Genomic DNA, 576,716 nt, shown 5'->3' with positions numbered 1-576,716 from the left:
TACCACATGGGCCCCTCCATAAGGCTCCTCATGACATGATAGCCAACTTCATCCAGAGCAAGCAAAGCAAGGGAAAAGTCACAATGCCATTTATGGCGTGCCCTCATAAGTGACATACCATCAGTTCTACTACATTCTATTGACCACACAAACAAACTCTGGCACAAATTGGGAAGGGACTACACAAGGGGATAAATACAAGGGCATAGAGATTATTGGGGGTCAGTTGGAGGCTGGCTGCCACACCTATCTAAAATTTACAGTGAAAGTCACCCTCTGCTCTTCAATATGGCACTAAAGAGCCTACCCAACATCATAATACAAGGAAAATAAATTAGAAATAAGGACTGAAATTTATAAAATTAGCATTATATGCAAATAAAATGACTATAAATATAGAGTACTGCATGATATTCATGAGAACAAATTCTGAGGCCAGCCCAAATAAGTTCAAATCCTGATTTTGCTTTTTAGTGTATGAACTTGGGCAAGTTACTTTACTTTTCTGTGCAGCAGTTTCTTTATCTGTAAAATAAGGTGTTAGTAATACGTTCTCATAGTGTTTTTCTGAGAAATAAAGGCGTTAATACATATAATGTGCCTAGAACTGAGCCTGGTATGCAAAAAGTGACCAATATTGTTACTCTTATTTTCAATTATGAAAAAAATTCCAAGAATCCAGGAAAGTTGTTAGGATAAGACAACAGAGAAAATTAATATTTCTAAAGCTAGCAAAGTTCAATTCAAAAAATTTTTAAAATAAAGATCCCATTCTAAATAAAAATCAGAATATAAAATAGTTAACTATAAATCAAAGAATGTATGTCAATTTCTTCACAGCTAAAATCATTAAAGAACAGGAAATAATGCTTAAATCAATGGAGAGTTATGCCATGTTAATGGCTAGGAAGACTATAAAGATGTCAATTCTATCCAAATTAATTTACAAATGCAATGTAATAAAAATTTCAACAGGTTCCATCTTCATTTATTAAACATTTAATTGAGATCCTCCAGTATCACAGACATTCCTCTGAGTACTGAGGATAGTGAATAGACTAGATATATTCCTAACCCATGAAGCTACCCTCTAAAGAAGTGCATCTTGGTCCAAGTTATTTTGGTTGAAAGTAATAAATCCACTCAAACCAGATTAAGAGGCAGGTAGAGTGGGGAAGGGGAGTGAATTATTACAAGAATGTAGAAATATCTTGAAAAACCCAAGAGCCAGAACTGTAGTGAAAGCATACAAGAACCAACACTATACTGAGAGACCTAGGCATTCTCAGTAGCCATGATGAGTCTCTCCATCTCTCCTTCTCCAATGAAGAGTCTCTTTCATCCATTTATTCATTCATGCAATTAACTTTCCTGAGCATCTCTTAGGTGTCATGAGAAGTTCTCACCATTTCAAGATAGTTGCCTCTGGTCTCATGGAGCTTACATTCTAGTGAATAAAGACTGGTAATAAACAAATTTAAGAAAAATAAAACATCAGATTGTGATAAATGCTATAATTGAGAATTACTTTAAATTGATTTTTCATCAAAATTTAAATATATATGACAGAGGACATCAAACAATATAAAGAGATGTAATAAAATTGTAGACGATATTTACAGTGTATATATTAAAGAATACACGAGAAACATTTTCAAATTACTAAGAAAATATAAACAGGAAATAGGTGGCCAAAAGATATGTCTAGGCAATTCATAGAAGATGAAACACTTGTGGCAAATAAGGATGAATAGATTCTCAGCTTCATGAGTAATCAAGAAAATTATGATTTAAAACAAGACATACATATGCAACCAGAATGTTGGTTAAAAAATAAAGCTGATGAGTACTTTCAGAAACAGAAACTTTCATACTGATACTAGTACAAATTTATACAGCTATTTTGGAAAATCAGTTGGCAATGTGTAGCAAAATTGAAAATGCACCTATACATAATCTAGTAGAACATAACTTTCAGAAGATATGTCTAAGAACACATGTACCAAGAAATTTAATAAACATTTTTGGTTAGCAAATAATTGGAAATAAAATGCATGGGAAGAGACTAATATTAAAACATAATATAGTCATACAGTGACATATATACAAATAAAGAGAATCAAGTAAATCCATGCAAATAAAACTGAAGAAAAGCAAATTGATGAATAGTTGAATTAAAAACAAAACAAACACCTAGTTGTGGGATGATAAGAATGGAGTGATTTCATTCACTTAAATTAAGAAATATACACAGAGATACTATGTATTGTTTTGGGTGCATTTACTTATATTTACATAATAGGGTAAAAATGCCAAATGACAAGTATAGAACACATTTGCCTAAGAATGCCGTGATTCTTGAAGGAGTCCAGCTGATGTAGAACTGCAATTTAGACAGGTGGGGAGGGACGTGGGAGGACTGCCACGTGTGAAAGGCGTAGAACTGAGACTGAGACTTACAGGAGCATAGGGTTATTTGTTCCATGGGCCACTAATATGTCTGAACAGAGGGAAGGTGAGAACAGAGGGAAATGGGATTGGAAAGGAAGATATGTGGAATGATTGTAGGAGTCTTTGGCCAGGCCAAGCACTCTCACCTTACCTTACAGACAATGGGGGATCATCGACATTTTTCAGCTAGCACTGACATAATACAAGTCATTTTAAAGAGATTGATATGAAAACTGGGGGAAAAGGGTAGATTAAAAATTTTTTAAAGGTAATTGTCATTTAAAAGTTAGTGCAGCAGCCCAGATACCAAGTAATAATGGTTCTGAATTCAAATGCTTATAATCAGAATGGAAAGGGCCAGAAGAATGCATTATCATAAAGACTTTGTGATAAAACTTGGTAACTGAGAAGAAAAGGGTGTTGCTACAGACTGAGTGTTCATGTCCCGCTCTACCACTAAATTCATACATTGAAGATCTTACCCCAATGTGATGGTATTTGGAGATGGGACATTTGGGAGATAGTTAGGGTTAGATAAGGTCATGAGGGGCATAATGGGATTTAGTGCCCTTATAAGGAGAGTCACGAGATCTCTCTCTCTCTCTCTCTCTCCACCACCCCCAGCAGCCATAAAGAAAAAGTCATGTGAACACACAGTGTAGTAGCAGCTACCTACAAGCTAAGAAAAGAGGCCTCAGAATGAAACCTACATTGCCAGAATCTTGATCTTAGACTTCCCAGCCTGCATAACTGTGAGAAATACATTTCTGTTGTTTAAGCCACACAGTCTATGGTATTTTGTTATGGCAAGCAGAGCTGGCTATGACAGATGGGGTCAAAGATAAAACTCTAATTTTCAATCTGGATTCCCATGAAAGTAATAATAACTCTGTATATAGGAAGATAAGGAGGGAATCTAGTTTGGGGAGAGACCAATCTAAATCTACATAATTTAGGTCAACTAACTGTTCCTATGATATGCAAATTAAATTGGTCTACATGTCTTGTGTGTAATAAAAATTATTGAGTATAAAATGAAAAAGGGATGAGTATATCTCCATAGAATGATCACGCCATGATTTTACACTTTAGAAAATAAGATTAGTAAAACTGTAAGAATATAAGAAATCATTCAGAACTCTGCTAGTAGTTTATGTTTGAGTATGTGTTTCTATTTATTCTTCTCTAATGATGTTGGTAATGAGACTGTCAAACACTTTTACTGCTGGGATTTACAGTATTATGTACAAATTGCTGAGATATTTTTATTATGACATGCCAGCCTCATATAATAAAGAGGAAACCACTTAATGACCAGTCAAACCAAGGAGGTTTTTTCATTGTAAACTTAAAATGATAAAACAATCATAAGAGATTTTTTCTTAAGTAATCAGCCATGTGTTGTTCTGATGCCACTCCAAATCTTCAAGATTATTTTTTTTTCTCCCACTAGATTCATATTGTGTGGGGTGGTTCTTGATTAGTGGAAGGTTACCCGACAGCAGTCCACGTAAAAATTTGTCTTCTAGTATCAACATGACCAAACCTGTGCATGAGCTTCAGTAATTTCAAATTTAGAATTAAGTATTTGGAATAAATAACTTTCTCTTAATGGCTTTCACAGGTGTTTTATCAAAACCAACATCATTTTCTTCATTCAGTCTGATGAGGATATTTGTAGTAATAAGTTGAAACAAGCTTCGGTAGAATCTTTTGTTACTCAAAAAAAGGTCAAACACTAAAAACTAGTGTTAACACAATCAACAGTAGGCTGAAATAGTTTTTTTTTTTTTTAGAAGTTAAAAAGGAAAGTATAAAAAAAACAAAAGAGCCAAACCAGAGATTTCATGCTACATTCAGTGGAATATAATTCAACATAATTCAATGGAAAACCTGCTATGTAACTAGACTGCAATAATCCAAAACAGCCCCAGGTAATTAAAACTTTCAGTAGTTCAAGAGTGCTGTTTTAATTTAGGTACCTCCAGAGGCTGACTGAGACTATGCAAATGTTTATTTGGAAGGTGATTCCAAGAGCCACTGGTGAAGTGAAATAAATACCTAAGAATGGTGGGAGAGTTTGTTGCAATATGGATTGCTACGTCCCACCATCAGAGTTTGAGTCAGTAGGTCTGAGTTAGCTCTGAAAATATGCATTCCTAGGAAGTTCCCAGGTGATGCTGATGCTAGTAAAAGGGACCAGAGTTTGAGAATAACTACTTTAAAACAATCTGGGCATCAACTCCTTTTCTGATGCCCTGTATTTCTCTCTGTATTTCATTCTGGTAACACCTTTTATTTCTCTCTATCTTAGCATACTTACCACTCTGCATTGTAATATTTTCTTTACTGCTCTGTCTCCATGAATAGATTCTGAGATTCTTGAGGACAAGGAAACTGCCTTTCATGTCTATTATTCAGTGACTGGCATAAATTATATACTGTATATACTGTATATTGGACAAGGAAAAGAAAGTCACAGGAAAAAGAGAAGGAAGCAGAAAAGAGTGGGGAAGGAGAGGGAAAGAGAGGTAGTGAGAATAGAAACCATGCTAATGACTTTAAATCCTTGATAGCTCAGTGTCTTATTTGAGTTCTCCAGGAAGTGGAGGTTGGGTCAGAGATTGAATGCATCTAGATTTAAGAAGGGTAGGGATGCCCACATTGGACAGAGCAGGTGACACAGGGAAAGCAAACAATAAAGGAAGCATTATTAAGGCAGCAAGCATAGTACACGACTCAAGTGGGTGATGGGGGAAGTTCTAGAAGACAGTGTACAACGCAGGCCTCCCAGCAAAGGGTTGAGGAAGCTGGAGTATATTTGCCCCCACATCCATCAGTCATTGAGTAGGGGCTGCCCTCAGGAGTACTTTAATTTTTAGGTACTTCCACCCTGCTGTGCAAAGGTCCTAGATGTTGAAAGTAGGCTGGCATGGTTGAAAATGGTAAGGGGATCCCAAGGGAGATGGATGAAGCACTGACGGTATCTGCTATACTCAGTGACCAAAGAGAAATTTTCCTTAAGTTATGTCCAAGAGAAAGAAAGAAGCTGGGTTAGAATATGAAAACTTGGTGCATGGATTAACAGATTCTTAAGCTTTTCTGTTAGAAAAAATTTATTTTACAAGGTAAGAATAAGTCCAAAGAAAATTTATGAAGAGACACTATCATGAAAGGATTACACCAATATCAAGCTTCCTGTCACCTTGAAGGAAATAATAATGTAAAACAAAAGAGAAAGCATAGTTTTATAGCCCACAGAGGGGTCTGGAGAGGCAGGGAGGTTCTTCCTGATTTCCTGTGGTCCTTAGCAAGGAACTATTAAGTAAAATAAAAGTAACATCCTGCAGCATCCTCTTTCAATAAAAAGCTAATCAAGGTGATTGCGAAGTAATCTATGAAAGTATTCTCCTGGCTCTTATTAAGTCCTTATAAATTCTTTACATAAGCCATGAGTATGTCGCATTTGGTAAAGGAATATTTTTTGCTAACTTAAAAGCACTGTTTTCAATGTTACATAAATTCAGAAATAATACACAAACAATTGCACTTTTTTCATTTTTAACTATTTTCAATCATTTCTCAGCTCAGTTAATATAATCACCTTCACAAAGAATTTAACATATCATTCATTAAGCATTCTGTAAACACATTCATGAGCAAGGTATAAGGTTAAGATTTATGTGTGGCACAAAGAAGAAAATACAGTGCCTGCTTTCAAGAATTTACAACCTAGTAAAGAAGATATGATGGATGTGTACAAAAATTAAGATTGCTAAGTGACATCATAGAAAATAGTCTATAGAAAGTCAGAGAGGTGAAAGTTTACTTCATGTTATGGAAGATAAGATCTCGTGGGTCAGATGGCATTTGAAAAAAGCCCAAAAGCACTTGCAGAATTTGGAAACGCAAAGGAGAGAATAGCATTCCATGGATATAAGACAGGAGAAAGAGAAGGTAGCAAAATAACTTGGATGATTCACAAATATGAAAATAGAGTTCAATTTGACTGCTGCATGGAGCATATACACAGGAAAGAAAATCAGAGTCAGAAGCAGGTTTGTAAAAGACAATGAAAGTTCTAGAACTGTATTGTCATAACAGTAGCCATTAGCCGCACATGGCTGTTGAGCATTTGTAGATAAAAACATGTTTCATGGTTATATACCCAAATGAATATAAATCATTCTACCACAAAGATACATGCATGTGTATGTTCATCACAGCACTATTCACAATATCAAAGACATGGAGTCAACCTAGATGCTCACCAACACTAGACAAGATAAAGAAAATGTACATATACACCATGGAATACTATGTAGCCATAAAGAAGAATGAAATCATATCTTTTGAAGAAACATGAATGGAGCCGGAGCCATTATCCTAAGCAAATTAACAAGGGAACAAAAAACTGAATATGACATGTTCTCACCTATAAGTGAGAACTAAACCTTGAGTTACACATGGACACAAAGAAAGGACTAATAAACACTGGAGCCTACTTGAGTGTGGAGGGAGGAGGGAAGGGGAGGATTGAAAAATTACCTATTGGATATTAGGCTGACTCCATGGGTGACAAATTGTTTTGTATACTAAACCCCCACACAATCTACCCATGTAACAAACCTGCACATGTACCCCTTGAACCTAAAATAAAAGTTGGAAAGAAAAAGTGAAATAAAAGAATCAGTATGAAATATGTTATTATTATTTTAAGATGATAAATTTTACAACTTAGATAAGATGCACAAATGCCCTGAAAAACATAATTTACCAAAACTATCAAAAGATGAAATGGAAAAATCTGAATAGCTCTATATCTATTTTTAAAAGTTAGGTCAGCCAGAGAGAAAGGGTGGCTTACCCACAAAGGGAAGCCCATCAGACTAACAGTGGATCTCTCTGCAGAAACCTTGCAAGCCAGAAGAGAGTGAGGGCCAATATTCAACATTCTTAAAGAAAAGAATTTTCAACCCAGAATTTCATATCCAGCCAAACTAAGCTTCATAAGTGAAGGAGAAATAAAATCCTTTACAGACAAGCAAATGCTGAGAGATTTTGTCACCACCAGGCCTGCTTACAAGAGCTCCTGAAGGAAGCACTAAACATGGAAAGGAACAACCAGTACCAGCCACTGCAAAAACAAGCCAATTTGTAAAGACCAGTGACACTTAGATGCAGTCAATTGGCAAGCCAAATCCAGCAGCACATAAAGATTATCCACCATGATCAAGTCCGCTTCATCCCTGGGATGCAAGCATGGTTCAACATATGCAAATCAATAAACGTAATCCATTACATAAAAGAACAAATGACAAGAAACTGCATCAACTAACAGGCAAAATAACAAGCTAGCATTATAGTGGCAGGATCAAATTCACACATAACAATATCAACCTTAAATGTAAATTGGCCAAATGTCTAAATTAAAAGACACAGGCTGGCAAATTGGATAAAGACTCAATATCCATTGGTGTGCTGTATTCAGGAGACCCATCTCACCTGCAAAGACAGACGTCGGCTCAAAGTAAAGGAAAGGAGGAATATTTACCAAGCAACTGGAAAGCAAAAAAGAACAGGGTTTGCAATCCCAGTCTCTGATAAAACAGACTTGAAACCAACAAAATCAAAAGAGACAAAGAAGGGCATTATATAATGGTAAACAGATCAATGCAACAAGAAGAGCTAACTCTCCTAAATATATACACACCAGATACAGGAGCACTCAGATTCAAGCAAGTTTTTAGAGACCTACAAAGAGACTTAGACTCTTACATAATAGTGTAAGAGACTTTAACACCCCACTGTCAATATTAGACACATCAATGAGACAGAAAATTAACAAGGATATTCAGGACTTGAACTCAGCTATGGAACCAAGTGGATCTAGTAGACATCTACAGAACTCTCCACCCCAAATCAACAGAATATACATTCTTCTCAGCACCATGTCGCACTTATTCTAAAATTGACCACATAATCGGAAGTAAAATACTCCTCAGCAAATGCAAAAGAACAGAAATCATAACAAACAGTCTCTCAGACCACAGTGAAATCAAACTAGAACTCAGGACTAAGAAACTCACTCAATACCCCACAACTACATGGAAATGGAACAACCTGCTCCTGAATGACTACTAGGTAAATAACAAAATTAAGGCAGAAATAAATAAGTTCTTTGAAACCAATGAGAACAAAGACACAATGTACCAGAATCTCTGGGACACAGCTAAAGCAGTGTTTAGAGGGAAATTTATAGCACTGAATGCCCACAAGAGACAGCAAGAAAGATCTAAAATTGACACCCTCACATCACAATTAAAAGAACTAGAGAAGCAAGAGCAAACAAATTCAAAAGCTAGCAGAGGACAAGAAATAACTAAGATCAGAGCAGAGCTGAAGGAGATAGAGACATAAAAAACCCTTCAAAAAAAAAAATCAATGAATACAGGAGCTGGTTTTCTGAAAAGGTCAACAAAATAGACTACTAGCCAGACTAATGAAGAAAAGAGAGAAGAATTAAATAGATGCAATAAAAAATGATAAAAGGGATATCACCACTGATCCCACAGAAATACAAACTACCATCAGAGAATACTATAAATACCTCTATACAAATAAACAATAAAATCTAGACAAAATTGGCAAATTCCTGGATACATATATCCTCCCAAGTCTAAACCAGGAAGAATTCAAATCCCTGAACAGACCAATAACAAATTCTGAAATTGAGGCAGTAATTAATAGCCTACCAACAAAAATAAGTCCAGGACCAGACGGATTCACAGCCGAATTCTACTAGAGGTACAAAGAGTAGCTGCTACCATTCCTCTGAAACTATTCCAAACAATAGAAAAAGAGGGAATCCTCCCTAACTCATTTTATGAGGCCAGCATCATCCTGATACAAAAACCTGGCAGACACACAACAAAAATAAAATTTCAGGCCAATATCCCTGATGAAAATGGATGCAAAAATCCTCAATAAAATACCAGCAAACCAAATCCAGTAGCACATCAAAAAACTTATCCACCAAAATCAAGTCAGCTTCATCCCTGGGATGCAAGGCTGGTTTAACATATACAAATAAATAAACTTAATCCATCACATAAACAGAACCAATGACAGAAACCACATGATTATCTCAATAGATCCAAAAAAAAAAGGCCTTCAATAAAATTCTACACCCCTTCATGCTAAAAACTGTCAACAGACTAGGTTATATGGAACATATCTCAAAATAATAAGAGCTATTTATGATAAATTCACAGCCAATATCACACTGAATGGGCAAAAAGTGGAAGAATTCTTTTTGAAAACTGGCACAAGACAGGGATGCCCTCTCTCACCACTCCTACTCAACATAGTATTGGAAGATCTGGCCAGGGCAATCAGGCAAGAGAAAGAAATAAGGCATATTCAAATAGAAAGAGAGGAAGTCAAATTGTCTCTGTTTGCAGATGACATGATTGTATATTTAGAAAATCCCATCGTCTCAGCCCAAAATCTCCTTAAGCTTTGATAAGCAACTTTGGCAAAGTCTCAGGATACAAAATCAATGTGCAAAAATCACAAGCATTCTTACGCACCAATAACAGACAAACAGAGAGCCAAATCATGAGTGAACTCCCATTCACAATTGCTATGAAAAGAATACCTAGGAATACAATTTACAAGGCATGTGAAAGACCTCTTCAAGGAGAACTACAAACCACTGTTCAAGGAAATAAGAGAAGATACAAGCAAATGGGAAAATATTTCATGCTCATGGATATGAAGAATCAATATTGTGAAAATGGCGAGAGTGCCCAAAGCAATTTATAGATTCAATGCTATCCCCATCAAGTTACCATTGACTTTCTTCACAAAATTAGAAAAAAACTACTATAAATTTCATATGGAACCAAAGAAGAGCCTGCATAGCCAAAATAATTCTAAGCAAAAAGAACAAAGTTGGAGGCATCATGCTACCTGACTTCAAACTATACTACAAGGCTACAGTAACAAAAACAGCATGGTACTGTTCGCAAAATATATAGACCAATGGAAGAGAACAGAGGCCTCAGAAATAACACCCACAATCTACAACCATCTGATCTTTGACAAGCCTGACAAAAACAAGCAATGAGGAAAGAATTCCCTATTTAATAAATGGCGTTAGGAAAACTGGCTAGCCATATGCAGAAAACTGAAACTGGACTGCTTTCTTACACCTTAAGCAAAAATTAACTCAAGATGGATTAAAGACTTAAACGTAAGACCTAAAGCCCTAGAAGAAAACCCAGGCAATAACATTCAGGACATAGAAATGGCCAAAGACTTCATGACTGAAACACCAAAAGTAATGGCAACAATAGCCAAAATTGGCAAATGGGGTCTTATTAAACTAAAGAGATTCTGCACAGCAAAAAGAAACTATAAACAGAGTGAACAGACAACCTAAAGAACAGGAGAAAATTTTTGTAATCTATTTACCTGACAAAGGGCTACTATCCAGAATCTACAAAGAACTTAAACAAATTTACGAGAAAAAAAAACAAAACTCCCCATCAAAAAGTGGGCAAAGAATATGAGCAGACACTTTTCAAAAGAAGACATTTATGTGGCCAACAAACATATGTAAAAAAAGCTCATCATCACTGGTCATTAGAGAAATGCGAATCAAAACTACAATGAGATACCATCTCACACAGTTGTATGGCAATCACTAAAAAGTCAGAAAACACGTGGAGCCAAGATGGCTGAATAGGAACAGCTCCAGTCTACAGCTCACAGCCTGAGCGATGCAGAAGATGGGTGATTTCTGCATTTCCAACTGAGGTACTGGGTGCATCTCACTGGGGAGTGTCAGAAAGTGGGTGGACAGTGGGTGCAGCACATCCAGCATGAGCCACAGCAGGGCAAGGCATCGCCTCACCCAAGAAGCACAAGGGGTCAGGGAATTCCCTTTCCTAGTCAAAGAAAGGGGTGACAGATGGCACCTGGAAAATTGAGTCACTCCCACCCTAGTACTACACTTTTCCATGGTCTTAGCAAACGGCACACCAGGAGATTATATCCTGCACCTGGCTCAGATGGTCCTATGCCCACAGAGCCTCGCTCATTGCTAGCACAGCAGTCTGAGATCAAACTGCAAGGCAGCAGTGAGGCTGGGGGAGGGGTGCCTGCCATTGCCCAGGCTTGAGTAGGTAAACAAAGCCACCTGGAAGCTCGAACTGGGTGGAGCCCACCACAGCTCAAGGAGGCCTGCCTGACTCTGTAGACTCCACCTCTGGGGGCAGGGCACAGCCAAACAAAAGGCAGCAGAATCCTCTCCAGACTTAAATGTCCCTCTCTGACAGCTTTGAAGAGAGTAGTGGTTCTCCCAGCACGCAGCTGGAGATCTGAGAATGGACAGACTGCCTCCTCAAGTTGGTCCCTGACCCCTGAGTAACCTAACTGGGAGGCACCCCCCAGTAGGGACAGACTGACACCTCACATGGCCGGGTACTCCTCTGAGACAAAACTTCCAGAGGAACAATCAGGCAGCAACATTTGCTGCTCACCAATATCCGCTGTTCTGCAGCCTCCGCTGCTGATACCCAGCCAAACAGGGTCTAGAGTGGACCTCTAGCAAACTCCAACAGACCTGCAGCTGAGGGTCCTGACTGTTAGAAGGAAAACAAACAAACAGAAAGGACATCCACACCAAAACCCCATCTGTACGTCACCATCATCAAAGACCAAAGGTAGGTAAAACCACAAAGACAGGGAAAAAACAGAGCAGAAAATCTGGATACTCTGAAAATCAGAGCACGTCTCCTCCTGCAAAGGATCGCTGCTCCTCACCAGCAATGGAACAAAGCAGGATGGAGAATGACTTTGATGAGTTGAGAGAAGAAGTCTTCTGACAATCAAACTTATCCGAGCTAAAGGAGGAAGTTCGAGCCCAACACAAAGAAGTTAAAAAACTGAAAAAAAAATTAGATGAATTGCTAACTAGAATAACCAATGCAGAGAAGTCCTTAAAGGACCTGATGGAGCTGAAAACCAAGGCATGAGAACTACATGATGAATGCACAAGCCTCAGTAGCTGATTAGATCAACTGGAAGAAAGGGTATCAGTGATGGAAGATCAAATGAATGAAATGAAGTGAGAAGAGAAGTTTAGAGAAAAAAAAGAATAAAAAGAAATGAACAAAGCCTGCAAGAAATCTGGGACTATGTGAAAAGACCAAATCTATGTCTGATTGGTGTACCTGAAAGTGACAGGGAGAATGGAACCAAGTTGGAAAACACTCTGCAGGATATTATCCAGAACTTCCCAAACCTAGCAAGGCAGGCCAACATTCAAAAGCAGGAAATACAGAGAATGCCACAAAGATACTCCTCCAGAAGAGCAACTCCAAGACACATAATTGTCAGATTCACCAAAGTTGAAATGAAGGAAAAAAATGTTAAGGGCAGCCAGCGAGAAAGGTCGGGTTACCCACAAGGGGAAACCCATCAGCCTAACAGCTGATCTCTCGGCAGAAACTCTACAAGTCAGAAGAGAGTGAGGGCCAATATTCAACATTCTTAAAGAAAAGAATTTTCAACCCAGTATTTCATAACCAGCCAAACTAAGCTGCATAAGTGAAGGAGAAATAAAATCCTTTACAGACAAGCAAATGCTGAGAGATTTTGTCACCACCAGACCTGCCCTAAAAGAGCTCCTGAAGGAGGCACTAAACATGGAAAGGAACAACCAGTACCAGCCACTGCAAAAACATGCCAAATTGTAAAGACCATCAAGTCTAGGAAGAAACTGAATCAACTAATGAGCAAAATAACCAGCTAGCATCATAATGGCAGGATCAAATTCACACATGAAACATTAACCTTAAATGTAAATGGGCTAAATGCTCCAATTAAAAGACACAGACTGGCAAATTGGATAAAGAGTCAAGACCCATCAGTGTGCTGTATTCAGGAAACCCATCTCATGTGCAGAGACACACATGGACTCAAAATAAAGAGATGAAGGAAGATCTACCAAGCAAATGGAAAACAAAAAATGGCAGGGGTTGCAATCCTAGTCTCTGATAAAACAGAGTTTAAAGCAACAAAGATCAAGAGACAAAGAAGGCTATTACATAATGGTAAAGGGATCAATTCAACAAGAAGAGCTAACTATCCTAAATATATATGCACCCAACACAGGAGCACCCAGATTCATAAAGCAAGTCCTTAGAGACCTAGAAAGAGACTTAGACTCCCACACAATAATAATGGGAGACTTTAACACCCCACTGTCAACATTAGACAGATCAACAAGACAGAAAGTTAAAAAGGATACCCAGGAATTGAACTCAGCTCTGCACCAAGCAGACCTAATAGACATCTACAGAACTCTCCACCCCAAAATCAACAGAATATACATTCTTCTCAGCACCACACCACACTTATTCCAAAATTGACCACATAGTCAGAAGTAGAGCACTCCTCAGCATATGTAAAAGAACAGAAATTATAACAAACTGTCTCTCAGACCACAGTGCAATCAAACTAGAATTCAGGATTAAGAAACTCACTCAAAACCACTCAACTACATGGAAACTGAACAACCTGCTCCTGAATGAATACTGGGTAGAGAACGAAATGAAAGCAGAAACAAAGATGTTCTTTGAAACCAATGAGAACAAAGACACAACATAACAGAATCTCTGGGACACATTTAAAGCAGTGTGTAGAGGGAAATTTATAGCACTAAATGCCCACAAGAGAAACAAGGAAAGATCTAAAATAGAAACCCTAACATCACAATTGAAAGAACTAGAGAAGCAAGAGCAAACACATTCAAAAGCTAGCAGAAGACAAGAAATAAATAAGATCAGAGCAGAACTGAAGGAAATAGCGACATAAAAAACTCTTCAAAACATCAATGAATCCAGGAGCTGGTTTTGTGAAAAGATCAACAAAACTGATAGACCACTAGCAAGACTAATAAAGAAGAAAAGAGAGAAGAATCAAATAGATGCAATAAAAAATGACAAAGGGGATATCACAACCGATCCCACAGAAATACAAACTACCATCAGAGAATACTATAAACACCTCTACACAAATAAACCAGAAAATCTAGAAGAAATGGATAAATTCCTCGACACATACACCCTCCCAAGACTAAACCAGGAAGAAGTTGAATTTCTGAATAGACCAATAACAAGCTCTGAAATTGAGGCAATAATTAATTGCTTACCAACGAAAAAAGTCCATAACCAGATAGATTCACAGCCGAATTCTACCAGAGGTACAAGGAGGAGCTGGTACCATTCCTTCTGAAACTATTCCAATCAATAGAAAAAGAGGGAATCCTCCCTAACTCATTTTATGAGGCCAGCATCATCCTAATACCAAAGACTGGCAGAGACACAACAAAAAAAGAATTTTAGACCCAATATCCCTGATGAACATCGATGCAAAAATCCTCAATAAAATACTGGCAAACTGAATCCAGCAGCACATCAGAAAGCTTATCCATCATGATCAAGGGGGCTTCATCCCTTGGTTGAAAGGCTGGTTCAACACACACAAATCAATAAACGTAATGCAGCATGTAAACAGAACCAACGACAAAAACCATAGGATTATCTCAATAGATGCGGAAAAGGCCTTTGACAAAATTCAACAACCTTAATGCTAAAAACTCTCAATAAATTAGGTATCGATGGGACGTATCTCAAAATAATAAGAGCTATCTATGACAAACCCACAGCCAATATCATACTCAATGGACAAAAACTGGAAGCATTCCCTTTGAAAACTGGTACAAGACAGGGATGCCCTCTCTCACCACTCCTATTCAACATAGTGTTGGAAGTTCTGGCCAGGGCAATCAGGCAGGAGAAGCAAATAAAGGGTATTCAATTAGGAAAAGAGGAAGTCAAATTGTCCCTGTTTGCAGATGACATGATTGTATATCTAGAAAACCCTATCATCTCAGCCCAAAATCTCCTTAAACTGATAGGCAAATTTGGCAAAGTCTCAGGATACAAAATCAGTGTACAAAAATCACAAGCATTCCTACACACCAATAACAGACAAACAGAGCGCCAAATCATGAGTGAACTGCCATTCACAATTACTTCAAAAAGAATAAAATACCTGGGAATCTACCTTACAAGGGACATGAAGGACCTCTTCAAGGAGAACTACAAACCAGTGCTCAATGAAATAAAAGAGGATACAAACAAATGGAAGAACATTCCATGCTCATGGGTAGGAAGAATCAATATTGTGAAAATGGCCATACTGCCCATGGTAATTTATAGATTCAATGCCATCCCCATCAAGCTACCAATGACTTTCTTCACAGAATTGGTAAAAACTAGTTTAAAGTTTGTATGGAACCAAAAAACAGCCCGCATCACCAAGTCAATCCTAAGCCAAAAGAACAAAGCTGGAGGCATCACACTACCTGACTTCAAACCATACTACAAGGCTACAGTAACCAAAACAGCATGGTACTGGTACCAAATCAGAGATATAGACCAATGGAACAGAACAGAGCCTTTAGAAATAATGCTGCATATCTACAACTATCTGATCTTTGACAAACCTGATGAAAACAAGCAATGGGGAAAGGATTCCCTATTTAATAAATGGTGCTGGGAAAACTGGCTAGCCATATGTAGAAAGCTGAAACTGGATCCCTTCCTTACACCTTATACAAAAATTAATTCGAGATGGATTAAAGACTTAAATGTTAGACCCAAAACCATAAAAACCCTACAAGAAAACCTAGGCAATACCATTCAGGACATAGGCATGCACAAGGACTTCATGTTTAAAACACCAAAAGCAATGGCAACAAAAGCCAAAATTGACAAATGGGATCTAATTAAACTAAAGAGCTTCTGCACAGCAAAAGAAACTACCATCAGAGTGAACAGGCAACCTACACAATGTGAGAAAATTTTTGCAATCTACTCATCTGACAAAGGGCTAATATCCAGAATCTACAATGAACTCTAACAAATTTACAAGAAAAAAAAAAACAACCCCATCAAAAAGTGGGCGAAGGATATGAACAGACACTTCTCAAAAGAAGACATTTATGCAGCCAAAAGACACATGGAAAAATGCTCATCATCACTGGCCATCAGAGAAATGCAAATCAAAACCACCTTGAGATACCATCTCACACCAGTTAGAATGGCGATCATTAAAAAGTCAGGAAAAAACAGGTGCTGGAGAGGATGTGGAGAAATAGGAACACTTTTCCACTGTTGGTGGGACCATAAACTAGTTCAACCATTGTGGAAATCAGTGTGGCAATTCTTCAGGGATCTAGAACTAGAAATATCATTTGACCCAGCAATCCCATTACTGGGTATATATCCAAAGGATTATAAATCATGCTGCTATAAAGACACATGCACACGTATGTTTCTTGCAGCACTATTCACAATGGCAAAGACTGGGAACCAAGCCATATGTCCAACAATGATAGACTGGATTAAGAGAATGTGGCACATATACACCATGGAATACTATGCAGCCATGAAAAAGGATGAGTTCATGTCCTTTGCAGGGACATGGATGAAGCTGGAAACCATCATTCTCAGCAATCTATTGCAAGGACAAAAAACCAAACACTGCATGTTCTCATTCATAGGTGGGAATTGAACAATGAGAACACATGGACACAGGAAGGGGAACATCACACACTGGGGCCTGTTGTGGGGTAGGGGTAGGGGGGAGGGATAGCATTAGGAGATATACCTAATATTAAATGACAAGTTAATGGGTGCAGCACACCAACATGGCACATGCATACATATGTAACTAACCTGCACGTTGTGCACATGTACCCTAAAACTTAAAGTATAATTTAAAAAAAAAGTCAGGAAACAATAAATGCCAGAGAGGATGTGGAGAAATAGAAATGCTTTTACACTGTTGGTGGGAGTGCAAAATTAATTCAACCATTGTGGAAGACAGCATGGCAATTCCTCAAGGATCTAGAACTAGAAATACCATTTGACCCAGCAATCCCATTACTGGGTATATACCCAAAGATTATAAATCATTCTACTATAAAAACATATGCACACATACGTTTATTGTGGCACTGTTCATGATAGCAAAGACTTGGAACCAACCCAAATGTCCATCAATGATAGACTAGATTAAGAGGATGTGGCACATATACACCATGGAATACTAGGCAGCCATAAAAAAGCATGAGTTCGTTTCCTTTGCAGGGACATGGATGAAACTGGAAACCATCATTCTCTGCAAATTAACACAAGAACAGAACACCAAACACCACATGTTCTCACTCATAAGTGGGAGTCGAACAATGAGAAAACATGGACACAGGGAAGGGAACATCATACACCGGGGCCTGCCAGCGGGTGAGAGGCTAGGGGAGAGGTAGCATTAGGAGAATTACCTAATGTAGATGATGGGTTGATGGGTGCAGCAAACCACCATGGCATGTGTATAGCTATGTAACAAACCTGCACGTTCTGCACATGTACACTAGAACTTAAAGAATAAAAAGACAAAAAAAAAAAAATCCCAGGTCAAAAAAGAATTGGTTGAAAAACAAAGCCACAAACAAAACTTCAGGCCTGATGGTTGATTGTATCTATTAAGAAAGCAAGCATACAAATCCCAGATGAAAAGAGAAGTGAGAATAGAGGAGGGAACGCTTCCTAACTTTCACAAAAATCTTAACAAAGTATTAGCAGATTGAATTCAGCAATAGTTTGGTTATTTACTATTGGGTTAAAAAAACATAAAAAATATCATATGAATTAAGGAATATCTTAAAAGAATCTATATAAATATATATAATTTTCAAAGAAAATGTAAAATCACCAGGTAGGATTTACCCCAGAAAATAAAAGTTATAATGTAAAGTGAGAAATACTAGACTATTATGTCTAGGGATATTCATTTGGTGGATAAAAATGTAAAAATAAAAATGTGAAAAAAGTGGCTTCTGTAAAGGCAGTATAATAATCAATATGACAGGAAGGAGGGAGTTGTGTTTAGGATGGGGCACATAGTGGGCTTCTGAAATGATACAATTTTATTTCTGTTTTTTTACTTAGTACAGTTTGCCCAATTATAATTTATTAAGCCATACATTTAATTTGTGGGTTTTCATTTTCTGCATTTCACTTCAGAATTATAATTTTTAAAAAATAAAACACCATTTATAATAAAGTAAAAATAAAATACTTAGAAATATATAAGAAGTCTACATTGAAAACTACATATATTTAGATATAGAAAATGAAACCAAAAAATGTTTCAATGATTTAGTAGAAAAAAATGTAAAATATCTAATATTTTATACTGACATTTTGAAATGATATTTTTAATATATTGGTTTAAATAAAATATAGTACTTGCATTTTACTTTTTAAAAATGGCTATTACAAATTTTTTTATGTTCAATTTCTTATTGAATTGACAAAACTATAATTTTTCAGGCTATGTGATGTTTTGATATATGTATGCATTGTAAATGATTGAATCAAGCTAATTAATGTAGACATCACCTTACATACTTGTGTGCATGTCGTGAGAATATTTAAAATCTACTCTTAATAATTTTTAAACACACATTATTATTGACTGTAATCACCATGCTGTACTATAAATCCCCAGAAACTATTCCTCCTGTCTAACTAAAACTTTATACCCTCTGACCATTATCTCTCCATTTCTCACTCCACCCAACCTCTGATAACCACCATTCTACTCTCTAATTCTATGAGTTTGACTTTTTTAGATTCCACATGTAAGTAAGATCATGCAGTGTTTGTCTTTCTGGTTTACTTCACTTAGCATTATATCCTCCAAGTTGCAGCTTGCATTGTGTTCTATTACACAATGCTATTCTAAAACCAAGAGCTAAAATGTTCATACTTTTTTCTGTAAGCAGTTAGAGGCTTTAAGACAAAACGCAAAAGACTGAATGACATGATTAGAAATCTGTTTCAATATGATGATTCTTTATTTAAAAAAGGAGGGACTAGGGGCAGAAAGAAGAAAAAAAGAAAAGAATAGATGATTTCATGAAGCAAGTAGAAGTTGGGTACACAGAGAAGGAGACAGATGTAAATGATGTTGGGAAGATAGAATTGGCAGGGCAGGGCAGCAGATCAGAAGTTATGTGTATTAGAGGCAGGAAAGGGTAGATGTCAAGCACAATGTCAAATTACTGGATATAATAATTGCAATAAATGTGCTGGTATTAACAGAAGCAGCAAAATGGAATAGGTTTAAAGATGAAAAGATGCATTCAGCTCGGGAGATATGAGTTTTAGGTATCCATGAGACATAGGTAGAATAGCCAAGTAGACAGAAAAGAGTGAGAACTTGAGAGACTTCCAAAAACCATAAAGAAGACAAAAATCACAAATGACTTTTTAATTACATTATTTTTACTCAAAGAATGGAGCCTTCTTGCTCCTCTTAGATATGGAGGCCACAGCTCCATGTACTACCAAAAACATTATAACACATTGTCAAATGTCGTCAGGCAATGGTATCTGTAAAAGGAAGTTCAAGCTATGAAAAAGCATAATATAAGAAAAAACTCCTCTTTCATTCAGCAGTTATTTTTATTGAGCTGCACTAAAGATCAGGCACCGCATAGCATGCTGGAGAAATGCAGGTGAATAAGGCATCACTCTGACATGGGAGCATTCAGTCACAGTTTTTTCTCAGGTGAGATAAAATGTTAAGGAATGATGAAGTTGGTATGAAAATGTGTCAAATCTTTACAATGTAAAGATTACAACCTCTAATAGAAACAATACTTGAGGCAGAATGGAACAGATACTGTCTGAGTTTCAAGAATGTTACAGTGAGTTTCCACTGTGTGACTGCTTTTAGTATGATACTAGACTTAAGGCTTTTCAGCATTCTGTATCATTGAGCTTCTATTGTTTTTAATGTCGATGTCCAAGAATTGTTTCTTTCCAATAGAGAGTCTGTTTTGTGTTTCATGTGTGAAGTCATGTGTCTAATTTTAAAATACTATATCATTCCTATATTCAAAGATACCTATAGGAGCCGCTTACAGCAGAGAAGACTACACATTTTGGACTAGAAAATATCATATCCATTTACTAGTGAGACAAATGAAAACACCACATCGAATTCTCAACGCATTAACTGGAATCGTATCATGGTTCAGATGCAATTGCATGGAGGTTGGCCAGTGGCACTCTAACAACCATAAACATAACATTTTGATATATTTAGGGTCAAGGGAAACAAGGACATTGAAGTCTTGATGGATCATTGTCTTCTCATGAAGTCTAACCCCTGTGTTAAAGGAATAGAGAACACAAACATTTTTCAAAAGAGGGATAGCAGAAAGTGTCCACAGTTTAAGAAATTGAATGGTTATAAACAGAAACTGTAATCATGTCTGACAGGGTTTGGAAGCACTGCACAATATTAAGCTTGAGCTCTGTCATTTCCACTGACCAAGGACAACCACACAGCTTTTTCAGATCTCTATTGGTGGTTCTGGCAAAACACAATGTAAAATTCTTTACCCAAAAAAAAAGGCACAAGTCTGAAAAAGTGTAAGCATGATGATTTCTTACTATTGGTAAATTATGCAGTCACTTTAACTCACTTTTCTTCCAAAATCTGGACAGAGAAGATAGACATGTATCCAACATCCTTCTTTGTCAGAATTCTGACAATATGTTCCAGCATATAACTATGCCATTGGAGAGAGAGTTGATAGCCAATCTTTAAGCTTGTAATTAACCCTAAAGAAGAAAATACAACTGAATGAATGTTTTAATAACAGAATAATAAATGATGATACAGTGACATATCAGACAAAGGAGTTCTTTCTCAGAGGAAAATTATTACTGCAATTTCCATTTTAATTGGAGCTGAACTATTATTTAGTAAAACTGTGTAGATTCTTAAAGACTATTAATTCAGATCTTCTAAGGTGTCAGTGAAATACGCTACAGCTTTTTTTCCTCTTCATTTCTTCAGAAACCCTGACAGTAGAAAGAGTGTAGAAAAATGACATTTTATGTGACTCTTATTTATAGAAAATCAAGGTATTGATCTTATCCTCATTCCACATTTCAATAATAGCACGGTTAATGCCCCTTTCCCACTGTGACTTTTTTTTTAAGTTTAATGTCTGTACAATTAGAAAGCCATCTTGTTACAATAAATGCAAGACATTAATTTAAGAAGAGATAAAAATGTCTATATCCTGTGCTTCTTAAATACCAGCTAGGAGAAAGTCTCACTAGAAATAAAGATAATTTTAAAATTTTGATACAAAAATAGCTCTTTGGGGTGGGAAAGATAGCTAACCTTTACTTAATTCTTACTAAATTCCATTACAATGAGGTGTTGTGCATAGATAATACCATTTAATTCTCACTCTGCCTTATGAGATTCTAAAACAGGAATGCTGTAGATTTTCATGGCTAGAAATGTAGAGACCTAAGCAAACTCTAGTCCTCTGACCCCATGCTGTTCACTTTCCTACCCCACCATTGCACCCGCCTCCCCTTCCAGGTTGCTGACCCTCTGCCTTCTGAAATTTGCTTGACTGGTTGCTATAGCATAGACCACTATCACCCTGACACCTCTGCAGAGGAGAGAACACAAACACAATGGGCAATAATAAACATGTACCTTTGTGATTCATGTGGAGAGAAAAGTACACTTTAAATGTGTTCCTCTTGTATTTGTTACACTAAGCTAAAAAGGAACATTTTGATGATTTTTCTTCTTTGCCGTGGTTAATAATTGTTCTTATTTAGAAATCATCAAAATATAGTAGGAATGTAGCAGAAACACTTTGCAAAGATAGCAGGGTGAACCAAGTGCTGCAGTTCATTGCAAAGTTAGTGGAGCCAAAAAGGAATATAGTTACTTGTTAAAATTAAAAGTGTTGTTTAAAAAAACAAAGCTGAATTAAAAGTATTATTTACAAGCAATAGAAATCAAGCTGAGTGAGTTTAAGCCAGAAAGGTACTGGAAGGATGCTAAAGATTGTTGGCCAATAAAAGAACAAATAGAACAAAATGAACTTGGGAAGATCACAATAAAAAAATCTGATTCCTGGTGTTCGTTTTAAAAATATGCCAATGATGGCTGTCAGTACATGAAAAGATGCTCAACATCGCTATTCAATGGGAAAGGCAACTCAAAACCACAAAGAAATACCACTTCCCACCCCTTGAGATGGTATTGCCGCCCCCCCACCAAAAAAAAAGAAAAAAATAAGTGTTGGTAAGGATGTGAAGAACTTGGAATCCTTGTGCATTGTTTGTGAGAATGAAAAATGATGCAGCCACTGTGGAAAACAGTATGGCAGTTTCTTAAAAAATTAAACCTAGAATTACCATATGACCCAACAATTCTATTTCTGGGTATATACTCCAAAGAATTAAAAGCAGTGTCTTGAAGGGATATTTGTACAACAGTGTTCGTAGCAGCATTACTCACAATAGCCAAAATGTGAAAACAACCCTAATGTCCATCAACAGATGAATAAACAAAATGTAATATATACTTAACAATGGAATATTATTCAGTCATAAAAAGTAATGAAATTATGACACATGCTACAACATTGATGAACCTTAAAAACATTATACTAATTGAAATAAGCTAGATTAAAAGGGATAAATGCTGCATGACTTTTATATGGTACTTCGTTTGCATGCGGTACTTAGAGTAGTTAAATTCACAGAGTCAGAAAGTAGGATAGTGGTTGCTGGGAGCTGGTGGGAGAGCGGAATGGGGACTTACTGTTTCATGGGTACAGAGTTTCAGTTTGGGAGGATGAAGAAGTTCTGAAGATGAATGGTGATGATTGCATAGCAAACAATATGAATGTGCCTACTGCCACTGAACTATATACCCAGAAATGGTTAAAATGGTAAAGAGGTTTATGTTAGGTACTGCAATAACAAAAAAAGAAAATGAGAACAGAGAAAACATTACAGAATCTATTCTTCACGGGGTTATCAGTTACTGCAAGAGCAATTTCAGCAGGGAGGAAAGCCAAGTTCTGAAGGCATGGGATCCAGCAAAGGGTGCAAGGAAAGGGAAAGCAGTAGACAACACTGTTCATAAAAGACCTCGGTTATTGTAAAGAACTCTGGACTCTGCATTAATCATTTTATTTTAAACTTCAATGCAACCATGTAAGTGCATTTTTATGCAAAAAATATAATATTTGAAAAACAATATATTAGATCATTGGACTTAGTCTTGAACACTTGGATACAGACTCAGACTCACTCTTTAACCAGCCATAGAACCTGGAGGCTCAATTTGTCTATCTGCAAAATTAAGGTAATAGTTGTGCTCACAGAGAAAATGTAAAGATCAAATAAAATGATATACATGAACCTGCTGTAAACTAAGAAGTGCTATAGAATATAAGGTACCCTAATTATAAGGATAAATTAAAAAAATTAGAGAGTTGAGGGAGGTGGTGAATCAATATGGCCAAATAGAACCCTCAAGCAATCATTGCCTTGCAGGAACACCAAATTGAACTATCCACAGGGGAAGTTGGGGGAGAAGCACCTTCATAAGAGCCAAAAATCAGGTGTGCACAATCACAGTACCAGGTTTTAACAAATAACAAAGAAAGAGGCATTGAAGAGGGTAGGAAGGACACTCTTTCATCGCTTATGCCACCTCTCCTCCAACCCCAGGCAGGACAGCATGAAAAATCTGTGTGCTTGCAGGAGAGAGAGTGAAGCAAGTGTGGTACACACAGTGGAACACTACACTGGGCAGAATTCCACCATTGATCACAGAGGGAGTATTTAGACCAGCCTGGGGCCAAAGGGGAATCTTCCACCTCAGCTAGAAGAACACAAGACCTGGCCAGCTTCACCAGCAGCTATAAGGTAGCCTAGAGCCCTAAATAATTTTGAATGGCAGTCCGGTCAGAAGGACTGCAGTCCTTGGAAAGCCCGAGTGCTGTGCTGTTCTTGGAGGTAGTGAGGTTGAAGTGTGGCCCACTGCAACACCAGCTGTGGCAGCCATGGCAGTGCCTATGTCACCACTCCCACAACTTCAAGCAGTGCAGCATGGGGAAAAACTCCTTTTGCTTAAAGGAAGGAAGTATATATAGAAGGTTTTGTCTTGAAAATTGGATAACAGCTCAGCCACTGTATAATAAAGCACCAGACAAGTTCCTGAAGCCTCTGATTTCAGGCCTTTGCTCCTGAACAGCATCTCTAGATTCACCCCCGGGCCAGAAGGGAATCTACTGCCCTGGTAGGACAGACCCATTCCCAGCAGGGTTCACTACCTGTTGACCATAGTGCTAAAAGGGCTGTAGTGGCCACAGGTTTAGGTCACAATATTCAATCCCATTTGAATTCTTGGAAACTTCTTTCAAGAAGGATGGGTACAAATAAGCACAGACTGCAAGGTTTGGAATAAATACTTAACTCTTCAATGCCCAGACATTAACAAACTTCCACAAGCATCAACCACATCCAGGAAAACAGTGCCTCACCAAATGGACTGAATAAGGCACCAGTGACCAATCCTGGAGTGATAAAGAAATATGACCTCTCAAATAGAGAATTCAAAATAGCTGTCTTAAGGAAGCTCAGTGAACTTTAAGATAAACACGAAGATAGAATTCAGAATTCTACCAGAGAAATTTAACAAAGAAATTGAAATAATAAAATAAAGCAGAAATTTGGAGCTGAAAAATTGAATTGACAAACTAAAAAATGTATCAGAATCTCTCAGCAAAATTGATCAAGCAGAAGAAAGAATAAAGTGAGTTCAAAGGCAGGATATATAAAAATACACACAGAAGAAAAAAAAGAACAAAGTAAACCTACAATATATAAAAAATAGCCTCCAAAGGACAAAATTAAAAGTTATTTGCTTAAAGAGAATGTAGATAACAATATTGGGGTACATATTTTATTCAAAAAATAACAACTTTCCAAGTATTTCTTTCCAAGCCTAAAGAAAAATATGACTATCCAAGTACAAGAAGATTAAAGAACATCAAGAAGATTCAAACCAAGTAAGATGATATCTCAGGCACATAATAAACTCTCAAAGGTTAAGGACAAAGAAAGGGTTCTAAAAGAAACAAGAGAAAATAAGCAAATAACATATAAAGGAGTTCCGATATGTCTGGCAATAAACTTCTCTGTGGAAATCTTACTGGCCAGATTGAGAGTGAGAGTGCATATGCAAAAGTTCTGAAGAAACAAATGCCAACCTAGAATATTATATCCAGCAAATTATTCTTCAAACATGAAGGAAAAATAAAGACTTTCCCACACAAAGAAAAGCTGAGGGATTTCATCAGCACCAGACTTGTCTTATAAAAAAATTCTAAAAGAATTTCTTTAGTCTGAAAGAAAAGGAGGTTAATGAACAGCCAGAAATCATCTGAAGGCATAAAACTTGCTGATAGTAGTAAATACACTGACAAATACAGAGTAATCTAACAATGTAATTGCAGTGTGTAAACCACTCATATCTTTAGTAGGAAGACTAAAAGACAAATCTATCAAAATAATAAACTACAGGTTTTTAAGAGATACACAGTATGAAAAGACATATATGGAGATTTAAAAAATCAAAAAGCAGGGGGAATGAATTAAATTGTAAAGTATTTTATTTTCCCTTTGCTTGTCTTTTTTTCTTTTCTTTATTATCAGAGTTAGGTTGTCATCAGTTTATTTTAAAGTGATTTTTAAGATGTTGCTTGTAAGCCTCATGGTAACCATAAAACAGAAACCTATAACAGATACACAAAATATAAAACCAAGAAATTAAAACATAATACCAGAGAAAATCACTTTTACACAAAGGAAAACAGAAATGAAGAAAGAAAAAAGAACTAACAAAGCAATAAGAAAATATATAACAAAATAGGAGTAGTATCTCCATGTCTATCAACAACAACATTGAATGTAAATATACAAAATACTTCAGCCAAAGGACACAGAATGGCTGAATAGAATTTTTTTTAACTGGCATAAAAATAGGTGTATAGACCAATGAAGCAGAATAAAGAACCTGGAAATAAACTAATGCATTTACAGTCAAGTCATTTTTGACAAAGGCATCAAGAACTAAATGCTGCCTAAAACAAAGTCACTTTACTTATAAAGACACAAAGGATAAAAGTAAAGGTATGGAAAAAGACATCCCCTGCAAATGTAAACAAAAAAGAGCAGGAGTAGCTATACTTATATCAGATAAAACAGATTTAAAGACAAAAACTGTAAAAAGACACAAAGGGAGTCATTATATAATGATAAAGGAGTCAATCCAAAAAGAGGATATGACAATTGTAGCTATATATATATACACACACCCAACACCAGAGTACCCAGATATATAAAACAAATATTAGAGGTAAAGGTAGAGATAGACAAGAATACAATAATAGTCGGTGACTTCAGCACCCAACTTTTAGCATTGGGCAGATAATCTAGACATAAAATCAACAAAGAAACATAAAACTTAATCTGCAATTTGAACTAACAGACATCTAAAGAATATTCCATGCAATCCGCTGCAGAATACACATTCATCTTCTCAGCACAGAGAACATTTTTAAGGATAAAGTATATGTTAGGCCATAAAACAAGTCTCAAAATGTCAAAAAAATTAAAATTGTATTAAGTATCTTTTCTGACAACAATGGAATAGAACTAGAAATCAGTAGCAAGATGAGCATCTGAAATTATACAAACACATGGAAATTAAACAAAATGCTTCTGAACAATCATTGGGTCAATAAAGAAATTAAGAAATAAATATAAAATATAAATATAATAAATCCTTAAAATGAATGAAAATGCAAATTACAACATACTAAACCTATGGGATATAGTAAAAGCAATACTAATAGGGAATTATGTAGCAAGAAATGCCAACATAAAAAAACGTTTTAAATCTTTAAATAGAGAGCACTTGGGGGAAGGGGCAACTGTGGGTGCAACTTCAGCAGACTTAAACACCACTGCCTGCCAGCTCTGAAGAGAGCAGCAGATCTCCCAGGACAGTGTTCAAGCTCTGCTAAGTGTCAGACTGTCTCCTCAAGTGGGTCCCTGACCCACGTATCTCCTGACTGGGAGACACCTCCCAGTAGGAGCTGACAGACACCTCATACAGAAGAGCTCTGGCTAGCATCTGGTGGGTGACCCTCTGAGACGAAGCTTCCAGAGGAAGAAACAGGCAGCAATCTTTGCTGTTCTGCAGCCTCTGCTGGTAATACCCAGGCAAACAGAGTCTGGAGTGGACCTCCAGCAAACTCCAACAGACCTGCCACAAAGGGGCCTGATGGTTAGAAGGAAGCTAACAAACAGAAAGGAATACCATCAACAGCAACAAAAAAGATGTCCACTCAGAGGCCCCATCCGAAGATCACCAACATCAAAGACCAAAAGTAGACAAATCCACAAAGAAGGGGAGAAACCAGCACAAAAAGGCTGAAAATTCCAAAAACCAGAACACCTCTTCTCCTCCAAAGGATCACAACTCCTCACCAGTAAGGGAACAAAAGTGGATGGAGAGTTAGTTTGACAAACTGACAGAAGTAGGATTCAGAAGGTGGGTAATAAAAAACTCCTCCAAGCTAAAGGAGCATGTTCTAACCCAATGCAAGGAAGCTAAGAACCTTGAAAAAAGGTTAGACAAATTGCTAACTGGCATAACCAGTTTTGAGAAGAACAGAAATGACCTGATGAAGCAGAAAAACACAGCACGATAACTTCGTGAAGCATACACAAGTATCAATAGCCGAATCAATCAAGTGGAAGAATGGATATCAGAGATTGAAGACTGACTTAATGAAATAAATGGAGAAGATAAGATTAGACAAAAGGAACATAAAAGAATGAACAAAGCCTCCAAGAAATATGGGACTGTGAAAAAGTTCAAATCTACATTTGATTGGTGATGGAGAGAATGGAACCAAGTTGGAAAACCCTCTTCAAGATATTATCTAGGAGAACTTCTCCAACCTAGCAAGAGTACCCAACATTCAAATTCAGGAAATACAGAAACATCACAAAGATATTTGTCGAGAAGGGCAACCACAAGACACATAATCGTCACATTCACCAAGGTTGAAATGAAGGAAAAAATGTTAAGGGCAGCCAGAGAGAAAGGTTGTAATCCATCACATAAACAGAACCAATGAAAAAAACCACATGATTGTCTCAATAGATGCAGAAAAGGCCTTCAAACAAAACTCAACAGCCCTTCATGCTAAAAACTCTCAATAACTAGGTATTGATGGAACATCTCTGAAAATAAGAAGAGCTATTTATGACAAACCCACAGCCAGTATCATACTGAATGGGCAAAAACTGGAAGCATTCCCTTTGAAAACTTATACAAGACAAGGATGCCCTCTCTCACCACTCCTATTCAACATAGTATTGGAAGTTCTGGACAGGGCAATCAGACAAGAGAAAGAAATAAAGGGGATTCAAAATAGGAAGAGAGGAAGTCAAATTGTCTCTGTTTGCAGATGACATTATTGTGTATTTAGAAAACCCTATAGTCTCACCCAAAATCTCCTTAAGCTAATAAGCAACTTCAGCAAAGTCTCAGTATACAAAATCAATGTGCAAAATAACAAGCATTCCTATACACCAATAACAGAAAAACAGAGTGCCAAATGAGTAAACTCCCATTCATGATTGCTTTAAAGGAATAAAATACCCAGGAATATAACTTACAAGGGATGTGAAGGACCTCTTCAAAGAGAACTACAAACCTCTGCTCAAGGCAATAAGAGAAAACAGAAATAAATGGAAAACATTTTATGCTCATGGATAGGAAACATCAATATCATGAAAATGGCCATACTGCCCAAAGCAATTTACAGATTCAATGCTATCCCCATCAAGCTACCATTGACTTTCTTCACAGAATTAGAAAAAATTAGTTTAAATTTCATATGGAACCAAAAAAGAGCCCATATAGAAAAGACAATCCTAAGCAAAAAGAATGAAGCTGGAGGCTTCACACTACCTGACTTCAAACTATACCACAAGGCTATAGTAACCAAAACAGCATTGTACTAGTACCAACACAGATACATAGACCAGTGGAACAGAACAGAGGCCTCAGAAATAACACCACACTTTTACAACCATCTGATCTTTGACAAACCTGACAAAAACAAGCAATGTGGAAAGGATTCCTTATTTAATAAATGGTGCTGGGAAAACTGGCTAGCCATATGTGGAAAACTGAAACTGGACCCCTTCCTTACACCTTATACAAAAATTAACTCAAGATGAATTAAAGACTTAAATGTAAGATCTAAAACCATAAAAACCTTAGAGAAAAACCTGCAATACTACTCAGGACATAGGCATAGGCAAAGACTTCATGACTGAAACACCAAAAGCAATGGCAACAATAGCCAAAATTGACAAATGGGGTCTAATTAAAGAGCTTCTGCACAGCAAAAGAAATTACCTTCAGAGTGAACAGGCAACCTCAGAAAGGGAGAAAATTTTTGCAATCTATTCATCTGACTAAGGGCTAATATTCAGAATCTACAAAGAACTTAAATAAGTTTACAAGAAAAAAAGAAAAAACATCAAAAAGTGGGCAAAGGGTATGAACAGACACTTCTCAAAAGAAGACATTTATGTGGCCAACAAACATATGAAAAAAGCTCATCATCACTGGTCATTAGAGAAAGGCAAATCAAAACCACAATGAGATACCATCTCAAGCCAGTTAGAATGGCAATCATTAAAAAGTCAGGAAACAACAGAGGCTGGAGAGGATGTGGAGAAGTAGGAACACTTTTACACTGTTGGCAGGACTGTAAATTAGTTCAACCATTGTAGAAGACAGTATGGTGATTCCTCTAGGATCTAGAACTAGAAATACCATTTGACTCAGCAATCCCATTACTGAGTATATAGTATAAAGAAACATGCAAACATATGTTTATTGTGGCGTTATTCACAATAGCAAAGACTTGAAACCAACCCAAATGCCTATCAGTGATAGACTGGATAAGGAAAATGTGGTATATATACACCATGGAATACTATGCAGCCATAAAAAGGATGAGTTCATGTCCTTTGCAGGGACATGAATGAAGCTGGAAACCATCATTCTCAGCAAATTAACACAAGAACAGAAAACCAAGCACTCCATGTTCTCATTCATAAGTGGAAGTTGACCAATGAGAACCCATGGACACAGGGAGGGGACCATCACACACCAAGACCTGTCAAAGGGGTGGGGGGTGTGCTAGGGGAGGGATAGCATTAGGAGAAATACCTAATGTAGATGACGGATTGATTGGTGCAGCAAACCACCATGGCATATGTATACCTATGTAACAAACCTGCACATTCTACACATGTACCCCAGAACTTAAAGTATAATTTAAAAAATGAAATAAAATAAAGAGTCCATTTAAAAATATATATTTAAATAAAGAACCTGCTAAAGTATCTTAAAGAAATAGAAAAGCAGGAGCCAATCAAACCCAAAATCAGTAGAAAAAATACATAATAAAGATTAGCACAGAAATAAATGAAATTAAGACTTCAAAAAAACAATTCAAAAAGCAACAAAACAAACATGGGTTTAAAAAAAATTAACAAATCTTTAGGCAGGTTAATTAAGAAAAAAAGAGATTACACAAATAAACAAAACACCGTGACCCAGTGGAATTTATTTAGGAATGTAAGAATGGTTCAACATATGCAAATCAATAAAGGTGATACATCACATTTACAGACTTTAGGACAAAAACTTTATAATCATTTCAACATATGCCAGAAATCTCTTCATTATAAAAATTTCTAACAAACTGCATATAGAAGGAACATACCTCAACACAAAAAAGGCCATAAATGACAAACCAACAGGGAGAACCATCTGAATGTAGAAAACGTGAAAGTGTTTCCTCTAAGATCTGGAACATCGCAAGGATGCCCACCTGTATCACTTTTATTCAATATAGTACTAGAAATCCTAGCCAAGAGAGTCATACAAGAGAAAGAAATAAAGGACATCCAAGTTAGAAATGAAGAAGTCAAATTATCCTTGTTTCCAGATGATATGATCTTATATTTGAAAAAACTTGAAGATTCCACCAAAAACTATTAGAACTGAAATTTTAAAATTTGGTAAAGTTGCTGGATACTAGATTAACATGCAACAATCAGTGGCATTTCTATATGCCAACAGTGAACAATCTGAAAAAAAAATTTTAAAAATTCCATTTACAATAACCAAAAATACGTAAGTACCTAGGAATTAATCAAAAAGGTGAAAGATCCCTACAATGAAAACTATAAAACATTAATGAAAGAAATTAAAAAGAACAAAAAAGGAAAGATTTTATGTGTGTGAATTGGAAGAATCAATTTTGTTAAAATATTCAAGCTAAAGAAATCTACAGATTCAATGCAATCCCCCCCAAAAAAAGACATTCATCACAGAAATAGAAAAATTAGTCTTAACATTTATATAAAACCCCTGAAGACCCAGAATAGTTGAAGCAATTCTGAGCAAAAAGAACAAAACTGGAGAATCACATCCTCTGCCTACAAATTCTATTACAAACCTGTAGTAACTAAAACATCATGAGTGTCATGAAAATAGAGACATAGACCAATGAAATGGAATAAAAGACCCAGAAATAAATCCATGTTTTTAAAGTCAACTCATTTTTGACAAAAGACACCAAGAACACACATTGAGGAAAGGATAGTCTCTTCAATAAATGGTGCCGGGGAAACTGGATATTCACATGCAGAAGAAAGAAGCTAGACCCCATTTCTTACCATATAGAGAAATCAAATCAAATAAAATGTATTAAAAACTTAATTCTAAGACCTGACACTATGAAACTACTAGAAGAAAACATTGGATAAATGCTCCAGGACATTGGTCTGAGCAAAGTTTTTTTTTTTTTTACTAATACCCCAAAAGCACAGGCAACTAAAGCAAAAATGGACAAATGGAATTGTATCAAGTGAAAAAGATTTCACACAGAAAAGGAAACAATTAACAAAGTGAAGAGACAACCCACAAAATAGGAGAACGTATATGAAAACTACCCATCCAAAAAGGGATTAATAGCAAAAATACATGCAAAGCTCAAACTAAAAAGCAAAAAATCAAATAATATGATTAAGAAATGAAAAGATCTGAAAACTCAGTTCTCAAAAGATGACATACAAATGGCCAACAAGTATATGAAAAAATGCTCAACATCATTATTAGAGAAATTCAAATCAAAACCACATTGAAATAACATCTCACCCCAGTTAAAATGGCTTTTTTCAAAAAGACAGGCAATATTGGATGCTGAAGAAGATGTGGAGAAAGAGGAACTCTCGTACACTATTGGTGGGAATGTAAATTAGTACAACCACTATGGAAAATAATAAGAGGTTCCTTTTAAAAAAATCTTAAATTAGCACTACCATGCAATCCAGCAATCCCAATGCTGGGTAAACACACAAAAGGAAGGAAATCAACATATCAAACAGATATCTGTGTATCTATGTTTATTGCAGCACTATTCACAATGGCCAAGTTGTGGAATCAACCTAAGTCTCCATCAACAACAAAAAAATTGGGTTTTTTTTAATGTGGTACATATGTACAATGGAATATAATTCCACCACAAAAATTAATATCTTGTCATTTGCAATAACATGGATGGAACCAGAGGGCACTATGTTAAGTGAAATAAATCAGGCACAGAGAGACAAATATTATATGTTCTCACTCATATGTGGAAGGCAAAAATATTAAACTTACGGAGCTAGAGAGTAGAATGATGGTTACCAGAGATTGTGAAGGGTAGAGAGGAGGGGGAGATGAAGAGAGGTTGGTTAATGGGTAAAAGAAATACAATTAGATAAAAGAAATGAGATCTAGTATTTGGTAACACAATAGGGTAACTAGAGATAATAATTTATTCTTTATTTGAAAATAACTAAAAGAGTGGACTCGGAATGTTCCTAACACAAAGCAATGATAAATAGGATCTATAACATAAAAATTGAAAGATTAGAAAGAAATAATAAATGCCCAAGGTGATGTATATCCCAATTACCTTGATTTGGTCATTATACGTTGTATGTGTTATATGTTATATGCATCAAAATATCAGGTATACCCATAAATATCTACAACCATTATGTATCCATAAAAATTAAACATTTTTTTAAAAAGAAGAAAATTGAAAAATTTTTAAATATTACAGATGAGTTTTGAATTGTTTTAAAGATAGAGTTAAGTTTAAATAGCTTTAGAATTTGTGGTTAAAGAATAAAATATAGCCAGGCGTGGTGGCTCACACCTGCAATCCCAGTACTTCGGGAGGCTGAGGTGCATGGATCACTTGAGGGCAGGGGTTCGAGGCCAGCCTGGCCAACATGGCAAAACCCCATCTCTACTAAAAATACAAAAATTAGCCAGGAGTGGTGGTGCTCACCTTGTAATCCCAGCTACTCGGGAGGCTGAGGCATTAGGATCGCTTGAACCCAGGAGGCAGGGGTTGCAGTGAGCCAAGATCGTGCCACTGCACTCCAGCCTGGGCAACAGAGTAAGACTCGGTCTTAAAAATAAAAACAAAAGAATAAAACATAAATATTACAAATTCTAACACTGCAAAAATAAGTCTGACTAATAAAAATTGGGAAGTGAGGGGAAAGGGCACAGGGAGGACTCCTAAACATGTAAATTGATTCATATTTAACAGTCTGAAGGCAATTTTTTAAAAAAAGTAAAATGCACGTTGGAGCACCTGCTTGCATGATTGCAGCCTGAGTTCCTCCATCCTTCTTGTACAGAGATCTGGGTGCAGGGAGGCCCTCTCTGCTTCATACCCAGGCAGATCTGCAGGCATTTGGAGCACCCAGTCACCTGGGTCAGTAGCCTGAGCTGCCATACTTCCTGTGCAGACACCTTGATGCAGCTGGACCCTCTCTACTCCATGCCCAGGCAGATTCTCAGGCAGTCAGAGTACCTACTCACCCAGATCAGTATCCTGAGCCACCCGGCCTTTCTGTACAGTGATTGTGGTGAAGTGGGACCCTCTAAAATCCATACGTAGACAGATGTCCAGGAGTCTGGGGTACCCACTCACTTGGATTAGTTATTTAGGATGCTCCCTAACTGCATGCACCAAATGTGAGGTTGAAGTTTCCCAGCTCCATGTCTAGGCACACTTCTGGGTACTTGGTGACCACCAACTGGATTTTTCCTTGGCACTGGTCTTTGTGCCTGCCATTGAGGAACCTGTAGGCAGACCTGCTTAGTCCAGCTCCACCCATCTTGGCCACCACCACCCCCATCACTGGAGCTGAACAGGGAGCTCAGATCACTGTGCACTCTACAGATCAACCCATTGCCTGAGGCAATAGATGGCTTCACCGAGAAAACAAGCATCAAGTGTATACCCTACTTCATTGGCCACAGCCAAGCTCTTACCCATAAGCACCATCTACTGGTTTATAGGTGGAACCACACAGCACAATATAGGCTACAGGAGCAAAGCCAAAAGACTACCCAGTATTCAGTATTCTCTACAGTTACACTCCCTATGGAGGAGGGGAAAGGGAAAGGAAAAAAATCAGCAATATTAAAGGGAATGAAAGGACAAAAAATTTCTACAGACATGAAAATAATTACAAAAATTAGAAGTGCCAGCATCTCCAGGTGAGATGACACCAGCATAAGAATTCTGAAACCATAAGAAATCCAAATGTAGTGATACCATCAAAGTATCACTCTAGCTCTCCAGCAATGCTCCTATCCAAAATAAAAACTTGGAAATGATAAAGAATTCAAAGCATGGGTTGCAAGGAAGCTCAACAAGATCCAAAACAAGATTAAAAATGAACACAAACAAGCTTCTAAAGCAATCCAGAAAATGAAAGAAGAGAAAAATATTTTTAAAAGAAATCAATCAGAGCTTCTGGAATTGAAAAACTCACTTAAGAAACATTAAAAATCCAATTGAGAGCTTTATCAATGGATTGGACCAAGCAGAAGAATTTCAGAGCTTAAAGACTGATCTTTCAAACTATCCCAGTAAGACCAAAAGAATTTTTAAATGTGAACAGTCTTTGAGAAATATTATGTAAAGTGAACAAACCTACAAATTATTGGCCTTCTGGAGAGAGAAGGAGGGAATGTTTTTTTAAAAAGCTGGAAAACATATTTGAGGAAATAATTCAAGGAAATTTCCTTAATCTTGCTAGAGAGGTAGACATCCAGATATAAGAAACCCAGAGAATACCTGCAGAATACTATACAAAATGAACATCACCAAGACATATAGTCAATAGACTGTGTAAAGTAACACTAAAGAACAAATCTTAAAAGCAGCTAGAGAAAAAGATCAGATCATGAACAAAGGGAACCCCATTAGGCTAAGAGCAAATTCTTAGCAGAAACATTACAAGAAAGGAAAACAGAAGAAAACAGCTCAGCCACAATGTGGTAAAGCAACAAGCAGGAGTTCCCAATTCAGGCCTATGCTCCTGGCACAGTGTTTCTAGACCAGTCCTGGGCCAGAGAGGAGACCATTGCCCTGAAGGGTGAGTCTCAGGCCAGGCAGCATTCAAGATGAGCTGACTGAAGAGCCCCTGGATATTAAGTGAACATTCATGATGGACTGGAAGAATCCCCTGTGGGCCATTGCAGGTGGGTGGCCATAGTAAAGGGCTACGCTGCCTGAGGAAAGGGGAGGGAAGAACAAGAAGGACTTCGCCTTATGATTTGAGTGCCAGCTTGCTGCAGGAGAACAAAACATCAGGTAAATTCTAAGGTTTTTAATTTCAATTCCTGGCTCCCAGACAGCATCTCTGGACGTACCTGGGACCTGGAAGAACATGCTGCCTGAAGGCAAGGACGTTTACTATTCACAGAGCCCTACAGCATTGAGAGAACATTGGGGGTAGCCAGGTAGTGGTTACAGAAGGCCTTGGATGAGACCCAGTGCTGTGCTGGATTCAGGTATGACCCAGTGCAGTCCCAGTCGTGGTAGCCATAGGGGTGTTTGTGCCACTACACCCCCAGTTTCAGGCAGCTCAAATAGAGACAATCAGTTTGCTTGGCAGAAAGTATGGGAAAATAACAAGAGTTTCCTCCTGGTAATCCAGAGACTTCTTCTGGACATTATCCAAGACCATGAAGGTGGTATCTCTATGAGTCTGCAAAAAACACAGCATTATTGGGCATGGGGCTCAAGTCCCTTTAAATACCTAAAAAGGCTCCTCAAGAAGAATCGGTACAAACAAGCCCAGACTGCAAAGACTATCATAAATACATAATTTTATAATGCTCAGACATTGATGAATATCTACAAGCATCAAGACCATCTAGAAAAAAACAACCTCACCAAATAAACTAAATAAGGCACCAAGGACCAATCCTGGAGAAACAGAGATATGTGACCTTTCAGACAGAGAATTCGAAATAGCTTTTTGAAGAAATTCAAGATGATGCAGAAAAAATTTAGAATTCTATCAGAAAAAATTAAAGAGATTGAAATAATAAGAATCGACCAAAAATTCTAGTTGAAAAAATACAATTAAGAATTGTATTTTATACATAATAAAGAATGCACCAAAGTCTCTTAATAGCAGAATTGATCAAGCAAAAGAAAGAATTAATGAGCTTGAAGGCAGGCTATTTGAAAATACATAGAGGAGATTTAAAAAAAAAAGAATAAAGCACACTTACAAGATCTAGAAACTAGCCTCAAAAGAGCAAATCTAAGAGTTATTGGCCTTAAAGAGGAGTTAGAGAAGAAGTTTGAGGTAGGAAGTTTATTCAAAGGGATATAACAGAGAACTTTCCAAACCTAGAGAACGATATCTATACCCAAGTACAAGAAGCTTATTGTCTAATGAACAAAGGGAAAAGACCCAAATAAACAAAATCATAGATTTAAAAGGAGATATTAGAACTGAGGTTGCAGAAATTCAAAGGATCATTTGTGGCTACTATGAGCGACTGTATGCCAATAAATTGAAAAATCTACAGGAAATGGGTAAATTCCTAGACACATACAACCTACCAAGATTGAACGATGAAGAAATCCAAAACATGAACAAATAAATAACAGGTAATAAGATCAAAGCTATAATAGAAAATCTCCCAGCAATGAAAAGCCCAAAACCTGATGATTTCACTGCTGAATTATACCAAATATTTAAGAAAGAACTATTACCAATCCTACTCAAACTACTCCAAAAACTAGAGGAGAATAGAACACTTCCAAACTCATTCTACAAGGCCACAGTTAATCTAATACCAAAACCAAAGACATGATTTTTAAAAAACTACAAACAAATATCTCTGATGAATATTATTGCAAACATCCTCAACAAACTACTAACAAACCAAATTCAGCAACACATTAAAATAATAATTCATCATGGCCAAGTGAGATTTATTCCTGGAATGCCAAGATAGTTCAACATATGCAAATCAATCAATATGATACATCATATCAATAGAATGAAAGATAAAAACCACATGATCATTTCAATTGCTGCAGAAAAAGCATTTAATAAAGTTCAACAATGCTTCACCATAAAAACCCTCAAAACACTGTGTATAGAAGGAACATATCTCAACACAATAAAAGCAACTTATGCCAGACCCACAGATAGTATCATACTGAATGAGGAAAAACTGAAAGTCTTTCCTCTAAGACCTGGAACACAGTACGGATGCCCACTTTTACCCAAGTTCATTCATCATAGTACTGGAAGTCCTAGCTAGAGCAATCAGACAAGAAATATATAAAGGACATCCAAATTAGAAAGGAAGAAGTCAAATTATCCTTGTTTGCAGATTATATGATCTTATATTTGGAAAAATCTAAAGACTCCCCCAAAAAACTATTAGAACTGATGAAGAAATTCAGTAAAGTTTCAGAATACAAGATCAATATACAAAAATCAGCAGCATTTCTATATGCCAACAGTAAACAATCTGAAAACCAAAAAAGTAATCCCATTTACAGTAGCCACACATAAAATTGAAAACCTAGGATTAACTTAACCAAAGAAGTGAAAAATCACTACAATGAAAACTGTTAAAAAAAAAAAACACTGACAAAATAAATTGAAAAGGACACATGCCAAAAAAAGAAAGAAAGAAAAAAGAAAGAGAAAGGAAGAGAAAGAAAGAGAAAGAAAGAGAAAGGAAAGAAAGAAAGAAAGAAAGAAAAAGAAAGAAAGAAAGAAAGAAAGAGAGAAAGAGAGAAAGGGAAAGAAAGAAAGAGAAAGAAAGAAAAAGAAAGAAAGAGAAAGAAAAAAGAAAGAAAGAAAGAAAGAAAGAAAGAAAGAAAGAAAGAAAGAAAGAAAGAAAGAAAGAAAGAAAAAGAAAGAAAGAAAGAAAGAAATTCCATGTTCACAGGTGTGGAAGAATCAGTATTGTTAAATTGTCTATACTACCCCAAACAATCTAGAGATTCAATGCAATCACTATCAAAATACCAACACAACTCACTGAGATGACATTCTTTCCAAAACAGAAAAAAACACTCTAAAATTTATATGGAACCACAAAAGACCTAGAATAGCCACAGCTATCCTGAGCTAAAAGAACAAAATTAGAGAAATAACATTACCTAACTTCGAATTATACTACAGAGCTATCAAAACCAAAACAGCGTGGTACTGGCATAAAAACAGTGACATAGACCAATGGAACAGAATAGACAACCCAGAAACAAATCCGCACACCTACAGTGAACTCATTTTTGACAAGGTACAAAGAACATACACTAGAGAAAAGATAGTCTCAATAAATGGTGCTGGAAAAACTGGATATACATATGTAGAAGAATAAAACTAGACCCCTATTTCTCACCATATACAAAAATCAAAATGGATTAAATACTTAAATCTAAGACCTCAAACTATTAACTACCAGAAGAAAATACTGGAGAAATTCTCCAAAACATGGGTCTGAGCAAAAATCTCTTGAGTAATACAAGCACAAGCAACAAGAAGAGGCAAACAACCACATCAAATGAAAATTCTTGTCCACAGCAAAGGATGCCATCAACAAAGTGAAGAGACAACCCACAGAATAGGAGAAAATATTTGCAAACTATCCATCTGACAAGGGATTAATAACCAGATTATATAAGGAGCTCAAAAAACTCTGTAAAAAAAAGTCTAATAATCCACTTTAAAAACCCATATTCTGTGGGTTTTCTTCCAGAATTTTTACAGTTTCGGGTCTTAGATTTGACCCTCTAATCCATCTTAAGTTAGCTTTTGTGTACGGAGAGAGAAATGGATTGTTTCATTCTTCTACATATGGCCATCCGATTTTCCCAGAACCACTTACTGAATAGGCAATCCTTTCCCCAGTTTATGTTTTTGTATGTTTTTTCAAAGATCAGTTGGCTGTAAGTTTTGGCTTTATTTCTGAGTTCTCTATCCTGTTCCATTGGTGTATGTATCTACTATTATACCAGTACCATGCTACTTTGTTTACTATAGCTTTGTAGTATAATTTGAAGTAATGTGATGTCTCCAAATTTGTTTTTTTTGATTAGAATTGCTATGGTTATTCAGGCTCCTTTTTGGTTCCATATGAATTTTATAATTGTTTTTTCTAACTCTGTGAACAATGACATTAATATTTTGATTGGAATTATATAGAATCCATAGATTGCTTTGGGCAGGATGGTAATTTTCATGATTTTGATTCTTTTAACCCATGAATGTGGAATATTTTTTCATTTGTTTGGGGCATCTCTGATTTCTTTCATCAGTGTTTCATAGTTCTCCTCATAGAGATCTTTCACATTCTTGGTTAAGGATAATCCTAAGTGTATTACATTTTTGTAGGTATTGTAAAAGGTTTGAGTTCTTGATTTGATTCTCAGCTTGGCCATTGTTGGTTTTTAGCAGTGCTACTGATTTGCATGCATTGATTTTATAATCTGAGAGTTTACTGAATTCATTTATCAAATCTAGGACTCTTTTGGAGGAGTCTTTATGGTTTTCTAAATATAAGATCATATCACTGGCAAACAGATAATTTGACTTTTTTTCCAATTTGAATGCCCTTTCTTTCTTTCTCTTGCCTAAATGCTCTGGCTAGAACTTCCATTTTTACAATAAAATCCATCAAATATTTTAAAAAGAGAGACTGACTTAATTCTCCCTTGAAAATAAGTGAAGAGATTTCCCTCTCTTCCTTTTTCTTAGAGCATTTACCTCAGAAAACTATTAATTGTTAGCACTTTCTCTTCTCTCTGGAATGTATTTAAATCCTTTTGAAGATTAAAATTGGCATTTAATCAGTTTTATGAGCCATGAAGTTATTTCTCAAGGACTGGGAGCCATCTCTGTGAAATGTAAACATCAAAAAGAATAGGCCCCTATTTCCCAGTTTCTGTGGAAGAGTGGGAATTAACTTCAGTGGATACCTTGCTCAAAGTGGCAAAACTACCTCTTGGCATAAAATTAAGAGAAGCTTATTTTTCCTTTAGATAAAGCCAATTATCTAACACAGATGGTCACGCTAATTACTAGGTGAATTTAGAATGAACTCTATGTGACAAATGGTACAATCAAGTCCTCTTAGAGACTAGTTACTGTTTATCATGAGAACATGTATGGAATGTATAGAATGGATTATAGTTTGGTTATATGTAAGGGTGACATTTCTTTCTGTCTTTGTAATCTCTTAACATATTGCCTGTGATATGAATCACATGCTGGTTTAAAGCTTATTCAATAATAAAATTGTTTTTCTATAGTACTTTAGTGGACAGGTTTTCTGATATGGGAGATTTTATTTTTAATTATATTTCCCCAACATCTTTTTTTTTAATCTGCTAGTAACAACCCAGTGCTCAGCTTCAGACTTGATCTCTAGAGTAGAAATTTTGATAGGAGAATCTAATGGTTGACCTGAATGAAATCAGGTATCTCTCCACCCTTACCATATGTCCCTATGCAAGGGAATAGGGTAGGGAGGGATGCAGGGTCAAGTAATGTAAATGTAACTAGGAAACAGGGAGGGAAGGTTCTCAAAGAAGGAGGGCTGCTCATGTACAACCACTCTCCCACACACACACTTCAAAGTACAAAAGGCAACTTTTAGCAGATAGGCAGACAACTGGGATTTTTCACATTTGTACATTATTCTATTTAAATTTGATTACATTGACTAAACATGTGCACATCAATTCACATTTCAATAACACTGAATTATTGAAATTATTTGAACCATTTCCATGAATCTCTCATGTCCCAGGATACTTGGGGTGATATCCTAAAAAAAACATTTCATTATTCTCATAAATACAGATGTTTAATTAAAAGATTTTGATGTTACAAATGCTACTGTATTTTTCTAACCTCTTTATTTTTTGTCCTCAAAAATATTAAGCCAAATGGATACATTTCCTTAGTGCTTTTAAGTAATTAGCAAAACAAAATACTCTCTGAAGAATGGAAATGTAGTTTTCCTACTTCTTTCCCTCAGTCATGAAAGACAAGCAGATGGTCTCTTATCAGTGTAAACAGCTATCAGAATGGCAATGGTGGCCAGATGAAAGAATAAACTTAGAAATGAAAGGGCAGAAATAGATGAGTTTAAAAAAAGAAGAAACATCTGCTTTTGAATTAACAAAAAGAACACAGCAGTTAAGGTCTAACAATGGATATTTTGTGTTTGGCAAATAGCGTAACTATATAAACTACTTAAGAGCCGTTCATAGACGTATTGTATTCCCAGGTATTTCATACTGACCCAATTGTCTCAGAAACAAAACATTTTATTGGATGAGGCAAGTCAGTGAGGAACCATTCAGCCATGTCTTTATCATGGATTCTGTGGTTGAGGTCTCTAGAGATAACTGTCAAGTTTGGCAAAAAAGTAAGTGAAACTACAAAAGGAGTAAGACTTGTAAAACATTCTCTCAAATTCAAGAGTAGAAATAAAACATGACAAAGTATAGGAGAAGAAAAAAAATTTAGATAGTTATATTTTGGCAGTCTTTACACAGGTATTAGTTGATAGATGATAACCTATTCTGGATTTAATAATTTCCTTTTGAAACTAATTGTGCTTTCACTTCAGCTGCCTATTTCTGGGAAGGTAAAATTAAGAGAAATAAAATCTCATTATTATATCACTGTACAGAAGTTTTTCTACAAAACAATGCCTTTTTTTAAAAAGGAGTAAAACGTTTAATTGTATTAACATTGAGAAATTCTCCCCCCTACATACAAATCAGGAGTTAAATTTAAAATAAGTTACTTAAAATTAAATTTCAATTATAATAATTGGAGGGCACATAGCTTTATCAAGCCCAACAACAGGGTCATGCGACTTAACTCTCAATATTGTTGGCCCTAGCAGAGTTGTTACTGTGTAGGAGTTAACTACCTACTGTGTTAGTCCATTTTCATGCTGCTGATACAGACATATCCAAGATGAGGCAATTTACAAAAGAAAGTGGTGTAATGGACTTACAGTTCCACATGCCTGGGGAAGCCTCACAATTATGGTGAAAGGCAAGGAGGAGCAAGTCACATCTTACATGGATGGCAGCAGGCAAAGAGAGAGAGCTTGTGTAGGGAAACTCCCATTTTTAAAAGCATCAGATCTCGTGAAATTTATTCACTATCATGAGACCAGCATGGGAAAAGCCCACCCCCATGATTCAATTATCTCCCACCACATGTGGGGATTATGGAAGCTACAAGATGCAAAACTAAACCATATTACCTATCTTAGAGCTCACTGTCTGGGTTTGGAGCCCATCTCTGATGCTGCCTGTCACTTAATCTCCAAGTACCTCACTATCCTCATTTGGGAAACAGAGGTGATGATAATGAAGGATCTATCTCACATCTTTGTTGTAAAAATTTAACAAATAACATATATAAAATATTTGTAACAGTGTTTGACCCATAGAAAGTGATATAAAAGTATATTTTCTAGTCACTACAAGTTTTGAAATCTGCAAGTAATGTTAGCAGATAGAGCATACAGTACCTGTTTTTATTAACCACTGATACCAGGCACATGTCACTTTGCTTTATTTGCTTTATCTGCAAACATCCATGCCAATTGTTCTCCCACAGAGCAGTATCACATCTGCCAGCAGCCCCTCTATCTTACCAGGCTGCTTCATTTGTTAGGCCTGGGGTCTGTGTTGCTTCTGATAGCATTTGGCAGCTTCTTTAAATATTGTGCAGCTACACATGAATGAATACATAAATTTGTTACAATGGCATAACAATGTGAGTAAACCCAGTAAAATTAAGTAATTACATACAGCAAATAAAGTCACTGCTGCTAAAATGAGCTACATATGCCAAAAAGGAGGAAAATTGCAGCAGAAATTCTTATAGAAATTACATTATTCAACATTAAAATTCCTTTTTAAAATGTACACTATGTATAAAATATTAATATTTTTCTAATGCTTTATCTATTAGGCACTGATCACTTAGATTCAAAGGGGTGTTAAAAATTATTTTTGTTACTGTTTTGGTCAATTTTTTTCTATTCTCAGTAAGTGCAAATGTCCTTAAAACTTTCTAATAAGAAATCATCAGGACATAATGAAGATAATTTAATGACACAATGGATGACAACAACCTTGTTCTTTTCAGAAACAAGCCAAAAAAGTTAGTTGGTAGAAACACACCCAATAAACGTTAGGGATGAGTCTGTTCACTGCTGCATCTTCATTGCCTAGGATAGTGCCTAGCATAGAGCAGGCATTTAATAGTTGTCTGAATCTTTAATGAATGAAATAATTATTTACCTCTAAATATATTATCAAATAGAAGGTTCTGGATTTTGTGTAAAGGGTAGATAGACAATCTGAAAAGTGGCTCTCAACTAACAGAGGAACCACCCACATATGGGTATTTGGAAATATGATGAGAGGTTGGCTTGTTAATAACTGTGGGTGCTATGGACAGTCTGTAGGTGGAGTCCATTGTAGAAAGGCTAAACTTTCTACACTGTGGAGGAACGTGAGGATATCTATTACAGGACAGTCCAGCATGATAAAGAATTTTTTCAGAATATATAAACAGCAGTCCACTGAGAATTACTGGAAGGAGAAGTAAGGTGGAGGTGGGATTAAAAAACAAAAAGTAGTAAATCAGAGCAAGAATATCAGAAAAGTAGGGGGCAAGACATAAATATCTTATAGTTATTAGGAGGTCTCCACTATTAGAGAGGAGGAAACTTTAGAAAACTCAGCTGGCTCAGACACAGCAGACTAACTAAAATTTAAAAATGCCAAAATTGTTTAAAAAGGAATGAAATCATGTCCTTTACAGCAATGTGGATAGAGCTGGAGGCCATAATCCTAAATGAATTAACACAGGAACAGAAAACCAAATACCATGTGTTCTCACTTATAAGTGGGAGCTGAACATTGAGCACATATAGACATAAACATGGGAACAACAGACACTGTGGACCACCAGAGGTGGGAGAGAGAGAGGCAGTCCTGGGTTGAAAAACTACCTATTGAGTGCTTACTACCTGGGTACAATATACCCATGTAACAAACCTGCACATCTGCCCCCAGTATCTAAAATAAAAGTTGAAATTTTTTTAAAAGAATAAAAACAATGAAAATTCATAAAGACACCTAAGTCAGCGATTTTGTGCAAGTCACAAAAGTGACAGCAAACATCAACTTTTTATAGTAAAACATATAAAATAATTATAAAGTAGGATGCACATATACCTTTAAGAAATTCAAAGCAATTCCATGTGTGTGGCATACATCTGGTGCATGTTCCTGGAGCTCCCTTTCCACACTCCCATACACCCTTCACCAACCTCCCCTCACCATTTGTGGGTAGTATTTAGTGGAAACTACCTCAGGCCCTGAGTAGTGAGCAGTTCATCAGAAATGAGGAGTTCTAAGGAAGAAACACTGTGGCAGGAGTACCAGAATGGGAAAAAAGGCAAAAGACATCTAAAGGAAGGTGAAGATGTGCAGGCAGTCCACCAAAGGCAAGCTTCAAGCACAATGCACACAAAGTACACAAGGCGACAACGTTAAAACCCTATTTTACTTATTAAATATTTATTATTTCTGTGCATCAAGCATTGTGCTAAGCCCTAGGAATGGAGGTGAACAAGAGGTAAGACCTAGCCTTCATGAAGTTTATAGTCTGTCAGGAGGAGTAGACATTAAACAAACCATAATTGAAACTCACAAGATTCCTACAGAAAGAATACCAAGGGGATCTATTTTAGATTGAAGTGTGAGGAAGGACTTCTCTAAAGTTATATCTTCCAGAATTCTAAAAGATGAGTAGGAATTAGGTAGTCTCTGCAGAAATGTATTCATTGGGGAGGGAGCTCAGTCTGTACCAGGGCCCAAGGGCCCAAGGCAGGACAGGGTCTGGCACATTCCTGGAACTGTAATGAGGGTAGTGTGGCTATCTTGGTGAGCTGGGGGGACAGACATGAGATAAGGTTACTCTGGCTACAATATGTAGAAGAATTGCAAGAAAATGGGCAGACAGACTGTTATAAAAGCTACTGCAATAGTCCAGGTAAGAAATGATGGTGGCTTGGTCAGAAGTGACAGCAACAGAAATAAGAAATATGGATAGATACTAAGTATAAAGTGAAAGGAACTGGTAATACATTGGACGTAGGGAGTGAGGAAGAAGTGTCAAGGATGACTCACTGGCATGAGCAACTGCAAGGCTGCCAGAGGCTGACATGCTCCTAAGTGGGTAGAGTGGGGGAGGAAGAGTTTCAGGAGAGGATAATTAAGGATTCTTTTGGATGTGTTCTTCATAGTGCCTGAGAGCCATCCTAAGAGATGTTTGATATTCAAATCTCTAACTCAGTAGTGAACTCTGAATCAGAATGTGAATTTGGGAGTTCTGGCACATACAGAGAATATATAAAGATATTGCATTGAATACGATTATTTAGGAAAAGTTTGTTTTCCTAGATAAAAGTTTGTTTTGTTCATGGAGAACACACTACTAAATTTTCTAAAGTCAAGTAAATATGATCCCATGAGAGAATAATTTCTAGTATTTTTTCATTTTGTTTTATTCAGTAATTATTTTCCCGGTATGTATTCTAATAGATTAAAGTTAAAAGTTTTTTGAAAAAGACTTTGTATTATGGCTCTGTGCACTTCGCATGTAGATGAAAGATTCTGAGTATGTGGCTGTATTTGTTTTTTGTTCGTGTGCTTTCCATATTATTCATGAGTTCAGACAAATGGTAACATACTTAACAGTATGTTCATATGAGAAATATTTCCAACTTAGTTACACATTTATGTTTCATGATTTAAATCCTGCTGTCCCCATCATCACCTACACATGAAACCTGAACCCTAGGCTATGTAATCTTCCAGCTCCACTCTTGCCACACCCACCTAACAAGACATAGTTCAGCAGCAAGCGCTTTTACTATTTTCCATCTCTATGCCTTGGCCCACACTTTTTCTGTGCCTAGGTGATGCAGCCCTCTCCTTTTCCCCAAATGTCAAATGTCCACATTCAGAACACTCTTCTGTTCTTCCTAGAAGTCTCCATGATCCCTTATTAGGTCACCCCTTCCTCTTTGCTTACTTGTTGGTCTTCCAGTGAACTCCTTAAAAAATTAGGGACTATGTCAAATTCATCTGAGTCTGTAACTGCTGGCATAAGGCCTACCACAGTGTATTAGTCAGTTTTTGCACGGCTATAAAGAAATACCCCAAACTGGGTAATTTATAAACGAAAGAGGTTGAACTGACTCAACAGTTCCACATGGCTGGGGAAGCCTCAGGAAACTTACAATCATGGTATAAAGCAAAGGGGAAGCAAGCGCCTTCTTCACATGGCAGCAGGAGGGAGAAGAGTGAGGAGCAAAGCAGAAAAAGCCCCTTATAAAACCATCAAATCTCATAGGAACTCACTATCACAAGTACAGAATGGGGGAACTGCCCACATGATCCAATCACCTCTCACTGGGCTCCTCCCTCAACAGGTGGGATTATGGGGATTATAATTCAGGATGAGATGTGAGTGGAAACACAGAGCCACATCATATCCTTTCACTCCTTGCCCCTCCCAAATCTCACATCTTTTTGACATTTCAAAACCAATCATGCCTTCTCAAAAGTCCCCCAAAGTCTTAACTCATTTCAGCATTAACTCAAATGTCCACAGTCCAAAGCCTCATCTGAGACAAGGCAAGTCCCTTCCACCTATGGAAAAAGTCAAAGACAAGTTAGTTCCTTCCAAGATACAATTTGGGTACAGGCAACGGGTAAATACACCCATTCCAAATGACAGAAATTGGTGAAAATAAAGAGGCCACAAGCCCCATGCAAATCTGCAATCTAGTTGGGCAATTATTAAATCTTAAAGCTCCAAAATGATCTCCTTTGACTCCATGTCTCACACCCAGGGCATGCTGATGCAAGGGGTGAGCTCCCATGGCCTTGGGAAGCTCCTTCACATGCTGGCATTGAGTGCCTATAGCTTTTCCAGGCACATAGTGCAAGCTGAAAGTGGATTTACCATTCTGGGGTCTGAAGGATGGTGACCTTCTTCTCACAGATCCACTAGGCAGTGTCCCAGTGGGGACTCTGTGTGGGGGCCCCAACTCCAAATTTCCCTTCCACACTGTCCTAACAGAGGTTCTCCATGAGGGCTCCATCCCTGCAGCAAACTTCTGCCTGGATGTCTAGACATTTCCATATATCCTCTTAAATCTAGGCAGAGGTTCCCAAACCTCAATTCTTGACTCTGTACACCCACAAGCCCAACATCACATGGAAGCCACCAAGGCTTGGGGCTTGCACCCTCTGAAGCAATGGCCTGAGCTGTACCTTGGCCCCTTGTAGCCATGAATGGACCTGAAACAGCTGGGATGCAGGGTGCCATGTTCTGAGGTTGCACACAGCAGCAGGACCCTGGGCCCAACCCACAAAACCGTTTGTTCCTCCTAGGCCTCTGGGCCTATGATGGGAAGGGCTGCCACCAAGATCTCCGAAATGCCTGGACACCTTTTCCCCACTGTCTTGGTGATTAACATTTGGCTCCTCATTAATTATGCAAATTTTTGCAGCAGGCTTGAATTTCTCCCCAGAAAATGGGTTTTTCTTTTCTATCACATCATCAGGCTGCAAATTTTCAAAAACTTTTATGCTCTGCTTCCCTTTTAAACATAAGTTCCAATTTCAGATCATCTCTCTCAAGTTCAAAGTTCCACAGATCTCTAGGGCAGGGACAAAATGCCACCAATATCTTTGCTAAAGCATAGCAAGAGTGATCTTTGCTCCAGTTCCCAACAAGTTCCTCATTTCCATCTGAGACTACCTCAGCCTGGACTTTATTGTCCATATCACTATCAGCATTTTGGTCATAGCCATTCCACAAGTCTCTAGGAAGTTCAAACTTTCCCACATTTCCTGTTTATTTCTGAGCTTTCCAAATTGTTCCAACTTCTGCCCATTACCCAGTTCCAAAGTCACTTCTACATTTTTAGATATCTTTATAGCAGTACCCCACTCTCTGTGGTACCAATTTACTGTATTTTTCTGTTTTTGCACTGCTATAAAGAAATACCCATGACTGGATAATTTATAAACAAAGGAGGTTTAATTGACTCACCATTCCACATGTCTGGGGAGGCCTCAGGAAACTTACAATCATGGCAGAAGGCAAAAGGAAAGCAGACACCTTCTTCACAAGGTGGCAGGAGGGAGAAGAGTGAGGAGTGGAGGGGGAAGAGCTCTTTATAAAACAATCAGAGCTCATGAGAACTCACTATCATGAGAACATCATGGGGGAAATTGCCCCATGATCCAGTCACCTCCCACTGGGTTCCTCCCTCGACATGTGGGGATTATGGGGACTACAATTAGAGATGAGATCTGAGTGGGGATGCAGAGCCAAACCATATCTTACATGAAGAAACATAAATGTCTGTTGAATTGAATTATATTTAGCAATCCTAATGTAGTGTATAATATGGCAAAATTGGCTGTTTTGTTAAGAATTTAAAAATTGCCTCATACAGTCTGAGTCATGGGGAAAAATTTAACTACTGTATCCCAGAAATACAATTACTCAATTTTCAAGACACTAGTCATTTTTGTAAGTGCTATTGGGCTTAAAAAACACAGGTTGTCCACCACCCATGGGTGAGTCCATGTTGCAGTTCCAACTACTCAGTGAGACCCAAGTAACCTGTAGACTTTTGATAATGCTGCTCATGGTACCATTTAAATAAAGCAGAAGATGATACATCATTGCTGCATCCTTCAGAGAGGACAAACACTGTGTCCTCATATGGCAGAAGGGCAGAAGAGCAAAAGGGCCTATGCTAGTTATCTCCGCCCCTTTTAAAGGTCACACCTCTTAATACCATCACATTGGTGTTTAAGTTTCAAAACTTGAATTTGGGGGACATGTAGACCATAGAATATATTTATGTCATAAAATTTAGATTTGGAAGAAATGACTCTTTATAACTCAAAAAGAACTGTGGAGTCTTATGGAGTATGTATTGTTGTGTACATCTACATAGCTCACACTTACATAACACTGTGCAGCCTCAGAACATGGCACCCTGCATCCCAGCTGCTTCAGGTCCAGTCGTGGCTAAAAGGGGCCAAGGTACAACTCAGGCCATTGCTTCAGAGGGTGCAAAAAGTTTCTTATTAAGAAGTTTACACTTTTTAATAGCAAAAACATGAAATCTACCTAAATGCCTGTCAATGGAAGACTGGATATAGAAAATGTGGTACATATTCACCATGGAATAGTATGCAGCCATAAGAAAGAATGAGATCATGTCCTTTACGGCAACACGAATGGAGGTGGAGGCCATCATCCTAAGCAAACTACCACAGGAACTACCACAGGAACCACAGAAAACCAAATATCACGTGTTCTTACTTATAAGTGGGAGTTAAGCAATGAGAACACACAAATACTAGGAGGGGATCAACAGACACTGGGGCCTACTTGAGGGTGGAGTATAGGAGGAGGGAGAAGATAAACAAAATACCTATTGGGTACTATGCTTATTACGTGAGTGATGAAATTTTCTGTACACCAAACCCCTGTGACGTGCAGTTTATCTATATAACAAACCTGTACATGTAACCCTGAACCTAAAATAAAAGTTAAAAAATAAAGTTCATGCTTTTAAAGTGCTCAATGCTTTAATACAGGATCTTATAATAGCACAAAATGGCTTTCTCAGAATTTAAAAGTCTGCATTACAAAATCAATCTAATTCTGATCACTCAATACACACAAAAATAACTAAATGAATAAAAATAAGAATAAAAGCAAAGAAATCTACTATAAAAAGTTTAACTGACCAAAGCAAAAGATATTTTCTACTGTGTCTCTCTTAACTTATTCTGCTAATTTCATACAACAGCATTCAGGCTTAATAGGGTTTTCCGTGAAAACTGAGAGTCTGATAAGAAATATTTCTTGTGTTAGTACTGAACTGGAGGTTTGGCCTTCCTTGAGTCGGTTAACTTCCTGCTCTATCAGTTTCTTCATCTGTTTAATGGAAATAATAACTATTTGCCATAAAGTCACACTGCGTGGGTTCAGTGAGAAGATATTTAGTTGACCTTCAGTAGATGGTCATGGAATATAAATCATCATTCTTAATCACCTATATAGTGTATGGTTAAGGACATGAAGTCTGGAATCAGACCACTTGCTATGTGACCACGGGGAAAATTAATCTCTCAGTTCCTCCATCAGCTACATAATTTGCAGAGCCTACTACAAAATGAAAATTCAGAGCTTCTTGTTCAAAATTATTAAAAATTTCAAGAAAGTGACAGCGAGCATTAAACCAAATGCAGTGCCTCTCAGACGTCCTAAAGTTGCACAGGTTACTGGTGCATTAAGCAGGTCCTGACTTCAGTCTTCTGCCCTGGGGATAACAACAGTATTTGCCTTATAAGGTTAGCATGGGGATTAAATAAGGCAATATATGTAAGCCATTAGAATAGTGCCTGGCACATAGTGTTACATAAGTGTGAGCTATATAGATGTACACAACAATACATACTCCTTAAGACTCTACAGTCCTTTTTGAGTTACAGAGAGTCATTTCTTCCAAATCTAAATTTTATGGCATAAATATATTCTATGGTTTAAATGTCTCCCAAAATTCAAGTTTTGAAACTTTATCACCAATGTGATGGTATTAAGAGGTGTGACCTTTATAAGGGGCAGAGATAACTAGCATAGGCCCTTTTGCTCTTCTGCTCTTCTGCCATATGAGGACACATTGTTCTCTCTGAAGGATGCAGCAATGAGGCACCATTTTGGAGGCAGAAACCAGGCCCTCACCAGATACTGAGCCTGTTGGCATTTGATCTTAGGCTTCCAAGCCTCTAGAAAATGAGAAATAAATTTCTGTTCTTATAAATTACCCAGCCTCAGGTACTGTTATTGCAGAACATGGACTAGAACAGTGTAACAAAAAGGATGCACAAAAAGTCCTCATGTTTTGCATATATTCACCTTTCATTGAAATCTTCTGCTAGTGCAACTAAACACCCTTCCATTTCTGTGTCATTCTCCTGAGATAAATCAAAAGAAGAAAAAGGTGTAAATGTAGGATCCGTATTTCAGCTTTTCTTCTGGAACTTACAGAGATAATGAATTTCCCTAAAATATGCTAGTCAAACCTTGGTCTTTGAAATAGTTACATAATGCAATCCATCAAGAAAAGATCTTTGAGAAATGAGTAGTGGAACTCAACTCAGACCCAACTAAAAGGAATTTTTCTGTGTATGTCAAACTTGGAGAAGAGGAATCAAAGGAGTGAAAATCTGCAATATTGGAATATAACCCCTAAGGCCAATTTTGTACCACCTGGACTTCCTTCTTTTACTTCGTGGAATTACAAGTACTCAAACCCAGAAAAAGAATATTAGAACTCATTATGTCTAAGTTGACTTTTTAAAGTACTTTTGTCTGGATTTGACATTTAATTACATTAGAGAAATATTAGGACTGAAACAGAAAAGCCAGTTTGCTTTAAAAAAATGTGACCAGAGTTATTAATGAAAGTCCTCAATTTCTTTAAAAGCAGAAAATGCTTTTAACTACTCTATCAATGGATTTTTGAAAAGTAACAGCATCTCTTCCTGATTTTATATGATAAATAGTATAGACAGTTCTACTTTCCCATTTTCTTCATATCCTGAAAAGAAAAATAATGCCACAAATATAGTAGCAATCATCATTATTAAAGTAATAGTGATTTTCTTCCAAGAAGTTTAAAATACTTGTGAAACATTACTTTATAATAAAAAAGGCAAATGGACTATTAGACTAGTAGAATTACTATCACTATTTTGATAATGTAATAGCACAAATCCAAAATTTTTTAAAAGTTGAGAAAATTAAACATCTGAGAAATATAGAAAGACCCAGGCATTTCTCTTATTTTGACCTCTGAACTTCATTTTCTCTATAAAAATACCCAATTGATGGTGTTTTTATAGCTCATAATGTACGTTACACCAGCATAAGTTTAAGACAACATAACAATTTAGAAAATAGGTGTTCAAAAGGGAAATGTCACATTACTCAATGTTCGTGACTCACGAATGGAAGAGCTATTTCCATATCAGTATCCATGATGAGCCTCATATAAGTTCTCATGCAAATTAGATTTTTGGGGAATAAACATTTAGACAATAGAGCAATGTTATAGTCTGTTCTTAGTACATTACTATAGATCTTCTTTTAACAAAAAGTAAAGCTTTATTTCTTAAACCAGTTAGTAGGTACACAGCAGTTAGTTGTTTACTTCTCTAAATTATGGTTTGTCACACTTGAGTACATATCCCACAGACTCTATAAAGCAACCACACAATAGAAACTACAAAGCAACCAGGTAACGACTTCACAATAGGTTCAAAACCTTACATATCAATATGAACCTTCAGTGTAAATGATATAAATACCCCACTTAAAAGGCACCAAGTGGCAATTTGGATAAAAAAGCAAGACCCATCCATCTGCTGTCTACAAGAGACCCATCTCACACATAATGACATTCATAGGCTCAAAGAAAAGGATTGGAGAAAGATCTACCACATAAACTAAAAAGCAAAAAAGAATAGGGATGGCTATTCTATCATATAAAATAGACATTAAACCAACAACAGTAAAAAAGGACAAAGAAGGGCATTACATAATGATAAAGGGTTCAATTCAACAAGACTTAACTATCCTAAATATATACATGCTCAAAATTAGAACACATATATTCATAAAACAAGAATTTCTAGACATATGAAAAGATTTTGACTGCCACACAATAGTAGTGGGAGACTTCAACAGTCCCTCTGAGAGCATTAGAAAGATCAAGGCAGAACATTGATAAAGAAATTCTGGACTTAATGCAACACTTGACCAATTGGACTCAATACACATGTACAGAATACTCCAGCCATCAACCACAGAATGTACTTTTCTCATGTGCACATGGAACATATCCCCAAGATTGACCATATGCTTGGCCATAAAGCAAGTCTCAATAAATTTTAAAAAGTCAAACCATACCGTACATACTTTCAGATCCTGGTTGAATAGAAACAGAAATTAATAGTAAGAAGATCTCTCAAACCACACAATTACAAGGAAATTAGACAACTTGCTCATATATGATTTTTGGGTAAACAATGAAGGCACAAATGAAAAATTCCTTGAAATAAATGAAAATAGAGTCATAACATACCAAAATCTGGAATGCAGCAAAAACAGTGTTAAGAGGAAAGTTTATAGCACTAAATGCCTACCTCAAAAAGTTAGAGAGATCTCAAATTAATGCACTAACATCACACCTAGAGGAACTAGGAGAACAAGAACAACCAACCAAAGCCAGCATAAGAAAAGAAATAACTAAAATCCGAGTGGAACTGAAAGAAATTGAGACTCAAAAATTCATACAAGGAATCAATGAAACCAAAAGTTGGTTATTTGAAAGGATAAACAAGATCAACAGACTACTAACTAGATAAACAAAGAAAAAAGAGAAGATCCAAACAAGCACAATCAGAAACAACAAAGGTGACATTATAACTGATCCCACAGAAATACAAAAGATCTTCATATTATGATGAAGACCTCAATGCACACAAGTAGAAAATCTAGAGGAAATTAAAACACTCCTGGAAACACACAACCTCTCAAGATTGAATCAGGAAAAAGAAGTGAAACCTTAAACAGACCAATATCAAGTTCCAAAAATGAATCAATTTAAAAAAAAACCTACCAACCAAAAAAAGCCCTGGACCAGATGAATTCACAGCTAAATTCTACCAGATATACAAAGAAGAGCTAGTACAAATTCTAATGAAACTATTCCAAACAATTCAGGAAGAAGGATTCCTCCCTAACTCATTCCATGAAGCCAGCATCACTCCAACACCAAAACTGAGCAAAAACAGAACAAAAAAGAAAATGACAGGCCAATACCCCTGATGAACATTGACAGAAAAATCCTCAACAAAATACTAGCAAACTCAATCTAGCAGCACATGAAAGAGTTAATTCATAATGATCATGTAGACTTAATTCCTGGGATGCAAAGTTGGTTCAACATATGTGTCAATAAATTTGATTCATCACATAAACAGAATTAAAAACAAAACCATAAGATCCATCTAAGACACAGAAAAATATTTCAATAAAATTCAACATCCCTTCATGATGAAAACACTCAAGAAATTAGGCATTGAAGGAACATACCTCAAAATAATGAGCCATCTATGACAAACCCACAGCCGACATCATACTAAACGGTCAAAAGCTTGAGAACTGGAACAAGACAAAGATGAACACTCTCTCCACTTCTATTCAACATAGTAGTGGAAGTACTAACCAGAGCAATCAGTCAAGAGAAAGAAATAAAAGGCATCCAAATAGTAAAATAATAAGTCATAATATCTCTCTTCATCAATGATATGATTCTATACCTAGAAAAGTCTAACGATTATACCAAAAAGGCTCCTGAAACTCATAAACAACTTCAGTAAAGTTTCAGTGTACAAAAATCAATGTAGAAAAATTAGTAGCATTTCTGTTCAACAACAGTGTTGAAGACGAGAGCCAAATCAAGAATGCATTCCCATTTACAATAGCCACACACAAAAAAATAAAATATCTAGGAAGACATCTCACCAAGGAGGTGAAAGGTCACTACAAGGATAACTATAAAACACTGCTGAAAGAATTCAGAGATGATACAAACAAAGGGAAAAACATTCCATGTTCATGGATTAGATTAATATCATTAAGTGGCCATACTGCTCAAAGCAATCTGCAGATTGAACACTATGCCTATCAAACTACCAATGCCATTCTTCACAGAATTAGAAAAATACTATTCTAAAATTCAAATGGAACCAATAAAAAGCCCCAATAGACAAAGCAGTTCTAAACATAAAGAACAAAGTCAGAGGCATCACAATACCTGACTCAAACTATACTATAAGGCTGCAGCCATAAAAAAGAATGAGATTATGTCCTTTGCAGGGACATGGATGCAGATGGAAGCCATCATCCACAGCAAACTAACACAGGAACAGAAAACCAAACACCTCATGTTCTCACTCATATGTGGGAGTTGAGGCATGAGAACGCATGGACACATGGAGGGGAACAACACACACCAGGGCCTCTTGTGGGGTGGAGGGCAAGGGAAGGAAACTTAAGAGGACAGGTCAATAGGCACAGCAAAACACCATGGCACACATATACCTATGTAACAAACCTGCACATTCTGCACATGTATCCCGGAATTTAAAGTAAAATAAAATAAAATAAAATAATAAAATAAAAACTATGCTATAAGGCAACAGTAACCAAAACAGCATGATACTGATATAACACATAGACCAATGGGACAGAATGAGACCCCAGAAATAAAGCCACACACCTACAGCCATCTGATCTTGAACAAAGTCGACAAAAATAAGCAATGAGGAAAGTACTCCCTATTTAATAAATAGTGCTGGGATAGCTGGCTAGTCATATGCAAAAGAATTAAACTGGACCCCTTTCTCTCACCATATACAAATATTAACTTAAGATAGATTAAAGATTTAAATGTAAACCCTCAAACTATAAGACTTTTAGAAGAAGACCTAGGAAACACCATTTTGAACATTGACCTTAGGAAAGAATTTGTGACAATGTCACCAAAAGCAAGTACAACGAAAGCAAAAATTGACAAATGAGGCCCAATTAAACTAAAGAGTTTCTGCACAGCAAAATAAACTATCAAAAGAGTAAACAGACAACCTACAGAAGGAGAGAAAATATTCTCAAAACTACACATTCAACAAAGGTCTAATATACAGCATCGATAAAGAATTTAAACAATTGAACAAGCAAAACCAAATAACCTCATTTAAAAGTGGGCAAAATAAATGAACAGATATTTCTCAAAAGAAGACATATACATGGCTGACAAACATACAAAAAATGCTTCATTTTACTAATCAGAGAAATGCAAATCAAACCACAATGGCATACCTCCTTACACCAGTCAGAATGGCTATTATTAAAAAGTCAAAAAAACAACAGATGCTGGTGAGGACATGGAGAAAAGGGAACACTTAGACACAGTTAATGGGAGTGTAAATTAGTTTGGCCACCACAGAAAGCAGTTTGTAGATTTCTCAAAGAACTTAGAACTACCATTTGACCCAGCAATCCCATTAGTGGGTATATATCCAAAAGAAAACAAATCATTCTACCAAAAAGACACACGCATTTGCATGTTCATGGCAGCACTATTCACAATAGCAAAGACTTGGAATCAAGCTTGGTGCCCATAAACAAATTCTACTCTTAGCAATTGTCAAGAAAAAAGCACATTGTTATCAATTATAGTCACCATGATGTACAATAAATCTCTTGTACTCCTTCCTCTTAACTGAAATTTTGCATCTTTTGACCAACCTTTACCCCTCTCTCTCAAGGCCTGGTAACCACCATTCCATTCTCTACTTTTGAGTTCAACATTTTTACATTCCATATATAAGTGAGATACTGTAGTATTCTTCTGTACCTGAATTAGTTCACCTAACGTAATGTTGAAGTTCTTCCATGGTGTCAGAAATGACAGAATTTTCTTCTTTTCTTAAAGCCGATTAGTAGCATGTTTTTAAGGCTGAGCGATATTGTGTGTGTGTGTGTGTGTGTGTGTGTGTGTGTGTGTAAAATTTTTAATCCTTTCATCCAATGATGATTTCACATCTTTGATTTCACATCTTTGCTATTGTGAATCATATTGCAATTAATATGAGATAACTCTCGACAAACTGATTTAATTTATAAAGGATAGGTCATTGGAATGTAGTTCTACCAGAGAGCGCTTTTGGAATAAGGCACAATTATATATAATCTCTGTTCCCACCACATAGTTACTGTGTGAGTGAAAACTAACTACTTTAACTTTTCAAACTCAGTTTTCTTGACTGTAAAACTATCATAATAACAGCAGCTACTTCACAGCGTTGCTGTAAGGAGTTAAAAAAAAATCTATGTAAAGTATTCAATATATATGAACTACTATAGCTCTCATCACTTATGCAGAATACAGTATATTAGAATATAGTGTCTAATATAACTTTGGATATGAGTCAATCTAGCTTAACCTCAAAAATCAACATTGTCAGAGTTTCTGACCAATATTACCAGAACAGTCATTTTTGAACGGGCTCTAAAGAATCCACTCGGGAGTTCTGGCGAGTTACCTGGAGTAAGTGAGGAATGGGATGGTGGTTTGTAGGGAGGAGTGATGGTCAGGGGACATAAGAATTGGGAAATAAACTTGACACAAGCCACCTCTCAGGTCCATGACAGCATCACAACATCATGTGAAAACACCTTTGATTCCTCACTTTCTATCACACCTACATCAAATCTATCAGCTAATTGTCCATGCTGCCTTCAAAGCATATCTAAAATTTGGCCACGTCAGACCACATCTAATTCCATCACTCTAGTCTACATCACCATCATTTTTTCCTGCTCTCTCTTGCACTCCCAGTTCTCCCTCACACTGTGTTCCACACCGTATCCATCCTGATCCTGTTGAAACCTATACCAGATTTTGTCGTTCCTGTAATCAAGACATTTCAATGGCCTCCCAACTAATGTAGAGTAAAATCCAAAAATCTTTTCTATAAGGTCATCCAGTATCTCTCAAATATCATTCCCTCCTACACTCCTCCTCACTCCTGCTGCCCCAGCAACAATGACCTCCTTGCTGTTCCTCGAACACATCAAGCATGCTTCTACCTCATGGTCGTGGCACTTGTGATGCCCACTGTCTGTACCTCTCTTCTCTGTAACATCCACGTGGATGTCATGAATTTCTTCAGAATGCCTTCAGCTTCTCTTCATGTGACACTTTGCCGTAGATGTTGTCCCTGGCCCTCCTGCGTAAATGAGACCCTACCAGTACTACTTTCTATCTCACCCTGCTTTCTTTTTCACAGTTCCTATCACTAACCCTAGGCAAATCTTGAGATGGGGTCTTGCTCTGTCACCCAGGCTGGAGTGCAGTGGTACAATCTTGGCCCACTGCAACCGCCACCTCCCGGGTTCAAGCGATTCTCCCACATCAGCCTCCTGAGTAGCTGGAACTACAGGAGGGCACCACATCTGGCTATTTTTTTTTGTAAAGACAGGGCTTCACCATGTTAGCCAGGCTGGTCTCAAACTCCTGACCTCACGTGATCCTCCTGCCTCGGCCTCCCAAAGTGCTGGGATTATAGCTGTGAACCACCATGCCCAGCCGATTAAAAATATTTTTAAAAAATTATGTCTGTACTGAACATGTACAGACTTTTTCTTGTAATTATTTCCTAAATAACACAGTATAACTACTTACATAGTATTTAACTCATATTAGGTATTATAAGCAATCTAGAGTTGATTAAAAGTATACAGGAGGATATGCATAGGTTATATGCAAACACTATTCCATTTATATCAGGAACTTGCACATCTGCAGATTTTGGTATCTAAGGGAGCTCCTGGAATCAATCCACCATGGATACCAATGTATAACTATAATTGACTTAGAGATCGAAGGAGAAAGTGGTATCCTGGATGACTCTTAGGATCTTGGCTTGTGGGAATGGGCAGATATTGGTGCAATTTCACTGAGATTAGAAATCTGAGAAAAAACTGGAACAGAGGTGTATTAGTTCTCTATTGCTTCAATATCAAATTACTCCAAAATTTAGCAGCTTAAAACAATAAGCATACAGTTATCATCTCACAGATTTTCTGAGGGTTAGAAATATGGGAGCAGATTAGCTGCATGGTTTTGGTCAAGTGTCCCTTACAAGGTTGCAACCAAACTGCCACCCAGTGCTGCAGTTATCTCAAGGTTCTATTGTAACTGAAGAATACATTTCCAAGCTCACTAATGTGATTTTTGGCAGGTCTCACTTCCACATTAGCTATTGACTTGGGGCTTCAGTTTCTTGCAACATATGCTCCTCCCTAGGACTGCTCATGACACAGCAGTTTGCTTACCCTCAGACAAGAAGTCCAAAAGAGAGAACACGAGCAAGAGAAAATATTCAAGATGGAAGCTGCAGAACATTTAAACTAATATTAGGAGTGGCATACCATTACCTCTGTCATATGGTATTATGTGACCAACCCCAGTATAATATGTGTGGTGGGGAGAAGATACACAAGTGGGTGAACACCAAGAAATAAAAATTATTCAAGGCCAGCTTGGAGGCTGTTATCCACAGAGGGCATATGGTGAGTTTAGCAAAGGATGGGTTGATTTTGAGGGGCTTTTGAGATATTTAAGGGGAAATGTCAAAGAGTCAGTGGTGAGGGCAGTTCAAGCAAATGAGGACAGGCTGGGGAACCAAGAAAACATCCTAACTTAAGTGTGTTTTAATAATAATCACAACTCATTACTCAAATTTATTAGCCCAAAATCTTACCAATAAATGAGTAAAGTTGATCTACCTTCATTTTATTTTATACTACTAGTCATGTTCTGATGTATGACTTTTAAAAAATGCATACACTTATTAAAATTTAGGGACATCTACTTAATAACAACTAATATTAAACCATGTAATTAAATGATCTATTAATTTAGTCTATTAATAACATTTTACCTCACATTATTGAAGAATATTAAGAGTAAAATCAGAAAAAATAAAATCCATCTGCCATGTAGTGCGTATTTTATTGTGAAGTTTTAGATCATCAGGCAAGAACAAGCCAACATTCCCCTATCTGAACCAAATCTTCTGTATTGTCTTATATTTTAGAGGAAAAAAAAGATAATATTTCCAAATATGCCCTAGATGTAACCTTTCCCCACCTTCTCTGGGATCTTGCTCATGAATGATCTCTTCTCCCCTCATTGGACATTTGCCCTTAGCTTATAAACATGTGCATATTCATTCTTCTTAAGCAATAACCTTTCCTTTCATTTCTTAACTATTTTTCTCATAAACTATAATCTTATTGTCTTCTTTTCTCTGCCAAAAAGAATATACACTGTTAACTTCCTATACATTTTTCTCCTTTTACTAAAATCCAACATGTATTCTTATCTACTCCGCGAAAACTACTCTGACAAGGCCAGCAATGATCTTCTAGCCATCAAATATGTTCATTGCCTTTTGCTCATTTCACCTTTTTATACAGCCTTCAACTGTGTCAACAGTTTTCTTGTATCAAAACTCTTACTTCTGGTTCACTAGAGGCTCTTCTGCTCCCATCCCCACCCGTCTTCTGTGTCTCCTGGCACCAATCTAAATATACAGTCTATAGATTTCTTCTCTTCTTTCAATGCTTTCTCCTTCGTCAGTCTCATCTAGACCCACGACTTCAAATACTCCCTTGATGTTGACAAGTTCTATATATCTATTTACAGCTCTTACTTATCTCTCAAGGTCAGCCCCACAATTTTAACTGAACTCAATATATTTCTTCTTTCAAGGGGACACCATCCCCGAGTCCCTACAGTGAAAACATTTTCACACACTTAACACTTCACTTTCCCTGGTTTGCCAACATGTAATCAATATTCATTCTGCCTTCATAAGAACTATCACATCCATTTCCTCTTGCTTTATTCTTATCACCACTATCTTACTTTACTTTAGGGCCTCCTGATTTCCCATCCTCATGTGCCATTGCTGCAGTCTCCAAATTGCCTCCCTGCTTCTATTTTTCTCCGTCTACATTCTGTTTTATACAAAGCCAGGATCTTCTAAAACATCCCTTGAAAGCCTTCAATAACTTCCCATTACAAAATAAAGTCTAAACTTTTTATTCAGACATTCAATTTCTTTATTTCATTAACTGACCTGTATTTAGATGCCACACTGTTTAACAACCTCATAAAAAAGCCCCAGCCTTCTTGAATCAGTTTCTGCTTTTGAGGGAACTCAGTGCATTTTAGGTTTACTATCAATAACGTAGTTGTTTGGCTTTTGATTAGTAATCAGATATTTCATCTTAGCTGAGTTCAAATACAAGCACCACCCAAAAACTGTCACCAAGTTTCACTTTTTGAAGAATGAAAAATGGCTTTCAATAAAAGATCTTCCATCACATTATTTAAGTATTCTTTATCTGTGAAAGGACTGGCTTTCCTCATTCAGTCAAATGCAAAGCCATGTGCTCTGGCTTTGTGTAGTTGAAAGGGTAATAATTCAACCATGTCATGTAACTAATGTGAAATCCATCCTATTTTTCTAGTTTTCTAATGAAAAATAAAATCTTTTATATTTATTTATGTCAATTGACAAACAAAAAGTGTATATATTTGGGTACAACATGATGTTTTGAAACATGTATACATTGTGGAATGGCATGTGATAAGGAGGCTTAAAATCTACTCTTAGCAATTTTCAAGAGTATGATGTTATTATTATAACAACTATGGTCTCTATATTGTATAATAGATCTCTTGAACTTATTCCTCCTATCTCACTGATTGTATCCTTTGACTAACATCGCCCCAACCCTAACCCACCCCCAGCCGCTGGTTACCACCGTTTTACTCTCTGCTTCTCTGTCAACTTTTTAAGACTCCATATATAAGTGAAATCATGTAGTACTTGTCTTTCTGTGCCTGGTTTATTTCTCTTCGTGTAATGCCAGTATGTAGGAATGTGCCATAAGACATACTTTTGTGCTCACAAAAGACAATTACCTATTAACAAAATATTGCTTATTTGATTAATTATACTTTATGATTGAATCTATGAATTTAAAGAAAATCATTGAAAATTAAAGTTACCAATTATTTTCATGAGTTAGAAATCCACTAAAATTATGTAAAACAATGCTACAGAATGTTGGCTAATTCCATCAAAGTCAATATTAAATACCATCCTAAAATTTAAACACATTTTAAACAGTGTAAAACTTCAGAAGATTTTACAAGAAAACAAATCACTGCAACCAAAATGCTCACCCTTTTTTGCCTGATATGAGACTAAAACAGAGAAAGGTGAATGAATTAATTGATCATCCCACCGACTATTTTCTCACACTCCACGTGCTAATTCTTTCAGGCTTTTCAGGGTATTATCAGCTCCCCCAGAAATGTCTCATTCTCCACATTCCTGAGTCTTGACTTGAGTCTGGCAGCAGGGGCCCAGAGCTGCTTTTCTTAATGAAGTTGCTTCTCAATATTGTCCACCTGAGCATGAAAGAAACATACTTTCCCTACATAGCACCCAAAAGTCTTTGACCCCATTTCTTAATTAACACTAAACAATTTTTGTTGACTTTCTAATATGGGTAAAGCTTACATATCACATGTAACAAGTTGAACTGAAAATAATCATTTTAACATAAAACACTTTGACAAGCATTGGTGGGTCATACAGTGAAAGCCTGTCGAGAAAATACTGGACACAGTATCAGAAGACACAATGTGAACTCCAACAGTGCCACCTTTCAGCTAAGCAACTCTTAGCTTGGTGCATTTGACCTTCAATTTCCTTAGCTGCAAAACCAAATAATTCTCTCCGGTGATACTTTACATGTAAGTAAAAAGTAAGACAATATACGTAACCATCTTTTTGTGAAACTTTAAAGCAATACATAAATATGAGGCATGCCTCTTATGAGTCTTCAGGAAAATCTCTCCTTAGCAAAACCAGGTCCTTTAGGTCACATTTCTGTTCCTGCTTCCTATTTGGGACAAAGTTCACACCTCAGGGAAACTGACGTTTCTCAGGTTGAAAGACATCTGATTCCAAGTGTCTCTGTATGCAACTAAAAACTACACTTTGATTGACTAACAGCTACCTAACTTTGAAGAAAACTGAGCTAAAATGGGACTTAGGTAATATTAAGGTGAGCCTGAGAAATATTTAATCGAGAAGTACTGCTAGGTTTTAGCTTGAAGATACAGAAATATGATATAAAAAATAAATATATTTCTCACAAAACCCCTGCAGAAGTTGCATTTATTGAGGTCAGAAGACACAATCCAAAATCTGTGGGTTACTTAAGGACCAGCTATCTGCCAAGAGAGGAAGAAAAAAAACCTCAACATCTTTCTTTCCAGATCATCTCTTCTCTTGCATAGCAACAACTTTTGTCAACTTTTATGGCCTTCTGAGAACAGAAAGTCAATGGTACATTTCCTTTTTTCAGATAAATAATATACTTCAATATATATTCTTCTCATATCAAATGACATACAGTGATGGTGGCTGACTTCTCAGGCTAGATATATAACTTGTTTGTGTTTATATATCAATCACAAATACAAAACATAACACATACATATATTTAGTTATTGAATACAGGATTATGACAGAAAGCATTAGTTGTCAATAATGGCCCAATTGAAAGAAGGGACTCACGACAATTACAGAAGACATTAGAAGCAAGGCTAGCTTCTCCCTAAATGTTATGAAATCTCTGTCCAACTCATCAAACATGGCTCCTTCAGTACCTCTTAACTGTCTTCTGATTATAGCAATTTTCATACACATATGAGAGTACTATCTCCAGTAATATTTTAACTGTTTACATTTATATGTAAATAATTAAATAACTCTGAAACTTAAAATGCCAACTGTCTAGTAGTAGCTTTTACAGATTGTGATAGTCCAAGTGCAAACTTTACATGATGATAAAAAGATAGATGTATGGATAGGTGATAATGAAGCAGCCAGAATTAAAGAGCTTATATATCTGTTCATGTTTATATGTCTATACATATTCCTATTGGGGTGGAAGGTAATTTTTAAATTACACTACTTTAGACAAGCTTCTAGTCTCTTATATGTGAGGTCAGCTATGAGATGAAACAACCATTTTCTCTCTGAACCAAAAAAAAATATATCAAACAACAGACAAGACCTTTACAAAATGATTCTTCTTACACTGCAAAACTTGTGTCTTTTTAAAAATCTTAGGTAAAAATGATTTCCAAAATTGGTTTTGGGCCCTAAAATTGTTTATGTTTATGTTCCTTACTTTAAAGTTCCTTTCTGATGTCTTTGTCTCTATGACCGGTTCCCAGAAAAATCTACTCTGTCTACTTTCTGAAGAAAATTCTACCTCCTTCAAGATGTTCTGCTTTCAAAATTATTTGATTGGGAAATAGCAATAACAGTGAGATCTATCTATACAGAATTTGCATTTAAGTTCATCACATAATATTTATGTTTTATGCAATCCTTGAAATCAAGGAAATAAATATAATCTCAGTTTTACGATGAAAGAAGGAAAGCATATGTACAATTTAAACAAAGTCAAATATAACATATAGCTAATAGACTACTTGCAAAAGAGTCTGACACACATAAAATGAGGAATCACAGGTCCTTGTTCCACTCTTCACTACAGCTGAACAAAACAAGCATTCTGGATTTCAGTTTCCTCCCGGTGACACTAATATTTGACCTGCCTGCCACAGAGGCCATGATGAGAATCAAATGAGATGACGTATTTTAAAACACCATAGTGCTTTAATTGCTTTATTATTACTCTTTAGGCAAAGACCATTATAAATTATTTTGGATTTTCAGGAAAACAGAAGCTTCCAGCCTTTACTATCAAATCCTGGAACTAGATATTTTTGGCAGCTTAAATGTATTTACTATCTGACAGAAATACCAAACTGAAGACATGGGCATAAAAGGTCTTGCTAAATTGGTCTTGCTAGAATTGGTTAAGTAAATGCTTAAGATTATGTAAGTTTTAAGACATTGGTGAGGATAGTGGGAGGACTGTAGGGAGTTGTGGACACAACTAAACCAAACTTAATAGAGTAGAAGAAGCACTAAGCAGAGTTGAGAGAGCTGGCTGAGGGTCCTAACCACCAACTTACTCTCTTTATAACTTTACATTTTAGTCATAACTCTATGGCCTTGAATTCCCTAAGCAATTGACTCAAAATTCACTTTCCTCTCCTTAAAAGAAAATGTCTTTGAATAAGAATTAAGTCTTCTGGCAACCCACTTCCCTCTCTCTGGCATTATGTATTCTGAGCAACCATTAATAGGAAAGTAAGTTAGGGCAATTATTATAAGCCTAAGTTTTTCTCCCTAAAATATTATTTTCACTTTGTCATTCTGCTGCTTAAAACTTCCAGTATTCTCACTGACCTTAAGATGAAATCCAGGAGGCTTAGGTGTCCTTATAAGGATCGTCACAATACAGCTTCAACTATCCAGTCCACATCCTCTCTTAACGCCCCAACAGTACCAGTACTGGTTAGTATTTATTTCCATTCCCTCCCCAGCCCCATGTACAATCCCTTCTCTCTATCTGATCAAATTCTAAGCATCCTTATAGTTCACTATAAAGATCTTCTGGTTCTTGAAGACTTCTTTAGCTTTCCAAACCAACCTCATTTACCAATACTTGAATTATAGCTGTTTCTTAGCCCATTTTCATACTGTTAGAAAGAACTGCCCAAGGCTGGGTAATTTAAAAAGGAAAAAGGTTTAATTGACTCAGTTCAGCATGACTGGGGAAGCCTCAGGAAACTTACAGTCATGGCGGAAGGCGAAGAGGAAACAAGGCACCTTCTTCACAAGGTGTCAAGAAGAAGTACCGACCAAAGCAGGAGGAGCCCCTTATAAACTATCAGATCTGTGAGAACTTAGTCACTATCATAAGAAAAGCCTGGAGTAAACTGCACCCATGATTCAATTACCTCCACCTGGTCCCTCCCTTGATTACAATTCAAGATGAGATTTGGGTGAGTACACAAAGCCTAACAATGTCAACTCCATCCTTCGGTTTTTGTTTTTTTTTTTTTTTGCTACTATCTGATTGTTTCATGAATATATGCCTAGGTTTTACATATAAATTACAAGCACCTGATGAAGGGATTAACTTGAAAGTACAGACAACCTTCAGAGTCATTGTAGGAAAAAGCAACAAAAGACAGAGGTAAACATAAGTATTAGTACTATCATCCTCACAGACCCTCGAAATTTCCAAAGTATTATTCTATTAGGGTGGATGACAATTTAGTTCTATTTTCTATGGAAGACATGGGATTGAGTTTCCATCTTCCAAGGCTATTTGTCTTCAGTTTAGTCTGTGCTTTCCTGAAAACGCAATAAGCAGCAGAACAGAAAGACCAAATGGTCCCTCCCATTAAAACTGTCACCAAAGCATATACACACACATCCACATTATTAAAAACAAAATAGGAGATTTGAGACTATTATAGTTTAATTTATACCAAGTGTAGGTGTGGGTAACATTTCTGAACATCTTTAGCTATTTGTCATTCATTTATTCCACTTGAACAATCTTCATCTATTGAAAGTCAGAGAGAAATGAGGTAAAAAAAAAAAAATAGAAAGTTTCACCAAATTTTAACTCTTCCTTGCAACCAATTCACAATCTTAGAGTTCTTCAGATTTAGAGGATTTTGAATTAGCTACTTCCAAATTCAGACCTTTGAATAATTAATATATGCAAAGCTTGATCGTGTTTTTCAATTGGGCTTCTTAATTGTTTTGAAGAAAATGCCAACCTGGCCAACATGGTGAAAACCCGTCTCTACTAAAAATACAAAGATTAGCCGGGCATGGTGGCACATGCCTGTAATCCCAGCTACTCGGGAGGCTGAGGCAGAAGAATTGCTTGAACCTGGGAGGTAGAGGTTGCAGTGAGCCGAGATCGTGCCACTGCACTCTAGCCTGGGTGACAGAGGCTCCATCTAAAAAAAAAAAAAAGAGAGAGACAGAAAATTATTATTGAATGAAATAGAATTAAAACTCAAGTTATAAATACTCTGTGTTTATGTCTAGCTTATCACTTAACTAAGGCATTTTATATCATGGAGATTTTACATTTTTCCACAATTTAGTGTATTTTAATTCCTACCTGTTGGAACAGATCACAGGTCAACTAGAACTCTGGTGAGAAGCGCTAGAGAGGCTAAACTTTAAAGTATTGGAAAATAATGACAAGAACTTATAAAAATATCCCATGTTGATGCCACGTTGACATATTAGAAAAGAACATTGAGATAAAAGTAGAAATTCCAAGGCAAATACAAATTCGTAAATTAGAGAACTAAGCTAAAATATATGATGGAATGCCAAAGAAATCTGTGCAAAACTAACCTGGGAGGAATATTGTATTCAAAATTGCCTATTTGTCACAAGTTGAGGTTTCTAAAAATTGTAAAAGTAGGCTCGACTTTATTCAAACTGATGATAACTACCCCACTAGGAAGGTTCTCTGAGGGCTTTCAGCTGAGATTGCTCCACCCCGGTGCTCCAATTTCAGCTGAGACAAATAGATACCTATACAAGTTTCCTCACCTGGCTCCCTCCTCCACCTGACCCTAGATTGCCTCTTCACCTCAGGTTCTTACACTCATGCTTATTTAGATTTGCTATCAGCTCCAGCTGATAGCTTTTCTTTCCAGTTGGGCTTCTCCAAGTCTGCTTTAGTGACCTGCTGTATTAGTCTGTTCTCACATTGCTATAAAGAAATATCTGAGACTGGGCAATGTATTAAGAAAAAAAAAAGGTTTAATTGGCTCACAGTTCCACCGGCTGTACAGGAAGTATGGCTGGAGAGCCCTCAGGGAGCTTTTACTCGTGGCAAAAGGCAAAGCTGGAACAGGCATTTTCATATGGCCCTGGCAGGAGGAAAAGAGAGAAGGGGGAGGTGCTACACACTTTTAAACAACCAGATCTTTTTTTTTCTTTCTTTCTTTTTTTTTATTATACTTTAAGTTTTAGGGTACATGTGCACAACGTGCAGTTTTGTTACATATGTATACATGTGCTGTGTTGGTTTGCTGCACCCATCAACTCATCATTTACATTAGGTATTTCTCCTAATGCTATCCCTCCCCCCTCCCTCCACCCCACAACAGGCCCCGGTGTTATGTTCCCCACCTTGTGTCCAAGTGTTCTCACTGTTCAATTCCTACCTATGAGTGAGAACATGTGGTGTTTGGTTTTCTGTCCTTGCGATAGTTTGCTGAGAATGATGGTTTCCAGCTTCATCCATGTCGCTACAAAGGACATGAACTCATCCTTTTTTATGGCTGCATAGTATTCCATGGTGCATATGTGCCACATTTTCCTAATCCAATCTATCATTGATGGACATTTGGGTTGGTTCCAAGTCTTTGCTATTGTGAATAGTGCTGCAATAAACATACGTGTGCATGTGTCTTTATAGTAGCATGATTTATAATCCTTTGTGTATATACCCAGTAATGGGATGGCTGGGTCAAATGGTATTTCTAGTTCTAGATCCTTGAGGAATTGCCACACTGTTAAATGACCAGATCCTGTGAGAACTCACTAACCATCATGATAACAGCACCAAAGGGATGGTTCTAAGCCATTCATGAACGATCCATGAACATGATTCAATTACCTTCCACTAGACCTCACCTCCAACATTTATGATTACAATTCGACATGAGATTTGGGTGGAGCCACAGATCCAAACCATATTACCTGCCTATTCTTTATCTGCCTGTGTTTAGCCTCTTTCATTTCAGTATGAATATCCCAAAGGAGACACATCCTGCTACCTGCCTCGTGTTATGGCAATCACCTAGCTTTACCCTCATGAAAATTGCTATTATAAAAGAATGATGTCACTAGGATGCTTTATAAAATAAAGGAACTCTTGCATTGTGTAACATTATATCACACATTTTGAAGACTTTTTAATTATTGCCAATGGCAAAATGTCCCAAAAAGTGATACAATATCATTTCCTTAAGAACAAATATTCTTGTTTCAATCCAGCCCTCAAGACCTCTCTTTTACTCATGTGTTCCCTCCAAGATATGATCTCACTTTGTTTGACTTGGCGTTATGAATGGGACCCACTAGCTTACTGTAGCAATCCAATTTTATCTTATAATATGTTTTGTAAATGGCAATTGGCCTTCTGTTTTCATTTTCTTACCATGATCATGGTATTTTGATATTGTGTAAGTTGAGTATACCTTCACAATTTCCCTCCCCCTCACCCAGGGGAAATGAATGAAATGTTCATTTGCAAAGTAGTTAACCTCATAATAAAGTTTTAAGAAATAACAGAATATATCATTATCTAATATTATATAAAATGTAATCTGAAGAAATTTTACTTTTGTGTTGCCCAATTGAAAACTAAATTTGCCTCTATTCTATGAACACTTTAGATAATGTACACAAAAACAGAGTCACACCTCCTTGTCTTTCCTGTTTCTTTCTTCAACCAGGAAATTCCTCCACTTCACGTCCATATTAAATCTTGTGTATTATTCAAACTTCAGCAAAAGTATTCTGTCCCAAAGGAAGCCTTCTTAATACCACAAAACCTTCCCGGTCTCCCACTGACAGTCTTCATTCTTTCATATTTGCCTCATGATTAAGCCCAACCTCACAATCTAGACCTCCCCCCAATAAAAACCTGTTCTGCCACTCATTACCTTAGAACTCTGTCATATAGCTGATGACAATTCAATCAAATCAGATATTTTATCTAAAAGAGAGTCAGTCAATCACTAACAGGCATTATAGTTGTGATGCTGACAGAATGAGCCCAACAGCAGCCTTCATTGCTTTAAACAAATGGATTCATGACAGGAATTTTTAGACACAATGACAGATGCAGAAGGGAATATTTTAGGGTAAATGATGACTTTGTAACTCCTTAAATGGGCCATCCATAGATGGTATCAGTGCTAACACTATCTTTCCAAAAACTTGTAGCCAACAAAACCCAGACTCTGAAATTCAAATCTTAACAGGAATTAAAATAAACAAAGAATTCAGGAAAACTATTCAAGCTCTTACAGATCTTCTGATGGACTTTTTCACTTGTAACTACTGTTTATTTGTCCTTAGAAAGAATATAGGTCTTACAATACTTTACCTTATTGGATCAACCTAGGATTAATGTTATGAGTGAGGTGCTTTTTAAAATGTTATATTATCCCCATAACTATTAAGATAGCTCTTTCTTCATTTCCATTATACTTGGACATAATTTGGATACATCTCCTTCCACATAGTGCCTCCTGAAATAAGATGGATTCCTGTCTATTTCAGTTAGTTTCATATAGATAAAAAGTGTGTGTTGTCTGCATTTAAATTCTCCAGCTATAGGCATTCCTTCTACAAAAACACATAATTGGCAAAAGGCAAACCAGGTGACATTTCGAAAAAAAATAGGAAATGGCCACCCTACCCATTTTTGTAGACATTTGTCAGATTGAAAGAAAATACTTTGCACTATGTTTAATCTTATTGACCATTTGTATGTCTTATTTGGAGAAATATCTAGCCAAGTCCTTTGCCTATTTTTTAATCAGGTTGCCAGTGTTCAGGGTTCTTGTTTTTGTTTTCTCTAAGTCTTTGTTTTTGTTTTGGTTTTTTTTTTCTTTTTCTTTTTTTCTATTGAGTTGTATGAGTTCCTATATATTTTGGAAATTAACACTTTATCAGATGTGTGGTTTACAAATATTTTCTCCCATTCTGTAGATTGCTTTTTCACTCAGTTGACTGTTTCCTTTGCTGTGTAGGAGTTTTTAGTTTCATGTCGTTCCACTTGTCTGTTTTCGTTTTTGTTGGCTGTGCTTTTGGTGCCATATTTAGGAAACTATTGCCAAGACCAATATCAAGGAGATTTCTACCATGTCTTCTTCTAACAATTTTACAGTTTCAGGTCTTATGTTTCAGTCTTTTATCCATTTTGAGTTGATTTTTTTGGACAGGACTCATCTGGTGTGAGACAAGGGTCCAATTTCATTCTTTTGCATGTGTATGTCTAGTTTTCCCAACACTATTTGTTAAAGAGACCATCTTTCCCTCATTGCATATTCTTGGCACCCTTATTGAAAACCAGTTAACTGTGTGTGTTTATCTCTTGGCTCTTTATTCTGTGCCATTGGTGTATATGTCTGTCTTTATACCAGTACCATATTGTTTTACTTACTGTTACTTTGCAATATATTTTAAAATAGGGAAGTGAGGCCTTCAGCTTTGTTCTTCTTCCTCAGAATTGTTTTGGCTGTTCAAGGTCCCTTGTGGCTCCATCTGAATTTGAAGATTTTTTTTTCTGTTAAAAAAATGTTATTGGGATTTTGATGGGGATTGCATTGAGTCTATAGATTGCTTTAGGTCATATGCACATTTTAGCAGTACTAAGTCTTCCTATACACAAACCAGGGAAGGCTTTTCATTTACTTCTATTCTATCTTCTTTAATTTGTTTCATCAAATTTTTGTAATTTTCAGTGTGCAATCTTTCACCTCCTTAGTTTAGTTTATTCTTAAGTTTGGGGGGTTTTTCTTTTCTTAATTCCTTCTTTTCTTAATTTCCTTGTCTTAATTTTCCTTTTCTTAATTTCCTTATTTTTGTATGCTAATCTTTATCCTGCAACTGTACTTATTAATTTTTTTTGAGACGGAGTCTTGCTATGTCGCCCAGGCTGGAGTGCAGTGGCATGACCTTGGCTCACCGCAAGCTCTGCCTTCCAGGTTCACGCCATTATCCTGCCTCAGCCTCCCGAGTAGCTGGGACTACAGGCGCCCACCACCACGCCTGACTCATTTTTTTGTATTTTTAGTAGAGACCAGGTTTCACCGTGTTAGCCAGGATGGTCTCAATCTCCTGACCTTGTGATCTACCCACCTCGGCCTCCCAAAGTGCTGGGATTACAGGCGTGAGCCACCTCGCCTAGCAAGGGCTTTCTACATATAAGATTATGTCATCTGCAAACAGAAAGAATATAATTTGTTCCTTCCAAATTCGGATGCCTTTTGTTTCCCCGTAATTGCTCTGGTTAGGACTTCTAGTGCTATGTTGACTAGAAGTGGTGAAAGTGGGCATGTTTGTCTTCTTTCTTATCTTAGAGGAAAAGTTTTTATTTTTTCACCATTGAATGTGATGTTAGCTATGGGATTTTCACATACGGCCTCAATTATGTTAATGTAATTTCCTTCTATTCCTGGTTTATTGAGAATTTTTATCATTTCAAGAGTGTTGAATTTTGTCAAATCCTTTTTCTGCATCTATTAAGATAAACATATGATTTTTATTCTTCATTCTATTAATCTGATGTATTACATTAATTTATTTTTTTATGTCAACCAATCCTTGCATCCCTTGCACGCATTTATGTTCATCCAGGATTTTGGCCTATAGTTTTCTTTTCTTGTGGTATTTTTGTCTGGCTTTCATAACAGGATAGTGCTGGCCTTGTAAAATGAATTGGAAGTATTTCTTCCTATTCAATCTTTTTGAAGAGTTTGAGGATTGGCATTAATTCTTGGCATGTTTGGTAGAATTTACTAGTGAAGTCAGCTAGTCTGGGCTTTTCTTTTTTGGGAGGGTTTTCATTACTGATTCCATCTTCTTATTAGTAATAGGCCTGTTCAGATTTTCTATTTCTTCAAGATTTAGTCTTGGTAAATTGTATATGTCTAGGAATTTATCCCTTTCTTCTAGGTTATCCAATTTATTGGTATATAATTGTTCATAATAGTCTCTTATGATCTTTTTTATTTCTGTGGCGTTAGTTGTAATGTCTCCTTTTTTATTTCTGACTTTATTTACCTGAGTCTTGTCTTGTTTTATTAGTTAGTCTAGCTAAAGGTTTGTCAACCTTGTTTATATTTTCAAAAACTAAACTCAATTTTTTTTATTTTTTCTATTGTTTTTCTGTACTCTATTTCATTTGTTTCTACTCTGATCTTTATTCTTTCCTTCTGCCAACTTTAGGCTTAGTTTTTCTTCTTCTAGTTCCTTTAAGTGGAACACTAATTTATATATTTGAGATCTTTCTTTTTTGATGTAGGAGCAACTTTCATTGCTATAAGTTCTCCCTTAGTACTAGTTTTGCCGCATCCCGCAAGTTTTGGTATGTTGTGTTTTCATTTTTTTGTCTCCAGGTATTTCTTAATTTCTCTTTTGATTTCTTCTTTGCATTTTTTCCTTATCTGCTTCTAAGCAATTCACATATGTGTAGTTTAATGCCTAATACAGATCACTTGAAAATTAATCTCCTATTATCTAAAATTCAATTATCTAAGACATAATTCTAAAACCTATTACAATGTTGAGTTCCACTGACTGAAAACTTGAGAGCTGGAGGATACTAGAGATCCAATTTTCTGCTTTCTTACACTTAGCAAAATTTTTTAAAAGAACAGAATATAAGCTCTTCTGTTCTTTAGATATATTCTTTCTTGTTCTCAATAGATTTTATTCTGTTATCTCTGAATAACAATGATAAAACCTGTTTTTCCTACTTTATTTCTCCTATAAAGTTTTTGTTGCTCTACCATCTATGGACAATGCGTGAGATAGTAGAGGAAGGAAACCTTATACCTGAGGTAGTAGGAAGGAAAAGAGGTTAAGGCATGAATTATCTCCTTAAACTGCACTCATATGAGGTATTTATTTTAAGTGCATAAAGTAGGTTTCAGACTATGAAAGCCATTAATATATTAAGTGCGTTTAATTCAACCTTGTTTATATAATTTTACATATCAAGATGTTGAAATCTACTTTTAGAATTTTGATAACTTAATAAAACAGTTTCTTTATACTTCCTACTGCTCATATTTTAATATTCGGTTATTAACTAAATGGTGAACAAAGCCATTTAGAAAGTTTTCATAGCTCTGATATTTTGTAAAATAAAAGCTTTGGTATTCTCCTTGCTCTACCTTCCTATGTTTTAAGTAGGATTTTCTAGGTATCTTCAAAATAACCCTACTTTTTTCTTTTCTTAAACATAATGTCCAGAGTGTTAAAAATTCATTTCCAAAATCACTTTTTACATCACAAAAAGAAAAATCTTTTCTAAAATCTATTTGATTAAAGATTTTTGCCTCCCGTCAACTGTTGGTACCATATACAACATAACTTTAGTTTGGATGCACATTCACTTAGCTCTCTCAAAGGTTGTAAGGGACCATTTTCCCCTTGAGAGACTGAATGTATTTGAAAGAGAAAAACATCAAAAGTAAGTGTGTATGGGGCAATAGTGATTTTGCCAAACTTTAACCACCTCTTCTTTCATGATGGCTAGCAAACCCTACCAGAAATGAGCCCCATAATTATTAAGATAGCAGCTTTTTTTGTTTGTTTCCTTTATTTTTTCTCCCTTTAATGATTTGCTTTATTTTTTTCAACTTTTATTTTAGAATCAGGGGAAACATGTGCCAGTTTGTTACAAAGGTATATTGTGTGATGCTGAGAACTGCAGTACAAATGAACCCATCATTCAGGTAGTGAGCGTAGTACCCAATATGCAGCTTTTCAAACCCTCCCTCCCTCATGTATTCCCCAGTTGTCTATTGTTCTTTTCTTCATGTCCCTATGTACCCAGTGTTTAGCTCCTGCTGATAAGGGAGAACATGAGGTATTTGGTTTTCTGTTTCTGCACTAGTTCACTTAGAATAATGGTTTCCAGTGGCATCCATACTGCTGCAAAGGACACGACATTCTTTTTTATGGCTGTGTGGTATTCCATAGTATATATGTATACCATATTTTCTTTATCCAGTCCACTGTTGATGGGCATCTGAATTTATTCCAAGCCTTTGCTATTGTGAATAACACTGCAATTAGCATATGGGTGCTGTATTTTTTCTTTTTGTAGAACAACCTATTTTTCTTTCAGTATATATGCAGTAATGAGAATGCTGGGTCAAATGGTAGTTCAACTCTTAGTTCTTTGAAAAATCTCCAAATTGCTAGAAAATATCCAAAATGAAGTACTGGCCTTCATTTCCTTCATACCTGGACGTAATTTGGATCTATTCCTTCCCACACAGTTTCCAGTCATGTTCCAATTTATTATTCCAATTAAGTTGACAACTATATGACTATTGGTGATGAGGAAGGTATAAACATTTAATTCTTATGATCAGATTAAAGTAAAAATAAACACATATCTGGGAGGGAAGCCATTGGATAAATTATCAATTTTATATTATTTTTCAAGTATACATTAAAACAAGCTAAATATTTCAAAATGTGAAAAGATGGGAGATTTGGGCCTGGCATGTGACAAGGTTAAAATAAACATTTGTTGAAAGCATAAATTAAATATAAACCAACATAGTCACAGAAGAGATCCCCAAATAACACAAAACCAAAAAAAGATGTCAGGGACAGCACATTTTCTCTCTCCAACCTACTAACTTCAGTGACCAAATCTCCTTTCCTTCAATGCCTTATTTTTCTACGCTCCCTTACAGCTTATTTTTGCTAGTTGTCTGTACTTATTGTTGCTAACTCACTACCTCTCATCTATTTTATAACTTTTTTTTTTACTGTGAGGCAGTTTCCCTGTATATCCCAAACTAAGCTAAGGTGGCCACGGTAGAGGAGCAATGGTACCAGGGCAGATGTAGGCAGAGAGAGGGCCTGGGATACTACAAATATACCTGGAGTTTCTTTCTGCCTCCATGCAGTGACCCAAAGAATCTCCTAGTGAGCTAGTCACCACAGATGGAGTGGCCCTGCAGCTGGCGATGTAAGCTTCCCCAGCTGGGGGCTGCCTTAGTCTGTTTGTGCTGCTAAAAGAAAATACCTGATGCTGGGTCACTTATTAAAAACAAATTTATTTTCTCACCATCCCGGAGGCTGGGAAGTCCAAGATCAAGTTGCCAGCAGGTTCAGTTGTCTAATTACGGCTGTATCCTCTGGAGGGGAGACAGGTTGTGTTCTTACTTGGCATAATGTAGAAGGGCAAACCAGCTGGGTGCATGGCTGCATGAGGCCTTTTTATAGGCTTAATCCCATTAATAAGGAGAGAAGCCCTCCTGACCTAATCACCTCATGAAGGTCCTGTTCCACCTCTTAATATTATCACATTGGCAACATCTGAATTTTGGAAAAGACATATTCAAACATTGGAGGGGCCACATAGGAGTCACAGCAAGATCGCAGGCAACTCAGAGGGAAAACCAGTGGGAAGGAATCACTGTGTACTGACAAGGCTAAGAGAACAAACCCCAGATGACAGCATTAACATTGCAGGAGCAACATGGTGACAGCAGATACAGCAACACAGAGGAAGCTACGCATATGCCAAGCAAGAGGGGATCCTCAGTGGAGGGCAGCAAGGCACTGAGGACAGCAAATGGACCAGAGGCTCCTCCCCTAATGCCATGGAGTTAAATAAGAACAATGTGACCTGTTGAGTAAAGGCACCCTGTATCCAGAATCAGAAGGAAAATTAGGGAGAGAGAAACCCTGAAAGCTTGAGTATTTATTTACTCAAAAAAGTCTGAGGTAATTTGGATAGGACTGAGGAAAGTGGAAGAACTGTTACCTTTAAAGAGAAAGATTAATCACAGGGACCACACAAGACAGGGCTCAGGGGTAAGGTGAATTCACTCACAGAGAATAAAGGACATTATATGTGTGCAAGCCTGAGTCATGACTACAAGTATTAAACCCAAAATCGAGAGACTAGAACCTGAAGAATTCCGTATTTCACACCTTCCTCTGCCACATGAAGCCCCACAGAGGCTGAGCAGTAAAAGCTCAAGTGACCAACAGAAATATCCCCTCCAGAAATGACAAACTGATGCTATACAATTCTCTAATTTTAGAGAAGGAAAATAGGGATGCAGGAAAAATTAATGATTAGCTTAATTAAATGCTATGGTTCTATGTATTCAACCTATCAGCCACAGAAATAAAAATCTAAATTTGTTTTTCCAGCTACCACCAATATATGGGGAGAATGGGAAGCAGACATTAAGTCCTGAGGCCATGAAAGTTCAAGAAAAGAATACAGTTAAATCTTCAGTCGGACCATAATTAAAATTAGTTTTGAACCTGAGTTTCATATTTATTTTATTAAATAATGAGCTCTCTCCCAGATAAGTGAGTTCTAATCATTCAAGAGGAATTTATTGAGAATGTAATTCTGATCAATTCACTGTATTCCAATTAAGTATTTACTGAGAATTAGCTGGGTGGCAGCCATTGTGCTAAATGGTGGGAGTAGAGCAGTGAGCTAGACCAACAGAGTCAATACCCTCAGGCCTGAAGTGGGAGAGTGAGCTACATCAATACAGTCACTACCCCCCATGGGTAACTAATAAAACTGAAAATATAGAAGAGATAAATTGTCACAGTAAAAAGGTATAGTATATCTATCATTGTACTTGATTTGATTAGGGAATTTGAGATTTCTGAAATTTCTTGATTGGTTACTTCTATCTTTTAAGGATTTAGAAAATGAATAAATGAGAAAAAATTAGAGTACATGGGTCACTGATGAAAATAAATTTGGATTTTAAATCATTAATGGGCCTTCAAAATGTAATAGTCATAGCAAGACCTATTTTATCTCACCAACTGTCTTCTGCGTTATACACAAATCAGCCTACAGATACACTCTACATGAGAGGTTCTTAAACACATGGTCTTAAGACCCTTTTAAACTCTTAAAAATTGAATACCCCAAAGAGCTTTGTGTTCACGTGGATTTCATTTATTGATTTTTACTGTAGTAGAAAGTAAAACTGTCTATGGCCATACTACCCTAAACATGCCCAATCTCATCCAGAAAGTAAAACTGAGAAGTTTAAAAATACTTACTACTTTAATATTTGTTATGTAATATTGTTACTATTAATATTATAACATAAATTATTGTCAAATGTTTATTAATTTTAAAATAACAATAAATACAGAAATCTCTATATTGTCTAAAACAAAAAAGTGAGAACAGCATTTGATTTCTGTTTTTCAGAACTTTATTATCTGACTTAACAGAAGTCAGCTGAAGTCTCATATCTGCTTCACCATTCAACATGTTGTGATATAGTATTTTTGTTGAAGTCAATGGAGAAAATCCAGCCTTGCAGAGCTATGTAAATGGAAAAGGAAAAATCTTATAAACTTCCTGAGAGGAGCTTGTGGACTCCCAGGAGTCCTCAAACCACACTTTGGAAACCACTGCTGTGCACATTCCCTCGGCTTTGGATTTAGGTGTTTAACCTGTCTCTTCAAAGGAATCCCAACTTTCCTTGACCAGGAAAGAGCAGTCTTGAATCCTCAATAAAGGGAGAGGCCAGCCTCAACCATACTGGGGCTGTTATCTCTAGCTTGAAGAAAAATTCTAAAATGGTGGTTAGTAGAGTGTATTAGTCTGTTTTCATACTGCTAATAAAGACATACCCGAGACTGAGTAATTTATAAAGGAGAGAGGTTTGATGGACTCACTGTTTCACATAGCTGGGGAGGCCTCACAATCATGGCAGAAGACAAAGGAAGAGCAAAGGGACTTCTTATATGGTGTCAAGCAAGAGAGAATGAGAGACAAGTGAAAGGGGAAATCCCTTCTAAAACCATCAGAACTTGTGAAAATTATTCACTACCTTAAGAACAGTATGGGGGAAAACACCCCCATGATTCAATTATCTCCTGCACGATCCCTCCCACAACACATGGGAATTATGAGAGCTACAATTCAAGATGAGATTTGGGTGGGGGCACAGCCAAACCATATCATAGAGGATACTTAAACTATTCTAAAGCAAGAAAAAAAAGCACTGAAGGATGAGCAATAAAATCAAATAAAGGGAAATCAGGATAGAAGAATTAAAAAAGCATAAAATTAAATACGGGTAGAGACAGTTGAACAAATATGGTAGTCAAAGGTAAAAGGGAATGAGAGATAGTAGTAAGTGAACGTCTGTCACATGCCCCAAATTTTCTAAATACCTCTTCCACCTTTGGAAATGTTTGTGAATTCTTCCTCCCAAACATAAAAATGCAAACACTATTTTATTCATCTTTTCTTATTGCTTAAGTGATGACAGATAACTTAAATCCCACCATTAGATGCACTTGTGAAAGACTTTAATTTAGAACTGAAGTACACGGAGAGATGGTAACAGCATCTAGCTAGGTGGATAACAGCTGTGTTGTGCTGTCCTGGAGTCCCCAGGTATTGCAACAGCTCCTGATTCAGCAGCTTAGTGGTCATGAAAGGCATCACATGCTTCTGGAGCTGACAGCTGGTGTGGTAGTGGAAACTTCCTGGTCTTTGCAGAGGTAGCAGATGGTTCTGTCAGTCTCGGAAATTCAACCTGTATCAGTTAGGTTCCCAATAGGAAAACAGTTGATACACTCAGAAAGGTTTAGTTGTGGAGAATTTATTAGAAAAACTATTGCAGAAATATGGAAAAATTTCAGGGAAATGAAAATGGCTGGTTAAGCAGCCAGGGACTAACCACCCTTAGGTCTGAAAGGACAAGAAAGGTAATAGAATTCCTGGATCCCAGGGAAAGCTGAGGCCAGAAAGAGACCACCTGACAGAAAATATAGGCTTAAAGGAATCCAGCCATTGCCAGAACCACAGGCAAGGAATAAACACTTAATCTCTTTCTGAATTCTGATTCTTTTAATTATGCTTCCTATTGGATGAACCCAACTGGAAGCCAAGGTTCTAAGAGCCCAGCTCATGAAGTCTATGAAAGTCTATGTCCTGGGGCACATCAGGGCAAAGAAGAATTGGGCAGTAGTGAGCAGGTAGATAGCAGTGGAAAATAACCATCACACAGCCTATCGTCTGTTTATTCATGCTGAGCTCTCTATGTCCCTTAATAAATCTATTTAAGGCCAGTTTCGGTGGCTCACAGCTGTAATCCCAGCACTATGGGAGGCTGAGGTGGGCAGATCACAAGGTCAAGAGATCAAGACCATCCTGGCCAATATGGTGAAATCCCGTCTCTACTAAAAATACAAAAAAAATTAGCTGGGTGTGGTGGCCACTTGGGAGGCTGAGGCAGGAGAATTGCTTGAACCTGGGAGGCAGAGGTTGCAGTGAGCCAAGATCGCACCACTGCACTCAAACTGTGAGTCCAAACTGTGTTATTTCCCCATTTCCTAAGACTACAGTTGGAAGGGACCCCCACAATGGTTCTCTGAACTATATATAGGAACTGTTTGGTTGGAAGGGCCAGGAGAAGCCCTGGTTGCTCCTCCCTCACATTTTACTAGAGTACTGATCAAAAGCAATACCATGTCCTTGCGGGAATCAATAGCACTCCAACGTCAAGTAGAGATCATAAGTATAAAGCCACCGTCAAATACTTGAAAGATGTAGTAATAGTGAACTTATCATATCCCTGATTAACTTGTCTGTGTAGTTCAAAAGACAGATGGGTTTTGGAGAAAAGCAAATTTTGTTTGGTAATTAATATTAACTGCCTCAATTTTACCTACTTTCTCAGAGATGGTGGGTGCTTTTACTAAAACAAGTCCATCTAACCCCTGGAACAAGGTATATAACTACTGATCTAGCTATCCTTTCTTTTCTTTTTGCAATAAACAGAAAATACAGAGTAGATTTGCTTTTACTTGGCATGGCTATATATGCTCTTAATCTCTATGCCATAATTTATCCTTAGGCCCTTTGGTCCCTCACCATCCCCGAGGACACAAATATGTTCAACTATCCTCCTGGCAGGACCTGGTGGATAGGAAAAAAAAAAGTTACTTTGTTTGCCCTGGGAAAATGTGTTTATAGAGAATAAGACAAAAATTCCACAAAATCAAAGAACTTCTGTGCTCACTGACATTTTTGGAGGCCCAGTCCTATGAAGTGTATCAATATGTCTTCTCCATAGTAAAATAAAAGAAGCCAAATTTGTATCTCCTACCAGTAGGATAGGGTACTTGTTAGGCCTCTTTAGATTTTAAAAAGAGCATGTAAGCTATGTGGATATTACTAAGTAAGCTGTAAGATTTCTCAGATTTTGAGAGCAAAAGATAACTTTCTAGTGGGTTTTTCCTTCTAAAGAAGTCTTTCTGCCACTTTCTTTCCAAGCCCTGATAAATACAATACTGCATATAATGTCTGTGGCAGGTCAAGATGTTGTATGAATCCTGAGCTGAACCCTGGTACAAGAATCACATAAGAGGCCCTCTTCAGCAAGCAACTATCTTTCTTTAAATTATTCTTTTAAGAAATAGTCTTGAGATCGTTACTAGCTCCTGTAGATACAACTTGAGACCCCTTCACAAATTTGGTATTGTCTGATCCAACAACCTATAAAGTTAGGGAAAGTCAGTAGCACTCCAGCATCAAGTAGAAGTTATAGTCAAAGAATCGTCACTGGGACTCCCTATGAAGAGTTATCTGGGAAGAAATATTCAAGCCTGGTTAGAGAATATTCTTCCAGGCATGCTGGTTTCAGAAGGAAGGGGACTGCTACAATATTGAAGCCTTACTCAGGATGGAAAAAGAAGAATGTGACATATTTGAATATGTAACAGAAATTGGGGGGATTGTGTGTCCTGCTAAATTCTACTTGCTTCTGGCCCAAATTCCTTCTTGTACAAATCTAAAACTAATATAGCCCTCTTTGGGGCATGACACTTGGAAAAACTTTCTCATATTCACAGATTTGTCCCCATGTCATGACAAACAAATGTATTCACAAAAAGCTTTTACTATTTGAGAACAAAATAATAGGTCACAATAACTTTGGAAGAAAAGATTGATTAAACTAGATAATTCTCACTTGTAGTTTCTAAAGACAAAATTTTTAAAGTAATTTAATGTTATTAAAATATAAAGACAATATTATTCTTCTAGGAGCTGCAAATACAAGAAATCCCCTTAAGCAGAAACCCACTTTTGTTGATAAAAGTCTTTATCTTGGAGTAAGAATCTGTGCAAAGCCTGACTATCTGCTAATGTGAAGATTTTGGACACAAAAAGAAATTTGTGGTGTCTGGAGAAGGAGAAAAAAGAAAAGAGAGAAAATGACAGAAGAGACAAAGTAGAAGTCAAAGGGTTGGTGAGGGGCTATCTTAGTCTATTTGCACTAATATAACAAAATACCTGAGACTGGGTCATGTATAAAGAGCAGAAAATTATTTTCTCACACTTCTGGAGGTTGAGAAATCCAAGATTAAGACGCCAGCAGGTTCAGTTGTCTGGTAAGGGCTGCATCCATTGGAGAGGAAGAATGCTGTGGCATCAAGCCTTTTTATAAGAGCATCTTATCCTACTAATGAGGGAAGAGGCTTCGTGGCGTAATTACCTCTTACAGGTCCCTCCTCTTAGTATCATATGGCAAACCCTGCCTTTTGGAAAGATCACACTCAAACTATAGCAAGGCTTATTTTTGAAAATAAGTAAACATTTATATCAATTCAAAACATAATAAATCAGGCCACATATAACAATAAAGATTTCATAGATGGAGAAGACAGACCATAACAGGTAAAACTTGGGATGTTTCTGATGTTTTGAAAGACCTGTGGCTTCCACAAGCCATGGTGTTATTAGTTCAAGTCAAGTTTATATATCTTGAGGGTGGGAGGCCTGAACTGAAAATTAGCTTATAAAAAATTTATAAATAATAAATGTTAAGCCAAAATATTGCAAAGGAAAACTAAATCTTGTAAAAGATCATTCTTTTAACCTCATCCTTAACATTTAATGACTGGAGAGATGAAGAGTTTTCCTGTTTCAGTTCCCACATTCTAAGGCATCCTATCTCTAGGATATATGTGTCATGGTCCCAGTTCTCCTTCTCTAGAAATTCTAAGTGCTTTGCATTGACCCTTCCAGAATTCATCTTCCCTCAACCTCATACTTTTGTTGTCAGCCACTGGTTTAGAGAAAGAGGTTGAGGATAGTCAAAATAATTGTATCCATTCCCATGGCATCATCACATTTTTTCTGTTATCTCCTTTTCTAGACATCTTCAGCCATCTCTCTTTCTAGCATTCCAGTCACAAATATTTGGCTGAAATTTAGGCAAGGCTTAATGCCCCACTGCTTACACAAATGGAGAACTTGGAGGCTGGGGCTCACAGACACCCTTGGATAACCAACTACAAGACCAGAAATGAAGGGAAACACTGAGTGTAGAGGACCCCAGTGTGAGAAATGACAAATAATGAAAGAATGAAGCCTTCTAGGAAGCTATCTAGAAGAGAATCACAGAAGGGGGCTAAAGGGTAATAGACACAGTACTATTCACATTTCATAGAGAGCTAAGTCCGGTTGTAATTAGGATTCTGTTTTTAAAGATATCTTCAACCTTATGGCTTCCTTGGTATTTGCTTTTTTGAATTAACCAGTATTTTTCTTTCTCTTTAAGATACTAGCAGTAACATTCCTGTAAAGATAAAATAATATTTGGGAGTTAATTTTGAAGGAAAAGAAAAAGCTGCATGTTAAGTTTCATGGTGGCTCTCAAAACCAAAAACCCAGGTGGATCATAGTGCTGGCTTAAAATGAAAGCTACATCAGTCAAATCCTTTGGGAACTGTGTAAAAAGAAAAGAAAAAAGGCAGAAATAAAGGTGATGAAAAGCCAATTAAGGAAATACATTCACCCTGAGATTTTAATGGGCAGGAAACCTTGTGATCTTTGCTTTTGATGACATGTGCTGTTAAAGAGCACCCGTAGATTCGTAAATATGGCAGTGGCCAAACAATTAATGAATCAGAATCCAAGCACCTAGCTCTGCCACTTGGAGCTTACAGTGAGTTATATAACTATAGCAAGCTTCAGTTTCCTCATTCAAAAAATAAAAATATAGAACCAAATGTTGTCCCATTAATTCACACATGTACAATGTTTCTCTGCTAGAAGGTCCTTTCCAGTGGGCAATGCTGGCATTTGCAGTAAGAACCATATGGATTGCCATATAGTCTCTTGTATATTGCTTCACTTCTCTGAACACTAATTCATCCTCTCTGTAACTGAGATTTCCCGATCTTCTTCATAGAGTTGTTCAGAAATATCAGTGCTTATCACAGTAACTAGAATCTGGTAGGTACTCAGTAAATGTTAGTTCTCTTCCCTAGATTTGATCATTGGCCTTGAAAACATTTTAATAAATGACTTAAGTGAGTTTGCACTGGCGCCTGCCGCCTTCCTTAGAGGCCTGAGCAAATGATGAATTTTTTTTTTTTTTTTGCCTTGTGAATTACTACATCTCAGTTTAAATCGGCAACATATTAGTTAAAACAACTCATCTCACCTTAAAATTCTTCTACAGTTTGAAGTTCAGGACTAGGATATTGCATTATAATCCATACACAGTCTTGAATTTAATGACAAAAAAGAAAGAAAATCTATAGACCAAAGAATAATACTGAAGAAAAAAATAATATTTGAAAAGGGTTTAATAATAGACTTCTAGTTTCTTTCTCTGTTTTTCTTTCCTGTCACTTAACTAAAGCTATATCTGCAAGAGTCACAGATATCCAGACTCCCAAAAATCAAATTAAAAATACCCCAGAATCTTTGCTTTCTTTTTATACTTGAATGCCTCTCACTTCTATTTGCAGAGATGCTGCCTTTCTTTCCTGTGGCAGAGCCTTTTGCTTCAAAGGAAGCTCATTTACGCTATTAGCAACCCCACTAAATCAATAATTCTCTCCCTCACTCTTTTGCAATGTTTTGTTTCTTCAATTCACACTGAGACCTGCACGAAGTTGTGGAAACTGCTCTTTCCCAGGGAGATTAACATGAATTCATCTTGAAGTCCTAACTGTGTTCTGGCTATTTAATGCTGTACATTTATAACCTTTGTCTTCCTTCTTTAAGCTGCAGTTTCTTTGTGTTATCACAGAGATAGGAAAACTGACACAGGAAATGCATAACACATGTTAGACTCCAAGACCTCTCTCCATATGGGCTCAGTTCTGATTTCCTCTGTTTCCTATATGGCACTGAGACAAATGCCTGGACACAGGGTTTTTTCTTCCTAAAGACTCACCCAGAAGTTCTGCTATTAATCATCAATCCGTTCCTCAAAATAACTTGGCATAGCTAAACCTAGCAAAGTAAGGAAGATCTGACATATGGTGAAGTTCTCCAACAGCAATTGTGGGATTACAAGATAACAGCCACAAATCTGTGTGCATGGCTATTTTACATAGCTCAAGACTTCTTGAGGGGGAGTAAATACCCAAACACTGCTGATGACACCCACTTCCAAATTTCCAGCCAGTGCTCTGCATAATGTAGGTGTTTAATCCAGGTTCGTGGATGATGATTAAAATAATTCATGATTCTGTCCTGCATGAAGAGCATAGACTAAGCTTTCTTCTCTAACAGTAATTCAAATCCATGATCCTACATTTCCCACTAAGCCAGCCTAGGAAGAAACCACAGTGAGAAAGTGAATTCTAGGGCTTAACAAAAACTGAGGTTTTTAAAATTCTCTTTCTATAATATTTAAGGGAATGTAATCAAACCACCAAATATAAAAGGAATTAATTGTGTAATCTACCATTACCACTAAAAAGAAAGAGGCAAGAAGAAAATTCGACTACAATAAAAGGTACAATTATTTCAATTTCATCTCTTTTCAAAATGAACATTCTTTCACATCAGACATCTGCAATTTAGTACAAATTTGCTCCCTAAAATAGTATCAATTACAAAACTTTAACCTAAAAATGATGAAATAACATTTGCAAGTTATTTAATGGTATTTATAAATTTAAGAATGATAAAGTTATCTGATTGGTAATGTTGTGTCTTTATTGTTAATCCAGTTATTATCAAGAACATTATGGACATAGATGATGATAGATAGATAGATAGATAGATAGATAGATAGATAGATAGACAGATAGATAGATAGATGATAGATAGATAATGTCTGTGTATAGAGAGTCTAGGTGTGTAGATAAATTGCTTCTTTCCCAGAACCATAAATACCCAAAAAGAAATCTTTTTTATATAATCATGCCTTTGCCTTTTGAATTTCTGTGAGTGCCTATAATCATGTAAGGTCCAAAAAGGTAATCAATTGACCTTATCATTGTGTTGATCCTTCCAGTTTGTGCCCAAGTATTTGTAATCACTTTAACATCCCATTAAGGAAATTGTCATTAATTCCTCCCATGGACCTTAAATTTAGAGAGGAAGATCAAATTTGCTTCTCAAATTGAGACCCATTATGGTCCAGTAAGCCTGTCTCTCACAGGCAGGATGGAGGCAAAAAGTTTTTGATAGCAGACGGGCATAGCCTCACCAGAGTGGTCATCAAGAAATCTGTAACTAGGATCAGCATAATAGAATGTCTACTGTGGAGTGCAGGAGTTCCTTTCTGCAAGAGCTGATTGTTAAATATTTAAGAATTACAGCTTATCTCAGGTATGATGGAATTATTTACGCCTTAAAAACAGGCAAATGCTACAAGTCTGGGCTTTTGTTGTTGTCACTGTTTTTGTGATCATTGAAACAGACAGTTTATCAGCACACCAATGCATGTAGTACAGCACAGAGTCAGCAATCCATATAAGAGCATTCTAATTTAGAAGCCAGCACTGCAATTCCTTCAAAGAAATGGCACCACACTATGTAGCTGGGGCCTTTTATCGCAGACTGCCTAGGCTATTCATGTTACTCCACCCAAAATACTTTATTAACCATTATATAGCTAAGTTTACAACTGATTCTTTAAGGTTCATTAGACAGTAAACAATAAAATGTACATTTTTATAGGGGTTACAATAAGCATCTGTGTAATAATCTCAAAGTCTACTTCAAAATTTTTAATACTTGAGTTATAATTCATCTGTGTTTATTTCCTAGAACGAAAGTATTTTTAATTAAAATAAAAATGATTAATGATATTTTACCTTTACTACACAGACTCAATAAGCCTATCAAAAGAGTAATCATTAGTACTACTGTTGAGTACCTACTATGTGCAAGATAATTTTTATCACATTCCACCACAATGAGTAAGAAATTATTATCCCCATTTTATAGCAGCAAAACTAAGGTTTCAGGACTTTAACTTATCTAAAGTTTCACAACAAGTAGAGTCCAAGTTGGGATTAGAACTCTGACTCCAAAGCTCATTCTTTTAGCCACTATATTTTATTGCATTTTGTGCATGCATGGTTCTTATATACTCAGGCACACACAAATGTTTCTTTTCACCAGCTTAAAATCTTCATAACTGTTTGCTGAGCTAACCATAGAATTATTGACATGTCCATAGGTCATTTATATTGATGGCCTTTGAGAGTTTTTGCTAAACCGAGTTGTTCATTTTAGTGCACCCATCAACTAAATATTTGGTGTCACAATTGCCACAATATTAAACATGTGCAAACTCCTTCATTATATAGTTATATCACAGTTCAAAAATTTCCCTGCCTTTCACAGCAGCCATACTCTGCAATGAAATTTCAATTGGTGCCAATGGTTCTATATACTAAATATGTTTCTTTTAAAGTAAGCATTTCCATTGATCCAAAACAAAATAAAAAGCATCTAAACTCATAATTTCCTGTTAGTTTTTATATCTAAAAATTGAATCCTATTATTTAAATTAATCTGATCCAACAATTTATATATCACTTTTGTCCTCATCTCTATCAGTAAGGTGAAATTCTACACATTTAGAATGAAGAGTGTTCTTGGAAATAACGCCAAGAGATAGCTGACAGATTTCCACAACAGCAATCGACAGGAAAATATCAATTACTTTCTGAAGCTGACAAATCTAATAGTCCCTGCTATGTTGAGAAATGTCTTATAAATGTTGGAGAAGGAAGAGCTTAAACCTTGGGAAGTCACTGAAAGTACAACCTTATAATCATCACATTTTGAGAAGAGAAATGTCATGGGATTTCAGGGACATTATTAATGCTGTGGGCAGACTTACTATTGGTTCACAAATATTCATTAGCCCTTCTCCTAAATCCTGAGTTCTCTTGAAATTGGAAAACCCTTACCCTGCCCATTTATTTTCAAGTAATCCCAAAAGAAAAATTTTATTGGATGAATTTTGAGGATGAATAAGAGAGTTTAGATGGTTATCAGCATACAACTTGTTTTACCCAGGTGAGTGCATCACTTTGTTTACAAATTTCAACTGTAATGGCAAAAATGAAAAAGAAAAATGACAAAAGAAAAACAGGGCAGTTTGCACCAGTTAAATCATGAAATGGGCTGAAATGATTAAATGGATTTTAAAGGATGTTGCTTCAACAGCCATATCATACAATACTTGGAAATGGCTAGTGGTTATAGAAATCGTAGGTATATGAAAATGAATGGGGGAGGAATTTTATGAAGGGTGCATTTTAATGGAAGTGTGATGTTAGCTTTAGCTCTTTAGTTCAAAGCCACTCTTTCACTTTCAAGAATAACAATTTGACTCAACTTCACTTTCATTTTCAGTGAGAAGTATTTCATTATCTCACATTTGTAAAAAAAAAAAAAATTATATTGAAAACTCAATTACTTTGCTCAATTGGGATTACCTCCCTAGATGTAATGGTGCATTACCATAAGACCATGGACTCAAATCAGAAGCTTCTCAGAGATTATAAGAAAATATATTTATTTCATTAATACAGAGGTGAATCTGAAACCATGTAATATCCACTTAAATTAGCTCTGCATTTCTCCCAATAGCAACATATATTTCTAGTGTTCATTGATTTCCCACAAGAAATTATACATGCATCTTGTTGAAGAACAGTCTGATTTTTTAATTTTTTTCATTATAACAACTCAAGAGTTTACACTAGATTTATTTTCAGGGTCCCTTCCAGGGCTATATTTCAATGACCGTATGTTTATATTATATGCATTTCCATATTTATACTGAATTCACCCACAAGAATGCTGTGTACACTCAAGTGTCTTATACACTTTTGCTATTTTTCTTCTAATATTTTCCTGATTTTATGTGATAACAATATTCCACTTTGTTCTTTTTCTAACGAGTTTGACAATGAATCTTATGCTAATGACACCTGTTCTTAAATAATTACTCTCATAAACAGTGGCCCACTCTTCCTGCTCAACAAATGCACTGCTGCATCTGTGAAATCACATTCGTTGTCATGACAACAGAGGTGGCCAAAAAGGAAAAGAGGCAAAGCTTTTGTATAACATCAAGTAGAAACAGCATGTAATTTCTTAAAGTTGTTATTCAAATTAGATTTCATGATCCATTTCAAGAAAAAAGAAAGAAGTGTGTAACTTTTCCGATTTCTTTTCTCTCATAGGTTAATTGCTCCAGAAAAACATCTCTGTACAAGATAAAATAATTTATCAAATTCAATTTTATAAGCTTCATTGGCATATGTAGCATAGCCTGACAGTGAATATAAAACAGAAGTGATGTAACACTGGATGTGAGTGTTTAGTAAAAAGGAGACTAATCCAAATTATTCTCTGATAACCAGAACCTAGTTTTACCCACTTCGTTCAAATTTATGAGGTAGCAAGAAGAAAGGATTTTATGTAGATGTGTTTTGCTATCTGTCAGCACATAATGTCCTCAAAATTAGATCCCAGCACGGCTTCCAGTATGTGTGGGTAAAACCAAAATGATTGACATGGAGATCTCACTGGGCTCACAGACAAGGACCCTTCACTGTGCAGTTGAAGTAGCTTTTCTTACAGTTGACTTTTCTCCACTCTGCCTCATAGATCCCAAAGGATTCTGAAGCCTTTGATAAGTAAATAGAGTCAAGGCCAGAATCTAAATAAAAATGACAAAATCCCTCTGTGGAAATGTGGACTGACAAAAGTGAATAAATATAAAATAAAAATAAAAGGGCCTGGGGGTTGTCACTGATCTCTGCTGAAGAGGCAGAGATGATAAGCCAGGGGGAAACGAAGTATAGAAATCAGGAGAAGGAGCAGTTAAGAACTGTGAGAGAAGTGTTTGACACTCTTGAAGTCAGTTCTGTAACGAATAAACAGAACAGCATGTATCAAACTGAGTAACGGAATTTGGGATAAATACAGCAAGTAAAGAAAACTACATAGGTTACACAACTCAGGGTCTTACCAGAATATAAGTAATTTTTACTCACACACTAACAATGCCAAAGTACCAAGGCCAAAGTTATGAGTTATTACAATCAGTGACTTTTCTTGCTCTGAGAATAGTAAAAACACAAGTCAGTTATTATCTGGGCACTACTGGTTACTCTTGCAGAGCTTTGGTCCCTTGTGGTTAACTAACTTTTATCTCCGTGGATATCCTGAATTGTCTGGGGTTTTTTTCAGTAGACTCTTTTCTAGAGCAGTTTTAGGTTTAAAGCAAAATTGAGCACAAAGTACGGAGATTTCCCACATATCCCCAGCTCCTACATACACACAGCCTTCTCCACTATAAACAACCCCACCCAGGTGGTACATGTGCTACAATCAATGGACCTACATTGACACATCATTGTCACACAGAGCCCATAGTTTACATTAGATTCACTGTTGGCGTGGTACATGCCATGGGTTTAGACAAATGTGTGACATGTATCTACCATTACAGCATCATGCACAGTAGTTTCACTGCCCGTAAAATCCTCTGTGCTCTAAGTACTCATCACTCCTCCCTCAACCCCTGTCAACCATGGATATTTTTATTATCTCCATAGTTTTACCTTCTACTGAATGTCATATTTTAGGATCATATGGTAGGTATCCTTTTCAGATTGGCTTCTTTCACTTAGAACTATGCATTTCAATTTCCTTCATGTCTTTTCATGGCCTGATACTCATTTTTTACATCCATTGTCTGAATGTACCAGAGCTTACTGACCCATTCATCTACTGAAGGATATCTTGGTTGCTTCAAATTTTGGGCAATTATGAATAAGGCCACTATAAACATCTGTGTGCGGGTTTTTGTGTGGACATAAGTTTTCAACTTTTTCAGACAGATACCAAGAAGCATGATTGCTGGATCTCGTATGGTAAGAATATGTTTAGTTTTGTAAAAGATTGCCAAACTGTCTTCCAACGTGCCTGTACCATTTTGCATTCCAGTCAGCAATGAATGGACTTTCTGTTGCTCAATATCCTTCCCAGCATTTGGTGTTGTCAGTATTCTGGATTTTGACCATTTTAATAGGCATATAGTAGTATATCATTGTTGTTTTAATTTGCATTTCCCTGATGACATTTGATGTGGAGCATCTTTTCATATGCACTTTTTTTTTTTTTTTTGAGGCACAGTCTCTCTCTGTCACCAAGGCTGGAGTGCAGTGGGACCTTGGCTCACTGCAGCCTCTGCCTCTCAGGTTTAAGTAATTCTCGTGCCTCAGCCTCCCAAGTAGCTGGGACTACAGGGATGCACCACCATGCTCAGCTAATTTTTGTATTTTTAGTAGAGACAAGGTTTGGCCATGTTGGCCAGGCTGGTCTCTAAATCCTGACCTCAAGTGATCTGCCTGCCTTGGTCTCCCAAAGTGCTGGGATTACAGGCCTGAGCCACCACGCCCAGCCTCATATGCTTATTTGCCATCTGTGTATCTCCTTTGGCTTCCTGTGGTTTGTGTGTGTGTGTGTGTGTGCGCGCGCGTGCTCGCGCTAAATGTTTACCAAAAGATTGCACCCAAGGTCCATCCTGAGACCAAACAAGCTAGATAGAAATCTATAACTTTGCAGCAATAAAGCGCCTCTAAGAGCAAACCCATCCCAGGAAAGAGAAGCTTACCCAGGCACAAAGATCCCTGGTCACCAGAAAAGGGGGTAGATTCTGAGGATAACCTGGAGTCCACCACTCCAACTGGTCTCCAGGCTCCTGCGGACTCCTATCTGCACTGTCAAGCTCCTAAACATCCCTACCCAAGTGGTACATTTGTTACAATCAATGGACCTACTAGGCTTATCTCTGAAAATACGGAGATGAGAGAGAGGAGTATACTTACTGAACTATTGAAACTTAAAATCTGACACAGAAGCTAGGTACTACACAGTGTGCTACAAGTGAGATCAATGTGTGAGGGACTGCAGGGAGCTGTAAGAGTATTCAACAGGAAGGCTGCTATGGTTTGAATATTGGTTTCCCTCCAAAATTTATTTGTTGCAATCTAATATTCAATGTGATAGTATTAAGAGCTGAGGCCTTTGGGAAGGGTCTTGGGAAGTCATTGGGGCTCCATCCTCATAAATGGAATTAGTGTCCTTATAAAAGTTTCTTGAAGGAGGTCCCTGGCTCCTTAAGCCATGTGAAGAAACAGCAACAAAGTGTCACCTTTGAAGTAGAGAGCAAATTCTCACCAGACACTGAATCTGCTGGTACCTTGATCCTGGAAGTACCAGCCTCCAGAGCTATGAGTAACACATTTCTGTTGTTTGCAAATTACCTAGTCTATGTCATTTTGCTATAGCAACCCAAAGGGACTAAGACAGAGACCTAACCTAAGGAAGTCAAAGGAAGCGTTTCTGGAGAAGAGACGATGAAATTGAGATTTAGACAGGCAGGGTCCAGAGGTGAAGGGTGGAGAGATTAAATTGTGCAAAGCCCTGGAGGATCAGCTCCAGGAAGACCAAAGTAGGGGTCAGAGCACTGTATTATGTGGCTCTTATATCTTGTTTTAAGGAATTGGGCCTGTAACCTGGGGGTAATACAAAGCCATTAAAAAGTTTTAATCGAGGAGATAAAGGGACAAAAGTCATAAATTAAAATTGAAACAGCTGGCCGGACGCAATGGCTCACGCCTGTAATCCCAGCACTTTGGGAGGCCAAGGTGGGCGGATCACGAGGTCAGGAGATTGAGACCATCCTGGCTAACACAGTGAAACCCCATCTCCACTAAAAAATACAAAAAAAAAAAAAATTAGCCGGGCGTGGTGGCAGGCTCCTGTAGTCCCAGCTACTTGGGAGGCTGAGGCAAGAGAATGGCGTGAACCCAGGAGGTGGAGCTTGCAGTGAGCCGAGATCATGCCATTGCACTCCAGCCTGGGCGACAGAGTGAGACTCCGTCTCAAAAAAAAAGAAAAAAAAATTGAAACAGCTGTTTCAATTTTATGTTTCAAGGTAAACCTTGAAAAATACTTCCGCATAAGCAAGGTAGTTGGACAACTCTCTAGAACATAAAGGGAGGAGAGGGCTGTCTTTTTCCAAAGCCCATGCAGCTTTGGCTCCTGGAGGGCTCAGCACATCACTGCAGCAGGAGAGGGTAGGGTGCAGCAGGAGGTACTGCTGATGATAAGAACAAAGAGGGGTCACACTCTGTGAAGGTGTACAGCTAAGCTGTCAGCCCTAATCCTCTACATCCAGCATTTGTGAATATTGTACCTTTGCTGTAAACCTGAGGGCAACATGGAGTTACATTACAGCAGTGAGTAAAACAACATTGAATAGTAGACATCTCTTCTCTTAAAGTCCTCTAGTGCCCCCAATCTCCCCAAAAATCTCACTGGCTCAAGCTTCCTGCCTACTAGAATATTAACTCCAATAGGGCAAGGATTTTTATTATGCATCAGTGAATCTCCAGTACCTAGAACCGTGCCTACCCCATTTTAATAATTCAATAAATATTTGTGGGCTAAAGCAATGAGCCTACAGAGTCTTCTCACATCTCCCACTGCCCCCCACCCGCCCCCTGGTTTTTCTCTTCCCTTCCAGAAGCTCCATTTTCTCAGTTTATTATGCAGAACAATTTACATCCCACCTCCCACTCTTTTCTAGAGCTGCCTTTTTATACCCAAAGATTCATTAAAATGCTCTGGCAAAGGCCCTTCATGCCTCACCCTTTGTAGCAGGGAGGAGCCAGCAGACACCTGGGTTTCAGCCTTCATTTCCCCTAAAGTCACTGTAAAGAGAGAGTGTAGAATTAAAATAACCTGCTTTTTATGCAACTAGTCACAGGTTATAGAAATAAAACTCATCTCTTTAAAGTAGCTAGAATCATCTGTGTGGAAATAAGAAAAACTATGCTTCCTAATTTCACCAACATGAAACAATATTAATAAAAATACCTAACTTGCTTTCTTGAAAATTCATCAAAAACTATGCTATTTTTTTCATCAAGTTTTTTTTTAAATCAACTGCCTACTCCTATTGTATAAAACAGCAAGATTTCATGATTAGACGTTGTCCAGGAAGTCTCCTTTTTCCTATGAAAATATATGCTTATTCTAGAAAACTGTATCTAAATACATGTAAATACACACAAGCACATCTACAGATATACATATATATGAGCATGAAGACATACTTGCATATATATACATGAAAAAATTAAATTGATCTTTTCTCAAGTCCCTTTTTATGCATTTTTCTACATATAGTTGCAATGGTACTATATACACAATACTGTGTCCTGATGCCTTAAGATTCTTGCACACTAGGAATCTACTAAGTAAAAAACATTTCAACCACATTATGATTATGATACAAATAATGTGTGCTAGAAAGTGCAGAGAACAACAAAAAAACAAAGCACTGAGACAGTTTTCGAAAAAGGTTTGACTTTGACCTGAAGGAAAAGGGAAGGTCATTTGGGGAGCAAGAAAATTGGGGCAGCAGAGGTGGTTCTCCAAAGTAGAACAGGCAGTCACCTGAGTGAAGCAAAAGATAAATCTGCGAGAAGGAAAAGAGGCACATGGGAAGATATGTTGGAGACATGATTTGGACTGCTCTAAAGGAGCTAAGTCAAGGCATACTGATGGTCAGCCTGGTGTGGATGCTATAGAAATCTCACTTAAGAAATAAACTCAGAAAAGATTCTATTGATCCTCATACAACACTGTTAATTGTAGTTTTACTTTCATATATATAATCTTAATACATATATGAATACACACACGTTTAATAATAATGCCACATAATAACATTTCAGTCAAGAGACCACATATATGTAGTCCTATAAGATTATAATAGCATATTTTTACCATGCCTTTTCTGTGTTTAGGTATATAAATAGTTACTATTGTGTTACAACTGCCTACAGCATTCAATACAGTAACATACTGCACAGGTTTGTAGCCTAGGAGTAATAGGCTCTACCATATAGCCTAGGTATGTGATAGGATAAGCCAGCTAGGTTTGTGTAAGTACACTCTATGATGTTCATACAATAAAAAATCACCTAACAACACATTTTTCCGAATGTATCCCTGTTGGTAAGTGATGCATGACTGTATATACCTTGCTATACGTTCCAAGACATAAACCTTTTTCTGTCTAAAGAAATGACATGTTGCAACTTAATTTAGAAAAGTTATTATTTTAACATAATCAGACTAAGCCTCTTTTCAAGTAATGTGGCTGAGTTTGGTCTATTTTTGCAATGTAACTCTTCGCTGCCAAAAAGTCCCTGCAATGTTGTAATTAGTATTTATGCAATAACTTCTAGACATATCATGTTAAAACGTTAAGAACATATGTAAAGTCCTTCTTTTGTACCATAATTTAACTTCAAGGAAGTTTTTAAAACAGTAGATACATAATTTTCTGTCACGTTTCCTGAAATTCTGTCCAGAACAGTTTGTTTTCTGACTGTAATTTAGCAAAAGGCAAGTTAAAATGAACGCTGGGAAAGATTAAATTTATTCTGTTTTGAATGTACACTGTAAGACCTCAGTCCAGATTTTTTTTTTTTTTTTTTTTTTTGAGATGGAGTCTGACTCTGTCACCCAGGCTGGAGTGCAGTGGCACGATCTCGGGTCACTGCAACTACCACCTCCCGGGTTCAAGCAATTCTATGCCTCAGCCTCCCGAGTTGCTGGTATTACAGGCACCTGCCACCATACCTGGCTAGTTTTTGTGTTTTTAGTAGAGATGGGGTTTTACCATGTTGGCCAGGCTGGTCCCAAACTCCTGACCTCAGGTGATCCCCCTGCCTCAGCCTCCCAAAGTGCTGAGATTACAAGTGTGAGCCACCACGCCCAGTCCTAAGATTTTGTAAAAATTACACCAAGCCTATAGTTCACCAATAAAAGGAAGAAAATGGAAGGAGTAAGAGGAGGTACCGAGTGCTAGAGTTTACTTTTTTTCTCTTTAGTATTCATCTATTATACAAGGCCCATTCATGTTATAGGGTCTTGATACTTCTGGTCAAAGATACAAGGTTTAAAGAAAAAAATCCACACTTAAATATTCATATAATGTAATTAGACTTCCTCAATATTTTTAAATTATCTCAGAAAGGATTTATTGCATTTTTATTCCACTTTATTTAACATTAACCAAACTATTTTGGGTTTAGACAATGTTGTTCTACAAATCATCCATATTAGACAGGAAAAGCTCCAAGTTGGTGACAGGTAAGCAAAAGCACTTTACAAACTATTGCCCATTGATTCTTCCCATTTGTAAATGTAATACAGATCTTAATACTATTTTTTCTATATATGAAAACTGAGTTCCCCAATACTGAGAATTAGCTCATACAAAGTTACAAACTATAAAACTATACTGCAGTGAGCTTTCTGTCACTCTTCTGGATCTGCCATTCTAAATAGCACATCCAAATGACTTCGTTTGTCATCCAGGTGCCAATGTTTGTGTTAAGATGTGTCAACTGTAATCATAACAGCTAAAATTACACAACTCTTCAAAAACAATTTTTCCCTTTGGTTATTCCACTGGCCATTGGGTCTCCTTGTTTCACCCATAAAGATAAATCTGCATTATATTTAGAGTCAAGTAAATGGAACAAGATTGTTTAAGAAAGCGATTTTTAAAAAATAGGTGAGCAGACAGTTTCTTCATTCATGAAGTTTAACAAGAAGATAGAAGTGAATTACGGTCTGGGAACTCTGACTTAGAGGAGCCTCAGTGAATATTGTCTTCATTCTCCATTTCACTACTTCCAGTGTGATGAGGTACAGACCTCCTTTAAAACAAAACATATCCATCATGTTACTCACATGTTCCACACAAAGTACACAGCAAAGAGCATAAAAACGGACTGGAAGATTATATTCAAAAATTTTCAAAAATAACAAAAGTGGCAAAGTATATTTCTGAGTGGTGGGATTGTCAGTAATTTTTATTTTCTTTAAGTTTTCTGTATTTTTTTTTCAAAATGTCTCCAGTGATCATATATTATTGTTATAAAATACATTTTGCTATTAAAGCTTGCTATAAAACTGTATCCTATTCATGTTTTTTATTTTTTATTTTTTATCTTTTATTGTTTTTCTTATACTTTAAGTTCTAGGATAAATATGCAGAACGTGCAGGTCTGTTACATAGGTATACGTGTGCCATGGTGGTTTGCTGCACCAGTCAACCCATCATCTACATTAGGTATTTCTCCTAATGCTATGCCTCCCCTAGCCCCCCATCCCCTGACAGGCCCCAGTGTGTGATGTTACCCTCCCTGTGTCCATGTGTTCTCATTGTTCAACTCCCACTTATGAGTGAGAACATGCAGTGTTTGGTTTTCTGTTCTTGTGTTAGTTTGCTGAGAATGATGGTTTCCAGATTCATCCATGTCCCTGAAAAGGACATGAACTCATCCTTTTTTATGGCTGCATAGTATTCCATGGTATATATGTGCCACACTTTCTCTGTCCAGTCTATCATTGATTGGCATTTGGGTTGGTTCCAAGTCTTTGCTATTGTCAACAGTGCTGCAATAAACATATATGTGTGCGTGTCTTTATAGTAGAATGATTTATAATCCTTTGGGTATATACCCAGTAATGGGATTGATGGGTCAAATGGTATTTCTGGTTCTAGATCCTTCAGGAATTGCCACACTGTCTTCCACAATGGTTGAACTAATTTACACTCCCGCCAACCTCCCACCAACAGTGTAAGAGCATTCCTATTTCTCCACATCCTCTCCAGCATCTCTTGTTTCCTGACTTTTTAATGATCGCCATTCTAACTGGCATGAGATGGTATCTCATTGTGGTTTTGATTTGCGTTTCTCTAATGACCAGTGATCATGAGCTTTTCTTCATATGTTTGTTGGCTGCATAAATGTCTTCTTTTGAGAAGTGTCTGTTCATATCCTGTGTCCACTTTTTGATGAGGTTGTTGTTTTTTTCTTGTAAATTTGTTTAAATTCCTTGTAGATACTGGATATTAGCCCTTTGTCAGATGAATAGATTGCAGAAATTTTCTCCCATTCTGTAGGTTGCCTGTTCACTCTGATTATAGTTTCTTTTTCTGTGCAGAAGCTCTTTAGTGTAATTAGATCCCACTTGTCAATTTTGGCTTTGGTTGCCATTGCTTTTGGTGTTTTAGTCATGAAGTCTTTGCCCATGCCTATGTCCTGAATGGTATTGCCTAGGTTTTCTTCCTGGATTTGTATGGTTTTAGTTCTTACATTTAAGTCTTTAATCCATCTTGAGTTAATTTTTGTATAAGGTGTAAGGGAGGCGTCCAATTTCAGTTTTCTGCATATTGGTAGCCAATTTTCCCAACACCATTTATTAAATAGGGAATCCTTTCCGCATTGCTTGTTTTTGTCATGTTTGTCAAAGATCAGATGATTGTAGATGTGTGCTGTTATTTCTGAGGCCTCTGTTTTGTTCCATTGGTCTATATATTTGTTTTGGTACCAGTACTATGCTGTTTTGGTTACTGTAGCCTTGTAGCATAGTTCGAAGTCAGGTAGCATGATGCCTCCAGCTTTGTTCTTTTTGCTTAGGATTGTCTTGGTAATGCAGGCTCTGTTTTGGTTCCATATGAAATTTAAAGAAGTTTTTTCTAATTATGTGAAGAAAGTCAATGGTAGCTTGATGGGAATAGCACTGAATCTATAAATTGCTTTGGGCAACATGGCCATTTTCACAATATTGATTCTTCCTATCCATGAGCATAGAATGTTTTTCTATTTTTTTGTGTGTCCTCTCTTATTTCCTTGAGCAGTGGTTTGTAGTTCTCCTTGAAGAGATCCTTCACATCCCTTGTAAGTTGGATTCCTAGTTATTTTATTCTCTTTGTAGTAATTGTGAGTGGGAGTTCACTCACGATTTGGCTCTCTGTTTGTCTATTATTGGTGTATAGGAGTGTTTGTGATTTTTGCACATTGATTTTTTATCCTGAGACTTTGCTGAAGCTGCTTATCAGCTTAAGGAGATTTGGGGCTGAGACAATGGGGTTTTCTAAATATACAATCATGTCATCTGCAAACAGAGACAATTTGACTTCCTCTCTTCCTATTTGAATCCCCTGTGTTTCTTTCTCTTGTCTGATTGCCCTGGCCAGAACTTCCAATACTATGTTGAATAGGAGTGGTGAAAGAGGGCATCCTTGTCTTGTGCCGGTTTTCAGAGAGAATGCTTCTAGATTTTTCCCATTCAGTATGATATTGACTGTGGGTTTGTCATAAATGGCTCTTATTATTTTGAGATACATTCCATCAATACCTAGTTTATTGAGAGTTTTTAGCATGAAGGGGTGTTGAATTTTATTGAAGGCCTTTTTCTGTATCTATTGACATGATTATGTGGTTTTTGTCATTGGTTCTGTTTATGTGATGGATTATGTTTATTGATTTGTGTATGTTGAACCAGGCTTGCATATCAGGGATGAAGCCGACTTGATCATGGTGGATAAGCTTTTTGATGTGCTGCTGGATTCAGTTTGCCAGTATTATATTGAGGATTTTTGTATTGATGATCATCAGAGATATTGGCCCGAAATTTTATTTTTTTGTTGTGTCTCTGCCAGATTTTGGTATCAGAATGATGCTGGCCTCATAAAATGAGTTAGGGAGGAGTCCCTCTTTTTCTATTGTTTGGAATAGTTTCAGAAGGAATGGTATCAGTTCTTAACTGATAAATAATAACTGTTTGAGGTGTACTACATGATTTTATATACATATATATCCATTGTATACTGATTACCACCGTCAAATTAATTAACATATTTATCATCATCATGGTTACCATTTTTTGCATCTACATGTATGTGGTGAGGACACTTAAAATCTACTCTCATCAAATTTCTAATAAACAATATAGTACTTTTAACTATAGTCACCATGCTGTATGCTACATCCCCATAACTTATTATCTTATAACTGAAAGTTTGTACCCTTTGACCAACATATCCCACTCCCCCAGCCCCTGGTAAGCATTGTCCTACTCTCTGCTTCTATGCGTTCAACTTTTTTAGATTCTATACACAAGTGAGCTCATATATTATTATTTTTCTGTGTCTGGTTCATTTGACTTAGCAAAATGTTCTCCAGGTTCATCCATGTTGTCACAAGTAACAGGATTTTCTTTTATATAGCCAAATAATACATATATTATATATATATGTATTATGTATATATATGTATAACATTTTCATTATCCATTTATGTTAATAGGCATGTAGGTTGTTTCCATTCTTTGCTATTGTGAATAATGTTGCAATGAATATCAGAATATAGCTATCTCTTTGACATAGTGATTTCATTTCCTTTGACTGTATACCTAGTAGTGAGATTTCTAGGCCACATAGTAGTTCTAGTTTTAATTTCTTGAGGAGACTTCATAATGTTTTCCATAATGGCTGTACCCATTTACATTCCCACAAACAGTGCACAAAATTTCCCTTTTTCTCTACATCCTCGTTAACATTTATCATCTCCTTGCTATTTCTTTTGTTTGTATTCTGACTATACAAAAGCTATGAGTCATTTTAAGAATTATATGTGAGATCTTTTTAACAGATATAGATGTATTATTTCTCTGACAAAGTATTGCTTAAATATCAGCTGTGTCGCTGAGAGGGACCAAAAGTGATGTGACTACTAAATGTAATGAGGTAATCTGGATGGGATTTAGGAACAGAAGAAGGAAACCATGTGACAATTAAACAAATTTGAATAAAGTGTGGACTTCAGTTAATAATAATGTATGAATAATGGTTCACTAATTGTGAAAAATGTACCATATGTTAATAATAGAGGAAACTGGGTGTGAGGTATATGGGAATATTTCGTACACCTTTGCAATTATTCTGTAAACCTAAAACTTTTCTATCATAAAAAGCTACTTTTAAACAAACAAACAAACAAACAAAAAATATCCACTGTGTCATCAGAATCTTGCCCCAGGAGATAATGAAGACTTCAGCTGATGAAAGTATGCAAACATTTCTTCACAGCTTTAGTGGTTACCATAATTAATTATCAATGACACTAGGTTATAAAACTAATATTTTCTTTTTTTTTTTTTTAAAGCAGAGTCTCACTCCATCATCCAGGCTGAAGTGCAGTGGTGTGATCTCAGCTCACTGCAATCTCCACCTTCTGGACTCAAGCGATCCTCCCACCTCAGCCTCCCAAGTAGCTGGGACTGCAGGCACGCACCACCATGCCCAGCTAATTTTTTTATTAACTAATACTTTCTTAAAAGAATGAAGTGTCAACAAGAAACTATTACTACTTATATTACTACATGATCATTAATAATTAAATATTTTATAAAAAGTGTTATAAAATCTATTGTAAACTCATTAATTGTCCCAGATTTCCATAAATCAATAAAGTCGGTTTGCCATTTTTATCAAATAGTTCCCAGACTATTTGTCTGGGACTATATACTGTAGGCATATCTTTCCATCAAGAAGGTCAATGCAGAAAAACATTACAAGAGGCAACAAGGTAATGTTACAAACTGAAAGAGCTAGTCTTATCAGTAAAGGTTAGTCTTCATGTTTTTATTTATATGGGTTAATAATAATGCTACCTTTGTTCACAGTGTCTCTTCAATACAAAGCAGAGAAGAGGTAAGTTTGTTTGTTTGCTTGCTTTTCATTTGTTTTGCTTTAATTTTATATCACATGAAATGAGGTTGAAGTAAGTCTCATTGCCTTCACCTGATGACAGCTGCTGTGTAGCATCAATTAAGCAGTATGCTTAGTTCAAAGGAAAAGTTTACCTTTCTCTTAACAGTTGCTTTTTAAACTCTGATTACATCTGGTGCCAGGCAACATATTTTGTACCCGTGTAGGCTTTTCCAACTTTAAGGGGCCCTTTTTCAAGGGCCTAATGACAGACTGTCTATAAGCAACCTGGTTGCCTACTGCACAGTGCTGACTCGAATTCTCGACATGCTGCCTGAGACTCAGCAGGACAGAAAGGGAAGGCAAAGAAATTAGCACAGAAATGAAAAACTTGAAGAAATGTCAAAAATGAGACAACTGAGTTACATTTTGCAGGAGATTAAGCCACAAATAGAAAAGCTTTGAGAATCATGCACAAAAAATTCAGGACAACTATTATCTGTAAATATCTTGTGCCCTTTCCCACCCGAACTACTATACCAAAACAGACATAGCAGATACATCACAGGTGGAAAAATTCCCAAAGGGTCACTCAATAACTTATGTTAAAGGAATGACACCATCACAACTGGATTAAAGAATGCCCAAAACCCAGAACTGGTGAGATACTGACCGTCAGGGGTATGAATCTCTCCCACTACTAGATAGCTGAGAGCAGAGTCTCTTGAACCCAACTCTCTCAGTCAATCTAAGCTCTATCATGTACTGATCATATGACCTCACATAAGTTATCTAGTCTTTCTGAGCTTCTGTTTCCCCACATGTAAAATGAAAACAATATTTTTATCTCTCTCATAGATTCTTGTGAACATTAAATATATCCACAGTATGGTGCCCAGTAAATAGTAAATATTCATTAGACACAGTATGAATGGGTACAGAAATGTAACTTATTTTATATTTTTGTTAAAATCCATTTAAATCTATCTTTTTCAGGTACCTGTTTAACCAATAAAGTTCAAATTCTCTTTCAGGTCTGTTTCTCCTCAACAACCCTTTCATAATTTCATAACTGCCTCTATATGTCAGAGGCAAAGTAGTTTTCTTTCTCGTTCTTCATAGGTTCTTCTTATGGCATAATTCCTCAAATTCTATCCATCTTTTATAGCGCATCCTGAATGGAATTTTCTTCATAAATCTTCTGACTATACCGGTCAACTTTCCCCCTTCACTTTCCTCAACTCTTGTAAGACCTAGGTAATCTGAATATCACTTGATTCCACTATCTCAGATTGTTACATATTTTTAAATCCAAAACATCTAAATGTTAAAACACATAAAAATTAAAATTAAATAAATTTGAGATTATATCAAAGGTAAAGATTGTATCTTGGTTTATATTAGACACAATAAATAGAGCATTCAAATATATTCTCATTTCCTCAAGTTCCATGGGTATAAAATATTGTAAAATTAGCTCTCATTTAGTCAATGCATTTTGTATGCCATGCTATAGACTAAGGGCTTTTCATATCTTATCTCATTTAAACCCCACAGGTTTAGTGGAAGGAAAAAAGAGGTAGATTAAGCAAGGAAAAAAGGAAAGAGGAGGATCCTTTGTGGAGCCATATGTTACGGTCTTGTGAACATTATTCATTAAATTATCCTAACAATCTTTGATGGAAATACTAAATTCTCCACTTTACAGATAAGAAAACTAAAACTGACATTAAGTAGATTTAAATAACTGATGCAAGGTCATCTAACTAGCAAATGACAAGAGCAAAGTTCAAATCCAATGATTTCTAACTTTACTGCCTGTGGACAAAATTCCATACGGCCAGAGACCAATCATCAAACCCTGATTCATTCTCTGGCTTGTGACCCACAGAAAGTAAGCTTGACCTGCCAGATCTCATTTGCCTTAATGGAAAGGAATCACTAAAACCAAACGCTAACACTTATTGAAGAAGTACCATGTTCAGGCATTGTGCTAAGTAGTTTATGGGAATTATTCCATTTCTTTCTCATGATAAATCGGTAATGTATTTATAATTATCCCTGTTTTACAGATAAGGAAAAAGAATCAAAGAAAGGAATGAAACTTTTCAAGACTACACAGCTAATGTGGTTGTGCTGGAATTCAGACCCCACTTTTCTCTCCTACCTATATGTGCTACACTGTCTGCAGGGATTGAAAAGACCTATCAAAAAATACTCCACCTGGTGTTGTGAGTGTTAAGTAAAACAACATATGTGAAAATGCCTTGAGCACAAATGTCAACTTTGTTTATAGAATTTCAAGTAATATCAACTATACTGTACTAGAGGACAAAACCAGGCTTCAGGCTGGGCGTGGTGCACATGCCTGTAATCCCAACACTTTGGGAGGTAGAGGCAGGTGGATCACCTGAGGTCAGGAGTTCGAGACTGGCCTGGCCAACATGGTGAAACCCCCATCTCTACTAAAAATACAAAAAAAAATTTTTCTGGGCATGGTGGCAAGTGCCTGTAATCCCAACTACTTGGGAGGCTGAGGCAGGAGAATCACTTGAACCCAGGAAGGGAAGGTTGCAGTGAGCCGAGATCACACCATTACACTCCAGCCTGGGTGACAAGGGCGAGACTCCATCTAAAAAAGAAAATCCAGGCTTCAAAAAATTATCAATTAGCTGAAAGGATTAGTCAAGTTAGCAAGATCAAATTTCATAAGCTAACAGCAAGACCATACAACTAAGTTTTAAAAATCAAATGTACCAGTTCTGAGGGGAGCAGACATGGTTAGCAGCTGGTTCATAAAAAGATTTCAATAAATTTCAAGTTCCAACATGAGATGATATTGTAATGTAGCTCCATTCAAAAAAGCTCAAAGTCATCTTGGGCTGTATTGATAGAAATTCAGTGTACAAACAAGATGGACCATAGTGGGACTGACTTTGCACTACTCAGATCATATCCAGAGTACTGGGAATTCCCTGAATTTAGAGAAATGATGACAGAAGTGAGCAGACTACTGGACAGAACTCAGAAAACTGCCACATTGAACACTGATGCTATGACTGTGTATCAGAAAATTCACCTAGTGGTCATGAAATACTTGAAAGATTTATATTCTGATGACTATTAAAGCACGGTAAGAATCATGGTTGTAAAATATAGGGAAAAATGTTTTGGATCAGTATGAAGGAAAATTTAAAATAATTAAAGATGTTAAAAATTGTATGAACTTTCTTAGGAATGTGAGTGCTCCCTGTCACTGCAGGTGCTCAAGCAGAAGGTCAGCCACCACTTGTCAGAAATATCATGTATGACATCAAGGCAGGAGACAGGGGCTGGAACTCTGTGGACTTGAGTTCTTTTCTGGCTTTTAAATTCTATGTGTGAATAGGAAGGGGGAGAATATTTTAAATCTGACAGAAAGTACAAATTGCCCCTGTTTAGATTAGTTTATACAGCACATTAATAGCATAGTGCCATACTCAGAAGTGGCTTAATGGTCTCTAAATAAAGAAAAATGTTTCTGATACATCAAAATAATCTATGTTGTCTAAAAATTCAAAATACAGTTTAAATCCATTCTGTAAGACTAAACAGTTTTATAGTTATTACAGACTATGAGTTAATTTACCATCTTGTGTGACAACTAAACAGTGGCTTTCTATTCCTGTTCCTCTACTTTTCTGTTTTCATGATGGAGCTCACAACAAGATTTAAAACAGTTATCTATTGCCAGCCCAGACAATTTTTCTGGGCTCCATGTCTATATCATACTGCTCAATATTTCCATGTAGATGCCCAACAGGTTACCTTTAAAAATTATTTCTATGACTGAGTTCTTAAGGGCCAACTCTCAACCACAGTCAATCTAGTCTTCCTCTAGTTTTCCTACATTTAGTAAACTGCACTGCCTTCTTCAAACTTGCTTATCCCATACACCTTGGAGCCATCCATGAAAGTTACTTTTCCTATGTCCCATATCCTACCTGTAACCTAGGACTGATGATTCAAAAAAAAAAAAAGTTTCTCCATCCATTCTCTTTATGACTTCTGCTCACACTCCAATCCATTCTAACCCCACTTACTCCTGAACTACTGCAAACCCTCAATACTAGTTTGCCCTGCCCTAGCTTTTGTATCTTAATTGTGTTGTTTCCTATTTTAATAGCTTTTCTTTTGGTTATCTTGTATTTGTATATGGGCAATGGAATTATTCTCAAACAATATAACTTTCTTTATACTTTTTGATATTTATGCTTCTTTTTTCCACCTCTTGATTATTGAAATACAGTGTTGAATACTATCTGTGACAGAAGAATTTTTGGTGATCTCTTAATGTCTAGAGGTAGAGGAGCAGGCTTTCATGCATGGAAAGAAATTCTCTCTCTGTTATTTTCTATATTTTGATTAATATTTAATTTATTAAAATTATACTTTTTAAAGTATAGCTTTACAGAGTAAACAGACAATGCACAGAGTGGGAGAAAATCTTCACAATCTATACATCTGAAAAAGGACTAATATCCAGAATCTACAATGAACTCAAACAAATCAGTAAGAAAAAAACAAACAATCCCTTCAAAAAGGAGGCTAAGAACATGAATAGAAAATTCTCAAAAGAAGATATACAAATGGTGAATAAACATATAAAAAATGCTCAACATCATTAATGATCAGGGAAATGCTAATCAAAACCACAATGCAATACCACCTTATTCCTGCAAGAATGGCCATAATCAAAAAATCAAAAAACAGTAAGTGTTGATGTGGATGTGGTGAACAGGGAACACTTCTACACTGCTGGTGGGAATTTAAACTAGTACAGCCATGATGGAAAACAGTGTGGAGATTCCTTAAAGAACCAAAAGTAGAACTACCATTTGATCCACAAATCCCACTACTGGGTGTCTACCCAGAGGAAAAGAAGTCACTATTCGAAAAAGATACTTGCACACGCATGTTTATAGCAGCACAATTCACAATTGCAAAATCATAGAACCAACCCAAATTCCCATAAATCAACGAGTGGATAAAGAAACTGTGGTGTGTCTGTGTGTATATATATATATATATATATATATATACACACAGACATATATATATATACACACAGACACACACATATATACACACATATACATATGTATACACACATATATACACATATACATATATATACATATATATACACATATATATATATAATGGAATACTACACAGCCATAAAAAGGAATGAATTAACAGCATTTGCAGTAACCTGGCTGAGATTGGAGACTATTATTCTAAGTGATGTAACTCAGGAATGGAAAACCAAATATCATATTTTCTCAGTGATATATGTAAGCTAAGCTATTAGGATGCAAAGGCATTAGAATGATACAATAGACTTTGAGGACTTGAGGGGAATAAAGAAAGGCGGCAAGGGATAAAAGACGACAAATATGGTGCAGTTTATACATGGATGATGGGTGCACCAAAATCTTACAAATCACCACTAAAGAACTTACATGTATAACCAAATACCACCTCTACCCCAAAAACTTATGGAAAAATAAAATTAAAATTGAAAAATAAATAAATAAAAGATAGCTTTACTTAACATCATACATCAATTAAAAATTTTTATTTTATTTCTGAACTTTTGACTAAAAATGAAACCTTGCTTTCACTTGAAACTGAAAATTAGTCAATATTATCTTTGAATATTGTATAATAACTCAAAAGTTTAATAGGTTAAATCCTTTTAAAACACTTAATACCACTTACATACATAATTAGTCAAATTCCCTTAGACAATTCAAATCACACTTACTCACCCAATATACCTACCTATCTGACATATGCTAAACACAAGAAGGCAGACTTACAAATTGAACAAATAATTTTTTCCTAGAACTTCACCCTTCTAAGTCAGACATCATTTTTATAAAATAATTTTTTTATTTTTTATTATACTTTAAGTTCTGGGGTACATGTGCAGAACATGCAGGTTTGTTACATAGGTATACACATGCCATGGTGGTTTGCAGCACCCATCAACCCGTCATCTCCATTAGGTATTCCTCCTAATCCTATTCCTCCCCTAGTCCCCCACCCACCAGCAGGGCCCAGTGTGTGATATTCCCCTCCCTGTGTCCATGTGTTCTCATTGTTCAACTCCCACTTATGAGTGAAAACATATGGTGTTTGATTTTCTGTTCTTGTGTTTGTTTGCTGAGAATGATGGTTACCACCTTCATCCATGTCCCTGCAAAGAACATGAACTCGTCCTTTTTTATGGCTGCATAGTATTCCGTGGTGTATATGCACCACATTCTCTTTATCCAGTCTATCATTGGTGGGCATTTTGGTTGGTTCCAAGTCTTTGCTATTGGGAACACTGCCACAATAAACATACGTGTGCACGTGTCTTTATAGTAGAATGATTGATAATCCTTTGGGTATATACCCAGTAGTGGGATTGCTGGGTCAAATGGTATTTCTGGTTCTAGAAACTTGAGGAATTGCCATACTGTCTTCCACAATGGTTGAACTAATTTACACTCCCACCAACAGTGTAAAAGTGTTCCTATTTCTCCACACCCTCTCCAGCATCTGTTGCTTTCTGACTTTTTAATGATTGCCGTTCTAACCAGCATGAGATGGTATCCCACTGTGGTTTGATTTGCTTTAATGACCAGTGATGATGAGCTTTTTTTCATATGTTTGTTGGCCACATAAATGCCTTCTTTTGAGACATGTCTGTTCATATCCTTTGTCCACTTTTTGATGGGGTTGTTTGTTTTTTCATGTAAATTTGTTTAAGTTCTTTGTAGATTCTGGAAATTAGCCCTTTGTCAGATGGATAATTTGCAAAAATTTTATCCCATTCTGTAGGTTGCTGGTTCACTCTGATTATGGTTTCTTTTCTGTGCAGAAGCTCTTTAGTATAATTAGATCCCATTTGTCCATTTTGGCTTTTGTTGCCATTGCTTTTGGTGTTTTAGTCATGAAGTCTTTGACCATACCTATGTGCTGAATGGTATTGCCTAGGTTTTCTTCTAGGTTTTTTATGGTTTTAGGTCTTATATTTAAGTCTTTAATCCTTCTTGAGTTAATTTTTGTGTAAGGTTTAACGAAGGGGTCCAAATTCAGTGTTCTGCATATGACTAGCCAGTTTTCCCAACACCATTTATTAAATAGGGAATCATTTCCGCATTGCCTGTTTTTGTCATGTTTGTCAAAGATCAGATGGTTTTAGATGTGTGGTGTTATTTCTGAGGGCTCTGTTCTGTTCCATTGGTCTATATATCTGTTTTGTTACCAGTACCACGCTGTTTTGGTTACTGTAGCCTTGTACTATAGTTTGAAGTCAGATAGCATGATGCCTCCAGCTTTGTTCTTTTTGCTTAGGATTGTCTTGGCCATGCAGGCTCTTTTTGGGTTCCATATGAAATTTAAAATAGTTTTTCCTAATTCTGTGAAGAAATTCAATGGTAGCTTGATGGGGATAGCATTGAATCTATACATTACTTTGGGCAATATGGCCATTTTCATGACACTGATTCTTCCTATCTATGAGCGTGGAATGCTTTTCCATTTTTTTGTGTCCTCTCTTATTTCCTTGAGCAGTGGTTTGTAGTTCTCCTTGAAGAGGCCCTTCACATCCCTTGTAAATTGCATTCCTAGGTATTTTATTCTCCTTTTAGCAATTGTGAGTGGGAGTTCACTCATGATTTGGCTCTCTATTATTGGTGTATAGGAATGCTTGTGATTTTATCACATTGATTTTATATCCTGAGACTTTGCTGAAGTTCCTTATCAGCTCAAGGAGATTTGGGGCTGAGATAATGGGGCTTTCTAAATATACAATCATGTCATCTGCAAACAGAGACAATTTGACTTCCTCTCTTTTTATTTGAATACCTTTATTTCTTTCTCTTGCCAGATTGCCCTGACCAGAACTTCCAATACTATGTTGAATAGGAGTGGTGAGACATCATTTTAATAGATCAAATTTTATTTCATATTTCTAAAGTCTTAAAAACAAAAATATAATCTTTTGGGTTAAAATGTGAAAACGTACATCTACATTTCCTCTCTCCTGAAACCACATTAAAGAAAAAATTTCAATAAAGAATAATCCTACAAATATACTGCAGAGCACAACAATAGAATTTTGAAAGCAGAAAAGGCTTAGCCAAGAAGGATCATCTCAAACCAGTAACAGTGAAAGCCAAGAAGCTGTGCAATTTACAGCACAGAATTTCTAAAATGTTTAGGAACAGGCAATACCAGGTACTTTTGGTATAGTTTGGTGGTCTGAGATAAAATAAGAAAAATTTTGTTTTAAAGGCGTATGTACAATCTCAAATCTCCTGTTTCCCTCAACACACCCACCCCCATCCTGACAGAAAGTTTACTTTTAGAGAGAGAAAAAAGAGAATTTCTGGACTAGAAGATACTGTAAACAGTTGGGGTCATATTTATCACGTCTGCACAATGGGAAATAACAGACTATACTTACTAATATGAATTGGTAATCACCAACAGCCTTCTCCCATTAGCTGTCAGAAATTTGACAGCCAAACCTGTACCCTTTAGGCAAGTGACTAGAAGGCTTTTTCCTGGAAATCTGACCAGCCCAAGAGGGTACAGGAAAAGGCAAGGGGGTTGGGGTTTCTTTAAGAAATGGTCTCATTGCCGGGGCCAGAACTTCCAATACTATGTTGAATAGAAGTGGTGAGAGAGCAAGGCATTTTTGTCTTGTGCAGGTTTTCAAGGAGAATGCTTCCAGCTTTTGCCCATTCACTATGATATTGGCTGTGGGCTTGTCATAAATGGCTCTTATTTGAGGTATGTTCCATCAACACCTAGTTTATTGAGAGTTTTTAACATGAAGTTGAATTTTATCGAAGGCCTTTTCTGTGTCTATTGAGATAATCACATAGGTTTTTCTCTTTAGTTCTGTTTATGTGATGAATTACATTTATTGATTTGCATATGTTGAACCAGCCTTGCATCTTGGTGATGAAGCTGACTTGATCGTGGTGAATAAGCTTTTTGATGTGCTGCTGGATTCGGTTTGCCAGTATTTTATTGAGGATTTTTGCATGGATGTTCATCAGAGATATTGGCCTGAAGTTTTGTTTTTTTGTTGTATCTCTGCCAGGTTTTGGTATCAGGATGATGCTGGCCTCATAAAATGAGTTAGGGAGTAGTCTCTCCTTTTCAATTATTTGGAATTGTTTTAGTAAAAATGGTACCAGCTCTTCTTTGTACCTTTGAGTACAACTGTAAATCTGTCTGGTCCTAGGCTTTTTTTGGTTGGTAGGCTATTAATTACTGCCTCAATTTTAGAACATTTTATTGGTCTATTCTCCTATTCAATTTCTTCTTAGTTGAGTCTTGGGAAGATGTATGTGTCCACTTGCTCTTTGAATATTTGACAATAACTCAAAACTCTCTTAAGTTTAATTCGATTCCATTTGTCCTCCCATTCTTAACCATGAGCAGGCAGCCAAGAATCATCAGAAATTTGAGGAAAACTTGTAACCTGGAAGATTTTAAAAATAGTATACAATGACAATAAAAGGTCTGATATTCACCATTCCCCAAGTGCCAATTAAATTGAAATATGGTAATCTGGCTAAAATTGACTTTTTTTTTGAGGCAGGGTCTTGCTCTTATCACCCACGCTGGAGTGCAGTGGCCCTATCATACCTCACACACCCTTAAACTCCTGGGTTCAAGCAATCCTCAGCCTCCCAGTGATCTTTGTTATAGGCAGCCTGATGAATTTCTATGGCCTGGAAGATTGATTAAACATTGTCTTTCATTCTTAATAAATTTCTGCAGTCCAAAAAAAGTATACAAAAAAAGAAAAAAATTGAAAACATTGTCCCTGTTTGCAGATGACACGATTGGATATCTAGAAAACCCCATTGTCTCAGCCCAAAATCTCCTTAAGCTGATAAGCAACTTCAGCAAAGTCTCAGGATACAAAATCGATGTAAAAAATCACAAGCATTCTTATACACCAATAACAGACAAACAGACAGCCAAATCATGAGTGAACTCCCATTCACAATTGCTTCAAAGAGAATAAAATACCTGGGAATCCAGCTGACAAGGGATGTGAAGGACCTCTTCAAGGAGAACTACAAACTACTGCGCAATGAAACAAAAGAGGATACAAAGAAATGGAAGAACATTCCATGCCCATGCGTGGGAAGAATCAATATCGTGAAAATGGCCATACTGCCCAAGGTAATTTACAGATTCACTGCCATCCCCATCAAGCTACCAATGACTTTCTTCACAGAATTGGAAAAAACTACTTTAAAGTTCATATCGAACCAAAAAAGAGCCCACATCACCAAGTCAATCCTAAGCCAAAAGAACAAAGCTGGAGGCATCACACTACCTGACTTCAAACCATACTACAAGGCTACAGTAACCAAAACAGCATGGTACTGGTACCAAAACAGAGATATAGATCAATGGAACAAAACAGAGCCCTCAGAAATAATGCCGCATATCTGCAACTATCTGATCTTTGACAAACCTGAAAAAAACAAGCAATGGGGAAAGGATTCCCTATTTAATAAATGGTGCTGGGAAAACTGGCTAGCCATATGTAGAAAGCTGAAACTTGATCCCTTCCTTACACCTTATACAAAAATTAATTCAAGATGGATTAAAGACCTAAAAGTTAGACCTAAAATGATAAAAACCCTAGAAGAAAACCTAGGTGTTATCATCAGGACATAGGCATAGGCAAGGACTTCATGTCTAAAACACCAAAAGCAATGGCAACAAAAGCCAAAATTGACAAATGGGATCTAATTCAACTAAAGAGCTTCTGCACAGCAACAGAAACTACCATCAGAGTGAACAGGCAACCTACAAAATGGGAGAAAATTTTTGCAACCTACTCATCTGACAAAGGGCTAATATCCAGAATCTACAATGAACTCAAACAAATTTACAAGAAAAAAACAAACAACCCCATCAAAAAGTGGGCGAAGGATATGAACAGACACTTCTCAAAAGAAGACATTTATGCATCCAAAAAACACATGAAAACATGCTCACTATCACTGGCCATCAGAGAAATGCAAATCAAAACCACAATGACATACCATCTCACACCAGTTAGAATGGCAATCATTAAAAAGTCAGGAAACAACAGGTGCTGGAGAGGATGTGGAGAAATAGGAACATTTTTACACTGTTGGTGGGACTGTAAACTAGTTCAACCATTGTGGAAGTCAGTGTGGCAATTCCTCAAGGATCTAGAACTAGAAATACCATTTGACCCAGCCATCTCATTACTGGGTATATACCCAAAGGACTATAAATCATGCTGCTATAAAGACACATGCACACGTATGTTTATTGCAGCTCTATTCACAATAGCAAAGACTTGGAACCAACCCAAATGTCCAACAACGATAGACTGGATTAAGAAAATGTGGCACATATACACCATGGAATACTATGCAGCCATAAAAAATGATGAGTTCATGTCCTTTGTAGGGACATGGATGAAATTGGAAATCATCATTCTCAGTAAACCATTGCAAAAAAAAAAGACAAACACCGCATATTCTCACTCATAGGTGGGAATTGAACAATGAGAACACATGGACACAGGAAGGGGAACATCACACTCTGGGGACTGTTGTGGGGTGGGGGGAGGGGGGAGGGATAGCATTAGGAGATATACCTAATGCTAAATGACGAGTTAATGGGTGCAGCACACCAGCATGGCACATGTATACATATGTAACTAACCTGTACATTGTGCACATGTACCCTAAAACTTAAAGTATAATAATAAAATAAAATAAAACTGAGAAAATGCAATTACCACTCTCAAAAAAAACCGAAAAATAAATAAATAAATAAATAAATAATTCAATAAAATTATGAATATGAGGAAAACCTTCAGTTAAACAAGATAGATTTCATGCTTCCAAATAAAACTTTAAGAAATACAAAAAAAAACATGGAGGGAGAATAAACTTCAAAAATATCGTTTCCATCTCCTTGAAGAGATGTGAGGAGACATTAATGCCATAAAACTGTAGAAAATGCAATAAAACAGCCCTTAGAAATTCAATTCATACAGCAGAAATTTTTAAATGTCAATGAAAGACTGAAAATTCTTCTAGATATATCTCTATGATATGTGATTCAATTACTATACTATACTACATCTAGATAATATATGTTCAAAAAGGAGAGAAGAGAAATGGAAGAAAATCATATAAGAAATGCTAAAGGAAAGTTTAACATAAAGAAAAAATGTGAGTTTCCAGATTAAAAAATTACACCAAATGCCCAACTTAATGATTTTAAACAGCAATTCTGGATGCTTGAAGTAGTGAAGCAATGACTTTCAAATTATGAAAGGAAATCACTCTATGACCAGCCAAACTATTAGCTAATTTTGATGATATTTGTTAATGTTTCAGACATAAAATATATTTTAAAATGTACCTTATAGATAGCCATAAAGATAATTGGAATATAAAGAGAGAACCCAGAAATAAAACTTCGTATATATGGTTAATGGTTATTTACAAAAGTGCCAGGAACAGTCAGTGGAGAAAGGACAGTCTTCAACAAATGGTATTGGAAAAAACTGGCTTTCCACAATGCAAAAGAATGAAGTTGGGCCATTACCTTAAAAAATATTTAAAAAGTAACTAAAAATGTATCAAAGACCAAAATGTATGACCTAAAATTCTAAAACTCTTAAGAGAAAACATGGGAGGAAAACTTCATGACATTGAATTTGACAATGAATTCTTGAACATGACACCAAAAGCACAGGCAACAAAAGTAAACATACAAAAATAAAATGCATAGAATTTTAAAACTTCTGTTCATCAAAGACATGATCACCAGAGTGAAAAGGCAAACTATAGAATTAAAACAATGCCTGCAAATTATATATCTGATAAGGGTTAATATCCAGAATAAAGAACTTCTCAATGATAATGAAAACTTGATTCAGCAAGAGACTGAAATAGATATTTTTCTAAAGAAGAGATACAAATCAGAACAAGCACAGGAAAAAATGCTCAGCATCACTAACCGTGAAAAAATGCAAATCAAAACCATAATGAGATAACACCTCAAATCCATTTGGATGGCTGCTATCAAAAAGCAAACAGATAAACAAAATAAGTGCTGTGATGATATGAAGAAATTAGAAACCTTATACACTGTTGGTAGGAAGGTAAATGGTTCAGCTGCTATTAAAAAAACAGTATGAAGATTCCTCAAAAAATTAAAAATAGGACTACCATATGATCCAGCAATTCCACTTCTGTGTATATACCCAAAATAATTAAAAGTGGGATCTTGGAAATATATTTTTATATCTATGCCCATAAGCTGTACTAATTGCAGTAGCCAAAAGGTAGGAGCAACACAAATGTCCATTGACGAATGGATAAACTACATGTGGTATGTACATACGATGGACTCTTATGCAGCCTTTAAAAAGAAGAAAATTCTGACATGCTATAACATGGATGAAACTTGAGGACATTATGCTAAGGGAAATAATCCAGTCACCAAAAAAATCAAAGACTGTATGATTCCACAGATATGAAATACCTAGTGTAGTCAATTCATGGAGACAACAAGTGAAAGGATGGTTTCCGGGGGATGGGAGATAGGGAAACGAGGAGTTGTTTAAAGAACACAAAGTTTTAGTATTGCAAGTTGAAAAGAATTCTAGAGATTGGCTGCACAACAATAAGAATGAACTTACTATTGAGCTGTACATTTAAAAATGGTTAAGATGGTAAAATGTCATTTATATATATTACCACAATTTAATTAAAAAAATAAAATAAAATGTACCCATTATTCAGTATTTCTTTAAAAAGTATGAAATTCTTAAAAGGTAATAGAATAACTCTATTAAATTGCTCTTCCTCTTCGCTTCCATGGGAATCAGCCAAGGAGTCAAGGAGGAGGGAGGAATGAAGAGGCCCTGAGAAGGCATCCAATTTGTATCCTGCACCTGAACGGAAAAAATGACATTGTTAGGACAGGGGCTAAAATTTTTGTCTGTTTGTTCGTTTGTTTGTTTTCTGTTATCCTAGTTATTTCTTTTATTATTATTATTATACTTTAAGTTTTAGGGTACATGTGCACAATGTGCAGGTTAGTTACATATGTATACATGTGCCATGCTGGTGTGCTGCACCCATTAACTCATCATTTAGCATTAGGTATATCTCCTAATGCTATCCCTCCCCCCTCCCCCCACCCCACAACAGTCCCCAGAGTGTGATGTTCCCCTTCCTGTGTCCATGTGTTCTTATTGTTCAATTCCCATCTATGAGTGTGAACATGCAGTGTTTGGGTTTTTTTTCTTGTGATAGTATACTGAGAATGATGATTTCCAATTTCATCCATGTCCCTACAAAGGACATGAACTCATCATTTTTTACAGCTGCATAGTATTCCATGGTGTATATGTGCCACATTTTCTTAATCCAGTCTATCATTGTTGGACATTTGGGTTGGTTCCAAGTCTTTGCCATTGTGAATAGTGCCGCAATAAACATACATGTGCATGTGTCTTTATAGCAGCATGATTTATAGTCCTTTGGGTATATACCCAGTAATGGGATGGCTGGGTCAAATGGTATTTCTAGTTCTAGATCCTTGAGGAATTGCCACACTGACTTCCACAATGGTTGAACTAGTTTACAGTCCCACCAACAGTGTAAAAGTGTTCCTATTTCTCCACATCCTCTCCAGCACCTGTTGTTTCCTGACTTTTTAATGATTGCCATTCTAACTGGTGTGAGATGGTATCTCATTGTGGTTTTGATTTGCATTTCTCTGATGGCCAGTGATGATGAGCATTTTTTCATGTGTTTTTTGGCTGCATAAATGTCTTCTTTTGAGAAGTGTCTGTTCATATCTTTTGCCCACTTTTTGATGGGGTTGTTTTTTTTTTTCTTGTAAATTTGTTTGAGTTCATTGTAGATTCTGGATATTAGCCCTTTGTCAGATGAGTAGGTTGCAAAAATTTTCTCCCATTTTGTAGGTTGCCTGTTCACTCTGATGGTAGTTTCTTTTGCTGTGCAGAAGCTTTTTAATTTAATTAGATCCCATTTGTCAATTTTGGCTTTCATTGCCACTGCTTTTGGTGTTTTAGACATGAAGTCCTTGCCTATGCCTATGTCCTGAATGGTATCGCCTAGGTTTTCCTCTAGGGTTTTTATGGTTTTAGGCCTAACATGTAAGTCTTTAATCCATCTTGAATTAATTTTTGTATAAGGTGTAAGGAAGGGATCCAGTTTCAGCTTTCTACATATGGCTAGCCAGTTTTCCCAGCACCATTTATTAAATAGGGAATCCTTTCCCCATTGCTTGTTTTTCTCAGGTTTGTCAAAGATCAGATAGTTGTAGATATGCGGCGTTATTTCTGAGGGCTCTGTTTTGTTCCATTGATCTATATCTCTGTTTTGGTACCAGTACCATGCTGTTTTGGTTACTGTAACCTTGTAGTATAGTTTGAAGTCAGGTAGCATGATGCCTCCAGCTTTGTTCCTTTGACTTAGGATTGACTTGGTAATGCGGGCTCTTTTTTGGTTCCATATGAACTTTAAAGTAGTTTTTTCCAATTCTGTGAAGAAAGTCATTGGTAGCTTGATGGGGATGGCATTGAATCTGTAAATTACCTTGGGCAGTATGGCCATTTTCACGATATTGATTCTTCCAACCCATGAGCATGGAATGTTCTTCCATTTCTTTGTATCCTCTTTTATTTCATCGAGCCATGGTTTGTAGTTCTCCTTGAAGAGGTCTTTCATGTCCCTTGTAAGTTGGATTCCTAGGTATTTTATTCTCTTTGAAGCAACTGTGAGTGGGAGTTCACCCATGATTTGGCTCTCTGTTTGTCTGTTATTGGTGTATAAGAATGCTTGTGATTTTTGTACATTGATTTTGTATCCTGAGACTTTGCTGAAGTTGCTTATCAGCTTAAGGAGATTTTGGGCTGAGACAATGGGGTTTTCTAGATATACAATCATGTTATCTGCAAACAGGGACAATTTGACTTCCTCTTTTCCTAATTGAATACCCTTTATTTCTTTCTCCTGCCTGATTGCCCTGGCCAGAACTTCCAACACTATGTTGAATAGGAGTGGTGAGAGAGGGCATCCCTGTCTTGTGCCAGTTTTCAAAGGGAATGCTTCCAGGATCATGTTTTCTAAGTTTTTAATATTCATAATATTCTTTGAAACTTTTTTATTGGAAAGGCTCAACAGTTAAAAGGAACAAACTATTAAGCAGACTTGCAGCATTTCCATGGCCTTACTAAACTTCATCATGCAGATTTGCCCTTTTCTTAAGCCATACTCAGACTTCTGCAGTTGAAAAGAAAATGCCAAAATTTGCCCTAAGTAGTGAAAATTATTTTCTGTCATTGAAATGGTATCTTTCTCAAAAATAATACTGTTCAATTTGAAACATCACCATAGCTCTTCCAAAACCAAGAATATAACATTCAAAATGCCTTATTTGACCTACTTTGGTACATGATAATTAGGTTATCACAGACAATACAGACCTTAATAAATAATAAACTAACTGCATAAAATGAACCAATTAGTTTTCAAAATTCTCAGTTTTTTTTTAAATAGATTCACTGACATCTCTTTTTATTATCACTTATGTTGGACAACAGATATGTCTGGTGACAAATTACAACATCACAAGAGTCATTTCAGGTAAATTGATCTAAAATATAATTATTTTGGCTTTCTAAACAATTTAATATTGGTTTCTTTGAAACTTATGAAGTTGACTTATTTATGTGTTAAACATAAAAAGTCACAGGGCTTGCTTGTCCCCTTATGGGGACAACCAATATATGCCATACACAGTGCCCAAGAGGTTCCCATTGGCATTGAACTCCAGTTGCCCACAATGGCAGTCTGCCCATTGATGCACTTACTAGCTTCTTTTTCTTTGGTACTAGTCAGGATTCTCCAGATAAACAAAATCAATTGGATGGATGGATGCATGAATGGAGAGAGAGACAGAGAGAGAGAGACATAAATATAGACAGACAGAGAGATAAAGGAAGAGAGAAAAGAGAAAGATTTATTATAGGAATTTGCTCACAGGATTATGGAGGCCAAGAAATCCCACCCTTTGCCATCCGCAAGCTGGAGAACCAGGAAGGCTAGTTGTATTAATGTGCTTTCATGCTGCTATGAAGAAATACCCAAGGCTGGGTAATTTATAAAGGAAAGAGGTTTAACTGACTCACAGTTCAGCATGGCTGGGGAGGCCTCAGGAAACTTACACTCATGGCAAAAGAGAAAACAAACATATCCTTCTTTACAATGTGGCAGGTAGGAGAATGAGAGAATAGCCAAGCAAAGGGGGAAACCCCTTATAAAATTATCAGATCTTGTGAGAACTCATTCACTATCACAACAACAGTATGAAGAAAACTGCCCCCATGATTCAATTATCCCCACCTGATCCCACCCTTGACATGTGGGGTTATTACAATTCAAGATGAGGTTTAGGTGGGGACACAGCCAAATCATATTATTCCACCCTTGGCCCCTTTCAAATCTCATGTCCTCACATTTCAAAACACAATAATGTCTTTCCAACAGTCCCCCAAAGTCTTATTTCAGCATTAACTCAAAAGTCCACCGTCCAAAGTCTCATCTGAAACAAGGCCAGCCCCTTCTGCCTATGAACCTATAAAATCAAAAGCAAGTTAGTTACTTCCAAGATACAATAGGGGTACAGACATTGGGTAAATACATCCATTCCAAATGGGAGAAATTGGCCAAAACAAATGGGTTACAGTCCTTGACAGATTGGATAATGCCACCCAGGTTAGTGAAGGCAATCTTCTTTATTCCATCTATTTATCCAAATATTAATCTCTTTTAAAAATACCCTCACAGACGTACTCAGAAACAATGTTTTACCAGCTATCTTGGCATCACTTAGCCCAGGCAATTTGACACATAAAATTAACCACCACACCTTCCTAACAATGTTCTCTGGGATCGCCTTCCAAATAAAACTACCTACACTCAAATTCTTGTCTCAGGGTCTAATCTAAAGGAACTATCCTTATGTCAATACTTCCTTATTTTCCCTTCCATTCTCATGCCAAATGAAGAAAAGTTGAACCCCCTCGTTGATAGCTGTAACTATGTTTAAGTTAAATTTAAGTTATAATTATGGTATGATTTATGAAAAAGAGTTTTGATTAATCTCCATAAGTACTATAAATTTATGAGTATAATATTAGAGAATTATATTATTATTAGATCTCTGATAGTTTTAGCTAAACTTTGCAATCATGTTATTAACTTTCTTTTTATTCTTTTTTTATTAATTTTTATTTTTATTTTAAGTTCCAGGGTACATGTGCAGGATGTGCAGGTTTGTTACTTAGGTAAATGTGTGCCATGGTAATTTGCTGCACCTATCAACCCACCACCTAGGTATTAAGCCCAGAATGCACTAGCTGTTTTTCCTAATGCTCTCCCAACTCCACCCCACCCCCCACAAAAAACCCAGTGTGTGTTGTTTCCATCCCTGTGTCCACGTGATCTCATTGTTCAGCTCCCAATTATAAGTAAGAACATGTTGTGTTTGGTTTTCTGTTCCTGCATTAGTTTGCTGAGGATAATGGATAATGGCTTCCAGGTACTTCTATGTCCCTGCAAAAGATATGATCTTGTTTCTTTCTATGGCTGCATACGATTCCATGATATATATCACATTTTCTTTATTCAGTCTATCATTGACGGGCATTTGGGTTGATTCCCTGTCTTTGTTATTGTGAATAGTGTTGCAATGAACATACGCATGCATGTATCTTTGTAATAGAATTATTTATATTCCCTTGGGTATATATCCAATAATTGGGTTGTTGGGTCAAATGGTACTTCTGGTTCTAGGTCTTTTGAGGAATCACACCATCTTCCACAATGGTTGAACTAATTTACATTCCCAACGACAGGGTAAAAGTCTTCCTATTTCTTCACAACCTCGCCAGCATCTGTTGTTTCTTGACTTTTTAATAATTGCCATTCTGACTAGCATGAGATGGTATCCCACTGTGGTTTTAATTTGCATTTCTCTAATAATCAGTGATATTAAGCTTTTTAAAACATGTTTGTTGGCCATGTTATTATAGTTAGACATGAGCTTTCAGATTTCGTATGTACACAAAAATACTACTTTACTTTTTTTTTTTTTTTGAGATGGAGTCTCACCCTGTCACCTAGGCTGGCGTGCAGTGGCACAATCTCAGCTCACTGCAACCTCTACCTCATGGGTTCAAGCAATTCTCTTGTGTCAGTCTCCCATGTAGCTGGGATTACAGGTGTTCGCCACCACGCCCAGCTAATTTTTTTATTTTTAGTAGAGATGGGGCTTCGCCATATGGTCCAGGCTGATCTTGAGTACCTGACTTCAAGTGATCTGCCTGTCTCGGCCTCTCAAAGTGCTGGGATTATAGGCATGAGCCACCACACCTGGCCTACTTTACCTTTCCTAGCATGAAATATTTTTCAAAGTATTTACTTATTCATATGTTTTATCATGATAAACATGATGGTCAGTGATCTGCATACTCATTTCATCTATTCTGAAATTTCAAGGATAGGCTCCATAAAATTAATAGCATTTTTTTCTATTGCCAACTAACTGGGCATTATAGAATTATAAATAGACTCATAAATATTAAATAAAATTTAACTAAATTTTTCAAAGTAACTTAAAGATTTCAGTTTTATTTAAATAATCTTGACTAGGACATGTGAGAATCCATCTGTACTCTTGTTCTGGGCCTCATAGATGTCAGGAGGCTCCTGAGGAATAATAAAGACCACTTAGATCCTCAGGAACAGGATGCCTCCTCCACCTTCACAGAGCCATCATGACCACAAAATCTCTGTCATTTTTGTTTTTAGTTTTTTGTTTGTTTTTTTTTTTCTTTTAGAGTCAGGGTCTCACTCCATTGTCCCAGCTGAAATGCAGTGGTATGATCATAGCTTACTGTAACCTTGAACTCCTGGGCTCAAGCAATCCTCCCACCTCAGCCTCTGGGTGGCTGGGACTCTAGGTGTGCATCACCATGCCCAGCATACTTTTTAGAGATGGGGTCTTGCTATGTTGCTCAGGCTGGTCTTGAACTCCTGGCCTTAAGCAATTCTCCTGCCTTAGCCTCCCTAAGTGCTGGGATTACAAGTATAAATCACTGTGCCCAGCCTCTCTGTCATTTTACTCTGGACTCTTGATTTTTTTTCCCACACAATTGGTATAATTTTGAAAAATGAGAGTTACTCCTCATTAAATATCCAAAGGCATCCAGTGAGTTAAATTGTCTCTTCTCACCACTCACACTGGGGGAATTATTCTCTGGAAAACTTTACGAGCAAACTCAGAGCACCAGCAAGAGCTTCTCAATAAATCCTAGGGGAACTGATATTTGCCCCTTGTTAAATTTCTAGAAGAATGAGAAGAAAGAGACCTGGTATTTGGAGAGAAGCCAAATACCAGTACATTCTTACCGTTAACTTATTTCCCAGGTGAGTTATGCTTAATAAAATAATCTTTTAAAAAATGTATATTAGCATTCTTTGGGAGAGAAGAATAAAAATTCAAAGAGTTAAAAATTTTCCTTTTATGAAGGGCCCCAACACTGCAGAGTAATTACACTTCAAAGTGCCGAGGAAGCAGAAGAGACCACAAGTCCAGAACAAGCCTACTCTATTAGCCAGCAGTCATCCAGAATTTCTCCTTGCTCTCTTCCATCAAGGCATCAGTATGCAGATCTAGGCTGCCATCTCAAGTCCTAAGTTAGTCACCTATAATGCCAAAGTGGACTTGGAAAGCAGACTGACTGCAAGGAGAACTTGAATGTCAACATGAGGTCATAAGGAAAATCTTTTCAATCCTTTAAGACAAGAGCACACATCTAGCCTAGGTTAGTTTAAAAATGTAATTTTTATGCCCATAAACTTGGCAATTAGCAGCCACAGGCATAATTTAAAAACAATAACTGAAATAGACCAAACATGACTTTTTTGCTATAATGTTGTAGCTAATAATATTGTGACTGGGAAGAGAGAAACCCTAGCTAATTGGAGCAGAAGAGAAGCTGACCACAGAAAGCTAGACCTGTACAAACTGTGCCTTCTCAGGCCCCTTCCTAAGTGCATGACCATTATTTTTCCAACTTTGCTTTTTATTTTCTTCCTATAAAATGTATCAGCAGAAATCTTAGTCAATGAATCTTTTATTAAATTAATAGAATAAAAAATTAAAATTAAAATTAAAAATGAGTGAACAGGCAACCTACAGAATGAGAGAAAATTTTTGCTATCTATCCATCTGACAAAGGGCTAATATCCAGAATCTACAAAGAACTTAAACAAATTTACAAGAAAAAAACAAATAACCCCATCAAAAAGTGGGCAAAGGATATGAACAAACACTTCTCAAAAGAAGACATCTATGCAGCCAACAGACATATGAAAAAAATGCTCATCATCACTGGTCATTAGAGAAATGCAAATCTAAACCACAATGAGATACCATCTCACGCCAGTTGGAATGGCGATCATCAAAAAGTCAGGAAACAACAGATACTGGAGAGGATGTGGAGAAATAGGAAGGCTTTTACACTGTTGGTGGGAGTGTAAATTACTTCAACCATTGTGGAAGACAGTGTGGCGATTCCTCAGGGATCTAGAACTAGAAATACCATTTGACCCAGCAATCTCATTACTGGGTATATACCCAAAGGATTGTAAATCATGCTGCTATAAAGACACATGCACATATATGTTTATTGCAGCACTACTCACAATAGCAAAGTCTAGGATCCAACCCAAATGCCCATCAATAATCGACTGGTAAAGAAAATGTGACACATATACACCATGGAATACTATGCAGCCATAAAAAGGATGAGTTCATGTCCTTTGCAGGGATGTGGATGAAGCTGGAAACCATCATTCTCAGCAAAATATCACAAGGACAGAAAACCAAACACCACATGTTCTCACTTATAAGTGGGAATTGAACAATGAGAACACATGGACACAGGGAGGGGAACATCACATACCAGGGCCTGTCGTGGGGTGGGGGGCTGGGGAGGGATAGCATTAGGAGAAATACCTAATGTAAATGACGAGTTGATGGGTGCAGCAAACCAACATGGCACGTGTATACTTTCGTAACAAGCCTGCACATTCTGCACATGTACACCAGAACTTAAAAGTATAATAAAATATATATATATACATATATATATATGTTGACACAGTATATAGCTGAAATGTGACTGTGATATTAAAATTAATGTTAATTTATGATTTTTGTAAGTATAAGAGATAAAAAGAAAACTAGAAAAAAAGAAAAAAAATTAATTTTAAGTGTTGCAAGGTAAATCTTTCTCATCTCAGTTTCACATAGCAAAGAACCATGACAGTAACTAACCCCCTTCCTCTGTGCTATTCTTGAGGTCTTGTGGCAAAAGAGGCAAAAATATCATTAGTATTATTTAAATGATGGCTTATGATTTATTAAAATATTCATTAAAGAAATTGATGCCCTAAAAATTGTTTTAAATGAGATATCCAAAGTATGGATGATGCAAGTCTATTTATTGCCTTTCAGTGCATATATATACACTACAAATGATATTTACCTAGAGTAAGACACCAAGCATATATTGAACTTTAATTTCTCCAACCTAATGTATGGCAGCTAGAAATTAAAACAAATATTAATGATGCAGTATGACAATGGAGACAAATATGCTTCTATTACTTTTCTTATACCACACCCCCAAGTCTTGCCTGATAGCATCTTTAGAGTCAGGGTCTCACTCCATTGTCCCAGCTGAAGTGCAGTGGTATGATCATAGCTTACTGTAGCTTTAAACTCCTGGGCTCAAGCAATCCTCCCACCTCAGCCTCTGGGCAGCTGGGAGTATAGGCATATACCACCATGCCCAGCCAATTTTCTTTATTTTCTCGGGAAAGCCTGCCCTGACCCCAAGTCTGCAAGAGTTATAAAAACCTGCACCTCCCACATGACTGTTTCTTTCTCAGTGGATCACAAGTTATTGTTTACCTTCTGAAAACCCTACTTGCCAGCACACTCTGAGAAGTCAGAGACCATGTCAGTCTCCTTGTCTCTACTATCTCCAACATCTCCCAAAGTGCCTGTCACCCAGTAGGTATTGCCCAAATATTTGTTAAGCAAAAATGTCCTTAGTCACATTTAATTATTGACCTTTGATTACCTACCTTATAATCTTTGTTGAATCATATGTTTTTGCTTATCAGGCCATCATATACACATTTTCCAAATGTGTATATATGGTATTCTATTGGAATAGAATACTACATATAGTATTCTACTGGAATAGTATAGAGTAGTATTCCAATAGTATCCTACTGGAATACTATTTAGCCTTTACAAACAAGGAAATCCTGTCATTTGTGACAACATGGATGAACCTGGAGGATATTATATTAAGTGAATAAGTTAGACACAGAAAGCCAAATACCACATGATCTCACTCGTGTGGAAAAGTTGATTGCACAGAAGTAGAGAGAAGAATGATGGTTACCCGGTGCTGGAGCAGTGTTTTTGACAGGAGCATGGGAAGATATTAGTCAAAGGATACAAAATTTCATTTAGATAGGAGGAATAATTTGAGGAGGAATAATTTGAAGGAATAATTTGAACATGGTGACTATAGTTAATAATAACATATTACATTCTGGAAAAATGCTAGGAGAGTAGATTTTAAGAGTTCTCACCACAAAAATGACAACCATGTGAAGTAAAGCAAATGTTAATCTTGATGTAGCCATTCCACAATTATATATATATATTTCAAAATATCATGTTGTACACAATAAATATATATAATATTATGTCGATTTTAAAATAATACAAAAAAATCTTTAAAAGACACATCACAAATGATAAGGTAGCTAAATCTGCTGTCAAAAAAAGTGTAACTGTTTGTTGTCATTAGAAAAATGCAAATCGAAACCACAATGAGATACCATCTCACACCAATCAGAATGACTATTATGAAAAAGTCAAAAAATAACAGATACTGGCAAAGTTTCAGAGAAAAGGAGACCAGAGGAATAAAAATCATTCTACCGTAAAGACACATGCAAACAAATGTTCATTGCAACACTGTTCACAATAGCAAAGACATGTAATCAACCTAAAAGCCTATCAATGACAGACTGGATGAAGAAAATGTGTTACATATATACCATGGAATATTATATAGCCATAAAAAAGAACAAGATCATGTCTTTGGCAGGAATAAGTGGGAGCTAAATGATAAGAACTTATGTACACAAAGAAGGAAACAACAGACACTGGGGTTTACTTGAGGGAAGACAGTGGGAGGAGGGAGAAGAGCAGAAATGATAACTATTGGGCACTGAGCTTAATACCTGAATGATGTAATAATATGTACCATAAGCCCCAATGACACAAGCTTATCTGTGTAACAAACCTTCACATGTACCCCCCTGCAAACCTAAAATAAATTTTTTTTAAAAAAGTGTAACTGACCCTCTACCTTCTTGGACCCCTATTTTTTCATTGCCCCAATTCAAACCCCTTACAAATCTAGTAGCTTATAACTCTTTGATATTCAGTTCAGATCAATTAGCTTCCATAGGGTCACTCTTAAAAGAAGGCCAATTCCGGCCCTCTAGTTCCTCACTGATCATTGAAATGTAATATGACATTGACAATGATTTTTAGAAAGATGAAAAAATACAGACAAACAGCAGAGCTGGAGAGCCAGAAGTGATTACATTTGTCTGCAGAGGCCAGGATGGCTTCTGAAAAGAAGTAACACTTAAGCTGTGTTTTTATTTAAGTAAAAATTGTATTGACATTTTACCTACATATATCAGCTTTGTTTTGAAATGCATTGAACAGGAAAAGAAGGGAGAAATGGCATAGCATCCAGAAAGAGGAGAGTATTGGAAAACATTGCAGTACATAACAGGTTGCTGTGCTGGGCCATTTAAGTAGTTTAGGATCACTGGACCATAAAGCATGAGAGAGAGTGTAGCAAGAGATGAGCCCAGGGAAGCAGCCAGGGCTTCAGATACCGTGCTAAGATGCTGCTACTTACGTGTAAGCAGAAAAGTAAAACAATTATGCAGTATTTATCCTCTTAGAAAGAACATTCTAGCTGAGGTGTGAAGAATGGATCTGAGTTTGGTGACAAGAGAGGCAAGGGGACCAATTAAGAGGCCACTGCAGATGACCAGGCAGCGCTGATTACCAAGACATTTCATGGCTCTCTCTAATCAGTAACAATAGTTAAAACGTACTATTGTTGATATTCCATGCTGATCTAGGCCAAACTGCAACTGCTAACCCTAGAGAAATGTAGAAATGGACTCGTTCCAAAAAAGGGGAATAAAACTTTTTTTTTCTCTGATAGAAGCCGTTTTCTTCTTAGAGATAGTATTTGAAATTACCTTTAAGATGTCATCCTATAGTATTAATTTTCTGCTGTTTAAGGTAAGCTTGATACCCCCTCCATCTCTAACACCTCATACTTACAGCATCACTACGGTATATGGAACCAAATAAGATTGTTTCAGTTAAAGTCTTTGAATCAAAAAGATCAGAAACTTGCTCAATCACTGGAGACAATTCAACAAGGACTGACATAAAAAGGTAAACTCAGTTAGGTTAGGAATAAATTACCTTGTGCTATGTGAGAAAAAGAACCATATTTTGGAAAAACAGTTGCTTGTACATAACATTTGTTAGTTAGGATGATGGTAAATGAATATACACTGTATATTATTTATCAGAATTCTCATATCTTCACTCTTTTAAAATTCAACTGAGAATGTACATGTGTTATATAAAATTTTTCATAATTTGGATTTAATTTGTTTCAAAAATTTTGATTACTTGTATTGGAGTTGCAGCCTAAAAGTCAACTACCCTAATTTTCAATTAATCAAAAATTATTACAAATTACAGGTCACATATTATGTAACATGGTGACCATACACAGTTCATTAACCATGTATTGTATTCTGGAAAAATGCTTAAAAAGAAACGGTAGCTTTACAGAGTTCTCACCACAAAAATGACAGCTATGTGAGGTAAGACATATGTTAATTAGCTCGATTAAGCTATTCCACAATGCATATACAGATTTCAAAACACCATGTTGTATATAATAAATATACACAATTTTATAAATAAAATGTTTTCTGACATTAAAAAAATAAAGAACTCTTATCCACAGTGCTAGGAACTATAAAGTCTCTCTCCCTTTTTTTTTTTTTTTTTTTGGTTTTGGTCTTTTAAACATTTTATTTTTATGTAGAACTCAACAGATTCCAGCTTAATTTTTCACATTGCTTTGGCCATGGAAAGATCAACCTTCTACTAGCCTCTGGACAGACTCCACTCATTTTTCACTAAGGTAGCTCCACCGTTGTTCTTTTTTTTTATTTTTTTATTTTTAATTTTTTTAGATTCAGAGGGTACAAGTGCAGGTTTGTTACATGGGTATATTGCGTGATACTAAGGTTTGGGGTATGATTGATCTCATCACCCAGGTACTGAGCATAGCACCCAATAGTTAGTTTTTGAATACTTGCCCTCCTCTCACCCTCCCCACTCTAGTAGTCGCCAGTGTCTATTGTTGCCATTTTTGTATTTACCTCCCACTCATAAATCAGAACATACAGTATTTGGTTTTCTATTCCTATGTTAATTCACTTAGGATGATAACCTCCAGCTGCAACCAAGTTGCTGCAGATGACATAATTTTATTTGTTATGGCTGCATAGTATTCCATAGCGTATATATACTATATTTTCTTGATCCAATATATTGTTGATGGACACCTAGATTTATTACGTGTCTTTGATATTGTGAACAGTGCTGCAATGAACAGGCAAGCACATGTGTCCTTTTAGTAGAATGATTTATTTTCCTTTGGATGTACACTCAGTAATGGGATTGCTGGGTCAAATGATACTTCTGCTTCAAGTTCTTTGATAAATCTCCAAAGTGCTTTTCTACAGTGGCTGAACTAATTTACATTCCCACCAACAGTACATAAGCATTCCTTTTCTCCACGGCCTTGACAGCATCTGTTGTTTTTTGATGTTTTCATGATAGACATTCTGAGTGATGTGAGATGATATCTCATTGTAGTTTTGATTTGCATTTCTTTGATGATTAATGATGTGGAGCATTTTTTCATATGTTTGTTGGCAACAGGTATGTCCTCTTTTAAGAAATATCTCTAATATAAATCATTCTATTATACAGACACATGCATGTGTATGTTCATTGCAACACTATTCACAATAGCAAATACATGGAATCAACCTAAATGCCCATCACTGGATAAAGAAAATGTGGTACAGATACACCATGGAATACCAAGAACAAGATCATGGCCTTTGCAAGGACATAGATAGAGCTGGAGGTCATTATTCTTAGCAAACTAGCACAGGAACAGAAAACCAAATATCACGTGTTCTCACTTACAAGTGGAAGCTAAATAATGAGAACCCATGGACACATCGGGGGAACAATACACACTGGGGCTTTTGGAGGGTGGAGGGTGAAGGATGGGAGGAGGGAGAGGATCAGAAAATGTAACTAATGGGTAGTAGGCTTAATACCTGGGTGATAAAATAATCTTTACAATAAAGCCCCATGACACAAGTTTACCTACATAACAAACCTGCACTTGTACCCCTGAACTCAAAATAAAAAGTCATAACAAAAGTGTTGGTTCATGCTTTTTGTTCACTTTCTAACAAGGTTATTTGTTTTTTGTTTGTTGAATTGTTTTTAAGTTCCTTGTAGATTCTGGATATTAGGCCTTTGTTGGATGCATAGTTTGTGAGTATTTTCTCTCATTCCATAGGTTGTCTGGTTATTCTCTTGATCATGTCTTTTGTTCTGCAGAAGTTCTTCAGGTTAATTAGGTCTCATTTGTCTATTTTTGTTTCTATTGCATATGCTTTTGAGGATTGAGTTAATTTTTGTATATGATGAAAAGTAGAAGGTCCAGTTTCATCCTTCTGCATATGGCTAGTCAGTTATCCCAGCACCAATAAGCACTACTTATTGAATAGGGAATCTTTTCCCCAATGCTTATTTTTGTTGACTTTGTCAAAGATTAAATGGTTGTAGGTGTGTGGTTTTACTTCTGGGTTTTCCATTCTGTTCCATTGGCCCATAGTAACGGTACAAAAACAGACACATAGGCCACATGCAGCACTATTCACAATATCAAAAACATGTAATAAATCTAGGTTTTCATCAACAATTGATTGGATAAAGAAAATGTGGTCTATCTGCCTGTTTTATATCAATACTATGCTGTTTTGGTTACTGTAGCCTTGTAGTATAGTAGTCAAGTAGTGTGATGCTTCCAGCTTTGTTCTTTTTATGCTTAATATTGCTTTTGCTATGCGGGCACCTTTTTGGTTCCATATAAATTTTAGAATAGTTTTTTTTTCTAGTTCTGTTACAAATGACATTGGTAGCTTGATATAAATAGCATTGAATCTGTGGATTGATTTGAGGAGTATGGCCATTTTAACAATATTGGTTCTACTAATTCATGAGTATGAAATGTTTTTCCGTTTGTTCATGTCATTTCTGATTACTTTCAGCAGTGTTTTCTAGTTCTCTTTACAGAATTCTTTCACCTCCTTGGTTAGATGCAGTCCTAGGTATTTTTGTGTCTATTTTAAATAAGATTGCACCCTTGATTTGGCTCTCAGCATGAATGTTATTGGTGTATAGAAATGCTACTGATTCTTATATGCTGATTCTGTGTCCTGAAACTTTGCTGAAATTGTTTATCAGTTCCAGAGCCTTTTGGCATAGTCTTTGGGGTTCTCTAAGTAGAACTATATTATCAGTGAAGACAGACAATTGAACTTATTTTCCTGTTCACGTTTTTTTTTATTTCTTCTTCTTGCCTGATTGCTCTAGCTAAGATTTCCAGTACTATTTTGTTTTTTGTTGTTGTTGTTTATTTCTATAGGTTTTTGGGGAACAGGTGGTGTTTGATTACATGAATAAGTTCTCTAGTGATGATTTCTGAGATTCTGGTGCACCCATCACCTGAACAGTACTATTTTGAATAGGAATGGTGAGAGTGGACCTCCTTGTCTTGTTCCTATTCTTAGGGAGAATGTTTCCAGATTTTGCCAATTCAGTGTGGTGTTGGCGAGGGTTTGTCATAGAGGGCTCTTATTATTTTGAGGTATGTTCTTTCAATTTCCAGTCTCTTGAGGTTTTTATCATGAAAGAATGTTGGCTTTTATTGAAAGCTTTTTCTGTGTCTACTAAGATGATCATATGATTTTATTTTTAATGCTGGTTTATATGGTGAATCACATTTGTTGATTTGCATATGCTGAACCAACTTTCCCTCCCAGGAATAAAGCCTACTTGATCACAGTGAATGATATAGTTTGGATCCATGTTCCCTCTCAAATGTTTTGTTGAAATAAAATCCCCAATGCTGGAGGTGGGACCTGGTGGGAGGTGATTAGATCATGGTGATGGTTTCTAATGGTTTAGCACCAACTCCCTAGTGTTGTTCTTGTGATAGAGTTTTTATGAGATCTGGTTGTTTAAAGTGTGTAGCCCCTCCCCCCCTCTCTCTTCCTCCTGCTCTGGCCATGTAGGATGTGACTGCTTCCCCTTTACCTTCTGCCATGATTGTAGGTTTCCTGAGGCTTCCGCAGAAGTCAAACAGATGCAGCCATGCTTCCTGCATAGCCTGCAGAATCATGAGCCAATTAAATCTCTTTACTTTATAAATTACTCAGTCTCAGGTATTTATTTGCAGCAATGCAAAAATGGACTAATACAGTTAATTAGCTTTTAGCTTTTTGATGCACTGCTGGATTTGGTTTCCTAGTATTTTGCTAAGGATTTTTGTGTCTATATTTATCAGAGATGTTAGTCTGTTCTTTTTCTTTTTTTGTTGTGTCTTTGACAAGTTTGAGTATCAGGGTAATGCTAGCTTCGTAGAATAAGTTAGGGAGGAGTCCCTACTCCTCAATTGTTTTTTGAATAATTTCAGTAGAATTGGTACCAGCTCTTCTTTGTACATCTGTTAGAATTCGGCTGTGAATCCATCTCATCCAGGGCTTTTTTGAATTCTGCTGTGAATCCATGTGATCCAGGGCTTTTTTGATTGGTAGCTTTTTTTATTACTGATTCAATTTCAGAAGTCAATATTGGTCTGTTCAGGGTTTCAATTTCTTCTTGATTCAATCTTGGGAGGTTATGTGCTTCCAGAAATTTATTCATTTTCTCTAGAATTTCTAGTTTGTGTGCATTTAGGTATTCATAATAGTCTGTGAGGATCTTCTGTATTTCTCTGCGATCAGTTGTAATGTCCCCTTTGTCATTTCTTATGTGTTCATTTGAATTTTTTCTCTACTTTTCCTTGCTAATCTAGCTACCTGTCTATCGATCTTGTTTATCCTTTCAAATAGCCAAATGTTGGTGTTATTGATTCTGTATATGAACTTTTGGGTCTCAATTTTGTTCAGTTCTGCCTTGATATTAGTTATTTCTTTTCTTCTGCTAGCTTTGTGATTATTTTTAATTTTCTAGTTCCTCTAGGTGTGATGTCACATCATTAATTTGAGATCTTTCTAACTTTTTGAGATAGGCATATAGCACTATAAGCTTTCCTCATAAAACCGCCTTTGCATATGAACAGACACTTCTCAAAAGAAGACATTTATGCAGCCAACAGACACATGACAAAATGCTCTTCATCACTGATCATCAGATAAATGCAAATCAGAACCACAATGAGATACCATCTCACTCCAGTTAGAATGGAAATCATTAAAAAGTCAGGAAACAACAGATGCTGGAGAGCATGTGGAGAAATAGGAATGCTTTTACGCTGTTGGTGGGAGTGTAAATTAGTTCAACCATTGTGGAAGACAGTGTGGTGATTACTCAAGGATCTAGAACTAGAAATACCATTTGATCCGGTGATCCCATTGCTGGGTATATACCCAAGGGATTATAAATCATGCTACTATAAGGACACATATACACGTGTGTCTATTGCAGCACTATTCACAATAGTAAAGACTTGGAACCACCCCAAATGTCCATCGATGATAGACTGGATTAAGAAAATGTGACACATGTAGACCATGGAATACTATACAGCCATAAAAAGAATGAGTTCATGTCCTTTGCGGGACGTGGATGAAGCTGGAAACTGTCATCCTCAGCAAACTATCACAAGGACAGAAAACTAAACACCACATGTTCTCACTCATAGGTGTGTATTGAACAATGAGAACACTTGGACACAGGGCGGGGAACATCACACACCAGGGCCTGTCAGGAGGTGGGGGCCTGGGGGAGGGATAGCATTAGGAAAAATATCTAATGTAAATGACGAGTTGATGGGTGCAGCAAACCAACATAGCACATGTATACCTATGTAAAAAACCTACACGTTATGCACATGTACCCTAAAACTTAAAGTATAATTTAAAAAAACTGCCTTTGCTGCATTGCAGAGATTTTGTTACATTGTGCTTCCATTTTCATTTCTTTAAAACAAATTTTTGAGGTATGCTTTAATTTTGTTGTTTACCCAAAAGTCATTCAGGAGCAAGTTGTTTAATTTCTGTATAATTGTGTGTTTTTAAGAGATCTTCTTGGTATTGGTTTATATTTTTATTCCACTGTAGTCAAAGGGTATGGTTGGTATGATATAGTTTTTTTAGAATTTATTGAGACTTGCTTTATGGTTGAGCATGTGGTTCATCTTAGAGTATGTTCTGTGTGCAGATGAGAAGAATGTATATTGTGAGGTTGATGGGTGTAGCATTCTGTAGATATCTGTTAGGTCCAATTGGTCAAATGTCAAATTTAAGTGCAGAATTTCTTTGCTAATTTTCTGCTGCAATCATATATGTAATGCTTTCAGAGGGATGCTGAGGTCTTCCACTATTACTGTGTGGCCGTCTAAGTCTTTTTGTTGCTCTAGAAGTACTTGCTTTATGAATCTTAGTGTTCCAATGTTGGAGTGTATATGCATTTAGAATAGTTAAGACTTCTTGTTAAATTGAACCCTTTATCATTATGTAATTCCCTTTCTCTGTCCTTTTTCTCTGTTGTTGGTTTAATGTCCATTTTATCTGACATAATAGTGACCTCTGCTTTTTTTGTTGTTTCCAATTTGAGTGATGGATCTTTCTCCACCTCTTTATTTTGACCATATGGGTGTCATTAAATGTGAGATGGATCACTTGAATCAAGACCCAGACAAATGGGTCTTAATTTTTATTCAATTTGCAAATCTGTGCCATTTAAGTGGGATATTTAGGGCATTTATTTTCAAGGTTAATATTGATATGTAAGGTTCTGAACCTATCATGAAGTTGTTAGCTGGTTGTTTTGTAGTTTCTATTTGTGGCTATTTTATAGGGTCACTGGACTATTTACTTAAGTGTGTTCTTGTGGTGGCAGGTATTATTCTTTTGTTTCCATATTTAGAATGTATTTAAGGATCTCTTGTAAGACTGGTCACTGGTAACAAATTCCTTTAGCACTGGCTTGTCTGGAAAAGACTTTATTTCTACTTCACTAATGAAGCTTATCTTGGTGGGATACGAAATCCTTGGTGGAAATTTCTTTTCTTTAAGAATACTGAAAATAGGCCCCCAATCTCTCCTGGCTTGTAAGGTTTCTGCTGAGAAGCCCACTATTAGCCTGATGGGGTAATAGCCCTTTGTAGATGAGTTGACCTTTTTCTCAAACTCCTTTAATATTTTTTCTTTAGCATTGACTTTGAACCATCTGACAACTATATACCTTGGTAGTGTTTGTTTTGTATAGTATCTTTCCAGAGTTCTCTGGATTTCTTGTATCTGGATATCTACATCAGAGCTTTAGTATCTCAAAGAGCAATAAGAGTTCTTGGAGAACTTGTAATCTGTTTGGCAAAACAAGGAAGGAAAACATAAGAGTCTATCAATGTTTCTTTAATCTAAACCAAAAATGAGTTAAGAAACAACACATGATAGACTACAACACAGTAATGTAAATTTTTGCATGGGTGACTTAGAAAAAAATTGCATTTGGAGGAGAATGAGAAAAACAGGGATGGAGTGATTGATTCATAAGAGTTGGCATATAATGGTAAACTCTGATTTGTCCTTTTGATGTTTAAAAGGCATATTCAATGCTTTTTTAAAAACCTACAAATAATATTCTAATTTCAAATTTCTGCCTAAAGGACCAGTAGCTATTTGAAACTTAATATTTTTGGCTCACAAGTAATGAGTGCCCTCTCTGAGACTGACTGATTCCTCTCTAGAGGCAGTCTGGGTTGTAAGCCTTCAACTAAATCCTTTCATCTTGGTCACATAGGGCCTTGGGCTATGCTCACGGTCTGTTCATGTGGTGCTTCATCTGCCCACTTCCTCTTTCCATCTGCCTTCTTTTGGTTCTCCATAAAGCAATTATAATATTATACTTGGAGAAAAGCACTGATTGATCTAAATATAACAATTCTAAATCCCTAGAGCCACAAACAGTTTTTGTTAAAGTAATACAAGTAAATGTCCCTTAAAAAATTTCAACCCAAAGGTATTGCATGCCTAACAAAACCCTTTTCTATCTCTGGTTGATGGATCACATCAATTAAGCAATGCTGCACAAATAGAGGAACTGCGCATCAACTGCTATAGAATAGTAAAACTATGTCCTTGTCTTGAGTCATTTTCCATGGTTTCTACCACCACTTGTTAACCCATATTTAAACTTTGATAATGCCACAGTATGCTATTTTCATCTTATTTGTTCTACAAATTTTACAATTGTATAATAGTTGTTTGGTTATGGCTTCTCTTTACTACTTTCTTTTATTCTTTCACTCTCCAATAAGTAACGTCTCTCATGACAATTTTATATTAATCCTCATAGACACATCACAATAAAAAGTCACTCAGGTCTCTATAATTGACATACCATTGGGTAACGAAAGGTTGTATACATATTATTATCACTTCTTCTGAAAGTTTCAATGCAGCTATCAATGTCCCTGAATAGAACAAACTGTTATAGCACCTTTATGTTCTCCAAATATATTAAGGTACTTTCCCCAAGGTGTCCCATATTTCCAAATCAATATCCACAGATTAGAGGAATTAGTCTATTCAGGCACTAAATCAGGGGTTTTACGTACATTATCTATTTTAATCTCTGTAATAACCCTGAAACATAGCTATTATTATTTCTGTGTTAACAACTAGAAAATGGAGGCTCAAGAAGCTTATGTTTCTCTCCCTCAAGGTCTCAACGCAAAAATTTAGTTGGTTCTTGGCTGAAGTCTTTCTTCCCCAAGAACATGTCCTTCCTACTGTTTTCCACAATCTTCTCTTCTTCCTGCATGTTGACAATGTATCATTATATTGGCATTCAACATATCAATAAATTCTAAACTTTCCTTGATATTCCAGAATTTTTTTCAGAAAAATTTACTTTAAAAACGCAGGTAATTGGTCAAGTCTAAGAGAATATGATGGATAATAAAAGAACTCAAAATTAATATATCTGAGAGTTTATGAAAATTCATTTATTTTAGTCTATTTAACTTTTGATTTCTTTGGAATTTATGGAAGCCAGACCGCAAATCATTTAGGGAGATAGTATTACACAATCAGCTATATCCACGTCTACAACCACCCTCAGCCACTTCTCACTTCTGTACTCATGAGCAAACAGCTGAACCACTCAAAGCCTATTTTCTAGGCTGAAAATAGGCTAATATTGCCTTAGGATTACATAAAAATTACAGTCTGGGGCACAGTAAATACTCAATAAAAGAATCTCTGCTATGATGATGATAATTATCATCATTCAAACAGTATGGAAATGCATCTTTCTAAAGTACAAATTTAGTCATTTTACTCACCGACCTAAATGTTCCAAGGTGAAGTTCTAATTTCTTGGTGTGGCATGTAGGACTTATCACGGCCTAACCACTGCTCTCTGAGCAGGTCCATCTCTCAGCCTTCTGCACTCTGTGCTCTTTGTACCAATTGTTGGGCAAGTCCACAAGTTTTCTCTTAACTCCTGTGCATTCTGCCCAGAATCCACGCATCCTTCAAGTCAGGCACTAACTCCTCCAATACGGTTATCTAAGCCCATGCTCCACCTATACATTCCTCAGTCCAGATGTATACCCTCCTCCTTCTCGCATTATACCATGTGCAGGCCTCTAGCACAGCAGTGATCAGTTATCCTCTGGAGTTGCAATCACTGATTATTTGATGATCTCCCACTTAAAAGTTCAATATTAAATGATTAAAAAGTGTACTTTTAATTATATAGGAAATCTCCCCCTGGAATTAAACTAATTTCACCTGTTTTTGTCTCACTTCGGCTACTAAACTCTAGACCACAAATACATTTAAAGTGCTAATATTAAATTTATTCTTTAAAAAACAAATTGAGACATTGTAAGTTACCAAGAAAAAATAATTTTATCTTGAATGTTATGAAAAATGCCTTCACTATTTTGTTTCAATAGTTAAGTAGAAAAATGTCTAAAATTTTTTCATCAGAATCAAAAATGAGCATGGAATACCAAAATAACTTTAATTAAATACAATTTTTTTGAAATCTGTTTTAGTCTCTATAGCACTCATTCATTTTTCATTAACAGTGGATAAAGATACACTGTTCTGCATAAAAATAGTTGCTGACAATTTCTAAACACACAATTTATTGTAAAGTAATGGCTAAGCATAGAGATGGTACAATATTGGGCTCTGAGTTTTTGTTCCTTAAGAGAGTCTTTTAATGTCCACTAACAGGTGAAGTTAAAATTTTTAGAATATCTGAGGGAATGGCTTACATACCACAGAGAGAGCTGTCATCGGTTGCTTCATTCAATCACTACTATCAATTTCAAAACAAAATCACCAAAGTTTGGACAGTGAAAGGTACAAGAATTGATCAGTTAAGTCAGTCATATAACTTGAGTGGGAAGAAAATGATACATCTCTTAATTTTAGGATTCTCTCTTAAAATACCCCAGGAACGTTTTCTGCTAAGAGCAGAACAGACCCTGAGTGAAATGCTTTCCTCTTGTGACAAGGGATTTCTATTTATCCTATTGAGTTTTCCCAGAAAGTCTCCGATCCACCAAGGAAAAAAATGTATTTCTTTTTATATTGAAAGTAAAAATTAACTACAAAAGCAGACAATCATATCTTAAAAACCATTTAACTGGTTAAATGTATGTGAGTATCATATTTATTTTTATATGTTTTAGTGTATTGATATTACCGAGATTACAGAGCAGATTACATGTGTGTTTTGGGGGAGGGGTTTTTTGGGGGGGGGTTGTTTACTATTTTTAACTTTTAGGTTCAAGGGTACATGTGCAGGTTTCTTACAGAAGTAAATTGCATGTCATGGGGGTTTGGTATACAGATTATTTTGTCACCCAGGAAATAAGCATACTACTTGACAGTTAGTTTTTCAATCCTCCCTCTTCTGACCCTCCACCCTCAAGTAGGCCCCCATGTCTGTTGTTTCCTTCTTTGTTTCCATGTGTACTCAGTGTTTAGTTCCCACTTATAAGGGAGAACATGTGGTATTTGGTTTTCCGTTTCTGTCTTAATTTGCTTAGGAAAATGGCCTCCAGCTCCATTCACAAGGCTGCAAAGGATATGATCTCATTTTTATGGCTAAATAGTATTCCATGGTGTAGGCCAGGCATGGTGGCTCACACCTGTAATCCCAGCACTTTGGGAGGCCAAGGCGGGCAGATCACCTGAGGTCAGGAGTTCAAGACCAGCCTGGCCAACATGGCAAAACACCATCTCTAAAAAAAAAAAAAAAAAAAAAAAAAGTACTCCATGGTGTGTATATACCACATTTTCTTTATCCAGTCCATCACTGAGAGGCATCTAGGTTGATTCCCTGTCTTTGCTATTGTGAGTAGTGCTGCAAGGAACATACATGTGCGTGTGTCTTTATGGTAAAACAAATTATAATCCTTCAGGTAAACACCCAGTAATGAGATTATTCGGTCAAATGGTAATTCTGTTTTCAGTTCTTTGAGGAATTGTCACACTGCTTTCCACAATGGCTGGACTAATTTATACTCCCATCAGCAGTGTATAAGCATTCCCTTTTCTCCTCAACCATGCCATCATCTGTTATTTTTTGAGTTTTTAATAATATCCATTCTGATGGATGTGAGATGGTATCTCATTGTGGTTTTGATTTGCATTTCTCTAATGATTAGTAATGTGAAGCATTTTTTCATACACTTATTGGCCATGCATATGTCTGCTATTGAAAAGTGTCTGTTCATGTATTTGCCCACTTTTTAATGGGATTGTTTGTTTTTTGCTTGTTGAATTAACTTCTTTATAGACTCTGAATATTAAACCTTTGTCAGATGCATAGTTTGTAGATAATTTTTCCCATTCTATGGGCTGTCTGTTCGCTCTATTGATAGTTTCTTTTGTAGTACAGAAGGTCTTTAGTTTAACTAGGTTCCAATTGTCAATTTTTGTTTTTGTTGCAATTGCTTTTGGTGTCTTCATCATGAAATTTTTGATGGGGTCTATGTCTAGAATGGAATTTCTTAGATTATCTTCCAGAGTTTTTGTAGTTTTAGGATTTACATTTAAGTCTCTAATCTACCTTGAGTTGATTTTTATATATAGTGTAAGGAAGGGGTCCAATTTCAATCTTCTGCATATGGCTAGCCAGTTATCACAGTACCATTTATTGAGTAGACAGTCCTTGCCTCATTGCTTGTTATTGTCAGGTTTGTCAAAGATCAGATGGTTTTAGGTGTGCAGCATTATTTCTGGGCTCTCTATTCTGTTCCAATGGTATATGTGCCTGGTTTTGTACCACTATCCTGTTTTGGTTACTATAGCTTTACAGTATAGTTTGAAGGCAGGTAACACGATGCCTCCAGCTTTGTTCTTTTTGCTCCGAATTGCTTTGGCTATTGGGGCTCCTTTTTGGTTCCATATGAATTTTTAAATAGTTTTTTCTAATTCTATGAAGAATGTCATTGGTAGTTTGATAGGAATAGCATTGAATCTGTAGATTGCTTTGGGCAGCATGGCCATTTTAATGATATTGATTCTTCCTATCCATGAGCATAGAATGTTTCTCCATTTGTTTGTGTCATCTCTGATTTCTTTGAGCAGTGTTGTAATTCTCATTGTGGAGATCTTTCATCTCTCAGGTTGTCTGTATTCTTAGGTATTTTTGTGGCTATTGTGAATGGTATTGCATTCTTGATTTGACTCTTAGCTTAGATGTTGTAGGTGTATGGAAATGCTACTGATTTTTACTAATTAATTTTGTATCCAGAAACTGCTGACATTGTTTACTAGATATATAGGAACTTTGGGGCCTAGACTGTGGGGTTTTCTAGGTATAGAATTATCATCCACAAAGAAAGACAGTTTGACTTCCTCTCTGCTATCTGAATGCCTTTTATTTCCTTGTCTTCTCTGACTGCTCTGGCTAGTCAAACCAGGTCTTCTAGTACCATGCTGAGTAGGAATGGCAAGCACGAGTATCCTTGTTTTGTTCCAGTTCTCAAGAGAAATGCTTCTAGCTTTTGCTTATTCAGTATGATGTTGGCTATGAGTTTGTCATAGATGGCTTTTATTATTTTGAGGTATGTTTTTTTTTCAATGCCTAGTTTCTTGAGGGTTTTTATCATGAAGAGATGTTGAATTTTATGGAAAACCTTTTCTGTGCCTTTTGCAATGATCATGTAGTTTTTGTTTTTAGTTCTGTTAAGGTGATAAATCACATTCATTGATTTGAGTATGTTGAAACAACCTTACTTCCCAGAAATAAAGCTTACTTGATTATGGTAGGTTAGTTTTTCGACATGCTACTGGATTCTGTTTGCTAATATTTTGTTGAAGATTTTTGCATTCCTGTTCATCAAGGAAATTGGCCTGAAGTTTTTCTTTTTTGTTGTGTCTCTGCCAAGTGTTGGTATCAGGATGATGTTGGCCTCTTATAATGAGTTAGGGAGGAATCCTTTCTCCTGTGTTTTGGAATAGTTATAGTAGTAACAGTATCCACTCTTTATATATCTAGTAGAATTTGGCTATGAATCCATTTGGTCCTGAACTCTTTGGGTTGGTAAGATTTTATTACTGATTCAATTTTAGAACTTGTTATTGGTCTGTTCAGGGATTCAATTTCTTCCTGGTTCAATCTTGGAAAGTTGTATGTTTCCAGGAAGTTTTATGTTTCATCTCTTCTAGGTTTTCTAGTTTGTGTGTATAGCGGTGTTCATAGTCATCTCTGCGGGATTTTTGTATTTCTGTGGGGTCAGTGGTAATGTCCCCTTTGTCATTTCTGATTGTGTTTATTTGCATCTTCTCTCTTTTTTTCTGTATTAGTCTAGCTAGCCGTCTATCAATCTTACTCATTCTTTCAAAAAACCAACTCCAGGATTCATTGATCTTTTGTATGGTTTTTCACATCTCGATTTCCTTCAGCTCTAATTTTTATCATTTCTTGTCTTCTGCTAGCTTTGGGGTTGGTTTGCTCTTGTTTCTCTAGTTCCTTTAGGTGTGATATTAGGTTTTTAATGTGATATCTTTCTAACTTTTTGATGTGGGTGTTTAGGGCTATAAACTTCCCTTTTAAAACTACTTTAGCTGTGTCCCAGAGATTCTGGTATGTTGTATCTGTGTTCTCATTAGTTTCAAAATTTTTTTTTATTTCTGCATTAATTCTGTTTACCCAGTTATTCAGGAGCAGGTTGTTTAATTTCCACACAATAATATAGCTTTAAGTGATTTTCTTAGTGTTGATTTCTATTTTTATTGTGCTGTGGTCCAAGAGTGTGGTCGGTATGCTTTCAGTTTTGTTTTATTTTTAATTTGCTGAGGATTGTTTTATGGCTGATTGTGTGGTCAATTTTAGAGTATGTGCCTCGTGAAGATGAGAAAAATATATATTTTATTGGTTTTGGGTGGAAATTTATGTACATATCTATTGGGCCCATTTGATCAAATGTCATGTTTAGGTCCTACATATCTTTGTTAGTTTTCTGCCTCAATGATGTGTCTAGTACTGTCGGTGAGGTGTTGTTGTCTCCTACTAAGAACTTGCTTAGTAGATGCTAAGCACCTGGGTGCTTAAACCTGGGTGCTTCTACATTGGGGGCACGTACATTTAGGATAGTTAGGTCTTGTTGAATTGAACCCTTACCATTACATAGTGTCCTTCTTTGTCTTTTTTGATCTTTGTTGGTTTAAAGACTGTTTGGTCTAAATTAGGATTGCAACCCCTGATTTTTTCTGTTTTCCATTTGCTGGGTAGATTTTTCTCCATTCCTGTATTTTGAGCCTATGAATGTCATTACATGTGAGATAGGTCTCTTGAAGACATTGTGTCTTGCTTCTTTATCCAGTTTGCCACTCTGTGCCTTTTAATTGGGGTGGTTTGGCTCATATACATTCAAGGTTAGTATTGATACATGTGGATTTGATCCTGTCATAGTATCCTTAACGGATTATTACACTGACTTGTTTGTATCACTGCTTTATATTGGCACTAGTTCTAGGTGTGGTGGCTCATGCCTGTAATCCCAGCACTTCCGGAGGCCAAGGAGGGAGGATTGCTTGAGCCCAGGAGTTCAAGAGCAGCATGGGCAATATAGTGAGACCCTGTCTCTACAAACTTTTTTTAACTAGCCAGGCATGATGGTGTGTATCTGTAGTTTTAACTACTTAAGAGGCTGAGGTGGGAGGATGACTTGAGCCCAGGAGGTCAAGGCTGCAGTAAGCCATGTTTGCACCACTGCTCTCCAGCATGGCCAACAAAGTGAGACCTTGCCTAATTCCTATCCATATTCTGAATTCTATTTCTGTCATTTCAGCCTGATTAAGAATTCTTGCTGGGGAACTAGTATAGTCATTTGGAGGAAAAAAGTACTCTGGCTTTTTGAGTTGACAGAGTTCTTGTTCTGCTTCTTTCTCATCTGTGTGAGTTGATGTTCCTTCAAGTGTGGTTACATTGAGTATAGTCAGCAGACTTCTGAATGTTTTCAGAGGGCCGTGGCTTTGTGCAGGGTCTTTACTTGTAGCTGATTTTTTGTCCTTGGTGTTACAAGGGGGGTATATTAGCAAAGTATTTTTGGTGTTGAAGTTTGGACTGTGATCCAGTAGATGGCACTTAAGCATCATAGCCAGTAGGTAGGCTCCTGCTCAGCCATGTGACTCCTCTGTATTTCCTCACATTTGCATCTGTGCTCCCTCTCAGTGCTCTGAGAGTGTGGGCTCCTCTCTCACTCAAATGCTAGCTACAGATCTCAGCTTGGCACTCCCAGGCTGCACACCACAGCCTTGGGGTGAGTTCAGACTTCATGCTCCCTCCTCAGCTTGGAGGCAGCAGGAGAAAGGATCTTGGCAGTGGCTGTGGCAGAGGGCCTTTCACTTGTCTCTTAGGTCTCCACCCCTGAGAAATGCAGAGCCTCTACCAATTGATGTGATCAGTCCAGATTGAGGCAGCTGCCTTGTGGGCCCAAGGTGGATGACAAGCAGCGGGTTTGGGAGGTGGGGAGCTCCCAAGGGAGACAGGCCAGCCTCTTCTCCTTAGGGCACCTGCTTTCTGGATATGTGGGTAAAGCCCTCAGGCTCTTTGTTCCTTCCCTAGTCTGGCCGCAGTGGCAGTAGCAGAGGTGCCTGCAGTGACCTCTGTGAGCTCCACCCCAGGGAAACACAGAGCACTACTAGTGGGAGTGCTTAGCCCCAGACAGAGCAGCTGTTCTGTGGTCTGGAGCCAGCGGGCCCTGCCTGGTAAAGAGTTAGGGGTAGGGGCTCCTCTCTGTATGTTGGCTGCAGCGGGCTGCAGGTGCCAGCATATTGACTAGATCCTTTGTTCTTTCTCCAGCCCGAGGGCAGTAAGAGAGGTACCACTGCAGCTGCAATGGCAGAGGGGCTGTGGCTGGTCTCTAGGATTTCCTTCCCAGAGAAACGCAGAGGCGCCACCCACTGAAGTCCTCAGGCAGGGCAGGATGGTTGTGCTGGGGACCCAGGTCAAGAGACCCTGCCTAGTGAGGAGTAAAAGGGGCAGGCACCCAAGTGGAAAACATTCTGTCCGCTTTTCTGTAAGGCAACTGAGCTGTTCCGGATACCCACTTTCCTCCTTAATCTCTCCTCTCCCTCCGAAGCTTGAGGGCAAGAGGAGTGAGGGCAACGGAGCAGCAAACATTGCTGCCCTCTGGGGAGCTCTGTCCCAGGGAAAGGCAGAGCTACCACCAGCCGGAGAGCCCAGGCAGGGGTTGCTGGGGTCCCAGGTCGGGAGGCCCTGCCCAGTAAGAAGTAGCTGGGGCAGGGACCCTCATGGAAAACAGTCTGGTCGCTTTTGGGTGAGGCAGCTTCACTGTGCTGGAGACTTGCTTTAGTCCTTAATCTCTTCACTCCTTCCGGAGCCTGAGGTGAGCAAGACCGACGGCTACGGAGCAGCGTAACTAGTGGGCCCATCTGCTACTTCCGGGAGCCCCATCCCAGGGAAGTGCAGGGTTGCCACTCGCCTAGAGCTCAGGCGTGGCTGGGGTAGCATGCTAAGGCTCCAGGCCAATGGGCCTTGTCTGGTGAGGCGCGGTGGAGACCAGGCTGCGGATGTGGCCCCTTTCCTAGGGGCATGCGAGGGAATCTGGCCTTCCACGTGTGCCTGGGGACCCCAGGCACCTAGGACTCCGCACGTGCCTGACCAGAAGCTCTGCCCAGACTCCACATAGCTCCCCATGTCAGGCTGAAGGCCCCATTCGTGGTTGGGGGCTGGAGGGGCATCTCCTGAGCCCAAGGTTGCAGAGGTCCATGGGTCCCCAGTGTGGGTCCCCAGGACTCTCACTCACTGTTTCCAGTGGTGGGAACTTCCCCTGGCTCCACTCCCTCCCGGGTTAGGGGTTGTCCTGTCTGGCTATTCTCTGTTCTCTGTGGGTCGTGTTGCTTCCTTCATGAATCCCAACGTGTCCACCCGGATGATCTGGCCACGCTTTTCTCCATGAGAACGTGCACACTGGCAGCTTCTAGTCAGCCATCTTCTCTCAATCTAAAATACGTATTTTGATATCTTATAATTTAGAAGAGTCACACATGACCTGTGAAATGAGTCTTCAATTTAAAATAAAATAGCTATATATTTTGGGGCTGATCTTTTTAACATATTGGAAGCCAGCATCTAAGTGACCTCACTCTTCTTAAAATAAATCTGTATTTCTTCCTCTGTGTGACTATATCGTCTGTTAGATGTAAATACACTGATTAGTTCATCATCTCTAAGGCAAAATGAGGCTCATCTTTATAGCATACATTGAATATCCACTTTAATGTCTTTGTTACAATTACTGAATTAAACTTAATATTGTTTTATATTGTGAAAATTTCCCCAACCTGAGCTTTAACAAATCTTTCCAGAAAAAAAAAACAAATAGCTCGAGCAACTCAAGAAAATTTATGACAATGATGATATTGATTTTTTAAAAATCTGCCAATGCATCCATTTCTCTTCATCTCCACCAACACCTCTCTAATTCTAACACCTCTCTAATTCTGATAGCTTACATGGACTCTTGAAATTAAGCTTCTGCATGGCCAACTACCACATCCTCTGGCCTCCTCCAATAGTTTTCACACTGTAGCCCAATTGACCTTTTCACCATGCAAAACTGGTGACACACACACACCCTTTCCAGTCCTATCTCCTTAAACATCTCAGCAGTTTTCCATCACTCTGTGAATAAAAACCAAAATCCTTAACATAATCTGTTAAGCTTTATCTAACACTTGCCTTCCCTCACTGTCCATGTTCCAGCCACATTGGCCTTCTTGCAGTCTTTCTCATTTCTCTTTGCTCTCTCCCAGCACTAATTCAAACGTTTATGCAACTGTCACCTTGGCTTAGATGCCTAGGCTCTGTGACTAATGGAGATGGAGGAAGGAGGGGAAGAGCAGGATCTTAATGTCTATACTGGATATGAGAAGCCACCACTGTGGACTGGGAGAAATCACATGGTTGTTGTGAGCTGGACAGGGAATTCTAAAGGTAGGTACTAGACTATGCTAGTTTTAAAAAAATATGTTCTCCCCTGGTATCATCTATGATGGCTTAAGGTTTAAAAGTCCGAATGGAATCTAAAGCACGTTAACCTACCATGCCGCATGTACATCTTTGACTCAACATGACCATAGCAGGGCATTGTCAGAAAATGGGAAAATATGTCAGAGTCATGTGGAGCCCATAAAACAATAGAAAGGGTGAATGGTTCAAACTAAACTTTGAGCTGTTGAGAATACTAAAGTATTTCCTAGAAGGATACATGGCAAATTTCAAAGCATGTTCCATGGTCAAGAGTGAACCATTTTTCAACACAGACCCAACTCTAGAAAGAATGAACTCATGAGACTCCATAATCGTGGTCAATGGGAGGACAGATAGCTCAAGAACGGAGAGTAGTCAGAAGGCAAAGAGTGTTTTTAAGCACTTGCTTATGAATTGAGGCTTTTGATTTACAATGAGTGATAAAATGAACTTTGTGGGTCCAAACTATGTTTTTTAATAAAATAGATGAGACTAGAATAGAAAAATAAATGAGTGCATTGTACATCATAATGATGAAAATATTACCTCATCAACTTACTTTTGTTACATGAATATATTACATACATTATATAAGAGATCACAATGCAAAATGTGATTTTGAGCTGATTCATAATTAAAAAGATGTTTGGAAAAAATGCTGTTTTAGAAAACAAAGAGCAAAGGCCATTAGTAATTAATAGCGGGCATTTAACAAAATGCTTTCTTACAAACACCCCATATAGAGACAAAATATTTAAAGTAAATTGTGAGTAATTACATACGCAGAACTGATCACTTTTCTACTACTTCCACAAAAGGTTTCTGTTATGGGATAAACTGTGTCCCCACAAAATTCAAATGTTGAAGTTCTAACCTAACCCTATTACCTCAGAATATGACTATATTTGAGCATAAGGCTTTTATAAAGATAATTAAGGTAATTCAGGTTAATTGAGTTGGGCCCTAACCAAACAAATATGACTGGTGCCCTCATAGATTTAGGAAATTAACCATCCAATAGGCCTGGGAGCAATGATAGAACAAAAAAGGAGAGAAAGTGATTTCTCATTCTCTCTCTCACGGAGCTAGGATATTCTCCTCCTGCCCTTAGGCATTAGAACTCCACATTCTCTGACTTTGTGACTCTGGAATTTATACCAGCAGCCCCCTACATTCTCTGGCCTTCAGCTTCAGACAGAATTACACCATCAGCTTCCCTGGTTCTGAGGCTTTCTGGCATGAACTAAGCTACTCTACCAGCATCCTAGGGTCTCCTGCTTGCAAGTGGCCTGTCATGGGGTAATATGGTTTGGATTTGTGTCCCTGCCCAAATCTCATGTTGAACTGGAGGAGAGACATGGTGGGAAGTGATTAGATCATGGGACGGACTTCCCCTTGCTGTTCTCATGAGAGTGAGTTCTCATGAAATCTGATGACTTTAAAGCACGTGGCACTTCCCCCTTCTCTCTCTCTCTCTCTCTCTGTCTTTCTCTCTCTCTCTCTCCTGCTCCACCATGATAAGATGTGCTTGCTTCCACTTTGCCTTCTGCTATGATAGTAAGTTTCTTGCGACCTCCCAGCCATGCTTCCTATACAGCCTATGGAACTGTGAGTCAATTAAACCTCTTTTCTTCATAAATTACCCAGTCTCAGGTAGTTCTTTACAGTTGTGTGAGAATGAACTAATATATGGGGCTTCTTAGCCTCTGTAATCACAAATCCTGTATTTGAAGCTGGATTAGTTTTTCTGCTGACTCCATTGACTTCACAGTCTTTCCACTGCAGTAGAATTGAAAAAAAAACAGTGGCTTTGTGGATGCTATGTACAAGAATGAGGTGAACTGGCAGTTGCAAGGATGAATAGTTTCAAAAAGATCAAGCTTTACGTGTTGGTATTTGTAAGATTGGCAAATAAAGTTTATAAAACCAATACCTTATGAAGTGAATGGCTTGAATGGCTCAAAACTAGAAGGTAATGTATTAGGAACTAGTAAGAATTCCCAAAAGGCTTAATTAACATAGGCTTAGTTAGCTAAATGGACAATGGTTTCAACAAGCCAAAGATTACCTTACCACCATTATCAGCAAGCCAAAAAGGAATCTCATTTTGAAGTAGTTACTGGTTTTTGTAAATATCCCTGTAAACTCAAACCCACTTCCTTAGCCATCCATATGGCTAAGTCTTTACATAGCTGGCTCTGTGTCATCACAGATTCATCCTGTCCTTTTCATGGTCATTAGAGATAAATGTCAGAGACCAAAAAAAATGATGCAGCAAACCCACTCAGAATCAAGAGTTCCTGTTAAGTTTCATTAGTTCTCTTTCTCCAATTCAATAATTCTTATCATGTTAAAAATGGCAGAAGCTTTTTTGGTTTTATTCTTACTCGGTTTTACTGTCATTTATATAGGTCTATCCAAAAAAGGAAATTCTTAGTCTTATCAAGTCATTAGCCCTAGAAGGCCTTAAACATTAGCCCTAGAAGGGATATTAAAGAAGAGTCCAATGATGGCCTTATTTGACAGATGGGGGAAACTGAGCCCCAGAGATGTATATTCTAGCACAACCATGAATCAGTTGATGGTAGAACTCAGAAAAGACCTGAGCTTTTGAACTCCCCAAACTATAAAAATCTAAGCTTTTCCCATAATATCACATAGTTTGAAAATCACATGTAAACTTTTTGCAGTTTAAAAGTCTCTGCAATGTGATATTACTATGACACATACTGACAGAGAAAGTTTAATCTTAGCTGAGATGTTGCTATTCAAGGCATTTAGAAACTCATTTGTCTATGGCTTGGTTGATTTGGACTTTTTTCTCATGATTCCAAGGTTCACTGACTTGCCTTCTGTGACCTGTCACTTCTCTGTGTTCCCTGGCCACAAGTCATCCCTTACCAGTTCATTTTGCTGCATGCCGCTATCCACCATGGGAACCAAGAAGAAGGATGGTAATAGATTACCATGTCCACTGCAAAACTACTGAAAGTTTCTGTTGATAAATTAGGGCCATCATCTTTAGGTAAGTATACCAAAGGACTCATGGGGTAAGGTCTGTGTTTATCCTAATATAGGTTATAAAATATAAAGTAGTGACTTGCGTATAAGATAAATACAAATGTAGTAAATGAAAGAGAAGCAACATTACTGTCATATTAGTGCTAACATTTTCCTTATTTTCCTTTTCTTTATTTCTTTGCAATGTGTTTTGGGAAACAATTTTTCTCATGATAATAATCTAAATACATGCATATATTCTGAGATACTCTATTTGGATGACTCTGAGTGGATTTAGTTTCGACTTAGTGAGAAGGTGTATCTTGCCACTTCCCCACCTAAAGCCTTCCAATGACTTCTTAATAAATTTAGGCTGAAATCCAAATTTCTTATCACGAGCTAGCTACAAAGCCTACACAATCTTGCTTTCGCCTACTTCTCTGGTCCAAAGTTCTCTCATCATTACTCTGTAGTCACCCTGGCCATCTTGTTGGGCCTTGGTTACACCAAGCTTGCTTCCACTTCGGAGCATTTACATTTGATACTCCCTCTGCCTTGAAGATCTTCCCCATGACTAACTCATTGACATTAAGGTCTCTATTAAAAGGCTACTTCACTTCTGAAAAAGAAAAAAAAGCCATCTTTGGCCATCTTATCTAGCACCTGCTCTATGAGTCATTATCTACCCTGCTCTATGTCCTAACTAGACTCATCCTTCTCTGAGAGTGTATTGTATGTTTCTTGCCTGCCTCCCCTTCTAAAATGTAAGCCCCACACAGACAGGGATTTTCTTGTTTACTGTTGTATTCTCAGGTTTAGAACAATGTCAGAAAGAAAGTGCTTGATAAATATTTGGAAATAAAGAAAGAGAAAAAGAGGAAATTAGGACACAGATACACACAGAGGGAAGACCATGTGAAAATACAGAGAAGACAGCCATCTACAAGTCAAGGAAAGAAGCCTCAGAAGAAATCAACCCTTCTGACATCTTGACCATGGACTTAGAAGCCTTCACAGTTGTGAGAAATAAATTTGTTTTTTAAGCCACTCAGTCTGCATTACTTTGTTACAGCAGCCCTGGGCTCTAATATAACCTAGTCTCTAATATGAGGAAGTGGAAACTTAGTTCAGTATGGCACATGTTGGAAACTGCATGGAACATAAGAAAAATACAGAACATCTTGACAGTACAAAAAGAAAAAGAATCAGAAACAGATTGGAATAAACTGGCTAAAAGTGGGGAGTTTTTTGTTTGTTTTATTTTGTTTTAGTTGGTGTATTGTCTAACATTTCTTTGGGACAGAAGACTTGGAATTACTCTGCAGTGGAAAAGTTATTATTCAATTAACTACATAAAAGCAGCTCTCATCCAACAGTGAGAATTTAGGTATTGTCCAAAAGGCTCTTCTATTTCCCCATAACTTTCCCAGTAAAAAATATCCCCAAATATAGCCACAGATAGAGAGCTAAAATGAAGATTCTTCCTGACTCTTGCAGTCAGAACTCAGATAAGCTGTCAGAATAGACAAACTGGGCACTGAGCCTTGGTTACAGAGCACTGCATATTCAGACATTTTCTATTTATGTATGCTACATAAGCTACACATGCACAAGACACAAGAAAATTTGCTTACCTGCTCTTCACAGCTCAGAAAATTCATGCCATCAGCCACAGAAAGCCAGGAAAATAAATAATACGCCTGTCTGTTTTATCACCATCATTTCAGATGTCACACTGAATCATCCACACATCCAAAAGTTACATTTTGAAATGTTTATAGAATTTTATGCACTTCCCAAAACATTTCTTATTATCAGATTGCCTTTATATTCCTTCTGACCATTATATAAATGAACAGGTTATGGCTTTGCAGAAGTGATTTGAATTCTAACTTATAAGGCCAATAAGGCATCTTAGATTTTCATATAAATTAGAAAAACTGCTTCTGCTGTCCTCTTTCTAGCCAAGACTTTTTTAAAAGCTGTGTTCTACACTTTCAACCTGTTTAGAAATCAAACTATTTTCTTATGTTCCTATTTTGCAGATATTTTTGTGTATCTACGTGAAGCAAAAATGACTTTAAATTTTGAGTCTCCAAACAAAATTTTACAAAGATTTTCTCTACAGCTCTTGACCTGCAAAAACACACTTCCTGTGCATTGTGAGACAAATTCACATTTCTCAGCCATCTGTCTCCAGCCAGGAGTGGTCCAGCTTTTGACACCATCAGATATTCAACAAGAATAATCAGAACAACTGCTGACTTCATTTTCTTTTCTTTCTTTTTTTTTTTTTGATGGAATTTCAAAAAAAATTGTGAACTCCCATTCACAATTGCTATGAGAGAATAAAATACCTAGGAATACAACTTACAGGAGATGTGAAGGACCTCTTCAAGGAGAACTACAAACCACTGCCCAAGGAAATAAGAGAGGACACAAACAAATGGAACAACATTCCATGCTCATGGATAGGAAGAATCAATATTGTGAAAATGGCCATACTGCCCAAAGTAATTTATAGGTTCAATGCTATACCCATCAAGCTACCATTGACTTTCTTCATATAATTAGAAAAAAACTACTTTAAATTTCACATGGAACCAAAAAAGAGCCCATATAGCCAGGACAATCCTAAGCAAAAAGAACAAAACTAGAGGCATCACGCTACCTGACTTCAAACTATACTACAAGGCTAGAGTAACCAAAACAGCATGGTACTGGTACCTATCGGGGAACCAGCCTCCAGTATTTCAAGGTAGGTTCTTTCTATTTTCCCTAAGTGTTGGCTGGTCTGAGAAATAAAGAGAAAGAGTACAAAGAGAGGAATTTTACAGCTGGGCCTCCAGGGGTGACATCACATATCAGTAGGTCCGTGATGTCCTGTGAGCCGCAAAACCAGCAAGTTTCTATTAGGGATTTTAAAAGGGGAGGGGGTGTATGAAGAGGGAGTAGGTCACAAAGATCACATGCTTCAAAGGGCAATAAAGATCACAAGGCAAAGGCAAAATTAGAATTACTGATGACGGTCTATGTCCCACTGTGCACATATCATCTTGATAAACAACTTAACAGAAAACAGGGTTTGAGAGCAGAGAACCAATCTGACCTCAATTTCACCAGAGTGGGGTTTTTTCCCCACTCTAGTGAGCCTGAGGGTACTGCAGGAGACCAGGGCATATTTCAGTCGTTATCTTAACTGCTAAGACAGACACTCCCAGAGCGGCTGTTTATAGACCTCCCCCCAGGAATGCAATTCTTTTCCTAGGGTCTTAATATTTAATATTCCTTGCTAGGAGAAGAATTTAGCAGTATCTCTCCTACTTTCACGTCTGTTTATAGGCTCTCTGCAAGAAGAAAAATATGGCTGTATTCTGCCCGACCCCGCAGGCAGTCAGACCTCATGGTTGTCTTCCCTTGTTCCCTGAAAATTGCTGTTATTCTGTTCTTTTTCAAGGTGCACTAATTTCCTGTTGTTCAAACACATGTTTTACAATTAGTTTGTACAATAGTGGTCCTGAGGTGATGTACATTCTCAGCTTACGAAGATAACAGGATTAAGAGATTAAAGTAAAGACAGGCATAAGAAATTATAAGAGTATTATTAAGGAACTGATAAATGTCCATGAAATCTTCATGTGGTGTATAGATACAGATATAGATATAGATATAGATATAGATATAGATATAGATATAGATATATGATGGAATACTACTCAGCCATAAAAAGGAATGAAATAATGGCATTCACAGCAACCTGGATGGAGCTGGAGACCATTATTCTAAGTGAAGTAACTCAAGAATGGAAAAGGAAACATTGTATGTTCTCACATAAGTCAGAGCTAAGCTATGAGGATGCAAAGGCATTAGAATGATATAATGGACAAAGGTGACTTGGGGGGAAGGTTGGGAGTGGGGTGAGGAATAAAATACTACACATGGGTATAGTGTACACTGCTCAGGTGATGGGTGCACCAAATTCTCAGAAATCACCCCTAAAGAACTTAACCATGTAACTAAACACCACCTGTTCCCCAGAACCTATTGAAATAATAATAATAATAATTTTAAAAAAGAAAAAAAGAGGGAGAGAGAAAAACCTTTCTGCCTGTATTTAATACTCAAAGTGAGGGAAAAATTTATGTAACTACATGCTAAATGTATAAACACCAAGCATTACTTAGCTTGTTCACCTTCAAAAATTCACCTCTTAAGAAAGTCAGCAAGTTTCTATTTTTGCTGCAAATTATCCATCAGCAAAGTGTTGAAACATTCACTGGACACATATCTGCACTGGGGCTATGTGTCATAAAGAGATTAGTGGTTCCTAACAGATGGTCCAGACTTCAAACAGCTTAGTTGCTTTACTTTTTGTTTCCCTTGTAGCATTGCTGAGATAAATGGTCTACATGATTATTCATGGCTTGGAGAATACTCTTGTTCAATAAGGTTTGTAGGTGAAGCAGTGAGGCCAGTTCTTTATCAATCTTTCATGTGCAGTCAATTTCTCTTCATCAAAAGTTTATTTTATACTGTTATATGCAAATTTGTAACCTCTGTTAAACAGCTTCTATTTCAAAACCTTGGGTGAGAAAATTCAAAGCATGTATAGTGACTGCAGAGAAGTAGCAAGAAAATTAATTGTTAATTCTATTCTCTTGAAATCTCTGTAAAGATGTCAGTGGACACTGGAAAAGAAAGATAATCAAATTTCATTATACTGCTGAAGGATGGAAACCAAGTAACCAAGCACAATAGATGACAAGTATTACTTTCATCATCTTTATTTACAGTTGAAGCAAGTCCAAAATTTTTAAATGACCATGAGTAATTTAATAGCCACTTAGAAAAATTATAGCAAAATGCAGAATAGACACACTCCACTTCTTAATTTCCTTATATAGAAGCTCACCACCAATAACAGTTTTCATTATAAATATAATTTTCTCATTTAAAATTTGGATTGAAGACCCACAGTCTGAATGAACTTTTGGTGTTGCCACTTATTTATACAAATGCAACTGAAAATTATAACTTCGTTTTTAAATGTTTGTTGCTTTCATAGACTGGATGCTGTTGACAAATAATTACCATTATTCACAATGCAATGCAAGTTAATTGACCACATTTTTTTAAAAGATTAAGCTAGGTTGTGCTCTATATTATTTGAGAACAACAAATTATGGGCAGATATTCTGACAAAAGAAAATTTGACTTCACTACTCTTTTGTTTTTTTCCTTCTTAATTAGTTAATTAATTAATGCAAGTTTTTGCCATTGTTTCTGAGAGCATCTCACTCTATCACCCAGGCTGGAGTGCAGTGGCACCAATCATGGCTCACTGTAGCTTCAACCTCCTGGGCTCAAGTGATCCTCCAACTTCAGTTTCCCAAGTAGCTAGGACTACAGGCATGTGCCACCATGCCTAGCTAATTTGTTAATTTACTTTTTTCAGAGACAGGGGCTCCCTCTGTTGCCCAGACTGGTCTCAAACTCCTGGCCTCAAAAAATCCTCCCACCTCAGTATACCAAAATGCTGAGATTACAGTGTGAGCCACCACACGAGGCTGATGCCAGTTTTGAAAGTCCTTTTCGCTACTGTTTTTGGTTTGTGCTTCTGGAGCTAAGACTAAATGTTTGATTCCCATAAGTTTGATTCCCATAAGATTAAAAGTTTGATTCCCATAAACATCACCTTAAGTAAATGCTTATATCTGATATAGAGATAGTACGTAAACAAAAGTGCTTACTTAGAAAATGCTGTTGCTTTTTGTAGAATTTCCTAAGGAATATTGTTATAATTGAGCTTGGCGGAAAAAAGAAAAATATATATATTATAGAGTATTCAGACATAGAATATTTTGCTCTTAGATTCTCATTTTATTTCTGACAAGAAAGCTGTCGAGTCAATAATAGACTTCACTTCTCTGAACTACCACAAGAAATAAATGTGATAATCAACTACTTCTAATAGATCAACTGCAGGGAAGATAAAACAATGAGGAAATCTGCTTCTGATTGATAGATGGGAAACACTATCACAGTATAGAACCTAGGCACAAGGTTGGTCTTATTTGATTGACATTTTCTTCCTGTTCAGATGATGGCCTGTGAACTGACCCAATCCTCACAACCGTCTATGACCAGTAGCTTGGGCAGAGGCTCCTCACAGCCCAGTTGTGATTAAGAGGAGCCACATCTGCTCCCAGCTACATGCCATAAACTGTGGGAGTGTCCTGTCTTGAAACAGGAGAGAAATTCACTAACAGCACTTATTTCTTTATCTTCTTTACCCTATAAATGGGGGGTTTTGCCCAGCTCACCATTTCAAAAATATATAAGTGTCAGAGAATTTATTTTGACAGCTACTTGTAGGTGGTTTTGGAAATAAAAAAAAAGACTTTCCCCCTTTATCATCACTCTGATTCGTTTAGAGGCCTTCTAGAACCATCTTCAAGGGAAATGAATTTTTAAATGAGAATAAAGTCAAAATCCAGCATTGCTACTAGGGAAACAACTCATAGCAAGTGTCCCACTTATATTCTCATGGTTAATTGGATTGTTGATTGAATTAAATTACTTAATCCCCATAGAGTACTTAAATAAATAAGTGCATAATAAATGTGAGCTGTTAGCATTAACAACAGTGGTTAACATTTCAGTCACATATTAAAAGATACTCTCAAGCTTAGCATTCGATCAAATTTTCAGTTATCTTTAGAGGTAACTCATACTTTCCATATTTTGCAGATTTTTTTAAAAAAGTCTTGCCAGGTTAAGTAACATAAATTACGTACAACCACACACACACTTTAAATTGTTTCATTTATCATCTTTAGGATAAAGTTTAGTCCCTTTAGCATGGCATAAAGGCAATTCACAATCTAACTCCCTCAACTTTCCCAGGGACACTACTCTTGTCGTGGCTTTACACATGCCTTTCACCACATCACACCCTTTTCTTCCAATGTACCATACCCCATGTCTTTGCATAGGTGGTTTCTTCATAAAACACCTTTCCTCTAGTCTAACTCTTGTCCACTTGATAGACTCCTACACATTTTTCCAGACTCAGTTTAAGCATCCCATCTCCTAAAAGAAACTGTCCCTGATTGTTCCTTCCTCACCTTCTCCAAAGACAGGTTGCCTCCTTCTGTGCTCACTCCATAAATTTATATCACATAGCATTAAACTTATTCCTCCATTGAGATGCTGAGTGAGCACCAATAACAATTTCTCATTCATCTCTTTATTCCCAGCATTTTATACAATGTCTGACATACGATATGAACTCTGTATACATTGGTAAAATGAAAGAAAAAATAAAAGAATGAATAAATGAAAAACTGTACACAGATGATGAGCAGCAGGCAAGAAACTAAACCCAAAATTTCTGAATCCAAGTTCGTTACTTAACAGACTTTTTTTTTTTTAATTTTTTTGAGACGGAGTCTCGCTCTGTCCCCAGGCTGGAGTGCAGTGGGGTGATCTCGGCTCACTGCAAGCTCCGCCTCCCGGGTTCACGCCATTCTCCTGCCTCAGCCTCCTGAGCACCTGGGACTACAGGCGCCCGCCACCACGCCCGGCTAATTTTTTGTATTTTTAGTAGAGACGGGGTTTCACCGTGTTAGCCAGGATGGTCTCTATCTCCTGACCTCGTGATCCGCCTGCCTCTGCCTCCCAAAGTGCTAGGATTACAGGCTTGAGCCACCGCGCCCAGCCACCCACTACTATTTTCTAAGTTCGCTAAAAAGCAGTAGAGACAGATGGTTGAAGAAGGCATGATTCATACCCTGCAAGACAAATATACACACACACTGTCAGGCCTCAAGAAAGTCAATTATTATAAAGCTATTAGACACATTATTTGAAATACTGTCTTCCTAGCTCAATACAATTGCTCAAAGTTCTCCACACACAGGAGCCAGCCATTGTCTTTCTGGCTTAAGCATTTAGCTGCACAACTGGTGATAGTATCTTAAAGTTTTCTTCACCTTAGCTAAACTATTAAATAGGCAAAGATACACAAAAGAAAATTACTGTTTTTACAGAATACATGTTTGGCGATCGTAATTTCCAAACTTTTTTAATTCTTTAAAACTTGATTAGGCAAGCAAAAGTCTCAGTATTACCCTAGATCTAAATTTTTATAGTGCTGTTTAGATGACTATCACCTATTAAAACTTTATATGAAGTCACAGAAGTACTCGTGTTTTCTAACAATACTCTTTATGTCATCAGTCCAATTCAGTAATTCTTTGGAGTTTCTTCAGAAGGAAAAACAAACGTTTTACTTGATTACAGTCATTACAGTCATCCCTCAGTATCTATGGGAGGATTGGTTCTAGAACCCACATGGATACCAAAATCCATGGATGCTCATCTGTTATATAAAATGGTGTAGTATTTGCATACAGCCTATGCACATCCTCCCTAGATAACTTATAATACCTAATACAGTGTAAATGCTACCTTAATAGTTGTTACAATGTATTGTTTAGGAAATAACAAATCTGTACATGTTCAGTACAGAGGTAACTATCCTTTTCTTTCAATATTCTCAATACAAGTTTGGTTGAATCCACTGATGCAGAATCTGTGGATACGGAGGTCTGATTGTACTGAATTAAATATAAAGTATTAGAACTAAAAGCTATTACATATTATGTAAAGAAAGCAAAATAGAACTCACAGTTCCTCCTATTGTTCAAGGTCAGTTTCAAAATTGGGATTGATCCTCACAGAAGCTTCATGCTGAGTTTTCGAAGCATGATTTTGTTAGATGGGATCCTTTATGAAAATCTTTGCATGTTCATAAGGAAGAGGCCTGCTTGGAGTGATGTGAGTGATGCCAGCAGGCCCATCAGGTTAACAACACTTTCATGTGGGCCAGGCATGACAGTGCTTTCCCCAGGGTTTGAAGTATTCACCACTGTCATTTACCTATTAAACACAGGAACATAACACTTGGAAAGAAGCCTGTTGCATGTATTTGGGTTAATTGAAGAGAGCTCTCTGGTGTTCTACTATTTAAAAGAGCATAAAAAGTTTGGAGAAATGCAAGAAAAGGGATCAGTAAGAAAGATGATTTAAAAAGAAGGCAATCTCAATTTTAAGACCTGCCTTACTACAAGAAAAAAAAAAGGAAAGAAAATGCAACCTTTCTCAATCTTCTGTTTTAAGTGCCTCTGGAAATAGAGAATAAATCTTCCATTTCAGTTTATTTTTATAGATTCTTTCCCTAGTTATAATAAAAGTGTTTTTCTACTTGGCCTACACTACATCTTAAGAATATTGCATTCTTAAATATGCTGCCTTAAATTATTTTTATGCTCATTTTAGGAATTCATGTCAAGCCAGGAGCCATGTCTAATTTTAATGAACATTAATTAAGTGCCTGCTATGGTCAAGACACTGTGTGTTAAGGGGTGTGGAAAATACAAAGATGAACTTATACAAGAGTGAGATTGAGAAGAAAGGGGCAGATAAAGAGGAAACATTGAATGTGGGGTTGGATATGTGATTAAGATAATACTAATTTCAGTGGCTTAACCCAATAGAAATTTATTTATTACTATTACAAGTCTAACGCATGTCTAAAAAAGATGTCCTCCATGTGATGATTCAGAAATCTAGGCACTTTTTCATCTTATGACTCCACCATCCCTTAGGGTCCAGAGAGAAAAGAACAGATAGAGAAAGCAAACTCATTCCTCAATTATGTTGGGACAAAAGCAACAGACATCACTTCCATTTATCTTACATTAACAAGAACCAGTCATACAAGGGGTTCTACCTTGGATGGAAGAGGGGCTGAGAAATGTAGTCTTGGCCTGGGCAGCAACCTCTTGCTAAAACTAGGAGCAGGAGTCTTTAGTGGATGGTATCCATCCCTGCCAGCCGTCCCTGCCTCAGAAGAGATGTGGCATCAATGGTTTAAATTTCAACAAAGATGCTAAATTTTTAAAATTCTAGTTGAAAAACTGGTTAAAAATAGGGCCCTAATCACATTGCCAAGACAATCCTAAGTCAAAAGAACAAAACTGGAGACATCACGCTACCTGACTTCAAACTATACTACAAGGCTATAGTAACCAAAACAGCATGGTACTGGTACCAAAACAAGAGATGTAGACCAATGGAACAGAATAGAGCCCTCCGAAATAATACCACACATCTACAAGCATCTGATCTTTGACAAACCTGACAAAAACAAGAAATGGGGAAAGGATTCCTTATTTAATAAATGGTGCTGGGAAAACTGGCTAGCCATATGTAGAAAGCTGAAACTGGATCCCTTCCTTACACCTTACACAAAAATTAATTCAAGATGGATTAAATACTTAAATGTTAGACCTAAAACCATAAAAATCCTTTAAGAAAACCTGGGCAATACCATTCAGGACATAGGCATGGGCAAAAACTTCATGTCTAAAACACCAAAAGCAATGGCAACAAAAGCCAAAATTGACAAATGGGATCTAATTATACTAAAGAACTTTTGCACAGCAAAAGAAGCTACCATCACAGTGAACAGGCAACCTACAGAATGGGAGAAAATTTTTGCAATCTACTCATCTGACAAAGGGCTAATATCCAGAATCTACAAAGAATTTAAACAAATTTACAAGAAAAAAAATCAAACAACCCCATCAAAAAGTGGGCGAAGGATATGAACAGACACTTCTCAAAAGAAGACATTTATGCAGCCAACAGACACATGAAAAAATGCTCATGATCACTGGCCATCAGAGAAATGCAAATCAAAACCACAATGAGATACCATCTCACACCAGTTAGAATGGCGATAATTAAAAAGTCAGGAAACAACAGGTGCAGGAGAAGATGTGGAGAAATAGGAACATTTTTACACCGTTGGTAGGACTGTGAACTAGTTTAACCATTGTGGAAGACAGTGTGGCGATTCCTCAAGGATCTAGAACTAGAAACACCATTTGACCCAGCCATCCCATTACTGGGTATATAACCAAAGGATTATAAATCATGCTGCTACAAAGGCACACGCACATGTATGTTTATTGTGGCACTAGTCACAATAGCAAAGACTTGGAACCAACCCAAATGTCCATCAATGATAGACTGGATTAAGAAAATGTGGCACATATACACCATGGAATACTATGGAGCCATAAAAAGGGATGAGTTCATGTCCTTTGTAGGAACATGGATGAAGCTGGAAACCATCATTCTGAGCAAACTATCACAAGGACAGAAAACCACACACTGCCTGTTCTCACTCATAGGTGGAATTGAACAATGAGATCACTTGGATACAGGGTGGGGAACATCACACACCGGGGCCTGTTGTGGGGTGGGGGGAGGGGGGAGGGATAGCATTAGGAGATATACCTAATGTAAATGATGAGTTAATGGGTGCAGCACAACAACATGGCACATGTATACATATGTAACAAACCTGCATATTGTGCACATGTACCCTAGAACTTAAAGTATAATAAAAAATATATATATATATATATATGACCTTAAGTCTGAGGACAGGGTAGTAGGTTAGAGCTGTGTCCTCAGTGGGCACTTAAACAATTTTTCTGGATTATGCATGCATTTTTAAAGAACCAAACATTTCATAAATAATCGAGACAAATGTTGCTGAAAATACATCTGTCATATATGTAAGTGTCTGCCACTAAACAGTGTTTAGAGCAGGATGACTTATAACAAGATATTAACATAGTCATATTCCGGTACTAGAGTTAGAATATTTTATTCTTTTCTTTTTATGCTTGTGTATTTTTAAATGTATATACAATGAACACACCAGATTCTTTTTTTTTAATTATTATACTTTAAGTTCTAGGGTACATATGCACAACGTGCAGGTTTGTTACATAGGTATACATGTGCCATGGTGGTTAGATGCACCCATCAACTCGTCATTTACATCAGGTATTTCTCCTAATGCTATCCCTCCCCCAGCTCCCTACCCTCAACAGGCCCCAGTGTGTGATGTTCCCCTCCCTGTCTCATGTGTTCTCATTGTTCAACTCCCACTTATGAGTGAGAACATGCAGTGTTTGGTTTTCTCTCCATGTGATATTTTGCTGAGAATGATGGTTTCCAGCTTCATCCACGTCCCTGCAAAGGACATGAACTCATCCTTTTTTATGGCTGCATAGTATTCCATGGTGTATATGTGCCATATTTTCTTTATCCAGTCTATTATTGATGGACATTTGGGTTGGTTCCAAGTCTTTGCTATTGTGAATAGTGCCACAGTGAATATACGTGTGCAAGTGTCTTTATAGTACCATGATTTATAATCCTTTGGGTATATACCCAGTAATGGGATGGCTGGGTCAAATGGTATTTCTAGTTCTAGATCCTTGAGGAATCGCCACACTGTCTTCCACAATGGTTTAACTAATTTACACTCTCAACAGTGTAAAAGCATTCCTATTTCTCCACATCCTCTCCAGCATCTGTTTTTTCCTGATTTTTTAATAATCACCATTCTAACTGGCATGAGATGGTATCTCATTACGGTTTTGATTTGCATTTCCCTGATGACCAGTGATGATGAGCATTTTTTCATATGTCTGTTGGCTGCATAAATATCTTCTTTTGAGAAGTGTCTGTTCATATCCTTTGCCCACATTTGATGGGGTTGTTCTGTTCCATTGGTCTATCTCTCTGTTTTGGTACCAGTACCATGCTGTTTTAGTTACTGTAGCCTTGTAGTATAGTTTGAAGTCAGGTAGCATGATACCTCCAGCTTTGTTCTTTTTGCTTAGGATTGTCCTGGCTATATGGGCTTTTTTTTTTTTTTTTTTGGTTCCATATGAATTTTAAAGTAGTTTTTTCCAATTCTGTAAAGAAAGTCATTGGTAGCTTGATGGGGATAACATTGAATCTATAAATTACTTTGGGCAGTATGGCCATTTTCATGATATTGACTCTTCCTATCCATGAACATGTTCTTCCATTTGTTTGTGTCCTATTTTATTTCATTGAGAAATGGTTTGTAGTTCTCTTTGAAGAGGTCCTTCACACCTCTTGTAAGTTGGATTCTTAGATATTTTATTCTCTTTGTAGTAGTTGTGAATGGGAATGAACTCATGATTTGGCTCTCTGTTTGTCTGTTCGTGGTGTATAGGAATGCTTGTGATTTTTGTACATTGATTTTGTATCCTGAGACTTTGCTAAAGTTGCTTATCAGCTTAAGGAGATTTTGGGTTTAGATGATGGGGTTTTCTAAATATACAGTCATGACATTTGCAAACACAGACAATTTGACTTCCTCATTTCTTAATTGAATATCTTTATTTGTTTCTCTTGCCTGATTGCCCTGGCCAGAACTTCCAATACTATGTTGTGTAGGAGTGGTGAGAGAGGGCATCCTTGTCTTGTGCCAGTTTTCTAAGGGAATGCTTCCAGTTTTTGCCCATTCAGTATGATACTGGCTGTGAGCACACTACATTTTTAATGATGAATAAATTACAAATGTTCTTAAAGGTTAACACAAATCAATGTTTTGACATTTTACGATTTGAAGAGATGGCTTTCACTTCTTTTTCTTGAAACCATACAAGTTGATTCATTTGTTTTGTCTGTTAGATTACAAGAGTAAATTGGTTCTATGTTAACCTATTCTATATCGTTTGTTCAAATTCTCTGCTAGTTCTCCCTTAGATCCATCTTACAGCTCTCCCCCAGGTACACTAGTCACTGCCCACTCCAATTACGTAGAATAATAACAATAATAATAATGACAGGCATTTACAATATGTCAGACACTAAGTTGATCACTTTACATGTGACATCTCATTTAGTACCCCCTATTTCATGAAATAAGTGCTATTATTACCTTTTACACATAAGAAAACTCAGGCTTGAAGAAGTATGCTATTTACCCGAACTCTCAGTTGGTCAGTAGCTAAAGTGAATATGAACCTAGGCAGAGCCCATGCATTCAAACACTATACTACTCTCCCTCCCGAAAAATTGTGTTATCTGATAATAATTTATCCATGCAAAATAGTTTATAGTATTCAGGGCACCTTTATCAATAATGTTGCTTTGGACTTTTGCAATGGCATGGAAAGTATCACCATCATTTTCCAGGTAACTGAGAGTTAAATGCTGAAGATTCCAAAGCTAGTAGAATGTTGCTTCAATGTGGATCCAGCCAGAGAAACAGCAACCACACTCATTACTTCAATTTAAGGTGATTTAATGCAAGGAATTGGTTACTAAAGTGTTGAAAGGGCTAATGGAGAAGAAAGAAGAAGGTAATCAGTAATGACAGAAACAACTCCCATCCCTAGGGTTTGAGGAACACAAGAAAAAGTGGTGCTTTCCAGAGTCAATGAACACTGCAGCACTAAGCAGAAATATGGGAGCCAAGTGCCTCCTGACAGGAAACCTGGAGCCAGCCATTTTGCTAAAGCTTCTGGACTAGTTTATTTCTCTTCAAGAGCCCACAGTCACTTGCTATTGCTCCTGTAGCTGTTGAAGCCAGAAGAAGGAATAAACAAAAACAGAAACAGCTTATCTATTCCTCCCACCTTATGATCTTATACAAGCTCTCCCACTGGCTGAGTCAAAGGTTTCCAGGAAATATGGCTTTCAAACTTCCATATATGCAATACAAAGGAGATTTAGAGGTCAAGCACCAAACTGACAGCCAACAGACCTGACACAATGGCAGAAACAGAACTGAACTCAGGACTTCTGAATTAGAGTCAATTATTTTCATTCAATATGTATTTATGCAACTACTCTGAGGCAGGCATTATAATAGCTGTTTGTTAGGGGTTACCATTATGAAACAGGTGTACCCGAACATCTCCTTTTGGAGCTTCAAGTGTAGTAGAAGTGAATAACGGAACTCTTTCCATTATATTCCATCCTCTGGACAAAGATGAGAGCACCATTATGGCTGAAAGAGTTTGTTGGATCTTGCTGTGTCAACTTGATTAAACTGGGAACTGCATTTCCCAGTCTTCCCTTCTTTGTATATTTCTGAGTTAGAGTTTGCCAAAGAGGAATTTGCACAAGGTTGGAAGGCAGACATGAAATGGAGCTATTACTTTCAGAAGTCTTTGTGGTAAGACACTATTATGGGCATACACAGAAGTGTCTGCTAGATCTCAACTCTTTTCCCCTCAACCAGCTTGTCTTCCCAGTCATTGGTTCTGCTGGCCACCTAACATTTGGCTGCATGGAGGAAGTAATTATACAGAGGCAGATGCTTCCTATGGACCATTCTGTGAGCTGTTCCTTCACAGTCTCATTTCAGCAGCCAGACATGCTTTGCTTTGCAGATTTCCCTGCAAATTCTAATTTGTCCACTCATGCTAGTACACCAGGAAGACTGGTTAGTGACTCCTCTGACTGTCTCTTGCAAAACTTCACTTCCCAGCCCCCCAATAGTTACCTGCAGTCTAGTCCCTACTTAAAAATCCCTCATCTCAAAAATTCAAAATGGCCCTACTATCCTGACTAATAAAGGTACCATAGTCTCTTTGGTGTTTCCAAAAATAAGCAGACTTATAGAATCCTAGAAAGAACTGCTACATGCTATACTAAATCATTTCTTAGGCACATTTCATGGTGATTTCTCACATGTCTAAGACATATTCAGCTCTCAGCATATTCCTATCCAAATCATTAGCATAGTACTCTGATCTGGCTACAAAATGCAATCCTAGTTGCACCTCTGACAGTAAATTAATGAATAATTCAGCAAAATGCTCTAGCAGGTCTCCAAGGAGCTATGAATGGATGACCAAAAAAATATAAGACGATTTGAAATGTTTCTCTTTCTACAAAACAAGTTTATTTTCTTCACTGCTCATGTTAGTTGAATTTTTCTCCTTTTCCTGGTATAATGCTTAATTCCCTGTACTAAAACGCTAACATGACAAGTCTTCTCAACTTGCTTGCAGGTAATTAATTGTCTTATTGACCATGTATTAGAAACAGAGAATATTAACTACCTTTTTTTGTGCTGTCATGATAATTACCAGAACAGAGTTGGCAAAATCCAGCTCATCAATAAAAATCAGTAGTTGTCTTCTTGATCAACAAAAAAAAATAAATAAATAAATAAATAAGGGCTTTGGAAAGATAATCAGGTATTCTTTTCCATGAGTCACTAAACCATTAAGTGTAATTTTCCTCTATGGTTTCAGAGTTGTAATAGAAAATGTCACCATCCAAACTATTTGAAGTGCTGACCAATGAGGGTGAGGCTAATAGAAAGACTTTTGACAACAGCAGAGGGAAATTTCTGAAGTCCCCCAGCAGCTTATCCTCATTCAATACATTTAGTTAATAGTATATAGTGAATATATCAACAAAAAATACAAACCTAGGATGGAAGGACTAGAAGCTCTGAGGGATTTGGATAGCCAGAAGCAAGGATTCAAGTCAGAGTTCCAGAGATGCAAATACAAACCAAAGAGGTGGTGGTGTTCTAGAAACCCTATACAACACTGGGCATGCAAGACACTATTTTGGGATTTATCTAGACAGAATGAGGTGAGAAGGGGGGAAGAGAGGGTAAGAGATGCCACTCATGTTAGCAGAGCAGTTTGGTTCAGAGGCCTTGGTGCAGGATAGTTCAGAGAGGAATGCAATCGGGAACAGAAAGCAACAGTCACAGAAGAAGGAACAATAGCAGCAGAAAGATGCTTCAAGAGGCTCTAAGGACCAGTTTGTAAAGGAAGTCAGAAAAGGAAAAATATTGCAGAAGACACAAGTACCTGAAAGCACATACCCAGAAGCAATAATCACACATGCTCTGCAGACTTTGAGGTCTAACTGGAGAGATTTTTGCAGGAGCAGGGGACTTGAAAGTATCACAGTAGCAGATAAAGATGGGGCACAGATTTGTATTTAAATTCCACCAAAACATTTTGAGACACTTCATAATAAAAATAAAGATTGTAAACTCCTTAACTATTTAAGACACAAAGAATATCTTATTCCATTTTCTAACTGCTAACCACCCCTAGGCATAGCACTGTGCCTGGAACATAGCAGGACCTCAAAAAGTATTTGTTGAAACAATGAGTAATATACAACATAAAAAAATATGAAATTCAACATTTGGACTAGTAACATATAAGCAAAAATCTCAGATCAAAAAATGGAGAAAGGTAAAAAGAAATAAAATAATTATGAAGAACTTAACTAAGGAAATATCAAAACTTGGCTAAAATTTAAATATCCTGGAAGTCAAACTAAATAATTTATTAAAATAAGTTTAATAACAGCATGGTTTCACTGAAGGATGGATGAACAGCTAGTTCCCAAGAAGGCTTTGTCTTGAGGGTGGTTCCAAGATGGCTGAATAGGAACAGCTCCAGTCTACAGCTCCCGTCTACAGCTCCCAGCATGAGCGTCACAGAAGATGGGTGATTTCTGCATTTCCAGCTGAGGTACTTCATCTCACTGGGGCTCGTTGGATAGTGGTGGCAGAACAGTGGGTGCAGCCCACCAAGCGTGAGCCAAAGCAGGGTGAGGCATCGCCTCACCTGGTAAGTGCAAGGGGTCAGGGAATTCCCTTTCCTAGCCAAGGGAAAGGGTGACAGATGGCACCTGGAAAATTGGGTCACTCCCACCCTAATACTGCACTTTGCCAGTGGTCTTAGCAAACATCACACCAGGAGATTATATCCCGTGCCTGGCTCAGAGGGTCCCACGCCCATGGAGCATCACTCATTGCTAGCACAGCAGTCTGAGATCCATCTGCAAGGTGGCAGCATGGCTGGGGGAGGGGTGCCTGCCATTGCTGAGGCTTGAGTAGGTAAACAAAGAGGCCCAGAAGCTCGAACTGGGTGGAGCCCACCGCAGCTCAAGGAGGCCTGCCTGCCTCTGTAGACTCCACCTCTGGGGGCAGGGCATAGCCAAACAAAAGGCAGCAGAAACCTCTGCAGACTTAAATGTCCCTGTCTGACAGCTTTGAAGAGAGTAGTGGTTCTCCCAGCACAGAGTTTGAGATCTGAGAATGGATGGACTGCCTCCTCAAGTGGGTCCCTGACCTCCAAGTAGCCTAACTGGGAGGCACCCCCCAGTAGGGACAGAATGACACCTCACACGGCCAAGTATCCCTCTGAGAAAAAACTTCCAGAGGAACAATCAGGCAGCAGCATTGGCTGTTCAGCAATATTCGTTGTTCTGCAGCCTCCACTGCTGATACCCGGGCAAACAGCGTCTGGAGTGGACCTCCAACAAACTCCAACAGACCTGCAGCTGAGGATCCTGACTGTTAGAAGGAAAACTAACAAACAGAATGGACATCCACAGCAAAACCCCATTTGCACATCACCATCATCAAAGACCACAGGTAGAAAAAAACCACAAAGATGGGGGAAAAACAGAGCATAAAAGCTGAAAATTCTAAAAATCAGAGCACCTCTCCCACTCCAAAGGAACACAGTGCCTTGCCAGCAATGGAACAAAGCTGGACAGAGAATGACTTTGACGACTTGAGAGAAGGCTTCAGATGATCATACTTATCCGAGCTAAAGGAGGAAGTTCGAGCCCAGCACAAAGAAGTTAAAAACCTTGAAAAAAGATTAGACAAATGTCTAACTAGAATAACCAATGTAGAGAAGTCCTTAAATGACCTGATGGAGCTGAAAACCATGGCATGAACTATGTGACGAATGCGCAAGCTTCAGTAGCCGATTTCATCAACTGGAAGAAAGAGTATCAGTGATTGATGATCAAATGAATGAAATGAAGTGAGAAGAGTAGTTTAGAGAAAAAAGAGTAAAAAGAAATGAACAAAGCCTCCAAGAAATATGGGACTATGTGAAAAGACCAAATCTACATCTGATTGATGTACCTGAAAGGGATGGGTAGAATAGAACCAAGTTGGAAAACACTCTGCAGGATATTATCCAGGAGAACTTCCCCAACCTAGCAAGGCAGGCCAACATTCAAATGCAGGAAATACAGAGAATGCCACAAAGATATTCCTCGAGAAGAGCAACTCCAAGACACATAATTGTCAGATTCACCAAAGTTGAAATGAGGGAAAAAACGTTAAGGTCAGCCAGAGAGAAAGGTCGGGTTACCCACAAAGGGAAACCCATCAGACTAACAGCAGATCTCTTGGCAGAAACTCTACAAGCCAGAAGAGAGTGGAGCCAATATTCAACATTCTTAAAGAAAAGAATTTTCAACCCAGAATTTCATATCCAGCCAAACTAAGCTTCATAAGTGAAGGAGAAATAAAATCCTTTACAGACAAGCAAATGCTGAGAGATTTTGTCACCATCAGGCCTGCCATACAAGAGCTCCTGAAGGAAGTACTAAACATGGAAAGGAACAACCAGTACCAGCCAGAGCAAAAACATGACAAATTGTAAAGACCATCAAGGCCAGGAAGAAACTACACCAACGAATGGGCAAAATAACCACCTAATATCATAATGACAGGATCCAATTCACACGTAACAATATTAACCTTAAATGTAAATGGGCTAAATGCTCCAATTAAAAGGCACAGACTGGCAAATTGGATAAAGAGTCAAGACCCAGCAGTGTGCTGTATTCAGGAGACTCATCTCACATGCAGAGACACACATACGCTCAAAATAAAGGGATGAAGGAAGATCTACCAAGCAAATGGAAAACAGAAAAAGGCAGGGGTTGCAATCCTAGTCCCTGATAAAACAGACTTTAAACCAACAAAGATCAAAAGAGACAAAGAAAGCCATTACATAATGGTAAAGGGATCAATTCAACATGAAGAGCTAACTATCCTAAATATATATGCACCCAATACAGGAGCACCAAGATTCATAAAGCAAGTCCTTAGAGATATACAAAGAGACGTAGACTCCCACACAATAATACTGGGAGACTTTAACACCCCACTGTCAACATTAGACAGATCAATGAGACAGAAAGTTAACAAGGATATCCAGGAATTGAACTCAGCTCTGCACCAAGTGGACCTAATAGACATCTACAGAAATCTCCATCCCAAATCACATAGTTGGAAGTAAAGCACACCTCAGCAAATGTAAAAGAACAGAAATTATAACAAACTGTCTCTCAGACCACAATGCAATCAAACTAGAACTCAGGATTAAGAAACTCACTCAAAACCACGCAACTACATGGAAACAGAACAACCTGCTCCTGAATGACTACTGGGTACATAATGAAATGAAGGCAGAAATAAAGATGTTCTTTGAAACCAGCAAGAGCAAAGACACAACATACCAGAATCTCTGGGACACATTTAAAGCAGTGTGTGGAGGGAAATTTATAGCACTAAATGCCCACAAGAGAAAGCAGGAAACAACTAAAATTGACAACCTCACATCACAATTAAAAGAACTAGAGAAGCAAGAGCAAACACATTCAAAAGCTAGCAGAAGGCAAGAAATAACTAACATCAGAGCAGAACTGAAGGAGATAGAGACACAAAAAACCCTTCAAAAAATCAATGAATCCAGGAGCTGCGGTTTTGAAAAGAGCAACAAAATTGACAGACAGCTAGCAAGACTAAAAAAGAAGAAAAGACAGAAGAATAGACGCGATAAAAAATGATAAAGGGGATATCACCACCAATCCCACAGAAATACAAACTACCATCAGAGAAAACTATAAATACCTCTATGCAAATAAACTGGAAAATCTAGAAGAAATGGATAAATTTCTGGACACATAAACCCTCTCAAGACTAAATTAGGAAGAAGTTGAATGCCTGAATAGACCAATAACAGGCTCTGAAATTGAGGCAATAAATAATAGCCTACCAACCAAAAAAAGTCCAGGACCAGATGGATTCACAGCCGAATTCTACCAGAGGTACAAGGAGGAACTGGTACCATTCCTTCTGAAACTATTCCAATCAATAGAAAAAGAGGGAATCCTCACTAACTCATTTTGTGAGGCTAGCATCATCCTGATACCAAAGCCTGGAAAAGACACAACAAAAAAAGAGAATTTTAGGCCAATATTCCGGATAAACATTGATGCAAAAATCCTCAATAAAATACTGGCAAACTGAATCCAGCAGCTCATCAAAAAGCTTATCCACCATGATCAAGTGGGCTTCATCCCTGGGATGCAAGGCTGGTTCAATATATGCAAATCAATAAACATAAGCCAGCATATAAACAGAACCAAAGACAAAAACCACATGATTATCTCAATAGATGTAGAAGAGGCCTTTGACAAAATTCAACAACCTTCATGCTAAAAACTCTCAATAAATTAGGTATTGATGGGATGTATCTCAAAATAATAAGAGCTACTTATGACAAACCCATGGCCTATATCATACTCAATGGGCAAAAACTGGAAGCATTCCCTTTGAAAACTGGCACAAGACAGAGATGCCCTCTCTCACCACTCCTATTCAACATAGTGTTGGAAGTTCTGGCCAGGGCAATCAGGCAGGAGAAAGAAATAAAGGGTATTCAATTAGGAAAAGAGGAAGTCAAATTGTCCCTGTTTGCAGATGACATGATTGTATATCTAGAAAACCCCATCGTCTCAGCCCAAAATCTCCTTAAGCTGATAAGCAACTTCAGCAAAGTCTCAGGATATAAAATCAATGTGCAAAAATCACAAGCATTCTTATACACCAATAACAGACCAACAGAGAACCAAATCATGAGTGAACTCCCATTCACAATTGCTTCAAAGAGAAGAAAATACCTAGGAATCCAACTTACGAGGGACGTGAAGGAACTCTTCAAGGAGAACTACAAACCATAGCTCAATAAAATAAAGAGGACACAAACAAATGGAAGAACATTCCATGCTCATGGATAGGAAGAATCAATATTGTGAAAATGTTGCCAAGACAATCCTAAGCCAAAAGAACAAAGCTGGAGACATCACGCTACCTGAGTTCAAACTATACTACAAGGCTACAGTAACCAAAACAGCATGGTACTGATACCAAAACAGAGATATAGACCAATGGAACAGAGCAGAGACCTCAGAAATAATACCACACATCTACAAGCATCTGATCTTTGACAAACCAGACAAAAACAAGAAATGGGGAAAGGATTCCCTATTTAATAAATGGTGCTGGGAAAACTGGCTAGCCATATGTAGAAAGCTGAAACTGGATCCCTTCCTTACACCTCATTCAAAAATTAATTCAAGATGGATTAAAGACTTAAATGTTAGACCCAAAACCATAGAAACCCTAGAACAAAACCTAGGCAATACCATTCAGGATATAGACATGGGCAAGGACTTCATGTCTAAAACACCAAAAGCAATGGTAACAAAAACCAAAATTGATGAACAGGATCTAATTAAACTCAGGAGCTTCTGCACAGCAAAAGAAACTATCATCAGAGTGAACAGGCAACCTACAGAATGGGAGAAAATTTTTGCAATCTACTCATCTGACAAAGGGCTAATATCCAGAATCTACAAAGAACTCAAACAAATTTACAAGAAAAAAACAAGCAACCACATCAAAAAGTGGGCGAAGGGTGAAGGATATAAACAGACACTTCTCAAAAGAAGACATTTATGCACCCAACAGACACATGAAAAAATGCTCATCATCACTAGCCATCAGAGAAATGCAAATCAAAACCACATTGAGATACCATCTCACACCAGTTAGAATGGCGATCATTAAAAAGTCAGGAAACAACAGGTGCTGGAGAGGATGTGGAGAAATAGGAACACTTTTACACTGTTGGTGGGACTGTAAACTAGTTCAACCATTGTGGAAGACAGTGTGGCGATTCCTCGAGGATCTAGAACTAGAAATACCATTTGACTGAGCCATCCCATTACTGAGTATATACCCAAAGGATTATAAATCACGCTGCTATAAAGGTACATGCACGTGTATGTTTATTGCGGCATTATTCACAATAGCAAAGACTTGGAACCAATCGAAATGTCCATCAATGATAGACTGGATTAACAAAATTTGGCACAAATACTACATGGAATACTATGCAGCCATAAAGAAGGATGAGTTCATGTCCTTTGTAGGGACATGGATGAAGCTGGCAACCATCATTCTCAGCAAGCTATCGCAAGGACAAAAAAACAAACACCGCACGTTCTCACTCATAGGTGGGAATTGAACAATGAGAACACTTGGACACAGGATGGGGAACATCACACACCGGGGCCTGTTGTGAGGTAGGGGAAGGGGGGAGGGAAAGCATTAGGAGATATACCTAATGTAAATGATGAGTTAATGGGTGCAGCACACCAACATGGCACATGTATACATATGTAACAAACCTGCACATTGTGCACATGTACCCTAGAACTTAAAGTATAATAAAAAATAAAAAAAGTTAAAAAAAAAAAGAAAAGAAGGCTTTTTCTTAAGGATATTTATGTAGGAGACTATGAGTTGTGTAGTGGACACATTCTCAAAAGCTATTTAACAAAAAATCACCACAACAAACCTCCACAAACGGTTTTTTTTTAAATTTCAGATCTTTGTGAAAGCTGAGGATAGAAGGTTAAATTTTTATCCTTTAAAAGAAATTCAAATGAAGGGCAAGACATGGTGATATGATCTAAGTATGCTGCATTCTGATGATTTGGCTTTAATGCATAAAGTTCCAAGAAGTTTACAAGATGACTGCTTAACTTGTCCCTTACTATCCCTCCTAAGGATCAGTTATCCCAGCTAAGCTGTCAAAAAAAGTTGGTATTAGATGATGATTAGAACTGTAGCAACTAATGATTCCTGAAGAGTCAGCATTCTATGATATTGATTGAAAGAACATTCATTGCTTGGCTTTGGACAGCTGGAGTAGACCGAACAAAGACGTTGCTTTACAAGGGCCATTGCTGGGTCTGATGTACAGTCTTAATTCATTGCAGATCTAAAAGAAAGTAGGATTCAAGTGGGTTGAATCCAACCCACAAGTTGGATTCAAGCCTTTTTCCAAGCTCCAGTGCTGATCAAATGTCTCACAGTGTATTTAACTGAATATCACTCTCTAAAATATGGATAAAATGGCAGTGGCCTAGAAGATTTTGAAAACGGAAGTTACCACTTTTACAATTGTGGAACTTTGACCTACCCAAACAAAAACAATTTTGAACCGCATTGAATCCAGTCTCACAAGATACTAATCAAATGGACTCCCAATTTATCAAATAAAATCTCCTGTTGCATAATATTATAAAATATAATATAAAATGTAACCTTCCTCTATGTGAAAGCATCTGCCTAAAATGTTGATTTTGGTTTTAAAACAATTAATATTTAGATGTTCTTCCTGAAAAGGCTAAGCTAATTCCTGAAATTGCTAGTGTAATATGAAACGCAGTTCATGTTATCAGCATAGGAAACACTTGGAATCCTATTTGCAGGATGTTTTTGCACATTTTATCTAAGATTGTTCAGGAACAAGTTTAGAAGAATGGGGCAAGATACAGCACTGTTTTACTGTATTTAAAGTGAGAGTTTTCCTTAGCAGAGGTAATTCCTACCTGGTTTGACCCTGGAACTACTTTTGCTCAAGAGTCTCTGAAAAAAAATCTGAAAAATCTTAATACATAGAGAGATCACATAATTCAATCCATAAAAAATTTTTGTCTATGAAATCAAATGTCAATAAAAACTCAGCAAAAGCTATTAAAAGTATATTTATTCTTATTGAGGTGAAGCAGAACACTAAAACTATGATGAGTTATGGAACTGTTGTTAAAACTAAATCATCCCTGTTGCTCTGGCAAGAAGACAAATTATAAAAATCAACAACATCCTCAGAAAAAGTTGTTGTGAACATCTGAGAAGCTGAGAAGCTGTTCAGAATCCTCATGTACATTTAATGTTGGAGGTGGGTGATTAGCATGTTTTAAGACAAGAAAGACCATTCTTTGTGTTCTGTTTGTAGAGTCTATACTGAAGACATAAATTGTAATAGAATAACTGATATTGAAAGAATTTGAACTCATGGTAAGAAAAATGTTTCAAAATCTCTTACATAAAATGCTGTTTCCTGGATACGTTGGCCTTTTTGTTAGCCAACTGGAGCTGAACATCAGATTCATCTGTAGAGCTTTTCAAACTACATTGACCTGGGCATCATCTCCAGAAAGGGTCTGGATCCTCGGCCTTTGCTTAGGAGAGCATAATCCATCAATAAGGATCAACTCCTAGGAAATAAAAAATAAGCTTCTATCATGTGTGAGTTTATACATTTGGAAGTTATTGGTGAAGCAGCTAGCACTATTAACCTATCCACATGGCTAGAAGAATATATGTGTAGAAGGAAAATCAGAGTACTATTTTAGGAACTCTCGGACCTGCAGGCTTCCCATCCTTCCTCAGGAGTCTGACACATCAGCTATTAATCCAGAGAGATGGTCCTCTAGGATGAACAAGCTGCTAGGAAGCGTTCTTACATGCTTTTCCCTAGATAACAGGGCCATAAAGCCATCAGCAATACATACACCCCTACACTTCACCACATTCAGCTCATTTCATACTTTTTCCTTTGGCTCATGCTTGAGTATATAGTCTAATCAGATTGAACAGAGCTACCTTAATATTTGGCTTATTCTCAGCATACATGTGATCCAGTTTCAACAATGCAGAACAACCTTTCTAGTCACCTAGCACTCACTACTTCCTTACCACAACTTTATTAGAAACCCCTATTATTTCTTCTAGGAACCACATCATAAAATCCCAAGAACCAAATTTGATGTTCTCTCTCTCTCTCACTCACTCCTTTCTGATAGCAGTCTGCTTAGTTTTTTAGCAGGTAAAAAATAAAGAAGTACCACATAAAAAGCAGCCATAGCAAAGGATAGAGTATTCCTCGGACTGTAGGGCTTAGCTGACAGAGCCAAAGGCATCCACTGTCTCTGAGCTTCCTGAACCTCCCACCACAGCATTCTAATTCTGCATGCTGTCAAACCCAAAGGGCTTAATACTGAGGGATGATTTATTGGGATGAAAGGAGAAGCCATCACTTTCAACCAGTGATATAGAGTGTCAAATATAACGAACAATTAATAATAGGTAAGACTGATACCCTTGAGTCATTGACTTCATTGTCTGATGGCAAAATCATGGAGAAGAAACATAAGATATTGAAAAAAAGGTAATTTATTCTTTAAAATTTAGGTGACTTGTAAGGAGAGCATGTTTACTCCCCTGGGAAGGGAAGGGGGAAATTTCAGGTGAGCACCAGTGTGTTTACTTGCCTTGCCAAATTTCAAGATAAAATTCTTTTTTTGTTATTTCCAGAAACATTCTGAGCTGACAGAATCAGGGAATATGCAGCTGTTTGCCTTTTGTAAGTTAAAGTTGAATGTGCCTACAGTTTCTGATTTGCCAACTCTGACAGGGCTTGACAAGCTTGGTGAATAGAGTGCACCTGACCAATTTCTCGAGCTGGGAGAATTTATAGACTCTCTCAGCTAACATAGCCAAGGCTTCTGGGAGAAGTTATCAAGCTCCCCAGGCTGAGAGTATACTAACATTGATAAGAATGAAACGGGATGTGCATGGGGCTAAACACTGGGCTCTGGGATAAAATGAAAACTTGAAAGGGGATCACATTTAGGTAAAAAAAAAAAAAAAAAGAGTAGTGTGGCAAAGAGGGAATTCAATTTGGTGAGATTCTCAATTGTGGGGAGAGGAGGGTGTCTACACATTAGAACTCAAATGAACAACACAAGTAAGTTCAAGCAGAAAAGAAGTTGGAAAATTATGACTGTGGAAAGGTTATTAGTATAAATGATTATACATTTGCCCATTGTGTATATGTTTTGTTTGTATGTGCATGTTTTGCTTAACCAAAGAACCTGTTCAATTTTTCTGCAGGTAAACAAAGGAGGTTGTCAGAAAAACTTTTTTTTACTAGTTGTGATAATCAGAGGATTTTTCTTTCAATAAAAGGCTGCATTTATCTGGAGTGAGGGAGTAAATTAGGTTTCCTGATTTCAAGACATCGTGGATCCCAGAACAGGATGTAAAGCCTCCGGTGCTGAAACTGCAGAGAGGGAATATGCCAGCCCTAATCAGCTTCTCTTTATTAATTTATGTTTCCTAGGATATACCAACCTAGGGGAAAGGGAGAGGAAGGAAGAGCAATAGGCAAATCACAATTTCCCTCCCTCCCTCCCTCCAGACCTAACCTGTAAACATTCATTCCTCCTCAAATTATCAACAAACATTTCTGAACATCCCAGTGGCGTCAATCGGGCATTTCATGGCAGAGGATGGGCATCGTCTCAGCTGTTCCTGGCATTCTCTATTTCCTCTTGCTGCCTGTTCCTCAGGCCTGGTATTGCAGGCACCTCTGGTGCTCTGCTCACTCCTGTCAGTGTCCTTAACACCCATGCAGGTGCTGTCCATCCCTGTGCTGACAGTGTGAATCTGCTAACTGTGCTGTGTCACAGGGGTGCCATCTGCCATCCCTGCAGAGACACAGATGCTGTCTGCTGTCACTGTAAAAGCTATTGGTGTCAATGCAGCTGATATTTGATTTATAGTTCCTTTAGTTTTCACTCAAGTTTAATTGGATGTCTCTTACCCCCCAGAGCCCAGTCCAATAGAGGCTGCATCAGAATACAACATGAATGATAACATTTTGAATTCTCAAAAGTCCCTTCTCTTTTAAGACACTGGTCCACACACTCCTTTCACCAAAGTTAAAACATGTCTTGATGTTTTCTTTCCTTGGATTGAGCACTTCCAAAGAGGTTTCTCCTCCCTGTAGTGGCTAAGGTAGGCCTCTCTTTATCCTATGGTGAATGAGGTAGGCCTGTCTCCAGTCTTCTAGACATGCCCTACCTTGTCTGAATCCAAAGCACTGCTAGTTTACTAAAATTCACTCATTTATTCATTCAACAAATAGTGTTATTGAACACCTATTTACCAGGGATTCTGCTAGATGCTAGGGATGCAATGGTTTTTATAAACATTAATATTATTCATGCCTTCATGACGCTTTCATTATACTAGGGAAAATAATAATAAAATAAATGAGACTAAGTTTATATAACTGGAAGAGAGCTGACTCTATCAAAACATGAGGAAATGTTTGAATCTATGCTTTGAGGAAATGAAAATCAATTTGCTCAAGTTCATTCTGGAAGTAGGTCAACATAATAAAAGGTTCCAATGATTATGACCTTCTCAACAAGAGTTTTGGAGAAATGTTCAAAACTACCTGGATAATCTCCAGCATCAGTCCTAGGGAACTGAATTATAGATCTCCCCTAGGTAAAGTTTCACAATTACTTCCTTCTCTGTCTGTGATCAGGAGCACTCAGTATAATTGGCCACAGTCAGCAGTCATGAATTTCAGAATGCAAATCACCCATGAGGGTTCTGAAGTATCCTGGAAATAAGATAACAGCATTGTTCCAATTCATTCAGAACCATCTTTGAGGTTAGTCTCACAGCTCCCCTTCGGAATTAATTTGACCACTGGCTCTCCTAAGTTTCCTGAATAGAAAAGGCCCCAAGACAAGGGTATCTAAATCTGCCTATAAAGCCACTGCAATTTCCTCTTTCACTGCCACCATCTACATAGTCATCACTACTTTTGTGCTGAGCTCTGGGGCAGGTGGCCTTTGGGAGATGGAAGGTGGAGAGCAAAGGCCCAGGGAGCACTTCCTAACACAGAGCCAATGGTGGAGAGATAGGAGAGAATCCTCCTCACTCCCCAGCCAATGAGGTGCCAGGAATCTGAAAAATAATAAATATTTTTAGAAGGAATAAAAAATAGTCCCAGGCCACGTTAGGACAGAGCAGTTCATTAGCTGCCACTCAGGTGCAGACAAGCACAAAACCATTTGCAATATCTCAAGCACAGATGCCACAGTGCAGGGCCCAGGGCTAGTGAAAGACCCATGGGCACAAAGGTAGCGATGATGACCACGTGGTTGGCAAAGGTGGTAGGTATAAAAATGGAATTGCAGTAGAAGCAGCATTTTGTTGTCATAAAACTTCCCCCCTTATCCTTCCAAGATCACTCAAACCTTTTGGATAACAGATCATCCAAGTCCCTGGCCTCCATTCCTGAATCTCAACTGTCTTCTTAACTGACGGCTACTAGCCTCATGCCCTGGGTGTTCCTCCCTGCAGTCTGCTCTCCCCAAACCCTGATCTCAATGTCCAAATATTGCCACAGCAATTGCCATTGGACAAGTCTGGATTATGCGTCAGGGTATCTTCTTATTATCCCCAGACATTATCCCTCAATTGGAGCAGATTCCTTCTGTCAAAACACTTTAATATCTCAATATCTACAGCTGATTTCCTACAGAAGCCTCTAGCACACTGGTGTGGAGCCCAGAAAGACAATCCACATTATTGCTCCTCCACAATTATCTATTTTGCTTCATTATGTAAAAGGTTGAACTTACTATTAGAATTTCAAAGCTGCAATCGACCTCTGCCTTCTAGACTTTATGATCTCTCACACTCACCTGTGGAATTTAAACCTTAACACATGCTATGTGCTATGTGCTACTGGGAGAATTAGGTCAAAGGGTACTAATTTTCAATAGGGTAGAATGAAGAAGTTGTGGAAATCTAATGTATAGCATGGTGACTATAGCTATTAGGTTGGTGCAAAAACAATGAAAAGTAATGGCTAAAACTGCAATTGCTTTTGCACCAACCTAAGGCTAATACTGTGTTGTATACTTCAAATTTGCTGAGAGTAGATCTTAAATGTACTTACCACAAAAAAAAGTAATTTTGTGAGATGATGGATAGGTTAATTAGCTTGATTGGGGTAATGATTTCACAATATACACTTATATCAAAACACCATATCATATATGGTAAATATATACAAGTTTTATTTTTCAATTATAACTGAATAGTGAAGAGGGAACAAAAGAGAAAGAAAAAGAGAATAAACTTTTCTAAGAGGTAAATGAATGAATGAATAATGCATAGATAAATAAACAAAATGTTCACATTATGTCATGGTTCACTAGTTCAAAGTTATGGATTTAGAAACTCAATAAAATAAACATATTTAATGTTTGCATTGATTTGGAGCCATTAGTCATGAGAAGGAGATATTCTACTAATAAGGAAAGAACTGGTCAAATATCCTTAGGCCTGAGGGAGAGTCAACTGCATGGTATGCAACCTGTGCAGTCTCACAGGGTCTTGCACTTGAAAAGGCCTCACACTTGGTTTAATGCTTTGCTATCATGACCTTGAAATTCCCAATAATTTTTGAACAGGGGTCCTGAATTTTTATTCTGCACTGGGCCCTGCAAATTAAGTAGCTAGTCCTGCATGAATGGGTTAAGATTATGCAGTCCACATATTAGTGGAGTCTTAATTCAGAAGAATTGGCAGGAAGCTTCCAAATAAAACTCAAATAAAATTACAGAAAAGAAAATACAAATCAATTAACATCAACTATTGACTTAGCCTAAGGGATTCAAAAGTAAAAGAAAAATCAGCCATCCAACCTATCTCACAATCAGGGCAAAATTCCTCTTTGGTATAAGCTCTTCAATCTGCTCTTACTTTATACTTTTAATCCCTTATATAAGGAAAGTCTCAGAATTTCCACAAGGAAAGATTAGGGTAATCAGAGGGAATATCATGGAAGAGTTAGGGCTTGACAACCTCTTTGTTTACATGGGTAAATGTGGCATTTATATGGAGACTATGTCTACATGGAGAATAAAGGAGGTTTTTCCAAATAAGAGACACAGAGTTGGTATAGCATATGCTAAGGCTAGGTGCAGTATAGGGTGTATATGGAACAGCAGTGAAAATGTAGTTGGATAGGGATTGAAGGAAAGAGGCAGATTCAGAGGGAACTAACAAAGAGGTCCAAAACTGGGTAATAGAGAAGCAAGATAGACTCCTGAGCAAGACAATAAAGTAACAAGTGTGGTTTTCTCTGAAGCCTTACTTGACAAATATTTGCCTCTTGATCTGGGGTGAGGAAATATGAAATAAAGACAGCCAATAGAGAGAATGTTACAATCATCTGCAATGATGCCAGTAAGCACTGGAATTAAAGGAAGAAAGTAAGAGGTGATTTTTTTTCTAATGGTCTCCAGAATTTTTGGTGATCAATGGGGAATCCAGATTAAAAAGAGAAAAGTTGAGGACTTAGTGCAAACCCTTGGACAGGGTTTATATTCAGCACCAGGGAAAATTATCGAAACCGGGAGACATACAGGAAGAAAGGTAAGAGAGACAGAGACAGAGAAAAATGAAGAGAGGGAAATACTTTAAAACATTTTATACGGGGAGGTGTTTCTAAGATATTCAATAAGGAGAAAAAATAACTAGGTAGAGGACCCCTGGATTTGGCAACAAGCAATTTAATATTGTTTAAGGTTTAATATTGCACTTTTCAAAAAGTGAAACATTGATAAACTTTTATTTTGTACTTTTACACATAAGTCCCTGAGATAACGCTCCTGAGAACATGACCATGCATTCTGCTTGCCATCATACCCCAGCACCTAGTACAATGTGACGAGAAATCAACCCTTCATAATCAACAGAACCTCATATTATGTCTTCTAAAAGGGAAAGATCTCAACTAACAAGACGATATCATGTCTCACTTCTCTTGACACATGGTATAACCCCTTTACAGATCCTAAATATGATATTGGACAAATGCAGTGACCTTTTTTTTCAATATTGCCATCAAGTGTTTTCAAAGAGCATTTTCAAAGGATGGTAACATAATAACAAAATTCACTTTAACCTCCCCTGCTGAGCATCTTGATGTATCCCTGAGTGTCCTGAAGGTTCCTTCTCCCCTGCTGACCACAGAGCAAATCTTGGAGGTGGTTTTAACTATCCTCAAGTATCATAGACAGCCTATCATTTTTTCATATTAAGGAGCTATTAAGTATTTGAGGTGATATATGTGTTTGCTTTGTGTGATGGTCCCCAAATGATGAGCTCCCTCCTCCTCCCTGCAATGCAGCTGTGTAAACAGGGAAGTCTTGTTGGTGAATTTTGTGGCATCTATTTTCTACAACAAATGCTAGGAATATAAAAGGCACTCCAAAAAATTTGATGAATGGAAGAATAGCGATGCATCCTCTATATTATGACTTCTAGATAGTCGTCCATCCCCACATTATGACATTGACTTTGCTTGGTTTGAAGCATTAAAAATAAATAGGTCTTTATTTGTCCATTATACCTCAATAAAGCTGGAAAAGAATTAAAATCAGAAATGGTTGATGGTCAGAGTACAAAGTCTCAATTAGATGGAATACATTGTTGTTGTCATTGTTTTACTTTGAGATATATTGTACATTGTGGTGAATGTAGTAAATCGCTCATTTCAAAATTGCTATGACTGTACATTTCAAATGTTCTCACCAAAAAAAAAGTATTTGAGGTGACAGATGTGTTTGCTTGATTTAATTATTCCATATTGTATTGATAATTCATAACATCACTTTGTTCCCCATTGATATCTATAATTATAATTTGTCCATTTATAATTAAAAATAAAAATTGAAAAAAAAAGAAACGAGTCAGTCTGGAGGGAGCTCATCAGTTGGAGACCATCACACGAAGCAAACAGATTCTTTGGGCTACAAATATTCTGATTCCTAAAATCAGAATAACGAAAAGACAAAGCAAGAAGACAATACAAAAGCTAACATATGTGCTCCTGTTAATAAAGAAAAAGTAACAGCATCCCGTACAAACACACTTTTTAGGCCGGGAGCAGTGGCTCACACCTGTAATCCCAGCACTTTGGGAGGCCGAGGCCGGTGGACCACCTGAGGTCAGGAGTTCAATACCAGCCTGGCCAACATGGTGAAACCCCGTCTCTACTAAAAATACAAAATTAGTCAGGCATAGTGGTGGGTGCCTGTTATCCCAACTACTCAGGAGGCTGAGGCAGGAGAATCTCTTGAACCCAGGAGGCGGAGGTTGCAGTGAGCCGAGATAGCGCCACTGCAGTCCAGCCTGTACAACAGAGCAAAACTCCATCTCAAAAAAAAAAAAAAAAAGTGAGGGCAGGGGAATACCTACATGGGAATGCTCCTCACCATCCCTAGGTGGGACCAGTTGGGATTCCAAAGCAAGAGACACTAACTGCCAGGGCGATCAGTGCAAAGCATTTATTAGGGAAGCTTAGGATTGCTGCAGCAATCATTGTGACAATGAAAGAAAAAAGGTGTTTTACCTATAGGGATGTCCACAGTGTGTGGGGGGCAGAGTATAAAGTTTATGAGAATTTAAGGAATTTGGCTTAGGGCTGGGGCCCATTTCTTTCAGTGTTTTGGGCAACAACATAGATACCTTTATCAGTGCTAGGAATGTTCAAGGTCCTAGTTTGGGTTCAAGCCTGCTGGGAAAAACCTGCAGCTGGCAGGTCACAGAGCAGTCTATGCAGTCTCTGATTCTCAGTCAGGACATAGAAAGAAAGGGGGAAGAATTAGGGGACCCTACAGTATGAGAATGAGTGAAATTATTAGAAAGAAGCAATGATTATTAAACGGAAAAAATACTACAGGCAAGCAAAAATCTTCAGAGGAAATAACCAAAGAAACTGGAATAAAATGGTCACCCAGAAAATGGCTACATATTTCTGATGTTTTACTTCCAAGATATCACTACCAAAAATGTTCATAGCTAAAAAGGCTCCTAAACAATATATCTGGAGCCATTGTGAATATTGCTAATATCAACAAAATAGTACATAGTCATTGGAGTACATGTCATGCATAAGTAAATAAGAATATCACAGGCAGAAAAACATACAGGTGCAAAACACAAAGGACCAAGGACATCTCTCTAAGATGCTATGATGGGGGAAAACATCCATAAACTATGCGCAGATATAGAGGTGAAGGCAATTAACTGCACGTAGACAAGGATGTGATTTAAATTATGCTAGTGTCATGCTAGACAAACCAATAAAAGATCTTAATCGCTGCAACAAAAGCCCAAGGTTAATAGTGACAAACTCCACCAATAGCAGCACAGCAATAATACAAGAAAAGATGACTTTGGACAGAAGCCGTATAGGGGCTATTCTCTGCACCTGGAAAAGTTCAATAGAACTGCATGAAAGAAATCAGATACAAATCTGTCCAAAAAAGAGAGGAAAAAACTCTTAGATAGACAGATGGTATTTTTTAAATTATAATGAAACCAGCTTCAGAGAAATCTTTGACATGTAAGTGAGGCAAGAAAACAAGCACTATTAGCAAAATGGGCCCCAGAGTCCAAGTACAATGCAATGAATGCAAAATGTACAGTAGATGTAAAGGGACCCACTAACAGCCCCAATCCACCAAAAAGCATGGTCTCTCAGAGTTGCCAAGAAAAATAAGAAAGGTTCTCATTAACTTTCTGCTTCCAAGTGACCTCTTCAAGTGCAGAAGTTTCCCTGGAAAACTCATGACCAGGAAATCAATCTCAATGGACAAAGAGAATTTGCCCTCTGCCTAGTTATCCTCAACTTTGGAGCCAGGTTGGAAAAAGGGGGAGAAAAGGTGGCATGAAAACTGCCTTTAACTCTTTAACCATTGTTATGTAAAGAGGAAAATAATATACTAACATTACAACCATCAAAAAATGCACAGATATGACAGAGGCTAGGGAACATGCTGTGTCCCTGTTTAAGTCTAAGAAAGAGATTTTTTCATAAGGTATGTAAGCTGAACTCTGGGGACTTTGGTACTTTCACCAAGAACATTCCTCTTCTAATGAAACTCTGTACTCTCTGTATCCATTGTGTGTGTGGGATGGGGGGTGGCACAGGGAAGAGGGAGAGAGAGAAGCAGCAGAGAGAACATTAGGAGAGACAGTTTGCTCCTAAACATGTGCCCTTTGGCCAAGGTGACATCATTCCTTTCACATCCAAATCAGCCAGTACCTATCACCTTGCCCACAGTAAGCTTGGTTAACAGAAGTCTGTGCTGGGGTCCTCAGTCTGAATAGACATAGCTAAACCAATTAGCTGGGAAAGACAGAACAAAAGGCAGTCTTTCTGCAGATACCTCTTTCAATACCCTTCTGATGTTTCCTATAGTAGTAAGGGGGTGGGGTCAAGTCTGAACAACTTTCTTCCCTCTGAGTTTGTTGCTAATTCTATTTGACTAACCTCCACATCATTAATAAGTATTATAATTCAGTCATTCTCAACAAACTCTACGTGCCCTGACACTGCACCCTTTCTTCCAGGTCTGCCCTCTCTTCCAGACCTGCCCTCTCTTCCTCTGCCTTCCTTCGTCTTCCTTCTTAACACATCCTAGTTCTTTCTGCTGTCAACTGAAAAAGTACAAATGTATACATTTAACAAGAGACTTTATGTGATACAAAGAGTTACAGCCTGCAGGGTGGCCATCCTGACAGACTGGGAAATGTAGCCTCCAGTAGAGCCCAGAAGCAGGCACTTCAAGGGAGTGGAGGGTGAAATAGGGATTTACATTGAATGGGTTGGCCAAGGATACATATTCAACAGGTTATAGGAAGAGCTATGAATATTGATGAAGAAGACACATGTGCATGCATGAAAAGCAAACTTGCATGCTACATGCATCCTATGTTCACTGTGAAGTGGAGACTTAACTTTTAAATGTACTACAGTTAAGCTCCATATGTCAAAATGTGAAGCAGGGACACAAAGGCATTCAAATGCACAGATTCTGTAAACTGGCCAGAACCAGCCCATAGTCAGTGTTCTCTTATCAGAAGAAAGTTACTGAAATCAGTCTCTTGTTCAATCAAAGATGTGGTTATGACAGGTGGAGCACGAGGATCCGTTTGTTGGCATCTGGTGGTGGATGAGCCATCCTTATTTTAATATTGCTTGTCTCTGCCCAGTGCTTGTCTAGCTGCTAGAGTAAATGAAAAACCTTGTGACAGTCAGAAAACAGCTTATTCTTTAAGTGTCAGAGTGCCTGATTTATCCTTGCCTGGCATGGTCTTGCATCCTGTTTATAAGTTGGTATCTTATCGCTACAAATATTTCATTCTGTCAGTCTTACGATCTCTATTTTAACATTAATGCTGGTCAGTTGTTGTGTCTAAATTGCAAAAGAGAGGCCGGATAATGAGCTGTGCCTGACTTCCAGACCCGTTATGGCTGGGAACTTAATATTTTAAGGTTTCTCTAGGGTCCACCTGGCCAACAGGGCTCCACTGAGTTGGTTGGAGAGCTTAGAATTTTATTTTTAGTTATAATTTCCTTGCTTCTCTCTATCCCACTTTCTTTCTGCCCATCATTTTTTTCTAGTACTTCCTCCTCCTTCTCTCCACCTTTCTATCTTCCTCAGTTTGGGCTCCCTTTGCCAAGCTCCTTCCTTTATCACTTCCTATTTAACTCTTCCCACTCTTTTCTTTCCAGCCACCATATTGAATCTCTGAAACTTGCTGACATTGAGATTCAAGATTTTTTAGTGTAGTAGAAACTCTAATTTATCACAATTGGGAGAAAAAGGGGCACTTTCACTTAATGAAATTTTGAGGAAGAAAATGTTTCTTCCACGACAAAAAATCAGGCTTCAACAATGAGAACACATGGACATAGGGAAGGGGACATCACACACTGGGGCCTCTTGGGGGTGAGGGGCATGGGTGGGGAGAGCATCAGGACAAATACCTAATGCATGTGGGGCTTAAAACCTAGATGACGGGTTGATAGATGCAGCAAACCACCATGGCACATGTATACCTATGTAACAAACTTGCACGTTCTGCACATGTATCCCATAATTTAAAGTAAAATTAAAAAAAAGAAGAAAAAATCAGGCTTCAAAACACTCTAGGAAAAAGCAGTGAAACCACTGTTGCAGAAGGCAAGCTGTGAAGGTGTTTTAACTGATAGCATTATTTACAATTAGTACAGCCATTGTATGAGTACAAATGTTTCAGCTGAAGGCCTTCACTCTTAATCAGCATAACATTTTCCTTGTTTACTCTATTAATTTACTTAGCAAACTCTTTTTCATGGAAGCAGGTTAAACAAAGATTCTGAGTAACAAAGCTCTAGGTCTCAGCAGATGGCCCATAGGAACAGCCTTGTTGGTCTAGTCAAAACAAATTTTGCACAGCAAACACTTGCTCTGTTCCACGGCCTTGTCACAATCACATTCCATGTCAGAATCATTCTCTGTGGAGGAAAAAAACTTTAATTGGTGACTGTTTGGTGTTTGCCTTGTAAGCAGTCAGAGTTGGCCTTGGGTATACATATGGAAATAGTCTAAGTTTGCCAGCTAAGTCCTGCCCTCTTGTTTTCTTATCCTTCTCCCTTCTTCTATGCTACTGGAGATCTTGGTCTCACAAACAAGTAGTTCATTTTCCTGCCCCCCATGGAAATGCCTCCTTCTACCAATGATCAGTCGCCATTCCACTGGAAAATTTACATCACTAATAACACTATTCAAAAGAAAAGACACCCAGCATTGTGCCATGTATATAGTTGGGATTAAATACATATTTGTGGCTGGGCAAAGTGGCTCACACCTGTAATCTCAGCACTTTGGGAGGGCGAGGCAAGTGGATCACTTGAGGTCAGGAGTTCAAGACCAGCCTGGCCAACATGGTGAAACCCCATCTCTACTAAAAATACAAATATTAGCTGGGCATGGTGGCATGTGCCTGTAATCCCAGCTACTCTGGAGGCTGAGGCAGGAGAATCACTTGAACCTGGGAGGCTAAGGTTGCAGTGAGCTGAAATTGCACCACTGCACTTCAGCTTGAGCAACAGAGCAAAACTCTGTCTCAGAATAAGTGAATAAATACACACAAACATACATACATATTTGTTGAATAAACTAAAAAAGTAATGTCATATCAAGAACCCTTTTATTATTTTACCAATCAACTCTATTTTTTGTGAGATTTAACCTGTCTAAAAAATGCTGAATTTTAAAGAATAATATCTTTTTCTGGATCAAAGACACACACAACTTTGAATCTGATGAACATGAGATCTCAAGATACTTACCTTCCTGATAGCCCTTTCTATGAAATCTACCCTTCACCCACAACCCAGCCTGCTCCCCATTTTGAGAGAGTGCACTGCCACACCTCCTGCTGAGAGGCTGTCTTTGGAACTGCTGACTACTACACAACTCAGAAACTTCACTGGGCAAAGTGGATTGAATTAGAACACCTTATCCAAGCTGAAAGAATCAATGCTTTTTCCAGAGAAACTGGGAATAGAACCAAGGGACTCCAGTCATTTGGAATCTAAGGGCTTATATATTTATGTGGACCTAAAGGCTGAGACGGGACCAGTTTGGGAGTGACCATGGTATCTCCCCATTGAAAAAACTGGCCTAAAATAAGATGATCACTTAAAACTATTGGTTCTTTCACTGAAGGCAGAGGCAACAATATTTTAGCATCACAATTCAGAGAAAATTCTTATCACAACTGAATGACAGAATCCATAAACAGAGCCAAACTGAGTCTTAAGACAAGAAATGCCCTTCCAAAAATGTAATCTTACACCTTTTCTAGGAGAGAAGAGTTGCACATGTATTTCAAGCCAATCCAATTCCTGAACGTCACACATTTCACTAATGAAAAGTCATTTCTAATGCACTTCATGCTAATTTTAAACGATCTAAAGCCAATCTGAGATAAACATGGCTTAAACTTGTGGTAACTGTCTTCAGAATGTAGATTTCTCCTTATTTCAAATGCTAAGAAGCAAGTATATATTGCCAATTACCACCTCCCCAAGAGGAGCACCTGACTGGATATTTCAAATCTTAACTAATGATCCTTCAGGTACAGATCAACTATGTATATACAGATGTATGTATACATATACATACCTATATATGTATGTGTGTATATATGTGTGTATCTACATATATGTATATGTATACATATATACATACCATCTTCACTAAAGTGTTTTAATATAATTTACAGATATTATAATAGGCACGTGCTAGCAGTGCCCAAGTACCCAGTCTGCAGAAAGAAGGATGGAACTAATGCAGGCAGAAGCAGAAGGAGGACATGGGGGACTCCAGAAAGACAACTCTCAAGATAGCTGCAATTTGGTGATTTCCCTCATACTGGCTTCAATTCTTTTTAAGACCTAGTTGTACTTTCTACTTTGAGGTTATACAAGATACCCCTATATTATAATATTAAATTTCTTCTTTACCTTTAACTCACTTGAATATATTCTGGTACTTGCCTCTAAACAATCCTAGGCTAAGAGATTAATGCTATTGTTACAGAGTTAATATAATATAAATACAAACAAAAATAAAGAAACTGGACATTTTAGTTAGCTTCCCAGCCTCATTACAGGGAAAGGTATGATTTTCATCAGGCATACTAAAATACAGAAAGTTCAAGGACCACACTTACCATCTTACAGACTCCTAGGGACCTCTAGTTCAGAATCACCAAACAGGTATGAATGCTCAACTGCTTTTCTCTAAGCCTTTCTCAATGTGTGTTCGTTTCAAAAGAGGATACTTTTTAAACTCAACAAGCCTTTGTTGGGTACTTAATATGTGCAGATAACTGACTTAATTGCAGTCTAGACTTTGAAACATTGGCCAGTATCAGACAGACGCAGACGAAGGGAAATGGTCATTCAGACAAGGCTGGCATCTGACCCAGACTTGTAAAGGACACTGCAGAGGATCAAAGGATGAACCAATGAGGACTTCAGTAAGACCAGGACAAAGAGGATTGTTGGAGCTGTTTCTAAATAATAGTGCTGCTGAATTCTTGTGCACAAGAGAGTGGAGTAAATCTGTTTCCGTAATTAAGTTAACTTTTCAGTAAGATATATATGGTTTGCTATATAATGTGAATTCTGTCAATTTATACAAAAATATCTGTTCAGGCCGGGCGTTGTAGCTCACGCCTGTAATCCCAGCACTTCGGGAGGCAAAGGCGGGCGGATCACAAGGTCAGGAGTTCAAGACCAGCCTGGCCAACATAGTGAAACCCTGTCTCTACTAAAAATGCAAAAGTTAGCCAGGTGTAGTGGCACGTACCTGTAGTCCCAGCTACTTGGGAGGCTAAGGCAGGAGAATCGCTTGAACCCGGGAGGCAGAGGTTCCAGTGAGCCGAGACCATGCCATTACACTTCACCCTGGGTGACAGAGTAAGACTCTGTCTCAAAAAAAAAAAAAAGTCTATTCAAAGCACCCTCTTTCACCCTAGCCCCTGCTGTAAAGTGTCAAAATGAATATTTGAACCAGGTATATCCTAATTAACAATAGTAATTAAGATTCTGTGGTCTTGAAGGGGCAAATCAGGCAATTCCCATTATCCAATTCTTCTTGTTAAGGCCTCCTGGCTAGATGTGTTACACTGCTTTTGTGAAAGCAGCCATTTCAGTCCTTTGTGTAGTAGTACAGATGCCCAAATGTTTGTTCTGCTTTCTTTGTTAACCTCGAGACTCTTCCACAATTTTATTCTCTATTCTTCAAAAGTCCTGTTCATGTGGGAACTCATCAGCCCAGATTCCCTCTTGCTTTCCAGCAGGACCCTTTGGAGGACTATGGTATCCTTTCTCACCAGCAGGTCAAGGCTACCTGGCCCACCACACTAGTGTCCTCCAGATCAGTATCATGGAAAACAAGGGCTATGATTCTCCTTTCTCCTCTTGAAGGCTTTGGCCTTCTTATACACAGTGATCTAACTTCTAACCATTAAAGAGCTCTGCTTAGAGGAGGTCTTGGGGGAATACTTCTTACCCCTCTCCTAGGACAATGGGGATCTATTTGCCATTTATTTGCATAACTAAGAAGCCATCCAAATCACTCTCCATTCCAAAGGTCTTATTAAGGTGACTGTGGCCTAAACCTCTGGAAGGCACTTCATTCACTCACTCAAATATATCTTGAGTCCCTACAGAGGCTAGTATGCATTTCAAATGTTTACTTCACACCCTACCACCCACTCAGCTCACCTAGTCTCTAAAAGGCACTGATTTGCATATTCATTTTCCCTTTGAATTTGACATCACCATGTATTTTCTGCCAATACACTTGATTTTCTTTCCTTTGTGCTCAGTGAATTATGCTTCAAAAGAAAAGCAATCAAAGGCAGTGGTTAAGAGAATAGACTCCGTATCACCACTTCCTCAGTTTTTTCCAGCCCTGGCACTTATTAGTGTGAATTTGGGTAAATTATGCACCTCTGGGTCCCTCGTTTTCTCATTTATAAGATGGGAAAAGTAATAGCTCCCATTGACCTCCTGCAGCTGTTGTGAGGATTGAAGAAGTGGATTTGTTAAGGCGCTTCTTAGAAACACAGAAGAGTTCCTGGCATATTACATAACCACTACATAAGTGTCAGCTATTATTATGCAAACTCCACTGTTAACATGTTTCACTTCTCAGTTGTCCCTCACTGGTCCCTTAGTCTTGACCTTCCCCAGTGGCCTAAGCCTGTGGGGCTCAAAACCATCATACTCAACACCCTCTTTATTAATAATTTCCCTCTTTAAATAAAATCCATAGGTGACAAAACCTACCTATGTACAGAATTGCAAAATAATTTATATAATGCCTTAACTATAATAAGTGAAATATATTACAAATTGTTAAACAAAAAAAAAGGTATTTCACAACATAAATAATTGGGCAGGCTACAAACTTTAAAGTTTTGGAGGCCTGGATAAAAAAGCATGACGAAGTAATCAGCCCTGTAAAGGCAATAGCCAAAAACACACTAATGCAGGCATATTGTGTTGGTAACTCAAGCACTATGAGTGGCAATGCTGCTAATTGGTTTTCTGTAATAGAAAATGTCAAGCCAAACAGAGTTCCATCTTTCCTCAACTTACTCACTAGTTGTATTGGTAGAAAATTCAGGGTATAGTAAAAACGTAAAAAAATTTCTTGGTGATTATATGTAAAACAGAATTGAGTTCCAGTCTCAGATAATGATAAAGAATATTACACCTATATGAATTTGAGGGTAACAGCCAAAAGCAGTACAATATGGGGGACAATTCTTCAGTGGGTCCATTAACTCCTCCATGTCTCTCTCAGTCATTTGATAACTAAAATAATCAAAAAAATTTCCAAAATAGCTTTTGGGGATGATATTATCTCACTAAGAACCACTGGTTTCTTGAATGTGGGGTTGGGGAGAGGGAAGATATGTGTTGGGACACAGAAGGGATGATGCCAACAGTATTAGTTCAATAATTGAAAGAGATCTAGTGGCAGGACTGTCCTCAAAATTGAACAGTCAAAATATCCTTCAGCAAGTATCTATTGCATTTATAATGAAAATATTAAGAAATAAAGGATCATTCTCAAAATCAAGTATGATCAGCAAAACCCAGATTCTGGGAAAATGTCTGAATACAAAAGTATCTTCATGGGGGGCAGTTCCAAGATGGCCGAATAGGAACAGCTCCAGTCTACAGCTCCCAGCATAAGCGACGCAGAAGACAGGTGATTTCTGCATTTCCAACTGAGGTACCGGGTTCATCTCACTGGGGCTTGTCAGACAGTGGGTGCGGGACAGTGGATGCAGCCCATCAAGCATGAGCTGAAGCAGGGCAAGACATCACCTCACCCAGGAAGCAGAAGGGGTCAGGGAATTCCCTTTCCTAGCCAAAGGAAGCAGTGATGGACAGCACCTGGAAAATCGGGTCACTCCCACCCTAATACTGCACTTTGCCAGTGGTCTTAGCAAACATCACACCAGGAGATTATATCCCGTGCCTGGCTCAGAGGGTCCCACGCCCATGGAGCATCACTCATTGCTAGCACAGCAGTCTGAGATCCATCTGCAAGGCAGCAGCAAGGCTGGTGGAGGGGCGCCCACCATTGCTGAGGCTTGAGTAGGTAAACAAACTGGCCAGAAAGCTAGAACTGGGTGGAGCCCACCGCAGCTCAAGGAGGCCTGCCTGCCTCTGTAGACTCCACCTCTGGGGGCAGGGCATAGCTGAACAAAAGGCAGCAGAAACATCTGCAGACTTAAATGTCCCTGTCTGACAGCTTTGAAGAGAGCAGTGGTTCTCCCAGCACAGAGTTTGAGATCTGAGAATGGACAGTCTGCCCCCTCAAGTGAGTCCCTAACCCCCAAGTAGCCTAACTGGGAGGCACCCTCCAGTAGGGGCAGACTGACAGCTCACACGCCCGGGTACCCCTGTGAGATGAAGCGTCCAGGGGAACGATCCAGCAGCAACAATTGCTGTTCAGCAATATTCGCTGTTCTGCAGCCTCTGCTGCTGATACTCGGGCAAACAGGGTCTGGAGTGGACCTCCAGCAAACTCCAACAGACCTGCAGCTGAGGGTCCTGACTGTTAGAAGGAAAACTAACAAACAGAAAGGATATCCACACCAAAACCATCTGTACGTCACCATCATCAAAGACCAAAGGTACATAAAACCACAAAGATAGGGAAAAAACAGAGCAGAAAAGCTGAAAATTCTAAAAATCAGAGCACCTCTCCCACTCCAAAGGAAAGCAGCTCCTCGCCAGCAACGGAACAAAGATGTATGGAGAATGACTTCGACAAGTTGAGAGAAGAAGGCTTCAGACGATCAAACTTCTACAAGCTAAAGGAGGAAGTTTGAACCCATCCAAAAGAAGCTAAAAACCTTGAAAAAAGATGAGATGAATGGCTAACTAGAATAACCAATGTAGAGAAGTCCTTAAATGACCTGATGAAGCTGAAAACCAAGGCACGAGAACTACATGATGCATGCACAAGCTTCAGTAGCCAATTTCATCAAGTGGAAGAACTGGAAGAAAGGGTATCAGTGATTGAAGATCAAATGAATGAAATGAAGCAAGAAGAGAAGTTTAGAGAAAAAAGAGTAAAAGGAAATGAACAAAGCCTCCAAGAAATCTGGGATTATGTGAAAAGACCAAATCTACATCAGATTGGTGTACCTGAAAGTGACGGGAAGAATGGAACCAAGTTGGAAAACATTCTGCAGGATATTATCCAGGAGAACTTCCCCAGCCTAGCAAGGCAGGCCAACATTCAAATGCAGGAAATACAGAGAATGCCACAAAGATACTCCTCAAGAAGAGCAACTCCTAGACACATAATTGTCAGATTCACCAAAGTTGAAATGAGGGAAAAAATGTTAAGGGCAGCCAGAGAGAAAAGTCGGGTTACCCACAAAGGGAAGCCCATCAGACTAACAGCTGATCTCTTGGCAGAAACTCTACAAGCCAGAAGAGAGTGGGGGCCAATATTCAACATTCTTAAAGAAAAGAATTTTCAACCCAGAATTTCATATCCAGCCAAACTAAGCTTCATAAGTGAAGGAGAAATAAAATCCTTTACAGACAAGCAAATGCTGAGAGGTTTTGTCACCACCAGACCTGCCCTACAAGAGCACTTGAAGGAAGCATTATACATGGGAAAGAACAACCGGTACCAGTCACTGCAAAAACATGACAAATTGTAAAGACCATCGATGCTAGGAAGAAACTGAGTCAATTAACAGGCAAAATAACCACCTAACATCATAATGACAGGATCAAATTCACACATAACAATATTAACCTTAAATGTAAATGGACTAAATACTCCAATTAAAAGACACAGACTGGCAAATTGGATAAAGAGTCAAGACCCAGCAGTGTGCTATATTCAGGAAACCCATCTCATGTGCAGACACACATAGGCTCAAATAAAGGGATGGAGGAAGATCTACCAAGCAAATGGAAAACAAAAAAAGGCAGGGGTTGCAATCCTAGTCTCGGATAAAACAGACTTTAAACCAACAAAGATCAAAAGAGACAAAGAAGGCCATTACATAATGGTAAAGGGATCAATTCAACAAGAAGAGCTAACTATCCTAAATATACATGCACCCAATACAGGAGCACCCAGATTCATAAAGCAAGTCCTTAGTGACCTACAAAGAGACTTAGACTCCCACACAATAATAATGGGAGACTTTAAAACCCCACTGTCAACATTAGACAGATCAATGAGACAGAAAGTTAACAAGGATATCCAGGAATTGAACTCAGCTCTGCACCAAGTGGACCTAATAGACATCTACAGAACCCTCCACCCCAAATCTTCTCAGCACCACATCACACTTATTCCAAAATTGACCATATAGTTGGAAGTAAAGCATTCCTCAGCAAATGTAAAAGAAGAGAAATTATAACAAACTGTCTCTCAGACCACAGTGCAATCAAACTAGAACTCAGGATTAAGAAACTCACTCAAAACCACTCAACTACATGGAAACAGAACAACCTGCTCCTGAATGACTACTGGGTACATAATGAAATGAAGGCAGAAATAAAGATGTTCTTTGAAACCAACGAGAATAAAGACACAACATACGAGAATCTCTGGGACACATTCAAAGCAGTGTGTAGAAGGAAATTTATAGCACTAAATGCCCACAAAAGAAAGCAGGAAAGACCTAAAATTGACACCCTCACATCAAAATTAAAAGAACTAGAGAAGCAAGAGCAAACACATTCAAAAGCTAGCAGAAGGCAAGAAATAACTAAGATCAGAGCAAAACTGAAGGAGATAGAGACACAAAAAACCCTTCAAAAAATCAGTGAATCCAGGAGCTGGTTTTTTGAAAAGATCAACAAAATTGATAGACCACTAGCAAGATTAATAAAGAAGAAAAGAGAGAAGAATCAAATAGACACAATAAAAAATGATAAAGGGAATATCACCACTGATCCCACAGAAATACAAACTACCATCAGAGAATACTATAAACACCTCTACGCAAATAAACTAGAAAATCTAGAAGAAATGGATAAATTCCTCGACATATTCAGCCTCCCAAGACTAAACCAGCAAGAAGTTGAATCCCTGAGTAGACCAATAACAGGCTCTGAAATTGAGGCAATATGTAATAGCCTACCAACCAAAAAAAGTCCAGGACCAGACCAATTCACAGCCGAATTCTACCAGAGGTACTAGGAGGAGCTGGTACCATTCCTTCTGAAACTATTCCAATCAATAGAAAAAGAGGGAATCCTCCCTAACTCATTTTATGAGGCCAGCATTATCCTGATACCAAAGCCTGACAGAGACACAACAAAAAAAACAGAATTTTAGACCAATATCCCTGATGAACATTGATGCAAAAATCCTCAATAAAATACTGGCAAACTGAATCCAGCAGCACATCAAAAAGCTTATCCACCATGATCAAGTGGGCTTCATCCCTGGGATGCAAGGCTGGTTCAATATACACAAATCAATAAACGTAATCCAGCATATAAACTGAACCAAAGACAAAAACCACATGATTATCTCAATAGATGCAGAAAAGGCCTTTGACAAAATTCAACAACCCTTCATGCTAAAAAACTGTCAATAAAATAAGTATTGCTGGGACGTATCTCAAAACAATAAGAGCTATTTATGACACACCCATAGCCAATATCATACTGAATGGGCAAAAACAGGAAGCATTCCCTTTGAAAACTGGCACAAGACAGGGATGCCCTCTCTCACCACTCCTATTCAACATAGTGTTGGAAGTTCTGGCCAGGGCAATCAGGCAGGAGAAAGAAATAAAGGGTATTCAATTAGGAAAAGAGGAAGTCAAATTGTCCCTGTTTGCAGATGACATGATTGTATATTTAGAAAACCCCATCGTCTCAGCCCAAAATCTCCTTAAGCTGATAAGCAACTTCAGCAAAGTCTCAGGATACAAAATCAATGTGCAAAAATCACAAGCATTCTTTTACACCAATAGCAGACAAACAGAGAGCCAAATCATGAGTGAATTCCCATTCACAATTGCTTCAAAGAGAATAAAATACCTAGGAATCCAACTTACAAGGGATGTGAAGGACCTCTTCAAGGAGAGCTACAAACCACTGCTGAACAAAATAAAAGAGGATACAAACAAATGGAAGAACATTCCATGCTTATGGATAGGAAAATCAATATTGTAAAAATGGCCGTACTGCCCAAGGTAATTTATAGATTCAATGTCATCCCCATCAAGCTACCAATGACTTTCTTCACAGAATTGGAAAAAACTACTTTAAAGTTCATACGGAACTAAAAAAGAGCCCACATTTCCAAGACTATCCTAAGCCAAAAGAACAAAACTGGAGACATCACTGTATCTGAGTTCAAACTATACTACAATGCTACAGTAACCAAAACAGCATGGTACTGGTACCAAAATGGAGATATAGACCAATGGAACAGAACAGAGCCCTCAGAAATAATACCACACATCTGCAACCATCTGATCTTTGACAAACCTGACAAAAATAGGAAATGCGGAAAGGTGCTGGAGAGGATGTGGAGAAATAGGAACACTTTTACACTGTTAGTGGGACTGTAACTAGTTCAACCATTGTGGAAGACAGTGTGGCAATTCCTCAAGGATCTAGAACTAGAAATACCATTTGACCCAGCCATCCCATTATTGGGTATATACCCAAAGGATTATAAATCATGCTGCTATAAAGACACATGCACATGTATGTTTATTGTGGCACTATTCACAATAGCAAGACTTGGAACCAACCCAAATGTCCATCAATGATAGACTGGATTAAGAAAATGTGGCACATATACACCATGGAATACTATGCAGCCATAGAAAAGGATGTGTTCATGTCCTTTCTAGGGACATGAATGAAGCTGGTAACTATCATTCTCAGCAAACTATCACAAGGACAAAAAAACCAAACAGCACATGTTCTCACTCATAGGTGGGAATTAAACAATAAGAACACTTGGACACAGGATGGAGAACATCACACACTGGGGCCTGACATAGGGTGAGGGGATGGGTGAGAGATAGCATTAGGAGATATACCTAATGTAAATGAAGAGTTAATGGGTGCAGCACACCAACATGGCGCATGTATACATAGGTAACAAACCTGCACGTTATGCACAAGTACCCTAGAACTTGAAGTATATATTTTTTAAAAAATCTTCACATATCAAATTGTAAGAAAAAGAGAGAGGAGATGAGGAGAGAGATTATAGATTAAAAGAGATGTAGATGATATATTATTCAGTTGGAATGAGTGGCTCTTATAAATAAGAACACTATTTATTTGGTGATACTAAATAATTGTTAATTTTTTGTAATATTAGATTTCTGGTTTTTTAAAATAAGCCCATATCTCCTAGAAATACAAATGACAATATTTATAGATGAAAACATATAGGATTTTCTTGAAAATTGTATGGGGTTGGGGAAATCAAGTTGGAGATATAGCTGAAACCAGATTGGCCATGAGTTCCATTTTATTTCTGGCTATGTTTTACATATTCCACAGTATTTAAATGAAAAGAAAATTATTAAGATGTGGCTGTAGAGAAAGAAGAACTAAGAAGGATCACAGTTCGATGACATTCTAATTAATGCTATACTTTATAGGGGGGAAAACTATAGAAGAGTAAAAAGAATCATCCACAATTTCATCACAGCATCAGTTCTATTGTGATTTGGGGAATTTAGCAATAATCGACACAGATTGCTAGAAAGATATATGAGTACCTTGGCAATTACATTTGTATAAATCTGGCCACCCAGCAGCTTACTCCCTTTGAATGGCATTCTTAGCCTAGGACCATCTTATTTCCTTGGTTTTGCCATTAACAGAGAATTCCGTCACCCAGTTCCTAGTTTATCTGAATCCTGGCTGCAGAATGTTATCTTCCTCTAGTGTACATTTCATGCAAGGTATTAGGGGTGTGTAAGAGTGAGACTTCAAGAACAGGTGGTATAACTGTGTTTGTGCCACTTGCTATTTAATATTTATAAACACATATAATCTGGTGTCAGACTTGCTTACCCTATAACTCATCTACTGGATATGAAGGTGGAATTGAGAGAGACTTACAGCCCTCACCTATATCCAAATAATAATAGGTCTTCCATCTACCAGTAAAAATCTACTCATTGTCCACTGCCAACTTGGCTTAGATAATTCTGTAACAGATGTGTTCTTGACATTTCCAATTAAATATAAAATGTTTTTTCCTGCAGAATCCACAAATTCCTTACGTATTTTAACATACATGCAGTTACATACATACATACCAGAGTCTGCAAACTACTGCTTAGAGGTCAAATATGGCTTGCCGCCTGTTTTTGTACAGCCAGTGAGCTAAAATTGTTTCTACAGTTTTAAATAGTCGAAAAATTAAAAGAATATTTTGTGACATGTGAAAATTATATAAAATTTTAATTGCATAAGTAAATATATTGGAATACAGTTATACTCATTTGTTCATGCACTGTCTATGGCTGCTTTCACACTGCAATATGAGATGGACACTGTATGATATTCAAAGCCCAAAATACTTACTATCTGGCCCTTCACAGAAAAAGTTGGTCACCCCTGGTGTATATCATAGGTGTTCTTAAACCTATAAAAAACAAATACCATCATATTATCAACTGATATCTAAGTTCCAAATAGCTAACTTAAGAAATATCAGAATTATGGGCCATCTGTAAGTTGGGAAAAGACTTTAAGAGGGATCTAGTACTTTCATTTTTAAAGTAAGATAAATGTTTATCACTCATGCATAAAATTTAATAACCTTTGCTAGCCTTTGGATTGAGGCCAGGGCACAGCATCTGACTAAACACACCATAAACAAGGAATAGAAATGCCTTGCTCATAAGCAAAAGACAAAAATTAAAAATTAATGGGGAGGAGCCAAGATGGCCGAATAGGAACAGCTCCAGTCTACAGCTCCCAGCGTGAGCGACGCAGAAGATGGGTGATTTCTGCATTTCCATCTGAGGTACCGGGTTCATCGCACTAGGGAGTGCCAGACAGTGGGCGCAGGTCAGTGGGTGCGTGCACCATGCGCGAGCCGAAGCAGGGCCAGGCATTGCCTCACTTGGGAAGCACAAGGGGTCAGGGAGTTCCCTTTCTGAGTCAAAGAAAGGGGTGATGGACGGCACCTGGAAAATCGGGTCACTCCCACCCCAATACTGCGCTTTTCCGACGGGCTTAAAAAATGGCGCACCACGAGATTATAACCCGCACCTGGCTCGGAGGGTCCTACACCCACGGAGTCTCACTGATTGCTAGCACAGCAGTCTGAGATCAAACTGCAAGGCGGCATCGAAGCTGGGGGAGGGGCTCCCGCCATTGCCCAGGCTTGATTAGGTAAACAAAGCAGCTGGGAAGCTCGAACTGGGTGGAGCCCACAACATCTCAAGGAGGCCTGCCTGTCTCTGTGGGCTCCACCTCTGGGGGCAGGGCACAGACAAACAAAAAGACAGCAGTAACCTCTGCAGACTTAAATGTCCCTGTCGACAGCTTTGAAGAGAGCAGTGGTTCTCCCAGCATGCAGCTGGAGATCTGAGAACAGGCAGACTGCCTCCTCAAGTGGGTCCCTGACCTCTGACCCCTGAGCAGCCTAACTGGGAGGCACCCCCCAGCAGAGGCACACTGACATCTCACACGGCAGGGTATTCCAACAGACCTGCAGCTGAGGGTCCTCTCTGTTAGAAGGAAAACTAACAAACAGAAAGGACATCCACACCAAAAACCCATCTGTACATCACCATCATCAAAGACCAAAAGTAGATAAAACCACAAAGATGGGGAAAAAACAGAACTGAAAAACTGGAAACTCTAAAAAGCAGAGCGCCTCTCCGCCTCCAAAGGAATGCAGTTCCTCACCAGCAACGGAACAAAGCTGGATGGAGAATGACTTTGAAGAGCTGAGAGAAGAAGGCTTCACACCATCCAATTACTCTGAGCTACGGGAGGACATTCAAACCAAAGGCAAAGAAGTTGAAAACTTTGAAAAAAATTTAGAAGAATGTATAACCAGAATAACCAATACAGATAAGTGCTTAAAGGAGCTGATGGAGCTGAAAACCAAGGCTCGAGAACTACGTGAAGAATGCAGAAGCCTCAGGAGCCAATGCGATCAACTGGAAGAAAGGGTATCAACGATGGAAGATGAAATGAATGAAATGAAGTGAGAAGGGAAGTTTAGAGAAAAAAGAATAAAAAGAAATGAGCAAAGCCTCCAAGAAGTATGGGACTATGTGAAAAGACCAAATCTACGTCTGATTGGTGTACCTGAAAGTGATGGGGAGAAAGGAACCAAGTTGGAAAACACTCTGCAAGATATTATCCAGGAGAACTTCCCCAATCTAGCAAGGCAGGCCAACGTTCAGATTCAGGAGATACAGAGAACGCCACAAAGATACTCCTCGAGAAGAGCAACTCCAAGACACATAATTGTCAGATTCACCAAAGTTGAAATGAAGGAAAAAATGTTAAGGGCAGCCAGAGAGAAAGGTCGGGTTACCCTCAAAGGGAAGCCCATCAGACTAACAGTGGATCTCTCGGCAGAAACCCTACAAGCCAGAAGAGAGTGGGGGCCAATATTCAACAATCTTAAAGAAAAGAATTTTCAACCCAGAATTTCATATCTAGCCAAACTAAGCTTCATAACTGAAGGAGAAATAAAATCCTTTACAGACAAGCAAATGCTGAGAGATTTTGTCACCACCAGGCCTGCCTTACAAGAGCTCCTGAAGGAAGCACTAAACATGGAAAGGAACAACCGATACCAGCCGCTGCAAAATCATGCCAAAATGTAAAGACCATCGAGACTAGGAAGAAACTGCATCAACTAACAAGCAAAATAACCAGCTAACATCATAATGACAGGATCAAATTAACACATAACAATATTAACCTTAAATGTAAATGGACTAAATGCTCCAATTAAAAGACACAGACTGGCAAATTGGATAAAGAGTCAAGACCCATCAGTGTGCTGTATTCAGGAAACCCATCTCATGTGCAGAGACACACATAGGCTCAAAATAAAAGGATGGAGGAAGATCTACCAAGCAAATGGAAAACAAAAAAAGGCAGGGGTTGCAATCCTAGTCTCTGATAAAACAGACTTTAAACCAACAAAGATCAAAAGAGACAAAGAAGGCCATTACATAATGGTAAAGGGATCAATTCAACAAGAAGAGCTAACTATCCTAAATATATATGCACCCAATACAGGAGCACCAAGATTCATAAAGCAAGTCCTGAGTGACCTACAAAGAGACTTAGACTCCCACACATTAATAATGGGAGACTTTAACACCCCACTGTCAACATTAGACAGATCAATGAGACAGAAAGTCAACAAGGATACCCAGGAATTGAACTCAGCTCTGCACCAAGCAGACCTAATAGACATCTACAGAACTCTCCACCCCAAATCAACAGAATATACATTTTTTTCAGCACCACACCACACCTATTCCAAAATTGACCACATACTTGGAAGTAAAGCTCTCCTCAGCAAATGTAAAAGAACAGAAATTATAACAAACTATCTCTCAGACCACAGTGCAATGAAACTAGAACTCAGGATTAAGAATCTCACTCAAAACCGCTCAACTACATGGAAACTGAACAACCTCCTCCTGAATGACTACTGGGTACATAACGAAATGAAGGCAGAAATAAAGATGTTCTTTGAAACCAATGAGAAGAAAGACACAACATACCAGAATCTCTGGGACACATTCAAAGCAGTGTGTAGAGGGAAATTTATAGCACTAAATGCCCACAAGAGAAAGCAGGAAAGATCCAAAATTGACACCTCCACATCAAAATTAAAAGAACTAGAAAAGCAAGAGCGAACACATTCAAAAGCTAGCAGAAGGCAAGAAAGAACTAAAATCAGAGCAGAACTGAAGGAAATAGAGACACAAAAAACCCTTCAAAAAATTAATGAATCCAGGAGCTGGTTTTTTGAAAGGATCAACAAAATTGATAGACCGCTAGCAAGACTAATAAAGAAAAAAAGAGAGAAGAATCAAATAGATGCAATAAAAAATGATAAAGGGGATATCACCACCGATCCCACAGAAATACAAACTACCATCAGAGAATACTACAAACAACTCTACACAAATAAACTAGAAATTCTAGAAGAAATGGATAAATTCCTCGACACATACACTATCCCAAGACTAAACCAGGAAGAAGTTGAATCTCTGAATAGACCAATAACAGGAGCTGAAATTGTGGCAATAATCAATAGCTTACCAACCAAAAAGAGTCCAGGACCAGATGGATTCACAGCCGAATTCTACCAGAGGTACAAGGAGGAACTGGTACCATTCCTTCTGAAACTATTCCAATCAATAGAAAAAGAAGGAATCCTCCCTAACTCATTTTATGAGGCCAGCATCATTCTGATACCAAAGCCAGGCAGAGACACAACAAAAAAAGAGAATTTTAGACCAATATCCTTGATGAACATTGATGCAAAAATCCTCAATAAAATACTGGCAAACCAAATCCAGCAGCACATCAAAAAGCTTATCCACCATGATCAAGTGGGCTTCATCCCTGGGATGCAAGGCTGGTTCAATATATGCAAATCAGTAAATGTAATCCAGCATATAAACAGAACCAAAGACAAAAACCACATGATTATCTCAATAGATGCAGAAAAAGCTTTTGACAAAATTCAACAACTCTTCATGCTAAAAACTGTCAATAAATTAGGTATTGATGGGACGTATTTCAAAATAATAAGAGCTATCTATGACAAACCCACAGCCAATATCATACTGAATGGGCAAAAACTGAAGCATTCCCTTTGAAAACTGGCACAAGACAGAGATGCCCTCTCTCACCACTCCTATTCAACATAGTGTTGGAAGTTCTGGCCAGGACAATTAGGCAGGAGAAGGAAATGGGCATTCAATTAGGAAAAGAGGAAGTCAAATTGTCCCTGTTTGCAGATGACATGATTGTATATCTAGAAAACCCCATTGTCTCAGCCCAAAATCTCCTTAAGCTGATAAGCAACTTCAGCAAAATCTCAGGATACAAAATCAATGTACAAAAATCACAAGCATTCTTATACACCAACAACAGACAAACAGAGAGCCAAATCATGAGTGAACTCCCATTCACAATTGCTTCAAAGAGAATAAAATACCTAGGAATCCAACTGACAAGGGATGTGAAGGACCTCTTCAAGGAGAACTACAAACCACTGCTCAAGGAAATAAAAGAGGATACAAACAAATGGAAGAACATTCCATGCTCATGGGTAGGAAGAATCAATATCGTGAAAATGGCCATACTGCCCAAAGTAATTTACAAATTCAATGCCATCCCCATCAAGCTACCAATGACTTTCTTCACAGAATTGGAAAAAAACAGCTTTAAAGTTCATATGAAACCAAAAAAGAGCCCGCATCGCCAAGTCAATCCTAAGCCAAAAGAACAAAGCTGGAGGCATCACACTACCTGACTTCAAACGATACTACAAGGCTACAGTAACCAAAACATCATGGTACTGTTACCAAAACAGAGATATAGATCAATGGAACAGAACAGAGCCCTCAGAAATAATGCCGCATATCTACAACTATCTGACCTTTGACAAACCTGAAAAAAACAAGCAATGGGGAAAGGATTCCCTATTTAATAAATGGTGCTGGGAAAACTGGATAGCCATATGGAGAAAGCTGAAACTGGATCCCTTCCTTACACCTTATACAAAAATCAATTCAAGATGGTTTGAAGACTTAAACGTTAGACCTAAAACCATAAAAACCCTAGAAGAAAACCTAGGCATTACCATTCAGGACATAGGCATGGGCAAGGACTTCATGTCTAAAACACCAAAAGCAATGGCAACAAAAGACAAAATTGACAAATGGGATCTAATTAAACTAAAGAGCTTCTGCACAGCAAAAAAAACTACCATCAGAGTGAACAGGAAACGTACAAAATGGGAGAAAATTTTCGCAACCTACTCATCTGACAAAGGGCTAATATCCAGCATCTACAATGAACTCAAACAAATTTACAAGAAAAAAACAAACAACCCCATCAAAAAGTGGGCAAAGGATATGAACAAACACTTCCAAAAGAAGACATTTATGCAGCTGAAAAACACATGAAAAAATGCTCATCATCACTGGCCATCAGAGAAATGCAAATCAAAACCACAATGAGATACCATCTCACACCAGTTAGAATGGCAATCATTAAAAAGTCAGGAAACAACAGGTGCTGGAGAGGATATGGAGAAATACGAACACTTTTACACTGTTGGTGGGACTGTAAACTAGTTCAACCATTGTGGAAGTCAGTGTGGCGATTCCTCAGGGATCTAGAACTAGAAATACCATTTGACCCAGCAATCCCATTACTGGGTATATACCCAAAGGACTATAAATCATGCTGCTGTAAAGACACATGCACACGTATGTTTATTGCAGCATTATTCACAATAGCAAAGACTTGGAACCAACCCAAATGTCCATCAATGATAGACTGGATTAAGAAAATGTGGCACATATACACCATGGAATACTATGCAGCCATAAAAAATGATGAGTTCATGTTCTTTGTAGGGACATGGATGAAATTGGAAATCATCATTCTCAGTAAACTATCACAAGAACAAAAAACCAAACACCGCATATTCTCACTCATAGGTGGGAATTGAACAATGTGATCACATGGACACAGGAAGGGGAATATCACACTCTGCGGACTGTTGTGGGTTGGGGGGAGGGGGGAGGGAAAGCATTGGGAGATATACCTAATGCTAGATGATGAGTTAGTGGGTGCAGCGCACCAGCATGGCACATGTATACATATGTAACTAACCTGCACAATGTGCACATGTACCCTAAAACTTAAAGTATAATAAAAAAAAAGAGAGAGAGACAAAGAGAGAAAAAAAAAATTAAAAATTAAAAAATTGAAAACCTCGAATAAGGTTGTCACTACCATGCTGCCTCAATTTGAAATCCATTTCTATCTTTTTCTCTCTTTTTTAATCCTACAGATATATAAAAATGTTTTGTATTTAGCATCTGTGTATATTTCATGGTTTTTAATATACCTGAAAGTTGAATGCATTAAGAGGATAATTATAGCATGTTGAGTTCACAGTAATAAACCAATGATAAATTTTTGATGAAGTTTTTGGGGCAAGAGCAGCCAGTTTAAGTGTGCATGCCACTGCCTCCTGTCTAAGTCATTCTGGACTGATTTCTCAACAAATAGGCCAAGAACTGCCAGAGCAGTTACTTTAAAACAAGAGAAGCAGGTACATTTTAATATACTAACCTACAGATTTATCTGGATTCTGTGTCTCTTCTATTTAACCTCAATAAGAGTCTCTCCAAGTTAAACAACCTGTCAAAACAGTAGCTGAGGAAGAAGTTTCCAGCTCATTAGAGCTGTGCTCATCATGATCTTATCTCCTGGAAAAATGAAAAGTTAAGCAGGGCAATTCAGATTCACATTTTAAAAATCCAGACAGGGACATTTTTAAATTTATCTATTTATTCTTCATCGGCAAAGGCCACGTTGAGCATTTTTGGACCACTCTGAAATAGTGTTGTTAAAAGTGTATGTATTCCCACATGAAAACATCTCTTCATTTTCAAGATACAGCAATCTATATTTATGAGACACTCACAACCAATGAAGAAGAAATTCAGTATGTAATATTAACATATGGAAATATCTGTGGATAAACTCAGACTGGAAGAAAAACCAAGGCTATTTGCTGATGTGATTTTCAAACGCATGCTTAAGGAATTATGAAAGAATTTAGTCAAAGCTTTTATTTAACCTTACACAGGGCCATGATGCTACATGCTTAATAAAAACTAAATGCTGAATGTATTACTGAGTAATATTATAGATTCCAGTAGGGGTGTGGCAGGCACACCGCTATGTGTTCTAAACTATCAGTGAGTGATTCATCCTTTGTTTCCTGGGGGAAATGAGGAGACCATGCAACCCTGGGGAAACTAGCCTTGACAGTCTTCTCAGCTCTACTCTTTCTATGTACTCAGAATGAGCATCAGGAGGCCATCTTGCCTTTACTTGGAACCCATGGGGACAGCCAGCAAGTCTCTCAGTCTCCCTTGGTAGTCCTGGTACAAGCCACTCTGCATGGCAATTCTGCATGGATCTGCATTTTTAAAACTATTCACTCCCTAACTCTTAAGACATGACTAGAATTCTGTCCTTGTTTTGCCTGATGTTTCTAATGGCCTCCTCTGATAGGAAGAAGAAAAACAGTGTTAAGAGTGTAGCTCTAAGATCCACAATGTTCAATCCAGACCCTGGCTCCCTAGCTTACCAGCTATGCGACCTGAGCTAGTCGCTTGTTTCCTGATCTGAACATGGAGAAAACTATAATTATCTGCATCAAGGGGCTGTCGTGAGGATAAATCAATAGTTCTCAATCCAACACACTCTCTGTTACAAATATTTATTCACTTCCTCTTAAACATCTTGAAATGAAATTCATATATAATGCTACCAACCAAGACACTTTAATGTAATAACTGTAATATAAAGAAGAAATGAAAAGTAATTTATAGAAAAATAATGTGTGTTTCAATAAGTAAATGCTTAGACATGATTATTCTAGAAAATTCAATAATGGCTACCTGAACACTCAAGTGTGCCCCAGTGTCTATTGTTCCCTTCCTTGTGTCCTAGTATCCTCAATGTTTAGCTTCCACTTGAAAGTGAAGAAGTGGTATTTGATTTTCTGTCCCTGCATTAAGTCACTTTGAATAATGGCCTAAAGTTCCATCCACGTGGCTGCAAAGGGCATGATTTCATTTTTTAGAGTGAAACTATTCCATGTTGTATATATACCACATTTCTTCATCAAGCTCACCACTGATGGGCGTCTAAGTTGATTCCTTGTCTTTGCTATTGTGCATAGTGCTATGATTAACATATAGGTGCATGTGTGTCTTTATTATTATTATTATTATACTTTAAGTTCTGAGATACGTGTGCAGAACATGCAGGTTTGTTACATAGGTATGTACATGTCATGGTGGTTTTGCTGCACCCATCAACTGGTCATCTATATGAAGTACTTCTCCTAATGCTATCCTTCCCCTAGCCCCCCACCCCCTGACAGGCTCCAGAGTGTGATATTCCCCACATTGTGTCCATGTGGTCTCATTGTTCAAATCCCACTTGTGAGTGGGAAGAGGCGGTGTTTGGTTTTCTGCTCCTGTGTTAGTTTGCTGAGAATGATGGTTTCCAGTTTCATCCATGTCCCTGCAAAGGACATGAACTCATCCTTTTTTATGGCTGCATAGTATTGTGTGGTGAATATGTGCCACATTTTCTTTATCCAGTCTATCATTGGTGGGCATTTGGATTGGTTCCAAGTATTTGCTATTGTAAATAGTGCTACAATAAACATACACGTGCATGTGTCTTTATGATAGAATGATTTATAATCCTTTGGGTATATACCCAGTAATGGGATTGCTGGGTCAAATGATATTTCTGGTCCAGATCCTTAAGGAATCACCACACTGTCTTCCACAATGGTTGAACAAATTTACACTCCCACCAACAGTGTAAAAGCATTCCTATTTCTCCACATCCTCTCTGGCATCTGTTGTTTCCTGACTTTTTAATGATTGCCATTGTAACTGCTGTAAGGTGGTATCTCATTGTGGTTTTGATTTGCATTTCTCTAATGACCTATGATGATGAGCATTTTTTCATATGTTGGTTGGCCACATAAATGTCTTTTTTTGAGAAGTGTCCATTCATTTCCTTTTTCCACTTTTTGATGAGGTTGTTTTTTTTTTTCTTGTAAATTTGTCTGAGTTCCTTGTAGATTCCGGATACTAGCCCTTTGTCAGATGGATAGATTGCAAGAATTTTCTCCCATTCTGTAGGTTGCAAGTTCACTCTGATAGTTTCTTTTACTGTGCAGAAGCTCTTAGTTTAATTAGATCCCATTTGCCAATTTTGGCTTTTGTTGCCATTGCTTTTGGCATTTTAGTCATGAAGCCTTTGGCCATACCTATGTCCTGAATGGTATTGCCTAGGTTTTCTTCTAGGGCTTTTATGGCTTTAGGTCTTAGTTTAAGTCTCTAATCCATCTTGAGTTGATTTTTGTATTAGGTGTAAGGAAGGGGTCCAGTTTCAGCTTTCTGCATATGGCTAGATAGTTTTCCCAACACCGTTTATTAAATAGGGAATCCTTTCCCCATTACTTGTTTTTGTCAGGTTTATCAAAGATCAGATTGTTGTAGATGTGTGGTGTTATTTCTGAGGTTTCAATTCTGTTCCATTGGTCTGTATATCTGCTTTGGCACCAGTACCATGATGTTTTGGTTACTCTAGCCTTGTATAGTTTGAAGTCAGGTAATGTGATGCCACCAGCTTTGTTCTTTTTGCTTAGGATTATCTTGGCTATACGGGCTCTTTTTTGCTCCCATATGAAATTTAAAGTAGTTTTTCCTGATTCTGTGAAGAAAGTCAATGGTAGCTTGATTGGGGATAGCACTGAATCTATAAATTACTTTGGGCAGGATGGCCATTTTCACAATATTAATTCTTCCTACCCATGAGCATGGGATGTTTTCCCATTGATTGTGTCCTCTCTTACTTCCTTGAGCAATGGTTTGTACCTCTCTTTGAAGAGGTCCTTCACATCCCTTATAAGTTGGATTCCTAGGTATTTTATTCTCTTTGTAGTAATTGTAAGTGGGAGTTCACTCATGATTTGGCTCTCTATCATTGGTTATAGGAATGCTTGTGATATTTGCACATTGATTTTGTATCCTGAGACTTAGCTGAAGTTGCTTATCAGCTAAAGGAGATTTTGGGCTGAGACCATGGGATTTTCTAAATATACAATCACATCATCTGCAAACAGAGACGATTTGACTTCCTCTCTTTCTATTTGAATGCCCTTTATTTCTTTCTCTTGCCTGATTGCCCTGGCCAGAACTTCCAACACTATGTTGAATGGGAGTGATGAGAGGAGGCATCCTTGTCTTGTGCCAGTTTTCAAAGGTAATGCTTCCAGCTTTTCCCCATTCAGTATGATATAGGCTGTGGGTTTGTCATAAATAGCTCTTATTATTTTGAGATACGTTCCATCGATACCTAGTTTATTGAGAGTTTTTAGCATGAAGGGCTGTTGAATTTTGTCAAAGGCCTTTTCTGCATCTATTGAGATAATCATGTGGTTTTTGTCTTTGGTTCTGTTTATGTGATGGATTACATTTTTCGATTTGCATATGTTGAACCAGCCTTGCATCCCAGGGATGAAGCTGACTTGATCATGATGGATAAGTTTTTTGATGCGCTGCTGGATTAGATTTGCCAGTATTTTATTGAGGACTATTGCATCAATGTTCATCAGGGATATTGGCCTGAAATTTTCTTTTTTTTTTTTGTTGTGTCTCTGCCAGGTTTTGGTATCAGGGTGATGCTGGCCTCATAAAATGAGTTAGGGAGGAGTCCTTCTTTTTCTACTGTTTGGAATAGTTTCAGAAGGAATGGTACCAGCTCCTCTTTGTACCTCTGGTAGAATTTGGTTGTGAATCCCTCTGTTCCTGGGCTTTTTTTTTTTTTTTTTTTGGTTGGTTGGTAGGTTATTAATTACTGCCTCAATTTCAGAACTTGTTATTGGTCTATTCAGGGATTTGACTTCTTCCTGGTTTAATCATGGGAGGGTGTATGTGTCCAGGAATGTATCCATTTCTTCTAGATTTTCTAGTTCACTTGCATAGAGGTGTTTATAGTATTCTCTGATGGTAGTTTGATTTTTGTGGGATCAGTGGAAATATCCCCTTTATAATTTTTTATTGTGTCTATTTGATTCTTCTCTCTTTTCTTCTTGATTAGTCTGGCTAGCATTCTATTTTGTTAATCTTAAAAAAAAAAACTAGCTCGTAGATTCATTGATTTTCTGAAGAGTTTTTGTGTCTCTCTTTTCAGTTCTGCAGTGATCTTAGTTATTTCTTGTCTTCTGCTAGTTTTTGAATTTGTTTGCTCTTGCTTCTCTAGTTTTTTTAATTGTGATATTAAGGTTCAATTTTAGATATTTCCCACTTTCTCCTGTGGACATTTAGTGCTATGATTTTCCCTCTAAACAGTGCTTTAGCTGTGTCCCAGAGATTCTGCTATATTGTCTCTTTGTTCTCATTGGTTTCAAAGAACTTATTTATTCTGCCTTCATTTTGTTATTTACCCAGTCATTCAGAGCAGGTTGTTCAGTTTCCATGTAGTTGTGCTGTTTTGAGTGAATTTCTTAATCTTGAGTTCTAATTTGATTGCACTGTGGTCTGAGAGACAGTTTCTTCTTATTTCTATTATTTTGCATTTGCTGAGGAGTGTTTTACTTCCGATTATGTGGTCAATTTTAGAATAAGTGTGATGTGGTGTTGAGAAGAATGTATCTTCTGTTGATTTGGGGTGGAGAGTTCTATAGATGTCTATTAGGTCCTCCTGGTCCAGAGCTGTGTTCAAGTCCTGAATATCCTTGTTAATATTCTGTCTCGTTGATCTGTCTAATATTGACAGTGGGGTGTTAAAGTCTCCCACTATTATTGTGTGGGAGTCTTAAGTCTCTTTGTAGGTCTCTAAAAACTTGCTTTATGAATCTGGGTGCTCCTGTATTCAGTGCATATATATTTAAGATAGCTCTTTTTGTTGCATTGATCCCTTTACCATTATGTAATGCCCTTCTTTTTCTTTTTTGATCTTTGTCGGTTTAAAGTTTGTTTTATCAGAGACTAGGATTGCAACCCCTGCTTGGTTTTGCTTTCCATTTAGCCCATTTACATTTAAGGTTAATATTGGTATGTGTGAATTTGATCCTGTAATTATGATGCTAGCTGGTTATTTTGCCCATTAGTTGATGCAGCTTCTTCATAGTGTCGATGGTCTTTGGAATTTGGTACGTTTTTGCAGTGGCTGGTACCAGTTGCTCCTTTTGATGATTAGCTCTTGTAAGGCAGGCCTGGGGGTGACAAAATCTCTTGGCATTTGCTTGTCTGTAAGGGATTTTATTTCTCCTTCACTTGTGAAGCTTAGTTTGGCTGGATATGAAATTCTGGGTTGAAAATTCTTTTCTTTAAGAATGTTGAATGTTGGGCCCCACTCTCTTCTGGCATGTAGGGTTTCTGCAGAGAGATCAGCTGTTAGTCTGATGGGCTCCCTTTTGTGGGTAACCCAACCTTTCTATCTGGCTGCTCTTAATATTTTTTCCTTCATTTCAACCTTGGTGAATCTGATGATTATGTGTCTTGGGGTTGCTCTTTTCAAAGAGTATCTTTGTGGTGTTCTCTGTATTTCCTGAATTTGAATGTTGGCCTGTCTTGCTAGGTTGGGGTAGTTCTCCTGGATAATATTCTGAAGAGTATTTTCCAACTTGGTTCCATTCTCCCCGTCACTTTCACATACACCAATCAAACATAGGTTTGGTCTTTTCACATAGTCCCATATTTCTTATAGGCTTTGTTCATTCCTTTTCATTCTTTTTCTGTAATCTTGTCTTTATGCTTTATTTCATTAAGTTGATCTTCAATCCATGCTATCCTTTATTCTGCTTGATCGATTCAGCTATTGATACTTGTGTATTCTTCATGAAGTTCTCGTGCTGTGTTTTTCAGCTCCATCAGGTCATTTATGTTCTTCTCCAAACTGGTTATTCTAGTTAGAAATTCCTCTAACCTTGTTTCAAGGTTCTTAACTTCCTTGCATTGGGTTAGAACATGCTTCTTTAGCTCAAAGGAGTTTGTTATTATCCACCTTCTGAAGCCTACTTCTGTCAATTCATCAAACTCTTTCTCCATGTAGTTTTGTTCCCTTGCAGAGAGGAGTTGTGATCCTTTGGAAGAGAAGAGACATTCTGTTCTTTGGAATTTTCAGTCTTTTCATGCTGGTTTTTCCTCATCTTCATGGATTTATGTACCTTTTGTCTTTGATGGTGACCTTCAAATGGGGTTTCTGTGTGGACATCCTTTTTGTTGATGTTGATGCTATTCCTTTCTGTTTGTTAATTTTACTTCTACCAGTCAGGCCCCTCTGCTGCAGGTCTGCTGGAGTCTGCTGGAGGTCCACTGCAGACCCTGTTTGCCTGGGTATCACCAGCGAAGGCTGCAGAACAGCAAAAATTGCTGCCTGTTCCTTCCTCTGGAAGCTTCATCCCAGAGAGGCACCCACAAGATGCCAGCCAGAGCTCTCCTGTAAGAGATGTCTGTCGACTCCTGCTAGGAGGTGTCTCCCAGTCAGGAGGCACTGGGGTCAGGGACCCACTTGAGGAGGCAGTCGGTCCCTTAACAGAGTTCGAGTGCTGTGCTAGGAGATCTGCTGCTCTTTTCAGAGCCAGCAGGCAGGAATGTTTGATTCTGCTGAAGCTGCACCCACAGCCATCCCTTTCCCAGGTGCTCTGTCCCAGGGAGATGGGAATTTTATCTATAAGCCCCTGACTGGGGTTGCTGCCTTTCTTTCAGAACTGCCCTTCCCAGAGACTAGGAATCTAGAGAGGCTGTCTTGCTACAGTGGCTTTACTGAGCTGCAGTGGGCTCTGCCCAGTTCAAACTTCCTGGTGGCTTTGTTTACACTGTAAGGGGAAAACCACCTACTTAAGCCTCAGTAATGGCAGATGCACCTCCCCCTAACAAGCTCAAGCATCCCAGGTAGACTTCAGACTGCTGTACTGGCAGCGAGAATTTCAAGCCAGTGGATCTGAGCTTGCTGGTCTCCATGGGGGTGGGATTCACTGAGCTAGACCACTTTGATCCCTGGCTTCAACCCCCTTTCCAGGGGAGTAAATGGTTCTATCTTGCTGGCATTCCAGGTGCCACTGGGGTATGAATAAAAACTCTTGCAGCTAGCTCAGTGTCTGCCCAAATGGCCTCCCAGTTTTGTGCTTGAAATCCAGGGCCCTGGTGGCATAGGCACCCAAGGGAATCTCTTGGTCTGTGAGTTGAGAAGACCATGGGAAAAGCATAGTATCTGGCCCAGAGTGCACCGTTCCTCTGCATGTGTCTTTATGGTAAAACAATTTATATTCTTTTTGTTATATACCCAGTAATGGGATTGTTAGGTCAAATGATACTTCCATTTTAAGTTATTTGAACAATCTCAAAACTGCTTTCAACAGTGGCTGAACTAATTTACATTCCCACCCACAGTATATAAGCATTCCACTTTCTCCACAACTTCACCAACATCTGTTATTTTTAAAATTTTTAGTAATAGCCATTCTGATTACCATGAGATGCTATCTCATTGTGGTTTTGATTTGCATTTCTCTGATGATTTGTAATGTGGAGCATTTTTTCATATGTTTGTTGGCCACATGTATGTCTTTTTTAAAAAAGTGTCTGTTCATGTCCTTCGCCCATTTTAAAACAAGGTTGTTTGTTTTTTGCTTGTTGATTCAAGTTCATTATAGATTCTGGATACTAGACCTTTGTTGGTTGCATAGTTTGCAAATATTTTCTCCTATTCTGTAGGTTCCCTGTTTACTGTATTGATTGTTTCTTTTTCTGTGCAGTTTTTTATTTTAAGTAAGCCCCACTTGTCAATTTTTGTTTTGTTGCATTTGCTTTTAGAGTCTTCATTACAAAATCTTTGCCAAGGCTGATATTGAGGATGGTATTTTCTAGGTTTTCTCCTGGAATTTTTATAGTTTTAGGTTTTTCCACTTAAGTCTTTCATTTGTCTTGACTTCTGTATATAGTACAAAGGAATAAGTCCAGTTTCAATCTTCTGCATATGGCTAGCCAGTTATCCTAGCATCATTTATTGAATAAGGAGTCTTTTCCCCATTGCTTGTTATTGTCAGCTTTGTTGAAGATCAGATGGTTATAGGTGTGTGGCTTTACTTCTGGTTTCTGTATTCTGTTCCATTTGTCTATGTGTCTGTTTTTGTATTAGTACCATGCTGTTTTGGCCACTGTAGCCTTGTAGTATAGTTTGAAGTCAGCTAATGTGATGCCTCTGGTTTTGTTCTTTTTCTTAGGATTGTTTTGGCTATTTGGGCTCTTTTTTGGTTCCATATGAATTTTAGAAATTTTTTTTCAAATTCTGTGAATAGTGTAATTGGTAGTTAGATAGAAATAGTATTGAATCTGTAAGTTGCTTTGGGAAGTATAGCCATTTTAATGATACTGATTTTTCCAATTCATTAGCATAAAATGTTTTTTCATTTGTTTGTGTCAGCTCTGATTTCTTTTAGCAGCATTTTGTAGTTCTGTTTGTAGACATCTTTCACCTCCCTGGTTAGCTGTATTCTTAGGTATTTTATTCTTTTTGTGGCTACTATAAATGGGGTTTTGTTCTTTATTTGGCTCTCATTGGCAGCACTGGTGTATTAAAATACTACTGATTTTTCAACATTGATTTTGTATTCAAAAACTTTGCTAAAGTTGTTTATCCAATATAGGAACCTTTGGGAGAAGACTATGGGGTTTTCTAGGTACAAGATCATATCATCTGTGAAGAGAAATAGTTTTACTTCCTCTCTTTCTATTTGGATGTCTTTTATTTCTTTCTCTTGCTGATTGCTCTTGTTAGCACTTCCAAAACTATGTTGAATAGGAGTGGCAAGAGTGGGAATCCTTGTCTTGTTCCAGTTGTCAAAAGAAATAAATGCTTCCAGCTTTTGCCTATTCAGTATGATGTTGGTTGTGGGTTTGTCATAGATGGCTCATATCATTTTGAGGTATAGTCCCTTAATGCCCAGTTTCTTCAGGGTTTTTAATGTGAAGAGATGTTAAATTTCACTGAAAGCCTTTGCTGTGTCTATTGAGATTATCTTCTTTTTTTTTTTTAGCTCTGTTTATGTGATGAATCACATTTGTTGATTTGCATATGTTAAACCAACCTCATATCCCAGGAATAAAGCCTATTTGATCATCGTAGTTTAACTTTTTGATGTGCTGCCAGGTTTGGTTTGCTAGTACTTTGTTGATAATTTTTGCATCTATGTTCATCAGGGATATTTGCTGTCATTTTCTTTTTTTGTTTTGTCACTTCCAGGTTTTAGTATCAGAATGATGCTGGCTTCATAGAATGAGTTAGGGAGGAGTCCTTTCTCTTCAATTTTTTGGAATAGTTTTAGTAGGATTGGTACCAGCTCTTCTTTATATGTCTAATAGAATTTAACTGTGAATCTGTCTGGTTGATGGGCTTTGTCTGTTTGAAAAATTACTATTACTGATTAAATTTGGGAGCTCATTATTGGTCTGTTTAGGGTTTTGATTTCTTCCTGGTTCGATCTTGGAAGACTGTATGTTTCCAGGAATTTATTCATAATCTTCTAGGTTTTCTAGTTTGTGTGCATAGACGTGTTTGTAATAGATGGGTTTTCTTTTTTGTATTTCTGTGGGGTTGGGGGTAGTGTTCCTTTTGTCATTTCTGATTGGGTTTATATTGATCTTCTCTTTTTTTCCTTTATCAGTCCATCCAGCAGCCTATTAATTTTAGTTAGTCTTTCACAGAACTAACTTTTGGTTTCATTGATTTTCTTGTATGGTTTTTCTCATCTCCATTTCATTCAGTTCAGCTCTGATTTTGGTTATTTCTTGTCTTCTGCTAGCTGTAGGATTGCTTTGCTCTTGTTTTTCTATTTCCTCTAGGTATGTTAATTTGAGCTCTTTCCAACTTTTTGATGTGGGTGTTTAGCACTATAAACGTTCCTCTTAATACTGCTTTAGCCATGACTCAGAGATTCTGGTATGTTGTATCTTTGTTTTCATTAGTTTCAAAGAATCTCTTACTTTCTGCCTGTATTAGGCAATTTTCATGCCGATGATAAAGACATACCCAAGACTGGGCAATTTACAAAAAAAGAGGTTTAATTGGACTTACAGTTCCATGTGGCTGGGGAAGTCTCACAATCATGGCAAAAGGCAAGGAGGACCAAGTGCCATCTTATATGGATTGCAGCAGGCAAAGAGAGAATGAGGAAGATGCAAAAGTGGAAATCCTGATAAAACCATCAGATCTCATGAGACTTATTCACTACTATGAGAGCAGTATGGGGAGGAAACCGCCCCCATGATTCAATTATCTCCCACAAGGTCCCTCCCACAACACATAGGAATTATGGGGGTAAAATTCATGATGAGATTTAGGTAGGGACAGAGATCCAAACCATATCACTATCTTAATCTCATTGTTTACCCAAATGTCATTCAGGAGCAGATCATTTGACTTCTTTGTAATTATATGGCTTTGAGAGATCTTCTTGGTATTGGTTTCCATTTTTATTGTGCTGCAATCTAAGAGTGTGGTGGCTATGATTTTGGTTTTTTGCATTTGATGAGAGTCGTTTTATGGCTGACTGTGTGGTCAATTTTAGTGTATGTGCCATGTGCAGATGAGAAGAATGTATATTCTCCTGTTGAGTGGACAGTTCTGTAGATTTCTGTTAGGCCTATTTGCTCAAGTGTCAAGTTTAGATCTTAAATATCTTTGTGACTTTTTTACCTTATGATCTGTCTAATACTTTCAGTGGGGTACCGAAGGCTTTCACTGTTATTGTTGTTCATCTAAGTCTCTTTGTAGTTCTCTAAGAACTTGTTTTATGAGTCTGGGTGCTCCAGTGTTGGGAATATATATTTAGGATAATGAAGGCTTCTTGTTGAATTGAACCTTTATCATTAAGTAATATCCTTATTTGTTCTTTTTTATCCTTGTTGGTTTAAAGTCTGTTTCATCTGAAATAAAAATAGCAAGTCCTGCTTTTTTCTGTTTTCCATTTGCTTGATAAATCTTTCTCTATCCTTTTACTTTGAGCCTAAAGCTTTCATTGCTTGTGAGATGGGTCTCTCTTGTAGACAGCATATGTTTGGGTCTTGCTTCTTTGTCCAACTTGCCACTCTGAGACTTTTAAGTGGGGGCTTTTAGCCCATTTACATTCAAGGTTAATATTGATACATGTGAATTAGATCCTATCATCATGTTGTTAGCTGGTTGCTATATAGACTTGATTGTGTAGTTGCTTTATACTGTCAATGGTCTACGTGCCTAAGTGTGTTTTTGTGGTGTCTGGTAATGGTCTTTCATTTTCATGTTTAGCATTCCCTTAAGGACCTCATGTAAGGCAGGTCAGGCCCGATGGTAACAAATTCCCTTAGCATTTGCTTGCCTGAAAGAATTTTATCCTCCTTTGATTATGACATTTAGATGGTTGAATATAAAATTTTTGTTTTTAATTTCTTTTCTTTAAGTATACTAATTATAGGCCTCCAATCTCTTCTGGCTTGTAGGATTTCTGCTGAAAGCTCTACTGTTAGCCTGATGAGGTTCCCTTTGCTGGTGACCTTCCCTTCTGTCTAGCTGCCTTTAATATTTTTTCTTTATTGCAGACCTTGGAGAATCTGATAACTATGTGCTTCAGGGATTGTTGCATTGTATAATATCTTGTAGGGGTTTTCTAAATTCTCTGAATTTTAATGTCAACCTCTCTGGCAAGATTGGGGAAAATTTCATGGACTATATCTTCAAATATGTTTTCCACATTGCTTGCTCTCTCTTACTCTTTCAGGGATGCCAGTGAGTCATAGGTTTTGTCTCTATGTAAAAATATGGAACTCTTTATGAGTTTCCATGTCATTCTTATACAAGGGCCATTTTAATCCACCCCGTATCATTCCAATTTTATTATATGTATTGCCAAAGTAAGCACCACTTATAACTGTTTTTGCAAACTGTTTACATTTCCATAAAGTGTCTTCCACCATGCTCAACAACTTTCCTCTACAGTACATTCTCACACCTGATTGGATGCTGGCAAAATAGAAATTGTTCTGTGGGAGCTTTGCCATAGGTTAGAGCAGAATATGAGGATCAGTGCACACTTTGGACTACACGTCTTAAAGAGATGATGTTTCTCTCACGATTGGTAAATAGGAAAGCAAAGAGCAAGCTCTCCTGCATTATTTATCAAATGACAGGAAGAGCAGTTAAAAAGGTATAAGGACCAAAGAGAATATTCACCTTGGCCCTCTGAAGGTTCACTGAAAAATGAGCTCACAAAAATTAGATTTATGGGAGAAAAGGCATACGAATTTATTTAACATGTATACATGGGAGCCTTCAGAATAAAGACCCAACCCCTCCAGTGGGGTACAGAAACTTATATATCACCTCAAGGTTACAGAAAGATGGGGGCATGAGCACTTCAATAACTGCTCAGAGGAGCTCTAAATCTTGAAGCAAATCCTTGAAATATACCAAAATAGAACTTCCTTAAAGCATAAATCTCACAGGATCTACAAAACAATAACACAATTAAAAAAAGATATTCAGGCAACAACTAGCACAATGAATAGAATAGTACCTCACATCTCAATGCTAACATTGAATGTAAGTGGCTTAATGGTCCTCTTAAATGATACAGCATGGAAGAATGGATAAGAATTCACCAACCAAGTATCTGCTGTCTTCAAGAGATTCACCTAACACATAAGGACTCACACAAACTTAAGGTAAAGAGGTGGAAAAGATATACCATGTGAATGGACGCCAAAAGCGAGTGGGAGTAACTATTCTTATATCAGACAAAACAGACTTTAAAGCAACAAGAGTTAAAAAAGACAAAGAGAAACATTATATAATGGCAAAAGGACTAGTCCAACAGGAAAATATCTGTCCTAAATATATATGCACCTAACAAACACTGGAGCTCCCAAATTTATAAAAACAATTGCTACTAGACCTAAGAAATGAGATACATAGCAACACAATAATACTGGGGACTTCAGTACTCCACTAGCACTAGACAGGTCATCAAGAGAGAAAGTCAACAAAGAAACAATGTACATAAACTACACCCTAGAACAAATGGTCTTAACAGATATTTACAGAACATTCTACCCAACAACTGCAGAATATACATTCTATTATTCTGCATATGAAACATTCTCCAAGATAGACCATATGACAGGACACAAAACAAGTCTCAATAAATCTAAGAAAATTGAAATTATATGAACTCTCTCAGATCACGGTGGAATAAAATTAGAAATCAACTCCAAAAGGAAGCCTTATAACCATGCAAATACATGAAAATTAAATAACTTCTCCTGAATGATCATTAAGTCAACAATGAAATCAAGATGGAAATTTAAAAATCTTTGAACTGAATGACAGTAGTGACACAACCTATCAAAACCTCGGGGATACAGCAAAAGTGGTGCTAAGAAGAAAGTTCATAGCATTGAATGCCTACTTCAAAAAGTTTGAAAGAACACAAACAGACAATCTAAGGTCACACATCAAGGTATAACAGAAGCAAGAACAAACCAAACCCAAACTCAACAAAAGGAAAGAAATAATAAAGATCAGAGCAGAACTAAATGAAATTGAAACAAAATGAAAATACAAAAGATAAGTGAAACAAAAAGCTGTTTCTTTGAAAAGATAAACAAAATTGATAGACCACTGGCAAAGTTAACCAAGAAAAAAAGGAGAGAATATCCAAATAAGCTCAATTAGGAATGAAACAAGAGATATTGCAACCGATACCACAGAAATACAAAAATTTATTCAAGGCCACTATGAACGCCTTTACGTACACAAACTAGAAAACTTAGAAAATATGGTCAAATTTTTGAAAATGTACAACCCTCCTAGATTAAACCAGGAAGAAATAGAAACTCTGAACAGACCAATAATAAGTGGCAAGATTGAAATGGTAATTAAAAAGTTACCAAAAAAAAAAAAAACTCCAAGACCAGATAGATTCATGTCTGAATTTTATCAGACATTCAAGGAAGAATTGGTACCAATCCCATTGACACTATTCCAAAGAATAGATAATAAGGAAATTTTCCCTAAATCATTCTATGAAGCCAGTATCACCTTTATTCCAAAACCAGGAAAGGACATAACAAAAAAAGAAAACTACAGACCAATATCCCTGATAAACATAGAGGCAAAAATCCTCAGCAAAATACTAGCTAACCGAATCCAACAGCATATCAGAAAGATAATCCAACATGAGCAAGTGGGTTCATACCAGGGATGCAGGGATGTTTAATATATGCAAGTCAATAAATATGACACACCACATAAACAGAATTAGAAACAAAAATCACATAATAATCCCAACAGATGCAGAAAAAGGGTTTGACAAATCTAGGATCCCTTTATAATTAAAACCCTTAGCAAAATTGGCATAGAAGTGACATACCTTAAGGTAATAAAAGCCATCTATGACAAACCCATAGCTAACATTATACTGAATGGAGGAAACATGAAAGCATTCTGCCTGAATATTGGAACAAGACAAGGATGCCCACTTTCACCACTTTCTATTCAACATAGTACTGGAAGTCCTAGTCAGAGCAATCAGACAAAAGAAAAAAATAAAGGGCATCTGAATCAGTAAGGAGGAAGTCAAACAGTCATTCACCAATGATATAATCATATGCCTAGAAATCATGTAATCATCACTAATGATCAGGGAAATGAAAATCAAAAACCACAAAAACCCTAAAGACTCATCCAAAAAGCTCCTAGATCTGACAAATGAAAATTTAGTAAAATTTCAGGATACAAAATCTACGTACACAGACAAGTAGCACTGCTATACATCAACAGCAACCAAGCTGAGAATCAAATCAAGAACTCAATCCCTTTCACAACAGCTGCAAAAAAGAAAAAAACCTTAGGAATATTTCTAGCCAAGGAGATGAAAGACCTCTAGACAGAAAACTGCAAAACACTGCTAAAGAAATTATAGATGACACAAAGAAATGGAAACACATTCCATGTCCATGGATGAGTAGAATCAATTTGGTGAAAATGACCATACTGCCAAACACAATGTACAAATTCAATGTAATTCCCATTAAAATACCACCATCGTTCTTCACAGAACTAGACAAAACAATCCTAAAATTAACATAGAACCAAAAAAGAGCCCACACAGCCAAAGCAACACTAAGCAAAAAGAACAAATCCAAAGGCATCACATTACCCAACTTCAAACTATACTATAAGGCTGCAGTTAACAAAACAGCAAATTCAATGTAATTCCCATCAAAATACCACCATCATTCTTCACAGAACTAGACAAAACAATCCTAAAATTAACATAAAACCAAAAAAGAGCCCACATAGCCAAAGCAAGACTAAGCAAAAAGAACAAATCCAAAGGCATCACATTACCCAAATTCAAACTATACTATAAGGCTGCAGTCACCAAAACAGCATGGTACTGGTATTAAAATAGACATGTAGACCAATGGAACAGAAGAGAGAACCCAGAAAGAAAGCCAATTACTTAACAGCGAATTGATCTTCGACAAAGCAAACAAAAACCAAAAGCGGGGAAAGGACACCCTATTCAACAAATAGTCCTGGGATAAATGGCAAGCCCAATGTAGAAGACTGAAACTGGATCCTCATCTCTCACCTTACACAAAAATCAACTCAAGGAGGATCAAAGACTTAAATCTAAGACTTGAACCCATAAAAACCCTAGAAGATAACATCAGAAAAACTCTTTTGGACATTGGCTCTAGGCAAAGACTTTATGACCAAGAACCCAAAGGCAAATGCAACAGAAACACAAAGATAAATAAACGGGACTTAATTAAACTAAAAAGCTTTTGCACAACAGAAGAAATAATCAGCAGACGAAACAGACAACCCACAAAGTGGGAGAAAATATTTGCAAACTATGCATCCAACAAAGGCCTAATAGTCAGAATCTACAAGGAACTCAAACAAATCAGCAAGCAAAAAACAAACAATCCCACCAAAAAGTGGCATAAGGACATGAGTAGACAATTCTCAAAAGAAGATATACAAATGGCCAACAAACATATGAAAATATGCTCAACATCACTAATGATCAGGGAAATGCAAATCAAAACCACAATGCAACACCATCTTTCTCCTGCAAGAATGGCCATAATCAAAAAAAAAAACAAAAAATAATAGATGTTTGTGTGGATGTGGTGAAAAGGGAACACTTTCACACTGCTGGTGGGAATGTAAACTAGTACAATGACTATGGAAAACAGAATGGAAATTCCTTAATGAACTAAAAGTAGATCTATCATTTGCTCCAGCAATCCCACCACTGGGTATCTACCCAGAGAAGTCATTATATGAAAAACATGCTTGCACATGCATGTTTATAGCAGCATGATTTGCAATTGCAAAAATATGGAACCATCCCAAGTGCTCATCAGCTGACTGGGTTAAAAAATGTGTTATATATATACACCATGGAATAATACTCAGCCATAAAAAGGAAAGAAATAACGGCATTCACAGCAACCTGGATGGAATTGGAGGACATTATTCTAAGTGAAGTAATTCAGGAATAGAAAAATAAATATTGGATGTTCTCACTCATAAGTGGGAGCCAAGCTGTGAGGACACAAAGGCATAAGAATGATACATAGAGTTTGGGGACTTGGGGGAAAGGGTGGGAGGAAGGTGAGAGATAAAAGACTACACATTGGGTACAGTGTACACTTCTCAGGTATACCAAAATCACAGAAATCACCACTAAAGAACTTATCCATATAACCAAATACCACCTATTTCCCCAAAAAACCAATTGAAATAAAAAATAAAAATAAAGAAATGAAGAAACAAAATAAAGAAAAAATGAAGAAGAAAATAAAAATAAAGAAATGAAGAAACAAAAAAAAAGAAAGAATGGGGGCTTGGACTCTGACAAAATAGGTTATGGGAAGGGCAAGAAGGGGAAGTCTCTCAAGAGGAAACAAATGATTACTAGGAGAATTCAATGGGCTTGAAGAACACACAATGGTCTAGGACAATGTTTGGCCCACAGAGCAGACAATGGTTCGTCTAGGTTTGTTGATAGACTAGTCTTCCTTCCTGCAATATGGGTTTAGTTCATGAAAAGTCAGGCAAGGGACCAGAAGTAATTGTTTACTACTTTAATGGATCCAGACTTTTGCCAGATAAGGGAACTTCAGAGGATCCTATGCTTTGTTGGAGACAGAGTGGGTGAAGAGATGGATGTAGTAAGACAGACCCTGAGACTCTTTTTTTTAGTTCAGCATTTACAAAGTGTCATATTTTGGGGTATTAGTTTTGACCCCTACAAAGGTATAAAACTCAGGATTTTTATAGGCCAGAGACACTTCCTGATGAGTCTGGTTTCCTGATCTAAAAGTCCTAATGGGGAACTGATCATGGAGAATTATTCTGCAAGGAACTCAAAAAATGTATATATAACATGCTAGATTTGAATTGGGGTTTTAAGAGCTTCGGAGTCCTCTCTCTTCTCATGTATGTTCAGCATGCATCAAATAAAGCAATTAAATGAGTTAACCCAAGGCCGAAGACTAGTCTGACTGATATCTAAAGACTTTGGAGGCCTATTTTAAGCAGGAAAAATGGTGCTTGGGCAGAGAAGTGCTTGACAGCCTGCAGAGGAGGGGGAAAGCAGAAACCCATCAGAGTCTTATGATTAAGGCCAAGCATTCAATGTTGCTTAAAAAAAATTGGGGCTTTGGTGATATTATTCTCCCTATATATCTGTTCTCACTTCCTAAATAACCTTATCCAATCCCAAGCTTCAAAAATGACATCTAAATCTGTGGCCCTGGCCTGCAGTCAACCTCAGACTTGTCTATCCAACTGCCTGTACAACAACACAACTTGGTTGTCTAATGGGAATCGCAAAACATAACTATCTTCTGCCTGAAGATGTGATACCCTGCAAAGCATAATAAATATTTGTTGGATGAAGGAACAAGCCAATGTTAGATAGTAATAGCCAGAGAAAACAATGTGCAGCCTGAGCGGTATTCAAGGAGTCTTTGAAAAAAGAGGAAGACCTCTGCATCTGCAGAAACCAGGAGGAGCTAATATTGCTTAGGAAAGCCTGACTCCTGGATGGGACACCTTGGCCAGGGTCCAGGTACATATGGGCCTAACGAAAGCAGAAGTATCTAAAACTGCTTAAGTCTGAATCTGTGATGATACATCTGACCTTACCTTGGCTTCAGAATCCCAGTGAATAATGCATCCAGGATGTAGGATTATGAGTATATAGGCATTACCTGTGGTGCAGAGGTAACTCAGGGGTAAGATATCCATTCATTCTTTTGTCAGACCAGAACCAGGACTGCTTTGTAAGAGAAGCCCTGACTTTTCTTTTTCTGGAGGCAGCTTTTTTTAATCAGGTGTATATCCTCATTAGGTGCTTCACTTTTCATAAAAGAAAGTTAACCTATTCCCAAGTCAGCCAATAGTTGTTGCACATGGGTTGTTTTTATTCAATAACACAAATATCTGTACTCTCCTTACCTGTCAAGAAGTATAACCAGATTTTCTTCTGCCCAATGCCCATGATATGATCATTTGTGAAAATGACACACAGGGTTGCCTGAAGAATTTTCCAACCATCCTTCTTAGAAAGAAGTCATTCTTACAAGACTCTGCTAAGCCAGATCACTGAAGAACCAGGCCATATGATTGTTTCATTTCATATCAGCAATTACTCACCTGCCCTTGGGCATTATATCTTTAACATTTATTGGAAAACGTTATGAGGAAGAGCTCTAAGGTACTCCACATCTTATTAGCTATGCAAATATTGATGATAAAGACTATGTTGTGACAACCCATTGAAGAAGTCTCTCTGGACTCAGCTCCAAAAACATTCCAGTCTCCCCTGATCTACTGTCTTGTTTTCTTATGGACAGCATGAGTCATGTAACTGATCATAGTTTCCTTTTGGAGGGTCTGTTGTAATGTTTAGAAATGAATTTTTCAACCACTCTACATGAGTTTGGGGTATTAACTTTATTCCAGGTTAATCTGCCCTTATCTTAATTTTGTTAATCTTTTATCTTTTCACTTATTTGTATAAACAGTAAATACAAAACTTACCTATATATATTTTTTATTTGAAAATTATTTCATATCTAAAATAATGATTTATATTTCATTCATCCAAATGCTACTTGTAAACAATTATTTGTTAATTTACCAAGGCCAGATGTCAACTATAATAATTTATTTTGTTAGACCTGAGACCTACATCCTTTCTTCCTTTCAATTCATAGATAATAGTGTTTTCATTTAACAAATAACTGGATTTCATAAGTCTTAGGCTATTAAGTGGCTTATTTTATTCACTAAATATTTGTTGAACCCCAACTCTGTGTTAGGCAGTGTTCTGAGTATTAATGTATACAAAATAAACAAGGTTACTACTTTTATGTAGCATATATTCTGTGGGATGGAGTTAGGGGTAAATTAATAATAAACAAGCAAATGCATAAACAGGATAATTTCCAATCAGAGGCCAAACTTTTAAAACAATACACTGGGTTGTGTGGTGATAATTGGAGAGTGGTTTCAGACTGGGTTGTCAAGGAAGTCCTCTTTGGAGGTGACAGATGATGAGGAGAGAGTCACATAAATATCTTTAAGAGACAAGAGCTCTGGACAGAAAGAAAAATAAGTAGGATGTCCCTAATGTGAGGAATAGTTTGATGTATTGAAAAAAGTAAAAAAAAAAAAAAAAACATAATTAGCGAAAGAGAAAGTGGTGTAAGATAAGTCAGGATGTTGACAGAGGCCATATTAGATAGAGATAAGCAGTGTGTAAAGAATTCAAAGTTATGTGGAAGAAGTCACTGTATGGCCACTTTAAATTGCATAATGGGAAAATAACTTTCTAAAGAGGTGACATCTAAACTGAGACTACAGAGATGCTGAGCTGGTGGAAAAATCTTCAGGCTACTGAAGAGTCAAGCAAGAAAAGGACAGAGAAGTGGCCACTGGATTTGACAAGTTCAGGTTGTTCATGATCCTGCCAATCAAACGATATTCAATGGATTGTTAAGAAAAGAAGCCTGATTAGAATAAGTTAAAGAGAAATAAAATATATGCCATATTTACGGATTAAGAAGACTCAAAAAATATTTCAATTCTGTCTAATTTTGTCCACAAATTAACAAAATTTAGTGAAAATGTCTTCAGGGTTTTCATGATCTTGACATAATATTCTTAAAATGAATATGGAAATACAAAGTACTAGAAATTTCTACAAATACTTTGAAGAAAGTACTGGGAGATATGGTATATCAGATATCAAAAATTATTATAAAACTACAGTAAATAAGAGAATTATACAAGTGAAGTCTTAAACCCATGAAACAACATAGAGATCCAGGAAACACATATTTTTGTGTATATAAATATACAAAATATATATTTGTGCATATAAAATACACATGGCTTTACAAAGCAGTGGAGAAATGGTGGGCTACTCATTCATAATGCTAAGACAAATGGACAAAAGATATGAACAGGTGATTTGAAAGAAAGAAAAACTCATGGCCAATAAACATATGAAAATCTGTTCTATATGCCTAGATATCAGAGTGATATGGTTTGGCTGTGTCCCCACCCAAATCTCATATTGAATTGTAGTTCCCATAATCCCCACGTGTCATGAGAGGGACCTGGTGGGAAGTGGTTGGATCATGGTTGTGGGGGGAGGTGAGGGTGGTTTCCTTCATGCTGTCCTCATGATAATGAGTGAGTTTTCATGAGATCTGATGGTTTTATAAGCATCTGGCATTTCCCTGCTGGCACTTCTCTCTCCTGCTGCCTTGTGAAGAAGAAAGTGTTTGCTTCCCATTCCACCATGATTATAAGTTTCCTGAGGCCTCCCCAGCCATATGGAACTGTGAATCAATTAAACCTCTTTTCCTTATGAATACTTAGTCTCAGGTATTTCTTCAAAGCAGCATGAGAACAGAGTAATATAGCAAATTGGTACCAGGAGTTGGGTACTGCTATAGGAATACCTGAAAATGTGGAAGCAACTTTGGAACTGGGTAACATGAAGAGGTTGGAACAGTTTGGAGGGCTCAGAAGAAGACCAGAAGTTGTGGGAAAGTTTGGGACTTCCCAGAGACTTTTAAATGTCTTTGACCAAAATGCTGATAGTGATATGAACAATGAAGTCCAGGCTGAGGTGGTCTCAAATGAAGATGAGAAACATTTTAGAAACTGGAGTAAAGGTCACATTTGCTATGTTTTAGTAAAGAGACTGGAGGTTTTTTGCCCTTGCCCTAGAGATCTGTGGAAATTTGAACTTGAGAGAAATGATTTAGGGTATGTAGCAGAAAAAATTTCTAAGCAGCAAAGCATTCAAGAGAGGACACAGCATAAAATTTGGGAAAATTTGCAGCCTGGAAAATGCAGTAAAAAAGAAAAACCAATTTTCTGGGGAGAAACTCAAGCCAGCTGCAGAAATTTGCATAAGTAACCAAGAGTCAAATGTTAATCACCAAGAAAATGGGGAAAATGTCTCCAGGGAATGTCAGAGATCCTCATGGCAGCCTCTCCCATGACATACCTGGAGGCCTAGGAGGGAAAAATGTTTTCCTGGGCTAGGTCCAGGACCCCCTCCCCTGCTCTGTGCAGCCTCAGAACTTGGTGCCCTGAGTCCCAGCTGCTCCAGCCATGGCTAAAAGTGGCCAAGGTAAAGCTTGGGCCACTGCTTCAGAGGGTACAAGCCCCTAGGCTTGGCAGCTTCCACAAGGTGTTGGTCCTGTGGCTGCACAGAAAGCAAGAACTGAGGTTTGGGAACCTCCACCTAGATTTCAGAGGTTGTATGGAAACGCCTGAATGTCCAAGAAGAGGTGTGCTGCGGGGTAGAGCCCTCACGGAGAACCTCTGCTAGAGCAGTGCAGAAGGGAAATGTGGGGTTCAAGCCCCCATATGGAGTCCCCACTGGGGCACTGCCTAGTGGAGCTGTGAGAAGAGGGCCACCATCTTCCAGGCCCCAGAATGGTAAATCCAATGATTTACCCGTAGTCCTGTAGTCCTAGAAAAGCCAGAGGCACTCAATGCCAGCCCATGAAAGCAGCCAGAAGGGGGGTTGTACCCTGCAAAGTCATAGGGGCAGAGCTCCCCAAGGCTATGGGGGCCCACCTCTTTCATCAGCATGACTTGGATGTGAAACATGCAATCAAAGATCACTTTGGCACCTTAAGGTTTAATGACTGCCCTATTGGATTTCGAACTTGCATGGGGCATGTATCCACTTTGTTTTGGCCAATTTCTCCCATTTGAAATGGGTGTGTTTACCTAATGCCTCTACCCCCATTGTATCTCAGAAATAACTAACTTGTTTTCGAGTTTACAAGTTCATAGGTGGAAAGGACTTGCCTGGTCTTAGATGAGACTTTGGACTTGGACTTTTGGGTTAATGCTGAAATGACCTAAGACTTTGGGGGACCATTGGAAAGGCATGATTGTGTTTTCAAATGTGAGTACATAAGATTTGGGGGTGGAATAATATGGTTTGGCCATGTCCCCATCCACATCTCACCTTGAATTATAATTCCCATAGTCCTCACATGTCATGGGAGAGACCCAGTGGGAAGTGATTGGATCTTGGGGTCAGGTTCTTCCATGTTGTTCTCATGACACTGAGTGAGTTCTCACAAGATCTGATGGTTTTGAAAGCATTTGGCATTTCCCCTACTGGTGCTTCTCTCTCTTGCTGCCTTGTGAAAAAGGAAGTGTTTTCTTCTCTTTCCACCATGACTGTAAGTTTCCTAAGGCCTGCCTACCCACATGAAACTGTGAGTCAATTAAACCTCTTTTCGCCTGGCGTGGTGGCTCACACCTGTAATCCCAGCACTTTGGGAGATCGAGGTGGGTGGATCATGAGGTCAGGAGTTCAAGACCAGCCTGGCCAGTATGGTGAAACCCTGTCTCTACTAAAAATACAAAAATTAGCCGGGCATGGTGGTGGGCACCTGTAGTCCCAGCTACTCAAGAGGCTAAGGCAGGAAAATTGCTTAAACCCAGGAAGCAGAGGTTGCAGTGAGCTGAGATCGTACCACTGCACTCTAGCCTGGGTGACAGAGTGAGCCTCCATCTAAAAAAATAAAAATAAAAATAAATTAAACCTCTTTTCTTTATAAATTACCCAGTCTTGGGTATTTCTTCATAGCAGCATGAGAACAGACTAATACGTAGGAAATACAAATTAAAATTATAATGAGACACCATTTTAAACTCTTCAGTTTGGCAAAATTAAAAAGTCTGACAATTCAAGTTGGCATGAATGTGGAAAAATAGGAACTTCTCATTTATCATTGGTAAAAATGGAAATTTGTATAATACCCATCAACAGAGAATAAACTTGACAGCAGTTATTTAATGAAATATTAAACAAAATTGAAATGAATAAATTAATATAAATAAATCTCAAGAACATAATGTGGAATAAAGAAGTTGTAAAATGACATGTACAATATATTATTTATTTAACATTTGAAAACTCATAAAAATAATACAAATATATATTTGTGCATTAGTGTATATAAACATGCATAGACATGATAAACACCAAATCCAGGTTAATAGTTGATGGTTAAGAGTTAACAGTTGATGATGGAAGATGAGGAAAGCTGAAGGACTATCCATCTGATTACAACTATTTTTGTATTTAAAATTTTTTTATAATTTCAAATTTACATTAAATTCAGGGGATAAATGTTCAGGTTTCTCACATAAGTATACTGCATGATGCTGAGGTTTGGGTTAGGAATGATTCCATCACCAAAATAGTGAGCAAAATACCCAGAAGTTAGTTTTGCAGCCCTTGGCCCCCTCTCACACTCTCCCCTTTAGTAATCCCCAGTGTCTATGGTTGCCATCTCTATGCCCATAAGTATCCAATGTTATAGCTCCCTTTATAAGGGAGAACATACAGTATTTGGTTTTCTGTTCCTACATTAATTCGCTTGAGATAATGGTCTCTAGCTGCATCCATGTTCCTGCAAAGGACATAACTTCATTCTTCATATGGCTGCATAGTATTCCATGGTATATATATACCATATTTTCTTTATCCGGTCCACCACTAATGGGCACTTAGGGTGATTTCATGTCTTTGCTGTTTTAAATAATGCTGTGATGAACTTTCAAGTGCATGTATCTTTTTGGTAGAATGATTTATTTTCTTTTGGATATAAATCCCAGCAATGGGATTGCTGGATCAAATAGTAGTTCTGTTTTAAGGTCTTTGAGAAACTCCAAACTGATTTCCACAGTGGCTGAACTAATTTGCATCCCCATCAACAGTGTGTAAGTGTCACCATTTCTCCACAGCCTTGCCAGCATTGTTGTTTTTGACTTTTCACTAATAGTCATTCTGACTGGTATGAAATGATATCCCATTGTGGTTTTGATTTGCACTTCTCTGATGATTAGTGATGTGAAGCATTTTTTCATATGTTTCTTGGTTGTTCGTATGTCTTCTTTTGAGAAGCGTCTGTTCATTTCTTTTGCCCACTTTTTAATGGAGTATTCTGTTCCAGTCTATATGTCTGATTTTGTATTGGTACCATGCTGTTTTGGTTACTATCTTTATAGTTTGAAGTCAGGTAATATGATGCCTCTTGCTTTGTTCTTTTTACTTAGCATGGCTTTGGCTATTAGGGCTGTCTTAGGGTTCCATATGAATCGAAAAACTAGAATAGTTTTTCTAGTTCTGTGAAAAATGACATTGATATTTTGATAGAAATAACATTGAATCTGCACAGTGCTTTGGACAGTATGGCCATTTTAATGATATTGGTTTCTCTCATCCATGAGCATGGAATATTGTTCCATTTGTTTGTCATCTTTGACTTCTTTAAGCTGCGTTTTGTAGTTCTCTTTGTAGAGATATTTCTCCTCCTTGGTTAGATGTATTCCTAGATATTTCATTTTTGTGTGTGTGGCTATTGTAAATGAGAATGCATTCTTGATTTGGTACTCACCTTGAATGTTTTGGGGGTATAGAAATACTAGATTTTTGTACAATGATTTTGTATCCTGAAACTTTACTGACGTTGTTTATCCATCCCAGGAGCATTCTGGCAGAGTCTAGGGTTTTCTTGGTATAGAATCACATCATCAGTGAAGAGAGACAAGTTGCTTTCTTTTCCTATTTTGATGTCTTTCATTTCTTCCTCTTTCTTGATTGCTCTTGCTAGGACTTCCTGACTATACCTATTTTCTCAGTAAAACTAGAGGGCAGATAGGTGAAGTCTGGGAAGGTAATAATCAGGATGGTAGTATTAAGAAGAAGGTGAAGAATGGTTTTTTTGTAAACTGGGAAGTTAATTTATAGAGAAAACTCACAAAGTTATGTGTTAAATTGATCTAGGCCAATTTAGGTAAATACAGACAGGTTGTTTAGTACGTTATATGGGCCCTAATAGTTGGAAGTGGTTTAGAGATAGCTGCTCTCCTACAACCTTATTACCAGGTTTCAGTAAAAGAAAGAATCAAACAACAATCTTCCACACATGCAAACTATTGTTAAATTAGCACATATTAGTAAGTAGTCCTCAAGTAGACCATACTGCCTGTTCTGTAAGTTCAATGAAATCCCACTTTGGTTTCAAAAAAAAAATTGAAGTCCTTCCAACCATGCCTTACGTGAGCTTTCTTTGGTACAAATGCAAGACAGTCTAGAGGCAAATTTAAGTGACCTCATTTTCATCATCCTCCAAAGATATGACTAGGCAACAGGACTCTTGAAGGAACAAGCTTCCAACTTCATCCTAAAAATGAAGAGTGATGCAATAGACTAGTGTCAGAACAGGAAATCTTTCTAAAATATTTTAACCAATTCACAAATTTTAACTATTGCTAATCTCACTTAGTACATGCCCATTTCCATGATCTAATTAACAAGCCACTAATTTCACCAATTAATGCCCAACTCTATCCTTCATTATGCTAGTATTTAAAACTGTGGTGTTAATCAGAATTAAAAGTCATTGAAGATTGTAGTAGCATGTTTGGAGTGTGGCTTCTTTGCTGAATTTCTATTTGAGACTTGAGGTCATGCATTTCACTCATTTTGACTGTAGTTAATAAGTGTAGGGTTCTAACTTGTGATCAGGGACTGTGCTTAAATCACTTATTAGCTATGAGACAGTAAGAACTTCCTTAGCCTCCCATAGCTTTAATGTCCTCATATGCAACATGACAATAGTAATCACCTAATATGGTTAATATAGAAATTAAAGACATCTGAAGGGCTTAAAACTCAAAAAATATTTGTTATTATGATTAAAGTGGTTTGGCTAGCATTTTTTGTGTGGCATCACTTTGAAAGGTGCTGAGCTGGTAACCCCATTTCATCATCTTTATATGCATTGTATCACTTTTAGATTGTATGCCCCTGCAGAGCATATGTCTATGTGTTTCATGCTCTAACACTTTTTTGAGTCCTACGACGTGAAGCAATTCAGGAACTTCTTTTTAAGCAAGTGCTTGTTAAGCAGACAAAATCTTGCACTAGCAGATCTCGAACTCGATCTCCATCTCTCTCTCTCTTTCTCCCTTAGCTGTGCTACACACTTCCACCATGCCTCTTGCTCTACCTCTAAACAATACTTTAAAAAAAAAAAAAAAAAAAACTTGTTTTTTTTCCTGACTAGCTTATTAAACTAATTCTCTCTCATCTTTTGCTGTTTGACTATATAAAGAGAAGTCTCACTCACTGTCTCTTTTTCACCATCCAATTAATCTGTAATGTACTGCAGGCTGACTTCCTTCCCCACTAAGCTACTGAAATGGCCTCTCAAAGGTCACAGATTCCTCCTTATCACAGTTTTAACAGAGTTTCCTCAGCACTAATCTTCTTGATTTTCTTTTCAGCCCTCGACTCTGCTAACTATTCACTCTTCCTTGCCGTGTGCCTAAGTGCTCAGACAATAAACACTGGAGGAATGCAAACCACAAAGATATTTCAGCAGCATCATTTAAACTGGGTTTTAATGTCTCTCAATTCAAGTCACTCTGCTCTTAGAATGTGCAACATTTATCATGACTTCTTCAACCACATATAGAAGGGAATATATGTAACTTGCTGAGACCAAACGTGGATTCTCTTAGCAGTTGTGGCTAATTATTTTTGAAAAATCTGCATGTCAAAATACACGCAGATTGACACATTTAAGATTTTAAAAAATGTTACCTGCTTGTGTGCTTTTCTAGTGTGTGGCTTATGATTATGTTTACCAACAGACTAAATCAGTTTATTCTGTATTTGCTGTATTTATTACCAAGAACTTGGAGAGGGGCAAGGAAGCAAGACAGGAAAGAACCCTATGTTAGGAGCCCTTGGAGGAAGGCTGACCTGCTTTTTCTCCACAAGAGGATGGGGTCATTCAACCCTTCCCACACTGGGATTAATTAAAGAGGCCTCTGAGAAGATAATGAATGTGGATAAGGATGCAGGACCTCTGTACCTGGGCTGCTATCAATCTCATCCTCACTAAAACTGTCATCTTGAGGCTCTATGGTTGCCTCCCTTCATTCTTGCTCTAGTGCAGTCAGCTTTTGGTAGGTTCCATCCCTTCCTTCTCCCTCATTATGTCTGAGAAATCGCTTTTTGTTTAATCCTGTAGTTTTTAGCTGACAGCCAAAGTGAGATGGATCCAGAGGGTAAACTCAAGGGATGGAAGCCTACCTTAGATGACATCCCAATTAATGTTACCCTTGTGTTTCTGTGTAGTATATCCCTAATTTCTAAGTTACGAATAATAATGAAGGGAAAACTCTCTGAGCTACAGATAGTGAATCTTCTATTAACAAGAAAGGCATTTCTTCAAAACATCCAGAAATACAGGTGAGGACATTAGGGTTTTTTCATAACTAATAGAACCTATTCCTTCCAGATTACAGATTTCATACATATGGTAGTGCCTAACTGCTCCTCCTAGTAGTGATTACTTCTATGAGAAGTTCAGCTACTCCTGACTAATTACACATTTTAATGGTGATAGAAATGTTTCAAGAGTCCCCTGTGCCTGCCTGGATTGGAGAGACAAATAAACAGCCAATAATGTGAGCAAAGAGAAACCTAGAAACAGTAAGAGGACATTAGTCCTACTACCAAAGAAAAGACTACACCATTCCAGAGACAGAAACTTTCTAGATTCCTAGGTAGTCACCTTACCTAAGTTTAAGTCAGTAGATGTAATGTGAAGGAAAAGATCAATGTAAACAGTGAACTTTTGATAGGACCCTGCCTTTTCAATGGCTTCTCTTCTGTTCAGTGTCATTAACTTGTCCAGTGAGTATCAGTTACTTTCTCAGCATGTTTTCCCTGTAGAGAGAACATAGTGAGGAGCAGTAGAAAGAACATAGGCTTTGAAAGTAGAGAGATCTTGGGTGGAAAACCTGCTTCAGTTTTATTAGTTGCATAGTTGAATAATGTACTCACCATCTCTAACTCTCAGTTTTCTCATCTGTGAGATGTAAATAAAAATAGTACTTGAGAGCTGGGTGCAGTGGCTCACACTTGTAATCCCAACACTTTGGGAGGCCAAGACAGGAGCATCACTTGAATCCAGGAGTTTGAGGCCACTTTGGGCAACAGAGTGAGACCCCATTTCTACAAAAAAATAAAAAATCTCTAATAAAATTTAATTAAAAAATAGTACTTACCTCATGAGGGTGCTGAGAAAATGTCATACTATGCATATAAAGCACTTAATTGAGAGTTTTATATTTAATAGGAACTCAAAAAATTATGTCTATTTTGATTAACAAAAGGAATCATTTCTTTGTGATATTAACTTATTCATTTTGGTAAACATGATATGGTTTTGCTCTGTGCCTCCACCCAAATCTCATCTTAAATTGTATTCCCCACATTTCAGGGGAGGGACCCAGTGGGAAGTGATCGGATCATGGGGGCAGTTTCCCCCATGCTGTTCTCATGATAGCGAGTGAGTTCTCACAAGATCTGATGGTTTAAAAGTCTGGCATTGCCCCAGTTCCTCTCTCTCTCCTGCCGCCATAAGAAGACAGGTCTTTCTTCCCCTTCCACCATGATTGTAAGTTGTCTGCAACCCCTGAGTCATGCTTTCTGTTAAGCCTGCCTGTTAGTCAAACTTTTTTTCTTCATAAATTACCCAATCTCAGGTAGTTCTTTATAGCAGTGTGAAAATTTACTAATATAAAACTTATTATTTATATCTACTGATTTCAGATGAAGGAATATATCTGCAAAGATACACTGCCTTTTCCACTCTACCTTGTACATTTTAAATGCACCACTGAAATTCTGCCAGAAAATACAGGGGAAAGCCTATCTCTTTAAGAATATACAATTATAGTTGACAGTCAACCACCTTGAAGAAGCAATTCTGGATTAATTAACAGTGACCCAAAATTAAACACAACAGTAATTAGAGAACAACTTGATGGTCCCAGAAAGCATGGTCTTGGGAATAATGAATGCTTATCATTCTTGTTTGCTATCTAAGTGGGAGTTATCAACATTAGTTACCCAGATTTTTCATCAAAAGTAGGAAAAATGCATAAGGTACTGCCATCAAGAGAAACTTTTAAATATTTGTTATTTTAAAACAAATTAAATACTTTTATATTCATATCTATGATAGAGGATACCTTCTTGAACACAAATTAGTCTATCCTATATTTTTCTTTAAGCAACACATTTCATTAAGAAAACTATTAAGAGGAAATTGTTTTCGGAAATTGAAATTGTTGGTTTCTTTCCTAGAGAAAGAAGAAATGTTTCATAACAGGGTTAGAAATGTAAGTATAACATAGAACTATATAGCAAACCAAGAGAGAAGTATTTCTTCAACTAATATGAATGTATTTTAGAAATACTTATGTATAAGTATGTATCTAGTCTATTGCATTCTAATATCATTTTTTCTACATATAATTAGGGAAAAATAGATTCATCTTCCACCTAGTTCATTTCTCATTTTCAAATACATTGTTATAAGCAGGCTTATATACCGATTGATGGTAGTTTTCTTTAAATATTACCAAAATAATCTGTAGTTGAAGGTAAGAGCTAAAAATCCATTCCCTTTGACCACCTCTGAATACCCCAAGAAAATAATATTTAAGGAATTTTTTTAAGTATAAAGCCACAACAAACCACGAGAAAGAAGACAACAGTAATAAAGTTTTAGAATTTCTACAGCTGACATTTTCAATATCTAAATGAATGTTGTTTTCAACCCAGAATTCTATATCCAGCCAAACTATCAAACAAGTATGAGGGCAGATGGAAACCATTTTCAAACATGTAAGATTTTAAATTTACCTACCACAAACTTTCAGTAATGTACTAGAGCAGTTGCTCCGCTAAAACAAGAGATTAAGTTAAGAAAGAAGACAATACAGGATCCAGAAATCACAAGATCCAACACAAGAAAGAGGTTGAAGGAATCCTCAGGATGACTGTGAAGGGCAATCCCCAGATGACTGCTATGAACAATGACAAGAAATTAAATAATACAGACTGGAGAGGGTTAGAAAGCCCTGGGAAAGACAGACTATTTGAAGTGTTTATGTGAAGAGATTTACATATCCAGGGGAATATTTGGGGATAATTTATTATTTTGTATTTAGAAACTAAAAAAAGTTTTTTTTAATGAGACTATGCAAAAAGTATCATAGAAGGATAGTGGTGAAGAGTATAGGCTCTTGGCCAGGTGCGTGGCTCACACCTATAATTCCACCACTTTGAGAGGCCAAGGCTGCTGGATCACTTGAGCCCAGAAGTTCGAGACCAGCCTGGGCAACATGGTGAAACCTCATCTTTACAAAAAATACAAAAAATTATCCAGGTGTGGTGGCATCTGCCTACAGTCCCAGATACTCAGGAGGCTAAGGTGGGAGGATCACCTGACCCCATGGAAGTTGAGGCTGAAATGAGCCAATGAGCCAAGACCACGCCATTGCACTCCAACCTGGGTGACAGAGTGAGACCCCCATCTCAAAAAAAAAAAAAAAAAAAAAAAAGGGTGTAGGCTTTTGAACCAGACTCTTTAGGTTTAAATCCTAGCTCTGCCACATATACTTTATTCTCCTCAAATTTAAAAGAGATAGTATTAACAGTGTTTATATTGTCATATTGAGGAATCTATGGATAATCTATGGACATCTCTAAGAACAATGTCTATCCACAACACAAGAGCTCCATATACAGTAGTAGTTGCAGTGTGTTTCATGACTCAGCAATATGTAGCATGTATAGTCAAAATAATATAAAATCAAATATTCAAAAACTGAAATTACAATAATACTGATGAAGAAAGATGGAAAGATGTTTACAATGAGTAGAAAGGGTATGTGTGGAAGTGAAGTTATTCTCAATATCTATTATTTGATAATACCTAAAAGTGAAAACCTCCAAAATAGTAATAGAGGCATGTTATTTAGAAGTGCAAATGAGACTACTAGAAGAATTAGGTTGATGAAGTAAAAATGGCTCCCCTTTGAAAGAAGGCATGGGTAGAAGAAAGGCACAATTTTTTCTTACAAACTTTGTAGAAAAAAAGTATTTGACCCCTTAAACACAGTGCATACAGATTTTAAACATTAAAACCAGACTTAAATCAAAAAAGCCACCTGTATGTAATTCCAAATCAAAAGCAATTTATAAAGCAGAACATAGAAGAGAATGGAGACAGTTTCGCTATCTGTGGAGACTAATACATATTGGATAACCATATACTTTCAGGGACAGAAATTAAGCTCTTTTAATGGATGTTTCTTGTACATGTCATTTTAGAAAACATCTGACCCTAACTGTCAGCCTTATTCTCTGTTTGGCAGAACTTCCCCTGGCTCTCTGTGTCACTGTAACAGGTGAATAACTAAGAAAAAACTGTGTCTGTAGACACTTGTTTATAATGGCATTCAGGGTCCTGGAGCTAGGCTGACAGATGCTCCTCCAGAAGGTTAATGAGATAAAGGTTCCTCCAGCTGGCCCTTAAGCAGAGATTACACCTGAGGGAAAGACAAGCAGATTATTCCAGAAACAGACACTGCTACATGTTCTTCATAAATTAACACCCTCATAAAGGTAAACCAAGAAGGTTATCCTCAATCATCTGGTATCAATATATAATTATTTTTCACATTTCTGTTACTTTTTAATGAGATTTGAGGTTGTTCTGTGATTGTTATCAGAATTACCAATGCACAAAAGCCAGAATGTATTTGGAAACTAGAAGAGCTATTTTTGTTTTTTGGATTTTTCTCCAAGTTCAAGGAACCAAAGGTAAGTTACTTAAATGTTTACTTTTAAATTGCTTATCTATAAAATCTACCGATAGAAGTGAATATTTAGAACCAACAAGGCTACCAATTGATCTCACGGGCTAGTATATAGTAGGCCTTGAATAAATATTGCTTGATTGATTGAATAATTAACTATCAGAAATGATTTTCACTTGATTTAATATTTACTACATGGTCTTAAGTGCAGTGAAGATTAACAAAATAGGAGAGATGAATGCATCCTATTTGCTGTTCTAAAACATTCATTGAAAATTCTTATTATTAATGTAAATAATATTAGTAGATCTGTGAAACTAACTCCATTTATCCACCGAAATTCAACAAATAAAACCTAAAGATAAAAGTAATGTTTTAAGTCATTTATGGTCAGACAAAAAAAAGTAAGTATTTCTTACCTTCTCACAATGAAATCATGAGTTGCTTTCCCTTAGAAAATAGCAAACATTCTTCATCTTCAGGGTTCATGATGACAACCACTTCAAAATTTGGTTGTTTTTGAAGTTGTACGCATAAAAGAACTAGGCAATGTATGTTCTTATGGCAAATCTGCATCTGAATATGAAATTAAAATAAGCCACAAACAGGATGTTTTAAGAAAAATAATGTGTGTTTTAAAAAAGAAACACACATGTTGGAGAAAGTTTGACTTTTTTATATAAGGATAAGCCTACCTATCATAATATACTCAATCTTTTTAAGACATTTGAAGTCAATAAGGTTAAGAATTTCTTTAAGAATGACATAGCTTCATGATGATAAACATTTTAACTAAAGTATTGGTTTGGAATATCCATGAAAAAGTAAAATTAATAGTCATTGCATGTGTAAGTCACAAAATAACTGTGATTCCATCAGTCATGTTATATGAAACTTCTCAGTGATTGCATTTGGAGGGAGAAAAAAATTTCTGGAAAAGATTTCTTCATGTTTTCACAATAGTGAAAGAAGCAAAATTTATTTACTTTTTCATTAAATTATCAATTATATATAAATATTTACATTTATAAAATCATTTTAATTAGAAATAAATAATGAGATTTTGGTATATTCTGAACTGAATCTGATGAAGTAAACCAATTTGACTATTTCGTAGACTTGATCAAGCAATTCAGCTGTGTTAAATTTTTTGTTACATTAATTCTGTTAATTTAACGATTTTTTCTATTTTCATATATTGCATATCAGCTATTATACACAATTCCAAATATATAATTATATATAATTTTTATATATAACAATTATATGTCATATAATTATAATTCTAATGTATTACATATACATATAATTTAATATATGTAATATATTATACATATAGGAATTGAAATGAAATAAGCTTATCAAGAAAACTGCCATTTGTTATATGCTTACTTCTAGGAAACAATGTCCAGTAATTGCATAATAAAAAATCCTAACATGTTACTTGTTTTTTTTAAATATAGATTTAGGGAGTACAAGTGCAGTTTTGTTACACCCATATATTGCACACTGGTGAAATCTGGGCTTTAGTGTAACCATCACCTGAATAGGGTACATTGTACTCATTGGGTAATTTTTCATCCCTCATTCCCCTTCCACTCTCTCATCTTTTTGAATGCCCAGTGTCTATTGTTCCACTCTCTATGTCTTTCTTGTGTATACATTATTTAGCTCCCACTTATAAATGAGACCACGTGATATTTGACTTTCTGTTTCTTAGTTATTTCACTTAAGAGAGCAGCCTCCAGTTCCATCCAGGTTGCTACAAAAGACATTATTTCATTCATTTTTTTGGCTGAGTAGCATTCCATTAATATATAACGATATTTTCTTTATTCATTCATTAGTTAACGTTCACTAGGGTTGATTCCCTATCTTTGCTATTGGTAATAGTGCTGCAATAAATATTCAAATGCAAGTATCTTTCTGATATAATGATTTATTTTCCTTTGGGTAGATACCCAGCAGTGGGATTGCTGGATCAAAGGGTAGTTCTATTTTTGGTTCTTAGGTAAATCTCCATATTGTTTTCCATAGAGGTCGTACTAATTTCCATTTCTGCCAACAGTGCATAAGCATTTACTGTTCTCCACATCTGTTATTTTCTGACTTTTGAAAAATAGCCGTTCTGACTTATGTGAGATAGTATCTCAATGTGGTTTTAATTTGCATTCCTCTGAGATTAGTGACATTGAGCTTTCTTTCATATGTTTGTTGGCCATTTGTATGTCTCCTTTTGCAAAATATCTGTTCATGTTCTTTGTTAATTTTTTAAAATAATTTTACCTTCTATTTTAAATACAGGGCATACATGTGCAGGTTAGTTACATAGGTATATTGCATGATGCTGAGTTTTGGGGTACAATTGACCCCATCATGCAGGTACTTAGCACAGTACTGAAGAGGAAGACTTTCAACCCTTGTCTCCTTCTTGCCCTCTTCCCTCTAGTAGTCCCAAATGTCTATGGTTGCCATCTTTATGTCCATGGGGACCCAGTGTTTAGCTCCCACTTATAAGTGAGAACATGCAGTATTGGGTTTTCTGTTCCTGCATTAATTTACTTAGGATAGCGGTCTCCAGCTTTATTCATGTTGTTGCAAAAGACATGATTTCATTTTTGGTTTGTTTTATGGCTGCAAAGTATTTTATGGTGTATATATACCACATTTTTTTTTTTTTGATCAACCAATGATGGGCACCTAGGTTGATTCCATGTCTTTGCTGTTGTGAATAGTGCTGTGATGAACTTGCAAGTGTATGTGTCTTTTTGGTAGAATGATTTATTTTCTTTTGGATATAAACCCAGTAATGGGATTGCTGGGTCAAATGGTAGTTCTGTTTTTAGTTATTTGAGAAGTCTTCTTTGACCACTTCTTGAGGAAGTTATTTAGTATTTTCTGTTGAGTTGTTTGTGTTCCTTATAGATTCTGGATATTAGCCCTTTGTTAGGTACATAATTTGCCAATATTTTCTTCCATTTTGTGTGATATCTATTTACTCCGTTGAATATTTCTTTTACTGTGCACAGGCATTTTACTTTAATTAAGTCCCATTTGTCTGTTTTTGGTTTTGTTACATTTGCTTTTGAGTTCTCAGTAACTAATTCTTTGTGTAGGCTAATGTCCAGAAGAGTTTTTCCTAGGTTTCCATTTATAATGTTTAGAGTTTTAAGGTCTCATGTTTAAGTCTTTTATCTCTATTGGGCTAATTTTTATATACAGTGAGGGATATTGGTCCAGTTTAATTCTTCTCCATATGGCTATCCAATTTTCCCAGTACCATTTATTGAATAGTGTCTTCTTTCCCCAGTGTATATTTTTGTCGACTATGTCAAAGATGAACTGGTTGTAGGTATGTGGGTTCTCTACTCTGTTCCATTCTATATATATCTTTTTATATCAGTACCATGCTGTTTTGATTATTATAGCCTTGTAGTATAATATAAATGTGATGCCTCTAGCTTTGTTCTTTTGTTGTTTTTTCTATATGAGCTCTTTTTTGGTTCCATATGAATATTAGTATTGTTTTTTCTAATTCTGTGAAAAATAGCATTGATATTTTGATAGGATTGCATTGAATTCGGGGATTGTTTTAAGAAGTATGGCCATTTCCTGGTGCGTTGGCTCACGCTTGTAATCCCAGCACTTTGGGAGGCTGAGGTGGGCGGATCTCTTGAGGTCAGAAGTTCAAGACCAGCCTGGCCAACATGGTGAAACCCCACCTATACTAAAAATATAAAAATTAGCCAGGCATGGTGATGGGTGCCTATAATCCCAGGTACTTGGGAGGCTGAGGCAGGAAAATCACTTGAACTCAACAGGGGTGGAAATTGCGGTAAGCTGAGATCATGCCACTGCACTCCAGCCTGGGTAACAGGGAAAGACTCTGTCTCCAAAAAAAAAAAAAAAAAAAAAGTATGGACATTTTAAAAATATTGATTCTTCCAAGCCATTACCATCAAATGATTTTCCATTTGTTTGTGTCACCTCTGAGTTCTTTCAGCAGTGTTCTGTAACTCTCCTTGTAGATCATTATTGGTGTGTAGAAATGCTACTGATATTATGGGCTGATTTTGTATCCCAAACCTTTACTGAGTTCATCTGTCAAATCTAGGAGTCTTTTGGAGGAGTCTTTAGGATTTTCTACGTATAAGATCATATCATCAGCAGCAAACAGATAATTCGACTCCTTCTTTTCCAATTTGGAATACTTTATTTCTTTCTTTTGCCTGATTACTCTGGCTAGGACTTCCAGCACTATGTTGAATAGGAGTGGTTAAAGTGGGCATCCTTGTCTTCTTCCAGTTCTTAGGGGTATGCTTTCAAATATTCCCCCATTCGGTACGATGTTAGCTGTGGGTTTGTCATACACGGCTTTAATTATTTTGAGGTATGTTCCTTCTATGTCTAGTTTCTTGATGGCTTTTATTGTGAAGTGATGCTATATTTAATCAAATGCTTTTTCTGTGTCTAAAGAGATGATCTTATAGTTTTTGTTTTTAATCCTGTTTATGTTGTGAATCACATTTATTGATTTGTATATGCTGAACCGTCTTTGCATCCCTGGAATAAAGCTCATCTGATTATGGTTATTGTCTTTTTCTTGTGCTGTTGGATTCGATTTGTTACTATTTTGTTGAGGATTTTTGCATCTATGTTAATCAGGGATATTGGTCTTTAGTTTTCTTTTTTTGTTGCGTCCTTGCCTGGCTTTGGTATCAGGGTGACACTGGCTTCATAGAATGAGCTAAGAAGGATTCCCTCCTCCTTGATTTTTTGAAATAGTTTCAGTAAGATTGGTACCCATTCTTTTTTGTATGTCTGGTAGAAATCAGCTGTAAATCTACCTGGTCCTGGGCTCTTATTTCTTAGGAGATTTTTTTATTACTGATTCAACCTCACTATTCATTATTGTTCTATTCAGGATTTCTATTTCTTCCTGGTTCAACCTTGAGAAGTTGTATGTCTCCAGGAATCTATCCATTTCCTCTCGGTTTTCAAGTTTGTGAGGGTAGAGATGCTCACAGAAGTTTCTGATGATCTTTTGTATTTCTGTGGTATCAGTAGTAATGTTGTCTTTTTCATTTGTGATTGTGCTTATATGAATTTTCTTGCTTTTTTCTTGGTTAATCTAGCTGGCAGTCTTTCAATATTCTTTAGCTTTTTGAAGAAACAACTTTTCATTTCATTGATGCTTTTTATTTTTTTTTTAGTCTCCATTTCATTTAGTTCTCCTTTGATGTTTGTTATTTATTTACTTCTACCTTTGGGTGTGATTTGTTTTTGTTTTTCTAGTTCCTTGATGTGTGACATTAGGTTGTTAATTTGTGATCTTTCTATCTTTTCATGTAAGCATAAAACACTATAAACTTCTCTCTTAGCACTGCTTTGGCTGTATCCCAGAGGTATGTTGTGTCTCTATTTTCGTAAGTTTCAATTTTTTTTAATTTCCGTGTTAATTTTGTCATTGACCCACAGATCACTCAGGAGTAGGTTATTTCTTTCCATGTACTTACATTGTTTTGAGTTCCTCTTGGGATTGATTTCTAGTTTTATTCCACTATGCTCTGAGAAGATACTTGATATAATTTCAATTTATTTAAATTTATTGATTCTTGTTTTGTGGTCTGACATACGGTTTTTCTTGGAAAATGTTCCATGCACTAATGAGAAGAATGTATATTCTGCAGTTGTTAAGTAGAATGTTCCATAAATGTCTGTTAGGTCCATTTGGTCTACAATACAATTTAAGTCCACTGTTTCTTTGTTGATTTTCTGTGTCAATGAGCTGTCTAGTGTTGCCAGTGGAATGTTAAAGGCCCCCAATATTATTGTATTGCTGCCTCTTTTGTTAGGTCTAGTAGAATTTGTTTTATGAATCTGGTTTTGAGTGCATATGTAGTTAGAAATGTTATATTTTCTTGTTAAATTGATCCCGTTATCATTATATAATGACCTGCTTTGTCTCTTTTTACTGCTGTTGATTTAGTGTCTGTTTTATTTTGTGTAACTATAGCTACTCCTTCCCACTTTTGGTTTCTGTTTACATAGAATTTTTTTTCTACCCCTTTAGCTTCAGTCTATGAGTGTTTTACCAAGTTTTTTATAAGCAGCACATCATTGGACCTTGTTTTTTAATCCATTTCACCAATTTTTATAGTTTTAAGTGGAGCATTTAATTCACTTACATTCAAGGTTAATATTAATATGTGGAGTTTTCTTTCTGTTATACTGTTAACTGTTACCTAATTGCTTTGTAGTCTCAGTTGTGTACTTTTATAACACCTGTATTGTATTTATGTTTGTTTTTATGATGGCAAATATTGTTTTTTCATTTCCATATTTAAAATTCCCTTGAGCATTTCTCATAGGGGTGGTCTAGAGGTGACAAATTTTCTTAGCATTTGCTTGTCTGGGAAAGACTTTATTTCCCCTTCATTTATGAAACTTAGTTTTTCAGGGTACAAAATTTATTGTTGACAGTTTTTCTTTATGCAGTCTGAAAATAGGACCTCAGTCTCTTCTGTTTTTAAGGTTTCTGCTGAGAAGTCTGCTGCTAATACTATGAGATTTCACTTATAGGTGATTAGAGGCTTTTCTCTTGCTGATTTTAGGATTTTTTTCTTCACACTGATTTTGGATAATCTGATGACTATATATCTCTGTGAAGTTCATTTTGCAATGGATGTTTCTGGAGTTCTCTGAGCCTCTTATAACTGGATGTCTAAATTTCTAGTAAAATTAGGGAAGTTTTCCTGAATTTCCTAAATTATATTTTCCAATCCTTTTACTTCTTATTTTCCCTCAGAAATACCTATTACATATAGGTTTGGATGTTTTACATAATCCCCCACTTCATGAAGGCTTTGTCCTTTTTAAAATTTTTTTATTCTTGTCTGACTGGGTTAATTCAAAAATCTGCCTTCAAGCTCTGATATTCTTTCTTTCACTTGGTCTAGTCTATTGTTAAAACTTTTTACAGCATTTTGTAATTCCTTCAATGAATTTTTTATTTGCAGACATCCTATCAGGTTTTTTATTTTAAATATTTATCTCTTTAGTAAATTTCTTCTTGAATTGTTTTTCTGATTTCTTTGTATTTGTTTTCAACTTTCTCTTAGAGCTCATTAAGCTTCTTTAAAATTAATATTTTGACTTCTTTATCTGGTATTTCAAAGATTTCATTTTGGTTAAGATCCATTGTGGGAGAGCTAGTGTAATCTTTTGGGGATCCTGTAACCCTCTGTTTTTTCACCAGAGTTTCACAGAGTTTCTTCTTATCTGCATAAACTACCTCTTCTTTCATTTTTGAATTTATTTGCATTTGGACAGGATTTTTTCCCCTTCAGGATGTAACTATAATGTATGTTGTATATACATTATAGTTACATCCTGAAGGGAGAAAAATAGTCTTTTGGCTTTGGTTCTGGGTGCTTTCACTGGCAATGACTCTATATGAGTTCCTTAGTTGTAGGTAGCCTTTGTACTAGGCATGTGAGCAAGTTCATTGTCTCCTATGGTGCCAATATGGCAGAGGTCTCAGGAAGCCAGCACTGTGCACTTGTGCCAGCAGATTGTGTATTAGGTTGTGCAGTTCCATCTCCAGGCCAGCAGGTAGTACTTACTTACTGGTAAGAGCCAGCTGAAGCAGAAGCTGATAGGTATATGCTTGATCTTTGTTTACCAGGAGAGGTTCTCCATTGTTCCAGGCAATGGGCTGATCTATGGAATGCACAGTGGCCTGAGCTCCCTCAGCACCTAAGTGAGAGACAATGCTGTGTGGAGTTGGACTGCCAAGCCCACCCTTGGATACCCCAATGGCAGGCACAAACAAGCCCTAAGAGGGGTGGCAAGGGAAGCTCCCGGTGAAATGTGCTGAGGTCTCCCCAGTGAGGAGAGGGAGCTACCTCAGCTCCATGGCTTGGGCAGGCAGAAACACAGTCTTCTTCCCTGTCATATTCCTGGCCCAGCTCTCAGGACACTCAGATTGTACAGACACCACTGCCTATCTCCAAGCTCCAATTTAGCCAATGGCCATTAAAAAAAAAAAAAAAAGAAAAAAAAATGGTTGCCCCATGGCTCTCCACTAAAATGTCTGTGGTGCAGAACCTCCTCCCTCAGCCCTGTTCTATGCAACAGGAACACTGCCACTCCATGACAGAAGGGGAGACACCTTACCTTTCCTGCAAGCCCCAGCCTGGTAGGCACATAGCCAGCAGGGATGCAGTAATTCCCAATAGCCCTAGAATGGCTGTCCTCCATTCTACCCCTAGAATGGCTGTCCTTTATTCTAGCAAGATTACACATGCCGTAACCTTCAGGAAGAGCAGCCTGTATCCACAACTGTATCCACAACAGTGGGTGGGGTAGGGAGATGAGTAGTCCCCCTCTCCATTCCTGTGCCTCAGCACTGAGGCTGCCTGACTGCTGGGGTGGACCATACTCTTCCCCATAGGGCTGAACACAACACCCACATCTCCTCTAGAAGCAGTGCAGTTACTCTCAGTCCATAAGCGGGAAGCTCTTGAGCACCAGAAAGCACACACTCTGGGTTCCTTTGTGCAAAGGGGTGCTCCCTTGGTGCACTGCACTCTTTTCCTTTAGGAGCAGCACTCCCTGAGGGCTGGAACAAGAGGAATACTGCAGCTCTCTTGGAGTCACCCAGCCCTATGTGGCTGCTGCAATTTTAGCAGATGCTGGGGAATGCCTGTGAGGAATTGGCAATGTGGAAACACAAGGGCTGAGATTTCCTGGGCAGAACTCAGTCATTCAATGGATGCAGCCCAAGAATCGTGCCTGCCACTGCAGTTTGGGTAGAGAAGGAGGACAAGCAACCCTGTACATGCTGGTATACTAGTGCAATGCCCTCAAGAAGTCACCAAATCACTGCCACACCAGTGTTTGGGTTCATGAGGACAGAGGAGCTCTCTGACATTTCAGATACCAAGGATCTGCCACCAGGGCAAGGAGAAACAAAAACACTCCCGCTAATCCTTTTCATGAAATACCAAGCCCCTCTGGGTTTCATCTCTGACAACCTCTTGCTTCCTTCTTTTCCTGTGCCCTAGTTTCTTCTGGTGAGTTCTCCTCTAGGCTCCAGCACTTTCCTCTTGAAATTCTGTGTAAAATCATTCAACTGTAACTTTGAGTCTTCTTTCTTTTTCTTTCTTATTTTATTTTAATTTAATTTATTTCATTTTATTTATTTTATTTTATTTTTTTGAGATGGAGTCTCACTTTATCACCCAGGCTGGAATGCAGTGGCACCGTCTCAGCTCACTACAACCTCTGCCTCCTGTGTTCCAGCGATTCGCCTGCCTCAGCCTCCCAAGTAGCTGTGACTACAGGTGCCTGCCACCATGCCTGGCTAATTTTTGTATTTTCAGTAGAGGCAGGGTTTCACTATATTGGCCAGGCTGGTCTCGAACTCCTGACCTCAAATAATCCACTCACCTCGGCCTCCTAAAGTGCTGGGATTACAGGCGTGAGCCACCCCAAGTCTTCTTTCTAAGGAGAACTGGCATCCATTCTCTCCAGTTAGCCATACTAGGGGAAAAAAAAAAAAAAAAACCTAACTTGCTACTCATTTAGGGCTTTTTATTTCATAAGTATCTTAGATGTGTTAGATCTGTGAATATATGTTAATCTTCAATTATTGAGGTCTATATTAATTAAAGTTTTACCTCAGCCAACTGGTTTCTTATTTGTAACCAATTAACCACCATGAGTGTATTTACATAGAAAAGTGTTTGGGGAGAGAAAAGAAAGGTTCAATTCAACACAACTAGCTGGTAAGCATAACGATTGGGTGTTTAGCTAAATTCAACGTTTCATTTTAAAAGATGAGTAGTTTTGAAAAAATAGGAGATGAAAATTACCAATAGTAGTTCCATCCAAACACAACCTATGCCAGCACTACTTTTTCTAGGTATGTGTATTTAATTTTTACATAATTGCAGTTCTACCACACACAAATTTTATATCAGCCTTTTTGTAGTTTTATTATGTCATATAAATGTTCTACATTGCCATCTAATTTTGACAAGCATCATTTTATTGGCTGCATAATGTTTCTTTCAGTAAATGTGTCAAGATTTGCTTTATCTAAATATTCAACAAAAGAAAACTAATTGTTACTAATTATTTTGTTATGGCAAATAACATTGCAATAAAGAGCTTTGCACATAAGCCTCAGTATTTAAGACTCAGCATAAATTCACTGAAGTAAAATTATTGAGTCAAAGCAATGTAAACAGCTTTATGGTATTTGATTCATATTGCCAAATTGTTTCTCAAAAGTTTTCCTATGCCCTTAGATGACTTTTTACCAATTTGATTCTACAGAATGCTTACCATATACCCAATACTGTGCTAGATACAGAATATACAATGATTTAAAGACATGCCAATATTTCAAAAGGCTTCTTTTAAGTTTTGCAGATTCTGAATGTAGTTTTTCACAGATACATAAAGGTGAGATAGCTTTGATTTCAAAATATTCATTAAATAAAATTGTTTTAGCACAAAAAAAGACAGTTGAAGAGCTCAAAGAACAATTACTTCAAAAAGACACCAAGGCTCCTTTCTTTGAGGTTCATAATGGAAATACCAGTTGCATCTGATATGTGCATCACTGCTTTTATGTTCTTACTTTTCCATTTCACCTAAATAATTTCATTTAATTGCTTGTGACATTCAATGTATAAGAGAAAGAGAAAAAAGAAAATTTACCCTTGCCAAGTCCTAAAATGGAAATAATGTTTATCTTAGTATGTGTCTTTTACATTACATTTGGTTATACTAAATGAAACCTTTAACTAAGTTATTATTAGTTCACCAAGATAGGATAATTATTTTAGTAGCTGTGAGATGTCAGGGAATTTGCATTTTAAGACACTCCACTTCTTGCCAATCCTTTACTATTGGTGTATGCTCTCATTTCATGAAATTACACAAAAGGTATTTTGCTTCATTGTGGCTTCATTAACAGAGAACATACCTGAGATAGCTGCCTAATGGTAGGCACATTAACTGTACAGCCCCTATACTTTGTTCATCTGTGCTAGTCTCAAGTCAGTGTCATTCAAAGGTCCCAGACAGACTTTCTTGTTCAACTGTGTCTAAGAGGATGTCCTTAAAGTTGAAACTATGTAAATTAAAGATACTTCATGTACAAATGAACAATCTGTGGCAGCACACCTGAAACCATTTATTAGATTATATATTTGCTTTAGTAATAAAAAACACTTGCTGCCTTGTGGCCCCTTTAGGCTTGTGTCACTAAGGGACTATTGCATGTGAGAGCTAATTAAACAGGGCTGAAATGACCTACTACTTTCTTAGCCGTTTCTGTTTAATCATGAGAATGCAACCACCTTGAACATCAGCTGTATTTGCATACTAATTATGTCTGGAAATTCAGATTCTCTATACCTTTGGTGCCACTATCATTTTCATATATTTTATTGTTTTAAAATAATTCATCTGAAGCAAGAAAGTTTATTTTTCACAGTAGTCTCTAGGCTTATATTTTAATTGAGAATACATGTTGTAATGACCATACTAAAAGTCCTGACCTCCTCACTATATTATAAAGTATCACACTCAGGGGTAAGTGAGGTCTCCATCCACACCGCCCCTTCTTGCTTAAGGGTAGAAAAGACCTCTGCAGTCGTGGGGAAGGAACTTGTGGTACCAAGCCTTAGAAAAACACAAAGCAATTTGCTGAAAGAAAAGAACCCTGACCAAAATGTGAGTTTTAATCTTCCACAGTGGACAGTTTTCAGCAACCACTGGACCTAAGTTCTCTGTCTAAGAAGATCATTTCATCCAAGGCTAGGATTTCAGCCTCACAAAACAAGAGCACCAAGGCAGATGAAACCTGTAATAAAGGAGGAGGGTGCACTCTGCTTTGAGTCCAACGCAACTTCCAAGCTTATCTCACAATGAGTTGATGAGGTTGATTGGCACAGCCCTGGTAATGAGAATTCATATATGGAAATGCTGCTGTCAAGCTCTGAACTAGCAGCAGAATGTGCCGCTGTAATTATTTACGGAGAATATTCTCCCTCTATTGCTCCTCTCTTCCAGCCATAGGGAATGTAAGAAGAATATGAAAGAGCTAAGGAACAGCAATGCTGCCTCGAAGCATATGGTTGTATTCAGTCAATAAATATTTTCCCATTTACATTCACTCATTCTTGAGGAAACAATGTCTTTCTGTGTGCCTTTGTAAAGTCATCTTAATTCATTCCGACTTCATTTTCTTCATTCAGCCATCTTAATTCTCTTCACCATAGCCAGCATCTATTTTCATAATTGCCCCCAGGAAAAGAGTTAAGGAAAACTAAACCAAAAGAAATTTTGTGGAGAAAAGTCAGAACCTCAAAATTAGTGAAAAGTTTCTGCTTCAGAAATATTTTAACTACATGAAGAAAATAACACATGTAGAACTAATTTGTCTGTCTTAAGCTTCCTGCTGCATTTATAAACAAGTAAATGATACATTTAATTAAGTTGAACTATGAAATACTATGACACTATTATTAACCCATTGTACCCAGATCAGTTTAGACCTGATCAAAACACTTTGCGGACAGTAATTATGTTAACAATCATTTAGATTAACATATCTTTTTAAATAAAAGTTCAAACTAATTTGCGTTCATTTATGGTTGGAAACCTAAGGCAGAGAGTGCCAAGTAATATTTCTGAAATCATTTGAGGTGAGAGGGTTAGAACCAAAGTTGGGATGTGACCTGTATCCAGTTGTATCTTACATCTACTTAATCTATTAATAATAATCAGTCCACTATAATATGATGAGAGGACTTAGTGTGGTTTTTACTATTAACTCAAAAGCCAACTTTCCTCTGCTAACACTACCAGATGACTGCTGGTTCTGGGCCATTTCTAACATCTGTTTTCATAACTGATCTCAGAATAGCTGGTCAGATCCTTCAGCTCTGTGCTAGAAATGGAGGAACCTATCTTAGGGTTTCTATTTTTCACTTAAAAAAAAAAGGTGTAACGTCTTGAACTCAAAGAACTGGAGTTGTTTATTGATAGTGTCATTTTAAATGCCCATGACCAAACTCTAAGTTTAGTAGTAAGTAGCTTATTTAGCAGTGTGTTATGTATCTAAAGGCAGGACATTGCTTAATGGGTGTAACTTGACACAATGGGAAAATCTCTTCAAAACCACCCCCCTCAAAAATATCACTCCCTCCACCCCACTATCAAAACACTGAAATTTCACCTCCAGATTTGCAGTCTTTTCAGCCTCTGGAGATATAAGATTCTGAAACACCCCCTTTTCAATAATTTCCCTGCCTTCTTTCTATTGGATCTGATCCTGTTATCAAAACATCAGTCCCTCAGCCTCTGCCATTTTGTCCGATTCTTCAGGCTATTCCAGGCCTCAATAGGCTCACATAAATCCTAAGTCCTATATAGTTTGCCACTGAACCACTCTCAACAGTCTTCTTGATGGTACAATAGAAATCTTGCTCTTTGACCTCTGTCCCATTGGCTTTGTTAATCTCACTCTAGGAAAACTTAGCTTTTGCTTTTTCTACTCTCATTCCTGAGCCTACAAGTTTTATTAGAGAAACTCAAACGGAGTGTTGCCACAAAACAAGTTCCTGCACTATAAAGTTAGCTAGGCCCTACAAGCTATTCCATAGTCATATTTATATCTGATTCCCTAAACTAGTCCCCTAGCCAGATTTCCAAAACTTCCCTCTACCGTTGAGCCTGCAGCATGATTTCCCTTCATTCACAGAAGCAGTGATAACAATGTAGTTAAGAGCAGAAGCTGTAAGGCTTGCACAGAACTTCATTCTGCACAGAACAGCTCTGCCACTTACTAATTTTGTTACGTTGGCAAATTGTTCAATCTCAAATATTACTCCCTTTTATGGTTTTCTTGCCTATAAAATAAAAATAATAATAGCCAAGTCTGCCTTGAAGAGCTAAAGTTTTTAACGAGGTATCTGCTACAAAGATGCTCAATAAGTGCTAACTCCTAAGATGGCTATAGCAACTACCACTGTTACTATTATCACCTCCTTCTACTTACTGAGAAAATAGAAGTCATTTGACTTCATTTGAAGTATCTTCTCTCTACTTCAAAGTTTCTCTGAGTTTATCCAAACACTCACTCTCTTTGTTTCAGAGAGAGTAAAATGAATTCATGTCTTTGCTAATGTTATTTCTATCTACCTATGACTTTAACTCCATTTACAATCAATTTCCATGAGACCTTCCCAAAATGAAAAGGCAGCCTATGGATTGGGAGAAAATATTTGCAAACCATGTATCTTGTAAAGGGTTAATGTCCAAAATATGCTAGGGACTCACAAAATTCACTGGCAAAGAAACCAAACCAAATCAAACAATGAAAAAAACCACAACCCTATTTTATTTTATTATTTTATTTTATTTTATTTTATTTTTACTGAAGCACACCTTTATTTAGAAAAAGATAGAAACAATCTAAATGATTATTAAAGTTTATAACATGCAGCTATTTAAAGTAAAAGTTTTCAAAGACTAGTAGTGACTTGGAAAGATGACACAATGTTATATTAAAAATTTTACAAACAATATGATCTCAATTTTGAAACATATAGGTACATAAATGTCCTTAATTTAGCCCAGCTCATTATAATGTCATTAACATAACATTAGCATTGTGGTTTTAGCCACCCCCCCACCTATGGGTTTCACTTAAGCACTCATGAGTAATAACCCAGATGGAGTCCTTCTGGTCAACCCCAGGCATGTGCAAATGCAATACCCTTAAGAGGGAATTTTACCCCTCCCATTTGGACAAAACCCACAGAAGACTCCTTTGTCTTTCTTTTAAATTTGTTATGAAATAGCATATTAGGCTGTCTAGCCGGGGTGCTTATACTCTGTCTTTGGTATGCAATTTAAGCCCCACTTTGAGGAAGCACTACATGACTACTATATAATCACACCTCACAAGCAGATTTGAATCTCTTCCCCACTGCACATCCCAACCTCTGGTGCACAAGCACCCCGGTCCCCACTGCTACATGCCTCATCACATTGCATATGGGTTGTGCAGGTCTGGTACTTGGATTCTTTTTCCAACTTTTATTTTAAGTTCAGAGGCACATGTGCAGGATATTCAGGTTTGTTGTATAGGTAAACATGTGGCATGGTGGTTTGCTGCATAGATCATCCCATCACCTAGGTAGTAAGCCCAGCATTCATTAGCTATTTTTCTTGATGCTCTCCCTCCTCCCACCTTCCAACAGCCCCCCATGTGTGTTGTTCCCCGACATGTATCCATGTGTTCTCATCATTTAGCACCCACTTATAAATGAGAACATGTGGTATTTGGTTTTCTGTTGCTGAATTAGTTTGCTGAGGATAATGGATTCTAGCTCTATCCATGTCCCTGCAAAGGACATGATTTTGTTCCTTTTTATGGCTGCATAATATTCCATGGTGTATATGTACCACATTTTCTTTATCCAGTCTATATCATTGATAGGCATTTACATTGATTCTATGTCTTTGTTATAACACAACCCAATTTTTAAATGGGCAAAGGACCCAAGTAGTTAATTTTCCAAATAAGACATAAAAATGGCCAACAGCTATGAAAAGGTGCTCTAATCATCACGGGAATGTGAATCAAAACCACAATGAGCTATTACCTCACACTTGTTAGGATGGCAATTATCAAAGACAACAGATAAGTGTTGGCAAGGTTGTGGAGAAAAGGGAACCTTTGAACATTGTTGGTGGAAATATAAATTACTACGGCTATTTTGGAAAACAGTATGGAAGTTCTTCAAAAAATTAAAAATAGAATTACCATACTATCCAGTAATTCCTTTGCTGGGTGCATGCCCAAAAAATGAAATAAGCACCCCATAGATATCTGTGCTTCCATGCTGATTACAGCATTATTCACAAGAGCCAAGACATGGGAACAACTCAAATATCCATCGACTATTTTCACATTTCCATCATTAAGTATAATGCTTATTTTAGCTTTTTTTGCTTGTTTGTTTTCTTCTTGTAAAGAAGTAACAACTTCTTTTTCAAGTAAAGAAATTTTCAAGTAAAGAAAATTTCTAATTCTAATTTGTTGAGTTTTTAATCATGAATAAACATAGAAATTTATTGTTTCTTCTATGTGTATTGAGATTGCCAAATAGTTTTTCTCCTTTGATTCATTAATGTGATAAATTGCCTTAATCAATATTCAAATATTAAGCCAACCCTACATTCCTGAGATAAATCAAACTGGGTCATACATTGCATATACATTGCTGGATTCTATATGCTACTATTTTTTTTTCTAATTGTTACACTCATATTCATAAGCAAGCTCGGACCATAAATTTTTTCTCATACTCGTTTTGTCAAGTTTTATAAGAGTCGTAGGAAAATGGAATTACATTTTGCTTGAATGTTTGATAGTACCCACTGTTAAAGCCAGATAAAGATATTCATAGAAAGATATTTGACTACTCAATTTTTTAAGGTTATGATAATATTTAATTATCCTACCTCTTTTTGAGTTATAGTAAGTTACACGTTTCTACAAATTTATGCATTTCATATCAAACTTCAAATTTATGGATAAAACATTATTCATTATATCGTCTTGTTAACTTTTTTATGTTTATAGAACATTTTGTAGAAAGTCTGTAGAAAGCATAATGTTCTTCTTTCTCAATTCTGATATTAGTTAATTTTGTCTTCTTTATTGGATCAATCTCATCTGTTTGTTTACCTGTTTTTGTTATCAGTATTTTCCAAAAAAGTTTGACTTTTATATTTCTTTTTTTCATTTATATTTATGATCTCTTTCACATTTTATTACTCTCTGTTATCTTTGTTTTTTCTAATTTTCTTTGGTTTTATTTTGTTTTCTTACACCACTCTTTTAAGATGGATGCATAGGTCATTAATACTTAGCTTTTCCTTTTTCTAAAATAAACATTTTGATGATATCATTTTACCATTAGGAACTGCTTTAATTTCATTCCACAAGTTTTATTACATAGTAATTTTATCATTTCAGAAAAATACTCTCTAATAACGATAATTATTTCTTCTTTGACATATGGGTTATTTTGAATAATTTTTTTCAAATACATAAAGATTTTCCATTTGTTTTTCACACTAATTTCTAGCTTACTTCTCTATTAGTCTGAGAACATGATGCATATGTTATCAGTCCTTTTCAATGTATTCAGATTTGAATTTTAGTACAGTATATATCCAATGTTTGTTTATTTTCCCTCTGCTTGAAAAGAAGGCATATTTTATAGCTTGTAGATATGATGCCTCATACATGTCCATTAGGTCAGGCTTGAGCATGTTTTTCAAATCTTCCCTACCCTTACTGAATTTATTTGTTCATTCCATCAATTAAGAGAGATATCTTAAAATGTACCTACTATTATCCTGGATTTTATTTTCTGTATTGTCTATCAACCTTTGTATTATATATTTATATATTATTAAGTGCATAGAATTTTAACTTTCTATGACTTTTAAACTGTTATCATTGTGACCTGTCTGTCTTTGCCTTTGTAATGTCTTCTGCCTAATAATGAACTTTGTCCACTGGTTTGCTGGAACTGGCTTGTACTAACAAGAGCCAATTGGCCACATCTTTTCCAAACTCAGTGTTCAGTTATGTCACATTGGTGGCTTGAAATCAGTCATGAAAGAGTATTAACACACAGAAAGCAGCAGATGAGACAAATCTCACCCATCTCCCAGAGCTGGTTATTAATATTTACCAGCAACGCTCTGACTTCATTTGATTTTAATATATCAGCTTTCTTTTGATTAGTGTTCTTCTATTATAACTTTTTTCCATTCTTCTCATTTTAACCTCTGTGTCTTTTGATTTAAATATGCCTCTTAAAACAGCAAATCATGGGAACCTTTTTAAATGTAGTCTGACAATCACTGTCTTTTAACAGGTGCGTTTCGTCCATATGCATCTACTATGTCCCAAATATTCCATGGGACATACTTTTACTGAAAATTTATCTGAAATTTAAATTTGACTTGGTCCTATATTTTTATTTGCTAAATCAGGCAATCCAATTCCTACCAGGCCTAGCACTAAACCTCAGAATGGAGTGGCACTAGATCATAATAACAGGTAACAATGTGCCAGGCTCTCTGCAAAACAGTAACATCTATTTTCTCATTTAATTTTCAAAATACAACTACATAATAAGCAAGCACTAATCAAAAACTATAGTGTTGGAAATATTATTATCTACTTTTCAAGTTACAAACCAGAGCAAATAGAAATTAATTATTTGCCCAAATTGAGGAAGTGGCAGAGTGCTCTTCCTATGCTTCAGTCTCCAAGTACCCAAAATGAAGTTTACCTTACTTTTCTGCAGGAACTGATAGGTCCTTATCCATCCAAAAGTTAACAGGCAAAGATATACAGCTGTTTCTGTTTGATCTGCTCCAATTCTGCTCTGCTTGAGTAGTTAGAATATCATTCTTTTTTTGTAATATATGCAACAATCTATATATATGCAATTGTCTTTACTGAGAATTCCCAACATACTCCAAGATTAAGTTTACATGATAGCAATAAAACCAAAGAGTAGTGTGTGGTTTGTAAAATTATAATCATGGACAGCACAAACTTCCAGAAAACAGAGATGCTGGGCTAAATTAGAGCCGACTCTGATATAAGTACTTCAGATATGATAGGAATCGGATGATACAAATTTTGTCCCCAAATATGTAGCACTCTTAGCAATCACAGGAAGAAAGATACCTTGTGTTTCAGCACCTCAGTACAGCTGGAACCAGAAGTAAAGTGGATATTTGGCACAAATCATTATGTCTCATAAGTAAATCCACATTCCTTTCCCCTAATATTTCCTCAGTACACCTCAGCTTCTGAAGTTAGCTTCCTCCTGAATTTTTTGGAATTTGTTTTATAAGCTCTTAGTGGGTCTCTGAATTCTTGTTACTTGTTGTCCCCATCCACCTCCAAGTCAGCTTCAAATATCATGGGCTGAATCTTCCTCCGGCTCATGCATTACCTGGCACTTTCTGGCATAACCCCTTGGTTTCCAAACTTTGTGTCAACCTAGGCTATAACAGTGCTCTGGAAAGCATAGTGTTGCTCACATTTGTGAGGTACAATCACAATCTCAGATTTACTTGTACAATTCCATGCAGATTCTCTTATGGTAACCTGTGTACTTATTTAAACTCCACATTCTGAAACTTATGGAGATGGTTTCCAAAAAGTACACATAATTAAGAATTGGGAGGCAGAGCAGTAAAAAAGGTTAGTGGAACTTCAGTTAATGTAAAGATGAGATGATTAGGAGTGGCTTAATCAGCCTGAACCTATACATGTGAGGAGATGGCAGCAGGATGATGGAGGGGTATGGAAAAGTCCAGCTGCAGGAGAAAGGACTGGTTTATTTGTGTCAGCCCCTGAAAACTAGGCAGCCATGTATGAAATCTTCACCAAGCTGGTTGACAATCTTAGTGTAACTGTTCTTACCTCAGTTTCACATTCTGTTTACTCCAACTTCACCTCAGCATTAATCCAACTCTATTCACCATTTTTTTCAAAGTGATAATGCATTTTACAACTAATCACAGCTTATAAAAATATCCTACTCTCATATTTTCTAAGATTGACTCATCTGTAGAGAAAGGATTTGTTGATTTTGTTTATGTATTCAGGTGGTCCTCAACATTTTAAATGTTTGCTAAAATTGCCAAAGTAAATTTAGTACTCCATGAAGAAGCAATGTGTTGATCCTATGGTTTCTCACAACCCCTGGCACAGTACTGCATACCTTGAGGGCGCCTGTACCACTATTTGAGAGGCAAAGGCATTCCCCCATTACTAGAAGTATAGTTCTCAACTTGCAGGAACAGCACCTCTGCAGGTGGCAGCTAAATGTTAATGTACGTCATTCGAGAGGCTGCATTATCAAGTGATTTCATGCCTTAAATGGAGGCAGTGTGTACTATCTTTTCTTGCAATGTGTTTCTCTCCTTTCCCAGGACACAGAAACTAGTCAGCTTTGAGAAAGAACACTCCTCCTCTTCTCAATATGCCCTGCCCTCTCACCCTACTAAGACGGATGATGAGTTTGCACACATTTCTGTTCTGGGTACAGTTGAAAACATGGCCCTGCTAGACTCCTACCTCTTCACTCCCTGACATTTACCAGACTTAAACAGCTGGCAATTCCACCTGTTCAGAGGGTCATCCCCTCTGGGCACGAAAGAGGCAACTTCCTTTTCCACCTCTCCCTTCAACTTCAGTTCTGTTCCTACCCACTCACTACACTGCATAGGCCCTCAGCAAGAAGTGCCTATGTTTGTAACTCAGCATGCCACCAATAGATTTAGTTCTTCCTTTTCTTTCTTTTTTTTTTTCTTGTGTGTGTGCAATGAGGTAGGGCTCAGTACATATGTACACGTATGGAATAGAAGGTAGGCACTAGCAACCTCTTATTTCTTGTAAGGGTTTGCCAAGGTCCTAACCATTTCCTTCTGACATAGCAAGTCTGATGGTTAAACCTGATTTTTGCAAGAAGAGAAAAAATAATGCAACCACTCTAATTATTTGAGATAAGAGACTGCTGATTTTTATCCTCAGCAGGGATTACTGCTGCTGAACAAATGCCAGTTTGGGAGGTAAAAAAGACAGTGATGGCATCCAATTTTCAAAAGCTACAGAGAGGGAAATGGTATAACATCCACCCCATGCATTATTGATAATCAGCATGCATGCTGATTGTGAAAGTCTGTTTACTTTCTAATTCATTAAAAGAAATAACTACAAGTTTCCTTACTTTCTATGATCTTCTTTTGCATCATTTATTCCAACAACTTTTGCCTCTAAGGCCACAGATTGGGGCTGGCATTGTATAAGTTTGTTGAGAACTACCTGTAGGAGGGCAAGTGGGACAGCAAGTTGTAGAAGCTTCTCTGTTCTCCATTTTATTGCCTAGAAAACAGTATGCTTAAAATCCATGCAGTCTTCTGGGATAGACTGAACAAGGTATTCAGAAAACCTGCATAATTTGTTGATACATATTCAGGTATGTTAAGCACGATTTGTATTTAATTGCTTTTGCTCTTTGGGAAAAATTTCTCAGGTGTGTAATTGAGAATCTACTAATGTAGTGGGAGGACCAGGGCATAATGAATCTCAAACAAGAGAAACATTTGCAGAAACACCATAGTCCCTCACTTTTTTTAGTAAGGTTAGAAAAATTTGGGAAAGATTAAATTGTGTTTTTTTTTTAACTTCCAGTCATTGAATTGGTGCTGAAATGTTACCTACTTACTCTCTATAGAGTTCTGTTCCTCAAATTATGATTTTTGTTCTGTAGAAATTACAGTGAATTTTGTCTCTGGTCGTGCTAATTTATTCATTAAGACATTGAGACCTTTTCCCCTAGGAAGACATAATGGGTTTGCTAAGTGCTTATACCAATGGCTGTTGCTTTCATAGCAATGCTACCATGAAAGCCTGATTCTCTTATCCCTGATGTCTACTATTGCCACTGTATGTGTACAGTAAGCCTCTGTATGCCTACAAGGTTAAATAGCTAAAAAAAATTTCCTCTAGAAGAGTTTGGTGAGGAATGGTCCAAACAGGTTGGTAAGTATCCACTTGAATATGTAGCCAAGAAAGAGAATGACTTGTGGGCAAAGCTGAGCCTGAAATAGAAACTTTGTAAGCAGCCTATGTCTAGAAGCCAACTTTGGTACTGGAAGGAAAAAAATAATAAGCTCTTCAGTGATATGACAAGGAGATGATGTGGCCTATGTCTTCAGGGATGCCAGTCAACATTGTGGTCACATGGCCATCAGCCTTCAACCTAGAGTGAAAATGGTACTTTGACCAAAGGGCTGGCTTTCACAGTAGCTAATAAACATGCTTAGGTGATCCAAACCTAATTTTTTTTTTGAAGGAGTCTCACTCTGTCACCCAGGCTGGAGTGCAGTGTCACGATCTCTGCTCACTGCAACCTCCGCCTCCCAGGTTCAAGCGATTCTCATGCCTCAGCCTCCCAAGTAGCTGGGATTACAGGGGTGCGCCACTGTGTCTGGCTAATTTTTTTTATATTTTTAGTAGAGATGGGTTTTCACCATGTTGGCCAGGCTAGTCTCGAACTCCCGGCCTTAAGTGATCCACCCACCTCAGCCTCCCAAAGTGCTGGGATTTCAGGCGTGAGCCACTGTGCCCGGCCCAAACCTAATTTTTAAACTATAAACGAAGAGTCAAAAGCCCAGTATTTCAGAACTGCCACTCACATCCTTGGGCAGATTTGACTGTTTTTTAGGATAAAGTAATGTTTGAAAGTGTTTAAATTCAGTGGTTGTTCCTTTAATTTCCCTGTCTATATATTCGGAAATTTCCAAAATTATCATAGTTACACTGGGTTGCAGAATCTAGGTCAGCTCCAGGATAGAGTGGCTAAATTTTAAAAGGAAAATAAATAAATAAATAACACCAACCTCCCCAACTTAAGCCTTCGGTGCCAACCATTTTCCTTAGTCTGCTAGAAGTTTCCCTGCCCACCAATATCTTGTCCTCCTTTATGCCCCCCTAAATACTTTCTACCTGCCAGGTCTTTCATAAGACCCTCCCAGCTCAAGGGAGCCCATCCTACTGTGCTAGATCTCTGCCTTTTCCCAAATTGTCTGTTTTGTTACAAAACCACCACCCTCACCACCACCCCTATCAACAAATGTCAATATCCAAATTCACAGAAGCGATCAGTGGAGTTTTAGTTTACTGTCACTTTCTGTATATTGTGTGTTAGATAGTCACACCTTCTGGTGAAGTGTCATATCCACACATTGAATACACCAGGCTCTATAAGCACATCACAAATACTAAAATATAAAGAGAATGAAAGAGAGAGAGACAGAGAGAGAGAGAATAAAGGTAGGGGGCAGGTATTGGTATCTATGCATGTGGTATCAGAGGAAATCTTCACTCACTAGGACCTTGCTTTTGTCTTGGAAAAGGAGGGAAAGACAAATCTTTTTTTATTTTAACTTTTAGGTCCAGGGGTAAATTTGCAGGTTCATTATATAGGAAAACAGTGTCATGGAGGTTTGTTGTATAGATTATTTCATCACCCAGCTATTAAGTCTAGTATCCTATAGTTATTTTTTCTGATCCTCTCCCTCCAACCACCCTCCACTCTCTGATAGGCCCCAGCATGTGTTGTTCCCCTCTGTGTATCCATGTGTTCTCATCATATAGTTTCCACTTATAACACGTAGTATTTGGTTTTCTGTTCCTGCATTGCTTTGCTAAGGATAATGGCCTCCAGCTTCACCCATGTCCCTGCAAAGGACATGAATTCATTCCTTTTTATGGCTGTATAGTAGTCCATGGTATATAAGTACCACATTTTCTTTATCCAGTCTATCACTGATGGGCATTTAGGTTGATTCCATGTCTTTGCTATTGTGAACAATACTACAGTGAACATACGCATGCATGTGCCTTTATAACAGAATGCTTTATATTCCTTTGGGTATATGCAGTAATGGGACTGCTGGGTCAAATGGTCAAATGGTATTTCTGTCCTTAGGTCTTTGAGGAATTGCCACACCAAAAAGCCAGATCTTTTTAAATAGTTTTGCGTCAGTGTAAACAGAAAAATGAGCTAGTATCTGGAGGAAACATGCTATAGAGAGAGGATTTTTTTAATAGAGGTAAAATAATAGCGTGTTTGTGTGCTTCTAGAAATAATCCAATAGCAAAAGGGAAAATGATGTAGGAAAGTGAGAGAAGAGTTTCTGGAAGAATGTTCTTGAAAGGTGAAAAAGGATGGGACCTGCTGCCTAAGTGGAGAGTTGGTCTTAAGTAGGAGCACAGACCAATCATCAAATAGTCACAGGAGGCAAAGCATAGACTATGATCACAGACGCAGCCAGTGATCAGTGAGCAGATGCTGTGCTGGATGCTTGGGAAGTTCTCTTCTGGCTCCTCTTGTTTTCAGTAAAATGTGAAGCAAACTCATCAGCTAAGAGAAAGAATCAGCAAGAAGGTACCAGAAATCTGAGAAAAGTGTGTAGCTCCCCAGGACAGTACAAAACTGAGTCAGACTAGAGAAATATAGTGTGATTTTACTTAAGGACCAGAAATTTAAAGTGTGTTCTAATGCTTGTTTTTCTCCAGCCATGATCAGCTATACAAAGATTCAGGTAAGGGGTAGGCAGTGGGTTGAATTTAACCATGATTATGGCTTTGCCTGTCAAGTACAATAATTGAGGGGCAAGGGAGTTGCCATCCTCAAGAGCCAGGTAATAATGATAGTCTTCCTCATTGATCTCCACATATTTAATTGGTCCCATTGATTATTTACTTATGGAAAGATTGAAAGTGTCTGGGAATGCAGATTGTACTAAAATATACTTTATATATAAACCATCTCTTTTCTGGTCTTTTGGTGTTTATTTAGAAAAGAATTTTTATTTGCCTTTTCACTTAGGATATTATCTTTAATAAGATGACTGTGTCCTAAGCCTCTGATATTAGATACTTAAAAAGAGGACAGAAATTTCAAAGAGGAGTTGCAATAATGGATGCGGGCAAGACATGAAGCATTTTTTCATAGTCTAATGGTTTTTAAAACAAATCTAATTCATATATATATTCTAAAAATCCCATTAATATTTCCACACACATTTTTCATTAATTCACTTAATTAATATGTATTGCATCTCTGTCATGTACAAAACATTGTACTAGGCAAGCACCAAGGTGAACTGGAGAGGGGAGGGCAAGATTACAATACAGATCCCAAAGGTATTTGCAGTCTAAAGGGAGAAACTCATATATTTACAACAAATTAGTATTCAAGACAGGACAAAGGAAGCACTACAACACAAGTTTCATGGCATTTGTTTATCTCATTTACAGCTATGTCCCATAGTGGACCTGAAACAGTAGTCGCTTAGTGAATACAGGTGAATCAGTGAATGCCATAGAGATATGAACCACCCTGGAGGAACAGGAGGGAGCAATGAATGAATTCTGAATGTGGGATCTGAGAAAGCATAGTGGAGAATGTAACATTTCACTGGCTCTTAAAAGAAAAGTAGGAAAACAACAGAGAAGGAAGAGAAGGGCCCTCCCATATGAAAGACAAACACAAGATGAGCACTGCAGTGTGGAAGCAGGAAGACTTCAGGGCATAGACATAGTTCTGTCTGAGGACTGAGGAATAGCACAGTGAAAGGGTATGTTAGAAAAGAAGAGTGGTAGGGCAGAGTGGGAATAAGAGCTAAGCTATGCTGGTAACAAAAACACTCTATCTAACCCATGACATATTAAGAAAACTTGTGAGGTGCATTTTTCCCACAAACCAGTTCTAAATATGTCTAATTTTACACTGTGTGATTTCATGCTATTGCTGATATTTTATTTTATAATTTTTGTAGGTACAGGTTTTCACTGATTTATAAAATGTTATTCTACTGACTAATGAAAATTTTGAATAAAGCTTTAGAGATCTTACTAAAAGAAAAGGGGGGTAAGGAAAGGAAGAGTGATACCAGCAAGTGAAATGTCTCGATTATCTGATAAAGGAGTTCTTATTGAGCGTTTACACTGTGTCTTACACTGTTTTAGCTGCTGCCCATGTTATAACTCATTTAATATCACAGAAACCCTGTAAGGGAGGTATTATTATTCCCCATTTTATAGGTGAAGAAACTCAGGATGTACTTGGATGTCAAGTACACCCACATTATACAACTAGTGACAGCTCCAGGCCCTGTGTACCATTGGTTCTATGAAAACATTTTGAATAGTTGAGTGACATTATATGATTTGTGCTGCTACTACCTTTTTCTTTCATAAGTAATGAACATATTTAAGTTAAATTCAGAAAGTAAGCACCATGTGTATTACAGCTGTTCCTCATCTGTACTTAGAAGTTCTGAATATTCAAATGTATTACTTTCCATTTCTATCTTTTCTTTATTCAATGATATGACTATTTCCAAAACCTATTGGCTTAAAGGTTGTTTTCCTAGTGTTTAATCTATAATTTAAAATAGTACAATTATATTTTTTTCTTAATTCATAATTTATTTAATTAAACTGTTCTAATATTATTTTACTCCAATACGCTTTTTAGAACTACCTAAAGTAGGGAAAATATAAGGAAGTGTTTCTGGAAGTAGCTGTAGCTTGGTGTTTGCTATACCAGAGGGCAGAAATAGGACTGATATATGGAAGTTATCAGAAAGTAATTTTCAACTTAAAGTAAAGGTGGTTATTTTTTTTTTTCTGAAATCACTTTGCCCTTCTCTTTGTAACTTTGAATTTTATTCAGAAACAGTTGTTGATGGCAGCCAATTCATCATCAAGTAGGTTACACTCATTTTGTCATCATCTTAGAGATTTCCTGCCTCAAAAAAATTTCCAGTCTTTTATTAAATATACTCTATTTTGTAGCAAGTCTTCCAACTATCAATTCATTCTCATTAAATTTTCACCTCCTCTTTTCAAATACTTATATAAACCAAAAATATCAAACTCATAAAAGTGACCCAAAGAATCTTTAAAAGTTCAGTTCAGTAACAACATTACAATTTATGCAGGACTGGAGAACAGCATCTGATCTGGTCTAATTGCCTTACTCAAGGGTGCTTTCATTAGCTCCAACAACTATCAGCTCTTTTTATTTCACTGAAATCTGTAACAAACAGACTTTGTCACTGTGGCCTGTCATCCTTGGACTCAAGTGATCCTAAGTTCCTGATCTCTCACCTCATCTCTAGTGAGGATGGGGCAGAGGCATAGACAAAAGATTCTAATCCCAGCTCAAGCTGTAGCATCATCACAGGGGGGTTCTCTGTGGTTGGTTTTGTGTCACAGAAACAGAGTAGTCAAGGTATCTAATATTTGTGTTATACCAAAAAAAAAAAAAAAAAAAGATGGAGGTTGTTTGTTCAGCCAAGAGAACCTAAAGTAGGAAAAATATGAGGAAGTGTTTATGGAAGTAGTTGTAGCTTGGTGTTCGCTGCACCAGACGACAGAAATAGGACTGATGTGAAAGTTATCAGAAAGTAATTTTCAACCCAAAGGAAGGAATTTGTTAAGTGGAGATACTCAAAAGTGGAACATGGTACATCCTAGAGGAAAGAAACAACCATTTGTAGAACATTTGTCTTGGGTCTTCTCCAGCAGGAGATATTTAAAACTGGGTGACCTTATAATTTATTTCCCAAACAGGGACACATTTGAGAATGAAAGAATAACAGCTATAAACTGGGGTATCCCAGGCAAATGGGTTCACATTACCCTAATTCACCCTTGTAGACCCCCAGCTGTGTGTACTTGCTGACATGTGGAGAATAGGGAAATACTGACCCTAGTAGGGGAAAGGGAAAAGTGGGAGCTCATGGACGTGCTGAGAAACAGGGCAAATCTGTGACCTTCTCGCCCCTGCTTCTGCACCTACCCCGATAGGATAAAACGTAAAGACCCATATCAAATAGGATCCCTGTCAGTGAACCTGGATATTAACAAACTGTTAGGATCCAAAGGGATCCACCTGGGAAAAATTCCAGGACAGCATCATTGTTCCCAGAGCCAGGGTAGAGTAGATACTCTTCCCAAGTCAAGTTACCTACCCTGATAGGATGAAACCTAAAGACTCATATCAAATAGGATCTCTGTCAGCGAGCCTGGATATGCGCAAAGTGTTAGGATCCAAAAGGATCCACCTGGAAAAAAATTCCAGGACAGCAACATTGTTCCCAGAGCCAGGGTAGAGTAGATACTCTTCCCAAGCCAAGTTACTCATAGAGTTCTACAGGGCATAACATTAGGCAGTAAGAACAGGACCAGCCCCAAAGGAACAAAGACTGTGGTGATGACAAGGTACGGAACAGGACCAGGCCGATAGCAGGACCCCACACATTACAGGCAGGCACAGTGAGAAGAATGGAGAAGGGCAGGCATGTAGGGGCACAGTCTCCCTAAATATGGTCTGTGTTACACTGCCTAGACCTAGAAGTACCCAATGAGGCAGCTTTTTCTTCCATTCTAAATGGCAATTCAAATATAACAAAAACTTACTTTTTACTATGACAAGTTTATTGCAATCTATAAACTGCTTGAAAGGATTATTAAAATTAATATTCCTAAACAAAAATTCACATTTTACTAACTGTAATGGGTACTAACAGCTGTGTGCTCGGCTCCTATCCCTCTCTTGCACTTTGCCCCTAGATTGAATGGGCACCTTTCACTTTGCCATGCAGCCATTTTGACTCACGAAAAACTGGTTCCAACTCCATGGTTAGAATGAGCCACTTCAAGTAATCCCAGTTCCCTGCCTTGTAATTATTCAGATCAAGCCGATAGCACTGGCATATGCCTTGCAACTGGTCTTGCTCCAGGCACATGGCTTAAGTCAGCCAAACCTAAGGGAAAGGCTATTTTTCAACATGAATGAGAGTCAAGGTGGTGATCCAGTTGCTGCTGGCCATCATCAGGGGAATTTGATGGAAGCCTGCCCGAGGATGACATCACCACATGAAGGGACAGAACCAGACAAGTCAGAGCCAGACCTCCATTTCCACCAGGCATTCCCTGCCTCTGGCTTTCCTTTGGAGGTGACAACTTTCTTACTGTGTAAGCCAGTTTGAGATGCACCCATCTTGATTCTTTATCTGGAAGCATGTTAGTAGATCTATAAAATAGTGATTCCCAAACCTGCCTGCATGTTGAAATTACCCAAGGATTTTCAAAATTTGCTGATGCCCGTATTCTACACAGAGATTATGATTTATGGGTCTAGTGTGTCGCTGGGTGAGCCAATTAATCTATAAATTTCCTCCCTTCCTGGAGATTCTTTCCTAAGAATGTACCTCTGCCCAAGAGGAACACAGGGCACTCTGAGACTTCTCAAAGTGACAGGAATATGTGTTCCCAGGCGGACTTTCTCCACCCTCTACAATATTGAGGGACTTTTATGCTTTACAGCAAGATTTAAATTGCTCTTCAGCTATCCTGCTTGGATTCCCCTTTTATCACATTTCAGAAGATATGGGTTTGAGAGCCTTCCCTAGTAAAATGGGATTATAAATCTCTATAAGCCCCATGTTTGGAGTCTCAAGAGGCCATAGTAAGAGGTCCCAACTGTTCATCGGTAATTTTTTTTTTAATGGTAGAATGGATAAAAGGAAAGAGATGGAGTAGAAGAGGAAGAATTGAGATCTGACTACACTGTTAACACTCTCTGCCACTCTCTCTTTCCTTCTCTCTCTCTTTCTCCCAAGCCCAACATCAAAAACTAGGTCTTTCTTTCACATTTATATGTAACTTAGATCTTACTACACTGTTAACACACACTGCCACTCTGAGCCTCAGTACCCTAAATGCTGATGAACTGAGAAAAATGATATGTTTCATCGATGTAGTAAAGCTTTTGTGAGGATATGAGGTAATACATATAAAAATTCAAAATTAAAAAGTGTTTGATGAATCTAAGTTATTATGAGAGGTCCAGAAAGTTAAAAATGCAGTCTAGACCTAACCCTAATAGATACCAGCCATGCCAGCAGGATGAAATGGCTTAGAAGAGAGTTACATTCTCTGCCAGCCTCCCCCTTGTTGGGAAGGGTGAAGCCTCCCCCTTTATCCTTCCTCTCACCATCCTTCATGAAACGGCAAAGCTTGTACTATAAATGCAACTATAAGATACATCCTTGCTCCAATCCACTCTCAGCCAGATTGCCATGCTCTGAGCCCTGCCCATATAGAATTCCTAGGGCTACCACTAATAGGCAGGAAGGTTATTTTGTTGCATTGTTCCGCTAGGTTTTTAGAAGCACTCCACTTCCTCAACAGTACACCTCTGGGCACCACAATGCTATATCGTTCCCTGCTTGAATTATATTATCTATCATAAGAGACATCTCTTGAGAGGCTTGAGTGCTAAGTGGGGAGTGATTTTTAGAAAGATGTGTGGGAAATGGTTTCAATATTTGGCAGTTCCTAAAGGCAAGATGATTTGAGACATTGGCTTTTTAAAAATACGCTTGATCGGCTCATTATACTATTCTCTTATTTCTGAAAATGCCTTGTCATTTGGAATATTACGTTTAGCAGTTGCACCACGGTAGAAATTTCATAAACTAAAGGATTATAATTTTCAGTTTATTTCAGTCATTTATCCATATATGTCACATATAACACATAAATGTATATATTCACCAGGATATCAATCTTTCTTTTACAGATATCTCCATTAACATATACCATTCTGAAACTAAAGACATAGACAATCCCCCAAGAAATGAAACAACTGAAAGTACTGAAAAAATGTACAAAATGTCAACTATGAGACGAATATTCGATTTGGCAAAGCATCGAACAAAAAGATCCGCATTTTTCCCAACGGGGGTTAAAGTCTGTCCACAGGAATCCATGAAACAGATTTTAGACAGTCTTCAAGCTTATTATAGATTGAGAGGTAAGGAAAGAGATGAAACCGTTTAGCCTTGTGTTATTTCCATCCCTTCCCTTTCATTCATCCATAGGTTGTCTTTAGCCTAAAACTTCCAGTTCTGTCATTTAGCCACAAGAATTATAAAAATCAACCTAGTGATAATCTGATAGTAATGAATAATAAACATTCAAAACTATGGTAGATATCAGCTCTTATGGTTTAAAATAATATCTTGTGCAGCATAGAACCAATAGGGCATTTAGAAATCACCAGAAAACCTTGGCATCCAGATTTTACCCCTTTATTTTTTATTTTTGCCAATGCTCAATATTCCATTTTAATGTTGTTCATATGGGTAAGAAGTACAGGATGATTGCAATGTCAGGAATCTAAGCAAATTGATTCATGACTTAAGATTTCATTTTTCAAAAGCAACATTACAATCCAGATCCTCTTATAAGTTTGTGTATTGATGATCCAGCAGAAACTTTTAAAGTTTGGAAACCTAGAGGCACATTGAAGTGCAGAGGAGAAACAAATAAAGAGTGGTTACCAAGATATAATGCAAGAGTGTTAGCAGAATTTACAACACAATTACAGTGGTTTCCAGCAGAGTCACAGTCCACTTTTTACCCCAAGACTGCTTCACAGGATTCTGATGGCATTGCCAGAAACCATTAAGGAGTTAATCACAGCACAGCCATCAGTGACTATCTTTTCACTAACTTCCTATGGATGACAAAATTCTCATGGCTTCTTTTTTAAAAGAAAAAAAAACAAATCTTTGGTAGCTACTATTAAAATTCCCCAGGTGGCTCCAAATAATGCAAAATATCTTGTCTCTCTGAGTCTTAAATTCAATTTATCTTACATGCGAAAGTTGAGAGTTTTACTGATTTCTATCTTGATCACACTAGATGTTTGCTTCCATTGCAAAAAGCAGAGCCACCCTGCTTTATTTAAAGCCCATCTACTGGAGCAAGCTTGTTCAATTCCAGCCTGTGATGTGTTGTACACTATGACAACTGAGTACCCATTTCACAATACCAACATCCAGAAAACTTCTTGGATGTCTATTTTTGTTAGATGTGCCCAAGTTAAATTAATCTGAAGAGTTATTATTGGGTTTTGGAAGCATAATTAACTAACAGTTTCAAAAATATCAAGTCTTATATTCCTTATGTGTCTCATTTTCTGTGGAAGTAAAAAGATATTCACTTTCTGAAAGAAGCCACACCCATAGAAAAGTGAAAACTACTGGATCACAGTCTGAAAGAGGACTCTCACTGTAGAAAATCAAGGGCACTATATTACTATTCTAAGGTCCTAGAAGGGCATCTCCACAGAGCAGGTACTAGCCAATGCTTGTTGGTGGACACAGAATGCAAAGAGCCCATTGGGAAAATAGAGAAAAGACAGTGACATGAGTAAATTACTAATTTCGAGTGTGCCTACACATTGATCAGATAATGACCCTGGTAAATTCCATATCGTTTGCTCAGGGATGGACGTACATACAGTATTTGCATCACACTGAATATGAATGCAACTATTCCTATTTTCACATAACTTCTAATTCTTTACAACATTCACAAATAGGATTCACTGGAAGTATTTGGAATACCCTATTTATTGCTGCAACAAAATTTTTAGCTCTGAATTTTTATTCTCAGCTCTTTATTCTTGATTAGGTTGCCTCTTTCATTCTTGTTTCCCTGGATGAAACAAACCATTGTTTTTCTCCCCACAGCAATGACAGTCCATTATCTTTATGGCTGCCCCTAGGTAATATGAAATTTTACTATTCATCAGCATGGGTTTCTTAAGTCGAACAAATTGGTTCACAAAGAAACAAGAAATAAGACCCAGCTACAAAGCGGTTTTCCTCTGACAGAGAGACCCACTTACTGTTCTTGTTGCTACTTTTACAAAATTATCCATTGACATCTTTCAAACTTAGGAGAGAAAGCACTCATATTCCCAAATCAAATGGAACATTGAATTATTTCATTTCCCAGGGCTTAAAAGCAACGCAGTGAAATGTTCTGAGCTTTGTGGTAGAATCATAAATGTGCTTATCTCAAAGCCCAAATGCAAAAGAGGCAAGTGTGTTTCTGCTAATCTACAGGCTGAACTCTGTGCCCCAGCCAAATTTCCTGCTATACAGATGCCTCCCTTCAGATCCCCGTCACCTCACCTGTGTCTCTCCCTCTATTTCCCTCCCTCTCTGCCTCCCATACCCAACATCAAAAGCTAGGCCTTGGCCAGGTGGGTGGCTCTCACTTGTAATCCCAGCACTTTGTGAGACCGAGGTAGGCAGATCACCTGAGGTCAGGAGTTCAAGACCAGCCTGGCCAATATGGTGAAACCCTGTCTCTACTAAAAATACAAAAATTAGCTGGGCATGGTGGCGCACGCCTGTAATCCCAGCAACTCAGGAGGCTGAGGCAGGAGAATCGCTCAAACCCAGGAGGCGGAGGTTGCAGTGAGCCAAGATCACGTCACTGCACTCCATCCTGGGCAACATAGTGAGACTCCGTCCCAAAAAAAAAAAAAAAAACAGCTAGATCTTTCTTTCACATTTAAGTGTGCCTTAGAGAAGGTTAAAGATGGATAGGGTCCTAGTTCTTTCTACTCCATGTTGTCTGCAGATCAACAGCATCACCACCACCTGGAAACTTGTTAGAAATGCAGAATCATACATCCCACCCCAGACCTACTGTCAGAATCTGCATTTTAACAAGTTCCCCAGGTAAAATTCATTTGTACTTTAAAGTTCTAGAAGCACTAATCTAGAGAACATCTAGCCAACACTCCCGTTGTACGGATAAGAAAACTGAGATCTGATGAAGTAAAATGGCATGTTCAGGGGAACAGCTGGCAGCAGAACGGGGGTAGAACTCAGTGTCCTGATTCCCATTTCAGTGTGTTATTTCACCCTCTAATGTGTGCACAACCCTGTACTGTGCATTTTCACATACCATTGGTCTAACAATACTAATTGCGAATAACTGTCTGCAGGCCAGGACTTCCAATTACAGACTGCCATGCCTGGCCTCCAGGGTATGTGCTCCCTGGGGTTCTTCCTGCATCATCAAATGACTTAGGATATGACCTTTGACAGAGAAGCTGATGTTCTGTGATCAGATTTCAGGCATTGGCCGGCAACTGTGGGAAGACTGGGGTGGGAGTGAGGCCAAGGTGCTGGATTTCTCTAGAATCACTGTGGCAGTCCCTCCCAGCAGGTTCAAAGGAGGATAGTACAGAACAGGTAAATCAAAGGTTTACAAAAATCCAATTTTGAGAAGTTTTCAGGTCCCTCCCAGCCCTGAGGTCCTTTGATGCCTCAATTTTCAAGGGTTTTTTTGATACTTCCCCAGTAAGGATGGGGGACTATCCTGGTGGGTAAGTGGGCTGGTGATTCCAATCATGGAAAGAGTCTATGCCTCCTGGCTTGTGAGAAGCTTCCAAGAGAAAAATAACATCAGAGGAGCCACAAAAAAAGAAAGCCTGCCCCTCAGAAAGAGTCTGAGATTTCATCCTTAACATTATGATTCCCATAAACTACAATGTCACAGGGAGATAATTTTTCAAGCAACTTCAGACATTATGCTCTAGAAAGAAGATTCTTTCAGGGCCCTTATGGAAGGTTTTGAGTAGTTCTGTGTCCTGTGGTAGGAGAAAGAACATCAGGGAAAGGAGCAGAACTAGGAAGATGCACACAACAAAAATAGTACCTCTTATTTGACTGCTCAACCTCAGTCCCCGCAGCCATATGACAGGGACTGCCTGCAGAAATCTCTGCATAACTGATGATGCATCCTCAGGCTACATAGCACCCAGGAAAATGAACTTCTGTATACATCTGTCTGCATCAGTTATGATGCCTGCCAGTCTGAGTTTGGGCTCAACTGGGAGCAGCTAGGCTCAACGAAGAACACAATTAGTTCAAGACTTAAATTGGAATGAAATAAAAGCAAGTCTTAATCGGAGACCAAAAGCAACACACTCAAGGTTGTGCCTAACTTGTAAACAGAAGAGATTGTCACATAATATCTTCCCCGATGTTTCACACACAGATATTGTCCATGAAAGTCACCAACACTTAGATATTGTCCATGAAAGTCACCAAAGACAGTGCTAGTTTATTTTATGTATTGTTGTATCTCTGACACTTATACTGGTTTTGAATTGAAGTAGCCACAAAATAACATCCCCAGAGAGAGTGTGGAATATGTAAGAAAGAAGGCTAGCAAAGGCAGCTGGTTTGCTTAGACTGGACATACAACTGTTAGGGTCTGGACAAATCTGAAAACATCCAAGTGTTGTTTCCTTCTTGTATATTATGTAGACTATTGACCAGAGATGAAGGGTCAGAGACGGCTTGCTGGTTTGTATCAGAAAAGGCATTAAAACTTCTTGATCCTTGCCTGGCAGTAGACAGTTCACAAAAATGAATTCTGCAAGGTGAGGTATTCCATTGCTTCCCACGTGTTGACACCCTGTTATTTCCCCCAGTGTGAGAAACCAGATGGCACATTTGAGGTGGTCAGGACTGCACCCTCTCCTGTCTTTGTGGGTTACTCATTAAAAGATCAATTACCTTGAAGGTTCTGGTCAGGTTGCTGCTGGTAAATGACCTGAGCTTCTGTTGATCTGGAATTTTCTTCTTAAAACAGAAAGCTAAGAGAAATCCAGACATGGAATAAGTGGGGAGGAAGGAATAACATATAGGCATAAGAGTCTCCAGATTGGTCTCGTCTCACCCTATTCCTCCCCACGGTCCTTTTTCTCAGCACAGCAGTGTTTCTTTAAGTGTTTCTTCAGTAAGTCAGATGGTGTCAGCCTCTGCCCTAAAGGCTCCAATTGTTTCCATTGCTCTAGAGTTAAAAATCAACATATTACAAATGCTTATAGGGAGGCTTCCAACATTTTTTGCTCTCTTAATCCCCTAAAACAATTTTTAGCTATATAATCCCCTCGCATGCTTTTCCATTGACATCTAGTTTTTTGTCAAGTTTAAATTAATAAATAGGATGTAATTTTTGGTGAGTTGTAAATATTGATATTTAAAATAAAACTAGAATTGGATCTTTCTCATGTATCTAGTAGAATCTACCATAGCCACTCAATATTTACCATCAAATTCTTTTAACAGATACGTGAGCAAATTCTTCTTAACAGTAGGAAATGTCACATGGTTACTTTTTCTCCACACATTCACATTTCCATTCTACTTTTCTCCTCAGAGTCTCATTTTAATGTAATTTATGTTTATCCTTGAAAATTTGTTATTGATTGCTCTAAAATACTTTTTTGTAACAAAAATATGAACATAAATTAAAATTACGTTGTTTCTTGTGACTATAAGATTTATATGTAAAAAGAAATTTCTTCTGGATTCAGTTGCATTTATCATTTTAAATATATAATCAATTAAAACTAAACACATATAGTTTTAGTTTTTATTGATGGATGGATATAGAGTGAGATTCAAGTTTTGTGGGTGTTAATGTTTGTAAATACAAAATTGCAAATGCAATATTCTAAACAGGGCTTTGGAAGAAATCAGTGTTAAAAAAGGATCTGTAGCTTATGCTTCCTTAGCTTCTGCCTCTGGATCAAAGTGATTGCTTTGGTTTTGCTCCTCTAATTGTTCATATACAATTAGTCGTTATTTATATTGTGCATTGCTAAAATGAGACAAAGTTTAACATCAATTTTATCCCTATTATTTTACTTAGTTTCAGTTAGGTGTTGAGAAAACTTTAACATCAATTTTATCCCTATTATTTTACTTAGTTTCAGTTAGGTGTTGAGAAAACTTCTTTACATAAATAAGTAGATGGGAACAGATGGAGTTTTGTTACAGCACTGTTCTTATTCTTTAAATTCCTTTGTCATTATATGCCAATAATCACATCATGATCTGTCATCATTATTTTTAATGATCTATCAATCAGCTGTCAACCTATTAGGACTCCTTTTAATTTGTTGAAAGCAAAGAATCATAAATCACCTAGACTGCCAAAATGTGTGTTGTCCCTCAACTCAGTTCACTCCCTTTCTCAAACTCAGTATTGTTACTGCAAATTGCTCCTTGGTGTGATAACCTAGAGGCACCGTGCCACAATAAGAATAGGGATGGATGAATGGGGAAAGGATTGTGATCAAAAGGGAAGTACTAACAAAGAGGTGTGTCTTTAGAGAGACCAATTTTAGGAAAGCCTGCACAGGAAAATGGACACCTGGAAATTGATTCTCTTTAAATATTGTGTGCCTGCTCATCACTTGGAAAGTCTTCAAGGACAGCCAGGGGACCTGCACTCCAGTTTGGAGACTGCTGGTCTGCAAAACCCTACACAATCTGTGTTCACCTTGCCACATTTTTCTTTTTTTTTTTTTTTTTTTTTTTTTGAGACGGAGTTTTGCTCTTGTTGCCCAGGCTGGAGTGCAATGGCGCGATCTCGGCTCACCGCAACCTCCGCCTCCCAGGTTCAAGCAATTCTCCTGCCTCAGCCCCCCAAGTAGCTGGGACTACAGGCATGCACCAACACGCCCAGCTAATTTTGTATTTTTAGTAGAGACGAGCTTTCTCCATGTTGAGGCTGGTCTTGAACTCCTGACCTCAGGTGATCCGCCCACCTCAGCCTCCCAAAGTGCTGGGATTACAGGCATTAGCCACCACGCCTGGCCCTCGCCACATCTTTCTATCTTCATCCTCTATTACTCTCAACCTTGCTCTGGCCACAGTGACATCCTCCCTGCTCCTTCAGTGCCCCTAGCACTCCACAAACTGGGAGACTTTACTTTTCCCAAATGGCTCAAAAGTCACCTTTATAGTGAGGTCTTCCTCAACCACTCTATTTTAAACTGCAGTTTTGCACACACACACACACGCACACACACACACACACGCACATAATATTCCCTATTTTCTTGCTTTCCTTTTTCTCCATAGCATATAGTAAGTACTCAATAAATATTTGTTAAATGAATTAACTTTTAGAGACTGTAAATTAGTGTGTCGACATAAGCCATGAAATAATTTTCCATGTTATTAGACTTTGCTTGGGATTGGGTACGGGGACCCTCTTAGGGCATGGCCATTAATGACTCTGTATTACAGTGTGTCAGGAAGCAGTATGGGAAGCATATCGGATCTTTCTGGATCGCATCCCTGACACAGGGGAATATCAGGACTGGGTCAGCATCTGCCAGCAGGAGACCTTCTGCCTCTTTGACATTGGAAAAAACTTCAGCAATTCCCAGGAGCACCTGGATCTTCTCCAGCAGGTGAGCCTAAACACCACATGGTTATTTGGAACACTGCACGAACAGTTCCCAGGCTCCAGCCCCTAGGCCTTTTGAATTGGTTTCCACAACGTAAGGGTTAATTGAAGAAGTGCTTGGAGGTATCTGATTAGGCCAATAGAAATTTTATTCTTGCAAAATAATATGGTACAGTCAGGTTGAAGTGTAGGTTAAGGGAGAAGGGAATGAAAATTGACTTTAACTCTTCGGTTGGCATTATCTCCTGGTAAAATTACATTTTATCTTTATCTTTTTGCAGAGAATAAAACAGAGAAGTTTCCCTGACAGGCAAGTACCCAAAATAGAGTGTGTGTGTGTGTGCTTTTGAATTTAAAAAGATCATATAATGGAGTGAAACTAAGCTATTCTACCTGTAGGATTTTATGTCAGCCACTAAGAGCTGTGTAGATTATTCTGACAGACAATTCCTGCATATAATGTACTGAAGATAAATCAGTACATAAAACAAAAATAAATAGACCTTATAGATTTAGATAGACATTTGCATTGTTTGCACATAAAATGAATTTATTGCTATGTGATATGTATCTAATGTGCACCTTCACTTATAAGAAATAGAGAAATTAAACTAGTTTGATTTTTAGAATTTATGGTAAACTATTAGTTACATCAAGAAAATATTTAATACAATCAAAGAACAACTTGAATTTTGAACTCTCATTTGGTATTCTGTGAAGTGTTAATAACTCTGAAACTAAATTACTAAAGCTCTAAGTTATATCCTCAACAAGAACTGAATATCAAATAAGAAAATCAAAAAACAAAATAAAGAGAAAAGGAAAACTTCATTAGATTAAATGATTAAAGAAGAGAGATGTTGTCAAACTCTAAACTCACAAATTACATACATCTTATGACATTTAGAAGTCTAAATCTGAAGATAATACTACAAAGAGAGACGCAAATTTGGCCATATGAATTACTGACAATACTTTACAATGCCTTACACATTTATCCCTTTGTTTCTATTCCCTTTGCCACTAACCTAGTCTAGGACCTTATTAATATACTCTGTGAAAAATGTCTAATCTGATCTCCCTGACAGATTTCCTTGCTTCTAACCTCTTCTCCTCAACTTGCACAACTGCTGTTAGATTTATGTCTGAAATATTCCTTTTATTACATTGAGTCTTGTTCAATGGCTTTCAAAAGATTCCTACATCTTCCTCTTGCCATTCTGAATATCCACTCCCAACCTTTTCCAGCCCACCTCCGTGTCTGTGTGCAGGAGGCTGAGTGGTAAGAACTGCATCAGTGGCATCCCTTGCCTCTGGCTTCTGGTTATGGCCAGCCAGTGAGGAGGAAGAAATCAGAGAGAGAAGAGAATGCTGGCAGAAAATTTACACACACACCTGCAGAGTCTTTAAGGCCTATTGGCCTTCTTCAGCTTCAGCTCAGTTCCTGCCTGACTGTTCTTTCCACAGGGCCTTCTCTGTGTCTGGCTCCTGGTCTCCTCTCACCCCTTCTGGCCCCAAGGATATTTTTAGCACCCCACTGTTACTGAACCTCTGGGGTACTACACTCTCCCTTGTGGTTGCTCTTATACTCTTCACACAACTTCATAAATAATCCCTTTAGTGAACTTTGCACAAGTTACCCTACTATGAGAGAGTCATCTGTTTCTTGCTAGAACTTTCACTGAGGCAGAAGCCAAACTAACTAATCCAGACCTTTCACCTCCTGACCTTTCCAACTTGGCCCCCATTATTATTATCCATGATTCCGCGGCTGCCACCATGCCTCTTCCTCACTGCATATCGACCACACCCTACTCACTCGGATTCTGACCCTAGCCTTTCCCTCTTGCTTGGAAGAATCTGCCTTTTCCACTCCATCTATCCAAATTCTACTCTCTTTGAAGCTCCAGGTGGAATCCCACCTCACCAGGATGTCTTAACAGACTATTTGAGTTTGCAGCAATCTCTTCCTGCTTTGAACTTTGTACTCTGTTTGGTACTTGTATTTTTATTGAACAGTCTCTTGCTTTCTCCAGTTTTCCTGTAGGAGTATAAACTCCTCAAGGTCAGGAACTGTTTCATACTTTCCCACCTACTATACAGAACTGAGCAAAATCCTCATATATTTTGTTAATCAATTATGTCTATCAAGCCACTCTTTTATAGATTTTAAAAAGATATTGCCAGGAGAAATAATGTGACTAAGGAAAATCTTAGTACTAGAGTATTACCTTTGCTCACAAAACACAGACATATTGATTCTTCTCATTTAAATATAGGATAATACTTTACTGATTCTTCCATTTTCAAAAAAATACAAAGAAAGCAACGCAGGGTCCATCCATAAGAAAAAAAAATCAACAGAATGTACCAAACCTTGACAGACAACCATTAAAAATTATAAGAAACAATTACCCAAGCCAGAAAGAAAAGGAAATAGAAGCATTTCATCTACTCCTGTGCCTGCCAGCATTTCTGGAGAGAAAGAAAGGAACATGAAACAAATATTTTACATTAGCTATGTTTACCAATTTGTTTTCAAAAAAGAAAGAAAAGAAATTATCTTTTACTTTAAACCTTTCCAAGAAGACAAAACAAAATTTTCTCACCTGACTAACCCGTAAGTCTGCCAGTTTCAAATGACTTTGAAATAAAAGCCAGTGGAAGAACTGAGTAGCTCAGCTTCCCAAATTACAGATCCTCGGTGATGGTATAGATTGCCAGTTTAGTGGCAGAATGACATCTTTTAGTAAAGGACAAGAAAACGTCATCCCACAGAGTCCTGCACAAAATGGACTGTTGACTTGTAACTAATGCAATAGCCAGGATTTTACTAACTATTCTTCTTGGTTACTTTTTTTTACAGCAAGACAGGGAAGGAGATGAAAGTGATATTAACAAGAAGGAGATCTTACTATAAACAAAGATCTGTAAAGTAAAAAACAAACTGTCTAGGCTATAAGTGCTATAATATTTGATATAACGAGAGTTGTTAAATATGGTCTACATAAAAACCATTTATTAAGTACATAGTATAATACCAGAAAAAAATAACAAGAATAGCTAATTTCAAATTCCACTATAGCAGCAAAATTTTTATCTGGCCTGTGTGGACCACTGTAGTCATCTGTGTTTACAACTAACATCTGTTCTGATTGGCCAGAGCCTGTGGCAGGCTGATTAATAATATTTTGTATATTACACATTAACAATATGGCAGAATTGGGTGTGGCAGAAATATGTACATGATACTATTGGCTATGACTAATTCTAGATAACTGTACTGTAAAACAACAGAACACCTAGCCATTACCCTTGGCCTTCCCATCATCATGAGCCACAGAAAATTAGATCAAATATAATGGTCAACTGCTACTATATTATACTAACACAGACACAATGCTTTGGGACCTACTTGCTTATAGTAACAAACCTTTCAGTGAGTTTTAGAAGATATTACTACCACTGTTGCAGGACTTTTCCTTAGTTCAGCTAAAATTGGGGTCCTTGTCCGTCCCACAGCCATGAAAATTTAGGCTTGCAGATGGTTTGAAGGCTGAGTAAGGCAGGGTTTTATTGGGTGGAAAGGAAGAAAAGGGGGAAGCAGGGACACTCACCTAACTAGACTGCTTGCCACCCACAGCTTGAATCCCAGGTTCCGCACCAAACGAGGATGGGCCAGGCTCCTCCTCGCTGCAAATGTCATGAACTTCCAGAGGCTCTACCCCAGTGGACAGGCTGGATGGAGTTTTTCCAGGGACCCCCTCCCCACTTGGCTGTCTCATTCCCCACTCTAAAGAAGTACATCTAACAGTTGTTGGATTAAGAATAAAGACAAAGACCAATCTTAACTGCTTCCTGCTGACAGGGGCTGCTGATTTGGGGAAAAGCAGTCAGAGCTTCCTCAGAGGCCTATTTAAGGATTCCCAGCAGAAGGGGCCATTGTCCGAGGCTCTGGTTGCATGACTGTTTGGAGTCTGATGGCCCTTTTTGCCAGCATGTTGGGCTTCTGGGTTCCTTTCCCCTGAGCCCAATCCTAAGACAACCAGTTTAAGGCTTGGGAAATTAACTCTTTCCAGTTTGGAGGATGCATCTCAGGGGAGCGTATTACCTATCCGTGAAGAGAGAACAGAGGAGGAGAAAGGAGAAAAAGGCATTTTTTAAAGGATTCCCAGGGGTTCAGGATGCATTTGAAAGGGGTACAGACTGAAGATGAATGGCTACCCATCTAGAAAGAGGGGAGCAAGCATCTCTGGTTTCCTTCTCTTCCTAACATATGCCCAAGATACATGAGAGAGAGAATGAAAAGCATCCTCTTTCCCTCCTCCATCCTTGCATCCCCGAATCCCAGTGACCTTGTCAGGTCCCACCATGAGTGCCAAAGCAGCTTACACCCATCAAGCAGGGAGGGCCTTAGAGAATAAGAATGATCTGCTCTCCCTTATGTCTCTATCCCTGCTACTGTCAGTAGCCTTGGAATTCCCTAGACCTCATTTATACCATAGATATTAACATGCCCTTTATCCATGAAACAGGAAGCTTGGGGTTGGCTTAATCGACAGGAATCAGCCATGCTCACCTGCACTGTGCCTTTTAACCTCCGTTGTAATTTGCCTCTGGATACCTCAGATCCAGTTTTCCTTCCTAGGGCTTTTACCTAAAGCTTGGAATTGAGTTTGGGACAAAAATATGTCTCGGGGGGTTACATGGACTCCTTATCAAAAGCCAAATGCTAAGGTGAAACTGTGGAAGTGAGTCCTCCAACAAGGGAGAGAAAAGGATGTCTTGTGACACACCAAGATAACTGGTAGCTATAGTTATGCTTGCTAGAATTTAGGTGCATGGTGCTTGGCTTTGGTTAGTTCCCTTGGTCTTTACTTCCCCAAAAATGAAACCTCCAGGTGATGGGCACCCTATTTATTCCCTATTTATTCCATCACCTGGCAGGATTTGCAGGATAATTGCTCAGAACCAGAATATTGATCCAGATTTCTACATTACCCATCCCTCTTGTTCTTTCTGAGCTGCAGCCAGAGATTGCTGGTTGGTTCACAGGAACAAGCAGGGTTAGTCTAAAATATAGGCAAAATCTTAAAAACAACTAATGAGTTTAGAATTTAATGACAAATGTATGATAAGTTTTGAAACATAATTTCCCTCTCTCCAGTCCTCATTTTTGTTAAAAACAAAATCATAATAGGACTGAGTTGTTTGCAAATAGACTTTGGTTTTAAACTTGGCCTAATTATTTGCATAAAGTGCAGCAAGAATAATTATTTCTACATAAGCCTTTTGGATTGGCTTTGATGGAAGTCTGTTCCACGAGGACTCTCAGGTGAGACCTTTTAATGCTGATCCCAGCTCTGGGTTTGTATCCTCAAATGCCTGTGAGTTGGGTGATCCCCTCCTCTTAAGGTCCAAAGATAAACTTGGAGCTCCTGGACCTGTTAGAAAGTGACATTCTTTACTGACCATAGGTCAAGAACCCTGTACAGGGACTGCATAGACAAGGGTATTAGGCCAGTTTCCCCACTGAGTTTTATTAGTTCTGTAAGTTGAGATTGACTCCTTAAAGGGAAGCATACACTTTCAGTCAAACCCTTGATAAAATACCCAATTTTTCCAATTGTGTCTTGTTGCAAAAGAAAAATGGATTCTTATTGCACTGATGCAAACAACTATATTGCCGTAAGTTAAGAATACTCACAGATAGTTTCCAAATTCGAAAGGAACCAGGCAGAGAGAAACAAGCATGCTCCAAATTTTCACCCCAGGAGTATACCTTACTTAACTTTTTTTTTTTCTTGAGACGGAGTCTCGCTCTGTCACCCAGGCTGGAGTGCAGTGGCACGATCTTGGCTCACTGCAAGTTCTGCCTCCCAGGTTCAAGCCTCAGCCTCCTGAGTAGCTGGGACTACAGGCACCCACCACCATGCCTGGCTGATTTTTTCTATTTTTTAGTAGAGACGGGGTTTCATCATGTTAGCCAGGATGATCTCAATCTCCTGACCTTGTGATCCACCCGCCTCGGCCTCCCAAAGTGCTGGGATTACAGGCGTGAGCCACCGTGTCCGGCCCTTACTTGTTAAAGGCTATAAATAGTTCAAAATAAGTTTCCTTGACTCTGAAAAATAAAACAAGGATCAGCAGTATTCCAAGAAAAAGTCAAAAGTTGCTTCAGCTTTCTGAGTTCTGTCCATTTAATTAACTCTTGTTTGGTTTGATATTCGTGAGCATTTCAGCTCCTCATGAGTCCTGTACATTTTCCTTTATTCCAATGTTACAATCTCCAAAGTTAACAGAATCATGTATTTGCGAGCACCTGTTAAAGTCCTGCAGCTTATTATAAACTATCTTTTGAAAAGGATGAAAACAAGACAGCAATTGTCTGTGAATAGCAAAACGTCCAGTGTAGTTACAGTTAGGAACACAATTGACAAATTTGGTTATCTCCATGGTTTACAATAACTTAACAACATTAATTATGATTGATAGCATACATTTAGATATTAGAATTTTTGAAATCCCATAGAATTTTGGAACATAGATTAGCATTATTTACCAAGATATGAACTAAAGAAGAGTGAACATGATTTTGACAATCCCAGGTACCTAAATATGTTGAATAATCCTGCTTACCTCTTTTCTGGACATTCTAGGGGCTCTCTGGACTATCCAAAAAGCCAGGTGTCAGGAAGGACAATTTTGAAACTGAAGTTTGATTTTGAGAAGCCTTTTAAATATGTCTAAAGCACTTGATATTATGAAACATAATTCCAGATAGCCATAAATTATTTATTGTGCCAAAATGATGACTCCAAAATCTTAAAGAAGCAAAAACCTTTTATAACCCTTTACAAATTTTGCCAAAGAGCAGATTAGTGCCTGAAGAAAATTTTGTTATGGTTTTATCTCAATGCTCAATTTACGGAAAAAACCATATAATACCTTTTTTTGAATAGTCAATATGTTCACACAAAGAACCTCTTCTGCAAGAGTAATTTCCACAATTCTTCCAGCACTTCTTTGAACCTTCAGCTTTTTTCTATATAATTTAATACAATCCTTTAACCCTAGGCCAAAGTTTACATTTCCATGCCTTCTTATAACCTTTTACTATAAAAACACATTTTACTATTCTTACACCCCTTACATGTAAATCTAATTTCAGTAGTTTCAATTACATGGTATAATGTTAACTCCTAACAATTTTTAACTTTAAGGTAAAACCTGGTAAGTTACTTTAATTGTGTGCTGACTGCAGCCGAGGTTTGCCTTTTTAGTTAAGGGTGTAATTAATTTCATATGTCCCCAGGCCTTACCTATTGTGAAGCCAACAAGACAGACAGTTCTCAAAACCCAAAAAGCAGTTTATAACCTCAAAACACTTAGCAAACCTTGCATCTGACCTGCATAGTTTAGTTCACCTATTTACATTTTAATGACACCTTCATTTTACCAATAATCTTTAAGGCTGTTTTTATTTCTTAAAGAGTAAAGTCACATGCACTGCAAGGTACTACAGCTTTTAACTTCCCTTAAAAAAATTAGATCCAAGTGCTTGTCTTTCTTTAGGCCAAATTAATTACAGCTCTTTGACAGACGTTACACACAGTACACACACAGAGAGGCAGAAGAAAACCTAGTCACTGAATGGGGCTATTTAAGAGACAGATTTAGAAAAACATGCAGATATTGAACCAGAAAGGGCTCATTCCATAAGGCAAAGTCTTGCCACTGGAGTTACAAGCCATGCCCTCAGGATGTATAACAAAATGGAGGCTTGATTTAACAACCAAAACTTTGCAGAGAACACAGTGATAGTTGTTGGGGGTGGGGGTCTGGCCTGCTAAAGGGGAAAAAGAACTTTAAAGGTTAACTGCAGACAGGGTGGAGAAGAGAAAAGAAAAAAAAACATTTAAAAATGCCTGGGGAAGAACCTCTTACTCTTATGCAAGTTCCTCCACCAGGGAGAAAAGTTTAATTACTGTCCGATGGAGCTGAACCCTTTGTCCAGGGAAGCAGAAGGCTGCTGTGGTGATGCATAGCTGGGAACAAGCCAGCCAGCTGTGTGGGACCCTTGGACCATACGTCCCAGCCCCAGCAGGGAGGGGAGAGCAGCGGGGAGCTGCTGCTCACTGCTCCTTTTTTGACCCTGAGAATGGAAGGAAAGGGCCATGAAAAGGCCCAGGAGCAATGGGGTATGGGGGCATGGTTTCCCCCACCCTGAGAAGTCCAAGGATGAAAAGGCTTAGAAGCAACAGCGAGAGGATTTGAGTCCCCATTTCACTCACCACTTCTCGAGCCCCACGTTGGGCGCCAAAAAATGTTGCAGGACTTATCCTTAGTTCAGCTAAAGACAAGGTCCTTGTCTGTCCCACAGCCATGACAATTTAGGCTTGCAGATGGTTTGAAGGGTGAGTAAAGCAGGGTTTTATTGGGTGAAAAGGAAGAAAAGGGGAAAATAGGGACTCTTGCTAGCGCAGAGTCCCTGCTAGAGTGCTTCCCGCACAGAGTCCCTGCTAGAGTGCTTCCCGCATGCAGCTTGAATCCCAGGTTCCACACAGGAAGAGGAGGGGCCAGGCTCCTCCCCACTGCAAACTGCACAAACTTCCCAAGGCTCCATCCCTGAGGGCAGGCCAGTTGGAGTTTTTGGGGGGACCTCCTCCCACCTGGCTCTCTCACCACTACTCCTTTCTAAGTAAAGCTTGTTAGAATGGGCCAATATTATACACAAATAGCTCTACCACCATGACCTTGGATCTGCTCCTAGAATCTCTTCCACATCATCATTCCATGGCACTGAGAACCTACCCCCAACTTCCTGGCTAGTTACCATTACAGACAGTGGCTGTGCCCAGAATACAGATTTAGTAAATTTATATTACCCAGAAATCTATCTCTTTCCCATTACTGTAACCACAAGAGTTACTTTATTAGATAAGCTTAATGACTCTGGATATGCAGGCTTGAGGGTCTGAGATTTTAGCAAGAATATTTCAGTCACAGATCATGTCATCAATTATCTCTGATGTCAAGAACACAGTGTAAGTGGAATGGAACTACAACATTAGACCCCAAAGACCAGCTTTGCCTACCACAGAACCCCAGGACCACAAAAAAAAGGATGCTTACGGAAAACACTGGAGTCAAACATAACCATTTTGGAGAGTTTTTTGCATTTTTCCTCAATGAGAATATATTCAAATATTACTTCTGTAGTTTAAAAATAGGTCAATCTAGTTTTAAAGTATGCTTTTCCTATAACTTTTAGGTTTACTCAGTATAAGAAATTTAAATGTATGTTCTCTACTGTCATCAAGTTCTCTTTCACCACCTCTTCCTTCTTTTCTATTGTACTAATAGAAAAGATGAAATATCTGCAGAGAAGACATTGGGAGAGCCTGGTGAAACCATTGTCATTTCAACAGGTAAGCTTAGATCTAATTTCTTTGCTTCTCAACTTTCATTCAAATCATCATGATAGCATGTTATTTATAAAACAATTCCTAATTAAAGATAATGTTTATAATGTACTTTCTCAAAACTAGCTTATATTTCTAACTTTATAACATAATTTAAATTTATTGCATACAACTTGGAAAATACAGAAAAGAATAAAGGTAAAACCAAACCATTCAATATCTTACAGTTTGGAAACAACCATCATGAACATTTACTGCCTATTTTCTGCCTTCTTTCTTCTATTATATACACATATTACTGAGACCATATTTACTTAGAGTTTGTATCATTTTTTCCACTTAACCTGATGTAAAGGATATTTTATAGTTCACTAAAATTTCTTCAAAGTTATCATTTTAATGACTTGCAACATTCTGTTGCATCCATATGGATGTCATCAACTTAACCATTGCATCATTGTATCTGACATTACAAATAGTGTTTTAATTAAGATATTTAAACATAAATCTTTGTCAAATCACTAATTTCTCAAAATAGATTACTAAGTCAAACACTATGGATTTTAAGGCTTTTAATAAATTTTGCCAAATTTTTTTTCCAGAAATTTTGTTACAATTTAAATATCCCACTGGCAGAAAAGACAAGAACCTGTCTCATTGCAGCACTTATCAATATTGAATATTACTATTTATTCTAGAGTTTGCCAAAAGGCAGAGGAAAATCATTTCTCCTGTGTTTATTAGATGTTTGAAATTTCTCTTTCATGTATATTTCTATTGCAGTCTTCCCATTTTCACATAAAAGAATACTTTTAAATATACACAATAAAACTATTCTCTGGGCAATGTGTTCCCCAGTTCATTTGATTTTTGGTAATGTGAATAATGTTTTAAGAAATTAATTTTTCATGACTTAAAATGTAGAAATTGAGAAAATAGATATTTGTAAATAAATGATATTACTTTCCCATTTCTTCCTTTACTGACATTCAGAGAAAGCCGGCTGTGCCTATATTTCAATTTTCTCCTAAGTTCAGCTAATTTATCATTTCTGGACTGACTTGTAGCTAATAATAGGACAAGCCTAGTTGAATTTTAATTATAAAATGACAGTAAAATGCATTTTTAACAATAAAAAGAAGAGCTACATAGTTAATTCCCCCATATAAACAGCTCAAATTTGACCTGTGACACCTAATATCAAGTCTTATTCAAAAAGGTATTATTTAGAGGAGGAGCATATAAACATGTAAAAAGACGTTTTGTACTGACTTCATTTTAATATGGGAAAACAAAATTAATAAGAGAATTGAAATTTGTATTTCTACTTTAAACTTGAAGGTAATGTACTTTAGCTGATAGAAACTTTTGTAATAACAAGATTAGATTTAGTAAGTTAGAGTAAGTTAATATGACCCCTTTCTTATAAATTATTTTTCATTTTTTTAAATAAAAACTTTGAGGGATCAGTGGACAATTCATATATTATAATATAATATGATATATCATCACCATATATTTAAGTTCTAGCAACAAATGTTTTAGAATTATTTCCCCAGTACTTCTGGACACCTCCAGTTGAAGTATACACACAGAACAGTTAAGATTAGATTTTGATTGGGAAATGTTACTAGGTGCCTAGGTGTGAAGGAAGAGTGAGAAATCTCCAAAAGAGGCTGAATGTGCTCGAAGACAAACCCAGGCTACCTAATAATTGTTTTTAGGTGTAAGTATGTGAATAATTTATCTTTTCAAGGCAATAAAATGGAAGGATAGCCAAATAAAAATTTGTTCTTCTAGGGTACCAGCTAAGTACTTTTTTATTGTAACAAAAATTGTAGCATAAACCGATTATTCATAGAATTACAAAGTTTGAAGGTGCCTTACATTGGTAATAGTCTGATGAAGTCCAGAGCACAGAACACCTCCATCCCAATTGCTCACAGCAGGATTCTTCAATGAGGGCAGAAGGGGAAGATGCCAGGGACCACATCCTTTGAGGTTCTGATATGCCACAGGGTATGTACTTTATTAGCCAAAAAACTGCCTTGCCTAGATGATTCTGATACCCACTCTCACGCCCCCACTAGGAAGCACAATTCCACACCCAGGGCAATTACTTCACAGAGCCTCACAGTGACAAGTAACCACTTGTGACCGCAGATTCCCAGGTACCACATACTCTTCAGGGAGTAAGGAAAGATTGAATCATTTTTCAGTATATCTTGTTTTCTAAAACACAAGAATAAACTAAGGCATTCTATGTTTTTGCCTAATTAAGGTTGAAATGGAAAGTTGTTTCTGGCTAAATATAAACCAATTAACTATAACACTATTTTCTCTGAGCATTTTTTTAAATAATAATTTATTACAAAATAGAAATGCATTTGTATTATAATAACGCTTTTTTCTTTGCTTGAATAGAACCCAGACTTGCACTCTATGAAGATCTTTAAAAATATCAAAACATTTGCCACATATTTGAAATGGTTTATGGTGATCTGTTCTAAAAGAAGTGAAATTCATAGCATCTTAAATGTTCTTTCATCTCTTGGATTTTCTGATTAAAATCTTATTCCTCAATGATTGCTTAAGCAATCTACATTTTAAAGACTTGGGCAGTATTCTAAGAAAACCCTCAGAAGAGCAAATTCAAGGTAAACATCTGCCTATGTGTCCTTTATATAGTGTCATTAAGAAAAAATTAATCAGGTCTCATCTGGCAAAAGCATTTAAGTATAACACATACAGGGAAGCACCAAATTTGGGTCCTTAAGAGAAAGAATGAAGAATTTAGGACAGAGTATGAGTCATATTTTTTCAAGAACATATTTACGTGATCTTAAAAAGATGAGTTCAGAAGGCACCTAATATCTGTAAATTCCAGAATGACAGAAAAAGCATATTGAATTTTGACCTCGTTCTAATTTAAACTCCTCCATTCTCATTTTTGTGTCTTTAATTTTTAAAATTTTCACAGATGTTGCCAACGTCTCACTTGGGCCTTTCCCTCTCACTCCTGATGACACCCTCCTCAATGAAATTCTCGATAATACACTCAACGACACCAAGATGCCTACAACAGTAAGAAGTTCCTAGAGTTGATCTAGCTCTTCATGTGCCTGTTTTTGTTCTTTAGCAAAACAGGAAAAGAGAATGGATAAACCATCCTTTAAATAATATTAGTGCTGTATTTTTGTGACTCTGGTTAAGAGTCAGTGACTTTGTTCTATTCTTTATTCTCACTTCTTCCTAGGTACTGAGGGGGGAAGCATAGATTAAGACCTAGAATAAAAGGGGAGGAGTTACAAGAAACAATTTAATTATAAGCTGTGGAGTGCTGGGGCTCTTTTTCCCCAGCACCTAACAAAACCTTATATATATATATAACAAAACCATATATATATATATATATATATATGCTCTCCAAGTGTTAGAATGAATGAATCAATCAATCAATCATGAAGCTCTTTCACCACTGAAGTATAATTCCACATTGACAACAAGAGTGAAGGTTTTGTTCTCAGTTATGTCCGGGATGAATAGGTCAAATAGATATCAAAATGATCAAAATCCTGTGTGTAAAACTAGGGAAAAATAAACACAGTGTTCTAAGGCAAAGAGGAGCACTGGCCACCACTCTGAGTGTGAAGGTATGTGGGATGAGAGGATGGTTACAGAATTTAATTGTGGAAGAAGGGAAACACTGTCCTCATTGTCGACAAATTGTCGAACTCTGTAAAATATTTGAAGAGATTTATTCTGAGCCAAATATGAGTGACCATGGTCCATGATACAGCCCTCAGGAAGTACTGAGAGCATGTGTCCAAGGTTGTCAGGGTGAAGCTTGGTTTCATACGTTTTAGGGAGGCATGAGACATCAATTAAATACATTTCAGAAGTACATTGGTTTGGTACAGAAAGGCGAGACAATTTGAAGTGGGGAGGGCTTCCAGGCTATAGGTAAATTTAAACATTTTCTGGTTGACAATTGGTTCAGTTTGTCTAAAGACCTGGGATCAATAGAAAGGAAATGTTCCGGTTAAGATAAAAGGTTGTGTAGACCAAGGTTCTTTTGAAGTTTCATAGTGGCTGCCCTTAGAGACAATAGATGACAAGTGTTCCCTATTCAGACCTTTAAAATGTGCTAGACTCTCAGTTATTCTCTTCAGGATTTGGAGGGCCTGAAAGAAAATGATCTAGCTATGTTAATAGAGATTCTTTACAGATGCAAATTTTTACCCACAAAGGATGACTTTGCATGGCCATTTCAAAATATGGCAAAGAGACATGTTTTGGAGTAAAAACAAGTTGATTTTCTTCTTTGTCACATAATGTTATGCCAGAGTCAGATTGGAAAGTAAGTCACACTATATATATAGGGTTAAATAAAACCCATCTGATGAGAATTTATGGTTTGTAGGGCATGACTCCCCAAACCCCTTAGATAGGAATTTGGGCAAGATAAGAAAAACTCAGAGCTTAGTCCTCACTCATTAGCCATGTGTGTAGAGCTTTGGCTGCACAAAGTAGGCAGTAGGCCCCAAAGGAGGCAGTAGTATAAGGAGTGGCAGACTAGAACCTGGCATCTCACACTGCCACTACCACCAGACCTACCACCCCTGGGGCCTGAGAGGTGACTCCTCTAACCCTTTCCCCTTCATTACAACCTCTCTCCAAGGCACAGGTCAAAGCTTCAGGGCAAAGGCACAAAGTTCAGCCTCACCAGCTCTACAAGATAAATCAGAGATTAGACCTTGCTGGCCATCCTATCTGCCCATTAGGCCACATGGTTCCAGTTTTGGTTGAACTGCTGGCATGAATAAAGAATGAAAATATTGTATTTCGGCCAGGCATGGTGGCTCATGCCTGTAATCCCAGCACCTTGGGAGACCAACATAGGAGGATCACTTGAGCCCAGGAGCTCAAGATCAGCCTAGGCGAGACTGGGAGACCCCATCTTCACAAAAAATTTAAAAATTACCTGGGCATGGTGGTCCATGCCTGTAGTCCCAGCTACTTGAGAGGCTGAGGAGGGAGGATTGCTTGAGCCCGGGAGGTTGAGGCTGCAGTGAGTTGTGATCGCCATTGCACTCCAGCCTGGGTGACAGAGTGAGACTCTGTGTCAAAAAAATAAATAAATAAAAGAAATAAATAAAATATTGTATTTTTCTGAAAAATGTTCTTCCCTCAACAGTGAAAAGTACTGTTGGAAAAAATTGTTGACCATAATTCAGTATATATTCACTATAAAATTTCTAAGACAACTCATCTCTCATCTCTTTTCTCACAACCCCTCTGTCCCATCTTCTTCAAAAGCTAATATAAGTTCTTCTCTCTGGTTAAATATCCCCAGAATATTTCATTTCACAGTCATTTAAATGTTCCATGAAACTTCCAATTTGCCTAACAAAATGGAATACTTCTAAAGAATACTGCATGTCAGACTTTTCAGTGTCCCATTGATCCTAGCACCATGCTACACCCATACAGATGCTCAATGTGTGTTTTTTTGAATGAATGAAAGTCTTTTAAACAAACATCAGAAGTCTTTTAAATGTGAATCCACATCCTCCTTGTGTCCTACTAAAGTTAGAGAGAGGCTGTAGTATTGTCCATGCCCATGGTGGAGGGGAGTTTGTGACAAGAAATGAGGAGGAAATACATATGCTACCATTTATCCAGTTGAGCTCTGTCCCTCAGGGCAATTTCCATTAACTGTTCTCTTCTTTCAGCTTCTGTAACTCTGATTTCACTATAAGAGACCATGTACGTAACCAGAGATATTCAATTTTCCGCAGAGATAATTTTACTTTTTTAAGAAAACTAATGGGCCTTAGTATCTTCTGGGTATCCAAGGTTGAAAACTCTGTCAAACCCAAGTTTGAAACTGAGCTCTGGGCTTGCTCTGTGTCCTGGAAGCCCATATGAATTCAGAGCAATGAGAAACCCCTGCTGGTTTCCAGACCAACAGGCAAGAAGGATGACCTCTTGGCCCTTAGTGATGGAGACCAAGTCCAGATCCTCAGAACCATGCCTCCGTTCTTAGCCACCTGCTTCCAAAGGTGGCCCAAATACATCATTCCTTCTGAGAGAAATTTCAAACTTTCTCTTGGCTTGATAGTATTTTCTAACTAGTTTCAATGTGAAATTTAAGCACAAATTTTCTCATTAAACCAGTCTAGGCTCTTCTCTAAGTTCTAGTTAAAAGGATTTTGATTGCAAAACACTTAAGCCTTCATAATCCACTTCTTGAGACAGTATCAACATATATTATCTAAAATAACCATTTATTTGTGGTTTAGGTTAACAGAAGTCCTTTTTTTTTTTTTTAAACTCAGGAAAGAGAAACAGAATTCGCTGTGTTGGAGGAGCAGAGGGTGGAGCTCAGCGTCTCTCTGGTAAACCAGAAGTTCAAGGCAGAGCTCGCTGACTCCCAGTCCCCATATTACCAGGAGCTAGCAGGAAAGTCCCAACTTCAGGTGAGTAGACCCGGCCCATACAACCACACCTCAAGCTGTGACTGAGAGGTGGGAGCCGATAGGACATAAACCCTTACGGCGAACAGTTCCAGCTTCTCCTGGCATTCATGTTTAACCATTTAAAAGAAAACCAAAATTACAATGGGCCCTAACATGTTAGAACAAATGGATCTCCAGGAAAGTTTTTCATTCCAGCCTTTCTATTCTCAAAACTTGCAGTGGTCCCCACCTGCCCCCTCTATCCACAGTTTCGGTTACCCTGTCAACCATAGTCCAAAAATATTAAATTGAAAATTCCAGAAATAAACAATTCATTAAGAAGGTCAATAGTAGCCTAACATATGTCACAACTTCTATACCATTTACCTTACTTCGTCTCATCACATAGGCATTATATTGAGAGAGAGAGACCACATTCACATAACTTTTCTTGTAGTGTATTGTTACAATTGTTCTATTTCATTATTAGTTATTGTTGTAAATCCTTTGCTGTGCCTAATTTATAAATTAAACTTTATCATAGGTATGTGTGTATGGAAAAAAAATGTAGTATATATGGGATTAGGTACTCTCCACAATTTCAGGCATCCATAGGGTCTTGGAATATACCCTCCACCAAGGATAAAAAGGGACCACTGTGTTTACATTTATCTTTCTTCAAAAATTAGTAGGTTTTGCCAACCGCGGTGGCTCATGCCTGTAATCCTAGCACTTTGGGAGGCTGAGGCGGGTGGATCAGGAATTCGATACCAGCCTGGCCAACATGGCAAAATCCCGTCTCTACTAAAAATACAAAAATTAGCTGGGTGTGGTGGTGGGCGCCTGTAATCCCAGCTACTCGGGAGGCTGAGGCAGGAGAACCGCTTGAACCCGGGGGGCAGAGGTGGCAGTGAGCCAAGATCGTGCCACTTCACTCCAGCCTGGGTGAAAGAGTGAAACTCTGTCTCAAAAGATAAGTAAACAAATGTAAAATAAATAAATAAATAAAAATTAGTAGGTTTTAAAATCTCATTGAACTGAAAGACATTATGCAGCTGCTCTATGCCTAGATGACCATTATGGTGATGGTTTCACTGGTATATACTTATAGACAAATTCATCAAGATGTATATATTAAATATGTACAGCTTTTGATATGTCAATTATACCTCAATAAAGTAGATTTAAATAAAACAAAATGACTATGTAGGCACCAAGTAGAGAAGATGCTGGGTTAAAGTATAAATTATTAATTCATAATACTTTGTCTTTATATAATATTTCTATTTTTACAGTTTGATGCAATTTAAAGACACAATATTTTTCATGGGTGATAAGAGGAAGGCAATTATATTGTCCATGTCATCAATTAATAAACTGAGGAGCTTTCCCAAGATGTCTCTTCCATCTCTGACCTTTGTTATATCTGTCTGTCTCTAATTAAATTCAAATCTCTTCAATTCCCTGCAGGATAAATCCAGCTACTATGCTGAGTGTGGCATCTATATACCATAATAAGATCTCTGCCTTTTTTTTTTTTTTTGAGCCTCACCATATACCAGTTCCTTATCATCCCCCTCCTTTTCACTCTAGTTTCCAGGAATGCAAACTATTTCCAATTTGTCCCCCCATTTAGCCTTTACATGTGCTGTCTGCTCTGTCTAGAATGCCCTTCTCCAAGTCTTGTTTTACATACTTCAACATGGAAAGTTCCCTCTATCCATTCTGCATCCAGTGTCTCTCCTGGGCTCACTCATTGCTTTCACAACACCCTTTCTTGAGACTGCTTGCTTATGTGTCTATGGCCTTTGCTATCTCTACTCCTTCCTCTTCATTCACCCCACTCATCACCACCAGGCTATGAGCTTCTCCTAGAGAACAGGAGCTGTTCTTTTAATCTCTGATGCCTAACCTTCTAATACAGAGTTTGGGATGCAGTTAACTACTCAGTAATTGTTTGTATAAATGCAACTGAAAATAGAAGCATCCATGAGATTACGTAACCAAGAACTACAATGTGGACAACAGGAGTGCACACGAATCTTACTCAGCATGGCCAGGGAACAAACAGGCCCCCTTCTCATACTTGGAGAATTCAATACGTACCTCTTCTCACCCTGAGAGGAGATGAATAAGTGAAACATTCTTAACCTCCAGCCTCTCTCTGCATCAGCATTCAGCCAATAAAATGTAAAGAATTATTTCTATAAATGTCAAAGTAAAAGAATCAGCATGGGGCATTTATGAACCAGAAAACTACTCAGACATGGATTATTAGACCAAATGAATTAAAGAATAGTTTGTTAACATTTCCATTTGTTCTTTGGAACATTCTTTTTGGCAATTCCTTAGTATAGTCAGAGTATCTTCAAAGTAGGATAATTGGCCATAGACTTTTTGATGATCTATTGTCAATTTTCTAAACACTTACAACAATCTGATGTAGAATAATGCAAATATATTGGGATTTTTAAAAAATCAGAGTTCTAGTCCTGTTTTTGCCAAAAATTAGCTCTGAGAAATTGGAGATCCCTGGCCTAACTTCCTTGCTTAGAAATTGTAGAAGATGACCTCAGAGTTCCTTTCCAAGTCTAAACTGCTGTGTATAGACATAATAGCTAACACTTTTCTTAATGCTTTATATGTACTAACTCATTTAATTTTTCATGCAATTCTGTAAGTGAGTAATATTATTTCCTCTTTTTGTAAGAGGTAACTGAGGAAAGGAGATTAATATGTCCAACGGTGCCACTTTTATTGTCTGGCAAAGCCAAGATTCCAACCCAGGCAGCCTGGCACCAGAACTCTTGCTCTTAACCACCATGTCATGCCTCCTATTTTTCCCAGATAAATGTTTGTGGGAAGGGACTATTGTATCATCATCAAATGGGCATGTCTTTTGTCTTTTTCTTTCTTTTTTTTTTTTTTTTTTTTTTTTGAGACAGAGTTTAACTCTTGTTGCCCAGGCTGGAGTGCAATGGTGCCATCTCAGCTCACTGCAACCTCCGCCTCCTAGGTTCAAGCGATTCTCCTGCCTCAGCCTCCCAAGTAGTTGAAATTACAGGCAGGCACCACCAAGGCTGGCTAATTTTGTATTTTTAGTAGAGACAGGAGTTCACCGTGTTGATCAAGCTGGTCTCGAACTCCTGACCTCAGGTGATCCACCCTCCTCGGACTCCCAAAGTGCTGGGATTACAGGCGTGAGCTACCGCACCCAGCCAAATGGGCATGTCTTGCTAGCCTCTGAAAAACTTATAAGCCAAAGAAGAGTACATCCTGCCCAATCTTGTTCCAGAGACCCCTGGCGTCAGTGCTGCTGGTTCCATTTGCACAGTCGTCACTGATTTCTCTAAGATTGAACCCCTCTGCTTACAACATCTGTTCCCTCCCCAGGCTCCCTAGCAGGGCCCCAACCACCTCACAGCCTGCCATCAGATAACTAATCAGCCCCACCACAGCCCAATGCCTGCATTAGCACATTCAGGCCTAATCAGGAATTAATGGACAGTGCTTCGCAGTAATTTAATTTCCACAATAAACCTAATGAGCAATTTAATACAAATGTCAAAAGGAATCATTTAGTTGTTGTCTGAATGCTTTCTCCTGTGCAAACCTTCATGAAAACTCAACACAGCTGCCTTTTTATAGCCCAGTTAACATACATTCCAGCAGAATCAGGGAGGCCCCTGTGCATTTAGTATTATTAATAAGGTTAACTGGGCACTTAATTAGCAATTTAGTGGTTAGTGCTCCATGACTAGAAGGTCCCCAGAAGATTATTTAGCAGAATTAACTGAGGCTTTTGTCATATCCTCCCTAGATGCCTTCCTCACACTCCTAAACAAAGCTGACTCTTAATCAATCCCAGATAGGTTCACAAAGAGGGCATGGACATAAACAATAAATCCCTTCCACCCAAGCCAATGCCATGGAGCCCTCCTGGAGAGGAGGAGGGCTCTCCCCCGCAGTGCTCCCTGTTGCTGATGCTGCAGCTGCAGGCATCTACAATGCCAGTCCCAGGGTCGATTGACTGTTTTCATGTATATAACAGCATCTCTGGTATCCTGGAGAAGAAAAATGGATGATTCAGGATCTGAATCTGCTGCTCCAGAAACTGCAGCTCATGTTTAAATGTTAAATCCCTGGAGCTGTTACTGAAATAGCATGGCAAATTCCCTGTGGCCCCAAAGCTGTTTGTCCTAGGAAGCCACAGCAGATGTGAAGCATGTACACAGACCTTCCTGCCTGCCCTCAGAATAAAGACTAGCTTTGCAGAACCCAACCTCCTAGATTTCTGTTGAGCCCATGGCAGGGTGTGGGTGGAGACACAGAAACTCGCTCCCCAGGCCTTCTGCCCCTGACCTCTACAGGGACCCTCATCCTGTCCTTCCTCCCTCTGAGTTTCAAAAATGACTAACTAAAGACTTGCTCTGCTCTTTCCAGGCTCCATGCCGTGTGCTCACTTGGGGGAGTAAGAGAAAAATGGGCTCTCAGGAGCTGGCAATCCAGCAGGAGAAGTAGAGAATAAGAAAGTAAATAATACAAATCACTAACTGCCCAGCTGTGTACCAGGCACTTGTTACTTATTAGTTGTCATTGTTATTCCTTTTTGGGTAAGGAGACCAAGATTCAGAGAGATTAAGCAATAAACTCAGGATCTTGCAGCTAGAAAGTAGCAGAACCAATATTTAAACCCCATCCCGTACAAAGAGCTCCGGATCACCCAAAAGCTGAGCTACCTTCATCACTGTGATTCCTCTTATGTTCAGGGAATGAAACTGCTTTTAATATTGTCACAAAAAATATGTATATAATTAGAAGGTAAATCAGTCTGCTGGGGGAAAAAATTTGTAATGCAGTCTAAAGCCCAGTGTAAGTGATTTGGGGATTATCTGTGTATCACTGCTCTAGTCCTTCACACGAACAATGTAAAGTTGGCAGTAATTTTTGATGTGGTGACAACACAGTGGAATGGTAGTGAATTTAGAGAATGAAGAGATGCACTCAACTGAATTAAACAAAATGTGCTGGGTCCCTACTATGTGTATGACAATCTGCTAGATGGAATGAGGGAGGTAAAGAAAAATGAATAAACAGGACATGGCCAAGGAGCATGATCTCGGTGAGGGAAACTGACATGTACCTCACAGACTTTTATGGGGTATACTGCAATAAACTCTAGAGTAGTAGAGAGAAGAAATAATTGAACCTGACTTTGGGGCTCTACAAATGCTTTTCAGTACAGAAGATGTCTGAGCTGGCTTTGAAAATGGGTGCAGTGTGGGGAGGAGGGAAAGTTAATAAGCAGAAGGTGGAAAAATTGAAGAGAAAATAATTCATAGGAACTTGAAGACATAGAAGTGTATATTGTATGTGGGAAGGAACAGGGGTCAGTTTAGTGTCAGTAAAGGACAAGATATTGGCCAAGGGGATAATGATGGCAGGAAGTGAATGGTAAGGTACCTGGGGGTGGGGTGCAGATTCTGGAGGGTCTTAAATGCCATTCTAAACAGTTGGATCTTGTTCAATGGGTCCAGCAATGAACTGTTAGTACAGATTCTTAGTAAAAAGATTAACTTCAGAATAAATGTAGTCAAGGAGATACCTTCTCCTTCCTCCTCTCCCAACACACCCAGAAAACCATTTCTTCTCTGCCCACTCACACACATAAACCCATTTCAGCAGTGCAGGAGTAGGGATAGGGAGGGTATGCCAGACCTGTGAATGAGAACATGGTGAAAACAAAAGACCTTGTGGAATTCAAACCAACCAGAGTCGGTGGCTGCATGTGGGGGGTGGGAGGGAAGGTATCTAGGGATGCTGCGCTTTCTAGAATGGAAGACAGTCGGGGTTCATGACCCTGTCTGAGGCAGAGAGGCTGAGGACAAAGGCAGACTTGGGAAGAAGAGAATGGCTCTGGTTTGGGCAGATTCATTTAGTGGCAAATGTTGGGATATTTATGTGGAGAACTCAAGGCTGCGTATCACTGATCAATTAAGCCATGGGAGAAAATGATATCCCCCGGGGACAAGGATAGGAGAGAGGGGACAGGGAAGAGAGGAAAGGGATGGGTGTCTGCTCACCTGTTCAGTTTCACCTTTCACCCTGCTCTCTCTCCCAAGCTTCACTACTCAACCACTATCCCTTCCTCAGTCTCTCTTGCCTCCCAGTCTCCAACAGGAAAGCTGGATGGGGCAGTACTTGTCCATGTGACGGTGTCCCCAGAGCCTAGCACAGCATCTACAGTCGAGCTTCCAGAAGAAAAGAGAGAGTGACTGAGTGAAGCAGGAGGCTGAAGATGGAAACTCGAAGGCTCCTTATGTTTAAGTAGAAAGTAAATACAGAAATAGGGTGGAGCAATGAAGATGGAGAGAGTGGTCAGAGAGGTGGAAGAAGAACCAGGAAAGAGCAGGGACACTGTAGAGGGGGAACAGAAATTGCCACTGGATTTAGAGAGAGCTGGAGAGACAGTGGCCTGGAGAGAATGGCCAGGCTGTAGTAGCTTAAGGATTAGTTAGTACAGCAATTATAAAATATTATAACAGGCCTCATTAGTAAGGTCAAATTAATTAAGAAAATTTATTGTGAAGTCCATATGAATCTAAGAGTAAATCTAATCTATTAGATTAGAATCTATTTCTACCACTTTAAGTACAGCAGCCATTTTGAATGTAATCATCCCTTTCACATTATAGATAATTTCCAAACCATATCATTAATTCAGAAAATATCATAGCTAAAATATTATAGCTAACTCTAGTTATAATTATAGTCAGAAAATATTACCCTATGTGTATAAGTAAAACTCCTGTAGACAAAAAAGTTTTCATGTCCTTTGTAGGGACATGGATGAAATTGGAAACCATCATTCTCAGTAAACTATCGCAAGAACAAAAAACCAAACACCGCATATTCTCACTCATAGGTGGGAATTGAACAATGAGATCACATGGACACAGGAAGGGGAATATCACACTCTGGGGACTGTGGTGGGGAGGGGGGAGGGGGGAGGGATAGCATTGGGAGATATACCTAATGCTAGATGACGAGTTAGTGGGTGCAGCGCACCAGCATGGCACATGTATACATATGTAACTAACCTGCACAATGTGCACATGTACCCTAAAACTTAAAGTGTAATTAAAAAAATAAATAAATAAAATAAAATAAAATAAAAAAGTTTCCTTCAAATACCACCTTAAAGCTATTTTATATTTTATTTAAAGTAACCGTAAGAGCAGATCAGAACTATCCAGTTACAGCTTTTAAATAAATAGCAAAACACTTTCCTCTGGGTTTTGGAAATCACTAGGAACAAAGAGTTTGGCCTCCTTAGTTGTTTCAATTTTTCTTTTTCATCTGATCAATTTGGAGAGTTTTTTTAAAAGAAAAAATAATCATTTTCCATTTTCAGCTGTTCCCCTAACTCATCAAAAGTGTTCAGGTTTTTCAGTTAGGCAAGAACTGACCCAGCAGAACCAAAGAGTATTTTACAAATTTCTTTCTCTCTGCAGATGCAAAAGATATTTAAGAAACTTCCAGGATTCAAAAAAATCCATGTGTTAGGATTTAGGTAAGTAAGAGAATCAAACTCTTCTCAATTTTTAAATTACTTTCTTCCTATCCTTTTGTAAAAACAATGCCATAAGGATTATAAGGTCCTTTTTCCCCAGTTGTTTAGCTCTGCCAAATCCTGGAAACGGAGTACGTTTCAGATAAAGGAACTGTCTAATTAGAACATGACTCTAGGTGATTCTTAAGGGGTAACACAGGAGCTGTATTCCTTCCTTCTTCTGGGAATCAGAAATAGTGCTCTCTATAGAGAGCTCATCTGCTGTCTTTGGTCATGTGGTTATGAATGAGCTTCTTAGGAAAATACCTCAGTAGAGACAGATGAAAAAAGGTAGACATTAATTGCCTACCTTTTTAACCAGGTGTCTGATTGCCTGGTTTCCTATGGGATGCTAAATAACATCACTATTTAAACAAACCATGCTTCCCAAGAGAGACAAGTGAACAATAAAAAGTCATAGCTATCCAGGTAGGAGAGTTGGGAAAATGGGGTGGAAAGGAATAGGAGCATAAGCAAGACATTCTAAAATATACCTTTTATGTCATTTTGACATCTGATTCATAGTAATCTATTACCACTCAAAAATTACTAAATTAAAATTTTAAATAAAAAAATAAGATCATAAGATAGTGCCACACTAAAGAGGGTTTAACCATATTCCCACATCTTTGGCACAAGGAGGGCTGTATCCTTCAGCATCCCAACACTCTCATGTGGGTTCATGATTGGGGGAAATAATTTTTAAATCTTTTTTTGTAAGTTCTCATTTTTCAAAACGTCTACAGATGAACTCATAATATGCTATTTTTAAAATGTGCCACAGGGTAAATATCAGCCCTGGTATGAACAGAATGAGATTTCTTGCCCCAAACGAGCTTTGTAAACCAGGGAGCGTGGGCTCCCCCAGAAGTGTTTCTGGCTCCTTCACTGCCTACTGTCTGAAAGCAAGAAGATGTACAGAGCAAGGGCTCCACAGGCCCAGAAAAAGAAATAGCTTTGCAGGGAGCTCTCATGGTTTATTTCTTTCAAAGCTATCAGGCCCCTCTGATTTGTATAACTCCAGAGAAAGGAAATACTGAAAAGTGAAAGTTATAAAAGATGAAACCCTTAATATCTACCAAAGCAGACTCATTTTTCTTTATTTCAAGATGCTGCTCGGTAGTATTTTCTGTGAAATCAGATGGATTAGAGAAAAATAAAAGTTGATAGAAAAATATTCTGCATAAATGCAAAGGTTTTCTGAATAAACCACTGCAGTGGAAGAACAAATTTTTAATTTAAAGCTGAAGGAAATGATGGGAACAGTTGTTTTGGTGAATATTAAAATGTTCATTATCCACCTCCCTTCAATAAATGAAAAACAAAGGTTTAAAAAATCTGTTTTAGAAGTAAACCAAAATGTTAGATGATGAAATTTTACAAGGTAAATATTTTAAAGATATATCTCTTGACACTGAATTTTTACCAAGTGCTTATCTTTGTAAGGATTTATTATTATTTCTGCCAAAGATGCCTACAAAGTAAGTTTGATCACATTTTCCCAGTGATTTCCATGATGACATGAAGATTTAGTCCACCATAAAATATTTTGGCCCTTGAATACAATAAATAATGTGCTCATGACAGTGGCAAAATTGTAACCATTAATAATGATGCTCAGAATATTATAAAGTAAACATGTTATTAAGGAAATTGCTTTTTTGTGGGCCAGATCCCTGAAGAAGACCAAAAACCCTGTGAGTCTCCTGGTACTGACTGTCCTCCAGCTCATTTGTATAAAGGTTGATTTACAATTTAACAAGTACTTTTTTATCAGTGACTTCATTGAATTCAACGTGACTGGGAAGTAGTTAGGACATGTATCATTAACACAATTATGAAGATGAACAATGAAAGGGCCACTTTAAATATTGCTTTATCTCTCAGCAAAGGTGGAAAACTATTAACAATCATGCAGTCTTGTTGGAGGGTATACTCCTTCAAATACTTGTGCACAAATGTTCAAAGCCTCTTTATTCTTAATAGCCAAGACCTGGAAATAACCCAAGTGTCTATCAACAGGGCAACAAATTGTCATATATTCTTGCCATAAACAACTTCTCAACAAAGAAATGAACTATTGGAATACACAACAACATGGGTGCATCTCAAAATAACTTCGTTGAGTGAAAGAAGCCAAACAAAAGTACATCATGATTTTATTTATAATAGACTCTAGAAAATGCAAACTGATTTATAGTAACAGGAAACAGATCAGCAGTTGCTTAGGAAGGTGAGGCACATAGGGATAGAAGGGGAAGGATCGCACAGTAGGATGAGTAAAGCTTTGCGATTGATGAATATGCTCACTATCTTGATTGTGGTAATGGTTTGACAGGTGTATGGCATCAAAATTCTTGGATCGTATACCATAAATATGTCCCATTTGTTTATCACAATGATACCTCAACAAAACAATTATTTAAAAATTAAAAGGACTAGGGTCTTGACCCAGGAAGCCTGGCCTCTTTACAGAACCTCATGGATTACAAACTATTGCTGAAAACAAGCAAGAGGGAGGATGAGTGTCTGGTTGGTAGAGAAGGAAGTCTCACCCATACAGCAGCACTAGTTAGATTCTTCCTTGCCTCCGCAGAAGGAGGGTTGTGGCATGCCTGTAGCATGTACATTTCAGTCATATGATATCTGGGGATGAAAGTTACATTAGTTAATATAGTCCAGGCAGAAAGGGCAACAACCCCAATCCCATCACATGTGTAGAGTGTCTTTGGCAGCAACTACCATTTGAAATGTAAAAGGAGAAAGCTGGACATAGCTACTAAACTGAATTCATACATGTGTCCAAAGGAGTGCAAAATGTGTTCATCAGTTTGGTGACTAAATGGTCTTTTTTCATGCACAAGCAGGTGGTAGCATGGAAAAATGAGCCAGGCTTGAGGTCAGGAAGGCCAGGATTTCAACCCTGCAATTCCCATTTGACACTTCCTTCTATGTGCCTGTTCCCTTTTCTGTGAAGCTGGGATTACATTGCTGAAAAGATTAAATGAGAATGCATGTAAATTGTTTAGTACAGACCACTCACCCAGTAAACAGGTGGTGGTTTTTCTTGCAAGCTGTCCCATGGTGAATTGGATCAATCCCTCAAAGCTTACTGATAGCAACAATTCAAAACATAATCTGTCAAGAAAACACCAGTTCCACGGTTTTGCCTCAGATAAATTATCTTCAGGAATAAACTAATCATTTAATGCCAGTAAGAGCTGAGAAATCCATTTACAAAATACTTTTTTAAAATGTTCTGGCACCAGTACCCCCCAAAATGTAAAACATGTAGGATAGATTTCCAGCCTTTTTAGATGGAATATGAAGAAATTAAGGAATGTAAGAAGAAGACCAAAAGTGCAGATAATCTTTGAACTAAGGCTCAAATCCTAATCAGAAACATATAATGATGTTTACTTCTTAGATTCATATCTCTCTCAAAGTTTCCATTCAAATTCTGATGGCAGTTTATATGAATCTTTCAAAGCTCTGAACAAACAAAAGAGACAATGGAAAGAAATATTTTTTTCTTTTGTATATAAAATAATTCATTGAATGTCTCAATAAATGTCATTAAATTTTTTTCTCTTTTTCATGTTTCCATTGTGCATGATGAAATGAAGACCAAAGAAAGAAAAAGATGGGTAATTTGGACTTTAAGTTTTGAAATATAGTACATTCCCGTCTCCCCCAAATTTATATACTGATTTTGCACAAATAATTTTTACATATAATGTCTTGGATAAGCCCATTACTTTTTGATGGTTTCTTATTTAAATGGAAGTAATTGAACAATTGTCCAGTAGTTAAAAAAAAAAAAATTCTCTTATCAAAGTCACTATGTGGGATACAGGTAAATATTTCCTTGGTCAGCTGAACAGGATTTTATCATACTCAAGGTATAGTTAGAAAAACATAAAAACACTATCTGTGCTGCAAGCATAATTTATTTCTTAAATGCCATTTGTAATGGGCAGTTGTCTATCTGAAAGCACACACATACATGGAATCAACCTAAGTCTGGAATAAAGCAGAGAAACTAATTTGCTCCTTTCCAAGGTCAATGTGAACTGAGAAAAGGGCCCACTATACCTTGGAGAGCTCAGTAATAAGAATCAACTTTGGCTCTGTAATTGACTAGTGAAATAACAAACGATAGACTCTAAATGATTGTGTCATCTGAAAAACCACCAAGAATACACGTGATCAGTTTCTGTGGCCTTTAAAACACTTCTACATCACTCTGTCTAGATTTATGACATGAACTAAAGGTAAAACCTAATTCCTGAGGACAGAGACATAGAGAATCCTGTTTCATTTTTGCATGCAAAAAAGCTTTGAGTTAATGAATAGGATAATAAATACAGTTACCTATGTCCTGCTTATTTTTCTCTTTTCTCACACCTTCCTTCTAAGATGTTATTTTAAAAGCAGCTTGAGGGAAAAGAGTATTATGTATCATTTAAAGTTGTATTTTTTTAATTAAAAAATACTTATTTTAAAAAAGTAGAAAAGAAATAGCCTTAAGAACTGAACCTTTGACTTGGTTACAACACATATGTATATATATATATACACATACACACACACACACGTATATATACCCATATGTATATAGGTGTATATATATGTGTGTATATATACACCTATATACATATGTATATACACACATACCCATATATGGGTATATGGATGGGTAATTTGGACTTTTTTTACATATATATACTATATATATATATTTTACATATATGTGTATATGCATAATAGTATATATATATTGTGTGCATATATATAATATACATATATATATATACTATTGTCCTACTGCTATATCTTACATTGCTATTTCATAGACCTTCCTAAAGGAGGCTATTTGTAGAAGAAAGGATAATTCATCCTTCTTCCTGATTGGCACGGCATGACTTATAAGATCACAAAAAATAGTGGTCAATACCAGCAACTTTTTTGACAAAAAGCACTTTTTCAAAAAGACCTAGGTGGGCACAGTGGCTCAGGCCTGTAACCTCAGCACTTTGGGAGGCCACAGCAGGCAGATCGCTTGAGCCATGAGTTTGAAACCAGTCTGGGCAACACAGCAAGACTCTGTCTCTACAAAAAAATTTAAAATTAGCCCACTTCCTTCCTGTGTTCCCAGCTATGCTGGGGGATAAGGCAGAAGGATCACCTGGGCCCCAGGACTTCAAGGCTACAGTGAGCCATGACCATGCCAATGCACTCCAGCCTGGGTAACAGAGTGAGACCCTGTCGCAAAAAAAAAATAAAAGAAAGAAAGAAAAAAAAAAACCTAAAGTAAAAATCTATGGTCACTTGATTCAGTTAGTAATCCTTCTTTGAGGTGGACTGACCTCCCTCCTGCCATTCTATTTTAGAACTAAAAGATATATTTATTCTTTTTTCATATTTTAAGTTTCTGATAAATGTTGAAATGTTTTAAAGTGGGATATTCTCTCCGAGCCCATCAGGAAAGAGGTGGAAGCTATCCTGAAGCTTTGTAGCAATCTAGTGATTCTCTTTGCAAGGCATGTAACAATGGCTTTGGGTGGGGAATGTGTCCTCTGCTATCTACAGCTCAAGCTCCACAGAGATGCAACTTACGGCCATCTTTAAGAGACACAGTGCAGAAGCAAAAAGCCCTGCAAGTGACCTCCTGTCTTTTGATTCCAACAAAATTGAAAGTGAGGAAGTCTATCATGGAACCATGGAGGAGGACAAGCAACCAGAAATCTATCTCACAGCTACAGACCTCAAAAGGCTGATCAGCAAAGCACTAGAGGAAGAACAATCTTTGGATGTGGGGACAATTCAGTTCACTGATGGTCAGTTAATGATTGCTTAGTTCTGAGTTTATTCTCATTTTGGCAGAGACTAAGAATGTGAATGTCTCATGGAAACTGTCATTTTAACTTGGGTCTTCTAAAGTCGATCATTACTGTGACAGGAATACATATGGTATCATTTCTAGCTTTTCTCACTCCTTCCTGTGTCTCATTTGATGAGTCTTTGGTACCCACTTCTTACCAAGGATAGTTCTAGGAGAATCCAAAGGTTTCAGTTCAGTCCAAGTCAACTGCGGAGAACGAAGGCAGAGAAAAGAACCCACAGACAGTTCTGTTACCCTGGCACAATCAAAACATATTCTCTCATGTAGTCAATTGGTCAGGTCTCAGCGAGAAACAGATGGCACATTCAAATTAGTATAATTTGAGGAGAGTTTAATAAAGGGACCATTTGTAAAGGTTTGTCTGTACACAAAGGATTAGGAGAGTTCCCTGAGGCTAGAAGCAGCAAGCCTCATTACTATCTCCAGACTTGAAGTGTTGCCTAATGTTGTATGCCATGCCAAAGACAGAGCCCAAGGAACCATTGATATAGTCCATATTATTCAACCTTCTGGGGCAGAAAGTAGCAGGGAGGGGAGGGGAGAGTGGATCTAGAGAAGTCAACAAGATCATCAGGCACACTTAGGATCCTCAGAGGGCAGTCCTCAGTAGGTTCAGTAAATGGCAAAGTAGATGGACACTGGAAATGCCATTTTAGTACAACATGGCATGAAACTGTCATTTTCTGCCAGTTCTGTTTTCTGCCTAAGATAGGCACTCTTAACACTAGAAAACTTCATAAAGGTCTCTTGAGACAAGACGAAGGGCCAGGGAAATTCATAGGCAAGAAAAGGTCAACTTCACAAGTGTCTCAGAGACAACCTGATACTCGGGGCTTGTCCCTTTTGAGCCCTCTGTGTCATTCTGAGAATCAGGCTTTAGGTTGAAAGTTTGCCACAAATGATCCTTGGTTCCAGTATTTATTCTAGTCATTTTGTTTCTTATCAGTTTAGTCATATTTTTATCCCTAATGGTTTAGATAATTAGCCAGCCTGCTTGGTCCAAATCTATAGAATAAAACTGAGCACCCTAAAAATCCACCCTAATAACTATTCTTATCACATAAACATGCAAGATGCACCCTTTGCAACTGTCCTTCAATATATCATTCAGATTAATGACCTTTTTTCTATGCCTCTGGTTTCCTAATGATTTGTTGTACTACTCCTTAAGGATTGGTTATTCCGCATATTTCAACCTGGACTGTTTTATTGTCCCAACCACAAAAGAAAAAGGAAAGATACATTCAAATCTTGTGATTTTTTACCCATAGAAATTGCTGGATCACTGCCAGCCTTTGGTCCTGACACCCAATCAGAGCTGCCCACATCTTTTGCTGTTATAACAGAGGTAAGTTTGTTGTCCTTTTGTTCTTTAACTAGGAACAAAGTCTCAAAACCTTCCACCAAAGAACAAATCAGCTTAAGAAATGAACAGAGCAAAATCCCCTTTGCAATGCTAATTAAATTCTTTTCTGTTTTTTACAAGCAGCACTTGCTTAACCCACTTTCAGTATCCGTATTAATAAAATATAATACAACTTGCATTTTAAATATCTCAAAGTTCAAAGTTTCCTTCAATTTAGTTAGATTTTTGTTTCATTTAGAATCAGGATGGGCTCTGTTTTTAATAAAACAAACAAATTTTCATGAACTGAAAAGAATAATTAAAGCAGAACATATTATTTGACTTTCAGAAATATATATAAACATGATCATACTTTATAAATTTGTTTTTATGACTTAAAGATTTACCTATGTATTTATTTATGGGGGTTTGATAAATACAAATTAATGTCTTTAAAAGTAAATAATAAATTCAGTAATAATTTTTGTATTTAATTTAAACCTATGTTTATTTAATTTATGCCAGAAGTTGTCACTGGGGTGTTCATAAATAGAAGTGCTGACTAAGCTTTATTCCCTCCTAAAATGAAATAATTCATAACATGATTGACATAAATCAAAGTATCTTAGCTGTTAGTTAAGTCTATTCAGGCAGATTCAGTTATCCGAGAAGCAATAGATCTTATTTTACCACTGTATCAATGGATGTTATCCTTTTAGAACATATTTCTATATCAGAACCTTCCTCCATAGTAGATTCAAGTCAACAACAAAATAGTTTGCCTAAATTTAAATGAAAATTTTGAAATATGGGTATAGCCCTTCTCATATACATACAAACATCCTTTCTCAACATCTGTCTTGCAAAATTCATTCTTCAGGATGCTACTTTGAGTCCAGAACTTCCTCCTGTTGAACCCCAGCTTGAGACAGTGGACGGAGCAGAGCATGGTCTACCTGGTAAGTTTCCCCTCACAAAGTCTATGTTAGATGACAACATATGCTTTGAGGAATCCCATTATGATACTGCCTCAAAGACCAGTGACAAAGCCATCCCGAACCCAGGAAAAGGTTCACTGCCACCAGCATTTCCAACAGAAAAGCAGTCCATTGAACTAACCTTTCTGCAGAGGAGGACATCCACAGCATCCTTCCTTCAGCTCTAGTTCCCAGTCCTACAGCCAGCACCGGCAGCCCTTTTCTAATGGAACTGGTCAAGGAGGCTGAAAGCAAAACAGCACCAACTGCTGCTCACCCAGAACAACAATCTCCTCTGGGCTTGGAAACTGAGAGTCCATGAGGACAAGGTAGGTCCTAAGGCCCAAGTCCATGACAAGCAGCCATGTCAACCGTGGACTGGGCCTTTACAATCACTATATGTATTCCTGTGCCTTTTACATGCTGACTATGGATACAGGCTGTTCTGCTACATGTGTTTCTTTAGTGTAAATTAGCACATGTGTAAGTAAAAAAGAATATCAGTAAACACTGAAGTCTTAGTGATTCACTTTTGAATCTCCAAGAAGGTTAATTTTGAGGCAATAGTATCAAACTTTTTCACAGTTAAAGAGAAATATTTAGCAACATATGAAGACATTAGGGAAGAAAACAACTAAAAATCTTGCAGAGAGCCTTTTTTAGTGCAAAAAATAGCTGATTTAGTGGCTCCAAGAACCCCTATTCTTTCCACTCTATAGAGCCCTGTGGTAAAACTACAAGTAAAAAACACAAGCCCCAGGATACTAGGCTGATAAGAATGTACTGTGATTATAAGTACAAATGCCATTGGAGATTTGCAATGACTGGTATATTTAATAAGATTACTATTGTTTTAGTTAGAGGTCTCTACATTCTACAAGTTTTGAGTGGACTATCTTAACTGTATTTTCCTCATAAACACTGTGCAATTAGTATGCCATTTTACAGAATGCAAGGTATTTCAGGAATACATATATGGTATGATAGCAGAATTAATTATACAAATTGGATTTCATTTACATGATTATCAGTGAATAAATGTTAACTTCTTGACATGGTTATTTATTGCTGCATTACAACCATCCCTAAAGTTAGTGGCCTAAAACAATAATCATTTATTTTGCCAATAAATCTGTAATTTTGGCAGGGATCAGCAGGGACAGCTTTTCTCTGCTCCATGTTGTGTCAGCTGGAATATCTCAACTGGTGTTGAAGATCCATTTCCAAAACGGTTCACTCACTGGCTGGCAAATCAGTGCTCACCCAAAGCTGTTGGCTGGGGGCCTCATTTCTTCTCTACACAGGTCTCTCCACAGGGTTGCTTGGGTTTCACCACAGCATGGTAGCTGAGTTCAGAGTGTCAGTATTCTAATATCTTAAGGGCCTAAAAACAGCATCATTTCCTCACATTCCAATTGCTAGGCAGCTGCAGAGCCCATCTAGATTCAAAGGGAGGGGACATAGAGCTTCTCTCTTGATGGGAGAAGTATGGAAGAATTTATGCCATTTATAATTAACCACAATCCATATCAACCACTATTTTGACATCCAAATTATTTTAAGAGTTGTTTGGACAAAACAAAACAAAACTTTTCATGAAATGATTGATCTTAAGCACTCACTGAATACTTTTCTTTCATTCTATCATAAAACTTTCTTATAAGATTAGCATTTCAGGTAGATTAATAAAAATAATAGTATATCTATGATGAAAGCATTATCTTATTTCCAAATTGCCTTACTGTTTCCATTTTATTTATACATTCCTTTTACTCATGAATATACCATAGAACACTAAAGCTGGAAGAAATCTTAGAGATAATTTGGTTAAGCTTCTGTGTTTCACAAATGAGAAAGCCAAGGCTAGAAATGTGAAGTGCCGTGTTCAAGGTCATATCATAGCTTGCGGCACAGCCAGGATCGTTATTCAAGTTTTCTACATCTATTATACTATGTTTGGCTTAAGTAGCTCCATCCTTTGCAAAAAGCATAACCTCAAACTTGCTTTGCCCTCAAACCACAGCCTCTTCTCTCTCTATTTCACTACTCTGTCAATTTTTCTAAATTGTCTAGGCTTCTGAGTCTCTATTATGTCACCTCCTAATCACCACAGGGTTTCACCTCTAACCCATAAAGCAGGGATGTAACTTTCACAAAAGTCACAGATGACTTCCTAATTGATCAATTTAGCAGTCTCATTTCCATCCTCTTTTCATTTGACATTTCTGGCACGTGACTCTTGTTAACCACCCCGCTCTTGAAACTCCTACATCTGGGCTTCCACAAAGTGACTCCTTCTTGGTTCTTCTCATATACCCTACCTACTACTCCTCCATATCCTGCAGTGTGGCTTATCATTAAATTTTTTTAATTTTGCTTATTAAAATCCTACATCATTTTAAAAAAGATTTATAGCGATTTACAGACATGGATCCATACAAAAAGATTTTGTTTTAAAGAATGGAAAGAAAAATGGAAGAGAAAATAAAACAAAGATTACTCCTTTAGTGAAATGGAAGTGTTTGGGAACTAGATTGAGGTGGTGATCACACAACATTGTGAATGTGCCAAATGCCACTGAATCATTTACCTTAAAATAGTTAATTTTATGTGTTATAAGTTTCACATCAATAAATTTATTAAAATAAGATAACTCTGTAGGAAAAATCATATACAAAATAAACATCATAGAGTTCAGTAGGTTTGCTTTAGATGCTTCATGATTTGACTCTGAGCTTCTTAACAGGCTGTGTAAAGAGGAAAATACAATTAGTCACCTAATATAGATCTGCATGCTTACAGCATGGTAATTGCTTAGGAGAAAAATTTATCTGCTGAATTCTCATAAGGAGGACAGTCTCGGTTATAGTACCATGTCCTGTCCACATGAACCTTCCTGCTGTGTAAAACCAGTGTCAAGTGTTTCCTTTAAGGCCCTCCCTGGACATGTGCAATGAATGCCAAAGCCAAGTTCATTACAGAAGTTCCAGGAGGGGCTAGGTGCTGACAGTCTGCCTTAATTCAAGAATTGATTTTGCATTATTTAGAGGAATAGCTGTGCTGTCTAACCTTCAGTCAATGCTCTATAAGTAGAAATTATATCTCATATTTGAGCTTGTGATTTGTATTGAGCAAGAAGAGTTATATTTGCTGACCTGGACCTAGAGTGCAAATATTCCACATTGACAAGAGCAGATCCATATGCTTTCATAATCAGCCCAAATGGGAGTAGAAATGACATATCTTAATGAAAAATGGAAACCCTAACTGGGAAACATTCGTGATAAAAAGACAGTTATACATGGAAAACGGAAAACAGAAAACAAACAAACAAAAAAAAAGTGCAGGGGCACTCTGGACAAGAGCAAGCCTTCCCTCCCTCATAAAACAGTTCTGGCCTTTTCCCATGTACAGGTAAAATGAAAATTAGGGCTCCAAAATCCTGCACCACAGTATTACTGAGATAATTTTAGCCTGGAAAATTTTTAAGGTTAGTGTCACCAAACACCCACCAGGCCATTAAAATCTCTGTAAAGCACTCAAAGAAATCTTTCAGCTTCAGCAGTTTAACTTAGTAGTTAATTCTGAGATAAAGTTCTTGCAAAATATGCATCTAGGACACTAAAAGAATTGGTATGTTGTATAGAATTGTGGGGTCTTCTATTGTTACTGTTTTTTTGTAGTAGCTGATCCCAAGCCATTCTTTTTTGTAGAGCCAGTTATCTGTTAAGATCACTCCTATCGGCCGGGCGCAGTGGCTCATGCCTGTAATCCCAGCACTTTGGGAGGCCGAGGCAGGCAGATCCCTTGAGGTCAGGAGTTCGAGACCAGCCTGGCCAACATGGTGAAACCCTGTCTCTACTAAAAATACAAAAATAAGTCAGGAGTAGTACTGCATGCCTGTAATCTCAGCTATTCAGGAGGCTGAGGCAAGAGAATTGCTTGAACCTGGGAGGCAGAGGTTGCAGTGAGCCAAGATCGCTCCACTACACTCCAGTCTGGGTGACAGAGCAAGACTCCATCTCAAAAAGATCACTCCTATTTCATAAAAATGAGTCATCCACATATAGGAGAAACTTGATATTCTGTCCTCCACACAACATGTATCCAACTTGTTCAAAAATAGTATTAATTCACAGGGTAAAAATTTTTTGTGGTTTGGTTTGGTTTAGACGTGTAGGCGGCAATACATTTCTCTTTTAGTTGATTAGAATGATCATCTGGTCTATCAGGAGAGAAGTTCTTTAGTGTCCTCCCTCCCAAATTGCAGACTTTTTCACTTGCAACATATTCCATTTAAGACAGAAACCAGGTCTCTTAATAAATTGCAGTATTTTAAGTGAAGAAGCAAACTTTAAGCAGAGCTACTGTACTATTGGACATTGCTTTGTCTTTTATTGCCCATCTAGGTAATATGTTAAAATTAGCACATTTCCAACTTTTCTTTGTCTCATCTCAGCCTTTGACTCCATCAGAAGGAATCCGTGACATGAGCTAAACTGAATGATCTCAATGTAAAACCAAGCTGCTAATGTTCCATGTGGTCAGGGACAGCCGTCTGTCTCTATTCATTCCTATATTGGCAGTGTCCAGCCAGATGCTATATTAAAAATTAATACATGTTAAAGGAATTACAGCAGTGAATGAATGAATTTGTATTACAATATCTCCATGAAAGTCAGACTTTATTGGAATAATCTAGTTCCCTTTTTAATCTGTCTAGTAAAAAGCTTAGAGCCAAATCAATGTTCTAGAAGCAGTATTTGGCCATCAGTTCTGGTCACACCACTCACCATTGCCAAAATTTGTCATTCATTGTCACGTTCTTGTGCCTTTACACAGTTATTTTTTCTTGTGCCTGTAATAGTCTTCCATTCTTGCAGCTTGATGACCTCCAACTCATATTTTAGTTTCAGCTAACATGCTACTTTCTCTGTGAAGTTTTCCCCAACGGCTCCCTGAAAAGGATTTATAATTACCATCTGTTCCCTGATTCCACAGCAAAAAGTCATCTAGACTGCCATCAAACATTTCAATTCAATACAGAATTGAAAGTATTGCTATGCATGTCTGGAATCCCTCCAAGACTGAATTCCTGAAGTAAAAAGATATGTTCTTATTCCTTTTTTTAAAATTCCTGTGCTAAGCACAGTGGCTGGCATATAATTGCAGTTTCATAACTATTTGTCACTGCTGTCGACCTTGTTGGGCCTATCAGTACTATCATCTCAGACAGTAAATGCCTGGAGGATATGTGCCCTCCCTGTGCTGGTACCCACGCAGCTCCTCAGACAGCCTCACGTGTAAGGCAATGTCCCTTATTGGTAAATACTTTCATCAAAATAAGAGTGCTGAAGAAATTTAATCAGCTCCACCTCATGTGATGTACCCACTACCACATTGATTAAACGTAGGTATGCAGGGAAAGAAATTTGCAGTTAGCCTCTCTCCCAGCCCAAAAATGTACACTTCCTAACTCAATCAGGAAGGCTTGGCAAAGATGTTATTTAAATTGCTCCACTTTAGGATGAAAGGGTAAAAGTAAGACTTGAAAGAGTTTTAAGAACAACTCAGCCGAACTGAGTTTAGGCAACAGTGGTCAATATTTTTGCCTGTTCTTTCTTACCAGGGAGCAAGGTTTTCCTAACAGAAGTTTATTGCTTATAAAAATTATTCAGAGAGGTCTACAAGAAAAATGTCATCTAAAGAAAAGAAAGAATGGCCATTCAACTAAGACTTCCAATTTCACCTCATCCCTAGATACAATCTTTATGATGCCCAGGAAAAGATGAAAAGTGAATCAAAGTTCTTTCAACTCTCAAATTTGGTACTTCTAGATTTAGCCTAGAAATGTCAGGTGACTTAATATGTCCTTCAGAATTTCAGTTTGGGAAATTCAGTACCCTCCCTCAAATTTTGGCAATTCCCAAGAAAATTTTTCTGACTTTCTGCCCTCTAGTGAAGAGATATTATTCCATCTGCCTTTTTGAATCTGTTCCCGTCTTTCACTCCCTCTTCATTCTGGAGGTGAACAGTCTAGATTTCCATAATTATTCCTCATCACCATTCAGAGATGATATTTCTATGAGTAGATCAACTTTATTGTGGGTTGAGGTGATAAGGACAGGAGGAAGCCATAGTGCAGCACCACCCAGTCACCAACCTCAAGTTATTACATAGCTGTCCTGTCTTGACATGTCAGTCACATCCTTTGCTGGAAAGTTCTCCCTAGCCAGTGCTATCTTGGTCATTCCCTGTTGCATCATGATGTTAAGCCCTCATTCCCTCAAAGCCCTCCTCATGACCACCCTTTTTCCAGGCTGCTCCCAACTCCTTTCCCAAGTTACAGTCCAGTTTTTATGAAGAGTAGTGATCTGTTTAATCTCTTTCCAACATTATACTGAACAGAGATCACCTGTTTCTAAGATAAATCCTGCCTCTTATGCGGGGATAAAAGCAGTTAACGGTGGTTGTAGTTAGAAATTGCATCTTTCTCTTCCTTCCATGCTGATACTCCTTCACATGAATACAGGTACATATTCAGATAATAGTGTGTACCAAGCAGTTTTCAGTAACTCTTGGTGACTTTATCTCACCTTGAAGCCATTGTTTCTCCTTTTTCTTTCTCAGGAGAGTTCTCTCCCTCACCTCCCTTATATCATGTAAGTCCATTCTCTGGCTTTGCCCCATATGCCACTAGTGCACGTTGATTTCCCCAGGGGTCCCATGTAGATTCTCTGCACATCTTTAGATGGGAAACCGTTCCATCACAGGTGAATTCCAGGGGCACTGTAGGCCACAGATTCAAGCAAACTCTTTATGTTCCAGGACACCACAGAGTAAAAAGGACTTCAATGAATTACCTTAATTACCAGTGGCTCTCTGGGATGCTGTGATCATTCATTTATTCATTCAACAAATATTTATGTGGTGCTTATTAGGCACAGGGGATAAGTTGGTGAACAAGGCAGATATACTTTATGCCTGTCATGATTTGGGTTCCCCCAAAACAGACCCCGAAACAAGGATTCAATTACAAGGAGTTTATTTCAGGGATGATACCAGTAAATTCAGTAAGGCAATGGAGAAGTGAAGTGCAGAAAAGAAGGAAACCAATACAACCAATTACCCCGTGACCACTGAAGCTCGTCAGTGATGTGCTAGTAAATGCTTAACAGCCAATCTAAAAACAATGTGGAATATATATGCATAGAGAAGTTTATTATAAAATTTTGCTGATACAGAGGATATGTAACACAATTTACAAATAATAAAATACACAGTATTCCTTATTATAAATTCTATGTAGCCAATTGACTCTCTTAAGGAAACAATGTTTAAACTGAGATCTGAACGACAAGAAGGCAAAAAATAAAAACTGAGGAGGGGTGGTGAAGGGTATTTTCAGCAGAGGGGAGTAGCTGAAGCTGGCAGTGGTGTGGCACATTGAAGGAAAGTGAAGAAAGCCATCGTAGCTAGAGCACAGGAATTTGGAGAGAAAATGGTGAAGCTCTAGAAGCATAGAGCTTTATAAGCCCTGCAAAGAATCACTAAAAGGTTTTAAGAAAAACAATGACACCTCAAATTTAGGTTTAAATAGATCCTTCTGACTATATTGTGGAGAACTGGCTGGAGGTCAGCAAATGCAAGCAATCAATTAGAAGAGTCTTAACGGTAATTCAGTCTAGAAATGTTGATAGCTAGGACATTGGTGATGGAAGGAGAGATGAATAGAAGTGAATTGATTTTATTGGTATTTAAAAATTAAAACCAACATAAATTCTGAATCCATGAATGGATTCAGCAAGAAAGGCTGGCCTGATTGATGAATAATGTCTGTACAGGCTCATTAACAGAAAGTGGTAATATATGTGTCTGCAGTTTCTGTACCAGGTCAGTGAACTGGTTTTAGCCGTGCCTCTCAGGTGTTCAAATATTGCCCTCCTCTTACCTCTTTTTAGTCAGTGGTTAGTGAGCACATCCTAGGAGATGCTAGCCTTTGCTAGTTCTCAGGTCTTTGACAGGGTCAGTTTTTTGCTTCCATCCTTTTTTGTTAGCTCACATCCATACAAAGGAAAAGACTGGTAAGTATCTAATATGGTTTATATGGTTTTGCTGTATCCCCACCCAAATCTCATATTGAATTGTGGCTCCCACAATTCCCATGTGTCATGGGAGGGACCCACCCAGAGGTAATTGAATCATGGGGGTGGGTCTTTCCCGTGCTGTTCTGTGATAGTGAATAAATCTCACAAACTCTGATGGTTTTATAAAAAGGAGTTCCCCTGCCCAAGCTCTCTCTCTATGCCTGCTGTCATCCATGTAAGACGTGACATGCTCCTCCTTGCCTTCTGCCATGATGGAACTGTGAGTCCATTAAACCTCTTTCCTTTATAAATTACCCAGCCTCAGATATGTCTTTATGAGCAGTATGAGAACAGACTAATACAGTATCCATTATGAGCAGTACTTTTCATTGAACTATCCAGTATTTTACAGAAAAAAGCAGAGGTTGATAAACACAGGAAATAGATAAATAGGTAAATGGAATGATTCTAGGGATTCAAGATTTCTATCTCAGACCTTCTTTAGGAAACTGTCACCCAGATTACTTTAAATCTATTGAGCTAGAGGCAGCTATGCATGCTTTGTCCTCCTACACATCCTGATTTAGAGGTTTCATTCCAACGGCCCAGTGACTTTTGTTTTGTTTTGTTTCCCAATTTCAGTTTTGGGTGTTTGGCATATTTTTCACTTTGGATTTAGCATCTGTATTCTACCCCTTCTTGTTTCTTCAAGTGGACCCTAACACACTGCAGGAGTGGTATTTGTATCCTGCTAACTCTAGCTGAAGTGCTAGCACCTCACCAGTGCCAGAAAACCAGCACACAGCAGCTCAGGCCAGGAGGAGAGGCTTGCACCATGCCACAGAGCTCTGCAGCCCCTCACAGACTACCTGGAAGCTGGCTTGGTTCTGTTTCCTTTCACACTTGCTGGCACTGAAACAGTTAGGACAAACCTATTGAGCGCTATTCTCTGATCATCCCTCAGTAGTAAACAGCTCTAATGACAAGGAGAACAGCCCTGCTTGAATAAACTTTTAAATGCTTTTCAAAATTAAGCCACTGTGACTATTTTAACAAAAATCTTAAATCTTAAAAATATATCACTCAGTTATCATGTGTGGAAAATTGAGAACGTTTTTTGAGAAAGGTTACTGTAAGACTTAAGGAAGAAAGACCTAAATCCCCACTGTGATGGTATTTGGAAGGTAATTAGGTCAAAGGTAAGAGCCTTTGGGATGTAATTAGGTCATGAGGGCCGAGCCCTTATAAGAAGAGACAAAAGAGGGATGATTTCTCTCTCCCTTTCTCTCTCTCTCTTTCTTTCTCTCTCTCTCCCTTTCTCTCCCTTTCTCTCTCTCTTTCTCTCTCTCCTTTTCCGCCATGTGGGGATACAACTAGAGGACAGCTGCCTACAAACTAAGAAGAGTGACCTCACTAGACACTGGTTTTTCTGGTGCCTTGATCTTGGACTTCATGGCCTCCTGAGTTGTGAGAAATAAATATCCATTGTTTGAGTCATTGATCTATGGTATTCTGTTACGACAGCTGTCAAAGATGTAATCCCAATTTAAATACCAATGCCCCGTTACATATGTCTGTGATGTTTCCGAGGCCTAAATTTGGGGGTAAATTGAAATTTCATATTAAGAACTATTAACAACTAATAGTTGTTAATAACTAATTAACAACACCAGAATTTCCACATTCACTATTCTTTGTTCAACAAGCACAAAGTCTGGCTCTGAAAAGGAAGATTAAGTTCACAAGAGACCTCAGTACACTTCCCATCTATTTCCTTTATTCAAGACCTACACATATGAAATAGTGAACAATGTAAGATGTTATGTATAAAATATAAATACTACTTTAACTTTACATAGACTAAACAGAGGTACATAATTATTTTAGTTCAGAAGAGGAGAAAAACAGTGAGAAGCAGAGATATCAAAGAAAGCACTCATGGAGCTTTGCTTGGGTTGAGAAGGGTATAAAGGACTTTCGTGAAGAGAAAGGAGATGACCCTCCAAGTATAATAAGTTTCATAAGCAAAGCTGCAGAGACTGGAGTGAGTTTCAGGGAAGAATGCTGAGAAATAAGTAGGGGAAGGATATATATCAAGCAGGGCCTTAAAAGTCAGAAAAAGGAGTTTGTTCTGGGCTTTCAGAAAATGAAGGTGGTAATGAAAATGGGGCTTAGGGAAAGTTTGTCTGCCTACAGCTTGGTAGGTGAAAAGTAGGAAAGTGGAGGATTTTGTTCTGTATTTGGTGTGAAGCTTTGGGGGCATGGATACAAAGGAAGGAAGGAAGATGATACAAGAGATATTTTATTTAAAAAGTAAAATAAACCAGGGACTACTTTGGATAATGGTGGATGGAGAAGGATAGGTCAAAGAGTCTGGATCACCATGAAATGAAACACCCCCATGGTCATCTATGTTATACACAAGACACCAAATTTCTTTTCATGCTGGAGTTGAACACCTGCTGTTGAATTTCATGCTGGAATGGAACACAATGAGAAAGAGAGAGAGGGAGAGAGAGATTTATTTAAGGAGCTGGCTCATATTATTGTGGAGGCTGGCAAGTTCAAAATCTGAAAGTTCAAAGCCTGCAGGTGGCAGGCTGGAAAACCAGGGAAAGTTGCACTTTGATGCAGTTCTTGTTGCAGTCGATGGTCCGAAGGCCATCTGCTGGCAGAATTCCCTTTTCCTCTGCAGACATCAGTCTTTTTCCTATTGAGGCCTTTAGCTAATTGGATGAGGCCCACTCACACTATGTAGGGTAATCTGCTTTACTCAGAGTCCACTGATTTAAATGTTAATCTCATCTTTTAAAATACCTTCACAGAAACATATACAATAATATCTGGGTACTGTGCCCTAGCCAAGTTGACACATCAAATTAATCATCACAGTATGTCTTGAATGAGCTCAGCACAGTCGGAAAAAAACAAGGTGCCTTATACGTTATGTCAGTACCATATATGCAAAGACAGAACTGGAACAGACAAAATCAAGTCACAATTCAACAATCTGTCTGGTGCAAAGAGAAAGCAGGTTTGCCTGACAGGATGCACTTAATTATAATATAAAAGAATGTGTTTGTCATTGATGGTAATAGGTGTCCATTCTTGAGGAACTGGAAGGAGCTCGTAGCAGAAGAAGAGAGGACAGGAAATATGCACTCAATAATGGAAAGAGAATAGAGAGAAGGTTGTTCAGAAGGGGGCTGGCATAGGTTAGGTGGTCAAAGTGGCATCTAACCAGTTCCACAATTTTCCATTCTCCCATTAATCACTTCTCAAGTGATCGAGACATGGTGTTTTCATAGCTGCAAGGGTTTCTGTATCATGTTCCCTTATCTGGACTCAAATGAGGTAACATCACAGTTAGGGTGAGAAGTCAAGTGTGTCTGCCTCTTTTGCCTTTTTTTTTTTTTATTTCCAAGGCAGAGTCTTGCTCTGTCACCCAGGCTGGAATGCAGTGGTGCAATCTTGGCTCACTGCAACCTCCGCCTCCCGGGTTCAAGCGATTCTCTTGCCTCAGCCTCCTGAGTAGCTGGGACTGCAGGAGTGTGCCACCATGCCCAACTAAATTTTTGTATTTCTAGTAGAGATGGGGTTTCACTGTGTTACCAGGATAGTCTCAATCTCCTGACCTCATGATCTGCCCACCTCGGCCTCCCAAAGTCCTGGGATTATAGGCGTGAACCACCGTGTCCATTTTTACAGAAAGTGAGAAGCATCCTTCATGCAAATGGTTTGAGGCCAGAGAATAACCAACCACAGACAAAGCCACCTGTGAGACTATGAGGAAGAAATGTCACCTTGGGTTCCATTGTAGGGAATTGCATTAGTACAGGTATACAATGTGATCAGCATTTTAATCAGAGAAGTAGTTCTTGCTTTGAGGGAAAGTGACATCTTCGAAGTCCTAAGGTAGAAATAAAAAGAATATCTGTAATGGATTGGGGGGCATGGATAGAAACTCCTGTGAATAATCTCCTTCAGTTTTTACATTTTAAGAAAGTGAAACAGCATTTGTGAAGGTGTCAGTAGATTGCAAGTTGCATGCAGTTGTCAGTTTACAGGAGGGGAGTCTACACAGGCAACTAAGCAACCTTCTGGAATTGTTATGCACTTCTGCTCAAAGTGACGGGTCACATCATCCATCTGACCTTAAATATGTAAAAGGCAGGAAAATGAGATTGTGTATGTGTGTGTGTGTGTGTGTGTGTGTGTGTGTGTAGAGGTGGGGTCTCCTAATGTTGCTCAGGCTGTTCCCAAACTCCTGGGCTCAAGCAATCCTCCTGCCTCAGCCTCCCAAAATGTGGGGATTATAGACATGAACCACCATGCCTGGCCTGGGAAAATGAGAGTTTCATCTTTAAATAGGTCCCATCAATCTCAGAGGGAATTTAACATTTTGACTATTGAGTAAACCAAAAGATAAGAGGATTTTCAGCTTCTTCTTCTATTTTTCTTCCACGGCAATGAATGAGATAGAAAAATAACTCTTCATTGCTAGTTGGCCCGTTCTCTGTATTGTCAGGTTAAGTAAAATCCTTGCCAAATAATGTGTTTTAGCAGGAGCTTTATGCAATTTGAAATGCTGGAACAAGTGCTAATCCACAGAATTGTAATAATATGCTTACTAAATATCATCTAAAGTCAGCATTTCCAAAACTCGCCATACTTCATTGATAGGGATGAAACAAATGAAAGCACTTTCAGAGAAGTAAATGAATACATCTATTTGTTTTTGTAAGTTTGTTTATTTGCTTTGAATGACCATATGTTTATTGGTTTTTGGTTTATTTCATAAATCGTATATATTTAAGGTAACAACATAATGCATTAATATACATATATATAGTAAACTTATTACTACAGTCAAGCTAATTAACATTCTATCTCTTCACATAGTTACCTGTTTTGGGTGTGTGCTAAGAATACAAGATCTACATATAATTATTTTATTTTATTTTATTATTGAGACCAAGTCTCGCTATGGCACCCAGGCTGGAGTACAGTGGAGCGATCTCAGCTCACTGCAGCCTCCACCTCATGGGTTCAAGAGATTCTCCTGCCTGAGCCTCCTTAGTAGCTGGGATTACAGGCACACGCCACCACACCCAGCTCATTTTTGTATTTTTAGCAGAGACAGGGTTTCACCATGTTGGCCAGGCTGGTCTCAAACTCCTGGCCTCAAGTGATCTGCCCACCTCAGTCTCCCAAAGGGCTGGGATTACAGGTGTGAGCCACCATACCCGGCCAAGATGTGCATATGCTTAGAGTTTAAGAAAATATACTCTTTAGATCCTCAAACCAATCTTCATTCTATGGGATAGCAAGTTTGCCATTGATTTAAGGGCTTTTCATGAGAGTTTGCAATAATTTTGTCAGACTTTATATCTGGGACATTCTTGAATGATCTTTCAGTAAATTTCTTCAACTTGGAAAGCCAGAGTATCTCAAGGGAAGCAAATTATGTGCCTCCCTTTTTGTTTTAAGCATCTTATGTGTGTTAAATTTAAATAGATTTAGTTGTACATGATGCTGTACAGTATTCGAGAAACAAAAATTAGCCAGGCACAGTGGCACATGCCTGTAATTACTACTCGGGGGGCTGAGGCAGGAGGATCGCTTGAGCCCAGGAGTTGGAGAATGCAGTGAGCTATGATCATGCCATTGCACTCCAGCCTGGGCAACAGTGTGAGACCTTGTTTCTAAAAAGGAAAAACAAAATGCCAGAAATGTTACAGCTGAGAGAACTGGCAGTGGTAAGGAGGAAGAAGACCAGAGGAAGGAAAAGTGAGATAGAACAAAACTGAAATCGCTAAAAGGGCCTTTTAATGGTGGGAAACATTTATTTCAATCATTGGATGTGAAGGGCAACAGAAGAGGGTTGAACAAGGCTTAAGACCTTGGAGGTAGACCAGTAGTGAGGGGTACTGAGCAAGACATCCATAAAAGACACAAACATCAATGCTGGGGACACAGTGGCTTCCTGGAAAGGAAACTGGAACTGCAACTTGGGCATTTCCCTGGGAGAAGCGATTTAAAAGAGTAATGTTTCATGAAGAACCTGAGGTGGGAAAGAGGACCTGCTAGTTCAGGGAAAGGAGGCAAGCAGAACTAGTTAAAGGAAGCAGGTTCATCTTTTAAGTTGGACAAAGCCAGACTGCTATTGTGCTGTGTACCTGTAATCTGCTATCTTTCTTATAAGTTTCACTCATGATTTCCACATTGCTCCAAGGGGCTGAATATTTTCAGTGGTATCCCATAGAAATAAGAGTGAGAACACCAAAGGGCTAATATCTAGAATCTACAAAAAACTTAAACAAATTTACAAGAAAAAATCAAACAACCCCATCAAAAAGTAGGCAAACGATATGAACAGACACTTCTCAGGAGAAGACATTTATGCAGCCAACAGACACATGAAAAAATGCTCATCATCACTGGCCATCAGAGAAATGCAAATCAAAGCAACAATGAGATATCATCTCACACCAGTTAGAATGGCGATCATTAAGAAGTCAGAAAACAACAGGTGCTGGAGAGGATGTGGAGAAATAGGAATGCTTTTACACTGTTGGTGGGACTATAAACTAGTTCAACCATTGTGGAAGACAGTGTGGTGATTCCTCAAGGATCTAGAACTAGAAATACCATTTGACCCAGCCATCCCATTAGTAGGTATATACCCAAAGGATTATAAATCATGCTGCTATAAAGACACATGCACACATATGTTTATCGTGGCACTATTCACAATAGCAAAGACTTGCAACCAATCCAAATGTCCATCAATGATAGACTGGATTAAGAAAATGTGGCACGTATACACCATGGAATACTATGCAGCCATAAAAAAGGATGAGTTTGGCCAGGTGCGGTGGCTCACGCCTGTAATCCCAGCACTTTGGGAGGCCGAGGTGGGTGGATCACGAGGTCAGGAGATCGAAACCATCCTGGCTAATATGGTGAAACCCTTTCTCTAGTAAAATTACAAAAAAAAATTAGTCGGGCCTTGTGGTGGGCGCCTGCAGTCCCGGCTACTCGGGAGGCTGAGGCAGGAGAATGGCGTGAACCCGGGAGGCGGAGTTTGCAGTGAGCGGAGATCGCACCACTGCACTCCAGCCTGGGTAACAGAGTGAGACCCTGTCTCAAAAAAAAAAAAAAAGTGATGAGTTCATGTCCTTTGTAGGGACATGGATAAAGCTAGAAACCATCATTCTGAGCAAACTATCGCCAAGGACAGAAAACCAAACACCGCATGTTCTCACTCATCGGTGGGAATTGAACAATGAGAACACCTAGACACAGGGTGGGGAACATCACACACCGGAGCCTGTGGTGGGGTGGGGGCAGGGGGGAGGGGGAGGGACAGCATTAGTAGATATACCTAATGTAAATGACGAGTTAAGGGGTGCAGCACACCACCATGGCACATATATACATATGTAACAAACCTGCGCGTTGTGCACATGTACCCTAGAACTTAAAGTATAATTAAAAAAAAAAAAAAAGACTGTGTGTCAGACTGAAGTTCAACGATCCTTCCCATCTTCCTGGGCAATGACAGAGGATAAAAAGTCGTAGGAGGCCTTGGCTGAATTTCAGCTCAGGTCAATCTTTTCACTGAACACCCCTCCCAGTGAGGTTTTTTCTTTCTTAGGCAAAGAGGAATTTAGGCCTCGCCAAGGAAACACAGGAAACTAGTACTGCAATACCTAGGCCTTAACTGCCCTATTCAATATGGAAAATGGAACCTGCTGCTTGGCATGACTCAACTGTGAGTGCCCTTCATTCTAGGCTAAAAACAAAAGAAAAAACTGATTGTGAGAAAAGTTTCCTGAGATGTAATTATAAGTTAAAAGTCTCATTTATGGTGCAATTTGATATATTGTTTCATTATATATGAAAGGTACAAAATTCTCCTGTTTCATTAGAATCATCTGAGATTTTGTTGGTTTGACTGCCTGTTTTATTTGTTTTCTTTTTGCTTTTAAGTTTGCAGCCTTCACATACAAACTAATGTATTTCTCATTTCATTTCTCCCCTAGGGAGTCTCATTTTTTTTTTCCTCATTGTTAACATATTCTGCTTTCTCCTATGCAGGCTGGGCAAGAGATCCAATTTGACACTTTATGCAGTTTATGGTAATATTCCAGTAATGATATATTTCAGCCTTCATTATTGATAACCACTTTGCTTGATAAGGACAAGTTATATTACCAGCATCATTCTCCTATACGGCCATTTTCCCAATTTCAAATTTTTCTCACAAATTCATGCTCAGCAATAAAGTATCTTTCTGCAGATCCCCTTCTAGATCTGAGCCTTCAGTGTCCTCCATCAATTCAAAACCAATTTGCCCATGATTTGATGTATCTGTTTTTCTCCCCTCAATCTTTATTATAATAGTTATTAAGACCTTCAGTCCATAGTGGGATTTTTTTTTCAATTCTTAGAATACTTTTTCATGAATTCCTATGCAGACTTGCCTGACTCTCTTTCTTCTTCCTCTTCACCTAATCTCAACACACCTTGTGTGTAACGTGCACCACCCAAGTAGGGCTGGGATTAGAGTGAAGCAAGTAAGGCACTAGTGTCAGGTGCAAAATTTAAAAGGAGCCAAAACCTCAGGACTCAAGATAATATGTAAATGTAATATTTTTAAAAATTAAAGTACCAAAGTACCAAAAAAAACCCATGGTACATGGTTCATCATTTACCATGATGAACACATGTCAAAATTGTAAATAAGGATAGGCTGTTGTTTGTTTTATTGCACTATTTTGTGACAGGAGCAGTCATTTCCAATCTGCCCATGGTTCCTGGCCTGTGAGGCTCTTTCATCCCTCTTCAGGTGGGTTTATAAGGGTTGACATGGGCACCAACAGATCAGGCAATGTGAGACTTCATATATTGTTATGTTTTCTTTTATTAATGCATTAGCACTTTTATTAACTTTTTCTTTTTGGTTCAAAATATGAGAGAATATTTTGATAAGTGCATATAGAGGTGCACAGTTTCCCTTTTGCCTCAGAATTCAGTATGGCTCAGCACAAACCGAAGGAAGTCTCACTAAAACCAGGTCCTATAAAGGAACTGCTCTCCAAGCTTTGTCCAGCCTGGAGCCAGATAATGGAATAGTAGGATTGAAATAGTCCATAAAACAACATAAGCAATAGATACAGAGTATTTATGAGGATGACAAAAGGATTTGTTTTAAGTCACTAAAGCATTCTCTTAGATGAGAAATTTATTAATTTTTTTCATGTATTGATTGAAATATAAATACTTTTTAGCAGAATTCTGCAATTGGCTTCTATTTTTTTTCTTCTCTAATGACTCAGCCAATCTGTTTAAAGTTATGATCTCTGATCTGGTCCCACCTGGAAAATGCTGGCTACCTGTGTGTATTCCCTAGCCAGACAGTTCTGCCTTTCTCTGCCTCTTTAACCATACAAATGTGGTGTCTGGGACACCCTTGTTCTCTGCCTACTGCATCCTCTCTGCCAGGGGCAGCATTTTAAAGTCCCTTTTTGGTGGGAAGGTTCCCTTCCTTAGTTGATCCATATCATTCAGAATCTAACCAGAAAAACAAAACCACTTCAGACATTAGGTTGCCATATTCCAGACCAAAATCACAAATATCAGGAATTTCAAATGGCTCAAACTATTGTTTACAAAAAAAGAAATTTATCTTTATTTGTTTATATTTAAATGACAAAAATTGTATATATTTATTGTGTGCAACATTGTGTTAGGCTGTTCTTGCATTACTATAAAGAAATACCTGAAGCTGGGTTATTTATAAAGAAAAGAGATTAAATTGGCTTGCCGTTCTGCAGGCTGTACAAACATGGCACCAACATTGGCTTGGCTTCTGGTGAGGGTCTAGGGAAGCTTGTAATCATGGTGGAAGATGAGGTGGGAGCAAGCATGTCACATGGCAAGAGTGGGAGCAAGGGTAGGGGAAGTTGCCATGCTCTTTTAAACAACTAGATCTCACATGAACTACCAGAGCAAGAACTCAATCCTAGCCAAGGGGATGGCACTAAGCCATTCGTGAAGGATCTGTCCCCATGATCCAAACACCTTCTCCAGACCCCAACTCCAACACTGGGGATTCACATTTCAACATAAGATTTGGAGGGGATAAATATCCAAACTATATCAAAAATGATATTTTGAAATATGTACACATTCTGTAATACCAAAATCAAGCTAATTAACATATGCATTATTTTGCATACTTATCATTTATTTGCAGTAAGAACACTCTCTACTTGTAAGAATTCAACTTTTTAAAAATTCCTCATACAGTGTAAGTCAGATCATATGGTATTTGTCTTTCTGTGCCCGGCTTATTTCCCTTAACATAATGTCCTTCAAGTTCATCCATGTTGTTACAAATGGTAGCATTTTCTTCTTTTTTAAGACTGAATAGCTTTTCATTGTGTGGACAATTTTGTTTATCCATTCATTTGTTTTAATGGACACTTAGCTTGATTCCATATCTTGGCTTTTATTAATAATGCTACAAAGAACATGGGAGTGCAAATATCTTTTCAACATATTGATTGTATTTGCTTTGTATATATACCCACTAGTGGGATTGCTGAATAACATAGTAGTTCTATTTTTAATTTTTTGTGGAACTTCTGTACTGCTTTACTTAATGGTTACACTAATTTACATTCCTAAGAACAATGTGCAAATGTTCCCCTTTCTCCGCATCTCACCAGCACTTTTTACCCTTTGTCTTTTTGATAATAGCCATTCTAAGAGGTATGAGGTAATATCTCGTTGTGGTTTTAATTTGCATTTCCCTGCTGATTAATGACGTTGAGCAGTTCTTCATATACCTGTTGGCCATTTGGGTGTCTTCTTTTGAGCAATATCTGTTTGTGTGCTTTGCCATTTTTTAGTCAGGTTATTTGCTTTTTTGCCATTGAGTTTTTTCAGTTTCTTATATATTTTAAATATTAATTGCCTTTCAGATATATGGTTTAAAATATTTTCTCCCATTTCTTAGGTTTATCTTCACTCTGTTTCCTTTGCTGTGCTGAAGGTTTTTAGTTTATGTAATCCTGTTTGTCTATTTTCACTTTTGCTGCCTGTGCTTTTAGAGTTGTATCCAAAAAAATCATTGCCCAGACCATTTTCATGGAGATTTTCTCCCTTGTGTTCTTCTGGTAGATTTAGAGTTTCAGGTTTTACATTTAAGTCTTTAATCCATTTTGAGTTGATTTTTGTATATGGTGTGAGATGAGGGTCTAATTTCATTCTTCTGCAGATGGATAGCCAGTTGTCCCAAACCATTTATTGAAGAGACTGTCCTTTCCCCATTCTGTGTTCTTGGCAACCTTGTCAAAAATCAATTGGCCTTAAATGTGTGCATTTTATTTCTGGGCTCTCTATTCTATTCCACTGGTCTGTATGTCTGTTTTTATGCCAGTACCATGCTATTTTGATTACTATAGCACAAATACACAGGTCATTGTACTTCAAAACTGTCCCTTTATTAGCTGCACTTAATTAAAAGAGAAGGCTCTCTCCCTCTGTATTAATTCTAAAGTTGCTATAGGATTGCTTATTCATTATATTGCTTAGTATTTTATTGAAATTGATAGATTTGGGTGCACCAGGGATATATCTCCTTGTGCACCCAAATCTATCAGTTTCAATAAAGTACTAAACTGCATAATCATTTGAGATAGTTCCCATTTAGTGCTGACATCTTCTGGATGTAGTTATCCATTTTAGCTGCACTTGAATTGCAGCAATTTCACTCTATCTTTTTACACTAACTCTTACCCATTTTCTTGTTTTCCTCTGCCCCAGGGACATTCTCTAGATGAAGGGATGACTGACTAAATGGATGGAGGGATGGATGATAGCAGATGAATGGATGTTAATGATAATGATTATGTCACTAGATTTTAAAGATGAGGGTGTTCCTCACCCTTTCTTTTGGTGACAGTAGAAACTATATAAAGTGCTATGGTTAATGCAGAATCATAGCTACAAAATGTGAACCTCCTCAATGTAACATTTTCTCTTCAAACCATAGTTAAAATGTTACATTAAAAGTAAAAAGAGGTGATTTGCTCAGAAAAATAGTCATTATTTGGGCATTCTTTGTTGCAGGTGAGGAGAGTTGTTTGAATATATATATACACACACATATATATATACACACACATATATATATACACACACATATATATATCTATATATATCTATATAGATATATAGATAGATAGATAGATAGATATACACATTTTTTTTTTAAGATAGAGTCTCGCTCTGTCACCCAGGCACGATCTCAGCTCACTGCAACCTCCGCCTCCCGGGTCAAGCAATTCTCCTACCTCAGCCTCCTGAGTAGCTGGGATTACAGACATGTGCCACCATGCCTGGCTAATTTTTGCACTTTTAGTAGAGACAGAGTTTCACTATGCTGGCCAGGCTGGTCTCGAACTCCTGACCTTGTGATCCACCCACCTTGGCCTCCCAAAGTGGAATACATTTTCTTTATTCAGATGGTAAATAACAGTCTGTTGCCTGAATTATTCAGATTTTCTTCTTAACGTTCACATGACCTCAGCATTCAGGCTTTGCAGAATGCTATAAATTCTTCCCCCACCACCACCTTCATCCTACAATATATCCTATAAAGCTGAATTTTTAATGGCTTAATGTTAATATATGATTAGGCTATGATTTCTTCAAATACAGTTTGTTTTCCTTAATCCTGAAAATTTCTCAAAATCTTCTGTAAAATAAAAGTGGAAGAAATATCATATTTTAAATAGAATTGTCTGTTCCAAGGGCCTGAAATTAATCAGGCATGTAATGCACTAAAGGCAGCTCAAGTACCTTTTGTAAATCACTTGAGGATGAGTAATACTTAGAAATTTGGGTTTGAAATAGCTCCTTCTGGAACTACTAAAGTGTCCCCCAAAAAGTTGATGCTTCTAAACTATCTTTTAAAAACAGACATTTAGAATTAGTCTCTTGCATTCTTTCCTTCTTTGCACTCAACAATTCCCTCTAGCTGATAGAATGTGATGTGCTGTAGCAACATCTTCAAAACATGTATTTACAGAACCAACTTACAGAATGCTTTGACGCAGGAAGTGATTATTTGAAGTGGCTGAAATACAAATGTCTTCTATGACTGTAACTTGGCAAAAGCACTAAAAACTATCTTACCAGTTCTCTTTTTATGAGGGATTTATATTCCATTAACATCTAAGCAAAGAAAGATGTTGACTAGCTTAGACTGACAACACCTGGAAATTCAAACATGATTTTTCACATGTATTTGCTTTTTAACAAGTTCTTCAGCTATACAGCAGAAAAAGTCATTTATTTTTCCCAAATGACACTCCTTGATGTAAAATGCATTTTAAATGTCAAATGGAAGAACGCCTCTAAAGGAACTTCAATGTGATCACATTATGGATTTTTTACTCATCGGAGTTCAAAGCTACTGACTAAAGTTGAATTTTCTTCCCTTTAATTAAATTAACTCTAAAGCAGCATTTCCTCTTTATGGACTTTACTAGATTTTGGTATTAAGCATAGAATGTTTGTGTGGTTCTTCTTGACTTAAGACTTTACCAGCAGACTATCTATAATGAAAAGACACCTGTGGATCATTAGGATGTAAGAGGCTTGAGGGCAGAAGAAAAATGCTGTAGTATATCCTCCACAGGGGCAGATCAGGACCAGGGCTGCATCGCAGTGCTTCATCACTAAATTTCCCCATGACAAATTGTGGAACCTTTCCTCTACCAGTGTTCTCAAACTCTTCCATGAATCAGAATCCCCCAGAGGGCTTCTTAAAACACTGACTTCTGGGCCTTACCTTCAGTCTTACTGACTTAGTAGGTCTGGAGTCAGGACAAATTTGCATTTCCAACACACAGGGTTCTCTAGAGGGACAGAACTAATAGGATATATGCATATATGAAAGGGAGTTTATTAAGGAGAATTGGCTCACATGATCGCAAATTGAAGTCCCACAATAGGCCATCTGCAAGTTGAGGAGCAAGGAAGACAGCCCGAGTTCCAAAACCTCAAAAGTAGGGAAGCCAACAGTTCAGCCTTCAGTCTGTGGCCAAAGGCCTGAGAGCCCAAGTCCAAGAGTCCAAAAGCTGAAGAACTTGGAGTCTGATGTTTAAGGGCAGAAAGCACCCAGCACAGGAGACAGATGAAGGCTAGAAGCCTCAGCAAGTCAGCTTCTCCCACCTTCTTCTGCCTGCTTTATCCTAGCCACGCTGGCAGTTTTTGGATGGTGCCCACCCAGATTGAGTGTGGGTCTGCCTTTCCCAGCCCACTGACTCAAATGTTAATCTCCTTTGGCAACACCCTCACAGATACACCCAGGAACGATGCTTTGCATCCTTCAATCCAGTCAAGTTGACAATGTTAACTATCACACCTGTATATTATTAATATCCTACTGTCTTCCATGTGTTTGCACACGCCATTTTCCTTTCCTGATATACCTTTAAACCTCATGTTTAAGTCTTTTCAGAAAAATGTTTCATAAAGTTTAATTTACAGTAAATCAGGATGGATTATCTTTTATATATACCTAATGTATACTGCCCTCTATTTCATATTCATAAATCCAATTTCTCCTTCAAATTTTCACATTTTGTGGCACATCTTTTTAAATATCCACCATTCCGTAAGTGTGTGATCATGTCCGAAACGATCCTGCTTGAAGCATATTAGGCATAGTTGATCAGACCTACTCTTCAGGTGGTACCCGAGTAGCTAATCCCCCAATACAATACAGTGTGGAATCAGATTTTCATTTCTCATCCTTTTTTCAATCTGCTTTTTCTTATTTCAAATACTTTGACTCTTCAGTCTTTCAATTTCTCCATTTGCCTTATTAATTTCAGCATTAGCCTCACAAAGGCCTGTGGTTTAACAGGGTGAGTGGCTCTTCTGAGACAAAGTTCATTGTTAATAAATACAGTTACTCTTTTGTTGTGAAATTTTATGAGGAATATAAACAATGCTTTTGCTAAATTGGCAGAATTGCTATCATTAAAATATCCCTGATGTAATTTTCCTTAACTCAAAACTTCTACAGTCTGTGTTTTCATTGCAAAAATGAATATCTGGACTCCTTGCTTGGCGTTTACTAAAATATCAGCTTCTGGACTCTCCCTAACCAAACTGGGGTGAGAAGGAGATTGTTAGTAGACCTGCCTTTCTCAGCACTTCAAGACAGTTATACCACTTGGGAAATGAGATAACAGTGGTTTTGAGATCCATTATTGACAATAGAAGACTGTCCTTTCTTTCATATAATGTGTTAGGAAATCCACATGCCCCTGATCAGCAGGGCCATTGTCCTGTGCAACAAGTGGCATTAATTCACAAAGGTTCAGCACTGCCACTTCATTGGATGTCCCCTCTCCACACCCCTTTTCCATCCACCTCTACACAACATATATTGGCTGTAGCACCTTGCCAAGCTACCAACTGTCTTTTGAGACTATGAGTATATTGCTCCAATGTCAGCCTTATTGAGGACCTCATCACTGATACTATATTAAGAGTTTATTAATCTTGGTGGGGTGCAGTGGCTCACGCCTGTAATCCCAGCACTTTGGGAGGCTGAAGTGGGCAGATTCCTTGAGCCCAGGAGTTTGAGACCAGCCTGGGCAACAGGGTGAAACCCTGTCTGTACAAAAAGTAGAAAAAAAAAATAGGTAGGTATGGTGGCACACACCTGTAGTCACACCTACCTGGGAGGCTGGGGTGGGAGAATTACCTGAGCCCGAGGAGGTGGAGGCTTCAGTGAGTCATGTTCATGTCACCGCATTCCAGCCTAGGCAACAGACAGAGACCTTGTCCTCCCCACCCCCCAAAAAAGTGTTTATCTTTCTATGCCACAGTTTGTCTATCTGCAGACCGGGGATAATAATACCTTATAAATTGGCTGTGACATTTAGGTATAATGTACACCAAACGTGCTCAATAAATTGGAGTTGTTGCAGTATTTTTAACTACTGTAATCACCTGAGGAAGGGAATATATTTATCTTATTTATTGTTATTGCCCCAGTGACTTGCAAGTACATGGAAAATAGTAGATATTCAATAATTTTTGTTTAACAAATATAAGAATCCATACCCAAATGAATGAATGAAGCCTTGGCAAAGAGGAAAACAACAGCTTTTGGCTCTTTTGTGGAAATAAAAGGGGTATGTTAAGGAAACTGAACTTTAGTACTGAACCTGCCATAGTTAGTTTTGAGTAGGAGTTTTCATTTTTCTGAGCTTTAGATGCTTCATCTGCAAATGGGCTAACAATGCCTACCTTGCCTTTCTCAGAGGGGCATTAATAGATACAAATGAAATAAAGAGCATATAGAAAAGAAAACAATAGCAAAATACGTCAACAACAAAAGAGTGTGCTGGAACTTATTAAAAGCAAAGATAGAGAAAACACAAAAATGCATGATCTTGGGTACAAAGATGCTCTAGTGCAGCAAAGGTGCAGCGTGAAATGGAGCCAAACATACAACACACAAAGCAGAAGAGGGAGAACCAAGACAAAAAGCCAAAGAAAGGTTTTCGAGTATTAAGTAATTGACATTGAATCAAATAATGGGAAAAGTTTTGGTTTATTGTGGGAAATATAAATTTGTATATAATGTAAATATTTATAATATTTACTAAAACCTTTGGGGATCATAATGGATACCATAGCTCCCCCTATAATCCCAGCTACCCTGAAAGCTAAGGCGGGAGGACTGCTTGAGTACAGGAGTTGGAGACTGCAGTGAGCTATGATTGTGTCACTGACTGCACTTCAGTCTGGGCAACAAAGCAAGACCCCATCTCTAAGAAATAATAATAATGGATAAAATATATGGAAGCACTTTTTAAGGTATAAAATTTTATTATTTTTCAAAGAGTGAAATTACTTGGTGTTTTGTAGCTAAGGTATCACATTTAATGAGTGTACCATGAAGTCACTTCAGATAATTTAGAGTTCCTGCTTAGAAAAGACTCTCCAAGTCTGCCCATCCATAAACCACTCTGAGAAAATGGAAAATAATAACACTTCAAAGTTTGTTGTTAGCACTGATAGGTCTTTAGTCCACCTCGAGTTCTTTATGAAATGAAATGAGGTTTAAATAAATAAAATGTATGCTTGTTTTTTGGGGGTTTTTTTTTGTTTTTTTTTTTTTTGAGGCAGAGTTTCACTCTTGTTGCCCAGGCTGGAGTGCAATGGTGCAATCTTGGCTCACCACAACTTCTGCCTCCTGGGTTCAAGCGATTCTCCTGCCTCAGCCTCCCGAGTAGCTGGGATTACAGGTGTGCACCACCAGGCCCGGCTAATTTTGTATTTTTAGTAGAAACGGGGTTTCTCCATATCAGTCAGGCTGGTTGCGAACTCCCAATCTCAATTGATCTGCCCGCCTCAGCCTCCTAAAGTGCTGGGATTACAGGCGTGAGCCACCGCGCCTGGCGGCTTAAGTCTTTAGCAGCAATCTTAATCTGCCAAGTTCCTAGCAATTAGAAAGACTGTAAGAAAAGATTAATTAAAGCAATTTATAGTCTTCTCATTTATATAATTGGATCTTTCGATCATGCTTTAAACTTAAAAAACTACATTATTGATATTATCACAGATGTCCTAGCTATTATTTATTGTATGTTTTATATCTTAAAGTAACAGCTGTCCTTCAATATACAAAGAAATTTTTTTAAATACCACTTCCTCAAATTTACCGGTATTCAATCATGACTACACATTAGAATCACCTAGAAGGTTTTTCAAACACACCCATTCAAGGCCCTCTCCTGAGGTCCTACTTTAATTGATGACATTCTGAAACTCCTCAGGATTCTTTTTTTTTTTTTTTTAAGACGGAATCTTACTGTCTGCCAGACTGGAGTGCAGTGGCACAATCTCAGTTCACTGCAAGCTCCTCCTTCTGGGTTCATGCCATTCTCATGCCTCAGCCTCCTGAGTAGCTGGGATTGCAGGTGCCTGCCACCACGCCCGGCTAGTTCTTTGTATTTTTTAGTAGAGACGAGGTTTCACCGTGTTGGCCAGGATGGTCTTGATCTCCTGACCTTGTGATCCGCCCGCCTCAGCCTCCCAAAGTGCTGGGATTACAGGCATGAGACACCGCACCTGGCCAAGGATTCTAATATTCACTCAGGACAAAGAATCTCTCAGCCTTTTGCTGGTTTTGTTTTTTCATTTTTGAAACAAGAGTCTCGCTCTGTCGCCCAGGCTGGAGTGCAGTGGCACAATGTCAGCTCACTGCAACCTCCGCTTCTGGGTTCAAATGATTCTTCTGCCTCAGCCTCCCAAGTAGCTGGGATTACAGGCATGCGCCACCACATCTGGCTAATTGTTGTATTTTTGGTAGAGACGTGGTTTCACCATTTTGCTCAGGCTGGTCTTAAACTCCTAAGCTCAAAGTGGCCTGCCTTGGTCTCCCAAAGTGCTGGGATTACAGGTGTGAGCCACCGTGCCCAGCCTCTCTCAGCCTTTTGATTCACGGTCTCCAAATACCTCAACTGAATTCCATTAACTACCTTTGGCAAATGTTAAGAAATAACTTTTAAGGGGTAAAATAATGACCCTCATTTAAATGTAAAATGAACACATATTGAAGATTTTATTTACCTCATTAGTTAATGAGGAAACCAATAAGATGTTATCATTGGTTCCAAAAATAATCCAAAGAACAGACCAAACATAACCCAGGAACCAGCACAATATAGCCCTGAAAACCAAATCCAACCTACCGTTTGTACAGCCCGCAAGCTAGGCATGCTTTTTACTTTTCTCAGTGGTTCCAAAAAATCAAAAGTATTATAATATTTTTTGACATATGAAAATTATATTTAATTCCATTTCAGTGCTCATAAATGAACTTTTATTGGAATGTAGCCATGCCCATTCACTTACGTATAGCCTATGGCTACTTCAGAGCTACAGCAGCATAGTTGAGTAGTTGCAATAGAGAGCACATGGTCTATACAGCCTAAAATATTTATCGTTTGGCCCTTGTCAGAAAAAGTTTGCCAACTTCTGATATAAGCAATCAGGAATGGTGATACAAATTTGCAAATTCATGCAAAACTGGTTAAAATCCACCCAGCAATAAAATGTAATGTTGAAATTGTCTCTTTCACAGAAGGAAAATCGATGGCATCTCCATTAGACAAAATTCACTTGCATTGAATTATTTGCATTACCATTAGCTTTTTATAGTTTGTGGAGTTGTAAAATAGCTCAGTGAGAGACAACAAAAAGCACAGAATTGTCTAAAATTAGATAACTGCCAAAGGTATGCTAGGTGATACTCAACATTCCATTGGAAAGACACCTAGTAATCTTTTAAACCCATTTCATAATCTTTCACAATTTTTTCCGGAGACAAACTAAACTACATTAATTTTTTCAGGACATCAGAGATATGTCCTGATCAGAACTGACTTTGTTCCAGGTATGTCTGGGACATGACCGGACCCCATATCTGCTTTATAACACATCTTCTCTGCCTGCTCTAGAAGCCTGGCACATGCCAGTGACTGAGCACCACTGACTGATCCTTCACTGTGAGCTTCTCATTCACAGACCAAACACAAATCATTACTGGGTATGTTGCAAAGTACTCTGTGTAAGGGGCTACCAAGATGTAGACCCAGGCTCTGCCTTCAGGGAGCATATATGTTCCTGGCACAGGCACATCCAAGTCAACAGATACATCCATTTTAGTTCTGATTCACTTGTGATTTTATAACTTCCTACTTTCCCAAAAGAAAATCATTCTTCTTCTAAAAGCCTACTTATACTGCATTTCTTTCACTTACTGATAGAAAAACAACACTGCATAAAAACCAAGCCTCTGAATGTTCTCTAAAATTTATCTTTGACTTTTAAATCAACCTTTATTTTCATTTAAACTGTTGAATATTTGTTGCAATTAAGAAAATCCCGGCCAGGTGTGGTGGCTCATGCCTGCAGTCCCAGCACTTTAGGAGGCCAAGGCAGGCAGATCACCAGAGGTCAGGAGTTTGAGACCAGCCTGGCCAACATGGTGAAACCCCATCTCTACTAAAAATATAAAAATTAGCCAGGCATGGTTGCAGGCACCCCATCTCTACCAAAAATGTAAAAATTAGCCAGGCATGGTTGCAGATTGTAATCCCAGCTACTCGGGAGGCTGAGGTAGGAGAATCGCTTGAACCTGGGAGGCAGAGGTTGCAGTGAGCCAAGATCACGCCATTGCATTCCAGCCTGGGCGAAACTTCATCTCAAAAAAAAAAAAAGAAAAGAAAAAGAAAGAAAGAAAGAAGAAAGAAGGAAGGAAGGAAGGAAGGAAGCAAGGAAGGAAGGAAGGAAGGAAGGAAAGAAAGAAAAGAAAGAAAGAAAGAAAGAAAGAAAGAAAGAAAGAAAGAAAGAAAGAAAGAAAGAAAGAAAGGGAAAGAAAGAGGGAAAGAAAGAAAAGAAAAGAAAGAGAAAGAAAGAAGAGAGAGAAAGAAAGAGAGAGAAAGAAAGAAAGAAAGTCCTCATTAAAAATACCTTCAGTGTTTTTGTAATATTCTTATGAAAGCCTTTTATAGAGTAAAAAATTTTCCAAATTTGCACTAAAATGTTTGCATTATCTTAAAAACAGCTCTTGTTGCTTTGATCTTTGCAGTTCACAGTCAAAATTATTTAAGGTCATTCTCTGAAGGGACTATCTTGAAGCCAGGCTGCATCTCTAACATTCACATGTTTGATTTCTACAAATGATCACAGCTTGTGGTTCTTCAAAATACAGATAACTGCACTTGATAATTTTTGCTTTTTTAATATATTTGGCTTTGCTCCTCACCACATTCCTAAAGCAGACATGGCAGATCTTATCAGCCTCATTTCACAAATGCAGATCCATCAGCTAATGAGAGTTGTTAGGTCTCCCTTTTATGCCTCCCAAAGTACCCTATGTGTCCTCTTTAGCAGCACTTGGCATGCTTTCAATTAAATAACATAATGCTCCAAGACTCAAAGTTCCCTGAAGACAAAGGCTAAGTCTGTTGTGTTCACCACCCTAGCCTCAGTAGTGTAGTGAAGTAAATTCTGGAGTCTGATTGTGTGCCCTGATTTGTGTTCAAACCCCAGCCCAACAACTTATAACCTTGGGCAATTTACTTAACCTTTCTCTGTGCCTCAGTTTTCCATCTATGAAATGATAATAGTACTTATTCATAGGGTTCTTGTGAAGATTGGGTTAATATGTACAATGCTTAGAATTATGCCTAGCATGTACCAAGTACTCAAAAAATGAGAGCTGTTTTTATCATCTAGTAAAATTCCTGACACAAAGTCAACAGGCAATAAATATTTGTTAAATGAATGAATGAATGAGCAAAGTAAAAGCAGAATTGAATCAAACATTCAAATAGTCTAAATCCAATGCCATTTTCCTCTCCTTCTACTCTTGGATATACAGAAAGATCAGTTTTGGGCGGGGGGGAAAGTAGGATTGCAGCCAGGCACAGTGGCTCATGCCTGTAATCCGGACACTTTGGGAGGCCGAAGTGGAAGGATCACTTGAGGCCAGGAGTTTGAGACCAGCCTGGGCAACAGAGTGAGAACCCGTCTTTACAAAAATAATTTTAAAATTAGCCAGGCATGATAGTATGTCCCCGTAATTCCAGCCACTCTAGAGACTGAGTCAGAAGGATCACTCGAGCTCGAGCTCAGGAGGCCGAGGCTGCATTGAGCCATGATTGTACTACTGCATTCCAGCCTGGGTGAAAGAATGAGACCCTGTCTCAAAAAAGAAAAGAGCAGGATTCCAGCAAGCCATTAAACACTGATTCCACTGATTCTCTATAAAAAATGATCATTAGATTAGTGAAAAATTTCTCTTCTCCAGGTTTACTGTTCCAGTCCTTGACTTTAAGCCTCAATACCAATAAGATAGCCATAAATGCAACTCTAGCAATTGACTTAAATTACTATTTTATGCTGGTACATAGTAGATGTTCAATAAATGTTTGAAAATTGATTGATTTAAAGAATGACTGAAGAATGGATATGTAGATATAATTTGGTAAAGTTCGAGTATAAAACAGAAGTGTAAAAAACAAAATGTATCAGACAAGGAAGGACAGTTTTATTCAGACTATTAAAATTGGGAGACTGTTCATTAATTAGGCATGTCTCAAAGAAATGGACTGCATTTTATAGAGGCAGGTAAACAAGGGAGTTACCCACAAGTCTTACGGAGGTCATGAGAAAGAGTGGACAGCAGGTCTTATTAAGTCATATGAAGAAGGGTGCTTCTTTGTAATTAGCCCTTCCTTCCCAGAACAAAAAAAAGGGGAGAGAGGATTTCAGAAAACAAAAGGGTTGGGATGGGTTATGGGTGGGTGGGCGTGGGTGTTCTTGGTAGCTATTTTCTGATAAAGCTCAGGTAAAGTTCAACATTGTCAGGAACAATTCTTGATAGAAGTGATACTTCTTTACAGAATGTACGTATCTTGCATGTTGGTTGGGAGGGAACGGGGCTGGGCACTTTTTGGTTCCTACAGTAATGGGTGGACACTGCTAATATATAGTGGGAAGAGTAATTCTATAATATGCAGGACAGTACTGCACAACAAAGAATTCATCTGCTTGCAACAAGATTTATATATATAAGTGGACATTCTTGTATGTGAAGATAAAAACTACAACTTTTCAAGCCTAGACTAACTCTTGTTAAAGTAAAACTTTATTAAAAGGTAAAATTACAGCTGTCATGCAATTATAAGATGAATACGTGCCAAAGGTCATGTTTAATAAACTAATTAATGAGGAACCAAGTAAGATATTACAACCAGTTCAAAGGAGAATTCAAACACACAATCAGCAAAAAGAAATGAGGGAATAAATATACAAGTAGATACAAAGCTGGTCAGTATCCACAAGGAAATAATCAATTACATTCCACCTGATGAAAATCCTTTGCATTTCTATGAACAAGAATAATTTGCACTACTGTAAATATTCTACCACTAAGAGGTTGCAAAGACAATATAGAAGGCAGAGGTCCCTATGAATCAGTTAGCCTGGAAGGTGCACTAGATAAGACACTGAAGTTTTTCACATTTTTTCCTGACACTCCTTTTTGCACTTACATGTGATTTGTAAAGTATATTTCTCAAAATTTATATAAACCTGAATTTTCTAGGAATGCAATGGATGTGTAAATTAAGGGGAGGTTAAATTTTGTTTTGAACTACTAAGAGTTAACTGTCATTTCAGAAAATCACTTCTCTTATGAAAGTAGAGATGATTTTTTTTTATTATTATTATACTTTAAGTTTTAGGGTACATGTGCACAATGTGCAGGTTAGTTACGTATGTATACATGTGCCATGCTGGTGCGCTGCACCCACTAACTCGTCATCTAGCATTAGGTATATCTCCCAGTGCGATCCCTCCCCCCTCCCCCGACCCCACAACAGGCCCTGGTGTGTGATGTTCCCCTTCCTGTGTCCATGTATTCTCATTGTTCAATTCCCACCTATGAGTGAGAACATGCGGTGTTTGGTTTTTTGTCCGTGCGATAGTTTGCTGAGAATGATGGTTTCCAGCTTCATCCATGTCCCTACCAAGGATATGAACTCATCATTTTTTATGGCTGCATAGTATTCCATGGTGTATATGTGCCACATTTTCTTAATCCAGTCTATCATTGTTGGACATTTGGGTTGGTTCCAAGTCTTTGCTATTGTGAATAGTGCCGCAATAAACATACATGTGCATGTGTCTTTATAGCAGCATGATTTATAATCCTTTGGGTATGTACCTAGTAATGGGATTGCTGGGTCAAATGGTATTTCTAGTTCTAGATCCCTGAGGAATCGCCACACTGACTTCCACAATGGTTGAACTAGTTTACATATGAAGTTATTAATAGATAGAAGAATGTGTCGATTATTTTGCTTTGCAAATCAGAGCTGGAAAAACACAACCTTTTCAATAGTATTGGAATAAATAATTCAGATGCTATCCAGAATTGAACTTTGATCATACTATTAAAAATTACATTATTGCATGTCAAATCCATATTACAATTACTTCATTTGTCCCAAAATTTTCTTCTCCAGAGAAGGCAATTACGAATTTTAAGGCCACCAGGAAACCAGGAAGTGACATGAATGGGCTCTTTTCCAAATGCATACTCACACTTTCCTCATATAAGGGCTGATTATAAACTGAAAGCAATTAGTGATTATGTTTTTCAAAATGAAGACAGAAAGTAACAAGGTATGATTGGGACTGAGCTCTTTAGTTTTTATATTATATGAGATAATGTTTAAGTCTAATAAGATTTCACAGATTCAGCACGTTTGTTTAGTGAGGGAAAGTGTAATAAATTAGACTGGAAAAATGGCCTTTAGTGCTTTAAGAAGGGAAATGCAGCATATTAAAAAAAAAAAAGAAGTTTGAATTTCATTTTAATGATGACCACTGCTCAAGGCAACACCCATCTTTGTAGCCTTGGGCTGCCTCTCTTAATTACGCATTTTAATCACTTAGAAAAGGCATAATTTAAAAATACTTCAAGGACTCCAAAAATTAACATCAAGTAGGAAGTGCAGAGAGTTTATAAAGTGGCTTGGGGCAAATGGAGAATTTTTTTAAAATATCCTTTGTACAGTGTCTAGAACATAAAGGTGCCAAATAAATAATAGTTTATTATCCTATCCTTCTATCCCATCCTCAATTCTGCCTCCCAAGATTCTAAAAGTGGATTTTAAGACTGTAACCTCATAGAAACATCTAACTAAAATAGGAAGAAAACACAATGAAGTTTCCCAGGGCTTAGGAATTAAATTTATTACCAGTTTTAGTTTTACTCCAGATGTTTTTTAATGTTATTATTAATAATAGAAAGATAGTGGTAAAATATTTTTCTTCTATAGTGGTTCTGCCTAAGACCTTTTCTTAGAATATAGATACGTTTGAAATTTCATATTTTTTCCAAGTAACCAAGAAGCTTTTGTGCTGTTTGTTTGTTTGTTTGTTTGTTTGTTTGTTTTTTGAGATGGAGTCTCTGTCACCCAGGCTGGAGTACTGTGGCGTGATCTTAGTTCACTGCAGCCTCTGTCTCATGGGTTCCAGCAATTCTCCTGCCTCAACCTCCTGAGCAGCTGGGACTACAGGCATTCACCCAGCTAATTTTGTATTTTTAGTAGAGATGGGGTTTCACCACGTTGGCCAGGCTGGTCTCAAACTCCTCACTTCAAGTGATCCTCCCACCTCAGCCTCTCAAAGTGCTAGGATTACAGGCATGAGCCACCATGTCCAGCCTCACAGAACTATTTTTAATTAACAAATAAAAATTATATATATCACATACATGATATTTTGAAATATGTACACATATTTCAATTTTTGAAAGGCTCATTTGGGCTAATAATGTATGAATTATCTCACATACTTGCCATTTTTTGTGGTGAGGGCATTCAAATTCCCCTCTCTTAGCAATTTTTAAAATACAATACGTTGCTATTAACTATAGTCATCATGTTATACACGTGATCTCTTGAACTTATTCCTCCTATCTAACTGAAATTTTATATCCTTTGACCCACATCTTTCCAAACCACAGCCCCTCCCCCTGGCCCCTGGTAATCACCAGTTTACTATCTACTTGTATGAGTTTGACTTTTGTAGATTCCACATATAAGTGAGATCATGCAGTATTTGTCTTTCTATGCCTGGCTTATTCACTGAACAGGTTCATTCATGTTGTCAAAAATAACAGAATTTTCTTCTTTTTTAAGCATTCTGTTATGTATATATACCACATTTTCTTTAGTCATTCATCGATGAACACTTGATTTGATTTCATATCACAGACTAGGTAATTTATAAAGAAAATAAATGTATTGCTTGCAGTTCTGGAGGCTGGAAAGTCCAAGGTCGAGGGTCCTGCATCTGGTTGAGGGCCTTTGGGCTGCATCATCTCATAGTGGAAGGCAGAAGAGCAAGAGAGGGTGACAGCAAGAAAGCAATAAATAATGCTGCAATAAACTTGGGAGTGTCAAAGTTTACAAAAAATCTAAAAATAACATCTATGAAGAAAACTTAATATGTTGAGAGGCTAAATAATAAGCCTTTTTTAAGTTAGTGTTATTTTCCCTAAAAGTGAAAAATAGTAAATGATGGAGAAAGTAAAAAAAAAAGGCTAAAATTTTGCTACTCAGAAATAATAAAATAATATCTATCATTTTAGATATCTTACAATCTAAAAAGAAAGAGGTATTTAGCATTTTAAAAGATAAAAGGATAGATAGAAGTATCTTCACAAAAGTAGAATTTTTCTACATTGCTATTCTAATAAAATTTACTAAATTTAATTTCACTTGACTTTAACAGAATAAAAAAGGAACTGAAATAACACCAAAGAAATTGCTGAATTGCAGATAAGTATTTTCTTATATCATAAGGTATTTATTGTTAAAAGATCTCTAGCAATTAAGAAAAACCACCTAAAATATTAATTTCATGTAATTATGATTTACACTACACATTTTAACAGTAGATAGAATTTTTTATGTAATGCTATGAAAGATAAAATTATCAGAACACTGGTAGTCTACCCATCTTCACTCCTCCACACTCCAAGTTTTGGTAATTAGGTTTGTATTTTACCATTGTCAAGGTTTACAAATTTAGAATTGCTTCTACAACAACTCCCACAGCTTCTTGGACAGATTTTCATATTTAAATAGATTTAGGTCTCACCCTCAAACCTTCTATCCCACAGCGTCTCCATTCCTGAGTTCTGTTTGATTTATCTTTTGGTTGGCTGGAATATACCAGCAGGCAATTGTTTCAAAAAGGGTTCATGGGTTCCATAGCTCCTGAGGGCTCAACTACTTATTGCCTGTAACTTCCAAATGTGAAGGACAATGTGGCTAAATATCAAATTCTTGAACCACTCTTTCTTTCACTTACAACTTTGCTCCCTTGTCTTCAGCTATGTGATCAGCTGCAATAAACATGACACTAGCATGATTTTTCTGGCAATTTCTGTATGGCTTCCTTTTTCTAACTAGATACCCACATGTTTTTTGTTTTGTTTTGTTTTCTTTAGCTTTCCTTTGTTTTAATCCTTGAGATTCAAGACTTTTCTTTCTTGAGGGGTGTCTTCGTTCATTTGGGCTTAGTTCATGAGGTATAACTAAATACCTCATACTGGGTGATTATACACAAGTTTATTTCTCACAGTTCTGAAGTCATGGGAGTACAAAATCAAGGAGCTGACATTGTGTCTGATGAGGTGTCTGTTGAGGACCCACGCCTCACAGACGGCACCTTTTTACTTTGTCCTCCTGTGTTGGAAGAGACTAGCTAGCTCTCTGGAGTCTCTTTTATAAGAATGCTAATCCTAATCATGCCCTTCTCACCCCCAACCCACCAAAGGCCCAACCTCTTAATCATAATCTTGGGGGTTAGGATTTCAACATATACATTTTGGGAAGATACAAACATTCAGACCATAGCAAGGGATAACTTGCCATGGATAATTCCATTTTGAATCATTTCTTGATATTGTTTGGGCCTCTAAATTCCATTTTTTTTTTATAAGAAGTCTTGCTCTTGTCACCCAGGCTGGAGTGCAATGGCACAATCTCGGCTCACTACAACCTCCACCTTCCGGTTCAAGTGATTCTCTTGCCTCAGCCTCCCAAGTAGCTGGGATTACAGGCATGCACCACCACACCCCGCTAATTTTTTGTATTTTTAGTAGAGATGGGTTTTCGCCATGTTGGCCAGGCTAGTCTCGAACTCCTGACCTCAGATGATCTGCCCACCTCGGCCTCACAAAGTGCTGGGATTACAAGCATGAGCCATCATGCCCGGCCTTGTTTGTTTTAATGTATCAGAAAAATTTTTCTCCTGTCATAGGTTTGAGGACTTTTCCTAATTCACTTGTTATGTTGTTGTCTTATTGAAGGACACAAATTACATAAATGTAGGCTTTCTTTTGTCTTTCTTCTACATTTTATCCTGTCCTCTATGATCAGTTTCTGAACTTTGTTCTTTTTCATATCATTTTTAATGATTTCTTAAAGCCTGTCAGTATTGACCTGGCTGTCTTCAGTCAAATTGTTTTATTCCATTCTATGTTACTGTCACAAAATACCACAGACTGGGTAATTTATAAAGAAAATAAATGTATTGCTTATAGTTCTGGAGGCTGGAAAGTCCAAGGTCGAGGGTCCTGCATCTGGTGAGGGCCTTTGGGCTGCATAATTTCATGATGGAAGGCAGAAGAGCAGGAGGGGGTGAGAGCAAGAAAGCGAGAGGGTCAAACTGCCTTTTATAACAACCCAATTGCATGATCATGGCATTAATTCATTCATGACATGGGAGTCCTCATGGCCTAATCATCTCTAAATACTGCCACAATAACAATTAAATTTCAACATGAGTCTTAGAGGGGACATTCAAATAACAGTACATATTTAGTCTATATTTTTAATAATGTTTTTTAATAAATAAAATAAGGACATCATTTAAAAATTCAAGTAGATTTCCACCCCCAGGAAGATGAAATGAATGTACTTTTCCTCCTAAGTGTATCTAAATACCCTGATATTATATACAAAACAAATATGAGAAGGCTCTGAAAGGTAAAGAGAAGAAGATGGACTAACTAGGAACCTTAGGGCCTAAAATATGACATGATAGTGAGTTTCCTGAGTTTTATTTTTGTCTCGTATATCCTAGACGGAACAAAGTAGTTGAATAAATAATGGCTCTGCAAAGGACACTGTTAAGAGGATGAGAAGAAAAGATACAGACTGGCGAAAATCTTTGCAAACATATATCTGGTAAAGAACAAGTGTGTGGCTGGGCGTGGTGGCTCATGCCTGTAATCCTAGCACTTTGGGAGGCCAAGGCGGGCAGATCACAAGGTCAGGAGATCGAGACCATCCTGGCTAACACGGTGAAACCCTGTCTCTACTAAAAATACAAAAAATTAGCTGGGCGTGATGGCAGGCGCCTGTAGTCCCGGCTACTCAGGAGGCTGAGGCAGGAGAATGGCGTGAACCCAGAGGCGGAGCTTGCAGTAAGCCAAGACCGGCCACACTGCACTCCAGCCTGAGCGACAGAGCGAGACTCCGTCTCAAAAAAAAAAAAAAAAAAAGAACAAGTATGTAGAAAATATAAACAATTCTCATAACAATTAAAAATTCCAGTAGAAAATGAGCAAAAGATAAGAATGGACATTTTACCAAATAGGGAGGGACATTTTACCTCATATACAGATGGTATATAAGCACATGAAAAGACGTTCAGATTTTTATTTATTAGGGAAGTCCAAATTAAAACCGCGATGAGATATCATTAACACTGATCAGAATAGCTAAAATTAAAAAAAAAAAAAAGTAACAACAAATGCTGGAAAATGCATTTGGATCTGTATCACTTATACATTGCTGGTGGTGGAAATGTAAAATAGTACAGCCTCTCTGTAAAATAGCTTGATAATTTCTCCAGAAATTTAACATACGGCTACCATGCAAGCTATTTCATTCTTGAGCATTTATTATAGAGAAAGAAAACATGCTCACATAAAAACCTGTGCATGCATATTTATAGCAGCTTTATGTTAAATAACCCAAAACTAGAAACAACCCAGATGTCCTTCAAGAGTAAATGGTTAAACCATCTGTGGTACATCTATATAATGTAATACTACTCAGCAATAAAAAGGAACAAATTATTGATACACACAATTTGGATGAATCTCCAGAGTTATACTGAGTAAGAAAAGCCAATCCCACTGTATTTTTCCATTTATATAACATCCTTGAAATGACAAAATTATAGAAATAAAAAACACATTAGTGGTTGCCAGATGTTAAGAAGGGTATGGGTGGGAGAGTAGAGGTGACTGTAAAAGGGCAACATGAAGGAATCCTTGTGATGATGGGAATTGTCTCTAGATTATCAATGTCAACATTGTTTGATATTATGCTATAGTTTTGCAGGATGTTATTAGGGGTAATGAGTATGCAAATTCTCTCTATATTATTTTTTCATTTTTCTCTCTCTCTTTTTTTTTTTTTTTTTTTGAGACTAGTCTCACTCTGTCACCCAGACTGGAGTGCAGTGGCGCCATCTCAGCTCAGTGCAACGTCTGCCTCCTGGGTTCAAGCAATTCTTATGCCTCAGCCTCCTGAGTAGCTGGGATTACAGGCGCCCGCCACCACACCTGGCTAATCTTTGTATTTTTAGAAGAGATGGGGTTTCATCATGTTAGCCAGTCTGGTCTTGAACTCCTGACCTCAAGATCTGCCTGCCCCTGCCTCCCAAAGTGCTGAGATTACAGGCGTGAGCCACTGTGCCCAGCCTATTTTTTCTTTATGGAGATAAAATTCACATAACATAAAATTCACCATTTTAATCATTGTATGTAGACAATTCAGTGGTTTCTAATATGTTTACAATGTTATGCACTGTCTAATTCCAGAAATCTTTCATCATCTCCAAAAGAACCCCCATAACCAGAAAGCAGCCACTTCCCGATTAGCCTTCTCTTCGTGCTTTTGCAGAACTTTGAAGGTCAGACAGAGATGAGAATTTAATGCCCAGAACTATATGCATTCTTAGGTCCTTACGGAGCATGCATACAGCCCTGGGCATTAAAGTGGCCCTCTAGATTCCCCAAAATATGTCAGAGCTTTTGAAAGTGCTTTTTCCCCAAAGCATCTCATTCCCCAGCCTTTCCTCCCAAGTTTTTGCTTAGTCTATTGTGTGCCCAGCTGTTATCCATTGCCTCACACAGTAGCAATTAGTGCATTTGCCTGGGTGTTTTTGACAAACTTTCCCCAGGTAACCATTTTAGCATCAGGAGAGTTCCTAGTTAGGAAAGATAAAGGCCAGCCTTTTGAGTTGGTATTCCAGGGAGTCAGGTTGAAACAAATAAGTAAAACTCTTTGTCAGTGAGGTCCATTCTGCTCCCTGGAGTACTGCTACTGGAAATGAGGGCTGTTATTTTCAAGGCTACCACTGAGCTGGGGAGTGGGGGATAACAGGGTAAGTTAAAAATGCCACAAAGTTCACTGTTCTTACTGAGATTTAGCTGTTGTTCTTAATTAAGCATTCCCTTGTTTGCTGCAAGCTTTTGTTTAGTTTCCAGAATTCTGAAAAAGTCAATTCCGACACTTTTCACCAGCTTTTTATTGAAAGGACAGACTTTTGGAGCGTCTAACTCTGCAATTTTCACAGATGTTACTCTCTGTATTATTTCTTATAACTGCGTTTGAATCTACAATTATCTCAAAATAAAAAGTTTAATTTTTTAAAGTCAAATCATATTAACAAAATCATGACAAATACAGCATTTTACTATCTCACACCTCTTTACTGTGCAGTAACACTCACCAAAAACAATGTCTTTTAACTCAGTCCCTTTTAACTCAGCTGTTTTGTCTGACATTTATTTTTCCCCATATTTTTAAATAATATGCATTTTTGACTCATCGTTTCATACATCATTTATTGACGTTCCATTATTGTAGGTAAAGAGTTAAGTTTCTTGCAATACCATCCCCTCTTTCTCTCTTCAATGTTCCCAATATAGTGATATTTTATTATTAAATTAGTATTCAGTATTTATAGTAAATATTCTCAGCCAATCAATCTGCTGTGTTTCCTTTCTGTTTTCCTGGAGTTAATGTTTTCTGTGATTTTTTTTTTTTTTCCTGGAGACAGAGAGTCACTCTGTAGGCTAGGCTGGAGTACAGTGGGGCAATCTTGGCTCACCGCAGCCTCCGCCTCCCAGGTTCAAGTGATTCTCCTGCCTCAGCCTCCCACGTAGCTGGGACTACAGGCACGTGCCACCACACCTGGCTAATTTTTGTATTTTTAGTAGAGTTGGGGTTTCACCATGTTGGCCGGGCTGGTCTCAAACTCCTGAATTCAGATGATCCACCTGCCTCAGCCTCCCATAGTGCTGGGGTTACAGGCATGAGCCACTGCATCAGGCTTATTTATTATTATTATTCACTTAGTTTTCTTTGTGCTTATTACTAATTCTTCTCAAACTTTCCATTGCAATTGTAATATACCACCTCTTTCTCTCTGGACAGCTACTCTCTAGGACTTTTGGACCGCTGTCTTCTGGGTCTTCCCTTTGCTACCTGTTTTGCTATCTTGGATTTTCCTTGGCCTTTCTCCCAGTTTGGATTCCTTGATCCCTTCTCCCTCTGGGTTTATTCTCCTGTTCTGTGGAACATTTCATCCAGTAGTTTTGTCAGGTTAAGAAATTTGGTACACACCTTTTATTTGTCAATTATGCCTTAATAAAGCTGGAAAATAAATTGTTGCTGGACATGATGGGTCATGTCTCCCAACACTTTGGGAGGCTGTGGCAGAAGGATCATTTGAGCCCAGGAGTTTGAGACCAGCCTGGGTAACATCGAGAGACCCCCATTTCTACATAAAAAAAAAATTTTTTTAATTGCTGGGTGTGGTGGTGCATGCACATGGTCCCAGCTACTCAAGAGAATGAGGAGGAAGGAGTGCTTGAGACAGGGAGTTTAAGGCTGCAGTGAGCCGTGATCATGCCACTGCACTCCAGCCTGGGTGACAAAGTAAGAACCTGTCTCAAAAAACAAAATGGCAAAGAAATCTTTTAAAAATTGGTACAATTGCAGAAGTCTTGGTGAAAGATGCATTCAATGTACCTGTCTCTTGAGATGAATCCAGTTTTTAACTGGTTGCATTTTACACCTGGGTAACTGTGTATTTCAAAGTCCCCTTTACCATTTCCTGGAGATTTCCCTTTCCCTGAACATTTTTCAGTATCCCATTTCTTTCTTTTTCTTGGTTTACAACCTCATTTTAGGTAAACACACGCTAAGAAAAGGTGCCTGGGAAAAAATTTTAAGACTGTGTGCTTGAAAATGTCTTTAGCCACCCTGACACTTGATTGATAGTATAGAATTCCACTGTGGCCATGCTGTTCTCCCAGCTAGCTGCTCCCTGAGCATGACAGGCATTCTTCTTCTTTTGGCCTTCTCACTTGCATTTGCTGCATGGCTAACTCATCTCCTTCAGGTCTATTCTCAAATATTATATTCTCAATGACAACTGTATAAAATTGGAAACCCTGTACTTCCATCCCCTTTTCTGCCTCATTTTATTTCCATAGCACTTATCACCACCTGGCGTACCATGTATTTTTCCTTGTATTGTTTTGGTTTTTGTTTTGTTTTTTGTCTTCCACCACTAGACAGTAAGCTCTTTGGGGCCAGAATTTTATCTTTGATCACTTATATATTTTAGCACCTGGAATAATGCCTGGCACATACTAGGCTATCAATGTCTATTTGTTGAATGAGTGGATAATTAACATTTTCTATCTCTATAATATTCCAAAAAGGAAGATAATAACTTTCTTGTTATTATAAATAAGAATGGATTTGTTTGATATAAAATTAAGAATTTGCTGGTCATGCCCCTTAAAGATATAAAGGAGTTGGATGGAATCTCTTCTTTTGAGAGTTTTTGACATGAATAAGCAACCACTTGATGCTTATGGTTCAGCATATATATGTGACCCTTTCTAGTAGCATTTAAAATAGCCTTTCATCTGTACTTGTTCCTCACACACTGTTCATCTTCTGCTTTGTCTTCTTCTGGCTACTAATGGGGCTTCTGGCATCTCCCACCCACATACCTCACTTTGGGCTTCAGATGGACCTGAGTTCATCTACTTTGGGTTGGACCATATCATTTGTGGCCTTGCCTTTGGACAGAACTCCAACCTGGAAAGTGACCACAATAGCTATATACTCTACATTTGGCAGCTGGACTTAGAAACAATGGACTGCCACATACACATACACGTAAACACACTCCATACCCTCACAGACCCACACACGCACTCTAGCATAACAGTTATTTTAAATCTTTTCATTTTGCATAGTTCAGAGTGAAATGAATGGCCTTGGCTTTTAGTGTTTGACTTTCCTATTGTAGTGCAAAAATACAATGTTGGACTGGTCTGTGTCACTACTATGTCTAATTTTTTCATATGAATTAGATGAAAACATGATTATTTAAAATACACTTACAAATAGTGATAAGGTTTGGATAATATTTTTCCAAAGGAATTGACTATAACCTTAGAAGCTTCAATCTCAAAACAAAAGAGAGTAGGAGTCTTTTAAAATCACATTTAAATAGGGTTGCTGGACTCAGCAAAGAAAAATACAAAATGTCCAGTTAAATTTAAATTTCAGATTAAAAATAATAATTTTTAGTAAACGTATGTTCCAATGAGCATCCTGTATTTTATCAAGCAACCCTATAATTAAATAGCAAATTGTTCCTTTAATGAATTAACTTGGTTAGGTTTATTGTGAATGTGAGGGATTAATATTAAGATGTCACAAAAAACATCTTTTTTTCGGCTGGCAAGATGGCCGAATAGGAACAGCTCTGGTCTGAAGCTCGCAGCAAGATCAATGCAGAAGGCAGGTGATTTCTGAATTTCCAACTGAGGTACCCAACTCATCTCACTGGGACTGGTTAGACAGTGGGTGCAGCCCACGGAGGGTGAGCTGAAGCAGGGTGGGGTGGGGCATCACCTCACCCAGGAAGCACAAGAAGTTGGGCAACTACCACCCCTAGCAAAGGGAAGCCATGAGAGACTGTGCCGTGAGGAACGGTGCATTCCAGCCAGATACTACGCTTTTCCCATGGTCTTCACAACCCACAGACCAGGAGATTTCCTCAGGTGCCTACACCACCAGGGCCCTGGGTTTCAAGCACAAAACTGGGCAGCCGTTTGAGCAGACACTGAGCTAGCTGCAAGAGTTTGTTTTTCATACCAAAGTGTTGCCTGGAACGCCAGCGAGAGGGAACTGTTCACTCCCCTGGAAAAGGGGCTGAAACCAGGGAACCAAGTGGTTTATCTCAGCAGATCCCACCCCCCATGGAGCCCAGCAAGCTAAGATCCACTGGCTTGAAATTCTCACTGCCAGCACAGCAGTCTGAAGTTGAACTGGGATGCTTGAGCTTGGTGAGGGGAAGGGAGTCCACCATTACTTAGGCATGAGTAGGCAGTTTTCCCCTCACAGCGGAAGCCACCAAGAAGTTCAAACTGGGCGGAGCACACTGCAGCTTGGCAAAGCTGCTGTAGCCAGATTGCCTCTCTGGATTCCTCCTCTCTGGGCAGGGCATCACTGAAAGAAAGGCAGCAGCCCCAGTCAGAGGCTTATAGATCAAACTCATATCTCCCTGGGACAGAGCACCTGGGGGAAGGGGGGGCTGTGGATGCAGCTTCAGCAGACTTAAACGTTTCTGCCTGCCGGCTCTGAAGAGAGCAGCAGATCTCCCAGTACAGCACTTGAGCTCTGATAAGGGACAGACTGCCTCTTCAAGTGGGTCCCTGAACCCTGTGTCTCCTGACTGGGAGACACCTCCCAGCAGGGGTCGACAGACACCTCATACAGGAGAGCTCTGGCTGGCATCTGGAAGGTGCCTCTCTGGGATGGAGCTTCCAAAGGAAGAAATAGGCAGCAATCTTTGCTGTTCTGGTGATACCCAGGAAAACAGGGTCTACAGTGGACCTCCCGCAAACTCCAGCAGACCTGCAGCAGAGGGGCCTGACTGTTAAAAGGAAAACTAACAAACAGAAATGAATAGCATTAACAACAACAAAAAGGACGTCCACACAAAAACCCCATCTGAATGTCACCAACATCGAAGACCAAAGGTAGATAAATCCACAAAGATGAGGAAAAACCAGTGCAAAAAAGGCTGAAAATTCCAAAAATCAGAATGCCTATTCTCTTCCAAAGGATCGCAACTTGTCATCACCAAGAAAACAAAACTGGACGGAGAATGAGTTTGACAAATTGACATAAGAAGGCTTCAGAAGGTGGATAATAACAAACTCCTCCAAGCTAAAGGAGCATGTTCTAACCCAATGCAAGGAAGCTAAAAACCTTGAAAAAAGGTTAGAGGAATTGCTAACTAGAATAACCAGTTTAGAGAAGAACATAAATGACCTGATGGAGCCGGAAAAAACAGCACGAGAACTTCGTGAGGCATACACATTAATGGGCGAATCGGTCAAGCGGAAGAAAGGATGTCAGAGGTTGAAGATCAACTCAATGAATAAAAGATTAGAGAAAAAAAAATGAAAAGGAACAAACAAAGCCTCCAAGAAATATGGGACTATGTGAAAAGACCAAACCTACATGTGATTGGTGTACCTGGAAGTGATGCAGGGGGCGAATGGAACCAAGTTGGAAAATGCTCTTCAGGATATTATCCAGGAGAACTTCACCAACCTAGCAAGACAGGTCAACATTTGAATTCAGAAAATATAGAGAACACCACAAAGATACTCCTCGAGAAAAGCAACCCCAAGACACATAATCATCAGATTCACCAAAGTTGAAATGAAGGGGAAAATGTTAAGGGCAGCCAGAGAGAAAGGTTGGGTTATGCACAAAGGGAAGCCCATCAGATTAACAGCAGGTCTCTGCAGAAAGCTACAAGCCAGAAGAGAGTGGGGACCAATATTCAACATTCTTAAAAGAATTTTCAACCCAGAATTTCATATCCAGCCAAACTAAGCTTCATAAGCGAAGAAGAAATAAAATCCTTTACAGACAAGCAAATATTGAGAGATTTTGTCACCACCAGGCCTCCTGAAGAAAGCAATAAATATGAAAAGGAACAACTGGTAACAGCCGCTGCAAAAACATACCAAATTGTAAAGACCATAGACACTACGAAGAAACTCCATCAACAAACGGGCAAAATAACCAGCTAACATCATAATGACAGGATCAAATTCACACATACCAATATTAACCTTAAATGTAAACAGGCTAAATGCCCCAATTAAAAGACACAGACTGACAAATTGGATAAAGATTCAAGACCCATTGGTGTGCTGTATTCAGGAGACCCATTTCACATGCAAAGACACACATAGGCTCAAAATAAAGGGATAGGGGAATATTTATGAAGCAAATGGAAAGCAAAAACAAAGCAGAGGTTGCAATTCTAGTCTCTGATAAAACAGACTTTAAACCAACAAATATCAAAAGCCAAAGCAGGGCATTACATAATGGCAAAGAGATCAATGCAATAAGGAGAGCTAACTATCCTAAATATATATGCACCCAACATAGGAGCAACCAGATTTATAGAGCAGGTTCTTAGGGCCTGCAAAGAGACTTAGACTCCCACACAATAATAATGGGAGACTTTAACACCCCACTATCTATATTAGACAGATCAACAAGACAAAACTAACAAGGCTATTCAGGACTTGAACTCAGCTCTGGGTCAAGCGGACCTAATAGACATCTACAGAACTCTCCACCCCAAGTCAACAGAATATACATTCTTCTCAGCACCACATAGCACTTATTCTAAAACTGACCACATAATTGGAAATAAAACACTCCTTAGCAAATGCAAAAGAACAGAAATCATAACAAACAGCCTCTCAGACCACAATGCAATCAACTTAGAACTCAGGATTAAGAAACTCACTCAACGGCTGGGCACAGTGGCTCATGCCTGTAATCCCAGCACTTTGGGAAGCCGAGGCGAGTGGATCACGAGGTCAGGAGTTCAAGACCAGTCAGGCCAAGATGGTGAAACCCCATCTCTACTAAAAATACAAAAATTTGCCAGGCATGGTGTCCAGCTCCTGTAATCTCAGCTACTCAGGAGGCTGAGGCAGGAGAATTGCTTAAACCCGGGAGGCAGAAGTTGCAGTGAGCTGAGATCATGCCACTGCACTCCAGCTTGGGTGACAGAGCAAGACTCCATCTCAAAAAATAAAAAAGAAAAAAAGAAACTCACTCAAAATGATACAACTACCTGGAAACTGCACAACCTGCTCCTTGAATGACTACTGGGTAAATAACAAAATTAAGGCAGAAATAAATAAGTTCTTTGAAACCAATGAGAACAAAGACACAATGTACCAGAATCTCTGGGACACAGGTAAAGCAGTGTTTCCAGGGAAATTTATACCACTAAATGCCCACCAAAGAAAGTGAGAAAGATCTAAAATTGACACCCTAACATCACAATTAAAACAATTAGAGAAGCAAGAGCAAACAAATTCAAAAGCTAGCAGAAAACAAGAAATAACTAAAATGAGAGCAGAAGTGAAGAAGATAGAGACATGAAAAGCACTTCAAAAAATCAATGAATACAGGAGCTTGTTTTTTGAAAAGATTAACAAAATAGACCGCTAACCAGACTACTAAAGAAGAAAAGAGAGAAGCATCAAATAGACAGAGTAAAAAATGCTAAAGGGGATATCATCACTGATCCCACAGAAATACAGACTACCATCAGAGCATACTATAAACACCTCTACGCAAGTAAAGTAGAAAATCTAGACAAAATGGATAAATTCCTGGACACATACACCCTCCCAAGACTAAACCAGGAAGAAGTTGAATCCTTGAATAGACCAATAACAAGTTCTGAAATTGAGGCAGTAATTAATAACCTACCAACAAGAAAAGCCCAGGACTGGATGGATTCACAACCAAATTCTACCAGAGGTACAAAGAGGAACTGGTACCATTCCTTCTGAAACTATTCCAAACAATAGAAAAAGAGGGCATCCTCCCTAATTCATTTTATGAGGCTAGCATCATCCTGATATCAAAACCTGGCAGAGACACAACAAAAAAAAATTTCAGGCCAATATCCCTGATGAACATTGATGCAAAAATCCTCAATAAAATCCGGACAAACTGAATCCAGCAGCACATCAAAAAGCTCATCCACCACGATCAAGTCAGCTCCATCCCTGGGATGCAAGGCTGGTTCAACATACGCAAATCAATAAACGTATCCCATCACATAAACAGAACCAATGACAAAAGCTACATGATTATCCCAATAGATGCAGAAAATGCCTTCAATAAAATTCAACAGCCCTTCATGCTAAAAACTTTCAATAAATTAGGTGTTAATGGAACCTATCTCAAAATAATAAGAGCTATTAATGACAAACCCACAGCCAATATCACACTGAATGGGCAAAAGATGGAAGCATTCCCTTTGAAAACTGGCACAAGATGAGGATGCCCTCTCTCACCATTCCTATTCAACATAGTGTTGGAAGTTCTGGCCAGGGCAATCAGGCAAGAGAAAAAAATAAAGGGTATTCAAATAGGAAGAGAGGAAGTCGAATTGTCTCTGTTTGCAGATAACATGATTATATATTTAGAAAACCCCATCATCCCAGCCCAAAATCTCCTTAAGCTGATAAGTCTCAGAATACAAAATCAATGTGCAAAAATCACAAGTATTTCTACACACCAATAATAGACAAACAGAGAGCCAAAGCATGAGTGAACTCCCATTCACAACTGCTACAAAGAGAATAAAATACCTAGGAATACAATTTACAAAGGATGTGGAGGACCTCTTCAAGGTGAACTATAAACCACTGCTCAAGGAAATAAGAGAGGATACAAACAAACGGAAAAACATTCCATTCTCATGGATAGGAAGAATCAAGATCTTGAAAATGTCCATACTGCCCAAAGTAATTTATAGATTAAATGCTATCCCCATAAAGCTACTGTTGACTTTCTTCACAGAATTAGAAAAAAACACTTTAAATTTCATATGGGACCAAAAAAGAGCCTGTATGGCTAAGATAATTCTAAGCAAAAAGAACAAAGCTGGAAGCATCATGCTACCTGACTTCAAACTATACTACAAGCCTACAGTAACAAAAACAGGATGGTACTGGTACCAGAACAGATACATAGACCAATGGAACAGAACAGAGGCCTCAGAAATAATGCCACACATCTACAATCATCTGATCTTTGACAAACTTGACAAAAGCAAGCAATGGGAAAATGATTCCCTATTTAATAAATGCTGTTGGGAAAACTGGCTAGCCATATGCAGAAGACTGAAACTGGACCCCTTTTTATACCTTATACAAAAATTAACTCACGATGGATTAAAGACTTAAATGTAAGAACTAAAACCTTAAAAACCCTAGAAGAAAACCTAGGCAATACCATTCAGGACATAGGCATGGGCAAAGACTTCGTGACTAATTCACCCAAAGCAATCGCAACAAAAGCCAAAATTGACAAATGGGATCTAATTAAACTAAGGAGCTTCTGCACAGCAAAAGAAACTATCATCAGAGTGAACAGGCAACCTATAGAATGGGAAAAAATTTTGGCAATCTATCCATCTAACAAAGGACTAATATCAAGAATCTACAAGAAACTTAAACAAATTTACAAGGAAAAAACAAACAACCCCATCAAAAAGTGGGCAAAGGATGTGAACAGACACTTCTGAAAAGGAGACATTTATGCGGCCAACAAACATATGAAAAAAAGCTCATCATCACTGGTCATTAGAGAAATGCAAATCAAAACCACAATGAGATACCATCTCACACCAGTTAGAATGACGATCATTAAAAAGTCAGAAAACAACAGATGCTGCAGAGGATGTGGAGAAATAGGAACACTTTTACACTATTGGTGGGAGTGTAAATCAGTTCAACCATTGTGGAAGACAGTTTGGCGATTCCTCAAGGATCTAGAATCAGAAATACCATTTTTCCCAGCAATCCCATTACTGGGTATATACCCAAAGGATTATAAATTATTCTACTATAAAGACATGTGCACAGGTATATTTATTGTGGCAATGTTCACAATAGCAAAGACTTGGAACCAACTCAAATGCCCATCAATGATAGACTGGATAAATAAAATGTAGCACATATATACCATGGAATACTATGCAGCCATAACAAAGGATGAGTTCATGTCCTTTGCAGGGTCATGGATGAAGCTAGAAACCATCATTCTTAGCAAACTAACACAAGAACAGAAAACCAAACACCGCATGTTCTCACTCATAAGTAGGAGATGAACAATGAGAACACATGGACACAGGGAGGGGAACATCACACACTGGGGCTTGTCATGGGGTGGGGGATTAGGGGAGGAATAGCATTAGCAGAAATACCTATTGTAGATGACTGGTTGATGGGTGCAGCAAACCACCATGGCACAGTTATACCTATGTAACAAACCTGCACGTTCTGCACATGTATCCCAGAACTTAAAGTATAATAAAAATATAAATAAATAATAAAAAGGGAAAAAAAGGATGAGTTCATGTCATTTGCTGGGACATGGATGAAGCTGGAAGCCATCATTCTCAGCAAACTAACACAGGAACAGCAACCCAAACACCACATGTTCTCACTCATAAGTGGGAGTTGAACAATGAGAACACATGGAGGGGAACATCACACACCTGTCGCACAGTAGGGGAGGGATAGGGGAGGTATAACATTAGGGGAAATAGCTAATATAGATGATGTGTTGATGAATGCAGCAAACCACCATGGCACATGTATACCTGTGTAACACACCTACATGTTCTGCACATGTATCCTCGAACTTAAAGTATAAAATTTAAAAAGATGTCACAAAGGGAAATGGCCAGAAATTTATTTTTGTTGATTGATGACATAATGTAGAAGCCTATTTTAAACAGGTTAAAGTCTACATAGTAAGAAAGGTGTGAGTAATGAAATGCTGGTGAAAGAGCAAAATGAAGACATCTATCATTGTGCTTCTTGCCAACTCTTATCACCCGCAGGAGCAGAGATCACATCATAAGAACACAGAATCAAATGCATTTCCCATGACACAAAAAAAGTCAAATCAAATCCTTTCAATTTATCATCCCAGATCTGTTTGTGGATATTTTAGTCAACTCAGACTTCCATAATGAAATATCATGGACTGGATGTCTTAAACAATAGAAATATATTTCTCACGGTTCTCATGACCAAGAAATGCCAGATCAAGGTGCTTGCAGATTTTATTCCTGACAAGGGCTCTCCTCCTGGTTTGGAGTTTGTTGCCTTCTTGCTATATTCTCACATGGCAGAAAGAGAGATCATCTCTCTTGAGTCTCTTCTTACAAGACCAGTAATTCCATTCATGAGGACTCCACCCTCATGACCTAATTACCTCCCAGAGACCCATGTCCAAATATCATCACATTGGGGATTAGAGCCCGAACATACAAGTTTTGCATGGACACAAACATTCAGCCCATAGCAATGGAGATTTTAATAAAACTTTAAGTGTATCTCCAGAGAGATCTTAGATATTAGGTAACATTATTTCTCACAATTGAGTGAATTATGAGTAGACACACGCAGGTACCCTCCCCAGGTGAGAGAAAAGAGGGTGCTTCTCTGAAATCTGGCATAACTCACCAACAGACAGGTTTTATTTTAAGAAAGTAATAAAACTAATATGATTCCAACTTTCAGAGCTGTTTATCACTTGGAGTTTCGGTTTTAGTAATTTCACCGTAGTAAATTAGCTGACTGAGAGTCCAGAGATTATATCTGCATCCAGACAGTCCATTTATCATGCTTAGCATTTGGATTTCAACAGAGCTTTCCTGCATATTTGCCAAAAGGCCACTGAAGAAATCACAAAAAGCTCCCTGTTTTGTTCACTTAATGCCTTAAATATCATCAGTGGCTCTGGATTTAGGTTTATTGGAATATTTTAATAATTCAACAATCTGTTTATCTGAAAGTTCCCACCACTTTCTCAGTTTAGAAATATTTATTTTCATTTTGTACCAAAAAAGGGGTAGGTTTTGATAGTTCAATGTGTACTTACCCAAGGTAGCAATGCAAAATGGTGGTAGAAATTGTCAGAGCGTAATAATGTAACTGTGGCAAAGGTTTTTTACTGTATTTTATTATTATTATTATTATTATTTTGAGACAGAGTCTCACTCTGTCACCCAGGCTGGAATGCAGTGGCATGATCTCGGCTCACTGCTATCTCTGCCTCCCAAGTTCAAGAGATTCTTGGGCCTCAGCCACCTGAGTAGCTGGAATTACAGGCGTGTACTACTACACCCAGCTAATTGAGAGGTTTTAAATATTAATAAACAGCAAGTTGTATGGTCAATGTAACATTCAAATTATATGTTCACCAATACCTTTATACTCCCAGTATCATTTTGCAAATTGACAAGCTATTCAATTAGATTACTCAATTTTGGAAAAGCATAATTTAAATTTCAAGTGGTAAAAATACCAAAACATCATTATTGTAACCAAAAAAATCCAATTGCATAAAATGCAGACTTGCATTATTGGAAAGTGAATAAAATTTCTGGGTCAAAACTGCACACCTAGTTGTCTGGGAGTTCTATACGGGGATGAGGGATCTAAATCTGTTCCAATGCCAGCTGCAGTTTGGCACCAATTGGTGACTTAGTCAGTTTGTACTACTTGGTTCCCAAGTGTATCGTGTCTGACTAGGCAGTAATTCCAGAAATTCTAGTTAACTGGTGCTCTTTTAGTCTCATATATCAAGAACTACTGGGCCTGAATAAAATGGGTACAGGGATCCACTCTTTGTCTCCCTAGGTTGGGACATAGTGCTGCCTGCCCTTTCTGTTCCAATTTCTCTTCTTTAAAAAAAAAAAAATGACTATTGAAATGATCTACGCAAATGCTATGTATTTTCTTAAGTTAAGCTTAATTTTGGATTTTCTTTTTTTCACTTTCTATTCTTTGGGGAATACTTGGACATAATGAAATTGTACTTCCTCCACAGACACTTCTTGGTCTCCACCTGCTATGGCCTCTACCTCCCTGTCAGAAGCTCCACCTTTCTTTATGGCATCAAGCATCTTCTCTCTGACTGATCAAGGCACCACAGATACAATGGCCACTGACCAGACAATGCTAGTACCAGGGCTCACCATCCCCACCAGTGATTATTCTGCAATCAGCCAACTGGCTCTGGGAATTTCACATCCACCTGCATCTTCAGATGACAGCCGATCAAGTGCAGGTGGCGAAGATATGGTCAGACACCTAGATGAAATGGATCTGTCTGACACTCCTGCCCCATCTGAGGTACCAGAGCTCAGCGAATATGTTTCTGTCCCAGATCATTTCTTGGAGGATACCACTCCTGTCTCAGCTTTACAGTATATCACCACTAGTTCTATGACCATTGCCCCCAAGGGCCGAGAGCTGGTAGTGTTCTTCAGTCTGCGTGTTGCTAACATGGCCTTCTCCAACGACCTGTTCAACAAGAGCTCTCTGGAGTACCGAGCTCTGGAGCAACAATTCACACAGCTGGTGAGTGGGCACTGCTCACAATTCCCAATTCTTTGTCTCTTCTTTCTTTGTTGTTATTTTATAATATAATTATTGGCTGTCTTGAGCAATTAGTGTTAGTAGAAACAAACCGCCAAGCCAGCTGTTGCTGAAGACATTCAACTAGAATTTTGAGATGAATTCAGATCCAACTGGGGAAGTGAGTTCTGTGATAGACAAATGGGAAGACACCGCCACCCAATCTGTAAGAACAAATTTGTTCTTAAACTCTTTTCATTATAATTCTCCCTAACTTAGTGAATCCAGGAATAATACATAACACTCAAGCACTGAACATGGAATCTAAAAATAGAGTGAACATTTTCTAAATTATATCAATCTCATGAAAGGGTACAAAGTTAGAATGGTCCAGCACAGATGAGGCTGAGAGTTCAGGAGTAAGGGTTCCTTTCTTAGTTCCCCTTAAGTTCTTGTAAACCTAAAAAATGACTAAGTGGTTTATCATTCCTGGTCCCTAACAAAGAAAGTGAAAAGATAATTATTATGACATATATCTTTGATAATAAGATACTCCCAAACTCACGTTTATTTTGTTTCTACATATACAATAAGAAATACATATACAATAAGAAATGTTGAACTATGTAATACCTCTATACATTCATGGTTAATTAAAATAAATTGTACATATCACACAGATGGCAGAATGTCTGACAATAAATAAAAAATTTTATACTTCATATAAGTTAAATTATTACACAAATTAAAATCCACATGAAACCCAATTTCTCAAGTGAACATTTGCTTTAAAGTAAGACTTTATCTGGGCTATCTCCCCACCCCACACCATTTATAATGAGGTGAGTAGATATTGGGAGAGTCTCAGGGAACAGAGTCCCTGTGAACCTGTTACAGAAAAGGGGTCCTAGTCCAGACCCCAAGAGAGGGTTCTTGGATCTCACGTAAGAAAGAATTCAGGGCAAGTCCACAGTGCAAAGTGAAAGCAAGTTTATTAAGAAAGTAAAGGAATAAAAGAATGGCTACTCCATAGACAGAGCAGCCCCGAGGGCTGCTGGTTGCCCATTTTTATGGTTATTTCTTGATGCTATGCTAAACAAAGGGTGGATTATTCATGCCTCCCCTTTTTAGACCATATAGGGTAACTTCCTGACATTGCCATGGCATTTGTAAACTGTCATGGTGCCGATGGGAATGTAGTAGTGAGGACGACCAGAGGTCACTCTCATGGCCATCTTGGTTTTGGTAGGATTTAGCCAGCTTCTTCACTGCAACTTCTTTTATCAGTAAGGTCTTTATGACCTGTGTCTTGTGCCGACTTCCTTTCTCATCCTGTGACTTAACTGTCTGGGAATGCAGCCCAGTAGGTTTCAGCCTCATTTTACCCAGCTCCTATTCAAGATGGAGTTGTGCTGGTTCACCTGCCTCTGACAAACTAACCATGGCATGTTAATTAGGGTTCATGCTAAGCTGCCATAATGAAGAGGTAAGAATATAGTGACTTTCATTCAGTACAAGTTTATTTCTCTTTCACTTGATGGGTAGGACAGCTTAGCTCTATGATGCCATTCAGGGACCCACACTTCTTCCATCCTATAGCTCTGCCAATACCAAGGGCATTTCCTCATTCACATGGTCAAAGCTGGGTCATTGGTACATCCCTGTTTCCACTTGTGAGAAGCAGAGAGGAAGCTGAGGGAAAGCAATTTTCTCCTAAGCAAAAGACACCAAAGTTGCCCACATCATATTAGTGGGAACTAGTCACATGGCCATCCTTGCCACAAGGGAGGCTGGAAAATGTGCTTTCTAGATCAGCAGCCTCTTTCTATGAGAAATAGGAAAATGGATTTGGGAGAAGCAGCACCTAGCTATCTGCACAGTAGGTGAAGACAGGGAATCTCTACCCCAGGCCAAAGCAATGCTAAGACACCAAGAATGAGGCTAGTCAAGTAAGTTCTGTCCTCATCAGGGGACAGTAACTTGAAAAGGGAAGTACCACGATTTGTTTAAAATTTCATTTTACTCACACAAAAACCTTGTGAGGGAAGTAACAGAATGTGGGACTGGGTCAGAGTCAAAATTGTGGTGGGGTGGGGACAGGGGCAAATAAAAAGGAGGTGTGGGTCACACCTAGGAGGTCGGCGCTTGCATCTCTATGCTTTCTGGGTTCACAGTACAATTCATGAATGAGGAGGCTCACTTTCAGAGCCAAGGACAAGGTGAACATCACTGAGTTTCAAACATTTCTGAAAAATGATCTCTAGGATGGCGTGGCTCACAGGAGGCAGATGTGGGAACCTGAAACACAATGCCATGGGGCATACTGTTGAGATTATGATAGTTTGGAAACGGCTCGCTGGGAGCCACTTTTTGTTCTTCCTCACAATTCAGATAAGGGCCCTGAGGTACAACACAGTGGTTACAGGGCTTGATAAAGGTCACATGGCTAGTTAGGGACAGTTCTAGGACTGGCACCCAAGTCTCCTAACTGCCAGTTTCCTGCTGTTTCCACTACACCACATTTGTGTTGGCCGGGAAATATTTACTGCGTAGAGAGACATGCTGATGTTTAAGTTGTTGTTTGTTTTAATAGGTCATTTCAAATTGGCTGCATCCAAATAGATGTCCCATTTACATAGACACAGGTCAGTCTGCTCCTGGGCTCAGTTTGGAACATATTTTTATTTACTTGGGTTTTTTTTTTTTTAATAACTGAACTTGGCATTCCTGCTTTGCTAATAGCATTGGCTCAGGTTTTTAAAAATCATCTGTTCTCACAATTCACCATGAAAAAAATCACAGCCATCCATCTCAATACACAGATAGAAAGGTGGAAATATGGGACTAATCACTGCAAATCAACCATTAAGTAGTGGCATTCTGGTCTCACATTAAATCCAAAAACAAAAATCAAAATAATAAAAAGGAACTAAAATATATGTCTCGGTTAATGAAAAGTGAGTGTAAGTGGAATTAGCAGCAGCTGAGCACTTAGAACACAGTTAAGAGGAAACCATCTTTTATTTTGCAGCTGGTTCCATATCTACGATCCAATCTTACAGGATTTAAGCAACTTGAAATACTTAACTTCAGAAACGGGAGTGTGATTGTGAATAGCAAAATGAAGTTTGCTAAGTCAGTGCCGTATAACCTCACCAAGGCTGTGCACGGGGTCTTGGAGGATTTTCGTTCTGCTGCAGCCCAACAACTCCATCTGGAAATAGACAGCTACTCTCTCAACATTGAACCAGGTAAAAGAATCCAACCCAGAAAGTGGTAGAGATGTTTTGTTCATTTTTTTAATTTCGTTCTGTTTTTAAGCACACGTTTCAATCTTTAGGCCACAAAAATCAAACTGAAATGATACCAGATGAAATAACCTTTTGGAAGCTATGGAGCACATCATTAGAAAGGTAGAGTCCAAAGACATGCAAGTTAACATTTTCCTGTATCAAAAAGCAATGAACAAGCACACCTCTTGTTGCACAATCTGAGAGCTTTAATTTTAAGTTTAATCAGAACAAAACTTTTGCTGTGTTTAAGAGTTTTTTTTAATGTAGCCCACAGCCAAGCTAATTTACATTCTGCTAGAAGTCAAAAGCACTTTCTCAGTGCTCTGCAACAACCTCGGGGCTTCCTACCTAAGCAATCTTTCAATCACAGTTCATTATCAGAATAGCTACTTCATCATGTAATTCAGGATCAGAGACAGCATTCTAAGGAAAGAAAAATAATCATTAGATAAAAATTCAAACTTGGAGAAAGTCACTTCGCCATCAACAAAAAAAAAGAAGAAAATAAATTTGCTTTTTGGTTGTATACTACAGATCAGCTTCCATGTGAAGATTAAAGCAAAGAGTTAGACAAGGAGAAAACTTTTAAAGACATGGGAGCTTAGCCCAAAGCCACACAAGAGAAAGCAAACATTTGCTCTGATAATAAAGCAAAGAGTGTGCACCATTGTAACCAGCTGTGACCAAATTGGGAACTGTTTTTACCATTAGTTTCAAAATTCTGTTTTCTAACCAATTGAAAGAAGTCCTTTATTCCCTGGGGTAAAAGTCAGGGAGGGCTCCTGATTTCTGCCAAAGCTACCTCCCAGTCAAATTCAAAACAAAGCTTCCTAATTGGCTATGAATTAGTGGAGTGAATCTTTAACACCCTCTCTGGCTCTCTGTGGACTAACAACGAAAGCAGAAGGAAGAGGCCATGGGCAAAATGCAAACCAAAAAGGCTCAGTGGGAGACATTTATATTTGATAGAGCAGTGCTTTGAGCAACTTTAAGCAAATTGCCTCCGTACCTTAGTAAACAGGATCCTTAAAAAGACAGACCGCCTGTAGGCATTGAGCCTGGGAGCACTTACTTCTAAACAGGAGCAGCTGAGTAAGCCCTGTGGCTCCCCTAAGAAATCAAACACCTCCTAAATGCCAGTAAGACACTGCCTCTTCCCCGGAAAACTACTTCAGAACTGAAAAGGAACCAGGGGTCTTTGCCAGTTAGGATCAGAAGGCTAATTTCTTCAGCCAATTGATTAAGCTAGCAGGACTTGGAAAGCATTGAAGAAGTCATAGCACAATCCCCTGTCTTCCTTCCTCCCTCAGGGAGCTGACAGCTTACTTAGGGACCCATCCACCAGCACAAGAAGGTCAACGTGAGGAGCCAAGTTGAGGCAAGGGATAACCCAGGTGTGCGGCTGTAGGGAGCAGCTTCTCAATGTAGATGCCACTTAAGTAGTGTCTTAGAAAGAGGGTGGGAAGCTGTGAGTGCACTGCCAGGGCTGTATAAGGGACACTGTTGATATTGGAAGCAAGCACAGCATAGTAATGGTCTTGGGGATCCCCAGCCCTAAATGTTGAATCTTGTGTGGTAACTGCAGCACTCAATTTCTGCAAATGGAAAATGGAGAAATTTTGGCCGGGTGTGGTGGCTCACACCCATAATCCCAGCACTTTGGGAGGCCAAGGCAGGTGGATCACTTGAGGTCAGGAGTTCGAAATCAGCCTGGCCAAAATGGCAAAACCCTGTCTCTACTAAAAATACAAAAATAAGCCTGGCATGGTGGTGGGCACCTGTAATCCCAGCTATTCGGGAGGCTGATGCAGGAGAATCGCTTGAACCCGGAAGGCAGAGGTTGCAGTGAGATAAAATTGCCCCCACTGCACTCCAGCCTGGGCAACAGAGAGACTCCTCTCAAAAAAAAAAAAGAAAAAAAAAAAAGAGAAGAAAAGAAAATGGAGATGGTAACATTATGAGAACTAACTGAAAGAATATTTACAATACTTAATATAGCACTTGACAAATTCTAGTTACTTAATAAACATTAGTAGTTACTATTGCAACATTGTCATAATTAACTTGACTATCAATTTGTGACCTGCTTAAGGTACCAGCAAAAACAGTAAAAAGTAGCGTGACAAGGTATTTGTGGAGGGGGTGGAACTGAAATTATTTTCACTGATTTCTTGTGAATAGTTCTGCTATGCAGCTTTTCTTCCAAGAAGCCAAAGGTGGTAAGCATGAGATGGTGCTAACGTCAGTTTCACTCCCAGCAGAGTCACATTTATGCTGAGCTACCTAAGAATACCTCCAGCCTACTCAGTGAACTATGGCATACATGCCCAATTCTTATTTTTAGTGGTGGAAAAAAGTAGGGGAAAGCCAGTGCCTGCTGGACAACCTGGGAAATTACTTGCTTGCTTTCCAGAGGTAGTTCAACCCTGAGCCTGCACCAACTCAAATACTTTTGAAGAAATTAACATGTAAAGCCAGGAGAAGCAGTGAATCTGAATGAAAGCTGTTGAATGTTGAATGACTACACATGGTAACTACAAGGGAGATACTTTGCAAAAGCCACTGAATGTTACACTAAGCACTTCGGTGAACTTATAGTTCATACTCTATTCCTTACCAGATACCTGGAGAGTGACAAAATCTAAATTTTATATACATTGAAAACTCATAAAATAATAACTCTATGCAAGAGGGCTGCCAAAAACTGGCTATGTTGCACCAGTTAGGACATAGTGATGCTTGTCTTAAGTGATGCTTAGAACATCATTAAGCATCAACCAAATGATGATGGTTCAATCAAAGTGTTTGAGGACAGCAGAATTAGTAAGTCAAATATGGATTTTATAAGTTAAAAATAATCAATGAACTGTATGGATTCATCTATGTAAATCCAAATGGGTAAATCCAATATCCAGCATGGTTCCTAATTATACTACGCTATGCATAGCTAGAAGCCACTGTGCTAAACCGCCCTCAAAGGTTTTCCTTCCAGTCAACAGTGAGGGGAAGGAGGAAGGTACCAGCAGGCAGGGAGGAGCAGGCAAGGAATAGAGGGGGGCACAGGGAATAGTCACTGACTCTGTGGGCTCCTTCATGCACAGCTGGGGATTCTGGTTTAGATATTTCACCAAAGGCGAAGGCTGGGTTCACCCATGTAATCAGGAAGTGGGCACTGGACTGATGATCAGGACATTGACCATCTTCTACATGCTTAATCCAAAACAGCATTCATCCACCACCATATAACATGCTAATGCATGAAAATCCATCCCTGCCCAAAGGAATTTGCACTGTAGTAGAAAAGGGACATCTTAGAACTATGCTGGGATCAAAACTACATCTTTTTCATTCCAAAAGACTTTTTAAGGACAAGTTTCTGTTGTGCCAGACTTCCTACAAATTCCTGTGGGCTTGGGCATCACTAAGGGATGGTCCCATAATGAAGAGGGCACTGAGTTTTCTTTAAGTCTCATTTGTCAAGCCTGAACAGAAGAGAGAATGTAGGAGTAGAAATAAATGAAAAGAACTCTAGTCCCTCCAGGCTGGTCAATGAGACAGCCTTTGGCCGGGGATAGCCAGAACTAAGCAGCCAGCTGCAGCCACTAAGGTCCAGGGCTGGGGAGATGGAATACCAGCTGTCTTTTTCTGTTTGTATTGCTATAAAGGAATACCTGAGGCTGGATAATTTGTAAAGAAAAGAGTTGGCTCATCTTTCCGCAGGCACCAGCATCTGCTTCTGGTGAGGGCCTGAGGCTGTTTCCACTCATGGCAAAAGGCAAAGGGGAGCCAGCATGTGCAGAAATCACACAGTAAGAGAGGAAGCAGAGGAGAGGGTGATGCCAGGCTCTTTTTAACAACCCAGTGCTGGTGGGAGCTCACAGAGTAAGAACTCACCCCTCCCTCCCAGGGAGGACATTAATCTACTCATATCATGAGGGATCTGCCCCTACGACACAAACACCTCCCATTAGGCCCACACTTCCAGCATTGGAGATCAGATTTTTAATATGAGATTCAGAGGGGACCACTAACCATGCAGGGCACACAGCAGTACGAGCTACCATTGGGGGGTGAGGCTGCTGAAGAGGAGGAGATAGCGACCCCAAAGCACGTGGTAGTCAGGTGCACAAACACAGATTCACAAACACCACCCTCACTCACACCTCCTTTTTCCATTCAAACCCTTGTTCCAATCCAGGGAGGAGACAGTACTAAAACCCAAAAATTCTCACCACCATTGCTTTTGAATAGAGTTAATTAACTTCTTAATTCTATGAATCTGCGTATCTTATAAAACTTTGTGAACATGAAATTTAAAATACTGTTCTAAAAAAAAGCCTGTACAGTTACAGAAAACTGTTTCTAGCATCAGTACTCCTATACAATTTTAGTCTGAGGAAATACATACAAAATTATTATAAGAGAAATGCATATCTAAATTTTAAAACACATTAACGGAAAATGTGCAGATGATTTTCAATCATTTTCTTCCTCTTTTTTAAATCTAGCAATATGACAGCTATTTTGCTCCTAGTTTTTCAGTGCGATTGGCTGATCCAAATTTTCTCCTTTTGGTGGGATATTTGCGTGTAAGCCATCATGGTGACTGACGGGTGAGCTGATTAAAATGTCCCTAGTACAACCAACCAGTGCAACCAGCAGATCGTGCTGTCTCTCAGGACCCTGGATCCGGAGTGAAGATAATTACTTCAGATTCCTAGAAAAGAAGGACTCAAATTCCAATTTACACAGCTCTTGGCTCTATTGCTGGTGTGGACTTTTCAGTTACAGAAGGCTTGGGCTGATACACAACAGTGCCCATCCTCCAGCATGTAGTAAGCGAGACCCAAGAGAAAATGATGCTCAAAATCCCTGATGATAACAGAAGGTCACTTAAGCAAATACAGGAACGGCCCTGATTCAGGTTTTGATCTTTCAAGTATTTACTTGAACTCAATGATGATGATCCAATCTGCTGAGAAAATTCTCCTTGAAAGAGAATTAAAAGGGAGAAATCTTTGACAAGAAAAAAAGGCAGCTGCTGGAAATTCTGTATATCAAGAATAAATACTTAGCTTTGTCTCTAGGAGAGAATCTCAAGAATCTATCCTTGGAAAATAGAGAAGGCATCCTATCATTTCAATGTTTTCCCAGCCAGGATAGTCAACTATAGCAAAACTGCATTACTGGATTTCTTACCCTTTCACCCTTCCCTGACCACCTTCGTAGTAGACATAGTTTAGAGGTAGTGGTCCGCAACACTGAAGGGTAAGAAGGTCCTCCCACCTCAGGTCCAGTGTCCCCCCAGCCTCCAGAAACACCAGCCCTACCCACTCCTGCCTCCCCTAACCCTTATCAAAGAATCACCCTCAAAATGTAAAAACCATAATTGTCATAAAGGAGATACTGAGCACATGTCAAAGTCCTATTTAATTTTGAAATAAGGGAATTGGTAGGATGACAAAGCTGGTTTAAAGAGAATATGAAAAATTGGAATTTTAGGTAGCCAGAGGACAAGAGAGAATGATGAAATGAGATTGGTAAATGTAAAACAGAAACTACAATCATTGCATCATCAATTTTCTCTACACTAATTTCTAATTTTATAGAGTTGTAAAACGTCTGGACCATAATCCATAGTAAATAGTGAGTCAAACAAAGTTATTGCTTTCCATGCATCAGCAAACTTTTTCTTTAAAAGCCAAACAGTAAATATTTTAGGCATTGAAAGCCAAAAGGCAAAAATTATGTAGGTACTTACATAACTAATTAAAAGTTAACCATTTAAAAATTTAAAAAGCATTCTTAGCTTGCCTGTTGTACAAAAGCAGGCAGCTGGTCAGATTGACCCACAGGTGGTCTCTGTTTACTGGATGGGATTGTTATATTCTAATATAACATTGAAGGTCACACAGTCAACTTTTCTCCTTATTTCCAAATATTGGATCATTTTTCTTAAACCATCAACAATTACTCAAGCCTGTTCCTCTCCCTGGCCTTTATCTTTGCTGTTACAGAAAAGTTAGATAAGTAAATGATAATGTAATCATGATTTGGGTACCTGTTCACTCATACATGCAGTGAACATTTATGGATTATCTGCCATGAGTCAGACACTATGATAGCCACAAGGACCAAAAGATGAATCGACCCCATCTCTGCCCCCAAGGAGCTAAATAACTAATGAGAAAAATGGAAGCATATACAAAAAGACATAATAGAGTCTGTTAAATACTGGAATCAGGATGTCAGCAGAAAGAAATCTTATGAAGTAATGAGGAGAGAGCAATTAATTCTACAGAGGTGAAGGGATATCATAGCAGGCATATACAGACAGTGATATTGAGCTGGGTCTTGGTGTATGATGGTGGTGGGCCCAGGAAGAGAAAGGGGGTGAGGGACTATTCCAGAAGATGCAAGAGGAAAATGCAGACATTTCTGGGAGTGCCAGGTTTCTTCAGTTACTCCACAGTGATGACAGCTTTATTTACAGAACAGGGAGTGAAGGGAGCGAAGATAGCTCAGATTGGAAGGAAGGGAAAGCCAGGCTGAGCCGGTTCACTTAAAGCCAGGCTGTCTAAAAATGCCCGTCAAATCTATTTGCTTCCACTTTTGGTGTCTTGTTTTTCTTTTTCTTTTGTTTCCTATGACTTATGGTCTTTTAAAATTAAACTTTAATAAAATTTTGGAAAGCTCAAAACGTTTTCCAACTAAGTGCTAGACAGTCCTTAAAGTGTTCTCAAGTAAAATAAAAATAAAACAGTTTATCATTCATACAATACTGCAAGTTTGGAAAAACTTAGGAAAAATATAAAATAGGTACAAAGGGTGGTGCGTATATTAATTTGTTTTTAATTTTAAATGCAATAAATAAGGCAAAAATTAATAAAATCCATTAAATATTTTTAAAAGACTCCAAAAATATTTGAAAGAAAACCAGTTCTAAGGAAATAGACAAGATAGATTGACTCTAGCCTATGAAGTAGGTGTCTGGAGGCCAAGGGAAAGCCAGGGCTGAAAGTATACATTTGGGAAACTTCAACTGAAGCCAGAGAACAGATTTTTTAAAATGGCCAGGGGCAATGTGTAGGATGGGAGGAAGAGCTGTGAATGGAACTCTGAATAACCCCAACAGTTAATGGGGAAATAGAAAAATTACAGTAAAGGGAGCCAAGAAATAGCAGTCAGTGAGGTGAGAGACAATGTTGCAGAAAGTCACAAAACAGAAGAGCAGAAGAGGGAGCTTCTTTAGCAGCTGTGAGTGAAAAGAGTAGAGGGCACTTAAGTGGACAGTTCAAAGGTCATCAGAATGCTTTACAAAAGCAAATGGAATAGCAAGGGCAGAGAGGCCAGACTTCAGTGAGGCTAGAATGAAATGGAAACGGACAACGTCAGCACAGGCTGTCTACCTCTTGTCTTACAACTTAGAGCAAGGCGCCCTCCAATGTTAGGCTCCTACCTTTCCACAGAGACAGGGAGAAAGTTGCTAAGTTCCTTGAGGTTTACATTTTAAAGGGATGGCGCCCAGGACCTGGAGCATAACATTCCAGAGTTGTAAAGGTGGCAAGAGGGTTTTTAAAAGGTTTACATCTCAAAGGAACATAGAATTTGCAATTACAAGTTCTTTTAACTAACTGCTGTAAGAAAAAGGAGGTTGTCAAATGTCCAACAATGATAGACTGGATTAAGAAAATGTGGCACATATACACCATGGAATACTATGCAGCCATAAAAAAGGATGATTTCATGTCCTTTGTAGGGACATGGATGAAGCTGGAAACCATCATTCTCAGCAAACTATTGCAAGGACAAAAAACCAAACACCACATATTCTCACTCATAGGTGGGAATTGAACAGTGAGAACACATGGACACAGGAAGGGGAACATCACACACCGGGGCCTGTTGTGGGGTGGGGGGGAGCAGGGAGGGATAGCATTAGGAGATATACCTAATGTTAAATGAAGAGTTAATGGGTGCAGCACACCAACATGGCACATGTATACATATGTAACAAACCTGCACGTTGTGCACATGTACCCTAAAACTTAAAGTATAATTTTAAAAAAAAGAAAAGAAAAGAAAAAGGAAGTTGAGAGCCTTGTGGAAGAAGTTTGTCTTAAGTTTAGTGAAGGCTGGGAGCGGTGGCTCACGCCTGTAATCCCAGCACTTTGGGAGGCTAAGGCAGGTGGATTGCTTGAGCCCAGGGGTTCAAGACCAGCCTGGGCAACATGATGAAACCCCTGTCTCTACACACACAAAGCAAAAGTTAGCTGGGTGTGATGGCACACGCCTGTAGTCCCAGTTACTCTCATCACTGCACTCCAGTCTAGGTGACAGAGTGAGACACTGTCTTGGGGAAAAAAAAAGTTTAGTGAAGCTGAGGGGAATATTAAGGCTGTCTTGGTCAGTATAGTATTTTTTTGTTTTGTTTTGTTTTGTTTTGTTTTGTTTTGTTTTGAGATGGAGCCTGGCTTGTCGTCCAGGCTGGAGTGCAATGGCGCGATCCCAGCTCACTGCAATCTCCGCCTCCCGGGTTCCAGTGATTCTCCTGTCTCAGCCTCCTAAGCAGTTGGTATCACAGGGGTGCACCACCATGCCTGGCTAATTTTTGTATTTTTAGTGGAGACGGGGTTTCACCATGTTGGCCAGGCTGGTCTCAAACTCATGGCCTCAAGTGATCCACCTGCCTTGGCCTCCAAAAGTGCTGGGATTACAGGCATGAGCCACCACATCTGGCCCAGAATAGTATTTGCTGTCTGTGCCCCAATTTTATTGTATTTACAGGCAATGCCCAGATAATTTATTTAGTATCATTTGCAAAATTTAAAACAAATTCCAATTAAGTCTTTCTCTTTTCTTTTGCTTAATGTCAGGGTAGAAAGCAGTTTGTGGTCACAATACTGGGAGAGAGATAACATTATTCCACAACCACTTTTGAACTAAGGAGAAGAGAGAATTTGAAAACTCTCATGGGATTTTTAGTTAATATCATTCCACATTCAGATCAGCATGTGAACTCCTGGATGCATCCTCTAAATGAGGATTAGCAATCCATTAGGCCAAATAACATCTGCAGAGGTGCAGGCATGTAGGAGAAGCAATGTGCTGTTATTACTGCACTAGGTGTGCCATTCCCCTTTTGAAAAACCCCTGGATAAATGAATCTGTGATATAAAAAGTATAAGCCAGTGTTAGAACTTTCTGTGATTTATCAACTGAAAAACCGAGTAAGTCACAGCTTGCTCAGTATTCTGCCAGCATCTCCAGCAACTAGAGTCGTCTTTCATTTAGGCTGCTGTGAAAATTCTTCAGAAGCATGTAGGGCTTTTATGCCAGTTAGTTGTGCAGGCTGAAGATTTCAAAAATGCAAAACCACATATAACTTATTCTCTCCTTGAATTCCTAAGAAGCCTCCTCAAAAATGGACAGCCCTCAAGGCCGGTAAATGGTAAACACTGAAATTAATTACAGTCTGACATCCAGGATGCATTTACAAAAATGTGGCTCAACGAGCTTGTTTTCCCTGGAAAAGGCATAATTTGTAAGACCTTCGACATCTCTGAAAAAGTGGTATATGTCACTCATCACAATAATGATAATAATAGTTACTATTAACTAATGTCAATAATAGTTACTATTGACACAAATTTTAATCTTAATAAATATGCAAGGTAGATATTATTTCCCCCCACTGTACAGCTGCAGAAATTGTGTTTCAGAGAAGAATAAGTAATTTGTCTTTTGCTGGTCAAACTATTACCAAACGCTGCAGATGGAATTCAAAGCCAGATTTGTGTGCCATCTTCAACTCTACCCTATAACTTCTTTACAAAAAGGAATCTTATAAGCCCTTCTAACTGGGTTATAGAGGCTGTTTATTTAGAAAAAGTGACAACACACTTCAGTTTTATTAATCCTAAATGAATTCTGTTAGTTTCTACACTTCGCCAAATGAAATTTCTTATCATATTTTGTCATAGTCTTAGAATGCAAAAAAAAAAAAAGTGTTTACTCTCAGAAACAAAAGTCCTGAGTGCCCAAGAGTCCCCTTTATATGCACTGCTAGGAGTGTCCCTTCCAGCTGGAGCAGTCATAGGAATTCTCCTTCCAGGTGATTCTCCTCAGCCTCTCCCCTCTTCATTTGCCCCATCATCTCCTACATCCCTGGCCCTGTCTCCTGGGGTCATGCTGCTGGCCCTTTGCCTCCTGGGACACGCAGCACTGCAGATTTTCTGTTTGACATTTGCCTTCACTAGAGGCCCCAACACTGGTTGGACTGCCAGACACACTTCACCTCTCTCCAGGGTTTCAATCTGTGCCCTCATTCCACACCCCAACCACTGCATGGAGCTTCCTTAAAAGGCTCCTGGAGCTGTTTGGCCAACCTGTTAACACAAAGCCCTCCACACAAGTCCGGGCTTAGCCCAGCTGCAGGGCCTCCTCCCAGCTCCCCCAGTGTCAGAATTCTCCCTCCACCCGCTGATCCTGGGACAATTGGCCACCACCCTAGTGCCAATCCATCCAGAACACCTCTGTTTGGCAGATAATAATAATGGCTGAAAGCTGAGACAATTCTTCAACCTCACATCCAGGGCAAGATGTGTGTGGGTATTCACACATCCACTCACACAAAAAAGGATTATTGAGAGTCAGCTGTGGTGGTGCTTCTTGAGAGTGGTGGAGAACTGAAATGAAACCTAAAGTCTATCACATTACTTGCCACTTTAAACCAGAAAGAACTCTTGTTAACTTAATTCCACAAATGTGTATTAAGCTCCAAACATGTGCATGGTGCTGTGCTATGTGCTATTTATCATTGAATATTCTCACTCTAATCTACCTTTCAGCAATAAGCCATAAGCCAAACATTTTATAACAATAAAATAAGCGATCAACAAAAACTTAAACATATATATTTTAAGATTTCTTTGAATCACTGAACTGCATCAGCATTTCTGGAGGTATCATGAGCCACCTCCGTTGGCTTTATGCCGTGGAACACGCAGAATGGGAGACGTATGTTTGAGTTGGAGGGACATTAGTGATCACTTGATTTAAACACTCCATTCTATGGAAGAGAAAAGTGAGAGCCAGAGATGCTAACCTATGTTCCCAAGACCACAGACAATTTCTAGAAGCCAGGCTTTCCCCGCTAGGGCACTGTCCTGAGGCTTCTTCACTGGTAGAACAGATGAGCAGGTCCACTCTCTCTGAAGGTACAAACATCTCACAACCTTCTCAGGACTTGGTGGAAGCTGTGAGGTCCCTGTGTAACATCTCAGATGAACCCTCAGTACAGGGACGTATTTATTCAAATTACTAAACTCGAAGCCCCAAGCGCTATGTAAAAGTGATGTTCACACATTGAGAAGAGAACTGTCAGACTACCAGGGCCTCATTAAGACTTCCTGGGCTCTAGGCCCTTTGCCTTCATGACTATTAGTAAAGAATATTAAAATTATACCTTAACTTCGTGAGCACAAAAATGAATATAATCCAGTACGGGTTGCATTAATTTTTTCTTCTGATTTTAAAGAAAACATTTTTGTGGGCTCCTAAAAGCATGGCGGGCCCCCAGGCTGTGCCTCCTGCAGATTGCTATTGATTGTGATGCGTAAGTTTGCCTTTCTCTGATGCCCCAGGCAAAGGAATGACCCCTTCACCTCCTCGCCACCAACAAAACCATGACCACAAAGCCTTGGTGGTAAGTGGGGAAGGGGAGGGCGAGGAGGCCCCACAGCTGCCCGCAGCAGCCAGCAGGAGCGAGCGAACGTGCGGCGGGGTCGACCCCCCAGCGCCGACGCAACCAAAAATCTGTCACTTTGTTCAGGCGTGAAGCTTTGTCACGCTGGGCGCCAGGGCGTGGCAGCGCGGGAAGCGTTTGGATTCCAGAGTCTTAGCTCTGCCTTTTTGAAATGGGAAAAGATGATCCAGGAGTTTTCACCACATTACCCCCGCCAGGCAGGCCCGATCTGCCGCTGTAATCACGGAGTAATAATGGCTCTATCAGCAGTCCCCTGGAGCTGCTCCTGCTACCGCGTGAATCCCTTGCAGACCTCGCTTCCCTCCACCAACGCGCAAGGCACAGTGGTTTTTAAAGTCAGAAATCAGCTGGGGTGCTTAAAATGTCATTCCCGAAGTCTACTCTTGCTTCTTTTGCTATTGAGCGCCATCTAGCGAGAACTAGGTTTCATCGCATTGGAAAAAACGTCCACGAAAGAGAGACCCAACGGGACCTCAGCCCAGCCAGCCCAGGTGAAGCCTGAATTTTATAGGCAAGCTGAGCTGAAACCTTGCCCTTGGACAGGATCCAATCAAAGGAGATGTATCACTTTCTGTCCAACACGTGAGTAAAATGGGACAGCGCAAAAGCAGGAGATGATATGATAAATGTTAGGGAGATAAGGCACTCAGCACACAGCCAGTAGGACATGCGGCAAGAGCAGGACAAGGTTGAGGGGCGGGACGGGAAGGGGGGTGTAGCGGAGGGCACGATCTTGAGTTGGAGAAAAAGGAGTGAGACCTTCTGAGGTCTGGCAGAGAGGGAAGGCCTATTTTCAGGCCTGACAAACATGAGTGCACTTGGGACCAGAAACAAGAGGCTTGAAAAAGAGGCAGTCTTGGACCAACAGGGACCTATGATCTCCATGAATTTATAAACTTTTTGATGAAAAGGACCATGATCTTTTTAACTTTGACTGTAAAATGCCTCAAGGTGTTCCCTGCAGGCAGGGGACATCATTTAAATGCTTTTTGATCACACGGTGGAGAGCTGGGAAACAAACTTCCTCAGTCACCAATTGGGATTGCTTTTCAGTACCTTTGAAATGCACACAGAAGACATTATGTAAGCAAATCCAGGGAAGAAACTGATACATCCGATGCCCTTACACTGGAAATCTCAGAATGATACAAATATTTCCAAGCCCTACATGGCAGCTCACTTATTTCAAGACATGTTCATTGCTGTCACATTTAAACAACAGGAAAAAACATTGGAGCCACTGTAGTGTCAGACTGTACTTTCTACAAGAAACATTCTGCCTCATGAAAGGGTGCAGCAGACAATGGATTTGAGCTTTTGTTTAGTTAAGGGAACCTTTATTCAAAGGAAAGCATTCATGGAAGTCTGATATGTCTGCCAGTGAGGATGGCAATGAAGATGTGGTGGGGTGGGGGGGCTCTCACTCTTTTTCCCTCATCCCTTATGAGCCCCTTGGAGTCCTGTGGTGTCTCCTGGAAACCCCATATTTGAAAACCTCTAGAATTATTTAAAAAGCCAAACATTGTAAACAGATATGAATGTTAATCTTGGATCATACTTACTAGCTAAAATGGGCTTCCGTTTTCTCACCGATGAAAATGATGTCGGCAATATCCATATGGATTTGAGAGGTGCTGTGAATATTATTGAAGACACATGTTGAAAGTGCCTGGCACTGTGCCAAACACATAATGGCCTTTGATAAGTGTGAGCTCCCTGTTTATGTAAATAACTGCCCTTTCCACTGAAGCTGGAGGTTCAGGGTCATGATCCCCAGGGTCACTCCAGGGACAGGGCCTGAAATGCAACGACATGTCTCTTCTGAATACAGCCAGAATCTACTGGGATGCTAGTAGACTAGGCCCGGACCTCTGGCCAGGCTGGACCTGGATCTTCCCACCAACTGCTAACGAGCAGCCACTGACACTGTTCAGCTTGCCGAGGTCAAGTGCCCTGGACTGTCTCTGTGGAGAGACTGTCAAATATGCTGTGTAGAAGAGCTATCCTCATGGCTTAAGAATAGAAAGCTAAGTCATTTTGCCAGCAAGCAATTATAGTAAGCCCAGTGAATGCCCCAAACCATATTATGTATTTATTAAATGTGGTACAGGATCATGGTGAAATCTCTCTATAGTACCAACAGTAAAAATAAATGGTTTGAAGGGAATTCAAACAAATCCAGGCAGTGAAGGCAATTATAGACCAATTTGTCTACACACCAATCATGAGGATTTCACTTCCTCAGACCCAAACACAATTTGATCATGACTTGAAAATATTCTTCTAGACAATGGCATCTACTTTTTTCTCCTGAATCTGCTATTGATCTCAAGTCTCTTTGCCCCCTTCTTTCCAAGCTTTCGACCACATTCAGAACAAAACATTTTCAGTTGTTGCAGCATAGCATATAGATTATTATTGATCAAATCAATAGCAAAGAGTAGGAAGTTCAAACTAATTTGTCTTGTACATGTGCTCTGGGATGTATTAAGAAAGAGACAAGAGACCAGGCGCGGTGGCTCACGCCTGTAATCCCAGCACTTTGGGAGGCCGAGGCAGGCAGATCACCTGAGGTCAGGAGTTCGAGACCAGCCTGGCCAACATGGTGAAACCCTGTTTCTACTAAAAATACAAAAATTAGCTGGGCATGGTGAAGGGCACCTGTAGGCCCAGCTACTCAAGAGGCTGAGGCAGGAGAATCGCTTGAACCTGGGAGGCGGAGGTTACAGTGAGTTGAGATGGCGCCACTGCACTCCAGCCTAGGGAATAAGAGCGAGACTCCATCTCAAAAAAAAAAGGAAGAAACAAATATTGGTATGGCCTACCCATGAATAAGTTCATTATTCTAAGGAAAAATGTCTTTGGGATATGGCAGATAAAGAAAATGATAACAACATAGGGAAAATTTTGCTTACAAAAGTTCTACTAGTTAAACTTTCATTCATCTATCATAGAGCCAATCTTTTCTATCCCTTCCATGGCTCTGTCTCCCCAGAATCAGCCCACATCCATTTTTCAGTCTTTGCCTAAAGCTTAAAGTTTTGGGTGTTCCTTGAAAAATTACATGAAAGTAAAGAGGGTCATCAAAATACCTAGGGAAAATATTTTTAAGGTAATAAGAGTGGAAGCAGTGTGAGTTGCTCTACAAATTACTGTTATAAATTCTCTCGTTTTGACTCTAATTCTAATTGCCTTCACCTGCCGTATTAGCAAAGAGGGCCAATATATTAGCAAAGTGGTCCAATAGCTCCCCCTTGGGGCTCTGCCCTTCCCTGGAACTTCTCACACATTCCACGAAGGGATGGCCGTGAGACCAGTCAGAGGACTGTATAGCATTATCTGTACGCATTTTCCCCTAAATTTCTTGGAAGAATGGCTTTACTGTTGCCTGTTCCCTAGCTCTTTGCACATAATAGTTATTTGGTTAAAGAATAATCTGAAAAGTAAATGGCTGATATGGTTGAACAGGAGACCTTCTGGGGCAGAAACAACAGTGGTCTGATGACAAGAGGCCTGTTCTGGTTCTGCCATCAGCCCTTGAGGACTCCGGTCAGTTGCTTCTCTACTGAGAGCTCAATGTGCTCAGCTCTATAAGGATAAGGAAGGGCAAACAGGGGCCACTGGCCTTCCAGAGCTAAATATCTGAGATTCTCTTGATTTCTAATCCACTTCCCAAAGAATTGGAGACAACCCTATAGAATTAGGAATGGAGTAAAATAGAACAATTAATGACAAGAAAGAAGTGAGTCTAAATGTTAATAGGGAAGAAATAATTAATCCAAAAGAATGACTCTCTAACATTAGGGCCTTAGCAAGAGACCAAGAGAAATTTATATTTAAAATCAGGAAATCATCCTGAGTTCTCAAAACTGTTCACATAAATGATGACTTAATGCTTTATAAATGCTTACTTAAAAAAAAAAAACTAAGTAACAAAACATTCCTAATTCTCTAATGCAGTGGTTTTCAAAATGTGCTCCCCAGACCAGATGCATCAGCATCACCGGGAACTGCTTTAGAGCCAGAACTCAGTCCCCATTCCACGCTGCTTGCACAGGAACTCTGAGTGTGGGGCTCAGGAATCTGTTTTAACAAGGCCTCCAGACGATTCTGATGCACACTAAAGGTTGTAAATAATTACATTTGGAGCTAAACTAATATCACTTGTGTCTGTAAATTCATTTTTCAAAGATACAGAATGTGGTTCTTTTCCCTCCAGTCTGATATCACAACTGTGCAACCCACTCCAAAATGAGGTAATAGCAAATGTATTTGGTCTCTTGCCTTTGACTGCTGCCAGTTCCATTGCTTAGCTATTCATACATGCGTTAAAATCTGCCCCATTTCTTACAGCTGATCAAGCAGATCCCTGCAAGTTCCTGGCCTGCGGCGAATTTGCCCAATGTGTAAAGAACGAACGGACTGAGGAAGCGGAGTGTCGCTGCAAACCAGGATATGACAGCCAGGGGAGCCTGGACGGTCTGGAACCAGGCCTCTGTGGCCCTGGCACAAAGGAATGCGAGGTCCTCCAGGGAAAGGGAGCTCCATGCAGGTGGGTCAAGCATGCTAACGTCACAGACTCAAGAACTCATTACTTACACTTCTGAGAAACCCATCATTAGAGTAAATTCATATGGTCCTTTCAACCCATGGTTTTTAAACTTTAGTGAGTGTAGAAATCACCCAGAAAAGGGCCTGTTAAAACAACATGGCTGCACCCTACTATGCCCTGTTTCTGATTCAGTAGGTCTGGATGGGGCTCAGGTAGGGCTGATGCTGCTGGTCCTAGGACCCCACTTTGAGAACCCTGCTCTAGGCTTCCCGGCAAGGGTTCCTTAAGACCAATAGGGAAGGAAGAAAGAACCTGTATCAGTTTTAAAAGACTGAATACTTGGTCTACTACCTTAATTGGGGATGTATTTGTGCATAAAATTTGATTTTTCCTGTTAGCAAACATAATAGCTTTCATCATAAGAAAGCTGGGAAATATAGAAAATTACGAGAAAAAAAGATAAAAATCCTGTTAATTCAACACATTATCTTTTGGTGTTCCTGTTTATATAAAAATGAAAATCAGTTAATTCCACACATTAACAGTTATCTTTTGGTGTTCATGTTTATGTACAATTGATTTATAAGGAATTTTCTAAAGCACAATAGAAACAGACTTTCTCGTTTTATAGTCCTCTTTTTTTAACTTAGAATGTTTCCCCATGTCATGAAATATTTTTGTAGCATCATTTTTAGTGATTACATAACAGTCCATTCTCTAGATGTGTTATGATGTGTTTAATCATTCCTTCATTTCCAGACAGAAAGGGTAAGAGAAGCTTTTGAGAAGGAGGAAAAGGAGGCAAGATACAAAGGCCTCTCTATTCAGGAACCAGACTTTAGAGTGTTATGAAGGTGGCCTTATGAGCAGAAAGGGACCAGGAAAGTTTCTATATAATGCAACCTATATTACAGACAAAGGATGAACATCCACATGTATTAATAAAGACAAACATCCTAATTTTTTTTTCAAACACAAACTCATACATTCATTAATGAGGTAACTAATTTTCCACAAGGGTGCCAAGACAATTGAGTGGAGAAAGAATAGTCTTTTTCAACAAATGGTCCTGTGTGTGACAACCAGATATCCACGTGAAAAGAATGAATTTGGACCCCTAACACCACATACAAAAATTAACTCAAAATAGATCAAAGGCCTAAATGTCCAGCTAGGATTATGAAACCCTTTTTTTTTTAATTTACTTTAATTTTATTTTATTTCCCGTTTTTCTTTTTTTTAATTTTATTATTATTATACTTTAAGTTTTAGGGTACATGTGCACAACATGCAGGTTTGTTACATATGTATACATGTGCCATGCTGGTGTGCTGCACCCATTAACTCATCATTTAGCATTAGGTATATCTCCTAATGCTATCCCTCCCCCCTCCCCCCACCCCACAACAGTCCCCTGTGTGTGATGTTCCCCTTCCTGTGTCCATGTGTTCTCATTGTTCAATTCCCACCTATGAGAACATGCAGTGTTTGGTTTTTTGTCCTTGTGATAGTTTGCTGAGAATGACAAACATCCTAATATTAAAATGAGCAAAAAATACAGAGGTGCAATTCATAGAAGAAACCCACATGACCAGCAAAATACAGAAGATACTGGATCTCACTATCATCAGGGAAATCCAAAAACAATTAGGAGATATCATTTGAATTTGGCAAAAGGAGATTGATGATACTCAGTGTGGGAATATGGAGGAAAGCTAGATCCATCAAGCATTGCTGGTGGATGTACAAATTGGAAAAGCCTTTTTTCAAAAGAAATTTGTCATTATCTATAAAATTTTAAATTTGACTCAGGTACTCTACTTTTAGACAATTATTTCTACAAGAATAGTTGTACCTGTGCACCAAGATATGCTTACAAAAATGTTCACAGCATTACTGCTTTGAGTCATGAAACAATTGTATAGCCCATCAATAGGGAAATGGTTAGAGTACAGTACATTACTGTGAAACATGGCAGCTAAAGGCAATAATATATATAACTCTACTGGAGCTGCCATAGACGGAAAAATAACATATCATTAAATGAGAAAGCAAATTGCAGCATAAAAGATCCCGTACATGTAATAAATTAATAACAATACTGTAAGTATATTAGGTTCAACCATATGGCACTGCCATTTTGTCAGTCACAAATCATCAAATATTGGCAGTTTTGTATAGTTCGATCTAACATGTAAGTAAATTCATAATAAAAATGTGGAATAGATACACAACTATCACTCCAGTTAACAATGGAATGGAGTGAAATTGAGGTCCAGGATTTTTAATAATGAGAATCTGTTCATGTATCACTTGTGTACATTTTTTTTAGGCTAGTCAAGTACAGTAGTAAGAAGAGGGAAAGAAATAGCACAAGCATTTCCATCTGCAATTGACTGTAAACAATCAGTTGAGAGAATTCACTATGTTCAGACCAGCCAACATGTGTAATTTAAAAGAAGGGTTGGGCTGGGAGTCGTAATCCCAGCACTTCAGGAGGCCGAGGTGGGCAGATCACCTGAGGTCAGGAGTTGGAGACCAGCCTGGCCAACATGGTGAAACCCTGTCTCTACAAAAACACAAAAATTAGCCAGGCATGATGGCGCATGCCTGTAATCCCAGCTACTCTGGAGGCTGAGGCAGGAGAATCACTTGAACCCAGGAGGTGGAGGTTGCAGTGAGCCAAGATCACGCCATTGCACTCCAGCCTGGGCGACAGAGCAAGACTCCATCTCAAAAAAAAAAGAAAGAAAGAAAGAAAGGTTGAGGGGTGGGAAGAAAGGGCCAATGAACAGGCTGGATTAAAGTGAATAAGAAGAGGGTTGCATGCGGCTTTTGTGAACAGGAATGTATTCCGTTTTCATTTTAATCAGCCCTATTTGCTATTTCAGATGGCTGTACAATTCGTAATTTTAAACATTTCTCTTTCTTTAGTGAGAAAGATCACTTTAATTCTAGGTTGTCGTAAGTGAGATCAGTAAAGCAAGGCATAAGGTGATCTGGAAATAAACACCTCTCAAAAAGGTTGGTGGTGCTCTACTTCCTCCACCTGTGCCTGTCTCTGGGGCATAACATGGACTTGAGGGATTCAAATACATTGAAAAATTGACGCTCCTTAGACTAATGGAATGAAATGAACATTTTTGAGCACCATGTGCCAGGCACCCTGCTAGATGCTGGGCAATAGATGAGAGGAAGTGGGGAAGGAAGAAAGGGAGGGAGGGAGGGAGGGAGGGAAAGATGCTTAATTTCTTCAGGAAGAAGGGAGAAATGCCCTTATTACCCCAATTTTGCCCTTTTCAACTTCCTGAATATTCCTTTTTAAATGTTAAGTATTAACCCCTGATACCCTCAGCATGAGGACAAACCCGTTGCCCCTATGAGCTACTTCAGACAGACTCTCAGTGAAGAAACGGGACCACAGCAGTGCTCTGAGGGTCCCTTGTGCATCTCCGTGACCTGCTTCTCCTCCCATCAGTTATTTCTGTTCATCCCAAGATGCTATCATTTATGTGATGAAATTTATTTATATAAGGATTAGCTGACAAATTAAAACCCAATCAACCATAGATTAGACCCTGGTTACAATTAGAGGTTTTAAAGTTAGACCCAAATTTAAGTTAAGAGCTCTGCCCCCTACTAGGTATGACTTTAAGCCAGTTCCCCACCCCCTGCCCTTAAGCTTCAAATTTCTCATCTATCTAATGGGAATAACAGGAATAAATTCATGGTTTTTGGTAAGGAATAAATTAGATGCCCCTCAGTGTAAGCTACTCACTACTAGCATTATTGGAGCTGTTTCTGTCAACAAAGGGCAGCCCTGTAAGGAAAAACTAAGAATCCCTACCTGGCACTTAAACCTAAACTCAGAAGCAAATCCATGAGAACACCAAGTGCTGCAACTTTGAAAACAGCGTTCTCTAAAGAACTGTAAATTTAGCTGCGTTTTTGTTATTCTACCTGAAAGTGATGAGATAGGGAAATGATACTGAAGGCAGGTGCCCTCCTGAGAAGACTACCATTGACACACAAAGAGCAGTTTCCATTGCTTCAGTTACTTGTCATTGTTTCTCATTACATTTTCACCTTTATTTTTCCTTCTATTCTTTTCCTCCATCCAATATTTGTAACTATACTCCATATATTTTTACATTTCCCTCAAGTTTAGATGTTGTATACATAGATTCTGCCATGCTAGGAACTTACTTCAAACTTCCTTTTTTTGGTGTAATCAGTTAGGCTTTTATTACTCACAATTATCAGTATACATACACAAAAAATGCAAATCTAAATCTAACAGAGTAGATTCTGACTTTTCCTTCTCAGGCCTTAACATTCTCACTTTTGTCCTTTAATTTCATAGGCCTACTATGCTGTGACATTACTCATAATAATGAAAATTGTTTCTAAATATAGGGGACAGTTTCAGTAAATGATGGTACACAGTGACATTTATGAGGATGTTTTAATCATATCAAAGTGCTTGTTGTAACCGCAGCAAAGTCACAGGTTCACTCACATGCTACACCTCAAATGGAGAAAAGGAGGTCTAGTTTTTTTCCCTCTGGATAGTTGTTACCAACTCCCTTTGGAGCTCTTTCTCCACTGAATAGTGGGAAGGTTCGGTTACGGGGGAGGTTTGTAGGAGGAAGGGGTTGGAATTTTATATAGTCCAATTTAATGTAGTTCAAACTTCCACCTGATTAATAATTTGAGCAATCACTTTAGACAACTCAGTTCGCTTGGAACATACAGTGAGGTATGGCTCTCCTGGTCTTGACAGTTCTCCTGGAAGTTTTCTAGTTCCATATTCCCCTCACCTGTGATCTCTTAGTTCTGATCCCAGGCATCTGCCCCTTCCCTGGCATTCTCAAAGCCTCCAAATCTCCCAACCAGGACAAATAGGAACCGAAAATGCTGCCTTAGGTGGTGGGATGGGGAACAAGGAACTTGTTACTCAACTTCCTTTAAACAAATAAATAAATACAGGCCTGGCACAGTGGCTCACGCCTGTAATCCCAGCACTTTGGGAAGCCGAGGTGGGTGATCACCTGAGGTCAGGAGTTCGAGACCATCCTGGCCAACATGGTGAAACCCTGTCTCTACTAAAAATACAAAAATTAACTGGGCGTGGTGGCATGTGCCTGTAATCTCAGCTACTCCGGAGGCTGAGGCAGGAGAATCGCTTGAACCTGGGAGATGGAGGTTGCAGTGAGCCAAGATCATGCCACTGCACTCCAGCCTGGGTGACAGAGCGAGACTGTCTCAAAACAAACAAACAAATAAAAAACACAGATAGGGTCTCACTGTGTTGCCCAGGCTGGTCTCGAACTCCTTGGCTCAAGCAATCCTCCCACCTCAGCCTACCAAAGTGCTGGTATTATAGGTATGAGCCACCGCACCTGGCCTCAACCTCCTTAAACTATATTTTTCCTCCTCTCTCCTCTGCCTTCTTCCCATGAGCACTAGGACTGAAATTTTCTGTCCTTCTCCATTTCCCTGAAATTGTAATAAATTGATGTTGAGAGAAAGAAAAAAGTTGAATAAGGGAATATATATATATAGGAAGATAGCTCCTAAATATTATACCCATTTTATAATGCAAAGAGGAAAAACACAAAATGCAAAATGCATATACACTATCAACAGAAATTATGTATATAGAAAGGTCTAAAAATATTTATTTTATTTAAAAAAATTTAACTGACACACAATTGTACATATTTATGGGGTACAATGTGATATTTCAATACATGTATACATTGTGCAATGATCAAATCAGGGTAATTAGCATTCCCATCATCTCAAACATTTATCTTTTCTTTGTAGTAAAAACATTCAAAATCCTCTCTTCTAGCTATTTTGAAATATACAACTACAGTCATCCTACTGTGCAATAGGACACCAGAACTTATCCCACCTACCTAATTGTAACTTTGTACCCACTGACCAATCTCTCTCCATGATACCCTCCTCCCTCCCCTCCCCAGTCTCTGGTAACTACTGTTCTATTTTGTATTTCTATAAGATCAGCTTTTTAAATTCCACGAGTGAGAGCTTGCAGTATTTGTCTGTGTCTGGCTTATTTCACTTAATATAATGTCTTCCAGGTTCATCCATGTTGTGGCAAATAACAGGATTTCATCCTTTTTATGACTTAATAGTATTCTATTATATATATTATATATAATTATATGATATATTATATATTATATATTATATATAATTATATTATATATTATATATTATATATAATTATTTATATATAATATATAATATATAATTTATTATATATTATATATAATTAATTATATATAATATATAATTTATTATATATTATATATAATTAATTATATATAATATATAATTATATTAATTATATATAATATATAATTATATTAATTATATTATATAATTATATTATAATATATAATTATATTAATTATATTATATAATTATATTATATTATAATATATAATTATATTTATATTATATAATTATGTTATATTATATAATTATATTAATTATATATTATATATAATTATATATAATTTTTTATATATGTAATACATATATATCACAATTTATCCATTCATCCACTGATGAACAACAGGTTGACTCCAAATCTTGAGTATTATGAATAGTGCTGCAATATACATGGGAGTGCAGATATCTCTTTGATATACTGATTTCATTTTCTTTGGATAGATATCCAGTAGTGGGATTGCTCGATCATATGGTAGTCCTATTTTTAATTTCTTTAGGAACCTACAGATGGTTTTCCATAATGACTACTAATTTATATTCCCACCATCAGGGCATAAAGGTTCCCTTTTCTCCACATCCTCGATAACATTTGTTATCTTTTGGCTTTTTGATAATAGCCATTCTAACTGGAATAAGGTGACAGTTTATTGTGGTTTAAATTTTATTAACAATATGCCATTACAGAGTTGTTTTTCAGCAACCACAACTCAGAACTTGACTTGAGAAATAAATCTATGTTTTGTAATCCTTCCATCCTTCTGAGACCACTGCCTAAGAAATAGTAAGCCAACTAAAAGGCAAAAGTCAGGGGAAATGCTGAAAGCACACTTCTTCCAACTCAAACGGAAGACACCTGCAAAAATATGCTATCTATTTTCACTTGTCATGATGTTAAAACTAAAACAGTAGAAAGATGTAGTTACTATTAATGTTGATAAGCCCAAGAAACAAGATACTATGTTTTTGCTTTCTTTTGTAGGTTGCCAGATCACTCTGAAAATCAAGCATACAAAACTAGTGTTAAAAAGTTCCAAAATCAACAAAATAACAAGGTAAAATCATACTTTCTAAGTTGGTTGCAATTACTAAACTTGACTTTTGAAGGAAATTAAAAACATTTATGTCCCTCTTATTTTAAATAGAGATAAGCAAGATACTTTTTATTTTTAATTTACTGTTTTAAGGGGGTGACATTTTCTAGTGCAAGGATAGAGTCAGAAGGCTGGGATTAACCAAAATGTGTAGATAAAACAACAGAATAACAAAATCAATCCAAGTATTTTATAATATTTCCAATCTTTTCTTATAAAAATATACAGGTAATTTATCAAATGTATTTTAAGGTTGAAATCTTTACAGTAATAATTTATATTCCTGGCATTGAATAATTTTATATACTTTCAATTTCAAATAATAATCAGCTAAAGGAAAAATATGTAGAAAATATGAAGAAACATCATTTGTGAACAATGAGTAACTTCAAAAATTCGTAAAAGTTCATCTTCAGATGTTTTTCAGTGTCCAAGACATCTCTTAAAATATTCACTTAATCAACTTATTTTACTAAAATAATTTTATTTTACAAAGGAAAATAACTTGTCTATAAGCAATTTATATATAGTTGACATAGTTTTTTAAAATAACTTTGGGGGAAAAAACCTTGGACAATCTTTAGCCTAAAACTACCCATTTTCAAAAATTATAGTCTTTGATAGAAACAATTGGTGATAATCAGCCAATGTCTACTTTATCTAAAGTCTACAGTGCTGGATAAAAAAAAAATGCCTCAAAGTTTGCACCTACAAAAGTTATCATAGTTAATATATGATAAGGATACTGGGGAAATCACACCAAATGCTAATAATAATTTTATGTATCCAAGTGCACACTGGGAATGTGTGCCACTTTGGTTTCCTGAAACAAAGAAAATTGGAAAAACAGAAAAAGTTTAGACTAGGGCCATAAAATGACAATAGGACACAGGATCTGATATTGACAAAATGTCCAACTAAATCCCGAAGTACCAGATAGAATTATGGATCACATTTCAAATAAATAAAAGGAAGTGATAATTTTCACAGTAGGAAGTAAACTTGAAGAACTACATCTTAGTTCAAGGCCAGAACAAGTATCAATGCTGATTATTCCTGGCTATGTGGATTTCTGTGTTGACAGACATTCAGAGGACACATGGGTTCCCTGAGGAAGCATGCTATAATACACTAATGGTGTCTACTATGGTTGGATGGGAAAATGGTGACTCATTCACAGACTATCTGCCACTCCTGCTCTATGAGATGGGTCAGCCTGAGAATCTAAATAGGCTTAAGAGGGCATGGAGTACATTTCTAGTAGGTTATAAAGTTAAGAATATTTTGAGGCCATCTTCAACATTTCAAAGAAGATGTCATAAATGGCAAGCACATCCTCTTATCTACCAGTGGCAGTAATATTGGAATGAACCATTGGTTTGACCTTGGGTGGCATTTCTTAAGTTCTTAAAACTATTTCTCTTTCAGGTAATCAGTAAAAGAAATTCTGAATTACTGACCGTAGAATATGAAGAATTTAACCATCAAGATTGGGAAGGAAATTAAAAACTGAAAATGTACAATTATCATTTAGGCTATCTCAAGAGAGATGATTTGCCTTCTCAAGGAAAATGGAGACAGGCATATTCATGGGTCATCAAAATCCAGACATACAGTCAACACTGAGAATCAGCACACACCATATTTCAAATATAGAAGAGTCATGTACTTGGCAACCAGTAAATTCTGAAGAAAAAGACACTTACTTATTATTAAAACCCCAAATGCAATCAGCGAAACATATTTTTACTATTCTTGGATGATAGTCAAAATGATCATAAGCCAGGTTTGCTTCCACCTTCCCTGAAAATTTTACTCACAGATCATTTGCAACAAGCATAGCTTACTTATTGTTTAGGGACTGAACAATTTATTGGGAAGCAAACTCTTTATATGCTAGAAAGTACATTTAAAAGATGACTACTTACGCAGGGAGATGCAGGTCTCTCTAAACGCATGAATGTATGTAGTGTGTAGGCACTGTAGTGAGTGTATATATGCTCCACACTACGTCTGATAAACACAAACCTCAGTATTCAGTTATTAGGCACACTAGTTTTATACGCAACTACTGCTTACATAGTAGACTGTTTTGTTGCCAATAATCTTTGAATTGTTCTTTAAAAGAAACTGAGGTTCAGATACACATACCATGGAAAAATCTTACTTTTCTTGTTACTACACAAAGCTATTTTAAAGAAGATGCTATGTTGGGAGAAGGGCGAAGTTGTACTATATGACATAATCAATTCCTGTCTTCCACCACAGATGAACAATGTCTTCCTATAATAACTTCAGAATATTTCCTCACACCAACTTTAGTGTGTGTATACCTAGACTGGCATCAATGTAATCCAATTCAGTCCATTTTTTATGTGCTGCTTAATGAAAATGAATCTGTCTCTATCTCTTTCAAATGTTCTAATATCAGATATATTTGCTACAAACCTTAATTTCAATAAAGTAAAAGTGATATACTCATAGGTTTTTTAATGAGCCTTTGTTTTAGTAGATAGTCTTTAGATTTGTTTTATGTATTCAATAAATGATTTTAAGCATGAAAATTTTAATGCTGCCAAAAGACAACAAAATAGTAAACACAAAGAGCAACATATAACATTAAGCTTCAAAAATAAAAACAGGCTGGGCACAGTGGCTCACACCTGTAATCTCAGCACTTTGGGAGGCCAAGGCAGGTGGGTCACTTGAGGTCACAAGTTTGAGACCAGCCTGGGCAACATGGCAAAACCCCGTCTCTACTAAAAATACAAAAATTAGCTGGGTGTGGCAGCACGTGACTGCAGTCCCAGTTACTCAGGAGGCTGAGGCAGGAGAATCGCTTGAACCCAGGAGGTGGAGGTTGCAGTAAGCCAAGATCACGCCACTGCACTCCAGCCTGGGCAACAGAGTGAGACTGTGTCTCAAACACACACACACACATACACACACACACATAAAAACAAAATGTTCTTAATAATGGAGACAATTTTTTGGGAAGTGGTAGTGCCCCATGAGGGTTACAAACCCTCACAAACACCTAGCTTTCATCACCATTCCCATACCAATCCTGTCTTCCACCACAGATGAACAATGTCGTCCTATAATAACTTCAATGACTACTTCCTCACACTAACTTTGGTGTGTGCATACCAAAGTGAAGATCTATAATGTGAGACAAGGACTTCAAGGTGAAATATGATGACAAGGTGCCACAGAACAAAGAATGGTGGCAAGAGGTTACCTACCCACTTCCATATCCCTGGAACTTCACAAAGGAAAACAAATGATAGAAGCATGATAGGCTGACCAAAAGTACATGAAAACATTTCATCAGGAGAAACAAGGATCTATCACTATCACTCCTGTATAATGTAGTCCTCACCCCCTACATTCCCTATACTACTTGTGCTCTAACTAGTATAGGAAATGTAGTTTTCTATGGAGAAAGAGAAGGAGGTAAAAGCCCTATATTCTGTGGGGAGGGTCCCATTTTGTGGTAAGTGTCTCTCACTCCTTGGATCACCCCTCTTTTGGGTTGGTCTTTTCCAACCAGCCAGGGAAGAGCTGATGAGGTGAGATGGACAGAGTCTCCTTCCACTCTCAGAGGACCCAGCAGGATCATGGTAGGTTCTTGACACAGGGAATGGACCAGCTATATTCAAGGCCTTAGGGAGAAGGAGCCTTCTTTTGGTCCCCAGTTTTTACATCCTGTGTCTTCTCACAGATTAGTAACGGTCTGGAGAAAGGCAGCCAAAATTTGGTGTGTCTCTAATCTCTACAAAATGAGTAGCTGTCACTCACACAGAATCCTGCCTGTTTCCTGGATGGAGATCACATAGGAAATTTGGGGCCTATGTCCAAAGAAGTTTCAATCACCTTGAGTTCCTTGCTTCTTCCTGCAGCCACCTAACACAGTGCTTCCAGCCCTAGCGACTGGATCAAGCTTCAGGAGCCCAGAATTCGCCAACTTATTCCATCTGAAACACGGCAATAAGTGCAACATTTACAACCTGTTCATGACACCCTGTAATGGTATTAAAAGCACAAGATGCAAGTGGAAATTCTACACAGGGAGCATTTATTTATTTGTATTTCCAGTACATCAATTTTTAGAGAAAGCATTAGATATACACTTTTAATGAAATGAGGAAAAATTAATTGACAGTTTGACTAGATGAATTTTCATAAGTAAAAAGAAAACACCCAACTAATAAGCCTGTGATTTAAAGGTGAGATGCTACTTGGTACAAATTAGGATTGAATGTGTAGATATGGACATAAAGAGTGGAATAACCGACATTGGAGACTCCAGAAAGTGGGAGGCTGAGAAAAGGTTTAGGGATGAAAAATTACCTACTGGGCACAATGTATGCTTCTCTGGGTGTTAGGTACACTAAAAGCCCACATTTTACCACTATGCAATATACCCATGTAACAAAACTGCACTTGTACCCCCTAAATCTATTTTATTTTTTGAGATGGAATTTCGCTCTTGTTGCCCAGGATGGAGTGCAATGGCGCCATCTCGGCTCCCTGCAACCTCTGCCTCCCGCGTTCAAGTGATTCTCCTGCCTCAGCCTCCCAAGTAGCAGGGATTACAGGCACCCACTACCACGCCTGGCTAATGTTTTGTATTTTTAGTAGAGACAGGGTTTCACCATGTTGGCCAGGCTGGTCTCGAAGTCTTGACCTCGTGATCCACCCGCCTCGGCCTCCCAAAGTGCTGGGATTACAGGCGTGAGCCACCGCGCCCAGCCCTAAATCTATTTTTAAAAAAACAAATTTGTACTGAAGATTCTCCTTTTGAATGTGCATTAATTTTTCCTGATCATCTCTTGAAAAACTTCTGAGACAGCTAAGCTTGTTTCATATATTAGGTTAGCAATGGGGAAAGAATACAGTGATTTGAATTGAACTAAAGCGTACTCAGAGAAGTGCTCCCAGCAGAGTAGGTGCTACTTCTGCCAGTCTCTCCATCTTACCCTTCCATGAGGCTTATGTACAGAATGCCTATTTACTGCTGACCTTCTCCAGTATGGCAGTGCCATTCCTATGTGCTAAGAATGTATACACCGGGCATATCTTGATCCAAGTTTTAATAACCATACGTTCTGATCCTATAAATTACACATTATTCATTCTAAAATTTCGTAGAGATCTAGGAGTGCTCTGTGTCCTAAAATGTATCAGTGTTTCCAAACTGGGGGTGCAGAATCTTTAGGGGCACACAACCTGTCTCTTCCACTGTTGCTCTTCTCTTTCCTTATTGTTACAACTGTTTCCCCCCCTCTAACATGTCCTTATTCTCATGTTTAGATATCCTTTGCCCTCCCCTTCCATCCTTGTTAGTTTATCTTCTGGGAGAAATTTTAAAACTCTCAATACTTGTTATTATTGGTAATGATAAATAGGGAAAACCTGTCACACCTTCTGAAGTTGTGGAATGACAGAGAGGCAACCCTTTGTAAATCCACAGGTGCCACTAAAAAGTGTTTGTTTTGGTTCTTTTTGTTACATATGATTGCAGCAAAGGCTTTGATATATTTTTCAGTCTACAACTAAATTACTTGACCTCTCTGGATCTGTTACCTCTTCCATAAAAGGAGGCAGGTCTATCACTAACATCATATTAATTGGCTGACTGATTGATTCAATAAATATTTATTCTACTGATCCAAGTACTCTTAAGCTACTTCAGGTAAAAAAAAAAACCAATGATCTACATATTTGGATCGCTGAGAACCATAGTAATGACCTGTGAATGAAAATGTCTTTTAAAAAATATCCAATTAATAAAGCTCTACAAACAATACCATTATTCTTGCCTGTGGATTGCTATTCTCTAAGTGTTCACAACCACCACTGATTTTCCACTTAAGATGTTCTTTCCTTGGTTGCTTGCAAAACAAAATGGTTCACAAGAATGACCTATGAAAAGTCATTACAGAAGCAGAATGAGCATAACAATAGAATGCCTTTGTGTGGCCCTGTGCTCCTACATGCACTGTTTTGTTTCTTCCTCATATTTTCACAATCCTCTGAGAAGGTGCCATCTCCCCAACTTTACAACTAAGAAAACTCAATATTCTCTTAACATACGTGGATTAGAGTAACTTCCTTTTCTCAATTAGTTCCCATAACTCATAATACATATCTCAACTGTGTTACCACAATTAGGAATTATATTAAAATTGAATCAAATGTGAAAACATTCTGTCCTCTCATTTTAAATATTTTATGCATGCTGCCTTTGCAAAGCATATGCTATGGAAAGAACTGGTATTAAGAAAAGATTAGTTCTTTATATATAGTGGTTTAAACTTCTAATTTTAAATCTCAGTTAAAATGATTAAAATATGAGTGAATTTACTTTTGATTTCCACAGTTTTAACCTGGCATGCATGGGCTTGACTGTGAACATGGTAAAGCAGCTGCATGAACATCATTTAGGACACCACTCCTGCTGTTTCCTTTAAAAGGCTGACAGGGTCCTAAGTTTCTCCAGCAAAGGGGTGTCTGTGTGTATGTGCATCTACTGTACGTAGGTTACTGTAAATCTATCTGAATTAGGGCAGTTGCCCTGCTGGCCAAAATTAACTCAGGAAACTATTTTAAATAGATAAGTTCTAGGACAGCTGTGTGACATGATTAGAAACATTATGGCTTAAGATTAACTATAATTGTATTAACTATTAGAGTCAAAAACTAAGGACTTATAACAACCCTTTGCTGTGATACATTTCTTACAAATTTCTGAAACATTAGATTCTCTCATTTAAATATGTTTAACTCTTTAATTTTCCATCTAGTGCCTATTAATGTATCTAAAAGATACACAAAACTATTGTACTAAAGAGACATGTCATTAAAAAACAATTTGGCTACTAAATTTTGTTCAAGAACTTTACTCACTACTGGTTAGGAAAAAAGCTTATCATTCACTATCCTACACAAATAAAAACACCAGTTAAAGGCGAGAGATGGAAGAGAGAGAATAGGTCATTTACTTCAGTAGCTACACCTTCTGTCCCCAATCACAGGGACGAAATGACCCGAGGGTGGGTGAAGCTATGCAGTAATACAGCCTTCAAAAGATAATCACATTTGCATTCTCAATAGCACAGACACAACCATTTAATTTAACTTGACAATCATTTGAATGTATCATAATAAATAAATATTTCTCTACTAAGACATGAGAGAAGCAATTCTGAAGACAGTGTCTGTGGCTCACAAACACTAGTCAGCTGGGAAATACTTCCCTAACTGAGGTAATCTTTCTAGGGAAAAAAGAAATCACTGGAATTTCATTTCAAAGGTTAGGGTCTCTAAAAACTGGGGGAAAAAGCAGTACAGAGAATCATTTTACTTTATAATTTTATTCTAAAATACAACAAAACTCCTTAGAATTATGTCAGCATAACTCCTTGATGTATTTTTGTCTTTAAATTCCAAATGTGAAAGTCATAAATATTAGGCTTAAAGCTGCTGACATTTGAATCAATACTAACAGCACACAAAGAAAACATTTTAAAATTATCAGTTATGTAAAACAAGCACTTACTAAATACAAGGATTTCTGAATTACAAAGCTTATGAAACAGGTCTACAATTACCAAAACCTCAAAGGCCAAAAAAGACACTAGGAATTTCTTAAAAAGAAAGATGTTGGAAGCAGAACACTTACTAAATCAATGAAACAACTTGGACAAGATTCTGATACAAAAATCACTATTGAGATGAAGTTGAAAGAATATTTGAATTCAGTCCAGTTAAGCCACTATGCCACCTAAAACCTATTTCCTTTTCTAATTGAAACAAAACTTATCTCAAAACTTTTAGGCATTTAAACAATCTGAATTTCCTTTATTTTTCCACAGAATATAAAAAGAATATTCTGACAGCAACACACATTGTGCTAGCAAAGAAAAGCAAATCTGTGCTGGATACTATTAGTACCTCTTATCACAGAATACATCAAATACATTAAGGCTCTTTCTAGAATTCTAGAACTTCGAAGTGTTTCATTCAAACTAAGACACTGCAAAGGAGGAAAAAAATAGATTTTCCACCTTTAATGGAAATTTCCAAAAATGTCTGAAAATGTCTATAAAGTACACAGCTTTTCAGACCAAAACATTAGTGCCTTGATCATTTTAAGTGGTTTAGTTATTGTAAGAATGTAAGCTCATGTTTTATTACTCCAGTTATATGGTACTGTGCCATCCTTAAAAAGTATTTTGAATTTTGAAAAAAGTTCTCTTTTCCTAGAGAACAATTACGATGGATGTAAGGTAGTCTTCTGGCAAAGGATGAGAAACATCAGAATATGCCCATGTGTAATAGTTAGAGAATAATGAGAGTTTTGGGAATTACAGCGGGATACAGAAAAATAATGTTTAGGTCCAAAATTTGCTACCATAATTAACCTTAAACAAATTCACCAAAAGCCGTGATTAATAAAATCTGTTCACTTTATAGAAGTAACTCTAACATGATTATGGAATGGTTAAATCTGGGGGCACACACCCTACCTAAGTACCATGGCAAAGGCTCCCAGCTGTAAGGCTGGTGTGCAACATCTACTTTAACAGACTCTGCAGCATGGCTGTTGCATAGGTGGGCCGAGCCTGTCTGCTCTCAATCGCATTCTGAAGGTACTGGATGCCTCCACAGCGTTCCCAGATTTCTTCAAACTGTCTTGGCAAGATCTCAGCACCACGCTTCCGAGTCAGGCCAGTCTCCTCAAGATTCAGCTCACACATCTCCATGTCGTCCTTACCTGTATTCATGAGATATCAGAAAATTACCATCTCTCTCTTCAGGACCATTTCTTACCAGTTGTATGCCTGAAATACCTATTAATTCTCATAGATTTGAAAACTTCCTAAGACTTTTTCTCTAAGATGGAAATCTGCTTAATAAAATCACCAGAAACAATTAAAATTTGTCCCCCATCAAGGACCCTTTCAATATTAATAAACACTGCTATTGATCAAACAAGTTACCAGAGTTAATAAAAATGCTACATTTCCTCAAGCCACTACAAATCAATGGATATGATGAAACACAAATGGAAAGGTTTTTAGGATACAGACAAGTTTCTATGTGCTAAGAACATAATTTAATCCAAGCAATTTCACATTATAAATGAGTTAATCCTCACTGAACTGGAAATGTGATTTAACCGCAAGACTCCATCCCTCAACCCTGAAATGTAATAAATTATTATATTATACATTAGAATGTTTCATTCAGAGAGTTTATGATCTTTTTTGTTCTATAATTTGTTTTCCATGTGAATCATACACACCAGCCACAAGTAGGATGGGTGGCTTGTCAGGATGGAGTTCCATTTGCCGGGCAATCCATGGTCCATCAAAATGGGCATACCACCAGCCTTTTTTCTTACTCTGAGGGTCTTTGTACTGGTCGGCAGGGCGGATGAATGGGATGCGGAAGAAGCGTTGCTGTCGGTTCATTTCAATCTCCCGCTGCCTGGCAGGAATCTGAGCTGCTGGGTTTTGCTGAGCTATTACACAGAACAAGGAAAGTTATACCAGCAGCTCAAGGGAAAAGAAAAGAGCCTTTAATCCTAAAATATACCCCAATAATTTTTTAAAAAGAAGAAAGGTCCCTAATAGTAAATTTAAAACAAAATGAAAATATTTATTGCCTACAAATTAATAAAATTCAGAGTGTTACTTCTTAGAATTGTCTTTCCCTTAAGATGTTTCTTAGCATTGCCAACACAAACACACACATACCACTACCACCACCACTACCAGCAACAAACCCCTGTCAGATTCCCACAAATCACTGTAACAGTAACCTAAAATAAACTCACACGGCAGGAAAACAAACTACTATTATTTACTAGATTTATATTCTTCCTGTAAAGAGTTCAAATTTGTACAGTAACTTTTATTCAACTATTTATGATAGAACAAAATAAACAGTAATTTCAAAAATCTGAAGGATGTAGACATTTGTCAGTTTAATCACTATTTCCACAAAAAGTAGAAGCCATATAAAAATTTTTTCTTTTGCCAACAAATTTTAGGATTTAAAATGACCACAATGACATAGATATTAACAACATTTAGACAACCATATGACAAAAAAAACCTTATAACAGTAAGCATAAACTTTCCCTTAAAGATATTTACTTACTCTGAAATCAGATTTCTCTTAGAATAAAATCCAATGAAGTGCAAAGTATGTAACATTTGATTCTCCTTGCCAAAAGAAAAGAAAAATCCTTGCTTTTCTACTAGTACTGGGCATTTCATTCATATCAATCTTTCATTCCTAGCTCAATTTTCATTACTTAACAATTAGGTTTTTCTTTTATCTGCAAATGTAAACATTTCCCTGGGGCAATGACTTTACATCTTTAGCAGCATAATTTTGGTTAGCCTGTTTAATCTGTTTTATACTCACAGAACTTCAAAAGTGGAACAACCATTTACAGCAGCTCAGTTAAGAGTCTCACTATGAAAATCCAAGTGTGTCAAAGAAATATTGTAAAATGTACATATGATATAAAGCCAAGAAGAGCCACATGGCTTCTGTAAGAATTTGCAAATACTGAAAGGATGAAAATACTCTTACTCTACTTTTTACACCAAGAAATAGCAAAAGCTTTATAGCAGTTGAATTTATTTCTTTGCAAACCAGAGAAAGCAAAAAGCAGTTAGCAAAGCTATATATCCCTATGAAGGAACGAGAGGCCCGGTTTTGTTAGTAACTTTAAAAGCTGCATCACATATTAACAGACATCTGCTTATCTATTCTTTTGCTCCTGTTTTCCCAGAGCTACTTACAGTTCAGTGTTTCTACTTTTAAGTTTTCAAAACTCCCTACATTGTTGAAAATGTACTAATTCAAAACTAAGAATTTAAAAACCTTCCCTCCATCTAAAGTAGTGAATTAGAATTTAATGTCCAGTTTACAGGAAATTTACCATGATACTGATAGTCATTCATTAATTAACCTACTTTTTAATTTGAAGTAAGTCTCCTGTAAGTTAAGATACTGGATAAAATTCAGAAACTAAATAGAAAGTCTTTGATAGCTTTTCTTACTAACAGGAGAACTGAAATTTTGTTGGGGAAGACTAGAAACGAATACTTATCTGGAAAAACACAAAGACACAGACATTAAAAGCTTGAAACTAATATTCTAAATAACTTTCCTTCACATTCAATTGTGTAATCTTCAAATACAGCCTTATAAATTATAAGAAGCACTTCAAAACATCAGGTCCAACCAGTTGGCAAATGAATGTGACATTATATCCAAATCATTACTAATCAACTAATTCTACAAGAGATTTACTGTGCACTAAGGTGACTCAAAGCTTTTAAATTATCAAAGAATGTGTATCATAAGAGGCTATAAACGTAACAGAATAATCTCCTCTTCCTATTTAAGGAGGTATCATTATTAAACCTTTATACACTATCACATTATCTATAAAACTAAAATACCTTTGGCAGAAATGCAGACACCATCAGTGTTTGAAAATACAGTAACCAAAAACCAGCACCTAAAAGTTAGTCTTTATTCTAAAAGGTCAGCTGCTATGTTAAGAGTTTTGCTACAATAAGAATTGTACATACTCTCAGTTTAAAATGCTAGTCATTTTCTTAATGCAAGTAATTTGATAAAACATTAATTTCACTAGATTTTTTGTAATACATATACATATTGGAGTGATCCAAATAAAGCATCATCTCAAATTAAAATATATCTTAGTATGGATATAACAACTTTAACACACTACAATTCCACTGAAAATTGTAGCAAAACAACTTTTAATAGAAGTTAGTACTTTGTAAAGTATTTTAACCCATCTTCCAGTTAGCTCATGAGTTACCACCCATTGACTTACGTGAATTGTTCAAAAATGGTGCAAAATCTGTGAACAAATATTTTATGTTGAAGAAAAGATAAAAATGCCAAAACTGTTAAATGAGCATTTTTCTAATTTATAAAGCCTTCCAATCGAGGTGGTGACTGAAAAGTAAATATCCTATCCACAAGCCAAATATTCTCAGAATTACCTAAAAGCAGGTGCTGCTTTCTGATTTTTTTAAAAGGCTATTTTGACTCATTAGGCTTAGGAAATTCTGATTGAAGCACATATAAAGAGGACCAAAATTAAAAAATCATACTTCATTTGTGATTTTTGGAACACATATCCAAACAAAAACCTAATACAATGACTTAATAGACATTATAGTACCTTTCATACATTACTAGAATTTTCATAGAAAATAATGAGAATTCATCAAAAAATTATATACATTACAGGAGTAAAAACGTTACTACGTTTTGGTAACAGTATGTTTTGCTTTTTTTAAACTCTCTAAATCTTAAACTCATGCCATTTTTATTTTATAAACTATAAAATAAAACTACTTTCCAAAATCATTGTTTTAAACAATTAATTACTATAAATATTTACTAGGTGATTTGCCACTGACCAAAAAATTATTTCTAAAAAATCTCCCTCTGCAGTAAATGAGATGAAAGTATGCTCATCCAGGACTGTACCAGGAAGAGGGTCTGAGGCTCCTTATGCATTATTTTAAGAGTTTACCATTAGCTGTCAACCTATTACTCTTTAAGTCAACAATACGAAGCTACATTTTTGTTAATCATAAGTTGTCATCATTTTATTTTCTCAAATTAATGAATTGTTCCTTCTAAATATTAGACTACACAGCACTTCCTTTTAAAGGGTGTTTAGCTGCCACATTAGGAAATCATTTAAGTATAGAATTTTCTCAATTGAGCTTCTTGGTGCTCTTTAACCTTTGCTTTTAGCTATGCTCCTGTGTCAAGATGAATTTTGTATGAGGAAGAACATAAAGAGAAAGAGAAAAGCAAAAAAAAGTACTTTTCAGAGCAGAAGTTACATTTGATAAAATATATCCTGAAAATGACTCATAATCAAGTTCTCTGAAGGCTTAATATGTATGTGTGGGGTTGTGTTCACATAAATTCCTAAATTTGTCCATAAACCTTGATAGAACCCTTAGGAAGCTTTCCTAATCTACTCTTTTGTTTTCTTAAATAATATATTACAAACAGAAACAGTAGTTGAACCAGCAAGGTGAGCCACGTATTATTTGCAACTTTTTTGGGTAAAGCTAGATGAATAAGGTATCAAAGTTTGAGTCACAAATACAATAAATATGTGTACATTAATTTAAAATGTGTGTGCCAAATATTACAACATGAACCTCTTTTTAAGAAGTGTGATCACTCAGATGTATTAATTTTGAAATACAATATAATGAAAGTCTGTCAAGCTAAAGTTAGTAATTATAATATTTACAGCTAAAAAGAACAGCTCACTGTCATTTTTTGCAAAACAAAGGTAATCTGTGGTCAGAACTCACTACACAGACAGTGAACAGCTAATGTAATCATTTTGTTGTGTTCAATTAGAAGAGGAAAAATATGAAACTGGAGAAGAGAGCAGTGTCACAATATTTAGTGGGGCTTCCACCTGCCACTTCTTGGTTACAAGTGATCTCCCACTGCCCTTGCATAGTCCTGTATTCTGACTGACACCCCTGGAGCAATAACTGGCACTAATATTACCCCTATTAATAATAATATTGCCCTCACTCAATCTATTCTTTGCAACAACTTAGAAACACTAGAATTCCACTATTAAATTGACTTTATTTAAACACTGCTTTTATTTACTTGGAAGGTAGTGAGGAAAGCAAAATATAACCAAGAACTCATTTTTTAAGTCAATTTGGGTCCTGCATTGCTAAACTATACTATCAACTGTTGGGAATATACCGCTTAGGGGAAAAAAACACACAAAATATTGAATCTGCTGTCACCTTGATGTTAACCAGAATTAAGCGAATAAATTGTGCCAATTTGAACACAGTAAGTCCAATTATTGCTTTAAAGATTGAAATTACAACTCGCATATCACACGTATTCTCAGTTAATGTTAAAGCTCATGCATGCTTGTACTAGGTTACATCTCTTCTACTCTACTTTCCAATTTCAAGTATACACCTTGGCCTTTTGCATAACAAAGTAACAAAATCCATGTTCAGGATCCCAATCAAAAAATCAAATCTTGATCTAGGCAAAACACTAGTCTGAAGCAAGGTAATATTTCTCACTTTTATATATTTGCAGTATTGTAAAATAATGTTTGCAGTAAAATTATTTTTGAAACAAAGGAATTAGAGTGTAAATGGACAATGCATGAATCAATTCCTTTCTTTTTCCAGGCTATAACCCTATTCTGGGAGCAACAGAAAAGTACTTATACCTACAAATAAAAAAGATAACAATATTGGGTATTTCAGGGAACTATTTCTAAAAACTGAGCTACATTAAATTTTAAAAATTAGAAAAAGGGGTGGGAGCAGTAGCTCATGCCTATAATCCTAGCACTTTGGAAGGCCAAGGCAGGAGGATTGCTTGAGCCCAGCAGTTTGAGACCAGCCTGGATAAAATGGCAAGACCTCATCTCTATTTATTTAAAAAATAAAAATTATAGAAAATTTAAAAATAAAAACTAACCATCATCCTTTTTAGCAACTCATTTTCATATGTAAAATTCATTTCACATGTAAGGTAAAAGATGCATGGCAATCCTGACATTTTCACATTTAATCTTGTGAGTGTGTGCACGTGTTTGTGTGTGTGAAAATTATGCATGCACACCCTCTTCAGACAAGAAAATTCTTGTCTCAATTATAGTAAATTCAATATATCTTAACAAGTATGAGTTTAAAGACATACTCATAAAAATAACGCTATAAAAGATAGGCCATCAAGGCTGTATTAGGTTCAATGGCTCACAGTTCTAAAATAGGAGAAAATTTATATGGGACATTTTACCCATGTCTTAAGTACAGATACATGCATTTATATACATATATTTTAAAACGTTCAAAAGTACAGATTTCTCTTTACCATAATCAGTAACAGACTTTGGAGCACGTTGCTCTGTTTCAGTATTTCTCTTCTTGTTCTTAGATTTCCAAGCATGATACACTTTTAGTCTCCTATGAAATTCTTCTCTGCAAGCTGCCAGGAGCTCAATATCTATTGATTACATTGAGCAAAAAAAAAAAATTGACATGTTAATTTATTCGTCTAACATAATGATATAATTATTCTGTCGCATAAGGAGATTTTTTTATTTTTAAATTAATGGTACAAAATCAAAAGTAAGCTAATTATTCATAAGGATAAGCATTTTATAATATTATTGTTCAAATTCACAGATCATTTCTTTACACAGTGTTACTATCTTATATCATCTGCTCCACAGAAGAACTCTGAACTAAACAGGTCTTTTATATGAAGGAATTGCATCAGAAACATTAAGCAATTTGTCGAAGGCAACAAGTCTTGACAATAGAATAAAAAGTCACTGTGATAAAATACAAACTAGATTTACAAGCAAGACATTTTTTATAATTATGCAGATATACTCAATGGAGGAAAGTGTAGTGAGAAATTATGTACAATTATGATACTTTTGTTTCTAGTCATAGTTTTCTGAATTCATCGTTCCTACTCATAGTTTTCTGAACTCAAACACTGTGATTTAAATAAGAACATAACTATGTGGGATCCTCTGGATATAGTATTTTACTCTAATTGTTCTGTGGGAAGAAAAATAGCCTTAAAAAGAAAGCACTGCATTGCCATTTGTTACTGTGCATTCATGGACCAAAAGATTCAGATAATATAGGTATTATATGTACATACACACATACACACACACACACACACACACATACACACACACACCTCACCCTAATCTAGGTATTTATCACCTATCACTATGAACATTTTCTATTTTTGATCTTCTCCAAACACTTACCACAAGAAGTATTGATGGTATCACGTAGTTCTGCATATTTCCATTTACTAAGATCATATTTCTTAGTACCAGCAGCTGCTTTGGTGGCTAGTACAGCAGGACCTCTGTAATTATTACACATTTTTGCATGTTTAAACCAGAAACATGAAGAAAACATTGACTAAAGAGGCAAGAAAGCATGCATAAGTTTGAAAACCGGAAACAGCTACTAGAAAAACATAATTTTTGTTTCTTTGACAGATGAGATTAAGAATGGCATACTAAAAGATGGCCAAATAAATTAAAAATTTCCAGCATGCCACTCGATAGTCACATTAGATTTTAAATCCAAACTTTTGATTCTAATATTCTAGTTCCACAAACTTCCCCCAGACTTCAGTTTCAATGTTTTTACTAATATATATACGAACACTTAAAGTTGAAAAATATACTGACATATATTCCTCAAAATCAAGAAAGAAATCCTCAACACACTTGAAAGATCATTAAAAGCATATTAAAGTTTTGTTTATGAGCAATGAGGCTGCACAGTGCGATCACCTGGAGAGACTGCGGAAATCTACAGATGGCCAAACTCCATTCACACACAGTGGCTCAGAATATCCCTGGGCCTCTGGATGTTTACAGAGTACATAGGTAAGTAGCCAAACCTGCAACCCACTGCATTAGAGTCATTCAAGTCAGCTAAAAGAACGGATGGAATCTGGAAACTCTTACTTTGTAGGCTTCACTGCTATAAGAACACTTAGAAAAGTTCTATAAGCACACAAAAAACACACCCTCATAAGTAATAAGAAAACTAGTAAATTCAAGAGGTTTTAGCTCATGAGGTAAATAACAGAGATTTCAAAGGGCACAAGTGCTGTATCATGACTCATTTAGTAGCACATATGGGGAAAGAGGAAAGAAATAAAATCCAAAGCAGTCAATAAAATGAAATAAATTCAACTTTTTCAAAACAGTGCTACGCAGTGCTTTAAGGCCTGCTTTTTTGGTTTTGCGTTTTGTTTGTTTTTTGTTTTTTGTTTTTTTTGAGAAGGGGTCTGGCTCTTTCACCCAGGCTGGAGTGCAGTGGTACAATCTTGGCTCACTGCAACCTCCACCACCCGGGCTCAAGCAATTCTCCCACCTCAGCCTCCTAAATAGCTGGGACTACAGGCACCCACCAACAAGCCAGGCTAATTTTTATAATTTTTGTAGAGATGGGGTCTTGCCATGTTGCCCAGGCTGGTCTCGAACTCCTGAGCTCAAGTGATCTGCCCACCTCAGCCTCCCAAAGTGCTGGGATTACAGGCGTGAGCCACCACACCTGGCCTTTAAGACTTTTATGCATATAATTTGAGATCATTAATCAGAAAATATGGGAACAATTTCTTTTCTGTAATAATAAACTTATTTTTCAGCAAAAGATTACACTTGCAAATAGCAGACACTCAGAATAAGCTGCAAGACTTTAAGCTCAAGGTAACGAGAAGCGTTTAAATACATCACATTTCAAGACATGAAAAGAAGGTGGCACAAAATATTAAACTAACTAACTATTAAAGAACAAAAATATTGCTTCTTAGGTGTGACACAAGGAAATTCTCCATTATCCACCTACTACCTAAAATATACTTCCTCTTAAAGAGGATTGATCAAGATATAATACCTGAAAATAAACATGTATTTTCTCAGTCTTTTACATTTTGAAAGATAACAGCCATCCTGGCAAGCAGTGAAGACACATACTTAATTGAAAAATGATGTCTGAGAATATGTCACTTTCTTCCTGAAGTAAAGGAAATTATTCTTTCAATACTAAGCTTAACAATGAAATAAATAAGGTGCCCTTGCTTCTTTAAAAGGTCTCTGTATGCTTTCATTCTAGAAAATAAAAAATAGCATACTTCATCCTACATACTTAAAATTCTTTGACATAGTGATTCTTAGTTACATATAAGACTAGCTAAAGAATAATGTGGAGGCACGAGCCAAGATGGCCGAATAGGAACAGCTCTGATGTACAGCTCCCAGCGTGAGCGACGCAGAAGACGGGTGATTTCTGCATTTCCATCTGAGGTACCAGGTTCATCTCACTAGGGAGTGCCAGACAGTGGGCGCAGGTCAGTGGGTGCGCGCACCGTGTGCCAGCCAAAGCAGGGCGAGGCATTGCCTCACTCCAGAAGAGCAAGGGGTCAGGGAGTTCCCTTTCCTAGTCAAAGAAAGGGGTGACAGACGGCACCTGGAAAATTGGGTCACTTCCACCCGAATACTGCGCTTTTCCGACGGGCTTAAAAAAATGGCGCACCAGGAGATTATATCCCGCACATGGCTCGGAGGGTCCTACGCCCACGGAGTCTCTTGCTAGCACAGCAGTCTGAGATCAAACTGCAAGGCGGCAGTGAGGCTGGGGGAGGGGCGCCCGCCATTGCCCAGGCTTGCTTAGATAAACAAAGCAGCCGGGAAGCTCCAACTGGGAAGCATCACAGCTCAAGAAGGCCTGCCTGCCTCTGTAGGCTCCACCTCTGGGGGCAGGGCATAGACAAACAAAAAGACAGCAGTAACCTCTGCAGACTTAAATGTCCCTGTCTGACAGCCTTGAAGAGAGCAGTGGTTCTCCCAGGACGCAGCTGGAGATCTGAGAACAGGCAGACTGTCTCCTCAAGTGGGCCCCTGACCCCTGACCCCTAAGCAGCCTAACTGGGAGGCACCCCCAGCAGGGGCAGACTGACACCTCACACGGCCGGGTACTCCAACAGACCTGCAGCTGAGGGTCCTGTCTGTAGAAGGAAAACTAACAAACAGAAAGGACATCCACACCAAAAACCCATCTGCACATCACCATCATCAAAGACCAAAAGTAGACAAAACCACAAAGATGGGGAAGAAACAGAGCAGAAAAACTGGAAACTCTAAAAAGCAGAGCGCCTCTCCTCCTCCAAAGGAACACAGTTCCTCACCAGCCACGGAACAAAGCTGGACGGAGAATGACTTTGACGAGCTGAGAGAAGAAGGCTTCAGACGACCAAATTACTCCGAGCTACGGGAGGACATTCAAACCAAAGGCAAAGAAGTTGAAAACTTTGAAAAAAATTTAGAAGAACGTATAACTAGAATAACCAATACAGAGAAGTGCTTAAAGGAGCTGATAGAGCTGAAAATCAAGGCTCAAGAACTACGTGAAGAATGCAGAAGCCTCAGGAGCCGATGCGATCAACTGGAAGAAAGGGTATCAGCGATGGAAGATGAAATGAATGAAATGAAGCAAGAAGGGAAGTTTAGAGAAAAAAGAATAAAAAGAAACGAACAAAGACTCCAAGAAATATGGGACTATGTGAAAAGACCAAATCTATGTCTGACTGGTGTACCTGAAAGTGACGGGGAGAATGGAACCAAGTTGGAAAACACTCTGCAGGATATTATCCAGGAGAACTTACCCAATCTAGCAAGGCAGGCCAACATTCAGATTCAGGAAATACAGAGAACGCCACAAAGATACTCCTCGAGAAGAGCAACTCCAAGACACATAATTGTCAGATTCACCAAAGTTGAAATGAAGGAAAAAATGTTAAGGGCAGCCAGAGAGAAAGGTCGGGTTACCCTCAAAGGGAAGCCCATCAGACTAACAGTGGATCTCTTGGCAGAAACTCTACAAGCCAGAAGAGAGTTGGGGCCAATATTCAACATTCTTAAAGAAAAGAATTTTCAATCCAGAATTTCATATCCAGCCAAACTAAGCTTCATAAGTGAAGGAGAAATAAAATACTTCACAGACAAGCAAATGCTGAGAGATTTTGTCACCACCAGGCCTGCCCTAAAAGAGCTCCTGAAGGAAGCGCTAAACATGGAAAGGAACAACCGGTACCAGCCGCTGCAAAATCATGCCAAAATGTAAAGACCATCGAGACTAGGAAGAAACTGCATCAACTAACTAGCAAAATCACCAGCTAACATCATAATGACAGGATCAAATTCACAGATAACAATATTAACTTTAAATGTAAATGGAATAAATGCTCCAATTAAAAGACACAGACTGGCAAACTGGATAAAGAGTCAAGACCCATCAGTGTGCTGTATTCAGGAAACCCATCTCACGTGCAGAGACACACATAGGCTCAAAATAAAAGGATGGAGGAAGATCTATGAAGCAAATGGAAAACAAAAAAAAGGCAGGGGTTGCAATCCTAGTCTCTGATAAAACAGACTTTAAACCAACAAAGATCAAAAGAGACAAAGAAGGCCATTACATAATGGTAAAGGGATCAATTCAAAAAGAAGAGCTAACTATCCTAAATATATATGCACCCAATACAGGAGCACCCAGATTCATAAAGCAAGTCCTGAGTGACCTACAAAGAGACTTAGACTCCCACACATTAATAATGGGAGACTTTAACACCCCACTGTCCACATTAGACAGATCAACGAGACGGAAAGTCAACAAGGATACCCAGGAATTGAACTCAGCTCTGCACCAAGCGGACCTAATAGACATCTACAGAACTCTCCACCCCAAATCAACAGAATATACATTTTTTTCAGCACCACACCACACCTATTCCAAAATTGACCACATACTTGGAAGTAAGGCTCTCCTCAGCAAATGTAAAGGAAGAGAAATTATAACAAACTATCTCTCAGACCACAGTGCAATGAAACTAGAATTCAGGATTAAGAATCTCACTCAAAACCGCTCAACTACATGGAAACTGAACAACCTGCTCCTGAATGACTACTGGGTACATAACAAAATGAAGGCAGAAATAAAGATGTTCTTTGAAACCAACGAGAACAAAGACACAACATACCAGAATCTCTGGGACGCATTCAACGCAGTGTGTAGAGGGAAATTTATAGCACTAAATGCCCACAAGAGAAAGCAGGAAAGATCCAAAATTGACACCCTAACATCACAATTAAAAGAACTAGAAAAGCAAGAGCAAACACATTCAAAAGCTAGCAGAAGGCAAGAAATAACTAAAATCAGAGCAGAACTGAAGGAAATAGAGACACAAAAAACCCTTCAAAAAATTAATGAATCCAGGAGGTGGTTTTTTGAAAGGATCAACAAAATTGATAGACCGCTAGCAAGACTAATAAAGAAAAAAAGAGAGAAGAATCAAATAGACGCAATCAAAAATGATAAAGGGGATGTCACCACCGATCCCACAGAAATACAAACTACCATCAGAGAATACTACAAACAACTCTACGCAAATAAACTAGAAAATCTAGAAGAAATGGATAAATTCCTCAACACATACACTCTCCCAACACTAAACCAGGAAGAAGTTGAATCTCTGAATAGACCAATAACAGGATCTGAAATTGTGGCAATAATCAATAGCTTACCAACCAAAAAGAGTTCAGGACCAGATGGATTCACAGCCGAATTCTACCAGAGGTACAAGGAGGAACTGGTACCATTCCTTCTGAAACTATTCCAATCAATAGAAAAAGAGGGAATCCTCCCTAACTCATTTTATGAGACCAGCATTATCCTGATACCAAAGCCTAGCAGAGACACAACCAAAAAAGAGAATTTTAGACCAATATCCTTGAAGAACATTGATGCAAAAATCCTCAATAAAATACTGGCAAACCAAATCCAGCAGCACATCAAAAAGCTTATCCACCATGATCAAGTGGGCTTCATCCCTGGGATGCAAGGCTGGTCCAATATACACAAATCAATAAATGTAAGCCAGCATATAAACAGAACCAAAGACAAAAACCACATGATTATCTCAATAGATGCAGAAAAGGCTTTTGACAAAATTCAACAACCCTTCATGCTAAAAACTCTCAATAAATTAGGTATTGATGGGACGTATTTGAAAATAATAAGAGCTATCTATGACAAACCCACAGCCAATACCATACTGAATGGGCAAAAACTGGAAGCATTCCCTGTGAAAACCGGCACAAGACAGGGATGCCCTCTCTCACCACTCCTATTCAACATAGTGTTGGAAGTTCTGGCCAGGGCAATTAGGCAGAAGAAGGAAATAAAGGGTATTCAATTAGGAAAAGAGGAAGTCAAATTGTCCCTGTTTGCAGACGACATGATTGTATATCTAGAAAACCCCATTGTCTCAGCCCAAAATCTCCTTAAGCTGCTAAGCAACTTCAGCAAAGTCTCAGGATACAAAATCAATGTACAAAAATCACAAGCATTCTTATACACCAATAACAGACAAACAGAGAGCCAAATCACGAGTGAACTCCCATTCACAATTGCTTCAAAGAGAATAAAATACCTAGGAATCCAACTTACAAGGGATGTGAAGGACCTCTTCAAGGAGAACTACAAATCACTGCTCAAGGAAATAAAAGAGGATACAAACAAATGGAAGATCCATGGGTAGGAAGAATCAATATCGTGAAAATGGCCATATTGCCCAAGGTAATTTACAGATTCAATGCCATCCCCATCAAGCTACCAATGCCTTTCTTCACAGAATTGGAAAAAACTACTTTAAAGTTCATATGGAACCATAAAAGAGCCCGCATCGCCAAGTCAATCCTAAGCCAAAAGAACAAAGCTGGAGGCATCACACTACCTGACTTCAAACTATACTACAAGGCTACAGTAACCATAACAGCATGCTACTGGTACCAAAATAGAGATATAGATCAATGCAACAGAACAGAGCCCTCAGAAATAACGCCATATATCTACAACTATCTGATCTTTGACAAACCTGAGAAAAACAAGCAATGGGGAAAGGATTCCCTATTTAATAAATGGTGCTGGGAAAACTGGCTAGTCATATGTAGAAAGCTGAAACTGGATCCCTTCCTTACACCTTATACAAAAATCAATTCAAGATGGATTAAAGACTTAAACGTTAGACCTAAAACCATAAAAACCCTAGAAGAAAACCTAGGCATTACCATTCAGGACATAGGCATGGGCAAGGACTTCATGTCTAAAACACCAAAAGCAATGGCAACAAAAGCCAAAATTGACAAATGGGATCTAATTAAACTAAAGAGCTTCTGCACAGCAAAAGAAACTACCATCCTAGTGAACAGGCAACCCACAAAATGGGAGAAAATTTTCGCAACCTACTCATCTGACAAAGGGCTAATATCCAGAATCTACAATGAACTCAAACAAATTTACAAGAAAACAAACAACCCCATCAAAAAGTGGGCAAAGGACATGAACAGACACTTCTCAAAAGAAGACATTTATGCAGCCAAAAAAAACATGAAAAAATGCTCACCATCACTGGCCATCAGAGAAATGCAAATCAAAACCACAATGACATACCATCTCACATCAGTTAGAATGGCAATCATTAAAAAGTCAGGAAATAACAGGTGCTGGAGACGATGTGGAGAAATAGGAACACTTTTACACTGTTGGTGGGACTGTAAACTAGTTCAACCATTGTGGAAGTCAGTGTGGCAATTCCTCAGGGATCTAGAACTAGAAATACCATTTGACCCAGCCATCCCATTTCTGGGTATATACTCAAAGGACTGTAAATCATGCTGCTATAAAGACACATGCACACGTATGTTTATTGTGGCATTATTCACAATAGCAAAGACTTGGAACCAACCCAAATGTCCAACAATGATAGATTGGATTAAGAAAATGTGGCACATATACACCATGGAATACTATGCAGCCATAAAAAATGATGAGTTCATGTCCTTTGCAGGGACATGGATGACATTGGAAATCATCATTCTCAGTAAACTATCGCAAGAACAAAAAACCAAACACCACATATTCTCACTCATAGGTGGGAACTGAACAATGAGAACACATGGACACAGGAAGGGGAACATCACACTCTGGGGACTGTTGTAGGGTGGGGGGAGGGGGGAGGGATAGCATTGGGAGATATACCTAATGCTAGATGACGAGTTAGTGGGTGCAGCGCACCAGCATGGCACATGTATACATATGTAACTAACCTGCACATTGTGCACATGTACCCTAAAACTTAAAGTATAATAATAATTTTTTTAAAAAAATGTTCCAGAAGAAAAAAAAAAAAAAAGAATAATGTGTGGCCATTAGTCCTTCCCGTATTTTTATGATTAAAATCTGTTTTAGCTTTGTTGCAGAATCTATACTTTTCATAAGCGGTCTAAGTGGCAATTTTCCATGTAGCTTTTTGGTCTTAATTGCTTTGCTCAAAAATGGCCAGCTGTGTATCAGCAAGGTCTCTCATTTCCTTAACAATAAATTATGCTTTTATATTTATTCAAATATTATTTGTCTTTTCTACATCCCTAAACTACCAATCAATAAACAAAAAAAATCCTTTTATTTTTAAGCTGTTCTGGGAGTCTTTTCTAGGAGGGCAGCTGAAAATTATTAAGTTTTGTTTTTGTTGTTATCTTTTCTTTTGAAAGAAGAGGTAAATTGACATAATATACAGTTTTATAATTGTCAGAATGTATATAAGGTATTAGAATATATGTAAAATGTGTTTTGATACTTTTAAAAATTACATTAAATTCAAATGATTATTGCTTAAAATATGGTTTTAATATCCCTAACTTTTCATTCCTATTACCTCAAACAAAAGTACATCTACTAAAAAACATAGCATCCAAAGAAGTACATCAATGCAACACATTTAAATGTTTCCCCACCCCCATCTCTGGAGTTACTAAAATAGTAAAGGGGTAATTTGCTGATTATTCAGACTTGCTATAAAGACAATCATGTAAAGAATACAATAGTAGCAAACTGATTTTTAAGTGTTAATATATTAACACTTTTAATTATCTTTGTAACTTCAAAATTAAGAATTAACATGTTAGTGAATCATATCCATTTATAAAAGTAATGGACCAGATCCTGCTGGTGGCTCAATTTACACCAGTGGTTTTCAAACCATGTGCCACAGTGCAGAGCCCCTCAAGAGTCATGTTCTTCCTCTACCTCCTCTTCAACGACGCACAGTGGTGCCCAAATTAGGGGCAGCACCACCCCAGGGAGAGTTGCAAAATACTCATTTTGTCATGATGAGGGGAAGAAGTCCCCTACTGAGACTGAGTTGGTGGAGGCCAGAGATAAGCAGTAGAGTTCCACTGCCAAGGGAACTGTCCCATTCAAAATGCCAATGGTATCCCCATGACTTTGAAGGAATACTGGTTTTTAACTTTTTCTTTGTTGGGTGGGGTGAGGGAGAAGTGATATTTCTTGTACAGAAAGAAATATCACTTTACATAGAAAGACTAGGCTACTCATGTAACAGGTTCTGGTCCAAATAATCAAAAGTAATTTAAAAATATGATTTTGAGGTGAACACTTATTTCCCCCAATTACACTGCACTAACCTACTCAAAAATTCTGACATTTCTTTGGCCATTTGTTCCCTACAAGAAAAACGATAATACAATATGGTTACATAAAAGTCATACTACATAAATTAATTAAAAGATCTAAAAGTATAATTAAAATATATATTTTCAATATTATTTAACAACTGTTCATAACTGTTTTACTTTGTTAATGCCTAGAATATACTATTCAACAAATCTAGCCGTAACACACAGAAAAATTTTTGTTTAAATCCAGTTCAAGTTATTTGAATGTCTCTCCATTTTTGCAGTAGCAACTTTTAGATAAAATCTCAGGAAAGCTTTTATGGTATTCTTTTCCATATAGAATACAAATAACATGGTCTAAATCCATACAGGAAACTTGGCAAGATATAGATTCCATATGAGGATTTTTGCACCAGAGTTGCTTAGTAAATATTACTTAGATAAGGCACAATGGTGAAAACCACAAGCTGATGTATTTGACAGCGTCAGAGTTTTAAAAAGAATCTGATGTATTCAAAGCTCTAAAAATTCCAAATCAAAGCATGCTTTTAAGAAAAAGAATATCAAAATGGACTAATGAAAGATCTGAGGCATTCTGATTTTCCAGGGATAAACATTTGCCAAAGGCAAAAAACTTATTTTGCTTTTGTTACCCAGAAGAGTGTAACTTTTATCAAATTTTGTTTAATTCTTTAAAACAGAATGAAGTTTCATAGTGTTCATCAACACTTCTTTAACTTATTTCCCTATTTGCTCTTTTCCTTCGTAATTATTTTCTCATTCATTCTACTCATCAAACTCTAGTAACCTCAAACCCTTCCAAATCAGTAAAATCATAAGAAAAGAAGATGGGTGTATTTGCTTCCAGGTGCAATTTCCTGAATGCCTGCCAAGAGCTGGGACCCTGACTAAAGGAGTAGAACACTCCTGTATTCCTCTTTTCTCGTAATGAACACTGTCTACAATTATGTATGGATGGAGGTCTATGAAAGCACAGTCAGAGAACAAGATATCTTTCAAAGCTGACAGTGAAGGACAGCAAAAACAAAATATAACACAAATACAATCTAATAAAAATTATCTTTTGAGCAATACATTTATCAATCTCTCTTCAAGCTAGTAGTTTCTCAGAATCGTCTCACTTTTAAATGCAGCAGATTTTGATAAGTATGTTTAATTCTATTATCACTCCACCTCAAGGTTTTTGTCTCAGGATTCAAGAGCATCTGTTTTTACCATCTTTTTCTCCTAAAGCTTCCTCCATTTCTTTTCCCATGGTAGGTTTTAAGGGAGTCTATGGACTTTCAAATCTCATTACCACTGGGTCTGTTGATCACACAGGTGTTTTTCTGCATGCTCTGACACTACAATGGATGGCAATCTCTACTGATGCATTATCCTCCCTGACCCTGCATCAAGATACACCTGACCTAGACCAATACACTGCAACAAATTTGCCAGACAGAAATGGTTCCTGCACCCAGGTGCTTTCTTCCTTCTGATTTTACCAAACTATATGCAAATATAATTTCACCTTAGACACTGATTGCGGGCTTATTTAATTCAAGCTCAAATGGTAACTATAAAGCAGTTGTGGCAATGGAGGGCAAGAGTGCCCACTCAGAGATATTTTCAAAATTTGGGGCAGTATTGTGGTAACAACAATGTGTGAGTATACTCCTGGCATCTGCTGAGGTAAGGGGAAAGGAATGCCAAATGTCCTACCCAAGGAAGAACTACTCCATGCCCCATTTAACTTTAACATGTCTGTGAGACATACAGAGGTGAAAAACACATACAAACACATATTTTACATGTAAACAAAGTTATACATGTAAACATCGTATTTTTTGCATGCCTTTAATATTCACAGAATTTGTCTAGGGCTTACGCAAATACTGTGTAATTGAGAGAATATTGTACTTGGCTCTGTTCAGAACTTCACAAAGGATTGTTCACAATTTCATGGCATGTGAATGCCCAACACAACATTCCTATATCAATTTGTATTTGTAGATACAGCATTCGTGGTGATTCTATACGTAAGCAAAAACATCTGATCGCTTATCATGTCTTCTACTACAGTTATGCAGAAGCACTTTCATATTAAATAAACATTTTATTATAAATGACTATCCTTGTATTTCTCCTTTACATATATTGTTTGGAGAGTTGTTTACATAGGTTGCATCATTTATTAAAAAATTGTTATTGGGACTGGAGCCTGATAGAGTTGAGAATCCTCATCATAAATGTTAAGTTGGAGTCCTTAAAGCTGTTAAAATAAAGATTTTATATATATTCCAAAATCCTTATATGTAGTATACATAACATACATACAAAATATGTTTTATATTTTATATAAACAAAATGTATATTCCAAATGTTACCTGGATTCTTTGTGGGTAGATTTTCATATGAAAAAGATACATTAGCACCAAAGTTAGCACTACATATACAATTTCAGATGATGAATTATTTTAGATATAGCAGAATGAACTACCATATATACTGAAAATCAAATATTTTATTATTATTTATGCCTCCACACCTGCTTCTATAAAGAAGTAAGGTAAGGGGCAGTTTAAAAAAAATACATAAAACAGGCCGGGCACAGTGACTCACGCCTGTAATCCCAGCACTTTGGGAGGCCGAGGCGGGTGGATCACGAGGTCAAGAGATTGAGACCATCCTGGCCAACATGGTGAAACCCCGTCTCTACTAAAAATACAAAAATTAGCTGAGTGTGGTGGTGCGTGCCTGTAGTCCCAGCTACTTGGGAGGCTGAGGCAGGAGAGTCGCTTGAACCCGAGAGGCAGAGGTTATGGTGACCCCAGATGACACCACTGAACTCTGGCCTGGGCAACAAAAGCGAAACTCTGTCTCAAAAAAAAAAAAAAAATTCATATATATACATAAAACAAAATAGGTGTTACATTATAGTTTAAACAGACAATACAAAGAAGGAAACCAAATCATGAGCTACTGTGATTGAGCACCATACAAGAGCATTAAACTTTCCTAGACAAGAAAAATATGAAAAAGGTTATCTCATTACCTTTCAATAGAAGAAAATAATTTAAAATTTACTCCAATGAGAAAACTACTCCCAAAAAGTATCTACAACCTATTTTTAAAAAGGTAAAGGTAAGTGACATACGGTGTCATTTTGGGTCTTGTTCCATCATTTCTGTGAAAAGAATATATTTTAGTTAATATCGTAACCAATTGTGAACTGTGAAAATCTGGATTGTGCAAATTTGTGTTTCAATTACTTTACTCATTGATTTTAAAAACTCAATTATTTGTAATCAACATGAGATCACTCAGAATTTTAATATATTTTTAAGTATTCATTAAAAATGATTGGAAAATAAGGCATGCAGTGAAAATTAAAGAGCAAATACATTACATCTAGATTAGAAAATTCATATATTGTGAGGTTTGTTTTTAATAGAATCTGGATATTATTTTACAATTTTAGGTAATTTGAAACCATCTCTTTGCATCAAGAATCATATGTGTAATTGATTGAAATTATATTTCAGAACATATGACATACATAGAAAACAATTCTTACTTAGAAGTTACCGGATAGGAATCCAAGCTGGAAAAGTAACTTAAAATTGCTTATTGAAGCAGAATCTATCTATAATATATACATTTTTTAACACAGCATAGAACCCAACAACATCATGCTATAGATTAAGAACAGTTTACTTAGTTCTTACTCATAAATTTGTTAGAGAAAAAACTCAGTGCTAACAAAGGTAAAATAAACATTCAAAAACATTTAGCTATAGCCCATGGAGTAAGATTAAACTATCAAACATGTGATATCTGTATAGAACATCATTCATAATGAAGTGCTAATGCTTGTAGTTCACAGTATAAAATAACCACGACGACCAGAAGGGAAGGAGCTCATGAGGACCTGAGGGTCAGGGAAAGCTTCCTGGAGAGCTGACAGAAAGGATTTGAAGGGCATTCTTCATACCACCCCTAGGCCTGAACCACATAACTAAAACTAGCTCTTCTGCCTTTCAGGTCATAAGGGTTTGAATATCTCCTCATTACTTAATATGGTCCCATTACCTAGCTAATTCTGCTTAATTTAAATTACAGGTAACTTGTTTATGTTAAAGGTCCTAAACGATCCACTCTTCTCAACCTGGAAGACATGTACCTTTCTGAAGATGGGAAGGGGTCCACATATGAGACAGTATCTTGTATACAGTATATGGAATGGCACTGGATACAGCTTAACATTTCAAGTGCATAAATATAAAGCTTGATGATGAGTACCAACAATGACTCCATTAACAAGTCCCTTAGAAATTGACTTCTGCCATAATAAAATCAACTCTGTCAACTGCAGTACTTCCTCACAGACATCAGGGATAGCAGCTGTAAGAGTTTGGTTCGTTTAAGAGCCTGCCCTAGGCGGCTAGTCAGTTACACATAAAGACTCCCAATCATTCTGATGCAACACAGGTGGAAGGAACAGAACAGCAGCTGAGCTGAGTCTGCATTTATAAAAGCCCTATCTGGGCCAAAATATTTTAATTACAGTGAAATCTTAATAAAGAGCCCAAATATTGGACTCAAACCCAAGAGCTTAATAATTATAACATCTTTTGTTCATATAGCCATATTCAGTTCATTTACAATATAATGTACTTTCATATACAAGCAGTCCCAGAGCTCCCCAATACAATCACATACTATTTGGTGGGTGCAAAAGTTATTGCAGTTTTCCCAATGGCAAAAACCGCAATTATTTTCGCACCAACCTAATAGAAAAAGCATGAAGGCAACTCAATATGCCCTTTTCCTTCCCCGTCTTTTGTTTTTTTGCCAAATATTCCATTACATTGCAGTTTGATCCTTTCACAAGGAAACATCGCCATCTAGTGGTTGTACTCTATATTTTGTCATAAACTGCTTTTAAGCTCGGAAAAGCATGGTTACATGTGTCTATGTGCCTCTCAGTATATATACAACATATATATACCTACATACAAAGGAACCTTACAAATTAGTTTTGTTATTATAAATAATCAAAATAATTAATGCCTCTACATACTAAATTTTTTTAAACTGAATCTATTAAACCTTTCTGCAACTTTTAATAAGAGCTTCCACATTCCTATACACTCCACTATAGTGGAGTGCTTAGAGATAATTCAGAAACCCAAGAAGCCAAAATATTTCAATGAATTTAACCCTCCCTTCTTGTAAAGGGAAACTCATTTATTCTGAGGCATTGCAGAGTAGAGTTCTCATTTCAACTGACAGGATATTTAATACATTAAATTTTTTTGCATTAGAAAAATCTCAACTACAAATACATTACACTGCATTATATAACACAGTCACTTATTTCAATGCCAGTGTTTGATGACAGGTATTTAGAAATTAGGTGTCTACCTAATATACTATACTCTTAAACAATTTCAGGGTAAAGGTTGATATATTTTCTTAATAGAGTACTCATTAGTGAAATTTTAGTCTTATTTGTCAACAATTTAATAATATGATGAAAAATCAATTATCTCATTCACTTGAGTATGAAAGTCGATACAAATAATTTTAAAATTATTTTAGCTCAAATATATCAGGGCCTTCAGAATATTATTTTCTCCTATTCCCTTCTGCATGGAAATGAGAGGCAGAGAGGTAGAGAAAGCAAAGGAGAGAGCGCTATACCCCACCCAGGGGCCCCAGTACCTCCGCAGCGCCAGGTCGGCCTGGGCCTCATCACTGATGAGCTCGGCTTCACTCTGGGCAATCCTCAGGGCCAGCTCCCGGTCCCTGCGCTCCTGCTCCAGAACTGCTTGCTGTTGGGATTCCTCCTCCTTCTGTCGGGCCAGCTGTGCCTCCACTTCAGCCTGACAAGGGCAGAAAGCTATTTCACCAAGAGTTCTTCACTTGTTTACTTGATCACTCCCCTTATTACTTAAAATAAAGGGAAAGCATAACTGCCCCCATACAAGTTCTTTACTAAAGAATTGCTTAAGCACAGATCTCTTCAGTCTCTACTTTCTTCTCTATTATGATTAATGCTTCAAACACATCCCCATTTTGCCTCTTTCCCAAGACCAAGAGAAGGTAGAAGAACCACAGCTCCATAACTCTATGACTACAAATATTAGTGTCCCAAACATCACATGAGTATCTTAGGCATCCCATTAACACTAACACCTAGAGAGCAGATGTCAGGAATTTAAAGTTTTGGTTATGCTTAGGATATATTATGAAAGCCATGACAAACAGAAATTCAAATACATGAGCAATTTATTCTCAACATGGGACTTTTTAAAAACTAGGGGTGGAGAGAGACTCTTAATCCTAATTTATTAATTCCAGTATCTACAAAGTTATATGATATTTTAAAACTTAACATTTTAAGTGAATTTTCATTTGACTTTCCCCTAGGTATAAAAACAATTATTAATATTTATTGATCTACACAGTGTTCACAATGCTTTAACATGTATTAACTGTCAAATGCTTGCAACTATTATTTATCCACATTCTACAGAGAGACAACTGTGACCCATAGTTCCTCACTATAATGTGTACAATGTCACAATTTCTGTCAGTGACTGATCTTGGATTTGAACCCACTTCCCTAGCTCCAAAGTCCATTCCCATAACCACTTCAAAAACTGGCCTTTGGTCTCTAGGATAAACTAGTGACAGCTTATCTAGCAAATCAAGATCTCATTTTCACTTCTTTCATAGGTTCCATTTTATTTTATTTATTTTTTATTTTTTATTTTTTTTGAGATGGAGTCTCGCTCTGTTGCCCAGGCTGGAGTGCAGTGGTGTCATCTTGGCTCACTGCAAGCTCTGCCTCCTGGGTTCACATCATTCTCCTGCCTCAACCTCCCAATTAGCTGGGGCTACAGGTGCCCACCACCATGTCCGGCTAATTTGTTTTCGTATAAGTAGAGATGGGGTTTCACCATGTTAGCCAGGATGGTCTTGATCTCCTGACCTCGTGATCCGCCCGCCTCGGCCTCCCAAAGAGCTGGGATTACAGGCATGAGCCACCACACCCAGCCTGTAGGTTCCATTTTAATAGAAATTCAACCCAGTAAGTACATACTTGAATGCGTTTTTCATCATCTTCCCTTTTCTTTCTCTCTTCTTCTTCTTGTTTTCTCTTTGCTTCCATCTCAAGTTTCCTAATAAAAAATAGAAAACTCTTCAAAAATTTAACAGAAAATAAAGAATCCTTCAGAAGGCAATTTAACTATTATTTAATAATAAACAAAGGTAACAGATTGGGAATGCAAATTAACCTCCTGGCCACATACATCAACTTATTTTGAATAAAATAAAATTTAACTCTATTGACAATAATTCTTAAATAAAACAAATATAATTATATTCTATAACTTTTAACATCTCTAGATGAATGTGGTTACAAAGCCTGGCTGTAAGGTCCTGATTAAAGGTGCTTCCCTCTAGTCCCTCTCCAAGTCAACAACTCATCTGTTCTCTCTACCCTATCATGGCAATCTTTCAAAATGTTATCAGTTTTAAAACTGCAGAAAAGTAGAAGTGTCATTTATCTAGCTTAGAAAACAATAAACAAATCATAGTTTTAAAAAGAAGAAAATCCTCAGGTGTAAGAGGCTAACAAATTCAGATTATAGTTAAAATTATTTTATGGTATCACTATTATAAAATGACCTTATTCTCTCAATTTTCAAACTTATTACAAAATTAGTTCATTAAAATAAGAACACAGTTTTAAGAATTGTCAACCGAGCACGGTGGCTCACGCCTGTAATCCAAGCGCTTTGGGAGGCCGAGGCGGGTGGATCCCCTGTGGTCAGGAGTTTGAGACCAGCCTGGCCAACATAGTGAAACCCCGTCTCCACTACAAATACAAAAATTAGCCAGGCGTGGTGGTGCGCACCTGTAATCCCAGCTACTCAGGAGGCTGAGGCAGGAAAATCGATTGAACCCGAGAGGCAGAGTGCAGTAAGCCAAGATCGCGCCACTGCACTCCAGCCTGGGCAACAGAGCAAGACCCTGTCACAAAAACAAAACAAAACAAATAATTGTCATTAACCACTGTCAATACCAAGAATTCACTATTTCTTTAAGTCTCTTATTCAAAATAATATAAATGCCTCACATCCGCCTTTCCTCCTCTTCCTTTCTTCGACGTTTTTCGTCTTCTTCACGTCTTTTTCTTTCCTTTTCCATTTCTTCTTGAATACGCCTCAGCCTTTCTGCTTCCTCTTCCTGCTGTTTTTTTTTCTGTAATGCACTGAGGAGTTCCTCTGAGCTTTTAACCAGTGCATCATATTCTTTCTGGATTTGTTCCTGCGTCATCATAGTGGACTTTAAAAAATAAAATAAATAGGTACGTAAAAGCTTATTTCTTCTGTTGCACAACAATGTGAATATACTTAACAATACTGAATTATAAACTGAAAAATGGCTAAGATAAATTTTAATGTTTTTATTGTTTTTTACAATTTAAAATAAAAAACTACTCCAATATGCAAATACAGCAAAAACTAGGTAAGATGGTAAGCAATACGTCCGTTATCTTTACTATACTGTTTGTACATTAAATACTATTCAAAAAATGTTTTATGTTATCTCTGCACACAAGTATTACACATCAATTAGACAGGTAATCTGTGGATAAGGTAATATACTGCAGTTAAAAATTATTTCTAGGCCGGGTGCAGTGGCTCACACCTATAATCCCAGCCCTTTGGGAGGCCAAGGTGGACAGATCACCTGAGGTCAGGAGTTCGAGACCAGCCTGGCCAACATAGTGAAACCCTGTCTCTTATAAAAATAAAATACAAAAATTAGCTGGGCATGGTGGTACACACCTGTAGTCCCAGCTACTCGGGAGGCTGAGGCAGGAGAATTGCTTGAACCCGGGAGGCGGAGGTTACAGTGAACCGAGATCATGCCACTGCACTCCAGACTGGGCAACAGAGCAAGCCTCTTATCTCAAAAAGAATTATTTCTTAAGTAATGATCAGCTAATTTAGCAATAGTTTACTACTATTTTAGAATAATGTTCAAATAGTACCTAGAGAATATTTTAAAAATTACAAAATATATCCAAAATTATTGGATTTCTAAAATTAGCCTTCAAAAAATGTGGGTGGGTTAATTTTAATTTATAATGATACCACATAAACAAAGATGGCCCTTGACAGATTTATAAAATCAGCTGAGTCTATTTATAGCATTTTCATTTTCCTCCAGATCTTTTTTTTCCTTTCTACCTCCAAGATTGCCATTGTTTACATAAAATATCTGCAGAAAATATAAAACGCTCACTTTAAGATATTCATTATATCCCACATACTTGCACTGACCTATGAAACTGAGAAAAAGCATTAAAACTCTAAAATATAATGAGAAGATATGAAATGTAATTAATGAAATATGAAATATAATTAACAAGCATATAGAAAAGTCTTCAACTCCACTAGTAATCAAATAAATAAAAATCAAAACAAAATAAGGGATCCCATTTTTTTCCTACAAAATTGGAGAGGAAATTGCTATTTTCACAAAATTAATTACATTATCGTATCTATGAAGATAATGTATTAACATGGACAAGTATATAACAATGGTAGAGATAGAAATTGAAATGTATATTATGATAAGAACTGTAAAAATGTATGCATAAAAGAGAATGTAAGGTAAAGTAAAAACAAGTAAAATTATACTGTAAAAATAACAGTAACTAACTGAATTTGTTAATGTGGAGGTATTAAGAGGTTTTTGGTGGTTTCTCCAATTTTTTTTTTTTTTTAGCCAGGGGTCTCACTGTCACCCAGGCTGGAGTGCAGTGGTGCAATCTCTGTTCACTGCAACCTCCATCTCCTAGGCTCAAGCAATCCTCTAACCTCAGCTTCCTTGGGACCTCAGGCTCATACCACCATGCCCAAATAATTTTTTGTATTTTTGGTGGAGACAGGTTTTGGCCATGTTGATCAGGTTGGTCTCTAACTCCTGAGCTCAGGTGATCCCTGCGCCTGGGCCTCCCAAAGTGCTGGGATTACAGGTGTGAGCCATCACATCTGGCCTCCAAATTTTTTATAGTATTATATTACTTTTATCATTTATTTATTTATTTTTAGACGTAGTCTCACTCTGTCGCTGAGGCAGGAGTGCAGTGGCACAATCTTGGCTCACTGCAACCTCTGCCTCCTGGGTTCAAGCAATTCTCCTGCCTCAAGTAGCTGGAACTACAGGCGCGTGCGATCACACCTGGCTAACTTTGGTATTTTCAGTAGAGACGGCGATTCACTATGTTGGCTGGGCTGGTCTCAACCTCCTGACCTCAAATAATCCGCCCACCTCGGCCTCCCAAAGTGCTGGGATTACAGGCAGGAGCCACCATGCCCCACCACTTTTATTTTTATTTATTTATTTTTTTTGAGACGGAGTCTTGCTCTGTCACCCAGGCTGGAGTGCAGTGGCGCGATCTCGGCTCACTGCAAGCTCCGCCCCCCCGGTTCACTCCATTCTCCTGCCTCAGCCTCCCAAGTAGCTGGGGCTACAGGTGCCCCCCATCACGCCTGGCTAATTTTTTTTTTTTGTATTTTTAGTAGAGACAAGGTTTCACCATGTTAGCCAGGATGGTCTCAATCTCCTGACCTTGTGATCCGCCTGCCTCGGCCTCCCAAAGTGCTGGGATTACAGGCGTGACCCACCGTGCCCGGCCATTTTCTTTTTGCTCCAACTTTAGTTTTCTTTTTTCATTTTTTTTTTTTTTTGAGATGGAGTCTCACTCTGTCACCAGGCTGGAGTGCAGTGGCACAATCTTGGCTCACTGCAATCTCCGCCTCCCAGGTTCAAGCGATTCTCCTGCCTCAGCCTCCCAAGCAGCTGGAATTACAGGTGCACGCCACCACACCCAGCTAGTTTTGTATTTTTAGTAGAGACAGGGTTTCACCATGTTGGCCATGATGGTCTCGATCTCCTGACCTCATGATCCGTCCGCCTCAGCATCCCAAAGTGCTGGGATTACAGGCATGAGCCACCATGTATGGCCTCCAACTTTTATTTTAATTTCAGGGATGCACGTGCAGGATGTGCAGGTTTGTTACACAGGTAAACGTGTGCCATGGTGGGTTTGATGCACAGATCATCCCATCACCTAGGTATTAAGTTGCGAGGGATATCTTTCTTAGCAACAGAAGAAATGGCATAAAAATTGTCTTCTTTAACTTTTTGCTATGAAATTTTTCAAACATAAAGAGTAGAGGTAATAATGATGAGCATGTACTTGCCATCATTGAGTCTCAACACATTTTGTAATTTTGAAAAACTAAGGACGTTTTCTATACAATTTCAATACCAATAACAAAATATATTAAATTACATAAAAAGTCAAAGTCATTCGGGTTGAAATTACATACCTTAATTTTGGCCATCAAAGTATCAATAGAAATTTCCAGATTCTTGATCTGTTTATTCATCTCGGGTTTTCCATCTTTCAACACACTGACTACCTCATTAAATTTATCAAGTCGTTTTTTCAGTGTGCCCACCTTAACCAGACCATCAATGCTGTAAAAATAATACTTCATTAGAGCTTAATTTCATCCTTTAGTACTTTTGGCAGATTTTTCATTTATAAAATGCTAAACAGGGTATTTCACTTCTGTTTTCAATATTATCTACTATTCTCTTTTTCAGATCTCTTGTTGAAGGCTAAAAAAAATCAAATATGAGTGTGAATGACACTGATGCCTGTCAATGGGATTAAAGCCTTCTACAACTTTGAGAATTCAAATCACAGAGGAAATTAATCTAGTCTCTTTGAAAAGGTGTGATGGATCAATAGAGATATTCAGACTTCCAATTTTTAAAAGTGTAAATTAAAAATGAAAGATTCAAATAAGAAATACACTAATTTATAATGGGACAATGTAATTCCTACAGATAATCTTGAAAATTATGTAAACATATTAGTGAGATGTTTTTTAAAAAATGTCACCTTGACATTATCAAGAAACTCAAATAACTAAAATAATCAGAATAAAAGAGCTTCTCTCAACTACTTACTTCTTGTTTTATAGTCTTTACACATTTTTGTATGCCACTTCAAATCCTTTTATAGAATGAGGCAAGTAATAAGGTAATAAATGAATTAACTAACTTCAAATAAATATTACAAATAAAAGACTAATACATCATTTTACAAAGAACATGAGAAAACCTGAGTATCCAAACTGCTTTTTATTATGACTTTATTGTCATTTTGTATTACAGTAACTAGGTTTTGTAGAGTTCTTTTTAGGAACTATTCATCTTACCGAGGTTTGTGTCTCCTCTTGCAAAGCCACATTCGAATAGTTTTTTGCATTTTAATGCAGGCTTCAGCTCGATATTTTATTTTGTTTTTCACTATGTGTAAGAGTAAAATAAAATGATAGAAAATTATTCAGTTTAAATCTAACATATATTAAAAAAACTCATTTTCACAAAGTAATGCTCAAGAAACATGAAATCTTGACGACCATATTATTATATATCAGACATCAAAAACAAAGTTTTAACACCTTTTTTGTTTGTTTTTGTTTTGACAGTCTCAACCCAGGCTGGAGTGCAATGGCATGATCTTGGCTCATTGCAACCTCCACCTCCCAGGTTCAAGAGATTCTCGGCCGGGCGCGGTGGCTCACGCCTGTAATCCCAGCACTTCGGGAGGCCAAGGCGGGCGGATCGTAGGGTCGGGAGATTGAGACCATCCTGGCTAACACGGTGAAACCCCGTCTCTACTAAAAATACAAAAAATTAGCCAGGCATGGTGGCGGGCGCCTGTAATCCCAGCTATGGGAGGCTGAGGCAGGAGAATGGCGTGAACCCGGGAGGCGGAGCTTGCGGTGAGCTGAGATCGTGCCACTGCACTCCGGCCTGGGTGACACAGCAAGACTCCATCTCAAAAAAAAAAAAAAGAGATTCTCATGCCTCAGCCTCCTGAGTAGGTGAGGTGGGACTACAGGCACACACCATGCTGGGCTAATTTGTGTATTTTTATTCGAGCCAGGGTTTTGCCATGTCGGCCAGGCTGGTCTTGAATTCCTGACCTCAAGTGATCCTCCCACCTCAGCCTCCCAAAGTGCTAGGATTACAGGCGTGAGCCACCACGCCCAGCCAGTTTTAACATTTCTATAATTTCTTATTCTTCTTAAAAATAAAAAGATGTTGAAAGATGTAATTTTGCCTTTGCAAAAATTACAACCAAGGAAATTATGTAAAAGAGATCTGACCTAACCAACTCCATCTTGCTTCTAACCTCTAAGCTGTCCTTGTTCATTCCTGGGTGTAGGCCGAACTAATCTTGGGAAAGAACTTAGTTTATTAAAGTTTAACTTTGAAACAAACATGATAATAACCCTTTCCCAAAATAAACCCCCTTCTTGCCTGGGGAACCAGTCAGCCTTTGTAGGACTAACAAATTAGCTCCAAGATTAGAAATTACGGTTTAGGAGCCACACAGCCTCCAGCTGCATGAATCTGAACCTCCTCAAATTGCTCCCAGGTATAACATCACAGTTGTAACACCTAAAATCAGTGCTCCAGATATTTTGCAGACCTTCCAATGCACCAGCTGATGCCACCTAGATAGGTAATCCGGCCCAGCCAGTTCTGTGCTCCCACACAGGAACAGAAGCAAGCAAGAAAAACTCAATTTTGACCCCCTATGATTTCATCTCCAACCCAAGCCCCTACCTACCAAATTATCCTTAAAAATTCAGATCTCCGAGTTTTCAGAGAGACTGATTTGAGTAATCATAAAACTCCAGTGTCCCGTACAGCCGACTCTACATTAATTACTGTCTCTCTACTGCAATTCCTATCTTGATAAATCAGCTCTGTCTGGGTAGTGGGCAAGGAGAACCCACTGGGCAGTTACAATATCATGTATCTGGTTAGGCTTACATTTTAAATGCATTATTTCCTTAGTATGCTACACTGCTACCTCCCAAACTGTCTTAGGCAACATTTGTTCTATGAAATGTGAATAGGTATGTCCTGAAAAAAGGATTTACCTGTCAAATGAGTTTATGAAAAGCTGTACACTATACTTCTGTATGGAGGTTCACAATGAACATACTGAGTGAAGCCTCTGAGAATCCTACAGCAAAGAAATCTACTTAACTTCAGTTACTCACAATTTCCTAGGATGATCTGACCTTGAACTTTTTTTTCAGAGTTTCCTATTAACATTCTGCAAAGATCCCTGCCCGGTTACTGACTTCGGTACCACTGTAGAACACAGTCCACAAATGAATGGTGTAACAGATGAGTTTACTATAATGTGTTTCCTATCATAATGCAATGTGTAAAGCTGAACGTATTAAACTACAGTAATAAAGATGTTTCTGTATTTTATTTGGAAAATGATGGGGAAAAGATTCTGCTATCTTTTTTCTTTTTATATTAATAGTTCTCTTTTTATCTATATTCACAATTGTCTAACAAAATACCTCAAAAATAATCTTTGTTAGCATGATTCTTTTTCATTAGGCCAAAAGAATTTTCCTTTTCTACTGATAAGGAAAAATTCGCTGGATCCTTTTCATGTACCTAGCACTATTTCAGGTACTCTGATGAGTATAAGGGGCAACTGTAAATGTAATCAAGTTACTGATTCCTACACAGCTCCCAACAATTAAAGGTTTGCCACAGATCCTTAGGTAACCCCAAAATGTTCTGTCCCTCACTTTTGTCTTGGGCCAGCTATGTAGCTGCTATGACCTGGCCAAACCACACATAAAAGCAGCTTAGCCCAGTATGTCAAAGGGGTTTGAATTCCTAATCCCAAAAGCCATAATCCCAAATGTTGAAATCCCAAAAGATCAAAATTCCTAGATTAAAATCCCTAACATCAAAAATCCTAAAAATCCCAATCAGAGGAATCACAGAAGAATTCCAAAAAGAGCAATCTCATGAAGAAAATGAATATGAACATATTCTCCAAGAACCATGTCCTAAAAGAAAAAAAGCACCTATTATTCGTGGTACAAGACTTCAAAATATAGTTAATGACTGAGAAAGACAGCCAGCTCTATGGACTATCTCCATGCAACTGCCTATAATCTGTCCCTGTGATACACTTTTTTTTATGTCAAACTTCCTTTTTAGTTTTGGGTGTTTTTTTTTTCTTTGTTTTTATTTTCACTATCTTAAATTGTTAGCATTTTTTAATTATGTAGAAATTTTTGGAGAGTTCTAATTTACTGTATTCATTTTTTGCAAATTTAACTCCATGAAAATGCATTACCACAACATTTACTTTCTGGGTAAACATTGTGTATGTATATAAAAACACTGAAACTTAATCAATGAACAGATGTCCTTTATCATACATCTGCACTTGTAAAAGATAAAATTTCTCAAGATTTCAGTTCTCTGGGCAACTACAAATGCAGTGGTGACTCACTATGGTTTTTGACTGATCTCATCAAAAGACAGCTTGTTCATCATCACAGTATTTCAGATGACTGCAGTAACAAAGCTGGGTGCACAATTACCAACCACAATAATATGTGTTTATGCATTTCACCTTTCGCCCTATTCTTTATGAATACGGTTTGTCTGCTCCTGTTATACCCATGCAACTATTGTTAGTATATGTGTTTATAGTTTCAATAAACATATATGTTTATTGCCTATATATATGTTATTGCCTATTTTATTGTGAAAAGTGGCCTATGAAGAGTTCTGTCATGTTTTTATACGTTTCTCAAATCCCCTTTTTAAAATGTAAATAAATATCTTTTTTTATTATTTTTACAGAATCCTAGTTTTGGGACTTTCATCTTTTAAGATTTCAACATTTGGGATTATGGTGTTCAAGACAGTGTCTTTCAGGATTATGACAGACTTCCGTTCAAAAAACAGGATTTAAGAGGGGATGGTGGGGGAAGAGACTGAAACAAAAAACTGACACACCATTTTACATGATCTTGAAAGACATCAAATAATTTAGACTTCACCTTTTATGAAAGGAAAGTTATAAAAGGCTTCTAGTTTAGAGAGATATCTCTAAGAAACCAGGAAAACCAGTCTGGGAGCTAATGGAATTATTATGCAAAAGGTGGAAAAGGACTTCACTAAGGCACTGGCAAGAAAAAGAAAGGAATGTACAGTATTTGGAGAAGGAATCAACAGGATCTGGTGACTGACAATATTTCAGGGATAAGAAAGGAAAATCAATTACAATTAGAATTTTCGGGGTATGTGTATTGTAGATGCCATGCAGGCAGAAAGAAAAGTTCTGGTTTAAGTCTGAGAGATTAGGGGATGGTGAGGGGTGCGGGGACGAGAGATCAAGATAGTGAATTCTGTTTTGTTAGGACACTATGAAACTGACACTCTTATAACACATTTGAATAAAGAAAATAAATATCATACACTCAAAAAATAAAAAAAGAAAGAACATCTACAAATAGGAACCTGGGACCCAGTGTGAACAAGTCTCAGTCTCTGTTGCTCAGCATCACCTCTGAGACAGCTTTACAACACTCCACAAACCATCTTGAAACAATGAAAGATCCTATAGGTGTAAAGGAAAACACCTACATTTGATGACTGAGAGTGAGCACCACTGAACTTTCTTCCAGCGACTGCATGTGAGCCAGTGATTGACTCTTTTAACCAACTCTGCTAAGTGGTCAGGGTCAGACTTCATGATCTGATCAAATTCTGCAAACTAGGAAGTGAAATAATTTAGTATCAGTATTAAAATATAAATGCATTTGAACACATAAAGACATGATGTAAACAGAATTCAAATCCAAAATCTAACTGTCTGAAAATGGTCACATGTCAATTACATAGGCCTTGGCAGAGAATACAACAAACACAAACACACTTGGCCACGTTTTGCTTCCTTTCTTTCTTCAGGAGCTTTTTTGGAGGTAAGGAGGTTACTTAATGCTAGGTAGCATATTCAATAACAAAAGTGGGGGGGGGGGATGACTTTTAAATTACAGATGGCTAGCGAGAAGACTTTATTAAGAAAAGAATGAAAAAGGACTACTGTATCTCTGAATTGGCTCACCCACATTCTCAGATATCCTTATGGAGCTTTTGATAAGTGCATATTAGCTATATAATACCAGGTACCGCCAAAATTATTCTGTCTCTCCTAACTCCCATTACCCACCCCCAACCTTTTTTGCAGTGGCGCAATCTTGGTTCACTGCAGCCTCAACTTCCCAGGCTCAGGCAATCCTCCCCACCTCAGCCACCCAAGTAGCTGAGATTACAGGCACGCACCACCACACCCGGCTAATTTTTGTATTTTTTTGTAGAGATGAGGTTTTGCCATGTTGCCCAAGCTGGTCTCAAACTCCTGGAACCAAGCAATCCCACTGCTTCAGCCTCCCAAAGTGCTGGGATTATAGGCGTGAGCCACAGCGCCCAACCCCCATTTCCATTTTAAACAGAGATGAGAAATTTTTGCTACTAAGTGACAGACAACACAAATAAAACAGCTAGTAGGTTCTTAACTAATAAAATACATTATTTCCACTATATACCACAAAATTCCATAATGATTTCAATCCTTTACCAAATAACCCACTATAATATTAAGAATGTCAAAAACCCATCAACCAATATAACGGCTTCTTATAGTCAAAATTAAATTAAAGGTAACATAACGAGAGAAAAGATATTTAAATCTTTGTCTTAAGCTTTCAATAAATATTTCTAATTTTTCAGGAGTTTAAACAAGAAAAAGTGCTTTCTCTATGAGACTATTAGTTCTCAAATAATTATTAAAGCTCTAAGACAAGATTGTCCACGCTGTAGTCCATGGGCCACATGTGGCCCAGGACAGCTTTGAATGAGGCCCAACACAAACTCATAAACTTTCTTAAAACATTATGAGATTTTTATTGCAATTGTTTTGTTTATTTAGCTCATCAGCTATCATTAGTGTTGGTGTATTTTATGTGTGGCCCAGGACAACTGTTCTTCTTCCAATGTGGCTCAGGGAAGCCAAAAGACTGGACACCTGTGCTCTAAAATAAATGGGGAGTTTAGAATAAATATGTATGAGTAAAGCTAAACAAATTATGAACATTATATATAATTATCTTCCTCTCAACTTTTTTTTCTTTTCTGAGAAATGGTATGGAAAATAGCAATTCATGTTGTTAGTGACCATATAATTCAAGAATAATACAAATTATTAAATACTTTAAGATATTCACTAACCCCAACTATTTGTTTTCATGATGTTACAGTTTAAAGTAAAAAATGTATATTTACCTTGCCAGGTCTAAAAAATACTTTGGTTAACCCAAACTTGTAGTCATTTTCATTTAAGCCCAAAGCTTTAAACAAAGCCTGAAAAATAAAAGTTAAAAAGTTAAATGTCAATTATTAATAGAAAAGACAAGTTCATAGCTAAGAAATTTCAATTTGGGTGGCATTTATACCTTACAAAATAGTCTTGGATCCAATCTTGCAAGTTTATCTGGCATATACTTTTTGTACATGTTGTAGAGTTCATGAAATGAAGCTCGTGATGGGTAACCACCCTGCATCAAGTCCAAAACAGACACCATCCCTAGATTCACGAACAAGCACAAAGCACTGTCAATCACTGTTCGGAAGTCCAAAATAATTTGTGAATGATCATTTTTGTAAGATACTGTTTAGAAACGGGCAATTTATGAGAATTATCAGCAACTAAATATTATATAGGAAAATATTTATGCTCATTATGTCCCAACTTATCCACCACCTAAAACTACTATAGTCAAATTTCCTGTAAACCCAATAAGACTCTTTTCTAGAGGCAAATTATTGGTCTCTAGACAGATCAAGTCTAACTGGGTGCAGTGGCTCATGCCTATAATCCCAGTACTTTGGGAGGCCACGCCAGGCAAACTGCTTGAGCCTAGGAGTTCAAGACCAGCCTGGGCAACATGGCAAAACCCCATCTCTACAAAAAAAAAAAAAAAAAATAGAGAAATCAGCCAGGCATGCTAGTGCATGCCTGCAGTCTCAGCTACTCAGGGGGCTGAGACAGGAGGATCATCTGAGCCAAAGGAGGTGGAGGCTGCAGTGAGCCTTGCAGGACACTGTATTCCAGCCTGGGTGACAAAGTGAGACACTGTATCAAAACAAAACAAAACAAAACTAAGGAAAGATCAAGTCTAGTTTGTATCTTTTTTTCTGTTAGAAGACTCTGTGTCACAAACACAGTATATAAGGCAAAGCCCTGCATTAAACCACTTTCAAAGGCCTGAGGTGAATTTTAGAACAAAATTCCTGAAAGAAACTCCAAAAAGTAGATACATTCCCAAGTTATCATCAGTGCATAAGGCAAATGGAAAAGAAAGAAGAGCTCACTGTTTCACTATAAAGACTGCCTTTCACTCACTTCTCAAAGCAACTAGACTACTGGGATGATTAGTCTATTGGATAAATATCTATTTTCAGTATAACTCTAGTAAGTGGTTAATCTGAGTCTTGAGTCAATGTGAGCTTTTCAGGTCAGAAAAAGTGTGAGATAGGCAGGGAAAGGCTGAGCTATAAGTGATGCCAGGACTTTTATTTACAAGACCTAGATTTCAGTCTCTGGGACTATTCAAATCAACGGAGAAAGTAAGATTATTCAATAAATAGTATTATGACAAACGGCAAGCCATTTGGAAAACAAAAACAACACTAGATCCTTGTCTCACTTCTTACACCAAAATAAATTCCTGCTAGCCAAAAATTTAAATTAAAACAAACTCTAAGACTTTTTAAACCAGTGAATTTTTATTTTAAAGTAATCTCACAGGAAAGATGGCCTTTACAGACAGTCAGATTGAATTTTAACCCATTTGACTGGCAAAGGTATAAGATAACAACTAGTACTCAGAGCTGATGACAGTGTAGGAAAACACACAGATGCATTCTTAGCAGAAAAGTAAGCCAGTGTAACAATTTTGGATGGCAATTTGGAAATATCCCTTTGGCTCGGTAAATCTATTCTATGATTTTTCACACTTGTGGGCAAAGATATGCATGTGGACAATGTCCAGATGTCCTCTGGGTCACTGTTGGTAATAGAAAAAAAACCAGAAAAAAACTAAAATCTCAATTGATTATGTTACAACCATATGATGGGATATGACATATTTAAAAGAATAAAGCAGAGCTTAATCTAACCAGCATAAAAAATATACCCAAGACGTAGAGTTAAGTGGTCACCCCTAAGAGCTGAGATTTCTTGTTACTTATATTATTCTGTACTATTTAATTTCTGTTACTGTGAATTTTCAATATTAATTAATGAAACACATTAAAGAAATCATTCGTATGGGGAAAAAAAATCTCCAGAACTAGATTTAGCTCTAGGCTTTGCTTGGAGAAAGAAAAGTAAAGTTTGGTTAGTATCATCACAGTTTTTGCCCACTTGTATCAAATAAACAAGTACCTTTGGAAATGTATGCATCTAAGTCTCCTGGCTTGCCCTGTAGCTGCAAACTATAAACTGGCTCACAGTTCATTAAGAATTTCATGGTGCTTAACAAATTACCAAGCCTACAACTGCTTTCTCAGCACTTGCAGCTAGTTTACTCTTAAGATGTTTTGAAGCTTAAATTTTTTTTTTAACCACTAAGGCAAATACTCTGCCTTCTAAACATTTCCATGAACTGGCTTTTACTCTTGGAGTTTGATGAGTGGCTTCTCGGTGCAGAGCTGGCACCCCTCTTTGCTACAAGACAGGCAGCACAGCCCCAAGGTTACAGAAGAAGAAAACTTGCCTTCTTTCACCTTCCCCTACTTTGCCCTGGTATTTGCCAATCAGAAGATAGTAATTTTAGGCCGGGCATGGTGGCTCACGCCTGCAATCCCAGCACTTCAGGAGGCCGAGGCAAACAGATCATTTGAGCTCAGGAGTTCGACACCAGCCTGGCCAACATGGTGAAATTCAGTCTCTTCTAAAAATACAAGAATTAGCCGGGTGTGGTGGTGGGCGCCTGTAATCCCACCTACTGGGGAGGCTGAGGCAGGATAATCACTTGAACCCAGAAGGCAGAGGTTGCAGTCAGCCAAGATTGTACCACTGCACTCCAGCCTGGGCGACAGAGTGAGACTCTGTCTCAAAAAAAAAAAAGACGAGGCGCGGTGGCTCATGCCTGTAATCCCAGCACTTTGGGAGGCCGAGGCAGGCGGATCACCTGAGGTCAGGAGTTTGAGACCAGCCTCAACATGGAGAAAGCCCATCTCTACTAAAAATACAAAATTAGCCAGCATGGTGGTGCATGCCTATAATCCCAGCTACTTGGGAGGCTGAGGCAGGAGAATTGCTTGAACCTGGGAGGCGGAGCTTACGGTGGTGAGCCAAGAGCGCACCATTGCACTCCAGCCTAGGCAACAAGAGCGAAACTCCGTCTCAAAAAAAAAAATAGTAATTTTAGTAAAAGGTGACTTAAATTTATTAATTCTCTTTAAAATGAAAATGGAAAGTTAAAGTACAATTCAAATCTTAAATATCTTTATTTTAGAAAGCTTCGTAAATATTTTTATTTCTACAACTTATGGATTTTTGCATTTTCTCATCACCTAGCTACATGACTGGAACAAATTCTATATCATTATCATTATTACTATTATGATATCTATTATTGATACTTAAAAAAATCAAAGTATAATGAATTGGTATTATCTGTTAAAGTGCCAACATGTCTTAAGATGTTGAAATATACTGCTTATTGAAAGAGGAATCCTAGCTAAAGCATTCATCAGTAGCCTATACCCTCTCCACTAATCTGATAGCATATATAGCTAAATCTAAACAGGTGCAACTTGCCAGGACACTAGGTGTTCACTTAGGAAATAAAGAGGAATTCCAATGGGGAAAAAAATGGACTTGAATATTACAAAAATACATCTCTACTTTATGGAAGAATACAACAGACATGAATTACTTAATTTTCCAGTATTTGTTAGCATTAGTCACAAATAAATCTTCATATTTTCTACACTGTTCATTCCATTCAACAAATATTTACTGAGTCTAGTATATGCCAGGGAAATAGGAATGTATGTGTAAGCCAAAACAGATGCAGTTCCCACCCTCATGGGGCTTATGGAATAAAGGAGGGAAAAATAAAATAATTATACAAATATGTATAAAATTTGTAACTACAACTGTGAAATAAAGGCACTTGAGCTCAGCACCCCAAATTCAGGCTCCCCTCCATGTCAGGAATATCAAGAAAAGCTTTCATATGAAGTGATGACAGAGCTGAGATGTGAAAGATAAAGGAAAAAGTATAGCAAGAACATCCCAAACAGAGGAGGCAGCATGTGCACAGGTCCTGTGCTGGGAGGAAATATGCAGCATTTAGGGAATGAAAATGAAAGTCAGGGTGACTGAAGGAGAGAAGGGAGGGAGAGAGTGTAAACAAATGAAGCTAGGGACACACGGGCCAGGCTCTATGGGACCTCTTCACCCTAATACTCATCTGAAGCCATTAGAGCATTTTAAGCAGTAAAAGGACATGATGATTAGAGATGAGTTGTGGAGTGATAATTCTGGATGCATGTGAAAAACAGACTGAAGAGATAGGAGAATACTTAGGAAGCTACAGCAAAAATCCAGGTAAGAGATGGTGACAGCTTGGATTAGAGACTATCAGGACTCACTATTTAGAAGGTTACAATAGCAGAACTGGGGAGCCTACCTAAGGGAATACACATCTGTGCTGTTCAACTTGGCAGTCACTAGCCACATGCTCTACAGCGGGACTAGCCACATAAGACTACTTAAATTTAAATTTTTAAAAATTAAAATTAAGGCCAGGCATGGCAGCTCATGCCTATAATCCCATCACTTTGGAAGGCTGAGGGAGGAGGATCACTTGAGCCCAGGAGTTTGAGACCAGGAGACCAGCATGAGCAACACAGTGAGATCCTGTCTGTACAAAAAAAATTTTTTTTAATTAGCTGGGCGTGGTGGCACATGCCTCTAGTTCCAGCTACTTGAGAGGCTGAAGCAGAAGGATCACTTGAGCCTGGGAGGTTGAGGCTGCAGTGAGCCATGATTGTGCCACTGCACTCCAGCCTGGGTAACAGAATAAACCCTGCCCCTCCCAACCAAAAAAAAATTTTTAATTAAACAAAATTTAAAATTTAGTAACTCACTCATTCTTAGCCACATTTCAAGTACTTAGGAGTCAAATGTGTCTCATGGCTACTAAACTGACAGATATGGAAAATCTCCATCATCATGTAAAGGTCTTCTGGACAGTACTGACATAGAATGAGAAGAAAAAGAGGCCTAACTTAAATCCTGAAAAATGATAACATATGTCCAGGTAGAAGAAAATGAGCCTGCAGGGGAATCAGGAATGGTCAGAGAATTCAAAAGAAAAGCAGGGGCATACGCCATGTCAGGAACCAAGAAAAGGATATGTTAAAAGGGTTGGCCAGAGTCAAATGTGGCTATGAAGTCCACTAAAATAAGGACTGCAAAAGGGACATTTGCTTCAGAACAAGGCAATCACTGGTGACCTCATCAAGGTGGGAGCTAAATTATCCTGGAGTTAAAGAGTAAGTAGAATGCATGAAACTGAAAAAGCAACAATAACCTATTCTTGGAGAGAAAAGGAACTGGAGAAAAATAAGGAGGAAGAGGTAGCTGTAAGAGAAATGTGGCTTAGAGATGAGATTTCAGCATGTTTAAATGGTAATGGGAAAGATCCATCTGAAAGGGAATAGTATGACAAACATAAACAATGCTGAAGATCCATGAAAAACTAGGAAGAGATGGCTTTCAAAGAACTATAAGCCTCAACCAGGCAGAGAGGCAACCCCTACTTTCTCAACAAGAGGGAAGGTTAAGTGGTAGGCAGAAGTGCTTGATAGCAGACAAGAGAAGCTTTAGGATATTTAGTTAAGGAGGTAAGCCCATCTGACAGCAGAGGCGCAGAGATTTGAGGAAAGCAGGATGGGTCTGACCAGTCTCTGATGAGAAACAGAACATGCTGACCAGGAAAACTTGGCAGGACAGGTTTGAGAGCCCTTTAAAGATAATGACGATGAATTTAACTGGTGCCATCCTGTCTTGTCTACCAACCCTGTGCAGACAATAAGAAAGAACAGAATTAGATTTCTCAATAGCTATGGTTTTGTGAGAGAGGTCAAGGGTAGATCTAGATTTGTGAGGCGGGGGCTGAAGCTTATATAGTTGGGGAGAGGCCTTTAGCGAAGCAGAAAATTACATGCAGGGCTTTGGAAGGGGTTTATTTAAATGAAGGACCCTGAAGCTTAAGTAATCTTAGCTTCATAGTAAATCTACCTCTCAAAAGAGCAAAATAAGGAGTCAGAGAAGAAAGTTTAAGGAAGTGTCAGGAAGCTGAGTTGGATCAAAAGGTAAACAAGAAAGGAGAAGGCTGATACCTTGGGAAAAATTAGGGGTAGTGTTGGTGAGAAGGGAGGATGGGCAAGGCATAAAGCAAACAGAGCAAGCCTGGTGCCTGAGCAAGGTCAGACATGGCAGGGTGAGGGGTAGGAAGTGATAGTTTAAGCAAATGGATGAAGTGTCACAGATGCAGAGGGAATCGTGTTTCATTTTCTTTACAAGTCGTGGAGTGGGAAGAAAGGACAACAAAACCTACCTTCTGACCATCATGTGTGGAATGAGAAATGAACTACTGCTGGATTGAGAAAGCTGCCCACTTAAGGAAGATCCAGTTTTGCTGTTAGAGAGTTTTCATAAATGTTTAATGTGAAATTGTTTATTTCACAATAAACAACATCTCAATATTGCTCAAATAATTTGCCATCTATGCTTTTCTTTTCTTTTCTTTTCTAAAACAGATCTTGCTATGTTGCCCAGGCTGACTTTGAACTCAGGCTGAAACAGTCCTCTTGCCTCAGCCACCCAAGTAGCTGGGACTACAGGTGTACACCACCACATGTGGCTCTATACTTTTCTTATAATTAAAGAAAATATAAGATGAAAATTTTATTGCACTGTAAAATAATCAAGATAATGGTGAATTATTTGAAAATACTGAACCTATTAAATTGTATTTGAGCTATGACTACTAACACACACTGACAGAGATTATGAAAATACCTGAACACTGAAGCTGAGACAGAATTTGAGCACCTTCAAAGTGGTGGCTTGTCATCTTTAAGTTAGGTTTGATGCAACGAATAAAGCTTGCTCCCTAGGAAAATAAAGGTACTTTTTGTTACAATACATATAGCATTCTTAGTTTTCTGTTTCTATGAATACCTGCAACTTTCAAAGCATATTAACATTAACATATGAACCTGTAAAAGTAATTACTAAAGAACTCAAGGCTGGGAGCAGTGGCTCATGCCTGTAATCCAGCATTTTGGGAGGCTGAAATGAGCAGATCACCTGAGGTCAGGAGTTCAAGACCAGCTTGGCCAACATGGTGAAACCCCATCTCTACTAAAAATACAAAAATTAGCCAGGCATGGTGGTGGGCAATCCCAGCTACTTGGGAGGCTGAGGCAGGAGAACCACTTGAACCCAGGAGGTGGAGGTTGCAGTGAGCTGAGATCACGCCACTGCACTCCAGCCTGGGTGACAGAGTGAGACTCCGTCAAAAAAAAAAAAAACTCAAAATTTTACAAGCATACTTTTTCTGCTTTAAAGCTTACAATGACTTTTTGAATTACTAATTAATAATATTACAAAAATACTACATTTTAGATTTGAATGTCAAAAACTGTAAAAAGAGAAGTCTTTCACTGTAAAGTTTAACACATTTAATTGTTTAACATATTTAAACAACACACTTTGCAGGCTGATGTACATGTGATTTTTTTCTATATTTAAATGTATTTATGTATGCCATATTTCTATGATAAGGAAATTTCCCTATGACAAAAGGAGTAAATAAAATTATGCCCCTTAAGACTTAGGCCAAAGTGTAAAAGAAAACAAAACAATATTTTCAATCATTCTATTTCAAAAACATACAGTAGGTCCCTAAGCTGCACTGTTGTACATTTTAACATTTGTTTGTCAAACAATATTTTTTAAAGCTTAAAGGCATTCATTTGGAATCAATTATCAGATTATGCTGAATGAGGTAGAAAGAATACTGATTATGTATACAATGAAACGTATTGTTGAGTACTGAAGCTAATAGACATCCAAATAACTGTTTCTCTTCAAAGTAGTTACCTTGCAAATAATTATTTCAACAATGAAGCTCCCTACAAACACTTTTATTTATTTATTCATTTATTTTTATTTTTATTTTTATTTTTGAGAGAGAGTCTCATTCTGTCAACCAGGTTGGAGTGCAGTGGCGTGATCTTGGCTCACTGCAACCTCCGCCTCCTGGGTTCAAGTGATTCTTCTGCCTCAGCCTCCCAAGTAGCTAGGATTACAAGTGCGCCCCACCATGCCCAGCTAATTTTTGTATTTTTTTAGCAGAGACGAGGTTTCACCATATTGGGCAGGCTGGTCTCAAACTCCTGACCTCAGGTGATCCACCTGCCTCAGCCTTCCCAAAGTGCTGGGGATTACAAGCATAAGCCATGGCACCCGGCCCACAGACACTTCTAGAACACGTTTTAGAAATGCTTTTTTTTCTATAAATCACAAAGTAATCTCATAATTTTAGAGCAGCACCCTATCTAAGAAATAAAAATACTCTCTTCATCAGATTTGGTTTTTAAATATACATGGCCTTAAGAGATAGATATTTGCAGCCAAAGAGGATATTAAAAAGATTTTTAATGGTTCCAAAAATTAATCTAACAGTAAGTTAAGCAACAATAATACTGATATAATAAATGTCTAGCTATTCAAAATGACTATTTGAAAAAGAATACGCAAGTTCTAACTAGGTGCCGTGGCTCACGCCTGAAATGCCAGCACTTTGAGAGGCCAAGTCAGGCAGATCACTTGAGCCCAGGGGTTCAAGAACAGCCTGGGAAACATGGCGAAACCTCATATCTACAAAAAATACAAAAATTAGCCAGGAGTGGTGGTACATGCCTGTAGTCTCAGCTAGTTGGGAGGCTGAGGTGGGAGGACCACTTTAACCAGAGAGGCGGAGGTTGCAGCGAGTTGTGATTGCACCACTGCACTCCAGCCTGGGCGAGAGAGAATGAGACCTTGTCTCAAAAACAAAAACAAAATTTCAAGTTCTGTGGATTTGTGTAAAAAATAAGTCTTACTTTGGAATCATGCTTCATTTATATAAACCACATATAATTTCTTTCTATGATGTTTTTCTCATTTAAGAAAATGGGGTGAATTACTAAAATGTATAGTTAAAAAACAGGCTTCTAATAAATTTTGTCTCTATAGCAGGGCACAAAAATATTTTGTCCATTTTTTCCACATCAACATTGCCATGTCTGGAGAATGTTACTGTAAGAGTAATAAAATAAGATTGAATTTCATAACTAATCTTTAATCCTAAGAAAAATTCTCCACTATTACCACTTATTTTCACTTTCTTGAAACTGTAAGATAATCTTAATTTTTAAATAGTCAAGAATTCTATATATTTATAAAATAATCTGACTTCACATATATATTTGACCTTTCTTCAGAAAAAAAACTAATTTTTTAAAATAAGAGAATAAAGTTTAAAATGTATTTTTAATTAGTACAGGGTTACTATGCCTACTTGCATAATTACTAATAATAGTTTTAGATGACCCATAAAAACCTGTTTTCTTTTTAAGCATACTCACAGTACTTCGAAGTTTATCCAGAAGCAAATTTAACTGTGTCTGTGAAAGAAAGGAAATCAGTTTATTATTTCAAAAAGCCAAAGTACACAGTGTCATGAGTTAATATTAGCTCTCCAGTACTGGAATAAAATAACATGCAATAACATCCAAATACAACACATTCCAGTTTAACAACCTCCTGGTACACAAATTCTTTAACAGACAGCATCATGCAAAATGGCTAATGTAATGCAAGAACAATAACTTACACAGAAGTTGTATAATTAAAAGACTGAAAATTAGCAATATTAAAAACATACACACATATTTGCAGATGGAATGAATGAGGAAAAAATGTACAGGCAATGAAGGAAGTAAATGAAAATAGTGAGGATGCATTTAATAAGAGATCAATAGCACAGTCTTTGAATGTGGCAAACTGTAGTTTGTGTCACACACATTAGGAATGAAGACATGTTTAAAATATACACTAATAGTATATATTAGGATTGTTTTATGGAACACTTAGTGTAAACAAAATTGTCCTGCCTAGCTATAGAAATCCTCTGTAACTTTTTTTTTTTTCTTTTTTTGAGACGGAGTCTTGCTCTGTCGCCCAGGCTAGAGTGCAGTGGCATGATCTAGGCTCACTGCAAGCTCCACCTCCCGGGTTCACGCCATTCTCCTGCCTCAGCCTCCCGAGTAGCTGGGATTACAGGCGCCCACCACCACGCCCAGCAAATTTTTTTGTATTTTTAGTAGAGACAGGGTTTTACCATGTTAGCCAGGATGGTCTCGATCTCCTGACCTCGTGATCCACACGCCTCAGCCTCCCAAAGTGCTAGGATTACAGGCATGAGCCACCGCACCCTGCCTCTTTAACATTTTAAAACATTTTACATTTCAGTTATTTTTAAATGCTTGGACAATTTTCTCAAAAAAAATTGACAATGAACATTACAAGTTACTATGCTTTCTTGTTTTTATAACATTGATTATGATGTGGTGTGGTTCAGTGTATTAAAATCATTTATTTGCCTTACTACTCTGCAAAATAAGTTAATTATGTAAAATTTTTCTATCTGGATTTTATACTGAGGTATTTATTAAACTACTTACAAAAGACTAATGTTAATTTTTAAACTAACATTGTATTAATCATAGCTATAATTAGTAAGTATAGTTTACTGAATGTCATCTATAAGTCAGGTACTGCTCAAAGCTTTTCACAGGAGTTATTATGTTTAATCTAATTAAGGATAGAACATGACAATCCAAGGAAATAAATAACTTGCCCGAGGTTACGGAGCTAATAATGGCAAAGTCATGATTCCAACATCGGCCTGACACCAAATTTCATTCTCCTGTGAGTGATACTATTACAGTATACATCACATATACTGAGAAGCTTAAGTTATTAAAATGGAATGGATTTGTCATTGAATTAAAGAAATACAGTTGTATCCCACTTATCTCACTGACAGAGTTCTGACAACCGTAATCAATCTGAACCACCATGCCTGAAAAGTATTAAAGTGACTAATTTGGAAAGAAAATAACTGTCGCAAAGTCCAGACTCCTTCATCCACAGACTAAGCACAGTATTCTCCAAAAAAAAAAAAAAAAAAAAAAAAAATGGAGATAAAGTCAAAAGAACAGAAGCATCAAAATAAACTCTTAGCAGCTGAGAAAAGAGGGAAGAAAGTCAACTATCAAAGAACAGCCAAGGACCATAAGGCTTAAGAGTAAAAAGCCTCAGGCAACTCATGCTTTATTTGTATTTTTATTTGAAAACATACAAATATTCTTATAATAGAATTATGTTTCCATCAAAAAGGATGACTTTTTCTAAAACACTAACAGTAAAGGGTTTATGTTTCAATAACCTGAAAAAGGCACTTTCCAATAGAAAATTTCTGGTTTCCAGGGATGCTGGATAACTGAAGTATTGCTGTAAATGATAGCCTGTTTTGTGTTTATTGCCTTATATACTTCAATTTTAATTTAATGAGCTATTCTACTATATTTAAAACTAGGAATCTATTCCTATTTCATTTCAAGGTATCTCAGAGAAAAACGTGAAATATTTTATTATTAGTATCATTCAGCTATCACTTTCAGTGGCTTAATGTAAAAAAATACATTGTATTAAATATAAGCAATTATAAGAAGTTTCAAGGCTCAACATAAAAGATTATGTAATCCAAAGAAAAACTGTAAGAATGTCTTTATTTATATTTTCTAAAATTTCAAGTATGCTCTTATCAGCAATACTACAATAATATTAGAGTAGGAAAATAGTGAATGACATCCATTTCATATAGGCAAATATACTATTTTTAAACCAATCTGCTATCAAATGTCGATTCAGAAATAGAAGAATACTCAAATAAAAAAAAGATTGTTCACTGAATCAGAAACTCATAATAATGAATATAACTTATAACAAAATTCAAGGCTTTTTATTCAGTTACCTAAAAATGTATTATGAGGTTTTTCCCTATATTTATGTTTAAGCTTAAAAAAAAACTAGCTCTTATAAATATTTTATCAATTTAGTTATTTAGAGCCCATTTCAATCCAAAATAAATTTGGGGAGGCTTATATTATCAGTACCATAACATTCAGACACTTAAATCTTTTTCCTAATTACATTATTTTAAATATTTAAAGTACATATAGTGAAAGGCAAATGTAGAGTTTTATTATAAATATAACAATAATACTCTGTAGAAATATATAAGAAATTAATTCTCTCGTATACATTTTTTGTTCTACATACTATAGTTTGTCATTCATTAAACTCATAACTTCACAAATTTTAACATTTTTTTTCTACACTCCTCAATAACTAGAACCAATTAGTAGTGTTCTAAGACAAACCCTGTGCCATTCCATGTCAGACCTTGAAGAATAAATTCCTGATCCAAAATTAATAAAACAAATGAAATATTCTTCCATGTTAAATAAGCAGTTTGAAGAGTTTGCCACACCTAAGTGCTTATCTTTAACAGAAGTTATTAAAAGCTTTAATCAAATTTTAGTGTAATATGCACACCCAAAATGCCATTGTGAGAGAAACACATTGAAAATGAATTACAAACTGAATCATTAACTTCAGATGGGCTCTTTTTAACATGGCAGCCACTTTATAAATAGGAGTCCATGAAGGCGATCATTTACCTGAAGCCCCTGGCTGTGCCTGCTTTCCTCTCTCAACTCAACTAGTCCTCTCTAGCCATCCCGAGCTGGACTACTCCAGCTAAAACAAAACCGCTGAATGAGGAAGGAAACAGAAAACACATGGGAAAGAGAAGGTTTGAAGGTCAACCAGACAGTATGCAGAAGCAAGAACATTAGGAGAGGCAATCAGATATGTTAAGAACCAAGAATGAACACATTCAGATAATTACAAGCATTTCTGTATGTTCAATTACTAGGCCTACATTATGATATTTTACATACAAATATCAACAATGCAGGGTCTGCTCTTGAACTTCACTGTGAGATTTCTGACAGTGATCTACATTATCCATTTTAGAATATAAAACAATAATTTCATTTTAAATATAGTAAAAAAAAAATTAAATAACACAAATACCTTAAACTTGTTTCCCACGCTGATGAAGCTAAGTTTTCCTGCTTTTTGTTTAGTATCTTTGTTGTTATTTGTGGATGATTCAAATAATTCCCGTATAAACTTATCTCTGGATTCACATATTAAGGATTCAAGAGACATATGTAAAGCATCATTATTTTTCTCCACAAACTGGGTCTGAAAAATAAATCAAACAGGAATGTTTCTGTCCATCTTGTGATAACATCACTTAACATGGCTCTGTCCAAAGGAACTTTCTGTGATGACAGAAATGTTCTGTATCTGCACTGTCCAACGCCGTCACCACTAGTCAGTGTGGACACTGGGCACCTGAAGTGTGGCTAGTGTACTGAGGAATTGAACTTGTAATTTTACTTAATTTAAATAACCACGTGAAATAATTAATAACCACGTGACTAGAAGCTATCATACTGTACAGTGCAGCTTCAACATGAAATGGTTTTCTCCTTGTAAAAGTTATACTCACTGTTTCATAGCACACTGCCCCCGCAAAATGCCTGATAATGAAGCCTTCGTCGTCTCTGATATTCCTATGAACTGCCAGCTTAGATTTTCTGGGAATCTGAAAAACAATACATATATGAGTTATTAAATGATCAAAAATATATTACATAATCATTCTTTACAAAACAACTGAGATGTAAAACACTTAAAATTATACAGGAAATTTTCACACTTTTCACAATTATACTGCTTTTATGTATTGAGTATGCCTTAAAGTATCAATAAAATCTAGCAAATATTTGGTATAATCTCTTAGGAAAGAAAATAGGTGTAAGACACACACACACACACACACACACACACACACAGAGACAGAGACAGAGACGGAGAGAAAGAGACCCAAAAAAAAACACAATTTAAAAGAACATGCTTGTAATAAAAAAATTTTTTTTTAAAAGCACATGCAAAACCCAGTTGGCATTTTACAGAGTTAACCACCTATTTCTAAAGCAGTGGTTCTCAACCTTGGTGCTCTATTAGAATTACCTGGATAACTTTTTAAAATCTATCTTTATCACGTCAGATGAGTAATGTGCCAACACATTAACAAGGCTGAGGGAGGAAGATCGCACACATGAGCATGAAAATCCAATCATCAGGCTTATGAACTACAAAAGGATCAACCTGGAGAACTTTTAAACATCCCAAAGCCCATACCATTTATATCAAATCATTTCCATGTGCAGCCAGTCAAAGAAACACCTGACATCAGCAAAGGGACTCTCCTACCGTTTCAAATAATATAGCCTAACATATTTACACAAGGAGCCTGAATCTATTTCAAGAAAACTAAATCATTTTAGGTTGTACCATTTAATCATAATATCTCACATGTATATCATAAAGTTTCTAAAATGTTTTCACTTACAAGATCACATCTGACCCTTGAAATAACCTAAGGGTAAGAAAAGTGATGTTGGGCTAGGTGTGGTGGCACACACCTATAATCCTAGCACTTCGGGAGGCTGAGGCAGGCGGAATGCTTGAGTTCAGGAGTTTGAGACCAGCCTGAGCAACATGGCAAAACCCCATCTCTATAAAAAATATGCAAAATTAGCCAGGCATGGTGGAGCAGGCCTGCAGTCCCAGCTACTCGAGAGGCTAAGGTGGGAGGATGGTTTGAGCCCGGGAGGCAGAGGTTGCAGTGAGCCAAGAAAGAACCACTGCACTCCAACCAGGGCAACAGAGCCAGACCCTGTCTCAAAAAAAAAAAAAAAAAAAAAAAAAAGACATCATTTAAAATTGAGAGTCTACCGCCATACCACTCTCAATGCGCCTAATCTCATCTGATCTCAAAAGCTAAGCAGGGTCAGGCCCAGTTAGTACTGGCCAGGCACGGTGGCTCATGCCTATAATTCCAGCACTTTGGGAGGCTGAAGCGGGTGGGTTGCTTGAGCTCAGGAGTTCAAGACTAGCCTGGGCAACACAGCAAAATTCTGTCTCTACAAAAAAAAAAAGAAAAAGAAAAATCAAAAAAATAAAATTGAGAAAACTGACTTGGGAACCTTAGAGGCTTGCTCAAGGTTAAAGAGGTAGCAGAACAGAGAGGCTGTTCCCTGTGGGAGGCAATACACCAGGACAAGTCAGAGTGCCGGCTCTGCAGCCAAAGTGCCTAGCCTGACTCCCAACCTACCATTTCTTTACATGCCATATTAGGCATGTCACTTAACCTCTCCTTGTATGTCTCATCTGTAGCATACACATCTAACAGGATTAAATAATTCAAGTAAAAACATTAGAATAGTGCCTGCCACATCTAAGTGTTCAATAAATGATTATTTTATTTATTTTCAAAAAATACAACAAAAGGAATAACCTATATAAAATAGGATTTACTGCTTTACTCTTGTTCTTGGTTGACAAAAGCAGCCAAGGTCCATTCTTGATGCTTCAGTTTACTGTCTTTTAAGTCACATGCCTCTGAGACACTCGTGACAATTCTGTTGACTAGCAATTAGTGCCCCTGGTAAGTCACCTGCTTATGACTCTAGGTGCCAACTCCTGGTAAAGGTAATCATGCATCCATAGGCTGGTCATAACAAAGACCAGCGAGCTATTAAGGAATAGGATTGGATATATATCTTCAATTTTAGCAGAAGTTTTGTTGAGGATACATATTGTTTTATTTCTATCTCCACTGAAGTAACAGAAATAGATTCCACATTACAAGAAATATATAGGGATACAGAAGAATTGCAAGTCAATGGAGCAGGTGGATGTGAGATTTTAGTCCCTAGTGAAGGTTAACACAATTACATGAGCTTTTCAGGTAAATCCAATTCACCTATTTACCACTGATTTTGTTAATGATGAATAGAAACAAAACTACTTGTTACCATTCACTTAAGTTTCTGGATTCATCAAAGCAATAATCATTATACTATGTTACAATCTCAAAATAATATACAGTTTGTTTGAGAGGCAATTTTGCCTATTAGTTCCCTAATTCCACTAGGCAACTCTAAACGGCTTTTCTTTTTCACTCTCCTGTTTGTTGTTGTTGTTGTTGTTGTTAATGATGTTGTCTATGAGATGAGGCAGCAACTATCTTTGTGGTCGAAACTGACATCCATTTGTGTGGCTAGCACATTGTCTGTGCTAGCCAGGCTCTTTCTGGGTACAAGGATGGAGCTGTGCTTTTATTACCTCAGGTAACAATGGCTGAATGAAAAGACAGGTTCAGAAGAGGTGAACACAGGAAACATCTCAATAGCCACACAGTCCACCCTCATGGAAAATGGCTCTAAAGACTCAAGCACAGCTCTGCGACCTAACAGCAGTTCAGAAACCAGGTCTTCTGAGCCGGGCACGGTGGCTCACACCTGTAATCCCAGCACTTTGGGAAGCCAAGGCAGGGAGATCATGAGGTCAAGAGATTGAGACTCTCCTGGCCAACCTGGTGAAACCCCGTCTCTACTAAAAATACAAAAATTAGCCGGGCGTGGTGGTGCATGCCTATAATCCCAGTTACTCAGGAGGCTGAGGTAGGAGAATCACTTGAAACCAAGATGCGGAGGTTGCAGTGAGCCGAGATCGCACCATTGCACTCCAGCCTGGGTGACAATAGCGAAACTCTGTCTCAAAAAAAAAAGAAAGGAAAACAGAAACCAGGTCTTCTGGCCTTTTAGAGTGCACCTCTCATTTGTTTCTACTGCTGTCTGTCTGCTTTTCTCTTTACTCTACCTAATCTCTCTATTGCTTCAGATTCAATTTCCCTCTCTGAGTGTATTTTCCACTCAAAACTCCTTAGGAAAGAGGGTCAAAATGAATTGGCTGATCATTATCTAATTTGTATTGCCTGCACCAGTCAAGAGTTCTAAGCCACAACCTTAACTGCTGGTCTTACAAATAAGCAGACAGATGGCTGCTTGCGACTCCGAGTGCCAACTCCTGGAATGTGATTAAGGTCACAAAACAAAGCAACTGATACCCACTTAGCTCAGAAGGGAGACCATGAAGACAGCAGGTAATTCTCATTGTACTTTTATTTTTTTGACACAGGATCTTGCTCTTTTGGCCAGGCTGGAGTGCAGTGGCATGCTAACAACTCACTGTAGCCTCGACTCCCAGGCTCAAGCTGTCCTCCCACCTCAGCTTCCCTAGTATCTCAGACTACAGGCACATTGTACGTATTAGACAGGTGAAATGTACTTTTCATCAGAGAAAAAGTCTCTTGACTACATAAAAATCATATATAAATATCCATCCATCTAAGGAAGATACTGTGCTGGATATAATATAGTTGCTCTATACACGCCATAATTTTTATTCTAATTATCTAGTAATATCTAATAGCTAATGCACCTTTTTAATAATGTCTCGTCCCACCATAGTCTCAATTTCAGAATGGCAAAACTCACAGTGAGTCGAAAATGATCCTTGTGCTTTTGGTGAACTGCAGATGTAAAGTGTTGATCACTTGGCTGGGGAAGGCGATTTTCTTCATCCAAAATATCCAGTATTCCCACTAATTTGGCTTCAATTAAATCTATTTCAAAAAATGAAAACACTCACAATAGTGTAAAAACATAACATTTTAAAGATATGTGAACAATTCACTAATCACAGATTTCAAGGACTGATCAGAAACAACATAGCATGTGATTCTATATGTGTTCTCTCAAAAGTTATAGAGAGCTGACGGATTTTTATTTCAAATCTGGCCGTTTATAAAAAAGTAACAGTATATATTTAATATAGGTTTTAGAAAAGCTACTACATAAAGAAAGCAAATGACTATAATAACCATTCCATTTGTAAACCAGGAGAAGAGGCTAAGGAATTGGAAATTCCTCCTTTTCGAAATGACAGCTATATTCAAAGTAAAGTAAAACTACAGAAACTTCTACATGCATAGCTTTTTAATAATACTTTTAGAAACTGATGTAAACGCTTTCAAACAAAATCTGTAACAACACATTTTTACGCTCTTTCCATTCGTTTGAAATTCCTTCCTGTCCAAAACTAACTATAAAATGTAAACTGCTTGAATACAGTATATAACAATGATTAAGTGGAACAAAGCTATAAGACATAGGAAGAGAAAGATTCTAACTACATTAGTGAGAAAATGATGCTTCTTGGGTAATTAGTGGTAGGGCAGGAGGGGCATGCTGAACTAAGCTACAAATGGGAGTATTTTGATAGATGTAGCATGAGGTGAAAGTGGGCTGAAAGACAAATGGAAGGGGAAGAGTTCCAGCCATATCAAACCACACAGTCAAAGACTCAGAGGTTAGAAAGGGTCCGTGTGTTAAGGAAATGTGGAGTGGACCAAGTGAAATGTGAAAGTGCTTTGAAAATTTATACTGATGTAAAGTAGTATTATTATTATACTATGTTTTTCAAATCCAGCACATCAGTTACTGACAGGATTATCAAACTGTTTTAAAAACAAGGTTTGCCCAACAGTTTATTTTAGAGATGGGGTGGGAAAGAAATGGAAGACTGAAAACTGGCTGTGCGGCTATAGGGAAAGGTTTCTTTACCACTAAAATGAAAGCAGAGCCTCTATTCTCTTGCTGCGCAGTGTTATCTGGCTGTGACACATGAAGCCAGCTCGCAACCAGTTAGAGGATGCTGTCAATGCACAGAATACAGCAGAAACAAGAGAATCACAGAAAAGCAGGGCAAACCCTGACAAACTTGCCTGGAGCCTGGCCTAACTATGGACTTCCTCAGGTGAATAAATGTCTTTACTGACTAGGCAATTAAGTTTCCCCCTTAACCAATTCACATGCTAACTATTTAAATAGGAAAACATCCTTCAAAATAAATAGAAGAGATTATAGAAAACTTCCAACAAAGATACCTTTGAAGTCTTGGTGGAAAAAATAACTTCCAGGCAGTAATACAGAAGTAACCTTCTCTCAAATACCAGTTTCAAGTCATATAACAAGTAATGTCAATTAAAAAGCACAGAAAAAGCACTAAACACATTCACTACATCTTCCTATATTTTTCAAAGGTGGAGTTAAAAAACACATACCTATACAGTCCTGATTATCCACATAATGCACTTCATTAACACCTAAACCTTCTTTTTGATAGAGTTCTTGTTCCTAAAAATGAAATAATCATAATCATAGATACAGCAATACTGAGCAATAGTGAATTTTGCACTGTTTCTGAACATAACATTTGCTAATTAGAATGCAAAGGTTTATACAAACTGGTATAGCCTTAAATGGTTTTCCAAAAACATAACAGATTTTTGAACACTTGCAGACAGGCACTAAAGGTAAGGAAATAGCAATTAACTGCAAATGGGCTCTAATACCAACACAGTGATATAATATATATGATACATCACTTGGGGAAAATAAGTGTAATTTAGAAGAACAATATATGATCAAATTTGAGTCCTCAAATATGTCTTGTGTCTTCTTAAAATTTTTAAAGGGATTTTATCATAGATGGATAAACTATGCAATGAACTTAAGTAAATATGTTTTAACATTGTTTCCTGAGTGTTTAAATATTTCCTCCCATGAGATACTAGAAAAGATTTCTGACATTCTAGAAGGCACTGTCCACTTAAACACAACTCAATTTGAAATTCACATTTATTTTAAAGTATATTAAAAAGGTGAACATAAATCAAAATACAGTCTCCTTTTTACAATATTTCTAGATAAAGTTTTTTGGTAGGTTGGTGTAGAAGGGAAGGATTAGCTTATGTTAAATTAGAGGCATGAAGGTAAAACTTCACATGGTAATAGAACTAATGTGACTGGATAAACGTTTTCAGAGAAATTATCTTACTGGTAAGTACTTGTTTTACCTGTTTGTTTATGCCAGAATTCATTTAACTACAGAATGTAAGTAAAATGTACAAAAGCTAGAATGTGCTGGGAAGCCCACAAAAACATAAACATAATTAAAATGTGGGAAAAGATAGAAAGGATGGAAATAGGAAATAAAATGATTGCACATTTCAGCCCAGATAAAGTAGAAGCAGCTGACAGTCCAAAAGGTGGCATGACAAGGAAAGTACTGCCCAGAGGCACTCCAGGACAATGGATGCATCAAATCTCCTGACTTGATGGCTTTGCTGCCAGACAGGGAAAGGTGAGCCAGCAGCAGAGTAGGCAGAAGCAGAGAGACCTGAAGAAGGGGAGCTACAGTCGGGCATGATGGCTCACGCCTGTAATCCCAGCACTGTTAGAGGCTGAGGCAGGCAGATCACCTGAGGTCAGAAGTTCAAGACCAGCCTGGTCAACATGGTGAAACCCCATCTCTACTAAAAATATAAAAATTAGCCGGCCATGGTGGCGCGTGCCTGTAGTCCCAGCTACTCAGGAGGCTGAGGCAGGAGAATCGCTTGAACCTGGGAGGCAGAGGTTGCAGTGAGCCGAGATCGCGCCACTGCATTCCAGCCTGAGCAAGACTTCGTCTCAAAAAAAAAAAAAAAAAAGAGTGGGAGATGCCAAAGGCAGGGATGCGGGTAGAAGGTTGTTTGGTGTGGTAGAAGTAGAGACAACAGGCCAGGCGCGGTGGCTCACGCCTGTAAGCCCAGAACTTTGGGAAGATGAGGCAGGCAGATTACTTGAGGCCAAGAGTTCGAGACTAGCCTAGCCAAAATTGTGAAACCCTGTCTCTACTAAAAATACAAAAATTTGTTGGGCATGGTAGCCCACGCCTGTTGTCCCAGCTACTGGGGAGGCTGAGGCAGGAGAATCGCTTGAACCCGGGAAACGGAGGCTGCAGTGAGCCGAGATCACACCACTGCACTCCAGCCTGAGCAACAGAATGAGACTCTATCTCAAAAAAAAAAAAGAAGTAGAGACAACAAAATCATAAAAAGAAACAGAGCTTCAAGTCCATTAAAAGTCACTACTAAAAACAGATGTTCACTTCTGAGGAAGCCCCTATTAAGGGTTTTTATCGGGTCCCTAAACTTCAGCTGAACCATTAACACTTCTGACGTGCCTGAGCCCCGGGGCCTCTGCTGGGCTTCCCAGATTCCCTGAGCCACCTTCCGTTATACACCATCCATCCACACCAATCAGGGTAACTGCAGCATATCTCTTCCTTAAAATTTAAAATAGCTTTATGCAGATCTTAAATTAAACTTATAATGGCAATTACCTCCTTCAGAATCCTTTCATTAAAAAATTGTTGAAGTTTTTCATTGCAATAGTTGATGCAAAATTGTTCAAAACTGTTATGCTCAAAGTACTCTGAAAATATAAAACCAGAACCAAGAGTCATTATGAGATCAACTTCATATAAATTTATCATAGGATAAAATGTAATTGTAATAATGGCTTAATTTAAAATTAGGTTAAATTTGTATATTATATATATTTGTTCTATACTTCCCAAATGTTCTCATTTCAAGACAAAACTTTATAGGCATTAAAAGTATTAAAAATACCCTGCTTCAGTTGACAAATAAGGTGTTTCTCAAATGAGATAAATGTTGTATACTAAAAGATATAAAATGTAAGCCACATGTTAACTATTTATTTATTTATTTTTGAGATAGGATCCCTGTCACACAGGCTGGAGTGCAGTGCTACAATCTTGGCTCACTGCAACCTCCGCCCCCGGGTTCAAGTGATTCTCATGCCTGAGCCTCCCAAGTAGCTGGAATTACAAACATGTGCCACCACACCCAGCTAATTTTTGTATTTTTAGTAGAGACAGGGTTTCACCATGTTACCCAGGCTGGTCTCGAACTCCTGGCCTCAAGTGATCTGCTGGCCTCAGCCTCCCAAAATGTTGGGATTACAGGCATGAGCCACCGCACCCGGCCAACAATTTTTTAAAGCACAGGTATTAAAGCAATCTAAATTAAGCACAAAAATTACTTAAAATACAAGTGCTTTAGAAGATTTTTTTCTGCATAATCTGTAAAATTACTTATCAAAAATGCTGTGGATACCAATTCATTTCTAAAATCAAGAGATTATATTGCATGATGTCTAAGATACACTCGGCTTTACAATTTTATAATCCTTTGTATGTGTTATGCTAAAACTGTTGTAGAAAAGGAAAAAAAATTAATAATAATAATAATTCTCTACCTTTGAACAAAAGGTAGAGAATTATAAAGTTTAAAATACGTATTACATCAAAAGCAAAACTCCATCCCTCCCCAAATGTAAACACTCATACATTTCTTTGGCAAAAACCACAAAGAAGACACTACTCCTTCACAGTCAGAAAGAATGCCCACATTGATAAAGCCCAATACAAAACCCATTAGATTTACATTTCAAGATTTTTATATTTTTGTCACTCAGAGCAAAGCAGCATTCACATGCTGGTGACCCATTTCATTTCTGGTTGAACAGCTCTACAGTTGTTTAACTACTTACCTTGATATCTTATTAATTTGATGGAAAATATAGCTACTTGCTGACAGCAACAGCAATGAATTTCTAAACATAGTAATGAGGTTGGCCTGTAAGTTAGGTCAACCTATCCCCAGCTCTACAAATTAGTAAATGGTTTTAGTGACTCTATTTATCTTTTTTTGTTATTTAATCAGTGAATGTATTATCTTTATTAGTAGCACACAAGGATTTACCTTTATTCAGTTGTATTCCTTTTAGAGTATAGAGATATCCTTAACTCTAGCAGTTTCAATCAATGTTTTAATTTTAGCATTAGTATCATCAAAACTAATCCCCACGAGTCTTTCCTCTTCTCTTTAAAGTATCAGCTCCCTATCTAGGTCATATTATGAAATGTGAGTGTGGACATATAATTACACATACATCAAGTAAAATGAGTTACAAAGGAGAAAAGATTTAAGAACAAATTCTAATGTGTGAAAAAATATGAAACAAATATATACTCACAAAAGAAACTCTACTTACCAAAACCAGCAATATCTAGGACTCCAATAAAATAGGATGATGTTTCAAAAGGAAAACACTGATTTACTCTGTTTACCACATGATCAAAAAGATGGCTATACACTGTCTTTGCCAGGGCATCACGAGCATTGTTTGCTTGCTCCACTTTCAGAGGTACCCTATAAAAGAAAACTATGCTAGTAAAAATTCTTTATAATAGTGCACTGTGAAAATGCCACAGAGTGCACCTAAACATACACACAGAGAAGAACAAAATAAAGAGTTACCAAAGGTCATGTGAGAATAGGCACAGATAAATGGGGCTAAGTAGAAAACTGCTACAAGAAAACTAATGGAATTACCTAAAATTAGATCAAAAGTCTATTATTGGGGTAAAAAAAATTAGGCTTAAAAAATCATTTTGACCTTAATTTACATCCTGAATACATACAAAATTATTCAAAGGAATAACCTCCCTTTTGGTTTTCCTTAAATGCAAAGGAAACAGTGTTTAATTCAGGATAACTTTAAAGTTTGGTAACTTCTTTACACTGTTTAGGATAAAATGTTTACATCTTAAAATTTGAACTGTCCCATTCTACTATTTAATATAACTGACTATATGGTATAATAGTATTAAATGTTGCAGGTACAGACACAGAGCCATTGTCCTCAAGAAAATGATAGTCTGATGAAGAGAGACTGGCACAGAAGAGAATTTCCAAACACCATGCTAAATACTATCATAAAGATAAGCATGGGGTACCAAGAGAGCACAAAAAAAAAAAAAAGAAAGTCAAATTTGGAAGTAGAATTATAAGTCATTCAGATCAGCCTGACATTTGATACTTAAGCCTCTCTAAACAGTGATTTCTCACTTATATTTTCTGCAATGGAACCCTTTCTTGAAGTTTCATGTGGACACGCTATATATAGAGTACATAAAAGAGCTGCTTTGGATTCTGGAATGGCATTGATTGAAAAAAGGAAACAACAACAAAAAACTGCTTTGGAACAAGGAGAAAATGGGAAAATGGAGGAAGCAATGCCTGAGAACCACCCACCTGCACATTTATGGGCTTTCCCTTGGGCCGCAGAGATATCTCTAAGGAACCAAGTAACTGTAGGCTGTAGGGTGGTACTCTACAAACTTCTTCCAGAGTTTTTCTTTATAACAAGAACAATTTTGAATTTGCTTAGCAAAGAATCAGGCTAAGCATACCTTGCTAAAATTTTCAAAAGAATAAGAGATAGCCAATTTTCTGAGAGGCTAAAAGCTTTTTCAAAAAATTCTTTGTTTAAATTTGTTGCAACTTTTTCGGAAATATGTCACTAGAGCTCACTGCCTATCTTATTAGTAAGAGATAAAGGGTCTTCTTCCCTCCACAAATGAAGATCCTGCAGTGCCTCAGAATGACAAGGCTGAATGTCAATTTTATTCTACAGTACCAAAACCAAAAATATATAAAATATAGGACATGGAGACAAAAGTATAAAAACATCCAGGTACAATCTAGAAGTTCTTGGTTACTGATTTTTAAAATCTTGGTTAAGCCCTTATTTCTCGTCATTTGTAATTTCTCCCAAATAAAGAATCCTAAACATAAGGAAAGTGTCATTTGCTAAGTATTTTGCTGAAGTGAGATCTGCTTAATAGATGTGTTTTAGTACACATTATTGGCATAAAAAAATTACTTTTAAAGTAAAATGATCTGTTGCCTAAAACTGTCATATATTGATTTATACCATCAGCTCATATTTTCATAGTTGTAGAAAAGTAAACCTCTCTCTTACCTTATGAATTCCAAATATCAGCAAGGAACAACTTTAAGAGCTATGTTAAACTCCATTTATTTATATGGTGGATTACTACACTGAGATGTAGAGAATTTTGATCTACCAAGCTCAGGTTTTAAACAGAATGTAACTTATGTTTTTCCTTGACAAACTGCAAGGCAAAATTTTTGCAGTGCAATTACTTAAGGAACTTACTTTATAACTGTTCCTTTGGTGCCCCCTGCTGTTGTTAGCATGACTCTTGTGGTCAAACTTACTCGAAGATCATCTTGGTCCAAACCCAGTAATTCAGCACAATATTCCAAAGACTGAGCAGATTTATTCTTCAGATTACAACCACCTAATAGAAATATATTTTCATTGAAATTAATAAGTATTATATAAACCAGATTTTCAAGACCCATTTCTTAGAATTATACTTCACTTACAAAAAACCATATAATAGGCAAGGCTTATTTGTAACTTTTAAATCTACCTCACTTTTTCACTATCCTTGTCAAACACCCGTACTGCTAAGATCAACAGAAGATCCTCCCTTGGGGAAGTCCATGGTATAATCCTTTAAGCACATCAATATTAAACTGTCACTGTTTCATTTTTTTTGACCCTATAAGCAAACTACACTGATAGATTATAATCCTTTTCAATATATTAACTCTTTAGAGAAATAGAGTATCTCATCATTAAAATTCATATGACTTCAAGAAATTTCAAGGAGTAATTTTAGTGCAAACGCTGTAAGGCACCTAAATAGATCAATTTGGATGTACATATCTGTCTATGGATGTGTTTATGCATATACGTAATAAGCATGTACTCATATTGCTTGGGGTCGAAGGGAGTGAAGAGACATTTACTATTACCTGTACAGGCTGAGTATCCCTTAACTGAAATGCTTGGGACCAAAAGTGTTTCAGATTTTAGATTTTTTCCAGTTTTGGAATAACTGCATATACATGATGAGCTGAATTCGAAACACAAAATTCATTTATGTTTCATATACACACTAATATACATGTATACCCCTGTCCAGTTCCTCCAACAGCTTGACTTTCTGTGCTAGAGATCAGTACAAATGCTTCCTCTTTTCCTTATTTACTGTTACCCTTAGGGGTATCTGCAAGCCTTTTTGACATTTTCAATATCTTTACACTGCAGAGCAGAGAATAGCAAAAAAAAAAAAAAAAAAAAAAAAAAAAAAAAGCAATGCAGTTAGGTCTTGACCCATGTGGGCATTTTGAGAAATCTGCCATTGGCACATCCAGCCTGCACGTGTGCCATTTTATTTTTTGTGTGCTTGCACAGGGGTATGTGAGGAAAAGATATATTGCAGCAGAAGGTGGCCAGGCAGGTCATTTTTGCCTTAGTACATCATATCTACAGATTTCTATTTATAAGGGCTGCTTTAAAAAGTACTATAAAGAAAGAAAGTGCTTTAGTCTCAGGGCTGATCAGGCTCTACAACTACTAGCTATGTGACCTTGAATAAGTTACTTATTCTCTTTGTGCACAGTTTCTTCGTCCATAAAACTGGGATAATTACTTTACCTACCTTACATGGTTGCTATTTAGATTAATGAGGTTATGTATGTGAAATGCTTGGAATAGTGTCTGGTACAGAGAAAGTACTAACGATTAACTATTCTTTATATTTATTTGCATTATAATAAAAAATAGCATTTTACAAATATTTTCAGATTAATATTAATAAACGATATATTCTAAGACTACCTAATTAAAAACTACAAAGAATGTGTGAAAATCATGACAATTTTATGACAAATTCATAAACTACTTAACATACCAATCTTAGAATATATATGAGAAAAAAATGTGAAAAATGAGACCTTACAATAATAAGATGTTGGGACAATTCACTGAGGAAAGAACAGCTTCTTCAATAAAGGTACTGGAACAACTGGATGTCCACATGCAAAAGAATGAAGCTGGACCCCTTCCTCAACCATAAACAAAAATTAACTCAAAATGGAATCAAAGACTTAAATGTAAGAGCTAAAGCTATTAAACTGTTAGAAAAAAACTAGGTATAAACCTTCATGATCACAAAGTAAATCTTCATGTCTTTGATATAATACCAAAATCACAAGCAATAAAAGAAAAAACAGATAAATTAGGCTTCACTGAAATAAAAATTTGAGTTTCAAAGAACACTATCAAATGAGTAAAAAGATAACATACAGAATGGGAGAAAAGATTTGCAAATTATATATCTGATAAAGGACTTGTACTTAGAATATATTTTCAAAACTCTTACAACTTGGTAATAAAAAGACAACCCAATTAATAAATGGGCAAAGAATCTCAACAGGCACTTCTCCAAAAAAGATATACAAATGGTCAGTAAGCACACAGAAAGATGCTCAGCATCTTGAGCCATCAGGAAAATGCAAATAAAAACCACAAAAAGATAACACGTCACACCCTGTACGATTGCTATAAGCATACACATAGTACTGGTGAGGATATGGAGAAACTGAAACCCTCATACGCTTCTGATGGGAATAGCTTTGTAAAGTGGAAAAGCTGCTTTGAAAAAGTCTGACAGTTCCTCAAAAGGTCAGAGTTTACCATGATGTGATTCAGCAGTTCCACTCCAAGGTATTTACTCAAGGGAAATGAAAACACATCCAAACACAAATTTGTACACAAACGTTCTCAGCAGCATTATTCATAATAGCCAAAAATGGAAACAACCCAAATGTCTAGAAACTGACAAATGGATAAACAATGTAGTATATCCATACAATGAAATATTATTCGGCAATAAAAATAAAATGAAGTACTGCTAAATGCTATAACATGGATTAACCTTGAAAACATTATGCTAAGTGAAAGAAGCCAATCACAAAAGACCACATATTGTATGATTCCATTTATATGAAATGTCCAGAATAAATTTATAGACAGGAAGTAGATTAGTGGTCACCTAGGGTTGAGAGAAGTGGGCAATGAGGAGTGACTGCTAATGGGTACAGGGTTTCTTTGTGGGGTGATGAAAATGTTCTAAATCTATGGTGATGGTTGCACAACTCTGAAAATACTGAAAACCACTGAAATATACACTTCAATTGAGTGAACTGTATGGTATATTAACTAGATCTCAATAAAGCTCCTACCAAAAAAAAAGAAAAAAGAGAGATACTTTGAGAATATTTTGAATGTTTCATTCTATGAAAATGTGCTTATTACTCGTGTAGGTTCTATACATATACATATTGCCTAAAATTATATAGCTCTCAAAAAATTGACCATCAAATAATTCATTTAAATATTTCTTCTTTTTTACTATATCGCAAAGTTTCTTACACACCTCCAAAAATTATGTAAGGCTAAGATAAAAAAAAAAAACAGGATTTTTAATAAGTCTTAAAAGGCAAAATACTATCATGTAAAGTTTTCATATCACTTCTTTCCAAAAAAGAACTTCTTCAAACATTTTTAAAGTTTCTTATAATAACATTTTATCTGTTATGTGGAATTTTAAAAACATAGGCAGTCCCAATGCAGTTTTCTGCATTTTCATCATGCAAAAACTTCTTTATGACAGTTAAGAGTCCTATAAGTGCTTATTGGAGAATAATCTTTCCAGTAGAATAATTATAAAAATACCAAATTTTTTTGGAGACAGGGTCTCACTCTCCCAAGCTGGAGTGCAGTGGTGCGATCATGGCTCACTGCAGCCTCGACCGCCAGGGCTCAATCATTCCACCTCAGCCTTCCAAGTAGCTGGGACTACAGGCATGCACCACCATGCCCAGCTAATTTATTTTGTGTGTGTGTGTGCGTTTGTGTGTGTGTTTTGGGGGTTTTTTTGTTTTTTTTTTATGGGGTCTCACTATGTCGCCCAGGCTGGTCTTGAATTCCTGAGCTCAAGTAACCCTCCCGCCTCAGCCTCCCAAAATGCTGGGATAACACGCAAGAACCACCATATCCTGCCAAAACCAACATTTTTTCAAATTGCTAAGACATGCCAAATTAAGCTCCCTAGGGAAAAAAGAAATCACTTCTAATTAGAAAGAAACCATTTGGATCTATAGGAAGAGTCATAGGAAGGATGAAGACAAATATAATAAAATCTTAGCTTTTAAAATAATTAATTGAATCACATATTAATCTTATTGATTCCCTGTCTCTTTCCAATCTTCCCTGATTTCTGTTCACTTTACCCTCAATAGAAGGAAGTTAGAGAAGAAAAATAAGAGATAACGCAAATAGCATTACCTTTTGGGCATTTCATACTCTTCAAATAACTTGATCATGCAACACTTATAATACTCTATACAACTGCATCTTCTACCACAGGGTAATAATAAGAGGTGTGAAGATGCCATTTATCACTTCTAACAACATTTCTAAAGTGTGTATTAATTATTGTAAAGACTTTTTTTTGTGTTAGAATCTCCCACATATGCTCCTTTGGTATAACAATGCTAGAGAGCAAATGAAATGTATGCTAACATTCATTACATTTTCAAAACAAATTTTCCAATCCTTCAAAAAAAAACAAAAAATTTTAATGCACATTAAGAACATATCTAATTTTGCTTGAATTTTTTTTTTTCATTTTAAATTGGGAGCAATCTGTATTTTAATTGTACTTACTCATTTAAAGCACTTATAATGATTACTATGTGCCAGACACAAGTACTCAAATCATTTACAAATATTTAACTCGCGTATTCCTCTTTACAACATGAGGTAGGTACTATTATCTTCAGTTTACAGTGAGGAAACTAAGACACGAAAAGGCTAAGTTCCCTGCCTAAGGTCATACAGACAGTATGTGGTAAAGCATCTGGATCAGGAGCACGTGCTCCCATCCACTATGTTATGTTGCATCTCACATTATTGATTTCACAGCATTACAGAACATTAGATCTGAAAATCATTAAGACATCTGTTTTAGTCTGTTCATTCATAGATGACAAATTTCAGTGGCCTGGGAGAAAGAAGGGACAATTATCACAAGCCTCTGTGTTAGTCAGACATGAGCAGAACCAGCTCTCACATCTACAACTTCATCAATAACCACATGCATCATTTCAACACAGGTTCCACTTCTGTAAAATGGAGATAATATCCCCTACCTCATTATATTTATGATATACAGATTACAATTACGATGTTTATGATGAAATGCAGAATAAGAAGAGTCTTGCATATAACACTTTTTTTAATCTTCTTTTTTTTCCTGTCTTCTTGTGCTCTTTCCCTATATGCACACTATTGCTAGTGAGAGGAGGTGCCCGCTGGCCTTCCTGGGTCGAGTAGGGGCTCAGGAAGCTGTGAAACTCACTCATTTCCTGTATCAGGACTTACTTTGGTCCTGGATGAATAATATTAAAGATATGTGCTTAAAATATTCCTAACACCAGGATTTGTGCATGTGTTTTCTTCCCCAAGAAAGCTATAACAGCAAAAATTTTGCCATAAGCTTCCCTATGTCCTCTCTCCCTCTCTCCCTTCCCCCTCCCCTGAAACTAAAAGAAATGTTAAATGCCCATTTTTCTGTGACCAGTGGGCCTTATCTATGCTCCTAATTCCAACTCCTTGTAAACATACTTTGTAAAGTCCCGTAAATTCCCGTCTCCTTTGCCAAGCCGCTGCAAGGTCATAAAGTAAATAAAACCTAAGTTGCAATTCCGGTTTTCCTCAAAATCTAAAACACATCACAAAATAATTTACTGCCTTTGTTTCTCGCTCTGGTAACATCTTCCCCCTGCACGTATTTCCCGCCTTGAAGAGTTTAAAAGGAAACTGCATAATCTAACTCTGGCTACCCACTCGGGACCCCTTCCACACTGTGAAAGCTTTGTACTGTCACTCTGCTCAATAAAGTCTATGGCTTTTTTTTCTCTTGGTCCCTGTCTCCATCACTCACTGCAGGCAGCCACCACACCAATTCTTTGGCATGGCTAAGGCAAGAACCTTTAGCATTACACTAGGTACTGGCTGTACTTTAAAAGTCCTTCTCATGGTTTATTTAATCTTGCAAGTGAGGAAACCAAAGCTCAGAGAGCCTCTGGGATCTAACACCAAAGCCCATTATTGACTACTACATTAAATGGTGCTGTAGGTTTTCCTTAACTCATCCTTGGTATAAGATCGTACAATAATGTCTTAATATAGGGGTTGACAATCTTTTTCTCTAAAGGGCCAGATAGTAAATATTTTAGGCTTTGCAGGACATATAGCCTCTGTTGCAACTACTCAACTCTGACACTAGCACAAAAGCTGGTATAGACCACACATAAATGAGTGGGTGTGGCATTGTTCCAATAAAATTTTACTTACAAAAACAGGCAGTGGGTCAAATTTGGGCTGTGGTTCATAGTTTGCCATTCCCTGTATTCGTAGATCAAATTTAGAATTATGCAAAGTCCTACTGTTCATGTACAGACTGAAACACTGGAGTTGAAAAGTTGCTTTTGCCATGTATTTAAATACTCTTTTCAATCTGCATAAGATTAAAATTTTCATTTATTTTCATTTCTCATTAATAAAGTACATGGGCTTTTATATATTAAATTGCCCTAATTAATTCACCCAATGATCCTGAAAATTTTCAAAAATGCCTTAATAGATGATAGAGAATTAATCTTCTCACCTATTGGAAAAGTGTAATATAACTGGAAAATTTAACTAAAAATTACCCTAAATTTATCAGGATAAAATAGTCAGTTATTTATACTTCAAAAATGAGAGGTTTATTCCTAAGCAATATCACTGATTTGTTCAAAACAGAGCTCAGAATGACTGATAATGAAACATTCTTCATTTGGGAGATTCAACATTTAACTCAGTATATTTTAGATATTTCTTAAAGTTTTTAAGCAAACTGCATATAAAGAGACAATTTTCATATGACAAATAAATAACAGAAATTCTATTTAATTTTTTTCCTCTTAAAAAAATAAAAAGCAAACCTGAAGTGCTGCCAGCTTCCTCAAAATCAATATTTCCAAGGTGCAGGACGCCAGCTACTACCCGGAAGAGATCAAGCTTTTCTTCATCATCCAAACCAATTTTTTTCATAGCCGTGCACATTCTAATAAAATCACCATGGTCATCTAGCAGAGGATCTTTCATAGAACCTGCCTTAAGGTACTACAAAACAAGAAGACACCAATTAACTGATCGTTACATTATTTAAGTACACTAAAACTACTACACCAGGTCAATTAATGCACTATATAACATGCAAAAATAAAATCTGTCAATGGGAAAATCTTTACTATTCTAACATTCAAAAACTAAATGACCATGAAAAGTATACACAGGATCTCTCTGTTCTATTTCACTATTTACTACATGTGAATCTACACTTATCCGTAAAAATTTCAATTAAAATAATGAAATTAGATGTTTTTCAATTAAATTACAATTTTCGCTCTAAAGTCTTATAATCCTAGCATATTAGAAAAAGACAAAAATTGAGTGAAAAAGGAGGGAATATCAATACTTGAATCAACATTACAGTTTTTTTAAATGAGGTAATGATAAATATATTCATTTAATTATTCCACAATGTATACATGTATCAAACATTACATTGTATTCCAATGTACTGTATAAATATACATTATTCTTGTTAATTAAAAAAAGAAAAAGTAAGTTAAAAGGTGCAATAAAAAATTTAAATGTGACAATCAGTATGACTCCTTTAGGTTAACTGCCACCAACTGCACCAATATTAAGTTGTAGTAAATAGGGGTCAGGCTGATACAATTTTCATGCCTTAGAATTCTTTTTTAAACCTTTTTATATGCATATATATATATGGTAAAGTATATTAGTAAGCATTATACTTACTCTAATAATTTACACAATGACTTAAAACATTTCAGAAAAAATGAGAAGAAAATTTGTTTTCTCTCCTAAAAGAACTTGCATCTAATGTGCTCATTTGTTAGACTCTATACCAACTCAGAAGAAAAAAAGAAGAAAGTCAGGACTGCAGAAACTAGAAGGAGAAACATAAAAGTTACTGGACACGAAAAGATTGTACTAGAAATTTTCCAGAACTTGAGAATATACAAGTTAAACATTAAATAACAGGATCATGATTAACTGATCATTAAAGATGCCTCCTGGAGATGGATATTTTTTCCTCCCAGTAAACAAATGATTCCCAGCTCAAGCTATAATTGTCTTTCCACAAAATTATTTAAAATGTTCAATTATGAATGTGTAACATTTCTGGAAAATATCTAAGACAATAAAATTCAATTTTATTCTTAAAAGAAGCAAAGGAAACAATCACATGCAGCCAAAACTGTTCAGCAGAAAACACACATCATGCAGAATTTTTAGTCTTGCAGTCAAAGAATTGCTTCATTTAAAAACTGTTTCTAATCAAAAGTTAATGAACATATTTGCTGTATGGCAGACTAAAAATACTGCATTTTTCTAAAAATTACACACAACCTAAAGACATTCAGATGGAATTGGGCAAAGGGTTTAATTAGTCAAAATGATCACCTCATCCTCCTGATAAAGAAGACATAAAAAGTAATTTAAACATATTAATCCATTATTTAACTGTACATATAAACGCACACTCAATGTGAATAAGATTTCTGAAAGAGTATACTGACTCTAGAATAAGAGGGCAATTTTCTTCTTTGGAGAGTACATGCTACTCTTTGGAGAGTAAACTCGTTTTCTTTCCTCTCTACTCCATTTTTTTCCATGGCAAATGATCAAATTTATATCTTTTTCCCCCCTTCAGAACTGCTGAAATGTCCCACTAGGAAAGGTCTCCATTATCTTAGTGAAAGGAATATAGCTACTATATTTTGATATCTCAGAAAAACATAGTCTTATCAAGACAAAGAAAGATACAATAATAAATATTAATGTTGCTTCTTAAAAGTACCAACCATGGCTATAGCAAAGTTTATAGTTTGTAATTCAGATTCTGTATCTATAATGATATATAAAATGCCAAATTAAACAAAAATTAACTGTAGGGTTGTCTGCTTAGAATTTTAAATAATGGAATATTTTATTTGCTTTCTATCCTTTTATATAAATATGCTAAAAATATAAATCATCTCATTCATTTTAAGAAGAGTAAAAAATATCGGGCTTACAAATGTAGAAGCATTAAAAACTGACTATTATAAAAACTTGTTCGATTACTCAATTTAAATATTTAATAAAATTAATAAAAGTAACATTAACCAGTATCTATCATTAATCCTTACTTTAGTATTTCATAACTTAAGCCCCTTGAGTACGTGTAACTTAATATCACTTATTAAACACTGCATATTAAAATTTATAAGGGTTGTAAATTTTTACATTAAGAACTTAATGTGTTAAAAATAATACTTAATGGTATAATTATATCTAATTATTCTTAGAAATATAATTTACTGAAACCAATATATAAATTTTTCATAATATATTACATAAATATGATGTTTTAAACAGAACTACAATAATATATAAGCTTTTTTTTTTTTTGAGACAGAGTCTCGTTCTGTCGCCCAGGCTGGAGTACAGTGGTGCGATCTCCACTTACAACAGCCTCTATCTCCTGGGTTCAAGCGATTCTCCTGCCTCAGCCTCCCAAGTAGCTGGGATTACAGGCACACACCACGACACCTGGCTAATTTTTGTAATTTTTTGGTAGAGACAGGGTCTCATCATGTTGGCCGAGCTGGTCTCAAACTCCTGAACTCAAATGATCCACCTGCCTCAGCCTCCCAAAGTGCTGGGATTACAAGCGTGACCCACTCCACCTGACCAGCTTTTTTTTGTTTGTTTTTAATTCTGTTGCCCAAGCTGGAGTACAATGGCATGATCGTGGCTCACTGCAGCCTCCACCTCCAGGGTTCAAGCAATCCTCCCACTTTAGCCTCCCAAGTAGCTAGAACTATAGGCATACACGACCTCACCCAGTGAATTTTTTTTATTTTTTGTAAAGATGGGGTTTCACTATGTTGCCCAGGCTGGTCTCAAACTCCTGGCTTCAAACGATCCTCCCGCCTTGGCCTCCCAAAGTGCTGGGATTACAGGTGTGAGCCACCACGCCTAGCCTATAAGCATTTCTTCCCAAGAACGCTTAATCTATTTACTGTCTACATCAAACCTCACGTCAGCCTTGAAATAGACAATAAATTGTAAAAGACATATACTTAAGCTCAAGTGGGTAATATAAGAGCAAGTTTCAAAAATGCTAGAAGAGAATGATTCTTAGGCAATTTAATACCTTCATGCTTGAAAACAGAATGAGAGGAGAGCAATGCAGTGATGCCCAACCAGAAGAACCAGAACCTGTCACTTCACTAGATAACAACAAGAGGTATAAAGTATTACACTGTGACAGAGACTTAGATGAATATTTAATTTTTTAAAGTATAAGCCTAAAAGTTAGAACTCTTACTTGGGCTCTAAAATAAAAATTATAACACATCTTTCAGCATGAGTTTTTTTTTAAGTTAAAGATTTTATGAACAATGGTCTACTATACCTCAGGACTTTTGCGGTTCTGTAAAATCTGTTTGTCAGTTTCTTTGTTAGCAAAGTATCTAGTGCAGCCTCGGTTTAAATACTATGACAAAACAAATTAAACATAATTAACATATATGATCCACAGGGAAATAATACAGGAGAAAACACAACTTACCAAATAGTGCCAACCATGAAGAATTTCTAAACACAACTTGAGTACTGTATAATCTCACCATTCAAATCAATACTTCTATATTTTATAAGCATTTTCTTCCTACTAATAAAACCAGGAATATTAAAAATCCTAATCTCTGAGCATAGATTAAATAAAATGATTAAAAATCAATGACATAAAAGTTTTCTACTTTTAAAGGGCAACAATTTTATATCTTTTCAGTATCAAAAATCTAAACATAGTGTATAAAATCATGAAAATCACCTTCCTACTAAATATGTAGAATCTCAAGTAAGAACCGATAGTATGGTTTAATTTTTCAAGTAATATTTTAAATTCTGAGAAGTTAAGAAATTCTATCCTTGATTTTCTTAATTTTTGATTTTTAGAGTCAGTTTTTTAAAACATGCTTTTCACATTTATTGAAAGCTAACAATGACTGTACATAAATTACACTACTTGCTTTATGCTTTATGGATCAAATAATTTAAAGTTTTCTTATTTCAGTGATTTACTTCACTTACCAAAGGCTTTCAAAAGCTAAATGCTTCCAAAATATAGAACAAGAGGAGTAGTTCAAAAAAAGAAAATCTACTGGTATCAACAAGAATCTACTGCTCCCATTTATTAGTCTCACAATTGAAGGCTTGCTTCATTTAAAAACTGTTTCTAATAAAAAGTGAATGAACATATTTGCTATACGGTAGACTAAAAGTACTGCATTTTTCTGAAAATTACACACAGCCTAAAGACATTTAGATGGAATTGGGCAAATCTGATCAGAAAGGATGTACACAGAGAACAGGATGGACAAGTTTTTTTAAACATCTCAGCTTCTCTTAAATCAGGTTGCTATGATTTTATTGTACCATGGCATGAATTCCCAAATTAAATACACCTCATCATACACATACCAAAAAAAATTTTATAAAAATTTGAATGATTTGGGGATAAATTAATATTTTAGACAATCAATGCCTCTATCTTTCCTTCTCCATTATAATTAAATGCTAAAATACAGTAAAAACAAGACAACTATATACATGGTTTTTTTTTTTCTTCCACCCTAGAATCTTTGGGAAAAAAATAAAAGAGAAGGGAGCAGGGACAATGTTGGTAAGCATTTTCAATGGACTGTTTCAAATAAGAGCTCTTTTACTTAGCAGAATAATAGTTTAAACATGTAGAGCCAAAATAAATATGTTCTTTGCTACCAAGCACTTTGTCTCCTCACTCCAATTGTTTTGTCAAATACTTTGCTTCTGGACAGTGGGGCCTAATATTACAACCTTGGATAGAAACGTGTCCTTTTAGTTTTTCTGTAACTAGAACACTATCCCGGCCATCTATTCTTTTTCTATCCAAGCCTTCTTTACATTCAAGGATCTATCCATGATTACAGCAATTGGCTCCAGAAACATGTGCAGAAATATTTGAAATGTCTAAATGCAAACATTTTTAAACCTTTTACTTTTTAAAGTATATGTGTGGTTAATAAAAATGTTTACAGACAGGTATACATCCACAATTCTTTACATACTAATTTTGATAGAGTAGTGACCAAAAAAATTCAACAATTTTACAAGTGTTCAACCTACTGCAGGTTTCCCCTTTGTTTTTAAAACCTGATCTCTCAATTATAACCAGAGGGCTAAACTACAGAAAAACCTGATGAAATCACTAACACACTTTCAAGTGACTTTAAGGCAGAATTATTTGGGGGAAGTGGATATAGTAGTGGGTGTGTTGTGCCTGCATATGAGAGGAATATTCAAGATGGCAGATGTATGCAACGCTGTTCCCCTACTCTTCCTCTTACCATCACAAGGACTCTCCTGTAAGAAAGGAAATCAGGCCTCCTGGTTCACACTGCAGAAACAGGAAATCCTCTGACCAGATATATTTCAATAGCTGCCCTTTCAGGATGCCTGCCATTGTACCAGGAAAGGCTGTACATTCTGAAACCCAAAAATACTATACTCCCAAGCCTCCAAGCAGGAAGAAATGCTAGATTAAGGCCAGAACAGTCACATCACTTTATTGTCAGCTAAGTATTGACAAAACCGTATCATCATTATTATATTTCATGTAATTCCTAGTAATTTATTCCTTTTTTAAAAACCATAGTAAAAAAGAAATGCTTCCTTTACTTTCATGGAAATGTGGGCAACTAGCTTCAAATTCCAATTAATTTGGAGAGCTCTAGAAAAGACTGGACATTTTAGAAGTATATAAAGAGATACATTTATAAAGTGTTTTAAGACAACAGACTTTTAAAATTTGCAAACACACATTAAAAGAAATTGAAGTAAAAGAAAAGCTGTCTGCAAACACACACGCACACACACAACCACAGAGCAGTAATTATGTGTGTTATGATTCTCAAATGGAGGCTTTCTGACCAAAAAAGACTATCAGAATCAGCTGGGGAACTCTATACAGACGACATTCCTTACTCACATTGCATTCCTTTGTATAAACTACATTCCCATACTCCATACAAGTACACTGTTTTCTAACCTGAGAATCTGAAAATTGTGTTAACCAAACCATCCCCAGTCACCGCTCCTAGAAACTCTACTCGCTTGTAATGCTCAGGTGTGTGTGTGTGTGTGTGTGCATGTGTGTGTGTGTGCGTTTCCCACCACATCTAAGTTGATCAAGAGCAGGGACTGTGTATTATTTATCTTTTTAATCCTGGCCCAATGCCTGGCACCCAATGGGCAAGCAATAAATATTTGTTGTTGAAGTAAATTAAGAAATTCAATCATGTGTCCTTTATTAATATTAATTTAGTGTTCAAACATTTTTACAGATAAGTCAAAGGTAACTTTAAAGCTAGTATTACAGAGCTATTATCAATTTCTAATTGAGTTTAAATTGACGTAGGGTTTAACATCTATCCTTTTATCTATTCCATTATGTGCCTCCTCATACAGTGTTATACTATAAACTCAGCAGTACACCTTAATAGAGATCTTCTCAGTACAGTGGTCATTCTAACATGTTATACTTGATCCAATGTAAGTTACATACACACAACAAGTAGATTTCAAAATTCACTAAAATAAGTATTAGGCTTGATGGCAATTATATTTTCAAAAATTATACAAAATTTTTTTTTCTTTGAGATAGGGTCTCGCTCTGTTACCCAGGCTGGAGTGCAGTGGCACAATCATGGCTCACTGCAGCCTCAACCTCCTGGGCTCAGGTGATCCTCCCACCTCAGCCTCCCGAGTAGCTGGAACTACAGGTGAGTGCCACCATGCTCAGCTAATTTTTTGTATTTTTTTTTTTTAGAGACAGGGTCTCGCTACATTGCCCAGGCTGCTCTCGAACTCCCAGGCTCAAGCAATCCATCCGCCTCAGCCTCCCAAAGTGTTGGGATTACAGGCATGAGCCACTGCACCTGGCTATATGAAATTTCTTTTCTTCTGACCTACCCGAAAATTATCTGGTGAACTCAAATGAAGTTTTTCTCTAATATCTTCAGAAGCACCAGCACACAACCTATAAAAGATATGATAATTTCTTTCCTCTTTGCCTTGAACACAGATCCTAGATTTCTCTAGGAGATAATGTGAAACAAATCCTCCAACAACTGAGCTCTAAAAAACAAAACACAGAGAAAATATATTTTTGCATTTAAAGTCTTAAAATATAATTAACCAATGTTAAATTATTTACCTTTTCTAATACCATTTGTCTATCAAAGAGGTTATAATATTCACCAAATAAAGGGGAAAAAACAAATAACTAAACGTAAGCACAGAGTATTTATAATGGTCATCCTTCATTTTAAACATCCCCATTTAAGTCTCTACCCAAATCCTGTTAAGTTTTGAGCCTCCTAAGAATCACAATTGACCTTGCACCGTACCTCAACACAGGTGCTAGAATATCTTACATGACTAGCTATACAGTAATACTCAATGCTGAAGTCAAATTCAGCATCTGGGTTTTAGATTGTGAAAGGAGCTTTTAGATGGTCATAGTGGACACATATATTCCTGCAACCATCTAAAGTAACAATGAAACTTAAAGGTATTTACCATTAAGTGCAAATACAGCACCAACTGACCCTTGCATTTTCACAAACACTCCCCAAAAATATCATTCCAAAGCTTACTCTCACTTACCTTTTCATTAAAATGTATTTCTACAAATTTCCCAAATCGACTGCTATTATTGTTGCGAACAGTCTTCGCATTTCCAAAGGCTTCTAGGAGTGGGTTAGCTATTGAGAAACAAAAAAATCCATCAAAAAATTAGCATGACGGAACATTACAAAATATGCATGGTATATCTCCATTTGTTAATATATATGTCTAGAAAAAAATGTTCTAAAAAATATTAACATGGGCGGGACACAGTGGCTCATGCCTGTAATCCCAGCACTTTGGGAGGCCGAGGCAGGTGGATCACGAGGTCAGGAGTTCGAGACCAACCTGGCCAAGATGATGAAACCCCGTCTCTACTAAAAAATACAAAAATTAGCCAGGCGTGGAGGTGCATGCCTGTAATCCCAGTTATTTGGGAGACTGAGGCAGGAGAATTACTTGAACCCGGGAGGCGGAGGTTGCGATGAGCCGAGGTCGCACCATTACACTCCAGCCTGGGCGACAAGAACAAGGCTCTGTCTCAAAAAAAAAAAAAAAAAAATTAACATGAAGGAATTCACATGTAATGCCAAATTCCACAAATATTTATTGATTACCCACTATGCTCAGGCACTATTCAAGTCCATGAGATAGGAAAATTTCTCAAATATATAACAAGAAAATATAAATGTTATAGGAAAGACTAAATTTTTAAGCCACTATGTTACAAAATTTATAACTAGACTTTAAAATTTTTTCCCTAAAAATTTTACTGTTTTATCTAGTATATCAGGCCCACAACAGTACTTAGATAAAACAGCAAACCTCTTGTGAGAAAATATAGGCAAGAGATGTATTATTTGACTTACTTTTCTAAAACATTTCACATATTAATAGTCTCCATATTTAACATTTTTACATGTATATCCAGTGAAATTTAACAAATTAAGAGTTTACAGAATTACCTAAGGCTCTCAGAATAATGGGTTTTAAAATCCTAGTGAACAAATATAATATTTTCACTGTTATTTTATAATCACCTATACACATATCATGACTGGATAAGAGTTACTAGATTCTACTCTTATACTCATCTAAATCTCAATTACAAACATACCAAATTAGTGTTAATCTTACACACATATTCTCCATCAACAAACTTAAAGTGCTTCATGATGTTCAGTGTTAAAATTTTTTTTATGAAGCATGTTCTTCCTATAATAAACATGAAGCTGGCCAGGCTTGGTGGCTCATGCCTGTAATCCCAGCACTCTGGGAGGCCGAGGCAGGCGGATCTCGAGGGCTGAAGATCGAGACCATCCTGGCTAACACGTTGAAACCCCGTCTCTACTAAAAATATAAAAAATTAGCCAGGCGTGGTGGCAGGTGCCTGTAGTCCCAGCTACATGGGAGGCTGAGGCAGGAGAATGGCGTGAACCCCGGAGGCAGAGCTTGCAGCGAGCCGAGATCGCGCCACTGCACTCCAGCCTGGGAGACAGCGATACTCCATCTCAAAAAAATAAATAAATAAAATAAAATAAATTAAAAAATAAACATGAAGTCATATTTCTTATGAAGCCTTTTCAAGCAGATTTCTCCTATTCTATCTAGAGTAGAATGCTTAACTAGTCTCTAAACTCTTTTAAAGATCATTCCCCAGCCATTTCACATGCCAAAATAAGAAAACATTAAAACTAAAAGAAATATTAACATATATCCCTCATGTTTCAGATGGGATAAAAAAACTGAAGCCAACATGGTCAGCCAGGCGCGGTGGCTCACACCTGTAATCCCAGCACTTTGGGAGGCCGAGGTGGGCGGATCATGGGGTCAGGAGTTTGAGATCAGCCTGACCAACATGGTGAAACCCCGTCTCTACTAAAAATACAAAAATTAGCCAGGCATGGTGGTGGGCACCTGTAATCCCAGCTACTCAGGAGCCTGAGGCAGGAGAATCACTTGAACCCGGGAGATGGAGGTTGAGGTGAGCCGAGATCTTGCCACTGCACGCCAGCATGGGTGAAAGAGTGAGACTCCAACTCAAAAAAAAACAAGAAGAAAAAAAAAAAAAAACCATGGTCAACTCACTCTTCAAAGTCCACATAACTGGCTGTGTTAACAAAAAGAGGACTCAATTACAGGTCTCCCCAACTCCCTTACTGATAATCTACTAGTTTTTGCTGAAGAATTTAATACAAGTAAAATATCCCAAAATAGGATAAGAACCTCTCCAACAGAAAATCATATTAATGCTACTAATAATATACTCATTCCAAAACCAGCAACTAAACTTCTATTAAGGATGGGATCAAAAGACGCTATACCCTTCTAGTTACATTTACTATTCTCCATTAAGAGGCTATTGAGCTGGGTGCAGTGGTTCACACCTGTAATACCAACACTTTGGGAGGCTGAGGCAGGCAGATCACCTGAGGTCAGGAGTTCAAGACCAGCCTGCCCAACATGGTGAAACCCCGACTCTACTAAAAAAATACAAAAATCAGCCAGGCGTGGTGGCACACACCCCTATAATCCCAGCTACTCGGTAGGATGAAGCAGCGCTATCACTTGAACTCGGGAGACAGAGGTTACAGTGAGCCAAGATCACACCACTGCACTCCAGACTCGGCGACAGAGTGAGACTCAGTCTCAAAAAAAAAAAAAAAAGAAGCTATAGAAGCACTTGGAATAACACTTTCCAACTTGTCTCCACTATAACACACTACATACTGTACAGCACATTACTGGGGAAGAAACTGGGTGTATATCCAATTATTAAGTGAGTGTGCACCTCAAGTGAGCAAATCAGAATACTAATTAGTCTTTTACTGAGGTAGCCCATAATTTGTTCTTTTTTATTAATTTATTCAGTTTTTAAGAACGACTCCCTCGCTAAAGTAAGGCACTTTACTGTGAATAAAGCATTACTTACAAGATAAGTACATATCTGGGTATGTTACAACACCACATAAAAACTGTAAATGAAACTAGGAAATTCTTTATATTAAAAAAAAACTTTACTGGTGCTCAACTTTAAAAATGTTTATTAGAGTTGTATTTAGATTGATCTACATGCAGATTTTACATCATTGTGAAAAATGCACATATCATTTGCTATGATCTAGCAAAATGCATGAACATACAAGGCCCCTAATAAGTTTTTGTTCAACCAACATTTTTCTTTAAGATGTCAAGAGCATGTGTATTGCACTCCTAGAGTCCCAGCTACTTACAAGGCTGAGGCAGGAGGATTGCTTGAGCCCAGGAGGTTGAGACCAGCCTGGGCAACATAGTGAGATGCTGTCTCTAATTTAAAAACAAAAAATGCCAAGAGAGTGTTAAAATATGCATTTACTACGGCATGTAGTTAAAATGCTTAGCTTTATATCCGAATTTCACAACTGATGAACTATATGAGCTTCAGCATATTTAAATATTATCATCTTTAAAGTAGGGATAAAATAGTTTCTAATTCATTCTGTGAAGATTTAAATTACATAACAGATTTTTAAACAAATGAGATAATGCCTAATACATCCCATATATGTTATTACCACCATTATTATTAAAAAATGCTTACTGAGTACATAGTGGGGGAAAGTAAGACAGGGAGAAGGAGAAAAAGTGTTCAGAGAAGCCTGTTTAAGACAGCTCAAAGAACTACAAGGAGCCCAATGTGATTAAAGCATAAGGAGTCAGAAGAAACATGACTCCAGGTGAGCTCAGAAGAGGCAGGAGCCAGACCACACAGAGCACTGTGGGTGATGTTATGAATCTAGGGCATGATGTTGAGAGCAATATGAAGCCATCAGATTATTTAAAGCAAAAGAAATTATTCCAGCTGGGCGCGGTGGCTCACCCCTATAATCCCAACATTCTGGGAGGCCAAGGCGGGTGGATCACTTGAGGTCAAGAGTTCAAGACCAGCCTGGCCAACATGGTGAAACCCCATCTCTACTAAAAATACAAAAATTAGCCAGATGTGGTGGTGGGCGCCTGTAATCCCAGCTACTCGGGAGGCTGAGGCAGGAGAATCACCTGAACCCAGGAGGCAGAGGTTGTAGTGAGCCAAGATCAAGCCACTGCACTCCAGCCTGGGTGACAGAGTGAGATTCCACCTCAAAAAAAAAAAAAGAAAAGAAAAAGAAAAAGAAATTATTCCAAATTCTATACAGAGACTGGATTAAGGAGAAGTAAGAATCTAAGTGAAGAGACAAAACAGGAGTCTATGATGCAGGAGGGCATCATGCAGGAGATTCAACATAATGGTAGTCTAGGCCAGCAGTCTCCAAACTGAGGTACAAGAAGACTTTCTAAGAAGGTATACAAGCATGGATAGCTTAAGGAAATCAATTTACACACTACGGCCTTCGTTAAAAAATGACTTCTCTAAAAAAGCACCTAATGCCAAATAACCCTTCTTCCTCTTTCCTTTACACAAAACAAGCTCCATAAAACAAACTGGAAGCTAAAGACATTCCTGTATTCTTTCATTCATTCAACAGATATTTATGCTCTGTATCAGTTACCATTCTAAGGGTTTGGAATATGAAACAAAAATCCCTGCCTTCTTAGTGTTTTCATGAGGTGCGGGTGGGGGCAGAAACAATTGATATTAGGTAAATAACAAGATGATATATGAGCAATGATTAGTAGGAGATAAGAGAGTCTTTTGCATCTCTGAGAGAAGAACATTCCAGACCACTAAAAGAAGTCTTGTAAATTAATTTCAGTACACGCGTAACAACTGAAAAATTAGCAATACCTTCAACAATTCTGTCATCAATATCTTGACCTGTTCCATAGGATTCAGTCAGGTATCTGTTTAAAATATAGGATAAAAAATGTTGATGACAATAATATGGTGTACAATAATTTATAATTATCTAGTACATATAAAACTGAAACCTAGATCATCATTATAACAAATGTGTAATTAAATGCAACTATTCTGTCATAGCTTTTTAAATTTATTTAAAATTCTATTTGGGGTCAGGTGTGGTGGCTCATGCCTGTAATCCCAGCATTTTGGGAGGCCAAGGAGGGTGGATTACCTGAGGTCAGGAGTTCGAGACCAGCCTGGCCAACATGGTGAAACCCCTTCTCTACTAAAATACAAAAAATTAGCCAGGCATGCTGGCATGCGCCTGTCATCCCAGCTACTCAGGAGGCTGGGGCAGGAGAATCGCTTGAACCTGGGAGGCCAAGGTTGCAGTGAACCAAAACTGCACCACTGCACTCCAGCCTGGGCGACAGAGTGAGACTCCGTTTCAAAAAAATATATATATATATTTGGTGGTACTATGCTCATTACCTCAATGATGAGATCATTCACACCCCAAACCTCTGTGTCACAAAATATACTCATAACAAACCTGCACATGTGTGGCCTGAATCTAAATGTTGAAATTATAAAAATGAAAAATAAATTCTATTTGTATTGCATTTAACATCTAATTGACATTGTTTTTTAAATTGTTTTGGGAATGTTCTGATTTTATCCAACTATTTGATTTTAAATATATCATATTCATAAACTATAGGAGATGTCAAAGCCTTTTGTGAGAGCCTATTAATTCAATCTTTGGCTACAGAAAATGAGGCAATCTGCCTCCGAACAACTGGGAAGTTATCACTATTCATGTTGTTTCACTGAAATATGAAACACAGAGAAATAACTATTTGCCTGGCACATTTCAAAATAAAGAGCAATCCTTAATTTAAAATGTAAGTTCATATTATAAGTTTATAACTCCTTAACTTTTTGTTCATTTTCATACATTAACCATAGACTCATATAGACTATTACATACAGGAAAGAAAGAAAAAGAAATTGAAACACTTAGAATCCAAGAATACTGGGAAGCATTCACTTAACCAGAATTGTGTGTATGTATATATACACATATATATAACAGCTGTTAACAAACTCTTCAATTGATTTTACATAAATAACTCTGAACAGCATACATATTTACATAATGAATAGCAAACTTTCATAGTACCACTATGCAGCAATCAACTAAGAACTATAATTCTGTGGGAGTAACACTGGTGAGTATGCTGCTCCTAGCAGTAGTTCAACCACTAGATCTAACCTCATGGGTATGTAAATTAAAAGAACTATACTACAATGAGTGTTATGATTCCTTCCATTTTTAAAATGCTATAATTCTAAACAAAGTGTAAGGCCAGGCATGGTGGCTCATGCCTGTAATCCCAGCACTTTAGGAGGTCAAAGTGGGAGCATCACTTGAGTCCAGGAGCTGGACACCAGCCTGGACAACATAGCATAACCCTGTCTCTACAAAAAAATAAAAAATTAGCCAGGATGGTGGCACATGCCTGTGGGTCCCAGTTACTTGGGAGGCTGAGGTAGGAGGATCACTTGGCCCCAGGAGGTCGAGGATGCAGTGAGCTATGATTGCACCACTGCCCTACAGCCTGGGTGACTGGGCAACAGAGCAAGACCCTGTTTTCAAAAAAAAACAAACCAAACCAAACAAACAAACAAACAAAAAAACACAATGCAGAGAGTTTAATTTAATGGCAGCAAAGAGAACACATTAGGAGGCAGACTATAGGGAAATAGAAATAAGGAGGCAAATTATCGTAAGCTTAAGGTAAAAAATGGTTTTAACCATGCTAACAACAGAAATATAGACAGAACGTAAATGTGAGATTCTTAAGGAATATTTCTAGATCACCCTTTGTCTAACCAGTACCAGTATCCTCCAAGATCCTCGTGTGAATAACATGTCAGAGCTGGCTTTCAGTAATCTATAGACTAGCTTCCATATAAGATGTCTGTATCTTAAAAAGGATAGAGCCCACCATTCCAAACTATGTCATGAAGTATGCAAAGGTATTAAAAGTCAACCTTTTCAAATTCTCAAAGAAATATTTGCACACCCATGTTCATAACAGCACTATTGACAATAGCCAAGAGGTGGAAGTAACCTAAATGTCCATTGACAAATGCATGGATAAACAAAATGTACCACAGATCTACAATAAAATAGTATTCAGCCTTAAAAAGGAAGGATGGGATCCAAAATACTAAAAAATAAAAATAAAAGGAAGGAAATTCTGACACATACTACAACATGGATGAATCTTAAGTTGAGTTAAATAAAATAGGCCAGTCACAGAAAGACAAATACTGTGTAATTTCACTTACATGAGAAATAGCTAAAGTAGTTAAATTCACAGAAAAACTGGAAAGTAGAATGGTGGTTGCTAGGTGAGTGGATAAATGGAGTTGTTGTTGCATGGGTCAAGTTTTAGTTTTCCAAGATGAAAGTTCTGGAGATGGTACAGATTGGCTGCACAACAACGTGAATATACTTAATGCTACTATGCTATACACTTAGAAATGGTTGACAACTTTTACTTAAGTATTTTTTTACCAGAAAAAAGTCAACCTGGTTGCCAAGCATGGTGGTTCATGCCTATAATCCCAGCATTTTGGGAGGCCAAGGCAGGAGGGTTGCTCAAGCCCAGCCCAGAAATTCGAAACCAGCCTAGGCAACACAGTAAGACTTCATCTCTACAAAAAAAGTAAAAGATTAGCAGGGCATGGTGGCATGTGCCTATAGTCCCAGCCATTCGGGAGAATGAGGTGGAACAGTGGCTTGAGCCCAGGAGGTCAAGGCTACAGTGAGCTGTGGTGGTGACACTGCATTCCACCCTGGGTGACACAGTAAGACCCTATCTCAAGGGGGGAAAAAAAAGATCAACCTACTCAAATACTTCAAGTTAGCTGAATACTCACCTTAGAACAAATTTTGTATTTTCTGTTTTGCCGGCTCCTGATTCTCCAGATACAATGATAGACTGACTCATCTTGAGCACCTTCATGTCTCGAAAAGCTTTATCAGCTAGGGTCAAAATAAGACATTAATGATGAGCAATATATTAAATATAAAGTTAATAATAGAAAGTTCACTTTAGGACCACTTACTCTTAAAGAAATCATAAATGTCTATTCAATGTTAATGAAATTTTAAAATAAAGTCATTCAAAAGTGTTCAAATCATTTTAAAAGTATTTACTTTAAATGTTCTATCTTATTATCCTAAAAGTTAAGTAATATGAAATCCAAATAAACAACTCTTAAGTTTCTGACAGAATGTCTTGATATTATGGGCTGTGGCTCATCTCTTCCTAATTCCAGAGCTGATCTGCAGAGGGATTAAAAAAATGGTCACTATGCATAACTAATGAAGTCCCCAGTGAAAAGCAAGAATTAATGAGCTTCCAATTAAGAAATCTAGCAACCAAAAATTCAGCTGGAAAAAAAAATACATAATGGCAACTTGGGTTTTTTTCTCTAATACAACTATTAAATTTAGAATTTGTCAACATTTTACAATTAGGCAAAATTAACAGCTTTAAATTTCCTAGATTATATCTGTGGGGTTTTTTCCTCTAATACAACTATTAAATTTACAATTTGTCAACATTTTACAACTAGGCAAAATTAACAGCTTTAAATTTCCTAGATTTGCCTCTGTTTACATATATATTTTTTAACTATCTTCATTAGACTCCAACAATTTAGGCTATAAACTGTATTAAATGTTAAGACTACACAGACAAGTTGAAAGCAATTTAATGCTGTTAAAGCAGTCTCAAATTAAGACAACTTTAATTCAAAACTAGGTCATCACAATTTGGCTCTATAAGACAACTATTTCTCACCTCAGACATGTGCCAAGAAGACTTCAGAAACGGCTTTTACTCTAAGGGGAGAATGCAAACCATATACAAGAGCGCACACATCCCTTTGTCCAATTTATCAGCAGCGCTTTTTTCTTTTTTTTTTTTTTTGAGACAGGGTATCTCTCTGTCACCCAGGTTGAAGTATAGTGGCATGACTTCACCTCACTGCAGCCTCGATCTCCTGAGCTCAAGCGATCTTCCCACCACTGCCTCCAGAGTAGCTGGGACTATAGGCAAGCACATGCCCGGCTAATTTTTTCATTTTTTTTATAGAGACAAGATTTTGCATGTTTGCCCAGGCTGGTCTTGACTTCCCAGGCTCAAGCGATCCGCCCTCCCCGAAGTGCTTGGATTACAGGCATAAGCCACCACACCCATCCTCCACACATTTTTAAAGAATCATTCCAAACACTTGTTTTTTCGCAGTAAAAAGCTAAAAATAAAAGCTAGTTTATTTACATTTTAAACATGTAACTTTTCTCCAGTGATGTTTGCTCGTATTCAGGTTCTAAGGGATGGGGCACCGTTTTGCAGGCTGCAACACAACGATGCCTGTCATAGCTTCTTCAAGCCAAAAGTAAATCTGCTGCTGCCCTGGTAGAGTAATTATGTCAGCCATATTCACTCTACCTAGTAGCAGACAACATACAGGTCAACCAAATCTGGAAGTGAACTCTGGTTAGGCCAAAACACAAGCATGAAGGGAAAGCCCAAAGAGAAACAGGATGCACTACGAACTAGTTCCAATACATGTCATTTAGCTGCTTTATGTCTGAATGCAAAGGGTTAGCTAACACCTCCGCATTTGGTGGGAAGAGGGGTAATTGCTCATTCTGATCTAAAACCTCCAACCTCTATGACTCAGAGCTGGAGGACTTCAAAATAAAAGAGGCTGAGAAAGGCAAAGAGACACTACTGTCTTCCCACATAGATTCTCCAGTGGTATGAAGCATATACTACTTTTAATCCTTTAATTTTATAAACCCCTGATGCAAGATGATGCCCAGAAGTCTGCTCTTACAGCTGAAATCTAGCCCAAGTAACACACTCATAAGGGATGAGCTGGGTAAGAGATGAAGGCCAGAACCTCAAAATTGTGAAGGAGGACAATTTTAAGATGGAGCTGATGGTATTAAAAAGTCTAAAAGTACCATTAGGTCAGCTTTTATTATATCCTGCTTTCACCTGGGCAGACATCTCTTAGAGGACACAGGCATTTAACACAGATAATGATGTATGGTAAGCCTGCCCCATTAGTTGACTACAAAAGTATTCTTCCTCACCCTGTGTAAAATACTTGCTCCTAACAATGTTGATATATCCAAGAGGTATACAGTTTCTCCAAAATATATATTCAATTTATGGTATCTTTTATTAATCCAAAAGAAAAATTGAGTAAATTTGTACAATATAAAGAAAGACAAGAATTAAAATACATTTAAAATCACTTACCAATTGCAAAGACATGAGGTGGTCTTGTCCCAAGAGATTTTCCTTGATATGACTTTATTGCTTCTGAAGAATATATTTTAGGTATGTCAAAGTATGGATTCACTGCAATCAGAATGTTGGCGACATATGTCTAAATACGAAAAGCATAAACATAAAATATTCCAATTACTATTTTCATTTAAAGATAAACAAAGCTCATAGAAAAAATAAAATACAAAAAATTTCAATTATCTATATAACTAAGACTCCCAAATCAGTCCTAAATATTCCCTGAGTATTCCCTGATCTTTATAGGGACCCATATTTCTCCAATTCTTAATAAATATTTGTATCTTACCAACCCATAGGCACCTTTAGTTCGGCATATCCAAACTCAAGATTATCTCTTCCCACCTACCTCTGCCTCAAAGAAAATATTATCCTTCCATGTGCTTCCTCAGGGACATGGCATCACCACCAAGTCACCACAGACAGAAATCTGAGTCTCTAGCTCTATCTCATTCAGCCTTCTCCTGTTGACTCTACTTATGAAATCTCCTACCGCTAAGTTTTAGTCATTTGTATTCCTTACCTACTGTATTCACCCTGCTACTAAGGAGTTTAATACAGCTCGTAGCACCTTCTGGGCCCATCCCTATCACTGAATGCCAAGGATTGATTTAGCTCTGTAGTGACCATTTGGTCCCAGATTTCTTCCAAACAATATATGTTAACCATTGCCTAGAACATTTATGGGTTAAATGTTTAATGAGCAACTTAAGCTTGCTTTTAATTTTGGAATTTAGCACATATTAGATACTCAACATGAGTCAGCTGATTGAGTAAATTTTGCCTCTAAATATATTTCTAATCAAGAATAGCCACATTTAAACTTAAATATGTTCTTTATTTAGTTGATTTTGAAAAAATCAGGGAGAAAAGTCTTAAAACTACATATAACTAGAAGATGGCAAGTATACTCTTTTGGAATAGAATAAATAAGTTCTATCTCCCAGCTGTCACTACTTGGACAGATGGCAGAGACTAAATGTAATTTAGTCAGAATTAAGTAAGTACAATTAGGCAAACTGATAGTGATATAATAGATTAAGACTGTCATTTGATCTAGTAAGTGTCAAAGAAGCCATGTGTTTTCTTCGTTCAAAAATAATGAACAGCCCCATCTTTATAACAGGAGAACTACAGTGGGGTAATTTATCTCCAGTCACCAAAGGACTACACAGTTAGGTGATACTGGAATAAAGTCTCATGCATGCCCAAAGAATAATTATAATTAAAACATACTAGGTTAAGTATCCATCTGAATGATTTGGTGTAAACCTTGACTATTTACACTGAAAGCATTTTCTTTCATTTTTGAATATTCTGGACTTTCAAGGTAGAGTACCTACGGTCTAATGAAATTCAGCAACTATTTAGGCTCTATGGTCAGCATTCCTGTGTTCTTAGTATTTCCTCAGATACTACCTCCTATTCTGATTTACATTTTTTTCCTCATTCAAATTTTTAATTTCAATATACATTCCTTATAGGCTGCCTTACATTGTCTTCCAAACAATGTGGAAAGTGAATCAAACATATCTACAGACATACCAGAAGTCAAAAATCAAAACCAAAAACCATTACAGTGCTTTTAAAAATACTCAAACTGGACATTTTTAAGTCCAAAAGATATTAAACGACACTCTGAATTCATTATTTCATCCCACAAATACTGATTAAGTGCTTTCTGTGTACCAGGCATGCTTTAACTCCTAGAGTTCGAGTTGTAAATTAGAAAAAAATCTTTGTCCTCACTAACCTCACACTCTATTCAAGAGGCTCAGATCAAGCATGATTTTCTGTTAGACAATTTCAAGCGTGACAAAATCAAAGAGTACCACATGAAATAATTATCTCCACAAAAACTTACACTACAGGTAAAATACTTACATAAATTCTGTCTTTACTATATCGAACTTTGATATTATGGAGCAGTGTGGCTTCATTTAAATACATTAGTGAACCTAAGACATAAAATTTATATGTCATTAGAGAATTGAAGAAAACAAATAAAATAAAGCAATACTATCTTAATCTGAATCACTTTGACTCATCCTAAAAATCAATTGTTAGGTTACATTTAACTCCATCTTTTTTAAAACCCTGGCTGATGTAAACCCTAGAAGCTGATTTAAAAGCGATTCAGTTTACATGTGTGTTACAGTGATATTTTTAAGTAATGAATTTTCAACTAAAAGAGTAAACCTAGTGAGTACTCATTAATGAAGGTTGATTAAAAAGCACAATTCAAGAGGGAAAAAAGTACTACAATAGATAGCTCTGATTTTAATATACTTCTGACACAACAAAGTGATGACACCAATCCAATCTGATACTCAGAATTTCACAGATAAAACACAAAAGATAAAATTTTAGAATGGGAACAGACCATCAAATCATTCAGGGAGTCCTTCACAACTGACATAATGAAGACTCCTAGAGAAATTATGTATGTCTTAACTGAGAATATGAAGCTAATTAATGGGAGAGTTTGAACAGATAAATCTTGTTTGTGTGACATCTGCTCTACTGAAGTGTCAGAACTGACTCCCAATCTATTCTCCAAGTCCTTCAATCTCCTGAGCTCCATTTCTATGCCTTGCTAGAGTAGACAAAAACCACTCCTCTTCTCAACCACCTTGTTTCTGTTATTAGCACCACCATTTTCTCTGTCACTGAAATTGTAAACCTTAGTCAACACTAAAATCATCTTCTCTCTCCCTCCTTATTCTAAACCAGTTTCCAAATCTTTATGCCATGTAAGAAAGTACAGCACAGTGCCAGCTCATGGCAGGTACTCAAAGCATAATCTGAATCTCTCAACCTATCTCCTTTCTTTCCATTTCTACTGCTCCAATACCAGTTTAGTTCTCATTACCTCTTTTGTGATCATGGTAGCCTCTTATTTACCTATTGCCTCAGTCTCTCTCCTCTCTAATCCAGACTTCTCAGCACATTAACTAAAGTAGAGCCCTCATCAAATCTCTCTCCCCATAAAATCATCACTGGGTCTCTATCAACATCCAAATTCATGTCTGATCAGAGCTCTTAATAAACCTACATTCATGACCTTTTCATATAATTTTCCACAATTCACCTTAATACTAACTCATAGACAGACTGAACTATTTATTAGATGCAGGTATCATTCATCTATCGGCTTCCATGTAGAATATCCTCTACATTTCTAGGTGTCAAAAACCTACCTACTCTTTAAGGTCAGTACAAAGGTTACCCTACAAATGACACTTACCCATTCTCACCACCACCACTACAACTACTATCTTTGCAATTTCTTTATGGTTCTTACCACACACTGCCAGTGTTATTATGATAATTTTACATATCTGGTTTTGTCTACTAAATCAGATCCTTGGGGGCAAGATGCTGCCTGATTCATTTGTTTGATCCCTCATTGAAACTGCTCATGTGCCTACACTGCATGTATGTCTAACATACTATTCAACACCTAACCAATGGTGTCAAACAAGAGCCTCTTGCCATAACTACCTCCACAGACTGCCCATCCATCTATAATCATTTAATGCAGCCAGTTCACTTTCACCTCACTGCTTTTTTTTTTCTTTTTTTGAGACAAAATCTCACTCTGTTGCCAAGGCTGGAGTGCAGTGGCACGATCTCAGCTCACTGTAACCTCCACCTCCTGGGTTCAAGCGATTCTCCTGCCTCAGTCACCTCACTGCTTTCTAGTGCCACTTAGGGCAGAATAAAAGAGAGTAAGAAGTGGGTAGAGGCTCCTAACAGCTGAATGGCAGCTTTCCTTTGAATTAAGGAAGGATATAGAGAGGGTTAGGCAGCAGAGGTATTAATATATCTGGTTTGGGTATGAGGTCACCTACCTTTCTATATCCCTAATCTTCCATCCTTGTCCCCTGGAGCCTGGTCTACACGTTCCTCTTTCTTTACCCAAAGCACTCTGTTGAACCACTCCCCATCTCTCTCACTTTCCTCTGAAATACCTGGTTGCATGATGTTGTCACTGCTTCCTCTAAGTAAAAACTCGTAATCCTACAGTACGCTTCCCCTGTGAACGCTAATCATATAAGCCTACACAGACATGGGAATTACTACTTGCTCTCCTATCTTTACTCCTTCCACACTCACCACCTACCTTTTCAGGGATGTGTGTTTATTAAACCAAATAAATTCCTAACTGATGAAGTATCTGCTGATGACAATAAGAATTTGGACAGGAGGGTATTCCTCTGAAATCATGCCACACAGGCCATTCCATTTTCAAGAAGACACAGAAAAAGAGAGAGGGAGAGGAAAATATTTGCAACCCTGTCTTGCCAGAATGTGAAATGCTAAGTCCCAACTGCCTACATCTCCCTAAAGGTATGACCTAGGTATGTCCACAAGGGCCTCACAAATAACTTCCTGCTCTACCAAATAATTCCTTCCTCCTGTCCTTTCCTAGTAGTCAGTCCTAGGATTACTTGGCTTGGCTATTTACATGCAACTCTTTATGTAAACTGTTTACCTTTTATGCCTAATTATTAACAGATTTAACTATACCCAAAAGAATATTAAAATTTTGAAACAATTTAACATAAGACATATAACAAAATATTTGAATAAACAATTAGTTTCTTTATAAACACTGTTTTAATAAATAAATATATAACATATACAAAAGTTTCTAATGAAGATTAGGTATGACTTCATTATTAAATTTAGATATCTGACTAGAGAGTTATCTGAGCATTTAAGATCCTGTTTAATCATTACAGCTCTGGCTCACTAAAAGAAAAAAAGAACCCACAAACAACTTCAACACAGAAGTCAATCAATTCTAAATATATGTTGTTGTAGAAGTCATTCCATTACAGAAAAAGAGACTGAGGCAACTTTTAGAATTCTTTCCAATTTTATTTATTTATTATTTAGAGACAGAGCTTCACTCTTGTCACCCAGGCTGTAGTGCAACAGCGTGATCTCGGCTCACTGCAATCTCCGCCTCCTGGGTTCAAGGGAGTCTCCTGCCTCGGCCTCCCAAGTAGTTGGGATTACCGGCGCCCACCACCATGCTCAACTAATTTTTGTACTTTTAGTAGAGACAGGGTTTCACCATGTTGGCCAGGCTGGTCTCAAAGTCCTGACCTCAGGTGATCCACCCATCTCAGCTTCCCAAAGTGCTGGGATTACAGGAGTGGGCCACTGCGCCCGGTTTCTTTCCAATTTTATACTCTATACTTTATTATTATCAACATCTAATAGACAATAATTCACGAAGAACATTATGTGCCATGAAAGTCATGGTAGCTCAAAATCAGCATGGAAAAATGCTATTATTTTCCTTTTAATTACTGACTTCACACGCCCAATTTTCCTATTCTTGTGACAATAAGCAACAGTCAAACAGCAAAATTAACATACTAATTTCTACATATAAAACCCTTCACATAGAAAACTCAGAGCTATAGCTCGGTGCAGTGGCTTACGCCTATAATCCCAGCACTTTGGGAGCCCAAGGCAGGCAGATCATCTGAGGTCAGGAGTTTGAGACCAACCTGGCCAACATAGTGAACCCAATCTCTACTAAAAATACAAAAATTAGCTGGACATGGTGGTGCACACGTGTAGTCACAGCTACTCAGAAGGCTGAAGCAGAAGAATTGCTGGAACCCGGGAGGCGAAGGTTGCAGTGAGCTGAGATCACACCACTGCACTCCAGTCTGGGTGACAGAGCGAGACTGTCTCAAAAAAAAAAAAAAAAATTTAGACCGAAAAGTAGGTAATAAGTGTTGCTACACTGTTAAGGCACTGTTAAGGCACTACTTCTGTTTCAGTAGAACCTTCAACACATACTTCAGAACACTCTCTACAGGCATCAATCATTTAATCTTCACATTACCATAATATAAAGAAGAAAAGAATTTTAGAAATATGCATGTGAGACCCTGTGTGTGTGTGCATGTGTGTGTGTGTGCAAGTGTATAACACAAAGCTACCACTATAGCTTTGTGTTACAGTGTGTCATTCAGCAGAGGACAGTGGTATGGTGGCATGCCTCAGATGAAAGTACTAAGTGACAGAACCACTGCAGCTGGAAACCCTACATTCTAAACTCAACAACCAAAGTTGTGTTAATAATGTGGTTTCAGAAAAGTGTCTTCAGTAGGGATGGGCTACTATCTTATGAGAATAGTTAACACCCACACATTAACACTGCTGCCATCTGGCATCACCAAGGAAACCACCTGCCAGAGGCAGCAAATACTGAGGTTGCAAAAATTTGTAAGTTAGACAAGCATAGCAAGACAAAGCAAATGGAGAGAGAATGTTTTAAAATATTAATTTAAGAAATGGATTAAAAACTATTCAAAACCATTTGTCACATTTAGAGACATACACATTAATAAATGAAAAGGATTGATTCCCAGTTCTGCACACCCTAGCAAGTTTTAACAGCACAAAAATTTGTATTTTAGATATGGTACAGTCTCATTCCTTATTATTTTATTCTGATTGCTATTCAAAAATGTATTATTTAATCAGACAAACTCTCCAGCAATTTTGGAAAGGAAGGGAATTCTACATTTTTTTCCTCAATCTCTTGCACCTAATAAAAACAGCTACCATTTATTAAGAGTCATTAGATGCTGTGCAAAGCACTTTATATCATCTCTAATCATACAACATACACATTACTTCCATTCTACAGATGAGAATTTCAGAAGAGAGACGAAATGCCCACGAGCAGACAGCCTCCTAACAACATAGAATCAGAATTTAGGCTTGCCTAACTCTACAGTTACAGTCCATGGCTCCCCATTACTCCCACTAGTCTATGCTGCCACCATTCTACATATGGGGGTTTTATAGTCTTACTCAAATGTGAATTCCAGAGAAAATCAATAATAACACATCTATTCCTTTCTCTTACCTTTTCTTCTCAAATGGAGAGTTTTTAGTATTAGGTACCTTGACAACTGTACATAATTGTTAACACTACCTTTTTTTGTTAAATGGAGAGTTGTTAGTGTCAAGTACCTTTAATGAAATCCATGACAAGTGTACATAATTGTTAACACTGCTGCCCCCAATATGAAATGATTACTGCTTAATCTTAAAAATGTAAGAATAAACATTGGCCTGTTCCATCGAGAAGAGCTTTTTTCATCAAACATGCAAAGATGTTATAAGTCAAATTAATGCTGTGTTTTAATATAATTGTTCTGAAATTAATTTTTCAATTAGTAATTATATAGAATTTTTTTAAATGCATGTTTGCTTCAAACGGTGATGTTAAATGACTCCTACTGACTCAACTTCCAAATTACTGAACCACATATACTACAATAAAAACCACCTGACTCTAAATAAGGTTCAATAACTTTCAAAACTGTTAACAAGAGACTTTTAGTTCAAGCCTTACAGTAATTACCATTCCCCACATTTATGCAACTCAAATAACACCAAAAGAACACTCAAGACTCTTTCACCAAAATGCAAATGTGAGACAACATGGAGGACTCGAGTTCCTTCATTCACATGAATATTCATGTCAAAAGACTAGATTGTTTCTGAACCCGCACAGTGTATCAGTTATATAACCACTAATTTATTTTTTTAAAAGAACAGTCTCCTTTTCTGTGCGGAGAGTTAATTTTTAACTTGGTACTTACAGTTATCTTCCACATCTTTTTTACTGTCCTCTTCTGCAGGAAACACTTGGTTTATGAGAGCCAAAAATGTCTAACAAGCAAAACAAATGCTCATTAAACTCAAGGCTTTTAAATAGTAAGAACAATAGAAGGGCTTAATTGGTTGCATACACTGTAATAGTGGCAACAATATGCTCTTTATTAAAATATAATACAGATAATACTATTTAACAAGTCATTAACCCCAAAACAGAACAATAACTTTACTCAAAAATATTATCTACTATTACTGTGGACATGAAATCAACAATAAAAATCAGTAAGTAAGTATCCTAGGCTCCAACACCTAAAGAAGGACAAAAAAAGAGGTATATTAATATTAAATTTACATACATATGCTATTTAACAAATTTTTTTAAATAAAATGTTAATGTGGTAGATACAGCAATTTCAGTGTTTTAAAAAAGGAAAAAGTAACCGGGCACAGTGGCTCATGCCTATAATCCCAACACTTTGGGAGGCCGAGGCGGGTGGATCATCCGAGGTCAGGAGTTTGAAACTAGCCTGGCCAACATGGTAGAACTCCGTCTCTACTAAAAATACAAAAATTAGCCAGGCGTGATGCAGCACCCCTGTAATCCCAGCTACTGGGGAGGCTGAGGCAGGAGAATCCCTTGAACCCAGGAGGTGGAGGATGCAGTGAGCCGAGATCATGCCATTGCACTCCACCCTGGAAGACAAGAGTGAAATTCCATCTCAAAAAAAAAAGACAGAAAAAAATTCCATCTCAAAAAAAAAAGACAGAAAAAAATAACATTCAATCAGATAACCAGAGGGTTATATTAATAGCTATTGTTTCAGTAAAATATATTTGACACAAACTCCTGTACAAAAATCTGTCAGAAATATAAAAAATACCAAAAAATATTTCGTCTGTAAAATTACAAGTATCCATGAATACTTATATTTATTTTATCACTTAAATGCTAGAGTAACACTGCAGAATTAAGATAACATCTCATAAGAGAGAACAAATGATCTCAAATGACATCCAAAGAGAATTAAATTTTAATCCATGCCATTCTCACAGTTATTTATAAGCTGATACAGTACTTCTCAAACAATGACAATTACTCTTGTGGCTGAAGTTTCTAATTGTATCAAAGAAAACTGCAGGGAAAAATGGTTCAATTATTTTAAAATAATATTTATAGGGGTGTGTGTGTGTGTGTTTGTGTGTGTGTGTGTAAAGCTACAACTATAATGAGTAAAATCCACGCTGCTGGGACTACCTCAATTCTAAGTCACACCCAATGTAGAAAACTGTTATGCCATAGAAACTCTGGAAGTTAATTACTTGGAACCCAGTACACATGTTGTTAATGTTATAAATGTGGAGAAGTTTGTAGGACAGGCCACAAAAGCAAAATTAACCCATCATGTGCATTAAGTATATTAATGGTAATATAAAACAAGCCACAATTTATAATAATGATTCTATAGGAAAATGCATTCAGAAATAACTGCTAATGTCATATATGTATGTGCCCAACTTTCACAGCCATGGCAAGAGGGTTACGGGCTCCCCAGACTTCAGGGTTTAGCTCTGCCTGGTAGGAGCCATGTCAAATTAAAAAGGTTCCAAGAAGTTAGATGATGAGGGGAGTGGGGATGAGGGGAGGCCAATGACAAAGAGTTGCTGGAATGAGAAAGTTAAGAGCAGGCTAAAAGGCCAGTAAGGAGTCCTGAAAGGTGTTTTCTCTCCCTCCTTCTTTATTCTTTAAATTATCACCACCCCATCTTCCTCTCTCCTTAAAATGTTTCATTAATTGTTTTCTCTTAGAAGAAGGAGGCTTTTTTCTGCTAAAAACATATCTTGATCACTCAGCATTAAACACCTACCACAAGTCAAATACAGAGCATCAAGCTCTAATGACAGAATAAAATAGCCCCTGCACTTGAGAAGATTACATAGTCTAGTAGGGAGGGAGAGACAAAGTAAACAATTATCTCCAACAAAGAGTAAAGGAAAGCTAAGAATTTATACCACTCCTCAAAGGAAAAAGTAGTCAACAGTCAATTCTACTGAATGGGGGGGAGGGAGAGATTGGGTATCTGTAGAAAAACTTCATAAACAAGGTGACCTCAATCAGAGTCTTAAAAGAAAAATAAGTAGTTTCTAAGCAAAAGGATATGGAGATTGGCCAGGTGCGGTGGCTCACACCTGTAGTCCCTGTACTTTGGGAGCCCCAGGCAGGTGGATCACCTGAGGTCAGGAGTTTGAGAAAAACCTGGCCAACATGATGAAACCCCATCTCTACTAAAAATACAACAAATTAGCCAGACATGGTGGTGGGCACCTGTAATCCCAGCTACTCGGGAGGCTGAGGCAGGAGAATCGCCCAAACCCGGGAGGCAGAGGTTGCAGTGAGCCAAGATTATGCCACTGCACTCCAGCCTGGGCGACAATAGCAAAACTCCAACTCAAAAATAAATAAATAAAATAAAGAGCAGGTATGGATAGTGGCACTCCAGGCAGGAGCAATGTTAGCAATGACACAAAGCACATAACATCACCTGGGGTATGGTAAGGACTTAATACTTGCAGAAGAGAAGGAGAAAGAGGCACACAAGAGTAAGAGTATGAAGGGGAGACTTGGTTGACACAACAGAAGACCAGCAAAGCAGACAGGGAAAAGAAAATGCAGACCCTTCTATGCCATAAATTTAGGGCTTCAGCCTACAAGGCTTCAGAGCGGCTTCTTACCACTGCTGCAAATACAGAATATGAAACCAATTTAGTGGATTAAAATAGCTTTCTTTTTTTTTGAGACAGGATCTCACTCTGTCACCCAGGCTAGAGTGCAGTGGCACAATCACAGCTCACTGCAGCCTTGACCTGCTGGCTTAAGTGCACTTCAGCCACCAGAGTAGCTAAAACAGGCATGTACCACCACACCCAGCTAATTTTTTAAATTTTTTGTAGAGATGAGGTCTCACTATGTCGCCCAGGCTAGTCTCAAATTCCTGAGCTCAAGCAATCCTCCCTCCTTGGACTCCCAAAGTTCTAGGATTACAGGCATGAGCCACTGCAGCTAGCCTAAAACAGCATTTTTAAAAGAATAAAAGTTATTAGAAATTATCAAAATGCATAGCATGTGCTAAGAATGTTTCTTTTGATCAACTGTTTCATTTATAAGTAAACACACACAAACACTACACACACAGTTGTTGAAATGTAAAATTTATTTCTTATAAATTCACACACATAAATACACATAGCTAATGCAATGTGAAATCTATTTTACTATGGGTCACAAACAAAAACCTTGAAAAGCCATTGCTATCAAGACATGTTCCTCACTCCCTCATCTACACTTCCACTGTACTTCCACTGCGCACACACTGCACAAAGGTGTGCATGACCAGTCCACCCCTTTATGTACTTAATTCCTTAATAATTATTTTGAAGCTGATTATCTCTAGGCAATGAATGAGCTAAGCAAAAGATTGCTTCTCTTAAGGATCTTTTTAACTGTCTGGTTATTACAGCAGTATGTTTATTAAGAACCTGATCAGAAAGTAGGGAGGAAAATTAAGATTAAAGGTAATCTCTGAGAACTTGTTAATCCTCAAAAAAAACTTTGTGGAAAAAACGTACACTTTAGTTCACAGAATTATCTACAGATCCATGAAATTTATATCACTCCCTAATGTAAACAGTTTTTATTGGTTCTACATATGTACCTGAATAAGAGTGTAAAGCATATTAAAATATTTAAAATATGAAAAAGTATATCCACTTAAATCAAGTTTCTTCTATAATTGAACTGAATTGTTTTGTCACCTGTGAATACAACAAAATATACATAACAACTATATATAAACACCTAGGAAATACACTCTCAATTTCATTTTGGTCTTCTGATTTACTGTGCTTATAAAATATGTTAAACAAAAATCAAAAGCCTTCAAATATGTAAAGTAACTGAGCTTTTTTTTTTAAACATGTACTGAATTTTAAGTACAAATAGGTACCTGCTAATAAGAGGAAAAACCAGAAACACTTTGTCTTTCCTGTCCTGAGGGTATCTTTAACTGGCCTCCTCTAACATGGCACATTATACATTATGCATTTCAGTCCCTGGGTTGTTTACAGTAACAGAATAGTTTTCTCTGTGAAAAGACCTCATGAGAGATCCACCTTGTTTTTCTAAGGTTCCCAGAAGGATGGTAGTCATATGGCATTAGTTAGCCATGTATCATAGAATATAAATTATTCATGAACATTTTCAGTCTAAAGTAAACAGAAATGACACCTACAAAATTTAATTTAGTCAGAAGAACTGTTTAACAGGCATACTTATTAAACTAAAAATTGTGGACATCTATCATGGGAATAAGATATTACTGTGCTAAGAGAGCTAAGAGTTGAAAAATAAACCAATTGTGGAACCAAAAGAATAAAAAGAGATTATTTCCTCTGGAAAACTTCCCCTCACTCTCTGAGAATGGAGTGAAGTTCCACAAAAACAGACTGTATCAGTCTCCATGAAGACTGAAACAGGTATTTACAATGATGCCTTCTCTGTAAACGAGTCACAACTCCTAGTCACTTTTCCCTCAGACTTTCATTTTGTAATGCTGTCTAGTTTATGTCTAAGCATGCAAAGAAATAAATACCATGTGTACAGAATTAAAGCATCTATTACAAAAATGATAGCAATAATTTTAAGTGAACAAAAAACTTTAAAAAAAGACTTTATAATAGAAGCTAAGGCAAAAAAGCAAAATCTGATATCTCCACATTCACTTTTCATATTTTTACTTTGTGACATGTCGATCACAGACACACTAATAACTTTAGTAATGTGGCACAAGAAATTAAAATGTCATTATTGTTTAGATTTTATCATACAGCTAGTTCTTAAGAATGAAAGGCTAAGAACTGGATGATCAAAGGGATGTGAAAAAAACAAAGAATGAAAGGCTCACTAAATTTCCATCTGATTTTATCATAGGGCACCATTTTTTCCCTAGGGCACATACCTCTGATTTAATCAAAGAAGTCAGGAGAAAACAGACTCACTTACCAGAAATATGCTTTCCCAAATATCTACCTCATTAAGAAGACAGACCTTACTCTTGTGAAAAAAAACACCTATTTTTGAAAGAAATCATATTTCAACATCTTTCTGAGAAACTCACCTTGCCTTTCTGATTCAAGGGTTCAATTGTTAAGCTGTCGGGGCCAATATCCACAATATTGCCCATCTGAAATCCATCTGTAGGGTGTGGCGCCCAAACGGGCTTTCCATCCTCCATTTTTGAAGGAGGATCCACGATCTCCTGTTTCCACTATCCACTGTCACCTGTTTCAAAGGAACAAATACAGCAACATGAATCAGTTTTGAAATATATATAAAACAAATAATGTATCTTTTTCAAAAGTTCACATGTAAGTCCCAACTAACAAACACATCTGCCCATGCCACATAAAATCCCCACCTCCTCCCTTGCCTCTTGCTGAACTCTGCCCCCTTTATCTACTTTTTTTTTTTTTTTTTTGAGACGGAATCTCACTCTCTCACCCAGGCTGGAGTGCGGTGGCACAATCCTGGCTCACTGCAAGCTCCGCCTCCCAGGATCACGCCATTCTCCTGCCTCAGCCTCCCGAGTAGCTGGGATTACAGGCATCTGCCACCACACCCAGCTAATTTTTTGTATTTTTAGTAGAGATGGGATTTCACCGTGTTAGCCAGGATGGTCTCGATCTCCTGACCTCGTGATCCGCCTGCCTCGGCCTCCCAAAGTGCTGGGATTACAGGCGTGAGCCACCGTGCCCGGCCCCCTTTATCTACTTTTAGATGAGGCCAAGCAGAGGTTGTTCCACCCTCAGGTACACCTGCTCTACTACTGCCTTCCTTCAGGTATGACTGCAGTAGAGTACAACCCTCTGACTAGAACAGAAGCAAACAATGATAGTTTTTACCAGTTGAGTGTAATTTATACCAGCACTCCTTTTTGCTCCCTAAAGTATTCTGCATTTGCACAATAAATTAAATAGTCATAGGAATAGATATTATTGTGGGGAGGTAGCTAAGAGTTGAAAAAAATAAATCAACTGTGGAAGTAAAAGGATAAAAAGAGAGATTATTATCTCTGGGAAACTTTCCCTCACTCTCTGAGAATGGACTGATGTGCTCCCGAAGCTCATCCTCACGGAACTACTCAGTATGCCATTTTTGTTGTTTTCTTATTTTCCACTGAGGTAAAACTGACATACAGTGAAATGTACAAATCTAAGTATACAAGTTGACGAATATGGACAAATGGATATAGCCATTTATGAAACACTCCAATCAAGGTCATGAGTGGTAGCTTACGCCTAGAATGCCAACACTTTGAGAGGCCGAGGCAGGAGGACTGCTTGAGGCTACAGTGAGCTATGACTGTATCACTGCAATCCATTCTGGGTGACAGAACAAGACCCTGTTTCTAAAACAAAACAGTTGTCTCATGACTCCTTTTGGTCAATAACCATTCCCCATGGGCATTCCTACTGTTCTGTTAGTTTCTGCCTATTCCTGAACTTCATATAAGTGACATCATACAGTATGTATTCTTTCATGTCTGTCTTCTTTCATTCAACAAACTGTTTTTGCTTTCAACATATTTAACCTTGTAGTGCGTACTAGTCCAATGAATGACTATACCACAGTTGTTCACCTATTGCTCTGTTGATGAATATTTGGATTGTTTACAGTTTTTGCCTAAGGTGAATTCTAACCTAATTTTTCCATTACCCCTGTATGGTTTCTTTCATACTTAGCATTCTGAGATTTAACATTCATATCTGTCTCTAAAGAGTAGCCAAAACAATCCGTGACATGCAAAATATTTTGTTTTAATGAGCCTGGATGCTATGAGACTAAAATGTAACAATGGATCATCTGGTAAATGATCCCAGATGTCATCTTGACAGGCACTTATTTTTTCACTACTTATCTATATTTAAAAAGAAAAGCTGATTCATGTGCCATAATCCTCCTTTTGTGTGGCATTCTCAAATGTGGATCCTCATGTGGATGCTCTCAGGTGTAGTTTCATGAAAGTCAAGGACGTTTGGCATACAGTTCATTCAAAAGCAGCTAACTATTGGCATGTTTGCAACTTGCTTGTTGGTTGATGTCGTCTATGCAGTGGCTACAAAGTGAGTTGCTTTCCCTATCCAGCAAACGCTATCAGGTTTATGTACAATTCCAAGTTGACAAATTAGATGAAGAGTCTTCATAGAAGTGAATCAATACCACTACTTCAGACTTATATTACCACACATACATCTATACTCTTTCCCTAATCATATCTAGTCCCATGGCTTTAAATACCATTTATGTATGAGTGATGCTCAAAGTTGTTGCTCTAGCCGAAACCTCCACTGAGTTCCCAGATGTTTACTTGTCTACTGGACACCTCTTCATGAATGTATCTAATAGGTGTAACATAATTATTATGTTATTATTGCCATGGTCTACCACTCCAGCTTGCTCTTCCTTAGTATCAGTGAAGGCACTAACAGCACTCCTTCAAATCAAACCCGAAATCATCCCCAATCCCTTGAGCTCCTTCCAAATTCATATCACTTCCTTAATGTTGTCAGCTTTACCTCCAATAGGGATCACAAATCCAACTCCTTCTCTGCATCTCCTCTACCGTCTTAGTTCAAATGAACATCATCTTTTACCAGGACTTCTGTAATTAACTCAGCTGCCTGCTTCTACTCGTGCCACTTCACACATATCACTGGTAATCCTACCAAAAGGTAAATCTAATCATTTCATTTCTGTTTCATCAGGACTTGGACTACTCCTCTCTGTGTCCCTAAGGCCCAGCACACAGTAAGCAACTCAATATTCACTGGTAAATGAATGAATTGTTCACACAGTTTTGGAAGAGTAAAAGCAGGTGTAGACTTAGAAGAATTGAAATATCTTTTTTTTTTTTTTTTGAGACTGGGTCTTTCTATCACCCAGGCCATAGTGCAGTGGCACAGTGATGCAATCATGGCTCACTGCAACCTTGACCTCCCACGTTCAAGACATTCTCCTATTTCAGCCTCCCAAGTAGCTGGGACCATCAGGTGCATGCAGGTAATTTTTGTAATTTTTATTTTTTTATATACAGGGTCTCACTGTGTTGCCCAGGCAGGTCTCGAACTCCTGGGCTCAAGCAATCAACCTGCCTCAACCATACAAAGTGCTGGGATTACAGGCGTGAGCCACTGTGCTCATCCTGAAATATCTTCAAATCCTACGCTCAGCCAGGAACGGTGGCTCACACTTGTAATCAAAACACTTTAGGGTAAGGAGACAGAGCAAGATGGCTTAATAGAAGGCTCCAGCAATCACTTCCCCTTCAGGAACACCAAATTGAACAACTATCCACCCAAAAAAAGCATCTTCATAAGAACAAAAAATCAGGTGAGCAATGTACCAGTTAAAACCAGTCCCTGGTTTTAACATCACATCAAAGAAAGAGGCACTGGAGAGGGGAGCAAAACCAGTCTTCAACTCTCAGCACCACCCTCTCTCTCCCCACCCCTTGGCAGCAGCAATGGTGGTATGGTGAGAGAATCTACAGGCTTGTGGGAGGGAGAGATCACAAACAGAGCATTTACAGAAGCCCTAGCCAGAGGCAAATAGTTCATCTCAGCAAGCCCCACTGCAGGCTAAATTGTTCTGGGGTCCTAAATAAACTTGAAAAGCAGTCTAGACCACAAGGACTGCATTTTCTGGGCAAGTCCTGGTGCTATGATAGGCTCAGAGCCACCGGGTTTGGGGAGCATGTGACCTAGTGAGAACACCAGCTGGGCGGCCAGGAGTGCAACTCACAGCTCTATTAAAGACTCCTTCCCTCCGTTTGAGAGGCGAAGAGGGAAGGGTAAAGGGGACTTTGTCTTGCAACCTGGATACCAACCAATTCAGTCCCAGTAGAATAGAGAACAGGGCAGGTCCTGAGGCCCCCATTCCAGGCCCTAGCTCCTGGGCATTTCTAAACACATCCTAGGCAGAAGATAACTCACTGATTTGGGGGGAAGAACCCAGTCCCAGCAGAATTCATCACCTGCTGACTAAAGAGCCCCTGGGGCCTGAACAGTCAGCAGTGGTAGCCAGGCAATACTCACCACGGGTCACAGGTGAGACTGAGAGCTATGCTGGCTTCAGGTATGACCCAGCACATTCCCAGCTGTGGTGGCCATGGGGAGAGACTGCCTCTGAATAAGGAAAGGAAAGGGAAGAGTAAGGGGGACTTTGTCTGGCAGCCTGGGTACCAGCTCAGCCAGAGTGGGTTAACGAGCACCAAGCGGGCTCCTGGGGTCCCTGATCCCCGGCCTTGACTCTTGGATGGCATTTCTGGATGTGCCCTGGGCCAAAGGGGAGCCCACTGTTCTAAAGCAGGAGATTCAGCACTGGCAGCATCCACCACGAACTGACTGGAGAACTCTTGGGCCTTGAGTGAACATCGGCAGTAGCCAGGCTGTACTTGCCATGGGCTTGGGATGGTGGTGGCCATGCAGAGAGACTCTTTGCTTGAGGAAAGAGGAGAAAAGAGTGGGAAGAACTTGATCTGTGGCTTGGGTGCCAGCTCAGCTTCAGAATACAGCAGCAGATAGATTTCTAAGGTTCTTGATTCCAGGCCCTGCCTCCCAGGTGGCATCAATCCAAAAGAAAAGGGCTTAATGAACAAGAAGAAATCATCTGAAGGTACAAAACTCACTGGTAATAGTAAGTACACAGAATATTCTAAAACTATAATTGTAAAACCATTTAATATAACTACTATGGAGAACAGTTTGCAGGTTCCTTAAAAAACTAAAAATATAATGACCATATGATCCAGCAATCCCACTGCTAGGAACTCAAGAGAAAGGAATCAGTATATTGAAGAGATAACTGCACTCCCATTTTTACTGCAGCACTATACTCAGTAGCCAAGATCTGGAAGCAACCCAAGTGCCCATGAACAGAAGAATGGATAAAGACAACATGGTGCATATATACAGTGGAGTATTATTCAGCCATGAAAAAGAAAGATCCTGTCATTTACAACAACATGGATGGAACTGGAGGTCATTACATTAAATGAAACACATCAGACAAAGAAAGGAAAACTTCACATGTTCTCACGTATCTGTGGGAGCTAAAAAAAAAACTGAAACAATTGAACTCATGAAGATAGGGAGTAGAATGATACCTGAGGCTGGGAAGGTAGTGGGGTGGGGAGTAGGGATGGTTAATGGGTACAAAAATATAGTTAGAATTAATAAAATCTAGTACTTGATAGCACAAGAGGGTGACTACAGTCAATAGTAACTTACTGTCATTTAAAAATAACTAAAATAGTATACTTGGATCGTTGTGGTACAAAGAAAGAATAAATCCTTGAGTTGCTGGGTACTTCATTTACCCCAATGTGATTATGGCACACTGTACGCCTGTATCAAAATATCTCATGTACCCCATAATATACACACCTACTATGTATCAACACACACAAAAAAAATTTAATTTTTAAAAAAAGCACTTTGAGAAGCCGAAGTGGGAGGATCACTTGATCCTAGGAGCTCAAGACCAGCCTGAACAACACAGCAAGACTCCACCTCTACAAAAATCAAAAATTTTAAACATTAGCCAGGAATGATGGCATAGCCCTGTAGTTCTGGCTACTCAGGAGGCTGAGGCAGGAGGATGACTTGAATCCAGGAGTTCAAAGTTGCAGTAAGCTATCATTGTGCCACTGCACTCCAGCCTGGGAGACAGAGTAAGACCTTGTCTCTGGAAAAACAAAAAACAAAAAACAGAAAAAAAAACCTAGGCTTGAAACTCAGCTCCACCACTTTCTAACAAGCTCTTAAGTAAGTTATTTAACCTCTTCGATTTTTATCTTTGTCCTTATCCATATGGTGGGATATCACTTACCTTTCAGAACTGCTGTGAGGATTAAGTGACATAAAACTGAGATCACTGTTCTACTGGCACCCAAAAGATACTAGGCATACCCCTCCCCCTTTCTCTTTTCCTTCCCCACTATATCCCTTGTTTGAAGCCACCAGTCAGTTTCAAGACAATAGTTGTGGTAATTTTAAATACAAACAGAAATTACAGAATAGACAGGAGGGATCATTTAGGAAAAATTACCTGAAATCACTGTGTGTAAAATTTGTGACAGTGAAAAAAAAGAAAAGAAAAATCACAGCAAAGCAAAACTCCCAAAGTCCAAAAAAGAATGGCAAATTAAACTTCGAACTACTTTCCTATTTTCAACTGTTAACTATGACTTCCCAGTTAAGGTAACAAATTTAAAGGCACACACACAGCTAACATTGCTCCTTCATCAAAGCCCTTTATCTACAGTACAGGGATTCTTTACAAACACATCAGCCCATGAGGATGGAGAGAAGCAAAAAGGAGAAAACAGAAGCATTTTCTAATTTGGAAAGCAAATGGTTGAGAGGCAACCAACAGCAACCACAAGAGAGCTGAATTTCAAGGCATGAATTCGAAAATATGAAAACCAACCCAAATTATACTACAGAATCCTCAAAAGATACAAGAAATTCAGTACAAGGTTCCAGAACAAGGGTGAAAAGAAATCTAAAATAAGGAAAACTAGGTGAAAGTTTTCTGAGAGAGATTTCCTCACACCAACCACACAAACTCCATATTGATGGAAAAACTGCCCCCCTACCCCAATCCCCACCACCCCCACCAAGAGAAGTCTAGAACCTGTTCTCTGGAGAAGACTCTGGAATGAGAAACACCAAAAACAATTATGGGTATGCCAAAAAAAAAACAAAACTGCTTAGGAGATAGGGTCTCACTTTTTCACCCAGGCTGGAGTGCAATGGCACAATCATAGGTCACTGCAGCCTCGAACTCCTGGGCTCAGGCAATCCTCCCACCTCAGCCTTCTGAGTAACCGGGATTACAGGCATAAGCCACTGCACCTGGCCAAGACTCTCTCCTTGACCAACCAACTTTAATTAGGCTCCTCTGAGGCCTCTCCTCAACTAGGCTAGGCCTCAACCTTGGCCTTAACTCCGTTCTATCTCTTGACAGGCCTGCACAGCCCAGTTTTAGCAAGAATCCTGCTAAATCAATTTAGATAGACTCCCCGACCCCTGATACTTGATCCAGTTCCCATCCCCCACCTTTCATGTCATAAACCAAAAATAAAATCCTAAGCCCCTAACCAACTGAATGGGGATCCCTCTTGGATGGGGGAAACCCAGAGGAACTTGAAAAACTGAATTCCCAGCCAAGACAGGAAGGGAGGTCAGACATGCCTCATTATACCCCCCTCCCTTTTGGAATTTAGGCACAACTGACAAATAATAACATTAAAATAGAGATCATAAGACTGACAAAACAGATTCTTTGCAGCAATAAGACACATTTCAACCTGACTCTGGTACAGCATCACATGCCAGATATCAGACCCTGAAGAGAATCAAATATTTTACTCCACAATATATTTCTTTGACATATTTTGAAATGGCCCTGCAAAGCTGTCTTTTGTGGAGGAAATTTGCATCTGTAGAGAATTTCATAGTAATTAATGCAGCCAGGCATTTCCAGGATGGATCTGGGCGAGATTACCTAAGTCTGACATCTTTTAAGGTCTGAAAAGAGACATTTACCATCATTCTCTCTGTAGCCTGCTACCTATGAAGCTTCTCTACATAACAAGAACCTCAACATCTATGGATCTTTTTTTTTTTTTTTTTTTGAGACAGAGTCTCACTTTGTTGCCCAAGCTGGAGGGCAATGGGGCAATCTGGGCTCACTGAAACCTCCGCCTCCAGGGTTCAAGCAATTCTCCTGCCTCAGCCTCTACAGGAGCTAGGACTACAGGCACCTGCCACAACGCCCAGCTAATTTTTGCTTTTTTTTTTGTTTTTTTTTTTTTTTTAGCAGAGACAAGGTTTCATCATGTTAGCCAGACTGGTCTTGAACTCCTGACCTCAAGTGATCCACCTGGCTCGGCCTCCCAAAGTGCTGGGATTACAAGCCTCAGCCAGCACGCCGGGCTGACATCCCCCTTATCTTACCTCGAGCATTTCTTTCTACTGACTTCCAGTCTTTAGACAAAGCTTAACTCTTTCAACGGCCAATCAGAAAATCTTTGAATCCACCTATGACCCATAAGCTCCCCATTCCACCACCCCCCCACTTCGAGATTTCCCAGTTTTCAGGCAGAGACAGAATCAATATATACCTTCCACGTATTATGTCTTCGCCTGTAATTCCTGCCTTCCTAAAATGTATAAAACCAAATTATAACCCAACCACCTCACACACACTTTCTCAGGACTTCTTGAGACTGTTCATCGGGCCATAGTCGTTCATATTGGCTCTGAATAAACCTCTTTAAATATTTTACAGTTTGCTTTTTCCATTAACACTCTAAGTCCTTGACCTGCCTTCAGCAAAAATCCTGTTAAGTCAGTATGGCAAGACTTTCCATGCCCTTGATGTCTCCATGAATAATTTTCCATCCACTGATCCACTCGCTCTGTTCCTTGGCTGTAAATCCTGTGAAAGGAAAAAAATCTCGGAACCCCAACATCACTAAGCCAAGGAAAAAGTCAAGCTGGGGACTATGTCAGGCAGGCCTGCCTCCCATTTTATTCCTAAACAAGATAGCTACAAACATTTTTTAAAAAGTTACATGCCTCCCTCACAATTTGCCCACATGGAAATTCCTTGTGGATGAAGGACAGCCAGAACTCAGTCATCTCGCTGAGGCTCATGTGAGACAAACGCATATCTCATTGCTTCTTCTGCCATATTGTTTCACTAAGCCAGACTAGGGCATAAGATTATTTCCTCTACCCTCCTCTCACCTGTAAATTGTGTATTCTGTGAAAGGCTAATCAGAGACTCAAAAGAATGCAATAGTTTGTCTCTTATCTACCTATGATTTGGAAGTCCCCTCCCCCTGCCTTGAGTTTACCCACCTTTCCAGATGAAACTAATGTACATCTTACAGAAATTAATTGATGTCTCATGTCTACCTAAAACATATAAAACCAAGTTGTGCCCTGACCACCTTGGGTACATGTCCTCAGAACCTCCTGTGGCTGAGTCACAGGTGCATCCTTAACCTTTCTAAATTGGTTTCAAAATAAACTTTCTAAATTGGTTGAGACCTGTCTTAGATATTCTGGGTTCACAATCCCCAGCTGTCTCTGCCATATTCAGGAGTTGAGGCCCATCTCTCCCACCTACTGCAATACCCCTTCATATGAACTGAAAGTACTGCTATGGACTGAATTTTGTTCCCCCCAAATTCATATGTTTAAGCCTTAACCCTCAATGTCTCTGTATTTGGAGACAGGGCTTTCAGGAGGTAATTAAGATTAAATGAGGTCAGAAGGGTAGGGTTCTAATCAGATAGGATTGGTGGCCATATAATAAGAGGAAGAGAGAGAAATAGATCTCTGTCCGAGTACATGCACCATGGAAAGGCCAAGGGAACACACAGAGAAAAGGCTGCCATCTATAAGCCAGGAAAAGTGCTCTTATCAGAACCCAACCACGGTGACACACTGACGTCAGATATCCAGGTTACAAAACTGTGAAAAAACTAAATTTCTGTGTCAGAATACAAACGTTTGTGGTATTTTATTACGGCAGCCTGAGCAGTCTACACTTCTAGCAGACTAATACCACCCCTACCACAAGAGTCCTTGAATAAAGTATTCCTTGCTGTTTTAACAAGTGTTAGAATAATTTTTCTTTAACAACATAATAATAGAAATGAAATATTCACTAGAAGCTATAGAAGATAAAGACGAGGCAACCTTTCAGAGTTAAGATAAAATGGAAGAGCGTCAGAGGCATGTGAACCAGAGCAACTCCATCTTGAATAGGAGGTGGGTAAAATAAGGCTAAAACCTACTGGTTTGTAGACATTTAAGGCATTCTAAGTCACAGGATGAGAGAGGAGGTCAGCAGAAGACACAGGTCATAAAGACCCTGCTGATAAAACGGGCTGCAGTAAAGAAGCTGGCTAAAACCCATCAAAACCAAGATGGCAACAAGAGAGATCTCTGGTAGTATAATCAAGAAATAAACATAAAAATGGGCAGCCAGCAGCCTTTGGGGCTGCTCTGTCTGTGGAGGAGCTATTCTTTATTCCTTTACTTTCTAAATAAACTTCCTTTCACTTTATGGACTCGTCTGAAATTCTTTCTTGTGTGAGATCCAAGAACCCTCTCTCTTGGGGTCTGGATCAGGACCCCTTTCCTGTAACAATAGAAAATAGGGGGAAAAGATAAAAAGGAAAATAAAATGTGAATATGAGACTAGTAAAAATAATCCAGCATCAAAATACCAGGAAAAAAAAATCCCTCCACATGCCCACTCCCCAAAGAGAGAGGAAGAAGGCTTTGAAATATCCAAAGAAAATATACCAGAACCAAAAGACATGATTTTCTAGAGTCTAGTCAAAATTTCCATGGAGTCCTCAACAGTGTACTAGAAAACAGACACACAGAGACACCACTGTCAAATTTCAGAACACCAGAAATAAATAAAATGTGCTACATATTTCCAGAGAGATTAGTGAGAAAAGAAGAAAAAAGAACAGGTCCTTCTAAGGATCATTAATCACAATGGCTTCAACAACACTCAAAGCAGTAAGTAAATAAAACAATGTTTTTAAAATTCTGGAGGAAAATTAATTCTAACCTAGAACTCTATACAGAGGCAAACTCCCAGTCCAGATTGGAACAATATGATCCAAGAGACAGCCACGCTGAGCACTGTCATCAAAGACAGTCACTGCCCAAATGACTGTGGCCCAGTTCAGTTTTTTATCTGTGCTGAGACCAGCTCTGTCAGGAGACCCTAACCCAGTGGCACTAGAGGAATTAAAGACACACACACACACAGAAATATAGAGGTGTGAAGTGGGAAATCAAGGGTCTCACAGCCTTCAGAGCTGAGAGCCCCGAACAGACATTTACCCACGTATTTATTAACAGCAAGCCAGTCATTAGCATTGTTTCTACAGACATTAGATTAACTAAAAGTATAGGATGGGCCTAAATAAAGGGGTGGGTCTGGCTAGTTATCTGCAGCAGGAACATGTCCTTAAGGCACAGCTCACTCATGCTATTGTTTGTGGCTTAAGAATGTCTTTAAGCAGTTTTCCGCCCTGGGCGGGCCAGGTGTTCCTTGCCCTCATTCCAGTAAACCCACAACCTTCCAGCATGGGCGTTATGGCCATCATGAACATGTCACAGTGCTGCAGAGATTTTGTTTATGGCCAGTTTTGGTGCCAGTTTATGGCCAGATTTTGGGGCGCTTGTTCCCAACAATCTGAACATGTCTTATTCTATGTGATAATGATGTACTTCTGCCTGGAAGAAGCCATGGACACTCACTTCCCCCTTCTATTAATTTTTTTTTTTTTTTTGAGACAGAGTCTTGCTCTGTTGCCCAGGCTGGAGTGCAGTGGCATGATCTCAGCTCACTGCAACCTCTGCCTCCCAGGTTCAAGCAATTCTCATGCCTCAGCCTCACAAATGGCTGGGAACTACAAGCATGTGCCACCACATCCAGCTAATTTTTTTGTATTTTTAGTAGAGAAGAGGTTTTGCCATGTTGCCCAGGCTTAAATTAAGTATTACTTTGTATCTAGTGCAAGGTTTTCACTAGAATAAACCTCTTTTTTTAATGTCTTCATTTAATTGTTTTTGGAATCCTAAATATTTAAATACAAATTATCCTTCATTAATGAAGTCTGATTTATTCACCCCACCAAAGATGACAAAATTCTTTCAGATATGTTAATATCTGTTCCCAGAAAAATCTTTCAGAAAATCCATGTGGTCAATATTCATTCTAACTAAACATGTTTGCATATGAAGAGTACTTAAAAAGATACTCACTCACTATAAGGGAAATTTTTAAGACAGTCTCAATTCCCAGTGCTATTGTACTAGAAGTCTTAAACACATTCTAACTTTCTAACTACATATACTTTGCACAAATACTAAAAGAAAAAAATAATAAGAATTATTGGGGTTAAGGAAATTTTAAATCTTGGAAATTCTTAGTTATTCTAAGAGAGATAATTCCCCATCATCAACTGAAAATTATCTTACTTTTAGTACTTAATTGACAATTGATAATGTATTTTTAATGCAAACACTATAGTAATGTGTAGAAGTAATCCACAGAAGCACCATGTAATCCACAGAAGGCAATCGTGGCTTTTCAAAGCTACTACACTAATTTTTCATTTCTTCTGTGTCAAAAGGTTAAAAGTATATCACCAGGAGGCTCCCTGGGGAGCAAACTTATTGCAGGCAAGAGTAACAAAAACATACACCACTATATTCTCTTTTATCTGCATCTCCAATGATAACTCCAATAACATCTATGTATTAAATACTACAGGCAGAATAGGCAGATTCATATCACAAAACATGAGCTGTTGCCTGCCATGTCACCATTATTTTCAAAAGTTACCCTTTTAGAAATATAGTTAGGTTAAGGCCGGGCACTGTGGCTCGCACCTGTAATCCCAACACTTTGGGAGGCCGAGGCAGGAGTTCGAGACCAGCCTGGCTAACACGGTGAAACCCCATTGCTCCTAAAAATACAAAAATTAGCCAGGCATTCTAGCTGCACCTGTAATCCCAGCTACTTGGGAGGCTGAGGCACGAGAATCACTTGAACCAACGAGGCAGAGGTTGCAGTGAGCTAAGATCATGCCACTGCACTCCAGCCTGGGTTGACAGAGTGAGACTCTGTCTCAAAAAAAAAAAAAAAAAAAATATATATATATATATATATGTGTGTGTGTATATATATATGTGTGTGTATATATGTGTATATATGTGTACATATGTGTATATATGTATATATGTGTATATATTATATATGTGTGTATATATGTATATATATGTGTGTGTGTGTATATATATATGCGCATATATATGTGTATATATATGTTAGGGTATTAGACATTAAGTACCAACTAAAAGTAATTTGGGTTTTGGCTGTAAGTGCTAGAATAAGACACCAAAAAGGAGAAAGCATATGGCAAACAGAATCCTTCCAAGACTGCCTTACGGAGTCATTTATTCTGTTAACTATTATTTATTTAGCCACCTACCATGTACCACATACTGCCAGGTGTTGGGGGTATAAAGGTGAGCAAAAAGAGACAAGGTATCTGGCCTCAGGGAGCCTTCTAGCTAATAGGAAAACAATCAGTTAGAATAGAAGAGTAAACAGAATTGGCAAAATCCCTGCCCTCAGGGATCTTAAATTCCAGTGGAGGGGAGTATGAAGGGGTGGGGTAGATCTATCAAGTTTGCCTTTAAAAAGATTACTCTTTCATCTGGCCAAGCCCTGGCCTTGCTGCTCAAAACAATGTTATGTGCACCTTTGGCATACAAGTTTTAAACCGGCAACTCCTCTCACCTCTATCAGTGTATCCTAAGGCTATTAGCTTCCCTGGTATCCAGATACTGTGAGAAAATGGGGCACAAGGTTAACAGTTGGCTGTGGCTAGTAAGTTTTGTGTGCACCTAGCACAATCTTTTATCAAGCATTTCGGTTCCCGAACCAAAGTTCAGGAATTGAATCATTCTCAAAAACATTTCAGCAGGGTTCCCTTTAGTCAGTAAATTACCTTGAAAAGGCCCAAGGCAGGAGGATTACTTGAGTCCAAGAGTTCAAAGCCACTCTGGGCAACATAGTGGGACCTTGTCTCCACCAAAAGCATGAACATTAGTCAGGCATGTCAGTACACACCTGCAGTCACAGCTACTTAAGAGGCTGAGGCGGAAGAATAGCTTCAGCTCAGGTGGCCAAGGCTGCAGTGAGCCATGATCGTGCCACTGTACTCCAGCCTGGGTGACAGAGCAAGATCCTGTGTCACAAATCAAAAACAAAAAACAAAAAGAAAAAGCCTCCCTAGAAAATATATCCAAGTTAATCTTCAGCTAGTTGTACAAAATTTGGGTTTTTTATTGCTATGATATAGTATTAATTGAACATAAGTACTGAACTTATTGTGAATATCTTGGTTTTATCAGCAATAAACTTTTATTAACAATGGAAAGAAAAGACCCATCACTAAGTCCAAACTCGGGACAAAGAAGAAAATATCTGAACATTAACAATATCTAAAAATTAACTACCACAATTTAATTAAGAAGTAATTTTGATTTTTTTTTCAATGAATATTTACTGAGCACCTGCTAAGTACCAGGCACTGCTTTAGGCTGAGATACTGATGACAAAATACGCAGATCAACTGTTTCTCAAAATAAGACAAATGTCCATTCCAGCTATGACACCCCTTCTGAAAGTCTAGTTGATTATGGCCCTGGTCCTGATGTATGACCTTTTCACAAAGTGACTTCCAAGTATAACCTAGGAAACTCCAATGTAGCAATCAATGCTTAAAGCTAAGTCTGCTATCACTTGATTCTTAAAACAGTGAACACCACCACTAACTTAACTGGTATAGTTAAGATTGATGTGCTAACAAAAAAAGGGGATAAAAAAAAAAGCAAGTATGTCATTAATAAGCTTACTATGAAATATTTTAAAATACGTGATTTGGAACTGATACCAGGAAAATTACTATAAATACAATACAATCTGAATTGTGAGAACTGATTATATGATTTTCTTACAGATTTTCAGAGAAGAAATCATAAACTATATTTCAAATATAAACACCTGCGTAAATTACCATCACAAGACAGATTTGGATTTAGACATAATTCATATAATATATGCAATCGTTATTACAATAATATGGACAAAAAGTAGACTTTTTCAGAAAAAGCCCTGTATTTTTAAGAGACTAAACATCCCAGTTTACCTAGTCAAAATTTCTTTCACAGATATTAAAGTATCAGAATATAATAGCAAGATATTCATCCCAGGTGATTTAAATATTCCATATGCTGTGACTAATCTTGTTTATTATCCAATGATACACCCAGAAGTTACCTAGTTCTGTAATTTGTGCTAGGTTTAAGAGATTTTTCCACCAGGTGCAGTGGCTCATGCCTGTAATCCCAGAACTTTGAGAGGCCAAGCTGGAGAGATTGCTTGAGCCCAAGAGTTCAAGACCAGCCTGGGCAACAAAGTGAGATCCCTGTCTCTACAAAAAATACAAAAACTAGCTGGGTGAAGTGGTGCATGCCTGTGGTCCCAGCTGGCGTGGTGGGAGGCTGAAGTGGAAGGATCACTTCAGCCTGGGATGTTGAGGCTAGTGAGTCATGATCATGCCACTACACTCCAGCCTGGGTGACAGAGCGAGACTCAGTCTCATTAAAAAAAAAAAAAAAAAAATTTTTTTTTTTGATACTGAGTCTCGCTCTGTCACCCAGACTAGAGTCCAGTGGCGCAGTCTCGGGTCACTGCAACCTTCACCTCCCGGGTTCAAGCAATTCTCCTGATTCAGCCTCCCAAGTAGCTGGGATTACAGGCACGCGCTACCACGCCCAGCTAATTTTTGTATTTTTAGTAGAGACAGGATTTCACCATGTTGGCCAGGCTGGACTGAAACTCCTGACCTCAGATGATCCGCCTACCTCGGCCTCCCAAAATGCTGGGATTACAGGCACGAGCCACCATGCCCAGCCAAAGAAATATTTTTAAAAGGTAAACATGCTTTTTACAGGGAGTTAATTTTGTCTTCCGCTTAGTATTGCATTTAAATGACTCCCTGAGAATCAGAGAGACAATCAAAAGAATTGGAAATTTTCACTGAAATTTTTCATTTCTTGAATCAATTATAAAATATATTATTCTTTCTTAATTGACATACAAATTATGCAATAAGTATATTCAGATATTCTATAAGATGAGAATCACATTTTTTTTTTTTTGAGATGAAGTCTTGCTCTGTCGCCCAGGCTGGAGTACAATGGCGTGATCTCAGCTCACTGCAACCTCCACCTTCCAGGTTCAAGTGATTCTCCTGCCTCAGCCTCCTGAGTAGCTGGGATTACAGGCGCCTGCCACCACACCCAGCTAATTTTTGTATTTTTAGTAGAGACGGGGTTTCACCAGGTTGGCCAGGCTGGTCTTGAGGTCATGACCTCAGGTGATCCACCCGCCTTGGCCTCCCAAAGTGCTGGGATTACAGGCATGAGCCACTGTGCCCAGCCCTCAAATTATTTTTTCAGATTTCCAAGGGCCACTTTAACTTTCAACTCCACTCCACAACATGCTTTGAAGACAGTATTCTACTAAACTATCTCTGAAAATGCAAATGCAAGTTTTCTCATAAAAAAAAAAATTAAGCTCTCACCACCACCTCTACATATCAAGCTGCATCTGTGCCCATACAGTCTTCCTTTCATTCTGTTACTAAGTCCAAATTATTCTTACTCCTATCTAAAACCAGTCGCTACTCACCCACCAGATCCTATTCCTTCTTAAGCCATGCAAGAACAACCACCCCTCCTCTCCTCTCCTCCCTCCTCCTCCTCTCCTCTCGTCCCTCTCTTTCCCTCCTCTCCCCGCTCTTCTCTTTCTCCCTCCTCTTTTCTGTGAAGCACCTTGTGAAGAAGGTGCTTGCTTCCCCTTCACTTTCTGCCATGATTGTAAATTTCCTGACACCTCCCCAGCCATACAAAACTGTGAGTCAATTAAACCTCTTTCCTTTATAAATGACCCAGTCTCAGGGAAGTTCTTTATAAAGTGTGAAAACAAAGTAATACATCTAGTCTTACGGCTTTAAACATTATCCATATGGCTAATCATGGCATCAATGTTATTAATATGCTAATAACGCCCCATGTGGCCAGGCACGGTGGCTCACACACCTGTAATGCCAGCACTTCAGAAGGCAGAGGCAGGTGGATAACTTGAGCTCAGGAGTTCAAGACCAGCCTGGCCAACATGGGGAAATCCCATCTCTACTAAAAATACAAAAATTAGCCGGGTGTGGTGGCATGCACCTGTAATTCCGGCTATTCAGGTGGCTGACACACGAGAACTGCTTGAACCTGGGGGATGGAGATTGTAGTGAGTCAAGATTGTGCCACTGCACTCCAGCCTGGGTAATGGAGTGAGACCCTGTCTCAAAAAAATAGTAATGCCCCATTTTCTATCTCCAACTTATACCTCTCTCCTAACTCCAGACATCTAGAGCACATAGCCTATTCAATATCACTACTTAGGAAATCAACAGCCATCTCAAACTTTTCATATCCTAAACTGACCTCCTAGCTCCCCGTTTAAATTTGTTTCGTTCATAGTGATCCTCTTCTTATTAAATGACAATTTCTTTTTCTTTTTTTGAGACAGGGTCTCACTCTGTCACCCAGGCTGGGTATTACTCCAGTAAGAAATCTGACACCTTAGCCTACTTCAGCTTAATCATAGCAAATATAAACCCTCCATCAGGCTTTGTGAAATACTGAAAATACATTAAGGACATCCACTTGTAACTGAAGGCCCTTGAGATGGAAGCCTCTGTACTTCTCGGCAGCTCCCAGGTCCTGTCTCCTCTTAATTGTGTTGGGAAACACACTGTATGGTGCTTCTGAGTGATTATGTTGACTCACTTACCTTTGTTCAGCCGCATACCAATTTTGAATTTTCTTTCGTGAAAGTAAGGGCTCACTCTTATTACGGGACTGTTTGGGGAGAGTAGAGTCTGGAGGGGGGTTGAACCATGAAGTGAAATTATTACAAATGCATTCTACAAACATTTATTGAATTCCCAATATGTGTCAGGCATAGCACCAGAAAAAAAATTAGTATTTTTCATCCTAAACAAAAAAGAAAAGCACATTCTTTCTAAATAAAAAACTAAACCACACATAGAAATAAGATCCTAGAAACTCCTAAAGTCTTAAAGTTACCACCACTGCCATTAAAAGAATTGGAATTAATTATTGGGGGAAGGGGAATAACTAAAGTGATAATATCCCAGGTACTCAAATGCCTGGGGGGAAGCAGGAAATACTCAGAGAAGCAGTGCTATGCTTCTATCCCAAAGCACTGTAACATGGGTAAAGTTAGTCTACACCTACCCTCTCCTTCTCATCTTTTCCCCATTTGAGAACACTAACTTAGGCTCAAAAAACAGGCAAAAATCAAGAAACAAGAGCCATCTTGTTTCATTTCATTCCTTGAAATGAAGGTTCAAACTCTAGGCTACACACAAACCCTACCTTGTAGTAAGTAAATTCAAAGGGAAAAAAAGAAAGTAAATATTTTCTTGCTTTACAAACAAGTCTATATATTTGCTTGCCTTATTGACTCGCTAGAGCTAATACTTTTTAAATATTAATTTTAACATTTCAAAAGTTGATGATGAATTACAAAAATGAGACTCTCTTGCCTACAAACATGTTTGTTCTTCCTTAACCTAGGTGTGTCACATAAATCAAGGACCAAAGTAAAATACTTTTTTTTTTTTTTTTTAGACAGAGTTTTGCTCTTGTCGTCCGGGGTGGAAGGCAATGGCAAGATCGCGAATCACTGCAACCTCCACCTCCTGGGTTCAAGCAATTCTCCTGCCTCAGCCTCCCTAGTAGCTGGGATTACAGGGGCCTGCCACCACACCTGGCTAGTTTTTGTATTTTTAGTAGAGATGGGGTTTCACCATGTTGGCCAGGCTGGTCTCGGAACTCCTGACCTCCGGTGATCCACCCGCCTTGGCCTCCCAAAGTGCTGGGATTACAGACATGAGCCACCGCGCCTGGTTTTCTGATTTCTTTCAGAAGTGTTTTGTGGTTCTCCTTGTAGAGGTCTTTCACCTCCTTGGTTAGCTATATTTTTAAGTATTTCGTTTTGTCTATGTGGCTGTTGTAAACGGGATTGTGTTCTTGATTTGACTTTCAGCTTGAACGTCACTGCTGTTTAGAAATACTACTTATTTTTGCACATTTATTTTGTGTCCTGAAACATTACTGAAGTCATTTATCAGTTCTTGGAGTCTTTGGGAGAAACTTCAGGGTTTTCCACATATAGAATGTATCATCAGCAAAGATAGACAGTTTGACTTCTTTTTTCCTATTTGAATACCTTTTATTTATTCTCTTGCCTGACTGCTCTGGCTAGGACTTCCAGAATAAGAGTGGTGTGAGTAAGCATTCTTGTCTTGCTCCTGTTCTCAAGGAGAATAGTTTCAGCTTTTGCCTGTTCAGTCCAATGTTGGCTATGGGTTTATCATAGACAACTCATTATTTTCAGTTATGTTCCTTTGATGCCTAGTCTGTTGAAGGTTTTTATTATGAAGGGATGCTGGATTTTACAGAAAGCTTTTTCTGCCTCTATTGAGATGATCCAATGATTTTTGCTTTTAATTTTGTCAATGTGGTGAATCACATTTATTGATTTGCATATGTTGAACCACCCTTACATCCCAGGAATAAAAGCCTATTAGATCACAGTATATTCACACTACCCGACTTCAAACTATACGGAAGGCTACAGTAACCAAAACAGCATGGTATTGGTACAAAAACAGACAGACCAATGGGACAGAATAGAGAACAGAGAAATAAAGCCCCACACCTACAACCATCTGATTTTTGACAAAGTCAACAAAAACAAGCAATAGGAAAAGGACTCTCTATTCAATAAATGGTGCTGGGATAACTGGCTAGCCATATGCAGAAGAATGAAACTGGACCCCTACCTTTCACCATATATAAAAATCAACTCAAGATGGATTATAAAGATTCAAATATAAGACCTCAAACTATAAAAATCTAGAAGAAAACCTAGGAAATACCTTTCTTGACACTGGCCTTGGCTAAGAATTTTTGGCTCCGTCCCCAAAAGCAACTGCAACAAAAACAAAAACTGACAAGTGGGACCTAATTAAATGGCTTTTAATAAAAAGTAAAAAAACAACAGAGGCTGGCAAGCCTGCAGAGAAAAGAGAATGCTTATATACTGTTGGTTGGAATGTAAATTAATTCAACCACTATGGAAAGCAGTTTGGAGATTTCTAAACTTAAAACAGAGTTACCAGCCAGGTACAGTGGCTCACACCTATAATCCCAGCATTTTGGAAAGCTGAGGCAGGCAGATCACTTGAGGTCAGGAGTTTGAGACCAGCCTGGCTAACATGGTGAAACCTCGTCCCTACTAAAAATCCAAAAATTAGACAGGCGTGGTGGCAGGCACCTGTAATCCCAGCTACTCGGGTATCTAAGGCAGGAGAATGGCTTGAGCCCAGAAGGTGGAGGTTGCACTGAGCCAAGATCATGCCACTGCACTCCAACCTGGGCAACAGAGTGAGACTTAGTCTCAAAAAAAAATAAAAACTAAAAAAAAATACATATAACAGAGCTACCATCTGACCCAGCAATTACATGACTGGGTATATACCCAAAGGAAAATAAATCGTTCTACCAAAAAGACACATGCATTCTTTGAACATAATATGCCTGCTTAAAAATAAATACACACACTGGACGCAGTGGCTCACGCCTGTAATCCCAGCACTCTGGGAGGCCAAGGCGGGTGGATCACTTGAGGTCGGGAGTTCGAGATCAGCCTGACCAACATGAAGAAACCCCGTCTCTACTAAAAATACAAATGAAATTAGCCAAGCATGGTGGTGCATGCCTGTAATCCCGGCTACTCAGGAGGCTGACGCAGGAGAAGCGCTTGACCCCAGGAAGTGGAGGTTGAAGTGAGCCGACATTGTGCCACCGCTCTCCAGCCTGGGTGACAGAGCAAGACTCTGTCTCAAAAAAATAAAATTAAATAAATAAATAAATACACACACAGAAAAAGAAAAGACACATGCCCTTGTATGTTCATCACAGCACTATTCACAACAGACATGGAATCAACCTCGGTGTCCATAAACAATGGACTGGATAAAGAAAATATAGTACACATACACCATGGAATACTATGCAGCCATTAAAAAGAATGAAATAATGCCCTTTGCAGCAACATGGAGGCAGCTGGAGGCCATTATCCCAAGTGAAATTAACACAGGAACAGAAAACCAAATACAATATGTTCACACTTACAAGTGGGAACTAAACACTGAGTACACATGGACATAAAGATGGGAGCCAATGCCAGGTGTGGTGGCTCATGCCTGTAATTCCAGCACTCTGAGAGGCCAAGGCAAGAGGACTGCTTGAGTTCAGGAGTTCAAGACCAGCATGGGCAATATAGTGAGACTTCGTCTCAATTAAAAAAAAAAAAAAAAAAGATGGGAGTCATAGACATTGGGGACTACTAGAGGGGGCAGAGAAGGAGGGGGAAAGGGCTAAAAAACTACCTATTGGGTACTGTCCTCACCACCTGAGTGATGAAATCATCTATACCCTAAACCTCAGTAGCACACAGTATACCCATGTAACAAACCTGTACATGTACCCCTGTATCTAAAATAAAAGGTGAAATTATAATTTTCAAAAAAAAACTCAAAGATGTGAAATTAAAAGCTGAAATACTGGACATAAATGTTACTTAGTAAGACTGGAGGGTGTACTGAGAGGAAGAAGGGGGAAAAAAGTATGGTGGAAGACAAAGCCTGACAGATAAAGGCAGATCTATGCCAAGGTGTAAACAGCCTTAACTCTATTCTACAGACAACTGAGGGTCACCTAATTAGATATGCATATTAGAAAGGTCACTGACCATATTAGAAAGGTCTCTGGTAGAACAGAATGGTAGGCAATAATCTAATATGATGTGGGAAAAAAGCACCAAAAGCAGGGCACCAGATAATAGCAAATAATTAGTGAATTCATAAACAAGGAATTAAGTAATTTAATAACTGACTGGGTATTTCAAATAAAATTAAAAGAAAACTTCATACCTATGAGAGATTTAATTCTTTATGTATACAGATTGTTGAGTATCCATAGATCTTATGGGACTTTGTGTCATAAACCCATTAAAAAGCAAATTCAGTAGAGCAATCATCTTTTAATAATGCTATTACTCAGCAACTAGATTTTTCTGACTGTTCCAATCTGTTGGAATGTAAATACCCTCAAATCAGATCTATTCATCACTTGCCCTCCAATTTAACATTTTGCACAAATGTGCCGGATTAGTAAAATTAAAGAAATACAGTAATATAACAGATTCTCAAAACATGGATAAAAATACAAAGTTTATCCAAACAGTTGGCAAAGTTTAGGTGGGAGTCAGGTTTCTTTTAAAGTAGATTTCTATAAAATTCTGCTAAGTAGCCAATAAATCAAACATTATAATGGGAATGTCTCCCAGTGGAATAGTATGCCTGGATTTTTTAATTTTCAGACAAAGACTTGAGACAGACACAATTTATGCATTACTGAGATCCTCTATAAAACCTGATAAAACCATAATGGTTTTGTCAAGGCACTTAAAAAGTTACTCAAACAGTTAACTTTTCATAAACAAAAATAATCGATCATACTGATTATATGATCCAAAGCTCCATACACCTTCCCAGCTCATAAAGCATGGCAATATCTCAAAGGAATGTTATTTATGGGTTAAAAAGCTTCAGTTTCCCCGGAGTTAAAAGTAAGCAAACTTTTGGTTTTTTTTAAAGTAGATCTCACAATAAAAACCCTCTCCTCTACGGTGCTGCAGGCATTTTGCCTTGACTCCTAACCACCAACATAGGATGATTTCTTTTAAAGCTGCTGCCTTCCGCCTACACCAAAATTCATTCTCGAGTCTTTACACTAACAACTTTAAGTCCGTAGGCATTAAGGTCAGATAAATCTAAAGTTTCAGAGTAGTTCAAGTACTCAGTTACTATTTCATAATCTCAGTCATTCTCTGGAATTAATTACACAGTGATTATTCAACAATTAAAATTCAACTCAGCTACAATTTGGTCTCACTTCACAAGAATTACCATCCTGGAATAGAATCCATTAGAACTACTGAGAATTCTTCATGAAGGATGAATTTCTTTGCATTGAAGGCTTAAGCCTTTTTTTCTTCAGTTTAGTTGTTCACAATGAAGTAGTATTAATTACAATCTTCTCACAAGGTCCATTCAATATTAACAGTGATTCACAAAGACGCATTTTATATTAATTTTCTTATTAGGTGATAAAAGAGCACATTTTATTTTTTTTTTTATTTTTTTTATTTTTTTTGCTTATATAACCAACAACAGTGCCTCCCACCCCTCCTTCCCTTGTTTGGCTGCTCTCTGAAACTACTGCCAGCTATTATTCTGGGGCTTCCCTTCACTGCTCGCTCCTAGGTACGTATTTGAGTCCTTTCATGCTCAATAGGGTCTTTGTTCTACCTTCATACTTAAATTACTGATTGAACACACACATATAATTGAGTTCTGGGTTGAAAGTCATTTTTCTTCAAGATTTTGAGAACATATATTTTAGCATCCAGAACTGCTATGCCTTTTAGGTTCCTGATTATTCGTACCCCTTTTTATTTCACCCCTATTACTTGAAAGCTTGAAGGATCTTGCCTTAATCCTGGGTGCCCTAAACTTCCATGATAATATGGCTCTGTGTTGCTTGAATTCATTGTGCTACATACATTAAGAACATGTTTAGTCTGGAAGCACAAATCATACAATGAGGAATGTTCTGATATTCTTTCTATTTTTTAGATGTCTTCCTATTCAGTTCTTGCCTTCTGAGGTCTATAATTTAATGTTCTCCTTCTATAAGATTGCCACTCTTACTCTTGCCTCTTTTCTCTTCTATTACCTATATATTTATCCCTTTATTCCACCGTCTTGGGAATGTCCTCCACTTGACTTTCTAACCCTTCCACAGAAAATTTTATTTCTACAGTCACATTTTTACTTTCCCTCCATTGTCTCTGATTACTTCTGGCTGCTTTTCTCCTTCTATTGCTTTTTTCTTTCTCATGGAAAGGCTTTTCTCAACTTGTTTTCCATTCATATTTAGAAAGTCACTAAGTAGCTAACCAGCAGCTCGATGTAAGTACATGGAGACCTATGACTTCATTCTAGAGTAACTGGGCACATCTAACTTTTTGGTAGGGATGTTCCCAACTATGTAATTTTTTTTAATTCCTATACTATCATTCTAATGATGTTTCAGAAGAGAAAGAAGATATAAATGTACGTAGACATTCTCCATGTTTATCAAGAAGTCCAATGTTTAACAAGGAAACACATCTTTATAGAATAATTCACTGTTAATTATTTTCATCATTGCCTTGGGAATGTTTAATAAAGTTTATTAATCTGACAATTTTACATTTCTCATTTTAATTTTTTTTTCTTTTTTTTTGAGAAAGTGTCTGTCGCCCAGGCTGGAGGGTAGTGGTACGATCTTGGCTCACAGCAACCTCTGCCTCCCGGATTCAAGCAATTCTCCTGCCTCAGCCTCCCAAGTAGCTGGGATTACAGGCGCCCGCCACCATGTCTGGCTAATTTTTGTATTTTTAGTAGAAACAAGGTTTCACCATGTTGGCCAGGCTGATCTCAACTCCTGACCTCAGGTGATCCACCCGCCTTGGCCTCCTAAAGTGCTGGGATTACAAGCGTGAGCCACCACACTCAGCCCATTTTAATCATTTTTTAAGCCTCAATCCTTAGTAATATAATTGTCTTATATAAGAATTGTAACTTAATCTTTAAAAGTTTGCTGTAAAATGCATTTCAGGTAAGTGGATTATGTTGTCACTGACTTGTATTCTAACTTTCATTATAAAATTGGAAATATTTTCCCTAAGGGGAAACAGGACTAATCCCAGGGTACAGTAACATCTTTTGAGATCTCTGAAATTTTAAAATCATTATGCACAGTGACTCGTGCATATAATCCCAACACTTTGGGAGACTGAGGTGGGAGGATCACTTGGGGCCAGGAGTTCAAGACAAGCCTGGTCAACATGACGAGATCTTGTCTCTACAAAAAAATTAAAAAAAAAAAATTTAGCTGGGTATGGTGGTGTATACCTGTAATCCCAACCATTTGAGAGGCTAAGACAGGTGAATCACCTGAGCCCAGGAGTTCAAGGCTGCAGTGAGCTATGATCACACCACCACACATTGGCCTGGGCAACAGAGCGAGATCCTGTCTCTAAAGAAAATAAACAAAATAATTATGAAAAGAAACTAAGTTTCACAGAAATGTTCAAATATACACAATAATGAAAAAGCACAACAATGTAAAAATATAGGTACCCGAAACTATCAGAACTATTATTACTGCTGATCATTCCTCACATATTATACCCACCACCTAGTGGCAATCCCACAAAAAAAAAAGTAATTTTTCAATATTTGAAAATGTTATATTCTAAATGAAGAGTTCTACAGCTCGATACAAGCAGAGGTAGAAATAGGAAACGTCAAAGAAGCTCTACCACTCTAAATAAGCCAGAGAGAAAACACTGTTGTTATTTTTTGGCATAATGACAAAAATAAATGGGATCTTTAGTTTCCATGGCACAAATTCCCCTTTTTTCCCTTTGTAAAAAATAAGTATACAGTCCACCTTATATTCTTGAGAATAATTTAACAGCTTCTTTTGTTAACAAGATACTGATAACCCCTTCTCATCATCCAGGGTAACTAATTAATATCTATAAAGTGAAATCATTTAAAATGTGCTGGACTGGATCAAGCCATGAAATCCATCTTAATCTAAAACTTAAAAACTTAGAACCAAGTAGCAACAGTAATTATAACCGACTGATGAACCAATTTTTCGGCAGAACATCAGAATTTAACTGTTTTTATAATATGAACAATCCATAACCAGTGTTATTGTTTTCATTTCCAAAAACAAAAACAGGCAGGAAATTTAAGTGACTCATCCATAGCCACATAACAGAGCACTAGGACAAGGCTCCTCTTTGTCCATCAACTGGCTGTCAACTGAACTGTGCCAACCCCTCTACTTTCTTTAAAAAATCTGTTTCTATCAGAGCCCACTGTAGAAATATTTTGCCACAGAAAAATTCTGCGTTTTAATAAATATTACTTAACATCCAATTTTCTGTTCCAAAAAAATGATTCAAGTATGCACTGTAATATATATTGCTGAAAGCCAGTTTAAAATAGCTAGGATTAGTGTAGCTCAGAAGTAACCAATTTTAAATTGTTCAAGTTAAACAATTTTAAAACGTTCACAAATAAATAGTAACAATTTTAAACTGTTCATGCCAAATGCTTCTGCTTCACAAGTATTCAAACACATCCTTATGACATAAAATCAAGATATCTTTTTTCATTCTTAACATCAGTTGAAAAAAGTCAAAGTCTCCTTGATCGAGTACTTTTTACTAATGGAATAAACTTAAGACAAAAGGAATATAGCAGAATCTTTGTTTTATCATTTAAGTCTCGATTTTTTTAACCACTTGGAATAGCACATATTATTACATTTTTAGGATATACTATTATAATTTTAATAATTTTCAGATAATCAAGTTTCACAGCCTTACACTGGTTAGAAATCATTAAAATTTTATCCCAGCATTAAAAAGACAACAAACATTATACATATTGAAGTCATAATTCTTTAAAACATTAAATCTCACCTTAAAAATCAACAACTGAGCAACAGATCAAAATTAGAAATTCACAGGATTCCAAAACTTTCTAACTGCATCAATTATTCTTTACAATTAAAAATACAGCTATTAGGCCGGGCACGGTGGCTCACACCTTTAATCCCAGCACTTTGGGAGGCCAAGGTGGGTGGATCACGAGGTCAGGAGATCAAGACCATCCTGGCTAACACGGTGAAACCCCCATCTCTACTAAAAATACAAAAAACTAGCCAGGCGTGGTGGCAGGCGCCTGTAGTCCAGCTACTCGGGAGGTTGAGGCAGGAGAATGGCATGAACTCGGGAGGCGGAGCTTGCAGTGAGCCGACATTGACCCACTGCACTCCAGTCTGGGCCACACAGCAAGATTCCATCTCAAAAAATATCTCTATATACAGCTATTATATTACTATGAGGGAAAAAATAAATCTCACAATTAAAAATGTCATGACATCTGCATAATTACATCTGTTCTTCATTTATAATTTACTTATTATCACAAGAAAATGCCAGAAACTTATACACCAATTATCTCCTACAAAAATTAATGTGATCAAATGTTCAATCTAATCAGTAATCCAAAAAATATATACTAAAATGAGATGTTATCATTCTTTTGACATGGTCCGAAAAATGAGATACTATTTCTGGCCAGGCGCAAGTGGCTTACGCCTGTAATCCAAACACATTGGGAGGCCGAGGCAGGCGGATCACTCGAGGTCAGGAGTTCAAAACCAGCCTGGCCAACATGGTGAAACATCTCTACTAAAAATTTAAAAATAAGCCAGGGGTGATGGCACACACCTGTAATCCTAGCTACTCAGGAGGCAGAGGCAAGAGAATTGCTTGAACCCACGAGGCGGAGGTTGCAGTGAGTGAGCCGAGATCGTGCCACTGCACTCCAGCCTGGGTGACAGAGCAAGACTCCATCTCAAAAAGAAAAAAAAAAAAAAAGGAGAGAGATACTATTTCTGCCTACAGAATTAGAAAACAAATTTATTGTGATACTCTGCTAATGAAGATGGAATTTACACATTTAAGTATTGTAAACAATTTAAATTGGTATAGTAGTTTTGAAAAGCAACATGACTATATGCATATACATCAAGAGTCATAAGAAAGTTTAGACTTTTTGACCCAGTATTTTCACTTCCAGGCATCTATCCTTAAGAAAACAATCAAAAGTTTATTTATACAAGACTCAGAATCAACCTAAATGCCCATCTACAGGTAAATAGTATTCCGCCACAAAAAAGAATGAAATCCTGTCATTTGCAGGAACACAGATGGACCTAGAAGATAATATATTAAGTAAAATAAGCCAGGCACAGAAAGACAAACACTGTAAGAACTCACTCATACACGGAATCTAAAAAAATTGATTTCATAAAAGTAGAGAGTAGAATAGTGCTTACCAATGAAAGAGGGTGGAGGACAGGGGGAGGACCAGGAGAGGTTGTTCAATGGGTACAAAGTTATAGTTAGGAAGAATAAATTCTGGTGTTGTTACACAGTAGGGTGAATACAGCAAATAGTAATGTAGTGTTTATTTCAAGATAGCTAAAAGAGACTTTGAATGTTGTTACCACAAAGAAATGACACGTTTAAAGCAGTAAATATACTTTGATCATTATACTACATATACAAGCACTGAAACATCACATTGTACCCCATAAATATGTACAATTATGTGTCAATTATAAATAAAAATTAATTTTAAAAAAGCTTATATTCTCCGAAGCGGCAGTTAACAAAAAAAAAGAGGTGGAGAGGGAGGGGCAGGTGAAAAACAAAACAAAGAAAAAAACTTGGAAATAAATATTTAACAATAAAAGGTAATTAACTAAATTATAATACGGTATAATTCAGCATTCGAAGAGTGAACAACCACAGGTTTGATTACTCAATACGAATTACCATGAAAAGCTATGACATACAGTGAATAATATGTACATGAAACCTGTTATGAGGATTAAATGAAAGACCATGTATCTCCAATAGGCACTTTTTCACACATTAACACGTTTAAAATTGAGATGTATTTAGCATTTGATGATGTGTCATTACTTAATTGGCAGTGACTTTTTTCTTTCTTAGCAGTATATAAAATATTAATTGTGTACCTTAGAATTCATGATATTTTAGATTCAATGAAACCTGGTACTGTAATGAATTGAAGATCTAAATTTGAAAGGCAGAAAGTACTTTGAGGTTGGTAACCTGAAACTAGACATCTAAATAGCAAGTGAGTCTAGAGACCTCTCAGCATCTTCCTTCATTTCATCAGTAAAACCTACTTGCAGCATACTGAATAATGTTCATTTTTGGGTTTTGTGAAGAAGTTACATTGCATATGAAGGAATATCATGTTGCCTTTGCTTTTCAAAAAATTTGTTTAATAGCATGACAAACGCTTATTTCTTTCCTCAATTCCTTAATTCCACCTTAATTCCTTAATTCCCTTCTCCCACCTCCTTCCTCAGGTCCACACTCTCCAGCCTTCTCAACTGCTCCAAGTTCCTCCAAGTATTCCAGGTTTATCCCATCTCTACGCTTTAGCTCAAATGGCTTCTTCTGACAAAATCATTCTGGACCGGAGGCAGTGGTTCATGCCTGTAATCTTAACATTTTGGGAGTCCAAGGCAGGAGGACCACTTGAGGTCCAGAGTTCAAGACCAGCCTGGCCAACATGGTGAAACACCTTCTCTACCAAAAATACAAAAATTAGCTGGTATTACATTACATGAATCGGATATCCCCACCATCAGGGTGCTTCAGTTTAGTGGGGAGAACATAAGTAAATACAAGCAATATCGTTTTTTTCAGGATCTGCTGGAAGAGTGTGTGGGGGACACAGTGGGAATAAAGGTGAGAAAGACTGGTGGGAGGAGATTGGGCTGAGGCAGAAGAAGCTCAGGGAAAGATGATGCTAGAACGTGGTTCTGGAATGACTTTTTGTTTATTTTGAGATGAGTCTTGCTCAGTTGCCCAGGCTGGAGTGCAGTGGCACGATCTTGGCTCACTGCAACTTCCGCCTCCCAGGTTCAAGTGATTCTTATGCCTCAGCCTTCCAAGTAGCTGGGACCACAAGCACCCACCACCACACCTAGCTAATCTTTTGTGTTTTTTCACCATGTTGCCCAGGCTGGAAACTTTTGCACTGTTAATGTGCCAAATTCTAATGATTTTTTTAAAGTCACATTTGTTGAGGTATAATTTACATATAGTAAAATTCAACTTCTTAGGAGTACAGTTCAAGATACAGAATAGGCCGGGCATGGTGGCTCAAACTGTAATCCCACAAGTTTGGGAGGCCAAGGTAGGAGAATTACTTGAGCCCAGGAGTTCAATACAATCCTGGGCAACATAGTGAGACTCCTATCTCTACAAAAGACATAAAAATTAGCTGGGTATGGTGGTGCATACCTGTAGTCCCAGCTACTTGGGAAGCTGAAGTGGGAGGATCACTTGATCCCAGGAGGTTAAGGCTGCAGTGAGCCATGATTGTGCCACTGCACTCCAGCCTGGGCAACAGAGCAAGACTGTCTCAAAAAAAAAAAAAAATACATATATATATATATATATATATATATATATAGAGAGAGAGAGAGAGAGAGAGAGAGAGAGAGAGAGAGAGAGAGAGAGAGAGAGAATAGTTCCATTCCCCCATATATATATATATATGGAATAGTTCCATTCCCCCAAAAAGTTCCCTCATGCCCCCTTTGTAGTCAATTTCATTTGCCTTTCTTAGCTCCTGGCCACCACTTATCTGATTTCTGTTATTATGGAGATTACTTTTGCCTGTTCTAGAATTTCATATATATGGAATCATGTATTCCTGAGTTCTGGTGTCTTTCACTTAGCATAATGCTTGTGAGATTCATGCATGTTGTTGTGGCTGTCAGTAGTTGGGTTCTATTTACTGCTGAGTAGTTTTTCACTGCATGGGGTTATTTGCTTATCTGTTGATTTGCTGATGGATACTGGAATTGTTTCCAATTTGGGGTAACTATTAATAAAGCTGCTACAAATATTCACATGTGAGTCTTTGTGTAGACATTGCTCTTGGATAAATACCTGGGAGTAGGATTCCCAGCAGTATGGTAAGCAACATATGAGAGTTCCCATTGTTCGACATCCTTGCTAGCATTTAGTAGTATAAGTGTAAAAAATTTTAGCCTTTCTAGTGGGTGTGTAGTGCTATGTCATTGCATAGGCATCTTTACAAAATAAATGGCCTGAACTCCTCAAAAATTTTAAGGTCGTGAAACACAAAGAAAGGTAAATAACTATTCCAGATGACGTGAGACTAAAGCACTAACAAGTGAATGCAGCGCAGAATCTGGGACTTATCTTTGCTATGAATGACATGCTTCAGACATGTGAACTCCGAAAACAGTCTGCAGATTTTAAAGTATAGTAGTGATAACTGTTACCTATGGTCAGATGAGATAATGATTCTGCTATCAAGAAATACACACTGAAGTGTTTAGGGGTAAAGGGACAGCATGTCAACTTACAGTCAAAAAGTTCAGAAAAAAAGTTGTGCAAGACGTGTGTATATGTATGTATATGTACAGAGAAAGAGAAAATGATAAAGAAAATGTGGTAAGGTGTTCATCTGAGAAATCTGGGTAAAGGGTATGCAGGAATTCACTGTACAGTACAGCCCTTGCAGCCCTTCTGGAAATATGAAATTAAGAGCAAAATAAAAATGAAAAGAAAAAATATATAGGAATACTACAAAGAAACTATAAAACATTATTAAATTAACAAAGACCTAAATAAAGTAAGCAACACACTATGACCTTAGGTGAGAAGACTCAATGCTACTGAAAATGTCAGTTCTCTCCAACATGATCTCTAGGTTGAATGCAATCCCAATTAAAATTTCAACAGATTTTCTTCCAGGAACTTGACAAGCTTATTCTAAAACGTATGCAGAAATGCAAAGGCCAAGAATAGCCAAGACATTCTTCAAGAAGACCTAGACAGGAAGAAAAGATTTACTATAAAGCCACAATAAAACAGTGTGGTAATAGTGCATGAACAGACAGACCAAGGAAAAAGAGCAAAGATTTATATATATATAAATATATAGGCTGGGCACAGTAGTTCACACTTGTAATCCCAGCACTTTGGGAAGCCAAGGCGGGCAGATCACCTAAGTCAGGAGTTTGAGACCAGCCTGGCCAACATGGTGAAACCCTGTCTCTACTAAAAAACACACACACAAAAAAAATTTAGCTGGGCGTGGTGGCAGGTGCCTGTAATCCCAGCTACTCAGGAGGCTGAGGCAGGAGAATCACTTGAACCTGGGAGGCAGAGGTTGCAGTGAGCCAGGATCGCACCACTGCACTCCAGCCTGGGCAACAGAGCAAGACTCCATCTCAAAAAAAAATTGTTTTAATTTTAAAAATAAATATATAAATATTTACTTGATTTAATTTACAACAGAAGTAAGCAATGCAGATAATGGGGAAAGATGAACTTTTCAATAAATGCCACGGGGACAACTGGATATCCACTTGGGGGTAAAAAATAAAATTTGAGTCCTACTGCACATCATATACAAAAATTATACATAGGTGGGTCATACATCTATATGTGAAAAGCAAACAATAAAGCTTCTATAAGTTTGTATAGAAGATTACCTTCATGATCTTACAATAGGAAAAAAAAAAATTAACAGAACGCAAAAGCCAGGCAGTGGTAGCACGTGCCTATATTCCTAGCTCCACGGGACGATCGCTTGAGCCCAGGATTTCGAGGCTGCAGTCACGCCTGTGAATAGCCACTGCAGTCTGGTGTGGACAACACAGTAATACCCAGTCTCAAAAAAAAAAAAAAAAGAAAAGAAAAGACCAAAAAACAAAACAAAACAAAAAACTAGGATCCAAAACAACATTAATCACAAAGGAAAAGATGTATAAATTTGACAAATTAAGAACTTGTGTTCTTAATTACTACACTATACTACTTCCTCCAAAAGAATACATTTCAGGATAATTTCCAGCTATTCTTATGACTTTCTTTTTAAATAGGAGAAAGCTTGCTACTCTGTGCTTCCAAAGATTAGCCTGGGAAAAGCTACATATAAAACCAATGTAACTTGTACATTATACTAAATTCATTCCTCTGTTTGCCCAGCAATAGAACAGACAGCAATTAATATACATCCCTCTCTCTCCCTTTTCCTGAGTTGTAAGAGCCTGGCATACAGTTGATGCTCAATAAAATATCCCTTGAATAAATGACTAGATGAAAAAATGATAATTTACATTTACTTAATTAAAAACACTATATAAATCCATATTTGGAGAACAAATGAAAGTGTGCACTGAATACTAAAAGCATAAGGAATTATAAAGTAACTCCTTACATTATTACACTGCCCCCCACCAATTCCAAGGATTAACAAATTAAACCACAAATCACTTTTAGTTTCTCTATAACAAAGTTTCAAACTAAAGCTACACCCCGCAATCTTCAGCTGATACTTTATTCCTCAGCTCCACCCTCTTTTTTTTTTTTTTTTTTTTTTTTTTTGAGACGGAGTCTCACTCTGTTGCCCAGGCTGGAGTGCAGTGGTGCGACCTCGGCTCGCTGCAAGCTCCGCCTCCCGGGTTCACGCCATTCTCCTGCCTCAGCCTCCCAAGTAACTGGGACTACAGGCGCCCGCCACCACACCCAGCTAATTTTGTTTTTGTATTTTTAGTAGAGACGGGGTTTCACCATGTTAGCCAGGATGGTCTCGATCTCCTGACCTAGTGATCTGCCCACCTCGGCCTCCCAAAGTGCTGGGATTACAGGCATGAGCCACCGCGCCGGGCAAACTTCCCTTTCACTTTGCTCTTCTCCATACTGCCATATCCTATGGAAAGCTGGCTTTCCCCAGCCTGATTCTATTACACTCCTAATTCTGGCTTTCAACTTCACTTCCATTCTCTGTGTCCAATCCTATTTTTTTTTTCAAACTTCCCTCCCAATTCCAAGTCCCTCAAATAAAGTCTCCCCCATTCAGGATCTCTCTGGCTACTCATATAAAAAGTCATGGCTGGGCACGGTGGCTCACACCTGTAATCCCAGCACTTTGGGAGCCCAAGTCGGGCGGATCACGATGTCAGGAGATGGAGACCATCCTGGCTAACACGGTGAAACCCCGTCTCTACTAAAAATACAAAAAATTAGCCGGGCATGGTGGCATGCGCCTGTGATCCCAGCTACTCGGGAGGCTGAGGCAGGAGAATAACTTGAACCCGGGAAGCACAGGTTGTAGGGAGCGGAGATGGCGCCACCGCACTCCAGCCTGGGCAACAGAGCAAGACTCTGTCTCATAAATAAATAAATAATAAATAAAAATAAAAAAGTCCCTCCACCATGATCCCACTTAAGACAAACTCTGATAAACAAGAACTATACTCAAACTTCTTTCCTCATCCCATCAACCATAAGGCAGAAATCTGACCTCTTCCTAATACACAGCCTTTTTGCTCCCCTCACCTTAAAAAATTCACAAATAAAGGTCATGTAATTATGTTGTGGTCTAGATGATAAATTTCCAACTCTTTCATAATGCCTGCAAACACTAAATGATCATCAAAATGATAGGTGGATCCTAGGCATTAATAAAGGAACCTTGACTTTATTGTCAAAATAATCAATGTTATTGACCTTTTAGACACAGCCCGAGGCCCTTACTAATTATGGTATGTGTCAACATTACTGAGGTAAGTGGGATATTTTAAATGGCAAAAAAAAAAAAAAAAGAAGATATCAAATGTCATCTCAGAGATGGAAACTATCCCTTCTGGAAAATATGTCATTATTAAAATAAAGACCTCTACCCTGTGAGCCATCATCAAAATACCGGAAGAGAAAAAGGGAGAAATGCTGAAAGCACCACTTAACAAGTCTACTTCGACGTCCTAATTTCCACAAGTTGGGTTACCGGTTCAGTGAACCCAACCATGTGACCCAGGCAATATTTCCCATTCAAAATCAAAACAAGACCTTGTGCCTATAGGCTATTTCCCAAAGGATAGAAAAACTAAAACTTTAGGAGAAAACTAGAGGCACTCTGAGGAAAGACTAAAAATCTATCTGGGAGGCCAGGCTCAGTGGCTAATACCTGTAATCCCAGAATTTTGGGAGGGCAAGGGAAGAGGATCGCTTGAGCCCAGGAGTTCAAGACCAGCTTGGGCAACATAGCAAGACCCCATCTCTACAAAAAAAAATTAAAAATTAGCTGGGCATGGTGGCGCATGCCTGTAATCCCAGCTACTCCAGAGACTGAGGTGGTAGGATCACTTGAGCCTAGGAGATCAAGGCTGCAGTGAGCTGCGATCATGCCACTGCACTCCAGCCTGGGTGACAAAGCAAGACCCTGTCTTCTCAAAAAAAAAAAAAAAAAAAAGCTAACTAGCTAACTGAGGATTATCAAGGACTATCACTTGTTCTTTTGTGAAAAACTAAATTTGCAACAAGTAAATTTCAGAGAGGTCCATCCACAAAGACACTCAGAATCCTTGGCCAGACAGAGAGAATTTGTTTTCAGCTTAAGAGATAGTATGCACAGCAATAATAGATAAAGGGCAAGAAAACAAGGACACATAAACACAGGCTAAAAAGGGAAAAGAGAAAGAAGAGAAAGGAAACTTGAATCTAGAGATGGGATAACAGAGCAAGAATGAAAAGTGTAACAAGCAGAGCAACAAACTGGTTAAGAGAATGGTAAGACATTCAGCACTGAAAACTAAATGAATAGCAGGCAAGGAAGAAATTAGAGATCCGTAATAATCACCATATGAAATGACTCAAGTATAAACCTTTTTCTTTCCATTTTTCCTTTTAACCAGCTATAAAGAATGACAAAAAAAATACTTTCATGCTGTCCTGCCCCTTCCAAAAAAAAAGAATTAAAAAATTATGTGGAAGCAGCAGCAATAAGAATCTTGAATATAATAAGGGTAAGAGACAGTAAAAGACAGTGTAAGGTAAGAATTTATCTTGGTATAAGAAACCAAGATAAATCCACAAAATCTATGACAATATAAAACTATTTTAAACTGACACACATTAAGGTAATGTGTACAGTAATTGCATTTTGGTCTATCATTAAATTCAAACAAAATCCCCAGCACAAAGTCAGATTCAAAATGCAAAGGAAAATATGTTTTTTGAAATTTTCATTAAGCCAGAGAACTGAGCAACCCATCCCAAAGTCATCTCAATTTCCTGCCCATACTTTATATGACTCACCTCACTATAATATTTAGAGTAAGGTTACTCAGAATAATTAGTTTCACTCTGAACTCCAGCACCAGTCCTCATCTGTCCACACGTGGTTTAGGTGACACGCCACTCCCCCCATTCCTTTATCTTTTTTTTTTTTTTTTTTTTTTTTTTGAGATGGAGTCTTGCTCAGTCGCTCAGGCTGGAGTACAGTGGCGCGATCTCGGCTCACTGCAAGCTCCACCTCCCAGGTTCAAGTGATTCTCCTGCCTCAGCCGCCCGAATAACTGGGACTACAGGTACCTACCACACCCGGCTAATTTTTCTATTTTTAGTAGAGACAGGGTTTCACCATATTAGCCAGGCTGGTCTCTGAACTCCTGACCTCGTGATCCACCTGCCTCAGCCTCCCAATGTGCTGGGATTACAGGCATGAGCCACCCACGGAGCCCCCTTTGTCTTATCTTATCTTGAACAGAAACAGTTTCTCCAAATGACACTGGAGGAAACACATGCAACCTTGAAAACCTGGAAAGCTGAGTTATCCCCAGCAGAGATCAACGTGTCAACTCCATGCTGGAGATGGAGGAACTCAAAAAATATCCCTCTCACTGTTACAGAATGGGTCAAATTCTCCAAGGGTATCCTCTATACGTAGCATATCTGCTGTGCACAAAGGCCACTGAAGAGTCACCATTCCATGCACACAATTTGTACTCCTGCCAGAAAGACCTCTCCCCTATTCTTCCTGTATTGCATTTCTACTCTCTGCTTCAAAAATTAAGCAAATCTCTCCTCCTCCCCGAAGTCATTCACTCTAACCCTTCTCAGGATTAGGTACCCCTTTCTATGAACCTACTTTTAACTTTACATAGTGTTAGTCTCTCTCTGCTTTGTTTTCTACTTTATTCTCAAAATAATCAATTTTACTGACCTTTTAGATGCCCAAGGCCCAATTTTGTTATTAAATTTTAATCTCGGCTGGGCACGGTGGCTTATGCCTGTAATCCCAGCACTTTGGGAGGCTGAGGTGGGCGGATCACTTGAGGTCAGGAGTTTGAGACCGACCTGGCCAACATGGTGAAACCCTGTGTCTACTAAAAATACAAAAATTAGCCAGGTGTGGTGGTGTGCACCTATAGTCCCAGCTACTCTACTCGGGAGGCTGGGGCAGGAGAATCACTTGAACCTGGGAGGCGGAGGTTGCAGTGAGCCGAGATCAAGCCACTGCACTCTAGCCTGGGTGACAGAGCAAGACTCTATCTCAAAAAAAAAGAAAAAAAAAAAGTTTAATCTCTCCTTAGAGTTTAAGGTCCAGGATTACATACTGCTTATTCATAAGCAGCCAGTATCTAACATAGTATATCATATAGAGGGAATTATTAAATATTTGTTGATTGAAGGGATGAGTAGTAAATGCCCTCTTCAACCCAAATGGCTAAACATAGCTCTATGTTCAGTTAAAACCTGTAACAAAGTTTCAGAGAAGATTAAAGTTTCTGGAGGAACAGATGTATATCAGTATTAGTTTATCTTCACAAAACTTCAAATCCAGCATATACCTTATGTTGTCTCTATAAAGAACAAAAAAATTAATATCAAGTAACATTTTCACATCACATATTTATTTATTTTATTTTATTTATTTTTGAGATAGAGTCTCGCTCTGTCACCCAGGCTGGAGTGCTGTGGCACAATCTCGACTCACTGCAATCTCCGCCTCCTGGGTTACAGTGATTCTTCTGCCTCAGCCTCCCAAGTAGCTGGGATTACAGGTGTGCACCACCACACCCAGCTAATTTTTGTATTTTTTAGTAGAGACAGGGTTTTGCCATGTTGGCGAGGCCGGTCTTGAACTCCTGACCTCAGATGATCCGCCCCCCTCAGCCTCCCAAAATGCTGGGATTACAGGCATGAGCCACTGCGCCTGGCCACATCACATATTTAAAGTGTGCTGATTTAACAATGATCTTTGCCACTACCCAATTTTTTTTCCTAGACCTCCAGCCCCCATTACCCAATTATTTTGCAACAAGTAGATTTCAAAGAGGTCCATGAAGACAGTCAGAATCCAGAATCCTTGGCCAGACAGAGAGAATTTGTTTTCAGCTTAAGAGACAGTACATACAGCAGTAAGATATAGGGCAAGAAAATAAGGACACATAAAAACAGGCTTAAAAGGGAAAGAAGAAAAAGGAAACTTGAATCTAGAGATGGGATAACAGCAAGAATGAAAAGTGTAACAAGCTACAGCAACAAACTGGTTAAGAAAAAGGTAAGTCATTTAGCACTGTAAACTAAACGAATAGCAGGCAAGGGAGAAATGAGAGATCTGTAATAATTACCACATGAAATGACTAAAGCATAAAACCTTTTTCTTTCTACTTTTCTTTTTAAACAGCCATAGAAAAAGAATTTAAAAAAAGAAAACACTAAGGTTAATGAACACAATATATAGTTCCTAAAGTGAAAATGACATATTACAATAAAGTATCAAAAATGAAAGACAACTCAGTCAATTAAAACAGATATGCTGTCTCAAAATGCATTTTTTTAAAACAACAGTTTTTATTAAGAATTTTTTTTTTTTCAGATGGAATCTCACTCTGTCACCCAGGCTGGAGTGCAGTGGCACAATCTTGGCTCACTACAACTTCCACCTCCTGGGTTCAAGCAATTCTCCTGCCTCAGCCGCCCAAGTAGTTGGGACCACAGGCACTTGCCACCACGCCTGGCTAATTTTTGCATTTTTAATGGAGACTGGGTTTCACCATGTTGGCCAGGCTGTTCTCAAACTCCTGACCTCAGGTAATCTGACCACCTCGGCGTCCCAAAGTGCTAGGATTATAGGTGTGAGACACTGCACCCGGCCTCGTTTTTTATTAAGAATTTACACCAGGCACAGTGGCATGTGCCTGTAATCCCAGCACTTTGGGAGGCCAAGATGGAAGGATCACTTGAGGTCATGAGCTGGAGACCAGACTGAACAATGTAGCCAAACCCTATCTCTTTTTTTTTTTTTTTTTTTTTTTTTTGAGACAAAGTCTCACTCTGTCATCCAGCCTAGAATGCACTGGCGGGATCACGGTTCACTGCAGCCTCAACCTCCTGGGCTTAAGCAATCTTCCCATTTCGGCCTCCCAAGCAGCTAGGACTACAGGCATGCACCACCATACCCAGCTGATTTTTTTATTTGTTTTTTTGTAGAGATAGGATTTATGTTGCCCAGACTGGTCTGAACTCCTGGGCTCAAAGGATCCTCCTGTCTCAGCCTCTCAAAATACTGGGATTACAGGCGTGAGCCACTGCAGCTGGCCTCCATTTTTTTTTTAAGTATTTAAAAAAAGAAAAAAAAGAATTTCATTAGCAAACAAACTCAAATGGCAACAGAAGTAATTAGGAGAATAATTAGCTTATATTCTGGTTCACTTTCAATGCCTTTTTTTCTCTTCGGGAAATTAGAAAAAGGCAGAAAAAAAATTTTTTTTTTTTTTTGAGACGGAGTCTCGCTCTGTCACCCAGGCTGGAGTGCAGCGGCACTAACTGGGCTCAATGCAAGCTCCGCCTCCCGGGTTCAAGCCATTCTCCCGCCTCAGCCGCCTGAGTAGCTGGGACTACAGGCGCCCGCCATCACGCCCGGCTAATTTTTTTTGTATTTTTTAGTAGAGACGGGGTTTCACCATGTTAGCCAGGATGGTCTCAATCTCCTGACCTCATGATCCGCCTGCCTCGGCCTCCCAAAGTGCTGGGATTACAGGCGTGAGCCACTGTGCCCGGCCAGAAATTTTTTAGAACTATTTATTTTACTTATATTCACTAAGCCAATACAAGACATATATATAAACAAAATACCATAAAGCAATTAAACAAAACTGTTGACTTACTGCAAAATTCTTAAGAAACCATAAAATATAGAAGACAATATACTATATTCATTGGGTGTGATGATGTACGTCTGTAATCCAGCTACTCAGGAGGGTGTAACAGGATGATCACTCAAGCCCAGGAGTTTAAGATCAGCTTGGGCAATACAGCAAGACTCTGTTTCAATTTTTAAATTAAAAAAAAATACCATATTGTACAATATTTGTAAGGTGTCTTATACCTTGGCCATTATAAGTAATTAACAATCAAAATATCCATTTCTCTAAATCAGAATATAATATGGTGTCTTGATTCTATGCTGTATTAAACTGTTTTTTCAAGTTTGAAACTGTCTCCCACGGTCTTGGCCTTCAAATAATTTCATTCTGGAAACTGAAGAACAAAGAATACTTTTTTCTTTGTATTATAAGCTAAACTAAAATGAATTGGGGGCAGGGAATAAGTGTTTCTTCATATAAAATCACAAACTTGGCTGGGTGCAGTGGTTTATGCCTGTAATTCTAGCACTTTGGGAGGCCACAGGGGGCAGACAGATTGAGCCCAAAAGTTTGAGACCAGCCTGGGCAACACAGCGAAACCTTGTCTCCACAAAAAAAAATATATATATATAAATTAGCTGGGTGTGGTGGCGCATACCTGTAGTCCCAGCTACTGGGGAGACTGAGGTGCCAGGATCATCTGAGCCCAGGAAGTCAAAGTTGCAGTGAACTGAAATTGCGCCACTGCACTGTAGCCCAGGTGACACAGTGAGACCCTGTTTCAAAAAAAAAAGAAAGAAAAGAAAAAGAAAAAAAGAGAAAGAAATCACAAACTCAACTTTTTAAAAAAATCTTTTAAACCCAAAGTCTGTGTTTCAAACAGCCAGCCACATTTGTGTAAATAATTATGCCAGGAAACCATATTTTTATCACTTGATAAAGTGATCCATCTTTATCACTTGAGCTTGGGAGTACTAGGCCCTGAAGACACAAGCGTAAATTCTGATATGTACCCTTAAGAAAGATATTAATACATTTAACAATGAGATACTTTTCTCATCCATCACAGTTATGAAAATTAAAAACCTGCCACATTGAGTTGTTCTCACTTTGAGACTATAAACTGGTAAATCCTCTGAACCAGTATTTCTTAGTACACACCAAGGATATCTGCTAAAGCACTGTTAAGAGAGGAAAAACCACAAACCATCTGAATACCTATCGATTAAAAAAATGGTTTCGTAAACTATGCTGTATCTGGACAGAGAGTCATGCAATAATTTTTTAAAGTAAGGTGAATCTTTATCTTCCAACATGAGCTATTGTTACATAAAAAAATAGAATTGTAAAACATTTTATGGAGTACAAGATCTTTCATGTTAAAAAAACAAACAAATAAACAAAAAACACATACAAGGCCAGGCACAGTGGCTCAGACCTATAGTTTCAGCACTTTGGGAGGCCAAAGTGGGAGCATTGCTTGAGGCCAGGAATTTGAGACCAGCCTGGGAAACACAGCACTACCCCATCTCTACCAAAACACATACACACACACACACACACACACACACACACTGCACGTTTCTACAAGACTAAAAATGTAAGTAATAGTAAAAGACAGACATATACACACCAAAATGATAGTAGTGCTTAGTTTCTAAATAGGGAAGAGCAACCAGGTGGTGGCCTAGGGGAATGCCAACCGCTGTATTATTTTGATTTCTGGTTGGCAAAAGGATGCATTCACTTTTTAGCTGATTAACTTAAAATGAACACAATGTAAACAGATGTTATTCAAAAAGATTTATGGGGCTTTAACCCTTTCTAACCATTGCTGCTAATATTCTTTTTTAAAAAATAGTATTATAAGTTCCCTTGCTCATTAAGTCCTTGACTAGCCCAATCTTACCACCTCTGAGAAATTTTATGTTGATAGGATGGCCTAGAATTTATATTTGGAGAAAACAATATTTAAAAAGTGACAATATATTCACAGTGCACAGGATAAAATTATTTATTGAATAGACATTTATGGAGCATCTATTCTAACAGGGAAAAGTACTAGGCCCTGAAGACACAAGAATAAAATCAAGCGTTTACAACTTACAAAAGGAGAAAGACAAGTACACCACAATGTACAGCAATATTTATAGTACTGACATAAAGTAGTCCTAGAAATGGTGCTCGGGGGAGCAGTGAAGGACAAGGACCAGGACACAGGAACTCCATTTTGAATGGAGTATTAAAAGATGAGTAGGATAAAATCTTAAAGAAATGATACGCTACACATTCCATGAAAACAAAACGAAAAACACCAGTGTGCTCTGCCTATCAGGATTCAAGCTACCTTGTAAATATCACTAATTACTCATATTAGGAACAGATTGGTCAACTCCATTAAAAAGCCACTTTCCATCCCTGCATAATAGTAGCTCTATGGATTTGTGACTCAGACCATATTCCCTCAAACCAATGCATTACTAAACTTTAACTAGACATCAGAATTGTTAAACAATAACAAAATAAAATTGAACAACTGAATAAAGCTGAAGCCCTGAGCAGCCTAACTGGAAAAGGAGAAGACCCTTTTATAGGTCATATACACCTCCTGACCTGTATTTGGCAATCTGCTCCCCAACTGTCAACAGATAAGCAGCACAGCCCTCAAGGTTGGAGACTGATCTTTGGTAAAGCAGGCATCCACCCCAGATGCTGCTGTCTCCCGTACACAGGCCTCAGAGCCAAGGGAGGCCTGGAACCTGAGAAGTTTATTTCCAATTTGGACAGTTGCCAATGCATCTCATTTGAAGCATCCAGAGACAAGGGCCAGCCCAACCCCCCAGTGCCAGAAGCCAAGGCAGCATTATCTTCTGTATAAGTTCTTGACCCAGAGGTGACCTGCACAATTTCTTCTGTGCCTGCTATGGAAGAATTTGCTCAGCTCGGCTATTATGAAGACTCTAACCTTACCAGTGGCAACATGGCAACCACAAATCCCAAATCCCGGGAGGATTATACTTAATGGAGAGAACTCACTGTACTATTGGGACTACTGGCACTGCAAAAACGGCACCTTCTTTACAATGTATAAATGATAATATCAAAGGATAATCTTGTATACATAAAATAATTTCTCACCGGACGTGGTGGCTCACACCTGAAATCCCAACACTTTGGGAGGCTGAGGCGGGCAGATCACCTGAGGTCAGGAGTTCAACACCACCCTAGCCAACATGGTGAAACCCCATCTCTACTAAACATACAAAAATTAGCCAGGTGTGGTGGCATGTGCCTGCAATCCCAGCTACTCGGGAGGCTGAGGCAGGAGAATCGCTTGAACCTGGGAGACAAGAGGTTGCAGTGAGCCAAGATCGTGCCATTGCACTCCAGCCTGGGTGACAGAGTGAGACTCCGTCAAAAAAAAAAATAGTAATAATAATAATAATAATTTCTCAATAAACTCCCCCAGTTTTAAGCACCACTTCATAAAAGTGGGGGGAAGGGATTAAAATTAAAGCTAAGGGGAAGACTTCAATTCCTTGATTTTCCTCTTTAAGGAAAATCTCTAACAAATATACCATAAAATTTTAACTATTATTTAAGAAGCTACTTTTTTAAAGGTAAGAAGACAATTGTTACATGAAAAGTAAAAACACCCATGTTGCTTTAATGTATTTCAATATTTAAAGGTCTAAATGGTCACATAAAACATTAAATTGCATTCATTCTCTAATGGTAGCAAAAAAGATCCAATGGAAAGTAAATGAATATCAGCAATTTAGTGGTAGAAAGACAGAAATGCATGAAAAGAACATGTCAAAAGTAAAGATAACTTTATTCAAACTACTGGATTATGGGTCTATCAATTATTTAAATTTATACAGGGCTATAATTAATAAAAATCATTAATCCTATTTGGTACAAAAATGTTAACTATCATGCTGTTAAATTACATTCACCTAGAAAAATATATACCATTTTATTATGTAAAAATAAGTTCATTACATTTTATTATGTAAAAAAGCATTTATATTACCTGTTATATTTAACATCTCAAAAAACTATTTGCTTTGGACTATGAATGAACATTCATTTACATAATTCATCAAGCAATTATTAAGTGGGGCTATAGCAAGGTGTTACAGTAGTATCATTATGATAATTACTCTTCTTGATACAGCAGCATTAGTCAGAGAAACAACAACCATAAATTCCAGGTCTAGAAATGAAATTTCCCAGTCACCTTATAAAGATGAAAATGCATTTAATTTTTAAGGCCTTCTAAAAAACTAGTGATTATCTCTATGTAATAGAAATATCAAAGATTCTTATTCACTTCATTTTGGTTTTGTGGATTTTCCACAATGAACAAATAAGTTGATTTTGTAGTTTGGGAAGGGTGAATTTTTAAAGAGGCCTGATTAGTTCACAGAGGTATTCCGTCACCCATCCTAATGTTTTGCCACCATCTTACACTGCTCTTTCTCACATCTTTCCTCTCTAATATGGTTTCATAGCACCCACAGAACTTCTCCACTGAAGCATAACCATATGATAAAAGGTTGTTTAATGTCCATCTCCCTACTGCAACATAAGCTTGATGATGGTGGGACTGTGTCTGTACTGCTCACAAATCCATCTCTCAATCCTGGCATTGTGCCTCTACATAGCAGGCAAACAACTCTCAATGAATAAACTAACAAACTAGTCTAAAATCCCTCTGAATGCAGCTGAAGATCAAGCCTTCTACTGTTTTCACCAAAAAATACTGATTGATACATGATCACTACCTTCTGCATTTGAAACATGTCTGAATCACCTCATTAGTCTTATTTCTTTCAAGGTAATCAATTCCAGTTTCCTAAAATCTTCTCTAACTTGTGTGGCTGTCATTCCGAACCTTAGTTTCTCCACAATGGTTCAGCTGCAGAGTTGAGTGTTAAGTCAAACATTCCACTTTTTATTTACTACTGATCATAATTGGATACTCATTATTTTATATAAAATTTGGAGAAATTCAATCAAGTGTTAAAAATATCCTCACATGTAAACAGCCTGCCTACCAGAATATGAAAGTTCAAATTGGGAAGAATCTGTTTCATTCTCACCACTCATGTTTATCACTAGCATAGTATTTGCACCAACTATATTATTTCACTTCTAATGGATTCTATGTCACAATTATGACAATTACTTCATCTTTTTTTGACTATCAGAAACACATATAGATAAACCTATAGTCACTTTCCTACCTCACAGAATCAATTTAAACATTTCCTAAAAAGTCAAGTAAATACACTTAAAAATCCAATTATTTGAACAAGATAATTGAACAATATGCTTTAATAATAAGTATATTTACTAAAATTATAAAGATCACCAACACAGTTCAAATACTATCTCAAAACTTTAGCACTTCATTGAAGGGTCCAATATTATCTCCATCCTACAGAAAATCAAGATGACTTAATGCCTACCTGACAGAAAAATACAACACAATAGGTATAAAATTCCTCAACACTCTGCCTCTCCAACTGAAAACACATCGGTAACTTCATCCACCTATACCTGAAGGTGATCCAAAACTCTTTTCAGAGCTGACTTCTCCACATGTGTTCTTAGTCCCGTCTGTTCTCAACCCTTGTAGTATCTGGATGCTCAATACTGTCTGAACTGGTTTTAGTCATTTCCTCATCACTATTTCTTTTTGTCAGTAAGGTTAGTAAAACAATGATTCCTAATGTAAAATGTTTCCTTTATATTAAAACCTAACCAAGCACTCAAAATGGAGAGTTTTCTAATTGAACTACGAAGAAAGTTTATCTAAATTAGGCTATTCAGACTTACAAAATTATCTATGCGAATGAGAAGGCTTTAAACTGTGCGACGGGGGTGGGGGATAGTGTATGAGTGTGTATACTCACATCAATGATCAAATGGCCTACCTACATCTCCGAACATAGAATGTAAACAAAGCAATTTAGGTAAGACATGAAGAATCTTTGTGACAAACAGGAGACAAAAAGAGGTTACAGAAACTTCATCTCAGAAGCTCATTAAAATAAGGATAAAACAAGTGAGTGACCTGTTTAGAGTGGTTTAGATACGGTAGGCCAGAAACAGAAAAGTAGACTCAACAGTATTAGTTTCAACAGAATTAATTTCTACTTTCAAATTTTGTATCAAGTGTACCATTTTAATAATTTTAAATAATTCTTAAGTCTCTATCCCAGAGAGTGTTCTACTTTTTTAACTCCTCCACAAGATACCATACATTTTAAAAATTAGTACACAAAAACTAAATTTTTAAAACATTCTGGTTACCAAGAGTTTCCTCAACACCTGACAAGAAAGTTTTACTTACAAAGATTTAATTTTTAAAAAAGATAAGTAATTGAACTGCAGATTGGAACTACCTGGGGATCTTTGAAAAAGTACTGACAAATGCCACCCTCCAAGATATGGGACTTAATGGTTTAAGCTGTAGCACAGGTATCTCAACCCTAGAATTCTATTATTTGACTTCTCACAGTATCAAATGTGAATTCTATTGTTTTCCTGTAAATAATTATTCAGAAAGTCAACCTCAATCTCATTTATACTGCAAACAGGAGTAAGGGAAAGATTTCATCATACTGTCTTTTAAAATTTGGGAGGATTCTTAATTGTTTAGGATCTATCTTTGTGTAGCTGATTTTTTCTCTCTAAACTCTATTTAGAGAGAAATACATTTAGCATCTAATATCTAAATACAGTTACTGCAGTTTTGATGAGGAACAACTACAGATAAATGTACCTTGAGTTAAAATACATATTCACTCTTTTCCTTTTGTTTATTAATTAAACTCCTGGGAGCTATACACACAATTTAGTGGAGGCCACTAAAAAAAACCCTTTGAAGAATCCTTTTTATTAAGAAAATTTCTGGGCTGGATGCAGTGGCTGGCGCCTGTAGTTCCAGCACTTTGGGAGGCCAAGGCGGCCAGATCACTTGAGCTTAGGAGTTTGAGACAAGCCTGGACAACATGATGAAACCCTGTCTCTACAAAAAATACAAAAATTAGCCAGGCGCGGTGGCATGAGCCTCTAGTCCCAGCTACTTGGGGGCTGAGGCGGGAGGATCACTTGAGCCCAGGAGGTCGAGGCTGCAATGAACTGTGTTTGCATCACTGCACTCCAGCCTAAGCAACAAAGTGAGACCATCTCAGGGGGGAAAAAAAAAAAAAGAAAAAAAAAAGTGCTGTTATCTTATAGCTTACACATGTGTCTTGGGGTAAGCTATCAATACTATCCTCGTCAACAACATCAAAATATTTATACTGTTATCCATCAAGATTCAACTAAATTGCCAATGTGACATCAAATAATCAGGAAAGATAAATCAGTTAAAAGACATCTGGCTTTCAATTACACAAACAATGGTCATTGGAAAATGCCTATAAAACTAAATGAGGCCAAGGGCACTGGCTCACACCTGTAATCCCAGCACTTTGGGAGGCCATGGCTGGTGGATCACCTGAGGTCGGGAGTTCAAGACCAGACTATTTAACATGGCGAAGCCCCATGTCTACTAAAAATACGAAAATTAGCCAGGCATGGTGGTGCAAGCTTGTAATCCCGGCTACTCAGGAGGCTGAGGCAAAAGAATCGCTTCAACCCGGGAGGCGGAGGTTGCAATAAGCCAAGATCATGCCACTGCACTCCAGCCTGGGCAACAGAGTGAGACTCTGTCTCAAAACAAACAAACAAACCTAAAGGAGGTTAGTTTAGAAGTTTGAATACCACATACAGAGCAACAAATACTATATATAATAAACAACATGAGAACATTACTTCTGGCTGTTTTCAACTAGGTATCTCATTACGGAATTTCTCTTTGTATCTTTATAACAATCTCTCTGTGTTGGTCTGTTTTTACCTTGCTATGAAGGAATACCTGACACAGGATAACTTTTAAGAAAAGAGTTTCAATTGCTTCACAGTCCTGCAGGCTGTATAAGCAGGGCTGCAGCATCTGCTTCTGGAAAGGGCCTCATGAAGCTTACAATCATAGTGCAACGCAAAGGGAGAGTGGGTGGTGTTACATGGTGAGAGCAGAAGCAAGAAGACGAAGCAAGAGAAGCCCTAACAGAGAAATCTACTAGGGTAGTGAGGAAGGGAAATGTGGGGTCTGAGCCCCCACAGAGTCCCCACCAGGGCACCACCTACTGGAGCTGTGAGAAGGGGGCCACTGCCCTCCAGAAGTGAGAATGACAGAACCACTAGCAGTTTGCATCCTGAACCTGGAAAAGCCACAGGCACTCAACTCTATTCTTTTTTTTTTTCCTTTGAGACAGAGTCTCACCGTGTAGCCCAGGCCAGAGTGCAATGGCACGATCTCAGCTCACTGAAACCTCTGCCTCCCAGGTTCAAGCAATTCTCCTGCCTCAGCCTCCCAAGTAGCTGGGATTACAGGCATGTGCCACCATGCCCAGCTAATTTTTCGTATTTTTAGTAGAGACGGGTTTCACCGTGTTAGCCAGGATGGTCTCGATCTCCTGACCTCGTGATCCACCCACCTCGGCCTCCCAAAGTGCTGGGATTACAGGCATGAGCCACCACGCCCAGCCTACTCAATTCTATTCTTGAGAGCAGCAGAGGGAGTGGAGCTGCCCGAGACCTTGGGAGCCCACGACTTGCACCAGTGTGCCCTGGATGTGGAACACAGAGTCAAAGGGGATTATTTTAAAGCTTTAAGATTTAATGACTGCCCTGTTGGGTTTCAGGGACCTGTAACCCCTTTCTTTTAGCCAATTCCTCCCTTCTGGAATGGGAATGCTTACCCAAAGCCTGTACCCTCACTGTATCTTGGAAGTAAATAACTTGTTTTGATTTTACAGGCTCATGGGTGGAAGGAGATGAGTCTCAGATGAGACTTAGGACTTTGGTCTTGCTGGAATGAGTTAAGACTTTGAGGGACTTTTGGGAAGGGATGATTGTATTTTACGATGTGAAAAGAACATGAGATTTGGTGGAAAGATATGGTTTGGACATTTGCTCCCTCCAAATCTCATGCTGAAATGTGGCCTCCGATGTTAGAGATGGGACCTGATGGGAGGTGTTTCAGGCATGCAGGCAGATCCCTCATGAATGGCTTGGTGCCACCCCCACAAATGAGTGAGTGCTCGCTCTGAGTTCACAAGAAATCTGGTTGTTTAAAAGAGTGTGGCACTTCCCTCCTTTTTCTCTTGCTGCCACTCTCACCATGTGACAACAACCTCTCTCCCTTTGCCTTTCACTATGACAGTAAGCTTCCTGAGGCCCTCACCAGAAGCAGATGCTGGTACCATGCTTCTACATCCTACAGAACCCTGTGCCAATTAAACCTCTTTTCTTTATAAATTACTCAGTCTCAGGCATTCCTTTACAGCAACACAAAAACCAGACTAATACATTCTCTATGGCAAAATAGTTCATATATAGTTCATATATTTTACAGCAATAATTTGCTACTCCCTTTGCTTATTCCCAAACTCACTATCCCTTGAAGGTATTAAAATGAATTATTGGCCAGGCACAGTGGCTCATACCGGTAATCCCAGCACTTTGGGAGTCAGAGGCTGGTGGATCACTTAAGGTCAGGAGTTTGAGACCAACCTGGCCAACATGGTGAAACCCCATCTCTACTAAAAATACAAAAAATTAGCCAGCCATAGTGGCAGGCGCCTGTAGTCCCAGCTACTCGGGAGGCTGAGGCAGGAGAATCACATGAGCCCAGGAAGCGGAGGTTGCAGTGAGCCGAGATCACACCACTGCACTCCAGCCTGGGTGATAGAGCAAGACTCCATCTCATAAAATAAAATAAAATAAAATAAAATAAAATAAAATAAAATAAAATAAAATAAAATAAAATAAAATAAAATGAATTATTTACACTTGGAGGAAAACTCTTTTGTGAAATTTTTTAAAATCTTGTATTTAAATTCAGGTGCAAAATAGATCAGATTATTAACATCCAAATATTCTAAAACTACAGGTAAAAAAGTTATTTATGCATTCTGCAATAGATACACCCATAAAAACACTGAGAGGTGCTCACTTTGGCAGCACATATACTAAAATTGGAAGGACTCAAAGAAGATCACCATAGCTCCTGGGCAAATGCAAACTGGTAAAATGTTTCAGTTTCTTTTTTATTATTGCAGACACACTGGGCAGCTCTTCCAACATGTAATCCCAGCTACTTAGGAGGCTGAGGCAGGAGAATCACTTGATACCCGGAGTTAAGACCAACCTGGGCAACAAACCTTATTTCATTATTTTTAAAAATGGTGAAAGTGTTTTGGGAGGCAAAATATAATTTCTGTAGTAAATTCATTTTTTTTAAATGCAAGAAATTTCCACCAATTTAATTGCTTAAGAATAGAATTTGTGGCCAGGGGCAATGGCTCACACCTGAAGTCCCAGCACTTTGGGAGGCCAAGGCAAGCAGATGGCTTGAGCTCAGAAGTTAAGAGACCAGCCTGAGCAACATGGCAAAAGCCTGACTACAAAAATACAAAAATTAGCCGGGTGTGGTGGTGCGCACCTGTAGTCTCAGTTACTCAGAGGCTGGGGTGGGAGGATCGCTTAAGCCCGGAAGACAGAGACTGCAATGAGCTGAGATCATGCCACCACACTCCAGCCTGAGCAACAGTGAGACTCTGCCTCAAAAAAAAAAAAAAAAAAAGGAATTTGTAAATCATGTGTATTTATGAACCATATACTATTTATAACTATTATAGTTTCTCATTTACATCACTTTAAATGAAACATTAATTTTATATTCATTCTTATTATTTATTTATATGTATTATTATTCAGAATGTAAAAGCTTCAGTGTCTCACTTAAAGACAGGAATGCAACACTCAAGAATAAATTGAGGGCCAGGCATAGTGGCTCACGGCTGTAATCCCAACACTCTGGGAGGCCAAGATGGGCAGATCACTTGAGGCCAGGAGTTCGAGACCAGCCTAGTCAACATGGTAAAACTCGTCTCTACTAAAAATACAAAATATTAGCTGGGCGTGGTGGTGCACGCCTGTAATCTCATCTACTCAGGTGGCTGAGGCATGAGAATCACTTGAACCTGGGAGGCAGAGGTGGCAGTGAGCCAAGATTGTGCCACTGCACTCCAGCCTGGGCGACAGAGCAAGACTCCATCTCAAAAAAAAAAAAAGAATGAATTGAGGAAGATGACACAAAAAAATAAAAATACTGCAGCCAGCACAAATGTCTGTGAGGATGCTACAAACTGATCCAGCTCCTGTGGGTATGGGCCAAGAACTTTTTATTTCAAATTTTCAAATTATTGTGATGCCACTAATGATGTATAGAAGGTAAAATGAACAGCAAATTCAGAGGAGAACATAGGTAAGCCCAGAATCTAATCCAATATATGTGTACATATATTTAAAATATTTTTGCATTGCTTTAACACACACTGACTAAAAAGCATACAATAACACATAAATTGAAAGAAGACTGTCCTTTATTTGGAACTTTACCAAAAGGTGTTCATCATGCTGGAAAAATCACATTATAGAGCAATGCTAATAAAGATATTTGAGTCACCAATTACAATACTTGCATATTAGTCTAATTTACAGCTGCTGCATTCATGATTATTCTACATGTAGATGTTAGTAGCATCTGACTACTTTATTCTGCCTTGTAGTAAAGGACTGCCTGCACCTTCACAAACTGAAATAAACAATATATTAATGTAATTACTATAATTAATAATTTAATAACTTTCCTTTATGTTAGAATACTGTATTAATTTTTAAGTGTATATATCTGTATATGTATATATATAAAATATACACACACACACATATGTGTAGGTTACACTGTCTACTAGTTTTTTTCTTTTTTTCTTTTTTTTGAGACAGAGTCTAGTTCTTTTACCCACGCTGGAGCACAATGGTGTGGTCTCTGCTCACTGCAACCTCCACCTCCTGGGTTCAAGCGATTCTCCTGCCTCAGCCTCCCACGTAGCTGGGATTACAGGCACCCGCCACCCCGCCCAGCTAACTTTTGTATTCTTAGTAGAGACGGGGTTTCGCCATGTTGGCCAGGATAGTCTCGAACTCCTGGCCTCAAGTGATCTGCCCGCCTCGGCCTTCAAAAGTGCTGGGATTACAGGTGTGAGCCACCATGCCCAGCCTGCTTTTTTCTTTGAGACGGAGTCTCACTCTGTTGCCCAGGCTGAAGTTCAGTGGTGCAATTATATCACACTGCCATCTCAAACTCCCAGGCTCAAGCAATCCTCCCACTTCAGCCTCCAAAATAGCTGGAACTACAGGCACACACCTACCACGCCCAGCTAACCTTTTTTTTATTCTTAGTAGAGAGGTTTTGCTATGTTGTCCAGACTGGTCTTAAACTCCTGGGCTCAAATGATCCTCCCACCTCAACCTCCCAAAGTGTTGCATTACTGGCATAAATCACTGAGCCTAGCCTTTTCTTTTTTTTGAAGTTCTTGCTGTATCAGTGCAGTGGCATGATCATAGTTCACTGCAGCCTCAAACTCCTGAGTTCAAGCAATCCTCCCACCTCAGCCTCCTGAGTAGGTGGGACTAGATGCACATACCATCACTTCTGGTAATTTTTTTTTTAAGAGGTGAAACAAATAGATGAAACTTGATTCTAGAGCACTGGGTAAGAGTTCAGAAATTTCTTCCCTACAGAATTTTATTATATTATAGCACAAAAAGAAATGTTTATTTTTGGCCAGATGCAGTGGCTCATGCCTGTAATCCCAACACTTTGGGAGGCTGAGGCAGGCAGATCACTTGAGGTCAGGAATTCAAGACCAGTCTGGTCAACATGGTGAAACCCCATCTCTACTAAAAATACAAAAATTAGCCAGGCGTGGTAGTGTGCACCTGTAGTCCCAGCTACTTGGGAGGCTGAGGCTCGAGAATCGCTTGGACCCAGGGGGTGGAGGTTGCAGTGAGCTGAGATTGCACCACTGCACTCCAGCCTGGGTGACAGAGCAAGACTCTGTCTCAAAAAAAAAAAAAAAAAAAAAAAAGCTTTTTTTTTTAGTCATAGCCTTATATGTGAAATTACCTCTAAATTTTTTAACTGCACAATATTGACAGGAAAAATGAACTCCAAACTAAGAGACTTATGAATTAACTTTCAGTTCTGCCAGTGGTTAGCTATCTGACCTTCAAGTCTCTCTCTCTTTTTTTTTTTTGTTTGAGACGGAGTCTAGCTCTGTCGCCCAGGCTGGAGCGCAGTGGCATGATCTCGGCTCACTGCAAGCTCCACCTCCTGGATTCACGCCATTCTCCTGCCTCAGCCTCCCGAGTAGCTGGGACTACAGGTGCCTGCCACCACGCCCGGCTAATTTTTTGTATTTTTAGTAGAGACGGGGTTTTACCATGTTGGCTAGGCGGGTCTTGAACTCCTGGCCTCAAGTGATCTGCCTGCCTCAGCCTCTCAAAGTGCCTGGCCTGGATCAAATCATTTTTAAATTTCTAATACAGTGAATATCAATAGATATAATCCACATAAACAAAATACGCAGTCTTCAGTAATTTTTAAGTGTGTAAAAGAGTCCTGAGACCTGAGATCCACTGATCAAAAAAAACCTTACAAAGCCCCTCGCTAGGCAGTTTATACCCTCCAGTAATTCACAATCTAGGTAGAGTAGACAAGAATGAAAGAAGATACACATACATCACAGAACCTTTGATGTACATTATAATACCAGTGTAATTCCAAATAGTAAATTTGGGGTGGCTACTTTCAAAGATTTAATTCAAGCAGGTAGTGAAAGATGGGTAAGAATGACTAAAGAAAAGTGCACTCCAGACAAAGGGTTTGTTTGAACAAGACTAAGGAGAAAGGAGAATGGGGACACGTTTGGGGAAGAGGCCAACGGGGCTAGAGCGAAGGAGAATGGCACAGGTGTGATGAGTGCTATAGTGAAAAAGTGGGGCAAGATAGGTCAAAAAGGATTTTGAATCACACAGTAAGAATTTAGAGACCAGGCATGGTGGCCCGCATCCATAATCCCAGCACTTTGGGAAGCTGAGGTGGAGGATCACTTGAGCCCAGGAGTTTGAGGCTGCCATGATCTATAATGGTACGAATGCAGTCCAGCCAGGATGAGAGTGAGACTCTATCTCTAAAAAACAAAAAAAGAAATAGATGAAGAGGTTGGAAAAGAATAATGCTCTAAATGAGGCCACTGGATCTATTAATTAGTTACAGAGTAGTCACTGTTGAGTGTTTAGGGACACAGCACAAATTACAATGAATCTGGGATCAAGACCTCATTAGCATTATATTAACTACAGGAAATAAGTATTTTACCTGGTGTTACAGAAAAATATTTTTTTCAAAGACTAGTTTGTCTTTCAACTGTAAGTTTTTAAGTTATCTCTCTAAACTTTGTTATTTTCAGATAATTTATTTCAGAATCATAAAATACTGATTTTGGCACTTAAGTAGAACTCTAGCATTTACCTAATGAATTTTATAACAAAATAATATACTATTGTGTTACATATTGAACCTCAACCTACTGCCTAAAAGAATATTATTCTTACTGTAGATAAGCCTACAAAAGCACATTTTAGTGCAAATCCAACAAATGACATTTATTCAAGGAAAAAACTATTATTCAATCCTTTTTTATTAGTAATATGAAGCACAATATAAGATCAAATTTCATTTTGGCATGTTTATATCAAATATGTATTTAGCTAGAACTATGTTTATGCAAAAGTAATGTGTGAAAAATCCGTATTTTATTAATATAATCTAGGAAACAATCATTTGTTTTATACAAAGATTCTTCTCTTTACAAAAGAAATTATCACTGGGACCCTTTAAATAGGAAGCTTTCCCAGAATAATAAAAAAATTATGCCGGGCACAGTGGCTCACGCCTGTAATCCCAGCACTTTGGGAGGCCAAGGTGGGTGGATCATGAGGTCAGGAGTTCAAGACCAGCCTGGCCAAGATGGTGAAACCCCGTCTCTACTAAGAAAATACAAGAATTAACCAGGCGTGGCAGGTGCCTGTAATCCCAGCTACTCAGGAGGCTAAGGCAGGAGAATCGCTTGATCTCGGACGGTGGAGGTTGCAGTGAGCCGAGATCATGCCACTGCACTCCAGCCTGGGCAACAGAGTGAGACTCCGTCTCAAAAAAAAAAAAAAAAAATTACAGGTCAGATGCAGTGGCTCATGCCTATAATCTCAGCATTTTGGGAGGCCAAGGCAGGAGGATCACTTGAGACCAGGAGTTCAATACCAGCCTGGGCAACACAGTAAGACCCCTATCTCTACAAAAAAAAAATTAAATTACACTTAAATTCATTATTTACATAAAACTTTACAGGAATACATTTGCTTAAGGCACATACATTAAGTATGTAATTATAACAGGTATATAACTAAAACAGGTAGTTGTTAAGAGGTTTAAAAGACAAGAGCTGCAGACAATGGCTTAGATTTGGGTCTAGGAGGCCTCCCCTCTCTCATCCACTGGCAGCGGAGGCTGGAGCCCTGTGCAGAGCAGAAATCTGAGGGTGAGTCTGGCTCAGAAGGGAAGTGGGTATCACAGAACTGTCTTCCCTGGACTTGAGAGTGGGGCATAGATGCACGAATGTCACCATTTTACTACTGTTTGTGTAGGGAGATAAAAACAGAAAAGATTAACTCTTTGATTTTCAAAGCTCTGAGTGTTTAAAAGAGCACACAGAAAAAGCAAGCTTAGAATTCTAAGTGGAGCAAAGACTCTAGAGCCAGACCACCTGGAAGCATCTTTTGACTCTACTCCTTACTACATCTATCACCTTCTCAAGTTACTTAGACCTCAGCTCTCTCAGCTATAAAATAGAATAATAAGAATAGTCACCTCATAGGGTCAACGTGAGAATTAAATGAGAAAATAACTGCAAAACACTCAAAGTGACGGCATATAATTGGCCCTCAAGAATTGTTATAATTATGGCCGGGGGCACAGTGGCTCATGCCTGTAATCCCAGCACTATGGGAGGCCGAGGCAGGCGGATCATGAGGTCAGGATATCGAGACCATCCTGGCTAACATGGTGACACTCTGTCTCTACTAAAAATACAAACACAAAATTAGCTGGGCGTGGTGGCTGACGCCTGTAGTTCCAGCTACTCAGGAGGCTGAGGCAGGAGAATGGCGTGAACCTGGCAGGCGGGGCTTGTAGTGAGCCGAGATCACGCCACTGCACTCCAGCCTGGGCGACAGAGTGAGACTCTGTCTTAAAAAAAAAAAAAAAGAACTGTTACAATTATACTGTGCTAGGATGATTTTAGATCACTCATTCAATCCATCATTACAATATACTGCCACCCCGAACCCATCTGACATAAACCTTTCACTGTTCAATCATGCTGACCTACTCTGTTGTCCACATGTTCTGAAAATACTAACCTATATCAGTGTTATATACCAAATAGCAGAATCCTAGAAAACAGGACTAAAGTCCATGACATTCTGGGCCAGTTCCAGAAACACACCTTTAATAAATAATAGCCCTCTGTATACAGTTGCACATCTGGCAAAAAGGAAAAAAAAAATGTGTCTGTGTGTGTGTGTGTGTGTGTGTGTGTGTGTGTGTTCTAACAGCCCATTTTCTAACATACTAGCATCAGTATATGCAGCCACCAGGCTATCTCCATTTTTACTAATGACTTACTAAAATCACCAAATTGGTTTATAAATTCCTAACTTATCCTCACTTTCCTTCCAAAAAAAAGGCTTATTAGTAGAATGCATCCCTATAAAATATAAAATTAAATTCTGATTGAAATAAATATTTCCTGGTTGCTAAAACATCTGTCGTGACAGCTGGTCATATGGTCAAACTCATTCAATTTCCATCCTTCTTTTCCCTCCTCCCATACCTGAAAGAAAACCTTTAACATAAACCTCTTCAATTAGCCATTTGAATACATGATGACTAGTTTTTCACTTTACATTCACCTGTTTTCTCCATCATCTCAGTGGCCAATACAAGCCACAGTTTTGTTTGAAATATCAAACACAAGAATAATAAGTACATAAAGTATTTTCTTCGTTCTTCTCATCTTAAAGATCAACCAAGATGAACAAGAAGAGCAGAGAAACTAATACATTCTTCTTCAAAACACACACAGGTTCTTTGTTCTTCCCCCAGATACTAAGACCAAAAGGATAACAGACAGCAAATCATGCCCACAAACCAAAACACAGCTGGTTCATCTAATTTTAGAAAAAAAATAACAAGGAAGAAGAGAAAAGTTCTCTCTGGAATAACTCAATCCTCAAATCAAGGAAATTCAAAGAATACAACATGGAAAAACTAAGAGCCTCAAATATCTCCTGCGGGATACTGATTCCATCAGTGTCAAATCCAAATAAACAATATGTTTTTAGAAGATCCCACAAAAGTTTGAAAATCACTCCTTTAAAAAAAAAAAAGCCTACTTACAGAGAAAATGTCTAAATGGTTGGTTTCCAACCACAGGTGTTATTCAGTTGATTCCAAACCTGTTTCTCATTTTCACCATACTCTCTAAAAAAGACAAGCTGGGAAACATATTTGTTTTTTTTTTAACTCAGTTATAACATTTATATCCAGAGGTATACTTTATTTGTATGCTAAATTCTCTCAGCCAGATGTTTATTCATCTGCTCAACCCTGCACAATACGGCTTTTCCTTTTCTGGAGGTCATGAACAAGGCCCTCTCTAGCTGCTTCTTAATCTGAGTAAGATCTTGTACTTCTTTTTCCCTGGAATCCTCAAGAGAAGAAAGAAAATATAAGTCATAATCTAATTGTTTTGGGGGGAGTATTACTTATATCCCTAGAATCCTTCATACCATCTCTTTAAGAAGAGAAATCCTTTTCTTTAGTAACCCCTAAGGAATCTATCCAAAATAAAGAGCACAAACTTTTTGCCAGAACTAAGATTAACTAGGTAAAATTGGCATTAGCAAAATATCAGCAACTGCAAGATAACAGCAAACTGCAACAGATTTATACAGAAATTTAATGTGTCCTCAAAAGGACTTGGGAAGGACGAACAACTATTTCCCAATAGTCTTGCTTCTATGAACTATTACCATATCAACACTATGTTCTAGTGCTCTTGCTGTCAAAAAAAATTCCAGGTGAATACAAGTATAAATTCCAGAAAAGCGAAAGACTTATTGCCAAAATATTTTTAATTTAGTCACTAAAGATTTTTAATGAAAGAAACATGTATTCCATTAAACCAGGACTGCCTAGTGAAGAAAATTTCAGAAAACCTCAGCAAAGTATAACAGTATATTAACAAAAGTGCTTTGTGTTAACAGACCTAGATTATGTTTCTTGTTGGGTTATACGGATCATCAAAATTTCCTAAAATAATTGTTCAGTTAAATGAGAAAGTGATTAAACTATTTCTGAAAGCATGTATAAAACAATTAGTCCCAAGTATTTTGCAGATGTATCACAATGCTACAAGTTTTTTTTAAAATGTACCAAGGAAATGCTACAAATCCCCAAAGGTTCTAAATAATGTCCTAGTTAATCTCCATTTGCTCCTTCACATCCTCAATTCTTTCTCTGCTCTTGCACTGGGAGAATGAGCTTTAAAAAAAAAAAAAATCACCTGGGCTCCCCAGCTGGGTTCTAGTAAAGTAAGTCACCGGTGGAGACTCGGAGGAAGAGGGAAGAGAGATCAGGGAACCTCCCTTCACGCCCCTCCTGCTTCAAAACCGCAGCTCCCTCTAGCCCTCCTCTACAATGCCAGCTTTCTGCTCTGGTAATTTCTGGAGAACTAAGAATTTCTTACTGTTTCTAATCCCTGAGCGCTTTACCACACTTGTTTGTTCTCTAACCTCTGCAAATAGCCTCTTCATGTGAACCACCAGGGGTAAAATCTCCTTCCTTTTGGGGCTTTGCCTGATATGACTAACAATGCCAAGTCTGATTATTCAACAGCACATTATCTAAAGAAATCTAAGTTTTTGAAAGTTTTTAAGATCTATAGAAATGACCGGATCTATAGAAACGGCCGGGCGCTGTGGCTCACTCCTGTAATCCCAGCACTTTGGGAGACTGAGGCGGGTGGCTCAGCTGAGGTCAGGAGTTCGAGACCAGCCTGGCCAACATGGTGAAACCCCGTCTCCACTAAAAATATAAAAATTAGCCGGGCATGGTGGCACATGCCTGTGATCCCAGCTACTCAGGAGGCTGAGACATTAGAATCGCTTGAACCTGGGAGGGGGAGATTGCAGTGAGCTGAGATCATGCCACTGCACTCCAGCGTGGGCAACAGGGTGAGACTACATCTCAAAAAAAAAAAAAGATCTATACAAACATGTATTTATACATTTTTACTATTTGTATAATCGTTAAAAATTAACAATTTTAACTAATATTAACTAATCACCTCCGAATGAAGCTAGTTAAAAAGCTGAAACAGGCCAGGCGCGGTGGCTCACGCCTGTAATCCCAACACTCTGGGAGGCCGAGTCGGGCAGATCACGAGGTCAGGAGAGCAAGACCATCCTGGCTAACACAGTGAAACCCCATCTCTACTAAATAAGAAAAATTAGCTGGGCGTGGTGGCGGGAGCCTGTAGTCCCAGCTACTTGGGAGGCTGAGGCAGGAGAATGGCGTGAACCCAGGAGGCGGAGCTTGCAGTGAGCTGAGATGGCAACACTGCACTCCAGCCTGGGTGACAGAGCGAGACTCCATCTCAAACAAACAAACAAACAAAAAGCTGAAACAGTCATTACAATCTAATTTAGGTGCGAAATTTAACACTGCATTGTCTTCTCCATACAATGCTATAAGCCCCAAATAAGCTTTAAAAAAAAGTCAATGAAGAGATTCTGGTAACATATTTCACTTCCCTCTACCACATACTGCCTGGTTAACCCAAGCAAATTGTCGTTAATCTTGTTGAAGCCCTCCCTAACCAAAAGATAAAGAAAAAGTTTAAGCTAGTAGTTCTCTAATTCCAGTTTGCACATAAATCAAAAGGGAAGCTTGCCAACATAGTGAAACCCCGTGTCTACTAAAAATACAAAAATTGGCTGGGCATGGTGGCACGTGCCTGTAGTCCCAGCTACTCGGGAAGCTGAGGCAGGAGAATTGCTTGAACCTGGGAGGCAGAAGGTGTGGTGAGCCAAGATCGCGCTACTGCACTCCAGCCTGGGCAACAGAACGAGACTCCATCTCAAAAAAAAAAAAAAAAAAAAAAAGCCAACTTCAAGATTCCAACCAAATCACTAATATATTGCTCTTCTTGCTTTTCGATGAAAATTCCACATTAAACATGACAAAAAAAAACACAGTAACAACAATAATAATGAATGTACACTATGTGCTAGCCAGTGTGATCTGTGTTTTACATGTATTATTATCTAATTCAATCCTCATAAGAACCACACCAGGTAGGTAATATTGTTACTTCCATTTTATAGATGAGAAAACTGAAGCCTAGAGAAATGAAATAATTTGACCAAGTTAATGAGTGACAAAACCAGGATTGCCTCAGGTCTGCCTATCCTCTTACCCAGGAGCTGGACAAGAAAGCACTGTGCTTAAACGCAACTCTGGAACCCCAGGGCTGTCAGAGAGAGGATTAAGCCTGACGACCAAGTAGTTAGGCAAGTAATACCCTCCCATCTCCTTCCAACCCCAATTCCCACCCCTCACCCAACAAGCTATCCTGACTCCCCACACCCATCACTCCCACACCAAGGTCGCCCACCTCTGTGATGTGTCACACATCCTAGCAGAACATCAGAAGTCTGTCTCTATGTGTGTGTGTGTATATATATGTGTATACATATATATACACACACACACACAGACTTCTGATGTTCTATATGTATATGTATATATGTTCTATATGTATATGTGTGTGTATACATACACACACATATATTGTGTATATGTCTATATACATATATACACACACATATGTATGTATGTCTATATATGTATATGTATATATGTCTATATACATATATACACAATATATGTGTGTATATATGTGTGTATATACATACACACACACAACACACATAAGTACTCTTGTATATACATATATACACATATATACACAATACATATTGCGTATACATATATATACACACTATATATGTGTGTATACATATATACACATATATACACACTATATATGTGTGTATACATATATACACACTATATATGTGTGTATACATATATACACACTATATATGTGTGTATACATATATACACATATATACACACTATATATGGTGTGTATATATATGTGTATATATATATATATATACACACACAACACACATAAGTACTCTTTCCACATTAGTATCTACTACCTGCTTAGTACTAGCAGAGACCCAAATTCCAGCACCACCAAATAAGCTTGAGCAAATTTAACATCTCTGCCCCTCAGTTTCCTAATCTGTAAAATGAAGGTCATAACACCAGCACCACTGAGGTGACACAGTGATTGAGCTAATGTATACAAAAATACTCACTTGGCATAATATCTGACATGGTAGTAAAAGCTCAATAAACAATAGCTGCTATTGGCCAGGCACAGTGGCTCATGCCTGTAATCTCAGCAGTTTGGGAGGCGAAGGCGGGCAGATCACCTGAAGTCAGAAGTTCGAGACCAGCCTGGCCAACATGGTGAAACCCCACCTCTACTACAAATACAAAAATTAGCCAGGCATGGTCGTGAGCACCTGTAATCCCGGCTACTCAGGAGGCTGAGGCAGGGGAATCGCTTGAACCCGAGAGGCGGAAGTTGCAGTGAGCCAAGATTGCACCACTGCACTCCAGCCTGGGTGACAGAGCGAGACTCCGTCTCAAAAAAAAAGAAAAAACAATAGCTGCTATTAAAATTATACTTTGCTAACCTCTTCTCTTACAACACCAACATATCAGTCCTAGTCCCATTTGTTTTTTGCTTGCTTGTTGTTTTTTTTTTTTGAGACAGAATCTGGCTATGTTGCCTAGGCTGGCCTCAAACACCTGGGCTCAAGCATTCCTCCTGCCTCAGCCGCCTGAGTAGCTAGGACTACAGGTAAGCATCACCGTGTCCAATTCTAGTTCCCATTTATTTTCTCTCAGTTTTCTTTGCTAAAAGTGTGATAAATGATGGAACATACTTATATTTATCAAAGCAGGTTGGTAACAGCGCCATAACCCAATAGTCTGGGAGTCTTCGACAGATAGGTCAGAAATATTCCAGAGCAAGTAAGTCATGCAGTAGCCTTTAAATTGCACAATTTTGACAACTGCCTATTTCCCAACTTTAGGGTCAGCCCTGTTGATTACATCCTAGTATGAAGAGTCTATAATTAACTTAATTCAAAACAACAATAAAATGTCAGTACAGGGGCTTGGTCTTAATTTAATCACTGTATCCCTAGAACTTAGAATAGTGCCTGGTCCGTGGTAGACACTACAGTACGTTTTAAATAAATGAAGACATAAAGGAACCAACACAGACGCACACACAGTTCTTTAGTGAGTCTTTACAAAGACAGTTGTAACTATCGGATCACTACCAATGCACAAAGTAATAAAAGTTATTTTCAAAATTCCCCCAGAACATTTTTCTCCTTCCTTTTTTTAACTAATTGTTCTTTAAAAATTCTCCAACTAGAAAAGCTAATTACCAATTTCAGTCTAGCAATCTATTTAAAATGTTAAAGTAGTTCCATAATGATGCATCATGCTCATCTTCTATCTTCCATTAAAAAATAACCTGTAACAATTTAATAATCACCATTTTAGTGACCCTAATTTTTCAGAACTTCCTGAACCACCTGACTTGAAGCCATAATGTGAGGTTAAATACATAAGCAATAGGGGGAAAGTGGAGGACTTACTACTTTGGGACTACACAGAGATGATGCTTCTAAGTAGCCACATTGACCTTGAACAAGTTACTTAATTTTAAGTAATGTATTTATTTATTTAGAGACGGGATCTTGCTCTGTCACCCAGACTGGAGTGCAGTGGTGCAATCACAGCTCACTGCAGCCTTGACCTCTTGGGCTCAGGAGATCCTCCAACCTCAGCCTCCTACACAGCTAGCACTATAGGCGTGCACCACCACACCCAGCTAATTTTTGTATAATATTTTTTGTGAAAGGGTTTCACCATGTTGCCCAGGCTGTTCTCAAACTCCTGGGCTAAAGTGATCCTCCCAACCTCAGCCTCCCAAAGTGCTGGGATTACCGGCATGAGCCACCACATGCAGCCAGTATTTTTAATTTTTTGAGTCTCCATTTCCTTACCTGTAGAAAAGGAATAAATTTACTAAATCTACTTCATCAAGTTGTTTTAAGGACCAAATGCATACAAAAATATTTTAAAGCAATAAAATGCCATCCAAATATAAGTTATTAGCTTTTGACGTATATGTCTTTGGATTTCAAATGGATGGTTTCTATTTATTTTTTCATATCTCTGCAACTCTTCCTATTTCCTGGATCCAAAGATATGCCAGCACAGGGAGGAATCAGTTCACACTTGTCATATCTAAAACACAGTGGGCCCTCAGTAAATATCTGTTGAAAAAGATGTTCATCCACATAGATCAGAAATCAAAAAATTCTGCCACAGAAAATATATTACCTTGTAAAGGTTAGTCAGCGGCTTACTTTTTTTTTTTTTTTTTTTTTTTTTTTGAGACGGAGTCTCACTCAATCGTCCAGGCTGGACTGCAGTGGCCCAATCTCAGTGCACTGCAACTTCCACCTGCCAGGTTCAAGTGATTCTCATGCCTTGGCCTCCCAAGTAGCTGGGATTACAGGCACCCACCACCACACCCAGCTAATTTTTGTATTTTTAGTAGAGATGGGGTTTCACCACATTGCCCAGGCTGGTCTGAACTCCTGACCTCAGGTGATCCACCCACCTTGGCCTCCCAAAATGCTGTGATTACAGGTGTGAGCCACCACGCCCCAGCCAGGTTATTTTCAAATGAAATAACAAATGACCTAACATACTCAAAAGATGACTGTGTTTTTGTCAAGAGTTTCCTTTGTGCACATTACTCAGCATCATATTTACCCCATGTGAATATACACTGAAGGAATGTGCTTTGGTGTTTTGGTTTCACTTGAGACATGCCTTCTGTATAAAAAATTATTTCCTCTCTCTTTAGCACCAGCAAGATTTCTAAAGATGCCAGATTTCTTCTTTAGGTTTTACTTTTTATGCTTCAGTACTCACAGGGAAAACTTTTGGTGGACTTATGGTCATTTCTCAAACCATTATGTCATTCTTACACTAATCAATAAGAAAAATAAGCTAATTTTTGAAAACAGTAACTAGAAAGACGTTGCAAAATATTTAAAGATTCTAGTCCACTCAAATTTGTCAAATAAAATCAGAACCATTTTAAATGAAAAGATCCTGGTTCCTCTGAACATTATATAATGCCGGCAAGGCACGGTAGCTCATGCCTGTAATCCCAGTACTTTGGGAGCCCGAGGCAGCACACTATCTGAGCTCAGGAGTTCAAGACCAGCCTGGGCAACATGGCAAAACCCCTCTCCACCAGAAACACAAAAAAGTTAGCCAGGCATGGTGACATACACCTGTGGTCCCAGCTACTCCGGAGACTGAGGTGGGAGTGTCACTTGAGCCTGGGAGATGGAGGTTGCAGTAAGCCGAGATCATGCCACTGCATGTGGCATGAATGAGACTCTGTCTCCAAAAAACATATATATATATATATATATATATACACACACACACACATATATAGATCATAGATACATGCATATAGATATAATGCCTCCAAAAGAGAACTTAAGCTTATTTAACTCTACTTCTTGATGTGTGTGTCACAGATCTATTACCAATTTATATTAGTAATATTACTAATTTATATTAGGTGGTGGTTTTGTATTTACAGTTGAATATGAATATCCTTGAGATGCACAATTCCTAATAGTTCAAAGCAAATAATGAAAAAAATCCGTAATGGTAGCCACCCAACTCAGCCTTCCTACCTTGCTTCTGCTCATTTACCCAACTACATCCTACTGCTGAAATGCATGATTCCTAGTTTGTTACCAGAAAAAATGGGCTTATTTGCTCACTGTTGTCATTTATGTCTATTGCGGCTCAAGGGATATTCCACAGACCATAGAAAAGATTTGTACTAATAGTTTCTAAGTGACAATTTAATCATAATCTAAAAACGAGTCCCCCCTCTCAAGATTAGAGAATTAATTATGTAATATTTAAAGGATAGCTACTGCATAAATAATTATCTTTTTCATTAGAGGAAAATTTTAAAGTTCTATCCCAACCAGGAACATTACAATCTAATTCTAGTTCTCACAAACCTATCAAAGTTAAACACATACATATGTTTAACAGCATACATACATGCACAATACATATAATGTCCTAGAACTATACGAGAAATGAGAAAGCAGCAGCATCAGTGTTCAAGGCTGTCAACTTGAGAATGAAGACACAAACACAGGATTCTAAATTTGTTCCAGAACTACATTCACGGCCTATCATATCTACTCCTGGATGCTTTTGTCAAACCTTGAATTACATTCTTTGACATAATACCAGTTTTGCCGGTTTAAACAGTCCACCAAGTGAACTGAAACCAAGGCAAACTGTTCTGGTGGAAAAAACAGGGGCTTCGTGGTCAAATGACTCAGGTGTGAATCCAGACTTTGCCCTTCTGGAGCAAGCATTTAATTCTTTGAGACTAGACTCCCTCATCTGTAAAAGGACAAGACCATTAGCCTAGAAAATTATTTTGTAGATCAAGCCCCTCAATCTGTGATCTGTCCAATTATGGAAGATGCCTAATAAATGTGCAACAATCTTATACTAGTAAAGGGCCAGTTCACAAATTATTATGAAATATCTCATTATGGGTATCATAATTAAACTCTATGAAACTGCAATCCCAGCACTTTGGGAGGCCAAGGCAGGCAAATCACTTGAGCTCAGGAGTTTGAGACCAGCCTGGCCAACATGGTGAAACCCCATCTCTAATAATAATAAAAAATTGGCCAGGTGTGGTGGCGGGCACCTGTAATCTCAGCTACTCAGGAGGCTGAGGCAGGAGAATCACTTGAACCCAGGAGACGGAGGTTGCAGTGACCCAAGATCGTGCCACTGCACAGCCTGGATGACAGGGCAAGACTCCATCTCAGAGAAAAAAAAAAAAAAGAATAAATAAACTCTGAGATTTATTTAAGTTATAACACTTCCCAATATTTTTAGATATTTTAATATATAAAAATGAAACTACACAGAGGTTAGTAAACTCTTCTTAAAACTGGTATTTTACATGTCAAAAATGGAGTCTCAACTATCAACAGAAAGTTAAAATGGGTTTTTTTCAATGTTTGGATGTTTGCATTTGTTCAAGCCTCACATGGTCAAAGTCTTTAAAACTTTCTAAAGAAAGCTACATTTTGGAACCCAGATACAGCCCAGTTGTCTAAACAATGGGCTACATGATACACCACAGACTCCAGGCAAAGTCACAACAGGATGAGAACAGAGCCTTCAGCCTCTCTCAGATTTCCTGGCCACTGTTATTTTAAAACTTGACCACGTAAACATAAACAGGGAAAAATCCATTTCAGATAATCCCTACTGGTTATGATTTACGATCTTTTGTTTTTAATGCAATATTTAATTGCATTAATTTACATTAAATATTGTAATTGTTCATAACATTTTTCTTGCTCATGTTTCTAGGCACTAACCAAGAATATATATGTATATCATATATAGTTTTATATATTATACAGTTTTTAATCATGATCTTTCCTTAAATGTCATTCATACTTCTGTTACATTTACAATGGTTTCTGAAAACAAAAATGTAACTTACAAAGATGAGAGAATGATAAACAGCATGTCACACAAAAAATACAAAAATAATGGGCAAATGTACATAAGACTAAAATGACTTCTGTTTACCAAAGTGGATGCAATTCCTGCGTAACGTAAAATACTCAAAATGAGCTGTATATATAAAAGTCTGTGAGCTATTTTGAACGGCAGCATGGTTTCAAGCTCTGGCTATAGCCCACTTTGTAACATTTGTGGCGGTTTCTACAATTAAGGAAAAAAGGCACAAAGGTAATTTTTTCACTAAACATTCTCCAGTTTGAAAACCACAACCCAAGACATCTAGGAAGTTCAGTTAATTTGTACAGAAATGCTGTTTTGCCGCCAACCTTTGTACCATGACCACTACCAGTCCAAGTTCAAGATTCACGTTTTATGGTGTGAAGATAAGTTTCAGCTAAATCTTAAGAATGTTAATTTTCAGGCCAGGCGCGGGGGCTCAAGCCTGTAATCCTAGCACTTTGGGAGGCCGAGGCGAGTGGATCACCTGAGGTCAGGAGTTCGAGACCAGCCTGGCCAACATGGCGAATCCCCGTCTCTGCTAAAAATACAAAAATTAGCTGGGCAGTGGCGCGCCCTTACTGTAGTCCCAGCCACTCGGGCGGCTGAGGGAGGTCAATCGTTCGAACCTGGGAGGTGGAGGTTGCAGTGAGCTGACAGAGCGAGGCTCTGTCTCAAAAAAAAAAAAGTTAATTTTTAAAACTCTCAAGTTCTGACTTTATTTAGATAGACTGCATCTATACCACCAGAGCATTAAAAAAAAAAAAAAAATGAGGCTTATTTAGCCCGTACAGTTAAGTCTATTAAGTTAGGGCAGTGCTCCTCATTTCTCACTAATACTTGTAAATCAGGATTTAAGCATCCCTCCACCACATCACTTTATGCCAGGTAAGATGTAAAGAATATTTGGCCAGGCGCAGTGGCTCACGCCTGTAATCCCAGCACTTTGGGAGACCGAGGCGGATGGATCAAGAGGTCAGGATTTCAAGACCTGCCTGGCCAAGATGGTGAAACCCCGTCTCTACTAAAAATACAAAAAAATTAGCCAGGCGTGGTGGTGGGCGCTTGTAATCCCAGCTACTCGGGAGGCTGTGGCAGAGAATTGCTTGAACCCGCGAGGGGGAGGGTGCAGTGAGAGGAAATCGCACCACCGCACTCCAGCCTGGGCGACAGACCAAGGCTCCGTCTCAAAAAAAAAAAAAAAAGGTAATGAATTTTTTAAACTGTATGGAAATACTTTTAAACACGGATGTTCTAGCAATAACCCCATCAAATTGTGTCCTACTTAAAATTAAAATCCCAGAGTTTAAGCATTTTAATCGTTTTAGGGAGTTTTTGGAAATTAACAAAAAAAGTTCTTGTTCAGTAGCATATCCGTAAATTAACATACTCAAGGTACTGGACCACCTGGAGACTAAGAATAAGGCTTTAGAAAGTCTCGATCTGGTCTCCTACATGATTAGACTATTAATGGTATCATTTGATCTTCACATCTCAGAGCAAACTGCGCTCCCCCTGCACTGAATTTTAAGCGTGTTTACAAAAGAGAAAATAAAACTATCACGGAGTGTCCAAGTCCGAGTTAGGCACCTGAGTGCTCTGCTTCTACCTGGGAGCCAGGGAAGAAACACAAAGGGACCTTGGTGATGAGAACCCATGAAAGGAGACTGATTGTCTTTCGGTGGAAACGAGAACCACCGCCGGCCCCACTGCTGCCCAGGGCCCACCCATCCATCACCTGCTTCTCCCACCCGCGTCCTCGGGCAGTGAACAGAAGCGTCGGCCCCGGAGCTGCTCGAGGAGGCCCGGGAGCAAGGCCGGGCCAGGGAACGCGAGACCCCGGCGCCGACGCCCCGCAGTGGGTCTCTGGGACACTCACCGGTGCGGGAGCGAAGGCAGGTGCGCGGCGGCGGGGCTACCTGTACGGGTGAAGCTGGAGGGCGCGGTGAGAAGTGATGAGGGCCAGTGAAGAGGGCGACGACGCGGACGGGCACCAGGACAGGGCGGCGACAGCGGCCGGGCTGAGGCTGGCTTCCTGCTCGGACAGATCCCGAGTCGGTCTCCGCCCGCCGGCCGGCGCCCCGCCGAGTCCCCGGCACTGCGGCGTGCACGTCACGGCTACGGAGCGCCCGAAGGGGCGGGGGCGCCGGGGCCGCGGCAGGCCGTCGGGCGCGCGCTCCGGGAGGGAGGGCGCGCTCCGGGAGAGGGCGCGCGACCCCCGGGGTCGCCCCGCCCGCGGCGCAGAGCCTCTGGGGCGAGGGTAGGCGCCCTGCAGCGCAGAGAGGGGCTGCCCCTGGACAAGCCGGGAGTTCTTGTTCTTCCCATGGCGAAACGGCCTCTTTTGCCGCGGTAGTTGTTTCCAGTCCCGGCAAAGCAGGTCCTGTCCGGCTGGATACTGTGACTGTGCAGTCTACCAACAGCGAGAATCAGTTCAAGCAGGGAGAAAGTTGTTCGGAGAAGGGGCGAGGAGTCCGGGGCTCCGCGCGGGGGACCCAGGAACCAGGTGTCCGCGCTTGGGCGGCAGCGAGGCTGCGTGGCGGTTGCGGCAAGAACCACTGCTCACTCGGCCCCGGATCGGGCCGGCTTGGACTGGGCTGCCCTGCATAGGGGGGAACCTTCCCGCACAACTAAGTTGCCATTCGGTCTTTGGAGGAGGGGGCTTGGGATGGGAATTTCGCACCCCTTTGCCTCTTCCCGCTCCTACCCTCGCCGACGCATTTACTTTATTTAGAGCCCCTACCTTCTCAGTCGTTTAAATGTTACTGTTTTTATTAGTGACATACCTGTGAGTCACCTTTTAAAATATGAAGTACCTATGCAAATTTGAATTATATGGTAAAAACACATCACCTTTACAATGAAAACAGCTTCTTTTAAGGCAACGAAATAACAATTGACTATAATGCTAAATGTATCCGCTGAAAAAAGCCTACTTGCACATGAGAATTACACGTTTTTCTGCAACATTTATATGTAGCGACTTGGAAACTTCTGGAAATCTAGAAGATTCTGACGAGGAGACAAATTTCTGATACTTAAAGACTCCATGGTTCTGTGGGTGGAGAAATAAAAACTCTAAGTTCTGATAAGATGTTTTAGAATTCAACTAAAACAATAAAATATTAAGAGTAAAATAGGGAAGTAAGAAAGAGGAAGAGAAACAAAGAAAGGAAATAATTTACAGCAATCTCAGAAATTTAATTCCAAATTGCCAGAAGGTAAGTCTTAAGTATATAAAACTAAATTTCAAAACAAACTGAAAAAAAGAGGGAGAAGATGAAGATGGCTGTCTCAGTTCACACTGCTCTGACTCAATTTTGGATTTAATACTAAACTTCATTTGGCAAACCAATAGAAGTCAATACATTTTTTTAATTTTCTTAATTTTTTTGTTGTTGGTAAACACAGGGGCTTGCTATGTTGCCCAGGCTGGTCTTGAACTCTTGGCCTCAAGCAATCCCTGCCCGCCCCCCTCCCTTGGCCTCCCAAAGTGCTGGGATTACAAGTGTGAGTCACCACACCTAGATAAATCAATACATTTTAAAGATTTTTTTGTAGCTAATGACTTTCGTGATTGTTTTCTCTCCTTTGCCCCACACTTCCAATCCATTACTGAGTGCTTTTGCTTCTGGCTCTATAATATCTCTCTAATGTATCAAATTCCTCTTTATACCCACTACCACTATCTTGTTTCAGGCCACTATCATTTCAAATCTTGCATACTGCCTAAGTCACCTAACCAGTTTCCCAGGCCGCAGTTTTATCCCCTTCTAATCCAGTCTTTACAACGTCATCAGTTTGTCTTTTATGTACTCCACTATTTAAATTTCTGTAATGGCACTCTCTGACTCTTGATATAAAGTCCAAACCACTTAAAATGTCTTGTAAGATCCTTCTTGATTTAGCCACCAGTCACAAACTGGCTGTTTTTGTTTGCCTAACATAATGGGGATTTCCTTTTTTCCTCTTTTTTTTTTTTTTTTTTTTTTTTGAGAAAGAGTCTCCCTCTGTCTCCCAGGGTGGAGTGCACTGGTGTGATCTCGGCTCGCTGCAACCTCTGCTTCCTGGGTTCAAGCGATTCTCCTGCCTCAGCGTCCCAAGTAACTGGGACTATAGGTGTGCACTACCACGCCTGGCTGATTTTTATATTTTTAGTAGAGATTAGTTTTTGCCATGTTGGCCCGGCTGGTCTCGAACTCCTGACCTAAAGTGATCTGCCTGCCTCGGCCTCCCAAAGTGCTGGGATTACAGACGTGAGCCACCACGCCCAGCCCTTTTCTTTTTGAGACAGAGTCTTGCTCTATTGCCCAGGCTGGGGTGCAGTGGTGCAATCATAGTTCACTATAACCTCAACCTCCTAGGCTCAATGAATATTCCCACCTCAGCCTCCTGAGTAGCTAGGACTGTAGGCACATGCCACCATGCCAGGCAGTTTTTTTTTTTTTTTTTTTTATAGAGACAGGGGTCTTCTATATTGCCCAGGCTGATTATGAACTCCTGGACCCAAGCGATCCTCCTGCCTTGGCCTCCCAAAGCACTGGGATTACAGGTGTGAGCCACTGTGCCTGACCATGTTTTTTTCTTCTAATTAAATTTGAATTTGTTTTCATTGGTTATGAGGTCCCCAATTCATTGCGGTCCAAAACTCACAAAGCTGTCTGTTTTAAACCAGACTTCCTCGCACAATGTTACCTGCCTGTCTTTGGAATGACTTGCATCCAGTGTCCTAGCCCTGCTTACCTCTCCAATCTCATTTCTACCCACTGCCTTTCTCTATTTCTTGTCCTTTATATTCAGGTCATTCTGCAGTACTTTTGTGTCCCAGAACAGACGGCTATGCTATTTATTACATTGGAACATTGCCAAGCTAAATCCAATTAATCCTTCAGAACAAAGCCTATTTGTTCCCTCCAAGACGTTTTCCCTAAACCCCCTTGATGCAAATCCTAGGTGCTTTTTGGTGCTCTTTCCCATTTCTCACTTAACACCCATTGCAGATATCTCTTCAAACACACATTTCACTATTGCTACTTAAGTTTACTTATAAGTATCCTCCAACTGGACTGTAAAACTCCTTGAGGTCATAGTGAGGGACTTAATCTTTGTGTCCCTAATGCCAGGCAGAGTGGCTTTCACATGGTAGTCATTCATTAAGCAGTGCCTACCATTAGTATTACTATTGAATAAATGGGACAGATGGATGAACAACTGGCAAGAGAGTTGACACTTGTAAGAAACTGCATGCACTGGCAGGGCACAGTGGCTTATGCCTGTAATCCCAGCACTTTGGGATGCCAAGGTGGGCTGATCGCTTGAGTCCAGAGTTTGAGCATGGTGAAACCCCATCGCTACAAAAAATACAGAAAATTGGCTGGGCTTGTATTCCTAGCTACTCAGGAGGCTGAGGTGGGAGGATTCTTTGAGCCTGGGTTGGGGGGTTGAGGCTGCAGGGAACCATGATCGCACCACTGCACTCCAGCCTGGGTGACAGAGAGAGACCCTGTCTCAAAAAAGAAAAATTGCTTGTGCTGTAGTTAAGCATGGTGGATACAACTCATCTTATTTGTTGCAAAAACTCAACAAGTTATTCCGTATCTCTACAGTCATGCATCACATAACCATAGGGATACATTCCGAGAAATTCATCATTGGATGAGTTTGTCTTTGTGTGAACATCGTAGAATGTACTTACACAAACCTAGATAGTATAACTTACTCTCTGGGCTATATGGTATAGCCTGTTGCTCCTGGACTACAAACATGTACAGCTTATTACTGTAGTGAATACTGTAGAAAACTGTAACAATGGGAAGTATTTGTGTATCTAAACAGAAAAAATACAGTAAAAATATGGTATTGTAATCTATGGGACCACTGTATATGCCATGTTATTGATCAAGTGTCACTATTTGGCACATGACTAAGTTTTTCAGCTTTGCTGTCACTCATTGAATATTTGTAAGACCCTTCCCTGGATCTTCTTGTGCCATCCCAGAAATTTCTAACTGAGATCCACGGATCCTTTATCATAGATAGGAACTCCACAAATCCCCCTGAAATCATATGCAAAATTTTGTGGTTTCATTTCTCCTTTTTTGTGGGAATAGATAACACAGGCGTGTGAGGGTCTCTACACCTTCCCTGGCTGACATCCGCTTTGACAGCTTCAACTGCATCTATGTCACCAACTCCTTTTTTTTATATAGGCAAGCTTTATTGTATATGAACTTGATTTCACATGCAAAGTTAGAATTACAATTTCACCTAAAATTAACTCATTAAAATATATAAACATCACAGTATAGAAAGGTTATCCAAAACTCCAAAAGGTAGTGAAACTGGTAACAGATATTGCTACTCATTTTTGGGCAGATACAACAGTATTAATGAAACTGGTTCCCGGACAAGTATGTACCACTTGTTCCTGTACCTTAAGGAGGAGAGGATGTTATAACACAGGCATTATTGATGCAGCGATTCATGGATAATTGCTCCTTATTAACACTGCTAAAATTAGGTTCACATTTTTTACTTTGTGTGGGAGCTGATGACTCTTGTCCTTTTGTTTTTTGAGGGATATCTTTCAGTGGGTTGACATCAAACCCACTCATTTCAAAATGCATCACAGATGGAAATTTAAGCCTCTTCACAAAGCAAACCACTGTTAAGGTTTGGATAGGTAGTATCCAACTTTGGTGTATAAGTGATCTCCAAGAACATGGCAGCATCGTTTCTTTGGAACATAATTTTCTTGATCCCACAAGAAGTGACAGTATAAGAAAACTCAAAGTTAAATGACAACAGTGAGTTAAATGACAGGACAGTTATCTCCCAGGCGCATGTCCCCAATTCTAATTTCTGTGTTATCAAAGGGCCTTATTTTCATTCTAACAACCAATCATCAGAAACTATTGAAACTATTCAATAGTCAAACCAACTGTTGAAATTATTGCTGGATCGAGTCCAGAAGAATTCCAAAACAATAAAGAAAAGAGGAAGGACTTGCCTAAGAGCACAGAGGTCTTCATCGCTCCAGACTCCAAGACACAACACAGGGACCAGGAAATAGCTGTATGTCACCAACTTTTAAGTGAGGCAGGCTAAACACCCACAGGTCTATCACAGAAACTCATTATATTTTTCTTCCTCACTGCCTCAGATAATCCCCTTGCCACAGACCTATTATGACTATGTATAGTATTACCAGACACTGGTTTCTGGGTTTTAAGTCACCGAGGACTCCTTCCCTTCCTCGACTCTAGTTTTGGAGTCACCAAATCCAGTTCATTCTATATCATAAGGCATTTCCAAGTTGATGCCTTAACTCTTGTTATCCCTTAGTACAGACCATCATCTTATTTTATCCAAACTCTTGACATCGCCTCTGCTCCTTCTAGTTCAGTCTCTCTACCACTCCTAGAGAGTTACCCCTCTCCCCCAAATCTGATTATGTCACCCCCTTTACCAAGTTTTGATTTCTTTGGCCAAGAGTATTTGCTTGACCAAACTTTAGTTAGGCTTGTGAACCTTCTCCTAGGTCCATCTGTGTCCTTCCTTATGAAATCCAGTTTTATCAAGAACTTTGCCAAGTCAGTTTAGCAAGAACCCCCCATCCTCAATATCTGATCCCTTCCCTTAAAAAAAAATAATAAAAGAAAAAGAAAGAAACAGGGTCTTGCTCTGTTACTCTGGCTGGAGTGCAGTGGTGCCGTCATGCCTCAGTGCCGCCTTAACCTTCTGGGCTTAAGTGACCCTCCTGTGTCACCTCACCTTCCCCAGTCACTGGGACTACAGGTGCACGCCACCACACCTGGCTAATTTTATTATTTGTAGACATGAGGTCTCACTATGTTGCCCTGGCTGGTCTTGAACTCCTGGGCTCAAGTGATACTCCTACATCAGCCTCCCAAAGTGCTGGGATTACAGGCGTCAGCCACTGTGCCCAGCCATGTAGTTTTATAATTACATTTTTATATCTGTTTTTCTCTTCAATAACTCTCCAAAATACTGAGCTTTTAAATTTAAAAGAGGCTGGGCGCAGTGGCTCACACCTGTAATCCCAGCACTTTGGGAGGCTGAAGCAGATGGATCACCTGAGGTTAGGAGTTCAAGACCAGCCTGCCCAACATGGCGAAACCCCATCTCTACTAAAAATACAAAAAATTAGCCAGGCCTGGTGGCAGGTGCCTGTAATCTCAGCTACTTGGGAGGCTGAGGCAGGAGAATCGCTTGAACCCGGGAGGAGGAGGTTGCAGTGAGCCAAGATAGCACTACTGCACTCCAGCCTGGGAGACAAAAGAGGGAAATCCATCTCAAAAAAAAAACAAACAATAATTTTTTAAATGGTCTATTATTTTCTTTTTCTTTCTTTTCTTTTCTTTCTTTTCTTTTTTTTTTTTTTTTTTTTTTTTGAGACATGATCTCACTGTGTCACACAGGCTGTAGTGCAGTGGCACCGTCTCAACTCACTGCAGCTTCAACTTCTGGGCTCAGGTGATATCCCTACCTCAGCCTCCTGAGTAGCTGGGACTATGGACTTGTACTACCATGCCTGGCTAATTTATGTGTCTTTTGTAGAGACCAGAGTTTCGCCATGTTGCGCAGGCTGGTCTCAAACTCTTGGGCTTAAGCGATCTTCCTGCCTTGGCCTCCCAATGTGTTGGGACTATAGGTGTGAGCCACAGTGCTCAGCCTTTCCTATTATTTTCTTAGCACATTAGTTGGATTAGTTGGAGAATCCTTCATTCTGAGTCTTAGTGGAGGCAAAGCCCACCTCACACTTTGGAAACTGGTGCAGGCCAAAGTCCTTCTCTTCATGACCTGGCAGCTAGGGTATAGGCATGACATGAAACATAGGCTAAGCCAACTAGATGCTCTCACCTGAAATCTGCAGTTTGGACAGAGATGCAAAGATGACGTGATAGAGAGTGGTGATTCACAATGGTGCACGTGGTTGTAGCAGCCAGGGTCTGCAGCAGTGCCAACAGTGACATCCTAAAGGATGGCCCTATACCTTTTACAAACCTGGTTCTTCACTGTTCCCAGTGATTCTGTGAGCTACATCATATTCTTTCAATACATTCTCTTTCTGGATAAGTTAATCAGAGTTCATTTCTGTTGCCTTCAACCAACAACCCCAGTAGATTTGGAGAAGTTATATTATTATTCCCATTTTACGTAAAAGGAATGAGTAGGTGCTTAAGTGTTTATTTAATAAATAAGTAAGCGAGATATCTACAATTCAGCAGCTTTTAACAGTTTTGTTTTTCTCAGTTATTAACAAATCTGCGCTAATGTTTATCATCTGGAATGTATAGGGAATTAAGCAGGTTCCCTACACTATATCTTAACTCATACCCACACACCATCAACATCTGCATCTACCGTACATTATCATGAAAAAAACCCTAATGTTTAGTGTAGTAATTGTGAAAATCATAAATCTTTTTTTTTTTTTGAGATGGAGTCTCACTCTGTTGCCCAGTCTGGAGTGCAGTGGCACAATCTTGGCTCACTGCAAGCTCGGCCTCTGGGTTCCCACCATTCTCCTGCCTCAGCCTCCCGAGTAGCTGAGACCACAGGTGCCCGCCACCACACCTGGCTAATTTTTTGTATTTTTAATAGAGACGGGGTTTCACTGTATTAGCCAGGATGGTCTCAATCTCCTGACCTTGTGATCCACCCGCCTCAGCCTCCCAAAGTGCTGGGATTACAGGCGTGAGCCACCAAGCCCAGCAAATCTTTTCTTTTTTTTTTTTTTTTGAGATAGAGTCTCGCTCTGTCACCCAAGCTGGAGTGCAGTGGTGCAATCTCAGCTCACTGTAACCTCTAACTCCCGGGTTCAAGCTATTCCACCTCAGGCTCCCGAGTAGCTGGGATTACAGGTACATGCCATCACGCCTGGCTAATTTTTGTATTTTTTAGTAGAGATGGGGTCTTACCATGTTGCCCACGCTGGTCTCGAACTCCTGGCCTCAAGTGATCCACCCACCTCGGCCTCCCAAAGCGCTGGGATTACTGGCATGAGCCACTGTGCCTGTCCCATAAATCATTTCTTTAAAAAGACTGAATAATGTTTATTGTCCTGAATTTACTCTAAAAAGAAAGTAGGCTGGCCGGGCGTGGTGGCTCATGCCTGCAATCCCAGCACTTTGGGAGGCCAAGGTGGGCGGATCACTTGAGGTCAGGAGTTTGAGACCAGCCTGGCCAACATGATGAAACCCCATCTCTACTAAAAATACAACAATTAGCTGGACGTGGTGGTGGGCGCCTGTAATCCCAGCTACTCAGGAGGCTGAGGCAGGAGAATCATTTGAACCCAGGAGGTGGAGGTTGCAGTGAGCCGAGATCACGCCATTTCACTCCAGCCTGGGCAACAAGAACAAAACTCCATCTCAAAAAAAAAAAGAAAAAAGAAAGTAGGCTAATGTATTTTAGAAAGACTTTCAATATAAACGACTAAAATTAAAGCAGAAATGTGTTTTATCAATAGATAATTTTTAAACCTTTCTTAACCAGATTACCACACATCTCTTAACATTCCAGCTTCTGGAGATTTCACTATCATTTCTCTAATTTTAATTCCTAGCTGGGCCAAGTGGATGACTAATGGCTGTAATCCCAGCACTTAGGGACTCTTAGGATCACTTCAGCCCAGGAGTTCAAGACCAGTCTGGGCAACATAGAAAGACCCTATCTCTATAAAAAATAAAATATTAAAAAATAAATTTAAACAGCTAGTCTGTTTGAACTGTTCCAGCAGCATTATAATTCACAGTAAACTGAAAACAATAGCACATATAACTAAAGATTATCACCTCAAGTATCTTAATTGAAATGTCAAATATTTTAATAATAATATTTCATCTACTTTGTCCTATTTTAGCTCAAGTGTGGTAATTTGAAGAAAAGAGGAGAGTTGATCATTTTTTTTCAAACTGAGCCAAGTGTAACCTAAACAGGTTGTAGAAATGAAAAGAAAGCAAATGAGTGAAGGCCTGATATGGTTTGGCTGTTTCCCCACCCAAATCTCATTTTGAATTCCCACGTGGTGTGGGACGGACCAGGTGGGAGGTAACTGAATCAGAGAGGCAGGTCTTTCCCCTGCTGTTCTCATGACAGTGAATAAGTCTCGTAAGATCTGATGGTTTGGAAAAACAGGAGTCTCCCTGCACAAGCTCTCTCTTTGCCTTGCTGCCATTCATGTAGGAGGTGACTTGCTCCTCCTTGCCTTCTGCCATGATTGTGAGACTTCCCCAGCCATGTGAAACTGTAAGTCCAATTAAACCTCATCTTTTGTAAATTGCCCAGTCTTGGGTATGTCTTTATCAGCAGCGTGAATGGACTAATACAAAGCCATTCTAAAGGAGCAGAATTATGTTAGAATTTATTCTATTACTCAGTGAATAGTGTGAGGAGGAATGACAGCACTTGACACCAAGGTGAGGAGCCACCAAGGTGAGGAACCTGCATCCAGGCCTGTCTCTAGAGGACTGTGACCTGGATAAATCACATAATCTCTCTGAGATTCAGTTTACTCATCTATAAAATATGATAATGCCTCCTCCATAGGGTAATGATTAAATAACATAATGCAAAAATAAAAGCATTTTGCAAACTACCAAGAGGTCTACAAATAGCATACTATCAATGCCCATGTATAGAAAAAGTACACAAATAATAAATCATTTAAAAGAATACATTCATATCTAATCTTGTACTTGTTAAATGCTAGAAAATTTTGTATATGTATTTGAACAAGAAAAAAGTAGCTCTCTAAATATAAAACCGAGGCAGGAGGATCACTTGTGAGTAGGAATTTTAGACCAGCCTGGGTAACGTAGGAAGACTCCATCTCTACCAAAAAAAAAAAAAAAATTTAGCTGGGCACACATGTGGTATCAGCTACTTGGGAGGCTAAGGTGGGAGGGTCACTTGAGCCTGGGAGATTGAGGCCATAGTGAGCCATGATCATGGCACTTCCCTCCAGCCTGGGCCACAGAGCAAGACCCTGTCTCAAAAAAAAATAAAACCAGCCCAGAGCAGTGGCTCATGCCTATAATCCCAGCAATTAGGGAGGCCAAGGCAGGAGGATCACTTGAGCCCAGGTGTTTCAAACCAGCATGGGCAACAGAGGGAGACTCTGTCTCTACCAAAATAAAAAATTAAAAAAAAAAAAAAAAGGCCAGGCGGTGTTGATGCATGCCTGTAGTCCCAACTACTTGGGAGGGTAAGGTAGGAGAATCACTTGAGCCCAGGAGATTGAGGCTGCCGTGAGCCATGATCATACCACTGCACTCCAGCTTGGGTGACAGAGTGAGACCCTGTCTCAAATAAAAATAAATAAAATAAATACTAACATGTATTTGAAATTAGTTTTGTTTTAAATGCAGAGATTAATATGAGAAGTCAATTATAGAATTTCTTTGTTATATGCAGTTTTGATGAAATCTGAATGTTAAAAATGTATAGAACTGTATATAAGAAATATAACTTCTAAAATGTTTTCCTCCTTTAAAGATGTCTTCCTACTGTAGCGATACTACTCCCAGGAACAAAATAAGAAAAGTAGAATGGAGCCGGGCATGCTGGCTCACGCCTGTAATCCCACCACTTTGGGAGGCCAAGGCGGGTGGATCATTTGAGGTTAGGAGTTTGAGACCAGCCTGGCCAACGTGGTGAAACCCTGTCTTACTAAAAATACAAAAATTAGCCAGGCGTGGTGGTGGGCACCTGTGGTCCCAGCTACTCCGGAGGCTGAGGCAGGAGAATCGCATGAACCCGGGAGGCGGAGGTTGCAGTGAGCCAAGATTGCGCCATTGCACTCTAGTCTGGGTGACAGAGCGAGACTCCATCTCAAAAAAAAAAAAAAAAAAAGTGGAATGGGCGAGGTGGCTCACTTCTGTAATTCCAGCACTAGCCAGATATGGTGGCACACACCTGTAGTTCCAGTTACTCAGGAGGCTGAGACGAAACGATCACTTGAACCCAAAAGTTTGAGGCTGCAGTAAGCTATGATTATGCCACTGCACTCCAGTCTTGGTGACAGAGGGAGACTCTGTCTCAAAAAAGGAAAGTAGTTGAATACATATTATTGTTGTGTGTATATATACATATGTGTGTGTGTGTGTGTGTGTGTGTCTTTTTTTTGAGACAGTCTTGCTCTATGACCCAGGCTAGAGTGCAGTGGCAAGATCTCAGCTTACTGCAACCACCACCTCCTGGGTTCAAGCGATTCTTGTGCCTCAGCCTCTGGAGTAGCTGGGATTACAGCCATGCATCACCACGCCCAGCTATATTTTGTATTTTTAGTAGAGACAGAGTTTCACAGTGTTGGCCAGGCTGGTCTCAAACTCCTGACCTCAAGTGATCTGCCCACCTCAGCTACCCTAAGTGCTAGAATTACAGGCATTACTGTTGTATATTATGACTAAATAATAACAACTGAATAAATGGATATTATTTAATTTAAAAAATCAAATATCTGACTCAAGCTTTGAGAAGGTAGACAAAATAGCTTAAATTAAATTTGAAAGAAGGAAATCATAAATATATATTTGCTATAGATAGATCATCTGTATATATTAGGCATAAATACCAGGAAAAAAATGAAAAAAAATCTGGTGGCACAATTCTGAAAGGTAAATTTTCTACAGTCTACATATTTCTGAACATACAGTCCAGAACATACACCAAAAAAATTATGGTGTTTAAAATCTGTAAAATTGTGTTTTTATACATTAATCCTAAATAGGTCATAATTTAAGCATTTTCAATGATTGGTTGACCCTTATTTAGACATTAATATTATAAACATAATTCTATCCTCAGATTGAATTTAATGCCCACAGGAAATAATCTGTGCAATTCTCTATTTTAGCACACTTTTTATTCTATTGAATGTTATATGCCTATGATCTCACTGAGATTTTGTTTCTCTTTGCATATACAGAGCCAGCTGGGACATAAAAGGCATATACTCAGTAAATGTTTGTGGAATGGATTGAGCTGAATGAATTCTAGCTTTATTAGGTTCATACTCTTAACGGTGCAGGTCCTTCAGAAATGAACCTTTTTTTGTTTTTTTGGAGACAGAGTCTTGCTCTGTTGCCAGGCTGGAGTGCAGTGGCGTGATCTTGGCTCACTGCAAACTCCACCTCCTTGGTTCAAGCGATTCTCGTGCCTCAGCCTCCCAAGTAGCTGGGATTACAGGCATGCGCCACCACACCCAGCTAATTTTTGTATTTTTAGTAGAGACAGGGTTTCACCATGTTGGCCAGGATGGTCTTGATCTCCTGACCTCGTGATCTGCCTGCCTCGGCCTCCCAAAGTGCTGGGATTACAGGCGTGAGCCACTGCATCCGGCCAGAAATGAACATTATTTTTAGAACTTTTTAGAGCTTTGTTATAGAAGAGAGGGGGCTTTGCTCAATTCTCCATGGAGACATTAAATTTAAATAACTATTCCACAGGTGATTCAATCTTTATAAAGTATATATAATTTTTTTTTCTTTAAAATGAATTTTCATAGTACTTGTAAATTTTTTTCTCACCCATGGACTTGGGTCACAGTACTTATTTTTATTTTTATTTTTTTTTTTTTGAGGCAGGGTCTTGTTCTGTCTCCCATCTGGAGTGCAGTGGCCCAATCATGGCTCACTGTAGTATTCACCTACCAGGCTCAAGCGATCCTCTCATCTCAGCCTCCCAAGTAGCTGGGACTACAGGCGTACACCACCACACCTGGCTAATATTTTGTATTTTTTGTAGAAATGGGATTTTGCCATGTTGCCCAGGCTGGTCTCAAACTCCTGAGCTCAAGCATTCCACCCCGCTCAGACTCCCAGAGTGCTGGGATTACAGGCGTGCCTGGCCTAGAATTTGTAATTTTTAATTTCACCAATTATCCTTCAATTTTACACATGTAAAATATTCTATGATGTTGCTAGTTTACAAAAAATAAATTGTAACTTTTCTCAAGGTTATGAGTACAATATTCAAAGTTGATACTGTGTAAATAAAAAATTACTATGTATATAATATAAAAAGACAAGAAAATATTGGGGGTGGGGAGTACTATTTAAAGAAATTAGTGATACCTTGTATTCTCCTGAAAATGTTTGTTAAATAAATTAAAAGTTTGTTAGTGGTTGGTTTCCTAGTCTTAAAAATAGTAGTATCTTGAAATAGATCAAGGAAGTATTGAGTCATCACTGACCAGGAAGTTCCTAATTAAATATGTGTCAGAGTTAAATATTATCCTACAGTTAATAATAAACATAAGTTTGAAGTGAACAAAGCATGAAATGAATTCACAAAGTAATAACTTGAATTCATTCACTAAGGCTTTATTAAGATTTACCAAATTATTATTATATTAGTTAGCCTTTGCTATGTAGCCAACAAAGTCTCAGCAAAATCTCAATGCATTTACAAAAACCATTTGTTTCCTTCCTGGTAAGTAAGTATACAGGTCACCAGGGCAACTCCAGTAGTCTGCTAGTCAATTCAGTCTGTTTATGTGTCTCGTTCTGGGGTGTAAGATGAAGGTCCAGTGGCTACCTGAGGCATGTTCTCCTGTTTTCTTAGGTCAGAAACATGTGGTGCCTCTTAAAGCCTAGCATCAGAATTGGCATACTGTTACTTCTGTACACATTTGATTGTCAAAAAAAAAGTCAGATGGCCTATCTTAGATCAATGAGGCAGGATGAATAGTCTTATAATGAATGTGTGGGGAGCAAATATTTGCTGAATAATAAACTAAATATATATATTATATATTTATATGTAATATAAATATATAATATATAATATAAATATATATGTGTGTGTGTATATATATATATATATACATAGAGAGAGAGAGAGAGTACATTTCCCAACAATCTATAGGTCAAAGTGGTCTATTAAAAAGGATTGAGGCTGGGTGTGGTGGCTTATGCCTGTAAACCCAGCACTTTGGGAGGCTGAGGTGGGTGGATCACCTGAGGTCAGGAGTTCGAGACCAGCCTGGCCAACATGGCAAAACTCCATCCCTACTAAAAATACAAAAATTAGCTGGGGATGGTGATGCACACCTGTAGTCTTGGCTACTCGGGAGGCTGAGGCAGGAGAATTACTTGAACCCAGGAGGCAGAGGTTGCAGTGAGCTAAGATTGCACCACTGTACTGCACTCCAGCCTGGGCAACAGAGCAAAACTTCATCTCAAAAAAATAAAAATAAAAAAAGATTGAAGCCTGCTCAGTGATCCCAGCTACTTGGGAGGCTGAGGCAGGAGGATCACTTGAGTCCAGGAGTTTGAATTGAATCCAGTCTATGCAACATAGTGAAACCTCATTTGATATAGTTTGGACATTTATCACCATCCAGATCTCATGTTGGATTGTAATCCCCAATGCTATAGGTGGGGCCTGGTGGGAGGTGTTTGGGTCATGGGGGTGGATCCCTCGTGGCTTGTGCTTGGTGCTGTCTTTGTGACCATGAGTTTTCATGAGATCTGGTCATTTAAAAGTGTATGGCACCTTCTCCTTCCCTCCACCTCTCCTCCTTCCCCTCTCACACCCCTCTCCATCCCCATCTTTCATGCTCCTGCTTTCTCTGTGAATTGCCTGCTCCCACTTTGCCTTCTGCCATGATTGAAAACTCCCTGAGGCTTCACCAGAAACTGAACAGAGGCCAGCACCATGCTTCCTGTAAAGCCTGCAAAACTGTGAGCCAATTAAACCTCCTTTCTTTATAAATTATCCAGTCTCAGGTATTTCTTTTTTCTTTTTTGAGACGGAGTCTTGCTGTGTCACCCAGGCTGGAGGGTAGTGGTGTGATCTTGGCTTGCTGCAGCCTCTGCCTTCCAGGTTCAAGCGATTCTCCTTCCTCAGCCTCCCGAGTAGCTGGGACTACAGGTGCACACCACCACGCCCAGCTAATTTTTGTATTTGTAGTAGAGACAGGGTTTCACCATGTTGGCCAGGCTGGTCGAACTCCTGACCTCAGGTGATTCGCTCACCTCGGCCTCCCAAAGTTCTGCGATTACAGGCGTGAGCCACCACACCCAGCCCATTCTCACGTATTTCTTTATAGCAATGCAGGAACAGCCTAATACATCATCTCTAAAAAGAAGGGTGAGGATTTGGTAGATTAAGAAATGCATGTGGGAGGCTTTG

The 576,716-nt window shown here is 38.0% G+C and overlaps 2 protein-coding genes, 1 non-coding gene and 4 pseudogenes across 20 annotated transcripts, besides 22 other annotated features; 3 read left to right on the top strand and 4 right to left on the bottom strand.

Moving 5' to 3' along the window:
* Positions 9,313–9,498: a silencer, noted in NCBI's record as "fragment chr6:77011078-77011263 (GRCh37/hg19 assembly coordinates)". NCBI's record gives its function as "represses an EF-1alpha promoter that drives an FKBP-Casp9 reporter gene in an ReSE screen in K562 erythroleukemia cells {active_cell/tissue: K562}" and the evidence as "EXISTENCE:reporter gene assay evidence [ECO:0000049][PMID:32094911]".
* Positions 189,849–190,477: an enhancer, noted in NCBI's record as "OCT4-NANOG hESC enhancer chr6:76830099-76830727 (GRCh37/hg19 assembly coordinates)". NCBI's record gives its function as "activates a minimal SCP1, AML or CMV promoter by ChIP-STARR-seq in naive H9 embryonic stem cells {active_cell/tissue: H9 hESC(naive)}" and the evidence as "EXISTENCE:reporter gene assay evidence [ECO:0000049][PMID:30033119]".
* Positions 190,478–191,107: an enhancer, noted in NCBI's record as "OCT4-NANOG hESC enhancer chr6:76829469-76830098 (GRCh37/hg19 assembly coordinates)". NCBI's record gives its function as "activates a minimal SCP1, AML or CMV promoter by ChIP-STARR-seq in naive H9 embryonic stem cells {active_cell/tissue: H9 hESC(naive)}" and the evidence as "EXISTENCE:reporter gene assay evidence [ECO:0000049][PMID:30033119]".
* Positions 199,055–199,593: an enhancer, noted in NCBI's record as "NANOG-H3K4me1 hESC enhancer chr6:76820983-76821521 (GRCh37/hg19 assembly coordinates)". NCBI's record gives its function as "activates a minimal SCP1, AML or CMV promoter by ChIP-STARR-seq in naive H9 embryonic stem cells {active_cell/tissue: H9 hESC(naive)}" and the evidence as "EXISTENCE:reporter gene assay evidence [ECO:0000049][PMID:30033119]".
* Positions 199,594–200,134: an enhancer, noted in NCBI's record as "NANOG-H3K4me1 hESC enhancer chr6:76820442-76820982 (GRCh37/hg19 assembly coordinates)". NCBI's record gives its function as "activates a minimal SCP1, AML or CMV promoter by ChIP-STARR-seq in naive H9 embryonic stem cells {active_cell/tissue: H9 hESC(naive)}" and the evidence as "EXISTENCE:reporter gene assay evidence [ECO:0000049][PMID:30033119]".
* Positions 217,919–218,025, bottom strand: RNU6-248P (RNA, U6 small nuclear 248, pseudogene; annotated as a pseudogene).
* Positions 238,197–389,745, top strand: IMPG1 (interphotoreceptor matrix proteoglycan 1). Of its 2 annotated transcripts, NM_001563.4 has the most exons (17): positions 238,197–238,437; positions 268,733–268,966; positions 276,072–276,238; positions 276,516–276,544; positions 285,601–285,665; positions 288,640–288,743; positions 292,001–292,141; positions 299,635–299,693; positions 303,359–303,379; positions 305,325–305,572; positions 306,909–306,985; positions 307,863–307,941; positions 359,765–360,297; positions 363,326–363,545; positions 379,708–379,906; positions 387,153–387,225; positions 388,693–389,745. In NM_001563.4, the coding sequence occupies exons 1-17, from the start codon at positions 238,371–238,373 to the stop codon at positions 388,768–388,770; spliced, it is 2,394 nt and encodes a 797-aa protein (NP_001554.2). In that variant the 5' UTR covers positions 238,197–238,370; the 3' UTR covers positions 388,771–389,745. The 2 variants fall into 2 exon arrangements, with proteins under 2 accessions (NP_001554.2, NP_001269297.1); NM_001282368.2 differs by lacking the exon at positions 268,733–268,966.
* Positions 317,017–317,707: an enhancer, noted in NCBI's record as "OCT4-NANOG-H3K27ac hESC enhancer chr6:76702869-76703559 (GRCh37/hg19 assembly coordinates)". NCBI's record gives its function as "activates a minimal SCP1, AML or CMV promoter by ChIP-STARR-seq in naive H9 embryonic stem cells {active_cell/tissue: H9 hESC(naive)}" and the evidence as "EXISTENCE:reporter gene assay evidence [ECO:0000049][PMID:30033119]".
* Positions 323,513–324,056: an enhancer, noted in NCBI's record as "NANOG hESC enhancer chr6:76696520-76697063 (GRCh37/hg19 assembly coordinates)". NCBI's record gives its function as "activates a minimal SCP1, AML or CMV promoter by ChIP-STARR-seq in primed H9 embryonic stem cells {active_cell/tissue: H9 hESC(primed)}" and the evidence as "EXISTENCE:reporter gene assay evidence [ECO:0000049][PMID:30033119]".
* Positions 373,472–373,971: an enhancer, noted in NCBI's record as "H3K4me1 hESC enhancer chr6:76646605-76647104 (GRCh37/hg19 assembly coordinates)". NCBI's record gives its function as "activates a minimal SCP1, AML or CMV promoter by ChIP-STARR-seq in naive H9 embryonic stem cells {active_cell/tissue: H9 hESC(naive)}" and the evidence as "EXISTENCE:reporter gene assay evidence [ECO:0000049][PMID:30033119]".
* Positions 373,972–374,473: an enhancer, noted in NCBI's record as "H3K4me1 hESC enhancer chr6:76646103-76646604 (GRCh37/hg19 assembly coordinates)". NCBI's record gives its function as "activates a minimal SCP1, AML or CMV promoter by ChIP-STARR-seq in naive H9 embryonic stem cells {active_cell/tissue: H9 hESC(naive)}" and the evidence as "EXISTENCE:reporter gene assay evidence [ECO:0000049][PMID:30033119]".
* Positions 375,282–375,893: an enhancer, noted in NCBI's record as "NANOG-H3K4me1 hESC enhancer chr6:76644683-76645294 (GRCh37/hg19 assembly coordinates)". NCBI's record gives its function as "activates a minimal SCP1, AML or CMV promoter by ChIP-STARR-seq in naive H9 embryonic stem cells {active_cell/tissue: H9 hESC(naive)}" and the evidence as "EXISTENCE:reporter gene assay evidence [ECO:0000049][PMID:30033119]".
* On the bottom strand, positions 391,322–561,620 carry MYO6 (myosin VI). Of its 17 annotated transcripts, none has more exons than NM_001368865.1 (36): positions 561,436–561,620; positions 493,195–493,358; positions 488,008–488,077; positions 482,246–482,319; positions 480,314–480,443; positions 477,912–478,017; positions 474,903–474,958; positions 470,177–470,274; positions 469,481–469,645; positions 465,882–465,962; positions 462,328–462,508; positions 455,576–455,720; positions 453,605–453,762; positions 451,866–451,957; positions 449,764–449,836; positions 448,136–448,263; positions 444,238–444,333; positions 443,754–443,927; positions 440,174–440,212; positions 437,559–437,652; positions 430,909–431,039; positions 430,739–430,816; positions 429,041–429,170; positions 424,765–424,855; positions 423,865–424,015; positions 420,594–420,802; positions 419,553–419,631; positions 418,169–418,329; positions 416,019–416,045; positions 415,599–415,628; positions 412,448–412,486; positions 403,151–403,254; positions 402,232–402,363; positions 399,161–399,187; positions 396,578–396,796; positions 391,322–396,046 (listed from the first exon to the last, which is right to left on the bottom strand). In NM_001368865.1, the coding sequence occupies exons 2-36, from the start codon at positions 493,309–493,311 to the stop codon at positions 395,847–395,849; spliced, it is 3,885 nt and encodes a 1,294-aa protein (NP_001355794.1). In that variant the 5' UTR covers positions 493,312–493,358; positions 561,436–561,620; the 3' UTR covers positions 391,322–395,846. The 17 variants fall into 17 exon arrangements, 15 of the variants coding, with proteins under 15 accessions (NP_001355794.1, XP_024302215.1, NP_001355795.1 ...); XM_024446447.2 differs by lacking the exon at positions 561,436–561,620 and adding an exon at positions 497,171–497,255; NM_001368866.1 differs by lacking the exon at positions 399,161–399,187.
* LOC124901542 (small nucleolar RNA U13) lies at positions 444,793–444,895 on the bottom strand. The gene has a single exon (XR_007059973.1). It is a non-coding gene; the product is annotated as a small nucleolar RNA U13 (small nucleolar RNA).
* On the top strand, positions 445,524–445,620 carry RNA5SP209 (RNA, 5S ribosomal pseudogene 209; annotated as a pseudogene).
* Positions 446,395–446,564: an enhancer, noted in NCBI's record as "experimental_94611 CRE fragment used in MPRA reporter constructs". NCBI's record gives its function as "activates a minimal promoter by MPRAs in K562 erythroleukemia cells, with activity observed for both the introgressed and non-introgressed 6:76574097 variant alleles {active_cell/tissue: K562}" and the evidence as "EXISTENCE:reporter gene assay evidence [ECO:0000049][PMID:34662402]".
* Positions 479,602–479,741: a silencer, noted in NCBI's record as "silent region_17343". NCBI's record gives its function as "represses an Ori minimal core promoter by ATAC-STARR-seq in GM12878 lymphoblastoid cells {active_cell/tissue: GM12878}" and the evidence as "EXISTENCE:reporter gene assay evidence [ECO:0000049][PMID:35858748]".
* Positions 489,877–490,377: an enhancer, noted in NCBI's record as "H3K4me1 hESC enhancer chr6:76530199-76530699 (GRCh37/hg19 assembly coordinates)". NCBI's record gives its function as "activates a minimal SCP1, AML or CMV promoter by ChIP-STARR-seq in primed H9 embryonic stem cells {active_cell/tissue: H9 hESC(primed)}" and the evidence as "EXISTENCE:reporter gene assay evidence [ECO:0000049][PMID:30033119]".
* Positions 490,378–490,878: an enhancer, noted in NCBI's record as "H3K4me1 hESC enhancer chr6:76529698-76530198 (GRCh37/hg19 assembly coordinates)". NCBI's record gives its function as "activates a minimal SCP1, AML or CMV promoter by ChIP-STARR-seq in primed H9 embryonic stem cells {active_cell/tissue: H9 hESC(primed)}" and the evidence as "EXISTENCE:reporter gene assay evidence [ECO:0000049][PMID:30033119]".
* Positions 496,107–496,997: an enhancer, noted in NCBI's record as "H3K4me1 hESC enhancer chr6:76523579-76524469 (GRCh37/hg19 assembly coordinates)". NCBI's record gives its function as "activates a minimal SCP1, AML or CMV promoter by ChIP-STARR-seq in primed H9 embryonic stem cells {active_cell/tissue: H9 hESC(primed)}" and the evidence as "EXISTENCE:reporter gene assay evidence [ECO:0000049][PMID:30033119]".
* Positions 496,998–497,888: an enhancer, noted in NCBI's record as "H3K4me1 hESC enhancer chr6:76522688-76523578 (GRCh37/hg19 assembly coordinates)". NCBI's record gives its function as "activates a minimal SCP1, AML or CMV promoter by ChIP-STARR-seq in primed H9 embryonic stem cells {active_cell/tissue: H9 hESC(primed)}" and the evidence as "EXISTENCE:reporter gene assay evidence [ECO:0000049][PMID:30033119]".
* Positions 529,072–529,171: an enhancer, noted in NCBI's record as "active region_24762". NCBI's record gives its function as "activates an Ori minimal core promoter by ATAC-STARR-seq in GM12878 lymphoblastoid cells {active_cell/tissue: GM12878}" and the evidence as "EXISTENCE:reporter gene assay evidence [ECO:0000049][PMID:35858748]".
* Positions 540,719–541,219: an enhancer, noted in NCBI's record as "H3K4me1 hESC enhancer chr6:76479357-76479857 (GRCh37/hg19 assembly coordinates)". NCBI's record gives its function as "activates a minimal SCP1, AML or CMV promoter by ChIP-STARR-seq in primed H9 embryonic stem cells {active_cell/tissue: H9 hESC(primed)}" and the evidence as "EXISTENCE:reporter gene assay evidence [ECO:0000049][PMID:30033119]".
* On the top strand, positions 542,701–542,800 carry RNU6-155P (RNA, U6 small nuclear 155, pseudogene; annotated as a pseudogene).
* Positions 553,936–554,435: an enhancer, noted in NCBI's record as "H3K4me1 hESC enhancer chr6:76466141-76466640 (GRCh37/hg19 assembly coordinates)". NCBI's record gives its function as "activates a minimal SCP1, AML or CMV promoter by ChIP-STARR-seq in naive H9 embryonic stem cells {active_cell/tissue: H9 hESC(naive)}" and the evidence as "EXISTENCE:reporter gene assay evidence [ECO:0000049][PMID:30033119]".
* Positions 561,644–561,813: a silencer, noted in NCBI's record as "silent region_17342". NCBI's record gives its function as "represses an Ori minimal core promoter by ATAC-STARR-seq in GM12878 lymphoblastoid cells {active_cell/tissue: GM12878}" and the evidence as "EXISTENCE:reporter gene assay evidence [ECO:0000049][PMID:35858748]".
* Positions 561,964–562,053: an enhancer, noted in NCBI's record as "active region_24761". NCBI's record gives its function as "activates an Ori minimal core promoter by ATAC-STARR-seq in GM12878 lymphoblastoid cells {active_cell/tissue: GM12878}" and the evidence as "EXISTENCE:reporter gene assay evidence [ECO:0000049][PMID:35858748]".
* Positions 562,074–562,183: an enhancer, noted in NCBI's record as "active region_24760". NCBI's record gives its function as "activates an Ori minimal core promoter by ATAC-STARR-seq in GM12878 lymphoblastoid cells {active_cell/tissue: GM12878}" and the evidence as "EXISTENCE:reporter gene assay evidence [ECO:0000049][PMID:35858748]".
* Positions 565,988–568,947, bottom strand: LOC124901230 (oocyte-secreted protein 4B-like; annotated as a pseudogene).
* Positions 568,948–576,716: the final 7,769 nt, after the last annotated feature.

This window comes from Homo sapiens, chromosome 6, assembly GCF_000001405.40.
Source record: "Homo sapiens chromosome 6, GRCh38.p14 Primary Assembly".
NCBI classification, from domain to species: Eukaryota; Metazoa; Chordata; class Mammalia; order Primates; family Hominidae; genus Homo; species Homo sapiens.
This window is presented reverse-complemented; position numbering and strand designations above follow the sequence as displayed.

Excerpts from the sequence above, each read along its gene's own strand:
- IMPG1 (NM_001563.4), top strand. The coding sequence starts at position 238,371 with ATGTATTTGGAAACTAGAAGAGCTATTTTTGTTTTTTGGATTTTTCTC. Across the intron at positions 288,744-292,000 it reads ACACCAAGATGCCTACAACA|GAAAGAGAAACAGAATTCGC; the intron begins GTAAGAAGTTCC and ends TTTTAAACTCAG. Across the intron at positions 379,907-387,152 it reads GGAAAGGGAGCTCCATGCAG|GTTGCCAGATCACTCTGAAA; the intron begins GTGGGTCAAGCA and ends TTTCTTTTGTAG.
- MYO6 (NM_001368865.1), bottom strand. The coding sequence starts at position 493,311 with ATGGAGGATGGAAAGCCCGTTTGGGCGCCACACCCTACAGATGGATTT. Across the intron at positions 469,646-470,176 it reads AAATACATTTTAATGAAAAG|AGCTCAGTTGTTGGAGGATT; the intron begins GTAAGTGAGAGT and ends TTTGTTTTTTAG. Across the intron at positions 412,487-415,598 it reads ACAAGACCCAAAATGACACC|GGAACAAATGGCCAAAGAAA; the intron begins GTATGTCACTTA and ends TTTTTCTTGTAG.